The sequence below is a fragment of the Myxine glutinosa genome, chromosome 4 (assembly GCF_964187855.1).
Source record: "Myxine glutinosa chromosome 4, kmMyxGlut1.1, whole genome shotgun sequence".
NCBI classification, from domain to species: domain Eukaryota; kingdom Metazoa; phylum Chordata; class Myxini; order Myxiniformes; family Myxinidae; genus Myxine; species Myxine glutinosa.
In genome coordinates this window covers 31,708,742-32,285,457 of record NC_136264.1, presented here as the reverse complement: position 1 = coordinate 32,285,457, position 576,716 = coordinate 31,708,742, and the positions used below count along the sequence as shown (strand labels likewise).

At 45.6% G+C, this 576,716-nt stretch overlaps 9 protein-coding genes and 1 non-coding gene across 13 annotated transcripts; 3 read left to right on the top strand and 7 right to left on the bottom strand.

Moving 5' to 3' along the window:
- Positions 1-8,537: 8,537 nt before the first annotated feature.
- On the bottom strand, positions 8,538-41,748 carry PHB2 (prohibitin 2). The gene is made up of 10 exons (XM_078775605.1): positions 41,619-41,748; positions 39,919-40,059; positions 17,925-18,009; positions 17,709-17,788; positions 17,419-17,603; positions 16,934-17,063; positions 14,826-14,929; positions 14,172-14,249; positions 12,984-13,060; positions 8,538-9,586 (listed from the first exon to the last, which is right to left on the bottom strand). The coding sequence occupies exons 2-10, from the start codon at positions 40,043-40,045 to the stop codon at positions 9,550-9,552; spliced, it is 903 nt and encodes a 300-aa protein (XP_078631731.1). The 5' UTR covers positions 40,046-40,059; positions 41,619-41,748; the 3' UTR covers positions 8,538-9,549.
- LOC137426344 (small nucleolar RNA U85) lies at positions 14,434-14,717 on the bottom strand. The gene has a single exon (XR_010984300.1). It is a non-coding gene; the product is annotated as a small nucleolar RNA U85 (small nucleolar RNA).
- A 132-nt stretch (positions 41,749-41,880) lies between the features above and the next one.
- Positions 41,881-77,899, top strand: PEX5L (peroxisomal biogenesis factor 5 like). Its single transcript, XM_068112162.2, has 16 exons — positions 41,881-42,192; positions 42,343-42,536; positions 45,835-45,870; positions 46,024-46,150; positions 52,574-52,708; positions 53,173-53,287; positions 54,419-54,518; positions 58,930-59,055; positions 61,039-61,143; positions 61,270-61,389; positions 63,786-63,929; positions 64,028-64,098; positions 64,195-64,383; positions 72,661-72,826; positions 73,736-73,893; positions 74,183-77,899. Exons 2-16 carry the CDS (start codon positions 42,399-42,401, stop codon positions 74,397-74,399), a joined length of 1,947 nt encoding a protein of 648 aa, XP_067968263.2. The 5' UTR covers positions 41,881-42,192; positions 42,343-42,398; the 3' UTR covers positions 74,400-77,899.
- Positions 77,900-78,718: 819 nt separating this feature from the next.
- On the bottom strand, positions 78,719-202,892 carry LOC137424572 (ubiquitin carboxyl-terminal hydrolase 13). Its single transcript, XM_068112160.2, has 20 exons — positions 202,677-202,892; positions 143,660-143,785; positions 127,081-127,135; positions 119,459-119,595; positions 118,699-118,841; positions 118,368-118,552; positions 113,539-113,636; positions 112,888-113,087; positions 107,871-107,942; positions 107,483-107,576; positions 105,419-105,541; positions 103,876-104,029; positions 100,396-100,594; positions 100,173-100,261; positions 97,320-97,505; positions 93,933-94,076; positions 92,469-92,656; positions 90,581-90,794; positions 83,732-83,816; positions 78,719-81,199 (listed from the first exon to the last, which is right to left on the bottom strand). Exons 1-20 carry the CDS (start codon positions 202,782-202,784, stop codon positions 81,106-81,108), a joined length of 2,694 nt encoding a protein of 897 aa, XP_067968261.2. The 5' UTR covers positions 202,785-202,892; the 3' UTR covers positions 78,719-81,105.
- Positions 202,893-215,826: 12,934 nt separating this feature from the next.
- NDUFB5 (NADH:ubiquinone oxidoreductase subunit B5) lies at positions 215,827-237,078 on the bottom strand. Its single transcript, XM_078775603.1, has 6 exons — positions 236,897-237,078; positions 231,281-231,366; positions 228,987-229,053; positions 221,742-221,803; positions 221,455-221,561; positions 215,827-216,160 (listed from the first exon to the last, which is right to left on the bottom strand). Exons 1-6 carry the CDS (start codon positions 237,003-237,005, stop codon positions 216,019-216,021), a joined length of 573 nt encoding a protein of 190 aa, XP_078631729.1. The 5' UTR covers positions 237,006-237,078; the 3' UTR covers positions 215,827-216,018.
- A 140-nt stretch (positions 237,079-237,218) lies between these two features.
- MRPL47 (mitochondrial ribosomal protein L47) lies at positions 237,219-254,959 on the top strand. Its single transcript, XM_068112151.2, has 7 exons — positions 237,219-237,880; positions 237,984-238,093; positions 241,440-241,500; positions 242,293-242,389; positions 243,229-243,359; positions 251,355-251,450; positions 253,833-254,959. The coding sequence occupies exons 1-7, from the start codon at positions 237,747-237,749 to the stop codon at positions 253,945-253,947; spliced, it is 744 nt and encodes a 247-aa protein (XP_067968252.2). The 5' UTR covers positions 237,219-237,746; the 3' UTR covers positions 253,948-254,959.
- A 2,471-nt stretch (positions 254,960-257,430) lies between these two features.
- On the bottom strand, positions 257,431-311,255 carry LOC137424564 (actin-like protein 6B). The gene is made up of 14 exons (XM_068112150.2): positions 310,753-311,255; positions 306,911-306,987; positions 298,235-298,415; positions 291,211-291,311; positions 276,630-276,727; positions 276,353-276,447; positions 276,150-276,256; positions 274,595-274,684; positions 266,551-266,612; positions 266,131-266,245; positions 264,236-264,316; positions 261,488-261,583; positions 258,346-258,432; positions 257,431-258,147 (listed from the first exon to the last, which is right to left on the bottom strand). The coding sequence occupies exons 1-14, from the start codon at positions 310,775-310,777 to the stop codon at positions 258,067-258,069; spliced, it is 1,296 nt and encodes a 431-aa protein (XP_067968251.1). The 5' UTR covers positions 310,778-311,255; the 3' UTR covers positions 257,431-258,066.
- A 16,699-nt stretch (positions 311,256-327,954) lies between these two features.
- Positions 327,955-421,159, top strand: LOC137424575 (guanine nucleotide-binding protein G(I)/G(S)/G(T) subunit beta-1). 2 transcript variants are annotated; one of them, XM_068112163.2, is made up of 10 exons: positions 327,955-328,175; positions 378,030-378,127; positions 383,137-383,175; positions 392,380-392,486; positions 394,680-394,743; positions 396,944-397,106; positions 407,855-407,921; positions 408,096-408,297; positions 416,467-416,683; positions 419,420-421,159. In XM_068112163.2, exons 2-10 carry the CDS (start codon positions 378,071-378,073, stop codon positions 419,524-419,526), a joined length of 1,023 nt encoding a protein of 340 aa, XP_067968264.1. In that variant the 5' UTR covers positions 327,955-328,175; positions 378,030-378,070; the 3' UTR covers positions 419,527-421,159. The 2 variants fall into 2 exon arrangements, with proteins under 2 accessions (XP_067968264.1, XP_067968265.1); XM_068112164.2 differs by having other exon boundaries at positions 328,002-328,137.
- A 154-nt stretch (positions 421,160-421,313) lies between these two features.
- On the bottom strand, positions 421,314-489,475 carry LOC137425830 (procollagen-lysine,2-oxoglutarate 5-dioxygenase 2). Of its 3 annotated transcripts, XM_078775600.1 has the most exons (20): positions 489,128-489,336; positions 473,140-473,223; positions 470,104-470,195; positions 469,829-469,965; positions 462,534-462,697; positions 458,912-459,024; positions 454,350-454,413; positions 453,329-453,426; positions 453,139-453,240; positions 450,775-450,906; positions 449,904-450,025; positions 449,627-449,731; positions 445,782-445,907; positions 445,444-445,585; positions 427,182-427,295; positions 426,960-427,028; positions 425,877-425,981; positions 424,822-424,968; positions 424,608-424,733; positions 421,314-422,119 (listed from the first exon to the last, which is right to left on the bottom strand). In XM_078775600.1, the coding sequence occupies exons 1-20, from the start codon at positions 489,288-489,290 to the stop codon at positions 421,964-421,966; spliced, it is 2,361 nt and encodes a 786-aa protein (XP_078631726.1). In that variant the 5' UTR covers positions 489,291-489,336; the 3' UTR covers positions 421,314-421,963. The 3 variants fall into 3 exon arrangements, with proteins under 3 accessions (XP_078631726.1, XP_078631728.1, XP_078631727.1); XM_078775602.1 differs by lacking the exon at positions 473,140-473,223 and having other exon boundaries at positions 489,128-489,475; XM_078775601.1 differs by lacking the exon at positions 473,140-473,223 and having other exon boundaries at positions 489,119-489,310.
- A 13,589-nt stretch (positions 489,476-503,064) lies between these two features.
- Positions 503,065-576,310, bottom strand: MYNN (myoneurin). The gene is made up of 11 exons (XM_068112149.2): positions 576,288-576,310; positions 566,775-566,877; positions 560,366-560,646; positions 559,305-560,249; positions 559,066-559,201; positions 556,627-556,855; positions 550,180-550,339; positions 529,757-529,935; positions 528,977-529,060; positions 519,449-519,535; positions 503,065-504,301 (listed from the first exon to the last, which is right to left on the bottom strand). Exons 2-11 carry the CDS (start codon positions 566,820-566,822, stop codon positions 503,808-503,810), a joined length of 2,643 nt encoding a protein of 880 aa, XP_067968250.2. The 5' UTR covers positions 566,823-566,877; positions 576,288-576,310; the 3' UTR covers positions 503,065-503,807.
- Between the last annotated feature and the right edge of the window lie 406 nt (positions 576,311-576,716).

The window sequence follows — 576,716 nt, the reverse complement described above, 5'->3', positions numbered from 1 at the left end:
CGAAAAATTTTCAAGTATATTGGTTCGTCTTGTGCGTTATTCTGTCTGTCTTGTCAATCGCCGACAGCTCACAATTTTATACAGATCTTCAGAAAACTTCATCAAATGGTGGAGTTGGTCATAAGGTAGAAACCTATTGATTTTTAGGTCAAAGGTCATTTTGAGGTCAACTCCTAAAAGTCATTTTTCATCCAATTGACTTGAAAGTTGAACAGCATTTGCATATTGAGTCACTGAATTGGGAAACCTTTTTTGATGTAAAAAGGTCAAAGGTCAACTCAAGCTCAAACTTATAAAATCATCAATTTTCATCTGAAAAATAATTAATTCCCATCCAATTGAACCGAGCTTTAATTAAGATTGCCAATTTAAATCTTAATGAAATGGACAGTTTGATGTATCCATGGCAACTTTTTCGGGGGGGGGAGGGGCATTTGATCCATGTCAATTCCAATGCCCCCTGGGATTTAAAGGTAATCTATATATATATAAAACACAGTTTGTGTGTGTGTGTGTGTGTGTGTGTGTGTGTGTGTGTGTGTGTGTGTGTGTGTAATGTTACCGATAGACTCCTAAACGGAGAGGCTCACGTACTTGATATTTGGCACAGACATGGCCATTGAGCCTGGGAAGAACATGGCCGACCAAAAAATTTATTTCATAATATTTTTTTACCATATTTTTACCTCAGCACATTTCAGCGAGGAATATTATGCACGGAATCTGACCGGAGGCAGAGCAGCGTGCTGATTCGCTCAGAGCGATCACGTGATGTTCCTTGCCGCCATTAACTCAGTTACGCGTTCGCACGTATATCAGAGCGAAAAGCGATTGCGTTTTTTCACATTTCAGCGAGGAACATTGCCATTCACACCACATAGGTTTTGGTAATGTCGGAGTTTACGGGCGTAAACTGGATAGGTGGTTGTCATGTCGGAGTTTACGGGCGTAAACTATTTCTTACAGTTATATATACTAGGGCATGCCCGTACTATATATAAGCTAGGACGTGCCCGTACGTGGGTGCCCGTTCCTTGCCAAAAAAAAAAAAAAAAAAAAATTTGTGTAGGGGTGTGTGTGTGTAAACATCCTAGGGCGTGCCCGTACGTGGGTGCAAAAAAACATGCGTGCAAACAACAACAAAAAAAAACTTTGAAACCACGTGGCAGTAACGACCACAGAACCCCCCCCCCTCTATTTACATGAATGGTTTGGTCCATTCGCAACGACCACAGAACCCCCCCCCCCTCTATTTACATGCAATGGTTTGGTCCAAAGCGAACGGCTTGCAGTGTTTGGTAAAGAAATCGCCATAGCTCGGTAAGTACTTGTCCGATTAATATGAAACCTTGAAAAGGCACATCCTCGGGTCCCCAGCAATATACCTGGCAAGTTTAAAGTATATCGGACCCGTGGTTGTCGAGAAACAGCGGTCACAGACAAACATACACACATACACACATACACACAGAGATTAATGGAATTATAGATACTAGGGCATTGCCCGTACGTGGGTGCCCGTTCCTTGCCAAAAAAAAAAAAAAACGCTACCCGTACGCTCTACCCCGCCCGTACGCCCGTAAACAAAAAAAACAACGCTCTTCGCTTCCGCCCTTCGCTCTGACTGAATTGGGAGAAATAATGCGCATAAGAAATCGAATTACGTACCGTAATGGCGGTCAGCTCGTAACGCGCTCAGCTCCGCTCGTCTCACATCGGCCACGCCTACGCAACAAAGCGTTCTGTGATTGGCTGCCGGAAGTGAAGTCGTCACTGTCCGGAAGTTCGCAAATCGCAGTTACGATGAATCGTTTTAATTTAATCGCAGTTTGAATTCGTTTTAAAACATAGTTTAACGGCAACATAGTTTTCCAACGTGAAATAAATGAATACGCTGTCAAATGTGCCGTCCGAGGCAGAGTCTGATCGCCACGTTCGGCACACGTGATAGCTCGCTGCTCTCTGATTGGTTGAAGCGTTTTTTGGACATAGCTCGGTAAGTACTTGTCCGATTAATTTAAAACCTTGAAAAGGCACATCCTCGGGTCCCCAGCAATATACCTGGCAAGTTTAAAGTATATCGGACCCGTGGTTGTCGAGAAACAGCGGTCACAGACACACAGACACACAGAGATTGCTGGAATTATAGATAGATATATATATATATATATATATATATATATATATATATATATATATATATATATATATATATATATATATATATATATATATATATATATATATATATATACACACACACACACACATAGTCACATACCTGTTAGCAATGAGTGTCGCTGAAATAGCCAAATGGACCAAATTAGAAGGGGTGACCACATACCTTTGGTCATGTAGTGTACACATAATATGACACGACTGCAACGCCGCAATGAGCCGGCGAAGCCAAAGCCTCCATTGAACTTTTTCGCAATAATTGTTTATGCATACTTCCGCATCCGCAAGATGGCGGCCTCCATGGAGCGATTTGGTGCGTCAATGCTTCGAAATTCTCAAAGGATCCAGCAAAATCTGGCTTTTCAACATAATATGCGTTCATTCACAACACCGGCTTCGCCGGCTAATATATATATTGTTACAGACACGACTTTGATGTTAAGGTGGGCCGAGCGGAATGGCCGTCGTGTCCGCACAAATTACCCGATTGTACTCGAACGTTGACGAAGCCGCGCCACGCTGGCTCAATAAGGAAAAAGAAGACACACGGCTGAATTATAATGACAGACACCAGGGATACGGTTCTCAAGACCTCCGGAGGAGATTATATTCGTGCGGAAGGTCAGATTACAGGGACGAGAGGTACAACATAGAAAGACAAGCACTTAGACACAATCTTATATTAACCCCGGACAGACGACAGACAAACGGGACAACGGCTGACTCACACGGGGGTTGATGGCAGGAAAGCGGGTATCGATGGCTCAAGGTGCACTCTTGGCTCAAAGCAGGGTACACGGTTCGGTCCAGAGATGCGGGGAGGTCTCGTCGCAGCGCTCAGAGGTGACGTTCTTTCTCAGGCCTCTCCAAACTCAGGCGCATCTGTTTCAGCGCTCGCAGGTCCTTCTTTCTCCAGCTGGGGGCGAATCTCTCGTCACGTCCGCTACGTGGCCGCGTATATATCCGGCGGGGAGTGACACGCCCTCGGCTCGCTAGCGCCGCCCCAGATGGAATCGGTCCGCCCTTCTCATTGGGTGCATGCGGGGGGGTTACCGGCTCCGCCCTTGACGAGGAGCTGACAAGGAGCCCCTTCGTGGTAACCCCGTGGAGCGCATGGTCTGGAGCGCATCGTCTGGAGCGCATTGTCGATGGCGGCGAACCGAGCCGGTGGGAGGACGCACACTCCCCCCCCGCGCAGCGCCCCTCTGTTGTTGTAGACGGGGAAGAAGATGGGAGGAGGTACGGGAAAGGTCCTAAACTCACTACTGGTGCCATATAATCACATTCTGGTGCAACGAAGAGTCATAATTAATGGAAACGAGGCCTTAACTGACATAGACTAAGAATAACTAGGAAGATGTCCGAAAGTTGTCTACGTGTGGTGCGGTGGACCTGGGCACGACATTTAATGGGGGAATAAGGGGAAGGTCGGCTCTACTGATTGTTATTTACATGCAATGGGACTAGGGAATGGGGGATTGGGGAAAGTTGGGGAGTATTGGAGAAAATAGGGGAATATTTACAAGCGGATATGGAGGCCAAATTCCATATTCGCAACAATATATATATATATACACACACACACACATACCTGTTAGCAATGGGTGTCGCTGAAATAGCCAAATGGACCAAATTAGAAGGGGTGACCACATACCTTTGGTCATGTAGTGTACACATAATATGACACGACTGCAACGCCGCAATGAGCCGGCGAAGCCAAAGCCTCCATTGAACTTTTTCGCAATAATTGTTTATGCATACTTCCGCATCCGCAAGATGGCGGCCTCCATGGAGCGATTTGGTGCGTCAAAGCTTCGAAATTCTCAAAGGATCCAGCAAAATCTGGCTTTTCAACATAATATGCGTTCATTCACAACACCGGCTTCGCCGGCTATAAATAAATGTGCTGGGCCAAAATCAGACACCAGCAATTTTTTGGTAATCAGCCAATTGGAACCGGTCGAAGTGCCAAATACAGTACTGTACTACTGTAAAACAACCCAAAAACCTTGAGTAGATTTCAACCTTTTTTCTGGCAAATTTCAATTCACAAACTTTTAGATTATATATATAGTGTATCCCAAAAAAGGTAATCCGAATTCAAGGGGTTAATATGCAAAGGTTATTAATTTTGACAATTTACATGTGGTTTACTAATTAAGAGGAGATACTCAGCTTTCCAGATACCTTCCATGCATCATTGCTGTCACACATGACCGAGTACATGTTCATTGAAAATGACAAGTTCAAATCGCATTTTTACAAGTTTGGCTAATCGATGCAAGTCAGGATAATTGGTGCAAAACGAACGTCAGATGTGAACTTTTCTCAGGAATGATTGGCCTTTATGCATCCACACCTTCAACATGTCCACCTCCCCTTTCAACACAAAGCTCACAGCGGTGGAGCATGCCCTGAACTGCTCCTCTCACCATAGCTGGGTCATTGCGCAAAGCATCCACTTCATGACGAATAAGGCCCTGCAATTCGTCAAGATCATGGGGAGGAGTTACGAACACATTGTTCTTTAAATGTCCCCAAAGGAAACAAGCATTCTGAGTATTGCGCTGCAATACATGTCCCCTACCGGCAGTCTGTCGTCCGGGAAACTGTTGGGAAAATTACCAAGGGTTATTTACCCACAGGTTCTGAATCGTTCCCAATCGCTAGTTACCTCAGGATGGGCTCACCTGTGATTCGCTCAGGACATCGATTTATACACCTTGCAGACAGGTCAGCAGAAGCACGAGAAAAGAAGTTGTTGATAAAGAACCTTTCGAGTCGCTAAATATCAGTAATTTATTAAATTTTCCGGTTCACGATCAATGTGTATATATGTTGCTCGGCTTGGCTCCGCCCCTCCCGAAAGCACGCTCCGTCACGCTGTTGAGTTTCGCGAGACGAGGCTGAGGGCGCGTGGTGCGGCTTGAGGAGAACTCCAGAAAAAACAAGATATCCATTTTAAAAATATTTTCATTTAATTAACGATATCTGCCAAACCACGTGCCCTATCGCAAATTCCAAAATGACATTTTAGTAAATTGACATGCTGAACAGATCTGTGGTTTCCCCTCGATTGGATCAAAAATGAGGGAGCGGCTCGGTTTTAAAGGTTCATGCTTAAAAACGTCATAACTCTGAAACCATGTGACGCATGACGTCATGCTCGCTGACTTTTTTTGTTCGTCATGGGTATGCGATTCTGCCTGGAAAGTTTGGCCTCGATCTGTTCAGCCGTTGCAGAGAAAAAGGGGTTTTCGTGTTTTCACGAAACAATATGGCAGCCAAGCCACGTGACCTCATAATTACCATTAAAATATTCTACAGACCAAGTCCCCCGTATGGTGAAAATTTGATCTCAATCGGTCCAATTATATTGCAGAGAAAATGTTTTTTAAAGGAAATTAAAACTTAAAATGGGACTGAGTTAAGGATCATCAGAATTATCAGAATTCCCAAAGTTCAAAGTGCCATAACTTTGTCAAAAATGATCGAAACGTCATGAAGTTCGAACTTGACCTGTAACTTATAAGGAAACCATGTGCCAAGTTTGAAATCATTAGCATGAAACGTTTAGAAAGAAAGTCTGGAAAACTGTTCTTTGCGTGACGGACTGACAGACGGCGTGCAAACCTATAGTCCCCTCCGGTGTACACCGGCAGGGGACTAATAATCACATGGTGTGAGGTCAAGTGATCTTGGTGGCCATTCCACTGCATGGTTGAGGCCGATGACTCGGTCTCCAAAGAGTTCCCTCAATCGATCTCGGACAGCGATAAGACGATGTGCTGGGGCACCATCTTGGGCCCACTAGAGATATCTGAAGACACCACGAACATGTCTCTCAAAGTTCTCCTCCAGTTGCAGTAAAACTTCATCATTGATCATCTGCAGATACCTGTTACCATTGACATTTCTTTGAAAGAAAAATGGTCCGATCACCTGACCACTTCCACAAAGTCCTAACCAAACAGTCCACTTTTGTCGATTCATGTTGGTGTCAAAATTAAATTCCGGGGGTTGTCCTGTCAGTGCATATTCAAGAACATTAGGGGTATTGGCCTTGCCGTCCATGGCGAAAGCAGCTTCATCACCGATAATGAGATACCGCAGCAAATTGACATCTGCTTTGCAACGTGCTATCAACCATCCGGCAAGCACCAGCCTCCTGGCAAAATCCCTTGGCAGAAGTTGATGCCGGATGTGAATCCGATATGGATGTTGGTGGAGGTCCAGTCTTGTGATTCGGTTGAATGTTGCCTAAGGCAATCCCATCCCATTTCGTCTTGCGCTGGTATCCCGAGGATGCTCCAAAACTTGCTGCCTTACTGCTGCAATGTTCATTTCCGATCGCCCAGTGCACCTCCTACCAGAATTCCCCTTGTTGCGGTTGAGGCTAGTGCCATGCTCTTGGTATTTTCTAACATTCACCCAGATGGTTTTGGCTGCTGGAGGCTCCCGTACTGGGAAACGTTCCCTGAACGCATCACAAGTTCGCTGCAAACCTCCAGTTTGGTGAAAGGTTGTAACCACGAAGGTCCACTGTTCAGTCGTAAGTTGAACCATTTTTTTTTTTTTTTTTTTTGTATACTGAATCGAGGCTCGTGAAAGAGCTAACATTTACTTCACAAACAAATCAACCAGACAAACAAAATACCCAAAAAGAGGGAGCGGAAGACAAGATGGGGAGAGAAGGGGAAGCACACAAACACAACATCCGAGAGCAGGGAGATGTGTGGAAGGGAGAGGGCCCAGGGGGAGGAGGCATGGGAAGGGGGGAGGGGGGGGGGGGGGAGGAAGAAGTCCATGACTCAGACTCTCTAAACCCATACAGTGTAGGCCCATCTTAAAGGATGACGCAACCAACGATTACCAGACCAGCTTAACAATTTTACATAATCAACTTGGCAGTCTACAAGTAATGCGTCCATTTCAAACTGTCTTGCACCGATTAGCCAAACTTGTAAAAATGCGATTTGAACTTGTCATTTTCAATGAACATGTACTCGGTCATATGTGACAACAATGATGCATGAAAGGCATCAATGGAAAGCTGAGGATCTCCTCATAATTGGTATACCACATGTAAATTGTCAAACTAAATAACCTTTGCATATTAACCCCTTGAATTCGGATTACCTTTTTTTTGATACGCACTGTATATATATACATTTTGAAATTGGATTATAGACATTTCAAGATGTGCATAAACATTCTTCATAAATAGCTGGCAATCATCGTGATGGGTCGAGAAAATTTTGGCTTGGCAATTTGGAAAATATGTTAACACGGCAAACGGCTCGCACATCAGGCGATATCGAATCAATTTTGCTTTGAAGCTCAAAGACAAACATAACCTTTCTAAAGCACACCCAATTCAAATTAACCAATTGCTTTAGAAACAGCCGCGAGTGCAAAGTAAAACGCGATCACTCATACTGTACCCTACTTCCTGGTAAAGTACATCTTGACCCGTTTGAGGCGTGTCAAAGCATCAGTTGCATTTTTTTTCTCTCCCACAATTCAAAGGTGGGCCGACAGTATTCTGGGCCCTCGAGCAAAAGCAGCACATTTCACATGCAGTCTTTACCAGCCCCATTATATGACACATTAACTTGTAGGTACCTTACAAGTGCATTTCTGGTTCCTGGGTGTGCTGGCTTGAACGTTTCTTCTTTGTTCCTTCCTTCTGTGCAAGTGCTGCTTCTTCAGGATGAAGATTAACATTTTTCTGCATGATGCCGAAGTCCAGCGTTATTTGAAATTATTTTCCGATTAACCCTCGCGATCAAACTTTGGCCGTTCAATTTGAACGATTATTCGGAATGGAATCACTTTGTAAACCTGGGACTCCCTGAACCGTTTTTGTATAAAACTTGCTTTTCCCACGACCAGACAAGTATGAAACGCTTCATTTGATATCCGACAACAGCTTATCGAATGAACACATGGTAGCTCATCATTTGTTTAAATCGATTTCTACACCTTATTGACCAATCGATTAGAGACGGGATTTAAAATGTAGATTCACAGCCACTCAATATAAATCCGTCAATCACGGGAAGGCCCTGATCTGGCGCAGTATCCACTTGTGTGCACAATGACATTATTTACCACCGATTATATATATATATATACACACATATTTTTCTTACATTGGTTAGTCATGCATGTACGTACGTACGTACGCGCACACGCACACACACAATTTAGCCACTTTGCATTTGATAAAGTAGGTTCTAGCAGACGAAGGTGACGTGAGACAATTGAGGTTTGAGTTTCAAACATGATTGAGAAGGCAGCGACAAGACCAAGTTGCAAACAAGACCTGCAGTGACAGCGTCCGTTCAATAAAGGTGTTTACAATCAGCGTAAAGACATTTATTTCTACTCAATTTTAATGCTTCAAATATAAAGATGAAATCAAGATAACAGTTATAGACGGTTTAACACAATCGGTTAATGTATGCCCTGGAAATTATTCTCCCATACAAGTTTCCAGGATGGGAAAAAACATTTCCAGTAATTTGATTTTAAGTGGAACAATGGTACAAGTAATAAATACTGTTTGGAAGCTCCATGTTGTAAAACGGAAACTGCCCCACCTGTCCAATTTTTTTTTTTTATGGAACACTCATTTTTGTGAGTTCATTTTAAAGAGCGCTCAGGTAGGGCTCTGACAAAAAAAAAAAAAAAAAAGAACTACAGACAAGTCTCACTTGCTCCGATTGGACGGGGCTGGTGTATTTATACAACTTCAAATTAAACTTCTCTCAAGGAAATGGAAACTACTTTTCATTCCATAAATCAAACACTTCGCACCACCTTCCCCCACCACAAACAGACTGGTGATGTTTGCTTTGCCACAAAATTTATACATAAAAAAAATCATTTCCAGCAGAATCAAACACCATATGTTTCATGTACCCATTTATTAATTTGGTAGTTGCCGAGAAGGAGACATGTTGAAACTTAAAAATTCCATGAAAGCAAGTGGATTTTGGGAGGGAAAGACATCGGAACAATCCAATGGCTGTCCTAATCAGTTTCACCTGGGGGGGAAGGATGGGGTTTGCATTTCTTATACCAAATTATTTGGTTCAGTTATACAATCGGAGGCAAAAAAACTCCATTTCTGTTCGACATGATAGAGAAGAGTACTGTGATTGCAAGAGTACTGTGATTGCAAACTCGTACAATGATGCAAAATTTGAATTGCACAATCACGTCATTGCCAACAACCTGTGCAATGTGTCTGAGCAGCGCACCTCACGTGCCGTAGTTTGGATATCTTCAAAACCATGTGGAGATGAGAGGCACAAGGCCTGAATATGTTGGCGAGGATTTCTACGATAAACAATTTACTCAACTCTACTTCTTCTTCTTCAGGTTGCTGACCAAGGACGCACTACAGGTTGAGGAAGGAAGGGTAGGGAAGGGTGTGAGGATTACGTAACAACACAACAGCAAATAATCAAGTGGAAAACAAAGTGGGAGGGAAGAGCTGCAGAAACATCCGCTAACAATTTACAACTGAACAAAAATGATTAAATAATACCATTTCCAGAAAAAAACATCAGGTATCGGTAACAAATCAGATTGCAATTGACAAAAGGTGTAGAAAACCATCCACAACAAGCATGCACAAACAAGACATTTTGGAAGCAAACTATGACTTAAGTTCAGCAGAAACAACATATAATGACTGCAACAGTAGTGTGACCTTACCTGGCTCTGTAATCGATGCAAAGAAGGGCACGAGAAGCGATATGAAGGGGAGGGATGGGGAAACAAACTTCATTAAGTCTCTCAGAAGAATTAACTTCTTCAATCAGCTGTTTAACAATGAAACGTTAAAGTTTCTCAATGGGAATGGAACACGGAGGTATATAATAAACCTGGAGAGCCAATGACGGCTGTCGGCTGAAGCTAGCGGAAGTTGCTTGGCGGCCATATTGGGAAGCCGATTGTGTCTGCGTCCGTGTTTGATCTCACAATCAGCTGATCTCACAATTTCTGATTCATTTTGGATGCTTACCGACTGTAAGGAGTCTTATTTGTGAACGCGCTGTTTCAAAATGCCACAGTGTGTTGCATTTGACTGCACAAATACCTCAGGGAAGGCCTCCACATGCACATTTCACAAGTAAGTGACAAACCGCGATCGCGGGTGTTCTGCTTTTTCAGTTTTTGGCGTGGTCACGGTGGTGGGGCTAGGTAATTAAGTTTCAATGAAGTTTCAATGAAGTTTGAACACTGTGTTTGAATTTGATGATGTTAGACCATGCGCAGGGTGTGCAATACAACACAAATCTCAAATATAACTGTATTGTGTATTCACTAGGGCTATGTGAGTATGTCAGACTGATGTCTGATTGACTCATTCATTGATTCAGATTGAAGTATCGAGATTGACTCGTCAGCTCGTGATCATTGTCAAGTGATTTAATTTGTGATGAGCTTAACTTAATTGTCCAGTCTACTACTGTCAGGGTTTCCATGCCCTCCTGTGTCACTCGTGAGCAGAAAGAGCAAATGGGGGTTACTTGTGGAAGGTACGAAAGTCTGACACATGGCAAACATTAGCAGATGAAGTTGTATTTAACTATACATATGAAACTCAAAATATTATTTTGATATGGAGTCGTTTTGACTCGGATGTTTTGACTGCCCTCTGAGGTTTTGACCCGCAACCACATTTTGTGACCACAATGTATTTTGTTTCAAGGTTTCCAAAGGATAAGGACTTGTGCTCTCGATGGACATCTGCCCTGAGAAGGGAGTCCTTCTACCCCACCCCAGGCACCACAGTTCTGTGCAGTGATCACTTCAATGAGAGTGACTTCGACAGGGCTGGTCAAACCGTCCGACTGAAGCCGAAGTACTCGAAGTACTCGATGCATGTCACATGCTTAAACTTGCAAGAAACTGTCTTGGATCCATGAAAATGATGGAGGATGGCAACAAAAAAGTCATCGCGTGGAAATACATCCAGGCACTCTTTGATCTGCAGAAGAGGGAAGGCTTGCGTCTGGGAAATAAGCTCTCCCGGAAACACATTGAGTGGAAGAGCAATGTCATGAAGGTGGACACAGCCGCTCAGACATTGAGCACTAGTGTGGCAGATGCAATTCGGTTTTGCAGGGACACTTTGCAACTATCAGAATTTCAGGGCAGTGAGGCTACCTGCCAATACATTGAAACATTGGACAAACTGTTTGACATTCTAAATTCTCGCAATCCATTGGCACGAAACTACAAGGCACCACTCATGACATCACGAGAAGGACTTTTCCTGCCATTCCTGGATACTGCCTACAGTTACTTGTCCAACATCAAAAACATGAATGGTCAAGTTATGACCAATACGCGTTTGAAAACCCCCTTCATTGGTTTCATGATCTGCATAGAGAGTGTCACAATTTTGTATTTCACATATGTCAAACCTGCCTCATCTCCCCTGCGATACCTGCTCACGTACAAAATGAGCCAAGACCACATTGAACTTTTCTTTGGAGCGGTCCGCATTGCATGTGGAAGTGGGAATAACCCAACGGCCCGGCAGTTTGTTGCCGCATATAAGCGCCTCTTGATGCGACATGACATCAAGTCTGCAAGTGGGTTGCCCTTTGTCTGATATGGCGAGTTCACCAACACTTCATGTAAATATTTAAACTGTAAAAGATGTGTTGCATGAGATGTCTATATCTCCGCTCCATTATTCATGTAACAATTACCATGTCCTGCTGAACGTTCCATTGCAACATGTAAGTCTTGTATGTTATGAATAGCAAAAACTTCCGAAACCCAAGAATTGTGTGGGTTAACTACATGACAGCGTTTCATGTCATTTATGTGACTGGTTTCTAACATCTCGGTAATAGAAACATACACATCTTAGTTACAATATAATGACTGAATTAAGTAACATCATATAACATGACAACAAATCAGATCTTTATATTGAGGAATATTATAGAACAAGCCAAAGAATGGCAAACGACGACGATGTACCTCAATTTTATAGATTTCTAGAAAGCTTTCGACTCCTTGCCCAGAGAAAGTCTGGGTCATAATGAAGAAATACAGCATACCTGGAAAATTAGTGAACCTTGTAAAAGCCCTTTACCAAGACTTTCAATGTGCGGTCATCGACCAAGGTGAAACAACAGAATGGTTCAAGGTGAAGACAGGAGTTAAACAGGGGTGTAACATGTCAGGATTCTTATTCCTACTAGTGGGTGATTGGGTCATGAGAAGGACGATAAAGAACACCGAGCGGTAATTTTGGGCACTTTTTTTTCAAACAAGCTCTAAACCATTGGATTCCCCAGGAAAAATGCGTCTAGAATCAACTTCAAACTTAATGAACACCATTTCCTTAAAGAACGGGATTCTGAGCCCGAATATCAGTTCAAATATTAGTATTCTATATTAATTAAATAGTCGGCGGTCCTAAAATTCGCTCCAGCTGCATCATCAGTGCGCCACGCCTTTGCTTTGACAGGCTTTGTTTACAAAACAATCGGCTTCCCAATATGGCCGCCAGACTATTTCCGGTGGCTTCACGGCGGCTAATGCTGCGAGGTGGCCAATTGGCTCTCCATATTATATACCTCCGTGGAATGGAAGAGGACCTTTCTTAACCAATTCTCCATCATGGCTTATCACTCGCGTTTGAAATCACTTTCAGTTTTAACACGAAAGTCAGCCCAACAAGAAATCATGTTTCACTTATCAAAGTCGGTACACCTGTGAGTATGAAACCATCAAACGTTCCCAATACTTTACTGCAATCAACTCACTGGTCAAACTTTTCATCATGCAGGTTCAGCACCAGGTTTTCAGTGTTCAAGTACACACGGTTTTGAGCATTAGAAATCTGGAGGAGAAAATACAAAAGTAAGAGTTGGTGAAACGAAAGAATAGGCAAATACAAAAGTTCAGCCAACTGTTCATGCTTACTTTCCACCATATGGGTGGTACAGCATTATTATTAATATTACCAGCAACGGTACCCGCCCTATGGGCGAGGCTTCAATTGGGAAGCCCAAATGAAAAGGAAAAATATCAGAAATTGAAGGCTTTTTATTTTTATTTTAAACGATTCATTTAAACATCCGTTAAATCATATCACACGCAAATCATCAAAATCTAAACAGTACATGGCGCCCATTTTGAAAAAAGATTGAATTCTGCAAAAAGGAAGCGGCCGCTACACGTCTTTCTCAGTCGCACGTTTATGTGTGAAGAGTGCGCGCCGAATCTGTAACACGGAAGCGGCCGCTACACCTGTTTCTCAGTCGCTTTGCACACGCTGCCGTGTTACTTCGGAGCCGCACGTTTATATAGGAAGAGTTCGTCAGGAGTCGATCTACTCTCTCCTGGTACGTAGAATAAACAGTATTTGTAAAATTTCAACAAAAGCCACATCACTGTTCATAATCGGTAAATATTATTCCATCGTGTTTGGAAAAACAATAGAGCCTATTTTATTCCAGGGGCTCCCAGAATACCCACCCAAAATATCGTTGCGATCGGTTCAGCAGTTTTTGCGGTACCTGGGAACGGACGGACGTTTATATAGGTGGGTAATTCTTTGGTATTTCAGGTATTTGGTGAATTATAGTAAGAATATTCTTAACGGCCACAACTATTCCCACGTTCTTGTGGGGTTGGCCGAGCTATCGCCATGGTGCCAATGATAGCTCGCGTACTCTTCGCGAAGAACACAGTGAAATCTTTACTGTCCACCAACTAATGCTAGCAGACAGGAGTCGCCAGTTTAACGTCCACCGGCACACATTCATGAATCATCCTACCTGTGAAACACCGGGGTGGCAGTTTATAGTTGGGCCGAGATTCAAATCCAGGCAAGGCAGCATGGAGTGTGCATATATATTTAAAAATTTTAAACCTTGCCTACAATAAGAATTTTGATACCAACGTTTTCACTACACGCTCAACATCAGAGTTGAAGAATGACACCTTACCGTCCGCGCAACGCTCTGTGCTGCCCGGATCCTGCGCAGCTTCAGGTATCCAGGGTTCTCTCGTAGTGCTGCACCCAAGTAACTAGTTAAGCCAACAGGTTTGAGTACTGACAAAAGCGTACGTCATAAATCAAGGTTGGTGATTATACCAGCAAAGCTAGAAAACTATTATTTGAGCCCATGTGACTATATTTTCACACTACATGAATGAAAGAATGAAATGACCAGTGAACAACTACAACAAGTTACACATAAACAGCGTTGCCATCAGATTACCAAATATTTGATCATGTCCACTGCATTACAATGGGCCCCAGCCGGGATTACCAGTTGACCCTCAACTACTGTACGCCACTGCCAAACCGACCACCCATTATCTTTGTGGAGTGGTCGAGAAACCGGCAAACGGCAACACACTTTAGGTTGAGCCTTACAGCCATCAGATCACTCTGTGTTTCGATGGCCAAGATTCCCAACCACACCGGACTGGTCCCGTCAAGCAAGGCAGCAAGTGGACTCATTTTCGCCTTTGCATCATCATTTGGCAAAATGCGACAAAAGAAAACTAAACACAACACCTCTACCCCCCCCCCCCCCCCCCCCCACAAAAAACAACATGGTCAGGCTTTAGAAGTGTGCGCAAGTCAAGGATATCATTTGCGCAGCCTCAGCTTCTCCCTCCGCCTGAACGATCTTCTGCCGTTGCTCCTGCTTGGCACGTTCCACATAGAACTGTGCACGCTGGGCCTCCTGATGAGCTGCACAGACAAAAGGATTGTGATGGAAGAGTGTGTAATACTCGGTTAACCAGCCTGATGACCCACAAGATCAGGAAAGAAACAAACATGATTTGGATTAACTCAAATGTATGAACGATTAGCTAACCCCCTCTCTACTAGGGAAAATGGCCTTAAAATGCACGTTGTTGTTGTTGTTATGAACGATTAGCATGAAAAAGGTGATGCTGTCGGCCGAGTAATCAAGAGATCTTAGCCCACATCTTACCTTTCCAAACATGTAAAGGTAGGATGCATGAAAAGGGTGGCAGTAGGAATGAGAACAGCACTCTGACATCGTGCCGTCGACCGATATGCCTCCACCCACATTATTACATCATTATACATACTTGTACCAAGTTTGATTGCTCCCCCAGCTCTCTCTGGGCTCTGTCCCCCAAATATTCCTACAGGTCGCACAAGATCTGCCTGCAACCCTCTTATGGTTAAACTGCCAAAATAAAGACTCTCTGCCCACCTTCACTCTTTCATTCCTCTTTTCTCCTACCTCTGGAACAAACTCCATCACTCTCTTCAATCCCAAACCTCCCTCCAGGTCTTTAAAACAGCTGTTCATGACCATCTCTTATCTTCCCCCATCCAAAACCTTGATCTTTTCTACCCCCGCTAATTTCACCCCAAATCCACTTTTTTGAAATAGCAATTTCTTTCCTGGAAGTCCTTGGTGTCCTATACTTCTCCCACCCCCCCCCCCCCTTCCCACGCCTCCTCCCCCCCAAGCCCTCTCCCTCCCACACATCTCCCTATTCTCAAATGTTGTGTTTGAGTGCTTCCCCTTCTCTCCCCATCTTGTCTACGGCTCCCCTTTTTATAGACTTTGTTTGTCTGTTTGATAAATGTTAGCTCTTTCACGAGCCTCGATTCTGTATACAAAAAAAAACAAACAAAACAAAAAAAAAACCTTTCAGCTGTTCCCAAGTATCTCCTTTTTACCCGGCATGACCTCTGACCTTTGCCACTGAAATCGAAGCAGTTCATCTTTGCATTACAATATATACTTATACCAAGTTTGGTCAAAATCCCATCACTGGTTCACAAGTTAGCGCTGTAACAGACTTTTTACCGAACGGGCCATCTGACCTTTGACCTCTTGACCCCATTAAAAAAAAAACCACCTTTAGAGGCCATTTTTCCCCGCAAAGCGGGGGTTGGCCTTTTTCGGGCACCGTTGTTGTTTTTGTTGGTCCCCTTTTTGAAGCAAAGTTTTACGACCTCTTGACCCCATAATCGAATCCATTTATCTATACATCATTATACATACTTCTACCAAGTTTGATTTAGTTCCCTTAAACCGTTCTTAAGTTATCGCAGTTTTAATGAAGTAGGTTGCAGACAGCAACCGCCCAGGGTGGTGGACTACCGTTCGGACTACCGTTCGGACTTAGGAGCGTTAAAGTGGTGCCCGGAACCATCTTACACTCTCCGTGTCAGTATTGCTGAGCTTACTCAAACTATATCTCCTGGCCTAGCTTCAATCTCTTTCTTGCAAACAAACATCCACTTTTACTCATTTTCATTCCTCACCTTTACATTCTCCTTTATTTCTGTTTCCTCCCCATTTCCTCAAAAACCTCCAATTAAATATGATAAAGTCCAAAAAGTTAATGGCCCCTACTTCCCAGTATTATGGGGTGCGAAGAATCTCCAGTGACCTGCATGTTTCTGCTGCCAATGAGGGGACGGGGTGATGTGGGGGGCCCAGGTAGTAGTAGTATCAGTCCCTCCCAAGACCCTTGCCTTTTGAATAAATGTGACTTTTTCAATTAATTTCACCACCATTTGTGGTCTTTCTTCAAATCTCTCCTTTGTTGAACATCTTGCAAGTACCTATTATCTTGCTTCTCTCAGAGACCACATTGTTAATTCCTTGAACATTATGAACTACAACCTTCACTCACAATTCCGCTAACACGCTGATTGTTGTGTCTGAAAGGTACAGAGTAGCACATTCTTGGAATATCTTACCGACTTGCTTCGACTCTACGGCTGCAGTATACTCCTTGCTGAAAGAGAGTTCTGTGATCGAAACGTCATCCAAGATGATGTTGAAGTCCTTCGCTCGTTCTGTTAGATTCCGTCGAATCAAGAGAGACACCTGTGAGGAGATAACATTTACAGCATCAAAATGCTCCAAAACCCCATTACTCCACTTTTCCAACACTGGAAGAATGACAGGCTGACAGAAGAGTTCAAGAAAAAAAAAAAGTCTGTTTGAACATCATATAATCACCTGGATGTGATCCTAAATGGATATTTAGTAAAAAAAAAAAAAAAAAAAAAAGTTCAGAGGCCCAATCTTAATGTGGCCTTCTTAAACCAACCAATTTTAACCTCCAAATTTTCCCAATTCCTCACGATCATCCAGAAAAAAGATATCCACAGCACTATCCACAAAGCATGCCATTGTCATACTTTAGATTTGAAATTCACTATGGCCGAACGTATTGTACCTGTGCTCGCTGTGTGATGAGCTGAGACGCGTTGAACTTTGCCACAACACTTTTGAGCACTTCGTTAACGACCGACGGCAGAACGCGATCATCATAGTCGAGGCCCAGGTGTTGAAACATGTGTGGCAGGTTGGCAGCATTTGGCCTTGACAAGACACGCAGAGTGATGTTCACCATTTGAAGGTCTGCAAGCAGACAAAATCTCAAAGTTATTCGCACTGTCTAACAATGGTGCGTACCAAGAATTATAACACTTCCCGACTCTCCCCGAGAAGACAGCAAATGATTACCTTTACTGCCTGTGGGTGAAGAAATCTTTCGAGGCCTTGCCCTAATATCATAGATGATCGGGTATTGAAACCACGGCACCCTACAAGACAAAAGCCTTTTGGATGACAATAGTGTAAAAAGTATAACCCAACACTCAGAGCAACAAATAAAATAGCACAAATAATCAAAACAATTCATATAACAAGATTTGGAACCCATGAGGCAGAAAAACTCACCGAAAATGCAGACCCTCAGCCAAAATAGTATCGGGCTGTACACCACCAATCCTGCTGAATATGATTGCCCGATGGCCACCATCAACTGCAATGAATGGTTAACCCAGTGTCAATAATAAAATAAATAAAATAATAAAATACCAGTGTCAATAATAAAATAAAAATACCGACATCAATAATTAGGTGTTATGCCATAGCCTTGATTTTGGCTCAATTATACACCTACTAACAGAAGTCCATGGTAAGAATACCACAACAGAAAAATGTAGGCTTATGAACAAAGTACAGAAAGTCAGAAACCATGTCCCAGTTAAAAAAAAAAAAAAAAAATTTAAACAAAATCAAGAGATACAATAATGTAGTGTTTTTGCATTTTGTCACGTGATTCATAAAGTTTATTGCTTTTAAGTACGCCTCAACATGCACAGAAAAAAAAACCCCCAAAAAAAAAACAGGAGGATCGAGGCAAACTAGCCTTGCGGCACCAACCCTGTGGCCAACACACTGCCCAGGTTCAATTTTTTTAATGATTCTCCCATAGGTTTGGATTATTTTGAACCAACTTTTACTGAATATTTTTCCTCTCTGAGGAGCATTTGCGTGTTTCAGGATGAGACAAAGACAGCATTAGTCCAATATATATAACTAGTGGACGTGTGTGACATTTGGACATCTTGAGTTAGATACTGGGCATTCAGTTTTACAAAATGGTTACTGGCAATTCATGAGATCCACAAATGATGTAATCTACACAATATATTTACTTCTGATAACATGTGAATGCACGTGCATGCACATGCGTAATAGTTTGAAACGTGTAATTACACCTAATGTAAAATGTGACTTCAATAGCTCAAATACTCAACCTCCCCACCCACATTCCTCCCACATCACACACACACTGCACAACACACAGGAGAGGAAGTGTGGGGGTCACACACAGGAGAGGGAGTGTGGAGGTCACACACAGGAGAGGGAGTGTGGAGGTCACACACAGGAGAGGGAGTGTGGAGGTCACACACAGGAGGGAGTGTGGAGGTCACACACAGCAGAGGGAGTGTGGTCACCACACACAGCAGAGGGAGTGTGGAGGTCACACACAGCAGAGGGAGTGTGGAGGTCACACACAGGAGAGGGAGTGAGGGGGTCACACACAGGAGAGGGCATGAGGGGTCACACACAGGAGAGGAAGTGAGGAGTCACACACAGGAGAGGGAGTGAGGGGTCACACACAGGAGAGGAAGTGGGGAGTCACACACAGGAGAGGAAGTGAGGAGTCACACACAGGAGAGAGAGTGAGGGGTCACACACAGGAGAGGGAGTGAGGGGTCGGGTCACACACAGGAGAGGGAGTGAGGGGTCACACACAGGAGAGGGAGTGAGGGGTCACACACAGGCGGAGTGAAACACACAGGCGGAGAAATATCTCGGCAATTTCCCCGTCGGTGTTATTTGGGCAGTGTATGATATACCGTGCTGTGAAGTTTTAATACATCTCGGCAATTTCCCGTCTGTGGCGATACGTGAACAAAGCTCCGCCCCTCTCCCCACGTGCAGAGCAATCAATGTTTACTTTTTATTGTGACTTCGTCGAAATGAAACATTTCATGGTGACTGTCATCATATGGAAAAGTCCTTGGAGGGGAAAAAAGTCTCATGGGCGGTGTATATGGGCATTACATTACATCCTTATTTGGGCGGTGTATGATATACCGTGCCGCAAATTTATCTCGACAATTTCCCGTCATATATTTATTTCACATTTGTGAATTACATGTCGATGCATACGTGAAATGGTTTGTTTATTAATCCTGGACGTAAACACGATTCATCCTTGAAAAATCGTGCGGAAACAAAAAAGTTTTATAAACTAAAGATTTCACGATTATATTACCAATAGCCAAACCATACACGATGAGAAAACATCTTCTTTGGGTGGTGTATAATCGATCCGAACGAAATAGCCATTACTTGGTCTCCTTTGCATGAGTTGTAATCAAAATGTACCTTTGTTTCTTCAAAAGGTAATTTATGATCGAAGACTTGTTGAATAAGTCTTAAAATGGGCATCAGAGGCCTATCGAGCCTCGACTTCATTTTTAAACTTTAAAGGATCGAAAACTTTTTTCTTAATAAACAATAAGAAAAAATAAATATGGATTAATAGTAAAAATAGATAGATTAAACCAAACGTAAATATATTTTAGTAAAAATAGATTAAAACCAAACGTTATAAATAAATATTGTTTTCCATTGTTAGTTTACATATATGTACATTTTTGAAGTACTGTATTGTTTAATTCCATGGTTGGAAAAGAGTAGACTCGCTTTAAACAAACTCTGTATACACACCCTGGGAATATGGAAAAATATAATTAGACTACGGTTCGATCCCGAACTTTTGTATCGAGTCGCTGTACTTTTACAAAGTAATAATATAAATAACTAAGTCGTGAGAATGTCCTCTCCTCTCCTTCCCCGTGCCACACATCGTCCTACATTTCGCCGATTTTCTCAACTTTCGCTGAAATTGAGAGTTAAACCATCCCAGCGACTGTGATGGTGAATTCGAGTCGAGATAAAGCCAAGAGGGAGTCTCAATGAATGGCCTTTATGCCACAGGACTTCTCATTTAAAATGCATTTTGTTCTATAAGCAGTAACTTTCATCGGATTTTCTTCCCGTTTTTTGCAACAGAGTCTAAAACCATGTTAGCGACTGTGAAAAATGAAATGAGATATCGAATTAGAGTTGAAATCAAACTGAGAGAGAAAAGGAAACCACGAGCCTCACAAAAGAGCCCTCAAAGCTTTGCGAAGAAATGGGAGATTTGTTTTTGAAGCCCCTTCCAGAATGGGTGGAGCTACTCCCTCAACAGGGAAGGCCACACCCACGGACAGACAGAATAATCTGCGAAGAATATTATATAGATTATTACACCTGGAACATTTTGGCACAATGCAAAAAGACAAATGGAAATACCAAAAGCAACGTGGGCAGTTCCATACAAAACCGCAGTGGCCAAAGGGGTCTGGTGCTATTCCCATGTGAATTAATAAGACTAGTGAGGTAGCCGTGCTACTCAAGGGTGGGAAGCCAGAAGCAAACAGACAATGCAGAAACGGCGAATGCTAAAGCACAAAACCAATAAATTCCACATTCCTGTAGCACCTTAAGTCGCACGCCAGACATGGACAGCAAGTTCGTGAAGGACTTCATGAAAAACGGACCCGTTGGCAAACAAACGGGTACGTTTGTTCCATACCCAGTCAATGGTGAATCTGCATATGGCGATCCTCGAATTCACATTTAGAAAGTAGAAACCGTCACGGCATTTGCGGAAGGTTCATAATTGTCATCAAAATCTGAACAGTATTTGTAGAATTTCAATAAAAGCCACATCACTGTTCATATCGGTAAATATTATTCCATCGTGTTTGGAAAAATTGGAAAAACAATATAGTGTAGGAGCTATGCTCCAACGTAAATCGGAAGAATGGGCGCGACAAAAAGCTGGAATTCGTCCGAGTTTCTTTATTAACTCAAATCAACTCGGGTACTCTGAAAAGCCCGTTTATCGGGCAGCAATATATATACACATTATCCCGGAGCGTTTGCCCGGGAAAGGCGAGAGGGGGCGTGCCCGGGCGCCCTGGACGAGGCATGGCAAGTCGAGAGCGGGCATGCCCGGGCGTCCTGGACGAGCCCGGCATGGTGATCGCTCCGCGTCCTCGGTAGGTGCAAGGCGATTGTGTATACCCAGCGGTAGCCGCTACAATAGCCTATTTTACTCCCAGGGGTCCCAGGAATACCCACCCAAAATATCGTTGCGATCGGTTGAGCCGTTCTTGCGGTACCTTCGAACGGATGGACGGACGGACATTTGGTGAATTATAGTAAGATTAGATAGAGCCGTGCCTGTCCTGTGTTCCCATGTGAATGAACAAGATGAGAGAGACTTTTGATCAAGATTAATTTTGATTCCGAACAGGCGATTTATTTTACATTACCTCAGTTGTGTGGTGTGTGCGTGTGCGTGTGTCTTCCACCCTCCTGCTGTGGCAATACACCTTTTGTTCATAAAATCCTGTATGCAGTCAATCGAGGTGCCATTAAGCGAGAACCAATTGGCTTTAAAAATCCGGTAATGGGCCAATTGGAAAATGTGCAATTAACACGCATATGGGGCCGTTCAAAAATTCCATAACAATATTTATTTAGGGAGGAGCGTTATGGGCTCGATAAAATCTTACTAATAAATTAATACGTGACCCAATCAAAGCCAATGGAAATCTGAAACAACAAAGCCAGACAGTGTATAATCAGAGGCCTACATGCCTCTGTTCAGCCCACCAGGAACCAAGATGGCGGCCATATCATTTTGTCTCGTTACTATGGTGGGTGGAGTCAAGCGGTAGATGTGGGTGTGGTGCAGCAGCTGTCCGACCAATAGGTGCACATTTGAAAAATCAATCCACATCTACAGCAATGCAAAGTTCTTGTAAACCTGCAATATGTCCCAGGTACCAATGGAATTTCCAACAATATTACAACTACAGAGAATAATCACAAGCAAAGATGATGATTCAATGTGGGATGTGCACTGCATAGCGAACCTGTAACCCATGGAATTGGTTTTACAGGGTGTCTGCGCAGGAAGCAATTAATGTAGCACATGAATAAGCAAATGCCGGCACCACACTGCCAGCAAATAATCAGCTTACTGTGCAATACACAAAATGTGTGGCTTTTATATGCAATGTATATATTTGTAATGTATATATTTTAAAGAAATATCTAGTCATGGCCAAAAATATTGGCACCCTTGCACTTTTTTCAAATAACTCACAATTTTCTCAAAAAACAAGTTGAAATTGACAAACTTATTTGGTCTCCACAATTTTACTGTTATTTATTTTATTATTGATATCAAATTTTAAAAATAATATTACCATTACTTTTATTTTACTATTTAAAAAATATATATATTACTGTAAATTAATTTATTTTACTGTTAATATTACAGAACCTATGTTTTTGATTCAGAACTTAATTCATCATCATACTAAATATACACCATTTGGTGTCTGTCAACCAATCAACAGGATGACGAAGGGTTGTACAATGAAGGTTGTAGTGCATTAACGCACCCCCCCCCCCCCTCCCAAAGGGGATTTTCTCCCCCGAACGGATTTTCCCCACCAATTCCCGTCAATGGGGTTGCATGTTGAGGTATATATCCATGTTAAATTAGCTTTTTCGTGGCGTTTTTGCAAGGCCGCTTTGAATAACAAAACGAATGATAATAGCATAATATTAATGATATTACAAAACAATATCAATACCATTAATATCCCACCTCCCCAAGGTGTTTTTCCTCCTCGAACAAACATCAAGTCAACGCTTATAAATAGCTTATGGCATTTCCGTGGGAGCAACGGCTTCCACCAGCGGTAAAAATATAAACTACATTGAGAAATTTGGCTCCGCTTCTGCTGGTGAGGCTGTTTTTCCAAGCTCTCCCCGCTATCAAAGTAAAGTATTTTTCCCGTTTGTATTTTTGTCAAAACTTTTAATTTTACTGCGTTTCTGTCCACTGTGCGTTTCCAGTAAGATCTCGGTGTAAATCGTGCATACCTGTGTGTAATAGTCGGTTGTTCCTGCCGCGTTTTTCGGCCTTCCTGTCTCCTCGGCGGCCGTTTGTTGTCCATTTACTTTCATTCTCTCACTGTATTGCTTTTTCCTTTGTCTGTCCTTTCAGACATATTTCCATAAAAATAAAAATTATTTCCTTTTCTCCCAATGGCTTCCTCTCCACCGATCTTGACCACGCGTTTCGCTCCACCTGTTTTTTTTCTCTCCTTCCTTCTCAACTCTATCCGATCCAGCCGACACCTTTCCAATTCTAGTTTTCACCATTCTCCTTCAACTTTCTCCTCCCTCCTCTGATCCACTTTCACCTAACCTTCAAAAAATATATATACACAAAGAATTAAGTTAAGCACCCCTACACAAAGAATTAAGTTAAGCACCCCGCCACAAAAACACCGCGTATGCACCTAAAAACATTCAACCAACGGTACCCTTTGGTGGTGGCTCGATTATGGTCTGAGGATGCTTCTCCCATGACTGTAAATTGGACCTGATAACTGTGCGAGGTAACCTCAACGGAGAGCGATATGCCGAGGAAATCCTGAATACCACCGTCATCCCGCACTTCGATGACCACACCCTCGCCAGCAGACCCATCTTCATGGATGACAACGCCAGGCCTCACCGTGCGAGACGTGTCCGAGCCTTGTTGGAGCAAGGTGCTGTGACAACCATCCCCTGGCCTGCGTACAGTCCTGACCTGAACCCCCTCGAGCACGTTTGGGACATGTTGGGACGACAAATTGCGAAGATGGTCCCTCCAATAGCCAATCTGGATGAATTGGAACGTGCATTACATCGGGAATGGAACAACCTGCCACAGCAACGCATACGACGGCTTACGCCTTACAGGGTCTATGAGACGTAGGGTTGAGTCAGTGATCCGATCACGTGGGTCCTACACACGTTATTGACGCAAAGATCGCTAGAGGTCTTCTCAGAACAATGACTGTACGTTAGAAAACATAAACGTCATCCACACTGTCCGTGATGGACCTATAGCTCCATACTTAAATTGAGGTGAAAATATGCCTAAAATTCCCAAAAAATTTCACCTTAAATTATTCAGAATAAAATATTGAAAACGGCATGATTGTTATGTTTTTATGTGACCATAATATCACTTCTCCAGAAAATATAGCAATATCATGGGTATATTACACTGTTTTGACGACAACAAACTTGTAATGTGCGAGGTTGTAAAAAAACGGGGGGGTGCTTAACTTAATTCTTTGTGTATATATATATTGTTGCGGATTTGAGAATCCTGTGTAATTGTTGTAAATATCACCCTCTGTAAAATGTAGATTCCTTGTAAATACCTCTGTAGTGTAAAGGTCAAAGGTCGTCCTCTTAGTCCATATACATGCACGTAGGCCACCATATACCCTTCTAAATAGTTAGTTCCTTATTATGTGTATTAGTTTAAGGCTGTGTTTCCCATTAGTTGACTCTGCATTGCATCGAATTGAAATAAGGTAGAATCCCCTTTCAATTGCATTGCCTGCATTACCAACTGCATTCGCCGCCATTGCCATGTGGTCAAGCCTCGGAGAAGAAAGGCGTGTCTCCACCTCGTCATAGGAAGGAGGAGTGAGCCAGCCCCGATAAACCAACCAATCACGAGGGGTTTGGCTTGAGAGGGCGGAGAGAGAACGATCGGGCAGTTTCGCGAACGTTCCAGGGTGTGGCGCTATAAAACCCGTCACGCGGCGCCCCCCACCAGCAGAGTTGAGTTCAGTGGAGGAGGAGCAGCAGAGTTCAGTTCAGTGGAGGAGTGAGCACTGAGAGAGTTGAATGCACAAACCGCAGCTTCGAGTCCACCGCAGCTGAACCAACCGCAGTCCGCCCCCCCCCCCCCCCCTGTGACACGCAGCTTCGACCCGCTGCTACGCGGGAACCAGATTGCTGTGGGATCGGTGGCCGTCGAGGTCGAGCCCGACGTCCCGGGCGGGAGCAAAACTCCAGCTGAACCTTCCTCCCCTTCCAGCCATTCGTTCCTGTCATTCCTATCATCATTCCCCGTGTAAGTCTGACTGTCGTCCGTCTTTTATGTTGTCCTGGGGTTTAAGTTAAACCTGTATAGATAAGTTAATATTTGCACTGTGTCTTACTCCTTCTGTCTTTATTTTCGTATCTTTCCATCTTCCTTGGTTCCTTTGATTGTGTAAATATTAGTAATAAATTATATTTGTTCTTCCTACCTTGCCTTCTTTCCTTTACATCCGTTCGTCCTTGTCTTTTCCCAATTGAATACCTGTGGCACGATTTGGCCAATGACTACGAATCGTGTCTAGTTTCTGCTAATGGTTCGTGCCGCGACTGCTAATCCGCTCAGTAATTAACATATTGTGCGCGGTCGCGAACGGGGTTGCTCACCTGCCTCTCCGGAGGGAGCTGGGCAACTTCAGGACTCACGTCGGTCAGTCGCGCACAAGGGGACTAATCCCCCCTTGGTAAGGGGAAAGAGGGCCGACGTTGAGATCCGCAACAATTGGTGTCAGGAGCGAGATTCGGACCTGAAGTGCGCTTAGCGCACTCGAAATTACGAGTGGCCCAAAATTTTATTTTAAACACATCCAAATTTTAAAAATCGTACCATGGATAGTCAAGGCGTGTGGTGTGGAGTTAGAAGTGGTGGAAGAATGGTGTGGAGTTAGAAGAGGGGTTAGAGTCGACCCAGGGCCCCAGGGAAGTGTATATGGGGGAGAGAGAGGAAGAGAGCAATGGTGATGTGGTTGCAGAGGTCTCAGGCACACAAGATGGCGCCCTCGCGCACGAGGTTTCAGGCGCACAAAGGGCGGCGCCGCGGAAGCCGAGCCCACGGCGCCGACAGACATGAACCTCTTTCCGATTCAACTCGCGGCAAGCCTGGAGAAGCTAAATGATAAGATGGATGCTCAGGGTGAGCGATTGGGAGGCCAAATGGGAGCAATGAGGGATGAAGCAAGGGGTACTAGTGCCCAAATTGGGGAATTGAGGAATGACGTGGGAAACCAAATTGTAGGATTGGAAAACAGAATGGGGGAGCGATTAGAAAATCAAATCAGGGGGCTAGAAGCCAAATTTGAAGGGTTAGACAACAGGTTGGAAGGGCCAGAAGGTAAATTAGTGGGACAACTGGAGGACATGGGTAATCAAATGGGGGAAATGAAGGAGGAGTTAACGGGGTTGGAAAATAGAATGGCTGCCCAGGAGAACCAGATGGAAGGGCTGAAGAATGGGTTAGGGGGGTTCATTTGTGTGTGCCAAAGTGTATTCGGAAGATAGAAAACACTATGGAAGGCAAATTGATGGAAATAGGGGAGCAATCCGCCCGGGAAATTAAACAGATGGGAGATCAGATAGAGCAGGTGAAAATCGGGTTAGAAACCAAATTGGACGCCCAGAGGAATGATTTGGAACAGATGAGGGCAGCATCTACCAAAGAGATGGGAGAAATGGGGGAGGAGATCAGACGAGGTGTGGGCGAGGAGGTCGCGGGGGTACGCGAGGAGGTAAAGCGAGGTGAGGAGCGTATGGAGAAAGAGGTGAGAAATAGTACGGTTCGGTTACAGGGGGGCATAGAGGATCTGACGAGGGGAGTAGAGCAGCTGACGGTGGGACAAAAGGAATTAGTGGAGCAAGTGGAGAATAACACTGCGGTAATTGTGGGGTTAAAGGCGACTCAGGAGGAGATAAAAAAAGAACTCGTAGCGACGAAGAGGGAATGTCAGATGGTACATGAGGGGTTGACAAAGAGGTTGGACGAGGTAACAGAGGCAATGGAGACGAAAGAACGGGGGGTGAGGACGCACATAGAAACGATCAAGGTGGCCTTAGAGGAAGAAATTGAGGGGGCGCACCGGGAAATGAAAGAGGTGAAGCAAAAATTAGAGGATGTGGAAGAGGGGGTGAGTGAAATTAAGAAGAGACTGAGGGAAACTAAGAGAGAGATAAAGGAGGAGGTGATGGAATATGTACAAGGTCTGTGCTCAAATCGTGATGATGTGCTTACTGACCAAATAAAGAGTTTGCAGGTGGCGGAGGAGGAGCGAAGACGAGGTGCCGAGGTGAGTGGCGATATACTCGGAAATGTATATGGTGTGAGGGGAGATTCAGTCGGCTTGGGTGTTGGTTTAGACCCGGGTGTTCGTGAGAGGCCGCTGGTGAAGTGTGTGACAGGTACAGAGTGTGAAGGAGGAGGTGTGCGAGGATGTCCGACTATGGGGTGTGTGAGGAAAATGTGTGCGCCGAGGAGTGAGTGTGCTGTCGAGAGTGAGTTGGTCGTGGCGCAGGTGCGAGAGGGCACATGGAGGCGCGTGATGGGGAGTGTTACAGGGGATGTAACGAAAGAGTGCACACCTGTGGTGAGTGTTACGGAGGGCGTAACGGGAGAGTGTGCGCAAGAGAATGCGCGAGAAAGGTGTGTAACAGAGGAGTGCATGATTACAGAGTGCGCTGTCGAGTAGCGAGAGTGACACGGAGCACGAGTTGGTTGTAGCAGGCGAGAGAGAATGTACACCTGGAATGAAAGGATGCACACCTGGAATGGTCGAGCGCGTGTGGGAATGCACACTTGAATTGGTAGTGAAGCATGTGATTGGGTGTGCAGATGAGTGCACACCCGTGGTTGTCACAGAGGATGTGACCGAGTGGGCGCGAAGGGGTGTGTTGATGAGGTGTGCGAGCGACGTGTGTGCCAAGGTGCGCGGTGGTCAGGTGTGCGACGAAGTCTGTGAGCGTAACGAGTGTACCTGGGGGGGTGTGTAAAAGAGGGTGCAATGACGGAGTGTATGGAGACACCTGGATGTGTGAATAAGGGACGGAACGCGTGGTGTGAGCATGCAAGTGAAGCATCGACGTTAAACGGAGCAGCGGTTAGGTCGACTTTTAGCCGAAACGAGCCCTCGCTCGGTTCGTGCCGGGCTTTCGGTGCCGCGGGAACCAGCGGGGAACGTAACCACGGCGGTTACGAAAGAACCGCCGTGCGGGATCCACGCCGGGCCTCGCTCTAAACGGTCGCGTCGGTGCTCCGCTAAGCGGAGCGGGTGGCCCGGTAGGAAGGGTCGGCACGGCGACCCCTTGTGGTTGAGGCGTTCCGGCAGGGCGAGATTGGACCATCGGACAGCTCCGTGCCGAGATGGTGCGTGGAATCTCGGCCCGAGTAAGCCCCCTTCCCTGCACCGAATGCCGGACGAATCCAACCGCCGGCAACAAACCACCCGCATTCATTGGTCAGCTTTGCGAAGCCGAGCTTTGGAAATGTAAAGACGCACCGAGGCTCAAGTTAAAGGACATTTGCTAGGGATAGGGAATTTGTGATTGGCAAAATTTGATTGGCAGATTGGTAGAATGATTGGCAGTGATTAGCAAATTTTGATTGGTTGGAATTTGAGCGCAAAATTGGTAGTGAGATATGTCCGATGTGGAGGGATGGCAAATCCACCATCCCTCACCAATAGGGGGCACATGAGCGCTAGCTATGGGGTTATGGCAGTGAAAACTAGCCCGGGAGGGTTAGGATAAGATGATAGGGATCTAGAGAAGATGACCATAGGTAACGTTAAGTTTAGTTAGTGACTGATACCTGTAGTGGGGACGCAGATAGTTTAGTGTGGATGATAATGACGTGGGAGCGCAATAGTTTAAAGGGACGACTGGGAAGCGCAGTTTCAGAGGGGAGTAGTTAGATCAGATGATGCCGTGTGTTTGAGAATTGAAAGTGTATTCGGAAGTGTATTGTGAAAAGTGTGAGGCGATTGTGAGTTGTATTGAGCGTGGAAGTGTATGGAGCAGTGCCATGAGGAACAATTGTGGTTGTGCATTGTATGGAATGATTGAAGAAGCCTGGGAGGAAGGAGGGTGCAGGAGGCACCAGGTGTGATTGCACAGGTGCGCAAGTTAACAGGTGTATGCAGCAGTGTATGACTAAGTAATGGTGATTGTGTGTTGTGTTGAACAAATGGTCCTGGAGGAAGGAGGGTGCAGGAAGCACCAGGTGTGATTGCACAGGGGTGCAAATGAACAAGTTGTATGGAATAAATGGTATGGAATATATGGAGTATGGAATGGATGGTGTGGAGTGAGTATGGTAGAAACTAGAGTGGAGTGGATGGTGCGAAGGTGTGCATGGGAAGGATGGACCCCATCACGAATACCCGGGGAGGGTAGTTTAAGAGTTAGGTAGAGGGAGTAGGTAAATTGTGGTTGGATATTGGCATCTGTGGTGCGTGGTGGAAGAATGGTGTTTGGATGGGTGCATTAGTGTCGTGGAAATGGCTGGGCGTGTGGCCTGTTAGTGTGTGTAGTTAAATGGGCACTCCGCCACTGTTAGGATGTCGGCCAGGTGAGGCCACAGATGGGCGCTGGGAGCCGTTAGAGTTGTGGATGGGGCCCGAGGATCCTGAGGACGGACCCGGGTAGCCCAGTGCCAGAGAGGGCACTGAGTGGGGAGAGCGCCAGAGGGCCTTCCCCAGGTAGATAGGTTAGGGTAAGGAGCAGGTAAGCTCTGAGGCAACTGCAGTGGTGGTGTGCAGGTGGGTAGACCTGCTGGGAGAGCCACACGACCCAGTCCTGAAATTGTGCAAAGGCACAGGGAGTTGAATCGGGGGAGTGAGACCCCAAATTGATGAAGCACCACAGTTTGGTCAATGGGAATTTGGTTCTTAAAACCACATAGAGTAAGATTGCCAATGGATTGGCAGGGAAAGACCCCGGGTAGTGCAAAGTGTGTTAATGTCATTTAGAAGGTAGATAGGATGGAAATCTCCTTGCACCATCTACATCCACTCACCTGAGGTAACGACGGTGCTCCACACCGTGCCATGGTTTGTTGGTTTTATTTTTCTGTGCAAATGTTTGGATTGTGAGACGCATCATGACGTGGGTGTGACATTGTGTTATTGTTCCATCTCTCCCTCCTTATGAGGATTGATGATGAATTGGTGATGGCAAATTTTGGATTAGAGGGATTGTGGTGATGAATTTGGTATTAGGGGAAATATGGGGAAGACAAGACAGTAGTGACGAATTGGTAAGGGTGTAGATTTTTGTACATACGGGGGTAAGGGGCAAGGGTAGAACAGGTAACAGGGGGGGGTGATGTACGGTAGGGACGAGCTTTTCTCTGCTCAGTCTCCAGACGCACCTCACCTTGCATTGCCTTTATTGATGTGTACCCTTGTGACCTTACCCCTCGCTAACCTGCCCTCTCCGTCTTCCTTTCCCGACCCATGGATCGTGCTCTCTGGGCACCGAGGGGAGCCTGCGTGAGTCCGCCATTGTGTGCCCGAACCCCCGCAACCAGCTGTCTGCATCGATGCACCACTTATGGACCACATGTCTGTGGCTGAGCACCACTCATGGACCCCACGGGTTGGGGCATGGCCCCTCTGCTGGAACCGGCCACGATGGCCCAGGATCTTGCTTGCGGCCCTCGGTGACGTGGCACCTATGCCACACAGGTGAACCACCCCTAGTCGGCCCGTGGGCCATAAATAAAAAGTTGACACGTTTTGTGCATTTTTTATTATGCCCAAATAGGCCGCCAGCAAAAAGACGAAGAAAGCCAACATCTGGAAGAACATTGGCCAGCAGAGGGAGCCAAAGAACAAGACACCAACAGGGGTTTGTTATTACCTTCGCAAAAGCGGAAGGTTATGTTTTGATCGCTGTGTATTTATTTGTATGTCTGTGTGTGTGTGTGTGTGTGTGTGTATGTTATTCGCATAACTCAAAAAGTATTCAACCGATTCGCATGAAATTTGGTGGGATGATAGGTTATTATCCGGGAACCATTTGATTAGATTTTGGAATCGATCGGGTCAAAGGTCAAGGTCAAGGTCATGAAAAGGTCAAAATCGTCTTTTTACCATAGCGCGGTCAATTTGTGTCCAATTTGTATGAAACTAATGCCAAAATGTTCAGAATTCAATGCCCAATCTTGTGATATGCGACATGATTTAATTTTATTATTTGTCTTGGATTTCAAGATGGCCGCCAACCTTAGTGAGACTTGGCATTGCTATCATCTCTTTTGTGAATGTGTGTTGGTACTTCTATGGTTGTGTCTTGGACATATGTTTTCTTCTTCTTCTTTTCCTCTTTTTATTTTATTACCCCTGCCACCAAAGGTGGCGGGGGGTTATGTTTTAATCCCTGTCTGTCTGTTTGTCTGTGAACAGGATATCTCAAAGTTGTGGATGAGTTAGTTAGGTGACAACAAGCCAATTCAATTTGGTTCATGTCCGGATCCAGATCTGGTCTATCAGTGGAATACAAAACGTAAACTATTCAGTCTGGCGGAGGTATATGCTCTCTACCGAGTGCCATTCTAGTTTTATTATGAACTGTGGTGACTGTGCACTTAGTTAGGTCCAAAACTTCAATTCCGTGACCATTTTTTGGCTAGTAAGGTTTGACGATTGATTTGACTTCTATTGACATTTTATAACAAAAATAGCCTCTATGTCCCTCCCAAAAATCCCGGCATTTTTCGCCAGAGGCCCGAATCCAAGATGACCGCCGGCACTATCTTGAAAAATTAAGTTTTGAACCAGAACACCTAGAATCACGTACAAAGACACTTTTTTGGGTAATTTGACCACGAGGATTCCGAATCTGATATTAGTTTGACGTTATGACATTATTTTGACCCAGAAATCCAAGATGGCCACCATCCAGTAGAGCGAAAATGCATCTTTTGTACTTAAACATGTTAAAGAAACTACCTCCATAAGGATATCTTGCAGTAAAGTAATTGATGATTGCATGACAAGTAAACTCATTACACTTCAAAATAAGCTATTTTTAATAGCTGTGACTTGAACAGTTTTCAAATGAAGTAATTAATCAATATGACCTTTAATTATATGATTAGTCCGAATCGGAGCATTCTGCTTCACTAGAATCTGAATCATCAGATTCTGATGAATCTCCCCGCCTTTGTACATCATCATCTCGCTCCTCATTTTCCTCCTGGCTCTCATCTTCCTCTCTCTCTTCAGCTGGCCCTGGTGCAGGTAGATGTGTCGGGAGAGCAGGTTGCTTGTGGCGGACAGGGCGACAGTGACCACCCACGACAGCGGTCATCAGGTGAGAGAGAGTGTGCTGGGAGACAGATCTACCTCCTTCCCCTGCAAAGTAGATAGCAGCTGCACCATGAGAGGCGAGAGCTCTTCCTCCTCTTCTAGATCCTCGACTCTTGGCGGCCATGGGATGGGTTTGATTGAGGATGGTTGAGAAAGTAGTTGGGAGGGTTTTCCAGTCGGTCTTTTCGGAGAGACATAGTAAGAGTGTGAGATTTGTCAGGATTGAAAGACATGTTCCACTTGTTTCACCAGTCTGATTTTGTCTTTGCTATTTGGGCTGCTATCTTTATCAAAAAAACTCTGCCTCACTCTCCCTGCACTGCCCTCTCTCCGCCTCACTCTCCCTGCACTGCCTTCTCTCCGCCTCACTCTCCCTGCACTGCCCTCTCTCCGCCTCACTCTCCCTGCACTGCCCTCTCTCCACCTCACCCCCAGGAGTACCTCTGGCTATGGCTTCCCCTTCGCTCCCACCTTTTGTTCATGTGTGTTGTAACCTCCACCAAACAGTGATGACTCCATCTACGTCTCGCTGTCTGATAACATGGACCAACTTCTATCTACTCATCCCAACTCCCTCTTCCTCATATGTGGTGATCTCAACTGTCGTCATGCCAGCTGGCTGGGTGTGGGTTCCTCTCACACCAGCCATGGCACCTCAGCAAAGGAACAACTGGGACTGACACAATCTGTCAATTTCCCAACCCAGATCTCAGTCAAAGGAGCAACTTCTCTTCTCAACTTGGTTATGACAAACTTCCCTGCAAATGTCTGCTGCTCTTCTTCTGCTCCAATTGGCTCATCTGACCATATGCTTGTTGAAGTGGACATCTCTCTGACGATTCTCAGAGAGACTCCTCAGCATCAACGATTCTGGCATTTCACTCAGGCCAACTGGCATTGTCTTCAAGCAGCCATCAATCATCTGGACTGGTCTCCCATCTCAACTGCCTCTGACAAACTCATCCTGGGAATTCTTCCAAAGTAAATTGCTCTCTCATATGAACAGATTTATCCCATCTCGTCTTCAGTTGTCATACCCTTCCTCCCGTACATGGTACACGGAATCTTGGGGCGAGGCAGTTGTCCTGAAACAAATTGCCTTCCCCTCCTAGAAGGCAAATCCAACGGAAGGCAATCTCATTTCCTTTCACAAAGCCCTGACGAAGTGTGTGTCTACCCTCAGGAGAGCCAGGAAACACCATCTCTCTTCTTTCAAGAGTGAACACTCAAACCTGTCTCCCTCTTCAAATCCTGGTGACACCTTGTCAAATCTGTTTCTGGTGTTTGTTCCACCTCCATTACCTCAAATGGCTACACAGCTGACTGCGCACGTGAAAAAGCTGAATGCCTCAATGCTGTGTTTGCCTCAAAATCTTGTGTCCCAAACCCATCTCTCTCTGTACCCACCGTACCCAGCTGCTCCTGAACTCTGTGTCCTTCTCTCCTGACAAGGTCGAGAAGTTTCTGTCAAATCTCGACTCTGATTCTGCAACTGGAACCGACGGCATCAGCCCACAGGTCCTAAAAACCTTCTCTGCCGATCTTTCATACCCTCTCTGTTCCCTTCACCCTCTCTTTTGCTCAAGGTCATCTACCATCAGCTTGGAAATCAACAAACATTACCGCTTTACACAAAAAAGGTACAACAACAGATCCTTGCAACTACAGACCAATCAGCCTGCTCCCAACTATCAGCAAAGTCATGGAATCAATCATTGCTTCGGATATCAAATCCTTCCTCTTCTCCAAAGGCTTGATCCCTGATCATTGGTTTCATACCAGGTCACTCTACTCTGGACATGCTGCTTCTGCTGTCTCAACAATGGATGGAGGTCCTCAATGCCAAACAGAAAATCAGAGCCGTCTCCCTTGGCATATCACGTGCCTTCGATACGGTCTGGCACCCAGCTCTGCTCACCAAACTCTCCTCCTATGGTATCCATGGAAATCTCCACGCATGGCTTGCGGACTTCCTTTCTGGTCATAGTCAACATGGGGCCCTGAATGGATTTCTCTCATCTCCCCTTCATGTTCAGGCTGAAGTTCCCCAAGGCAGTGTTCTGTGCCCTGTGCATTTTCTGGTCTTCCTCAATGATCTCTCCAACTCTGGAAAATCCTCTCTAGCTCTTTTCTGATGACACAACTCTCTGTCACTCCATACCTCATCCCTCAGATCGGCAGTCTGCAGCCTCCTCACTCTCTGCAGACCTGGACAAAATCACAGACTGGTCAAACAAGTGGAACATGTCTTTCAATACTGACAAATCTCACACTCTATGTCTCTCCGAAAAGACCGACTGGACAACCCGCCCATCTACTTTCAGAATAATCCTCTTGAAGAAGTTCTGTCACTCAAACATTTGGGTCTCACCATCTGCCATGATATTTCCTGGGGAAACCACATTTCCAAGCTGGCCTCCAAAGCCAGTCGCCAACTGGGCATCCTCCATCGTGCGAAGTCCTTCCTTGGCACACCTGAGCTCCTCACCACATACAAGGCTTTCATCCGCAGCTCAATGGAATACTGCTCTTCCCTCTGGGCTGGTGCTCCTGCCTCACACCTAGCTCGGCTTCACACTGTTGAAACCAAAGCTTTCAGAATCATTGGAATCTCCCGCGATGAAGCTAACTCTGAGGGCCTTTCACTTACTCACCGCAGGCAGGTTGGTGGACTTCCACCGACTGCTCTCTGGCTTTGCTCTCTGGCCTAGCTCCCCCAAATATTCCTACAGGTCGCACAAGTTCCACCAGCAACCCTCTTCTGGTGAAACTGCCAAAATCAAGACTCACTGCTCACCTTCACTCTTTCATTCCTTCTTTCTCCCACCTCTGGAAGAAACTCCCTCACTCTCTTCAATCCCACTCCTCCCTCCAAATCTTTAAAACAGCTGTTCACCATCATCTCTTATCTTCCCCCATCCAAAACCTTGATCTTTGTTACCCCTGTAAATTTCACCCCAGATCCACATTTTCTGAAATACTGACTTCTTTCCTTCCAAGTCCTAGCAGTGTCCATGTGTTATATACCTCTCCTACCCCCAACCCCCCTTCCCATGCCTCCTCCCCCCCCCCCCCCCAAATCCCTATCCCTGCTCTCCATCTTGTCTCCCACTCCCTTTACCATATGTTTTATGTGTAGGTTTGTCTTTTTGTGATCAATGTTAGCTCTTACACGAGCCTCGATCTTGTATACAAAAACTTCTAAAAGGTGCCAATAATATTGTCCGGGCCATTTTAGGATTTGTGTGCGGAATAAGCTAAGATGTAGTAATGTTTTCAGATTTTTTTGTTTTGTTCGACTGCAAACCAAAGGAATGCATATGTGGATACCTAAATATGTTTTAATTTCAACAATTTTCTGGAAGAAATGGTGCATTATTTGAAAAAAGTGCAAGGGTGCCAATATTTTTGGCCACGACTGTATATACAGACTTGGCATTTAATATGGAATATTTTTTTTGTGGGGGTGAACTTACTTTTCAAGATGACTTAGAGCCAAAAGTTCATTGGAATTATGTTGAAATTATTCTAGATTTTGTTAATGTGACCTTTAAAAGAAACAAAAACCACATTTGACATTTCGAAGCAAATAAATTGATCCTTGAAAGTGATGTAAACCGATATCGAACTCAATTCACGGACAGTACTGTGTTAAACTTCTGTGCGTTTTCCAGAAGTATCTCTATTTTGCACATTAGGCAAAAAGATTTTTTAACAACAAAAGTTAAATTACGACTGGGATTACGGACAGTTAAATTACAGTTCAGTACTTCGTGTAACCCCCACGAGCATTCAGGAGAGCACGTACACGTTGAGGCATGCTGTTCACGAGATTTGCCACAGGTCTGGACAGGAATCGCTTGCCATGCAGTTACAATAGCCTGCTGCAATTCACGCACAGAGGCAAGCTGCTGGTCCAAGTTGTCGATTTGACGCGTTAATTCTGCCCACAAGTTCTCTATCGGATTCATATCCGGGGACATGGCAGGCCACTCCATATGCTCTACACCACGGTCAGCAAGAAAGTGTTGGATCATGCGAGCACGATGAGGCCGTGTCACGAGCACCATTGTCATCTTGGAAGACAAAGTTTCCTCGAAAGGCTGCACGAACAAATGGAAGCAATGTTTCTTCCAGAATAATGGCCCTGTGCTTGAACTGGTTCAGGTTTCCATTCAGAACAACCAGGTCAGTTTTGCCCCCTTCATGAAAAACAGCCCAAACGGTCACCCCACCACCTCCAGCTTGGACTCTTGGCACTATACAATCTTCGTTGTAGGCTTCATGCACTTGTCTGCGCACTCGGACGTGGCCATATTGACGATAGACCAGAAATCTAGACTTGTCACTGAAGATCACGTGATTCCAGTGTCCTGGCTGCCATTGACGGTGCTCTCTGGCCCACTGCAATCGGCGCTGGCGGTGTTGTTTGGTCAGACGTGGCTTTCTCAGGGGACGCCTGGCATGATAGCCTGCTTGAACCAGTCGTTGGTTGACTGGCCTTCTGGATACAGGCACATTTGTCAGTTGTTGCCACTCAGCCCTAAGCCGATTAGCTGACTTGGTACGGCCATTGCGGACTAACCGGTGCAGCTGGCGATTATCCCTCCTTGTGGTTCTGCGGGGACGTTCTGACCTCGGTATTGGAGAACGGACACCCCTCTGAGCATTTCGTTTCAGGATCTTTGACACCTGACCTTTAGTGATGCCATACTGCCGAGCAATAGCACGCTGTTTCATGCCGGAATTTCGTAAAGCCACCACTAAATGACAAACAGCATTGTCGAGTTGATGGACCATCTCCAGGGGAAGCGGCAATAACTTTTGTAGACGTGCAGCAGTTGTTTTCCACTAATACAGAACGCAACAACCCTTATATACCCGATTGTGAAGCCAATCGTCAAATGTACCTGTCCGTACATTTTGTCACGCCACCTGTGATATAATCCTGTTATTGACTTCTTGCTGCGACAGACAATCAGTGACATGGTTCTTTCAACAAAGACATCACCGAAGGGTAAAAGAAACTCACCAGATTGATATACCGAGTTCAGAAAGTAAACCCAAGTCAAGGAAAAAAAAAAATTCCATATTAAATGCCAAGTCTGTAGTTAATGATCCCTTTTGTATGACACGTCAAATGACAAAATTACAAAACGTTACGGGACAAAAGGCCCTGAAGATATAATTGATGGAGCATCAAGATGTGCCAAGGTGGGTTATAATTTTAGAACTATATATTAAATTAGCCTCTGTTATTGTAACTCAAGAAACATTCCGAAGGGAATTTCCACACAAAAATGTCCCGTATCGTAACACCATTCTGTCGTTTTAGGAAAAGATGAAGTTGAATGGAAAATTTATAATGAAATAATACAATTCATGAATGGAATTTTCCAACTACCAAATTTTCCAAACAATCACAACTACCTCCTTCGATGTATAATTTATTCCCTTACGAATACAACTGAAAACACCTTGAGCTTTACCTACAACTGCCTGGTACTGACCTGTCTGCTTATCCCATCCCCCCCACCCACCCACCTCCACACCTATCAATTAGCAACCCCATATCCCTCTCCTATGCGACACTCTCCAATATTCTCCATTGCTCCACCATATCGGTTTCTGTACATTTGTTCTGTAATCTCGTTCTTTCGAGCAAACCGAAGAATGTGTTTTACCTGGTGTCTTGAGTTTTCTTATGAAGTCGGCTAATGTAGATTCAGTTGTTCCATAATCAGTTGTTCACTTTTGTCTCGAACCATCAATTTATTTCATTGTGAAAATTTCCCTTACGCCTTCAAAATAAAATAAAATACAACAACAACACAACATGCATTTTAAAGGCCATTTTCCCTACCAGAGCGGGGGTTAGCCTTGCGGTCCCCATGACAATCTTCTCCATTTTGCCCTATTTTCTGCATCTCTCCTTGTTAACCCCCTTGTCCGCATTTCATCTTCCACCATCTTTAGCCAAGTCTTTCTCGGTCTTCCCCGTCCTCTACTTCCTGCTACATTCATTTCCATCACTCTTCTCAACCAGTCACTTTCATCCTTCCTCAACACATGACCAAACCATCTCAACCTGTTCCTCTTCACAGCATCAATCACAGGCTCTATTCCCATCATCTTTCACAATTCATCATTTGTCTTCCCCTCTCTCAACGATACTCCGCACATCCGTCGAACCATTTGCATTTCCACCCTTTCCAGCCTTCCAGTCTTTGTTGCTGCTCGACGTTCATTACCCATGTCTCGCTCCCATAAATCATAACACTTCTCACACATGCAGCATACACCTTTCCCTTCAGCTTCAACGACACTCCCCTCATCAGCACGCCACTCAAAAAAAATAAAATAATGGTAAAAAATAAAAATAATAATAAAAAATAAACAGAAAAAGAATCAGATCCCCAAGTCTCGTTTTATTACAGAAATAGATGTCAGATATTAGTGCTACTCCCTGTATCTATCTATAATTCCAGTAATCTCTGTGTGTGTGTGTGTGTGTGTCTGTGTGTGTGTGTGTTTGTCTGTGACCGCTGTTTCTCGACAACCACGGGTCCGATATACTTGAAACTTGCCAGGTATATTGCTGGGGACCCGAGGATGTGCCTTTTCAAGGTTTTAAATTAATCGCAGAAGTAGTTACCGAGCTATGTCCAAAAAACGATTCAACCAATCAGAGAGCAGCGAGCTATCACGTGTGCCGAACGTGGCGAACAGACTCTGCCTCGGATGGCACATTTGAGAGCGTATTCATTTATTTCCCGTCGGCAAACTATGTTGGCGCTATGTTGGCGTTAAACTATGTTTTAAAACTAATTAAAACTAATTTGCGATTCTTTCGCTTTGCGATGCGATTTGCGATTGCGTTAAACTCGCTCGGGCGTTAAACTATGTTTTAAAACTAATTAAAACTAATTTGCGATTCTTTCGCTTTCCTGCGCCTTTGTGCACGCGATGGCGATTTCTTTACCAAACTCCGCAAGCAGTTCGCTTTGGACCAAACCATTTCATGTAAATAGAGGGGGGGGGGGGGGGGTTGTCACCGCACTCGCAAGCCGTTCGCTTTGGACCAAACCATTTCATGTAAATAGAGGGGGGGGGGGGGGGGGGATTGTCACCGTACTCGCAAGCCGTTCGCTTTGGACCAAACCATTTCATGTAAATAGAGGGGGGGGATATAATTTTAGATATAGATATAGTACGGGCATGCCCTAGTACAATATAATGAAATACAACTTGAACAAACATTGTATACTCGCCTGTATACATCGCTTCCTTGGCTCCATAAGCAAGTGCTCCAGCACCAAGCAGCAGCTTCAAGCCCGTACCCAGTCCCTTGGGTCCCGAACCAAGCCTTCCTGCCATGTCTTTTAACTGCTGAGCCATTGCAGATCTCCCGTCTATCAATGGAAACAAAACAGGAAGTTTAAATGCACATGAAACGGTCCTGAAAATGACATTGCGAGCTGCAGTCTCAGCATGGTTCCAGAGGCCCAAAAGACTTCCCTCAAAGGAGCGATGGGCCAAAGCCCAGAATGACAAAAAAGGCCTTGCTGCGATCTGAACGCAAGTATAGCCCTTGCAAACGTAACCATAAATTCACTTTCTGCAAGTTCAACCATGCACACTGTCGACCAGCAACCCCCCACTTAGTGAAACTGCTTAAATCCCAGCTTTATCTACCCCAACCCACCACCTACCAATTTTAGCTGCTTCCTACCTCTCCCCCCCCTCCCCCCCACCCCATCCCAGCTTCATCTACCCCAACCCACCCCTCCCAATCCCAGCTGCTTCCCACTTTCCCCCCATCCCCATCCCAGATTCATCTACCCAAACCCTCTGCTTCCCACCTTGCCCCAATCCCAGATTTATCTATCCCCACCCACCCCCCCCCCCCTCACCCCTCACTTTCCCAGCTGCTTCCCACCTTCATCTACCCCAACCCACCCCCTCCCAATCCCAGCTGCTTCCCACTTTCCCCCCATCCCAGCTTCATCTACCCCAACCCACCCCCTCCCAATCCCAGCTGCTTCCCACCTTCCCCCCATCCCAGCTTCATCTACCCCAACCCACCCCCTCCCAATCCCAGCTGCTTCCCACTTTCCCCCCATCCCAGCTTCATCTACCCCAACACACCCCCTCCCAATCCCAGCTGCTTCCCACCTTCCCCCCATCCCAGCTTCATCTACCCCAACCCACCACTTCCCAATCCCAGCTTCCCCCCTCCCCCATCTCTTTGTACTATTACTATTAGTATTCATTTTGTCCTGTGACGTCCTGATCCATTTTACGTTCTAGTTTCTACACGAACCTTGACTTTGTATTAAAACTTATAAATACAAATAAATATCCAAGAAACAGCCAGAAACCATCCCCCACATCTTATATTTATAAACTCTCATTTTAGTTTCCGCAAAGTAATAATATGCATGGGGGAAAAAAAAAACAACCAAAAAAAAAATCCAAGTTTTCAACAATCTCAGAGCAAGGACGTAAAAACAATTATACAAAGCAAAATCGAATCCCTATAATCCAATAATCTACATAAATACGTACAAAACTGGTTCCTCCAACACCAAGGGCGAATACAGATTTCAAATAAACCTCAATATGTATCGTATGGTCGGTCGGTGCAATCCACGAGGGCCACAATATACCATTTAGTATTTGTACTCATTTTCCGGAGTTTAGCCACACGGTATGTTCAGCGAAGTACCAGAGCGCGGGACTCACGACCTACAAGCACATGGTGAAGGCAAAGGCCTACTTACTAGCCGAGAACAGAAGAGAGAATAGGCCTATCCAATTGATTAGAAATACTACTGATAGTAATAGACATATTACTATCAGTATCCATTCGCGCCAATAATATATTACATGTATAAATTTTCCACACCACGACCAACGTATAAAGTCGTGAAATACTTGATTAAATTATTACATTCCCTTTTCTCCTCACCTGTGGCCTCTATTCCAGCCAACCCCTTTCAGAAGTGCGCATGCGCATCGCGCAACGATTAGGGAAATTTATTGTTTAAGGCGACTTCATAAGCTATCGAAATAATTTTAACTATTTATTTTTGTAATCGTCACGGTTTACTAAAAATAATTCCTCTAAAAGCTCTCTGAATTATAAGGAACTAATTTTGAGGGAATCGTCAAATCTCGCGATATTTCTCGTCATTTAGATTCGTCAACTCTCGCGATATTTCTCGTCATTTAGATTCGTCAACTCTCGCGATATTTCCCATCACTCGTCTGGTTCCACAATCTTTGGAATAATTTTCCTCATCTCACCTCATCATATTATCGTTGGGAGTTAATTTTTTTTTCTTCTACAACACATCGTTAATTTAATCATTAATTGTCGTACGACTCACTTAAATTTTTTCTATCCAAATTGTTCATTCGGTTGACCCTACTCTCTACCATCCAGTCCACAGAAAAATTAACAATTGGTAGTTTTAATTTATATGTAAACCTGGTGGATAAGATTTACCACAGCTACTGATCAGAATCATCCTCAAGGTGTGGTAAGTGTATGAGAGAGAAAAAAAAGAAGAAGAGATAACCCGATTGGAATGATAAATTAATGATCGTTTTGTAATTGTTCAGTGTACATTTTATATTTGGGAAAGATCACAAAAAGAAGAGGTTGTTCAGTCTGAGGTTCTTATTTCCAGATCGGTGATCATCTCTGCTGGTGGTTTTTGCCTCGCTCGTGTCAGCGGCTGCAGCCATGGCAATGCGAGACCTTGTGGAGGCGGAATGTGGAGGGCAGAACCCCCTCATGAAGCTGACATCTCATTTTACTCAGGACAAGGCTTTGCAGCAGGAGGGACTGCAACCTGTGTGGGACAGTCCCAGAGAATCACTGGTAAGGAGATGTGGTGGTGGGAATTGTTTACATAGGATCCTTTGCACGATGTTATTTGTGTGGTGGAGAGCATACACGTCCATCTGCAAGCTATGTGCCCACTTGCAGTACACCTGTAAGTTATATGTACACCTGTAAATAATGTTTATAGTGTCTTGTTACCATCTGAGAGCAAAAGTGCATCCTTGAACTTCATCTTGCTGAGGTCATCATATACAATAATGACACAGTATCATCTGGTTTGCTTCAAGTACCTTCTTATACATATGTACGTACAGTTACGTCCACGAGCCTGGTGTTGGCTTAGCGGTTAGGGTGCTGGCTTGGGATCCGAGGATCCTGAGTTTGAATCCCGGTCGATCGCTGAATTAACACCAGGGGGGTTGACTCAGCCTGTCATCCTTCCGAGGTCGGCAAATTGAGTACCAGTTCACTGGTAGTTCCCTGTGTGTCACAAGAGGCGACTAACAGGATTGGCGGAAGGAAGGGCATCCGGCCATAAAACATTGCTTCAAAAAGGGACCATGGTGCCCAAAAAAGGCCAACCCCAGCTCTGCGGGGAAAAATGGCCTCTAAAGGCGGGTCAGACAATCACAAACAAAACACCAAAAAGAAACCAGAGCGACAAAGAACAAAGTTACTTTGTCAGATTTGCCCAAACAGCTCTATCAGCTGTGGCGGATTTCAGTTTTTCGTTTTTTTTTTGTTTTTTTTTTGTATACAGAGTCGAGGCTCGTGAAAGAGCTAAAATCGTATACATGATCGAGGCTCATGTAAGAGCTAACATCAATCACAAAAAAAAAACTGACACACAAAGCATACAATAAAGGGAGCAGGAGACAATATGGGGAGAGAGAGGGAAGCACACAAGTACAACAGCAGAGAACAGGGACATCGAAGATCTGTGGGAGGGAGAGGGCTTGGGGGAAGTAGGCGTGGGAGGGGGGTTGGTTGGGGGAAGAGGTATAACCGTATAAAACACATGGACACTGCTAGGACTTCCAGGAAAAAAGTTGGTATTTCAAAAAAGTGGATCTGGGGGTGAATCAACGGGGGTAGAAGAGATCAAGGTTTTGGATGGGGGAAGATAAGAGATGGTGGTGAACAGCTGTTTTAAAGACATGGAGGGAGGAGTGAGATTGAAGAGGGTGAGGGAGTTTGTTCCAGAGGTGAGAGAAAAGAGGAATGAAGAAGTGGAGGTGAGCAGAGAGTCTTGATTTTGGCAATTTCACCAGAAGAGGGTTGCTGGCAGATCTTGTGTGACCTGTAGGAATATTTTGGGGACAGAGCACAGATAGAGCAGGGGGAGCAAAGCCGGAGAGGAGTCTGTAGAAGACAGAAAGACCACCAACCTGCCCTTGGTGAGTGAATGAAAGGCCCTCGGATTTAGCTTCATCGTGGGAGAAACGATTCTGAAAGCTTTGGTTTCAACAGCGTGAAGCCAAGCTCGGTGTGAGGCAGGAGCACCCACCCAGAGGGGAGAGCAGTATTCCATTGAGTTGAGAAATGAAAGCCTTGTATGTGTTGAGGAGCTCAGGTGTGCCAAGGAAAGACCGCACGACAGAGGATGCCCAGTCGGCGACTGGCTTTGGAGGCCAGCTTGGAAATGTGGTTTTCCCAGGAAAGATCATGGCAGATAGTAAGACCCAAAAGCTTGAGTGACAGAACTTCTTCAAGAGGATTGTTCCTCGTCCGTATGCCATATGCAGCATATGCAGTTCGTCCGTATGCAGCCCAATGTTGCTGCAGACAATATTAATCAACGTCAGGTTCGGCCGACCAACTCTCCTTTCTGATGGCTTCCAAATTAGGACGCTATTTGCTGCTTCTTCTTCATGCCGGAGGACATGACCCACCAATCTCAAATGCCTCTTCCTCAGAACATCAGAAATTTTTGGCAAATTGCCATATAGTTCAATGTTTGTGACCTGGTCTTGCCAACGGATGTTGAGCGTTTTCATTTATATGTAAAGGCCATCAAGTGCGGATAACTCCACGATCTGACAGGTTGCTAATTAACGGATGCGAACTGAAACGTATGGACAATACTCGACCAATGAAGGAAATTGCATGCACAGACAAATTGAAAGAACAAGTATACGGTGTTTATTTACAAGAGCGGGGTGGTGAGGATACGCATGTGTACATTTAAAGCCATTGTTTATTTGATGTCCAGCAGACAGGAACATAAGACATGCGATGGGGAGTACTCGTGTGGGTGTGGAAATGTACAGGAGACCCGTGTAGTTATCCAATTTAATACAATCTTACTAACATAACATTGGCACCAAATCAAAATCACATCTGGTGACATCTCAGTCATCGTGATGCACAGTAACGCACCACTTCTGATCTACATCTCATTATACCACTGCAACTTTAACTGCTGTAGATATCGCTGGTTTTCTCCCATCTCGCCTTAACTCGCCGATGGAAAACGAGGACAGATGCACTGGCATCATAATTCATAGCTTTACTATTTTTAATCAACATGGTAATTACCCTGCGCTCGCGAAGCGAAAAGCAGGGTTATGCATTCAGTTGTGTACGGGTGGCGTGCGTGTCTGCATTTCAATAATTCATTTTCTCAGCAACGGTTGGTCCGATTGACACAACATTTTACCATAGGAGCACATCCGCCTGTATAATTTTTTATTCATAATTATGGCGACATGTCATGTGGTACGGACGCCATCTTGGAAAAACGTTACACCACTATATCTCCTAAACCGTTCAATGGAGAAAATTGAAACGAGGCTCATTGTCAAGTACTCCCCATGGAGAATAAGAAATGTTAATGCTGATGTCATCGGTGCCTTCATTATGATGTCATAATTCAACAGGGACAAAGCTTAGTCTGACCAGTTTGAAATTTCTTGAGCGTGATCTATGCAACAATTATATTAGATAATATAAATTTATGATGTCGTTGCTCACGTGGTCTGGCAGCCATATTGGATCAAAGAAAAAAAAAACATTCAAAAGCAGAAGAGTTGGCTCGTACCAAGTTGACTGCACAGGCTAAGTATTCTATGAATAACATCTTGCCAGATAGGCATTTATCAATAATATTTGCCCTTTTGCAAAGAATAAGCAATTGCTATTTTTGCTTTTGGCTTGTAATGTCGAAAGCAAACGTCGTGTAGAGATAAACAATGATCATTGTTCAAGTTATTCTATAAATATAATTGTACCACTTGTGGTGATTGTTATTGCTGAAGAATGCTTGGGTTTTGTCTAATGTGTTTCTCTGCTATTTAACCAAATCGCCCTACCTTTACCTGCTCCCCACGACCAGGTTTCCAAGCCGTTGGATCAGAGTAGCGAAGTGGAGGTAAAGATGGGAAACTGTGTTTTTATTTATAGTTCAGATTATAATCATCAATTTGGTAATTGGATAAAATATTTGTTTCGATTGAACTGTCCATGTCCTTTCTATTTTGTTTTTTTCCAATTTATTTCCCCCCTTTCTATGTCATCCCACAAGCTGGTGAATGAGTTTCTGCAGCGCCATAATGGTCTGCAAACGGCTCCACCTCACTCCTTCCGAATGGATGCCCTTCTTGCTGAGATGCAGGAAATTGATGGAGCTGGGCCGTTGCATGGATCACAAGGCAAGTTTTAGTACGTGCATGTCCCCTCCCCTCCCCCCCAGGAATGATCGTTTGACCAGACTCGGACAGTTACAGGAGAATTTATTATTAATGAGAGGACCTTTACATGTACATGGAAGGAAAGCTGCAAGGGGTCTAGGCCAGTAACCCTCCGTTCAACACAGCTCTTCCTTAATTTCCAGACGACCGGCCATGGTTTATATAGTATGCTCAAGGATTATTTCAACGGAGCCAGATAAGGCACCTGCCTTTCAGCTCAGAAGAAAACTATGTCTCACCCACACATTTTCAGACAGGGTAAGCCGTAAGGTGAGAATGAAATAACAAGATAAGAAACAAGGGGAAATGAAATTACAGGAGATGTTTGCCACGGTCAGGCAAACAACAATTATAACAGGTGCTTTTTGTTTTCTCACTCTCCCTGGAAGGGCCAACAGTTTCCATAGTAATGGATCAATGCTGCCCGGTTTCATAACTTTTCTCAGGATATATGAAATCCTCGACAGGCCCAGGGCCTTGTGCTGGGCAGAGCCACATGGCTGGCTGCAGTCAATAAGGCCCAACAGCAATGGTGATTGGAGCATGCTCCGCTGAACTCGGATTCTAAAAAGAGAAGTGAATGGACGCACACCCATCCTCATAAACTTAGGACTAAGCCAGTGTGGACACCAAGTAGCTGGAATGTGCCAAAAATGAAAATAGACTTGAACAGCAACACAGGAGTTTGAAAGCAAAACCTCATCTATCTATAATTCCAGTAATCTCTGTACGTTTGTACGTTTGTCTGTGACCGCTGTTTCTCGACAACCACGGGTCCGATATACTTTTAACTTGCCAGGTATATTGCTGGGGACCCGAGGATGTGCCTTTTCAAGGTTTGAAATTAATCGGACAAGTACTTACCGAGCTATGTCCAAAAAACGCTTCAACCAATCAGAGAGCAGCGAGCTATCACGTGTGCCGAACGTGGCGATCAGACTCTACCTCGGACGGCACATTTGACAGCGTATTCATTTATTTCACGTTGGAAAACTATGTTGCCGTTAAACTATGTTTTAAAACGAATTCAAACTGCGATTAAATTTAAACGATTCATCGTAACTGCGACGATTTGCGAACTTCCGGCAGCCAATCACAGAACGCTTTGTTGCGTAGGCGTGGCCGATGTGAGACGAGCGGAGCTGAGCGCGTTACGAGCTGACCGCCATTACGGTACGTAATTCGATTTCTTATGCGCATTATTTCTCCCAATTCAGTCAGAGCGAAGGGCGGAAGCGAAGAGCGTTGTTTTTTTTGTTTACGGGCGTACGGGCGGGGTAGAGCGTACGGGTAGCGTTTTTTTTTTTTTTGGCAAGGAACGGGCACCCACGTACGGGCAATGCCCTAGTACATTACAAATACAACAGTACAGGTAGGAAAGGGCCAGGAAATCTGCCAAAAAGAACACACAGGGCGAATTGATAAGCCATATCTGTAAAACACTGCTAATCCTAAAGGCGCAACTCTTAGTGGGGTAGCAGCATATATTCGTTTTAAAAAGTCCCTTCGCCATTTAATGATTAAAGCAAACCACCTCATCTAATCATCTTTATTAGTCCGCAAACAACTAAAAAATACTTGATGGACATCTCAAAAACGTGTAGAACACCATTTTATGACGTCATCAAAATGGCCACCACAGACGGGATGCTTTAAATCAGATTTCCTGTCATAATTTTGAAACTACTTGTCCAAATTTAATGAAGTTGGCACCAAAATGTTCAGGATGATGCTACAGAACTGCTGATACTATTTGCAGACAATATTCTACCAAAAAAATTATAAAATACACAAAACAAATGTGGAAAAATGTTTCTATACATATTTTAATTTGTGGGGCGTTTTTTTCTTTACAGGTTTTTTTTACAGGTTTTACAGGTTTTTACAACCTTTACAGGTTGACCATCTTCCTGTACCTGGCAAAAAGTGGCAAGATATGAAACAAATTATAAACTCTGCATAACATGTCAAATGCATACAGCAGGAGAAAACCTGGTTGAAAGACCAAGTGCATATGAAACAATTCTAGAGAGTATAAAAGATCGTGCATCATGCTTCAGGCCATTTTGGTCCATGTCAAAAAAAACCAAAAACAAGTAAAGATACATTCAAAGTACACCGCCCCGATGCCAAATAATTAAATATCCTACAGCGCGGCATTGCCGGGGCGCCTCTGGCGCCCGGCAATACCGCAATGCAGCTCATAGAGAGTGCATTGGGAGGGATAGGTGTCCAATAATTGATTGATTAATTGCATAATTAAAATCAATAAAAGATTATCATAAAATATTTTCTTAATCAATTGGCTAATAGCATAACTAAACCACTAGTGCTTCATCCGAAGATGTATCTTTTAGAAATTTAATTAAATAAGTCATTAATAAAAAATTAAATAATTAATCGATTAATCAATAAATAATTAATCGATTAAATGATTAATCAATAAATCAAAAATATCCTTGATAGCCACATCACTTGGTCACTGTCATGTCCAATTATTAGCTTCCCAGCTCAAAAGGTGCCTGAGATATTGGCCAAATGAGAAAGAAAGTAAATAAATGATTAATAATGAAAATAAATAAATAATAATCATAAAAAAATGAAATAATTAATCAATTCGCTAATATAACACATAAACCACCACCATTTCATCAGAATCTGTAACTAAAAAAAAAACTATTTTTAGTCATTAATCGAATAATTAAATAATTAATCGATTAATTGATTAATTAATAAATCAAAAATAGACTTTGCAGCCAAATCACCTGGTCATTGTGGTACGTGCTCCTCCCCAACCCCCGGTCACGGTGTACCTCCGAGCCCCGAGAGGAGTCACGGCAGAAAAATGTGTTATTCTGTATGTCAAAGATCAATGGTGAAGCCACACCAATTGTTACCAACAAACAAATATTGTATTAAGATCACACAAGAATAACAGTACAACAACAATAGTAATCAATTGTACAACCAATATATATTTCCTATGATGGTACCATCAAGTCCGTACAATATAACTCACTGTGCTCCAAGTGAGCGAAAAGAAGAACATTCCCCAATGTCTCTATTCCAGCATCAAGCCCAAGTCGATCCGCTCCAGCGATCGTCAGAACGATGTCCAATCGACACCAGAATCCCGTTCGGATGACAGTCACAGTCACGCGGCCCAAAGCTGCGCAAAGGTGCCCTCAAGGCGAAGGGGAACTCCATAGGCGCCCTCCAGGCGATTGGGAAATCACACCCTCGGGTATGGACGTTTCATGGCTCCAAACCGGCGAACCGCAGATTTTCCTTCAAAATCCACGTTACACACACACACACACACACACCAGATAAACGTCTGCATGCGGTGAAAATGGTTGAAGCAAAGCGAAAAACCTTGCGCGATCCGCAAAGTGCGCGAGTCAAAATGGCCGACGGCCCGTTCTCGAGGCGTAACGGCACGACGATGATTCTCCTCGGAATCAACCGCCAAAACCTGACACGCAGGTTGATAGGTCACAGCGATAACAACTCTGTCGCAAGAATCCCTTTCCCGGGAAACCCGAAGTTCGCTAGTGACCTCCGTTCGTCAACGTTTGCTCCAGACCTCGAAGCAGCTAGGCTTCTTCCCCGACTCACTCGCTCCGCCTTCTTCTCCTCTTCTCCCTCTTCGTCGTCGTCCGATTCCGGTTTCATTTAAAACATTGACTTTTTTACCTTTTGAAAATAGTAACCTCTATCTCCCTTAAACGACAACAATAATAGTACATGGAATCAAAAATGTTTACAGTGGATGAAAACCACAACAACGGAAGTGACGAATCTGTAACAATTGGCATGTCCAAAAATCAGCTTCCTGACTCAAAAAAATAAAAAAGTTCACTGGTAATTTGAGTTTGAGTACCAGTTCACTGGTAATTCCCTGTTTGTCGTAAAAGGCGACAAAAAGGGTTGGTGGCAGGAAGGGCATCTGGCCGTAAAACATTGCTTCAAAAAGGGGACCGAAAAACAACAACAACCACGGTCCCCGAAAAAGGCCAACCCCCGCTTTGCGGGGAAAAATGGCCTCTAAAGGTGTTTTTGTTTTTGTTTTTTTACTCAAAAGGTGCCTGAGATAATGGCCAGAAGAGAAAGTAAATTTAATTAATTAAACAAGTACTTAATTAATCGCTAATAATTAAATAACTCATCAATTAATTGATTAATCAAAAAACAAAAAATACTGTTTTTGACAAAGTACTTGCTCACTATTGTTAGTACAGCGGATAACAACAACAATTGTGCATTTTATGAGAAAAGCATGAAATTTCTAACATAGTGCATACCACAAGGTTTATTTTCAGATGTGGAGGGAAGTCAGATTTGACCTCTGAGGACCGTGAGAGGTCAAATCCAAAATGGCCGCAAGTCCACCGAGTCTAATGTTCAAACGCGCTGAATTCTGGAACCAAATAGTGTAGAAAAACATTATAGGTGTCATTTCCAACTAAATTGGGGATGCTCCTGAGGAGCTGTGGGTTGCCCTTGGTGTCGGGTCAAACTTTCGGTACATAGCTGTTCACGAAATGGTTGCCACATTGAATCCAACACAGTGTCTGACTCTCCCAATCTTTCACGCTTTCACCGGGTGTGATACTGTATCTGCATTCGCTGGCAGAGGAAAGAAGACTGCCTGGGAAACTTGGAAGTCTTTCCCAGAGGTGAATGATGCTTTCAATGAACTCCTAGGCATGCCATGTGAGGTCAGTGAAGGCTCAATGTTACTGCTGGAGCGATTTGTGGTGCTGATGTACGACCGAACCAGTGAGAGCACGGAAGTGAATGATGCCAGGAAACAGCTCTTCACACAGAAGTGTAGAACTCTAGAGAACATTCCTCCAACCTAGGCAGCACTCAAGCAGCACATCAAGCACACTTGCTACCAGGCCAACTGTTGGAACCAGGCATTGGTCATGGATCCAGAGATGCCAGACCCATCTGACTGGGGCTGGACAAAGGAGACAACTGGGTGGCAGCCTCTTTGGAGCACTCTCCCTGAAGCATCAAAATCGTGCCAAAATCTATCCACTGTGGCTGCAAGAAAGGGTGCACTGGACGCTGCAAGTGCCAAAGCTGCACTCAAGTGCACTGCACTGTGCTTCTGTTCTGGAGACTGTTAGATTTTGATCATTACCAATTTTCATCATTGCACTTGATTTAATGTAAGCTTTTGTGGACATACTTGGTTAACTACAGTTATTTTTTCAGAGGTTATTGCATCATTCCTTGCAGTGTAAACACTTTTTTTCATCATTTCTGGTCTTTGGGTGTTCTGTACCTCCCTGTACCTGAAAAAAATGAAGTTTTAAAAGTTCAAATGAACTTTTTCCAATAGCAGTTCCAACTGCAGTATCATAAAAATAGATATTTAACGTAATTTGACCTTGACCTAAATGCATTTCCTTCAATTCTGGCGATCTCGAAAGTATCACCAAATGAATGGCCATCCCCACTTTGGTTGGAAATGATACCTTAAATGTTTTTCTACGCTTTGTTTCCAAAATTAAGCGCGTTTGAACATTACCCCTGGGGAACTGGTGGCCATCTTGTATTTGACCTCTCACGGTCCTCATAGGTCAAATCTGACTTCCCTCCACATCTGAAAATAAACCTTATGGTATATACTAACTATGCTAGAAATTTCATGCTTTTGTCAAAAAATGCACAATTTGTTAAAATATGAGAGCTTATCCGCTGTACTATGTGCCGAAATTTCAGCTTCCTATCTCAAAGGATGGCTGAGATATCGCCCGGACAACCAAGAAAACAAACAAACAAGAAAGCAAGAAAGCAAGAAAGCAACCAGAGTGAAAACTGAGTACTCCCTTTCAGCATGCGTCACTGCCGAGCCCCCTCCGGTGCCCGGCAATGACGTTTTGCAATGCCTGGAGATGGCATAGGAAAGGAGCGGTGTACAACAAGGGAAGCGAGCAAGCAAGTTTAAAACAGAATGGGACACACTGGAAATGAGCAAGAAAGGATCACAAGAGGGTAGCTGAATTGGAATTGAAATCGAGCAACAGTACATGTCTTAAGATCGAAGACCCCAAATGAATGGCTTTACGTAAATGTCCGGACTGAGTCAAACAGACACGTGCCAATTCTGAAAAGTCAAACAAAAAAAAAGCACCGGCCACCCTTAAAGGTTAATTATCCAGGTCCCTGGAAGTCTTGGAGGCTTGGAGGTATGTATACAAAGAAAAACAAACAAAAAAACTGTTCAGCCTGGCCAAGTGCTGTTCTAGTTTGTAAAGGGATTCTTAAACATCATTGAATGAATCAAAATGCCCGCATTTAGTATTTAACAAATCATTCCATCTCTCACGAATGGGCCTAATCTTGTGTTGCTTGGTCTGTCTCTTCCAGCCCCTGACACGTCTGACATGCTGTTGTCACAGACGTGGGCACAAGAATTCATCAATGATGAGCCGGGAGTTGAGGTCACCACGAGTAGTCAACAGAGCGATCTGTGGACCCAAGAAATGCTTCAAAACCCGACAGGTATCCTGCTGAACAAGCAGTAACTTTTTTTTTAAACAGGATCTAAAGCTCGTAGTGGAGCTGCCTCACACACATCTCACACATGAACATACAGACAAATATGCGAGACACAATATAGGACTGTTCGATGAGGCAAATACAGCCACTGAGCTTGGGGAAAGTACTGGGTACTTCAAGGGTGAGGGAAATACAGGTACTGGGTTCCAGCGACGTCACAATAATGGCGCCGCCTTTCTCACCGGAATGTCCTAGTGATAACATGGGCATGATCGGCCATTTTGCCCATCAAGCCCAAGGTTGCTTTCTGCGTCCAAGGTTGCGCTATGCTCACATTGTCTACCTTGCATTTTGAAAATATATTTTTCCTTATTTGTTATTGGAAATAAAGCCAGCAGTAGATGTTGAAGTATGATGTATAAAAGTTTGCCCAAGATGACAGCATGCTGTGCTATATTTCCTTTTAGCTCTTGAAGAGCGAGAGCTGGTATTGGCCAATCCGGTCAAGTGGGCCGAGGAATATTTGGAACAAGCAGAATGTAAATCATGGCCAACTGAGCTTGAGAATGCTGAATACAAATGGTGAGTGCATCTATTTTTTATTTTATTTTTTTTCTGTCTGAACTGTTCTTGTCCTTTACTTGGCAGTAGTGGTAAAGGAAATGGTAATTATCATTATCTTTGCCCAATAGCTAATTCAAGTTCACTATTGATATCTGCATATTTTGTCTCATAAATATCTGAATTTAAATTTGCTAATCCCTTGAAGTGTGACCATCAAAGGGCAGTAGGTTACTGTTTTAGTAATTTAATTGGCTGGTAATGACTCGCTGCTCAGAGCTGTGACTTTGAAAGGTTTTCTAGCAGAATTTTTTTTTTTTTTTTTTACTTTACTCCAAGAGTCCAAGTAGTACTGCTGGGCTGGCTGGATAGCTTCGAGTTGTACGCACTCACCTCTGAGCTGTGCAGTCTGGGGCTCGAAACTTGACTCAGCTATAAACAGTCATCCTGGTATTTCTTGGACAGGACGAGGCATCATCTCCACCCTGGACAAATTACAAATTCCTACTTTGACGGGGAAAGCAAAGACAAATCACCGAGGATAACCCTTGCCAAAGGACTGCTCCAGCAGTACTGATGCCCTATAACCAGTATGGTATATTGATGATGAGTTGTTTCATATGCCTGTGGCTGATGGTGGCATCATTTTTCTGGAAGCACGTGCCCCTGTTACCAGTAAGCTGGTGCTCATTTTGCCGACCTCGGAAGGCTGAGTCAACCCACCTGATTTATTTCAACGGCATGACGGGAGCTCAAACTCGAGACCCTAAAATCTTAAGCCAGGCACCTTAACTGTGAAGTTCCTTTTCTGGAACCACCAGGCACAGACATCAAACAAAATGAAACATGAAAGTCATTTCAAAATTCCAGCACTGTTTATTTGAGTCTTGGAGTCGCCTTTCCCCTTCTATCTGAAGACCCTTTAAGCCCACAGCAGAAGCCATTCAACATAATCTCTTTTATCTGTACACATATTTCTGAGCGGTTGGCTACACTCACCACAACAAGCGACTTTAAATTATGATGGAAGATGAAATGTGCAGCTGCTAATGGCAAAATTGTATTCAGCAATAAGCAAAGACGACTTCCCCCGACAGATACGCGGGAGCTTTGAACCTAACGTTTTGGCTTGTTGTGGCTTCACCATCGCAGGGCCGAGGAATACAGGCCGGAGGTTGGAGGTGATGAGCTCATGAGAACGGCTAAGGAGTTTGTTGGAACATTTGATGATCCGAAGTTCAATAACTCAGAGGTAGGGTATTCTTTGCTTCATGGGATTATGTTGAAGCTATTTTTTGGTACCTATACAACATGCATTTTAAGGCCATTTTCCCTGCAAAAGCGGGGGTTAGCCTTGCGGTCCCCATGACAATCTTCTCCATTTTGCCCTATTTTCTGCATCTCCCCTTGTTTAACCCTCTTGCCCGCATTTCTTCTTCCACCATCTTTAGCCAAGTCTTTCTCGGTCTTCCCCGTCCTCTACTTCCTTCTACATTCATTTCCATCACTCTTCTCAACCAGTCACTTTCATCCTTCCTCAATACATGACCAAACCATCTCAAACTGTTTCTCTTCACAGCATCCATCACAGGCTCTATTCCCATCATCTTTCGCAATTCATCATTTGTCTTCCTCTCTCTCAACGATACTCCGCACATCCACCGAACCATTCGCATTTCCACCCTTTCCAGCCTAAGTTGCTGCTCGACTTTCATTACACATGTCTCGCTCCCATAAATCATAACACTTCTCACACATGCAGCATACACCTTTCCCTTCAGCTTCAACGACACTCCCCTCCTCGTCAGCACACCACTCAGTTCCCGAAACTTCTTCCATGCACATCTCACTCTAGCAACCGTTGCTGAGTCTGATCCACCTTCTCCATTCAGCATGTCTCCTAGGTAACAAAATGTTTTCACACCTTCCAGCTTCACGCTGTCTCCAAGATCCAACTCAACATTTCCTCCATTTGTGGCTCCCTCTGTGCACACCTTACACTTGAATGTAGCTGCCACACTGGTTTTTTGGTACCTATGCCTGATTGCCTGTGTAATACCAAGTCTAGGCTCATGGACGAGTGAGAAAAGGTAGAAGGTAATGTACTGACAGTGGGTTTAGTGGGATAGCACGAGGATGTAACAAAGGGGACAAAGATATTAGGGAGAAAGTAAACAATAACCTGAAAATGTACAGTTTTATTTACTTTGTCAAGGTCGTTAATCTATACAGTCAACCCCACATTTGCGGGGGATAGGTTCCCGGAATATTCCGTGAATGTCGAATCCGTGAATATAGGGGCACCTGCTGCCAGACCACGTGATTGATGACATCATAAATTTATATTTTCTCTTGTTATTGTTGCATAGATCATGCTCAATTAATTGCAAACTGATCAAATTAAGCGTTTTCCCTGTCGCATTATGACATCATAATTAAGGCACCAACGACGTCATCGTTAACATTTATTCACCATGCAGGCATTCTTTACAATGAGCCATGTTTGAATTTTTCCCATTGAGCGGTTTTGGAGATATTGATCTCGAAATCAATATTTGGATTGGCTGAAATCTTGATTGGCTGAAAAATCAATATTTGGATTGGAGATATTTTTAAAAGGCTGAAATCCATATTGGATCAAAGAAATAAACCCTTCAAAAACAGAAGAGTTGGCTCGCACCAAGTTGACTGCACAGGGTAAGTATTCTATAAATACCATCTCGTCTTTTTAGTCATCTCATCTGTGAGGATGCATGGAACGAACTTTGCACTGACGCGTCTCGTGTTCAAATAATATGTCAATATGGCCTGAACGGAACAAAATGAAAGACTGGTCTCTTCAGCGATTTCTCAAATGGTTAGAAACCTCTGAAACCACTTGAAAACAGTCTTTCTTGTCACAGCCTCATCTGCGTAGACTGCTACAAGCATGTGTTTCTGTAGCCGTCTTGCCAAGTTTAAAACAAAATTTCCAGATGCCACAAACACATGCTCACACAAAGCAATGTCATGGCGCATTGGCGTGTAATACTAATGGTGTTTATTGCATGCTGTCAAATGAGAGGGTTAACAAAATACGCTCTGCCCACTGACCTCAACACAACAACAAACAACAGGCATTTTAAGGCCATTTTCCCTGCTAGAGCGGGGGTTAGCCTTGCGGGCCCCATGACGATCTTCTCCATTTTGCGCTATTTTCTGCATCTCCCCTTGTCAACCCCCTTGCCCGCGTTTCTTCTTCCACCACCTTTAGCCAATTCTTTCTTGATCTTCCCCATCCTCTAATTCCTTCTACATTCATTTCCATCACTCTTCTCAACCAGTCACTTTCATTCTTCCTCAACACATGACCAAACCATCTCAACCAGTTTCTCTTTACAGCATCAATCACAGGCTCTATTCCCATCATCTTTCACAATTCATCATTTGTCTTCCTCTCTCTCAACGATACTCCGCACATCCACCGAACCATTCGCACTTCCACCCTTTCCAGCCTTCGTTGCTGCTCTACATTCATGACCCATGTCTCGCTCCCATAAATCATAACACTTCTCACACATGCAGCATACACCTTTCCCTTCAGCTTCAACGACACTCCCCTCCTCTTCAGCACGCTACTCAGTTCCCGAAACTTCTTCCATGCACATCTCACTCGAGCAACCGTTGCCGAGTCTGATCCACCTTCTCCATTCAGCATGTCTCCTAGGTAGCAAAATGTTTTCACACCTTCCAGCTTCACGCCATCTCCAAGATCCAACTCAACATTTCCTCCATCTGCAGCTCCCTCTGTGCACACCTTACACTTGAATGTAGCTGCCACACTGGTTAATGACCCTCTCAGACCACTACATTTTTTATGAACCCACTCAGCGCACATTGTACATTGAATGGAGTTCACTCCAACACCCTTCCTGCACACAGCACATGGCCACTTCCCAGTTCTTTCCACCTCACCACATGCTTTACCACTTTACAATACTTACAATACAATACTTTACCACTTTACTTTACTTTACATTTGCATACCCCCATTGTTCCCTTTGTGTGCTCCTCCCCCTCCCACCTTGAACATTATAGCCCTTGAGCCCCCTCCCCCTCCCCTTCCCCCCCTCCTACCCACACCAATCTGTCTGTGACCGTTTTTTCCTTCATTGATCCAGCGCTATTCACACTTAGTTTAGCTAGGAAGATTATCATTCCCTGAGTAATTGGCTCATTCAGCCCGGCTTGCATCAGCAGTAAAGCTCGGCCGTCCTCATTAAATATCTAATTAAGATAAGATTGGTGCATAGACGAGGGCACGTGTCCTCACCAGAAGGTCACATGGTATTAGACGGCAGACACTGAAGCACGTGGTTAAATGATTGGCTCTCGCGGTTTATTAGCAACTTGCTGCGGCATGAAGTTATTCGTGCGCGGTAGCCTCAGGCCCGGAAGATTTGAGGGAACCAAGGCTACACCCCCTCTTAGCAGACCCGAAACCTGCAGCTGCAACAATATTTACAAAGAAAGGCGCTTCCAACCAGAAAGAAAAATGAGATCTACTCTGCAAATTTTAGCAAATAAGCAAGAGTGGACCCGGTCTCACGCAACGTTTCACCCGCTTCACAGCAGGCTTCCTCAGGCCAATAAACCCAGAGCCTCTGCATGTACCTGGTTTTTACCACCCTCTCGACTCTTCACATGCATGCTTCCGGTATCGATCTGTGCCGTTTGTTGGATGTCGTGTCTAGGATACGGGTCCCATCAAAGTCGGGGGAGAGAGAGTGGTGGGGGAGGTGAGGGGGGGGGGGGACCCATCCCCCTCTACTGTTCCTTTTGTCCTGCTATGTCCTCATCCGTTCAGTGTTCTAACTCTTCTATGAGCCTTGACTCTGTATATTAAAAAAAAAGTCAAATTTGTGGCCAGATTGCAGGCTTCCTTCATTGTTGTGTCCTTCAGTTCTGAAATGACATTGTGGATGGTATGTAGAGGCCTGTAGGCTACACCAATCCGTGCGCTGCCTACTATCTTGCTATCCTTTTGGAAAAGCCAGGGTAGTACGCCTGTACACAGTGCCCAAGCAAGTCTAGCCCCTTCCGTTCTGTCTGTTTTGGTTCTTTCAGGGTAGGGAGTATCTCTTTACTGTACCCATTTTTGAGCAGGACTCCTCTAACTAATATGATTAATTGCATCGGACGGGGAAGATGACACAGTCCATGCCCGACCTGCCAAGGTCCATGCTGCACTGTGTTTGGGGGAGATTGGGTTGCAGGAATTAAAATCCAGTAATCTGTTGGTGTGGATTGGTTTCCTGTAAACCGACGTCTTTAGGTAGCCATCAGGGTTACGGTGGACCTCCATATCCAAAAAGGCCAAATTGCTTTATTTTTCCATTGCAACACACACACACACACACACACACACACACACACACACACACACACACACACACACACACACACACACACACACACACACACACTTGACGTTGTTCAACTACCATCAGCGAAGTGACAGATTCAATGCTAGTGAATATAAAACGAAGAGTAGTTTTTGTTTTTCCCCCCATTCGTTCATTATGAAGTTTAATTTTGACCTCGCTTTGACTCATTCAGTTTAGAATGAGCGATCATCCGTGGGCCTTACCAAATAATTACCCTTCCATTTACGTTTCTGACAGTTCATGAAGTTCATCAAGCGGCTTGGTGATGGATCCCTCGCCATGGAGGGAAACCAGATAGTGGACAACGCTGCAAACATCGCAACCGACAGGGAGGCACAGAAATGGGCACAGGAGTTTACACAGGTGCTTGTACCAACACTTCCTCGTCTGTTTCTCCTCACTAGTTCGTGTTACCCTCAATTTCTTCCCTCTGAGCTTTCCTTTTATTTTGTGATCTGAGCAGTGCCGAGCTGTGCTCATAATGTGAAAGGCGAGATAAAAGTTCTTCATTGTGAAGGTAAACAAATAGCACAGACATGCTATATATGTGTGTGTGTGTGTGTGTGTGTGTGTGTGTGTGTGTGTGTGTGTGTGTGTGTGTGTGTGTGTGTGTGTGTGTGTGTGTGTGTGTGTGTGTGTGTGTGTGTGTGTGTGTGTGCGCGGGGACTCTCGTTCACCAGGATCAAGCATATGGGGCTTGGGCACCGGATAACCGAGCGGTGATTGGCTTAATTCAAAGCCACATATGGGAAATATCAACCCATGCTTTTTTCTGCAAAGGACCACAGAACAAAGATGAACTGATTAGATTGTGGGGTCAAAGGTCATGTGTAATTTAATTGAAAATCATTTTGAAGACCACAACTCTAGTTTGAAGTATCTGATGTCTCTTCTGTACTTTTCTCTCTCATGTAACCTTAATTTTTCTTGTGACACTAAATTGACATCATACATAATGGTGGATCCACATCTCGTGTGGACTGATGCACAGGCCTATCCATCAAAACATTTGTACGAAAGCCAGTCAATAAGTAACCTTAAATGGCGATATAAATTCGAGAATGTAATGTGTGTAGTTGTAGACGACATATGTTATATCTATGAGTAAGAGTCATGTTTTGCCTGTTTTAGATCTGGCAACATTGAGCATATGACGTCAGTAGAGCAGTTCCAAGATGGCGGCTCCCTTAGAAACATGCACCAGGGAGGAGTAACGTTCTGTCATACGTTTCTTGGGAAGTGAGGGTGTGAATCCCAGTGGAATCCATCGCAGAATAAAGATGCAATATGGTGACGTATGTTTATTGCTGCAGCAGGTGTTCCTACCTGGACCGGAAGTTTAAAAGTGGAGTGTCCAGTGTGGCAGACGCTGCTCGCTCGGGCCGGCCTCACAAAGCCGACAAACCAGAAATGGTTGCACGGGTTGAGCGCGTGCTAAAGAAACACCATCACATTACGCTGAATGAAGTGGTCTCCAAATGGAACAGTAGCCATGGGTTCAGCACACCATATCATTCACAATGTGCTCGGGTTCCGTAAGTGTCTGCAAGGTGGGTGCCCAGACAACTTACACCAGAACTGAAAGAACGGCGAGTGGACGCATGTGAAGAACTTCTGCGACGTTATTAAACAGAAGGCGACGCTTTGTTACAGCGCGTAGTGACGGGATGAAAGCTGGTTCCACTACTTTCAGCCAGAAACGAAGAGGGCAAGCAAAGAGTGGCGCCATTCAACTTCACCAATGCCCAAAAAGTTCCGCACACAGCCGTCTGCTGGAAAAGTGATGCTGACGCTCTTATAGGATAGCCGAGGCCCACTTGTAAAGCAGTACATGCCCAGAGGGACCACAGTCACCAGTGCATCATACTGCGACCTCCTTAAAAATCATCTAAAACCAGCAATCAGATCAAAACGTCGTGGACTACTCACTACCGCTGTTTTGCTGCAGCATGACAATGCTCGGCCCCATACTGCCTGCACTACAGCTGCATCAATCGAGGACCTGCATTTTGAGTGTCTTCCTCATCCACCCTACTCACCAGACCTCGCCCCCTTCGGATTAGCACATCCTTGGGCCACTAAAAGAGGGGCTTGGTGGAACCACTTTCCGATCCGACGAAGAGGTCCAAGAGGTGGTGCACGAATGGCTACACAAGCATCCAAAAGATTTTTTTTTCTAGCGGAATCCAGGCCTTAGTAAAGCGCTGGAAAAAATGCATTGAAAGCAATGGAGATTATGTTGAAAAATAACAGTTGTTACACACATACATGCAATAAACAAGTTGTGAAAAATATTTTAAGGTTACTTATTGACTGCCCCTCGTATTATTTTCTATTTTTTGCCAGGAGTCAAAAGGAGCAAACAAAGCAGATCTCTGGGCAGATGACTACGCCAAAAGCCAGAACCTTTCCGTAGGCAAGGAATTTGAGAGGGCGAAGGCAGTGGTCGAGGTGCGTGAACCATAGTGGAGTTGTTGATGTGGTTCGTCGCCTGGCCTCTCATACCCCATGATTATCATCGTTCATGTGCAAGTGCTGTTGTGTGATTGTTGACTGTTCGGTTTTGCATCCCTGCAGTCGGACACCGACTTTTGGGACAAGCTGCAGGCGGAATGGGAGGAATTGGCAGAATCCGATCCCAATGCTCATCCCTGGCTATCGGAGTTTGACGAACTCGCCAGCTCATCCTATGACAAGGTTTGTATGGATGCGATTATGTGGTGCGCTGTTGGTTTCTGGAGGGCTAATTGTCTTTCTTTTGAGTGAAGCCGTTAACCCGGAGAATTTTTCTGGAATGGGTTTATATTTGACTTGACCTATACATTCATTCCTTCATATGCAGCTGCTTGTTGTCTCGTTCCTGGGTGTGCTGCTGTGCCTGCTGTAGATTGGGACACAAATTTGTAATTTATTCAGTATGCTGCCTTTTTCCGAACCTTACAAAACATCATGGGATCTTTAACGTCTACCAGCTAGCAGACAAGATACCCAGCTTAACATTCCATTCAACAGACTGCATACTCAATGATGCACCGATTTGCCTGCGAAGCACTAGGGTGACGCTTTATAATAAGGTTAGGAGGCTGTTGTTTTTAAGCAAGGGAACTTAAACACGAGGCGATTTAGTCTATCATGTCCATTGTATACATGTCCCATTAATAACTTGACGTCTCAGTTTACTTATTGTTTACTTGAATCAAAATTTACACACACACACTAATAGCTTAATATAACTTGACCTCCACACCTTCCTCTAATCGATCTATGCAACAAATCTTTATGTATACAGTGTCTTCAGAATGTATTCACAACCCTTGACTTTTTTCACTTTTTTGTTACAGCCTGAATTTAAAATGGATTAAATTGAGATTTTTTTGTCACCGATCTACACATAATAATAGCCCATAATGTCAAAGTGGAATATTTATTTTCGATTTTTTCACAAATATGAATTAAAAATGAAAAGCTGAAATGTCTTGACTCAAGAAGTATTCAACCCCTTTGCTATGACACTCCAAATTGAGCCCAGGTGCATCCAATTTCCTTTGATCATCCTTGAGATGTCTCTACAACTTGATTGGAGTCCACCTATGGCAATTCAATTGGTTGAACATTATTTAGAAATAAAAACACCTTTCTATATAAGGTCCCACAGTTCACAGTGCATGTCAGAGCAGAAACTCTACCATGAAGTCCAAGGAACTGTCCGTAAAACTCTGAGCTAAAATTGTGAGGAGGCAAAGATCTGGGGAAGGGTATAAAACAATTTCTAGTGGTGTGAGCTCCATCATTAGGAAATGGAAAAAATATGGAACTACCCAGGCTCTGCCTAGAGCTGGCCGTCTGACCAAACAGAGCAACTGGGCAAGAAGGACCTTGGTCAGAGAGGTGACCACTCTGACAGAAATACAGACTTCCTTGGCTGAGATGGGAGAACCTGCCAGAAGTACAACAGTCTCTGCAGCACTTCACAAATCTAGGCTTTATGTGAGAGTGGCCAGATGGAAGCCACTCCTGAGCAAAAGGCACATGACAGCACGCCTGGAGTTTGCAAAAAGGCACGAGAAATACTCAGAACATGCAGGAAAAAATTATGTGGTCTAATGAGACCAAAATCGAAGTCTTTGGCCTGAATGCAAAGCGCTACGTCTGGTGGAAACCGAGCACAGCTCATCGCCCATCTAACACCATCTCTACCATGGTGGTGGCAGCATCATGCTATGGGGATGCTTTTCAGCGGCAGGGACTGAGACTGGTATGGATAGAGGGATTAATGAATGCAGCCAAATACAGGCAAATTCTTGAGGTGAACCTGCTTCAGAGTGCAAAAGACCTTTGACTGTGGTGAAGATTTACATTCCAACAGGAAATGACCCCAAGCATACAGCCAAAGCAACACTGGAATGGCTTCAGAACAAGAACGTGAAAGTCCTTGAGTGACCCAGTCAATGCCCATACTTGAATCTCATTGAGAGTCTGTGGAAAGACTTGAAGATTGCTGTTCACCGGCTCTCTCTATCCAACTTGGCAGAGCTTGAGCAAATCTGTAAGGAAGAATGGGAGAAACTCCCCAAATCCAGATGTGCAAAGCTGATACAGACATATCCAAGAAGACTCGAAGCTGTAATCGCTGCCAAAGGCGCTTCTATGAAGTATTGACTCAGGGTTAAATACTCATGTAAATTAGATATTTCTGTTTTACATTTTTAATTATTTTGTAAAATTTTCTAAAAATAAAAATAATAAATATTAAATTCCACTTTCACATTGTGGGGTATTATGTGTCGATCAGTGACAAAAAATCTCATTTTAATCCATTTTTTATTGAAGCTGTAACAAAACAAAATGTGAAAAATTCAAGGGGTGTGAAACTTTCTGAAGGCACTGTAGGTGGGGAAAGGATATCCTGTGCTTTTTAACATGCACAAGTAAGTGTTACTGATTTATTGGCAGGCTTTACATCCCCAACAAATGGCGTGCTTCAAGATGCAGCACCTACATGGCATACTAGCACTTGGATCCCATGGCAGAATAGGATTGAGTGCAAATGCCAAACTGTACACTATAATCATTCTCCCTTGCTTTGACCTTAGGGTTACCAGTTCGATGAGGATAATCCTCTGCGGGAACATCCACAGCCCTTTGAGGAGGGCCTGAGGAGGCTGAAAAAGGGGGACCTTCCGAGTGCCACCTTGCTCTTCGAGGCAGCAGTTCAAAATGATCCAGGACACATGGAGGTGTGTCATTGAGAGCCATCTACCTACATTCAAACGGCTGAACTGTATAATCATCAGCAATCGGATGTTTTCAAGCTTGATGTTGTGACCTTTGGCAGGCATGGCAGTACCTGGGCACAACCCATGCAGAGAACGAGCAAGAACATGCCGCCATCACTGCTTTGCGCAGGTTCCATTCTCAACACTCGGTGACTCGGATCATTTGCCAAAACAAACAAATGTATCCGTTTGGTGCAAATGAGTCATTATTGTTGCACTCTGCCAGGTGTTTGGAGCTACAACCTGAAAACCTGACGGCACTTATGGCCCTTGCGGCGAGCTTCACCAACGAGTCCCTGCCCCTGCAGGCCTGCCGTGCATTGTCCGACTGGTTGGCTGCCCATCCCCGCTACCGGCACCTTGCTCGGACGCCGAGTTCCTCCACCCACAAACGGCTTGCTTCCATAGCATCTAGGTGATGCCAGTTTCTTTCATTCTTGTTCCGAGTTGTGGGTTTCATTTTCTGCATACAAGGTTATCAAGCAGAGCACAATACTTTAAGGGACTATCTATTTACGTTTGCAAAAGAGGTGGAATTGTCATAATTCTATAATGCAATCAAATAACTGCTTGCTAAACTTTAACCGAGGGCTTGCAAAACCCAGGAAATGGCAGAGTATCAAATGAAACTTGCTTCCCAGTTCTCTGCATTAGTTTGAATGAAGCAAATTTAGGGACAGGTTAATGAATGTAGGGTGGTGTAGACTGTAGAATATACATCAGAAGCAGGTAGGTTCATGTAAGGTATTAGGGCAGAGGTTGGGAGGGGGGGGAGTAATATATATTAGTGACATGCCAATGTAAGGTGGGGGTAGTATTTATTTGGCACACGATAATTTATGGTACATTACATGGATACTCCTTCTGCACTTGTAAACTGTCAAATGAAAGGAAAGCTCTGGTCAAAACACTGAGGGAAAAGGTATTATCTTAATTATTTAAGTCAAAGTGTATTAAACCGTTGTACAGTCGTGGCCAAAAATATTGGCACCCTTGCACTTTTTTCAAATAATGCACCATTTCTTCCAGAAAATTGTTGATATTAAAATATATTTTGGTATCCACATATGTATTTCTTTAGTTTGCAGTGGAACAAAACAAAATGAAGCCTTGAAAGAAAAGGTCACCTTCCATACAGTCAAACATGGAGGAGGTTCAGTGATGTTTTGGGGTTAATGTGCTGCTTCTGGCACTGGGTTCCTTGAATGTGTGCAAGGCAAAGGCCATGCTACCAAATATTGAGTCTAGGGTGTCAATAATTTTGTCAATGCCATTTCTTTTTATTTTCTGATTTAAGAGGATATTTAAGTCCTGAATCAAAAACAAAGGTTCTGTAATATTAACAGTGACATAAAGAATTGTGGAGACCAAATACTTTTGTCAATTTCAACTTATTTTTAGAGAAAATTGGGAGTTATTTGAAAAAGTGCAAGGGTGCCAATATTTTTGGCCACGACTGTATAATGTATATAGGTCAATGGGAACATTATGGTACAATCGTGTATGGAAAGGGTGTGCAGGAATCCATGTATTCATTTTCGAAGGTTCGGGGCTATGTACGAGTGTGTTGAAAAGTAATGCCTCCTATTAATTTTCTCCAAATTTAAAGACGGGTACTAACATCAATATTTATTCTACCATGGTGCATATTTATTTCTTAACAATATCACCACTGTTGGCCATCCACTTCTGCCAACGTTCAAGTAGTTTTGTGATATCAATACAACTGTGTGTCCTGCTGACTTAACCAGTGCTTCACAGCGGTCTTGACAGCATTGTCGGAAGAAAAATGTTGTCCATGAAGCTGTTCTTTAAGTTTGGGGAAGAGATGAAAATCTGACAGAAACCAAGTCGGGGCTGTATGGCAGGTGTTGCAACGCAGTGAAACCAGGACCGGCACTCCGTGTCCGCAGGCCCAGAACAGTGCTCCACGTCTGCAGGCCCGGAATGATTATCCGTGTCCACAGGCCCAGATGGGCACTCCACATCCGCAGGCCTCGATTGGCACTCCATGTCCGCAGGCCCGGATCGGCACTCCGTGTCCGCAGGCCCGGATCGGCACTCCATATCCACAGGCCGGATTGGCGTTCTATGTCCGCAGGCCCGGATTGGCGCTCTGTGTCTGCAGGCCTGGAATGACCCTCCACATCCGCAGGCCCAGACCGGTGTTCCATGTCTGCAGGCCCAGAACGGCTGCCCGCGTCCGCAGGCCCGGATCAGCGCTCAGTGTCCGCAAGTCCGGATCAGCGTCCCCTGTCCATCCACCGTTGGCATCGATCCAGGGCTGAAGCTCGTTCTCCAGGTAGTCGACCATGCACGAAGCGAGCAATCCACGTGTGCAGGTGCGGCCTTCTCGGTGCTGTCTGCGCACAGCTACGGCAAACACGAAGAAGGCGACCACACAGCCCCAGTTGACGCCTTCGGCGAACATCTCGGTAAGCATGTGGACCAGACGGCCCCGAAGCGCTGCTGGGCTCGCTGGCCCCAACTGCAGCGGCAGCACAGAGAAGGCCCTACATCAAACTTTCATCTGCAGTCACTATTGAGCAACAACAGCTCTCCACACACTTGCATACACTTTCCCTTCCATTGCATCAGTCAGCACTTGGGGAACCCTTCCTCGGGGTACAAAGAACTGTCCACCTACAAGGTTTCATTCACAGCTTGACTGCTCTACTTCTCTCCCCTTTGGTATGGCTCCCCTACCTCACATCTTGCTCAGCAGCTTGTCACTGTGGAAACCAAGGCCTTCAAGATTGTTGTAATCTCCCATGATGAAGCCGAGTATAGGGGACTATCATCACCATCTCAGACAGGTCGGTGATCTCTGTCTTCTACCACCTCCTTTCTGGTCTTGTATGCTCTTAAAGCGCGGCGTTACGCGCGCTGCTTGTGAGCAAGGAGGAAGCGGACAAGCGGTAACATATAAACGTCTTTATTGTAAGACTACACTGTAACACTAAACTCCTCCGGGCTGGTCGCCCGGGGTATATCATGAGGCCACGCCTACCCCTCGGGCGTGGCCACCGCCCACTCGGTGCGTGGAATGATGTCACCACGCCAGTGGGCTTTTGTGTCCGCCACACGCGCCCCCCCAGAATTCCCGCGCACCTGGAGGGCCAGTTTGCGGGGCAGACGAATGACCCGGCCGAAGCGCCCCCTGGCGATCGGCGGCGTCCGGGGTGCAGGGATACCAGGTGGGATGCCCCTGGCTGCCCCTGGGATGGGTGCAGGACCGGGGGGCGCCGTGGCGGCGGGGCTGGGCGGTGCCGGGGGTCCGCCCGCAGGAGGGCGGCCCCGACGTGGGGGTCGGGCCACTGGCGGTGGATGGTCCACATCGAGGTGGGCCGGCTTGAGGCGGTCTACCGAAACGCGGTCAGGAGTACCGCCGATGTCCAGGGTGAAGTGCTTCGCCCCGGTCTCCAGCACGCGGAAAGGCCCGTCGTACGGGGGCCGCAGTGGTGTCCGATGGGCATCGTGGCGGACGAAGACGTACTCCGCCGTGCGAAGCTCCGGGGCGACGTGCGTCGGTGCGTGCCCGTGGCATGCCGTTGGCACCGGGGCGAACCTCTGGGCGGTCTCTTGCAGAGCGGAGCGCTGCTGTGCCGCGGACCATGGTGCCGTGGAGTCGGGGAGGAACTCGCCCGGCACCCGCAGCGGTTGCCCGAAGACCAACTCCGCCGCGGATGCGCGCAGGTCCTCCTTGGGCGCCGTCCGGAGGCCCAGCAGGACCCAGGGGAGCCTGTCGACCCAGCCGCCGTCGCGGAGGGTGGCCCGGAGCGCGGCCTTCAATGAGCGGTGAAATCGCTCACACAGGCCGTTAGCCTGGGGGTGGTAGGCCGTGGTTCGGTGCAGCCGGACCCCGAGCCCCTGCGCAACCGCCCCCCAGAGCTCCGAGGTGAACTGGGGGCCGCGGTCGGATGAGATGTCTGAGGGGGCGCCGAACCGGGCGACCCAGGTGGCGATGAAAGCCTGCGCGACATCGGCCGCCGTTGTCGACGCCAAGGGCACGGCCTCCGGCCACCGGGTGGTGCGGTCCACCATGGTGAGGACGTAGGTGAAACCCCGCGAGGGGGGCAGAGGTCCCACCAGGTCCACGTGGACGTGGTCAAACCGGCGTTCCGGCACCGTGAACGGGGCCAACGGGGCCTGGGTGTGCCGGTGCACCTTGGCGCGCTGGCACGCGAGGCACGTCCTGGCCCAGCCGCGGACGGCCTTCCGGAGGCCATGCCAGACGAACTTGTCGGCGATCAGCCTTTGGGAGGCCCTCGCGCCCGGGTGGGACAGGCCGTGGATGGCGTCAAACACCTGGTGCTGCCAGCCTGCGGGCACAATGGGGCGAGGACGCCCGAGGGAGACGTCGCACAAGAGAGCCGCGCCCGCGCCGTCGAACGGCACCTCAGTGACGCGGAGGCCCGTGACGGCGGTCCGCAAGGCCTGGACGTCGGGGTCAGCGGCCTGGTCCGCTGCCATCCGGGCATAGTCGATGCCGAGGTGGACTGCGTGGGCGACGGCCCGGGAAAGGCAATCCGCCACCGGGTTGTCCTTCCCCGCGACGTGCTGGATGTCCGTCGTGTACTCGGACACGGCCGAGAGGTGACGCTGCTGCCGGGCCGACCACGGCTCGGTGACCTTGCCCATCGCGAAGATCAGCGGCTTGTGGTCGACGAAGGCAGTGAACGCCCGGCCCTCGAGCAGATGGCGGAAGTGCCTGACCGCCAAGTGAAGTCCGAGCAACTCGCGGTCGAAGGTACTGTAACGGCGTTCGGGCGGGCGAAGCTGCCGGCTAAAGAACGCCAGCGGTTGCCAAGCTCCACGCACCCATTGCTCGTGCACCGCGCCCACCGCGTAGTCCGAGGCATCGGTGGTGAGGACGATCGGTGCATCGGGCGCCGGGTGCGCGAGCATGGTGGCGTTAGCCAAGGCGAGCTTCGCGCCCGTGAACGCCGTGTCCATCTGCTCGGTCCAGGTAACGTCGCCTTTGCCCGGCTTACCTCGGAGAGCTTCGTGCAGGGGGCGCAGGAGCTGGGCGATACGGGGCAGGAACCGATGGTAAAAGTTCACCATGCCCAGGAACTCCTGCAGCCCTCTGATCGTGCGGGGGCGCGGAAACCCCTTCACCGCCTCCACCTTGGCCGGCAGGGGGACGGCGCCGTGCCTGGTGACACGGTGCCCCAGAAAATCGATTGTGGCGGCGCCGAACCGGCACTTTGCGGGGTTCACAATCAGGCCATGCTGGCCCAGGCGTTCGAAGAGCGTGCGGAGGTGGCGTAGGTGCTCTTCGCGGGACGCGCTGGCGACGAGGATATCGTCCAGGTAGACGTAGACAAAATCCAAGTCGCGCAGGACGCTGTCCATCAGTCGCTGGAACGCCTGAGCCGCATTCTTCAGACCGAAGGGCATGCGCAGGAACTCGAAGAGTCCGAATGGCGTGATGACCGCCGTCTTCGGGACGTCCTCCGGCCTGACGGGGACCTGATGGTAGCCGCGTATGAGGTCCACCTTCGAGAAGAAGGACCTGCCCGCCAAACGGGCGGAAAAGTCCTGAATGTGGGGGACGGGGTAGCGGTCGGGAGTCGTGGCGTCATTGAGACGGCGATAGTCCCCGCACGGTCGCCATCCCCCGCCGGGCTTCGGCACGATGTGCAGCGGCGACGCCCAAGCGCTCTCTGAGCGCCGAACGATGCCGAGTCGCTCCAGGGTAGCGAACTCCGCTTTTGCCACCGCCAGCTTCGTCGGCTCGAGGCGGCATGCCCGGGCGTAGACCGGTGGCCCGACGGTGGGGATGTGATGGGCCACCCCGTGCTTGACGGCCCCCGCCGAGAAGGTGGGCCGCGTGAGGGCCGGGAAGCCGGCGAGGAGGCGGGTGAATGCGTCCGCTGCCGGAAGCGTACAGACCAACGTGGCCGGAACCGAATCGTTCGGCAAGCCGCTTGGCAAGCCGCTCGTTGAGCTGGGCAACGCACATGCGAGCGAGCTGAACGTCTCGGCCTGGACAAGCCGTCTGCGCTTGACGTCGACCAGGAGCCCATTAGCGCACAGGAAGTCCGCGCCAAGCAGTGCCATGGGCACGTCGGCGGTGACGAACGTCCATCGGAAAACCTGCCCTCCAAACCGCAGAGAGAGGCAGCGTTTTCCGTACGTACGGATGGGCGTCCCGTTCGCGGCAAGCAGCGCGGGGCCCCCACCCGCGGCGTGCTTGTCTGACGTGCCGGCGGGAATGACACTCACCTGTGCTCCCGTGTCGCACAGGTAACGGCGCCTGGAGAAGGTGTCCGTTATGAACAGCAGGCTGCTCGAACGGCCGGCGCTCATCGCCACAATTGAGCGCCGGCCCGGGCGTTTCCCGACCCGTTGAAGGAGCACGGCGGATGACACCGCCGAGCTTCGTGGCCGAACTTGGCGTGGAACCAGCACCAGGTGGTGGAGCTGGAGGAGTGCGGCTGGCTCCGCCAGGCCGGTGGAGTCGACGGGTTTCCCCGCGGTGGCGGTTTTCGCCGCGGCGGTGGGCGGGGCGTGGCGGCGTTCACGAGGTGCGTATCAGCATGCTGCTGAACCACAGCGTGCTGTAGAAGATGATGCTGTGGAACATCAGCGTGCTGTAGAAGATGATGCTGTGGAACATCAGCGTGCTGTAGAAGATGATGCTGTGGAACATCAGCGTGCTGTAGAAGATGATGCTGTGGAACATCAGCGTCGAAGGCCGTGACGGCCACGCCAACGCTCGCCCGCGTGTCCGAAGCGGCGAAGTACTTGTCCGCCTCGGCCGCCAATGCTCGGGGTTCCGTTAGCCCGGTCCCGGCCAACGCGAGGCGAACCTGCGCTGGAAGTTGGCGACGGAAAAGCGCCCGGAATAGCGAACCGGGGGCTTCGTCGCCCAACAGTGACAGCATATGGTCCATTCGGACCGACGGGCGCGTCTCACCGAGCTCGGGGAGATCCAGGAGGCGGTCGGCCTGTGCGTCGTCCGTGAGGCTGAACGTGGCTAGGAGTAGCCGCTTGAGTGCCTCGTACTTGTGGCCGTCCGGTGGGTGGCGAAGGACGGACACAACTCGAGCGGCCGTGCCGGGCCCGAGGGAGGCGACGACGTGGCAGTAGCGCGTGTCATCGCCGGTGAGGTGCCGAAGCTGAAATTGGGCTTCGGCCTGGACGAACCAGACTTCGGCCTGAGCCTCCCAAAATTCCGGAAGTTTGACGAAGGCGGCCATGGCGATGGCGTCGCGTGTGGAAGGATCGCTCCGGCAGATCCAACGTCGAGGGTCACCAGTAAAGCGCGGCGTTACGCGCGCTGCTTGTGAGCAAGGAGGAAGCGGACAAGCGGTAACATATAAACGTCTTTATTGTAAGACTACACTGTAACACTAAACTCCTCCGGGCTGGTCGCCCGGGGTATATCATGAGGCCACGCCTACCCCTCGGGCGTGGCCACCGCCCACTCGGTGCGTGGAATGATGTCACCACGCCAGTGGGCTTTTGTGTCCGCCACACTCTGCTCCTTCTGTGCCGTTCCACCTCACCCCCCCCCCCCCCCCCAATCAGGTTTCTGCAGGACACACACAGTCCACCATCTCGCTCACTTCTGGGGAAACTACCTAAATCCAGGATGACTGTGCACATCCACTCACCCATTCCTCTCTTTTCCCACCTTTGGAACCAATTTCCACATCCTCTTCAATCTCATTCTTCCCTTCAGGTCTCCAAGACAGCTCGCTGTTCACCAGTATCTCAGATCGTCCCCAATCTAAAACCATGATTTTTTTTATACCCTCGTTAACCCACCCTTAGCCCACTCAACCCCCATCCCTCCTTCTTCCAAACTTCCAGTTTTCCGTCCTGTGAGTTTCCTTCTGTATCCATCTTGTCCACCCCATGCATCCTCTGCACCTGTCTTGTTTGTCCAGCTCCACGGTTGGTGCCCTCCCCCTCGCTCTACTGTTCTTTTTGGATCCTGTTGCGTCTTGATCCATTAACTGCACCGACTCTTTCACGAGCCTCAACTATAGGGAACCCCCCCCCCCCCCCCCAAGCCCACAGACAACGTCCTGCTGCCCTCTTCAATCTTGACGAACGTAGCACTGAGACATCTAAAGTAAGAATCACGAAACTTCGCATCCAGTGGGGGGAAGAGCTATTGTGTTGACTGCACTTTTTCATTTGAATATTTATACTTGTTTTGGATAAGAAGAATAGGAGGCCTTACTTTTCAACACACCCTCGTATTTATTCCCCATGTAAAAATGCAGAACTTGATAGCATTGCACTTTCGGCCAAGGCCGAGCGAAGCGCTGTCGCGTCCATTTATTCCTCATACGCGAAACACCCTGCAACCCGTGCTTACAGAAAACAGGCTTTTTGGAATGCCAGCCGTATTTTCCATCCAATCATCATGTGATGTTAAAGAAAAAATATCCATGAGAAGGTGCTCCTACTATGTTGAAACCTGTGTCAATCACTCAAGCGGTTGCGGAGAAAATGAATTTAAAAGTGAATAAAGGTGATAAAATGAGGGCCTCGGCCGTTGTTTCACAACACGGTCGATATTTGTGGACGCCTATTACTAGTTTGTAAAGTACAACAACGCCAAATATTACACGTAAATGGATGCCGTAAACGAATGCTTGCAAGACAAAGTTGGAATTAAGTTGTACAAGTGATTCGAAAGTGACCGCTTTTTGCCCCACTGCGTCCTCAGGCCTGTACTGTCAGACGTTCGAGAGATGTTCCTGGATGCGGCGCGGATGGACATGGATGCTGTCGATGCGGATGTGCAGTGTGGCCTCGGTGTGCTTTTCAACCTGAGTTCTGAATACGACAAAGCTGTGGACTGCTTTACTGCTGCCCTCGCCGCACGGCCACAGGTGTGTCTGCATTGAACCTTTTGAGCAAGAGATGCTCTTCCTCCAACAAAGGCCTGACAAAAATATTGGCGTTTCTTTGCTTTCCACTCAAGTTAGCTTTTCAACCTTTAGTTGCTAAATTACCTATTGTGGAACCGCCTTTAGAGGCCATTTCTCCCCGCAGAGCGGGGGTTGTCCTTTTTCGGGCACTGTGGTCCCCTTTTTGAAGCAATGTTTTACGGCCGGATGCCCTTCCTTCCGCCAACCCTGTTAGTCACCTCCTGCGACGCACAGGGAATTACCAGTTAGCTGGTACTCAATTTGCCGACCTCGGAAGGATGACAGGCCGAGTCAACCCCCCTGATGTTAATTCAGTGATCGACCGGGATTCGAACCCAAGATCCTAGGATCCCAAGCCGGCACCCTAACCGCTAAGCCAACACCAGGCTAAATTGCCTATTGTACGAATTATAATTATCCATTGACCCCCATCTTGACAGTGTAGCATTCCTGTGCTTCATGCATTCACTCTCGTCCATTTTGGGATGTTCTTCACTGACGTAATACAGAACACCATCTATGAGAAAATCATGGATACATCATGATTGTGTGTCTGTGAGAGGGTCTCGTGAAAAAGTGAAAGCGAAATCTCATCAAAATGTGTTTATTCATTCCTCACATACAAACCCCATCCCTAAAAATAAACGAACAAAAACCACCCTGGTAATATTCCTGTACCTGGCCCCACTGTCCCCCTTCACCACCCAACCCTTCCCCAATGAAATTGGATAAACGGTAAAGATCGGCTTGGTACCATCGACAATGAATATGCCACATTGAATTGAGTGGGTGTGGATGATGCAAACGCATAACAGACTTGTATCGAAGTTCTTTGTTACCAAAAGGTGTGCCTTTTTGTCACCTGGGCAGGATTATTTGTTGTGGAACAAATTGGGAGCGACGCTGGCAAATGGGAGTCGTAGTGAGGAAGCGGTGGAAGCTTATCGCCAAGCCCTCCAGCTGCAGCCTGGCTTCACTCGGTCACGCTACAACCTGGGAATCAGTTGCGTTAACCTGGGTGCGCACAGGTGAGACCCTCCGAGGAATGCCGTTCATGCAATGTTCTGGGTCAGGGAGAGGACTTCTGAGAAAAATCTTGTCTGTTCCGAGTTTGGAGAGGAGACTCGTGGAGACGTTTCACGTCATCACCTATACAAGTGACATTGTGTCGCTGAATCATTTTTGTGTCTCGTCTTATGGGCGGTTTAAAAAAAATTTTTGTTACAGGATCTAAGGCTCATAATGGAGCTGACACACACACACACACACACACACACATGAAACAACACAACATCTTAACACCCTTTCTCATTCCAGAGAAGCTGTGGAGCACTTCTTGGAAGCCCTGAGGCTTCAGCGAGACTCTCCGGGTCCTGGAGCCACGGCCGGTAGAGATCGAAGCAGTCCCACATCCGACAGCATCTGGGCAACGCTTCGCATGGCGATATCGGTGCTTGGTCGTGGAGACTTTCACAGGGCCGCAGTGGAGCGTGACCTCACCACACTGCTCAACGCTTTCAACATGCAGCAATGACAAAGTATGGGAAGGCCAGGGAGGGCCAAACGGAGAGGTAGCATGCAATGGAATATGGGTACCTGGTGGCAAGAAGTTGCTAGGTATGACATTACCACCAGCAGAGGGGAAAACTATGAAGGGAGGTTTGTTGTGAATAAAGATGGGATGCGTTTCTCATCCCACTGCAGACCAAATGAGGCCATGTTCAAAGCCCATGGTGCTGGATGACAGTAACATGGCACAGAGATATCAGCAGGAAGATGAGATGCAATCATGGGGGCAACCAACTCGGACATACAAAACTCCTTTGGCGCCAGAGGAGATCAGAACTGGAGAAGATAAACGAAAAGCCGAGATTATTTTGAAAGAGGAACGACGTCTAGGCCTTGGGCAAGAGAGTTTGGCAGCACTAGAGATAGACCGTCATGACGGCAGGCTTACAGATAGGCCTGACGGTGTAGCAGTGATGAGGAGGGAGATCATGTGTGAGTGTGTGGGTAAGGCCAAAGCATTGTGCAGCACTTTTGATTATAATTCACTCAATATGGAGTAAAATTGTGCAGCAAATTACGTAATCTCGAAGTTAAGAAAATGATGTGCATGGAATTTGTTCAAGGAGCCTGAGATAACTCGCTCGCCTCGCGTCAAAAGAGACCGTGGGATCTTTCCTGTCCACCAGCAATCGATACCAGCAGACAGGTCCCAAGATTAACATCCCATCTCACACTTGGCAGACTTACCTGATGCAACAAACGGCCTGAAAAACACCGGTTCAACCATTTGTCGTCAGATTGAGAATCAAAACCGGATTATAGACAGGTGAAAGAGCAAGTGCTTTCACCTCTGTTATGTCGTCAGACTAACTTTCATAACAACAGTTGTTTAAACTTTTGCTCATTCTCGAGCACCAGTTACTACAGCTTCCTGATTACTGGGTAGATTTTTCCTTCCATGTACAATATATCGATTATTCAAATAGGACATGTCCTCAGCTGCTCCCATATATCTTTAGTGTTTACCAGTTTTGTCATATGAAGATTAAATTCAAATAGTATTCAAACATCCTCATCAGAACTTTCATTATGTTCCATTTGGTTGCCATATTTTAAAGTGGCATATATACAGTTGTGGCCAAAAATATTGGCACTCTTGCACTTTTTTCAAATAACACAATTTTCTCTAAAAATAAGTTGAAATGGACAAAAGTATTTGGTCTCCACAATTCTTTATTTCACCGTTAATATTACAGAACCTTTGTTTTTGATTCAGAACTTAATATATCCTTTGAAATCAGAAACTAAAAAGAAATGGCATTGACAAAATTATTGACACCCTAGACTTTATATTTGGTAGCAGTCTTTGGACAAAATAACTGTAGTGAAGGGCTTGCTTTAGCCATGAATGAGCTTCGTTCACCTCTCTACTGGCAGTCTGACCCACTCTTCTTGTGCAAACTGCTCCAGTTCTCCCAGATTTGAAGGGTGCCTTCTCCCAACTGCTGTTTTCAGATCTCCCCACAGGTGTTCAATGGGATTTAGATATGGACTCATTCCTGGCCACTTCAGAATAGTCCAGCGTTTTGTCTTGAACCATTCCCGGGAGTTTTTTGAAGTGTGTTTGTGGTCATTGTGCTGCTGCAAGACCCATGACCTCCGACGGAGACCCAGCTTTCTGACACTGGGTTGAACATTGCGCTCCAAAATGCCTTGGTATTCTCCTGATTTCATGATGCCACACACACATTCAAGGTACCCAGTGCCAGAGGCAGCAAAGCAACCCCAAAACATCACTGAACCTCCTCCATGTTTGACTGGAGGGAAGGTGTTCTTTTCTTTGAAGGCTTCATTTTGTTTTCTGTAAACATAGTGTTGGCTTAGCGGTTAGGATGCCAGCTTGGGATCCTAGGATCCTGAGTTCGAATCCCGGTTGATCGCTGAATTAACACCAGGGGGGTTGACTCAGCCTGTCATCCTTCCGAGGTCGGCAAATTGAGTACCAGCTTGCTGGGATGAATGATCCCGGTGTGTACCCTGGTTTAAAATAGGTACACCGTATCCCTGCTCATCGTAAGAGGTGACTAAGGGTTGGCGTCAGGAAGGGCATCCGGCCACAAAAACTGCCTCAAAAAGGGAACCATGAGGTCATGGGGCCCGCAAGGCTAACCCCCGCCTCAAAGCGGGGAAAAATGGCCTCAAAACGATCATTCATTCATTCAAACATAGAGATGATGTGCTTTATGAAAAAGCTCTACTTTGGTCTCACCTGTCCACAGGACATTCTCCCAGAAGGATTTTTGCTTGTTCAGGTGTGTTTTGGAAAACTCCAGTTGGGCTTTCTTATGTCTCTCTCTCAGCAGTGGGGTCCTCCTGGGTCTCCTACCATAGAACCCCCTTTCATTGACTTGGCGACAGATGGTGTGAGTTGAATCTGTCGTACCTTGTGTCTGAAGGTCAGCTTGAGTCTGTTTGGCAGTTGATCGAGGTGATTTCTCCACCATTCGGACAATCCTTCACTGCAATCTTCGATCAAGTTTTCTCTTGCGGCCATGTCCATGGAGGTTGGCTACAGTGCCATGGGTCTTAAACTTCCTGATAACATTACGTATGGTGGACACAGGAACATCAAGGTCTCTGGAGATGGACTTGGAGCCTTTAGATTGTCCATGCTTGGCTACAATCTTGTGTCTGACCTTCTCAGACAATTCGCTGGTTTTCTTTCTTTTCTCCATGCTCATTGCGGTACATAGTGATAAAAAACAGCACAATGACTCCTTTGCTCTGTTCAAACTGGATGAATGAGTGATTTTTATATTGCAGGCACCTGCAACTCACCATAGGGGAGTTCAATTCCAAAGTAAAGGAGAATCACCTGCTTGCAATCTAATTATTTCTAACAACTTCTAAAAGGTGCCAATAATATTGTCCGGGCCATTTTTGGATTTCTGTGTGGAATAAGCGAAGGTTTAGTAATTCTTTGTTCCTTTGCAAACCAAAGAAATACAAATGTGGATACCAAAAGATTTTTTCATTTCAACAATTTTCTGGAAGAAATGATGTATTATTTGAAAAAAGTGCAAGGGTGCCAATATTTTTAGCCACGACTGTAATAGTCTTATCTAGGAAATGTCTGTAATTTCAGTTTTAAAGAATTATATGAATATTATTTGACCTCAATTACCTCTTCTCGTATTTTGGCCTCACGTGGTAGGACCTCCCTCTAGCCAAGTGGCCGTACTCCTACATGCTCTTCCAATTGGTACGGGCTCATGTAAATCATTTCTATTATAGTGAGTGATGGGATACAACTGTCTTGGCTTTGGATTCTCAGCTGACCCAATAGACACAGCTCGATGGAAATGACCCATGACTGGAGAGATTGTGGCTGCTGTTCATATGTACTTTTTAATGTGGTAACGTTAAGGCTGTATCGTGATCGTGGCTGTTTGTACATTGTGATTATGGCTGTAGATCATTTATAATTAGTCATAGGAAGATTGCATAAAGTGATTCGTTCATTTACTGCAGTCTTTCTTTTCATATATTGTGTGGGGAGTGTCGTTGAAGCTGAAGGGAAAGGTGTATGCTGCATGTGTGAGAAGTGCTATGATTTATGGGAGCGAGACGTGGGTAATGAACGTAGAGCAGCAACGAAGGCTGGAAAGGGTGGAAATGCGAATGGTTCGGTGGATGTACGGAGTATCGTTGAGAGAGAGGAAGACAAATGAATTGCGAAAGATGATGGGAATAGAGCCTGTGATTGATGCTGTGAAGAGGAACAGGTTGAGATGGTTTGGTCATATGTTGAGGAAGGATGAAAGTGACTGGTTGAGAAGAGTGATGGAAATGAATGTAGAAGGAAGTGGAGGATGGGGAAGACCGAGAAAGACTTGGCTAAAGGTGGTGGAAGAAGAAATGCGGGCAAGGGGGTTAACAAGGAGAGATGCAGAAAATAGGGCAAAATGGAGAAGATTGTCATGGGGCCCACAAGGCTAACCCCCGCTCTTGCAGGGAAAATGGCCTTTAAAATGCATGTTGTTGTTGTATATAATTTGGGGGAAGGAGCTCATGGCACAATTTTGTTGCCCAATCTTAATAATAGCCTTAAGTCAGATTTGAACCAGAAACCTCAGATTCCAGTCCAACAAAATCACCCACAATGCCTGCAGTTTCTCAGTTGATGATAAAAGTAAAGGTAGGAAGGTTGTGATTCTATCTTCAATTGACAGATGGTCCTGATGAATGAACGCAAAGCCCAGGAAGGATTCTTCATGAAGTGATGCTGTCATTGAGGAAACTCCACAATAAATTCGATTCGTGAATAATAGTCACAAAAACAGGTTCAACTTCTTTAAAAATCCGTATATTTTATAGTGCCATTTCAAAAGAAAAACGGACATCACCAAGACTACATAGCGGTGAATAAGCAGTGTATAACTTGTAGCCTCGTGGTCTGCATACATTCCATGAACTGGCACAGTTGTCAAAAGGATTTAAAAATAAAAATTAATAACCTCGTTGCATATTAATAATAAGCAGTGAAGGAGGTATTGTGGATAAAGGGGAGCAGGGAATGAAAAGTGAAAATAATGTGGAGACAATCGTGATGGAGGAGAGAGAGAGGAAAATAAGTGCTGTGTGATTCTTGAGTGAGAGCAGGAGTTTGAGATTGGTTGAGAAGCAACAACGACAGTTTACAATGGAAGAGGAAGAAACCTAAAACCGAAAGTTTCATTTAGTGGTAGAAGAAACTCTTCTGTCTCATTACCTCCGCCACTGAAAATGGATGCAGATTATGTTTTCACCACAGTCTGTTTTTGTTGCTTTGTGAACAAGATATCTCAAAAGGTTGCGGACGGATTCGGACGAAATTTGGCGGAGAGGTAGCGTATGTGACAAGGACGAAATGATTAGATTTTAGAGAAGATTCGGATCCGGCTACTAGAATGTTTTAAGTGATTCTTCACCATTGGGAGATAGGGCCAAAAACTATAGCAGGATATCTCAAAAAATTGTCGACAGATTTGGACGAAACTTGGTGGATAGGTTCGGTGTCTGACAAGGAAGAATTGATTCGATTTTGGTGAAGATCTGAATATGGATTCGGCTACAATAATTATTTAATTTTTAAGTGCTTCTTCACCATTGAGAGATCGGGCGAAAAGCGATATATAACATATTTCAAAAAGTTGTGGACGAGTTATGACTAAACTTGGGGGATGAGTTGGTTATGTGACAAAATAAGCTGATTAGATTTTGGTGAAGATTCGGATCCGGCTAGTAGAATTTAAATGATTCTTCACCATTGAGAGATAGGGCCAAAAACTATATATAGCAGGATATCTCAAAAAGTTATGGACAGATTTGGACGAAACTTGGTGGACAGGTTGGGTGTCTGACAAGGACTAATCGATTCGATTTTGGTGAAGATCTGAATATGGATTCAGATACGAATATTATTTAATTTCTTAAGTGATTCTTCACCATTGGGAGATAGGGCCAAAAACGATACATAGCAGGATATCTCAAAAGGTTATGGACAGATTTTGGCGAAACTTGGTGGACAGGTTGGGTGTGTGACAAGAACGAATCGATTAGATTTTGGTGAAGATCTGAATATGGATTCAGATACGAATATTACTTAATTTCTTAAGTGGTTCTTCACCATTGGGAGATAGGGCCAAAAACGATACATAGCAGGATATCTCAAAAAGTTATGGACAGATTTGGACGAAACTTGGTGGACAGGTTGTGTGTGTGACAAGGACGAATCGATTCGATTTTGGTGAAGATCTGAATACGGATTCAGATACGAATATTATTTAATTTTTTAGTGATTCTTCACATCGAGAGTATGGGTGAAAAGAGATACATAACATGATATTAAAAAAAGTTGCAGACTAGTTATGACGAAACTTGGTGGACGAGTTGGTTAGGTGACAAGAAAGAGCTGATTAGATCTTGGTTCAGGTCCGAATCCAGATCCGGCCTATCAGTGGGATACAAAACAAACTGTTCAGCCTGGCGGAGGTTTGCGCTCGACCGAGTTCCGTTCTAATTTATCTTGATCTGATCCTCCACACTTTTCTTGACACCAAACATTTCTAAACATTTCTCGACACAACCATGCTTATCGAGAAATGATCAGCGATGATGCGTTCATGATAAAATAGCTTGAGTCAATTTAAATAAAGAACGAATAAAGCAGTTGGGGGTCAGCACAAAATAGTGAAGAATGTGTGGATGGAGGAAAAACAATAAGATGGCAGGAGGTGCGAGGAAGGATGAATGAAAGAAACAACAGTGAGGTGTCAACATATGGGACGGGCTGTGAATCGTCAGTATAAGATGAAGAATATTGACTAATGATGGCAAGGACGTCGGTTGATGAGGAGTGGTGAGGGAAGGCAAGCCGTGCAGAATAGCTCGTGGGTGAGGCTGCAAGCCAGCAAAATGTGACGTCATTATGTGCGAGTTGAAAGATGGGGCTAAAAGAAGATGAAAAAAGGGTTTTACAATAATACACCAAGCTTATCCCCTTCTGCAGACGGTTCCGACAATCGATAACTGGAGCAAATGGGGAAAAGCCAGATTGCGTATGCCAGGCCCAGCCCGAGCCGGACGGGCAACCACTCTCCGTCACAGGGCCCGGGGATTATAAAAACAAAGCGCGGATGTTTTCATGAGATGACTCCACTGTCTGCTGGAAAACAGAAAGCAGTTCTTGTTCAGCTGCAGGTGCGTTTGTAAAAATATATGTATCCCAGGTCCTTGGGTGGCTTTTCGGATATGGAAACCTTTTCATCGTTGTAAATGACCCAGCTGTAGGAAAGACAGGGAAGCAGGAGCGTCAGCACAACTTTTGTGAATTTGGTGTGTATTTATCATGGAGCATCGTGTGTATTTTACCAGTGGAATGATTGTCAACCTGAGGTTTCCAGAAGTATTGCTGTACTGCAACTCATTTGGCTGCTCGTATGAAGTTAAAGCAAGATTATGGTGAAGCAACATGCTGGCACTCCGACGTAAGTTATGTAGTCAACTTTTCCACGATAAAGTACTGTTTTCCCAAATGACATGTGATTCATGTGAACTGCATGTGGTCATGTTGTCATAAGGAATGGCAGTTATGGCAATAACTGATTTAAAAGGTGAGATCGGTCGCTCCATTTTCACGAGATTCTAGAAACAAAATGTAAAGTAACTAGAAAGTACAATTTGACGTGAATGTGTCGATGGATATTCCTCCACCCACGTTAAAAGTTAAACCACTGTTTGGGCGGAGGAGGGACAAGGAGTAGGGTGGGAGGAGGGTAACGAGAGTAGAAAAGATCATGGTTTTGGATTGGGGACTTTTTGTGAACAGCTGTCCTGAAGACCTGGAGGGAAGAAGGAAGAACGAGGTTGAAGAGAATGTGGAAGTTGGCTCTGCAGGCAGGAGAAAAGAGGAACAAATGAGTGGAGGTGAGCAGTGATCTGAGATGTAGGTAGTTTAACCAGAAGAGGTTGATATTGGACCACGTGAGCCTAGTAGAAACCTGAGGGGGGAGACAAAGCACAGAAGGAGCAGATGGTGCAAGGCCAGAAAGGAGGCGGAAGAGGAAGGAGAGACCTCCGAGCTGTCTGCGATGGCGTAGTGATAGTCCCATAGACTCAGCGTCATCACGGGAGATTCCAATAATCTTAAATGCCTTGGTTTCCACAGCGTCAAGCTGAACAAAGTGTGAGGCATGGGAGCCAGCCCAAAATGGAGGTTAGTGCTCCATCAAGCTGCAGAATACGCCCTTGTAGATGGATAGAAGTTCAGGTGTGCCCATTCGGTGGCTAGCTTTGAAATGTGGTTTGCCCAAGAAATATATCAGCTGATCATGTGGCTGAGTGAGGAGTTTGAATGACTGAACTTCCTCAAGAGGATTGATAAGAAAGTATATAAATAGGGGTGTTAGATGGTCCTTTCGGAAAGAGACATTGAGTGTGAGATTTGTCAGGATTGAAAGACAGACATATTCCAAGTGTTTGGCCAGGTTGTGATTTTTTTCAAGTTTTGAAGAGAGGGAAGAGGATGCGGCCTGCCTGTCTGAAAGATGAAGGATGTCACGGCAGAGGGTGGAGTCATCAGCAAATCGAGAAAGAGGATTTTTCAGAGATCATTTATGAAGATCTCGAATAGGACTGGGCCCAGCATATTGGCCTGGGACGTGGAAATGAAATGATTCCGTTGAGTGCCACATGTTGGCTACGAGAGTAGAGGAAGTCAGTAAGCCATGTGTGGAGGTGGCCTTGGATGCCATAGGCAAGAGTTTGGTGAGTATGGCAGGAAAGCAGACGGACTGTATCAAAAGCACAAGATATGTCCAGAGAGACGGCCCTGATCTCATGTCTGATACTGAGGGCCTTCGTCCATTGCTGGGAGAGTAGAAGCAGCATGTCCAAGGTGAAGTGACCTCATCTGTAACGAAATTGATGATCTGAGATGACGCTGTTGGAGCAAAGAAAGGATTTCATATCAACTACGATGATGGATTCCATGACTTTGGTGATAATTAGAATCAAGCTGATAGGATTGTACTTAAGGGGATCAGTTTTTGCACCTTTGCACGTAATGCAGTGATGTTGGTGGATTTCCAAGCAGATGGAAGATGCCTGAGCGCAAATGACAGGGTGGAAAGGGCAGAGAGGATGGGAAAGAGCAGCAGAGCAGGATTTTGGGACACTTGAGCTGATGCCGGCCTGTCCAGTTGCAGAGTCAGAGTCGAGAGTGGCCAGAAACGTTTCCACCTTCTCGGGTGCAAAAGACAGGGTCCAGGAGCAGTTGGGTACGACAGAGATGGATGGGTATCGAGAGTGAGACATTGGGGACACAAGATTTGGAAACAAACATAGAATTGAGCTATTCGGCCTTCTCACGAGCGGAGTCTGCGGTGGTGCCATTTGAAGGGATGGAAGGGTTCACGTGATTGCGGTAACAACGATTTTCAATTCAAGGTCGCATGGCCTTAGGTCTTCTGAATGCCAAATCAAACAAACACACATCTGCATCCACTCGTCATGATATGTTTGTTCCTCTGCCCGTACGGCATATTGGCAGATTGGGGGCACTTGCAGAAAGTTTTGATGGGTTCTTGGCCTTGTATGAATGGCAGAACAGTAGTTTCATGAGTCGTATTCAAATACACAACCGACATGTCATTCGTGCGCAGAATACTGGCCAGGTTATAACGTGTGATGAGCAGAAAACAACCCATGGTGGTGTATTGGTAGTGTGCAATGGACACGTGATTTAAAGGGATGTTTGGGGTGAGCTGATGGTGTGCGAGACTTGTCAAGTGCTTTGCTGTGGCAGTGTGAGCTCACCGTCCTTCTTTGCGGATATGGCACACGTAATGACCACATTTGGCAGAAGGCCCCATATGGCTGATGAAGGCGAAGAGTCTGTATCCTGCTCGGCACAAAAAGACAAAGGAAAGGTCAGGTGGCTTACTTTTCAGTGTGCCCTGCAAGGGATGAGCCCAATTTGTGTGACAAGTTACATGTTCATATTCATAAAGTTTCAACGATTAGTAACTTGCCCCTCGCCACACTCTTTTCTGCAAATGTATTTTAGGCTTCTCAGGACTTCTATTAAACGAGTGATAAAATAAAACATTTTCAGAAAGAACAACAAAGCGATTAAATCATAAAATATTTCAGTCAAATAACACAAGGCAAACGGAGTTTTGTGAGTGTGTTCGTGCATGCGCGTCTGCCAGACTTCATTATCGTTCCCAAAGGGAGGCAGTGTTTAGTCCATGGTATCCTGATTTTTGAAGAACAAATTTTCCAATATTTAATTTTTTCATTAAGATTTAATTTTTCAATTCTCAATTATTTATTTTTTCAAATTTTCTGATCGTTATTTATTAATTATTTATTTTAAAAAAAATCAAAAATAATTCCGATTATTTAATTATTTGTTTTTTCAGAAAAAATTCTTCCATTTTCTATTTCCCTTTTTAATTTTCAATTTATTTTTCATATTTCTTGATTTTCACTTTTTTTTCTTCAAATATTCAATCATTTCATTTTTCCATTATTAGTCTAGGTTTCCCTGGTGTCTTGCTTTTTGGAAAAAAAAAAGAAGAAGTTTTTCATTATGAGGAACATTTAAGTGTTACCAATTGGCTAATATTATAAGTTAGCTATACCAGGAATCGTTAACAATCTTCGATCGCAGCCCTGTAGTTCTAAAAGTTTCTGCTGTTGTAGAATAATAAAAATGATACCGTTAGAAAGCTAATAATTTACTCGGAACAAAGATTTGTCTGTTTAATCTGTGTTTAAAACCCTCCTTTCCATGAGGGAAGAGGAAGAAGCAGGACCAGGAGATTTAACAAAGCGATTCAAATGGTACAACAGCAGGAACCCTTTAGAATAAAAAAGCATGATGGACACTGAAGGAGGACATAAAATGATACATAGCAACACTTCTCAAAGCAAGATAAAATATATATGAAGACCATTCCTTTTTGCATCTTCCAATGTATAGGGCTGCCAAAGCAGTTTCCTCGGCTATTGGGCACAATCCTGGACAGGTCTCCACTCCTCAGGATACTCGAATGTCTCATTCATCCCAGTGAGCTGGTACTCATTTTGCCCACCTCGGAAGGATGACAGACTGAGTCAACCCACTCACCTGGTGTTAATTTAACGGAATGCATTTTAAGGCAATTTTCCCTGCAAGAGCGGGGGTTAGCCTTGCGGTCCCCATGACAATCTTCTCCATTTTGCCCTATTTTCTGCATCTCTCCTTGTTATAACCCCCTTGCCCGCATTTCTTCTTCGACCATCTTTAGCCAAGTCTTTCTCGGTCTTCCCGTCCTCTACTTCCTTCCACATTCATTTCCATCACTCTTCTCAACCAGTCACTTTCATCCTTCCTCAACATATGACCAAACCATCTCAACCTGTTCCTCTTCACAGCATCAATCACAGGCTCTATTCCCATCATCTTTCGCAATTCATCATTTGTCTTCCTCTCTCTCAACGATACTCCGCACATCCACCGAATTATATTATATATATATATTTTATTTTGTGTATATATCTATATATATCTACATATATATATATATATATATATATATATATATATATATATATATATATATATATATATATATATATTATAAACAACGACAACAACTACGTGTTATAAAATATCTTTTTTGTATGAATGAATGAATTGAATGATCGTTTTAAGGCCATTTTCCCCACTAGAGCAGGGGTTAGCCTTGCAGCCTTGCGGGCCCCATGACAATCATGGTTCCCTGTTTGAGGCAATGTTTTTATGGCCGGATGCCCTTCCTGGCGCCAGCCCTTAGTCGCCTCTTACGATGCACAGGGATACGGTGTACCTATTCTAAACCGGGGTACACACCGGGATCATTCATCCCAGCAAGCAGGTACTCAATTTGCCGACCTCGGAAGGATGACAGGCTGAGTCAACCCCCCTGGTGTTAATTCAGCGATCGACCGGGATTCGAACCCAGGATCCTCGGATCCCAAGCCGGCACGCTAACCACTAAGCCAACACCAGGTTTTGTATGTTTCACTTGATTTTCATCCTCATTGAGACTCACAGATAGACATGCAATATGTTTGTGAGGTGCAACATTCTCTCTTTTGCTTAAACCTGTCAACGATGTGACAGGTAGCCACTGCTAATAATGTTGAAAGCTTTAGATTCCACAGAATCCAGGAGATGCTGATGTGATGCTGTGGTACCAGCCCAGAGCAGAAGCAGTCCTCCATTGAGCTAAGACTTTGTCAGAGCTCTGATTGTTGAAGGAATGACTACGGTGGAGGATGCCAACTTTACGATATCATCAGTTCATGAGGTCATGGCTGATGGTGAGGCCAAGAAGTTCGAGTGTGAACCTCTTCTCATGGCTGACCTTGGAATTAGCCGAGTTAGTGTGACAATCCTTCATCCACTCTTGAGTCTGGGAGGTCAGTGTTTAGATTCCATCCGTTTGATTTGAGTCGTATGAAAGACTTTAGAAATTGCACCATGCTGCTTCCTTGCTCGATGCTTAGCATTTGCAAGATGGACCACGAACAAACCCCATAGGTTGCCATCCATGGGACGGAATAAATCTGTAGTTATTTTCCTCACTAAGTGAGGAGAGAAAAGTAACAAAGATGGCGTTGCCAGTACCCAGAGTGTCCCAGAAAATCACGTCACTTCCCAGAAGCTCAGGCTATGTTGGTCTGAAGTAAAGCCCAGTGTTGCTGTATGCATGTTTAAGTTTTGGCAGTTCTGTTTCAAGTTTATTCGAATCCATATTTAAATGTAGCAAACGAGGAAGTTCCAATGCTTCAAAATGGATCCATAATGACTGTCCAAGCCCCCTGAGCTGCCTGTATCGTGCGGTTCGGTGCTCAAGTTGTGCCTCTGAGGTTCTGCAGTGACGGATATGTGTTATAAAAGATCTCCACTGTTGGGGGGACAGAGAGGGTGGGGTAGGGACAGACTAGACCCTCAGTCTCGGTGCCGGCGAGGTGCACCCTCTCCCCTGTCAGCATGAACTGCGTACCCCTGTTCGTGAATGTGGCATTTAGTGATGTCCGGGTTCGTGACCTCTCAGGCCGTCCCTGCTGTGGCCAGGAGGCTTCTGGCGGTGGGTTTGATCAGCAGGGTTTTGAGCAAGGATTGTGATGGAAGAATGCCTGAAGCCTTGGGAGTTGTGAGTGGTGCCACATTCTTGGCTCTGCATTTTTTCCTCGTGCCCGTGCCCTCTTTGGGCTGCTGGCTAGGCAGGAACTGTCCTGGATTTCCATGTATTCGGCTCCTGGCAACACTCTTGGCTCTGTGTTGCATGCTTCTCCTCGGGTTTGCTGGCGATGTTTTGGGCCTGCCTTGGCATCGCCGACTGGCACTCCCTTCCTGCCACAGCTGCCCTCCCTCTGCTCATGACTTGTCTGCTCGCCGTCGGGCCCACCACCGTGCATGTCCCTGTGTCCCTACGCCCGCTGCTTGGTCTGTGCATGGACCTTGGTGTTCTCTGCTGCATGTGCATGGGACTTCTCTGTGTTTTTCTGCAAAAACGCCATGGACATCCTCGCCGGAGGTCAGGGAAACGGTCAATGTCGCAGCTTCCATGGCCATCTTTGGTTTGGTTGAACTTCATAGAGACTTGGTACAGCTATTTATTTATTTTTCCTCACTACACATCATGGTGCCTTTGCTGTGCACCAATCTGAGTCTTTGTTCTAATAACCACAATTGATTGCTTTGTTCTAATTACTATGATCTACTTTATTATTTTTTATTGCAATATTTTATGTTGCCTTTCATATTTTTCTTTAGGCTTTTTTGTGTTGACATACCTTTATATTGGTTTATGCATTTTATATAACTTGCATCTTATTACATGTTGATTTATCATTATTATTATTATTGTAACCTCATATTATTGTATCGATCCTTATTTTTCATGTTATACATGCCTGCATATGTACTTGTCATTTAAAAAAAAAAAAAGTAGTACTTTTTAATTCGTTTCATTTATTACCTTCGCAAAAGCGGAAGGTTATGTTTTGATCGCTGTGTATTTATTTGTATGTCTGTGTGTGTGTGTGTATGTTATTCGCATAACTCAAAAAGTATTCAACCGAATTGCATGAAATTTGGTGGGATGATTGGTTATTATACGGGACACATTTGATTAGATTTTGGGAGCAATCGGGTCAAAGGTCAAGGTCACGAAAAGGTCAAAATCGTATTTTAGTACAGTACAGAACAGTAGCTGCGGCGAAGGTATGCGCTCTACCGAGTGCCCGTTCTAGTTTATAGATGTTATTAGTCATTGTCATTTATTTTTTCATTTTATATTGTAAATCATTCACAATTCAGCTTCTGGCTGCGATGATTTGCTAATAAAAGCATGAATTGAATTTTATGTATATTTCTGCATGTGTGTGCGATTTGTTTCACAGCTCCTCCATGATACTTAGACCCTGTAGAAACTAGAGGGCTGCATTCGGAGATCGCTGATGGTTCGGAGAACGGGCTGCAATCGGAGATAGCCAACTCGTAATATGAATCAATTTTTGGCAATTGAAATTCTACCTCAATGAAAACAAACGTATTTTCTCACCAAAAAGCTGGACACAACGGACACCAAGACTAACAAGGAGAATTACTTTGCAATGCATCTCTACTGGTCCCAATGAATGTTATTGTACCAAGCACTCAGCAATTGTGAGCCATATACAGTAGAACAAATTGTTTTTGGTATGCAAAGCGACCGAATAAGTTGCAGTTTCTGTAACTCATCATAATGAAGCCATGTACCAAGTTTAAGTTCAATATGTTAGAGGGCATGAGGGAAAAAGTCTGGAAAACTAACCCATGTATAATATGTGATATTTTCTAAACCACTTGAAACTCTCTTGAAACTCTCCTAAACTCTCTTGAAAATCCTCTCCATCTCTTTGCTGATGACTCCACTCTCTGCCGCTCCATTCTTCATCCCTCAGATCGGCAGTCTGCAGCCTCCTCACTCTCTGCAGACCTGGACAAAATCACAGACTGGGCAAACAAGTGGAACATGTCTTTCAATCCTGACAAATCTCACACTCTTACTATCTCTCTCCGAAAAGACCGACTGGACAACCCTCCCATCCACTTTCTGAATAATCCTCTCCAAGAAGTTCTGTCACTCAAGCTTTTGGGTCTTACTATCTGCCATGATCTTTCCTGGGAAAACCACATTTCCAAGCTGGCCTCCAAAGCCAGTCGCCGACTGGGCATCCTCCGTCGTGCGAAGTCCTTCCTTGGCACACCTGAGCTCCTCACCACATACAAGGCTTTCATCCGCAGCTCAATGGAATACTGCTCTCCCCTCTGGGCTGGTGCTCCTGCCTCACACCGAGCTCGTCTTCACGCTGTTGAAACCAAAGCGTTCAGAATCATTGGAATCTCCCGCGATGACGCTATCTCCGAGGGCCTTTCACTTTCTCACCGCAGGCAGGTTGGTGGTCTTTCCGTCTTCTACAGACTCCTCTCCGGCCTTGCTCCCCCAGCTCTCTCTGGGCTCTGTCCCCCAAATATTCCTACAGGTCGCAGAAGATCTGCCTGCAACCCTCTTATGATTAAACTGCCAAAATCAAGACTCTCTGCTCACCTTCACTCTTTCATTCCTCTTTTCTCCCACCTCTGGAACAAACTCCCTCACTCTCTTCAATCCCACTCCTCCCTCCAGGTCTTTAAAACGGCTGTTCACCACCATCTCTTATCTTCCCAAATCCAAAACCTTGATCTTTTCTACCCCCGCTAATTTCACCCCAAATCCACTTTTTTGAGGTGACTTTTGACTTCTTTCCTGGAAGTCCTTGGTGTCCTTGCGTTTTATACCTACCCTGCCTCCACCCAGGCCCTCTCCCTCCCACACATCTCCCGATGTCCCTGCTCTCAAATGTTGTGTTTGTGTGCTTCCTCCCCTTCTCTCCCCATCTTGTCGACCGCTCCCCTTTTTATATACTTTGTTTGCTTGTTTGTTTGATTTGTTTGTTTGATAAATGTTAGCTCTTTCACGAGCCTCGACTCTGTATACAAAAAAAAGAAAAAAAAAAGCATGACTCCCTGAAAAATTGGTGAAGCGCCCCAAAACTCAAACTTGTTTTGTATCTCATCATAACAAATCCATGTACCAAGTTTCAGTTGAATATGTTGAAGGGCATGGGAAAAAAGCCTGGAAAACCATAGTTGGGATGGACAGACAGACTAACAGAGAGCAAACCTATAGTACCCTTCAGTGAAAAAAATTGGGGACATATAAAACTTATTGCTTCCCTCTGGGAACCACAATAAAAAAAATTAAAAAAATTTAAAATCGGAAAAAATCTAATTGAAAAAAGAACTTTAAAATTGACAAAATATGTAATTAAATATGGCAATTGAAAAGTAAATAATTGAAAATTGAAGAAATTGGGAAAAAAATATAAAAAAATTGGGGGGGGGGGGGGGGGGGGGGGAATCAAATAACTGAAAATTGAAAATTTTAATAACTATAAAATTAAATAATGGAAAAATAATTCTTCAAAAAGCAGGACACCACCGACACAAAGACGAAACACTTAATGCCTCCCTCCAGGAACCATAACCAATCTCCTCCATGTGCATTTCATCACTGTTAAAAAAAAAAAAAAAAAAATATTTACTTCCAGGCCCATCTGATATTTGAAGTGCATTCTGATTGGCCGAGTTGTCAGGTGACATCTGCGAGACCCGATTGGCCGATTTAGGCCGCAATGGCCCATTCTGATGCGGCTCAGCTTTCTTCGATCTTGAATCAGCATCAATGTCCTCGTCATCATCAGCGCCATCACTTGGGAATGCTAGCAACCAATTGGTCGCTCGTTCCAAATTGTTATTCTGCCGAGCGGAAGGTGTTGGGAAGGTCAAACATAGCATGACTTGCCCATAGGTGATTATAAAACAATGGTTAGCATTATACTAATGTGCAGCAAAAATTCTCTACCTGCATTTACAAGCACTAATCAAAAACCTATTTTTCAAAAAAGAATGAAACCGTTTCCATTCCTGCATGCTGGATTCTTCTGCCTTCAACCCTCTGAATTCCAGCAATGGAATCATTGGTCAATAAGTTTCAACATGGCAATGAATACAAACCAATTTTACATCGTTAAAAATTCTTATTAAAAAAAATAAAAACTTTAAATATAAGTTCAAAAGTCTTATATTTTGATAGAACGAGTCCTTTATAACAAATTTGTATAAACTAAGTTATATGCTATAGATGAATGAAGCCAAATGTAACCGCGTTAGGAGTGGCATGGAAAGGGTTAAAAAGGAGGGAAGTGCAAGTGCAGCAGAGGTGTGTCTACAATAGCTCTCTATATTTTGTACTAGCAAAGGTACAAAGGTACAGCATTGCCGGGTAACATTGAGTTGCTTCCTGACGGGAATATGAAGAGGGGAGAGAGACAAAGAGGGGAGAGAGACAAAGAGGGGTGAGAGACAGAGGTGGGGGAAAACAGAGGCCAGGGTAGGGAGAGAGAGAGAAACGGGAGAGAGAGAGACACAGAGAGGGGACAGATAGAGGGGAGGGGGTGACAGAGGGTGGGGGAAAGAGAGTGGTGGGGTTGAGACAGAGAGGAGTGGGGGAGGGACTGAAAGGATTGGGGGAGGGACAGAGAGGGTTGGGGGAGGAACAGAGAGAGTTGTGGGAGGGACTGAGGGTTGTGGGAGGGACAGAGGGTTGTGGGAGGGACAGAGGGTTGGGGGAGGGACAGAGGGTTGGGGGAGGGACAGAGGGTTGGGGGAGGGACAGAGGGTTGGGGGAGAAACAGAGGGTTGGGGGAGAAACAGAGAGGGTTAGGGGAGGGACAGAGAGGATTAAGTTTAATGACTAAGCACACACACATGTGCACACACATCGGAGGTGGATACTTTAAGAACCTGGTAGGTCTCCGTTCCATCTCCTGAAACCCACCCATGTGTGGTGATAGCAGGCAACAACTTACACACACGCACACACACACACACACACACACACACACACACACACACACACACACACACACACACACACACACACACACACCCTTTTATTATAAATAGTGATGATAATTTGAATTATTTCCAAGAAAATGCAGTGCAAGTGATCTTCCAATATTTGTAACATCAAATCACATTTCATTACCTATTCTTACAAAGAGTCGTTTACATGTTTACAAAACCTAAAATGACAGATATTACAGCAATCCACTTCCCCATCCGATTATTCCTTCCACGATCTCCCACACCCCCACCCTATACTCCTTCAACACTATCTTCTCCCTTACATTATCGTTCTCATTCTATCCACCTAACCCTCTCCTCACCCCATACAAGTGCATGTTATGTACAGGTCACCTTGCAAATGCCCTTAATCTGATAGATTATCAATTTGCAAATAGCATATGGTAGGCCCCAAATGATAGATACTTCTTCCATGTTTAAAAAAAAAAAAGGAAATTAAAACTAATGATTAAAAAAAGCACGTTCCAGCCCAGCAGGCCTCTTCCCTTCTGCCCACCAACACACGTTTGCTTGAAGAGCCTTGAACGCCCGCTGGCGTGTGAACCCCATGGAGACGATAAGCGCCACGCTTTCCTCTGGGGGAGGAGCTTGGCTGGAAAGTTTTGGACCACAGGCACCTCCAAGAATAGCTTCATCCTCTTCTTCCTCCTTGTCCTCCGCTTTATCATCTAGCACGAGTGGTTCTGTAAAGTCTGCCCAAAATAACGAATGTCGGTGATGAAGAATGAAATGCTATTCAGGTGTACAGGTCATTAAGCATCGTTAGGCATGATATAAACATCACAGTTTATTATTGTAACTAAACACTGACACACGTTGTGACGTACAAATGCGACTGAAATTTGTAAGTTGGAACAGCTTGGGCCTCAACTCGACACAAAGTATAACAGTAGGACATATCTATTTGGTTAGTGCAACTTTGGGCCTAGAAACCTTCATCAAAGGCATTCTTATTTTGTGAAATGGAATATTGCTCTACACTCCGAGCCAGGTCCTTGTACTCCTAGATGCAGTGACCGTTAAATACAGAATTTACTGACCATTATTAGTGCAGCAAAGTGAAATTATTATTACTAGGGAGGTACCCGTGCTACGTGCTACGCACGGGTGGGAGGCCAGAAGCAAACAGACAATGCAGAAACGGCAAATGCTAAAGCATGAAACCAATAAATTCCACATTCCTGTAGCACCTTCAGTGGCACGTCAGACATGGACAGCAAGTTCGTGAAGGACTTCCATGAAAAACGTACCCGTTCGCAAACAAACAGGTACATGTATTCCATTCCCAGTCAATAGCGAATCTGCATATGGCGATCCGCGAATATCACGCTTAGAACGTAAAACCGTGACGGCATTCCGTCATTCACTTGAACTCGATATCTCTTTTTTCATTCCAAACAGCATAACTCCAATCACAAATTAAATAGCATTAACATAAAAAAATAAAGTTTTAAAAACATTCGTGACATAAACAAATATTTAAATCCTGATGTGAAGTTCCGTACGGTTGGGTGAACACAATTACGAATTCAAAATCGTAATTGTATTCACTCAATTCCAATCATCAATTGATACTTTAACAAAACGATTAACATGTTTAACGATTAAACATTACGATTGAATGACGGTTGTATTGGGATATTATCAAACCCGCGCATTGCCGTCATCTGTCCACTTCCGCATTCGCGGCAGGTTCATAATTCTCATCAAAATCTAAACAGTATTTGTAGAATTTCAATAAAAGCCACATCACTGTTCATATCGGTAAATATTATTCCATCGTGTTTGGAAAAACTGGAAAATTGGAAAAACAATATAGCCTATTTTACTCAAGGAAGTCCCAGGATTACCCACCCAAAATATCGTTGCGATCGGTTCAGCCGTTTTTGCAGTACCAGGGAACGGACAGACAGACAGACAGACAGACAGACGGACATTTGGTGAATTATAGTAAGATTTAATTTTTACCTGGCTCATCCATGTGAGAAAATATCCAATCCAGAGCATGATCAATACCCAAGCCTCCAGAGTAGTATAGGGCTTTCCTGCAGGCCTCTTTTGGAAAACCCATTTCCAGCAGTTGTTCAAAGATGGATTCCTCCACAAATGAAGCTGGAAGTCAAGGTGAGAGTGAGTGGTATTTCCAACATGAGGAACACTTGTATGCAAAATTCTGATCACTTGTTGAGTGATAATCAAATCCTTTAAAATTATATCTCCAATCTCCAACTACTTCAAGAGGAGTTACAATTGTGTGAGCATTACTTTGGAAAAATAAGGTTTAATTTATTTTCATGTGCGAAGCATTCCATTAAAATGTGATTACCACACCATGAAGAGCTGGAACAATGTCACTGCATGTGCATTGGGCAAACTTTGTCTTTTTCCCTAAAAAGGACCATAATGCAATCATATATTACTAGGGCATGCCCGTACTATATCTATATCTAAAATTATATCCCCCCCCCCTCTATTTACATGAAATGGTTTGGTCCAAAGCGAACGGCTTGCGAGTGGTGACAATCCCCCCCCTCTATTTACATGCAATGGTTTGGTCCAAAGCGAACGGCTTCCGGAGTTTGGTAAAGAAATCGCCATCGCGTGCACAAACGCGCAGGAAAGCGAATGAATCGCAAATTCGTTTTTATTAGTTGTAAAACATAGTTTAACGCCAACATAGTTTGCAAACGTGAAATAAATGAATACGCTCTCAAATGTGCCATCCGAGGCAGAGTGTGCCCGCCACGTTCGGCACACGCGATCGTTCGCTGCTCTCTGATTGGTTGAATCGTTTTTTGGACATAGCTCGGTAAGTAATTGTCCGATTAATATGAAACCTTGAAAAGGCACATCCTCGGGTCCCCAGCAATATACCTGGCAAGTTAAAAGTATATCGGACCCGTGGTTGTCGAGAAACAGCGGTCACAGACAAACGTACAGACAGACAGAGATTACTGGAATTATAGATAGATGACATCATCAACCCCACCTCCTAACCTACCCAAGAAAAAAAAGTACAAATTTACAGACTCAGCTTCATCGTGGGAGATTCCAATAATTTTAATGGCCATGACATCAAGCTCAGAAAGATGTGAGGCAGGGGAACCAGCCTGGAGGGGAGAGCAGTACTCCATCAAACTGTGAATGAAGGCCTTGTAGATGGATATGCGTTCAGGTGTGCCAAGGAAGGACTTTGTATGATTGAGGATTCCCAGTCGGCAGCTGGCTTTGGAGGCCGACTTTGAAAGGTGGTTTGCCAAAGAAAAATCATGGCTGACAATGAGACCCAGGAGTTTGAATGACTGAACTTCCTCGAGGAGGGTTGTTAAGAAAGTAGATGTAGGGGGTTTGCCAGATGGTCGTTTCGGGCAGAGACAGTGAGAGTGACATTTGTAAGGATTGAAAGACATATTCCAAATGTTTGACCATCTTGTGATTTTATAATGGTCTGAAGAGATGGAACCCACCTGTCTGAAGAATGAGGGATGTCACGGCAGAGGATGGAGTCATCAGCAAATACATGGAGTGGATTTTCCAGGGAGTCAGAGAAATCATTGATGAAAATCTAGAATAGGACTGAGCCCAGAACACTGCTTTGCAGCATTCCTTCCTTGACAGGGAGAGGAGATGAAAGGATTCCATTGTGTGCCACACGTTGGCTATGAAAGTAGAAAGATGTCAGTAAGACACGTGTCGAGTTGGCTTTGGATGCCATAGGGAGAGTTTAGTGAGTATGGCAGGAAAGGAGACTGTATCAAAAGCACGAGATGTGTCCAGAGAGACGGCCCTGATCTCATGTCTGACATTGGTGCACACAAAGCAAAATAAGTTTTGCAAAAGTTCAATTTCTAATCTCATGGAGTAAGATGCCCCTCCAATATTTGATGTTGCTTGATCACATCTCACACCACATGGAGGTGATGAGCACAAGGCCCTTAGAGTCATCAATATCTTTCAGCAAATGGAGGTGGCACGAGGTATTATCCTTCACCCAGCAAACCAGTTGGTGAATTCACAACCCTCTGCCTCCTTTATTGTTGTCTTGCTTCTCCAGAAATGTTTACACCCTGTGCCACTCCCCCACCCCTTCAGGTTGCTTTTGTTCAAAGTCTTCTCAAGTCAATCTTTACACTCATCTCCACTCCTTTGTCTGTTCCTCCCCTCCCCCACCCTCCCCAACTTCTCTTCTCTTCATTGTAATAATTCATTTATTTTGTATAGCGCTTTTCCAGAAGCCCAAAGGCGCTTTAAGTCAATTGTACCTTCACTCCTCTTGTCCCCCTTGTATATAATATGTGAATTGCTTCCATAAGAGTGTTCTTGTACTCCATTCTCAAGTTCTTAAAGATGGCAGCCAATTTCTATCTCGGGTTTAATGTTGTTGTCCTCCATGTCTATCCATAAGCCTTCCAACTGAGCATTATATTTTGTCTACCTACAGCTTTCTCCAACTAGTACGCCAATTCCCTACGGGAGCGGTAGGAAGGGTCATTCCTCTCTGGGGTATATAGATTACAGTAGCTCTACGCTCGGACCTCAACAACATTGGGGTTGTTTTCAGTTACCAAGTTTCTTGGGGAGCGCTCACCAAGTGGCTTAAGCATTCAAGCAAGCACTCCATTCGAAACCGTTGATAAGGAATGTATGGCTTGGCAAGCGTGAGCTAGCTGGTTGGTAAATGACATACCCTGTGTTTCCTCGCTTTCAGTTTAGTGTTAAACAGCAGTAGTGACTGTTTCAAAAGGTAATCATACATGTTTGTGATTTATATTCCGGGAAGGGTTTACTACGACACGGCAAGATAAGCTATTTTTACACATTAACATGGCGTTTGGCCAAGGAAACCCCTTCAGAAGAGGTGATACTATTAGTGTTAACATTGTTTTGTAATAACAATAATGTTATGCTATTATCTTTGGTGTTATTACATTTGTTATTAGAAGCGGCCTTGGGAAAACGCCACGATAAGCTATCTTAATGCGGATATACACCTCAACACGGAGTTTGTCCAAGGTGCAAATCCCCCTTGAGGGGGGGTTGGGGAGGGTGGGGAGGAAGTTAAATCGCTACAACCTCCATCATGTAACCGTTAGTCCTCCTGATAAGTTTGGTTGCGATTGGATAAGTAACGACTGAATGTATTGCCATGGTCAGACAGACAGACAGACACTAAATTGTGTATTTTAGTATGATTATGGCGATGTCTGTCTGATTGTTTCCCTCCACCTCGCCAGTCTGTCGACCTTCCACTCTCTGTTGTCTAGCTCTTTCACAAACCTTGAAATCAGTAAAAAAAAAACCTTCAAGAGTTTATTACAGTACAAAATCAGTATACATCAAGAGCGTTGCACTAACCTCCAGGTGGTAAAAGGGCCATGTCATTTTCTTGGCCTGGGGGACAACCGAGTGTCGGCCGACCAAGTGATCCCATAGGTCGAAGAGTGGGTGGTGCAATGTCAGGCAGCTCCTTTTCACCTGGCCGCAGTCCAACACCTTTTAACTTTATGATGTCCAACTCATCAGGCATATCCACAGACACGTCTGAAATAGAACAAATTAACACCTCAAAGGGGAACCCAAACGCAAATTTATTTTTCTTAAGCAATTGAAAATCATCAACCAGTCTAATTTGAAGGGAAAATGTTTTGAATATATATTTTTTTAACCAATCACAAAGTGCTTCAAAAAGCCCTAAATTGTCGATTTTCCATTTCGCCAGTGACGTCACACTCAGAACCCACTTTGAACCTAATGGCGGCATACATAGAGAAACAGTGCATGTCGAGCTTGAATTCCAATACTGATTCCACCATCATTAGCAGCTCTGGAGGTTCTGAGTTTGTTGAAACTGATCGGCGTTAATCATTGATGAGGGAATTGCATCGTCAAATGAAGAGTCGAACGTCAGAGGGAGTCGAGTTATTAAAAAATGGATAAACACGAGAAACTTGTTGTACAGAAAAAAGAAAGAAAAAGCAGTTGGCTATGAAGAACAAAAATAATAATAATATTAAAAAGCAGCTAAAATTCGACAAAAAAAATTGGTGGGGGTAGGACGAGGGATAACAAAAAGGTAAAGAGTGAATATAGAAGATATTGTAACAGTCGCTGGATTCGGACCAGTGTCTTGATCACAATCCTGACAAACTACTGTAAGGGTGGACCGACCATGGGGTGGACATGTGGTCAAATCTTCTCCCGAACGATCACCAATTTAGCGACGGAATGTCCTCAGAGACCGTCTGGCATCTGCCGGGAAAGCCGGACAGATCTTTTCTTCGGTTATTGATGTACAGAACCTCGACCGAGACCTGTTGCTTATGGCAATTTCCCTGCTTAGAAAGGGATCAAGAGCCGAGCGAAATGTACCCCGGGGAAACATACGGCAAATTTAACCCTCCTCTTGAATTCGTCGTCTTATGTTCATCGTTGTCTCAAATTACTGGAGGCTCCAAGTCGACCATCACCAATTTAAATAAAGTCAAGCAAGTAGCTGAAGTGAAAGGGCGTGCGCTTGAATGGCCGTATGCCTTTAGAGGCCTTTTTTTTTTTCCCCGCAAGCAGGGGTTGGCCTTTTTCGGGGACCGTGGTTGTTGTTGTTTTTCGGTCCCCTTTTTGAAACAATGTTTTACGGCCGGATGCCCTTCCTGCCGCCAACCCTTTTTGTCGCCTTTTACGACAAGCAGGGAATTACCAGTGAACTGGTACTCAATTTGCCGACCTCGGAAGGATGACAGGCTGAGTCAACCCCACTGGTGTTAATTCAGCGATCGACCGGGATTCGAACCCAGGATCCTAAGCTGGCACCCTAGCCGCTAGCCCAACACCAGGGTACAAACCTTTGAGCCCAGATACACTAAAATAAATAACTCAAACTCAAAAACTCAAATAACAACTCAAACTCAAAAAAATGGAAAATTAAGAGAATATAAAATAACAAGACGTCATGCAGGGCACGATACTTGCAAAATCCACTCTCCTCCAAAAAAAGGTTGCCATGGATACATCAAATTGTCCATTTCATTAACATTAAAATTGACAATCTTAATCAAAGCTCGGTTCAATCAGATTAAAATTGATGATTTTTGAGATGAAAATTGATATTAGAAGTTTGTGCTTGAGTTGACCTTTGACCTTTTAACCCCAGAAATCGTTGGTTTTCCAATTCTGTGACGTGCAATGCAATTACTCTTTAATTATGAGGTTAATTGGATGAAAACTGATGATTGTTCAGATGAAAATTGACGATTTTAGAAGTTGGACCTTGAGTTGACCTTTGACATTTTGACCTTAAAAATAGTTGGTTTCCTAATTCAGCGCGGCACTCTGCAATTGCTGTTTAATTTTCAAATCAATCGGATGAAAATTTAGGATTTTTCAGATGAAAATTGAGGATTTTGGAAGTTTGACTTTGAGTTGACCTTTGACCTTTCGACTTCAAAAATAGTTGGTTTCCCAATTATATGAGGCACTATGCAAATGCTGTTCAATTTTCAAGTCAATCGGATGACCAACTCTGAAGCCTGGTTTTGGCTTAGCGGTTAGGGTGCCAGCTTGGGATCCTAGGATCCTGGGTTAGAATTCCGGTTGATCGCTGAATTAACGCCAGGGGGATTGACTCAGCCTGTCATCCTTCCGAGGTCGGCTAATTGAGTACCAGTTCACTGGTAATTCCCTGTGTGTCACAAAAGGCGACTAACAGGGTTGGCGGCAGGAAGGACATCTGGCTGTAAAACGTTGCTTCAAAAAGGGGACCACGGTGCCTGAAAAAGGCCTATCCCTGCTCTGCGGGGGAAAAATGGCCCCTAAAGGCGGTTCCTTATGACCAACTCTACCATCTGGTGAAGTTTTGTGAAGATCGGTTTAAAATTGTGACCTGTAGGTGATTGCCAAACATACAGATAGAATAACACACAGGACCAACCAATATACTTGAAAAATCTTCGATTTTGCAAATAAAAATATAAAACAAATAAATTAATCTCTCGAACTCAAAATGTTGCAAATTCGAATACTATCCAGAATGTATCTATTCAAATTCTAGAATCCACTGTATAAATTTTCGCTTGCCAAAACCAATAAATATAACATTGCACATTGCACAACCATATCGATTAAGGTGTTTGAGCCCAGATGTTCTGTGCAACTAGATATCTGTTTGTCTGTTCTTTTCACAGAGAGGTAGAGGTATCAAGTTGTACCACGTACCGATTTTCTGTGGGATCCAGTCCTGTCCATATGTGAATTTCTTCAGATGGATGATCAGGTAGTCGGGAAACGTGGCAAAACGTGCTGATCTGAGAAGCAGATGTCAACAGATTTCAAATATTGTGGGTCAGTTGGAATGCTCATAATTTTGGCAATTCCACACAACCACTGGAATATCATGACCACAACAAAAGGGTATGCACATGTAATGACAGCTACGTACTTGACAGCCATGGCTCTTGCCTGTAGCTCACTGCTCCAAAAGTCGTCCACATTCTCTGGCTCGGCAAAGGCTTGAAGGCAGGAACCGAACGGGACGCGAGCACGTGGACGCCCTACCACCTGGCTACCTGGACCGCCAGGTCCTCCAGGCCGACCTCTTTCACTTGCTCGCCATCGCCGATCCCACTCCAACAGCTGGTCTGCATTTCACCAATCCATTGTGCATGCATTAGTGTGTTACTAGACCATGAGGAAGAGATGATATGGCTAGAAGGATTGGAAGAGAGACTTGAGGATTGCTCATAATCTGATGACTCCTGAAACTTTGTGACGCAGTCAATATACTAATGAAGCCCCCCCCCCCCCCCTTCCCATGCCTCCTTCTCCCAAGCCCTCTCCCTCCCACACATCTCCCAATGTCCCTGCTCTCAAAAGTTGTGTTTGTGTGCTTCCCCTTCTCTCCCCATGTTGTCTACCGCTCCCCTTTTTATATACTTTGTTTGTCTGTTTGATTTGCTTGTGTGATAAATGTTAGCTCTTTCACGAGCCTTGATTCTGTATACAAAAAAAAAAAAAAAAAGACAAGCATATCTGAAATTGTGCATGCATCATGTACAACGGTAGTTCAAGCCTTTTATTGTAGAAAACCAAAAAACCTAGTCGATGGCACACCATCGGAAATCCCCACACTTCCCACCTAAAGCAAAGTTGAAAATGGCAAAACATTTCACCAGGTGTGACCCAATATCAAATTATGAGTTTTTTTTTAAATCTTATGTTTTGACCCCTGTGACCCAAAGTTCCCACCCTCTGGGGCATGAAGCAGGGGTCAAATCCCAAAAAATCGTTACATATTTCATGCGACCCCCAATGTTGATTGGATATACAAATTTCGGTTAAAAAATGTTTTTAAATGTTCCCGGAATTCCATTTTTTGATATTTGACCATTTAACCCCACCCCAAGCGTCCAGGGGAAGGGGAAAGGTAAAACTGCTCTCGCACCTTCTTGCCACGTGGTGATCATAATGACTAAGTTTGGCGAGTTCTGCACAACCATTTAGGATGAGATAGCGTGACGGAGGGACAAACTAACACGATTACAATATACCCTGGTTTGCTTTTTTAAACTCAACTGGACTATGTCCAGCTGAGTTTTTGTTGACACCCAGTGTCCGTCGTCCGTCTGTCTGTCTGTCTGTAAACAATTCGACGTCTACGCTCTAAAAGTCTCAAATATTGATGAAATTTGATGAAACTTGTTATGCAGCATCTTTAAGACATAAACTAGTTTGGGATTGCATTTGGGCGTTGCACGCCCAAAAATGGGCGCGGCAGGGCGGCCATATTGAAAATCAATTTTTGTCATATTTTTAGCACATATAAACTATATAGTTTGTGGTTCTATTATGCATATTCTAACCATATTGATATAGACCAGTTGAGTTCAGGTTCCCTGGAACCTCTAGTTTAAAGTGTGGAGACAAAAAGTAAAGGAAGGTTATCATGAAAATCTGGCAATACTTGTAGATTTCCATCTTTCACGGGAGGTTTGGTCGCAGATCTGCACCGTTGAAACGACCATTTCCATTACAAGCAGTCACCAAGTTTACTGAAGTTGACGGTCTCTAAAGAGCTGAATTCCGTGACGCTGTCGTCGTCGGTCACTTCCGCAAAACATCACCGACTCGTGTCATGAATGGATCCATACAGAATAACGGGCAGGGTAGCCAGCTCAGAGGGGATAGCAGTACTCCCTCAACTTGCGAATGAAGGCCTTGTAGGTGGATAAGAGTTCAGGCGGGCCAAGGAAGGACTGTAGGACGGAGCATGCCCAGTTGGCGACTGGCTTTTGAAGCCACCTTTGAAATGTGGTTTGCCCAAGAAAGATCATGGCTGATAGTGAGGCACAGAAGTTTGAATGACTGAACCTCCTCAAGAGGGTTGTTAAGAAAGTATATAGGAGGGTTTTTGCTAGATGTTCCTTTAGGAGAGAGATAGTAAGAGTGTGAGATTTGTCAGAATTGAAAGACATATTCCAAGTGTTTGAATGGTTGTGATTTTGTGAAGGTCCGAAGAGAGGGAAGAGGCTGCAGCCCACCTGTCTGAAGGATGAGGGATGTCATGGCAGAGGATGGGGTCATCAGAAAATAGATAAAGAGAATTCTCCAGAGAGTCAGAGAGATCGTTGAAGTCACTTCCTGTATAACTAGCTCACGACTACTTATACCAAGTGAATAAAAAAATTTATGCTAAATTAAAAAGGCAATGTAGGGATGACAAACTACAGTCTAAAAAAGGTGCTGACCAAGTTCGGGATGATGTTGGTTTAGAGAGTAGCTAACAGTATTGCCATCACATAACAATCCCGACATCACTGCCTCCAGACTATTGCTAGGGTTAGGCCGAGCTGAAAGTATTAGAAGCTCCTATATTTCATTTCTGCATAAGTATAAGAAGCTCCTACTTAATTTCAGGGTCTTCTTGCAGCTTCAGTTGTCTTTCCTACTTTTCTTTTTTATCAACTTAGAGTAACCAATCACAAATGGAGATAATTATAGAATGCTGTTATGAGAGATGTTCATGCAGTTTGTAAGAAGTTGATGATCATGTTCTGAAATTATAACATTGTACTCGGGCTGCTAATTTGTACAGTCTCAGTATGTGGCTGCACTACAAGAGCAATCAAGTACTAGTGTAACCAGTGGAGTGTTTGGAGAAGCTTGAAGCAATAAATGATGAAGTGTAAATGACTTCTACTAACTAGCTCACTAACTTGGAGCTTAGCTTAGACTAACTAACTTAATTACTTAGCTTACTACTGAATACTTACCAATTAATAATAATAATAATTAATTAATAATAATAATAAATTACTTAATTAATTAAGACTTAATTAGCTTAGAGTGTAACTATCTCACTACTACTTATACGAATCTGCATGCCCAGCGAAGAGGCATAGTGACCTCCTTGGAGGACCAAGTGTGAAAACACCAGGAATGTTCTGATTAGCAGGAAAACACCAGGAATCACTCTGCCTGTGAAACACCAGGAATGTTCTGATTAGCAGGAAAACACCAGGAATCACTCTGCCTGTGAAACACCAGGAATGAAAGTTTATAGCTGGGCGGATATTCAAACCCAGGCGAGACAGCTTCGAGGCGAGTGTGCGTACATCTAGGCCCTCCTGCCGGCCCACATAACCGGCTCAAGTTATACAATATCATAACACAAACTTCAGCCATCAAACTATTCTTTTTACATGTTCTTTTATAAAATATCGACATTGACGTAGAACCATCCATGTACAAGGTAAGGTTTTGGTTTACCTCCAGCTTATATCATGTAGGTTTACGTGGTAGAGAAACCATTACAAAAAAAATAAAAAATTTGTGTGTTCGCTTCTTGAATACAGGGTTTGCAACATTATAGATCTTTCTCATGCAATTTGAAAATCAAGCATACCGACGATCTTGTCCTTACCTTTATTTACTGCGGCCTCGAGTGGGACAGGGAGGTGTATCATGTGGTCGATGCGATGACGGTACTTCACCTTGCGTGACTGGCAGCACTGAATACGCTCCTCGACCCGAAAGCAAAACACCTGAGATGTTACATCAAGGCCCCAGTTGCTCGCCTGTGAGGAAAGTGGGTAACCACCGAGTTTCTGATAAAGTATGTTTGTCGTACACCTAAGATCTAATAAATAAATAAATAAATGCCCCTTTGGGGGGTGCTCCCCACAACTAGATCGTGCACATTTCTATACATCGTTCATCTACCATGCTCATCTATACATAGTTCATCTATACATAGTTCATCTATACATAGTTCATCTATACATAGTTCATCTATACATAGTTCATCTATACATAGTTCATCTATACATAATTCATCTATACATAGTTCATCTATACATAATTCATCTATACATAGTTCATCTATACATAGTTCATCTACCATGCTCATCTATACATAGTTCGTCTACCATGCTCAATACAGGCATTAGTTCTGCCAAAGCAGTTTCGATGGCTCGGGTTACAATCTTGGACAGGTCGCCACTCCGACACAGGAAGTCAGGGCAGGAAGTTAGATTTGTACAGGGCGCCGGCAATAGCTCGCCTCCTCTTCGCGGACACTGTGGGATCGTTAACTTCCACCCACTTATGCTGGCAATGGGAACGCCAAGTTTAAAGTCGACAAGTTTAAAGATGACACACACAAATTGATGAAGCACCCTGCCTGTGAAGCTCCAGGACGACAGTTTATAGCTGGGTCGGGATTCAAACCCAAGCTAGACATCTCACAGGTGAATGTGCACACCTCTGGCCATCGTGCCAGGCCAAAATAATAACATAACATAAAATAAGTGATTATTCATTCAGACAGTTCTGATTAGCAGAAAAGCCATGCATAAAGTTTAACAGAAATTGTAGTGGGAAGGAGGTCTGGCATGATAGCTTCAAGGTACGCGCACACACCTCTGAGATGTCTCGCCCACATTCAAATCTTGGCCCAGCTATAAACTGCCATCCCGGTGTTTCGCAGGCAGGGCGATTCATCAATGTGTGTAACACCGTCCCTCGGATGAACGTTAAACTGGGCGGTCTGTCTGCTGGCATAAGTTGGCGGACGTTAAGGATCACACAGTATCCTTCGCAAAGAGTAGGCGAACTATTGCCGGCTACCTGTCCAAAATTCCAAATTCCTGCCCTGACTTCCTGTGTCGGAGTGGCAACCCATCCAGGATTGTAACCCCAGCCAAGAAACTTCTTCAGCAGAAACAACACTCCATATAGATCATGGGACATGATGCTGTAGTGGAAAAACAAGTTTGTTACCCGATCTTATGTCCTGCTATGAACAAACTCGTCACCCCTCGCAAGGTCGTGTGTGGAAAAGGTGATGAAAACCCCAATCAATTTCAGGATTGCAGCGTATAGGAATTAGAGGACATAAAACATGCATGATGGGCCAAACGGCCATTTTTCCCTTTACCATTTCTTTGCATTTCCATCCGTCTAACCTCAATGAGAACGATGATGTGCTTGAGAAACTCGGTGGCATCTTGTTGCCGCCCAGACAAGAACTCGGGATGGCCACGGCTCATGACCTCTTTGAACATGCGTGGGCACACGCCACGACGTGGCTGCATGACGGCATGGGATGCGTTGGAATTTGTGAACGATGGAAAGGAAGTTTGGGAGAGAGACATAAAGAAGGCTTATGCATACAAATGCAGCATAATCATCAGTGAGAGAGATACAATCAGATGGATGAATAATGGGTGTGACATGTAAAGAATATTGGTTAATATATTGGTGAGCAACCTGTGTCCAAAACAAAATTATCTCAACAAGACAGCTGAGCCACCACAAGCACGCAATGCACACAACAGCATGCAGTTACCACAAACACCTCTCCGGAAAGGTCTTCAACTTTTTTTGTGTTATATCAAACAGGAACCAAACTTGCTCCACACAAGCACAGCCGCGTGGAAAGTAAATGTAAACAAGCGTTACGCCTAGGTCCCCCGTCGGGGAAGTGATGTGAGTTGACAAAGTGGAACACGCAGAAAACATGCTATGATATGACATTTCGCTTACAAGGGTCAGACAAACATGGAGGCGGCCATCTTGGATTTTGACGTGGCGACCCAATTTTCAATAGCGTTCTTCCTTATGCCTAGATACACCCACACACCAGAAGGTACTTCGCTTATTTTTCAAGATATTTTGCTCACAAGGTTCAGACATATATATGGTGGCGGCCGTCCTGGATTTTGACATGGCGACCCACTTTACAATAGCGGTCTTCCTTATGCCTAGATACACCCACACACCAAATTAGAAGTTGGTACTTCGCTTATCTTTCAAGATATTCTTCTCACAAGATTCAGACATACATGGCGGCGGCCATCTTGGATTTTGACGTGGCGACCCAATTTTAAACAGCGTTCTTCCGTGTGCCGAGATACACCCACACACCAAATTAGAAGTTGGAACTTCGCTTATTTGTCGAGATATTTCGCTCACAAGGTTCAGACATATATATGGTGGCGGCCATCTTGGATTTTGACGTGGCGACCCAATTTTCAATAGCGTTCTTCCTTATGCCGAGATACACCCAAACACCAGATTAGAAGTTGGTACTTCGCTTATTTTTCAAGATATTCATCTCACAAGGTTCGGACATACATGGCGGCGGCCATCTTGGATTTTGACATGGCGACCCAATTTTCAATAGCGTTCTTCCTTATGCCGACATACACCCAAACACCAGATTAGAAGTTGGTACTTCGCTTATTTTTCAAGATATTCATCTCACAAGGTTCGGACATACATGGCGGCGGCCATCTTGGATTTTGACATGGCGACCCAATTTTCAATAGCGTTCTTCCTTATGCCGACATACACCCAAACACCAGATTAGAAGTTGGTACTTCGCTTATTTTTCAAGATATTCATTTCACAAGGTTCGGACATACATGGCGGCGGCCATCTTGGATTTTGACATGGTGACCCAATTTTCAATAGCGTTCGTCCTTATGCAGAGATACAACCACACACCAGATTAGAAGTTGGTACTTCGCTTATTTTTCAAGATATGCAGGTTACAAGGTTCAGACATACATGGCATCAGACATACATGGCGGCGGCCATCTTGGATTTTGACGTGGGTTGCACCCACACAATCGAATGCGGTCCTTCGCTTACGCACGCACGCACGCACGCCCACACGCCCGCCGCACGCACGCACGCACGCACGCACGGACGGACGGACGGACGGACACACGGACGGAGGGGAAAGCCATAGTCCCCCTTTCGCTCCGCGGTGCGACGGGGGACAAAAAGATGGAGGCATGAGAATTATCGCAATGAAGCTTTAGTCGTTTTAAAACACCGGCCTCTGAAAGAAAAGTTTTTCCTCAAACCATGGATGGGAATCGTGTTCCATCATAAACTCCAGAAGAAGAATCGTTATTTTGGAAAGGTGCAGGTAAGAAGTCAGTGAAATAATTCAAAAGGACAAGCCATACATGGCCACACAAAGGGCCCAACTGAAATGACACAAAAACCATGCCAGGTACCTGCTGCTCCTCCCTCGAGACCTGCTCGATGAGCTCGGCCTTGTAGGGGGGTTTTGAGTATTGACCCGAGAGCAAACCCTGACCGAGTTTTGCCCTAGCGTGGCAGGAGCCAATGAAGAGGGAACAATAAGCCGCCCCAAAATATGATGGCTAGCACATGGAAAACGATAAATAAAAACACTGGGCAGCATAAGAGGGACGAGGACACGCAGAAACGAAGAATGGGGGCAAAACATAAATAATAAAAAGATAACAAAAAAATACAAGACAGTGTGGAAACAGGCTGTTTATGGCAGAAAAACAACTTAAACCAACTTTACGAGGCCCAAGGTGGTGGTTAAGGAACATACGAGATGTAACAAGATGAAAGCATGGGAATTTTACTCACATTTGCGTGTTGAAATCACGAGTTGGATCCAATGGAGATTCATCAAATATCTTGTTCAAACCACCAACGTATCTTTAATGGCGACAAGGAGGTATGGAAGGGCAGAGTGGAGGAGGAAAAATAAGAAATGGGATTGGTCAGGCCGTGATTACTGGCAACGACTTTAGGCATTCTCACAACTAACGACAGTGAAAGAGCTTGGCAAAGATGGAAGCAATCCTAGATGATAAAAGTGAATAAGACAAGTTTGCAATCCCAAGACAAGAAAAACAAATTAGAAAGCTATAAAGGCACTCGGTAGAGCGCCTACCAGCCTGAACACTTTACTCGGTAGAACGCCTACCTGCGCCTACCAGCCTGAACACTTTACTCGGTAGAACGCCTACCTTCGCCTACCAGCCTGAACACTTTACTCGGTAGAGCGCCTACCTGCGCCTACCAGCCTGAACACTTTACTGGGTAGAACGCCTACCTTCGCCTACCAGCCTGAACACTTTACTCGGTAGAACGCCTACCTTCGCCTACCAGCCTGAACACTTTACTGGGTAGAGCGCCTACCTTCGCCTACCAGCCTGAACACTTTACTCGGTAGAACGCCTACCTTCGCCTACCAGCCTGAACACTTTACTGGGTAGAGCGCCTACCTGCGCCTACCAGCCTGAACACTTTACTGGGTAGAGCGCCTACCTGCGCCTACCAGCCTGAACACTTTACTCGGTAGAACGCCTACCTTCGCCTACCAGCCTGAACACTTTACTCGGTAGAGCGCCTACCAGGCTGAACAGTTTACTGGGTAGAGCGCCTACCTGCGCCTACCAGCCTGAACACTTTACTGGGTAGAGCGCCTACCTGCGCCTACCAGCCTGAACACTTTACTGGGTAGAGCGCCTACCTGCGCCTACCAGCCTGAACACTTTACTGGGTAGAGCGCCTACCTGCGCCTACCAGGCTGAACAGTTTACCCGGTAGAACGCGCTACCTTCGCCTACCAGGCTGAACAGTTTACTCGGTAGAGCGCCTACCAGGCTGAACAGTTTACCCGGTAGAACGCCTACCAGGCTGAACAGTTTACCCGGTAGAACGCCTACCAGGCTGAACGGTTTACATTTTGTATCCTACAAATACGCTGGATCTAAATCTAGACCTCCAAAATCCAATCGGCTTGTTATTGTCACCTAACCAACTCATCCACCAACTTTTTCCATAGCTCGTCCACAACGTTTGGAAATATGCTACGAGCGAGGTACCCGCGCTACGCATGGCTAGGATGCCAGGAGCAAACAGACAATGCGGAAATTATGGATGCCAAACCATGAACCAATAAGCTCCACATTCTTGTGCCACATTCAATTGAACGTCAGGCATGGACAGACGGTTCGTGAATGACGAGCAATTTTTTTTTTTTTTTTTTTTTTTTTTACTGCAGATGGCAGGGAATTTTCTATACGCGGTCAATGGCGAAACTGCAAACTGCATCCACGAATATGAGCGAAAAATTGCAGCATCTCATTCGAGGAAAGGGAGAATCTCAATTGCATTAATTGCCGGAGGCACGAATGTGTTTGTTGAAACTGCTGGTGCTTAGAGGAAGTCACGTGCTTCATGACTACGGCCTGCAAAATTGTGTACAGGTTGTTTGTTGGAGGTTGTATTAAAATATCTCTCACCCCCTCACATATACTGGTGACAAGGAACCAACAATGTATTTTAACTACGTCAACTCAGTCGTAATGTTTCAGGTATCGAATTACGCTTCGACTTGTGTAAACCACAGCTGTGCATCATTATGCCAGAATTGCGGCAGCTTTATCGCAACTGCTGCCACGGATGAAGCTATTTGAGCGACCGAGAAGCGCACAGCTGGTTGGTCATTTCCAGCGAATGGTTGCATGCTTGAAACTCCTTGTCTGTCCATTTGGATCACATTGGGGTCACGAAATTGTATTGAGATATTACCAAACCAGCGAATGCTTCCACATGCAGTAAATGGCTAAACTGCTAATGCTGAACCCATGAAAGGTTTTTATATGTGGAGAGAAAGAGAGAGAGCAGCTTTGTACAGGTGGAAACTCAAAATAACAAGCGTTACGCCTAGGTCCCCCGTCGGTGAAGTGACGCGAGTTGACAAAGTGGAAGACGCAAGGCGGCCATCTTGGATTTTGACGTGGCGACCCAATTTTCAATAGGGTTCTTCCTTATGCCTAGATACACCCACACACCAGATTAGAAGTTGGTACTTCGCTTCTTCATTTCGCTCACAAGGTTCAGACATATATATGGTGGCGGCCATCTTGGATTTTGACGTAGCGACCCAATTTTCAATAGCGTTCTTCCTTATGCTGAGATACACCCACACACCAGATTAGAAGTTGGTACTTCGCTTATTTTTCAAGATATTCATCTCACAAGGTTCAGACATACATGGCATCAGACATACATGGCGGCGGCCATCTTGGATTTTGACGTGGGTTGCACCCGCACACCAAATTCGAATGCGGACCTTCGCTTACGCATGCACGCACGGACGAACGGACGGACGGACGGACGGATGGATGGGAAAACCATAGTCCCCCTTTCGCTCCGTGGTGCGACGGGGGACAATAATTGTAATGAGAAATTTATGAAACCTCCCCCCACATTAGGATACCCGCTGGGACTCCAAAAGGTTCCAGAGAAAGTTTGGCGGGGCTAACCCCAAAACAAAGGAGTAGTTCAGGGACAGACAGACAGTCTTGCTTTATTTCATGGATCCCAGTAAAATGCCCTTTGACGGGTTGGAACAGTTTATTCAACGGTGCAGCCGCGTGAGCGTGCCAAAGTCTGAAGCCTCGGCCTAGTGTCAGGTGTGCTTATATCTTCTTCATTTATTAGATATTCTACGAACGTAATTGAACACTCATTTTACTCTGCGCATGTTGCACATCACGTGCAGTGAATTTCATCTCCTGCAGCTTGTATTTATTGTTTTTGTTTTTTTAAACGCTTCTGTACACCGCCCTTTAGGCTTGGTTTGCAAGCCACCGTCTACAGTTCCAATAGAAGAGACATAATTATTCTCTTATGGAAAACGTTTTTCGAGTTTTTTTATCCTCAAAAAATAGATCGTAGTGAACTCACATTCCTGTTAAAAGATTGGCCGTTAAAAGCCACCCTGAGGAAGGGGGGCGGACATCTGTACAAACACACAAACTGACATTGTGTTTCATATGGTAGATAGTATATCGTTTTTGGCCCCATCTCTCAATGGTGAAGAAGAATCACTTGAAAAATTAAAAATTTCTCGTAACCAGATCCGGATTCGGATCTTAGCCAAAATCAAATCAATTCATCCTCCTCACAAACCCAACCTGATCACCACGTTTCGTCCGAATATATCAATAACTTTTTGAGATATTGTGTTACAATATAGTTTTTGACCCAATCTCTCAATGGTGAAGAATCACTGAAAGGTTTTCTTGTATCCGGATCTTCACCAAAATCTAATCAATTGGTCCTCGTCACACACCCAATCCAGCCAACAAGTTTCGTCTGAATCCGATATCGTGAATAACATTTATTGTGACATCGTGCAACGAACTTGTGTTTCACACAGGAGAGACTTCTGTATATGAACCCAAAATTGAAGCTGATTGATTTGCGCAGGTGTTATGATACACAAAGATATAAATTATGAAAGCAATCTATCTATAATTCCAGTAATCTCTGTGTGTGTGTGTGTCTGTGTGTATGCGACCGCTGTTTCTCGACAACTACCGGTCCGATATACTTGAAACTTGCCAGGTATATTGCTGGGGACCCGAGGATGTGCCTTTTCAAGGTTTCATATTAATCGGAGAAGTAGTTACCGAGCTATGGCGATTTCTTTACCAAACTCCGCAAGCCGTTCGCTTTGGACCAAACCATTTCATGTAAATAGAGGGGGGGGATTGTCACCGTACTCGCAAGCCGTTCGCTTTGGACCAAACCATTTCATGTAAATAGAGGGGGGGGGATTGTCACCGTACTCGCAAGCCGTTCGCTTTGGACCAAACCATTTCATGTAAATAGAGGGGGGGGATTGTCACCGTACTCGCAAGCCGTTCGCTTTGGCTTTGCGAATGGACCAAACCATTTCATGTAAATAGAGGGGGGGGATATAATTTTAGATATATATATAGTACAGGCATGCCCTAGTTCTCTTAAATACAACAAATGCAGGATACTACTACTACTACTACCACTGATACTACCTTAACCCCCCAAATTATTTCCACCATATTGGGTCATTTCAAGAAAGTTCTTGGCCTAAGACTAAATATTTCAGGCTGGACAGATCTGATATTCGACTGAAGGTGACAGGAATTTCAACTTTATTCAGGGTGCCAGCGAGAACTTGCCTACTATTCGTGGAAAGACACCTTGGGATGTTTACCATCTGATAACTAGAGAGCTTATAGAACACGTTACCCCGTTATGAATTTAAATAAGTTGAGTATATGGAGTCTTGCGATGAAATCTATGGGCCTATCACTCGCTGGTCTCTCTGTCTTCTTCCTCATCATTTCTGGTCTTACACCTTCTGCCCTCAACAACAACAACCCCCTTCTGGTGAAACTACCTAAATCCAGAACCACTGTTCACCTCCACCCATTTGTTACTCTTTTTCCACGCCTGTGGAATCAACGTCCACATCTTCTGCAATCTCATTCTTCCCTCCAGGTCTACATGACAGCTGTTCACCACCATCTCAGATCGTCCCCAATCCTAAACCATGATTTTTTCTACCCTCGTTAACCGAGCCCAAATCCCTTCTCCTTCCAATTTTCCAGGTTTCCCCTCCTTGGATTTTCCTTCTCTATCCATCTTGTCCACCCCATGCATCCTCTGTGTCCATCTTATCCACCCCATACATGCGCATTTTGCGTCCTGTTTATGTCTGTTATGTCCTGATCTGTTCACTGAACGCGCTCTTCCATGAGCCTCGACTTTGTATACAAAAAAAAGTTTTCCAAGCGATTAGGACAATCCAACTGCTCACCTGCGCTGGAATTCTGTTATACTGAAGAGCACTTGCATGACAGTACTTAGGTAGGCCGAATGGCCGAGGTTTCGTAGGCCTGTATAGCCTGGCCCATACACAGGCTTGAGTTTGAGGCCAGATTCTTGCAGTGCATCCCACTCGGATGCCCGTGGCTCCATAGTCGGCCGCCGGCCTGGGCCCAGCCCCCACTCGGCTTCCTGTGTCACAACAAATGCATACTCTTAGCATCACCTCTTAATCCAACAATGCCCGAATCTGATTTGAGGGTATGAGGAGAGAGCTGGGTGATGTAGCTTGCGAGAAGCTAACAAGAGGACAATCCGCATCAGAGAAATGGGAAACCTTCAAGGAGCAAATGTGTGGAGTGCTGAGTAAGTACATTCCAATGAGGTGTAAAACTAAAGGTAAAAAGAGGCCAAGGTGGTTGAGTGTGAGGAATGTAGCCACATAAATCCTAACAGTAAGTTAACACAGAGGTGAAATTCAGTTAATGAATGAAGGTAAATAGACATAGCAGTATAAAATACCTGAGCCATACCTAGAGTTATTCACCTTTTCATTAGTGAAATACCTGTTATCTATGTACTTAATGCCCTTTTTACCTTTGTACTCTCCCCTATGTCCCCGTGACCTCTTAATTCTCCGTACCTGCGTCTTTTGACACATAATGTTGATTCCAAAATGCTCCAAGTGTTCAGACAGCTTGGGGTCGACGACAATCTCATCTTTCTCAAATGAATACACATCTGCAGAAGATTGATGCAGGTAAACGTGTGACCAGTTAGAAGAAGACGGATAGAAGCAAAACAGAAGCTTGCGAATGCAAGGGGTGAATAAAGGACCGATGGACGAAGCTGAACGTCGGCGTGGAATTCGTTGAGCAAATAGGAAATTAAAGCATCAAAAGACAAAGATGACAAGGTTATGCAGTAAAACAAGGAAGGTGCCAATTGGCCCATCATGCCTGTGGTACATCCATGTCCTATTTAGTTAATCTATTTACTCTTCTTCTTTGTATTCTTGCCATCAAAACATAATAATCACATTCCCTTACAATTAACTTGCATATAAGGGGTGTTGCAAAATAAATGATACTTTTTCCCCCAAGATTGTATTGGCCACATGTTGCAAAATAAATGATACTTTTTTTCCCCAAAGATGAAATGAAGTTTCAATCGGATGAAAATCCAACCAAAGGCATTATTTCATTCAAAAAGTAAAAACTCACGTTGAATACGCGTCAATATGTCCACCATTAGCTTCAGAAACCATTTGAAGTCAACTTTTAAAAGATTTCAGCAAAAACACGAACATTAGTCGCAAATATGACGGAGACAACACGCAGGCACCGTGCGCGACATGTCATGATGACGCACGTGAAATTGGAATTCAAAAATCGCGGACATGTGGTCAATACAATCTGGGGGGGAAAAGTATCATTTATTTTGCAACATGTGGCCAATACAATCTGGGGGGAAAAAGTATCATTTATTTTGCAACATGTGGTCAACACAATGTGGGGGGGGGGGGGGGGGGGAAGTATCATTTATTTTGCAACATGTGGCCAATACAATCTGGGGGGAAAAAGTATCATTTATTTTGCAACATGTGGTCAATACAATCTGGGGGGGAAAAAGTATCATTTATTTTGCAACATGTGGTCAATACAATCTGGAGGGAAAATATCATTTATTTTGCAACATGTGGCCAATACAATCTGGGGGGAAAAAGTATCATTTATTTTGCAACATGTGGCCAATACAATCTGGGGGGAAAAAGTATCATTTATTTTGCAACATGTGGTCAATACAATCTGGAGGGAAAATATCATTTATTTTGCAACATGTGGTCAATACAATCTGGAGGGAAAATATCATTTATTTTGCAACATGTGGTCAATACAATCTGGAGGGGAAAAAGTATCATTTATTTTGCAACATGTGGTCAATACAATCTGGGGGGAAAAAGTATCATTTATTTTGCAACATGTGGTCTATACAATCTGGGGGGAAAAAGTATCATTTATTTTGCAACATGTGGTCTATACAATCTGGGGGGAAAAAGTATCATTTATTTTGCAACATGTGGTCTATACAATCTGGGGGGAAAAAGTATCATTTATTTTGCAACATGTGGTCTATACAATCTGGGGGGAAAAAGTATCATTTATTTTGCAACATGTGGTCTATACAATCTCGGGGGAAAAAGTATCATTTATTTTGCAACATGTGGTCTATACAATCTCGGGGGAAAAAGTATCATTTATTTTGCAACATGTGGTCAATACAATCTGGGGGGAAAAAGTATCATTTATTTTGCAACATGTGGTCAATACAATCTGGGGGGGGAAAGTATAATTTATTTTGCAACATGTGGTCAATACAATCTGGAGGGAAAAAGTATCATTTATTTTGCAACATGTGGTCTATACAATCTGGGGGGAAAAAGTATCATTTATTTTGCAACATGTGGTCTATACAATCTGGGGGGAAAAAGTATCATTTATTTTGCAACATGTGGTCAATACAATCTGGGGGGAAAAAGTATCATTTATTTTGCAACATGTGGTCAATACATTCTGGAGGGAAAAAGTATCATTTATTTTGCAACATTTGGTCAATACAATCTGGGGGGAAAAAGTATCATTTATTTTGCAACATTTGGTCAATACAATCTGGGGGGAAAAAGTATCATTTATTTTGCAACATGTGGTCAATACAATCTGGGGGGAAAAAGTATCATTTATTTTGCAACATGTGGTCAATACAATCTGGAGGGAAAAAGTATCATTTATTTTGCAACATTTGGTCAATACAATCTGGGGGGAAAAAGTATCATTTATTTTGCAACATGTGGTCAATACAATCTGGGGGAAAAAGTATCATTTATTTTGCAACATGTGGTCAATACAATCTCGGGGGAAAAGTATCATTTATTTTGCAACATGTGGTCTATACAATCTGGGGGGAAAAGTATCATTTATTTTGCAACATGTGGTCAATACAATCTGGGGGGAAAAAGTATCATTTATTTTGCAACATATGGTCAATACAATCTTGGGGGGAAAAGTATCATTTATTTTGCAACATGTGGTCAATACAATCTGGGGGGAAAAAGTATCATTTATTTTGCAACATGTGGCCAAAACAATCTGGGGGGGGAAAGTATAATTTATTTTGCAACATGTGGTCAATACAATCTGGGGGGGAAAAGTATCATTTATTTTGCAACATGTGGTCTATACAATCTGGGGGGAAAAAGTATCATTTATTTTGCAACATGTGGTCTATACAATCTCGGGGGAAAAAGTATCATTTATTTTGCAACATGTGGTCTATACAATCTCGGGGGAAAAAGTATCATTTATTTTGCAACATGTGGTCAATACAATCTGGGGGGAAAAAGTATCATTTATTTTGCAACATGTGGTCAATACAATCTGGGGGGGAAAAGTATAATTTATTTTGCAACATGTGGTCAATACAATCTGGAGGGAAAAAGTATCATTTATTTTGCAACATGTGGTCTATACAATCTGGGGGGAAAAAGTATCATTTATTTTGCAACATGTGGTCTATACAATCTGGGGGGAAAAAGTATCATTTATTTTGCAACATGTGGTCAATACAATCTGGGGGGAAAAAGTATCATTTATTTTGCAACATGTGGTCAATACATTCTGGAGGGAAAAAGTATCATTTATTTTGCAACATTTGGTCAATACAATCTGGGGGGAAAAAGTATCATTTATTTTGCAACATGTGGTCAATACAATCTGGAGGGAAAAAGTATCATTTATTTTGCAACATTTGGTCAATACAATCTGGGGGGAAAAAGTATCATTTATTTTGCAACATGTGGTCAATACAATCTGGGGGAAAAAGTATCATTTATTTTGCAACATGTGGTCAATACAATCTCGGGGGAAAAGTATCATTTATTTTGCAACATGTGGTCTATACAATCTGGGGGGAAAAGTATCATTTATTTTGCAACATGTGGTCAATACAATCTGGGGGGAAAAAGTATCATTTATTTTGCAACATATGGTCAATACAATCTTGGGGGGAAAAGTATCATTTATTTTGCAACATGTGGTCAATACAATCTGGGGGGAAAAAGTATCATTTATTTTGCAACATGTGGTCAATACATTCTGGGGGGAAAAAGTATCATTTATTTTGCAACATGTGGTCAATACAATCTGGGGGGGAAAAGTATCATTTATTTTGCAACATGTGGCCAATACAATCTCGGGGGAAAAGTATCATTTATTTTGCAACATGTGGTCAATACAATCTGGGGGGAAAAGTATAATTTATTTTGCAACATTTGGTCTATACAATCTGGGGGGGAAAAGTATCATTTATTTTGCAACATGTGGCCAATACAATCTGGGGGGGAAAAGTATCATTTATTTTGCAACATTTGGTCTATACAATCTGGGGGGGAAAAGTATCATTTATTTTGCAACATGTGGCCAATACAATCTGGGGGGGAAAAGTATCATTTATTTTGCAACATGTGGCCAATACAATCTGGGGGGAAAAGTATCATTTATTTTGCAACATGTGGCCAATACAATCTGGGGGGAAAAGTATAATTTATTTTGCAACATGTGGCCAAAACAATCTGGGGGGGGAAAGTATAATTTATTTTGCAACATGTGGCCAAAACAATCTGGGGGGGAAAAGTATAATTTATTTTGCAACATTTGGTCAATACAATCTGGGGGGGAAAAGTATCATTTATTTTGCAACATGTGGTCAATACATTCTGGGGGGAAAAAGTATCATTTATTTTGCAACATGTGGTGAATACATTCTGGGGGGAAAAAGTATCATTTATTTTGCAACATCCTATATCTCATTTTAATCTTGACACAGGAAATTTCGGCAATATACTAGCACATAATGGCCTGGCGCTTCCGAGTGATGACGTATCATTTTTAATGACCACAGAATAAATGCCGACATACAGGTTACAGCTGAATTAACGGCAGGGGAGTTAACTCAGCCTGTCATCCTTCCGAGGTCGGCAAATTGAGTACCAGTTCACTGGTAATTCCCTGTGTGTCACAATAGGGGACCAACAGGGTTGGTGGCAGGAAGGGCATTCGGCCGTAAAACATTGCTTCAAAAAGGGGACCACGGTGCCCAAAAAAGGCCAACCCCTGCACTGCAGGGAAAAATGGCCTCTAAAGGTGGTTCTATACAGGTTACAGCCAGCCAGCTCCTTTGAAAGATGGCATACTCTACGACGCAGGACCACACAAGGATGGTACTTTTAGTTTGATTCAAATCCAAAGAAGGACAAATCTATGACCACAGATTACAGGATAGCATACTACCAATATAGTTATGGCTACAACACCCAGTCTACCTTAGAAGTGTTCCATCCAAATATAAAATAAAAAAGTTTAAAAGTAAAGGACGGATAATGAAGGAAAAAAAAAACTGTCAGGGAGGGACACATACCAGCTCCGTCAGGGCTTATGGATGCTATGCGGACAGCAAGTGAATGCCCAGTTTCAACATAGTGCAGCAGCGCATGTCCATTCCCCTCCGTACCATCCACATACTTCCGGCCACAAAGGATCTCTCCATCAGAGAGATTCAACCACAGGTTCTTCTTCACATCACAGCACGCACAGTGCCATCCACTGTGTCCAGTACATACTGTAATTAGTAAGACTGTACGTAGAATCAGTTTGTGATGCAAGGAAAATTAAAACACAAATTGCAAATTGTACATTGCTCAAGCTAATTTCACAAGGAACTTCAGAAATAAAATAAAAACTTGACAGACCTGGGTGGAATATAAACGCCATTGTCCAGTTGCTGCAGATTTTCAGCTTGGTGCGAGATTTGTCTGAACTCGCTGTCCCAGGGTTCAGCTCCATGGGAAGGGTAGGGATCGGCACGCAGCACGGCATCACATGCAATCGAGACCTGCACCCAAGGCCTCCTTCAGTTATACAACGGCCCAGATCAGACTCACATTTTATAATTCTCGTGTACTCATGTTTACAATTCTGAATCCACTCCTTTCTGCACCACCACAGAACAGAGGTGAAAATGAAATACCAGTACCAGAACAAAAATATGGGCATTGCCCCTGGGCTCACCTGGTAGAACCAGGTAACCACTAGTAGGAAATAAAACATGTAACGGAGAAGAAAGTAATTACCCATTTTGGGGGGCAACCCCCCAATTTGTTTTTAATGCCATGAACAAACTTTAGTCCATCACTGGTGATGAAGGTTGTAGTCGTCTCATTAAAATTGTGTGTGTAGTTTGGGAGAAGAGAGCAAATACCTATTTTGCCCTCCACTTCCGGAGACCCCAATAATGAGCACAGATCTTGATGCGGTCAATACACCTTTTGTGAGGCATCAGATGTGAAGCTTGTGACCAAGTTTCATCAAAATTGTGTTTTTGTGTTTGGTTTAAGCGATAATTGAAGCCTATCAAGCAAAATCAATTTGACCGTGTATGCCGATATGCACATGCTTATATATGTATGCACCATACATACTGCATAAACCCTGCACATCCATCATTCATACCATGGCCGGCAACTCCTCAATGTTGGGCAAACGTATTTCAATCTGTTCTGGAAAGACCACCAGCCAAGCTTCACGCACCCACTCCATCCCTTTCTCTTTGAAATCCTCATCTTCATTTTCCTCGTCCACTTCTTCAGCTATGATGGGAAAGTAGTCACACGTTCATAACAAAAGTCTTCCCCACGCCAGTTCAATTATATTTGATAGCTGGGATTGCACTACATTTTACTTTCAGATATCAACTTTAAAATGATCATTGAAAGGGGTACTTTAGAAAAATGTAATGCAATACACTGACTGAGCAAGCAAGTTATAACTTCTGATATATCTATATCTACAATGGAGCAGATATGTATATTGCTAAATATATACATATGTAGTGTACGCTATATATATACACAAGTAAAAGCTCAGTTTAACTGACTAATAGGGGGGAAGGGGTGTCCGTTAATCACAAAAGTCCATGAAATCACATGGTTATTTTAGAATGGCATTAAACGCCCTACCGTCATGCATAACGGGCATTATTAAACAGTTAGAAAGTGCATGTATACAATAAAAACACTCATATAAGAAATAAACAGAATAAAACAAACGTTTTTCTGTAGGACACACAAGATCTGCCAGCAACCCTTTTTCTGGTAAAACTGCCAAAATCAAGACTCTCTGCTCACCTTCACTCCTTCATTCCTCTCTTCTCCCGCCTCTGGAACAAACTCCCTCACTCTCTTCAATCCCACTCCTCCCTCCAGGTCTTTAAAACAGCTGTTCACCACCATCTCTTATCTGCCCCCATCCAAAACCTTGATCTTTTCTACCCCCGTTAATCCACCCCAAACAAATTCTCTGTTTTCTTTCCTGAAAGTCCTTGTCGTGTCCATCTTGTTTATCCCATGTACCCCACCTCAGCCCTCTCCCTTCCACAGATCTCCCGATGTCCCTGTTATCCACTGTTGCTGTGCTTCCCTCTCTCTCCCCCTCTTGTCTCCCGCTCCCTTTATTACATGTTTATACATATTAGCTCATATACCAGCCTTGACTTAGTATACAAACAAAAAAAACCTCTAAGATATTGATAATCTTCACCAATTGTGCATATGTATATAAAAAGCACCCTGGCAATTTTACGTTCGGTGGCAATAGTTCTGTTTCCACCACGTTGAACATCGAATCATCGAATCGGTGTATTTTCTTCCCGTCTATTTGACATACAATAACCTTAATAGTCAAGATACCTTCAGTAACCAGTTTTCTTTCACAAACTTAAACTAGAAAGCATCTGAAAATGCAAAGCCCGTCCGCGTCTGTTTGTATTCAGATGTCTTCTTCCGTATGCTGAAAATAGTGAAAACAGTTTAAAAAAAAAATACAAACTGAAAATTGAGGATTTTATGTGGCCTTGACCTATGAGATTTAGATCTAAAAAATAATCATCTTCTAGCTTTTGATTAGTGAACCAATTCTGTGACCTAATATGCAAATTCTTCAAATTTCAGGTCAATTGGATGAAAATTGACGATTTTATGCTGACCTTTGACTTTTTGACCAAATTATTAATTTGCCTTCTTCATATTCTCATAATAAACCTTTGTTGAACATTTCATGACAAAACTCAAATGGTAAATTTAAATGTAAGATAAACTGGATGAAAATTGATGCTTTTAGGTGACACTCACCTTTAACCTTTTGACCTTTTGACCAAATTATTCATTTGTCTCCTCCATATTATCATAATAAAGCTTTGTTAAAAATTTGATGACAAAACTCAAATGATGACACACACACACACACACACACACACACACACACACACACACACACACACACACACACACACACACACACACACACACACGCACACACGCACACACACACACACACACGATTGCAAAACCCCATCTCCTGCTGTTCAGGGTACAGGCTAATTACAAAAGACATCACAACTTTGGGACTTTTGTTCAAACAGTCCCTTATAAAGTACTTTTCGCTAGCACCGAAAACTGTGTGGCTTTTGTAAATATTTTTCAGTGCATTGTATGAACCTTGTCAACCAATTATTTATTCTATGGTGAATTCTTTGGAAAAATGTAAAAGGAGAACGTTTGATTAGATGAGTTGCTACAACTCCTGAGAACAAAGCTTTAATTATTATTTATTTATTTATAAGTTATTTAAAGCAACAAGTTGAGTAAACCACTTACAACATAAAGTGCCGTCACCCATACACTGAAAACTGAATATGACAAAGAAAGACGAGGCTCATAAAATGTCTTTTTCAATGCCAATGGAATACATTTATGAAAATTAATTCACATCATTTGTATAAAGACATAAACCATCACTTTATGTATAAAAATACATATACATTTGTATAAAGACATCACGTACAGTATATAAACAACCCATCACTACATGAATTGCACTCAAGACCATTTACGTATTGATACTTTTTCCCTTTCATTACATTATTTTTTAACAAGAATGGCACTGGGTAGAGCGCATACCTCTGTCAGGCTGAACAGTTTATGTTTTGTATCGCACTGATAGGCCAGATCTGGATCCGGACCTGAACCAAAATCGAATCGGCCTGTTCTTGTCACCTACCCAACACATCCACCAAGTTTTGCCATAATCCGTCCACAACCTTTTGAAATATGATGTTATATGTCGTTTTGGCCCTATCTATCAATTGTGAAGAATCAATTATTTTAAACTACAAAATTCTCGTCTCCAGTTATGCAATCGGATCTTCACCAAAATCAAGTCAATTCCTCCGTGCCACACACCCAACCTGTCCACCAAGTTTCATCCAAATCCGTCCATAACATTTTGAGATATCTGGCTCACAGACAAACAGACAGACAGACAAACAGGTGTGAAAACATAATCTCCGTCCACCTTCGTTGGCGGAGGTAATTACAAAAAAGGAGAGGCGCAATGCAAAGGCCAAAGTTCTCATAAACCATTAAATGAATGACGGTGACCGTATCGCCATCATTATAACTGTCACAAGTAGCAAGCTGAAAATACAGCTATCATGACAAACATCATGAGACGCATGCTGAATTTAAAACTGGTATATGATGTATGTTGATTGCATATTTTAAAAACAGAAGAGGAGTCTACTGCTGGATAATCACCATGGACATTAGAATCAGAGAAGTCAACTTCATGACTGTCGCTGCAGGTGTTATAAAGAGGAAAGACAAACCTTAAAGCTATCATATAGATTATAGAGCATGCTGACTGTACCACTGTCATAATTATTCACACCAATTATAAAGATCTGTTAAATATGGTACAGCACTTTGCAGATCAGATGTATATGTGTGTGTGTGTGTGTTTGTTTATAAAATGATTGTTTTTTTGGAGGGTGGGGGTGAACAGAGTTGTAGGGTGAAGGATGAATGAGAAAACACAGACAGCACATTCACCTCGATGAGACACTCTCACGACACAGGTATCCAATCAACCGTCCATACCTAAGCTACCTACTATTCCTGCCATCTATCTCCAATGCTTCTGGGTACCTATCCAACTCAAATTTAAGCCTTTCTACTGTTTCTGCTACCACTACCTTTGAGGGAGACCATTCCATGCATTAACTACTGAAACAAAGACCCCTTGCCTTACTACCATGGCAACTCTTCTTTACTCTAAAGCTGTGGACCCTGGTACTTTCATGGTCAATTCTGCTGAAAACCACTTCTGCATTTATTTCGTTTCGACCCTTCATTATCTTAAACATCTCTTCGAACATCTATCTGAACCTTCTTGAGATTACTCTTGCTCCTCCAGGTCATGACTGAGGTCCTATGTCCTCTGCATGTGATCGTTCTTATGACCACCTGTCCTCCACCACACCAAAAGTTTTTCACACTGCCATTGTGTTTTCCATAACTTATCTTCCTTTACCAAATGAAAATGTCTCTACTGGAATATAAAAGGATTAGCACTCTCATCTATGTATCCTATTGTATGTGTTAATAACCTATCAAGTAACATCAAAGGGAGGCGCGAAGCACCCTCCCCCCCCCCCCCCCCTTTCATGTAAGGGATCGTTTCTCTGAATGTAGCTTTAACATGGGGACTGAAAATACGTTTCTCCGCTTCTACTGTACGCAATCGGCTGCAAATTTCAGAAGTAAATGCTTTGTACGTCGAGGTAATATGTTCCAAATTTCAGAAACGTCCGTTCCTGCATTCTTGTTTTTTGTTCGAAAACCCTCAAATTCACGTTGGTGTCTGCCCGTCCGCGCAAAATGTGTTACTCATATCTCAAGGACTATACATTGAAACTAGCTGAAAATTGGAATATACATCGGCCAATAGGTCTAGTTAATGGCTTTCAAAAAAAAATTCCACCTTAGTGCCATCGTTTTTGCTTTAAAATTAAATATATAAAAATATACATAGTCGTGGCCAAAAATATTGGCACCCTTGCACTTTTTACAAATAATGCACCATTTCTTCCAGGAAATTGTTGAAATTAAAAAACATTTTCGTATTTTTAAAGGGGTGCCAATTTGATTCATACAGCTGCATGGAGAAGTAAATGTATTGTATTTGCCAGATGTAGGGCGCCCCTTTATATGAACTTTTCTAGAGCATTCCTTGGTTCCTCCTCAGACCACTAGGGTAGTCCAGCATGCTCACAAGATATTTTTGAATGTCCCATATTTTGTATTGTTTGGAATTTTCTACAAGGTATTAGTCCATGGGCCAGGCCAGATATCGGTACCACCTGGGGTGACCAAACCTAAGTGGTACTAAAATGTTTATTGGGTCAATATAAGTACATTAAGATGTGATAGCCTTTCCACACTGGCAGCTTTGTCAGTTTTTTGTAAAAACTTCAAATTCACCCAATAGCGGCATTGCGTAATTCATTTAAATCTTGCGGTATGCAAAGATCACATCTAATTTCAGTCAATACAGAACTAAAACCATGTGAGAAATGCTACTATATTGTAATTATTAAACATCAGAGCAAAATAAATGCATTTCCTATTTGTCTGTACTTTCTTATTGGATAATTGTGCACTCACGTTCAGCTTTTTTTCTAGGAAGAGTTAATTGCGGATAGATGTAAGCTTTTTTTTCAGCTCCTTTGATGGAACTGGTGAGATATCTGGCTATGTAAGTTATCTTTTGCAGTTCTAATTAAGGTTAATTAAGTTTGATTAGTTAAGATCAGTTAACTATGGTAATATCCTTTCCTTTTCTAGGATTAACTTACCAGTGAGGTCAAGATGTGGGAGATCTTAGATAAGATTTTGTTTTGCTTTCAATGGTACTGTCAGAACAAAGAATGCATTGGATTGCTGGAACACGGATTGCTGCTTGTACATTGCAGGTGTCTACTGTAGTGTGCTGACGTCCTGAGGTGTACATGATGGATCCACCAAGTAGAGATGATGGTGCCACCCTGCCAAGGAAGCGAGCACGCACTGACTGTATCATTCATTGCTCTAATGAAGACTCCGACTCCCTGGTGTCACCACAAGATCTGGACTCATGGAACACTTTGCTCAGGGCTGCAGAGATCAGACAGCATGCTCCACTTCTGGATATAGCCAAAGGCATTGAAGGAGGACAAATACCACAATTGCAGTATCATCGCAAATGCCGTAGCATTTTCACCATGAAGAAGTCTCTTGACTCTCTCCTTTCCAAAGACCCCAAAGATGAACCTGGAGAGGTCAGTTAAAGAAGATCAGCTAGGGATGCGCCAGGTACATCAAGAGTGTATGATAAAATCTGCATTTTCTGCAACAAGTCGAGCAGATACCTAAAAGGACACAATACAAGGGAACCCCTCATCCAGTGTGTTGAGTTATGTGCAGATGCCAGGGTTCGCAACGCAGCAACCAAAAACCTGGATCCAAGAATCCTTGCCTTACTGAGCAGAGACCTTGTTGCTGCAGAGGGACATTACCACAACTCATGCTACAAACTGTACAAAAAAGACGAGTCTTCTGCCAGCTCTGGTGCAGGTGAGGAGAATGAACAAAGAGAGGATGCAGAGTATGAGGAAGCAGTGAGACAAGCCTACGAGGAACTCTTCTTGTATATCAGGAATGAATTCTTTCCCAATCCTGAAATACTGCCTATGACAGACCTCACAGGTAGGCTAGAGAGATCCATGAACGCACATGGCATCACCCAAATGAAACCCTCAACGAAGAAACATGTTCGTCATAAGCTGGAAAGTGAGCTGGGAGGATCACTCCACTTTGTCTCTGATGAGAAAGGAAAGATTCTCCTCTATCCAGACAGCCTTTCCATGGATGATCTTGCCAAACAAGCCCACAACATGAAGAAGGATCTGCAAGAAGCAAGGACTGCCAGCTCTGGAGATGTCTTAACCAAAGCAGCAATGCAGCTGAGGAACCAGATCAAGAAGCAAGACGTCAGTCAAGCATGGCCACCCAATACAGAGCAGAGTGTCATTCCTGAATTGGTCAAGGAATTCCTGTATACCCTGCTGACTGGAGAGTGTGACTGTGCAAATCTCTCCAAGAGAGTCCAACGTCTTGCCACTTCTTTTGGCAGTGATTTGGTCTTTGCTGTCACCCATGGCAAGACAAAGCCACCCAAGCACATACTTCTATGCAAACTACCAGCATGTAACTGCCTCAGCAATGGCCTGAAGTGCACAGACATGTGCAAACTACAAACATGCAGCAACCATGCCAGTGAAGAAGAGCCAGAGGTGGATTTAACTGACTCTGATATGGATGACGGTGATGATGAATAACTTGGTGGCATAATTATGCACAAACAGAAACGTGAAACTGTACTTCATTTAATAATGGTAAGAGCAAAATAAAAAGTGTCACGGATGCATGTTGATTCTACTGAATCAAAGACCTTGCTTAAAACAGGAAACCTAGAGTCTGATTTGTCACAGGGTGTGACTTGACAAAAACATAAATATTTTGTTCAACTTGCATAAATATTTTGTTAAGTTAAGTTCGAATGTTTTTGAAAACAACCCACTTCATCGACAAAATCTGCCTTTATGTACGAGAATGACTGCCTACATTCGCGATACTGGTAAGAAAGGATCCCTATGTGGTATTTTATGCTTGTCTGTGACTGAACTGATTCTTAACAGAAAGATTGTGGTGTGAGAATAAAGGATAGTGGTAGAGTGTGTGTTCGCGCCTTTCATCCATGGGGCATGTCCATTACAAGAAGTGATAAACTCTAAAAGCTGTGAGTCTGCAAGGGCTATCATATCAAAATGCAAACTAGAGACATATAGCAAGTTAAAAACACCAAAGAGAATTAGTCACCCCGGGTGGTACCGATACTGGAAATTTGGGATCCTGGCCCATGGACTATATGGAATATGTCCCTTCTTTTCTATACTTTGCCACATGGCACATACCATATATAAAGGGGCCTTTTCTATGCCTCTGGCATTTTTCCAAAGATATTACATGAAAGATAACCATCGTCTGTGAACCAACAGACAGGATGGTGTGTGGCAGACATCTTGTTGGTTAGGATACGTGTGGAGATAAGGTGGTGTGGCACATGGTTCCTGGTACCCAAAAAGTGAAGGGGATGAGGTAGTTGTTGTATTTTAAGTACCGCATGCATGTTATTCTTACCCGGGTCTTCATCTGCAATTTCTTCATTACCTCCACCACAAGCACCCTGAGGTTTCTAACAGCATAGTGACAAGAATAACATTGTGAGTTCCAGTTTGTAAAGAGCATTGGAAGAAGCATGCATGACTATAGTGGCAAGCCGAAAGCAAAAGTTGTCACACATTCTATAATAGCGTACAACATCGTGGTGATAAAACCAGCCCCAAATTATTAGCCACCAGCTGCACGAGAATAAGTTATCAAAAAGCTGATATCCAGGTATTGGACTACTTGGAACCAATGTGGTTCATAATAATATGAACTTAAACACGTTAAAAAAGAAGAATCACAGGAAATTATCTGAGCATCCTCCAACTCCCTTTTAAGTTTCTCCAAAGTAAAACTCGCCCCAAATGCCTGTGATCAAACCCCAAGTTTATTCCTGTCTGAGTTAAGAGCTATATCTGAGCAGTGAGTAATTCTGAATGTCAGGCACACTTAGCTTAGGACGTCATGGCACAATGAAGGGGCAGGATTGTTGGATCATGGAATGTGCATTGTTGCCTAATGCACAAGTGCTCAATAACACTTAATATGTTAAACTTGCTCAATAACCCTGCAATTCCCAAATTGTCATTCAAAAATCCCTCATTCTACATTCCCCAATTGTCATTCACAAATCCCTCATTCTACATTCCCTAATTGTCATTCACAAATCCCTCATTCTACATTCCCTAATTGTCATTCACAAATCCCTCATTCTACATTCCCTAATTGTCATTCACAAATCCCTCATTCCACATTCCCTAATTGTCATTCACAAATCCCTCATTCCACATTCCCTAATTGTCATTCACAAATCCCTCATTCCACATTCCCTAATTGTCATTCACAAATGCATAATTCCACATTCCCTAATTGTCATTCACAAATCCCTCATGCCACAATGTGTTCATGCATTTTGAAAATAATAATGATATGGTGGGGCTAACAGAATGGCCTAGTCCTAGAGCCTAGACCCTAGACGTATGCATACTCGTTTATGCGTCTAGCCTGTGTTTGAATCCCAACGTAGTTATAAACCGTCATCCCGGTGTTTCCGGTGTGTACCCTGGATACACGGTGTGTACCCTGGATAAGAATAGGTACACCGTATCCCTGCGTGTCGTAATAGACGACTAAGAGGGTTGGCATCAGGAAGGGCATCCGGCCATAAAAACATTGCCTCAAAAAGGGAACCATGACAATTACAACTACATATGGGCAGGGTACAGCCTGAAGTGGAGATCGGTTTCTGAGGTTTGGGACATGGAATGTATGGACAATGACAGGGAGATCAGGAGAAGTGGTGGAAGTATTGGTCAGAAGAAGAGTGGACATATGTTGTGTGCAAGAGACGAGATGGAAGGGAAGTGGTGTGAGAATGGTGAAGGGTAGGCAGGGACAGAAATACAAGTTTGTGTGGCAAGGGTGCCTGGAGGGCGTGAATGGTGTTGGTGTCCTGTTTTCTGAGGAATTTGTAGACAGTGTGGTGAGTGTGATGAGAGTGAGTGATAGGTTGATGATGGTGAAAATGATGATTGGAAAGCTCTTGGTGAACGTCATCTCGGGATATGCTCCGCAGGTTGGTCGAAGCGATGAAGAAAAGGACAAGTTCTGGTGTGCGATAGAGAAGCTGATGGAAAACGTGAAAGATGAGGAAGTTGTTGTGGTAGGAGGAGACCTAAATGGACATGTGGGAAGGAGTATGGATGGTTTTGACGGAGGTCATGGGGGTTACGGATATGGTGTGAGAAATGGAGAAGGTGAAAGGATTTTGGAGTTTGCTGATGGAGCTGATTTGTTGATTTGTAATACTCAGTTCCAGAAAGAGGATAATAAGCTTGTTACATACACGTCAGGTGGGTCGACGACAACCGTTGACTACCTGATGGTGCGTAGGCGAGATAGGGGGCACCTCCGGGACACAAAGGTGATCCCGGGGGAGGAGGGTGTTTCACAGCACCACTTGGTTGTCTGCGACGTAAGGTTGAAAGGTGCAAGGAGAGCTCGGCGGGTGAAGTACCAACCGAGAATGAAGGTGTGGAGGTTGAAAGAGGTGACAGTAAGGGAGGCATTAAAAGAGAGGCTGAGTAGGGTCGAGGATGATGTGGTTGAGCTTGAAAGTGGTTGGATGTCAATGAAAGCTAGTCTGTTGGGAGCCGTTGGTGAGGTATGTGGATGGACAAAAGGACCACCGAGGCACTCGGAAACACGGTGGTGGGATGATGAAGTTGGAAAGAGGATTGACGAGAAGAGGAAGAAGTTCAAGGAGTGGCAGAAGGCGAAGGGTACGGGAGCAGAAACAGCAGAGCATGAAAGTTATAAGGCAGCCAGGAAGGCTGCAAAGAAAGAGGTAGCAAAGGCGCAGGAGGCATGTAGGAAAATGTTCGGAGAACGCTTGGATTCAGAAGAGGGTCAGAAAAAGCAGGATTCAGGATTGCAAAGCAGATAGTGAAAGAGAGGTGTGATGTGATGGGGGTGAGTTGCTTGAAAGATGAAGTGGGACAAATCGTTGTCGACCCAGATGGAATTAAAGGAAGATGGAAAAGATATATGGAAATGCTGTTGAATACAGAGAATGAATGGGATGGCAACATAGAGAGTAACCCTGTTTTAGGACCGGCAGAGAAGATAACTGAGAAGGAAGTTGAGGAAGCGATAAAAGCAATGAAGGGTAGAAAAGCGGGAGGGCCGACGGGAGTTGTGGGAGATATGTTGAAGGCAGCAGGAAGTTGGGGTGTGAAGAGAATGACAGAGATCTGTAATCTGGTGGTGAAAGAAGGCCGCATTCCAGTGGATTGGGAACTGAGTACCCTCATCCCTCTATACAAGGGGAAAGGTGACCCTCTGGAGTGTGGCTCGTACCGAGCGATAAAGTTATTGGAGCATGGAATGAAGGTATTGGAAAGGGTGTTTTGGAGAGGAGGATAAGGAAGAAAGTGAAGATCGACGAAATGCAGTTTGGATTCATGCCAGGAAGAGGAACGACAGACGCGCTTTTCATTGTGAGGCAGTTGCAGGAGAAGTACATGGAGAAGAGGAAGAAGTTGTTTCTTGGGTTTGTTGATCTGGAGAAAGCATTCGATAGGGTACCACGCAAAGTATTGACATGGGCATTGAGGAAGTTAGGAGTGGAGGAATGGTTGATCAGAGTAGTGATGGCAATGTACAAAAGAGCGCGCACAGCTGTAAGGACGAAGGACGGGAACAGTGGTGAGTTTGAGGTGAAGGTGGGAATGCATCAGGGGTCGGTACTAAGTCCACTACTATTTGTAGCTGTGATGGAGGTGTTGGCTCAGAACGTAAAGGAGGGTTTACCGTGGGAGTTGTTGTATGCAGATGATCTGGTGTTGATTGCGGAAAGTATGGATGGACTGAAGGAAAAGATGAACACGTGGAAGGAATGTATGGAGACAAAAGGTCTGAAGGTGAATATCGGAAAGACGAAGGTGATGGCAAGTGGTAAAGCATGTGGTGAGGTGGAAAGAACTGGGAAGTGGCCCTGTGCTGTGTGTAGGAAGGGTGTCGGAGTGAACTCCATTCAATGTACAATGTGCGCTGAGTGGGTTCATCAAAAATGTAGTGGTCTGAGAGGGTCATTAACCAGTGTGGCAGCTACATTCAAATGTAAGGTGTGCACAGAGGGAGCTGCAGATGGAGGAAATGTTGAGTTGGATCTTGGAGACGGCGTGAAGCTGGAAGGTGTGAAAACATTTTGCTACCTCGGAGACATGCTGAATGGAGAAGGTGGATCAGACTCGGCAACGGTTGCTCGAGTGAGATGTGCATGGAAGAAGTTTCGGGAACTGAGTGGCGTGCTGATGATGAGGGGAGTGTCATTGAAGCTGAAGGGAAAGGTGTATGCTGCATGTGTGAGAAGTGTTATGATTTATGGGAGCGAGACATGGGTAATGAACGTAGAGCAGCAACGAAGGTTGGAAAGGGTGGAAATGTGAATGGTTCGGTGGATGTGTGGAGTATCGCTGAGAGAGAGGAAGACAAATGATGAATTGCGAAAGATGATGGGAATAGAGCCTGTGATTGATGCTGTGAAGAGGAACAGGTTGAGATGGTTTGGTCATATGTTGAGGAAGGATGAAAGTGAGAAGAGTGGTTGAGAAGAGTGATGGAAATGAATGTAGAAGGAAGCAGAGGACGGGGAAGACCGAGAAAGACTTGGCTAAAGATGGTGGAAGAAGAAATGCGGGCAAGGGGGTTAACAAGGAGAGATGCAGAAAATAGGGCAAAATGGAGAAGATTGTCATGGGAACCGCAAGGCTAACCCCTGCTCTAGCAGGGAAAATGGCCTTTAAAATGCATGTTGTTTTGTTGTATCCCGGTGTTTCACAGACAAGGTGATTTATCGATGTGTGTGCTGTCCTTCGGATGGACGTTAAATTGAGCATCCTACTGCTGTCATTAGTTGGTGGACGTTAAAGATCCCACTGTGTCCTTTGTGGAGTAGGCAAGCTATTTCCGAAACCCAAAACAAAATTTACAAATTCCTGCTCTAACCTACAGGGGGCACTGCACATCATTGGCAGAACCATGCTAATGGTGTCCTTGGCAAGCTATCACCAGCACCATTAATAAATTCCAAATTCTTGCCCTGACTACTGCTGGGAAGGCAATGGCAAACCATGTAGTGTAACCCTTGCTAAGAACCTGCTTCGGCAGTACTGGGCCTGACTTCAGGCACATCACCAGAATACGAATACTGCGGTGACATATGATAGGCCTGGTTTTGAATAGAATAATACTGTGGTGGCATACGAGGCCTATTATATATAACCACCTTTAGAGGCCATTTTTTCCCCGCAAAGCGGGGGTTGGCCTTTTTCGGGAACCGTGGTTGTTGTTGTTTTTCGGTCCCCTTTTTGAAGCAATGTTTTACGGCCGGATGCCCTTCCTGACGCCAACCCTTTTTGCCGCCTTTAACGACAAACAGGGAATTACCAGTGAACTGGTACTCAATTAGCCGACCTCGGAAGGATGACAGGCTGAGTCAACCCCCCTGGCGTTAATTCAGCGATCGACCGGGATTCGAACCCAGGATCCCAGGATCCTAAGCCGGCACCCTAGCCGCTAGCCCAACACCAGGGAAAAGCATAATAGTGTTCTGAAACTTTTATGATTAACTTTTAAAAGCAATACACATTTTCCGTATGTGACAATGGCAGAATTTGACCCCACAGCCATAAACACCCCATTTAAACCAGTCTAAATAATCCCCTCATTCCCCCGTCATGTAACTTGTTCACTTTGGGACTACAATTTGGCCGACGATCTGTTCAACTTGCTGCTAGCAGAATGAAAATGGCTTTTTGATGTGTTCATTTCAGCTTTCAATCCCATCTTTCTGCAGAATTATGATTGTTTGTGACTATAAGTGTTTTTATACACCTCATTAATCATTTAGTGCCAGATACATATGTCGTACGTACATATGTGTCTGCATTTTTAAAATTCATTTTCTCGCAACCGTTTGTCCGATTGGCACAGAATTTTAACCATAGGAGCGCCTCCTCTTGTATAATTATTAGTGATAATTATGACGTGATAGGTCACGTGCTAAGGGTGCCATCTTGTTAAAACGTTGCACCTCTATATCTCCGAAACCACTTCATGGAAAAAAATTGAAACATGGCTCATTGTCAAACGTACTCCCCATAGGGAATAAGATATGTTAATGATGTCATTGTTGCCTTTGGTATGACGTCAAAATTCAACAAGTACAATGCTTCATCCGTACATTATGAAAATGTTTTATGGTCATCTAGGGGGTGTTGGGCTAGCGGCTAGGGTGCCAGCTTAGGATACCTAGGATCCTGGGTTCGAATCCCGGTCGGTCGCTGAATTAACGCCAGCGGGGTTGACTCAACCTGTCATCCTTCCGAGGTCGGCAAATTGAGTACCAGTTCACTGGTAATTCCCTGTTTGTCGTAAAAAGGCGACAAAAAGGGTTGGCGGCAGGAAGGGCATCCGGCCGTAAAACATTGCTTCAAAAAGGGGACCAAAAAACAACAACAACCACAGTCTCGGTGACATATGATAGCCAAAAAAAGGCCAACCCCGCTTGCGGGGAAAAATGGCCTCTAAAGGTGGGTTTATTTTTATTTTATTTTTTTTGGGGGATAATTTGGTGAACAGAATTAAATTTATGACATCATAGGTCACGTGGTTTGGCAGCCATGTTGGACTGAACAATTTTTTAAACTTTTAAAACCTTCTCCAGAATGGCTGACCAGTTCGATGCAAAACTTCATGCACATGATCTGCAAGCCTTGGGGAATGTAGGGTGTCCATGAAGAAATCACAGGTCACATGGTCCCAACGTGGTCTAGAAGCCATATTAGATTCAACCTAAAACCTTTAAAAATCCTCTCCGGAATGGCTGGACAGATTGAGGGAACTTTCACACACGTTCCCCAAGCCTTGGAGATACCACGGTGTTCACGAATAAATCATACGTCACATGATCTGGAAGCCATGTTGGATCAAAGGCAAAAAGAAATAATTACTTCTCTGAAACAGCTGAACCTATTCAAGTGAAACTTTCCAAATATCATCAAATACCATTGCTGCATAAACTATAGTGTATTGTCGTATATGTATTGTCGTCTATATATGTATTGTTATGTCGGTGGGGTAGTGATATGTAGAGTCAGGTAGATTTGTGTAGGTAACATGCTCCAACTGTCGTGAAGAAGAAGAACCACCACCATGTAATAAGTAGAGCACCTGTTTAGCCCGGATGTCTGATTAAGGTGTATCTTCATCCCTGTCACGAGGGGGTGGGGCATGTTATTTAGCTCAGGGATTAGGTTTAGTACTTCCCTGTTCGTCGTTCCCTATGTGATCTATCCTTTGTCCTTTATGGCACCGCACCATAGACACTAGTTAGAATTACCATTAAACTACACTAAATAACAATAAAAACCAACCGGAAGCCAAGCATCAAGCACTAGGGCTAACAACCCTGACTTGGCAGGCACACATAGCTCAGGCAGGCCGAGAGCCACGCCCAGAAGGACCGTGATTGGGCGGGAGTTGACCAACGGGAAGGCCGGGGTAGGAAGGGACTCGCCGATTGGTGAAGGAAGGACGAGGAGGAAGCAGTGCGCTGATTGGCAAGGTTCGACTGATGACGTCAGAAGCGGACTGAGTGTGGATTGGTGGAGAGCTGAGCATGCATGGTGGCCTGCGGGAAATGGTGGAGAGGCACAGATGACGTCACGAGACGGTCAATAAAAGAACCATCGGACCGACATTCTCTCTCTCTTGCCTTCTTCTTGCCTTCCATCTCTCTTGCCCTCTCTCTCGCTTGCCCCTCACGCCTTCCTCTGCCATTGACTCTCTCTCTCTTGGTTCCGGACTCTGGGGGAAGACGGTTGTGTGTGGACGAAGGGCTCCAGGAAGCGATCGGACCGACCAAAATTCGGAGACGCCACCGGGAACTGCGGTTCTCCGTGCAGAGGACGGGTGGACAAAGCCAGGCACGGCAGGAGGAGCGCCCTGCACATGGCCCATTCACCTCGTGCGGGAGGCCTATATCGAGGCCTAGTGAGGCCTGTTTCGCGCTAACGCGCATGCTTCGCGCGCAACGTCGCCAGCGCGCCGGACGATTTTGACGACCCTGACGAGACCTCACCAGTGATCGGAGCTAAGTTACACACCACACAATTCTTTTCAGTTATGCTTTCCCTTCGTCTGTGTTCCTCATCTGGTGTGGGGGACGTCCCATTTAGGAACATTATTTATTATCACGTGTTTTATTTTGTATTACCAGCATTCCGTTTAATAAACCCTTTCGTTATTTTCTGTACATTTTAAACCGTGTTCCCGTTTGAGTTATTTATTTGCAGGCTTTGGGACTGCTGGCGATCGCGACAGGTAAGCTTCATCTTCCCCTCCCCTTTCTTCCCCCGCACATATAAAATCCGCATTTGGGCATCGCCTCGGAGTTAAAGCTCGCCATTGGCTATTCGTGATCTTTGTGGTGTTCACCTAGGGAATCACATGACTATATATATATATATATATATATATATATATATATATATATATATATATATATATATATATATATATATATATATATATATATATATACACAGTCACGTGAAAAAGTAAGTACACCCAATGTAAAGTTTTGACTTTTTCAACATATAGTGCAGCAGATAAACACAAAAATTGTGCATTTTATGAGAAAAGCATGAAATTTTTAACATAGTTCGTGCATACCAGAAGGTTTATATTCAGATGTGGAGGGAAGTCAGATTTGACCTCTGAGGACCGTGAGAGGTCAAATCCAATATGGCCGCCAGTCCACCGGGTCTAATGTTCAAACGCGCTTAATTTTGGAACCATACAGTGTAGAAAAACATTTTAGGTGTCATTTCCAACGAAATTGGGGATGCCCATTCATTTGGTGATACTTTTGAGATCGCCAGAACTCAAGGACATGCATTTAGGTCAAGGTCAAAGTCAAATTATGTTAAATATCTATTTTTATGATACTGCAGTTGGAACTGCTATTGGAAAAAGTTCATTTGAACTTTTAAAACTTTATTTTTTTCAGGTACAGGGATAGGTACAGAACACCCAAAGACCAGAAATAATGAAAAAAAGTGTTTACACTGCAAGGAATGATGCAATAACCTCTGAAAAAATATGTCCACAAAAGCTTACATTAAATCAAGTGCAATGATGAAAATTGGTAATGATCAAAATCTAAGTCTCTAGAACAGAAGCACAGTGCAGTGCACTTGAATGCAGCTTTGGCACACTTGCAGCATCCAGTGCACCCTTTCTTGCAGCCACAGTGGATCAATTCATGGCACGATTTTGATGCTTCAGGGAGAGTGGTCCAAAGAGGCTGCCACCCAATTGTCTCCTTTGTCCAGCCCCAGTCAGATGGGTCTGGCATCTCTGGATCCATGACCAATGCCTGGTTCCAACAGTTGGCCTGGTAGCAAGTGCGCTTGATGTGCTGCTTGAGTGCTGCCTAGGTTGGAGGAATGTTCTCTACAGTTCTACACTTCTATGTGAAGAGCTGTTTCCTGGCATCATTCACTTCCGTGCTCTCACTTGTTCAGTCGTACATCAGCACCACAAATCGCTCCAGCAGTAACATTGAGCCTTCACTGACCTCACTTGGCATGCCTAGGAGTTCATTGAAAGCATCATTGCTTGGAAATGACATCAAAATGACCCAAGGGATGCTTCAGAACCTCTCACATGTCAAGCTGTCTTGTCTGTGCCATCAATAGCTCTTAGGAGGGAATTCCAGGATTCCAGATCCCTTGGTGAAGTGAGACCAGTATGTGGATCCTCAGCATTCGTGTTGATTGCTTGGAATTAGTTGGAAATGACACCTATAATGTTTTTCTACACTATTTGGTTCCAAAATTAAGCGCGTTTGAACATTAGACCCGGTGGAATGACGGCCATTTTGGATTTGACATCTCACGGTCCTCGGAGGTAAAATCCGACTTCCCTCTACATCTGAAAATAAACCTTATGGTATGCACTAACTACGTTAGAAATTTCATGCTTTTCTCAAAAAATGCACAATTTAATTTGTTAAAATATGAGAGCTTATCCGCTGTACTAATATTTCAATATACATCTATTTGATCTTCATTTCAACAATACTGATAGATAAAGGTGATATAATATAACAAATATCATGAAACATTGACATTTTGTAGTCCATTGTATAATTTAAATAAACATAAATGCAAATTTTGCATGTGGAAAAAGTAAGTGCACCCCTACATTTATCACTACTTCAAATACCTAAAATTAGAATCAGGTGCACCAGCTCAATGGCAAATGATTAGAACATCGTTAGAGAGGATCTTGGAGGAACCTGTCTTATTTAAACCTGACATTTAGTTTGGTTTGCTCTTTGTTGTTGAAGTGTGCGGCGTCACCATGCTGAGATCAAAATAGCTCTCTGAGGCCTTCAGAAAGAAGGTTATAGATGCCTACGAGTCGAGGAAGGGATTTAAAAAGATCTCCAAACAATTTAAAATCAATCATTTGACTGTCCGGAAGATCATCTACAAGTGGAGAAGATTCCAAACAACTGCCAACTTGTTCAGGCCAGGCCTCCCCAGCAAATTCAGCCCGAGAGCAGACCGCAAGATGCTGAAAGAAGTCTCTAAGAACCCAGAACGTCATCACGGGACCTACAGGTAGCTCTTGCCACTGTTGATGTCAAAGTGCATGAGTCTACCATTAGAAAGAGGGTGCACAAATTTGATCTACATGGGAGGTATGCCAGGAGGAAACCTTTGCTGTCCAGAAAGAACATCAGGGCAAGACTAAAGTTTGCCAATGAACACCTAGGCAAAGACCAGCACTTCTGGAACAATGTGCTCTGGACAGATGAGTCAAAGGTAGAGCTATTTGGCCTCAGTACCAGAAGACATGTTTGGTGAAAACCAAAGACAGCATTTGACCACAAGAACCTGATACCAACTGTAAAGCATGGTGGTGGAAATATTATGGTTTGGGGCAGCTTTGCTGCATCAGGGCCTGGGCAGCTCACCATCATAGAATCCACTATGAATTCTTCATTGTACCAGAGGGTGCTTGAGGATAATGTGAGGCCATCTGTCGGAAAGTTGAAGCTCAACCGAAGGTGGACCTTGCAACAAGACAATGACCCTAAACATACCAGTAAATCCACCAAGGAATGGCTGAAAAGAAAGAAATGGAGGGTTCTGGAATGGCTAAGTCAAAGCCCGGATCTAAATCCCATCGAGATGTTGTGGGGGGATTTGTAACGAGCTGTGCATGCAAGAAACCCCTCAAACATCGCACAGCTGAAAGAATTCTGCATGGAGGAGTGGGCAAAAATTTCTCCCAGTCGATGTCAGAGACTGGTAGACAGTTATAAGAAACACCTACTTGAGGTTGTTTCTGCCAAAGGGGGCAATACCACCTATTAAAGCCAAGGGTGTACTTACTTTTTCCAGATGCGAAATTTGCATTTATGTTTATTTCAATTATACAATGGCCTACAAAATGTAAATGTTTTATGATATTTGTTATATTATATCACCTTTATCTATCAATATTGTCGAAATGAAGATCAAATATCTGTATGTTGAAATATTTTGAAAAAGTCAAAACTTTACATGGGGTGTACTTACTTTTTCACGTGACTGTATATATATACACAAAGAATTAAGTTAAGCACCCCCCCCCCGTTTTTTTACAACCTCGCACATTACAAGTTTGTTGTCGTCCAAACAGTGTAATATACCCATGATATTGCTATATTTTCTGGAGAAGTGATATTATGGTCACATAAAAACATAACAATCATGCCGTTTTCAATATTTTATTCTGAATAATTTAAGGTGAAATTTTTTGGGAATTTTAGGCATATTTGCACCTCAATTTAAGTATGGAGCTATAGGTCCATCACGGACAGTGTGGATGACGTTTATGTTTTCTAACGTACAGTCATTGTTCTGAGAAGACCTCTAGCGATCTTTGCGTCAATAACGTGTGTAGGACCCACGTGATCGGAGCACTGACTCAACCCTACGTCTCATAGACCCTGTAAGCCGTCGTATGCGTTGCTGTGGCAGGTTGTTCCATTCCCGATGTAATGCACGTTCCAATTCATCCAGATTGGCTATTGGAGGGACCATCTTCGCAATTTGTCGTCCCAACATGTCCCAAACGTGCTCGAGGGGGTTCAGGTCAGGACTGTACGCAGGCCAGGGGATGGTTGTCACAGCACCTTGCTCCAGCAAGGCTCGGACGCGTCTCGCACGGTGAGGCCTGGCGTTGTCATCCATGAAGATGGGTCTGCTGGCGAGGGTGTGGTCATCGAAGTGCGGGATTACGGTGGTATTCAGGATTTCCTCGGCATATCGCTCTCCGTTGAGGTTACCTCGCACAGTTATCAGGTCCAACTTACAGTCATGGGAGAAGCATCCCCAGACCATAATCGAGCCACCACCAAAGGGTACCGTTGGTTGAATGTTTTTAGGTGCATACGCGGTGTTTTTGTGGCGCCACACCTGAACACGCCCATCTGTCACGTACAGCAAGAACCGGCTTTCATCCGACCAATGAACTCGCCTCCAAGACCGGATGTTCCATCCACGTCGCGCTAGGCACCATGCCAAACGCTCCCTCTGATGTCGTTCGAGTAGCCTTGGACGCTTGATCACTCGTCTTGACCTTAAACCGGCCGATTTCAGGCGGTTCCTCACGGTACGGTGACATAGCCTTCTGTTGGGCAGCCAGTTGTCCTTCAGGAAATGGCTCGAGGCGAAGGGATATCGTCGCACCAGTCTCAAAAGCGCTCTATCTTGGCGGACTGTTGTCACGCGAGGTCTTCCAGACCTTGGGCGGTCCTTCACCGCATCCGTTTCCTGGTGTTTCTGCACCAACCGACTGATCACCGAATGGTGGTAACCAAACGTTCGAGCTACAGCTTTTCTGGACATTCCGGACTCGATCATGCCTATTATCCGCCATCGTTCTCCGTCCGACAACCGTCTACGAGCCACCATTACGAGAAAATGACCATGTAACCCCCACACGAGCTCAGGCGCGACTTGCAATAACCCGTGATGATAGTGCATTTACAGAAAATCACGACCACGTGGATGATAACACGTGCTGCACGAGCGATGGGCGTCACAGATGAGTGCACTCATCTGCATTTCATCAATGGATAATTGCTAATGTCATACCAATCATTATTTGATCTCACATACCTTAGAATATATGCCAATGTATACATATACACAAAGAATATATATTAGGGGGTGCTTACCTTAATTCGTTGTGTAGGGGTGCTTAACTTAATTCTGGGCGCTGGTGCGAGCGGGGTAGCGGACGCCGAACCTCGGGTGGTACGAGACGATACGATGGCGCCGTGGTGACACCGTCACAATTTCGGTCTTTGAGGCCGGCCGATAGGCACGAGGTTCTCCTGACCACGTGGCCCTTGACTTGGTTTGTCCGCACAATGTGGGCGCTTTCAGGATGAACTTTAGCCGGGGAGCGTTTGGGTGCGTGGCGCCTTTGGGCGCCCCGGTCTGATACTGCCGCCCACGCGCAGAACACCATGTGAGTGCACGTGGGTCCCGGCGGTCCCACTGGCCTAGCGCTACCATGTTTAGACAGCGAGATCCGTCCCCGGGCACCGGCAAGCCAGGCACGGCAGGACACCCGCGGAGCCCCGGCGGACCAGGGGCGCGCGAGCCTACGCGTTAGCGTGCTACGGCGGAATCAACGGCTTCGGCCACGGCCGGGCCGATATTCGGCCCGGTCGCACCGGAAATGAACTGGTTCGACGCCCGCGCTAGAGAGGTCGCGGGCGACTGAGATGTTTTAACAAATAATTAATTAATTTGAGACGTCCGATTTCTAGTGTTTGGAAATTTGGAAGAGCTTGACCCTAGCCTTTCCCTTGCGAGGGCAAGGAGGAACTTAACACTTGACACTTAAGCTTAGTTTGAAGTACACCCTGCCAGCGCTCCCGGTGGGACGGCAGGGCAACCAGAAGGGGCGAGGTTCTCCTGACCACGTGGCCCTCGATCTGGGAAGCGAGAGGCGTTCCATTAGTGGACGCGCCCCTCACGCCCGACTTTTGGGCGGCCCCGGCAGGCCGTTTGTTTTGACGTTCCGTGACAGGCCCCGCACCCCCACCTCAGGGCCGACCGGGCGACCGGAATGAATCCCGGTGTCCCGATCCGAACCTTCAGAGCGGGCCGGCTGCACTTTCCGTCCCTGCGGTCCCAAATACCGGAACCACCCGCATACCACTTTATTCGACAAAATGAGGTGCGGCCTACAGCCTTAGAGAACCAACCCTATATAAGTCAATACCTCCAACGAGAGGGTGGTGGGAGTGGGTGATGGCAGAGGGTGATGGGGGAGGGTGATGGCAGGGTGATGGCAGGGTGATGGGAGGGTGATGGGGGAGGGTGATACCTCCCAAATACCGGAACCACCCGAATACCACTTTATTTGACAAAATGAGGTGCGGCCTACAGCCTTGGAGAACCAACCCTATATAAGTCAATACCTCCAACGAGAGGGTGGTGGGAGTGGGTGATGGCAGAGGGTGATGGGGGAGGGTGATGGCAGGGTGATGGCAGGGTGATGGGAGGGTGATGGCAGGGTGATGGGGGAGGGTGATACCTCCCAAATACCGGAACCACCCGAATACCACTTTATTTGACAAAATGAGGTGCGGCCTACAGCCTTAGAAAACCAACCCTAAATAAGTCAATACCTCCAACGAGAGGGTGGTGGGAGGGTGATGGCAGGGTGATGGGAGGGTGATGGCAGGGTGATGGGAGGGAGATGGGGGAGGGTGATGGGGGAGGGTGATGGGGCAGGGTGATGGGAGGGTGATGGCAGGGTGATGGGAGGGTGATGGCAGGGTGATGGCAGAGGGTGATGGCAGAGGGTGATGGGGGAGGGTGATGGGAGGGTGATGGCAGGGTGATGGGAGGGTGATGGGAGGGTGGTGGGAGGGTGATGGCAGGGTGGTGGGAGGGTGATGGCAGGGTGATGGGAGGGTGATGGCAGGGTGATGGGAGGGTGATGGCAGGGTGATGGGAGGGTGATGGCAAGGTGATGGGAGGGTGATGGCAGGGTGATGGGAGGGTGATGGCAGGGTGATGGGAGGGTGATGGCAGGGTGATGGCAGGGTGATGGGAGGGTGATGGCAGGGTGATGGGGGAGGGTGATGGGAGGGTGATGGGAGGGTGATGGGGGAGGGTGATGGGGCAGGGTGATGGGGCAGGGTGATGGGAGGGTGATGGGAGGGTGATGGGATGGGAGGGAGGAGTTTGTTTTGACGTTCCGTGACAGGCCCCGCACCCCCACCTCCGGGCCGACCGGGCGACCGGAATGAATCCCGGTGTCCCGATCCGAACCTTCAGAGCGGGCCGGCTGGGGAGTGCCAAGCACCCCGTACCTGCACTTTCCGTCCCTGCGGTCCCAAATACCGGAACCACCCGAATACCACTTTATTTGACAAAATGAGGTGCGGCCTACAGCCTTAGAAAACCAACCCTAAATAAGTCAATACCTCCAACGAGAGGGTGGTGGGAGGGTGATGGCAGGGTGATGGCAGGGTGATGGGAGGGTGATGGCAGGGTGATGGGAGGGAGATGGGAGGGTGATGGGGGAGAGTGATGGGGCAGGGTGATGGGGCAGGGTGATGGCAGGGTGATGGGAGGGTGATGGGATGGGAGGGAGGAGTTTGTTTTGACGTTCCGTGACAGGCCCCGCACCCCCACCTCCGGGCCGACCGGGCGACCGGAATGAATCCCGGTGTCCCGATCCGAACCTTCAGAGCGGGCCGGCTGGGGAGTGCCAAGCACCCCGTACCTGCACTTTCCGTCCCTGTGGTCCCAAATACCGGAACCACCCGAATACCACTTTATTTGACAACATGAGGTGCGGCCTACAGCCTTAGAAAACCAACCCTAAATAAGTCAATACCTCCAACGAGAGGGTGGTGGGAGGGTGATGGGAGGGTGATGGCAGGGTGATGGCAGGGTGATGGGAGCGAGATGGGAGGGTGATGGGGCAGGGTGATGGGGCAGGGTGATGGGAGGGTGATGGCAGGGTGATGGGGGAGGGTGATGGGGGAGGGTGATGGGGCAGGGTGATGGGGCAGGGTGATGGGAGGGTGATGGGAGGGTGATGGGAGGGTGATGGGAGGGTGATGGGATGGGAGGGAGGAGTTTGTTTTGACGTTCTGTGACAGGCCCCGCACCCCCACCTCCGGGCCGACCGGGCGACCGGAATGAATCCCGGTGTCCCGATCCGAACCTTCAGAGCGGGCCGGCTGGGGAGTGCCAAGCACCCCGTACCTGCACTTTCCGTCCCTGCGGTCCCAAATACCGGAACCACCCGAATACCACTTTATTTGACAAAATGAGGTGCGGCCTACAGCCTTAGAAAACCAACCCTAAATAAGTCAATACCTCCAACGAGAGGGTGGTAGGAGGGTGATGGCAGGGTGATGGGAGGGAGATGGGGGAGGGTGATGGGGGAGGGTGACGTATATATATATGCAAGTTGACGTATTTACACCATTTATTCTGGCTTAAGCAATGACATACCCTTCAACGTTGGTATGTACACCATAGGTAATGCTGTAATGGAGGTTTCCTACCTGTTAAATAAAATTATATGCCTTTTCAGCTGACTGTCGGTTTATAATAAAACAATGTTTATCTTTATTGTAGTGTGAAAGCTGTGAAAACACAAGAGCTAGGCATACAAAATAGCAACTTTCCAAATTATTAAACTAGAATCAGCAATGAATAGACGTCGATGATTGCGATTTGTGCACATGCCTCCCCCCACCAGCAGGCAACAACTCTGTGCAAGTACTAAGCACCATTCCAAACTTTGCACACTTTCCATGTGTATGCAACATCCTAAATCATGAATAGGTACATTCCAAGGGGTTTTTTTTAGTTATGATGACGAGAGAGCAATGGATGTTATGTCATTTGGATTTTGAGATGTAACGGAATGAGCTTGTACACACCTCACGAAGCGTTCGCTGCACGTGCAGATAGACGCTCTGTCCTGTCTTGCGGTAGTGCTTCTCTACATACTCTGGGCCAAAACCCAGGAAAGTGTTCATGCAGACGTAGACACCACCTTTTGACTCCTGCTCACCACAACAGACCACACAACATTGGCGAATGGGATATATACAATCAGCATTCTTAATTCCTCAAAGGTGACGTCCGACACAATATTTTTTATGCACAGTAAAAGTACAAACTCGTGCATTTTACTCTTTGGAATTTACAAGTTCATATAATCAAAGCTACGCTTGTTTGGTATTCTCGTCTGAGTACAGGTTCAAAGGGCACATTCCTATACTTTGTTGATGCATCCATTGTCCAATAATGTCCTCGCAATTCAATGAAAAGTACCCGATATCTCATAACATAATACACTGGTCCCACATATTGATACGGGCGGGCGCAGGCTTTGGGGTTTACCACGAGGAGTACTTCTCCTCTTCCCAAACTCCAGCCCTGCAGGCTGCCGCACCACAGATAAGTCCGTAGCCCGTCGGGTTGGCAAGCAACTATGGACGTCAAATGATACCGCCAAACGTGGCAGGGTCCTCACTCTTTAACAAATGCGTTACCTTTCCGGTGGGTTGGCGATGCCAATTGGGGCACGTACCCTCAGTGCTTGCCCGTTCATTTATTAAGTATGGCCAAGCGGAACCGTCAAGTACGCACTGGCTAAATTATGGAACTGTGGCGGACACAAAAGCCCACTGGCGTGGTGACATCATTCCACGCACCAAGTGGGCGGTGGCCACGCCCGAGGGGTAGGCGTGGCCTCATGATATACACCGGGCGACCAGCCCGGAACATTTCAGTGTTACAGCGTAGTCTTACAATAAAGACGTTTATATGTTACCGCTTGTCCGCTTCCTCCTTGCTCACAAGCAGCGCGCGTAACGCCGCGCTTTACTGGTGACCCTCGACGTTGGATCTGCCGGAGCGATCCTTCCACACGCGACGCCATCGCCATGGCCGACTTCGTCAAACTTCCGGAATTTTGGGAGGCTCAGGCCGAAGTCTGGTTCGTCCAGGCCGAAGCCCAATTTCAGCTTCGGCACCTCACCGGCGATGACACGCGCTATTGCCACGTCGTCGCCTCCCTCGGGCCCGGCACGGCCGCTCGAGTTGTGTCCGTCCTTCGCCACCCACCGAAAGGCCACAAGTACGAGGCACTCAAGCGGCTACTCCTAGCCACGTTCAGCCTCACGGACGACGCACGGGCCGACCGCCTCCTGGATCTCCCCGAGCTCGGTGAGACGCGCCCGTCGGTCCGAATGGACCATATGCTGTCACTGTTGGGCGACGAAGCCCCCGGTTCGCTATTCCGGGCGCTTTTCCGTCGCCAACTTCCAGCGCAGGTTCGCCTCGCGTTGGCCGGGACCGGGCTAACGGAACCCCGAGCATTGGCGGCCGAGGCGGACAAGTACTTCGCCGTTTCGGACACGCGGGCGAGCGTCGGCGTGGCCGTCACGGCATTCGACGCTGATGTTCAGCAGCGCGCTGATGTTCAGCAGCGCGCTGATGTTCAGCAGCACGCTGATGTTCAGCAGCATGCTGATACGCACCTCGTGAATGCCGCCACGCCCCGCCCACCGCCGCGGCGAAAACCGCCACCGCGGGGAAACCCGTCGACTCCACCGGCCTGGCGGAGCCAGCCGCGCTCCTCCAGCTCCACCACCTGGTGCTGGTTCCACGCCAAGTTCGGCCACGAAGCTCGGCGGTGTCATCCGCCGTGCTCCTTCAACGGGTCGGGAAACGCCCGGGCCGGCGCTCAATTGTGGCGATGAGCGCCGGCCGTTCGAGCAGCCTGCTGTTCATAACGGACACCTTCTCCGGGCGCCGTTACCTGTGCGACACGGGAGCACAGGTGAGTGTCATTCCCGCCGGCACGTCAGACAAGCACGCCGCGGGTGGGGGCCCCGCGCTGCTTGCCGCGAACGGGACGCCCATCCGTACGTACGGAAAACGCTGCCTCTCTCTGCGGTTTGGAGGGCAGGTTTTCCGATGGACGTTCGTCACCGCCGACGTGCCCATGGCACTGCTTGGCGCGGACTTCCTGTGCGCTAATGGGCTCCTGGTCGACGTCAAGCGCAGACGGCTTGTCCAGGCCGAGACGTTCAGCTCGCTCGCATGTGCGTTGCCCAGCTCAACGAGCGGCTTGCCAAGCGGCTTGCCGAACGATTCGGTTCCGGCCACGTTGGTCTGTACGCTTCCGGCAGCGGACGCATTCACCCGCCTCCTCGCCGGCTTCCCGGCCCTAACGCGGCCCACCTTCTCGGCGGGGGCCGTCAAGCACGGGGTGGCCCATCACATCCCCACCGTCGGGCCACCGGTCTACGCCCGGGCACGCCGCCTCGAGCCGACGAAGCTGGCGGTGGCAAAAGCGGAGTTCGCTACCCTGGAGCGACTCGGCATCGTTCGGCGCTCAGAGAGCGCTTGGGCGTCGCCGCTGCACATCGTGCCGAAGCCCGGCGGGGGATGGCGACCGTGCGGGGACTATCGCCGTCTCAATGACGCCACGACTCCCGACCGCTACCCCGTCCCCCACATTCAGGACTTTTCCGCCCGTTTGGCGGGCAGGTCCTTCTTCTCGAAGGTGGACCTCATACGCGGCTACCATCAGGTCCCCGTCAGGCCGGAGGACGTCCCGAAGACGGCGGTCATCACGCCATTCGGACTCTTCGAGTTCCTGCGCATGCCCTTCGGTCTGAAGAATGCGGCTCAGGCGTTCCAGCGACTGATGGACAGCGTCCTGCGCGACTTGGATTTTATCTACGTCTACCTGGACGATATCCTCGTCGCCAGCGCGTCCCGCGAAGAGCACCTACGCCACCTCCGCACGCTCTTCGAACGCCTGGGCCAGCATGGCCTGATTGTGAACCCCGCAAAGTGCCGGTTCGGCGCCGCCACAATCGATTTTCTGGGGCACCGTGTCACCAGGCACGGAGCCGTCCCCCTGCCGGCCAAGGTGGAGGCGGTGAAGGGGTTTCCGCGCCCCCGCACGATCAGAGGGCTGCAGGAGTTCCTGGGCATGGTGAACTTTTACCATCGGTTCCTGCCCCGTATCGCCCAGCTCCTGCGCCCCCTGCACGAAGCTCTCCGAGGTAAGCCGGGCAAAGGCGACGTTACCTGGACCGAGCAGATGCACACGGCGTTCACGGGCGCGAAGCTCGCCTTGGCTAACGCCACCATGCTCGCGCACCCGGCGCCCGATGCACCGATCGCCCTCACCACCGATGCCTCGGACTACGCGGTGGGCGCGGTGCACGAGCAATGGGTGCGTGGAGCTTGGCAACCGCTGGCGTTCTTTAGCCGGCAGCTTCGCCCGCCCGAACGCCGTTACAGTACCTTCGACCGCGAGTTGCTCGGACTTCACTTGGCGGTCAGGCACTTCCGCCATCTGCTCGAGGGCCGGGCGTTCACTGCCTTCGTCGACCACAAGCCGCTGATCTTCGCGATGGGCAAGGTCACCGAGCCGTGGTCGGCCCGGCAGCAGCGTCACCTCTCGGCCGTGTCCGAGTACACGACGGACATCCAGCACGTCGCGGGGAAGGACAACCCGGTGGCGGATTGCCTTTCCCGGGCTGTCGCCCACGCAGTCCACCTCGGCATCGACTATGCCCGGATGGCAGCGGACCAGGCCGCTGACCCCGACGTCCAGGCCTTGCGGACCGCCGTCACGGGCCTACGCGTCACCGAGGTGCCGTTCGACGGCGCGGGCACGGCCCTCTTGTGCGACGTCTCCCTCGGGCGTCCTCGCCCCATTGTGCCCGCGGGCTGGCAGCGCCAGGTGTTTGACGCCATCCACGGCCTGTCCCACCCGGGCGCGAGGGCCTCCCAAAGGCTGATCGCCGACAAGTTCGTCTGGCATGGCCTCCGGAAGGCCGTCCGCGGCTGGGCCAGGACGTGCCTCGCGTGCCAGCGCGCCAAGGTGCACCGGCACACCCAGGCCCCGTTGGCCCCGTTCACGGTGCCGGAACGCCGGTTTGACCACGTCCACGTGGACCTGGTGGGACCTCTGCCCCCCTCGCGGGGTTTCACCTATGTCCTCACCATGGTGGACCGCACCACCCGGTGGCCGGAGGCCGTGCCCTTGGCGTCGACAACGGCGGCCGATGTCGCGCAGGCTTTCATCGCCACCTGGGTCGCCCGGTTCGGCGCCCCCTCAGACATCTCATCCGACCGCGGCCCCCAGTTCACCTCAGAGCTCTGGGGGGCGGTTGCGCAGGGGCTCGGGGTCCGGCTGCACCGAACCACGGCCTACCACCCCCAGGCTAACGGCCTGTGTGAGCGATTTCACCGCTCATTGAAGGCCGCGCTCCGGGCCACCCTCCGCGACGGCGGCTGGGTCGACAGGCTCCCCTGGGTCCTGCTGGGCCTCCGGACGGCGCCCAAGGAGGACCTGCGCGCATCCGCGGCGGAGTTGGTCTTCGGGCAACCGCTGCGGGTGCCGGGCGAGTTCCTCCCCGACTCCACGGCACCATGGTCCGCGGCACAGCAGCGCTCCGCTCTGCAAGAGACCGCCCGGAGGTTCGCCCCGGTGCCAACGGCATGCCACGGGCACCCACCGACGCACGTCGCCCCGGAGCTTCGCACGGCGGAGTACGTCTTCGTCCGCCACGATGCCCATCGGACACCACTGCGGCCCCCGTACGACGGGCCTTTCCGCGTGCTGGAGACCGGGGCGAAGCACTTCACCCTGGACATCGGCGGTACTCCTGACCGTGTTTCGGTAGACCGCCTCAAGCCGGCCCACCTCGATGTGGACCATCCACCGCCAGTGGCCCGACCCCCACGTCGGGGCCGCCCTCCTGCGGGCGGACCCCCGGCACCGCCCAGCCCCGCCGCCACGCCGCCCCCCGGTCCTGCACCCATCCCAGGGGCAGCCAGGGGCATCCCACCTGGCATCCCTGCACCCCGGACGCCGCCGATCGCCAGGGGGCGCTTCGGCCGGGTCATTCGTCTGCCCCGCAAACTGGCCCTCCAGGTGCGCGGGAATTCTGGGGGGGCGCGTGTGGCGGACACAAAAGCCCACTGGCGTGGTGACATCATTCCACGCACCAAGTGGGCGGTGGCCACGCCCGAGGGGTAGGCGTGGCCTCATGATATACACCGGGCGACCAGCCCGGAACATTTCAGTGTTACAGTGTAGTCTTACAATAAAGACGTTTATATGTTACCGCTTGTCCGCTTCCTCCTTGCTCACAAGCAGCGCGCGTAACGCCGCGCTTTAGAACCAACCATTCAGAACTTCCCATCTGTCTAAACTTACACACCAAATCGAGCCAATAGAGAATGAGACAAAACAGGCAGGACGGAAACAAACCGTTTACCAAATAAGGCACAATATTTACAAGCACGATGATCAATGATGGAAAGCACGTAAATATATCGGCACAGCAATTTAGAAAACCGCACACAAGATCAGATTCTAACCGTTACCTCTTATTCCCCTTCCACAATCTTACCTTAAATAGCTACACACAGGTCATGGAGCCAGCAGAATCATACCAAAGAAACGTAGATAGGAGGAGAAGATAAAGAGGCAGAGCAAGGTGTTAACTCGGCCTTTGGCTTACCCTGGTAAATGTCGACGGGCATGTACCAATCCCAAAACAAGAAACAAATGAGGAATAAGGAGGGGTAAGGGAAGCAGAAAGGTGTAAATATAAGTGTGCCTTTGTGGGCTTTTTTTTTGTGTACAAGATCGAGGTTCGTGTAAGAGCTAACATTAATCACATAAAACAAACTGACACAAAAATATTTGATCAAAGGAGCCGGAGAAAGAGAGGGAAGCACACAAGTACAACAGTAGAGAACAGTGGCATCAGGAGATCTGTGGGAGGGAGAGGGTTTGGGGGGGAGGAGGCTTGGGAAGAGGGCGGAAGTGTGGGAGAGGTATAAAACACATGGACACTGCTATAATTTCCAGGAAAGAAGTCGGGATTTCAAAAAAGTGGATCTAGGGTGAATTAACGGGGGTAGAAAAGATCAAGGTTTTGGATGGGGGAAGATAAGAGATGGTGGTGAACAGCTGTTTTAAAGACCTGGAGGGAGGAGTGGGATTGAAGAGAGTGAGGGAGTTTGTTCCAGAGGCTGGAGAAAAGAGGAATGAAGGAGTGAAGGTGAGCAGAGAGTCTTGATTTTGGCATTTCACCAGAAGAGGGCTGCTGGCAGGCTTACGTATGCGTAGAGGAAAAAGTGAGGCGCATATGTAATCCTCGTCTGAAAGGGTCAAGAGGTGAGTCACCGTCAGCTCTTTATAAATTGTGATGCTCTTCTTGAGTCAAAGGAGAAGAATTAGAATTTATTAATAGTAGGGATAGCAAGAGAAAGAAGTGTAAGTCAGTCTAGAGCTGTCTCCTCATGCTAGGGACGTCCTGGCTCATTCACACTTGTGCCTCTGCCTCGTATTCGAACACTCGATCCGCCATTCTCTCAGCGCCATCCGACACCCAATATATATGTGAATAATGTTAAAATTGTGAGTTTAAAGAGGGAAAGAACCGAATTGGTACTGTGTGGTACACGGAATGGCAACCACCATACATGGGGCATAGATATGGGATTTAAAGGAGTAATAAAAGAACAGGAGGAGTATAGAGAAGGAGGATGAAGAAGATTTATTAGAGCCCTTAACAGATATCCCATATTTCCCATAGACAGGGGGCCTATCTGAGCACATTTACTAACAATATAACTGACTAGGGAACTCCTACGTGTCATGGATGTGCGTTCACCTAGTGGCCGGTTCCGTCTAATAGATCAGATGTACAGGCTCCTCCATTTACCTTTCAGAAGAGAGGTCAAAAGGAAATTAGATGCTATGCTCAATAATCTGAGCAGATCCTCTTGATACCACAAAATCATATTGTGATTCACGAGGTTGTTGTTGTTGTTGTTTCGTATGCAGCCTGTGGTTGCTGGTTGCATCATTTCTCTGGAAGCACGTTTGTGCTACTGATGCAGTGCCCCAATTACCAGTGAACTGGTCCTCAATTTGCCGACCTCGGAAGGCTGAGGCTGAGTCAACCCCCATGGTGTTAATTCAACGATCGACATGGATTCAAACCCAGGATCCTAGGATGCCAAGCATTCATGAGGTTAAACACCATTATTGTTTTGATACAGAAATATTATAACTTGCCAGCACGTATAGAGAACACATCGATAAAACACTATTAGAGTTATTTTTTATGGCTATAAACTCCTAATAGGGGTCCACAACCATCCTTGTGGAACCTCAGCCGAGGCCCTCACTTCTTTTTTCTTCCGTCCTCACTTTTAAATTAATTTTCTCCACAACCGCTTCAGCGATTCACACAAAACACTAAACATAGGAGGGCACAGAAGCGACTACCCATGGAGAATTTTTTTTAAACAAAGTTACATGATGATCGGATGGAAAATGCGGCCGGCGTTCCAAAAAGCCTGTTTCATGTAGGCATGAGGGTTGTCAGAAATAAAGGGCCTCAACTTCGCTTCACTCAGAAAATAACTTCAAAATGTTTTCTCGTTGCTATAAAAAAATATAAAATAAACCTTTTGGATGTTCAAAATCCTTTAAAATCCAGGTATAATACTGCAATTGTGAAAGTACCAAGTGAGTGAAATTTACTGAACCAGGTGCGAACGCATCTCGCATTTCATCGTGATTGATGGCAATGAAAAGTAGAAGCGGAGATTATGAGTAAATCGCATGGACAAGTTGTCTCACGCACTGTGTATATGTTTACTCCATCCACCTGTTACAGGGTGGAATAAACCACCTGCTTGTCGACGTGGCAAAAAGATCCCTGGTAAACAGCATAATGTTTTTGTAAACGCCATCGTTGCCGTCGAGACGTCCTGGCCATTCGTTCCACCCAAATAAACATCCGGGTAATATTTCCTTTTGAAGCTTGAATTCGTTTGGTTGGGTTATGAGGGTACCAGCAAACAATGAACATACAGTACGGTATAGTTAAATATATCATTACGGGATTGCAAATAGCATTCGGAAAAGGCTAACCCCCGCTCTAGCGGGGAAAATGGCCTTAAAACGATCATTCATTCATTCATTCATTCGGACAATGTGTGCCACTATTTGTAGATCTACTTGTTCCATCTTACATTTCATAACCATGCGTACATTATCTACAGGAAGAGTTTGTAGGCTGTGTGTTCTGAAATTAGAATCTTGCAAAATCCCTGGATTTATTTATTTATTTCACAAGTCAATGTGAAATCATGACAGCTAGATTTATCCCTGCGCAAGGAGCACAAGGACGACACCTAAACCTAAATGGCAGATTTTAGTTAAGTCTGACCTGTCAAGGTCGTGAAGGTCATTTGTGACCTTGGAGTTACTGTTTTAGATCTTATACCTTAAGATGAACTTTTCGGAACAACATTCACGATTGGAAGAAACCCAAAAGCCGCAGGTTAGTCGGCAATTTTTCATCGACATTCCTATTTCCTACACATATATCTTCCTCGTCAACCTATTATTCCATCTCCACATATAAATTCTTAAACCACCCCTTCACTACGTCAGACAAGCAGAGCCACATCTCTGTGAACTCAACACAACACCCGATTTAACCCGTTAAAAATAACCCACGGTCTCCAGGCCCTAGACGTCCCATCCTACCCCTCGCCCGATCTCTCTCCCAAGTGGGGGGGATTTCTCATCCAAGTCGATTTCACAAACAGTAAACCATGGCAGTTCCGCAGTTAGTCTATGTAGATCTCTAATGATTAACATACATCAACGGTAGACCCGCTTTTAGAGGCCATTTTTCCCCGCAGAGCAGAGGTTTGCCTTTTTCTGGGCACCTTGGTCCCCTTTTTTGAAGCAATGTTTTACAGCCAGATGCCCTTCCTGCCACCAACCCTGTTAGTCGCTTCTTGCGACACGCAGGGAATTACCAGTCAACTGGTACTCAATTTGCCCACCTCGGAAGGATGACAGGATGAGTCCATCCCCTTGGTGTTAATTCAGCGATCAAACGGGATTCAAACCCAGGATCCTAGGATCCCAAGCCGGCACCCTAACCGCTAAGCCATCACCAAGCTACTATACATCAACGGTAGCAAGTTCCGAAACCAAATCTATTGTTCAAAGTTGTAAGACAGCCTGAATGAGGCATTCATTGGGCAAATAGCTATATAAAGTCCAGAAAAAGCTTAAAAACACATTCTGAGTTCATCTTTGGGTTTGTAATACCTGGATCGATAAAAAAAAAACACAAGACAAAAAGTATCAGCGGCGTAGCCGGGCTTGTAATATATTATAAACCACAAACACACATGATTAGCTTTTTAAACAGTCGCTAATGCTGTTCATAATATTAAACAAAGAAATTTGGAGGAATCTCGACATCCGTGAGGTAAGTTTTACTTACAGAACTGAGGGAAGATCTACTGTAATCTATATACCTCACAAGGGTTGGGTTAATAACATGCTATCAACAAACCGAGGCGAATTCCTTACTTCCGCGGTTGTTAGTACCATACACCACTTATTGATTCATGAACCATACACCGCTTCAATCCATTAACTTTGTATTCACGACATTGGGATTAAAGTGTTATGGTCATATTTACTATATTATTATTATTACTATTAGGAAAATGATACTACCGAAACGATACACTACTGTATTCAGAAACCTGGGCCTAATTTGTCTGAAGCGGCCCGAAGGTGAGGCATAAAGCTGAAGGCCTATACGTACCGTTTTGTTGGAAGAGGCTTAATGCCGACGCTTTCGATATTTGATGGTCATTTTAACAATCGGTTTGTTTGTCTTTCACACTGAATGAAAAACGTCAAGGTAGAGCATGGCAATTGTGATATATGACAGGTTTGACGATATGTTCGACATGAACAAAATTGGAATCAAAATGGCGGTGTGTGGAGAGTCAGCCAGCCTTACGCCGTAATGACATCAGACGTAATCACATCACCCTGTCATGTGACCAGATCTTCAGCACTGATTGGTATACGTTTGAGGAGACATATATAAATACATACGGACTGACAAACACTGTTCTAGACGGCTTTGCCCTATGGGCTACGCCGTAAAAATAACCCTTATTGGAAAAAGTACGAGCAAACTACAAGAAAATACGTTATGTGGAAAGGAAGTGTAGGTTTCTGGTTACGAACAATCAAGTACAGGTATTTAAATAAAAGGTAATCTTGATTACAAAAAAGGAGACACTAACTCTTTCATTAATAACACCAATCACACTGTACTCTCCATAGATGTAATGACTTGTTTATAAAACGGTTGCTCCTTTACCATATCGTTAATTGAAAGGTTTTTGCTCGTGCCATATAAATAAAAGTATTGGGGCAGTTAGGGAATATGTGGGTTTATTCAATCACAACCATTTATTTCACTTTTGATGTTGTCACTGTCTCCAAAAATGTCACTGCCAAATAGTTGTCACTGTCACCAACACTATGTACCAATCGCTGGTACATATCAGGCATATATAAATAACCCACCATTCCTTCTTCTTGGCCAGGCGCCCACTGGGAGAAAAGTGGCAAGAAAATGAGTTTCATCCCAAAACTCTGAGCACTACCTTTTCTTTATATCATTCGAAATGTCTAACCATACCACATCTTATGTTAGAGGTTCTCGTCGTGAAACGCACCAGTTTTCTTGCGAGAGGCGAAACAATAAAAAGAAACAATCAATAAATTAATAAATATTTGTAAGAGTTCAATTGGGCCCAAAAGTGTTTTGGACAATTATCATTGTGTTGGCTTAGCGGTTAGGGTGCTGGCTTGGGATCCTAGGATCCTGGGTTCGAATCCCGGTCGATCGCTGAATTAACGCCAAGGGGGGTTGACTCAGCCTGTCATCCTTCCGAGGTCGGCAAATTGAGTACCAGCTTGCTGGGATGAATGATCACGGTGTGTACCCCGATTTAGAATAGGTACACCGTATCCCTGCGCCCTGCGCATCGTAAGAGAGTGACCAAGGGTTAGCGTCAGGAAGGGCATCTGGCCATAAAAACATTGCCTCAAACAGGGAACCATGATTGTCATGGGGCCCGCAAGGCTACCCCCCGCTCTAGCGGGGAAAATGGCCTTAAAACGATCATTCATCATTGACCCTTGGGAATATTTCGTGGTACAGACCATTTGTCGTTTGCTTTGGGATCCTGTAACTAAACCTCGTCATGATTGAATTTTTCACCTCGCATTATTTTTAGAACAATGCTACATTAAGCTACAGTGATTTTTTTCTGTAATTTCAAGGAAGGCAGCACAACTAAGTGCGAAAAAAACAATTGAGAAAAACTCATACGATATCACTGGCCAATCACAGACAATACAACGAATGCTTCCACAGAAATTATTGTTACAATTCATTGACGTTGCATTTGCTGTTTCATCGTGTGTTCGTTTTTCGCATATTATGGCTCCACCTATCTATTACCATGGTCAAGCACTGGAAGGGTTTCAGTATTTTGAACTTCTGGGCCTTACCATCAGCCATGACATTTCCTGACCTGACCATATTGTTAGGGTCGCCAATATTATAATGACAAACGCGCCAGAGGCGCGAGGGGTGCAACGTCTGCCCTGTATTTGCGTATGCGCAGGAGACTAAATAATTGCACAGACATGGCCAATCTGCCGACAGGAATAGCCGAGTGAAGATTTGTTGGCGAATCGCTTTTAGTGATTACAAACTTAATGACAAACGATTACAAACGACAAACTTAATTAATCAGGCCGTATTTCACTCACATGGGTTACAAGATGGATAGAGAGAGAACATGGGACAGCAGAACATGGCATATAAGTGGCTTACTCATGCCCGGCTTGTTCTAGGCACCAACTGCCCATATCACGCTCGATGCTGGCAGGTTGTAGCAGCGGCTCCATCCCCCTCCCCCCCCCCGACAGAATCGCCCTGCCACCATACAAGGCATCCAGGAGCAACAAGGGTGGGGCCCAGAGTGTGAAAGAGGTCCAGGGAGAGAGATCCAGAGAAAAAGAAGAAGAGCCCAGGTTGCCGCTTGTCCAGGCCTTTTATAACTCCCACTCTGGGAGAGGAGTCTCAACCAGCCTGTCGTGCCATTGCCGGATTAACCATTAGGCAGACAAGGCATGTGCCTTAGGGCCAGCCAAAAATTCGGGCCACAAAAATGGACAAGCAGTTTTCGTCAATCTATATATATAAAACACTGTGTGTGTGTGTGTGTGTGTGTGTGTGTGTGTGTGTGTGTGTGTGTGTGTGTGTGTGTGTGTGTAATGTTACCGATAGACTCCTAAACGGAGAGGCTCACGTGCTTGATATTTGGCATAGACATGGCCATTGAGCTTGGGAAGAACATGGCCTACCTAAAAAGATTTGACGAGATCCATATTTTTTATTCATATTTACCTCAGCGCATTTCAGCGAGGAGCATTATACATGGAATCTCAGCCGGTGGCAGAGCAGTGCGCTGATTCGCTCAGAATGATCACGTGATGTTCCAACCTTGCCGTCATAATCTCACAGTTATGCGTTCGCACGTAATTCAGTTTTTTCACATTTCAGCAAGGAACATTGCCATTCACACCACATAGGTTTTTTTTTCTTTCATCTTTAGATCCATATTTTTAGCCATAATGTAGTGAACGTAGCGTAACGTAGCGTAGCTAACGTAGCGTTAGCATAACGTAGCGTAGCGTAGCGATCCTCGCTCAGGATCTTCGTCAGGTTCGTGAGCGAGTTAGCCAAAACGTAAGAGTGAAAATATATCGAATTTTTTATTCATATTTACCTCAGCGCATTTCAGCGAGGAACATTATACACGGAATCTCAGCCGGTGGCAGAGCAGCGCGCTGATTCACTCAGAGCGATCACGTGATGTTCCAACCTTGCCGCCATAATCTCACAGTTATGCGTTCGCACGTAATTCAGTTTTTTCACATTTCAGCGAGGAACATTGCCATTCACACCACATAGGTTTTTTTTCTTTCATCTTTAGATCCATATTTTTTGCCATAACGTAGCGCATTATGGCTCGCTCGAGCTCGAGTTAGCCAATCACCTGGGAGCATGAGGCCACGTTGGCCACGCCCACGACATGACGCAGAGTTGCAATCTTGCATTTGCGTCGTTTGTTTGATTGCAGAAGTTGCAATCTTCATTACCACGTGTAAACGTTAAAGTGAAAAAAATTGAATTTGTCTACGAGTGAGTGACTAGAAGACTGACTGTGATAAAGGCAATGGCACCGGAGAAAAGAAATTTGTCGCGTTCAACCTCCCGAGCAAGGAAAATCGCTGATCGGAGACTCCATGAAACCGATGAAGGTACTTTTCACCATCGACAAGCCAATCAAGAACGTGTCTCTAGATTCAGACAGCGAGAGACAGAAGATGAGACAGAGGCACGTCTAAACGAAAATCAACAACATCTGGCGAGGGACAGACAGCGAGAGACAGTAGATGAGACAGAGGCACGTCTAAACGCCAATCAACAACGTCTGGCGAGGGCCAGACAGCGAGAGACAGATGAGACAGAGGTGTTGTGAAAATCAACCAGATCCACAACTTCGTCCCATAGGTAGGTTTAATCTCAATTAGATCTTTGGCATCATCCTGTAAAATACAATCATGCAATAGATATCAGGATCTTGGTATCATACTGAGCGGACCTATTAATAATAGACAAAGCAAGCTAGTCTAGCATATATGTGCGAGTCTAGCATATACGTACCATTCAAGACTACATGTAAAGTAAATGTCACAGGAGTGGCTCCGCGTCGCGGACGTCCCAGGTTTTATAGACGCCCTTCAGTGGCTGAAGCGAGTAACTCCCCTGGGTTCAACTTTGGTATAATTTCACTACATTCTCCCCGCCGTTAGAACTATACTGCCGCTAGGCAGATCGCAAGCGTGCGTCAGCATTAATTGATTAGGGTACGTCATTCCATGTCAGGCGGTCCACCCGTAGCGGTCGGGGTGGCGAACTACCCTGCCAGCCTGCGTCCGGAAACTACCGGGTGCGGCGTCCCCAAGCCCGGAGTCCCCGTCGGAGTAGCCGCTGGAGGCAGGTGTCGGAGGGGGGGACCTCAGAGCCTTCAGGCAGGGGTATAGGTGATGACAGAGGTGACGGCAAAGGTTCCATAGAGGAAGCTTCGGTAGAGTCCATAGACTCGTAGATCGGTTCGTCGATATCCCTATAAGGGTCGATGACCCCACAAGGGGCGAGATGGCGTACGGAGACAGTGGACTCGCGTCCATCTGCCGTCAGCACACGAGCATGCTCGGGATTAGCCTGGAGTACCTGCACCTTATCCACAAAGGGGTCGTACTTGCTCGTGCGCACCGCTCGTTTGAGATAAGCCGGCCCCGGCTCAGCGAGCCAGCTGGGTAAAGATCGGATACTACCCGAGCTTCTAGGGTGGTGGAACAGTCGTTCGTGAGGAGTCTGGTTGGTGGCCGTACATAGGAGAGCCCGGATCGAGTTCAGAGCCGCAGGTAGCGACCAAGCCCATTTATCGAGACCCCGGCCGAGGGTCCGGAGGCTTAGCGTGACGGCCCTCCATATAATCCCATTGAAGCGTTCGATCTGCCCATTCGCCTGGGGTCTGTACGGTGTGGTGTAACTCGAAGCAACATTATTCTGGAGCAAATAACCTCTCACCTCCTGCGACAGGAACACCGCACCGCGATCGGTATGCACGTAGGCCGGATACCCAAACATAGAAAACAAATTCTGCAGGCACCGTATGACCGTGGCAGCCGTTATATCCCCGCACGTGTAAGCAAAGGGGAATCGCGAGTACTCATCAACGATAGTGAGCAGCTAACGAGAGTTGCTTGACACCGGCAGCGGTCCTTTGAAATCCATTGCCAATCTCTCCCATGGTCTAGTAGCCCTAACCAGCGACCCCATGGGAGGGTTGTAAAAACGCGGTTTGAGTTCCGCACATATAGCGCAGTCACGGCAGATCCGGCGGATGTCCTCAATCGAGTACGGCAGATTACCACTTCGCACAAAATGAGCGAAACGCGTCACCCCTGGATGACACATAGTGTCGTGCAGAGTGCGCAGCCCCTCCAAAGGTACGATCCCCGCGCACGTAGCCAGCCTCGATAAGGCGTCGGCGACCAGGTTATCCTTCCCCGGGCGGTATTTGATGGTGTAGCAGAAGTCGGCGAGTTCGATACGCCAGCGAGTGATTTTCTCATTCTTAATACGTTGAGCATGTAAGGTGTCGTACATGAACGCAACGCTTTGTTGGTCCGTGATGATTTGGAAGCATCGACCGAGTAAGTACGGTCGCCATCGCCGAATCGACTCGACAATCGCGTACGCTTCCTTTTCGACAGACGAATGCCTCCGCTCAGCGGAGGTGAGAGTCCGCGAAAAGAAAGCCACAGGGCGCCCCCCTTGGGAGAGAGTCGCCGCTATCGCATGATCCGAGGCATCACTTTCTACGACGAAAGATTCGCTCTCGTCGATTGTCGCCACAGCGGCGCCAGCGATGTCGGCCTTAAGGCCCCCGAAGGCCGCCAAGGCGGCCGGGCTCATGGGGAACGTGTCGCAGGCCACGAGGGGGCGGAGCTTCACGGAGAAATTTTTCACCCACTTCGAATAGTGGGCGAACAGCCCGAGAGCACGCTTCAGCGAAGCACGATCGCCGGGCGGGGCCATATCGAGCAAAGGTCGCAGACGCTCCTTACCCGGAGAGACAGAGCCCTGGGTCACGGTGTACCCCAGAAGATCTATCGTGCGTTGAGAGCAACGACACTTAGCCTCATTCATGGTTAGGCGTTACCTATGCGTGACCTTGAGGAAGCGCTTCAGATTAGCATCGTGATGCTCCTGGTCATACCCACAAACCGTAAGATTGTCCAGATAGACAAAGACATCTGTCAAGTTCTCCTTACTAACGAGGTCGTCCATAGCCCTCTGAAAACAGGTGACCCCGTTCGTTACCCCAAAAGGTAATCGGGTGAACTGGTATAACTTTTGACCCGATTCAAAGGCGGTGTAGATGCGATCAGCCCTAGAGATGGGGATCTGATGATACGCATTACGCAGATCGAGAGTGCTGTAGACGGAGTACTGGGCCACCAGTCGTACTAGCGCGTCCATCCCCGGTAAGGGGTAGGCATCCAGCTGTGTAAAGTGATTAACCGTCTGTGAGTAGTCGATTACCATGCGCCGGCGATGGGCCTCACTTCACACCACTAAGACCTGGGCCCGCCACGGTGACCGGCTAGGTTCGATAACACCGTCCTTTAAGAGTTGGGCCGTTTCTTCCGCAATGAATTGCGCGTCCGCTCGTGAGTAGCGCCGCGATTTTACTGCTACAGGAGCGCAGTCAGTGGTCAGGTTGGGGAACAGCGAAAGAGGCTCAATTTCCATTTTCGCGAGTGCACACACAGCAAGCGTGTCCGTCCCACCGAATTCAATTTCCAAACGTCCATGTCGCTTAAGGAAATCGTGTCCTAACAGGATATCAGCACATAAGGCAGGCAAGACCATGAGATGTACATCGGAAATCATGCGTCCCTTTATCACAAGTTTTAATCGACATTCCCCCTTCGTGCTGAGCCGAAGTCCCTGGGAGGCCATGAAGATCCGTCGTGTAGTCCCGATGACCGGCCAACCATGTTGACGCACCAGCCGCTGATCGATGAAACTATCCGTAGATCCTGTGTCAACTAGGGCCCATGCAAAAATGCCTTCGACCAAGAGCGGGATAATGGCCTGATCAAGGCCAGAAGATCCGGCAGGTATTGCGCCGTCCGAGCGAGAAGATCGCACCTCTCGCGTGGATCCCACACCGGCTACAGTTTTCCGGTCGTTGGAGGAGCCTCTGGAGGGCCCCCGTGCCAAACGCATAGTTGGTCGTGCCGATCCAAGAGCGTGTAGTTCGTACGAGCCGCCGTCAGATGGCGCTCGTGTCACGTGCGAAAGATCACAGTCAATTGTACTTTCACTGCCGTCAGATGGCGCATGTGCATGCACAATAGGAGGAGCTTTCAAAGCCGGAACTTTTTGTTTGTTTGAGGAAGGCGTTTGAACGCCAGTCAAGGTCGATCGCTCCGCGGCCGGTCGCGTTCGTGACATTTGTTGTGGCGGCCCGATGTATTTCACCAAGGACATGCGTGCAGCCAGGGGCCCGGGAGGAGGAGGACGGCTCATCAAGGCCGGGTGAGGCACCCCGCTCCGTGCTCGGTCCGCTGGCTCGGCGATAAGCCCATTCAAGGTCGCGCGTGCTCGTGTTCCCCGCGCGGCCTTCTTGCAGACTTTAGCAAAGTGTCCTTTCGTAGAACACAAATGGCATATGGCTTCCCGAGCCGGACATGCTGACCTGGGATGCTGTCAGTTGCCACAGAAGTAACACGTCGCGTTCCGGTCAGGCCTGGGCCTGGCTGCTGTAGCTGCTGCTAGGCCGGAATCCGAGTCCACCTCGGGAGCGGCCAGGGGCTCGGCCGAGGTCGAGTCCGCACCCGCATCCTCGGCGGTAGCCCGCTCCAGTCGCGCGAGTTGAGTAGTCCCCGCAACGATCCGAGAGTGGTCATAAGCGGTGGATTGTTTCCGGGCCTCAGTGTAAACGTTGGCCACCCGTAGGGCCTCCACGAACGTCAGGTCAGCTGTCTCCAAGAGCCTGAGTCGCAGATCTGTAGAGCTGATTCCAGAGACGAAAGCGTCTCGGACAAGATCGTCTTGGACTTGCTCGTGTGTCCGTACCTCTTGAGTACTGTCCGCGAGGAGGTGCCGCAGCTCCTGAGCGAAGCGGTCGATCGACTCGGTTGGCTGTTGACGTCGCGTGGCGAGTAGATGCCTGTTGTACACCACGCTCCGTTTCTTAATGTAAAGGCGCTTTAGTTCTGCCACGGCGGTATCGTACGTCGTACATCGAACGATGCTCCTGTAAACGTTGTGGTCGACTTTGGTCTGTAGCACAGACAGCTTCGTTTCAGCGGTGGGTACGGCATCCTGGGCGCCGAACTGGTTCTCCAGCGTTTTGAGCCAGTGAGCGAACACCGAGCCCGACTCCTCAGCTTGTGGGTCGGAGCCGAGTATCGGTACATTGATCATCTTGTGTCCCGCCATTTCCGTAGATCTAATTGAGATTAAGTGTTGTGAAAATCAACCAGATCCACAACTTCGTCCCATAGGTAGGTTTAATCTCAATTAGATCTTTGGCATCATCCTGTAAAATACAATCATGCAATAGATATCAGGATCTTGGTATCATACTGAGCGGACCGATAATAATAGACAAAGCAAGCTAGTCTCGCATATATGTGCGAGTCTAGCATATATGTACCATTCAAGACTACATGTAAAGTAAATGTCACAGGAGTGGCTCCGCGTCGCGGACGTCCCAGGTTTTATAGACGCCCTTCAGTGGCTGAAGTGAGTAACTCCCCTGGGTTCAACTTTGGTATAATTTCACTACAAGAGGCATGTCTAAACGCCAATCAACAACGTCTGGCGAGGGCCAGACAGCGAGAGACAGAATATGAGACAGAGGCACGTCTCAATGCCAATCAACAAAGTGTAGCGAGGGCCAGACAGCAGGAGACAGAAGAACAGCGCCAAAAACGACTCAACAACTGGCAACCATCAGGCAGACGGCAGCCGGCCATTGCATGGGAGAAGGCTGCATTCAGTTACAATCAGAACACTGACTACTCCTCAAGCGTTGATATTGGCTCCATGTCGTTCACCTGTCAGTTTTGCCATGCCTTGAAATGGAAGGGAGAAACACCAGGAATGTGTTGCAGGGGAGGCAATGTCCTTTTGCCTTCTGTCCAATCTCCACCGGAACCTTTGAAAGAACTACTTCAATCAACTACCCCTTCCTTTCCCCCGTACCCCTTCCCCCTCCCCCTCCCCCTCCCCCCCCCCTCCCCGTATACACAGACTTGGCATTTAATATGGAATATTTTTTTGTGGGGGTGAACTTACTTTTCAAGATGTCTTAGAACCAAAAGTTCATTGGAATTATGTTGAAATTATTCCAGATTTTGTTAATGTAACCTTTCAAAGAAACAAAAACCACATTTGACATTTCGAAACAAATAAATTGATCCTTGAAAGTGATGTAAACTGATATCGAACTCAATTCATGGACAGTACTGCGTTAAACTTCTGTACGTTTTCCAGAAGTATCTCTTTATTTTGCACATTAGCCAAATTTTTTTTTAACAAAAACAAAAGTTACATTACGACTGTGATTACGGACAGTAAAATTACAGTTCAGTACTTCGTGTAACCCCCACGAGCATTCAGGAGAGCACGTACACGTTGAGGCATGCTGTTCACGAGATTTGCCAAAGTTTGGACAGGAATCGCTTGCCATGCAGTGACAATAGCCTGCTGCAATTCACGCACAGAGGTCGGCTGCTGGTCCAAGTGGTCGATTTGACACGTTAATTCTGCCCACAAGTTCTCTATCGGATTCATATCCGGGGACATCGCAGGCCACTCCATTTGCTCTACACCACGGACAGCAAGAAAGTGTTGGATCATGCGAGCACGATGAGGCCGTGCATTGTCATCTTGGAAGACAAAGTTTCCTCGAAAGGCTGCACGAGCAAATGGAAGCAATGTTTCTTCCAGAATGGCCCTGTACTTGAACTGGTGCAAGTTTCCATTCAGAACAGCCAGGTCAGTTTTGCCCCCTGCATGAAAAGCAGCCCAAACGGTCACCCCACCACCTCCAGCTTGGACTCTTGGCACTATACAATCTTTGTTGTGGGCTTCATGCACTTGTCTGCGCACTCGGACGCGGCCATCTTGACAATAGACCAGAAATCTAGACTCGTCACTGAAGATCACGTGATTCCAGTGTCCTGGCTGCCATTGACGGTGCTCTCTGGCCCACTGCAATCGGCGCTGGCGGTGTTGTCTGGTCTGGCGTGGCTTTCTCAGGGGACGCCTGGCACGATAGCCTGCTTGAACCAGTCGTTGGTTGACTAGCCTTCTGGATACAGGCACATTTGTCAGTTGCTGCCACTCAGCCCTAAGCCGATTAGCTGACTTGGTACGGCCATTGCGGACTAACCGGTGCAGCTGGCGATCATCCCTCCTTGTGGTTCTGCGGGGACGAGTAGGGACACCCCTCTGAACATTTCGTTTCAGGATCTTTGACACCTGACCTTGAGTGATGCTACACTGCTGAGCAATAGCACGCTCTTTCATGCCGTAATTTCGTAAAGCCACCACTCCATGACAAACAGCATTGTCGAGTTGACGGACCATCTCCAGAGGAAGCGGCAATAACTTTTGGAGACGTGCAGCAGTTGTTTTCCACTAATACAGAACGCAACAACTCTTGTATACCCGATTGTGAAGCCTATCGTCAAATGCACCTGTCCGTACATTTTGCCACGCCACCTGTGATATAATCCTGTTGTTGACTTCTTGCTGCGACAGACAATCAGTGACATGGTTCTTTCAACAAATAAACCACCAAAGTGTAAAAGAAACTCACCAGATTGATATACTGAGTTCAGAAAGTAAACACAAGTCAAGAAAAAATATATATTCCATATTAAATGCCAAGTCTGTATATATATATATATAGATAGATAGATAGATAGATAGATAGATAGATAGATAGATAGATAGATATATATATATATATATATATATATATATATATATATATATATATATATATACATATACAGTGAAACCTTGACTTACGAGTGCACCAACTTACGAGTTTTCTGAGATACGAGCCGTCGCTCGGGCGGTTTATTGCTTTGAGATGCGAGCCGAGATCTGAGTTACGAGCTTACGCCACCCGCCACCAAGTGGGTTCCGGTCACGTGGTTATCTTGCCGTGCAAGCATCTCTGCCGTATATCGCTGCTGCTTTGTTTTCGCATTTTGGTTATTTTGGAGCTTACGCCACCCGCCACCAGGTGGGTTCCGGTCACGTGGTTATCTTGCCGTGCAAGCATCTCTGCCGTATATCGCTGCTGCTTTGTTTTCGCATTTTGGTTATTTTGGAGCTTACGCCACCCGCCACCAGGTGGGTTCAGGTCACGTGGTTATCTTGCCGTGCAAGCATCTCTGCCGTATATAGCTGCTGCTTTGTTTTCGCATTTTGGTTATTTTGGAAAATTTCTTAGTTTTAACCATGGGTCCTAAGAAATTGAGTGCCAAGGGCAGTACTGAGAAGAAGAAGAGGATGATGTGCTTGGATATAAAACACGCAATCGTCGAAAAACATGAGCGAGGTGTGCGTGTTGTCGACTTGGTGAGGCGGATGTGAAGGCAGCTGAAGATTTTATTATAACTTTTGCCGAACTGATAGAAGCCGAACGATACATCCCCCAGCAAATCTTCAACTGTGCCGAGACAGGGCTCTTCTGGAAAAAGATGCTGAGGAGGACGTATATAACGGCAGAGGAGAAGAGCATGCCAGGCCACAACTTGTTCAGAGTGCCGGCGATAGCTCGCCTTCTCTTTGTGGAAAACACGGTGAGATCCTTAACATCCAACAACTAATGGGACGCAAACGGGGCGCCCAGTTTAGCGGTACACACATTGATGAATCACCCTGCCTGTGATTCACCCATGACAGGTTATAGCTGGGTCGGGATTCAAACCCAGGCTGGACAGTTTAGAGTCAAGTGTGCGTACCTCCAGTCCAGGCCATCCTGCCAACTTGTATGCTGCATACAGGTGAAATATAAAGCACGAGATATTTATATATATATATATTTCAAAAAAAATTGGTGTGGTTTTTGGGGGCTGGAACGGATTAATAGCATTTCAATTCATTTTAATGGGGAAATTTAATTTGAGAAACGAGCAAATTGAGTTACGAGCTCGGTCACAGAACGAATTAAACTCGTAAGTCAAGGTTTCACTGTATATATATATATATATATCTTTCACTGTATATATATATATGTACCGCATCTCACGTAGACAACTATAGGACATCTTGCTAGTTATTCTTAGTCTATGTCAGTTAAGGACTCGTTTCCATTAATTCTGACTCTTCGTTGCACCAGAATGTGATTGTATGGCACTGTTAGGAAGTTTAGGACGTCCCAATACCTCCCCGCAGCTCTTCCTCATGGTACAACAACAACAACAGCGGCGGCGGCGCGGGGAGTGTGCGTCCTCACTCCGGCTTGGTTGGTAGGGGGTGTTGAAAGGGCACCAAGCCTTTCCAACAAGCCGCCATCGAGTGCTTGACGGGGTTACCACGTAGGGGCTCGCTGTCAGCTCCTCGTCAAGGGCGGAGCCCGGTAACCCCCCGCACCCAATAGAAGCGGCGGACCGATCCCATCTGGGGCGGAGCCAACGAGCCGAGGGCGTGTCACTCCCCGCTGAGCATGCGCAGGAAGAGGGAGGTGACGTGAGATGCGCCCTCAGCTTGGAAAGAGAAGGACGCCACCTCCGAGCGCTGCAATACCTCCCCGCATCTCTGGACTGGACCGTGCTTGATTCTGCCCCTGAGCCAAGGTGCACCTTGTGCTATCGACTGCCTGTCCTTCCCTGCCATCAATCCCTGTGTAAGTCAGTCTTGTTCCGTTTGTCTGTGGTCTGTCTGGGCGAGATAAGATTGTGTCTAAGTGCCTATCTCTTCTGTGCTTTACCTCATACCTTGTAATCTACCCCTTTTCTCCACCACCAATTATATCCTCCTCCGGAGGTCTTGAGAACTGTACCCCTTGTGTCGTTTCATTTATCCCAGTCGTTGTGTCCTTTCCTTCATTGATTTAGCATAGCGCGACTTGGTCAACGTTGGGGGTAATCGGGTAAACTGTGCGAACACGGCGGCCATTCCGCTCGGCCCATCATAACATCTTAAGCCGTGTCCGTAACAATATATATATATATATATATATATATATATATATATATATATATATACATATATATATATATATATATATATACATATATATATACATATATATATATATACATATATACATATATATATATATATATATACAGTGGTACCTCGGCTTACGAGTGCCCCAACGTACGAGTTTTTCGGGATACGAGCCGTCGCTCGGGCGGTTTGTTGCTTTGGGATACGAGCCGAGATCCGATGTACGAGCTCAAAAAATTTATTTTTTTGAATTTTCCGGTTGTGGCTTCCGGTTCCGGTCACGCGGTTATCTTGCCGTGAAAGCATCTCTGCTTGGATATAAAACACGCAATCGTCGAAATACATGAGCGAGGAATCTCCTTGCTCCAGCCGGTGACGTCACCAGCGGGGATCCCCGCCTCCAGAGTGGCTGGTCACGTGACCGCCAAAGCGCGTCGCGCGTGCGGGTATAATGAGCTACACCTGTGGATCACGTGACCACGGAAGCACGCCTCGCTTGAGAGGCATGGCTTTCGGTTTGCGTTTTGCTTTATAAGGCGCGATAAATGGGCTTTTGAGTGTTAGCGGTTCATGGCGTTGACGGTTCATGGCGGTTCATGGCGGTTCATGGCGGTTGACGGTTCATGACGGTTCATGGCGTTGACGGTCAAAAACCCATTACATCAATTTTACCAGGCACTGTACAGTAAGTACAGTGGACACCAAATGCACGGTGGAAGGCTAGAAGTAGAAGATCGTCCAAGACAAGTGAGAATAAGCCATACTTTGGAGGAGATGACGTCATTCGCTGGTCCGATAACCAAAGATGTGGTATAAAAAAACCAGGTGAGCTAACAATGCAGCAATGAAGGAATTCGGCCAAGGCACCGGCACACAACGACCTACCTACATCGAAAGACTCAATGCCAATGGTGACAGAAGCCAAGACGGCCGGCTTAAACACCGCCGAAAGACCACGGTGTACCAACTTACGATGCAGAACATCTTGCACTTAATATGATGACAACAGGTGCCATCCTCTGACGTACCATTACAGGTACAGGTACAGTACACGTGAGCACAGAGCAAAAGTTCACTGAAACCGAGATTAAGAAAAAAGAAAAAACACCTCGTGGTCCGTGCTCGATATCCGAGTTTCAATCTTTTCAAACACATGATGCTCTCGGTCACGGTATCTCCTGCGAGCTGCTTCTCCTTCAACCACACAAACAACAACTTCTCCATATCTTCATGGATAGAGGTCCGGAGCTTTGAAATAATCGTAACGCCCTTGGCTGGCGTTATAGCCTTTATGGACTCCTTCTGCTTCAAAATCGTACATATCGTAGAAGGAGTACGATCGTACTGCCTCGCCAAGTCGACAACACGCACACCTCACCTGGCATGCTCTTCTCCTCTGCTTAATAAAACCAGTTTATTTCTTTACATTCTCTTGTATTATGTACAGTATATACGAGGTCGTGCTTGTTTATACATTATTTGTTATTTATAAAGTACATTTTTGTTATTTAAAAGCACCTAACAAAAAAAATTGGTGTTTTTTTTTTGAGGCTGGAACGGATTAATAGCATTTCAATGCATTTGAATGGGAAAATTTGCTTTGACTTACGAGCGATTTGGCTTACGAGCTCCGTCACGGAACGGATTAAACTCGTAAGCCGAGGTACCACTGTATATATATATATATATATATATATATATATATATATATATATATATATACACACACACACACACACACACACACACACACACACACACACACACACACACACACACACACACACACACACACACACACACACACACACACACACACACACACACACACACACACACAACACAACAAACAACATGCATTTTAAGGCCATTTTACCTGCTAGAGCGGGGGTTAGCCTTGCGGTCCCCATGACAATCTTCTCCATTTTGCCCGATTTTCTGCATCTCTCCTTGTTAACCCCCTTGCCCGCATTGCTTCTTCCACCATCTTTAGCCAAGTCTTTCTCGGTCTTCCCCGTCCTCTACTTCCTTCCACATTCATTTCCATCACTCTTCTCAACCAGTCACTTTCATCCTTCCTCAACACATGACCAAACCATCGCAACCTGTTCCTCTTCACAGCATCAATCACAGGCGCTATTCCCATCATTTTTGGCAATTCATCATTTGTCTTCCTCTCACTCAACGAAACTCCGCACATCCACCGAACCATTCGCATTTCCACCCTTTCCAGCCTTCGTTGCTGCTCTACATTCATTACCCATCTCTCGCTCCTATAAATCATAACAGTTCTCACACATGCAGCATACACCTTCTTTCCCTTCAGCTTCAACGACACTCCCCTCCTCATCAGCACGCCACTCAGTTCCCGAAACTTCTTCCATGCACATCTCACTCCAGCAACCGTTGCCGAGTCTGATCCGCCTTCTCCATTCAGCATATCTCCGAGGTAGCAAAATGTTTTCACACCTTCCAGCTTCACGCCATCTCCAAGATCCAACTCAACATTTCCTCCATCTACAGCTCCCTCTGTGCACACCTTACATTTGAATGTAGCTGCCACACTGGTTAATGACCCTCTCAGACCACTGTATTTTTGATGAACCCACTCGGCGCACATTGTACATTGAATGGAGTTCACTCCGACACCCTTCCTGCACACAGCACATGGCCACTTCCCAGTTCTTTCCACCTCACCACATGCTTTACCACTTCCCATCACCTTCGTCTTTCCGATATTCACCTTCAGACCTTTTGTCTCCATACATTCCTTCCACTTGTTCATCTTTTCCTTCAGTCCATCCATACTTTCCGCAATCAACACCAGATCATCTGCATACAACAACTCCCACGGTAAACCCTCCTTTACATTCCGAGCCAGCACCTCCATCACAGCTACAAATAGTAATGGACTTAGTACCGACCCCTGATGCACTCCCACCTTCACCTCAAACTCACCACTGTTCCCGTCCTTCGTCCTTACAGCTGTGCGCGCTCTTTTGTACATTGCCATCACTACTCTGATCAACCATTCCTCCACTCCCAACTTCCTCAATGCCCATGTCAATACTACGCGTGGAACCCTATCGAATGCTTTCTCCAGATCAACAAATCCAAGAAACAACTTCTTCCTCTTCTCCATGTACTTCTCCTGCAACTGCCTCACAATAAAGAGCGCGTCTGTCGTTCCTCTTCCTGGCATAAATCCAAACTGCATTTCGTCGATCTTCACCTTCTTCCTTATCCTCCTCTCCAACACCCTTTCCAATACCTTCATTCCATGCTCCAATAACTTTATCGCTCGTTACGAGCCACACTTCAGAGGGTCACCTTTCCTCTTGTATAGAGGGATGAGGGTACTCAGTTCCAAACCCACTGGAATGCGGCCTTCTTTCACCACCAGATTGCAGCTCTCTGTCATTCTCTTCACACCCCAATTTCCCACTGCCTTCAACACATCTCCCAGAACTCCCGTCGGCCCTCCCGCTTTTCTACTCTTCATTACTTTTATCGCTTCCTCAACTTCCTTCTCAGTTATCTTCTCTGCCGGTCCTAAAACTGGGACTCTGCCGGTCCTAAAGTGTGGCTCTCTATGTTGCCATCCCATTCATTCTCTGTATTCAACAGCATTTCCATAAATCTTTTCCATCTTCCTTTAATTCCATCTGGGTCCATAACGATTTGTCCCACTTCATCCTTCAAGCAACTCACCCCCATCACTTCACACCTCTCTTTCGCTATCTGCTTTGCAATCCTTAATACCACTCTCTGACCATCTTCCGAATCCAAGCGTTCTCCGAACATTTTCCTACATGCCTCCTGCGCCTTTGCTACCTCTTTCTTTGCAGCCTTCTTGGCTGCCTTATAACTTTCATGCTCTGCTTTTTCTGCTCCCGTACCCTTCGCCTTCTGCCACTCCTTGAACTTCTTCCTCTTCTCGTCAATCCTCTTTCCAACTTCATCATCCCACCACCATGTTTCCCAGTGCCTACCGTACTTTTGTCCATCCACATACCTCACCAACGGCTCCCAACAGACTATCTTTCATTGACATCCAACCACTTTCAAGCTCAACCACATCATCCTCTACCCTACTCAGCCTCTCTTTCAATGCCTCCCTTACTGTCACCTCTTTCAACCTCCACACCTTCATTCTCGGTTGGTACTTCACCCGCCGAGCTCTCCTCGCACCTTTCACCCTTATGTCGCAAACAACCAATTGGTGCTGTGAAACAGCCTCCTCCCCCGGGATCACCTTTGTGTCTCGGAGGTGCCACCTATCTCGCCTATGCACCATCAGGTAGTCAACGGTTGTCGTCGACCCACCTGATGTGTATGTAACAAGCTTATTATCCTCTTTCTGGAACTGAGTATTACAAATCAACAAATCAGCTCCATCAGCAAACTCCAAAATCCTTTCACCTTCTCCATTTCTCACACCATATCCGTAACCCCCATGAACTCCCTCAAAACCGTCCATACTCCTTCCCACATGTCCATTTAGGTCTCCTCCTACCACAACAACTTCCTCATCTTTCACGTTTTCCAACAGCTTCTCTATCGCACACCAGAACTTGTCCTCTTCATCGCTCCGACCAACCTGCAGAGCATATCCCGAGATGACGTTCACCAAGAGCTTTCCAATCATCATTTTCACGATCATCAACCTATCACTCACTCTATTCACACTCACCACATTGTCTACAAACTCCTCAGAAGACAGGACACCAACACCATTCACACCCTCAAGGGCACCCTTGCCACACAAACTTGTATTTCTGTCCCTGCCTACCCTTCACCATTCTCACACCACTTCCCTTCCATCTTGTCTCTTGCACACAACATATGTCCACTCTTCTTCTGACTAATACTTCCACCACTTCTCCTGATCTCCCTGTCATTGTCCCTACATTCCATGTCCCAAACCTCCGAAACCGATCTCCACTTCGGGCTGTACCCTGCCCATATGTAGTTGTAATTGTCATGGTTCCCTTTTTGAGGTTCCCTTTGAGGTTTTTATGGCCGGATGCCCTTCCTGACGCCAACCCTCTTCGTCGCCTCCTACGACACGCAGGGATACGGTGTACCTATTTTAAACCAGGGTACACACCGGGATATATATTGTTACGGTTTTGCGCGACCCCCGTTCCCTTACCAAGGGGAGATTAAGACCCTTGTTCTCCTTGGGTCTTCGCAACCGCGAGACTGAGTCGCCACTTCCGGTCAGACGCAGGACAGGGTTTCGGGACAATTTTTGCACGTACCTAAGTACCCACGCCGCCGCGGAAGCGGGGATCAAGTCTCGCACGAACCACGCGTAATTTGAGTACACCCAAGCGGATTGCGTACCACGTGGTCCGTGATGTTACCTTGCTATTGAAACCCGGTCAGAGCGATATAATTCGTACCATGCTAAGTCAATGATGGAAAACACGAGACGGTCGAATCAAAGGAATAACAGGTTTAATTATTACTTACAATGAGTGGTAGAAGCAGCAGAGAGACAGGGCAGTCTTATACAGTTTTAACTTATGTCCCAGACAATGGGCCCACGCACACTCACAGGGGGGATGAAGGAAGAATTGTTCATGCGCTGAACGCGCCGGCTTTGGTCGTCCAGGAACAGCTCACCCGGCGTGGCCCTCTGGCGGTAACAGCACGTACCCCGGCGAAGGCAGGCAGGCAGGCGGGCGGGAGAATCCTCGCGGAACGTATCTCGGCAAAGCAGGCAGGAGGAAATATACACGTGTCTCTGTGGCCCGGCACGGCTGTCTCTTCCAGCGCGATTAATACAACTGTGCGCTTTCACTCTCGTAACTGAACTCAGCGCAACTTGCCCTCCAACTCCTCGGGGATCTGACTCCAGCTCAACTGAGAACTCAACTTGTAACTCATGCGCGTCTCACCCGAGCTCATAACTTGCAACTCGTCTGCCTCCCTTCTCATAACTTGGTGCTCCAAACCGACTCTCATAACTGAGGTGGGGGCTCCGAGCACAGGGTTATATTGGCCCCGCCCGAGCCCACATCGAATGTTCCAAACCACGCCTTTTGCCGCAGTGGTAAGCCACTCCCCTCGAGCCCTGATTGGCGGCTCGTGCTTACCGGTCACTCCCACTCCACCTGTCCCGCCTTCCTTCGGCCTTGATCGACTTGTTCAAGCCAGCCTCGTGGTATTTCGCGGCAATCCCAAAAGCATCGAGGCAGCATAAGCATCGTAAAGGACCTAACTCTCATTATTCTACTCAACGCAAACTAAACACAGGAAAGGTCTACGCTTACATTTACTAAGAAATAACTGATCTTTAAATGAGGCTACATGTTGTAGTGCAACTAAACTAGGAGGGGAAATTAACCTTTATTACAAAAACACAAAACCGCAACACTACACCCCTCCCTCGTCACACTCGTCCCCGAGTCGGAACCAACAAATGAAACGACTGGTTAGAGAATGACATGCAAAATTAACTTTTACTTTTACATGTGACATATAGGTGTGGTTCCCCCCTACTCAGACCCGTGTATGCGACAGTTTTAAAACACTAGACATGTCCCTCCTATTGCGTTGAGTAGCTACATATCAGATTCGCACCCACAACTAACCGAATATCCGGAATTCGTCAAACTAAACACATAGCCGGTGGGCAGCATTTTTATATTTACAAGCACAGAAACTTAACCTTATTTACAATTCTATGACCCAGGACCTGTCCTTTTTGGAAGAGAAGATTGGAAGGGAGAGAAAGCACAGCAAAAACACAAAACACACTCAAAAATCATGACACTTGCTGCTTGCTTCTTGCATCTTCTGTGTGCATATATCAAACCGGCTAGCCCCCGGACCGGCATACAGGCCATTTTTAATCTTCAGGGCTACCTAAACTTACACATCTTCTCATCCCTAGCACACCATAATAAAAATGCACAAAAAAATGCTTTTATTTCATTTCATTCCTTTTTCTTTGCCAGGTAGGGCCACTCCCATGTGGTCCGACTGCTTGGCATTAATGGCACTCAACAAGTGGTCCGAAGTGCAAGATGACGTTGCAGGAAAATGCTAAACAGCAGAGGTGCAAGGCCACAAGACTTGTGGTCCATAGTGTGTAAGGTGCAGCAAAGGGTTTGGCAGCAAAGTGATGCACAGATGTAACAAATGTGCAGCAAAATTACAGCAAAAGGATATGGCAGCAAATGCTGCACTGTTCGGCTGCACATATGTAGCAATGTGCAGCAGGGATGCTGCACAGGTCGATGATGCTGCACAGTTCCACCTCCAAAATGGTCCTGGGGTGGGGGGAGAGACAAGGCACAACAAGCAAAGCGGAAAGGACGCAATGGCACACAAAAACACAAGGTAATGCGATGCAAGGGGCGCAGATGAGCGAGCAGAGCAGGCTCGTCCCTAAACTGTCCGTACCTCCCACCGTCGGCTTACACTACCCTAGCCCGCTTTGTATTTACAATCCGTCTCTACGTCTTGTCTCCCATATCCCCCTCTAATCCAAATTCATCTCCCAATCCCTCCCAGGAAGGAAAGAATGGAACAAACACAATGTCACACCACATCGTGATGCGTCTCACCACTCAAACGGTTCACAGAGTCTTGGTGTGGAGCTTTGTCCTCCTCGGTGACTGGTTGTGGATGGTGCGAAGGGATTTCTCATATCTTAACTACTCTACTGACATTTACTTTTAAACTACCCGGGGTCGTACCCTGCCAATCGGCCTCTTTAAACTATGTGGTTCTAAGAACCCGAATTCCCATTGCCCACTCTGTGGTGCTCTTCGAAATTTGGGTCTCACTCCCACCAATTTTCTCTCTGTGCCCTTGCACAATTTTGGGGCTGGGTCGTGTGGCTCTACCAGTAGGTCTACCTACCTGCGCACCTCCGCCACTGAAGTCGCCACCCGAGCTTACCTGCTCCTGCGACTACCTAAACTGGGGGAAGGCCCCTCCTGGCACTTTACCCCCTGATGCCCACCTTGGCATTGGGCAACCCGGGTCCTTCCCTGGGATCCTCGGGCCCCACTCAACAACTCCCAACTACCCTAACTGGGGAAGGCCCCTCCTGGCACTTTACCCCCTGATGCCCACCTTGGCATTGGGCAACTCAGGTCCTCTCCTGGGATCCTCGGGCCCCACTCACAACTAACCTAACTGGCTCCCAGAGCCTACCTGCGGCCTCACCTGGCCGACAAACTACCAGTGGCAGAGTGCCCCAATAACCACACGCACCAATTAAGCCACACGCCCAGCCATTCACCGACTCATGCACACAACAAAACACTTCGTTCCCACTACCCGCACCACAGGTGTCAATATCCATACAAATTTTGCCTATACCCTCTACCTGGCTTTACACTACCCCCCCCCCCCCCCCGGGCTTTCGCGAATGGGTTCCACCTCCCCCCATTCACTCCTTCGCACCATGCATTCCACACCTTCTATTCTACACCAAGCATTCTCACACACCATTTATTTCGCACACCACTTACGTCACACACCTTTTGTCTCGCACACCTTTGGTGCTCACACACCTCTTTCCTCACACACCTCTTTCCTCACACACCTCAAACACAATTCCATTTGTCTCAACAACATAATTCCTCACACACAAACAGCATCATCTATCTACCTGGTTTTCCCCTAAAACTCGTGCTTCCCTGTCGTCCCTTTAAACTATGCACTCCCTTGTCATTATCATCCACCTAACCTCTCTACCTCCCCTCTACAGTACAGGTGTCACTACTTAAATCTTGTCTCTACAGTCTTCTAGTTCCCTATCATTATCCTAGCCCTCCCTCGGCTAGCTTCGGTGCCCCATGGAGGTAACCATTGCTGGCACCCCCATGTGCCTATAACTGCCATCCCCCTAAACTAATGCTCATGGGCCCTGGCCGTGTGAGGAATGGTTAAACTACCATTCCCCCACGTAGGGTACACTACTCTCATCAGTCCACTACACTCGAGCCTCACCAAGTGGATGGACATTATCGTCACAGCACGACCTCGGAGGGCCGAGCGATCCATGCGGGTGGTTGGTCTCCTGTATGGGATGTCCGTCCGGCATTTTCGATCCAGGGGGAGGTATTGATGGGCCGAGGTGCCGGGCCCCATCCCGGCGCGGGGCCTCGCGGTCCCGCGCACGATGACCCAACCGGTCACGGTCGGAGCGCCGCACCCGCCAAGATGCGCACTCCGAAATCTCCTACCTCCCCTTGAACCTTGCCGATTGCCTTTCCCGCCACGGCACGGCACCAACCATAGTGCGGGGGCCGGCACGAATCGTGCACACCGGTCCTTGTGAGACCGCCGCGGCACCGATCCCCGCCGGTCCCTGCTGCACACAACTCACCGGGGGCTCGCGTCTGCTACCCGTCCCGCTCGGCGCTACCCCCCCCAGTCCATGTCGATGCTTGAGCCGCGTTCTCACCCCTCGCGACCCACTCCGCACCTGCACACCCAGGCATCCCCGCGCCTCCCATACACTCCGTTACCGCACACTCTCTTTCCACATTCCCTGGTGTGCATTCTCCCTCACACTCCGTACTCGTACCCGCACACCTAGGCACACTCACGCCTTTCACACACTTCAGTACGCACTCTTCTTCTACGCACTCTTCTACGACACACTCTTTCATTACACACTCCGTAACACCCCCGGGTGTGCACTCCTGCACACACTCTGCAACACGCTCCGGTGTGCACTCCTGCACACACACTGAAACACACTCTCCCGTTACACACTCCGTAACACCCTCGGGTGTGCATTCCTGCACACACTCTGCAACATGCTCTGGTGTGCACTCCTGCACACACTCTGTAACACACTCTCCCGTTACACACCCAATCATCGCACACCCTGGCGCACACTTTTCTTGCTCACGCTTCGGCGCACACTCTCTCTCGTACTTCGTACCAGTCGCCCTCGTACACCGCACAATGGACCTTCCGCGACCGCCCGGGTCTCGCCTCTGCCCCAAGCGCGCCAAAAACCCGTTCGCGCCAAACACATTCACGCCATTTTTTCCACTCACCTCGGGGTCCTCCTTCCCCGGCTGCACCTGCAAACTTTCAATTTCGTTAGTAAGCACGGCATCACGGTGCAAATGCAGACTTTGTGCCGATTCCATTTCTTTCTCCCGCAATTTGCTCACTTTCTCTCCCGTTTCTACCGTCTCTTTGGCCCCAATTATTTCTTTTTCTTCGACGACCGCCGGTGCCGATAAAATTTATTTGTCCAATCGGCGATCATCGGCTCTTCTACACCCCGCGTCGCGATTTTCATAGCCCCAGTCAACTTAGTTGTGCTCCGCTTTACTTCGCTCTCCACGCGTTCCCCGTTGCGAACCAATGCGACCTCTTCGCTCAACCGCGCCTAATGTCCTCCCCCATTTCTTTTATTTCTTTCTTCGACGCCGCCCCCATTTTTTCCAATTCCCGGGTGGTTTTGTCCCCCATGTCCTTCAATTGACCACCCATTCACTCACTGTTCTTTTCCATCATTTGTTCCATTTTCCTGGTGGATTTCTCAGTCATCTTTTCCATATACCCCATCATTTGCGCCATAATAAGGCCCACATCTATTGGCGCTGCGGGCTCGGCTTCCGCCGCCACGTGCGAGGCGCCGCCATTTTCTTCGCCAGCTACCGCCCCCTTTTCTGTTTCCTCCACTACCAACTGTCTCTCTTGGCCCTGAGTCATCAATTTTTCCTTATCATCTACCCCCACCGGCATTCGACGCCTTGGCCAGCCATGGTGGTACGAATATAAATTTGGCTTTTAAAAACTAAATTTTGTTCGCTCGTAATTTCCAGGTCCAATCCCACTCCCTGACACCAAATGTTACGGTTTTGCGCGACCCCCGTTCCCTTACCAAGGGGAGATTAAGCCCCTTGTTCTTCTTGGGTCGTCGCAACCGCGAGACTCGAGTCGCCACTTCCGGTCGGACGCGGGACAGGGTTTCGGGACGATGTTCGCACGTACCTAAGTACCCATGCCGCCGCGGAAGCGGGGATCAAGTCTCGCACGAACCACACGTAATTTGAGTGCACCCAAGCGGATGGCGCTCCACGTGGTCCGTGCTATTACCTTGGTATTGGAACCCGATTAGAGCGATATTATTCGTACCACGCTCAGTCAATGAGGGAGAGACAAAAGCGATCGAATCAAAGAAATAACACGATTTATTATATTATTTACAATGATCGGTAGAAGAACAGAGACACAGGGCAGATCTTAGTCAGTCTTAACATTTTACCCAGACAATGGGCCCATTCACACTCACAGGGGGATGAAGGAAGGAATGTTCATGCGCTGAACGTGCCGGCTTGATCGTTCAGGAACAGCTCACCCGGCGTGGCCCTCTGCCGGTCACAGCACGTCCCTCGACGAAGGCAGGCAGGCAGGCGGGAGGGATCCTCGCGGCGCGTATCTCGAACAAAGGCAGGCAGGAAGATATGCGCGTCTCTCGCCCGGCACGGCGGTCCTTCACAGCGCGATTAATACAACTCCGCGCTTTCACTCTCGTAACTCAACGGAGGATCTGACTCAGCTCAACCGTGAACCCAACTTGTAACTCAATTCAACACCGCGCACTCTCAGAACTCTTAACTCAACCCTGCGCATCCCTTCTCAAAACTGAGGTGGGGGCTTCGGGCACAGGGTTATATGGTTCCGCCCTGGCCCGCATCGAATGTTCCAAACCACGCCTTTTGCCGCAGTGCTAAGCCACTCCCCTCGAGCCCTGATTGGCGGCTCGTGCTTACCGGTCACTCCCACTTTTCCTGTCCCGCCTTACTTTGGCCTTGATCGACTTATCAGGCCGGCCTCGTGGTGATTTGCGCCAAAACTCAAAGTATCGAGGCAGCATAAAGCATTGGAAGGAAACCTAACTTTCATTACTCAACGCAAAACTAACACAGGAAAAGGACTACGCTTACACTTACTATGATATAACTGAACTATCGCGAGGCGACGTGTTGTAGTGTGACTAAACTATATAGAGCGGAAATGGGAAATTAACCTTTATTTGTAAAAACACAAAACCGCAACAATATATATATATATACACACACACACACACACACACACACACACACACACACACACACACACACACACACACACACACCCCTGCTATTCGCGCTTCCGCTATTCTCAGGATCCGCATATTAGCGGTTGATAAAATGCGACCTGTTTCTCTATTCACGAAAAAGTGTCCCGCGAATTCGCGTTTTTTCTTGGGTGCAAAAAAAACAAAACCTATTTTTTCATGAGCCGCCAGCTTGACACATTTATAAAACCCATCTTTCATCAGCCATGCACAAAGCAGCTGGACATACGCAAAAAACATCTTATACGAGCCACGAACATGACCTGCTTCTACATTCACTGCTGTGTGCTTTACGTTTTCATGGCTTTCGCGGGATGTCACGTCATTCACACTGTGAACAGCTTCACGTGATATCCTGCCGCAGTTCACAGACGTAAACAATGTTTCATGACATGCTTCACGGGATATCCCACCATTCACACTGTGAATAGCTTTGTGGGATATTCCACCAGCTGCACAACAAGCCATCCCCGCAAGTTACTGTATAGAATGAAAACACTCCACAGTATATATTAGTGTAATTAGCGGTCTTATTCAATTATTGAAACAATGGCACGGCATGCTTTCGCGAATTTTAATCGACATTCGCGGGTTTTGCCTCGCCATTCGTGGTGTGTTCCTCGATATCGAAGGATTTTTGCGATTCAGGAACCAATCCCTCCTTTTTCCATTGAAACAATGCCCCCCCCATTCACGGTTTCGCAATTCGTGGAATTTTCCAGGAACGTATACCCCAAGAATAGCGGGGTCAAACTGTGTGTGTGTGTGTGTGTGTGTGTGTGTATGTATATATATATATATATATATATATATATATATATATATATATATATATATATATATATATTGTTATAGATCACGGTTAGATGTTATAGACCGAGCGGTGGTGTAAGACCGCGACCTAACAAAACTCACCCGATTCACCCAGAACTTTGGCCGTATCGCACCGTAGCTGCTCAATGAGGGAAAAGACAAAAACGACGCAATGCAAGAGGAAAAGGAATTAAAACGAGAAGACGTACAGACGAGTAATGGGGTTTATTATTTACACACACAAGCAAAAAGGAGCAATCAAGTTTATTTACAACACATAAGACGCAGGTGACACAGTGCAAATACTAGCTTATCTACAGGCTTAACTTATCCCATGACAGAACAAACAAAAGACACTGACTCACGCGGGGAATTGCAGGAATCGCAGGATGTGGATGGCTGGAGGGAGAGGGAAGTCCAAGGGGGGTCATGCAGCACGATCGGCGCGTTTAGCAGCCGCCGTTCCTTTTCGGCCCTGCTCCAAACCGCCGCCCAGGCCCCAAGCGGCTGCCGGGTGTCGCTGCTGCTCCCGCCTCCACTTGCCTTGCCAGGCCTTGTCCCACTCGTCTGGTCCAAACCCTCCACTCTTTCTTGGTCCCTCACTCTGACCACCGACTCCTCACCGCAACCAACTCTGTGCAACCAACTCTGACCAACGGTGCAACCAACCCTGACCAACGGTGCAACCAACTCTGTGCAACCAACCAACTGTCCAACCACCTCTCCTTTTACTTCCGTGCGCGCCTTTTTATAGCGCCTCCGGCGTTCAGGACACGCCCATCGGGGTGCTCACCTCGGCCCTGGTTGGTCGCGCGACCCTCGGGCTCCGCCCTGGATGACGACGGGCGGGCACGCCCCTCCTCCCCTCTGACGAGGTGGAGACACGCCTTTCTTCCCTGACTCGAGCCTCGTGGTCAATGGCGGTTATTGGAGGGGAGGTAATATTGGCAATCGAGGCTCGGCAATGACGAGAGGGGATGTAATATGGGATGGAGATTTTGGGGATGGGAAGGAAAGGGGATCTATTCTCTTTCACTGGTGCAATGGAGTATTTCAATTAATGGAAGACACAGCCTTACGCTAATACACATAATAAGGATATAACTGTCAAAAGAAAGGATATATCGTGTCCTGCATGTATGTTTTTCTATGGACTAACTACGGGAACGCCCTTTGACCTTTATACAACCACAACGGAGGGAGGAGGGGTGATATTTTACAACAACCTTTTACAACAACATTTTACCACAACAACAAAATAAAAAAACATTCTCATATCCACAACACTGCACCCTCCTCCCCTTAGGCACGTCCCGGGCCTATTACTTTTACCTTAGTGTGGCACGTAGGTGTAGTTCCCTCTACTTTTAACCTGACCCTGAGTGCGACAGTTTTAAAACATAAATAAATGTGTCCCGCTGCTCCATTGCACCCTGCCTAACAGACTTACGCCCACAGTTAACCGAATTGCGGAATGGTCTTCAAACTACACACTGACGGTGGGAAGCATTATTTACAATTGACGCTATTTTTATTTACAAAACTAACCCAGGACCTGTAATTGTTCTTTCTGGGGGGAGGACAGTCTGCTCTGCATCAATGCACCATTAAAGCACCCAAAAACGCACCAATACACACCCAAGCACCAATCGGTGCAGTCACCATAGTTCATCAGTGTTCCATAAAAATAAACCAACAACCCCTAACCCTGCAGGTGATCTCTTGCTCTTCGGCTCCCTCTGCTGGTTATTATTATTTCTTCCAGTTGTTGTCATTTTCATTTGCTTTGCTTACTGGCGGCCTATTTGCAATAAAGCTTGCCCAAACGTGTCCATTTTATTTATCTTTATTTATGGCCCACAGGGCCGACTACGTGTGGTTCACCTGTGGGGCATCGGTGCCCTGTGGCCAAGGTCCGCCAGCAAGATTTCGGGCCCTCATGGCCGGTTCCAGCAGAGGGGCCATGCCCCAACCCATGGGGTCCATAAGTGGTGCTCGGCCACTGACATGTGGTCCATAATGTGGTGCATCGATGCAGACAGCTGGTTCTGGGAATTTCGGGCGCACAATGGCCGACCCACGCACGCTCCCCTCGGCGCCCAACGGCGCTCAGGTCCTCATGTGGGAGACAAAAGAAAGACAATTGAGCGAGGGGTAAGGTCACAAGGGTACACGTCAAAAAGGCAATGCAAGGCGAAATGCGTACGGAGGGCGAAGTGAGAAAGCTCGTCCCTACCGTACGTCACCCCCCTGTTACCTAGCCCACCCTTGCCCTTACCCCATATGTACAAAACCTACACATTACCAATTCGTCACTACTGTCACGTCTTCCCCATATTTCCCCTATACCAAATTCGTCTCCACAATCCCTCTACTTCAAAATTTGCCATCACCAATTCATCATCAATCCTCATAAGGAGGGAGAGATGGAATTACGCACAATGTCACACCCACGTCATGATGCGTCTCACAATCCAAACATTTGCATCATAAAAATAATTAAACCATGGCATGGTGTGGAGTACCTGTCACCTCAGGTGAGTGGATGCAGATGGTGCGAGGAGACTTCATCCTAACTACTTTCTAAATGACATTAACACACTTTACACTACCCGGGGTCTTTCTCCGGCCAAACCATTGGCCCTCTTACACTATGGGTTCTAAAAACCAATTCCCATTGGCCAAACTGTGGTGCTTTTCAATTTGGGGTCTCACTCCCCCGATTCATCTCCCGGTGCCCTCGCACAATTTCTGGGCTGTGGCGTGTACCTCTCCCAGTGGGTCTACCCACCTGCACACCTCCACCACTGCAGTTGCCACCCGAGCTTACCTAGCTCCTCACCCTAACCTATCTAACTGGGGCAGGCCCCTCCTGGCTCTGTCACCCCACTCGGTGCCCTCTGGCACTGGGCTACCCGGGTCCGTCCTCCGGATCCTCGGGCCCCATCCACAACAACTACTACCGGCTCCCAGAGCCCACCTGCGGCCTCACCTGGCCGACATCCTCACAGTGGTGGAGCGCCCAACCAACTACACACACTAACAGGCTACACGCCCAGCCATTTCCACAACACTAATGCACCCATCCACAGACCATTCTTTCACCCGCACCACAGATGCCAATATCCAACCACAATTTACCTGTACCCTCTACCTAACACTTACACTACCCGCCCCGGGTATCCGTGATGGGGGTCCACTCTTCCCCCATTCACACCTTCGCACCATCCACTCCACTCCACAATTTCCACCATTCTCACTCCACGACCATCCATTCCAATACTCCAGATATTCCACACTACCATTTATTCCACACAGCCACATACACCTGTTGTTGCACACCTGTGCCCTCACACCTGGTGCCACCTGCACCCTCCTTTCTTCCTGGACCATTTGGTCAACACCACACGCAATCACCACTACTCCCTCATACACTGCTCCACACACCTGTTCAGTTGCACACCTGTGCAATCACACCTGTTCCATTCTCACCTGTTCAATCACACCTGTTCAATCCTCACACACACGGCATCATCTCAGCTAACTACTCCCCTCTGAAACTTGCGCTTCCCAGTCGTCCCTTTAAACTATTGCGCTCCCACGTCATTATAATCCACACTAATCTACCTGCGTCCCCACTACAGGTATCAGTCACTACTAAACTTAACGTTACCTAATGTCAATCTTCGCTAGATCCCTACACACCATATCCTAACCCACCCGGGCTAGTTTTCACTGCCATACACCCCATAAGCTATTGCTCCTTTGCCCCACTGTGAGGGATGGTGGATTTGCCATCCCACCACATCGGGGGTCTCTCTATCAATTTGGCACACCAAATTCCAACCAATTCAAAAATTTTCCATTTACTGCCAATTCTACCCACTATTATTAATTTCGTATCAAATCACTACCATCATCATCCGTCTACTTATTACATCCTCTCGGTGCGCCATGACATCATTAAACTCGGCTTCGCAAAGCCGAGCAATGAATTCGGGTGGTTTGGTTGCCTGCAGGTTGAATCCGTCCGGCTTTCGGTTCAAGGGAGGTGGTTTGGTTGGACCGAGATTCCACGCACCATCTCGGCGCGGCACCTTGCGGTCCCGGGCCCGATGGCTCCATCTCCCCCGGTCGGAACCCCGTCCCCACGAGGGGGCACCGTTCCGCTTCCTCCCACTCGCCCTCGAACCGGACCGGTCGCCTCGCCCGACAAAGCCCGGACTCGACCGTGCGGGGCGGGGCCAAGCCCGAATCGGCAACGACGCTTCGAAGAGAAACGACGCAGCTTCGATCGACGCCGGGCCTCGCACCCAACCAAGCACCCCTCGCACCGAGTGCTCGCATCGGCTATCCGTCGCTCTAACCACTAAACCGGTTACCATCGACGCTTCACTTGCATGCTTACAAGCATACGCTACCCCTTTCACCCTCACAAAACCTGGCGTTCCAACGCCGTCCGTACATTCCACCAACGCTCTCTCTGTTACACACCACACCTCTTGCGCACACTTCGGTCCACACCTCTCCTCCGTTACGTCCTCCGTAACACTCACCATGGGCGTGCACTTCGTATTGCTCTCACTCCCTGTGTCACACCCCGTACACACCGACGTGCATTCTCGCTCGCACTCGGTTTCACTCCCACACTTTATAACACACCCACTCGCCGACGCACACTTTTTCCTCCCACGCGTGCCATTTCCACTCACTCGGGACCCTTCACCAACGCCCGGGTGCTTCCTCGATCCCAAGCGCGCGAAAATTCTTTTGTCGCTAAACATCCTCTTACAAAATCTACCCGCACAATATACAGCACGACTCACCTGGGGGATCCTTTTCTCCATGCGAACCTGCAAACTTCCATTCGGGTTAAGCACAGCATCGTGATGTGAGCAGGGACTTTGTACATAATCCATTTCTCCCTGCAATTCCCGGGTTACCTCCGTCATCTCTTCAATTTTAATTCCCGCTACTGCTTTTTCTTTATTCACCTCGGCGACCGTTGGCTTTAATAAAACACCCTCCTCTACCTCAGCGGTCGCCGGCTTTTCCCAACACCGTGTCGCGATTTCTACCCCCGTCATTGTACCCGTGCTTTTCTCCGCTTCGCTCAACCAGCGCTTTTCGACTCGCGTTACCTCGTCGTGCACCCCTGGGACCCTTTCGCCCAACTTGCGGTCTCTGTCCCTCTGCTCCCTTTCCTCCCTATCGGCCCTCATTCCGTTTATTGTTGCTTCAATTTTATTACTCAATCTCTCCCCCTCTATTCTCAGCATCTCGGTGAATTGCGCCATGAAGTCCCCCACATCAAAGCCCGCTGGTAGTGGTACGGTCACGGGCGCGGCAAAATTTGGTGCCGCTACACCCACATGCGTGAGGACGCCATTTTGTGCACCTGATACACCCTCAACCACACCTTCTTTACTCTCCTCCACCATTTTTTTTCCTAAGTCCTGGGTCGATTCTACCCCGTCTATCTCTCCCACCGGCATCCCGTCGCCTTGAACAGCCATGGCGCGATTTCCACAAAATTCAGGTTTTGTAAAACAAAACAAATTTCGGCCGCTCCAAATTTTAACCAAATTTTTTTTTTTCCTCTATTCGTTTTTTTTAAAAATTTGGTCGGGCCTCGAATCCCACTCCCAGACACCAATTGTTATAGTACTAACACAATTGGTGTCCAAAATTTGGGCTAAATAAATTTAGTCCCAGGTTCGAATCCCATCTCCTGACTACCAATTGTTATAGATCGCGGTTAGATGTTATAGACCGAGCGGTGGTGTAAGACCGCGACCTAACAAAACTCACCCGATTCACCCAGAACTTTGGCCGTATCGCACCGTAGCTGCTCAATGAGGGAAAAGACAAAAACGACGCAATGCAAGAGGAAAAGGAATTAAAACGAGAAGACGTACAGACGAGTAATGGGGTTTATTATTTACACACACAAGCAAAAAGGAGCAATCAAGTTTATTTACAACACATAAGACGCAGGTGACACAGTGCAAATACTAGCTTATCTACAGGCTTAACTTATCCCATGACAGAACAAACAAAAGACACTGACTCACGCGGGGAATTGCAGGAATCGCAGGATGTGGATGGCTGGAGGGAGAGGGAAGTCCAAGGGGGGTCATGCAGCACGATCGGCGCGTTTAGCAGCCGCCGTTCCTTTTCGGCCCTGCTCCAAACCGCCGCCCAGGCCCCAAGCGGCTGCCGGGTGTCGCTGCTGCTCCCGCCTCCACTTGCCTTGCCAGGCCTTGTCCCACTCGTCTGGTCCAAACCCTCCACTCTTTCTTGGTCCCTCACTCTGACCACCGACTCCTCACCGCAACCAACTCTGTGCAACCAACTCTGACCAACGGTGCAACCAACCCTGACCAACGGTGCAACCAACTCTGTGCAACCAACCAACTGTCCAACCACCTCTCCTTTTACTTCCGTGCGCGCCTTTTTATAGCGCCTCCGGCGGTTAAGCCGCCGGCGTTCAGGACACGCCCATCGGGGTGCTCACCTCGGCCCTGGTTGGTCGCGCGACCCTCGGGCTCCGCCCTGGATGACGACGGGCGGGCACGCCCCTCCTCCCCTCTGACGAGGTGGAGACACGCCTTTCTTCCCTGACTCGAGCCTCGTGGTCAATGGCGGTTATTGGAGGGGAGGTAATATTGGCAATCGAGGCTCGGCAATGACGAGAGGGGATGTAATATGGGATGGAGATTTTGGGGATGGGAAGGAAAGGGGATCTATTCTCTTTCACTGGTGCAATGGAGTATTTCAATTAATGGAAGACACAGCCTTACGCTAATACACATAATAAGGATATAACTGTCAAAAGAAAGGATATATCGTGTCCTGCATGTATGTTTTTCTATGGACTAACTACGGGAACGCCCTTTGACCTTTATACAACCACAACGGAGGGAGGAGGGGTGATATTTTACAACAACCTTTTACAACAACATTTTACCACAACAACAAAATAAAAAAACATTCTCATATCCACAACAATATATATATATATATATATATAAATATATATATATATATATTGTCACGCAACCGCGATTAACACCACAGTTGCGGATGGCCAATTGCGAGGCTTTAACTCCCGAGGCGAAAACAATGCGGATGCGGATTCCAAATCAAACACTTAAAGTTAAACGCGCGGAATGGCAGACACAGCAAACCTCCGCCACCTTATCTATTAAAATCAAACACCCAGGAAACTGCGTTCAGATATATACAGAAAATAATACAAGGATTTATTAATGAAAAGTAAAGACAGTGAAAAAGCCCGCGCCGGTAATAACTCTAATCAGAAGCCTAAATTGGGATCCCACACACAACAGATACCAAACACGATACGAGGGAGATTATGAATTACAAAAGAAACACGTCACGTCGTGTACAGTGCACGCGGAGCCCGGGCTTATCTGTCTCTGTCGTCTTCTTGTAATACGGCCGCGCTCAGCCGCCACCAGGCCTTCTCCAAGCTCCGAGCCTCTCGCCGCCCACGAGGTCGGTGCACCAATCTCCAAGGCACCCAACGCAGGCCAGCGGCTCCACCCAAGATCGATCCCCACACGAAGCACGAAAAGACAGGAACGGGGAGAACGCAGGTGTGACTGCACGTCTCGTCCTTCCAACTCGCTCCGGGACTGGTCTCAACTGAAGTGAACTCTCTGCGGGAGTGCTGGCAGCCAACTCTTCTGCAGAGCTCTTCTCAACTGCTGCGCAACTCAGAGCATCAACCACAAGAGACCAAAAGCTGCACTGCCAGACGCCAGAGAGGCAAGAGAACCAGAGCGAAGAGAGCGTTCGGCGTCCTCGCTGGTGATGTCACGTCCCTTGGTGCGCAACCCAATCAGTGCCCTCCACCGAATCACAGGCCTGTAGTGTTGTGATAGCGCGTGGCACTCGAGGCCCAGCGGAGGTGTAGCTGGCTGCGGCCATCATCGGCAGTGTCCTGGCCTGGTTTCCTGTCCGTTTGTTCCGAAGTCATTGTCAGGGAAAGGAATTATTTAATGTTGCGCTAGTGACCTATCTAATGTTTATGTGGTCTGCAGTGCCATAATGGACAAAGGTTTGACTACTAGGTGAGACTCACAGGGGCGTTACCTTTAATCCCTCACTACTTAACACTCGAATCTCCAGGTAGATCCACAATCATACATCTTACCCCGACAAACGCCTCAACATCAAGAACTTATTACATGTAGAGTCCCTGTCACGACAGTCGAATACCTACCTATACAGATCTACCTAGCTCTAGATGTTGCTCTACCAAATTCACAACACAGCCTCCCCCCTGGAACCGTGGCTCCTGCAAGGTTCACCGCAGGCGCTACCATTCCAGCCTTAACACTTACTGTCACACACTTAATTAACCTATGAAATAAATCAGGAAGGGCTGTGGGAAGTGAGTCGGACTACCTACCTACACTTCCGTAACATGCTAAACCCCTTAACCATCATGCAAGTATGTACATTTTCTTCATTGTTCCTGCGGAGGGAGGAACAAACAACACACCAAAACTCCTACCTTATCCACAAACTTAACCATCTTACAAAAACTCAAAACTCTAACCCTTGTAGATACCCTGGTCTACAGACCGTGTCCCCCGGTGGATGCCACAAGACACAACCTTACCTGCGGGGCCATTCCAATGCACCCCCTCAATTTCCACGGGCCCTGTCCAGATGTTGCAGGTGAGTGACATGGCTCGGTGGATTTCGCCCACATTCATGCAACACAGACCCCTTAACCGCTCATCCTCATTCCAAAAATCATCAAGGCATTTCAAAAGTCAACAAAGCACTTATTTCAATACACCCCCCTGCAGGACCATGGCATTGATGTCATTCGCGTGTGTGTGCATTCCTCAACTAGGCAGCGGGGAGGTACCGCACAAAAAGATGGTGGGGGCGCATCAGGCTGTGGTGCCCGCAGTCCCAAAGCAAGTCAACCGACTTACAAGTTCATTGCCCCCCCCCCCCCCCTTTACCTCTTGGCCCCGTGACAGCCCAACAGCCCCTTTCCGCCGTTACCTCGCCGGTGAGGGTCTCCACACACACCAGGCTCCTTGCTTCCGCGCAGCAACACGGGTCACCGGGGGACTTCCTCACCCCGCGGCGCCCAACCAGACCCTCCACCAACGAGCTCCAATTTCCAGTTACCACCGGCTGCCAGGGGTAATTGCCGCAGAGGGGGGCCCGCAGGCATCGCTCCTCAGAGCTTGCTCTGTACCTGCGGACACACACACCTTCCCCACCCACAAGACCCCAAAACACACTTCCTCCCCCGCTGCCATTCAATTCTCCACACAACTCAGCACAATTCATAGATGATGGTAGTACAAAAGGTGTTTCAAAGTTTGCCATGGCCTGCTACATGTGAAATCCCATTCACAGTTCAAATCATTGAATCATTACACATTTCCATTTTCAAAACGCATTTCAAAACTCAATAATCACCACTCGCTCATATTTTTCCAACCTCACGACCACATCAAAACACATAACCACAACACAAAAACATACGCCACCCAAAAGACACTGTGTGGCCCCCATTCCATCCCCTCACCGGCCATGTCATCACTCTCACCCGCCTCCCAACTCCAAATTACATGTCCCCAATCTCCAAAGCAAGTCCTGAAGCCTGGGACAGTACTCCTTAAAACACTCACCTCAAGTGCAGGTAGTTACAGGTTGGTCAGGTCCAAAGTGCAATCCACCCATACAATTCCCAAAATTTCACATTGGGCCTACCAAATACTTCCAAATTTCTCTTTTGTCCCCACTACACTGGCAGGTATGTGGATCCACATCCAATGGTGATCATCGCTACACAACTACCTGTGGCCACGACAGCTCTGCACCTCTACCGTGCAAGGGTCACCGGGACAAGGTGAGCAGTCAAAATGCCAACATGGCCCACGAGTGTCCATAAGGGTGCAACCCACATTCCATCCTTCGGCCCCCTTGCGAGGAACACAGCTGCACCAGCCCCAGCTGGCCAATGTGGTGAGCACTTGCTGCCACAACACACACTACCGCACACACAACCTCGGTCCTGGGGGGCACGGTCACAGTGCGTGGCATCCCTACAGCCATGTCCCCTGCACCTCCCCATCATCCCCCAGTCCGACTACAGAACTGCAGCCCCCCAGTGCTCACCCACACTTGACCACACCAAGGTCCAGTCAACAGCCATGCTCCACCAGGAGACCCACCCAGAAGACATGGTCCACACACCTCCGACACGCACAGCACCACGTTGACCCTCAGGCTACACAACTACATCCCCATAACCCCGCGTCCCAAATATCAGCACAGTTGCCCCCGCAACCAGTTGAAGCTGTGTCCTGCGACCTTATTAATTTTATCACAGCCTCCAACACTTTGGTCTACACACCTGGATCAATAATGGCGTCACTGTACAGTGTCCACCATGACATTTCAAAATCCACCCTTAAATTTCCATCTAACCCACAGATTACCCATGCCAAACATTTTTCACATTTCACTAACCTCTCCAAAGAAAGATGCTTTGCCATACACATGCCAGCCGAGCATGGCCCATATGCTCGGCTCGTTACACATCTCCCGATTCACATCCCCATGGCTCTCTTCCCAACCCGAGAGTCCATAAATCATAACGGAGCATCTGTGGAAGGTCACTCACACCATCACGTTCCACAGATGCCCCAATGGTTGTCCGGCAGGCTGTCTCATTCCCTGTCCATTCGGTTTGACCCGCGTCCATCGACCAACACGGCATGGCAGGTCATCACATGCCGGTTGTCCCAAAGTCTCAGGGAGAGGGTGTCAGGTCGCATGCCCGGGTGGTCACTACATCAGGCCCAAGTTGGCCGTCCGCAGTGCCACCACCAGAGCACGACCCACAACACCTCCCCCTAGTGGTCCTCAATATTTGCCATCCCAGGCTTGAGAAACCACCTCGGACCCCCCTGGAGGTCTTAACCCCCACCAGGGTCCGGTGACCCTGCCGGCCCGAGCCACCGGCTCGGACGGCGCCCCGACGGACAAGGGACGCCACAATCCACCAGACCCCTCGTGGGACCCAGGTCGTACCTCGACACCCAAGGCTGGACCCCACGTCCAAATCTCACCATCACAGCCCCCTAGCTGGCTGGCATACCCAAATTTTGAAGGGGGCAACTTTTGCCCGGGGCCATCACCCATGACCTCTCCATGTCCAAATCCCGCAGCCCGGGGACCAATCCCCACCATGGCTGCTCCAAATCAATTTCCCATTGTAATTTTATTTTAAATTTTATTTTACAAATTTTCATTCCCACTGCCAAACCGCAGCTGCAGGGAACAACCTCTGCCCCCGGTTGTTCTGCCCCTCCCTGCAGTGATCCAAATTCCCTACAGGGACCAAATCTCCAGAAGCTCTATCTCCCGATCCTCCAAGATCCAAATCCAGCCCGGAGCCAACACACTCCCCCAACTGGTTGTCCAATTTTGGAGCCTCTGTTTCCAAATAGCAGTGTACGGTGAGCGTCCCCTCGGTCATTCCAACCACCTCCTTGGACCAACTCACCTCATCACCCAGGCTCCTTTGGGCCTGAACAAGCTCTACCTCCATGGGACTGTCACAGGTCTCCAACCGCTGGATCAAATCATCCTCATCCTCATCCTCATTATTTCCACAAATCATTCCTGGCCCCACCAGGCTTTGATCAATATCCCCAATAAATACCCGGTCCGGCTCCATTGCACGGACCCCCAAAAACTCTACCCCCTCTTGCTCCGCACCACCGCCCTGGTGCTGCACAATTCCAAATTCATCCCCCGGTTGGGGTGTTGTGACATCCACACGGTCCCGATAAACAACCAGGCCAGAATGTGGGAAACATTCCCCATTACAATTTTGGCACTCCACGCTCGCCTGTTGGCATTCCCCATCTACCTGTTCACATGCCACAATCAGGTCTTCCCCATTTACATGTGGGCACTCCACGCTCACCTGTGCACATTCCCCGTTTACCTGTGGACACTCCACATTTACCTGCAGGCATTCCCCATCTACCTGTACACATTCCCCATCAACCTGTGCACCTGCGGTCTCCCCATTTACTTCAATTGCCATCCCCTGTGCAATTCCAAATTTTGCCATTCCCGGGGCAATTCCCTGCTCGTGAGCAACATGCACATCTGCATGGGCCGTACTCTCTCCTGTTCCCAATTTAGCTTCCCCCTCTTCAGATTCAATTTTTGCCACCTTTGGCTTCTCCTGTGCCCCGACAGCACCATTCGTTCGTCCTTCCTTCAATTTACTCGTTTGTTCCTTCATTTTGTTAATCATTCGGTCCATCTGCTCAATCTGAGCATCCCTTTCCTCATTCAGTCGTTCATAGTGGGCCTTCAATAGATTGAATATGGTCTAGTAAGTTATAGGAGCCGTCTCTCCGGCGGGGGAAGTTCCAACGCTATCCTCCATTTCCCTTATTTCCGTCTCACTCCCTACGCTGACGGAAACTTCGCTATGCATCTCCATTCCGTCGACCTCCGACATCCGCTTTTTGGAAGGTCGTTCCCCGCGCGCGTATTTATTCTAATTCCAGAAAAACACAATTTAAATTTGTCGAAGACGCGATATAGCGCTCCGTATGCCCAATTGATTATTAAATTTCTCCGCCTCGCCTATAAAAATTTTGCGTTCGAACGTCGGGCGCAATGTACGCCCGACCGTGTCGATGTCTCGCCGCGGACAAAAAAATTTGTCCGACGGGTTCGAATCCGACACTCCTGACACCACTTGTCACGCAACCGCGATTAACACCACAGTTGCGGATGGCCAATTGCGAGGCTTTAACTCCCGAGGCGAAAACAATGCGGATGCGGATTCCAAATCAAACACTTAAAGTTAAACGCACGGAATGGCGGACACAGCAAAGCTCCGCCGCCTTATCTATTAAAATCAAACACCCAGGAAACTGCGTTCAGATATATACAGAAAATAATACAAGGATTTATTAATGAAAAGTAAAGACAGTGAAAAAGCCCACGCCGGTAATAACTCTAATCAGAAGCCTAAATTGGGATCCCACACACAACAGATACCAAACACGATACGAGGGAGATTATGAATTACAAAAGAAACACGTCACGTCATGTACAGTGCACGCGGTGCCCGGGCTTATCTGTCTCTGTCGTCTTCTTGTAATACGGCCGCACTCAGCCGCCACCAGGCCTTCTCCAAGCTCCGAGCCTCTCGCCGCCCACGAGGTCGGTGCACCAATCTCCAAGGCACCCAACGCAGGCCAGCGGCTCCACCCAAGATCGATCCCCACACGAAGCACGAAAAGACAGGAACGGGGAGAACGCAGGTGTGACTGCACGTCTCGTCCTTCCAACTCGCTCCAGGACTGGTCTCAACTCAACTCCTCCGGCTCAACTGAAGTGAACTCTCTGCGGGAGTGCTGGCAGCCAACTCTTCTGCAGAGCTCTTCTCAACTGCTGCGCAGCTAAGAGCATCAACCACAAGAGACCAAAAGCTGCACTGCCAGACGCCAGAGAGGCAAGAGAACCAGAGCGAAGAGAGCGTTCGGCATCCTCGCTGGTGACGTCACGTCCCTTGGTGCGCCACCCAATCAGTGCCCTCCACCGAATCACAGGCCTGTAGTGTTGTGATAGCGCGTGGCACTCGAGGCCCAGCGGAGGTGTAGCTGGCTGCGGCCATCATCGGCAGTGTCCTGGCCTGGTTTCCTGTCCGTTTGTTCCGAAGTCATTGTCAGGGAAAGGAATTATTTAATGTTGCGCTAGTGACCTATCTAATGTTTATGTGGTCTGCAGTGCCATAATGGACAAAGGTTTGACTACTAGGTGAGACTCACAGGGGCGTTACCTTTAATCCCTCACTACTTAACACTCGAATCTCCAGGTAGATCCACAATCATACATCTTACCCCGACAAACGCCTCAACATCAAGAACTTATTACATGTAGAGTCCCTGTCACGACAGTCGAATACCTACCTATACAGATTTACCTAGCTCTAGATGTTGCTCTACCAAATTCATAACAATATATATATATATATATATATATATATATATATTGTTACGGACGCGGTTTAGATGTTATTTACCGAGCGGTGGTATTGCCGCGACCTAACAGTTCCCCCGATTCTTCCCCAACTCACCCGATTCACCCAGACATTGGCCAAATCGCGCTATGCCAAATCAATGATAGAAAGGACACGACGACTGGGAAAGAGGAAACGACGCAAGGGGTACAGTTCTCAAGACCTCCGGAGGAGGGTATAATTACAGTGGTGGAGAAAAGGGGGTAGATTACACGGCAGAGTGAGGTAAAAGACACAGAAGAGATGGCCACTTAAATACAATCTTATCTATTCCCGGACAGACCACAGACAAACGGAACAAGGCTGACTTACACAGGGATTGATGGCAGGGAGGGACAGGTAGTTCGATGGCACAAGGTGCACCTTGGCTCGGGGACAGGATAAAGCACGGTCCAGTCCAGAAGATGCGGGGAGGCCTCACAGCGCTCGGAGGGTACGTCTTGCTTGCTCCAAGCTCAGCGCGCATCTGACGTCACCTCCCTCTCCCTGCGCATGCTCAGCGGGGAGTGACACGCCCTCGGCTGGTTGGCTCCGCCCCACTGGGGCCGGTCCGCCGCTTCCATTGGGTGCGGGGGTTACCGGGCTCCGCCCTTGACGAGGAGCTGACAGGGAGCCCCTATTTGGTAACCCCGTCGAGCACATGTTCGATGGCGGCTCGTTGGGGAGGCCTGGTGCCCTCCCAACACCCCCTACCAACGAAGCCGGAGTGAGGACGCGCACTCCCCGCGCCCGCCGCTACCGTTGCTGTTGTTGTTGTTGTTGTTGTTGTTGCTGAACCGTGAGGAAGAGCTGCGGGGAGGTATTGGGAGGTCCTAAACTTCCTAACGGTGCCATACAATCACATTCTGGTGCAACGAAGGGTCAGAATTAATGGAAACGAGTCCTTAACTGACATAGACTAAGAATAACTAGCAAGATGTCCTATAGTTGTCTTACATGAGATGCGGTGAACCTGGGCACGACATTTAATGGGGGAAATAGGGGGAGGTCGGGTCTACAGAGTGTTGTTTACAGAAAATGGGACAAGGGAATGGGGGATTGGGGATAGTTGGGAAGTATTGAGGAAATAGGGGAATATTTACAAGCGGATATGGATGGATGCAAATCCCATATCCGCAACAATATATATATATATATATATATATATATATATATATATATATATATATATATGCCATTCATTCATGTTGGCTTAGCCTGGTGTTGGCTTAGACCCCCTTTACACAGGGCTGCGACCTTTGTGCCACCTTTGAACGACCAAAAAATGGCCAGGACGCTCAATGGTCACCTAAACCCAGAAAATCCTGTATTTATGTAACTGCTCCAGCGATCCTTGTGCCTCCCTTGAACCGCCAAAAATGCAATTTTCGGGCATTTTCATGGCGATCTACGAGCGACCTGTGCGTCCACTGCACCACCTGCCTGCTTCCCCTGTGCAACCTACGGCAACCAACGCGATTAGAAGCTACATAGGCGACCCCCGAGCAATGTTTGGGCAACCATTGAGCCTCCTCTGTGCCATCATCGGCGACCAACGGCAACTAACGGCAACTAACGGCGACCACTGGGCGACCATTCAGCCATGCTTCGGCCTCCTAGGCGACCCTTGAGCATTGTTTGGGCGATCCCTGGCGACTGCTGGGCAACCTGGAGTGCCTGGGTATATATATATGCCCTGATTCTGGCGCTTTTCCATCAGTTTCATCCTAGCTGCCAAAGTGAGAACATCTCCAGAAGATAAAGATTTTGGGATGAACAACCAACTCCTCTTGCATACTGCCATCTTACAAGGTCACCAAGCACTGCTGGTGAACCAGATGGCCATTGCTGTCCTAAGAAGAAGGATGAACAGGCACAGAAGAAGGAGACCACAAACCTGGTGGGTCCACCTCTGGCTGACACAAGAGAGAAGGTTACAATTTGGGGACTACAGCCAACTAATGGAAGAACTGTGGCGAGAAGATGAAGGGTCCTTCTACAATTACTTTCGAATGGAGCCAGCGATGTTCGATGAACTCCTCCAACGGGTTGGCCCAAGAATTACGAAACAAAATACCAATTGGAGAGCAAGTTTGGAACCTGGTCTGAAGCTAGCTGCGACCCTCTATTTATAGGCAGGCTGAGGAGGCACTAGGCCCTACAGGTGGCTCAAAGGAGGCAGAAGGGAGGCAAAAGCATCGCCCAGATTGACAGGAAAATTTGCAGCAGAACGCATCTATTACCTGGCGACCATTGGGCGACCACTGTGCCTCCATTCTACAACCACGGCAATGCTTGTGCCTCCCTTCTGCCTCCTTTGAGCCACCTTTGAGCAACCAACCTCCTCGGCGACCTTTGTGCGACTGTTTTGAACATGTTCAAAAATTTACGGCGACCATGGCGTCCATGGCGATGTCTGACCCTCCTGTGTACCACCTTTGAACGACCTAGGCAACCATTCTGCCTCCTTTGAGCCTCCAACGGCGACCTGGCAAATCTTATGGTCGCACAAGGGAGGCACAAAGGTCGCCATCCTGTGTAAAGGCCCCATTAGCGGCTAGGGTGCCAGCTTAGGATCCTAGGATCCTGGGTTCGAATCCCGGTCGATCGCTGAATTAACGCCAGGGGGGTTGACTCAGCCTGGCATCCTTCCGAGGTCGGCAAATTGAGTACCAGTTCACTGGTAATTCCCTGTTTGTCGTTAAAGGCGGCAAAAAGGGTTGGCGGCAGGAAGGGCATCCAGCCGTAAAACATTGCTTCAAAAAGGGGACCCAAAAAAACAACAACAACCACGGTCCCCGAAAAAGGCCAACCCCCGCTTGCGGGGAAAAATGGCCTCTAAAGGTGGTTTTTTTAATTATTATTCATGTCAGAGTGAGTTGAGAATGGGTAAAAGTCAACATATTGACAGTGGGATAGCAGTTGAACAAAACAAGCAAGGAGATGAACAAGCAAGAAAAAAGGTGTGACAGTGGAGGAGATGAAACACAGGATCCTACAAGTAAGAGGGTTAAGTCCTGGTGTTAATAGTGTGATTGAACCATCTCTGGAATGCAGTTCAACAAACAAGAGCAAGGATGAACCAAAGAGTGGAGATTATGCAATTATCCTGAATTTTAGGAGCTTTACCAGGTGGGGCTTTTAAAATTAAATAACTCGTTCGTCCTGAGGGAGTGGGGAAGGATTGGAGAGCTGAGAGAGCAAGCAGACGAAGCTAGACTGGAGAAGGGTGGTTTAAAAAAAAAAAAAATTAAAGCAGAGGCCACTAACCTGTGTGACATGAGAAAAAGCAGACCACATGCTTTGGTTTCATTACAGATGTCGATAACAGTTTTACATTCCACAGGTTGGTGGCATCTATTTTTTAACCACCCATCGTCCTCTGATTGAAATCCTCCAACTCATCGTAGTCCTTCCAGGATGCAGGTGTTCCAGAAATCTTTTGTAAAATTTCCAAAATCCTGCCGTACTGCTCACTTCCGCTCCTTTAATCCACCCCGTCTGCTTTTCTCTCTCGGAGTCTAGGACTTCAAGTTGGCAGGGCACGTACGTACCGATTAATTATAAAGTCTTTGGTGTGACTCAGCTGAGGTTTGAACAACCGACCTCCCAGACCCGGAGCAGACGATCAAACCATTACACCACCAAGTTTGGTCACAATCTTCTCACCCCATTCACCGTCTCCCAATCCACCTCTCCTATGAGCAGGTCACTCTTTGCTTTGCTCAGCATCCCTGTTCCTGTTCGTTCATTCCCTTCCATATTTGTTGTGTCAGCCTGTCACAATACCCAACTCTAACTATGTCTTCCCTACAATAATCATTACCTCGCTCTTTCTAGATTATGTGCCTAAAATAATTAATACTCAGAAGTTTCATTTTCAGTGTGACTAAAATTTAAAACTTCGACAGTTTCAATGCTCCGTAACATATGGTACATCAGATCGGATCGGAAAATGAAACAAATATGACCCATCGATAATTGCAGCAGACCTCAAGACTCGTGTTTTCTCCGACTCTCTGATCTCTCACCATTCATTCGTCCGGCTTCGGCCCAGGTCATTCCATCTTGAACATGATTGCCTCTTATCCTGGGCAGCAATGGATGGATGTCCTCAATTTCTTCTCCCACCCTATTTCACCCTCCCACACCAATGCACTTGATTCTACCTGATGCCCCACTTTGATGTTCCAAACTATTCGTTAATGGCATCCAGGGATTCACTCCAAGACTGGAGGTCAGATTTTCTGTCCACTCACAAGTAGTGGGTTTCTTTGGACAGAATTATGTTGCCTGCTCCACCCCGAGAGACCTGTGACTTGTGCCCTTATCCTGCTCTTGTTATACATCAATGACAGGCCTTCATGAATGGAATTTCCATTGTCCTATTTATTGCAGGTGACTGTGTGCAGGATAGTTCCTTCACCTGCGTTAAGCAGGCTGTGGAATAGCATCCCTCTCTGCCAATCTGGAAAAAATAAGTAACTGGTCATGTGCTTGGAGCATGTCTTTCAGTGCAAGACACATTCCCAACCTTCTCCCTCCAAAGCAATCCGCCAACATATTTGGTCAGCCAACTTGTCACGGTCTGTGACCTCTTCTGCTTCTCTTATCCCACCCTCTTACTCCACCTCCCACCCGAGTTTGACTTATGCGGTTTGACCTAAGATTTGAGAGCCTGTGATTGGCTGTGGGGGGCGGAAGAGAAACAGGATGGTGATGTGGGGGATGAGGTCGTTGCCGTCTTGAGGAGTGCTTTGGGCTTTTGACTTAGAAAGTTGCAACGAAGGGATTTCCCAATCAAGAGCTTGAATTCCTGACTGAGAAGTGAAAGATATTCGCATCACCTCGGATGGTGGGGGAAGTTGGGGACGGATTGACTGCTCCAGAAAATGAGGTAGCAACTGACAGGCTATGTTATAATTGTGTTATAAAGGAAATGTTGCGTTATAAGTGAAGAAATTTTGACTGGCATGAGACAAGGATGCATCCTGTACCCTACTTTGTTTAACATCTATCCTGAATACATCACGAGACTAGAACGGCACTCAGGAGAGTGCGTACCTCTGCCAGGCAGAACAGTTTACTTTTCTATCACATTGATAGACCGCATATGGATTTGGACCTGAACCAAAGTCTAATCAGTTTGTTCTTGTCACCTTGTCAACTCGTCCATCTAGTTTGTCATAACTCGTCCATAACTTTTTGAGATATCGTGCTCACAGATAGACAACCCGGCAGATGTGAAAACATAATCTTAGTCCACCTTCGGTGGCGGAGATAATGAGCCCTCAAGAACACGACTGGCGGCATTGTAGTCGATGGTAGAAAGATTAATAACATCAGATATGTGGACGACACAACTCTGCTCACAGTCTGATTAACCTTCTGTCGGAGCAAAAGAGCGTTAACGTCTTAAACGTCAGCTTCTTCTTGTTTCATACAGTGGTTATCACACCTCAATCAAAGTCCTGTTGATTCGATACACTCTACTACCTGACCGCCGATGCAGATCAACACTAGTCTTCACCAGCAAGACTAGTTCTTCGTTCTACATTATGCCACCGAGTCAGGTGACTATCATTCACCATCCCTACTCACAATTTTTACTCTCTTACTTGAAGGTTATCGTGTTTCTCCCCCTCCTACCTCTCCTCGTTCCCCTGCTCGATCTCCAATCACGTGTGTGTGTGTGTGTGTGTGTGTGTGTGTGTGTGTGTGTGTGTGTGTGTGTGTGTGTGTGTGTGTGTGTGTGTGTGTGTCCTTGCCGTAACTTTTAATATCATTTCAGCGATTGGCATCAAAATTTAAACAAAGCTTTATTATTACAATATGGAGAAGGCAAATGAACAAGCATTCTGAGTATTGCGCTGCAATACATGTCCCCTACCGGCAGTCTTGTGTATTGCACTGTGTGAATTATATAATTACCAACTCGCGGTCTGAAGTAACTCAGCTAAAAAATATCCGATTTGCACCAAATAAAGTTCATGAATGGTTGCACAGACCCCTACTTCTCACTAAAAGTGGAAACAGAATGTAAATTGGAGTTAAAACAAGGAATATTAACAGCTTTGACTTACCGCACTCCAAATTATAGTCCGGAAAACTGTTGGGGAAATTACCAAAGTTCAAAGTGCCATAACTTTGTCAAAAATGATCGAAACGTCGTGAAGTTCGAACTTGATCTGTAACTTATCATGAGGATTATGAAATCATTAGCATTAAGAGTTTAGAAAAAAAGTCTGGAAAACTGTTCTTTGCGTGACGGACTGACAGACGGAGGGACGGAGTACAAACCTATAGTCCCCTCCAGTGTACACCGGTAGGGGACTAATAATTTGGTCAAAAGGTCAGCATCACATAAAATCGTCAATTTTCATCCAATTGACCTGAAATTTCAATTTACAATTTGTATTTTGTCATCAAATTTTCAACAAAGCTTTATTATGATTATACGGAGAAGGTAATTTAATAATTGTCAAAAAGTCAAACGTCAGCATCACATAAAATCGTCAATTTTCCATCCGATTGAATTGAATTAAGAATTTGCATATTAGGCCACTGAATTGGTTAACCAATCAAAAGCTAGAAGCAGATTGGTTTTTTTTCGATCAAAAGGTCAAAGGTCAAGGTTGCGTAAAATAGCCAATTTTCACCCGATTGACCTGAAATTTAAAGAATTTGAATATTGTGACATTGAATTGGTTCACTAATAAAAAGATAGGAATCGATTGTTTTTTTTTTAGATCAAAAGGTCAAAGGTCAAGGATGCATAAAATCGTCAATTTTCACCCGATTGACCTGAAATTTTAAGAATTTACATATTGGGTCACTGAATTTGTTCAATGAAAAGCGAAAAGCTGATCATGTTATTTTTTTTAGATCTAAAGCTTAAAGGTCAATCTGCATAAATCATCAATTTTCATTTTGTATTTTTACCCTCGCCAGAGGAGAGGGTATTGCATTTGAGTCCCTTTGTTTGTTACTATTTGCAAGTATGCTGATTACTCCGGTTTGTGTGTGTGTGTGTGTGTGTGTTTGTTTGCATGTTTGTGTGTGTGTGTGTGTGTGTGTTTGCATGTTTGTGTGTGTGTGTGTGTGTGTGTGTGTGTGTGTGTGTGTGTGTGTGTGTGTGTGTGTGTGTGTGTGTGTGTGTGTGTGTGTGTGTGTGTGTGTGTTTGCATGTTTGTGTGTGTTCGTTTGTCTGTGCACTCACTTATACTTGCCTACAGGTCACAATTTGAAACCGATCTTCACGAAACTTCACCAAATGGTAGAGTTCATGGTCCGATATTTGAGGTCAAAAGGTCAACATAGGCCAAAGGTCAACCGCTTTTTTCAAATTTCTAAAATCCTCAATTTTAATCTGATTGACTTGTAATTTGAATGGGATTTACATATAAGCTAACTCAATTCAACCACCAACTATTTTTGAGATCAACTTAGGCCAAAAAGTCAACATAGGCCAAAGGTCAACCACTTTTTTGGAATTTCTAAAATCCTCAATTTTCATCCAAGTGACTTGAAATTTGAAAAGGATTTACATATAAGCTTAATGAAACCAACCAACTATTTTTGATATAAACTTGTCATAAGGTCAACTGCTTTTTTGAAACTTCTAAAATCCTCAATTTTCATCCGATTGACTTGTAATCTGTATCTGATTTGCATATCAGCTTACTGAAACCAACCACCAACTATTTTTGAGGTCAACATAGGCCAAATTTCTAAAATTGTCAATTTTCATCAGATCAACTTAAACTGTGAAGACGATTTGCATATCAGGTCACTGAATTCAACCACTAATTATTTTTGAGGTCAAAAGGATGCTCTACGAGTGCCATTCTACTTTGTTCTCTTTTGCCAAGTGTCGCTCTATGAGTGATTTTTTCCATTTGTTTGTTTGTCTGTTTGTTTGTTTGTCCGCACAGAATAAATATGATTTTCTCTGCAACCGTTGGCCCAATTGACAGGAAATTTTCACCATAGGTGCACCTCCACCTGTATAATTTTTTATGATAATTGTGATGTCATAGGTCACGTGGTATGTGCGCCATCTTGGAAAAACCGAAAAACCTTGCACCTCTATATCTCTGAAAGCGCTGCTTAGAAAATATTGGGATTCATCTCAATGTAAAGAACTCGCGGAATAACATATATTCATGATGATGTCATAGGTGCCTGCATTATGACGTCATAATTCGACAAGTACAAAACTTCATCCGATCAAGATGAAATTTCTTGAGCGTCACCTCGGGATAAATTGGTGGAGAAAAAAAAAATGATGACGTCATTGGTCATGTGGTTCAGCCGCCATATTTGTTTTAACACACAAGCCTTTAAAACCACCAAAAACAAGTCCCGATGAGGATCTGCAATCTCTGATTGCTCTTTCTTGTTTAAAACTGTTTTCGTTATTTTGAGCATACGGAAGAAGACGACGTACGAACACAAATGGATGCGGAAGGGCTTTGCATTTTCAGATGCTTTCTAGATCCCTAGTTTCTTGTGTCCAACTGTTTCCCCAATGTCACGTTGTCAGTTCATCGCCTCTTTTCCCCTCCATCACCTCGCTCTTCCATGAACCAGTGACGTCATCACATACAATGTATTATAATAGTAACACAATGGCAATTTTCATTCAATTTAGCATGAAGACGGTGAAAGGTACAAGTACCTTAACTATCGATTCAGAGGATACATTGCACAATCGGTGGGAAAATAAATATATAAATAAAACTTCGTACCTTCACAAAGTACAAAACAGTGCACACGTCACTCAGGTAATAATACCGACAAGAATACATAAACCGGTGGTTGTGGACTTGTGACGTTGTCTCGGTCTCTGTTCGGGCCGGTTTCATCGTCAGGATCCTATAAATACACTCCTCGCTCGAAGTGCGTTTATCAGTGAAATAGGAGGAAAGAACAACTTTTTACCTCACACGGGGACATTGCTGAACGTGGAGGTTGGGGGAGGAGAGGCGGGAAACGCGAAGAAGTAACCACAAAGATTCAGTACCTGTAACATGTGCAGGTAATGTAGCGCGCGTTTTAGCGTTGCGAAATAATGTACAAGTACCTCAGGTACAGGTATAAAAAGGTACACGTACCGGCGTGGCGAACGAGAACGCGCATTCGTCCCTGTGAACACGCTCTCCGGATGGTGGGACGCGGATGGTGGGCATGTACGGCACCAAGAGCTCCCAGATGTCGGCCATGGCGGTGTTCGCACGTCAGTCCTGCCCGCCGGCTCCGGGATGCCCAAAGCGACGGAGCGAGACTCGCGCACAAACACCACAACAACCGAGCCCCTCCTCCCCTCCACTACTCGTTCCCTCCTCCAACCACAAACTCCTTGCCCTTATACAGCTAGGGCAGTGAGATCCACACCTGTAAGGCGTCAGTCAAATATTACAAACATTCGCGCTGTCGTTTTTTCAAATGATAATTAATTAAAGGACGACAACAACACGTAAAAGTTATATATACAGCACAGTACATGAAGTACATGTTGCTGATGCTTATTACACCGCCTACAAGGACGATGGACAGCGGGTGCGAGATGCATCCGAAGCATTTTAGGTTTTTTGGTGGAGCAGGGAGATGCTGAAATACGAATTAATATTATTTATTTATTTTGTTTTACTAATTGATTAATTTATTACTAAAATACCGTGCAGCCAAATAATTTAATTAAAATACCAAAATTTACTAATTAATAATATTAATTAATTAAATGATCAATTTATTGCTAAAACTAAAATTAAAAAGTCCTAAAAACCCCCCTCCCCAATCATCCCACAAAGTCTCAACCACCTTCACCCCAACTCTTTCCTCTTCCCCTTTTTTACCTTCTTCAAATCAAGAAGGGCATCGATGACGTTAAGAGGTTAAAATGTAATCAAGAGGTTAAATTAATATTAAGATTAAATAATGATGAAACAACGTTAAATTCACAATCTCGTGAGACAAACATCCATAAACTTTTTTTTTCCTTTTTTGCGTCACAAACCTTCCTGGGAGTTCCCGAGCCTGAATCCACCTTCGTTGGTTTCATTGAAATCCATTAATCTGTTCTTAAGTTATAGCATGACAGACAGACACACGGCTCCTTTTATAATATAGACCAGCAAAATTTTTCTGGGCAACGCCAGGTCCCTCCTCCCACACAACCCCCGTCCCCCATCCCTCCGGACTCCCACCCTACTCCTTCCCCTCCCTCCTCTACCCTTTCCCTCACTCCTCCTTCCCTCCAGAGTCCCAGCCCACCTCCTCCATCCTCGACCTACCCTCCCTGCAGACCCCCACACCACCCTTACCCTCCCCCTTCCCGACTCCCACCCTCCCTTCGGACTCCCACTCCACCCCTCCTCTCCCTCCAGACTCCCACCCTACCCAACTCCCACCCCACCCTCCCGACTCCCACCCACCCTTCCACTTCCTCTGGACACATGCCCCACCCTTTCCCTCAATCCTCCTTCCCTCCAGAGTCCCAGCCCACCTCCTCCATCATTCCCACCCACCCCCTACCCTCCCTGCAAACCCCCACTCCACCTTCCTCTCCCCCTTCCCGACTCCCACTCCACCCTCCCTCTGGACTCCCATTCCACCCCTTCTTCCCTCCAGACCCCCACTCTACCCTTCCCCTCCCTCTTCCCACCGTTTCCCCTGCCTCCTCCAACACAGCCACCCACCTCGCCCCCTCCCCCCTCCCTCCGCATCCCCACCATTTCGCTCCCCCCTCCCACAAAGGTACCCAGCGTTCCCGGGATCTAACGTACATCTATTGGACAACCACAATGAAGCACATATTTGGAGACAAACATTTTATTTATCAAGCTGCAAAATATTTAACAGAAACATCAACAAAATGAATACAGTATATTATTGTAATGGTTTTGGGGAGACAATATGGAATGTTTTTCCATCAAGGGCCAGAACATACAGATCAAAATTGTTGTACTATTTTTGTTTTTTGAATAATTATCAACGACTCACTCGTGCATTTGAGAGGTCACTCTCCTCCTTCACCGATCTCACTTATCTTTGTAACGTCCTAATTAAGTTATTTTTCACATTTGATACCATATTTGATGATTGGAGCTCATCATATCACCAATTTGAGGAATCCACCATCCGGGTTGAAATCCGAAAATATTTGGCCTTTTTAAGAAGGAACGAGCGTCGCCACAGAGGCACAGGGCTTGTTTTAACTGAGGATAATAACCTGCCTCAACTTGAGTTGTTGCATTGTCGTGATTTACACCAGTCATAATACAAACATTTATTTTGTATAAATGTATTTGTAATATTGGTGAAATTATTAATTTGTAATGTAAAAAGTCCAAGTGGTCTAAAGCTCTAAATGATCAAGGGTCCAAGCTGGTCTAAATGTCTAAATGTATATTACAGGTCTTAGGGGTCTCAAGGGTCTTTAGATATTTGGGGTATTTTGGGTCTTCAGTGTCTTTTGGTTTTTTTTTAGGGTCTTTTTGATATTTTGGGTCCTCTGGGTCTTTAAGTATCTTTGGGGACTTCGGGGTATCTTGGGTCTTCGGGGTATCTTGGGTCTTCGGGGTATCTTGGGTCTTCTGGGCCTTTTGGGTCTTCAAGGTATTTTGTGTCTTTTAGATCTTTAGGTCATTTTGTGGCTTTGTGGTCTTTTGGGTTGTCGGGTTGTTTTGGGTCTTCAGGATCTTTTTCAACTTCAGGGTTTTTAAGGGTCTTTTGGTTCCTCTGGGTCTTTAAGGCTATTTTGGATCCTCTGGGTCTTTTGGATATTTTGGGTCTTCAGGGTCGTGGTGGTCTTAAGGGTCTTCAAAGGTTTAAGGGGTCTTGGCAGTCTAAAGGGTCTAAATGCATATTACAACAGTACGTAATTCATAGACAGGATGCAACTGACTTTCAAAGAGTACATAATTAATAGACATAATGACGCGGCTTCACAGAAGACAACAGACGGACAGCGTTTTTCGGTTTTGCATACGTTTCTCCTTTAAGGAATATAGTGTCTGTTGGTATCTCAGAAATCGATTTGGTGCCAATGACGTCACGGCATGACATAATCGATACTTCCATTTTTATTCAGGATTACCAAACGTGTATTTTCGCTTCGATGCTTTCCAGCTACTCAAATTAACTTACTTACCAAGTCTCTTTAACCAAGTGGAATTGTGATGGTCCGATTGAGTTACAGTTGCCTTCTATTTCGGGTCTTGGGCACAGCTGACGTCACCCACTGCAAACGAAATCTTTTCATGGATTTTTTTTTTTTAACCAGGGAGTCCAATTTCAAAAACTAGTTCCCAAAACCATTTTATTCCTATCGAAGGAAATGAAATCGTTGACCAAGTCAGGGTTATATACACTGTACACGTCTCACACATCGTGTTGCTCCTGTCCCACTCGAAGAGCCATGCACACCTTTACCGGTGCCATTCATATCCTCGACCAATCAGTTGTCAGAACATGTAAGGCTTGTCAAGAGAACCAACCTGAACAAAGGTGCGAGACTATGATAGCTCATGAGATACCAGCGGTACCATGGACAAAGGTGGCAAGTGATGTGTGTGAGCTACACGGGCAGACCTACCTCAAAACAATACAACACGCCAGGCATTTTAGGGCCATTTTCCCTGCTAGAGCGGGGGTTAGCCTTGCGGTCCCCATGACAATCTTCTCCATTTTGCCCTATTTTCTGCATCTCTCCTTGTTATAACCCCCTTGCCCGCATTTCTTCTTCTACCATCCTTAGCCAAGTCTTTCTCGGTCTTCCCCATCCTCTACTTCCTTCCACATTCATTTCCATCACTCTTCTCAACCAGTCACTTTCATCCTTCCTCAACACATGACCAAACCATCTCAACCTGTTCCTCTTCACAGCATCAATCACAGGCAATATTCCCATCATCTTTCGCAATTCATCATTTGTCTTCCTCTCTCTCTCAACGATACTCCGCACATCCACCGAACCATTCGCATTTCCACCCTTTGTTGCTGCTCTACGTTCATTACCCATGTCTCGCTCCCATAAATAATAATAATAATAATAATTCATTTATTTTGTATAGCGCTTTTCCAGAAGCCCAAAGGCGCTTTGACAGAGTGGAAAACATAATGCATAACAATACATGAAAACAACAATTGCAAAAAGACAAGAATCAAGAAAACAAACAGCAGCGATATACGGCATATATATAAGACAAGAATCAAAAAGACAAGACAAGAATCAATAGGGAAATATTTAAAGCAAAAGGAGGGAGAAGGAGAAGAGATAGTCAGGGGTTAAATGCTGTGGGTTGAATGTTGAATGCAGCGTTGAACAGGTGGGTCTTTAGTGATGTTTTGAATGTGGTGAGTGAGGAGGAGTCTCTGATGGTGTGAGGTAGTGAGTTCCAGAGGGTGGGAGCAGCGATGGAGAAGGCCCTGTCCCCCCAGGATCTGAATTTGGTCCGGATGGAGGGGGTCAGGAGGTTGGTACCAGCAGAGCGGAGGTTGCGGGTGGGAGTGTGTCTGGAGAGGAGGTCAGCCAGGTAGGATGGGGCCAGGTTATGAAGGGCTTTGTATGTCAAGAGGAGGATTTTGTACTGGATTCTCTGGGGGATGGGGAGCCAGTGAAGCTTGTAAAGGACGGGGGTGATGTGGTCACGGGTCCGGGAATGAGTGAGTAGACGGGCAGCGGAGTTCTGAATGTATTGGAGTTTATTGGTGATTTTTGAGGGTGAACCATAGAGGAGGCTATTGCAGTAGTCCAGACGGGAGGTGATGAAGGCGTGGATGAGGGTTTCTGCAGCCGTGGAGGAGAGGGATGAGCGGAGACGGGCAATGTTTTTCAGGTGAAAGAAGGCTGACTTTGTGATCTGTTTAGTGTATTTGTCGAAGGAAAGGGTTTGGTCAAAGATGACGCCAAGATTCCGGATGTGAGGGGAGGTGGATACTGGGATACCGTCGATGTTGAGGGCAAAGTTATGGGTGGATTTTGTGAGCGTTTTTGGGCCAATGATGATTATTTCAGATTTATCACAGTTAAGCTTGAGGAAGTTGATTTGAAGCCAGGATTTTATTTCAGTGATGCAGTTTGTCAGGATAGAGTGGGTGTCGGTGGAGACGGACTTGGTGGAGATGAAAAGCTGGATGTCATCGGCGAAGCAGTGGAATTGGAGACCATGACGGCGGATTAAGTGACCGAGCGGGGACAGGTAAAGGATGAAGAGGAGGGGGCCAAGAACTGAACCTTGGGGGACACCTTGGGGGAGGGGAGCAGTGGGGGATTTGCAGTTATTGATGGAGATGAACTGGCATCTGTCAGAGAGGTATGATTTAATCCAAGAGAGGGCAGTGCCGGTGACGTTAAAGGTGGATTCAAGTCGGGTGAGGAGGATAGTGTGATCGATGGTGTCAAAGGCAGCGCTGAGGTCGAGGAGGACGAGAATGTTGAGGTTGCCAGCGTCAGAGGAGAGGAGAAGGTCGTTGGTGATTTTGAGGAGAGCAGTTTCAGTACTGTGGTTGGAGCGGAATCCGGATTGGAATGTTTCATACAAGTTATTGGCAGAGAGATGATGTTTGAGTTGAGTGGCTACAGCGCGTTCCAAAACTTTTGACAGAAAGGGTAGGTTGGAGATGGGTCTGAAGTTGTTTAGGGTGTCAGGGTTTAGACCAGGTTTTTTTAGAATGGGGGTAACAGCAGCAATTTTGAGGGAAGGTGGGACGATGCCTGTAGACAGGGAGGAGTTTATTGTTGCAATGATAAGTGGAGAGAGAGCAGGGAGGGAGGCTTTGACAAAGCTGGAGGGGATGGGGTCAAGAGTGCAGGTGGCAGTTTTCATTCCTATGAGGAGTTCAGAGAGGTCAGTAGGAGAGATTGGGGAGAACCGAGACAGGGGATGGCAGGACAAGGGGGGGCAGGTGGTTGGAGGGGGAGCGGGTGCGGCGGTGGTCAAGCTGTTGTAGATGTTGTCAATTTTGCGTTGGAAGAAAGAGAGGAAGGAGATGCAGTTGTCTACTGTGAATGACTGGGTGGTGGTGTTCAGGGGGCGGAGGAGTTTGTTTATTGTCGAGAAGAGTGCTTTTGGGTTTCCGGAGCCAGAGTGGATAATTTGAGAGTAGTAGGCAGAGCGGGCGCGGGAGAGGGCATCTTTGTAGTGTTGTATGTGGTCCTTGTAGGCTTGGGAGTGAACTGTGAGACCCGTTTTATTGCGGAGTCTTTCAAGTTGGCGAGCACGAGTTTTCATCAGGTGGAGTTCAGGGGTAAACCAGGGAGCAGAATGGGTGAAAGAAACTGTTTTGGTTTTTACAGGCGCAAGCTGGTCAAGGCAGGAGGAGAGAGTGTGGTTGTAGTAGTCAGTGAGGTCGGAAGGGGTGTGGAGGTCAATGAAGGGAGAAGTGGACATTTTTTCAGAGAGGGTGGATGAGAATGAGGTAGGTGAAAGAGCGTTTAGCTTACGGAAGTTGATTGTGCGATAATGCCTTGGTGTTGGGGCGGGGATGTTGATGGTCAGAGTGATGGCTAAGTGGTCAGAGAGGGTGAGGTCGGAGCCATAGAGATGGTGCAAATTTAATCCAGTGGAGCAGACAAGGTCCAAAATGTGACCACGGATATGGGTAGGAAAGTCGACATGTTGAGTGAGGTTAAAGCAGGTGAGTAAATCAGTGAAGTCAGTGGTTATTGTGGAGTCAGTGGAGTCCATGTGGATATTGAAATCACCAAGGAGGAGGATTGAGGGGGAGAGGGAACATAGCTGGGTCAGAAAGTAGGAGAAGTCAGACAGGAATGATGGGTGTGGTTTGGGAGGGCGGTAGACGACAGCCATGACTGACTGCGTGTGACCAGAGAGTTTTAAAGCCAGGTGTTCAAATGATGGAGCAGATGAGATGGAGATGAGGTTGGTCTTGATGTCTTGACGGTGGATAACGGCAATTCCACCACCTCGGCCCTCCGAGCGTGGTTTATTGACGTAGGAATATCCATTGGGTGTGGTGAGGTTGAGTGTGTAGTAGTCCAGAGGTTGTTGCCAGGTTTCGGTGAGACAGAGAAAGTCCAGTTTGTTATCCAGGATGTATTCGTTCAGGATGAGGCATTTATTGTTGAGGGACCGGGTGTTGAACAGGGTGAGCTTGATGTTGTTTTGAACAGCAGGGATGAATTCAGGTGATTTAGCCAGGGTTCGTAGGCAAGAGGTGCGATCGTGTGGGTTGCTGTGACCAGGTGCGCTGGGACGAAGAGTGAGAGTGCGCTGAGCCGACCAGAGGACGGGGATGGAGTGACCTGATTGCAAATAAACAAACTTGCGACCGGAGCCACGGTGAATGTACCTGGGTCGTCGGAGGAGTCCATTTGATTTGATGGCAGAGATGCATGATGGGGTGGAGCGGGTATTGAGCAGAAGAAGCCTTGCGGCGGAGTACTTCAGAGCCATGCCAGGCAGGAGCGAAGGGACGAGTACGAGGCCAAGGTCGAGGAGGCAAAGCGGCAAACGCAGCGGCAAACGCAGCGGCAAACGCAGCGGCAAACGACTGCAGCCGCTAATCAAGACCACAGCGGCAAACAAGGCCACAAGGCCACCAAGACCACAAGGCCACCGGCAAACAAGGCCACGGCCACAAACAACGGGAGCGGGCCTTTCGATTCCGTATTCCGTACCATCAAAAGCAGATTCCGTTATCCAGCCGGAGAACACGCGGCACGTGCGGGTGTGAAAAGGCAGGACAGGTGTGAGATGTCAGGTCAGAAAAGTAGAAGCAGACCCTGTACATCCATCCAGTCGGAGAAGCGGCGAATATGCAACGCCAGCGTCCTCTCGCAACCCTTTATTTGGGCGGTGTATGCAGCATCATAACACTTCACACATGCAGCATACACCTTTCCCTTAGGCTTCAACAACACTCCCCTCATCAGCACGCCATTCAGTTCCCGAAACTTCTTCCATGCACAACTCACTCTAGCAACCGTTGCCGAGTCTGATCCACCTTCTCCATTCAGCATGTCTCCGAGGTAGCAAAATGTTTTCACACCTTCCAGCTTCACGCCGTCTCCAAGATCCAACTCAACATTTCCTCCATCTGCAGCTCCCTCTGTGCACACCTTACATTTGAATGTAGCTGCCACACTGGTTAATGACCCTCTCAAACCACTACATTTTTGATGAACCCACTCAGCGCACATTGTACATTTAATGGAGTTCACTCCGACACCCTTCCTGCACATAGCACATGGCCACTTCCCAGTTCTTTCCACCTCACCACATGCTTTACCACTTGCCATCACCTTTGTTTTTCCGATATTCACCTTCAGACCTTTCGTCTCCATACATTCCTTCCACTTGTTCATCTTTTCCTGCAGTCCATCCATACTTTCTGCAATCAACACCAGATCATCTGCATACAACTCCCACGGTAAACCCTCCTTTACGTTCCGAGCCAGTACCTCCATCACAGCTACAAATAGTAGTGGACTTAGTACCGACCCCTGATGCACTCCCACCTTCACCTCAAACTCACCACTGTTCCCGTCCTTCGTCCTTACAGCTGTGCGCACTCTTTTGTACATTGCCATCACTACTCTGATCAACCAATCCTCCACTCCTAACTTCCTCAATGCCCATGTCACTACTTCACGTGGAACCCTATCGAATGCTTTCTCCAGATCAACAAACCCAAGAAACAACTTATACCAGCGGTACCATGGACAAAGGTGGCCAGTGATGTGTGCGAGCTACACGGGCAGACCTACCTCAAAGTGAAGGAATATTACACCTAGTATCCAGTTGTGAAGAGAGTGGAATACATGACGAGCAGTGAAGGAGCTAAGGTAACCTCTGAGTGAACGGTCCACCTCTGGAGATCATATCGGACAATGGACCTCATTTGTAGGTAAACCGTACCCGATGTGTGTCCCAAATGGAATGAAAAACACAGACAACATCACAGATGTATCCACGCAGTAATGGATTGATTGAGACAACTTCAGACTGAGGAACATGGTAAACTAGAACAGCACTCAGTAGAGAGCATACCTCCGCCAAGTGAACAGTTTACATTTTGTATCCAGAGTAGACCAGAAAATCACAATACACAATCACATTTAATCAAAATCATCCGTCCACAACTTTTTGAGATATCCTGCAATGTATCGATTTTGGCCCTATCTCCCAATGGTGAAGAATCACAAAAAAAAATTAAATAATTCCCATATTCTAATCCGGATCTTCACCAAAATCGAATCATTTCGTACTTGTCACATACGCTACATCTCTACCAAATTTCGTCCGAATCCATCCACAACTTTGAGATATTTTGTTCACAAACAGACAAACAGACAGAAGGGTGAAAACATAACCTCCATCCACCTCTGGTGGTGGAGGTAAAAAGTGTATTAGATCGGGGAATGATGATGTGGATATTGCACTGCATCACCTGAGGTGCACACGTTTTTGTAGATTCCCATCTCCCAAGTCAAAGTAAAATGCTGTTCATCCAAACTAAACACACCAATCTACCAAATCTTTTGATATTCTAGATATTCAGGTATTCTAGATATGAATCTAGATATTCAGGAACGATTTTTATTGTTTTATTTTGTATACTTAATCTAGCTCATATGAAAACCAACACACAGACATATAACAAAGGGAGTAGGAGAGAGAGAGAGAGGAGAGAGAGAGAGAGAGAGAGAGAGAGAGAGAGAGAGAGAGAGAGAGAGGACAGGCAGACAGACAGAGAGAACGAGAGAGAGAGAGAGAGAGAGAGACGAGAACGAGAGAGAGAGAGAGAGAGAGAGAGAACGAGAGAGAGAGAACGAGAGAGAGAGAGAGAAAACGAGAGAGAACGAGAACGAGAGAGAGAGAGAACGAGAGAGAGAGAACGAGAGAGAGAGAACGAGAGAGAGAGAGACGAGAGAGAGAGAGAGAGAGAGAGAGAGAGAACGAGAGAGAGAGAGAACGAGAGAGAGAGAGAGAGAGAGAGAGAGAGAGAGAGAGAGAGAGAGAGAACGAGAGAGAGAGAGAACGAGAGAGAGAGAGAGAACGAGAGAGAGAGAGAACGAGAGAGAGAGAACGAGAGAGAACGAGAGAGAGAGAGAACGAGAGAGAGAGAGAACGAGAGACAGAGAGACAGAGAGAACGAGAGACAGAGAGAACGAGAGACAGAGAGAACGAGAGACAGAGAGAACGAGAGAGAGAGAAGGAGAGAGAGAGAGAAGGAGAGAGAGAACGAGAGAGAGAGAACGAGAGAGAGAGAACCAGAGAGAGAGAGAACGAGAGAGAGAGAGAACGAGAGAGAGAGAGAACGAGAGAGAGAGAGAACGAGAGAGAGAGAGAGAGAGAACGAGAGAGAGAGAGAACGAGAGAGAGATGAGAACGAGAGAGAGAGAGAACGAGAGAGAGAGAGAACGAGAGAGAGAGAGAGAACGAGAGAGAGAGAGAACGAGAGAGAGAGAGCGAGAGAGAGAGAGAGCGAGAGAGAGCGAGAGAGAGAGAGAGAGCGAGAGAGAGAACGAGAGAGAGAGAGAACGAGAGAGAGAGAGAACGAGAGAGAGAGAGAGAACGAGAGAGAGAGAGAGAACGAGAGAGAGAGAGAGAGAGAGAGAGAACGAGAGAACGAGAGAGAGAGAGAGAGAGAGAACGAGAGAGAGAGAGAACGAGAGAGAGAGAGAACGAGAGAGAGAACGAGGGAGAGAGAACGAGAGACAGAGAGAACGAGTGAGAGAAGAGGAGAGAGAGAAGGAGAGAGAGAACGAGAGAGAGAACGAGAGAGAGAGAACGAGAGAGAGAGAACGAGGGAGAGAGAACGAGAGAGAGAAAACGAGAGAGAGAACGAGAGAGAGAACGAGAGAGAGAACGAGAGAGAGGGGGAGAGAAGTACAATGACAGTCGGGAACAGGGACATCCGTGGAAGAGAGAGGGGTGTGGCGGGGGTATACACGATAAACAAGATGGACACCACAGGGGTGTTCAGGGAAGAAAACAGGGAACTTGAAGGGGGTAGGTTTGGGGTGATTAATTGAGATAGAAAATATCAAAATTTGAATGGGGGAAGATAAGAGATGGTGGTGAACAGCTGTTTTAAAGACCTGGAGGCAGGAGTAGGATTGAAGAGGGAGTTTGTTCCAGAGGCAGAAAAATGAAAGAGTGAAGGTGAGCAGAGAGTCTTGACTTTGGCAGTTTCATCAGAAGAGGGTTGCAGGCAGATCTTGTGCAAACTGAAGGAATATTTGGGGGACCAGAGCACAGACAGCTGGGGGAACTAGGCGAAGAGGAGTCGGTCGAAGACAAAGTGGTGAAGCGAGTGATAGATCCTCAGAATCAGCTTCATCGCAGGAAATTCCAATTATTCTGAAAGCTTCAGATTAAACAGCGTGAAGCCGAGGTGTGAGGCAGTTGCACCAGCCCAGAGGGGAGAGCAGTACTCCATCAAGCTACGGATGAAAGCTTTGTATGTGGTGAGGAGCTCAGTAGTGCCAAGGAAAGACTTCGCATGACGGAGGATGCCCAGTCGGTGACGGGCTTTGGAGGCCAGCTTGGAATGTGGTTTTCCCAGGAAAGATCATGGCAGTTAGTGAGACCCAAAAGCTTGAGTGACAGAACTTCTTCGAGAGGATAGTTGAGAAAGAAAGAGGGTTGTCCAGTCAGTCTATTCAGAGAGACATAGTGAGAGTGAGGGATTTGTCAGGATTGAATGATATGTTCCACTTGTTTGACCAGTTTGTGATGTTATCCAGGTCTGCAAGATAGTGGAGAGGCTGCTGCCTGCCGATCTGAGGGTTGAGATAGATCTGAGGGTTGAGATATGGAGCGGCAGAGAGTGGAGTCATCAGCAAAAATGTAGAGAGGATTTTCCAGAGAGTCAGAGAGATCATTGATGAAGGCCAGAAAAAGCACGGGCCCAGAACACTGCCTTGAGGAACTCCAGCATGAACAGAAAGAGAGATGAGAGCATTCCATTTAGAGCCACATGTTGGCTATGACAGGAGAGGAGTCTGAGCCATGAGTGGAGGTTTCCATGGATACCATAGGAGGAGAGTTTGGCGAGTAGGGTGGGGTTCCAGACCATATCGAAGGCACGAGATATATCGAGGGAGACGGCTGATTTGATGTTTGACATGGAGGACCTATATCCATTGTTGAGACAGCAGAAGCAGCATGTCCAGAGCAGAATGACCTGGTCTGAACCCAAATTGATGATCAGAGATCAAGCCATTGGAGAAGAGGAAGGATTTAATATCAGAAGCAATGATGGATTCCATGACCTTGCTGATTATTGGGACCAAGCTAATTGGTCTGTAGTTGCAAGGATCTGTTTTTGAACCTTTTTGTGTAAAGCGGTAATGTTTGCTGATTTCCAAGCAGATGGCAGATGACCTTGAGCAAAGAGAGAGGTGTGATAGAGCAGCACAGCAGGATTTTAGGATCAATGGGCTGATGCCATCTGGTTCAGTTGCAGAATCGGAGTCGAGGTTTGACCGAAACTTCTCCACCTTGTCAGGAGAGAAGGACACAATCCAGGAGCAGCTGGGTATAACTCGGTAAGGTGGGTACAGATCGAGATGGGTTTGTGACAAGATTTTGAAGCAAACACAGAGTTGAGGCATTCGGCTTTTTAATGGGCAGTGTCAGCGGTGTAGCTGTTTGAGCTAAGGGAGGGGATGGAGGGGATGGAGGGGGAACAAACACCAGAAACAGATTTGACCAGACACCCGCAGGATTTGGAGGAGGGAGATAGGTTTGAGAGTTCAGTCTTGAGAGTAGAGAGACATTGTTTCCTGGCTCTCCTGAGGGTAGACACACACTTGTTCCGAGCTTTGTGGAAGGAACTGAGATTACCTTGAGTTGGATTTGCCTTCCATGAGGCGAAGGCAAGTTTTTTCATGGCAACTGCCTCACCACAAGATTCAGTGTACCATGGATGGGAGGAAGGGTATGACAACTGGAGGGAAAGGGTATGACTATGACATGGATGGGAGGAAAGGGTATGCCTATTGACAACTTTAGGTAGTAGGTTGTAGACAGCAACCACCCACGGGTAGTACTACCATTCTGATGGTTTGACGTTGTGATTTTTGCCTGTGCACGTGGCACATTGCAAGTGGTTTACTGACCAGTACTGCAGACGGGGGATTATTATCCACAACACAAAATATATTTTCTCAACCCCACCCTGCTCCCACCCTAGGCTACTCCCAAAGGGAACGGTCAATCCTAGTTCTTCAAATATGCTCGATCAACACAGAACCACCAACAAAGTTTGAGTCAGACTGCTGCAAAACCATGACATTTGGGATAATTTATTATTGTACAAATCCAATATTTTCTACTGAATGGCAGAAAAAGTCACAATAAAGCAGTTAAGAGGGAAGTAATGAGAACAAAACGAAAGTTTCAGCAAAAATAAGAACTCCGATGAAGGAAGGGGATTGGGGAGGGGTACAGTTTAATGTGAAAATAGCATTGAAAGGTGTGATCAGCAATGACATTGGGCAATCTCAACTGTCAGGTGTAGACTTTTGTCCAGTATCAACAAGGCTCTTGTCTGCCGTGGGCATAGAAAACCAGGGACCATCGCACGAGTACGCATCAGTGTCTGAACCTGAAGATTCTGCTCCCTACTGCTCCCTAATGAAAAGCAGTTTATTTTGAGTGGGAAAGAAGGGCGAGTGAAGAAACAAACAAGAAGACGTCATGCAGAGCACGATACTTGCAAAATACACCCTCCCCAAAATTAAAATTGACGATCTTAATCAAATCTCAGGTCAATAGGATTTAAATTGATGATTTTTCAGATGAAAATTGATATTATAAGTCTGACCACGAGTTGGCCTTTGACCTTATGACCTCAAAAATAGTTGGTTTCCCAATTCAGTGAGCACTATGAAATTGCTGTTTAATTTAAAGGTTAATGGGATGAAAATGGACAATTTTTCAGACTAAAATTGATGGGTTTTTTTTAAAGTTTGACCTTCAGTTGACCTTGTGACTTGTATGTGATTGACAAACAGACAGACAGAACATCGCACATGGACCAATCAATACACTTGAAAAATCTTCAATTTTGCAAGTAATAAAGTAAAACATTATCGGTTGTGACAACAAAAATAATGATTATATTAAAACTAGCCCAAACTAGAATATCACTCAGGAGAAAGTAGAATGGCAGGTCCAAACTAGAATGGCAAGGCCTCCGCCAGGTGAACAGTTTACGTTTTGTATATAGGAAGGGGTAGGGCAGAAAGGAAGGGGTAGGGCAGAAAGGAAGGGGTAGGGCAGAAAGGAAGGGGTAGGGGGGAAAGGGAGGAGCATGGGGGAAAGGGAGGGGGAGGGGAGGGGGAGGGGGAGGGGGTGGGGAAGGGTAGGGCAGAAAGGAAGGGTAGGGGAGAAGGGAGGAGCATGGGGGAAAGGGAGGGGGGAGGGGTGGGGGAGGGGGAGGGGGTGGGGAAGGGGTAGGGCAGAAAGGAAGGGGTAGGGCAGAAAGGAAGGGGTAGGGCAGAAAGGAAGGGGTAGGGCAGAAAGGAAGGGGTAGGGGGAAAGGGAGGAGCATGGGGGAAAGGGAGGGGGAGGGGAGGGGAGAGGGGGAGGGGGATGGGGAAGGGGTAGGCAGAAAGGAAGGGGTAGGGGGGAAAGGGAGGGGCATGGGGGAAAGGGAGGGGGAGGGGAAGGGAGGGGAGGGGAGGGGGAGGGGAAAGGGGAGGGGGGAAGGGGAGAGGGTAGGGTGGAGGGGGAAGGGAGGGGGAAGGGTAGGGGGAGGGGAGGGGGAAAGGGAGGGGAGCAGGAGGGAGGGGGAGGAGGGAAGGGGAGGGGAGGGATATAGATGATTACTGGCAATTGATCACATCCACAAATGATGTAATCCACACAATTTATGTACTTTACATAACGTTAATAGGAATACATGGCCGTGTAGATGGAAATACAGTTTGTTTGAAATAAATCACAAATATCAGATGAAAGTGAAAAAAAACCTATGTGTGTGAATGGCAATGTTCCTCGCTGAAATGTGAAAAAAACTGAATTACGTGCGAATGCATAACTGTGAGATTATGGCGCAAAGTTGGAACATCACGTGATCGCTCTGAGCGAATCAGCGCGCTGCTCTGCGACCAGCTGAGATTCGTTCCTCGCTGAAATGCGTTGAGGTAAATATGAATAAAAAATTCGATATATTTTCACTTTTACGTTTTGGCTAACTCGCTCGCGAACCTGACGAAGATCCTGAGCAAGGATCGCTACGTTATGCTAACGCTACGTTAGCTACGCTACGTTACGCTATGTTTGCTACATTATGGCTAAAAATATGGATCTAAAGATGAAAGAAAGAAAAAAACCTATGTGGTGTGAAATGGCAATGTTCCTCGCTGAAATGTGAAAAAACTGAATTACGTGCGAACGCATAACTAAGATTATGGCGGCAAAGTTGGAACATCACGTGATCGCTCTGAGCGAATCAGTGCGCTGCTCTGCCATTCCGGTCATAATATTCCTCGCTGAAATGCGCTGAGGTAAAAATATGGTTAAAAAAATATTATGAAATAAATTTTTAGGTCGACCATGTTCGTACCAGGCTCAATGGCCATGTTTGTGCCAAATATCAAGTTCGTGAGCCTCTCCGTTTAGGAGTCTATCGGTAACATCACACACACACACACACACACACACACACACACACACACCACACACACACACACACACACACACACACACACACACACACACACACACACACACACACACACACACACCACACACAAGTTTTATATATATAGATTATACTAGTTGGATCCGGAAGCCGGATCTTTACCAAAATTGAATCGATTCTTCCTTGTCCACACACAACCTGTCCAACAAGTTTCGTCCAAATCCATCCACAACTTTGAGATATCCTGCTACGTATCGTTTGTGTCCGCATCTCCCAATGGTGAAGAATCACTTTAAAATTATACTATCCGGATCTGGATCTTCACCAAAATTGAATCGATTCTTCCTGGTCACACACACAACCTGTCCACCAAGTTTCATCCAAATCCGTCCATAACTTTTTGGGATATCCTGCTCTTTGTTGGTTTTTGCCCTATCACTCATGGTGAAGAATCACTTAAAAATTTAATAATTCTCATATCCGAATCCATATTCAGATCTTCACCAAATCGAATCGAATAGTCTTTGTCACACACCCAACCGGTCCACCAAGTTTTGTCCAAATCCATTCACAACTTTTTGAGATACGGTATCCTGTTATGTATCGTTTTTGTCCCTTTCTCCCAATGGTGAAGAATCGCTTTAAAATCCTAGTAGCAGGATCCGCATCCGGATCTTCACCAAAATCTAATCATTTCGTCCTTGTCACATACACTACCTCTCTGCCAAATTTTGTCCAACTCCGTCCCCAACTTTTTGAGATATCTTGTTCACAATCAGACAGACAGCCAGGCAGATGTGAAAACATAACCTCCATCCACCTTTGGTGGTGGAGGGAATTAGGAAAAAAGGGCGTTCCAGTTAGAATTTTGGTGCAAATTCTGAACAGACTGACCATCAATGCAGAGGGCTCCATGAGGTAAATACAGGTGATCCACAATTAAGTCCCTATTTTAAATAAAGAAATACCATACTATGTTGTTTTAGGTAGAGCATCAAAAATTGTCTGAAAGCTTGTTCATTGCCATCAATACAATTATTTTGCTTTCAGATTGATCCATTATGGCTGAGAGATTGACCGTTCCTCAAAGAGCGCAAATTGCTGTACGATACAAGATTTTGCGGTCTGTAATTGCCGTGGCAGCAAGAAATGTGAAGACATGCCACGTTTCATCCACAAATGATTAAAAACTGCCATCAAAGGCAAAAATAAGCTGGTTCAGTCAAGGACCTAAGAAGATTAGGAACACATACCACAGCAAGATCACCAGAAAACATTGACCAATTATAAGACATGTTCACAAGGAGCCCAAATAAGTCGACCAGAGAAGAGGAGCGGAAGGGAAGAATAAGTTATGGTGCAATTCAGGCAATTTTCATTCAGACTTCATTTGGAAAATTCAGACTCATGGGAGGGACCTTCCATCCTCCACAAAACAATGAATGGACAGAGAAAATTGGAAATGCTTCAAAACTTTCTTCCAAAAATCCAGCAATGGCACAACACAGATGAAACTAGAACGGCACCCAGTAGAGCGCGTACCTCCGCCAGGCTGAACAGTTTACGTTTTGTATCCCACTGATAGGCCGGATCTGCATCTCGACCTAAACCAAAATCTAATCGGCTTGTTCTTGTAACCTACCCAACTCATCCACCAAGTTTCGTCATAACTCGTCCATAACTTTTTGAAATATCATTCCATACTGTATATTTTGAAATATTGACAAAAATCACAAACTGGTCAAACACCTGGAACAAGTCTTTCAATCCTAATAAATCCCACACACTCTGTGTGTGTCTCTGTCTCTCCACCGTTCTGCAAACCCTCCCATATGCTTTCTCAACAACCATCACGAAGAGGATCAGTCGCTCAAACTCAGGTCTCAGTCTCAGCCATTATCTATCTTCGGAAAGACACATTTCAAAGTTGGCCTACAAAGCCAAATGGCGACTGGGTAATCCTCTGTCATGCAAGATCCTTCCTTGGCACACCTGAGCTCATATCCACCTACAAGGCTTTAAACCGCAGCTTGATGGAGTACTGCTATCCACTTTGGGCCGTCTCCCCAACCTCACATCTTACTCAGCTTGACGCAGCGGAAACCAAGGCCTTCAAAAGATAATTGGAATCTCTCGTGATGAAGCCGAGTCTATGGGCCTATCACTTTGCCATCACCGACAGGTAGCTGGTCTCAGTCTTCTTCTGTCTCATTTCTGGTCTTGCACCCTGTGCCATCTCTGCTCCATGTATTGTCCCCCCCCCCCCCCCCCAAGTATCTGCTTGACTCATGCGGTCCACCGGTAACCCCATCCAAAGGAAACTGCCCAAATCCAGAAACACTGCTCACCTCCACTCATTTATTCCTTTCTCTTCCCACCTGTGGAACTGCCTTCCATACTCTTCAATCCAATCTTTCCCTCTGGGTCTTCAAGACAGCTGTTCACCACCATCTCAGGTCATCCCCCATCCAAAGCCAGGACATTTTCTACATCTATTAAATCGCCCCCACCTCTCCCAAACAGACTTGCTTATGTATCAACCTTGTCTACCCCTTGCGTTCTCCCCTACCCCTCATCATTACCTGCATCCCTTGTTTGTCCGTATCTGTTATGTTGTGTTCCGTGTCCTAGCTCTTCCACGAGCCTCCTTGTATTGTTAAAAAAATAGTTTTTGGCACATCTCTCAATGTTGAAGAATTACTTAGAAATTATCGTATCTGGATACACATCTGGATCTCCACCAAAATCAAATCCATTGATCCTTGTCATACATTCAACCTGTCCAGCAAAATTCGTCCAAATTCATCAATAACCGTTTGAGATATCGTACTATATATCGCGCTGGCCCCATTTCTCAATGGTGAATAATCATCCAAAAAAATATAAAGTATCTGGCTTCGAATCTGGATCTTCACCAAAATCTAACCAATTCGTCCTTGGCGCACACACACAACGTCTTCACCAAATTTCATCCAAATCCATACACAACTTTTTGAGATATCCTGTTCACAAACAGGCAAACAAACAGCTAAACAGACAGACAGAAAGACAGGGGTGAAAACATAACCACCATCCACCTTCAGTTGCGGAGGTAATGACAAGCATACAAGATAAAATAATTCCCGAAATAAATTACTACCCTCCACCCGGCTCTCTCCCAAAACAAGTATTCATTACAACAACAAACAGACAATGCCTTTAATGCCCTTATAATGAAATTCAAAGTGTGCAAACCACCATCGCAAGACTTGGGGTGGAGGAACAAACCTAAACTTCATTCTGTCCATCTCCTCGGAGAGCAGGTGCAAGGCCTTCTCGTGATGTTTCTCTTCAGAATCGACTATGTGCTTCACGATCCACCGTGTGATGGGGTGCTGCCATGGCGAGGTAAACAATCACAGGAATGGAGATGATGAGCTAAACACATGTGCACTGTGAAAAAAGTGGATACGAAGATGCAAAATGACACTACTTGGTAACAAACTTGTACAAGATAAAGGCAGTGAAGGGAGGGGAGGGGGGGGGGGGGGGGGAAAGAGATAACATAAACAAACCTTAAAATACTCCCAACCATAGGGCTCATAGTCCTCAGAAATTTCTGTCAGCTCTGCTTCTCCTGCAACGCACATACATGCACAGTCATTCCCTCCCAGTAGTACAAGCAAAATTTAATTTGCATCTCAGATCAAACCTGGACTTCTAGTTCACCTGAGTAGCATATAGATCAAGTCTCAAGTTTTATCCTAAAAATCTGCATCTCGGTTCCTCCAATCGTGAAAATATCCCCAAAAAGATAACTCTCCAAAATAAAGAAATATAAAATTGAAAATATGAAGTGATGGCTTTCACACAACAGTCGTCAAGTATTTTTCAGGCCACATCTGAAAGTTGAAGTTAAATGATGCTTTGCAAGTTATTAAATCAATGAAGATAGAATGTTCCCCCCACCCCCCTTATCTGCTCTTTTCAGTCTGTCCCCTTCTCCTTTGGCCACCTCCCCTCTGCATGGAAGTCAATAAACATCACTCCAGTTCACAAGAATGGTGCAAAAAGCAGACCCCAACAATTATAGGCCAGCGAGCTAACTTCCAATTGGAAGCAAAACAACAAAGTGTTTGTGTGGTATATTTTGTGTGGTGTTTATTAGCTGCTGTGTTTGTGTGGTTTATTGATGATGTACATTTATGTTCAATCCAACATGGCTGCCAAAACACGTGACCAATGACGTCATAAATTTAATCCTCCCATATCATTTTTGTGTAGATCACGCTCAAGAAATGTCAAACTGATCGGACGAAGCGTTCTACTTGTCTAATTATGACGTCATAATGAAGGCACAGATGACACCATCAACATATTGTTACAGATCGCGGTTTAGGATGTTAGTTACCGAGCGGTTTGGTATTTAACCGCGACCTAACAGGATCCCCGACTCACCCGATTCCACCCAAACGTTGGCCGGGTCGCACCACAGCTAGTCAATAGGGAAAAGACAAAGGCGACGAATGCAAAGAGGAAAAAAGGAATAAAACGAGAAGACGTACAGACGAGTAATGGGATTTATTATTTACACAAGCAAAACGGAGCAATCAAGGTTTATTTACAACACATAAGACGCAGGTGACACAGTGCAAATACTAGCTTATAGTTATACAGACTTAACTTATTCCCAGGACAGAACAAACAAAGACACTGACTCACGCGGGGAATTGCAGAGTGGATTGCTGGAAGGAGGTGTGTGGCTGGAGGGGGGGGGACGGCACGGAGCTGGCTGGAGCTTGATCCCGCACGGGACGTCGGGCTGGACCTCGACGGCCGCTGATGCCCCCGGGCCTGTCATGTGCGCGGGATCACGGGTCGGAGCTGCTTGGTGGAGCCAATGCGCTGGTGGGGGGGTCTGGCGTGACGGGTTCTCTCCTCCTCACGCGCTCTTGCTCTGATGACCCAGCTCTGTTTCGTCCCTCCTTGTCTCAACTCAAAGTGCATCTCCCTTGGGAACGCCGCCGCCGTGGGTTATATAGGCCCCGCCCCTCAACCTTTGCGAACCTCCCCCAAACGTTCTCTCCCTGCCCTCTCAAGCCAAACCCCTTGTTCAGGGTTGGTCGAGTGGGGCTGGATCACTCCTCCCCTCTCTGACGAGGTGGGGACCCGCCTTCCTTCCCCCAACCCTGCCTCGTGGTCAATGGCGGATGAAGGGAAAACCGCCCAACATGCAGTTGGCAATTCGAATTGCAATTGACGGAAAGGGGGGAATGGAAGTGTTGGGAGTGGGAATGAAGGGAATCTATCTCTTTCACTGGTGCAATGGAGTATTTCAATTAATGGAAGACACAGCCTTACACTAATACACATAATAAGGATATAACTGTCAAAAAAGATATATCGTGTCCTGCATGTATGTTTTATGGACTAACTACGGGAACGCCCTTTTGACCTTTATACAACCACAAACGGAGGGAGGAGGGGTGATATTTTACAACAACCTTTTACAACAACATTTTACCACAACAATAAAATAAAAAAACATTCTCATATCCACAACAATATGTTGTTAGGACAATGACACGTTTAATTTTTTTTATTCCATGGAGCGGTTTCGGAAATTTAGAGGTGCAAAGTTTTTCGGTTGTTAGCTCACCTGGAACGGAGTTCAGGGGAGCTTATGCGATGGCACGTCGTCAGTCCATCAGTCTGTCCGTAAACCACCATCTGTTCACCACCATCTCTTATCTTTCCCCATCCAAAACCTTGATCTTTTCTACCCCCACTAACTCACCCCAGATCCACCTAGTTTGAAATTCCAACTTCTTTCCTGGAAGTCCCGGCAGTGTCCATATGTTTTATACCTCTCCCACCCCCCTTCCCATGCCTCCCCCCCCCCAAAGCCCTCTCCCTCCCACAGATCTCTCGATGTCCCTGCTCTCAGATGTTGTGTTTGTGTTCCTCCCCCTCTCGCCCCATCTTGTCTACCACTCCCCATGTTATATGTTTTATGTGTCGGTTTGTCTTTCTGTGCGATTAATGTTAGCTCTTTCACGAGCCTCGATCTTGTATACAAAAAAAACCAAAAAAAAACACTTGAAACTTCTTCTCTGAAACCGCTGAAGGGTTTGTGACCATATTTGGCACAAATGATATTTGTTATGTTGTGACTAAAGTTTGTTCACTGCATTAAAAAACAAGAGTCATAATGGAGTTCAGGGGAGCTCCTCCTCATATGTGGTGATTTCAATTGTCACCATGCCAGTTGGCTGGGTGTGGGTACCTCTCTCACCAGCCAGGGCTCTTCAGCAAAGGACTTCTGTGACTCACTGGCACTGACACAATCTGTCAATTTCCCGACACGGATCTCAGTCAACGAAGCATCTTCTCTTCTGGACTTGGTTATGACTAACTTCACTGAAAATGTCTGCTGCTCTTCTTCTGCGCCAATCGGCTCATCTGATCATGTGCTTGTTAAAGTGGACATCTTTCTGACCATTCTCAGAGAGCCTGCTCAGCGTCGATGAGTCTGGCATTTCACTCAGGCCAACTGGCACGGTCTTCAAGCAGCCATCAATCATCTGGACTGGTCTCCCATCTCTACTGCCTCTGACATCAACTCATCCTGGGAATTCTTCCAAAGTAAATTGCTCTCTCTCATGCACAGATTTATCCCATCTCGTCTTCAGTTGTCATACCCTTCCTCCCGTCCATGGTACACAGAATCTTGTGGTGAGGCTATTGCCCAGAAACAACTTGCTTTCGTCTCCTGGAAAGTAAATCCAACGGAAGGAAATCTCATTTCCTTTCACAAAGCCCGAAACAAGTGTGTGTCCACCCTCAGGAGCCAGGAAACAATATCTCTCCGTTCTCAGGACTGAACTCTCTTATCTGTCTCCCTCTTCCAAATCCTGGTGGCATCTGGTCAAATCTGTTTCTGGTGTTTGTTCCCCCTCCATCCCCTCCCTCACCTCAAACAGCCACACGGCTGACTCCGCACGTGAAAAAGCTGAATGCCTCAACTCTGTGTTTGTCTCTAAATCTTGTGTCCCAAACCCATCCCTCTCTGCACCCACCATACCCAGTCATACCCAGCTGCTCCTGGACTCTGTGTCCTTTCCTCCTGACAAGGTGGAAAAGTTTCTGTTATCCCTCGACTCTGATTCTGCAACTGGACCTGACGGCATCAGCCCACGGGTCCTGAAATCCTGTTCTTCCGCTCTTTCACTCCCTCTCTCTGTTCTCTTCACCCTCTTTTGCTCAAGGTCATCTGCCATCTGCTTGGAAATCTGCCTACATCACCGCTTTGCACAAAAAGGTGCAAAAACAGATCCCACCAACTACAGACCAATCAGCCTTCTCCCAATTATCAGCAAAGTCATGGAATCCATCATTGCTTCAGATATGAAATCTTTCCTCTGCTCCAATGGCTTGATCTCTGATCATCAATTTGGTTTCAGACCTGGTCACTCTACTCTGGACATGCTGCTTCTGCTTTCTCAACAATGGATGGAGGTCCTCAATGCCAAACAGGAAATTAGAGCCGTCTCCCTTGACATATCACGGTCTGGCACCCCGCTCTGCTCACCAAACTCTCCTCTTTTGGTATCCATGGAAATCTCCACGCATGGCTGGCGGACTTCCTCTCTAGTCGTAGTCAACGTGTGGCCCTGAATGGGTTTCTCTCATCTCCTCTTCCTGTTCAGGCTGGAGTTCCCCAAGGCAGTGTTCTGGGCCCTGTGCTTTTTCTGGTCTTCATCAATGATCTCTCTGACTCTCTTGAAAATCCTCTCTATCTCTTTGCTGATGACTCTACTCTCTGTCGCTCCATTCTTCGTCCCTCAGATGGGCAGTCTACAGCCTCCTCACTCTCTGCAGACCTGGACAAAATCACAGACTGGGCAAACAAGTGGAACATGTCTTTCAATCCTGACAAATCTCACACTCTTACGATGTCTGTCCGAAAAGACCGACTGGACAACCCTCCCATCCACTTTCTGAATAATCCTCTCCAAGAAGTTCTGTCACTCAAGCTTTTGGGTCTCACTATCTGTCATGACCTTTGCTGGGAAAACCACATTTCAAATCTGGCCTCCAAAGCCAGTCGCCGACTGGGCATCCTCCATCGTGCGAAGTCCTTCCTTGGCACACCTGAGCTCCTCACCACATACAAGGCTTTCATCCGCAGCTCAATGGAATACTGCTCTCCTCTCTGGGCTGGTGCTCCTGCCTCACACCTAGCTCGTCTTCACGCTGTTGAAACCAAAGCATTCAGAATCGTTGGAAACTCCCGCGATGAAGCTAACTCCAAGGGCCTCTCACTCACTCACCGCAGGCAGGTTGGTGGTCTTTCCGTCTTCTACTGACTCCTCTCTGGCCTTGCCCCCCCAGCTCTCTCTGGGTTCTGTCCCGCAAATATTCCTACAGGTCGCACAAGATCTGCCTGCAACCCTCTTATGATTAAACCGCCAAAATCAAGACTCTCTGCTCACCTTCACTCCTTCATTCCTCTTTTCTCCCACCTCTGGAACAAACTCCCTCACTCTCTTCAATCCCACTCCACCCTCCAGGTCTTTAAAACAGCTGTTCACCACCATCTCTTGTCTTCCCCCATCCAAAACCTTGATCTTTTCTACCGCCGCTAATTTCACCCCAATTCCACTTTTTTGAAATACCAACTTCTGTCCTGGAAGTCCTTGGTGTCCTTGTGTTTTATACTTCTCCCACCCCATCCCCCCCTCCCTTCCCATGCCTCCTCCCCCCAAGCCCTCTCCCTCCCACACATCTCCCTGCTCTCAAATGTTGTGTTTGTGTGCTTACCCTTCTCTCCCCATCTTGTCTTCCGCTCCCTCTTTTTATATATTTTGTTTGTCTGGTTGATTTGTTTGTGAAGTAAATGTTAGCTCTTTCACGAGCCTCGATTCAGTATACAAAAAAAAAAAAAAAAAAAAAAAAGGAGAAAAATGCCCACAGTATGGTCACCAGCTGCGACGTGTAGAATCATGAGGATATCCGTTGCAATATGCGCTACCAAATTCGACCAGTCATTAAATTATACGCATGCACTAGCGTCTTTTTGTCTTTCAGTTCTGGTCTTGTCCTTTGTTTTGCGACGCAACATGCTTCATCAACTGATTACATATAATGTATGGACGTGAATGTTATTTCTGTTAATGTTAATGTTGATTCATTAATGTTATTTATTAATGTTAATTCTGGGTGGCAGAGGGATAATTTGAAACGGGCTTGGTCGGTAGGGGAAGTCAGAGTGTATGCACATGCGCTATTCAATAATTACACCTAATTTGTGTCAAGTTCTGTGAAATGAGATTGATATGAAAACATTCATGTTGTCTTTGTTGCTAAATTTATTCTGATTTCTTCAAACAAATCGCGATTTTAGTCCGCGATGTTCTTACCTCATACCAACGCACGTCCGAGTGTATGCGCACGCGCTATTCAAAAAGGCACCCAACAACAAGAACAACAATGCGGTCCTCTCATAGAGCTGCTCGTTGCTAAAAAAATAGGGGACTAAGGGGGTTTAAAATAGGTATTTGCTTTTTGTCTCAGAAACTACACAGGCAAGTCTGATGAAACAACCACAACCTTCATCATCCATGATGTACCAAAGTATTTTCACGGCAATAAAGAATTCGGGCCCTGAATGGGGGGATTGGCCCCCAAAATAGGTAGTTGCTTTCTTCTCAGAAACTACACATACAATTCCGATGAAACTTCACAATGTTACGTTCATCACTCATGACGTATCAACGTCGGTTCCCGGCATTTAATTTTTTTTTTCTTTTAAATCGGGGTCGAAGGCGGTCTATGGGGAGGAGGGGGGTTGCCCCCCAAAGCCCAAAGTACATTTTTGCATTTTTCTTAGAAACTATACACACAATTTCGATGAAACTTGACCACAACCTTCATCACCGTGACGTACCAAAGTTTGTTCACGGCATTAAAAAAAAAAATCGAGTCTGTTTGTTTAAAGTGTTATGATTATGTTAGTATGATTCCACATGCTGCCCTGTCTTCGAGAAATCAATCAAATTGGTTTAAAATACCTTTAGTCAGTGCATTATACTGTTTATTCTACCAGATGAGTGCCAGGGGTATTGCCCCTATGTTTCCAAGAGGGCACCTGTACCACGTGACATATGACGCCATAATTATTAACAAGATTCTACAGGATGAGTCGCTCCTAAGGTGAAAATGTATTGGCAATCGGACTAATGGTTGCAGAGAAAAGCATACTCATTCTGTGCGGGCAAACAAACAGACAGACAAACAAACAAACAAATGGACCAAAAGGCAATACCCTCTCCTGTGGCAAGGGTAACTAGAGCAAAATCGATGGTGTGCGATCGCAAATCGCCATGCGTCCCACCAAAAGCAAAGTTGAAAGATCGCAAAAAGTTCCACCAGGAATAATCAATGTTTTAAAAAAAAATTCCCCGTTTTGACCCCAATGACTGCAAGTCCCCTCCCCTGGAGTATGAACCAGGGGTCAAATCCCAAAAAAGTTACATATTTCATGCATCCCCAAAGTTGATTGCATATACAAAGTTTCATTTTTAAAAACGTTTAAAAATGCACCTGCAATTCAAGAATACACCCCAGTATTTGCAAACATGCCCCACCAATAATATAAATATATATTTTATATAAATAAATAAAAACCAAAAAAAAAAAAAAACCAACCCTTCCAGACAAATAAAGCAATCATGACAAGCTAAACAAGGTAAGGGCTTACCTTGTGTAACATTGATGAACATAATAAGGTTTGTCAAACCAACCATTACAACACCCACCTATAAATACATTGATATACGTGATGATGGCCAAAGCTGGAAGTCCTGTAAGCAGAGCGTAATTCCGCTGTACAAAAACGGGAAAATGGGGGGCCTCATGTCAGTATAATAAAGGAGAACACATGCATATTTTTCTCTTTCTATTATATACCTGCATAATATTAAAATTCATATAAATGGATTGATGAGCATACTCTTACGTTCGTGGGGGTAGGCATGAAATACCTTAGGAGAGTTAGGAATGTGAAGATTAGCATGAACATAATAAGTGGTAATAAGTAACATAATAAATGACACGAAGACGAAGCCCCCTCAATGTAACTAAGTAGGGAATCTGTATAGAATAAGATCGTATATGTGTCTCCATATGAGTGGTGGAGCTTGTGTTATCTAGATAGGGCTCAAGGATAACCCCCAGTGTGTAATTGCCCCTGTGATTTTCCCTTCATTTTATTTCATCAAAAAGGGCCGCCATTACAACAACCATAATCGCCGACCGTATAACCGAACATTACGATCGGCAAAGGAACCACACCCCGCCGAACATTCCCGAAGGACGGCTAGGCTCCGCCTCGGAGGATTGGAATTGACAGGCCACGCCCCGAGCTTCGTCATTGGGCGTCAAGAATGGCTATGAGGCCACGCCCGGAAGAACGATTGGTTGGGACGATTCGACGGCGCTGGGCGATTGGTCAAAAGGATGACGTCATCGGGACGCTCCGAGAAAAAGCAAAAGTAGACATTTTCTCTTCTGGGAAACTGAACAGCTTACGTTTTGCTGCACTGAACAGCTTACGTTTTGTATCGCACAGATAGGCCGGATCTGCATCCTGACCTTAACCAAAATCGAAATAGCCTTGTTCTTGTCACTGAACCAACTCACCCACCAAGTTTTTTTTGTTTTGTTTTTTGTATACAGGATCGAGGCTCGTGAAAGAGCTAACATTAATCACACAGAAAGACAAACTGACACATAAAATATATAACATGGGGAGCGGTAGACAAGATGGGGCGAGAGGGGGAGGAACACAAACACAACATCTGAGAGCAGAGACATCGAGAGATCTGTGGGAGGGAGAGGGCTTTGGGGGGGGGGGAGGCATTGGAAGGGGGGGGGGGCAGGAGAGGTATAAAACATATGGACACTGCCAGGACTTCCAGGAAAGAAGTTGGAATTTCAAACAAGGTGGATCTGGGGTGAATTAGTGGGGGTAGTAAAGAGTTTTGACCACAACAAAGTTTTGTCATAATTCTTCCACAACCTTTTGAGTCATTGTGCTACATATCACTAAAGATTCAAGTATCCAGATCCGTATTCGGATCTTCACCAAAATCCAAAAACATTCTGTCCTTATCACACACCCAACCCGTTCATCAAGTTTCATCAGAAACTGTCCATAACTTTCAGATATCCTGCTCACAGACACGACAAACAACCAAACAAGGGTGAATACATAACCTCTGTCCACTTTTGGTGGCGGAGATAATCAAGAAGTTGCAGAAGCTAAAATATTGGTCTGTAGAAAGTCAGTGCTTTGCAAGACCTACCTCAGATGACACAGCTGAATGCCAATGACCAATAGACATTACAGCTGTTTTGGTAGTGGTAATGATGAAAGGAATGCATGTTATTAAAGGTTGCTGCAGATTTATATGCCTTTACACCTTCATAAATTATTATTTCGATTGAATTATATACTTGAACACTGTAGAACACAAATCGCCTTCTTGATCCTTCAAAGAACCAGGTTATATATCGATAAATAGCATGAGAGGGCGTAGCATGAGAGGGCGTAGCATGAGAGGGCGTAGCATGAGAGGGCGTGGCATGTGAGAGTATCAATAATGCCTCAATCTCCTAAACTGCGACTCAACATCATCTTATTACAGTGTTTTTACAAGACTGCTTTAGTAGCACTAAACTTCCAGATTTTATTAAATGATCATTAAAATTGAAGTATTATATATATGGAACACTGCGTGGTGGTATCATGTTCTATGAATTCTCTAGTTTTTAGAGGTTTTTGTTACGACTCAGCCGAGGTCAAAATCCAATCCTCTACCGCCCAGACCCAGAGCAGATGCTAAAAACACAATTGCACAGAGCCGAACTATCATCCATAAGCTATTCTTCAGTCATCTCTACTCTCTGATCCATCGCTGTATCAACATTGTTCTTGTCATTCAGCTCTTCCATGTGCCTCCATGTATTAACTTTGCATATTTTTCTTTTGTTTTTGTTTTTTTTAAGTTAATGCACTTTAAGTTAATGTAACTTCAGCTTGTGTACTCACAATGAGGCGCAGGAAGCGAGAGTCATGAAAGCGTGTAGAACGAATAAAGAACAATCTCTTTCCATCGCTGGAGTAACGCACAAGTGCTAAGGAAAGAAACAAACAAAAACAAGTTATAAATCATTACAAATTATATTTATGTAATCAAGATATGTACATAATGGAACCCACAGTATAAAGAGCAAATCTTTGGAACACAAAACATTCATTCAAACGATTTTTAAAAAAATACACCAATCAACTTTACAATGATTTCCAAGGAAGTTTAACCTAGGTATGCTCAAGTAAATACTTCAATTATTTACTTGAGCTGCACTACATCAAAAACCAACATACCCACTGAAGGAGGAGTCGGGGGTCTTCGATATGCGAACCTAGGAAGGTTCAACGACTTGCCTATTCCCTGACCACGACAGACCAGCTTCAACCCACTGTGCATTGTTCTGTGGTGATTCAGCCTCGCTTCATATATCATACCGTGAGGTATTCTTCCTTGTGGAACCTATCTGACAGACAATTCACTGCTGCTGTCTCGGTGACAATTTCAAAGCTGCTCTAGATTTCAAAGCTGATTTACGTGCCATTTTTTAGATTATTCGTCCCTCCAACCTCTCCTCTTCTTCAAGTAACACATTGTTCTTTACAGCTTGCAGTTCCCATCTTCATCGTTTGTGATACACCTTTACCTGTGGACTCGGGTTCTTCCCCTGCTTCAATGATCGGAGGATTTCACATTCTGAGGACTTGTAAGACTTTTAAGACTTGCGCAAGACTTGTAAGACCGTCCAATCCTGTGATGCAGACCTGGACAAAACCACAGACTGGTCAAACAAGTGGAACTTGTCTTTCAATCCTGACAAATCTCACACTCTTACCATCTCTCCGAAAAGACTGACTGGAAAACCCTCCCATCCACTTTCTCAACAATCTTCTCCAAGAAGGTCTGTCGCTCAAGCTTTTGGGTCTCACTATCTGCCATGATCTTTCTTGGGAAAACCACATTTCCAAGCTGGCCTCCAAAGCCAGTCGCTGTCTGGGCATCCTCCGTCGTACGAAGTCCTTCCTTGGCGCACCTGAGCTCCTCACCACATACAAGGCTTTCATCCGCAGCTCAATGGAATGCTGTTCCCCCCTCTGGGCCGATGCTCCTACCTCACACCTAGCTCGGCTTCACGCTGTTGAAACCAAAGCTTTCAGAATCATTGGAATCTCCTGCGATGAAGTTAACTCCGAGGGCCTTTCACTCACTCATCGCAGGCAGGTTGGTGGTTTTTCTGTCTTCTACCGACTCCTCTCCAGCCTTGCTCCCCTAGCTCTCTCTGTGCTCTGTCCCCCAAATATTCCTACAGGTCGCACAAGATCTGCCAGCAACCCTCTTATGGTTAAACTGCCAAAATCAAGGCTCTCTGCTCACCTTCAATCTTTCATTCCCCTTTTCTCCCGCCTCTGGAACAAACTCCCCCACTCCCTTCAATCCCACTCCTCCCTCCAGGTCCTTAAAACAGCTGTTCACCACCATCTCTTATCTTCCCCCATCCAAAACCTTGATCTTTTCTACCCCCGCTAATTTTCACCCCAGATACACTTTTTTGAAATTCCAACTTCTTTCCTGGAAGTTCTTGCAGTGTCCATATGTTTTATACCTCTCCCACCTCCCCCCAAGCCCTCTCCCTCCCACAGTTCTCTCGATGTCCTTGCTCTCAAATGTTGTGTTTGTGTCCATCCTTCCCCCTCTATCCCCATCTTGTCTACCGCGCCCCTTATTTTGTATTTTGTGTGTCGGTTTGACTTTTTGTGTGATTAATGTTAGCTCTTTCACGAGCCTCGATCTTGTATACAAAAATAAAATAAAATAAAATAAAATATCGGATTCATCCTGTGGGCACCCTCTCGACTAGATCCTTTCAACCGTGCTCACCGCCAACATTTCACTCATTTATAACCCACTGGGTTTATTGTACGAACTGCTTACTTGAGCTAAGTTGCCACATCGTGTTGTGAGTTAACTTGTAGCTGCATTGCTGGTCGTGACATTTGTACTTGTTTAATTTGGGGGCTCTTGGAAAAGTCATCAAGTGTTACATTTAATTAGTATTATTGTGTTAAAGGTAGACAGTAGCCAGTGGGGATTAATAAATATTCTTTAGTCACCCTTCCGTCTCCTGTCATAAGTTGAAACGTCCCCTTCCGTCTCCTGTTTTAAAACAACACCAAGGGCACACCAGTATGTATTTGTTTTCTGTCGTGACATGCTTTGGGTTACCAGTGCACTCGCTGCGGTGTCTTGAGGTCGACACATAACACAATTTAACTCAACTTTAAAGCTTATCTAATGTTTCTGCTGCCACTACCCTCCATGCATCAACTACTCCCTGAGTAAAAGACCCTTGCTTACTTAAATCTGCTTTTCTTACCTCTCGGGCTGTGGACCCCTGACCCACCCGAGGGACGATTCATTACTTCCGCCAGTTTGTGCACAGATGTTATGTTTTCACCCTGTGTTTGTCTGTCTGTTTGTTTGTCTGTCTGTCTGTCCGTCCATCCATCCATCCGTGAGCAGGAAATCTAAAAAAGTTATGGACGGGTTTTGCCAAAACGAGGTGGATGAGTTGGGTAAGTGACAAGAACAAGCTGATTAGATTTTGGTTCAGGTCCGAATCCAGATCCGGTCTATCAGTGGATACAAAACGTAAATTGTTCAGCCTGGTGAAGGTATGATATCTTAATTTTTTTGAGTAATCATGCTATATATCGTTTTTGGCCTCATCTCTCAATGGTGAAGAATTATGAAAATTAAACGAGAGCAATGCGACTGTCGCCAATGTGCCTCCGCATAGTCCCACAATGGATAGATGCCCTCGTTCACTGTCCTAAAAATAAACAAGTTTGATTAAAATCCCTTCAGTTGTTTTAAAGTATCACATTTTCACCAGCCAATGACAGGTTTCACATTGATCGGCAAAACAATTTCAGATAAGGGATTTTTTTAAATTATCGGCTTTCAAGCTAATATGGCTGCCACACCATATGACCTTTAAAATATACACTCTGCATATGCATGGGCAGGGGATCACGTTTGTGAAGTTTCATGTTGATTGGATAAAGTTCGTTTTTCTATCCAAGATGGCTGCCAAACCATGTGACCTAAAACATCTATTTTCAAGCTATATGCAACAATGGGGAACAAAACAAAACAAAAAAAAACACCTTTAGAGGCCATTTTTCCCCGCAAAGCGGGGGTTGGCCTTTTTCAGGCACCGTGGTTGTTGTTGTTTTTGTTGGTCCCCTTTTTGAAGCAATGTTTTACGGCCGGATGCCCTTCCTGCCGCCAACCCTTTTTGTCGCCTTTTACGACAAGCAGGGAATTACCAGTGAACTGGTACTCAATTAGCCGACCTCGGAAGGATGACAGGCTGAGTCAACCCCCCTGGCGTTAATTCAGCGATCGACTGGGATTCAAACCCAGGATCCTAGGATCCTAAGCTGGCACCCTAGCCGCTAAGCCAACACCAGGCTATGCAACAATGGAGTTAGATATTTGTAAAATTTCGCATCGATAGGGTAAGCGGTTTTAGAGATATAATTATATAATATTTTCCTTCAATCCAATATGGCTGCCACACCATGTGACCAATGATGTTTTCATGATCATATTTTAACCGCCATGCCTAGTCAATGACACACGTAAAGTTTTGAGTCAATCAATTTGGTGGTTTGGGAGAAGATTTTTTTTTTAAAGGTTTTAAGTTAAATTCAATATGACTGCCAAACCATGTGATCTATGAAGTCATAACATTAATATTTCAATACAAATGTGTCATAGATCATGTGAATGCAATTTCAGATTTTTAGGATAAGGAATTCGATTAAAACATTTTTGGCTGGTATACCACTTCACCTATGATGTCATCATTATCATGCTTTTGTTCCCCATTGGGAGTACTTGACAATGTGCCAAGTTTCAAATTTTTCCATTCAGCTGTTTCCGATAAATATATATTTTAATTATTTGCGTTTAATCCAAGATGGCTGCCATACCACGTGACCCATGACGTCACAATTAACATAAAAACATGCTGCCTGGGGGTCACTCCTACCCTGAAAGTTTCGTTTCAATCGGACATGTGGTTGCTGAGAAAAACGAGGCTTAGCGGGCTGTACGTCCCGTATGGACGGATGGACAACCCAAAAACATAATGCCTCCGGCCACCTTCGGGGGCGGAGGCATAAAAACCCTCATATCCGGATCTTCACCAAAATCTAATCATTTTTTCCTTGTCACACACACAACCTGTCCACCAAATTTTGTCCGAATCTGTCTTTAACTTTTTGAGACATCTTGTTCACGAACAGACAAATGCAGACAGACAGGGGTGAAAACATTGCCTCCATCCACCTTTGGTGGCGGAGGTAACAAGCACGATAATTGCTTTGTAATACATGTCCCATATCGATGTGATTTTTTTTCTAAGTCCAAAAAGGGCATAACTGTGAAAGATTGACAAAACTCCCTGAAACTCGAACTCGTTCTGTAACTTATCATAATAAAGTCATGTACCAAGTTTCAGTTGAACAGGTTAAAGACTATGGGAAACAAGTCTGAAAAACCACAGGTGAGACGGGCGGACGGACTGGCCGAGACGGGTGGACTGACTGACGGGTGGACTGCCTGTTAGGCAGGCTGACTGACTGACAGGCGGACAGGAGGATGGGTGGAGGACGGGTGGACTGACAGGCAGGCTGACTGACTGACTGACGGGTAGACAGGAGGATGGGTGGACCGACAGGCAGGCTGACTGACGGGTGGACTGACTGAAGGGTGGACTGACTGAAGGGTGGACTGACTGAAGGGTGGACTGACTGAAGGGTGGACTGACTGAAGGGTGGACTGACTGAAGGGTGGACTGACTGAAGGGTGGACTGACTGAAGGGTGGACTGAATGTTAGGTGGACAGGAGGATGGGTGGAGGATGGGTGGACTGACTGACAGGCAGGCTGACTGACTGACTGGCGGGTAGACAGGAGGATGGGTGGACCGACAGGCAGGCTGACTGACGGGTGGACAGACTGACGGTTTGACAGGAGGATGGGTGGACTGACTGATAGGCAGGCTGACTGACAGGCGGACGGGTGGACTGACTGATGGGCAGGCTAACTGACTGACGGGCAGACAGAAGGACGGGTGGACTGACTGATAGGCAGGCTGACTGACTGACGGGCGGACAGGAGGCCGGGTGGACTGACTGATAGGCAGGTTGACGGGAGGACGGGAGGACGGACTGACGGGAGGTCCGACGGGAGGGCGGACAGAAGACAACCGATCTATAGAGTCCCTTCCGGTGATACTGGTAGAGGATTAATTAATAATTATTAATAACATTCTGATTCAATCGACCCCTCACGTAACACCTGCTAATTTATATAAGTAACACTATCAAAAGTGTAATGAATCAAAACGCGCTGCGCTACTACATAATAATAATCATAATATTATTAATAATAATAATAATAATAATAATAATAATAACGTATAACGTGCTCTGTGACTAAAACAATACCAGCAAGCAAGTGTCGAAGGTCGAAGCATGTCGCTCGTTACCCACAACCGAGAGTTACCTTTGCAACCCAAGTTGCTTGGAATGAGACCACAAGTCCAGCCCAACGCGGCTGCGAAGGGACGCCAGGCGGTCGCACAATGCAAGGCGCCGCGATGCAGCATCGCCATGCTGCTCGTGTGGCCAAGGTGAGTACAGTATTATTTGACCAAATAAACTGGTGCTTATTCTTCTTCTTTAAAATATAAAAATAGTAATGGCGTCTTCAAATCAGTGAGGCTCTATATACGCCACCCTACAAAAAATATACAGTATTTCAGACTTTAAAAAGCAGTCTAGCTAGACATGGAATCAATCTAGCAACTCTATGCTGAACCCTCTCCATGGCAGACGTCACCTTCCGCTTCCTCAGATGTGGTAACCAAAACTGTCCAAGATATTCTAAATAGAGCCTCATTAAATTCCTAAATACTTTCTCCTTTTATTTATAATTTATCACAAGATAAACCCCTTTAAAGTATTTAGACGATTAAAGTATTTAGAGCTTGACATTTTATTTTGAAATTTTGAAAGTGATGTTCGGGGACATTTAATTGAAAGTATTTTGGCTTTCCCAAATGCCATCATCATTCTGCCCCTATCCTCCCTCTCCGTTCTCTATGCTATTACTTTACTTCCAAGCTTTATGTCATCTGCAAATTTATAGAAATGCGGCATTTTCATTTTATAATAATATTACAATATTCTGCTAATATTTGGTTGGAAATATTATTTTCTTCCTTATTCTCAGATCTCGCGTTATTTTGAGATCTCGCGTTGCCCTGAGATCTCGCGTTGCCCTGAGATCTCGCGTTACCCTAAGATCTCGCGTTACCTTACGACGAGCTTTCCGGACCTCCGGTAATCCAAACATGGCTGCTCCCATAGCAGGTGATGTTGTGCGATTGACGCGGATGGTTGCTTCGCTTTCTGTCAGCCATTTGCCTTCTGCGTTAGCGGTGCAACGCGGACTCACAAGAGTCTGGTTACAGGCCTCGCGAAAACGGTAAGACATTTTGTTTTCTCCGAGATTATTCTTTCTCGAACCGTTTCACGTCTTGCTGCAAGGTCGTTCATCTAGGCACTGATGTGTGATTTCCTCTCACCAGGTCTCCATGGGACTCTCAACGGTTCCCTCTGCACACGTCGGTTTCACGTCTCGGGCTTGAAGAGTTTTTCGATGATCCACAAAACGTTGGCAAAGACACCGTTAAGTCAGGTACAGTACGACCAATGATTGCGTCATTCTTTCACGACCTCGTAGTTTTCATCAATTTCCCTATCGGCATATGTGTTACTATTAGTACTAGTACCCGACTGCAAAGCCGCAATGAGCCGACGAAGCCAAAGCCTCTTGCCACTATTTTACCCATCACGATGGCATCAATAGGTTTGGTAGTAGGTAGGTGTAGTAGGTACCGTACCTGGTAAGACTTGGTAAAAGAGAAGAGCAGACAGTCCTCCCCAATACCTGCATACAATAAATGTCGCAAGAAGCTTAAGGAAGTAACTATACGATGTGCTAGCTTAAGGCCTATTTTAAGAAATTTTAACTGGGCTTAACATACGTTTTCACAGTATGTGTGTAGTCTTCTAACTTCAGTCGCTGTCAGGGCTGGTTCTCTCCGGGCACTGCGGCTTCCTCCACCAGAAGAAGTTAGCTTGCAGTAAGATCAGTGCCGACAGATCAGACGATAGCGCCGTTTCAACGGCAATGTGTGACTGTCGTTAATCAAACCGAGCTTTCTTTCTTTATGTAAACCGCTTATACCGTATTTCTGGCCGTGAAAAACTATCCCATACGGCCGCGAGATTTCTAAAAAATAATTCCGTCAATTTTAGAATATTTGACGCCGTTTTCACCCTCCGAAACGCGTAATAAGCTTTAAAAATATATTTTTCAAATGCTCGAATCTCATTGGTTCCGGTGTTTGGTGACGATTTTCGTTGAAGATAACGACGTTGGTCTTAACGTATTTTAATTACAAATTGGAGGTGCATTAGATTGTGAATCAAAGAAAGACGGGTGAAACAAACTCATATTTAACTTTTTCGCAATTGTTTTATGCAAACTTCCGCATCCAGAAGATGGCGGCCTCCATTGCGTGATTTGGTTTTAGAAATATTTTTTCAAATGCTCGAATCTCATTGGTTCCGGTGTTTGGTGACGCTTTTCGTTGAAGATAACCAGGCCTGTGCGGGCCGAGGTTGGTCTTAAAGTATTTTAATAATAAATTAGAGGTGCATAAGATTGTGAATCAAACAAAGACAGGTGAAAGAAACTCCTAGTGAACGTTTTTCAATTTGTTATGCATACTTCCGCATCCGCAAGATGGCGGCCTCCATTCAGCTTCAGAATTCTCAAGCCAAGGCATAATCTGGTTTTCGACATAATACGTACGCGTTTATTGACAACACCGGCTTCGCCGGCTACTAGTACCCGACTGCAAAGCCGCAATGAGCCGGCGAAGCCAAAGCCTCTTGCCACTATTTTACCCATCACTATGGCATCAGTAGGTTAGGTAGTTTGTAGTAGGTAGGTGTAGTAGGTACCGTCGTCGGTGTAGTTCTAGTAGGTGTAGTAGGTACCATTTGCATTCTGGATGAGATTAAAATTGATAAAATTTACTTCTTGATTAATTCGGTGAATTCCGTCTCAACTTCGGATATTTCCGGCCGTGAAAAACTATGCCCTACGGCCGTGAGATTTCTAAAAAATAATTCTTCGTCAATTTTAGAATATTTGACGCCGTTTTCAGCGTCCGAAACGCGTAATAAGCTTTTTAGAAATATTTTTTAAATGCTCGAATCTCATTGGTTCCGGTGTTTGGTGACGATTTTCGTTGAAGATAACGAGGTTGGTCTTAACGTATTTTAATTACAAATTAGAGGTGCATTAGATTGTGAATCAAACAAAGACGGGTGAAACAAACTCCGATTGAACTTTTTCGCAATTGTTTTATGCAAACTTCCGCATCCGGTCGATGGCGGCCTCCATTGCGTGATTTGGTTTTAGAAATATTTTTTCAAATGCTCGAATCTCATTGGTTCCGGTGTTTGGTGACGCTTTTCGTTGAAGATAACCAGGCCCGTGCGGGCCGAGGTTGGTCTTAAAGTATTTTAATTATAAATTGGAGGTGCATAAGATTGTGAATCAAACAAAGACGGGTGAAAGAAACTCCTATTGAACGTTTTTCAATTTGTTATGCATACTTCCGCATCCGCAAGATGGCGGCCTCCATTGCGCTTCGGAATTCTCAAGCCAAGGGATACAGCATAATCTGGTTTTCGACATAATACGTACGCGTTTATTGACAACACCGGCTTCGCCGGCTCTTAGTTATGGGTACAAATTGGGTGAGTGTAGGTTTGAATAAGTTGTGGGTAGGAGGGATGTTCGGGGGCAAAAATGAGTGACTTTGGCCACAGAATATTTTGGGAATATTCCCAGAATCTTTTTGGGAATACTGTATTCCCAGAATCTCTTTGGGAATACTGTATTCCCAGAATCTCTTTGGGAATACTGTATTCCCAGAATCTTTTTGGGAATACTGTATTCCCAGAATCTTTTTGGGAATACTGTATTCCCAGAATCTTTTTGGGAATACTGTATTCCCAGAATCTTTTTGGGAATACTGTATTCCCAGAATCTTTTTGGGAATACTGTATTCCCAGAATCTTTTGGTGAATACTGTATTCCCAGAATCTTTTTGGGAATACTGTATTCCCAGAATCTTTTTTGGAATATTCCCAGAATCTTTTTTGGAATATTCCCAGAATCTTTTTGGGAATATTCCCAGAATCTTTTTGGGAATACTGTATTCCCAGAATCTTTTTGGGAATACTGTATTCCCAGAATCTTTTTGGGAATACTGTATTCCCAGAATCCTTTTGGGAATATTCCCAGAATCTTTTTGGGAATATTCCCAGAATCGTTTTGGGAATATTCCCAGAATATTTTGGGAATATTTTATTGGGGGAAATTGGATCCGGTGGACTCGGGGTGTTTGAAAAGTTTAGCTTCTGGACACCATCGAAAGACGACTCTATGTAAGGCAGAGGCTCGTGGAGACGAGGTGACGGGAACAAAACAAGACGAGGGACCCACATTTTGAGACAAGCAAGGGAATTAATGAATGAATGAATGAACAGGAAAATAGAGGAAGCACGGTGAGCTGCAAGTAATATGGTTGAGTTGGGAGATGAGGTGGTTGTTGGTTGTTGTATATACCCAGACAGTTCTCTTGAACAAGCCCTCAGCACGGAGATGGCCGATCGATCTCGCAGGCGCAACCCAGAATTCCCCCACATCCAGGATGGCGTACCCCCATCTTCACGAAGTCGGGGCCAAGACAGGGTTAGAAAGAGAGAGAAGAGACAAGAGGGAAAGGGCCGGCCCATGCGGATGCAAAAGCTCGTCTGAGATCTATTCGGGCTCTTTTAAGGCCATACAAGGTCAACGGGCCATGCAAATTATGCTCGTTTGAGTTAAATTTATGGATAACTGGATTTAACTAAGCTATCTTTCTTGATCATTACTTTTGCTGTCTCGTCGATTCATCAAGGAGACTCGTGGTCCGTGGAACTGCTTCGTCAGAAAAGCAGCGAGGATCTTCACAAGCTCTGGTGAGTGTTTGAAGGTTTCCTATCCCACTCAAGGACCTTTCACACGAAACACCTTAGCACGAGAGTCCCTTGGAATGGTCTATTCAATAGACCATGACCATTAACACTGGAATTCCTGAATAATATATTGCTTCTGTTGCACATCGATCTTCTTCTTCTTCCTTGAAGGCACAGCACGCCATACGTTTCCTGGTCATATGTATTATCTCAGCACATACTTGATGATGCTGCAGCTCTGTTTCATAACCCCATATACGGTATCAAATTGTCTGTTGCTTGTAACTGTCCCTGAAATCTACATATAAATTAGTTGGTATCTCCTATCATAGTCCTGGTGTTGGCTTAGCGGTTAGGGTGCCGGCTTGGGATCCTAGAATCCTGGGTTCGAATCCCGGTCGATTGCTGAATTCACGCCAGGGGGGTTGACTCAGCCTGTCATCCTTCCGAGGTCGGCAAATTGAGTACCAGCTTGCTGGGATGAATGATCCCGGTGTGTACCCCAGTTTAGAATAGGTACACTGTATCCCTGCGCATCGTAAGAGGCGACCAAGGGTTGGCGTCAGGAAGGGCATCCGGCCATAAAAACATTGCCTCAAACAGGGAACCATGATTGTCATGGGGCCCGCAAGGCTAACCCCCGCTCTAGCGGGGAAAATGGCCTCAAAACGATCATTCATTCATTCATTTCTCCTATCATTGCCCGAGCATTGTACACAAAAACCTGCTCGGTTGGCTTTTTTCAATATTTTGACCAATGACTCTGTTAGCTGACTGTTATCCGTGCCCACGCAGGTACATCTTGCTGAAGGAACGGAATATGCTTCTGACGTTGCAACAAGAGGCGAAGCGGCAAAAACTTCCGATGACTAGTTCAGAGCGACTTGAGAAGGTGCGACTTTAACTGGTCTGACTTTAACTGGTCTTTTTAAAGGCTTGGTATAAATACTCGATTTTTAGCTCGACTGGACTTTAGTCTGGAGAGCTTATGCGATCAAGCAGCGTCCGTAGGCAAGTCAGTGAGAGTGTGTGAGTGAGTCAGTGAGGGAGTCAGTGAGTCTGTAAACACTTCAGTCATCATCAATTGAACTAAACACACGATTTTGATGAAACCTGGCCACAAGCTGCATATCTGATGTGTAATGAAGGTGTATTGACCGCGTCTAAATCTGCGCTTATTGACGGGGTTTACGGGGTGGGGAGAAGGAGGGAGGTTTACCCCCACCCACCCCCCCCCCCCCCCCCCAAAAAAAAATAGGTATTTGGTCTCTTCTAAACTACACACATGATTTTGATTAAACTTGGCCACAAGCTGCATATCCGATACCTAATGATGGGTATTGACTGCATCAAAATCTGTACTCATTAAGGGGGTCCATGGCGGGAGGAGGGGGGGGGGGGAGGAGATTTGACCACCCCCAAAATAGGTATTTGCTCTCTTCTCTATTTCTCTATTTGCCACACAATTTCAATGCAACTTGATCACAACCTTCGTCGCCCATGATGTACCAAAGCTTGTTCACGGCATTAAAATATCAGGGTCTGAGGGGATTTGTGGGGGGTTTGAGTGACTGTTGCTCTTGATCCAGGTGAGTTTCAGGACCCCGGTGCTATTTATTTTTTTAATGCTCAGATATTGCATCAGTAGCATTTGTCTGTCACATTGCACCACACAATGGATTTTTAAAAATTGACTTGTTCATTAATTTAAAATGAATGCCACGGGAACAGGTGAAGACGTCCATGGATGGAATAGACCAGGTCGTGGAGGAGCGAACTAAAGCACTGCGATTGTTACAAACTGGCCGAGAATACGGCCGCCCTGCGGAACTTCGGGTCAACGTCTTCGGCATATCCCACTGGTGAGCCCAGAGCGTTTGGCAGAGGGTGGTCGTTTTACTTAAAACTTCACAAATATAGCCCTCGCTTGCACGGCCTACACTTGAAAACAGTAATTTGTGCACTTTGTGACAGGTGGCGAAACTTTGGCTGCCGCAGAATGAGAGATTGTGAAGAATCAATAAAAGCAAATCGTCAATTATATAATCAGTGCTGAGTGCATGGAGAAAGAACATTCTGGAAGGTCAAAGAGAAGAAGGTCTGCGGTAGCAAAATCCAGGGGGTAGTCGTAGAGGACGTTTTTATGCCGATCCAGTCATCGGCGTCGGAGGCATTATGTTTTTGTGTCGTTTGTCTGTCGTGATTTTGTTACCGCCATGACTTGTGAATCGCTGAAGGGACTTTGACCAAACTTTGTAGAAGTATTTATTTTGGTACAAAGATGAAGTGATTCAATTTTGCACTCAACAGGTCAACAAGAAAGTAGCCCTTGTAGCCTGTGGGTTACAAGAGAGTAGCAATCGCTATGGTTTCGATTTTACGATATTGAATCATGGGGGCTCCCACGTCAGGTTACCCCCCCCCCCGAGCTTCAGGTCCCTACTCGTCCATTATTTACCAACTAATTGCTCTCAAATCCGATACAGCTTTTCTACTCCATGGTCTGCAGGGCTTTTCTACTCCATGGTCTGCAGGATCGCTCCAGTCGGAGGCTCCCTGGGGGAGGGTGGGGGGGGGGGGGGAGTGAGAGGGGCAGGGTAAGGAGGTTCCATCCCCCAAAGTCGGCAGAGGTCTGATTTGGCTACTTTTGCTTTTGGCGGAAGGAAGAGTATGTGGTTCACCGGATTTAAACGCGTGTATAAGCTGAGCTGTTTGAGAACTGCATGCGCATCAATAACAAGACGGATCATTCCACATTGAACAGCCTTGCTAAAGTTTCTAGATTGCAGTAGATCTGAGAACCGGTGGCCACCCACTCACTCACCGACACACGCAATGCTTTGGGAACGGCTGTGGCCCCTGGGGAATTAATGGAATATCCCTGAGGGCAGTGGTTATTTCTTTCTTTTTTTGTCGCAGAGGCTTCTTTAGACATTCCTAATGTTAAATTCCAATGTTGCATAAAGTGGCGTGTTTGACGTAATTTAAAAAAAATCAACTTGTGGTAAAATTAGACAAATGTGTTGTGGTTAAGAACCATGCCTAAGGCAAATAGGACGACTTGGTTAAACCCCATACCCGTGACCTGGTAGCGTACTTCATACGACGGATGGTGCGGGTTAACACACTTTGTAAAGGGCGTCATCATTCATCCTGCCGTGTTCCTCCTGTGGCTGCTGGTTTGCATCATTGCTGGGAGCGCGGATGTGCCACCGATGCAGTGCCCCATGCTGGTTGAGGAAGGAATTTGTAATTTTGGCCAGGGTGCCGGTGATAGCTCACCTACTCTTCGTGAAAGACACTGTGGGATTTTTAACGTCCACCAACTCACGCTGGCAGACAGGAGCAGTGCAACGTCCACGGAAGGGACGGTACACAGTGATGAATCGCCCTGCCTGTGAAACACCAGTTTATAGCTCGGTCGGGATTCAAACCTAGGCTAGACAGCTTAGAGGAGATTGTGCATACCTCTAGGCCAGCCCACAGGGCACGGACAACTTTGACATGATAGTAAGGGCATTTTATGAGATATTTCACAAATCTGTTAACTAAATTGTTACCAAAAAATTTCTTCACCAATATGTTTGTAAAGGTGTGTAATAACATGTGTTAAAATGTTGAAGTTCAACTCCCGTGGGAAACCCAGAAAAAAAGCTGTTGAATTCGGGTACCGAAAAATTGTTTTCGAGAATTTTTATTTTTTTAATCGGCCCTTAAGTAACTTATGAGGGGTCAAATAAGGGTTTTTCATGATTCTGAGTTGATTGTTAACATTTATATTTTCACTTTTACATTTACACACAAAGTAGCTTTTATTTCACATACATATATAATACTCAAGAGTTATTTCTCATTCACAATGTCAGAAGTTTCAACAGTCATTGTCTATGTCTTCTTCAGACTCAACAACATCATGACTACAGTTTCTGCATGTAATGCCATTACAGACTCCACAGGCCGAGATGCACGTGACCCCATTCTTCTTGCAGCTGCATCGCCGGTTGCTGCAATCTCCATGACAATTACAGCTCGTGAACTGCAATAGCTCCTCAGGAGCCGTGGGGTCCAGTGTTGGAACTGGCTCATACCCATGCACACCTATTGTCCATCCATAGTCACTGGGGTTCAGAGACATGCTCTGTAGAAGGATCCAGTCCCGGGTCTGCAGGTAGGACAGAAGTTTGGCTGTCGTACTTCCAGGATAGATCAACTGGATCACATCTAGTAGTCCAGAATCTTCCATGATGTTACCCATTGATCCAAGATAAGACTTCAGCAGGTGAAAACCACCCAACCTTGGAATGACGGGTAGATTTGCCTGCTTTATTATATTCACAGCCTTCAGCCAAATCGGAAGATCAAAGGTCACTATAGCGACCCCAGCGCGCCGTATGCACTCTTTCAGAGTGGTGAAGATGGTGTTGAGGTCATTAGGGTCTCCTTCAATAACTGGGAGGAACTCGATCTGTGTGCTCTGCTTTGCATCATTAGCATGGATTCTCTTCATCCAGCCATTCCAGTTTGAGTGTGGGAACTCAGGATCGTTGGCTTTGATCACCCACCCCGCTGCCCAGAGTGTGTCACCTGGAGTGAGGAGTGGCTGATCATGAGCCAGGGAGGAGGAAAGCTCAGCGAGGGGGAGAAACATGATCGCGTTCGTTCCTATCTGTTTCCTGTTCGTAAATGGAATAATCTTTACTTCAGTTCCTCTCAGGATCTTAGCTTTGTCGAGTGCCTTCAACTTCACCCGGGGGAAAGCTGCTGTTGTCTGTGGATCTGCCAAAGGTGGTGCCGGAGAGGTGACTTCGATCCAACCCATTGAGTGAAAGGGAGTGTTTCCGTGAATAGAGACAATGTTTAAATCTTAACTTAAATCTTAAGATTTAAATCTTAAGAGACAAATTTAACAATGGATGGAGGTCCTCAACGCCAAACAGGAAATTAGAGCTGTCTCCCTTGACATTTCACGTGCCTTCGATACGGTCTGGCACCCTGCTCTGCTCACCAAACTCTCCTCCTTTGGTATCCATGGAAATCTCCACGCATGGCTGGCGGACTTCCTCTCTGGTCATAGTCAACGTGTGGCCCTGAATGGGTTTCTCTCATCTCCTCTTCCTGTTCAGGCTGGAGTTCCCCAAGGTAGTGTTCTGGGCCCTGTGCTTTTTCTGGTCTTCATCAATGATCTCTCTGACTCTCTTGAAAATCCTCTCTATCTCTTTGCTGACGACTCTACTCTCTGTCGCTCCATTCCTCATCCCTCAGATCGGCAGTCTGCATGCAGCCTCCTCACTCTCTGCAGACCTGGACAAAATCACAGACTGGTCAAACAAGTGGAACATGTCTTTCAATCCTGACAAATCTCACACTCTTACAATGTCTCTCCGAAAGGACCGACTGGACAACCCTCCCATCTACTTTCTCAACAATCCTCTCCAAGAAGTTCTGTCGCTCAAGCTTTTGGGTCTCACTATCTGCCATGATCTTTCTTGGGAAAACCACATTTCCAAGCTGGCCTCCAAAGCCAGTCGCCGACTGGGCATCCTCCGTCGTGCGAAGTCCTTCCTTGGCACACCTGAGCTCCTCACCACATACAAGGCTTTCATCCGCAGCTCAATGGAATACTGTTCCCCCCTCTGGGCTGGTGTTCCTGCCTCACACCTTGCTCGGCTTCACGCTGTTGAGGCCAAAGCTTTCAGAATCATTGGAATCTCCTGCGATGTAGTCACCACCGAGGGCCTTTCACTCACTCACCGCAGGCAGGTTGGTGGTCTTTCTGTCTTCTACCGACTCCTCTCCGGCCTTGCTCCCCCAGCTCTCTGTGCTCTGTCCCCCCCAATATTCCTTCAGGTCGCACAAGATCTGCCTGCAACCCTCTTATGGTTAAACTGCCAAAGTCTAGGCTCTCTGCTCACCTTCACTCTTTCATTCCCCTTTTCTCCCGCCTCTGGAACAAACTCCCCCACTCCCTTCAATCCCACTCCTCCCTCCAGGTCTTTAAAACAGCTGTTCACCACCATCTCTTATCTTCCCCCATCGAAAACCTTGATCTTTTCTACCCCCGGTAATTCACCCCAGAGTCCTTGCAGTGTTCATATGTTTTAATCCTCTCCCACCTCCCCCCAAGTCCTCCCGATGTCCCTGCTCTCAAATGTTGTGTTTGTGTCCTTCCCCCTCTTCCCCCTCTCTTTTGTGTCCTTCCCCCCCTCTCCCCATCTTGTCTGCCGCTCCCCTTGTTTTTTGTGTTTTGTGTGTCGGTTTGTCTTTTTGTGTGATTAATGTTAGCTCTTTCACGAGCCTCGATCTTGTATACAAAAATAAATAAATAAAAAAAATCTATATTGTCTCCAACAAACTGAGTGACTGCATTGTTTGTTTCCCCAACCTCCATAAAGACCACCTGATCATTACTTGACAATTCACTTTCACTGGCTGGCACTTTGGCTGTCATCACTGATTGATCCTCAAGCGCAGCATCAACCGCAACCTCATCATTGATCTGTTCATCGGTTTCCTCCACAATGGTGTCAAGAGTGCCAGAAGTATCTGGAACATCATCTCCACTCCTACTATTAAGGAAGCAGTATTTGTAGTTTTGTGTCTCCGTGTAAGACTCAGTGTATCCCAGCCGGTGGAACTTGTTGAGCATCCATTTTGACCCAAATCTATGATCAAGTTGTATGGCAAGCCCCATTTGGTGTGGCAATACTCCAGACCGAGGTCGACAGGCCTTAATAAAATTCTGCCCCCAAACGGCAAGTCTTTCGTCTGTCTTGACAATCGGTCTCAAGAACATCTGAAGGCTTGCAGGAACAAGTGTCAGCTGACTATCGATGTCAGTCATACTGTGTGTGGTGGGGTATGACTTTGGACCTAAATCAATCAAGGCAATATCATTGGATATGAACTTGAGTGCCGTCTTTATGATCTGAGTCTTCTCATCTCCATGGTCAAGATTAGCATGATGCTCTCGCAGAATATTGTCGGTGCCATCTTTGAGACAGAGTACATCTGCCCTTCTTTCGTGTGTTGTGAAATACAAGGTGTCTTCGTATTTCTCTAGAAGTTTTATCTTTAGCCAATGCTTTGAATAAGAAAGGCTCTTCTCTGGTGACTGATCAAACTCCTGCAGCTTTTCATGGACTTGGTCCATGTTCATTACCCCATGCTCTAATTCTGAGTCTAACCATTCGCAGAATTCAATAAAAACTGCCTCTCGCTCCTCATCAATACTCCTCTGTCCTCTCTTCCTTTTTCCTTCCTCATCAGTCTTGGACAAACTGTCACCTCTCGCAAACATAAGTTTGCATCGCAAATGGTACAGTGTTTCTTCTGCTACCAAGTCGTTGATCCCTTCCAGGCGTCCAGTGACTTCAGTGCCCCAGTCATCCCCGCGACTCCGTGCTGTCTTCAGCAAGCTTGCCTTCAGTGTATCTGCAGTCAAATTATCTGGCACTCTGTATTTCTTTCTAGCTTGTGCTGGATTATTTTTGTAGAGCTGGGCTGGTTGGTTGCAAAGAATGCATACATCCTTATACAGGAGGTCAACTGACTGTGATCTTCGAGAACTGCAGCCAGTTGATGAACTGAACTCACAAGTAGTGCGTCTTCTCTTCAACTTTGATGACTCTTTCTCTGCCTTTGATGCTTGAGCTGACTTCTTGGTGGTTGCAACAAAGTTGTTGTACAGATCATTTTTACACTTCTGGTGGTACCTCAGTTTTCCTTCCTTTTGAGCCTCCTTCATATGTTCCACAACAGTAACATTTTCGACAGTTTCTGCTTGTTTCAATAAAGTTGAGTATCCCTTTGGAGTTGCCTGTATGAGCCTTTCAGCTGGTGTATCCGAGCGTGCACAGATGAAGCAATTGAGCACAGGTGGAGTAACGTCTTCATCCATATTGCTAGACTCCATGTCCTGCAAAGTAGAAAATGAGATATATTTAGAAATTATTTTTCCACAAAGGAGTGTCTGTGGTGAAATATAAATGTTAACAATCAACTCAGAATCATGAAAAACCCTTATTTGACCCCTCATAAGTTACTTAAGGGCCGATTAAAAAAAATAAAAATTCTCGAAAATAATTTTTCGGTACCCGAATTCAACAGCTTTTTTTCTGGGTTTCCCACGGGAGTTGACCTTCAACATTTTAACACATGTTATTACACACCTTTACAAACATATTGGTGAAGAAATTTTTTGGTAACAATTTAGTTAACAGATTTTCATATGTTTCCCTTACTATGAACTATATATTGAAGGTACAAAGTAAAGTCGAGGTTAAACCGGATGTAAAAAAAAAAAAATGTTACGGTGACAGGCAATTTTGTTTAACTGTGGAGGCCAGTTGGTGTGTAATATTGTAAAAGGTCTCCTGACTCACTTTTAAAATGCGGACTCACTGAAACTAAACGGACACACACCAAATGTTGCCTTTAAAACCAACATGGTTACACAGTGATTGCTTGACATTTCTGCTCGAGTACAAACTCTGCTTGAAATGCCAGGATAAGCACTCACAAGGCTCCACGTTGGTCTTTCACAAATAATATACCTCATGGCGCAAGGTACAGCGTGGTCAACTACATCAACCCATATCCTCGCAAGTTTATGCCTCCGCTGACGAAGTTGCCGGGGATATGTTTTTGGGTCGTCGGTCCGGCTGTCCGTCTGTCCATGATAGGTTTTTGTTACCACGATTAACATGAACGCCTGAAGGGATCCAAGTCAAACTTGGTACAAGTATGTATAACGATGCAAAGATTAACTCATTAGATTTTGGCATCGGAGGTCAGAGGTCATGTCAGGTAAAAATGTGATAACTTGAGGACAGCTGAAGGGATTTAAATCAAATTTGGTACAAATATGTATAGTGATGTAAACATGAACTGATTACATTTTTGCATTAAGAGGTCAAAGTTCATGTTTGGTAAAAAAAATTCTGTTACTGCGCGAACTTGTAAACCAGTGAAGGGATTTTGACCAAACTTGGTATAAATATATATAATGATGCAAAGATGAACCGATTGGATTATGGCATCAATAGGTCAGAGGTTATGTCAGGTAAAAATGTGATACTCGGGAACAGCTGAATGGATTCCGATCAAATGGTAGAAGTATGTATAATGATGTAAAAAAGTGGGTGGAGGCATATCAGTCGACGTCAAAGAGTGACCTTGTTTTTTATTACTTGCAAAATCGAAGATTTTTCAAGTATATTAGTCGGTTTGTTATTCTGTCTGTTTGTTTATTTGTCACCGGCATACAGGTCACAATGCTAAACCGATCGTCATGAAACTTCACCAAGTTGTAGAGGTCATCACAAATGAGAAGCCTATTGATTTAGAAGACAAAGGTCACCTGGAGGTCAAATTTCTAAAATCGCCATTTTCAATCCGATTGCCTTGAAAATTGAACAGCATTTGTATATTGAGTCACTAAATTGGAAAACCCACTATTTGAGGTCAAAAGGTCAAAGGTCAACTCAAGGTCAAACTTCCAAAATCATAAATTTTCATCTGAAAATCGTCACTTTTCATCCTATTGACCCGATGTTTGATCAAGATCGTCAATTTTGATCTTGATGAAATGGACAATTTGCTGGATTAATGGCAACCTTTTTTCGGGGTGGGGTGGGGGGTGGATTTTGCAGGTATCATGCTCTGCATGATGACGTCTTGTTTTCTTGTTTGTTTTTATCTTCACTTGTGGGATGTGAGAATCTACAGGGTCCATGAATCATGAGAGAATACATGAATGACTATATGGGAAATTTGTGTTGTATGAACTCTTTGATTGGTTCATTTTCAAAATCGCTATTATGTTTTGGAGATTATCAACCTTTCTCTCCTCCTCCTAGGTATAAATATCGTGAATATCCCATTCCATGGTACCTTAACAAAAGGTACAGAAAGAAGCGCTTCTTTATTCCACAGTTTGTCCAACCCTTTATCAGGTATGAAAATCCTTTTATACCGCCATTCTCTTTTCATTGTCTTGGTCTGCCGACCTCCAGATGTACTTGGTGATTTTAGTGAAATTAGTAACTGCTGAATCAAATGTTTATTTGATCAATGGTGTGTGTAATTTGATTTTTACATATTCACGGGGTCCCCGCTATAAGTCTTTCCGTCGTTTCACATATAAATCCATAAGTTACTTAGGAACATTTTCATAATGCATCCAACAATTCCCCGCACTAGACGGAAGACCAGTTACCAGGCATCCCACCCCACAATGCTTTGCAGGCCAGCTTCTCAGCGTTCCATCCGAAATTGCATGGCGTCCTCTCCCTCTCAGACTCTATCTCACGCTGTGCATTGTTGGACATAACACCGCCGCGTACTTTACAGTGATATATGTTTATCTTTGCGCATGTTACCGCAGTAATCATTGAACAAGTGGTAACAAAAAGGGTGAACCTGCACATCTGCAGCAACATAGTAGTTTAACTCTGGATGTCACATTAGACATGGTGAAATGAAATAAGAATGGTGAACGGCCAACCATGAACGACTGTTCAAACTATTTTAAAGAACGCTGACGAGGGCTGTGCAGACGGCACGGTGTGACTACGCACGGGTGGGAGGCCAGAAGCAAACAGGTAATGCAGATACGGCGAATGCTAAAGCATGAAACCAATAAATTCCACATTCCTGTAGCACCTTCAGTTGCACATCAGACATGGACAGAAAGTTTGTGAAGGACTTCCATGAAAAACTTACCTGTTCGCAAACAAACGGGTACGTTCACGTATAGAAACATCGATCGTGTGTCCGTGGCGAATCTGCATATGGCGATCCACGAAGTTCACGTTTAGAAAGTAGAAACCATCACGGCATGTCGTCATTCACTTGAACTCGATATCTCTTTTTTTCATTCCAAACAACATAGCTCCAATCATAAACTAATCACAAAATCAACTTTTAACAACATTGTTAATGTTTCCTTCATTTAATTGTAAATACTACCAAGTCAACAGTTAAAAGGATTTTGAGCCGATAGGTGTTACGGCCTTGGCAAGATCGATGGAGACAGCGATCTGTTAGCTTATACACCACCCAAATAGCTATGTGGAATTCTCTCATGTGGAGATTAAACCCATGTCGTTTGAACTTTGGCCGAGGTCATTATTTACTTTTAATGATCTTTATATACGAATCAAAAAGAAGATAATTGGTTTTGGGTCGTCCTTTCCGCATATCTCATGGGATTGTGAGTTGGAGAGACGACCGTGATGGCGTGAGGGGGTTGGCATTCTCTCAAGCAAGGATTCAACCAATGTCCTTATAAAAGGTCTTTGTCCGAGGTCACCGAGTCCGATCGGTGCAGCCGTTTGTGCGGCACCCGGGAAAATATCATTATGCGGGAGGCCAAAGCTGAAATTGGAAAATCAATATAGCCTATTTTACTCCAGGAGATCCCAGGATTACCCACCCAAAATATCGTTGCGATCGGTTCAGCCGTTTTTGCGGTACCTTCGAATGGATGGACAGATGGACGGACATTTGGTGAATTATAGTAAGATAAAATAGTTAAAAGATATGGCAAGTCGATAAAAATGTGTGTGGGCTTTTTCACGGACAAAGGTTAATTTATTGTATTTTTTCCTCGTTTTGTCTTTGATAAGTATTTTTTGATTGCTGGGCTTGAATTACGTGCTGGAACACAATCCTCTTTAATTACACTAATTATTATGGGGGAAATTTCCCCACTATCGGTCTTTTCATTATGTCCAACTTTTTTGGAACGCATTTTGGACGTACAAGTGAGGAGCCCCTGTGTTCGATTATTTGTTGAAATTGGTGCACCAGCAATTTTCTTTTTTTATATATAATTTGATTAGAGAAAAGGTCTCTATTCGGCTCTTGATTTAAAACCAGCGGATAAACCCGTCGAGGAAAGTCCTGGATTTGATAGGAAAGCGTAGGGGTGTGGGGGAGGGTCAGAAAAACAAGAACAATCCCGTGAAGGAATGGCGCCAGAATGGGAAGCACTGCTCACCGGTATGGAATACCGTGACGTAATCCGGCATGATGAACAGTTTGAGAAAAGTCTACTTTTGATTCGACCAAATAGAATAAACGTAGTTGTCGTAAGTAGAACTGTAAGACTTGCTTATGCCTATGAAGTTGAGTGACGATGAACGAAGTGGTGAGAGAGAGGAGACATCGGAAATGGAAAGAGAGGCAGACAGACAGACAGACAGACACCACCTTTTTGTATAGATAAAGCAAACTGATTTGCTTTAAGACATGATCGCTTGTACATGGTAGTATTGATTGCATATCTTCCCGCTATCTGCACAATCCTCCACCACCCTTTTCTTGCACTGCAGATTGAGGATCGAAAAGTCTCTTCGGAAAAAGGCTCAACGGCTTCGATTGGAGAAACAGAAAGCAAATTTGCTTGCTGAGAAATTTCCACCCAGAGAGGGAGAAGCAACCAGTTAGCAAAGGTAAAGCAAGCTAAGCTTCCACCTTTTCCTCTGTTGGCAAAGCTAACACAGGAAGCATTCCTGATTGATCGGTACTGTGATGACATCACTGCCATATGCATTGTGGGAAATATTGGACCTGCGTCGAATTGTGTACATCCTCACAAATGAGGTTTTCAACGCCTTATTACGGATTGCTTTGGTGTTAACGAAGATGTATGGAAGCCATCGTCACAACTACTGTACAAATTGATGCTCGTAGAAGAGCGGAACATCAGATCGGAGGTTAGCGTTCGGGCATTGGGACAGTAGATAGCGCGTGAATGTGGGATGTACGCATTTTAATATAGTAGCCTACTAAAACAAAAAGAAAAAAGGATCTGTGGAGAATTTATCATTTGGTCGATGCATCTGCATTTATATACTTTGCAATTGGCGTTTACCAAGGAAGTGGCCATTTTTCACATCTGAGACGTTAGCCCACCCATCTTGGTTTCATTTCGCTGTAATGTCCAGACATGCCGGTGGGGAAGAAATATGAATATTAGTTCAACAAAAAAAAACTTTGAAACTGCTCCAGTCCGGCTCACTGAGGAACCTCCTGTTGCACGTGCACAACTTCATTGACAGTGCAGAGGTGTCGGCCCATGTGCATCAGGCCTACAAGTACCTGTCCTGTCTAATTGAGCCATCATGATTTGTGCTTCAATTTGCTCTTCATTTGAACTGAAAACAAGCTTTGTATGGTTTTGAACCCCCCCACTCCAAAAGCCCCAATTTCCTTCCCAACCAAGTATGTGGAAGAAACAGAAGTTTTGTATAACTTATTTTGATACTTTTGAATGTATGATCATGATTTGCATGAACCGTTGCATTGCGGTTGATCCCAACTTGTTTCCTGTGGTTGGTATTGACCATAATCCAACGAGGTAACCAATTGATCTATGTTCTAAAAATGAAGGCTCGGGCCCACCATATGTTTAACAGAGTTGCGTTCATCAGGATAATAAAAATTATATTGAGATGCATCCCCACGGTGTTTTGGTCTTGTACTTGAGTTTTATAGCTTATGACAAAGTACATAATAGTTGCAACATGGTAAAATATTTTGTGAAGCCAAAATAAACATGCAAACATCATGTCATCCGCCAAACCCTATTTGGGGAAGAGAGCAGGTGGAGAGCTTTGTTGATGATGAAACAAGAAATCTGAAACATTATCGATCACAAGTTACTCTGGGGGCAGCAAGGGTCAACCACTGCGTGTACTGGTCTCGTACGATATCACACCAGGCAGGACACCCAGATTACCCCTTTCAGCCATGCAGGTTAGTAATGAGCGAGCTGGGGGTTTTATTTTTTTGGTATACATAGTTGAGGCTCCTGTAGAGCTAGTACACTGAAAGGATCAGGACGTAACGGACAAAAATAGGGGCAATACCCCTGGGCGCTCACCTGGTAGAATAAAGCAGTATACCACACCGACTAAAGGTATTCTAAACAGTATCATGGTATTTTAAACATATTTCAATGGTTGCTAGAAGACAGGGCAGCATGTACAATCGTACTAACGTGATCATAAGATTTTAAACAAACAAACAGAAAAATACCTATTTTGAGGGGGGTAGGGGCGGGGAGGCAACCCCACCAACACACCAGATCCCGATGCAACACCCCACACCCTCAGCCCTCCCCCGCCGTAGACGCCCTCAGATCCCGATTTTTCTAATGCCGTGAACAAACTTCGGTATATCACGGGTGATGAAGGTTGTGGTCAAGTTTCATCGAATTAGTGGGTGTAGTTTCAGAGGAAAAAGCAAATTCCTATTTTAGGGGGTCAAACCTGGATCCACTTTCACCCCAGTAAACCCCCTTAAGCCCCGATTTATTTATTTATTTATTTTTGTTAATGCCGTGAACAAACTTTCGTCATAACACAATAAATATAATTTGTTCCAAGTTTGGTCACACTCCCATCAGCAGTTTCAGAGAAGAAGTTGCAAGTGTTTACGGACGGACGACGCACCATCGCATAAGCTCCAGGGAACTATGTTCCAGGTGAGCTAAAAACAGGATAGGGGAAAATACCAATTAGTTGAAGGCCAAGATAGAGGGAGACTTGGACAAACAATGTGTGTGGAGAGGAATGGGGGGCAAGAAAGGACGAGGTGGAGACAGAAATAAACTTGCACATGAGGGAAAACTGGAAATTTGGGAGAGTGAGAGGGTTAACGAGGGTAGAAAAGGACATGGATTTGGATTAGGGACGACCTGAGATGGTGGTGAACAGTCTTGAAGACATGGAGGGAAGAATAGGATTGAAATGGATGTGGAAGTTGGTGCCACAGTTGGGAAAACCAACAATCTGGTAAAATGGTGATTTTTGAGACCAACTTCCTGATTAAAGTAGAATCCAAATTCTCAATATTGCTACATTCGACCAGCTTAGAACCCGCAGTCTCTGGAAGTACTGCCAGTCTAATTCTCACCTGAGGCCACCACCCTATCGCAAACACCACATTCTACCATTGAAAAAATACTTTAAAAAAAAAAAAATTAATAATAAAATTTTGCCATTAAAAAAATACTTTTTCATTAAATAATTTCAACGGGAGACTTTCCTTTGTTGAAAAGGTGTGACCCATCTCAATATGATGGTTTCCATGTATGGGGGCACAAGTCCAGTGAGATATTTGGGTCATAGCCAAGAAGCCCGTTCAAAAAGCCTTGATTGCATAGAGTATAAACTGTTCTCGTTTTGCAGGGAAATTACTTTGCGGCACTTGCTAGAGTCATTGTGAAAGTAAACCATGTTCTGAAAATGCCCCATTGCATGCTTTAATGGGTTAGGTTTGTTTAAATATTTTATACCTCTGCCGACGAAGTCGCTGAAGGAATTGTGTTTTCGAATTGTACTTCCGTCCGTGATAGCTTTTTTTGTTACCGCGATAACTTAAACAGCTGAAGGAGTCTTCGTGAGACTTGGTGCAAGAATGTATAATGATGGAAAGATGAACTGATTAGATTATGGGGTCAAGAGGTCAAAGGTCAGAGGTCTCATTGGTTACAAATTGTGACTGAACTAACTTGTGAACCAGTGATGGGATTTTGACCAAACTTGGTATCAATATATATTTTGATGCAAATATGAACTGATTAGATGTCGGTGGCAAAGGTCAGAGGTCATATCAGGTAAAAATGTAATACTTGAGAATAGCTGAAGGGATTTAAATCAGACTTGGTACATGTACATATAATGATGTAGTAATATGGGCGGAGGCATATTGGATGACCACGACATTGAATAGTGCTGTTGTATTTTCCAATTGAAATCGCAAAACAAATTTCGGAGTTTCAGACTGTGCGTCACTCCCACGCAAATCCAACATAAGATGCTGTTCATGGTAATTCTCCGGGCAGCTCTCAGAGATTGTGATTTCAGTTGAATGCTCCAAGTCTAAGGTATGTATCTAAGTCAGGAAAGACAGGTAATGCTTCTTAAAGAACGTTTAATTCAACATTTAATTGGTGCTTGCAGTATGCACTACAGTACAGTACAGATAGCACTTTGTGGCACCATTCTTAAAACCACAGTAAGCCCGTCAAACATTTGGGGATACTGTATTCCTGATACCGTTTGGCACCATATTTTTTGTTTTACCTTTCGACGGTTCTCAACCTCCAACATTTAAGGGCCATTTTCCATCTATTCTTTTTATTATTAAAGCTATCTATCTATCTATCTACAAAGTCTCTTCCGCTATTCTAAAATGCCATACGGTGGTTGTTGATGAGGATAGTTGCCCAGTGCGTGGCTTTGCATGAGATGTCATGATCAGTACAACGATTGTCTCCATTTGCATGGTATACTGAAGCACCCGAGAGCAAAAGCATCCCATCCGACAGTTTATGCGTCACATTTTGTGCAAACGCCACGTTCATTGGAACCATTGCAAAGAGGCGGAGCTGCAACATTCGCCGGGGTTTGTACGGGAAGCGTCTGCGCCAAGAACCATGCACGTTCGAGCATGGCCGATCACCTGCTGGCCATTCGGTGGAATGCCGTGGCGATAAAAGGATTTTTACTTCCCCCCAACCCAGCCTTTGGCCCTCCTATGGCATGTGTCTGCCAAATTCTATGGACACTTCCTCTCAACACACTGCTTCCCACTTTCCTCGTACTCCTGCTTGGAGATCCACATCTGCTGGAATGTTCCCTGAAATAAAGCGAGGCGAGTGTTAACAAAACAAAGCATTCTCTGGAATTAACAGATGCAGTTAACTTAACTTAGCTTAACTTAACTGTTAAGCCAACACCAGGCTTGTGACAATGTGAAGGCAGCATTAAAGAAAGCAAAAACCAAATTTGGTTTCTGGAGTTCAAACCAACTCATAATACAAGCTCTTGAACTCACCAGTGATGCAAGGATGGAGCCGCCGATCCAGGAGCTGAATCTGCGTTCCACCGTGCTGGGGCTTGCGATCAGTTTCAGGCGCATGCTCTGTGAACACGGCAAAATGTTTTCGACACTTTGTCATGACCGCAATGTCTATAACTTCATGTTATATGTTTAAAAGATAAAGGAGATCAAACTTATCCCATGTTTGTGGTGTATCCATGTTACATTTACATACTTTAAATGTGACGAACACCACCTTGGTTGCTATTTGATTACGATAGCTCCGTTAGCACAAGTGTGGAGATATTTTAAAACTTTTCCATTGTCGATGGATTTTGATTTCTGTTGAGCCATGTGTACCCAGCAGGTCTTCTTCTTCTTATTCTTCCGTATGCAGCACAAGGCTGCGACATAGAATCATTGGCTGAGGGCATGGCTGTGCTGCTGATGCAATTCCCTCTGTAGGTTCGGGCAGGAATTTGGGATTTGGCCGGGGTGCCGGTCATAGCTCGCCGACTCTTCATTAAGGACACCGTGGGATCTGGATCTTTAATGCCCACGGATGGGACGCCCGTTTAACGTCCATCCGAGGGACGGCTCACACATTGATGAATCACCCCGGCTGTGAAACACCAGGATGACAATTTATAGCTGGGTCGGAATTCGAACCCAGGCTAGACGGCTCAAAGGTGAGTGTGCGTACTTCTAGCTAGGCCATCCTGGCAGCCCACATCCCGGCAGGTAGGTGAGACAAGGTAAGAATTTCATTTCACCATCTGAGCATGTTCCATTACAATCCTGATTTTTGAATGAATCAATCAATGAAATGAATCATTACCTGACGAGGAGGGGAGTGTCGTTGAAGCTGAAGGGAAAGGTGTATGCTGCATGTGTGAGAAGTGTTATGATTTATGGGAGCGAGACATGGGTAATGAACGTGGAGCAGCAACGAAGGCTGGAAAGGGTGGAAATCCGAATGGTTCGGTGGATGTGCGGAGTATCGTTGAGAGAGAGGAAGACAAATGATGAATTGCGAAAGATGATGGGAATAGAGCCTGTGATTGATGCTGTGAAGAGAAACAGGTTGAGATGGTTTGGTCATGTGTTGAGGAAGGATGAAAGTGACTTGTTGAGAAGAGTGATGGAAATGAATGTAGAAGGAAGTAGAGGATGGGGAAGACTTGGCTAAAGATGGTCGAAGAAGACATGCGAGCAAGGGGGTTAACAAGGGGAGATGCAGAAAATAGGGCAAAATGGGGAAGATCGTCATGGGGACCGCAAGGCTAACCCCCGCTCTAGCAGGGAAAATGGCCTTATTGTTGTATATACTGTTGTTGTTGTATATATGTTGTGTTGTTGTTGTATGTTGTATGTATGTATGTATGTACTGTATATACAGTGCATTCAGAAAGTATTCTTCAGACCCCTTCACTTTTTTCACATTTTGTTATGTTGCAGCCTTATGCTGAAATCGTTTAAATACATTTTTTCCCTCATCAATCGACACTCAATACCAAATAATGACAAAGAGAAAACAGGATTTTAGAAAGTTTTGTAAATTTATTAAAAAGAAAAAACTGAAATATCACATTTGCATAAGTATTCAGACCCCTTGCTATGACACTTGAAATTTAGCTCAGGTGCCTCCCATTTCTCTTGATCATCTTTGAGATGTTTCTACACCTTGATTGGAGTCCACCTGTGGTAAATTCAATTGATTGGACATGATTTGGAAAGGCACACACCAGTCTATATAAGGTCTCACAGATGTAAATGCATATCAGAGCAAAAACCAAGCCATGAGGTCGAAGGAACTCCCTGCAGAGCTCAGACAGGATTGTGTCGAGGCACAGATCTGGGGAAGCCTACAAAAAAATATCTGCTGCATTGAAGGTTCCCAAGAGCACAGTGGCCTCCATAATTTTTAAATGGAAGAAGTTTGGAACAACCAGGTCTCGTCCTAGAGCTGGCCGCCCGGCCAAACTGAGCAATCGCGGAGATGGGAGAATCCTGTGTGGAGATGGGAGAAACTTCCAGAAGGACAACCATGATCTGGGCTTTACGGCAGAGTGGCCAGACGGAAGCCTCTCCTCAGTGAAAGACACATGAAAGCCCGCTTGGAGTTTGCAAAAAAGCACCTAAAGGACTCTCAGACTGTGAGAAACAAGATCCTGCACTGGCATTCTGTATTGCTGGCATTTTCCAAAACCATAGAGCAAAGCTGGCCTTCAAAGCCAGTCGCAGACTGGATATCCTCCATCGTACAAACGGTCTCGTCCTCTAATTCCTTCAAAGCCTTTGTCTTTAGCTCAGTGGAGTACTTCTCTCCCCTACCGGATGGTGCCACAACATCACATATGTCTCTTCTGAATTATTTGGTCTTGAAAGCTCAGTGGCATTGGCATCTCCCATTAATTATTGCCGAACTATAAAGGCTGTTGCTGCCACATTGGAGACACCTTGTGGCCTTGCTTTTCTTTTCAATTGTCCCTCCTCTGGTCTCGCTCCCTCTGCTCTTTCAGCCCTCAGACTTCCCCCAGCTCTTGCAAGACCCAGATGTTCTTCCATTACCCACTCATGGTTAAACTCCCAAAATCGAAGCTTTCTGCTCACTTCCACTCTTTTGTTCCTCTTTTCCCCCATATGTGGAACTGCCTTCCAGGAACTATTCAATCACACTTTTCCTCATAGGACTTAAAGGAAGTCGGGAAATATCATCTCGTGTCGTTCCCCATCCCTTCCGACAATCCTTATACCCACCTTAACCGCACCTAACCCAACGCTCTTTCTTGCAGGTTATGATGTTTCCGACCCTCCCCACCTGTCTCTCTCCCCTCTTTTCCTATTTGTTCTTTACTTTGCTCGTGTTCAAATTCTGGCCCCACTGTCGGTACATTGCCATTTTACTCTGTCTCCTCACTCATCCACTTGCCGATATATCTTATTCCAAAAAAAGTAATTCAAATTTGCCTGAAATACATGATTCACACCAGATGCGCTCGTATTGCTGGCGAATATCATGTCAATGCGTTATTGTTCTGGAATTGGTGAAGGTTTCACACGGATGAATTGATCTATGAGTGTGTGGCCAGATCAGATAAGCATATTCCCCTTTCAGCAACTTCACACTTAAACCAAAGTGAGCTCTTTGCCTCACCGGGGGAGTTTTCTGTGATAGGTCGCGATTCAGACGGTCTGTGAAGCCCTGAAGCAAAGTGTTGCCTCCTGTCGCAATAACACTTCCATACAGACCCTAATGTAGGAAATACAGGCAAAAAAGGCACAAAAAGTAAACATTCAGGAAGCACAATACAATCTTTTAAACATCTCCTTAGATTGGGAAAACCTCTGACTTGTTCATGATGTATTTCACATTGTTACAGCGATTGCAATTCTCATAAAAATGGCTAAATGAGGAAGTAGCTCTCCATAAAGAGCTCTGCATAAAAGTATTTGACCTCTGCATAAAAGGATTTAAGTGGCCCTTTAGAGTCATTGCTGCAAATCTTTAAGCATTTTCTCAGCATCATTCAGATTTAACCACTCAGCATCATTCAGATTTAACCACTCAGCATCATTCGGTCACAGTCTGATGAAAAACGAAAGAGTAAAGCACAGGAGAATGGCAAAATAAAGTGGATAAGATACAAAGTGGTACACGACCTTCAAATTTTCCACTATGTGCAGTACTACATTATCCTCCATAATGTCCTGTTAGTCTCGTCCTGTAGGGGTTGGGTTGCCAGACGATTGATGATAATTATTTATTTTGTTTTCTTACATCTCCTTTGATTTTTGGGGGTTGTTAGGAAAAGGGAGTAGGCGTTTGTTTTCGTGTGTGTGTGTGTGTGTGTGTGTGTGTGTGTGTGTGTGTGTGTGTGTGGGTGTGTGTGTGTGTGTGTGTGTGTGTGTGTGTGTGTGTGCACGCGCGCGCAACTGTGCATGCATCCACATCTATATATTTTCGTTTTAAATTTATTTTTTCTCTACAACCACTTATCCGATCGATGCAAAACTTTAAACGTAGGAGGGACTCCCCATGGAAAATATTATATTGGTAACTGACATAATAGGTCACATGGTATAGCAGCCATATTGAAATAAGGGAAAGTATTAGACATCCTCTCCAAAACCATTCAACCAAAAAAATAGGGTATATCAGATGATATGAAAATAAAAGGTCATAAATTAAACTCCTCATGGCAGTGCTCTGTAGTTAGAATTGAATTCCTCAGCACCATTTGTGTCCATGCAATTTATAGGACTTTGTTAATGTATTAAGGACACATGCTAGGGACAACTGTCTGGCATATGACCATGCGAGAGACGGGTCTTATCCATTTTGGACTAGAGGTTAAGAATGTTCTGTCACGTGTCTATCGTGTTGAACTGGCTGGGAAAAGGGAGATGCTCCAGGCACCCCTCAAATTAACGCCATGAGCCTCCCCCCCCCCCCCCACCCCCTCCTTGCACACCCTGGAGGAAGCGCCGGCCCATCTCACCTGTGAGGGGTGAGCCCATGCCCCTGATTGGGAGCCAGCAAGGTGGCTTGTGATTAGTTGTGATGCTTGATGGTATTGATGCCATTGATTGGTTTTAGGGGGTGGTGGGTCAATAAAAGTGGGGGCTCGGCATTTGCTAACACCCTGTCTGACCTTTCTCCTCCAGTCCCTGAGTATCTGGCCTCTCTCGCCTCTGGCCCTCTTTTGCCTAGCCCTATCCCCTTTACCCTAGTCAGCGAACGTATGCGACTTTCCAAGCCACAGACATAAATTTTGCCACCTCCAGCCCGTACTAGACATTTCCTTTAAAAAAAAAAAAAAAAGAAGATATTACCACCTCATTTTAGGATAAACTCCGAGTGCTAATCACTCGCCTGGTTCTGTGTGTATGGTTGTTGTGTGTGTGGACACATCGGGGTGTTACTTTCTTTGCTTGTTTTAGTATCATGATTATTATTTGTGTCAATCTTCATCCAGGATTCTGTCTGTGCCTGTCCAATGTTTATTAAATTATTATATTTACTAAAAGGGACTACTCAGCGCTGCCCAGGAGGATGGTGCGGAGGAGGGAAGTGGACACCCGGCGCTGCCCGGCTGGGTGGGCTTTCCCATCGTCGGTTTCAGGACGTGTTGGACATTGAAAAGCTATGGAGTTATTGGCTTAATTGTGGTTACCTTTTGCCTGTGGAGTGGCAGCACTGCCTGGCCCCACATCCCAATAAGAACTGTACAGTGGCCTCAAAATGGAATAAAGGCCAAGGTGTGGTTGTTTAAAACCTTGCCCAGATTCTGAAGTACCCACACCCAAAATTTGGGGCCTCTAGGTGCTACAGTTCGGCCGTGAAAGAATAACCTGCAAATGCACAAGCAAACACACAAACACTTAAATATTTACAAGATTAGGACTGTGTGAGTTAAGTTCCTGCCATCTTTCCCGCATTGACCAATTTGGTTTATTGAGAACCTCTGGAAGGAAATAGATTAATTAAGGCAGTCCCTTGTTTTAATAAGTACATGTGTTTAGACACACACAAGGTAAAAAGGGCACGTTACCAAATCGCTCGGGGGTACATGACGTCTAAATTCAGCCTTTTAGTTTGGCTGTTCACCGGATTAATTCCCGATTATGTACAGTTCCCTTCTTTCATCGCTTGCGGTTTAAAATTACTTTCTCAACAGTTTTCAAGCCTTACATTTCATGAAGAAAACTAATAAACATAAGAAGATAAAAGGTGCAAAGAATTTGGACAGGGTGCCAGCACGGAGGAATACTCCCTTATGAAAGACATCAATGGATCATTTAAATCCTGAAGATTTTATTTAAAATCCATATCCTGCTCTTCCATCTCCCTTTGTTTCTGCTTCGTCGTCCTCCATCCAAACTGCACACGTTCATGGCATACCGGTCGTATGTCGATATCGCACATTCCCACGCTGGTGCTGACAATGTGACTAACGCCAAGCATGGTGTTGCCAGTCAGACCCTGCATGCTCAGGCAGAAATGAACAAAGGATTAGATCTGAGAAGGAGGTCGGATGTGATTAATCAAAAAGCAAATGGGGTTGTATAAAAGGTCCAAGGTGATAATTTTGCAGTGTATGTTTACAGACATATCTTATGCTCACATAACCAAACAAAGAAAATCACACGGACTCATACTATGAACAATATAGTGGTGCCATATTATGAAGGTTTACGAGATTATTTTTTTTTCAATAACGATCTGATAGCCGAAAATGCCATTTTTTTGGTACACAAAGTCGAGGCTCGTGGAAGAGCGAGAACAATGACAGGATCAGGACAAAACAGAACAAAAGGAGCACACACAGTATAGTGTAGCAGCATAGCAAACCTGTTGTGCATTTTGTGATACAAGCACCAAATTTGGCACAAATGTACATTAATATGTTGCGAACATTTTCAGATATTGGGCCACTTGAAATTCCGTAATTTTTTTTTTCAAATTTTTTCAAATTTCGTAATTTCAAATTTTTCGGGTGACACCGTCACAATTTCGGTCTTCGAGGCCGGCCGATATAGTGGGGCGGCTTAGCCCAAATATTCAAAAGAATTGTGCATTTTGTGATACAAGCACCAAATTTGGCACAAATGTACATTAATATGTTGCGAACATTGTGTGGTCAGCAATGAAGACGAGAGTCTGAATTACATGTATGCAAAAGACCTTGTGAACCAGTGAAGCAAATACACGGGTAAGCATGAATTAAATCTAGGGCATGATATAATTTCCATGATGTTTACCTCTACACTCAATGGTGGAAGGAGGTAATGTTTTGATCCCAGCTTGTCTGTATGTCTGTTTGTCTGTTAGTCCACAAAATTCCAGACAAAGCTTGTAGTAGTGGTAGTTGTAGTGGTAGTGGTGATAACAGAAATTGTTATATAGAACTGAACTTATATTATTATTATATGCAGAAAATAACTTCATTTCTATATGCCCTGCAGTGGACAGGTTAATTGGTTTATGCACTGAAGGGGTCACCCTGGTGTGCACTGCTGTGTTCTGCCTCACTGAGTTGTTCAGGTATGATGTACTCAGCACAAGCTTCCGGTCGGCCCGGAGGTGGGGGTGCGGGGCCTGTCACGGAACGTCTAAACAAACGGCCTGCCGGGGCCGCCCAAAAGTCGGGCGTGAGGGGCGCGTCCACTAATGGAACGCCTCTCGCTTCCCAGATCGAGGGCCACGTGGTCAGGAGAACCTCGTCCCTTCCGGTCACACTTTGCCTATCGGCCGGCCTCGAAGACCGAAATTGTGACGGTGTCACCCGAAAAATTTGAAATTACGAAATTTGAAAAAATTTGAAAAAAAAAATTACGGAATTTAAAGTGGCCCAATATCTGAAAATGTTCGCAACATATTAATGTACATTTGTGCCAAATTTGGTGCTTGTATCACAAAATGCACAATTCTTTTGAATATTTGGGCTAAGCCGCCCCACTAGTATGCTTCCTCGGTGTCCCCGATTATGACTTTGTTGCTGACACAATCGGCCTCAACCTTTGTCCTCCTTACAAATTCCAGATCATGCTCTTTAATGACAAATTTTTCAGCCATTTTAGTCATTATTACTCCAGGTAGCAATGAACGTACATGCAAGTGACATTACAATATCTGAATCAAGATAACCTATCACAAACCACAGAGACTAAAAAAAACACCATGACAGCTGATGTTAGTTGTGATATTGAAACTTTTTGTCGGTGTGTGATTAAAAATCGTAACAAAAAAAAACAACGATATATTGTGTGAAAATGTGGCAAATAATAATTTTCTACCTTTACATTAGATGGGTCAAACAGGCCTTCTGGAATTTTCAATCTCTCAGCACCAAAGTCACAGTTATACCCGTTGGTGAACTCAAAATGCATGGTGGGCATTTGGGCAGCAGCTCTGGACAGGTTATGAATGAAGTAACAAAAATGCATCACATAATGTGTCTTGACTCAAGACCATAATCTTTGGAATCCAGAGTAAAATGATTTCACCAGCGCTATCAAGTGTATGAAATTGTTTCCATCAGACAAATACTGAAGAGATAAGGGGTGAGGAGGAGGAGGAGGAGGGAGTGGGAAATACGTCGTTCAAGTAATAATCCAAGTGCACATTTGCAGAATTTTTTTTATACACCATTGTATTTTTTTTAAATAAATAAATAGCATAAAATTTTTTTTATCGCTCTCTTCTTCTGAACTTACTGCTCATCGTAGGGAGAGTCTGCCACTTGCAATACAGTTGCCTGGAAGTCCTGGATCACTTCCTACAAAATGGAGACAAAGTTGCACTTATATCTAATATTCACATTCATTACGTCATATTCCATGCAGATTGGCTGTTAAGCATGGGACTGCTTAATGATGTTGTACATACAGAGACAATCTACTACTTGTTCCAAGAGCTTATGCTCATTAATGTGCACTAGGGCATGCCCGTACGTGGGTGCAATGCCCGTACGTGGGTACGTGGGTACGTGGGTGCGAGTACGGTGACAATCCCCCCCCCCTCTATTTACATGAAATGGTTTGGTTCATGAAATGGTTTGGTCCATTCGCAAAGCCAAAGCGAACGGCTTGCGAGTACGGTGACAATCCCCCCCCTCTATTTACATGAAATGGTTTGGTCCAAAGCGAACGGCTTGCGAGTACGGTGACAACCCCCCCCCCCCCCCCCCCCCTCTATTTACATGAAATGGTTTGGTCCAAAGCGAACGGCTTGCGGAGTTTGGTAAAGAAATCGCCATAGCTCGGTAACTACTTGTCCGATTAATATGAAACCTTGAAAAGGCACATCCTCGGGTCCCAGCAATATACCTGGCAAGTTTAAAGTATATCGGACCCGTGGTTGTCGAGAAACAGCGGTCACAGACAAACACACAAACACACAAACACACAGACACACAGACACACAGAGATTACTGGAATTATAGATAGATGTAATGTCTAAAACTAACCACAATGCATAGAATGGTTTCTTAGTTGATAAATAAACCATTGTATGACACTTTACATGCACCAATTAGAAAACCATGTAGTATATAGGAGAATATAATTATGAGAATATTTACACTACATGGCTAAAAGTTTTGATTACTCTGGTTTAGAATAGGTACACCGTATCCCTGCGTATCCCAGACGGAAGCCAAACAGTTCAATCTTGGTTTCATCAGACCACAGAATCTTGTTTCTCACAGTCTGAGAGTCCTTCAGGTGCTTTTTTGCAAACTCCAAGCGGGGTTTCATGTGTCTTTCACTGAGGAGAGGCTTCCGTCTGGCCACTCTGCCATAAAGCCCAGATCGGTGGAGTGTTGCAGTGATGGTTGTCCTTCTGGAAGTTTCTCCCATCTCCACACAGGATCCCTGGAGCTCAGCCAGAGTGACCATCGGGTTCCTGGTCACCTCTCTTACCGAGGCCCTTCTCCCCTGATTGCTCAGTTTTCCTGGGCGGCCAGCTCTAGGAAGAGTCCTGGTTGTTCCAAACTTCTTCCATTTAATAATTATGGAGGCCACTGTGCTCTAGGGAACCTTCAATGCAGCAGAAAATTTTTTGTAGGCTTCCCAGATCTGTGCCTCGACACAATCCTGTCTCTGAGCTCTGCAGGCAGTTCCTTCGACCTCATAGCTTGTTTTTGCTCTGATATGCATTGTCAGCTGTGAGACCTTATATAGACAGGTGTGTGCCTTTCCAAATAATGTCCAATCAATTCAATTTACCACAGGTGGACTCCAATCAAGGTGTAGAAACATCTCAAAGATGATCAAGAGAAATGGGAGGCACCTGAGCTAAATTTCAAGTGTCATAGCAAAGGGTCTGAATACTTATGAAAATGTGATATTTCAGTTGTTTTTTAAATAAATTAGCAAAACTTTCTAAAATCCTGTTTTCTCTTCATCATTATGGGGTATTGAGTGTCGATTGATGAGGAAAAAATGAATTTAAACGATTTCAGCATAAGGCTGCAACATAACAAAATGTGAAAAAAGTGAAGGGGTCTGAAGAATACTTTCTGAATGCACTGTATATACAGTACACACACACACACACACACACACACACACACACACACACACACACCACACACACACACACACACACACACACACACACAACACACACACACACACACACACACACACATACACACACACACACACACACACACGTTGAACCCCCTAACCTGACTGGGAAGCAAGGCACAGGACTGTGGTTGAGGATGTGGTTGAGCTTGAAAGTGGTTGGATGTCAATGAAAGATAGTCTATTGGGAGCCGTTGGTGAGGTATGTGGATGGACTAAAGGACCTCGGAAACATGGTGGTGGGATGATGAAGTTGGAAAGAGGATTGACAAGAAGAGGAAGAAGTTCAAGGAGTGGCAGAAGGCGAAGGGTACGGGAGCAGAAACAGCAGAGCATGAAAGTTATAAGGCAGCCAGGAAGGCTGCAAAGAAAGAGGTAGCAAAGGCGGAGGCATGCAGGAAAATGTTCAGAGAACGCTTGGATTCGGAAGAGGGTCAGAGAGCGGTATTCAGGATTGCAAAGCACATAGCGAAAGAGATGTGTGATGGGGGTGAGTTGCTTGAAGGATGAAGTGGGACAAATCGTTGTGGACCCAGATGGAATTAAAGGAAGATGGAAGAGACATATGGAAATGCTGTTGAATACAGAGAATGAATGGGATGGCAACATAGAGAGTAACCCAGTTTTCGGACCGGCAGAGAAGATAACTGAGAAGGAAGTTGAGGAAGCGATAAAAGCAATTAAGAGTAGAAAAGCAGGAGGGCCGACGGGAGTTGTGGGAGATTTATTGAAGGCAGCGGGAAGTTAGGGTGTGAAGACAATGACAGAGAGCTGCAATCTGGTGGTGAAAGAAGGCCGCATTCCAGTGGATTGGGAACTGAGTACCCTCGTCCCTCTATACAAGGGGAAAGGTGACTCTCTGGACTGTGGCTCCTACCGAGCAATAAAGTTATTTGAGCATGGAATGAAGGTATTGGAAGGGGTGTTGGAGAGGAGGATAAGGAACAAAGTGAAGATCGACGAAATGCAGTTGTTAAGTGGTAAAGCATGTGGTGAGGTGGAAAGAACTGGGAAGTGGCCGTGTGCAGTGTACAGGAGGGGTGTTGGAGTGATCTCCATTCAATGTACAATGTGCGCAGAGTGGGTTCATCAAAAATGTAGTGGTCAGAGGGCCATCAACCAGTGTGGCAGCTACATTCAAATGTATTAAAAAAAAAAAAAAAAAAAAAAAAAAAAAAAAACATTTTCCTTCTCTGTTCTCATTCGTTTATTCATTCTTATTCGTTCGTTCGTTCTTCGACCACGTGTTTCTCCCCCATTTCCCCAGATAGTTTTCACTCATTAACCTTCAATGTTTACACTTTCCCCTCAAGTTATGTATTCCGTCATATTTTATAACACCTTTTTCTTCTTCTTCTTTAAAAGGCTGCTTTCGACCTGCTCACCAAATCAATTCATCCCAAAAAAAATATCCATCTCCTATAGTGCCTTTTTTCTACATTCCCTAAACTCTCCTGCACTCCATCCTCCATCCAGCGTCCTTAAACGTATTTTTAACTCGAAGGTCACAAGAAACTCATTTTGCAATAAATGTTCGTTTCCCATAAATCGTACACTTTCAAAAATCCAATCTCACCCCTCCCCTCCAAATCTTCCCCATAACCCCTCCCCTCCAAATCTTCCCCATCACCCCTCCCCTCCAAATCTTCCCCATCACCCATCCCTTTCAAATCTCCCCCCTTGCCCCCTCCCTCCTAAACTACCCCCTCACCCCTCCCCGCCAAGACGCCCCCTCGCCCCTCCCCTCCTAGACTCCTGCCTCACCCCTCCCCTCCAAATCTCCCCCATATCCCATCCCTTTCAAATCCCTCCCCTTGCCCCTTCCCTCCCAAACTCCCCCCTCACCCCTCCCCTTCAAATCTCCCCACCCTCATTGCTTCTCAATTTCCCCCCTCTCACTCCCCCTCCTCAAAGCGTCCTCCCTGCTTCTTCCCCCTTCAAACTCTCACCTCCATCTCCCCCAACCTTCTGCCTCGCTCTTCCCCCTCCTCAAATAACACCTCATTGTGGCTCACCCAATCACCATCAAACCTTTTGTCCGCCCCATCCTTCCCTTTCTCCGAGCTATTCTGAAATCTCTGACACACCTTCAACAGCTCTCCCTACCTCTTCCACCTCTTCCACATCTTACCCTACCCCTCCTCCCCCCTGTTCTGTATCTGATGCTCCCCCTTCCTCTTCATTAACGGTATGGACCTCAAACATCCGGGGCCTTCGTTCAAACTTAACTGATCTCTCCATACAGGTTGCTTCTGTCAAACCAGACGTGATCTGCTTAACAGAAACTTTCCTCCTTTATGATGTCTCTGATTCCATAGTATCTCTCCCGGGCTACTCCCTCCTCCGGTATGATAGACCTGAGCCTCGTCCTGGAGGCGGGGTTGCTATCTTTATCAAAAACTCTCTTCCTCACTCGCCCTGCACTGCACTCTCTCCACCTCACCCCCAGGAATACCTCTGGCTACGGCTTCCCCTTCGCTCCCACCTCTTGTTCATATGTGTGTTGTACCGTCCACCAAACAGTGATGACTCAATCTACATCTCGCTGTCTGATGATATGGACCAACTTCTATCTACTCATCCCAACTCTCTCTTCCTCATATGTGGTGATTTCAACTGTCATCATGCCAGTTGGCTGGGTGTGGGTACCTCTCTCACCAGCCATGGCTCCTCAGCAAAGGACTTCTGCGACTCACTGGGACTGACACAATCTGTCAATTTCCCGACCCGGATCTCAGTCAACGGAACATCTTCTCTTCTGGACTTGGTTATGACTAACTTCCCTGAAAATGTCTGCTGCTCTTCTTCTGCTCCGATCGGATCATCTGATCATGTCCTTGTTAAAGTGGACATCTCTCTGACCATCCTCAGGGAGCCTGCTCAGCGTCGACGAGTCTGGCATTTCACTCAGGCCAACTGGCACGGTCTTCAAGCAGCCATCAATCATCTGGACTGGTCTCCCATCTCTACCACCTCTGACATCAACTCATCCTGGGAATTCTTCCAAAGTAAATTGCTCTCTCTCATGCACAGATTTATCCCATCTCGTCTTCAGTTGTCATACCCTTCCTCCCGTCCATGGTACACGGAATCTTGTGGTGAGGCTGTTGCCCAGAAACAACTTGCCTTCGTCTCCTGGAAAGCAAATCCAACGGAAGGAAATCTCATTTCCTTTCACAAAGCCCGAAACAAGTGTGTGTCCACCCTCAGGAGAGCCAGGAAACAATATCTCTCCGTTCTCAAGACCGAACTCTCTTATCTGTCTCCCTCTTCCAAATCCTGGTGGCGTCTGGTCAAATCCGTTTCTGGTGTTTGTTCCCCCTCCATCCCCTCCCTTACCTCAAACGGCTACACAGCTGACTCCGCACGTGAAAAAGCTGAATGCCTCAACTCTGTGTTTGCCTCTAAATCTTGTGTCCCAAACCCATCCCTCTCTGTACCCACCATACCCAGTCGTACCCTGCTGCTCCTGGACTCCGTGTCCTTTCCTCCTGACAAGGTGGAAAAGTTTCTGTCAACCCTCGACTCTGATTCTGCAACTGGACCCGACGGCATCAGCCCACGGGTCCTAAAATCCTGCTCTGCTGCTCTATCTCACCCTCTCTCTGTTCTCTTCACCCTCTCTTTTGCTCAAGGTCAACTGCCATCTGCTTGGAAATCAGCCAACATCACCGCTTTGCACAAAAAAGGTGCAAAAACAGATCCTAGCAACTACAGACCAATCAGCCTTCTCCCAATTATCAGCAAAGTCATGGAATCCATCATTGCTTCGGATATGAAATCTTTCCTCTTCTCCAATGGCTTGATCTCTGATCATCAATTTGGTTTCAGACCAGGTCACTCTACTCTGGACATGCTGCTTCTGCTGTCTCAACAATGGATGGAGGTCCTCAATGCCAAACAGGAAATTAGAGCTGTCTCCCTCGACATATCACGTGCCTTCGACACGGTCTGGCACCCCGCTCTGCTCACCAAACTCTCCTCCTTTGGTATCCATGGAAATCTCCACGCATGGCTGGCGGACTTCCTCTCTAGTCGTCGTCAACGTGTGGCCCTGAATGGGTTTCTCTCATCTCCTCTTCCTGTTCAGGCTGGAGTTCCCCAAGGCAGTGTTCTGGGCCCCGTGCTTTTTCTGGTCTTCATCAATGATCTCTCTGACTCTCTCGAAAATCCTCTCTATCTCTTTGCTGATGACTCCACTCTCTGCCGCTCCATTCCTCTTCCCTCAGATCGGCAGTCTGCTGCCTCCTCACTCTCTGAAGACCTGGACAAAATCACAGACTGGTCAAACAAGTGGAACATGTCTTTCAATCCTGACAAATCTCACACTCTTACTATGTCTCTCCGAAAAGATCGACTGGACAACCCTCCCATCTACTTTCTCAACAATCCTCTCCAAGAAGTTCTGTCGCTCAAGATTTTGGGTCTCACTATCTGCCATGATCTTTCTTGGGAAAACCACATTTCCAAGCTGGCCTCCAAAGCCAGTCGCCGACTGGGCATCCTCCGTCGTGCGAAGTCCTTCCTCGGCACACCTGAGCTCCTCACCACATACAAGGCTTTCATCCGCAGCTCAATGGAATACTGTTCTCCCCTATGGCCCGGTGCTCCTGCCTCACACCTAGCTCGGCTTCACGCTGTTGAAACCAAAGCTTTCAGAATTATTGGAATCTCCCGCGATGAAGCTATCTCTGAGGGCCTTTCACTCACTCACCGCAGGCAGGTAGGTGGTCTTTCTGTCTTCTACCGACTCCTCTCCGGCCTTGCACCCCCAGCTCTCTCTGTGCTCTGTCCCCCAAATATTCCTACAGGTCGCACAAGATCTGCCAGCAACCCTCTGATGGTTAAACTGCCGAAATCTCGGCTCTCTGCTCACCTTCACTCTTTCATTCCTCTTTTCTCCCGCCTCTGGAACAAACTCCCTCACTCCCTTCAATCCCACTCCTCCCTCCAGGTCTTTAAAACAGCTGTTCACCACCATCTCTTATCTTCCCCCATCCAAAACCTTGATCTTTTCTACCCCCGCTAATTCACCCCAGATCCACCTTGTTTGAAATTCCAACTTCTTTCCTGGAAGTCCTGGCAGTGTCCATATGTTTTATACCTCTCCCACCGCCCCCTTCCCACGCCCCCCCCCCCCCCCCCAAGCCCTCGCCCTCTCTCAGATCTCTCGATGTCTCCATGTCTCTCGGTCCCTGCTCTCAAATGTTGTGTTTGTGTCCTTCCCCCTCTCTCCCCATCTTGTCTACCGCTCCCTATGTTATATGTTTTATGTGTCGGTTTGTCTTTCTGTGTGATTAATGTTCGCTCTTTCACGAGCCTCGACCTTGTATACAAAAAAAAAAAAAAAAAAAAAAAGGTGTGCACAGAGGGAGCTGCAGATGGAGGAAATGTTGAGTTGGATCTTGGAGACGGCGTGAAGCTGGAAGGTGTGAAAACATTTTTCTACCTACGAGACATGCTGAATGGAGAAGGTGGATCAGACTCGACAACGGTTGCTGGAGTGAGATGTGCATGGAAGAAGTTTCGGGAACTGAGTGGCATGCTAACGAGGAGGGGAGTGTCGTTGAAGCTGAAGAGAAGGTGTATGCTGCATGTGTGAGAAGTGTTATGATTTATGGGAGCGAGACATGGGTAATGAACGTGGAGCAGCAACGAAGGCTGGAAAGGGTGGAAATGCGAATGGTTCGGTGGATGTGCGGTGTATCATTGAGAGAGAGGAAGACAAATGATGAATTGCGAAAGACGATGGGAATAGAGCCTGTGAAGAGAAACAGGTTGAGATGGTTTGGTCATGTGTTGAGGAAGGATGAAAGTGACTGGTTGAGAATAGTGATGGAAATGAATGTAGAAGGAAGTAGAGGACAGGGAAGACCAAGAAAGACTTGGCTAAAGGTGGTGGAAGAAGAAATGCAGGCAAGGGGGTTAACAAGGAGAGATGCAGAAAATAGGGCAAAATGGAGAAGATTGTCATGGGGGCCGCAAGGCTAACCCCCGCTCTTGTGGGGAAAATGGCCTTACAATGCCTGTTGTTTGTTGTACACTCAGAAAGCACAAATTAAAGCTTGGTTGATGAGTAAGACCAAAGGAAAATGACTACCAGCAGTACAGATGGTTAAAAGGTTCAATGCTCAAAGTTGCTGGGTGTAAGTGAGCATCCCAGACTCACATTGCACATGTATGTATGCCACGACTTAGTGATCGCTGGCAGTCTGTCTTTTTTTCTCCACACAGCCGGCGCTCCTTCCCTCACGGGCTCCTAAGGGAAGCACAAGTGCAGATGAAATTCAATGTGCAATGAAGACTTTATAACAATACTGCATCAATGAATGCTTTAAAAATACAAAAACTCTTCTTGTGCTGCACAGAGTGAAGTAAATCACCATTTGTTGGGATACGCAGTTTCGACATTATCCAAGATCATCTCATATTATCCCACATTCCTGGGTCATCCTGTCAGCCCATAAAGGAGATACTGTAAAGCAATTAAAGAGGAGATGGATAGGCCATAAATTAAGAAAAGGAGAATAATTCTTTTTGGACAACAGGAAAGATAAAGGTTGGTTGGCCAAAAATTACTTTGACAAGGACGGTGGAGCAAGAGCTAAAATAATTGAATGGCAAGAACTTCAAAGAACAGAGATCGCTCGAGAGATTTGGAATATGCCATATGCTTTTTTGGATGCTAATTGGATGAATGGATAATGATTATGTACTGTATCTGTGAGCTAGTTTGTGGCTCACTAATGTGTTATGCCTCAGCCCCGAATGTAATGATAATTTTTCATAAGGTCATAAGAAGGTCCATGGTTCTGCACTGTGTTCAGTTCGCTGGATCAGTACATCGCTGCATCCTTGGACGACTCCTCGGCAACATCCCGATACACCACTGTGTGTCCTACAGAATGAGGTGTTTTTACAGCAGCCGGAGTGCAGATCCTGCCACCAACCTCCTTGAGGGAGGACCCAGTACCCTGGTACTCATTTTGCCGACCTCGGAAGGATGCCAGGCTGAATCAACCCCACCTGGTATTAATTCAACAGCTGAACGGGATTCAAACGCAGGACCTTAGGATCCCAAGCCCACCGCCCTAACCGCCAGGCCAACACCAGGTATACTTATGGTTACCATTCCCCAAGGATCATTCAATAAAAACGGAACCAGGCAGCGGTACACGCACATGGTGCTTCTTCTCCCAGCTTCCCACCAGTACCAGCTGGTCCTCTGGCCTGCCCTCAGCACTCTCGGACCACCTTAGTTTCCTGCCGTGAGCCCCGTCATTGGTTTTGCGGTCATTGTGGGCGGTTCCAGCCTCCGGACCGTCCCACCCACGGAGCAACCCCAATAAAAATAAATGGACTTTCCGCTCTTCCAGGATTCCACAACACACTATGCTGTCATGGCTGGCATACACCAACCAGACAGATCGTGACAGTCCTTTTAAAGCACCTGGCGCTTTTCAGTGTCACTTTTTGTGGCCAGAAGTCCCTGCCTGCAAATAAAAGGTGTTTATGCATACAATATTACCCTGACTATACTGTCTTTAAATTACATATGCTGCCTCCTCGGCATCATGTGCAACAAGACGACTTACTCTGACATGTCCCTGATACATGGCAATCTAACCTACTCGATGCACATGGACCATGTTAACCACAATCTACTGATGGATCCCCCCCCCATCCCCCCCCCCCAGCATAACAGTATGTTGTCGCTTACCCACCTTGGATGCAATTTGATAAGGCGGTACAATTTTAATCCCCGTTTCTTGGAAAAGTTCACGGCACTGCATAGTAATGAAATCTCCTGCCAGAGGTGACTTTACGATACCTGTAATGTCACAGCAGTGATGGTGCATCATGTTATTGACAGCTGGTACTGAATATCGATGACGATGTAACAATTTTATATTGCTCAAACACTCACCCTGCTGTAAAATGTACCCATCATGCACGGGAATGGCCGTTGTGTGTGTGGCACCGCTGTCCAACACAAGCCCTGATGATCTACCATTTGCAAAACTTCAGGGCCAGAGGGATTTGAGCATCGTTGCAGGGTCAAGGCATAGACACAATGCGTTTTATTAGACTCGAGCATGTAACCTTGTATTTTGCCTAATATGCTCCGACAATAATGGTGAATATGACATTATAGTGGCAAAAGGCATACTGTGGCCTAGTGTGCTGCACAATCAGAAGGATACGCAGTGAGCACTGCTGTTTTGCACAGGAAGAAGGCTGGGATGCCATAATGTTCAAACATTATCTCGGTCAGCTTTTCTCTCTTGCCTCGTGTGTTCCACTGCCTCGGAAAAAAACAGCATTCAAAACAGAATCCTGATTAAAATAATAATGGGCATAATGAGAATAATAACAATTATCACAGCATAAGCATCAAGTATTATGTATTTTAAAGTTCTATCACTCTAAATCATAGGTCGGCAACAGGCGGCCCGCGGGCCAGAACTGGCCCGCCAGCAATAATATCTGGCCCAACAGATTATTTTGATAATCTGAAAATAATTTTTTTTTTTTTTTTTTTTTTTTACAATATTGGACAGTCCCACATATAGTCAATATATGTCCAAATAGAGATTCTACCCCCACCTGAAAAATGCTTATTATACAAATGACAGGCACAGACAATCACGAAACAGGCAGCGGGCTACACTGACGCTGAACCCCTCATAGTGGAGTCATTAAGTAGGATGTGGGCAGCGCCTGGTGCTGAAATAGCCGACATGCGGTGTGTGGTATGAAAAAAATAACACCAGTTCAGTTAATCATTCAAACTTTATTTTTAGGATACGAATTTTATACGAAAATTTTTAGGATATAAAATTCAAACATTAGGGATACGAATTAGAATGAGCCATTCATTAACTAAATTCAAAATACAACTTGCCTATTAAATACACAACCCAACGACAACTCACTTAATGTGAAAACTGGCATCTTCCATCGGTCACGATTTTTTGGATGTCTGGTGATATGGACGTCACTTTGATCCGCAGGCAGTTCTCCAGGTTTTTATTCGTCAATTGATTCCTCTCGTGCATCTTTATCGCATTCATTGAAAAGGACGACTCGCATGTATAGGTGGAAGGGAACATTGTGAGCACCCAAAATGCGAGTCTCTTGATCATGTTGTACTCCTCTGAGCATGCCACCCAAAAGGCACTCACTGACTCTGCACTTCTGAGCGCATCGCTGACCAGGGAGGTTGTTTGGAAATCAATTAACTCCATTTGTAATGTAGCCTCATCCAAAGAGGGTATAATTTTTTTCGCCATGGAGGAGAAGTCTCCACTTGGTCGGACTGTGAGAGCGTCACGTACAAAGGCAATGATGTCCTTTGGGATAGAGTAGTCCTCAAACCTCGAAGTGAAGTTGACCTGAAGCTACTTGATGAAGTCCACCATCAACTCTGCCACTTGTCCCGGTGCCTGTGTTTTTAGTGTACTGAAATGTAGGAGCCTGCCAGTTGATATGTCTGACTCTAACAACTCCAGCTTCTTCGTGAATGATTCGAGCTTTTCAACCATGTCGACTATGGTTTTGCCTCTCCCCTGTAGCTGTAGGTTAAGCTTGTTTAGGTGGCCAAATATATCTGCTAAAAAGGCAACATTGGACATGAACTTTTCGGCTCCCAAAAGGGCAAGGTGGTCAGCTGCTGCCCTAATCTTGCTCAATCTAAGGAACGCCTTGACCTCATCCAGTAGCGCACAGAAGCGGTCCAACGCTTTACCTTCGCTCAACCAGCGCACGTAATTATGTAGCAGCAGGTCATCATGGGTGGCCTCTTCTGACTCAGCCACAAGTTGTCGGAAAAGGCGATGCTGGGTGCTTGATGTACCCCTGACAAAATTAATGACACGCATCACTTTATCCATAACTTCCTTTAGCTCACCACTGAGTCTGGCGCAAAGGACACTGGTGGATGAGGCAATGCAGCCCATGCATTTGGGGGGCGAGCTCCTTCAACCTGCTCACCAGACCTCTGCGCTTTCCCACCATAGCAGGAGCCCCATCTGTCACGATTAGGTTAATCTTCTCAAATGACAATGAATGAAGCCTAAACAACTCTTCCAGTTTAGTAAATATAATGTCCTCAGTGGTGTGCCCTTCTAATGGGATAAGAGACAGCAGCTCTTCCCTGAACACTTTTCCATCAAAATATCTAACATAGACGCACAACTGGGCTACATCTGTGTTGTCAGTGCTCTCGTCAATGGCTCGGGAAAAGTAATTGGCCTGACTGAGACCCTCGATAATAACTCCCTGCACAGCATCCGGCAGTGCCTCTATGCAGCGGGTAGCGGACCTCGCAGTGAGGAGCACCTGTTTCGCTGAGGCAATGATACCATCCATCGACTTGTCGGTTGTCAGTTCCTCCAAAACTGTCACCATAACCTCCTTGAAAACCTCTGCATCAGTGAACGGCCTGTTGTGCCGTGTGAGCACCCAATATGCCTTGAGGGACGCACTTGTCACTTTCTGTTGGGATGTGAGGCCTCGCTCTAGTATCCTGCTGCTGTGCGCATAGCTTGCTGTCAGTGCATCAATTTTGCGCTTTCGTGCCTCTGACTGGAGCGGAAAAGCCACTTTGAAGGTGCCATGCTTAGTCTCGTGGTGCCGTTTAATGTTATATTCCTTGCAAGCAGCGACAACGTCGTTGCAGATAAGACAACGGCTTAGCGTTGACGAAACTAGGTAGGATGAACGCATAGCTCTCTTTCCATTCTTCTTTGAATGTCCTGTTTTCACTGTCAACTTTCCTCTTTAGACTTTTGGATAATGACATTTTGTCAGGAAAAATTCAAGGAAGTCAATAAATCAATAAACAAACAGAAAAGCACAGCAGTAAATGTAAATCCGTAATCCAAAACTCAGAGCCGGGGCACAGCCAAAGTTCTATTGCCAGCAAACGGGGTCCAAATCAGTAGGCAATAGAATAATCCAGACAGGCAGAGTTCGGAAATACAGGCGGCAAGCAAACGCAATCCAGGGACAAACAGGGTCAAACACGGGCACAGGTAATGTAGCAGAGCAAGCAGAAACGTAGTCAGAAAAGAGGTACGGGTTATCAACAGGAGAATCTACACGGGGAAAAACGCTGGAACGGCTCGGTAGAAACACAGGCACGATCTGGCAAGGAATGGACAGAATGAGGGCGCATAAATAGCCGAGACCAAACAATTAACAAATGAGAGACAGACGTGTGATTGGACATGGAATGCACGGGGAAGATTGAAAGGAATTGCACGGGGGAGATTGAAAGGAATGTGGGAGTAGCCAACCTGCAATGACAGGAGAAACAGAGTTAGGCGGAGCCAAGACGCACAGAAACATAAACAAACACATGTGGTCACAGCACACACACACACACACACACACACACACACACACACACACACACACACACACACACACACACACACACACACACACACACACACACACACACACACACACACACACACACACACACACACACACACACACACACACACCAGACAGAACAACGAACACGTATAAAAGCGATCAGACAGAAGTCGTGACACATTTTTCTTTTGCTAGCTACCACATTAAATGTTTAGCTAACTTCACACTCAAGTAGGCTGCAGACAACGTAATAGCGTACCCTCAGCCCGCAAACAATCAAAACAATAATAATGCTACGTTGTACATGTGGGAGGAGCGGGGTCACTGAGGCCAATAACCACCTTTAAAGGCCATTTTTCCCCGCAAGCGGGGGTTGGCCTTTTTCGGGAACCATGGTTGTTGTTGTTTTTCGGTTTCCCTTTTTGAAGCAATGTTTTACGGCCGGATGCCCTTCCTGACGCCAACCCTTTTTGCCGCCTTTAACGACAAACAGGGAATTACCAGTGAACTGGTCCTCAATTAGCCGACCTCGGAAGGATGACAGGCTGAGTCAACCCCCCTGGCGTTAATTCAGCGATCGACCGGGATTCGAACCCAGGATCCTAGGATCCTAAGCTGACACCCTAGCCGCTAGCCCAACACCAGGGTTAAAACACCTTTAGAGGCCATTTTTCCCCGCAAAGCGGGGGTTGGCCTTTTTCGGGAACCGTGGTTGTTGTTGTTTTTCGGTTCCCTTTCTCGCCTGCCACTGAGGCCAATGAACACAGTAAAATCCGAGTGTTAATTTAACTCTCAGAATTAAATTAACACTCACATTTTACAGTGAATAATACTGAGGGTAAAAGTATGCCAAACAATATTATTAGAATAAGCTGGCTCCGCTAAATGGTCAGTCCAGGTGATGATGTGTCGTGCGTAACGAAGAAGCAGGCAGTCCTCAAAATTAAAATGATACACATTTATTATTTACAATATGGAAATCCAATCTTTGCATCTCCCACACATGCGTGTCTTATAAGGCGGTCTGTAACTGCAAGTTCCAGTTAAATTATTTTATCAATCAATTTCTTAAATTAGCCATTAATTATGTTCTGGCCCACCACCTAGTGGCTTAGAAAAAAATTGGCCAAAGGCCAAACTTACTTGCCGACCCCTGCTCTAAATTATGCAGACATCTTAGTTCAAACTATTCTGTGACCAGGCCTGCTTAATAAGAAAATATGATGCCAGATAGAATTAGACCGTCATCTAACATCTAATGCTTCTCCTTCCATCTCAAAAACGCAAACTTTGCCAATCTCGCTTCGACACTAGCTGACGTCACCGTCTAGTTCATCGATCATGGAGCCTCTCAAGGAGGAGGCGTAAGTGAAACGCGTTCACCGGGAAGTCAACACCGAGACGTATCGAAGATTCTCCAAGCTGGTTTGCCATGAAAAGGAGGTGACTATCGGTGATTTATCAGAATGTTCTGGAAATGTAAATTTGTTCTTCCGTATTTGAGAAAAGCTTGATTTATAGCCGTAAGCTTAGGCTACCAGTGTTCACAAATACACCATTCACAATCTGATTTTGAAGTTTATTCTCGTTTGCTTCATGCTATCTTTTGATATGGACTGTTAAGGTCGTTAGGTTACTACATGCTGTTTATTGTTATTTATTACCTCCGACACCAAAGGTGGATGGAGGTTATGTTTTCACCCCTGTCTGTCTGTTTGTCTGTCCGTTTGTCCGTTTGTGAACAAAATATCTCAAAAAGTCGTGGACGGATTCGGACGAAATTTGGTAGCGTTATAGTGGATGTGACAAGGACGAATTTTTTAGATTTTGGTGAAGATCCGGATTCGGATCCGGCTACTAAATATTTTAGTGATTCTTCACCATTGGGAGATCGGGCCAAAAACGATACATAACAGGATATCTCAAAGTTGTGGACGGATTTGGACGAAACATGGTGGACCGGTTGGGTGTGTGACAAGGACGATTCGATTAGATTTTGGTGAAGATCTGAATATGGATTCGGATGTGAGAAAATTTTTTTTTTTTTTTTTAAAGTGATGCTTCACTATTGGGAGATGGGGCCAAAAACGATACATAGCAGGATATCTCAAAAAGTTATGGATGGATTTGGACGAAACCTATTGGACAGGTTGTGTGTGTGACGAGGAAGAATCGATTTAATTTTGGTGAAGATCCGGATCAGGATCCAGCTAGTAGAATTTTTAAAGTGATTCTACACCATTGAGTGATATGGCCAACCAGGTGGAGGTATACTGAATGCCGTTCTAGTTTATATTGTGTTTACATTAATGTCTCAGGTATTCAGTCAGTAATCTTAGTATAATGAGTGATTTAGAATCGAACCATGGCCATGAAATTTTACATAAGGCTGAAGGAGCTGCGCTCCAACGCGAGTCGAAAGAATTGACGCGACCAAAGACGGAATTCGTCCGAGTTGCTTTATTGAAACAAAACAGCTCAGGTATTCTGACAAGCCCGTTTATCGGGCAGCAATATATATACACATTTATGTCGGGAAGTTTGCCCGGCAAAAGCTATACCGGGCATGCCCGGGTGTCAAGGGCGAGCCTTGGAAAGGCGAGTCTGGACCTGCCCGGGCGTGTTTGGCTGCGGCCTGGCAAGTCGAGGCTGGGCGTGCCCGGGCGCTCTGGGCGAGCACTGGAAAGGCGAGAGCGGGCATGCCCGGACGCTCTGGGCGAGCCCTGGAAAGGCGATAGCGGGCATGCCCGGACGCTCTGGGCGAGCCCTGGAAAGGCGAGAGCGGGCATGCCCGGGAAAGACGAAACCGGGCGTGCCCGGGAGGTTCGGGCGTGCCCAGGAACAGTGAGTCCGGGCATGCCCGGGAGAGGCGCGTCTGGCCGTGTTCTGGCCGGTGCAAGGCGATTGTGTGCATCCAGCGGTAACCACTACAAGGCCATCGATAATGGTGAAACTCAAAGTACAGAGGACTTTGGGGAGGTAGGTGGTCCTCGTGATCCAAAACCTACAGAGTCGCTCCTTGAATGGCAAGTTCAGCAACGTAGGCACAACCTCGGAAGCTCAGTCTCAACATGGCAAAAATGTGCCAACTGTCTGCGGAAACTCATGTGTGACACAAGGGATGTATCTGTTCTATGGTATGAGCATAATGAACTCTGAGATGTCATGGAGCGTGTTACTAATGATTTATCAATGGTTAAATGAATACTGTCGCGTGACCGTCTTTGATTAATATCAGGCGGTCACGGATGCCGATTGCGAAGGCCTTAACCCCTGAGGCGAAAACTCAATGGTGGATTCCAGAACCAAAAGCTACACCAAGCGCGCAGGATGGAGGGGAGCGGCGAGAGCCCTGCAGCCTTACCTATCAAATCAATCACCCGGAAACTGCGTTCAAGTATGTATAGCAAAATAATATAAGGGTTTATTGTAATACTAGCAGAAGTACCCGGCATTGCCGGGCGGGGGAGGAGGAGGGGAGGGGGAAGAGGAGCGGAGGGGAACGGGGGGGAGGGGGGAGGGGGAAGGGGGGAGGGGGGAGGAGAGGGTGCCCGGGGGAAGAAGGGCCCCTCCCCCCTCCCCCTTGCCCTCCCCCTTCACCTCCTCCTCCCCCCCTTCCCCCTCCACCCCCAAAACCCCCTCCCCGCTCCCCCCTCCCCCTTCCCTACTCTTCCCCCTCCCCTCCTCCTCCCCCTTCCCCTCCTTCTCCCCCTTAACACCAGGGGGGTTGACTCAGCCTGTCATCCTACCGAGGTCGGCAAATTGAGTACCAGTTCACTGGTAATTCCCTGTGTGCCGCAAGAGGCGCCTAACAGGGTTGGCGGCACGAACCCGGAAGTCGGAACTCATTGTCGTCAAATAAATGTAGCATGTATGTTTCACTCTGTCACATGCCGTTGGTCCCATGTCAATCGGATGAAGTTGAAAAATTAACATTACGAAGTTTCTCTGGGACGTACTGATTCCGAATAATGAAGTTGAAAAATTAAAGTTCCGAAATACGCTAATTACACTAACAGAAGCGCTGGCGCTGCGAAGCGCTAGAGGGAGCGCTGCGCTCCCTCCCTTCGATTCCCTCCCTCTTCTGCTAGCGTTTCTGCGCTAATACGCTAATTTAAAAACCCGAAGTTTTTTAAAATTTAAGGTGTGCTCTAGTTGCTCTGAGACGTACTGATTCCGAATATGCCTTTGGTTTTTCTCTGCGATGAGTAGTTCTCGAGTTATAAGAGGACAAACAAACAAACATACTTTACTGCTTTATATATATAGAAGAACCGGGACAGGGAAACGCAACGATAAACCTAAGTCCTAATTTGGGATCCCACATACACAGATATCAAATACAGACGAGGGATGGAATACGAAAGAAACACATTCGTTTCTTTCGTATTTCATCCCTCGTCTGATCCGGATCTTCACCAAAATTAAATCGATTTTTCCTCGTCACACAAATAACCTGTCCAATAGGTTTCATCCAAATCCATCCATAACTTTTTGAGATATCCTGCTATGTATCGTTTTTGGCCCCATCTTCCAATAGTGAAGAATCACTTTAAAAAAAAAAAAATTCTCACATCCGAATCCATATTCAGATCTTCACCAAAATCTAATCGAATCGTCCTTGTCAGACACCCAACCGGTCCACCAAGTGTAACCACGGAGCTCTGGCTTATCTGGTCTTTGTCGTCTTGTCTTTGGCTGCCATCCAACACGGCTCCGTTCGGCCCCGATGTACACACAAGGCCTCGCTCCAAACTCCAAAGCACCGAGCACCGCTCCCAGCACCACGAAAAAGCACCGCACGTCCAACGCAGGCCGGCGACCCCATACGAGGTCCAAAGCAAGCGAACTCCACTCGGGCTACGACCCAACTCGGGTTGCGCCAGACGAAGAAAACCGAGCGCCACTAGAGACTGCCAGAGCACGAGCGTAGATGTCCAAACACCAAGAGAGCAACTCAACTACTCGTCAACTCAGGCTGTGAACTGTGATCCAACGCAACCAGGGACAGGACTCTCCCCACTCGAGATCGCACCGGGACTGCCAGGGCCAGGAAATCTGCGCGCAGAGTTCCGTGCGCTCCTTTTATAACCTCGGCCGGTGACGTCAGCCAAAGCGCGGCACCCAACCAGAGCCTCGTAACTTCCCGCCCTTTGTCGACCCGCTTCGCGCCTTCTGCGTCCATTCGCGCCAACAGATCACAGCCCTCCTGGGCGTGGTACTCAAGGTGGATAGGCCTGTCGGAGGTGTACATGGCGGCAGCCATGCGGCGGTGTCCTGGCCTGGTTTCTTCCCATGTCATGTCAGGGAAGGGCGTTATTTAGTGTTGCGCAAAGGATCCATCGGAATGTCTATGTTGGTCTGCAGTGCCAAAAGGGACAAAGGTTTGGCTAACCAGGTGAGGACACACAGGGGCGCTACTCTTTAATCCCTACACTACTTAACACACGAACCTCCTGGTGGGTTCACAAGTATACTCCTTACCCGACAAAACGCCTACACATGAACTTATTACAGGTAGTTTTCCTTACCACGACACCTTGAAGCATGTTACCTACTCAGATCTATCTGCTCTACATATCACTACCCGCCAGACATAACAATACGTAACCCCTCTTGGTGAAAAGGAGCAGCAGGGAAAGTAGGAGAAGTACATTTCCACACATTACCATTACCTCAAGTCAAAAATGGTTAATGGGATGTCATCATGAAGGCAAAACATATGTAAAGAGAGTATTAAAGCCAAGAAGACCATGTTTGATTCCCCACACAGCTTTCTTACTTTTGTCGTGTCACCACAAATCACCTTAATGATTGAAGATACAAAACCTTTAATCTTTTGTGCCATCAGGCCTATATGGCTGCTTAGGCAGTTTCAGTGACTGGGAGCACAATCCTGGACAGGTTGCCAATCTGGCACCGGATACTCGAATGGCTCACTCAAATTTCTCAGAACTGGTACTTATTTTTCCAACCTCAGAAGGATGACAGGCTGAGTCGACCCACGTGGTGTTATGTATGGCACGTCAGGGGCGTCGCGTCAACTCAGAACCTAGAGATCTTAAGCCGATCACCTTAACCGTTAATTCCAGGTTTAATTAAAGATACACACAAGGATTTTTCTGCATCAACCTGTCAAACAGCGGCCATTTCATTTCCCTTTCTCCGTAACCGCACCATCAATGACTCTTCTGTTTGCACCATATGTGGTGTAAAGTTATCGGTCTTAAACGGTCTCTTCAACCTTGCAGTGAAATTAATTAATCAAGCGCTTACCAACCTTCCTTTTATACCTACGGCCTAGCCACACTTGCCAACTCCTGACAGCTGGACACACTGTATCCTGTACCTGGGTTTGCCTGAAGGGGCGTTGGTGTGAGATCTAAATTTACTTATTTACCACTTATTAAAATCAATACTGAAACCTTCAACTCGAAGCATCTTGCATCTTGCTAAGTATCTTGTTCATAATCATCAAATATTGTGTATTTAGCATGTACACAGCAAACAACACATATTATCAAGGAAACCTTATTTGTCTTGTTTTCTTAATAGAAGCGTTTTTGACACAAAAGTTTGTCGTTTGTGCACGTTTTTTGTTGCATCAAAACGCAAGCATCTTGCTCATCTCTGGGAGTGGAGGGATGTATGGATTGTCCCAGCACGACATATTTCTCTTCAGTCAAATTTGGCCTGCAGTGTAGTTCCCCTTTGTGAAAGCCTCTTTACTAAAGTACGTACTTCATATCAGACGGATTGACGTTGCTGGAAATGTTTTTTAAGTGATTCTTCACCATTGAGAGATATAGCCAAAAAAATGTATATCGCACAACATCTCAAAGAATTATTCATGAATGTGGACGAAATGTGGTGGACAAGTTAGATATGTGACAAGGACGAATCAATTACATTTTGGTGAAGATCCAGATCTGGATAAGAGAATTTTCAGTTATTTTTCACCATCGAAACAAAGGGCTAAAAATGATACATGGCACGATATCTCAAAATGTTAGAGACGGATTTGGACAAAACTTGGTGGACCGGTTGGGTGTATGACAAGAACGAATCGATTTTATTTTGGTGAATATCCGAATCCGGATACAAGAATGTTTGAATTTTTAAGTGATTCTTCATCATTGAGAGAAAGGACAAAAAGCGATATACAGTCACGTGAAAAAGTAAGTACACCCCATGTAAAGTTTTGACTTTTTCAACATATTTCAGCATACAGCTATTTGATCTTCATTTCAACAATGTTGATAGATAAAGGTGATATAATATAACAAATATCATGAAACATTTACATTTTGTAGTCCATTGTATAATTTAAATAAACATAAATGCAAATTTCGCATGTGGAAAAAGTAAGTACACCCCATGAAATATGTTTTTTTTAATCTTTTTTACATATGTGGACATATCAATATTTCATCTTCATTTAAACAGTATCTATAGATAAAGGTGATCTAATTGAAAAAAAAACAATGAAAAATTGACTTTGCAATAATTTATTCAACAAAAAATTGTTGCACAGCATGCACAATTGCATGCACAGCTCGTTTCAAATCCCCCCTCAACATCTCGATGGGATTTAGATCCGGGCTTTGACTTGGCCATTCCAGAACCCTCCATTTCTTTCTTTTCAGCCATTCCTTGGTGAATTTACTGGTATGTTTAGGGTCATTGTCATGTTGCAAGGTCCAGCTTCGATTGAGCTTCAACTTTCCAACAGATGGCCTCACATTATCCTCAAGCACCCTCTGGTACAATGAAGAATCCACAGTGGCTTCTATGATGGTGAGCTGCCCAGGCCCTGATGCAGCAAAGCTGCCCCAAACCATAATATTTCCACCACCATGCTTTACAGTTGGTATCAGGTTCTTGTGGTCAAATGCTGTCTTTGGTTTTCGCCAAACATGGCTTCTGGTACTGTGGCCAAATAGCTCTACCTTTGACTCATCTGTCCAGAACACATTGTTCCAGAAGTGCTGGTCTTTGCCTAGGTGTTCATTGGCAAACTTTAGTCTTGCCCTGATGTTCTTTCTGGACAGCAAAGGTTTCCTCCTGGCACACCTCCCATGTAGATCAAATTTGTGCAGCCTCTTTCTAATAGTAGACTCGTGCACTTTGACATCAACAGTGGCAGGCGCTACCTGTAGGTCCCGTGATGACATTCTGGGGTTCCTGGAGACTTTTCAGCATCATGCGGTCTGCTCTCGGGCTGAACTTGCTGGGGCGGCCTGGCCTGAACAAGTTGGCAGTTGTTTGGAATCTTCTCCACTTGTAGATGATCTTCCGGACAGTCGAATGATTGATTTCAAATTGTTTGGAGATCTTTTTAAATCCCTTCCCAGACTCGTAGGCATCTATAACCTTCTTTCTGAAGGCCTCAGAGAGCTCTTTTGATCTAGGCATGGTGACGCCACACACTTCAACAACAAAGAGCAAACGAAACTAAATGTCTCAGGTTTAAATAAGACAGGTTCCTCCAAGATCCTCTCTAACAATGTTCTAATCATTTGCACTTCAGCTGGTGCACCTGATTCTAATTTTAGGTATTTGAAGTTGTGATAAATGTCAGGGTGTACTTACTTTTTCCACATGCGAAATTTGCATTTATGTTTATTTAAATTATACAATGGACTACAAAATGTAAATGTTTCATGATATTTGTTATATTATATCACCTTTATCTATCAATATTGTTGAAATAAAGATCAAATAGCTGTATGTTGAAATATGTTGAGAAAGTCAAAACTTTACATGGGGTGTACTACTGTACTTACTTTTTCACGTGACTGTATAGCAAGATGTTTTAAAAAGTTATGGACGAGTTATGACTAAACTTGGTGGACGAGTTGGTTCGGCCACAAGAACAAGCCGATTAGATTTTGGTTCAGGTCCAAATCCAGATCCGGCCTATCAGTGGAATACAAAACGTAAACTGTTCAGCCTGGTGGAGGTATGTGCTCTACCGAGTCTCATTCTAGTTACCTACGACACCGAAGGTGGGCAGATGTTATGTTTTCACCCCTGTCTGTCTGGTTGTCTGTCTGTAAATAGGATATCTCAAAAGTGGTGGATGGATTCGGATGAAATTTGATGGAGAGGTTGGGTGTGTGACAAAGATGGAATGATTCGATTTTGGTGAAGAAACGGATCCGTATCTGGGTAACAGAATTTTAAAGTGATTCTTCTTCATTGAGTGATTGGGCTAAAAACAATATATAGCACAATATCTCAAAAAAGTTGTGGATGGATTCAGCCAGAACTTGCAGACAGGTTGGGTGTGTGACAAGGACGAATCGATTTGATTTTGGTGAAGATGCCAATCCGGATCTGAATACGATATTTTCATCCCTCCGCCGACGAAGTCGCCAGAGGCTTTATGTTTTCAGGTTGTCCGTCCGGCTGTCCATCCGTCTGTGATAGGTTTTCGTTACCGCGATAACTTGAGAACGGCTAAACAGATCTTAGTCAAACTTGGCACAGGTATGTATAATGAGGTAAAGATGAACTGATTAGATGTTGGGGTCACGTGGTCAAAGGGCAAAGGTCAGAGGTCATGTTAGTTAACAATACTGTTACCGCGATAACTTGTGAACCAGTGATGGGACTCTGACCAAATTAGGTAAACTTATATAGAACTAGCAGGAGTACCCGGCATTGCCGAGGGAGGGGGGGGGGGGTGCTTTACCTGTGCAAAGAGTGCTTTAACCTCAGTGTTACCCAGGTAAAAAAGGAAATTGCAATACCCTCTGCCACCATTACCAGTTGGCGCTACACGGTACACATTTACATAGAGAATCTAAGCCCCTCGCCCGGTCCCCCACACCGCCTCATGAGGCCGAGGCCACATAGCCTATGTTACCCCCCAGACAAAGTTGTATTTGTATTTGTACCCGAAGTAAAGTATAAAAGCATTTATAGCTGGAGTACCCGGCGTTGCTCAAGTGAAAAAGAAACTAACATATTTGAAATGAGGGCAACTATATTGGAAAATAAATTACATCCAAAGAAAAATCCATCACAAATGTAAAATCAACGGCTAAAGTGATCTAATTCAAATTTGGTACGGGTATGTATATTGGTGTAAAGATTAAATTATTAGAATTTGGGTTCAAGAGGTCAAAGGTTAAAGGTCAAAGTCTGTAATAGGTCTATAACTTGCGAATGGCTAAAGGGATCTTACTCAAACTTGGTACAGATATGTATAATAATGTAAGGATTAACCGATTAGATTTTGGGGGTTCTGAGGTCAAAGGTCAGAGGTCATGTCAGGTTAAAATGTGAGAACTTCTGAACAGCTGAAGGAATTTAAATTAAAACTTGGTGCAGGTATGTGTAATTATGTAAACATGAACTGATTAAATTGTGGGGTCAAATGGTCAGAGGTCATGTCAGGTAAAAATGTGCTAACTAGGGCACAGCTAAATGGATTTAAATCAAACTTGATACAAGTATTATAATGATGTAATAATGTGGGTGGAGGCATAACAGTCGATGTCGTGACGTCAAAGAGTGCCGTCTAGTTTTAATTGTTTAATTGATTCTTCACCATTGAGAGATGGGGCAAAAACCGATATATAACATGATATTTCAAAAAGTTGCGGACGAGTTATGACAAAACGAGGTGGACTAGATGGTTGGGTGACAGGAACAAGCGATTAGATTTTGGTTCGGGTCCGGATCCAGATCTGGCCTATCAGTGGGACAGAAAACGTAAACGGTTCAGCCTGGTGTTCAGGTATGTGCGACTGATCAGGTATGCACTTTACCAAGTGCCGTTCTAGATTATCTCATGTTTTCATGTCCCCATTTCTCTTTATTTTGAATCAAGTGTATATTTGGCTGAAGTGTTGTGGTTTGCCTTGCCATGTTATGATTCATTTTACATTTTTGGGATGGCAACATTACAGGAAGCTATTGTGCATACTCCGTTTTCCACTTGTATCATGTATCACCTTAAATGATCTTTACTTATTTTTGCTGTGAATGCAAGCTGTGAAATAAACTAATATAAAAAACATAGAGACAAGTGAGGCTAAAATACATGTTTTACTCTCTCTCATTTAATATCGACTTTACAAAAATGCAATAAAATGGTTATGAAGTCCCTGTATGAGAAATTATGATTGCACTCAAGTTGAATCGACTGAACAACAACAAAAAAGAAATGCATTGTGGGAGAGGGTTACATGAATAGAATAGTGAATTAGAGTAATTAATTAATTATATATAAAGGTAAAGTCCTGGCTGGCAATATGTGTGAGTAGACAGACAGTTCGAAGAGTGGGAGGAGGCAGGAAGGCCATACAAGAAGAAAGTCATGCCCCCCATGCATTGAGGACCAGGTTGTAAAAAGTACAAAGTCAAAGTTTTATGACCAATTAAACTCACCGGTGCCTCTGACATGAGTACAGGGTGGAGGTGAGCATCTGACTTGATATGCTTGCGGTATGTGTGATCCAGAATGTTTTGGAAACAGTCCCAGTCTTCAACTACAACAGAATGAGGCAGAGCAATCGTAAAATTATACTATCACAAGTTGCAGTATCTAATATAATTTCACTTACTTGTACACCTGCTTCCTTAGGGAATGGCAGGAAGGGTCATGTTATTATCATCTCTGGGGTATATAGATTACAGTACATCTAGGCTCATCCAACCCTGGTGTTGGCTTAGCGGTTAGGGTGCCGGCTTGGGATCCTAGGATCCTGGGTTCGAATCCCGGTCGATCGCTGAATTAACGCCAGGGGGGTTGACTCAGCCTGTCATCCTTCCGAGGTCGGCAAATTGAGTACCAGCTTGCCGGGATGAATGATCCCGGTGTGTACCCCGGCTTAGAATAGGTACACCGTATCCCTGCGCATCGGAAGAGCGTGACCAAGGGTTGGCGTCAGGAAGGGCATCCGGCCATAAAAACATTGCCTCAAACAGGGAACCATGATTGTCATGGGGCCCGCAAGGCTAACCCCCGCTCTGGTGGGGAAAATGGTCCTAAAACGATCATTCATTCATTCATTCATTCATAGGCTCATATGCGGTAAGCATGTAATGCCTCAAGAGCGTCGAGTTTTCTCTTCCAGTTTCGTGTTAAATAGCAGTAACGACTGTTTCAAAAGGTAACCATACATGTTTGCAGTTTTTGTTTTACTTCCGGTAGGATGCACCACAAAATGCCACAATAAGCTATTTATATTTTTTGCCACATACTGTATATCACTTTAATTATTTATATTCCTGTTCATTAATGTAATTGTTTCACTACGCCCCCAATGGTGTTTATAATAGCGGACATGGATTTGTCCCCCCGCGTTGGAGGAAGACCCTCTCGTGATCAGGCCGTTGGTGCTCCGATGGTTGGCAGTGAGTGCCCCGGAAGCAGTGACGGAAAGAGAGAGGCAATTCTATGTGTGGGAAAATTGCTCGGTCAGGGTCGCCCAGATGGCAGAGCACTGGTACGGTTCCACCAGAGGCCCTGGGTTTGATTCCTGGTTTGGGCGTGTAATTTTCTCACATATTTCAATTTAATTATTTATATATGTTAACAAAGCGTTTGTTCAAGGCAGTAAAACCCCTTGGCAAGCTACAGAGGATATTATTAGTATAAATATTGTTTTATAATAACATTCAATATGCCTCCGTTGACGAAGTCACTGAGGCATTATGTCTTCAGGTTGTCCGTCCGGCTGTCCGTCCGTGATAGGTTTTTGTTACCACGATAACTTGAGAACAGCTGAAGGGATCTTAGTCAAACTTGGTGCAGGTATGTATAATGAAGTAAAGATGAATTGATTACATGTTGGGGTCACGAGGTAAAATGGCAAAGGTCAGAGGTCATGTTAAGTAAAAAATATTTTACCACGATAACTTGTGAACCAGTGATGGGATTATGACCAAATTTGGTACACTTATGTAGAATGATGTAAAGATGAACTGATTCGATTTTGGGGTCAAGAGGTCAAAGTCTGTAATAGGTCTACAACTTGAGAACAGCTGAAGTTATCTTATTCAAACTTGGTACAGGTATGTATAATGATGTAAAGGTTAACCGATTCGAATTTGGGATGAAGAGGTGAAATGTCAAAGTCTGTAATAGGTCTACAACTTGAGAACAGCTGAAGTTATCTAATTCAAACTTGGTACAGGTATGTATAATGATGTAAAGGTTAACTCATTAGAATTTGGGGACAAAGTCAAAGTCTGTAATAGGTCTATAACTTGAGAACGGCTGAAGTGATCTTATTCAAACTTGGTACAGGTATGTATAATGATGTAAAGGTTAACCGATTCGAATTTGGGATGAAGAGGTGAAATGTCAAAGTCTGTAATAGGTCTATAACTTGAGAATGGCTAAAGCGATCTAATTCAAACTTGGTACAAGTATGTATAATGATGTAAAGATTAACTGATTAGATTTTGGGGTTCCGAGGTCAAAGGCCAAAGGTCATTTCAGGTAAAAATGTGATAACTTGTGAACAGTTAAAGGAATTTAAATTAAAACTTGGTACAAGTATGTATAATGATGTAAATATGAACTGATTAAATTTTGGGGTCAAGAGGTCAAAGGTCAGATGTCATGTCAGCTAAAATGTGATCACTTGAGAAGAGCAGATTAAAATCAAACTTGGTACAAGTATTATAATGATGTAATACTGTGGGTGGAGGCATATTGGTCGATGGGTGGAGGCATATTGGTCAACATCGTGACGTCGAAGAGTGTCGTTCTAGTTATCAGAGTGTTGTTATTACTTTTGTTATTAGATGTGGCCTTGGAAAAATGCCATGATTATCTATCTCAACACAGATATACACCTTAACACGGATTTTGTCCATGGTGGAAAACCCCGTTGGGGTCGTGGGGGGTTGAGGGAGGGGGGGGGGGGAGAAATGAAGTCACTACAACTTATATCATGTAACTCTCAGTCTTCCTGCCAAGTCGGGTTGAGATTTGATAAGTAACGACTGAATGTATCACGGTCAATCAAAAAGACAGACACCAAATTGTGTATTTTAGTACGACGATTTAACAAAAGAGCTGCAAAAAGTCTCGAGACAATCCAAACCACCCACGCTGCAGTTGAAAAGGAAACTTGAAAAGAATAAGAGGTCATTTGGCTCCTTATGCATTGTATTCACATCTCATTCAATTATTTGTTTTTCTTTCATCTGACTGTCCTGTCCGCAATCATGTAGATATTAAATGATGACATGGTATCTTACAAACAGGAGTAAATTATGAAGCTTGTCGAATGGCTATTGAGAGACCAGTCATTATATAAATATTTTCAAAATTGATATTCATTTGGTGTAATTTGGGTGAATAAATAAAGTAAATGGAACATGAATACAATGCATAAAGAGTCCAATAGCCTCATATTATATATACTGGAATATAAGACCCGTCGCTTCGCTGACGGAGATACCAATCTTTCCTGCGATGGCTAATCTATGGGGGAAGAAAAAAAAATGATTCCTGGGAGATCCTGCTCTCCGTGCAGGGATAACCAACGTCACGTGTTGGCATTTGCAGTTTTGACACGCTTGTCCATGTACCCATAAAATAAAATAAAATTGGATCACAAAAACTCCCGGGAGTTGCATGAATCCACCGTATTTGGATTTATTGAAATACGTTAATCCGTTCTCAAGTTATGACATGACAGACAAACAGACAGACACGGTTCCTTTTATAATATAGATGTACAATGTAGTACGAGGGCCAGTCAATAAGTAACCTTAAATGGCGATATAAATTCGAGAATGTATTGTGTGTAGTTGGAGACGACATATGTTATATCAATGGGTAAGAGTCATATTTTTGCCTGTTTTAGATCTGGCAACATTGAGCGTATGACATCAGTAGAGCAGTTCCAAGATGGCGGTTCCTTTAGAAGCATGCACCAGGGAGAAGTAACGTTCTGTCATCTGTTTCTTTGGAAGAGAGGGTGTGAATCCCAGTGAAATCCATCACAGAATGAAGATGCAATATGGTGACGCATGTTTATCGCTGCAGCAGGTGTACAACTGGGACAGGAAGTTTAAAAGTGGAGTGTCCAGTGTGGCAGACGCTGCTCGCTCGCCGGCCTCACACAGCCGACACACCAGAAATGGTTGCAGGAGTTAAGCGCATGCCAAGGGAAAACCGTCGCATTATGCTGGATGAAGTGGTCTCCTCATTGAACATTACCCATGGTTCAGCACACCATATCATTCACAACGTGCTGGGGTTCTGCAAAGTGTCTAAGGTGGGTGCCTAGATAACTCGCACCCGAACTGAACAAACGGCGAGCGGACGCATGTGAAGAACTTCTGCTACATTACAAAACAGAAGGCGATGCTTTCTTACAGCGTGTAGTGACTGGGGATGAAAGCTGGGTCCACCACTTTCAGCCAGAAACGAAGAGGGCAAGCAAAGAGTGGCGCCATTCAACTTCACCAATGCCCAAAAAGTTCCGCACACAGCCGTCTGCTGGAAAAGTGATGCTGACGCTCTTATAGGATAGCCGAGGCCCACTTGTAAAGCAGTACATGCCCAGAGGGACCACAGTCACCAGTGCATCATACTGCGACCTCCTTAAAAATCATCTAAAACCAGCAATCAGATCAAAACGTCGTGGACTACTCACTACCGCTGTTTTGCTGCAGCATGACAATGCTCGGCCCCATACTGCCTGCACTACAGCTGCATCAATCGAGGACCTGCATTTTGAGTGTCTTCCTCATCCACCCTACTCACCAGACCTCGCCCCCTTCGGATTAGCACATCCTTGGGCCACTAAAAGAGGGGCTTGGTGGAACCACTTTCCGATCCGACGAAGAGATCCAAGAGGTGGTGCACGAATGGCTACACAAGCATCCAAAATATTTTTTTTCCTAGCGGAATCCAGGCCTTAGTAAAGCGCTGGAAAAAATGCATTGAAAGCAATGGAGATTATGTTGAAAAATAACAGTTGTTACACACGTACATGCAATAAACAAGTTGTGAAAAATATTTTAAGGTCACTTATTGACTGCCCCTCATATATACATATACACACCATTCTCTCTCCCTCTCTCTGGCTTTGTTCCACATATTTTAAGTTACAAACTCCAAACTTCGGGTACAAATACAACGTTGTGTGGGGGGGTTAACATAGGCCATGTGACCGAATTTGAGAATTATGGTTGGTTGTGTGTACATGTCACCCTCCGTAATGTAAAGAAAGGTCGAAGGTCGTCCTCTTAGTTAATTCCATAAACATACACGCAGGGCACCATATATCCTTTTAAATAGTTATTCCCTTATTCTATGTAGTTTAAGGCTGTGTTTCCCAATAGTCAACTCTACATTGCACCGAATTAAATAAGATTAGGTCCCATCTTCAAAGTGTCAGGTTTGGATGGTTTTCGCCGCAAATGGACTCCATTGAGCACGCGGTCGGTTTGGAGAAGAAAGGCGTGTCTCCGCACCTCGTCATAGGAAGGAGGAGTGAGTCGGCCCTGCTCAACCAATCCAGCATGAAGGGGTTTGGCTTGAGAGGGTGGAGAGAGAACGATCTGGGAGGTTCGCGAAGGTTCAAGGGTGGGGCTTATATAACCCGCGGGAGACGCCCCCACCTCAGATGAGATACGGCAGATGAGTCCTGGGAAAGCATGCAACGTCCCCACGGCGGCCGAGAGAGAGAAGACCGAGGCAACTCGAGGAGCACGCGACGCAGCGGTGCGCAAAAGGAACTTCGCCCGCGCAGTTTGAAACCGCGGGAGTTCGCACGACCGCAGCTCGGCTTTTTGACGGCGGTGCCTTCCGGCCCGACTGTGCCCAGTCCCCGCCGGACCTTCCTTTCCTCTCCAAGCCACCCACCTCCAGCCATTCATTCCTGCCTGCATTCCCCGTGTAAGTGTGATCGTTCGTCTGTCTTTCACGTTGTCCTGGGGTATTAATTAAGAGTGTAATAGGTAAGCTAGTGTTGCGCTGTGTCTTCTTCTCCTGTAAATTACTTTCGTTATTCTTCCTTCTCCTTGGTTTCTTTCGTTGTGTAAATAGTAATTAATAGTAATAAATCCTGTTCTTCCTACTTTGTCCTCTTTCCTTCGCATTCGGTCGCTTTAGAGGTTTCCCCATTGAGGGCCCGTGGCGCGATTCGGCCGACGAAGATCAATCGGGTCAGTCTTGGTAACCGGCTCACGGTGCAGTTCACTTCGCTCGGCGCAACTAGTCCATTACGCTGCGACCGTGGGCGGGGGAGTATTTCCTTGCGTACCGGTAGGTGCTGGTATTTAGGTCATAGGACGGTTGGGCCTAATACCCTACCCAGCGCCGACCGGGCGTGATGTCATACCCCCGGGACCACGTCGGTCAGTCATAAACGAGGGGACTAATCCCCCCTCGATAACGGGAACCGAGGCCGACGTTGGGTTCCGTAACAATACATATACACACCATTCTCTCTCCCTCTCTCTGGCTTTGTTCCACATATTTTAAGTTACAAACTCCCTACTTCGGGTACAAATACAACGTTGTGTGGGGGGGTTAACATCGGCTATGTGACCGCAACCTCACACGGGGGTGCACTGGAAAACAAAGATGGCGGCCATATTATTTTGTCTCGGTGCTATGGTGGGTGGACTTAAGTGACAGATGTGGGTGTGGTCCAGCAGTTGTCCGACCAGTGGGTGCACATTTCAAAAATGGACCCCCATCAAGAACCCCAACAACAACTACAACAACAGCAACAACAACATGAAGCTCTTTGTTGCAGGTAAAAACAAATGCATTGCAATAACCTTTAAATTTAAATGTTCAACTGTGACAATTCATCCTTTAAATTATTCAAAAGCTTTCGTTATAAAGACCTAAACAGTCAGGATTTTAAATTAAAAAAGTTACTTTATTCCACATTGTATAGTAATAGTATATGTGGTTGCACAGAATGCATACTCACCAGTGCATGCTATCTTTGTTGTGCGTAGCATATAAAATAATTTGTGATCTCATCGATAAGGCCACCCATTATTTTTTGGGGAAAGGCTGCTTTATGTAAAAAAGGGGTTTCCGTTTCAAAATCATAGATCATGAGAAACTGTATCAAGGTGCCATAATCACCAGACCCAGTGACGTAATGTTTGGTGAGTCAACTCTGAGTCTGGGAGGTCAGCAGTTCGAATCCTGGCTGAGTCATAGCACTAAACATTGAAAATGGAACGTTTTGCATCCTTGTTTGAGGATAGAGCATGGATAAATGTATTTTAGCATACCATGACATTATAACCATACCATGGCAATACTAACAGGCATTGATGGGCCTAATAGCCTCCCCCTTCATCAAAGTTCTTTGCAAGAAAAATTCATATAAAGGTTCACTCACTTTGAATATGTAGCAGATCTTGGATAAACACAAATGTGAGTAAGAATTTGATTCTGAAAATAGATATGACTCACTTGTGCCATTCTTGAGTGGTGAGCAGACTTCCACTGCCTCTCGTGGTACATGCAAGGCATTTGTGTCGATAAAGTATGTTTTTCCAGGCTTATCCTTCCGATCTCCATTGCCACTTTCCGTCTCCATGGCCTCACTGTCACGTTCTCCGGCAAGAGCCCCCACTGCTGTTGGGAAGTCTGCCTGTTGCCAACAAGCTTATGTTACTCAAACACCACTCAAGAAAGTAAATTTTCAACACTAGTACACCGGCTCACTATGGGAGCGGCAGGGGGAGTCATGTTATTATCCTTATTATTATTGTCAATTATTATTATTACTTCTTATGTTACATTAAGTAATTGAAAAGATCAGCACACGCATGACATTATAACATTTCAGATAATTCACATTGAAAGGATCAGAATGTGCATATCCTATATTAGATCAGGTCATTAAAAGGAGCAGAACATGCATGATATTTATTATATGTTAGATCAGGTCATTGAAAGGATCAGAATGTGCATGATATTATATGTTAGATCAGGTCATTGAAAGGATCAGACCGTGCATGACATAACATGGTAGATCACGTCATTGAAAGGATCAGACCATGCATGACATTATAACATGTTATTGTTAGATCAGGTAATTGTAAAGATCAGACCATATGCGACAGTTTTTAGGTAGTAGGTTGTAGACAGCAACTGCCCAGGGCAGTCCTACTGTTCTGACTTAGGAGTGTTAAAGTGGTGCCCGGAACCATCTTACTTTCTGTCTCACACAAACTATATCTACCGGCCTAGCTTCAATCTCACTTTCTCGCAAACAAACAAACACTTTTCATCGTACACTTTTCTTCTCTTTTATTTAAGGCCCTGGCCTCGATGAGGGCTATATAGTCCATGCCTGGAGCCTTCAACATAAAAAAAATTATGACATTGAAGGAGCTGCGCTCCAACGCGAGTCGAAAGAAGTGACGCGACCAAAGACGGAATTCGTCCGAGTTGCTTTATTGAAACAAAACAGCTCAGGTATTCTGACAAAAGTCCGTTTATCGGGCAGCAATATATATACACATTTATGTCGGGAAGTTTGCCCGGCAAAAGCTATACCGGGCATGCCCGGGTGTCAAGGGCAAGCCTTGGAAAGGCGAGTCTGGACCTGCCCGGGCGTGTTTGGCTGCGGCCTGGCAAGTCGAGGCTGGGCGTGCCCGGGCGCTCTGGACGAGCACTGGAAAGGCGAGAGCGGGCATGCCCGGACGCTCTGGGCGAGCCCTGGAAAGGCGATAGCGGGCATGCCCGGACGCTCTGGGCGAGCCCTGGAAAGGCGAGAGCGGGCATGCCCGGGAGAGGCGCGTCTGGCCGTGTTCTGGCCGGTGCAAGGCGATTGTGTGCATCCAGCGGTAACCGCTACAACATGTTATTTATTGTTCGATCAGGTCATTGAAAGGATCAGACCTTTGCCTCACCATTCTAAATTCCCGAAAGTAAAATTTACTGGTGTCGGGGTGTCAGGTGGAGAGTCGGTGGGCAATATCGCAAAACTTCTTGGAGGAACTCCACTAAAGCGGCAGGACGGGGTCATTCCTCTTTGGTGTATATAGACTACAGACGATCTATAGTGGGGTCTCAAGAACATTGGGTGTGTGTTCATTTACCAAGGTTTTTGTGGAGAGATCACCAAGTGGTTTAAGCATTCGAACAAGCACTCCATTAAAAACCATTAAGGAACGGCTGGCTTGGCAAGCGCTAGCTAGCTGCTTGATAAATGAACACACCTAGGACTTCCTCCCTTTCAGTTTCGTGTTAAACAGCAGGAGCGAGTTTCAAAAGTTCGCCACAAAAAACGCCATGTTTGCGGCAGGAAGAGCCATGTTATTAACCCAACCCTTGTGGGGTATATAGAGCACCGTAGATCTTTGCTCAGTTCTGTAAGTAAAACTTACCTCACGGATGTCAGGATTGCTCCAAATTTCTTCATTTAGTGTTATAAACAGCATTGGGGACTGTTTAAAAAGCTAATCATACGTGTTTGTGTTTTATAATAGTTTTACTTCCAGTAGCGGCCGTTGCTCCCATGAAAAGCCATGATAAGCTATTTATAAACGTTGCCTCGACGTTTGTTCAAGGAGGAAAAACTCTTTGGGGAGGTGGGATATTATTGGTATTAATATTGTTTTGTAATAACATTATTATGCTTATATCGTTAGTTTTGTTATTATAAGCGGCCTTGGAAAAACGCCATGATAAAGCTAACTTAACATTGATATACACCTCAACACGCAATACCATTGACGCCAATGGCGGGGAAAACCCGCTCGGGGGAGAAAACCCCCTTGGGGAGGGGGACAAATGAAAGCACTACAGCCTTCATTATGTAACCCTGAGTCATCCTGTCAAGTTTGGTTGAGAACCAACCATAAGTTGAGAACCATAAGTAACGACAGAATGTATCGCGGTCAAAAAATCATCAGACAGACAGACACCAAATTGCATATTTTAGTATGATTAAATACCTCATTCAGAGGATATGCTCTGCAATGCCAACTGGGGCCATGTAGCAGTTTTTTCAGCTTTTGGCCAATCAGCTGTCTTTGCAGATACAATTTATCACAATTTTTAGCCACGTCGCAGACGCTGCTCATAGAGTGCCCTCTGCTGTTGTTGTTGTTGTTCTTCTTCTTCTTGTTGTTCTTGTTCTTGCAGAGAAGACAAAACCTCAAAGCTCCACCCATTCTGGGAACCATAGCTCCACCCATTCTGGGAGAGCCTTCGTATAAACAAATATCCACCATTTTATTAACTCGCATAGCTTTGAGGCCTGTTTTGTAGGCTCGTGGTGTCTTCCTCTCTCACACAGTTTTATTTCAAATCAAATTCGATATATCATTTCATTTTTCACAGTCGCTAACATAGTTTTAGACTCGGTTGAAAAAAAAACGGGAAGAAAATCCGATGAAAGTTGCCCTTTATAGAACGAAATGAATTCTCAAAGGCCTGTAACTTCAAGTCCATTGAGATTTTTTTTTTTTTATCACGGCATGGTCAGTCATACACCGCCCGAAATAACAGACGGGAAAATGCCGAGATATATATATTTTGTTTAAATCGCGGCATGCTCAGTCATACACCGCCCGAAATAACAGATGGGAAAATGCCGAGATATATTAAAAATTCGTCCATTTGATGACAATCGTCATGATGAAATATTTAATTTATACGTCGTCACAATAATGTGGAGAGAGGAGCATAGCTTCGTTCACGTGTCGCCACACACGGGAAATTGCCGAGATTTTTTTTTTTTAAATCGTGGCATGGTCAGTCATACACCGCCTGAAATAACAGACGGGAAAATGCCGAGATATATAAAAAATTCGTCGCCACACATGGGAAATTGCCGAGATATATTTTCACTTTGCACAAAAATAACATCAAGTAATCGAATCAATAGGAATGTCCTGTGCCTATAACATCGACGTTATAGGCACAGCTGCATCTAGGCATTGTGTAACATCGACGTGGCTTTTGTTTTCATTAAAACTTTTTGTACTTGTTTATTTCATTACATGCGCCACCGAAGGTGGACTGAGGTTATGTTTTCACCTCTATCTGTCTGCCGGTTTGTGAACAGGATATTTTACAAAGTTGTGGACAGATTCAATTGGAATTTGGTGGGAGGTTGGGAGTGTGACAAGGACGAAAAGATTCAATTTTGGTGAAGATCGGGATCCGGATCTGGATCTGAGAACTTTTCAAGTGATTCTTCACCACTGAGTGATAGAGCTAAAACCGATATATAACACGATATCTCAAAAAGTTACGGACGGATTCGGATGAAACTTGGTGGATGAGTTGGGCATTTGACAAGGACGAATCGTTTCGATTTTGATCCAGCTGCTCATGGACTCTGTGTCCTTCTCTCCCGACAAGGTGGAGAAGTTTCTGTCAAACCTCGACTGATTCTGCAACTGGACCAAACGGCATCAGCCCACGGGTCCTAATATCCTGCTCTGACGCTCTTTCACTCCCTCTCTCTGTTCTCTTCACCCTCTCTTTTGCTCAAGGTCATCTGCCATGAGTTTGGAAATCAGCCAACATCACCGCTTAACACAAAAAAGGTGCAAAAACAGATCCTTGCAACTACAGACCAATCAGCCTGCTCCCAATTAGCAGCAAAGTCATGGAATCCATCATTGCTTCGGATATCAAATCCTTCCACTTCTCCAATAGCTTGATCTCTGATCATCAATTTGATTTCAGACCAGGTCACGCTACTTTGGACATGCTGCTTCTGCTGTCTTAATGGATGAGGCCTTCAATGCCAAACAGGAAATCAGAGCTGTCTCCCTTGACATATCACTTGCCTTCGATACGGTCAGGCACCCCGCTCTGCTCACCAAAATCTCCTCTTATGGTATCCATGGAAATCTCCACGCATGGCTTGCAGACTTCCTCTCTGGTCGTAGTCAACGTGTGGCCCTGAATGGATTTCTCTCATCTCCCCTTCCTGTTCAGGCTGGAGTTCCTCAAGGCAGTGTTCTGGACCCTGTGCTTTTTCTGGTCTTCATCAATGATCTCTCCGACTCTCTGGAAAATCCTCTCTATCTCTTTGCTGATAACCCCACTCTCTGCCGCTCCATCCCTCATCCCTCAGATCGGCAGTCTGCAGCCTCCTCACTCTATGCAGACCTGGACAAAATCACAAAGTGGTCAAATAAGGGGAACATGTCTTTCACTCCTGACAAGTCTCACACTCTTACTATGTCTCTCCGAAAAGACTGACTGGACAACCCTCCCATCTACTTTCTCAACAATCCTCTCCAAGAAGTTCTGTCACTCAAGCTTTTGGGTCTCACTTTCTGCCATGATCTTTCCTGGGAAAACCACATTTCCAAGCTGGCCTCCAAAGCCAGTCGCCGACTAGCCATCCTCCGTCGTGCAAAGTCCTTCCTTGGCACACCTGAGCTCCTCACCACATGCAAGGCTTTCATCTGCAACTCAATGGAATACTGTTCTCCCCTCTGGGCTGGTGCTCCTACCTCACTGTTGAAACCAAAGCTTTGAGAATCATTGGAATCTCCCACGATGAAGCTGATTGTGAGGGCCTTTCACGCACTCACCGCAAGTAGGTAGGTGGTCTTTCTGTCTTCTACCGAATCCTATCCAGCCTAGCTCCCCCAGCTCTATCTGTGCTCTGTCCCCCAAATATTCCTACAGGTCGCACAAGATCTGCCAGCAACCCTCTACTGGTGAAATTTCCAAAATCAAGACTCTCTGCTCACCTTCACTTTTCCAAACCTCTTTACTCCTGCCTCTGGAACAAACTCCCTCACTCTCTTCAATCCCACTCCTCCCTCCACGTCTTTTAAACAGCTGTTCATCACCATCTCTTATCTTCCCCCATCCAAAACCTTGATCTTTTCTACCCCCGTTAATTCACCCCAGATCCACTTTTCTGAAATACCGACTTCTTTCCTGGAAGTCCTAGCAGTGTCCATGTGTTTTTTTTTACCTCTCCCACCCCCACCCCCCTTCCCCCTTCCCACGCCTCCTCCCCCCAAGCCCGCTCCCTCCCACAGATCTCCCGATGTCCCTGCTCTCAAATGTTGTACTTGTGCATTTCCCCCTCTCTCCCCATCTTGTCTCCCGGTCCCTTTATTATTTGTCTCATGTGTCCGTTTGTTTTTTTGTCATTAATGTTGGCTCTTACACGAGCCTCGATCTTGTGTACAAAAAAAAAAAAAAAAAAAGGTCTGAATCCAGACCCAGCCTATCAGTGGGATACAAAACGTAAACTGTTCATCCTGGTGGACATATGCATTCTCATCTTGTTATGACATTCTTGACTATTTTCAGTCGTATCTCAGGTTGCACATACAGCTTTACATTTCTCATGAGATTCTCATCAAATCTAATCCGATCTCATGAAAAGTATGTCGGGTTTTTAAAGTGCAGAAAAAATGCTGGTCATCCTCTCAAATAATATATGTGGTACAGCTCCATCTCTCTTCCTCAAAGCTCTATCCTGAGACAAATAATCCTTTTGTCACTTGATCGCCATCCTCCTGAAAATAGTCTAAAGTATATTCTTCTTCTTGTCCTCCACTTCTTCTTCTTCCCCTTTCAAGATTTATTCTTCTTCTCCTCCTCTCTTCTCTTTACAAGATGGTGGGTTTGGAGCCACAATTATAAATCCAGTTTGAGGTTATTTAGCCAGTATAATGCTCTTGAGGAGAGGAAGTTTATCTCAGCAATGTCACCCTCAACTTTGTATAGAGTGTTGTTATGTGGTCCATAGTTTAATCAGGACTGCTGCAGTCACATCCTGGGGAACTCTTAATATGCCACTTGCGCTTTAAGTAGCCGTAGCAACCACGTCCCGTTCGGATCTGATTAAGGGCCTTCCATGTTTTCTGAAGCAGGTGAAAACCAGGTGGCTTCACTGTTGGGTCATTAATTAGATGTTTGTTGACCGAACGCCCAATGTCCTCCCGGTTGACAAAGCAACAACCGAATTGAAGACTGAAAGAGCAATTTAAACTGCTTATTGGGTCTCCTTTAGGTCTACAAAAACTTTAACCTGTCGTCATGAACCAAGATGCTCCCAATCTCAACTTTACATCACAAGTTTGTAATTTTTGTATATAGTACTTCATTGCTTTTCTATCTACTAATTTTTTTTTAAAAATAAATTCAATTAACCAATTGCCCATATAACTAGTGCCCTTTGTACGTATACGGGTAGTGAGCTGCCTTTTCAGAGGTTGTGTGTTCCAATCTGATTTAAAACAGCAGTGTCAAGGGATTTGGATTTGAAACTTTGGAATCCAAGTTGGTCCAGAAAATTAACATGCTGGTGTCAGATTATCACTAAAAACACCAGTTTCATTATTCCACACATTGTGCTTAACTCTCAATGCTCGGCCAACTCAGCATGTGCATTACAATAAGGCATTAGATTGTGTTAATCGAATGAAAATCCACCACACAAAACTCACCCAACAAAAATGTAATTTTTAAATGTCATATTGTGTCAGATGTACAGTCACGTGAAAAAGTAAGTACACCCCATGTAAAGTTTTGTCTTTTTCAACATATTTCAACATACAGCTATTTGATCTTCATTTCAAAAATGTTGACAGATAAAGGTGATATAATATAACAAATATCATGAAACATTTACATTTTGTAGTCCATTGCATAATTTAAATAAACATAAATGCAAATTTTGCATGTGGAAAAAGTAAGTACACCCCTACATTTATCACTACTTCAAATACCTCAAATGAGAATCAGGTGCACCAGCTCAGGTGCAAATGATTAGAACATCGTTAGAGAGGATCTTGGAGGAACCTGTCTTATTTAAACTTCAGACATTTAGTTTGGTTTGCTCGTTGTTGTTGAAGTGTGTGGCGTCACCATGCCGAGATCAAAAGAGCTCTCTGAGGCCTTCAGAAAGAAGGTTGTAGATGCCTACGAGTCTGGGAAGGGATTTAAAAATCTCCAAACAATTTGAAATCGATCATTCGACTGTTCGGAAGATCATCTACAAGTGCAGAAGATTCCAAACAACTGCCAACTTGTTCAGGCCAGGCCACCCCAGCAGGTTCAGCCCGAGAGCAGACCGCAGGATGCTGAAAGAAGTCTCTAAGAACCCCAGAATGTCATCACGGGACCTACAGGTAGCTCTTGCCACTGTTGATGACAAAGTGCATGAGTCTACCGTTAGAAAGAGGCTGCACAAATTTGATCTACATGGGAGGTGTGCCAGGAGGAAACCTTTGCTGTCCAGAAAGAACATCAGGGCAAGACTAAAGTTTGCCAATGAACCCCTTGGCAAAGATCAGCACTTCTGGAACAATGTGCTCTGGACAGATGAGTCAAAGGTAGAGCTATTTGGCCACAGTACCAGAAGACATGTTTGGCGAAAACCAAAGACAGAATTTGACCACAAGAACCTGATACCAACTGTAAAGCATGGTGGTGGAAATATTATGGTTTGGGGCAGCTTTGCTGCATCAGGGCCTGGGCAGCTCACCATCATAGAATCCACTATGAATTCTTCATTGTACCAGAGGGTGCTTGAGGATAATGTGAGGCCATCTGTCGGATAGTTGAAGCTCAACCGAAGGTGGACCTTGCAACATGACAATGACCCTAAACATACCAGTAAATCCACCAAGGAATGGATGAAAAGAAAGAAATGGAGGGTTCTGGAATGACCAAGTCAAAGCCCAGATCTAAATCCCATCGAGAGGTTGTGGGGGGATTTGAAACGAGCTGTGCATGCAAGAAACCCCTCAAACATCGCACAGCTGAAATAATTCTGCATGGAGGAGTGGGCAAAAAATTCTCCCAGTCGATGTCAGAGACTGGTAGACAGTTATAAGAAACGCCTACTTGAGGTTGTTTCTGCCAAAGGGGGCAATACCACCTATTTGAGCCAAGGGTGTACTTACTTTTTCCACATGCGAAATTTGCATTTATGTTTATTTAAATTATGCAATGGACTACAAAATGTAAATGTTTCATGATATTTGTTATATTATATCACCTTTATCTATCAATATTGTTGAAATGAAGATCAAATAGCTGTATGTTGAAATATGTTGAAAAAGTCAAAACTTTACATGGGGTGTACTTACTTTTTCACGTGACTGTACATAGACAGAAAGAGACAAAGACACTCATTCGGACCTTTGGACAATCTTCTCCTGCATATCCTGCCCGCACTGTGTAGGAACCAATGTCAAAGACCAAAGCTCCAACCTCATCTGTGGGGTGGGGGGGGGGGGGGGGGTATGTGGAAAGAGACAATTAATTATTAGGGATGGATGCAAATGATAGATCAGCAGTATATCTCACTCTTGATCTTGCTGAGGATGGTATTCCCAGAACTTTACTCAAGGTAGGATTATGTTTTCCTCGGTTCCAGTGACAGTTTTCTTTTTCCACCTTATTTTTCTAGATCTGGAAGATCATTGCTGGAAGATTATATTATCTATATAAATACTTTCAAGTGTTTGTGCGTTTTCACGTTATTATTTTACAGCTGAAATGTAGCACCTAGAGGCCCCACATTTTGAGTGTAGGTACTTCAGAATCGGGGCAAGGTTTTAAGCAACATGTTGGCCCTTGACATCCACTTTGAGGCCAACAAAGGCCGCTATGAAGTGTACATTGAAATGTGGGATCAGGGAGTGCTGCTGATGGTCTGCTGGGAGAAGGTAACCTCCATGAGGCCAATAACTCCATAACTTTTCAATGTGCAACATGTCACAAAGCCACCGCCAGGAAAAGCATATCTCTCAGAAACTCACGCCCTACCTAGCCCCATACCTAGCCCCCCCAACCCCCCCCCGCCTACCCCACAGTGCAATGCCTATAAACCTCTTTAAACCTTTATTAGTCCCCTACTGGTATCACCGGAAAGGATTATAGGATTGATCTCTGTCTGTCTGTCTGTCCATCCGTCCCACTTGTGGTTTTTCAGAATTTTATGTCATACCCTTCAACATATTGAACTGAAAATTGGCACGTGGCTTAATTATGATAAGTTACAGAAGAAGTTCGAGTTTGAGGGCGTTTCGTCAATTTTTCACAGAGTTATGCCCTTTTTGGACTTAGAAAAAACACATCGGTAGGGGACATGTATTGCAAAACAATTATTGCTTTTTTTGAAATTGAATTATGTTGTTGAGCACTGTAGAACACAAATCACATTCATAACACTTCCAAGAACCATGCTATAAATCTATATATAGCACGAGCGGGTGTGGCATGTGAGAGGGTGTAGTTTTGGGGTGAAGAAGAGGCCGCTGATATGGCTACGTACTACACTCATTGACGCTGCGTTCTATGGTGATCAATAAAGTCTCTATCTCCTAAACTGCGACTCTACATAGTCTTATTAAAATGCATAAGGGTGATGTATAAGATTGCTTCAGTAGCTCTAAACTTCCGGATTAAAAAACAACAACAATCTTTAAATCATTATTTTATTCAAATTGAAGTACAGTTTATACTTACCTGAACACTGTGCAGGGTTAGGGTTGCAAGCGTCGAGCAAGACTAAATCATGCATATTCCCATATCTGAGATTTATACTGAAATGATTCCCGGTGTGCGTAGCACAAAGTGGGGTCAAGCGATTGGGTCATTCTGTCTGTCTGACAGACATCAGTCTGTGATCGAGGAACTGCTAAATTTCAATTTTATTTTATTTTTTAAACACTGAATGAATCAGAACATAAATCGAAACACTAACCGTTTTTTGTTTTTTTTCTTTTTTTTTGTATACAAGATCGAGGCTCGTGTAAGAGCTAACATTAATTACAAAAAGACAAACTGACACATAAAACATAAGATAAAGGGAGCGGGAGACAAGATGGGGAGAGAGGGGGAAGCACACAAGTACAACATTTGAGAGCAGGGACATCGGGAGATCTGTGGCAGGGAGAGGGCTTGGGGGGAGGAGGCATGGGAAGGGGTTATGGGGGTGGGAAAGGTATAAAACAAATGGACACTGCTCGGACTTCCAGGAAAGAAGTCGGAATTTCAAAAAAGTGTATCTGGGGTGAATTAGCGGGGGTAGAGAAGATCAAGGTTTTGGATGGGGGAAGATAAGAGATGGTGGTGAACAGCTGTTTTAAAGACCTGGAGGGAGGAGTGGGATTGAAGAGAGTGAGGGAGTTTGTTCCAGAGGCGGGAGAAAAGAGGAATGAAAGAGTGAAGGTGAGCAGAGAGTCTTGATTTTGGCAGTTTAACCATAAGAGGGTTGACTGAAGTTTAGCAGGGCTTTGGATCTGAATTTGGCAAATTGTCCAGAATCGAGTCCTGAGTGCGCAAGCACACTCACGATGAAGCAATTATTGCTTCAGTCTGCCTGGCTGTCAACCAAAAATTAAAAATCATTCCAAACAGGAAACTTGCTATTTTTAGGGATGTCATAAAGGACACAAACAGCCACGAATGAATAATTTAACGTGTCCGATAAGGTGGTGTAAAAGAGGGTGCATCATCGGCAGTAAACTTCCGAATAAATGTTTCTTTTCCTCCAGCTTCAACTTTATTTATTTATTTTTCAACTGAATTATACATATGAACACTAGAGACCACAAATCGCATTGTTTGCGCTTCCAAAGCCCCTCAGCTTAGCAGTACTTGGGCAAAATTATACACCGTCTGAGCAATCAAATTTGCCGTGCGCTCTGAGGGCGGAGCAACAGCGAGATTCAGATTAAAATGGCGGTGCCGAGCGATGCAACCGCAGAGCTAACTTTGTCCAAAATGTCTTTTTCTCAAAGATCGTTCCAAACCCGTCAGTGTCTCCGAGAAAACTTGGCAGAAGTTTCCGCTCTGGACTGTTCCGTTTGACCCAACCACTTCGTACGGTTGCCACCGCGCCTGTTATTAGAGGTTCAAAAACAAAGCAAATATCGCTCGTGCTCGGAAACGCAAAGGAAGAATTTAAAGATCCTTCACATGTCCTTTTTCTCAAGACTGCACGGGGTAAGGTGTTCTATGAACTCTCTAATTACCCTCGCCAGAGAGAGTATTGCATTTGAGTCCGTTTGTCTGTCTGTCTGTTTGTCCGCACAGAATAAATATGATTTTCTCTGAAACCATTGGTCCAATTGGCAGGAAATTTTCACCATAGGTGCAACTCCACCTGTATATATTTTTTTTAATTATGACGTCGTAGGTCACGTGGTACGGGCGCAATTTTGAAAAACCGAAAAACTTTGCACCTCTATATCTCCAAAAGCGCTGCATAGAAAAAAATTGTGCCATTGCTCATTGTAAATAACTCTCTATGGGGAATAACATGTTAATGATGATGTCATAAGTGCCTCCATTATGACGTCATAATTCGTACAAAAACTTCATCCGATGAAGATGAAATTTCTTCAGCATCGAGGGATAAATTGGCGGATAAAAAAAATGATGACGTATTCGGTCACGTGGTTCGGCCGCCATATTTGTTTTAACACAAAAGCCTTAAAAACCACTAAAAACACGTCCTGGCGAGGGTCTGCAATCTCCGATTGCTCTTTCTTGTTGGATTAGTGCGTTTGGGTTTGTTTTTTTCCTTTGGTCAGATCAGCATAAAAGGTAACATGTGTAACAGGACAAATAGAATATTGTAAAGAAACCAAATTATTGATCAGCAATTCCTGCTTACCCCCAAACCCCACCTCTGCCGCTCCTCTAATTCACTCATCCTATTTCAGCACACACATGATTTTGATACCCCCTCCCCCCCCTGGTTCATTCACTCACACACGTATGACATATTAACCGTTACATCCCAACACCTACAATGGCCATCAGTTATTCAGCAGATTATCTTCGTCATGAACGGCCTTACGCAATAATTACTCTGACCAGGCCATCCGACCACCGCTCTTAATAAAATCTCATATTCTGGTGTGCCACTTCACCAAAAACGTCACACCAGCGCTCCGCAGCACGTGTCCATGGTGACAATGACCGGCATATGTTGTGTGTGCGGAAGGCGAAAAAGAAGGAAGACTCACCACCGCCGTACACTCCTCCGCTCATAGCGCCGACGTGTGCGTGTATATAACGACGTGGAGATGAAGAATGATGGCGATCCCGATTCACAAACTGTGATGGCGACGCTGCCGGTGGAGCTGGCTCCTTTGTCTGCAGACGGGAGTCCGAACGCGCGTCGAGGAGCCGAAGGGGAGGGGGCGTCTCGCCTGACTGGAATATAACATAACGATCGCACCAAAAACGCCCGGCCCAGTGACGTCTTTTAAATTAGATGTTAATTGTCAATCGAATCAGTGATGAACGCTGGACCAATGAGCACTCGTACGAATCATTAGAAGGCAAAGCGATGTGTGCGTGCCTCTAGGTCGACGTTAAAGACGGTAGGCGAGCTATCGCCGGTACCATGGCCCAATTCCTAATTACTGCTGCCAAGGCAATGGCAAACCACCTATACATGTACTGTACCCATGTGCTGTATATCAAAGGGCTAAGTTCATGCACGCATGCTGTCCGCCGCTTGTCTGATCACGCATTGCTTTCCTTGAAGCGTGTCCGCCGACGAATTCGAGGAACGTGTCCTGGTTACCAAATGGAAACGGCATGCATCCCGTGCTGCCGGGGAAGGGTGACGTGGTCTAAACACGATGACGAATGATCCAGGCCGCGATTTGCTTACTGTGCGACCCTCCCAGGGAATTGGGGTCACATCGATCCTATATAAGCTCTGGAGGGTGGATGTCATTGAATAAAAATTTCACTTGTAACATTTTTCCCTGATTTTCTTTTTCTGCTTCTAATAAATATAAAATATAATATAAAATATAATAATAAAATATATAATAAAAAAAAAATAAATAATATAATAATATAATAATAATAAATTAATAATAATAATAAATTAATAATATTTAAATTTAATAATAATTAATAATAATAATATTAATATTTAATAATTTAATAATAATATTTAATAATAATGAAATTAATAATAATATAATATAAATTATAATATAAAAATAAAATATAATAAAATATAATATAAAAGGTAAAGGTGATGCTTAGAATTGAATCAACCACCACCCCCCCCCCCCCCCCCCCCTTCCAACCCCAAATACTCAGCTCAGTTCCGACCCCCAAGTATCAATGCCCGAAGCCAAAGATCCCTCAACCCCCCCCCCCCCCCCCCCCACACACACACACACACGTAAACCTAAGTCCTCAACCTCCACCACACACACTTACAGTTGTGGCCAAAAATATTGGCACCTTTGCACTTTTTTCAGATAACACAATTTTCTCTACAAATAAGTTTAAATTGACAAAAGTATTTGGTCTCCACAATTCTTCATTTCACTGTTAATATTACAGAACCTTTGTTTTTGATTCAGAACTTAATATATCCTTTTAGATCAGAAAATAAAAAGAAATGGCATTGACAAAATTATTGACACCCTAGACTTAATATTTGGTAGCAGTCTTTGGACAAAATAACTGCCGTCTGCAGAAAAGAAATAACTGCAGAAATAACTTCCAATAGCCATGAATGAGCCTCCTACACCTCTCTACTGGTAGTGTGGCCCACTCTTCTTGTGCAAACTGCTCCAATTCTCCCAGATTTGAAGGGTGCTTCCCTCAACTTCTGTTTTCAGATTTCCCCACAGGTGTTCAATGGGATTTAGATCTGGACTCATTCCTGGCCACTTCAGAACAGTCCAGCGTTTTGTCTTGAACCATTCTTTGGTGCTTTTTGAAGTGTGTTTGGGGTCATTGTCCTGCTGCAAGACCCATGACCTCCGACGGAGACCCAGCTTCCTGACACTGGGTTGAAATTGTGCCCCAGAATGCCTTGGTAACCTCCTGATTTCATGATGCCATGCACACATTCAAGGCACCCAGTAAAAGAGGCAGCAAAGCAACCCCAAAACATCACTGAACCTCCTCCATGTTTGACTGCAGGGAAGACGTTCTTTTCTTTGAAGGCTTCATTTTGTTTTGTGTAAACATAGAGCTGATTTGATAGATTTGGGCCCTGTGCTTTTTCTGGTCTACATCAATGATCTCCATGACTTTCTGGAAAATCCTATCTCTTTGCTGAAGACTCCACTCTCTGCCGCTCCATTCCTCATCCCTCAGATCTGCAGTCTGCAGCCTCCTCACTCTCTGCAGGCCTGGACAAAATCACAGACTGGTCAAACAAGTGGAACATGTCTTTCAATCCTGACAAATATCTCTTACTATGTCTCTTACTATGTCTCTCCGAAAAGACCGACTGGACAACCCTCACATCTACTTTCTCAACAATCCTCTCCAAGAAGTTGTGTCACTCAAGCTTTTGGGTCTCACTATCTGCCATGATCTTTCCTGGGAAAACTACATTTCCAAGCTGGCCTCCAAAGCCAGTCGCCGACTGGGCATCCTCCGTCGTGCGAAGTCCTTCCTTGGCACACCTGAGCTCCTCACCACATACAAGGCTTTCATCCGCAGCTCAATGGAATACTGCTCTCCCCTCTGGGCTGGTGCTCCTGCCTCACACCTACCTCGGCTTCACGCTGTTGAAACCAAAGCGTTCAAAATCATTGGAATCTCCCGCGATGAAGCTAACTCCAAGGGCCTTTCACTTACTCACTGCAGGCAGGTTGGTGGTCTTTTTGTCTTCTACCGACTCCTATCCGGCCTTGCTCCCCCAGCTCTCTCTGTGCTCTGTCCCCCAAATATTCCCACAGGTCGCACAAGATCTTCCAGCAACCCTCTCCTGGTGAAATTGTTAAAATCAAGACTCTCTGCTCACCTTCACTCTTTCATTCCTCTTTACTCCTTCCTCTGGAACACACTCCCTCACTCTCTTCAATCCCACTCCTCCCTCCAGGTCCTTAAAACAGCTGTTCACCACCATCTCTTATCTTCCCCCATCCAAAACCTTGATCTTCTCTACCCCCACTAATTCACCTCAGATCCACTTTTTAAAATACCAACTTATTTCCTGGAAGTCCGAGCAGTGTCCATGTGTTTTATACTTTTCCCAACCCCCCCCCCCCCCCCCCCGCTTTCCCATGCCTCCTACCCCCAAGCCCTCTCCCTCCCACATATCTCCCGATGTCCCTGTTCCCTGTTCTCTGCTGCTGCACTGGTGTGCTTACCTCTCTCTCCCCATCTTGTCTCCCGCTCACTTTATTGTATGTTTTGTGTGTCCTTTTTTTGTGATTAATGTTAGCTCTTACACGAGCCTCGAACTTGTATACAAAAAAAAAGAAAAAAGGTGATGTGCTTTTCCAACAAGCTCTAGTTTGTTCTCATCTGTCCACAGGACATTCTCCCAGAAGGATTTTGACTTGCTCAGGTGTGTTTTGGCCAACTCTAGTCAGGCTTTCTTTTGTCTCTCTCTCAGCAGTGGGGTCCTCCTGGGTCTCCTACCATAGAATCCCCTCTTTTTCCCCTTTTTTGTATACAGAATCGAGGCTCGTGAAAGAGCAAACATTTATCACACAAACAAATCAAACAGACAAACAAACAAAGTATATAAAAAGGGGAGCGGTAGACAAGATGGGGAGAGACGGGGAAGCACACAAACCAACATTTGAGAGCAGGGACATCGGGAGATGTGTGGGAGGGAGAGGGCTTTGGGGGAGGAGGCGTGGGAAGGGGGGGGGGATGGGAGAAGTATAAAACACAAGGACACCAAGGACTTCCAGGAGAGAAGTTGGTATTTAAAAAAAGTGGATTTGGGGTGAAATTAGCGGGGGTAGAAAAGATCAAGATTTTGGATGGGGGAAGATAAGAGATGGTGGTGAACAGCTGTTTTAAAGACCTGGAGGGAGGAGTGGGATTGAAGAGAGTGAGGGAGTTTGTTCCAGAGGCAGGAGAAAAGAGGAATGAAGGCATGAAGGTGAGCAGAGAGTCTTGATTTTGGCAGTTTAACCATAAGAGGGTTGCAGGCAGATCTTGTGTGACCTGTAGAAATATTTGGGGGACAGAGCACAGAGAGAGCTGAGGGAGCAAGGCCGGAGAGGAGTCGGTAGAAGACAGAAAGACCACCAACCTGCCTGCGGTGAGCGAGTGAAAGGCCCTCGGAGTTAGCTCATCGCGGAAGATTCCAATGATTCTGAACGCTTTGGTTTCAACAGCGTGAAGATGAGCTCGGTGTGAGGCAGGAGCGACAGCCCAGAGGGGAGAGCAGTATTCCATTGAGCTGCGGATGAAAGCCTTGTATGTGGTGAGGAGCTCAGGTGTGCCAAGGAAGGACTTCGCACGATGGAGGATGCCCAGTCGGTGACTGGCTTTGGAGGCCAGATTTGAAATGTGGTTTTCCCAGGAAAGATCATGGCAGATAGTGAGACCCAAAAGCTTGAGTTGACGAAGGATGGTGCGAGTTGAAACTGTCGTACTTGAAGGTCAGCTTGAATCTGTTTGTAAAGTTGATCGAGGTGCTTTCTTCACCATTCGAACAATCCTTCGCTGCAATCTTCGATGAAGTTTTCTCTTGCAGCCACATTCAGGGAGGTTGGCTACAGTGCCATGGGTCTTAAACTTCCTGATAACATTGCGTATGGTGGACACAGGAACATCAAGGTCTCTGGAGATGGACTTGCAGCCTTGAGATTTTCCATGCTTGGCTACAACCTTGTGTCTGACCTCCTCAGACAATTCTCTGGTTTTCTTTCTTTTCTCCATCTTCATTGTGGTACACACCGTGACACAAAACAGCAAAATGACTCCTTTTCTCTTTTCACACTGATTGAACGAGTGATTTTGATATTGCAGGCACCTGCAACTCACCATAGGTGAGTTCAATTCCAAAGTAATGGAGAATCACCTGCTTGAAATCTAATTATTTCTAACAACTTCTTAAAGGTGCCATTAATATTGTCCATGCCATTTTAGGATTTTTGTGTGGAATAAGCTAAGATTTAGTAATTTTTTTGTTTTGCTCCACTGCAAACCAAAGAAATACATTTGTGGATACCAAAAGATTTTTTAATTTCAACAATTTTCTGGAAGAAATGGTGCATTATTTGAAAAAAGTGCAAGGGTGCGAATATTTTTGGCCACGACTGTATGTCCTCTCCTCAAACCTATACCCCCCCCCTCCCCCCACCCAAACCGAAGTCCTCAACCCCATCCACCCAAACCGAAGCCCTCAACCCCCTCCACCCAAACCCATCTCCTGTCCTCAACCCTCCCTCCGACCCCTCAACCCAAACCTGAGTCCTCAACCCCCCCCCCCCAACCCTCCTTGAGTGGCCCAGTCAGAGCCACAACCTAAATCCAATTGAAAATCTGTGGCATGACTTGAAGATTGCTGTCCATCAACACTCCCCATGCAACATGACTGAGCTTGGACAGTTTTGTGCAGAAAAATGGGCAAATATTTCCCAATCAAGGTGTGCAAGGTTGGTAGAGACCTATCCCAACAGACTCACAGCTGTAATTGTGTCAAAGGTGCTTCCACCAAGTATTAACTCAGAGGGGTGGACACTTATCCAACCAAGATATTGTAGTTTTGTATTTTTCATTAATTTTCTGAAATTGGTAGAATTTGTTTTTCACTTGGAAGTTGTGGGTTATGATGTGTAAATAAAGGTGGAAAAAATCTGATTTAAAGCAATTTAATTCCAGGCTATAAGGAAACAAAAGGTGAAAATTTTGAAAGGGGGTGTAGACCTTCTATAGGCACTGTATGTACCATTTGTCTTGCTGTAACTACGAACCCATAACATTTGAAGTTACAGCTTATCAGATTTTGTATTCTGGTGATATAAGGCCATTCAGAAAGGCATTTGCATAATAGTCCGAGCAAAGGATAATGGGAAATTCCAACTTGCAGTCATATAGTGTCCTCAGAAATGTTGTGTTTGATGTGTTATTTGCCACATTCTAATGTTTGACCTATTCCTAATAATTGGTCATCCTAAGATCCTTGAGGTCACTCTTTTGGTCATAAATGTCATTTATGGGTAATCACGTTGATTAAATATGGATGACTGCTTTTTATACAAAATGCAATCAAAAGTTTGTTTGCATGCCCTGTACAATTTCAGTCAATCCAAGGAAAACGTTCACCAAGTTATTATTTTCTTGTCTCATTTGAACAGGTGATGTGAACTCAGTCACATATGCAGTATAGTGTCCTGAAGGATTTTTTTTTTGGATCCTTAGTCTCGGCTCATATGAGAGCTAACACATATAACATGTAATAAAGGGAGCGTGAGACGAGAGGGGAGTGAGAGGGAAGTACAACAACAGTAGGGAACACAGTATCTGTGGAACTGTGTGCATGTGATATTGTGATAACCACCTTCTTTTCCTGGGGTTTCTCTGCATGAATGAGAACCTTTGGGGATAAGAACATTTTGGTCACTACTTCATGTCAGGGCAGACTCTTGACTGCCACTGGTAACATGTAACCCAGTGCTACGTGCCGCATGGTCGGGTAGTCAGTGACTAAACTGACTACCCTCAATGGCTTGCCGGTGGTGAGGGTGACTGTGACACCCTGCAGGACTAAAACCAATACGTGTGAAAGGGCGGATGAGCTCCCTTCAAGAACCAATGGCCACCCAGGAAGGAGATGGTGTCTCATAAAAAAACACCCATTCGGTGGGACCGGTTTTTTAGGTAGTAGGTTGTAGACAGCAACCGCCCAGGGTAGTACTACCGTTCTGACTTAGGAGTGTTAAAGTGGTGCCGGAATCATCTTAGAGACTTACACTCTCCGTGTCAGGATTACTGGTCTTACTTTCTGTTTCACTCAAACTATATCTACCGGCCTAGCTTCAATCTCTCTTTCTTGCAAAGAAACATCATACACTTTTCTCCTCTTTTATTTAAGGCCTGACCTCGATGAGGACTATATAATCCGTGACTAGAGCCTTCAACATAACAACAAAATGCATTCTTGTCATTTTGAAAGTCGCATATTGCAATTCAGTCTGCTATTCATGTTTGTTTGTCAAAGAAAATTGAAAATAATTTCAAACAAGAAACTCACTGGTTTTTAGCGACATCATAAACAGCACAAACAACAGACATGAATAGCTAATTGAACATGTTGAATAAGGCGGTGTCAAAGATGGTGCATCATTGGCGGTAAACTTCCGATTCAATGTTTTTTTGGTTTTTTTAATCTATAGCCTTTAAAACTTATATTTTATTTCAATTGAACTATATATTTGAACACGGTGGAACACATCACCTTGCTTGCACTTCCAAAAACCTCCAGTTTAACAGGACTTGAACAAAATGTTATGCCGTCTCAAACAATCAAATTTACCGCTCGCTCTGAGGGTGATGTAATAGCATCATACTTGGGAAAAATGCCAGGGGCATAGAAAAGGCCCCTTTATATATGGTATGTGCCATGTGGCAAAGTATAGAAAACAAGGGACATTCAAAAAAATATCTCGTGTGCATGCTGGACTACCCTTGTGTTCTTAGGAGGAACCAAGTAATGGTCTAGAAAAGTTCATATAAAGGGGCGCCAATTTGATTCATATAGATACAGTGCATTCAGAAAGTATTCAGACCCCTTCACTTTTTTCACATTTTGTTATGTTGCAGCCTTATGCTGAAATCGTTTAAATTCATTTTTCCCTCATCAATCTACACTCAATACCCCATAATGACAAAGAGAAAACAGGAGTTTAGAAAGTTTTGCAAATTTATTTAAAATAAAAAACTGAAATATCACATTTACATAAGTATTCAGACCCTTTGCTATGGCACTTGAAATTTAGCTCAGGTGCCTCCCATTTCTCTTGATCATCTTTGAGATGTTTCTACACCTTGATTGGAGTCCACCGGTGGTAAATTCAATTGATTGGACATGATTTGGAAAGGCACACACCTGTCTATATAAGGTCTCACAGCTGACGATGCATATCAGAGCAAAAACCAAGCCATGAGGTCGAAGGAACTGCCTGCAGAGCTCAGAGACAGGATTGCGTCGAGGCACAGATTTGGGGAAGCCTACAAAAAATTTTCTGCTGCATTGAAGGTTCCCAAGAGCACAGTGGCCTCCATAATTCTTAAATGGAAGACGTTTTTTACAACCAGGACTCTTCCTAGAGCTGGCCGCCCGGCCAAACTGAGCAATTGGGGGAGAAGGGCCTTGGTAAGAGAGGTGACCAAGAACCCGATGGTCACTCTGGCAGAACTCCAGAGATCATGTGTGGAGATGGGAGAAACTTCCAGAAGGACAACCATCTCTGCAACACTCCACCGATCTGGGCTTCATGGCAGAGTGGCCAGACGGAAGCCTCTCCTCAGTGAAAGACACATGAAAGCCCGCTTGGAGTTTGCAAAAAAGCACCTAAAGGACTCTCAGACTGTGAGAAACAAGATTATGTGGGTAATGAACATGGGTAATGTTCATTTTGATTTGAGCAATTATGAAATCATAATTTATCTTCCATTCTGGAGCTATTTCAAAAATTAGATAAATCATCATTATGTGACCCTTGTGACCTTTAATGACCTAAAATGGCCTTTAAGGTTAAAAGTTAGAATGTCATCCGGTCGCATGTTAATCGCCACCCGATGTACAGTTGATTAAACATGGGTGACTGCTTTTAACACTAAATGCCATGAAAGGTTTTTTTGCATCACATGGCTGGCCTACAATTGCAAGGAACTCCAAACACAGGAGAAGGCCATTTAAAACTACCTCTTTTGATTTATAATGGATCCCGCTACATCGAGGACCGATAAAAGGGGGGTCACTGCCCCGAAGCTCTGGGTCCGTTGAGAGGCCCTGGCCCGAGCTCCTCCTTTTTTCAAATCCCACAAAATCCTATTTTTAACAGTAAAGGGAAAACCCTCGTCCTCACTTCCTCATTGTTACATGATATGCTCACTCAAGATTCAAGATTCAAGATTCAAGAGTCTTTATTATTACATGTCCCATACAAATATAAGGCAGTAAAATTCTTAAGTATTGGCTTAAGTAACAATAAATAAATAACAATATAAAATACGAAATAGCAACAATAATAACAATATATAAGAAGAATAAAAACTAAGTAGCAGCTCTAATAATAATAAGTAGCAGTTTTTCAATAATAAAGTGATAGCGACAATAACATAAGAATAATAATAGTAAGTAGAGAATAATAATGGTAAATAGCAGCAATAATAATAATAAGTAGCAGCAATAATAAAGTGATGAACAGTGATAATAAAGTGATAACAGCGGCAGTAATAGAAATATAAGTAGTGTGTAGTAAATATAATATAATATAATATATATAATATAAATATAATATAAGTAAATAATATATAATATAATATAAGTAAATAATAATAATATAAGTAAATATAATATAAGTAAATATAATATAAATATAAATATAAGCGGGGGTGAGTTGCTTGAAGGATGAAGTGGGACAAATCGTTGTCGACCCAGATGGAATTAAAGGAAGATGGAAAAGATATATGGAAATGCTGTTGAATACAGAGAATGAATGGGATGGCAACATAGAGAGTAACCCAGTTTTAGGACCGGCAGAGAAGATAACTGAGAAGGAAGTTGAGGAAGCGATAAAAGCAATGAAGAGTGGAAAAGCGGGAGGGCCGACGGGAGTTGTGGGAGATATGTTGAAGGCAGCAGGAAGTTGGGGTGTGAAGAGAATGACAGAGATCTGTAATCTGGTGGTGAAAGAAGGCCGCATTCCAGTGGATTGGGAACTGAGTACCCTCGTCCCTCTATACAAGGGGAAAGGTGACCCTCTGGAGTGTGGCTCGTACCGAGCGATAAAGTTATTGGAGCATGGAATGAAGGTATTGGAAAGGGTGTTGGAAAGGAGGATAAGGAAGAAAGTGAAGATCGACGAAATGCAGTTTGGATTTATGCCAGGAAGAGGAACGACAGATGCGCTTTTCATTGTGAGGCAGTTGCAGGAGAAGTACATGGAGAAGAGGAAGAAGTTGTTTTTTGGGTTTGTTGATCTGGAGAAAGCATTCGATAGGGTTCCACGCAAAGTATTGACATTGGCATTGAGGAAGTTAGGAGTGGAGGAATGGTTGATCAGAGTAGTGATGGCAATGTACAAAAGAGCACGCACAGCTGTAAGGACGAAGGACGGGAACAGTGGTGAGTTTGAGGTGAAGGTGGGAGTGCATCAGGGGTCAGTACTAAGTCCACTACTATTTGTAGCTGTGATGGAGGTGCTGGCTCAGAACATAAAGGAGGGTTTACCGTGGGAGTTGTTGTATGCAGATGATCTGGTGTTGATTGCGGAAAGTATGGATGGACTGAAGGAAAAGATGAACAAGTGGAAGGAATGTATGGAGACAAAAGGTCTGAAGGTGAATATCGGAAAGACAAAGGTGATGGCAAGTGGTAAAGCATGTGGTGAGGTGGAAAGAACTGGGAAGTGGCCGTGTGCTGTGTGCAGGAAGGGTGTCGGAGTGAACTCCATTCAATGTACAATGTGTGCTGAGTGGGTTCATCAAAAATGTAGTGGTCTGAGAGGGTCATTTACCAGTGTGGCAGCTACATTCAAATGTAAGGTGTGCGCAGAGGGAGCTGCAGATGGAGGAAATGTTGAGTTGGATCTTGGAGATGGCGTGAAGCTGGAAGGTGTGAAAACATTTTGCTGCCTCGGAGACATGCTGAATGGAGAAGGTGGATCAGACTCGGCAACGGTTGCTCGAGTGAGATGTGCATGGAAGAAGTTTCGGGAACTGAGTGGCGTGCTGATGAGGAGGAGAGTGTCGCTGAAGCTGAAGGGAAAGGTGTATGCTGCATGTGTGAGAAGTGTTATGATTTATGGGAGCGAGACATGGGTAATGAACGTAGAGCAGCAACGAAGGCTGGAAAGGGTGGAAATGCGAATGGTTCGATGGATGTGCGGAGTATCGTTGAGAGAGAGGAAGACAAATGATGAATTGCGAAAGATGATGGGAATATTGCCTGTGATTGATGCTGTGAAGAGGAACAGGTTGAGATGGTTTGGTCATGTATTGAGGAAGGATGAAAGTGACTGGTTGAGAAGAGTGATGGAAGTTAATGTAGAAGGAAGTAGAGGACGGGGAAGACCGAGAAAGACTTGGCTAAAGATGGTGGAAGAAGAAATGCGGGCAAGGGGGTTAACAAGGAGAGATGCAGAAAATAGGGCAAAATGGAGAAGATTGTCATGGGGACCGCAAGGCTAACCCCCGCTCTAGCAGGGAAAATGGCCTTAAAATGCATGTTGTAGTAGTCAAACAGGCAATGGGTCACCGGCAATCAGTGTTCATTGTTCATGAGCCTGGTTGCCTGATGAAAAAAACTGTCGCTTCGCCTGCTAGTTCGGGCCTTGAGGCTGCGATACCGCTTGCCAGACGGTAGCAGCTGAAACAGTCCGTGGTTGGGGTGCGGGTGGTTGGGGTCTTTAATAATCCTACGGACTTTTCTGACACACTGTCCATTGTACATATCCTGGATGGAGGGAAGCTCACATCCACTGATGCGCTGGACTGACCGTACGACGCTCCTCAGCGCTTTGCGGTTGAGGGCAGTGCAGTACCCATACCAGGCAGTGTTGCACCCAGTCAGGATGCTTTCTATTGTCCCTCTGTAGAAGGCCCGTAGGATATTCGGCCCCATGCCAAACTTATTCAGCCGTCTGAGGTGGAAGAGGCGTTGCTGAGCCTTTTTCACCACTTGGCTGGTGTGCTCGTTCCAAGTGAGGTCCTCGGTGATGTGGACGCCGAGGAACTTGAAGCTCCTGACTCTCTCAACAGCAGACCCGTTGATGGCGATGGGGTCCAGCCTCTCTCCTCTCCTCTCCTCCTGAAGTCCATGATCAGCTCTTTTGTTTTCTCGACGTTGAGAGAGAGGTTGTTTTCCTGGCACCACTGTGTCAGGTTGTTGACCTCTCTCCTGTAGGTCGTCTCGTCCCTGTCGGTGATCAGGCCTATGACTGTTGTGTCGTCGGCGAACTTAATCACTGAGTTGGAGCTGTGCGTGGCCACGCAGTCGTGGGTATACAGGGAGTAGAGGAGGGGGCTCAGTACACAACCCTGCGGGGCTCCTGTGTTGAGGGTCAGAGGGGCAGAGGTGTTGGAGCCCACCCTCACCACCTGGCATCGACCCGACAGAAAGTTCAGGATCCAGCTGCACAGGCTGGGGTTAAGTCTTCAGCCCCTTAGCTTGGAGTCTGGAGCTTAGACCTTAGCTTGTAGTCTGGAGGGAACTATTGTATTGAATGCTGAACGGTAATCTACAAACAGCATCCTCACATAGGAGTTCCTTTTCTCCAGGTGGGTGAGGGCGGTGTGGAGTGTTGTGGCTTTGGCGTCGTCCGTGGATCTGTTTTGCCGGTACGCAAATTGGTGGGGGTCTAGGGTGGGTGGTAACATGCTACAGATAAGATCCTTAACCAGCTTCTCAAAGCATTTGCTCACTATGGGAGTGAGGGCAACAGAACGCCAGTCATTTAAGCACGTTACCTTGCTTTTCTTCGGCACTGGAACAATGATGGATGACTTAAAGCAGGAGGGGACGGTACACGTAGAATGGGAGAGGTTGAATATGTCCATAAACACACCAGCCAGCTGCGCAGTGCACTCTCTAAACATTCGGCCTGGGATGCCGTCTGGTCTGGCCGCCTTGCGGATGTTGATGTGCCTGAATGCCTTGCGCACATCGGCCTCGGTGACGGTTGGTGTTATGAACCTCAAAACGGGCGTAAAAACCATTTAGCTCATCTGGGAGGGAGGCTGCAATGTTAGCTACACAGCTGGGTCTCCCTTTAAAGTCCGATATTATGTGTAGTCCCTGCCACATACTACGTGAGTCATTACCACTTAGCTGTGTCTCAATCTGTTCTCTGTATTTTCGCTTTGCTGCCTTGATCGCTCTGCGAAGGTCGTAGCAGGTTTTCTTTACTCCGCTTCGTCTCCCGAGGTGAAGGCGGTGTTTCTTGCTTTGAGGGCAGCTCGCACAGAACTGTTGATCCATGGCTTTTGGTTTGGATACACCTGGACTATTTTTGTGAGGACAACGTCCTCTGTACACTTCCGAATGAATCCAATGACTGTTTCTGCGTACTCGTCACTGTTGTTTTCTGACGCATCACGAAACATCTTCGGGTCCGCGTGATCAAAACAGTCCTGTAATACGGTGAGCGTTTGGTCAGGCCAGCGGTGGATCGTCCTCACGGAGGGCGCTGCTTGCTTCAGCTTCTGCCTATAGGCGGGCAGGAGCAGGATGGTGGAGTGATCCGATTTGCCGAACGGTGGGCGGAGAAGGGGTTTGAAGGCATTGCGGGAGGGAGAGTAGCAATGGTCGAGTACGCTGTTTCCCCGTGTGTTTACATCGATGTGTTGAAAGTATTTAGGTAATACCTTCCTCAGAGACGCTTGGTTGAAGTCCCCAACCACGATAAAAGCGGCCTCTGGGTGCTTGTCTTCCAGGTTACTAATTGACCCATACAGTTCCTTGAGTGCCAGGTCCGTGTCGGCTTGGGCCGGGATGTACACAGCTATCACAACAATAGCTGTGAACTCCCTGGGCAGCCAGAATGGCTGACACAGGAGCACAAGATATTCCAGGCCTGGGGAGCAAAAAGACTTGAGGGAATGAACGTTCTTAGGATCACACCAAGCGTTGTTAACCATGAAACATACACTCCCTCCCTTGCGCTTACCAAAGAGTTATTTTGACATGTCCACGCAGAACACTGAGAGCCCCGAGGGTATGATGACTTGGTCCGGAATATCTTGCGACAACCACGTTTCTGTAAGGCAGATGATGTTACAATCCCTTGTTTCCCGCTGGAAGGAGATCCTTGCTCTCAACTCGCACAGCTTGTTGTCCAGGGATTGTACATTGGCTAGCAGAATGCTGGGAAGCGGAGGGCGGTTGGCACGCCGCCTCAGCCTCACCAGCACCCCGGCTCTTGTTCCTCTCCTTCGGCAACGCTTCCGACACCTCCTCCACTCCATGCATTACATGATACAAAATGGCCTGAGATCAACTACATCAGTACATGTCTAGAGCGACTGAGGTGTTTGGGAACACTGGCAGTGGAGGTGCTTCTAACAAGGAAATTTGATTTTGATGCCATGGGTGTTGTATTAATTAATACATTTTTGTTACTTTATAGATTGAATAGATATTTGTTGATAGTTTATTTACTTTTTAGCTCACCTGGAACTAAGTTTAGGTGAGCTTATGCGATGGCACGTAGCCAGGTTTGGCCCCCCAAAATAGGAATTTGCTATTGCCGCTGAAACTACACACATGATTTCGATTAAACTTCACCAAAACCTTCACCACTTGTGATGTACCAAAGTTTGTTCACGGCATTAAAAAAAATCTGCCCCTTTGGGGATCTATGGGGGTGTTGCCCCCCAAAATAGGTATTTGCTTTCTTCTCAGAAACTACACATGCAATTCTGATGAAACTTGACCACAACCGTAATCACTCGTGATGTACCAAATTTTGTTCCTGGCATTTAAAAAATCGGGGTCGAAGGTGGTCTATGGGGGTGGTGGAGCTTGCCCCCCCCAAAATAGGTATTTTCTTTTTTCTCAGAACCTACACACACAATTTTGTTAAAACTTCACCACAACCTTCATCATCCGTGATGTACCAATGCTTGTTCAAGGCATTTGAAAAATTGCGGTCTCAGGAGGTACATGGGGGGGGGGGGGGGGGGGGAGGGGGGTGGGAGGGGAGTTTCCCCCCCAAATAGGTATTTTTTTGTTTGTTTGTTTGAAGTCTTATGATTTTGTTAGTATGGTTGTACATTCTGCCCTGTCTTCTAGCGTGCATTGAAATTGGTTTAAAATACTGTTATGTTTGTGGGGGTAGTGATATGTCAGGTAGATTTGTATAGGTATCATACTCCGGATGTCGGGTAAGAACCATCACCATGTAATAAGTTCTGTTTAGCTGAATGTCGGAGTAAGGTGTATCTTCGTCCCCGTCACGGGGTCACGGGTGGGGTGGGGGGGCATGTTAACTAGCTTAGGGCTAAGGATAAATTATCCCTTCTAAATCTTACCCTATGTGATTTATCCTTTGTTTCTTTTGGCACCGCATCATAGACACTAGTAGGGAAATGCCCCTTTAATTGCACTATATAATAACCATAAACCCAACCGGAAGCCAGTTCTGAGCACAGCCAGTTGGGAAACACCAGCTGCACTTCCACGGAAGACAGGCAGGCCGAAGACACACCCCGAGGAGCCGTGATTGGCCAGGGCGGAGCAAGAAGCGACTCGCTATTGGGCGGGAGTTGACCAACGGGAAGGCCGGGTTAAGAAGGGACTCGTGATTGGCCAGGGCGGAGCAAGAAGCTACCCATTGATTGGTGGAAGGAAGGCAGAGGAGGAAGCAGAGCACCGATTGGTGAGGACCACCAAGGACGACAGAGGCGAGCAAGAAGCAGCGCGCTGATTGGTGGAGAAACGCTGATGACGTCACCATCCGACGTTAAAATAACTCGAGGACTGACATTTTCTTTCTTGCTCTTGCCTTCGCTTGCCCTCTTGCTTTCTTACCCTCTCTGACCCTCCGATCTTGCCCTGTTATTGCTCTCCTCTGGTTCCCTTGTGCTTCTCCTTCACGCGTTCGTGCTTGGACGACGGGCTCCAGGAAGCAATCGGAGACGCCATCGGGAGACGTGCAGGGTTTTGCCAGGCAGAAACGACGCGTGGGCCACCACCCCCCCTCCCCCCCAAGCTGATCAGAGCTAAGTGCACGATAAACCCACACATTTTTATTTTCTAGTTTATTCCCCATTTGTCCGTGTTATAAGTCTGGTGTGAAGGATCCTATAGGAATTTAGTTTTACCGTTGTGTTTCTTGTTATCGGCATTTCTCTTAATAAACCCTTTCATTATTTTTTTGTACATTTCTAAACTGGGTTTTCATGCGAGTTTATTTTCCGCAGGTTGAAGACTGCCCGGCGGGATCGCTCAGGTAAGCGCTTCAGCTTCCTTGCTTAGAATAAATAAATTTCATCTTGATCGGATGAAGTTTTGTACTTGGGTGTGGTGCTGTTGTACTTGATCGGATGGGGAATAAAATATGTCAATGATGAAGTCATAGGTGCCTCCATTATGACGTCATAATTCGACATGTACAATACTTAATCTGATTAAGATGAAATTTCTTGAGCATCAAGGGATAAATTGGTGGGGGGAAAAAACAAAACGATGACGTCATCGGTCACGTGGTTCGGCCGCCATATTTGTTTTAACACAAAGCCTTAAAAGCCACCGAAAACACGTCCTGGCGATGGTCTGCACTCTCTGATTGCTCTTTCTAGTTTTGTCTTGTTTATGAGGTCGTTACTGTCCGAATTTGAGATCATCTTTTTCCGTAGGTTTTTAAAAAGTTTAAAAATAGAGAGAAAGAATAGGGGTGGCTTGCTGGAACTAGACGTCCTCCCACGTGACCGATGACGTCATAATTATCATTTAAAAAATTCTACAGGAGGAGGTGCTCCTATGGTGAAATTTTCGTGTCCATCTGACCAACAGTTTCAGAGAAAAGAAATTCATACTGATTGGATGAGGCATTATACTTGTCGAATTATGACGTCATAATGAACGTACTGCTAACATCATCATAAAGATATCTTATTCCCCATGGGGAGTACTTGACAACGCACCATGTTTCAATTTATTCCATGGAGCAGTTTTGGAGATACAGAGGTGCAACTTTTTTCCAAGATGGCGAACGTAATATGTAACATATGACGTGATACTTATGAATTTAAAAAAAAACTGTACAGGTGGAGGCGCTCCTATAGTGAAAATTTAGTGTCAATCTGACCCACGGTTGCCGATAAAATGAATAAAAAAAAGAAATGCACATACGTCACATGTACACACGCAACCGATCGCTTAACCTTATTTTCGCTTCGCGAGCGTAGGGCAATAATTGATGTAAATTATGAATAATAACGGTCTATTGTGGTAGTGATTGATTGATGAGGGTACGCATTCCACTGCAGTACTTACAACCTCCCAGCACGACACGCTGTCGTTCTGCTTTGCATCACTAAGCCAGTTTCCAATTCAGTTCGCTACTCTTCCAGCAGTTCCAGGCCCTCAATTCAAGATTACCTCACGGCAGTTCACCCAACTTGACGGCTTTGCAGCCGATGCATGCGTACTCAATAAACGGAGCCGACTAAGAATAATAGTGCGCACACAGTCGGCGTACTCGCAGAGGCGCCTCACGTTTCCGCGCATGCGCATCCATCAAGTCATAATTCTCCCGCTATTCGAATTGCGCATGCGCGTTAAACCGAGTCCGCCTTGTCTCTCGCTCGTCGGACGCGCATGCGCATTCAGCGCAAAGGCGCAGCGGAAAAGCGGGGTCGAGGTTCGGCGTTGGGCAGCCCTGATTCCCTCTGGCCTTTTCTTCACGGCGGGGAGCAGCGCGGCCACAGATTTTTCTTCAGTGCCGGTGCGCCTGTCGTCTGCGAGGCGGACAGGATACCTCGGGTGCAGTTTTTGTAATTCTATTTTTGTGAAAGGAATATCCTGTTCGGACGAGCGGCATCCATTTGTAATTATAGCGTTTCCTTCGATTTGGGTTTATTATCGACGCTATTGTCACCGATCTGAATGTGTTGGTTAATTTCGTCAGTGCTTTCCCCACAAGACGAGGTTCTTCGCCTCGGGCCTGCCGCTTGAGGCCTCACCCCATTATCGGTGGTAGAATGGAATGGAGTGAATATGTAGATAGATGTGTATATATATTTATATATAGGTATATATAAATTTTAATGCGCGTAAATGAGCGCCGGTGGAACATCTCTCATTGTGGTTTTGTTATAACGTCTTGGGCGGGAGGTAGCGATTGTGGACGGAAAATGGGAGGGTGGTGGGGGCCGAAAGGGCCGCGCCCCGCCCCGGCCGGCTGTGTGCGGCCTGTGCTATGGCGGCTGCAGATTTCCTCGTCTCCACTTGTGCTTCATTCCTCGTCAAATCGACCATTTTCTCAGCTTTAATCCTCTTTTGTACGACGCTTCTTCATAATGACAGCGCAGCATTTCTGAATGTAAAAAAAGAAATAAATAATTGCAGCAAAGGCGAACGTTATTTCCACACTATCATTCAGTCAAGGGGGCGATGGATTGAGGCAGAGACATTATTGGGAGCGTTTCCCTGGGTTTCACAAAACGATCCAAATGGCCACTCTAAGTTCGTTCGTGTAGACTCTAGAGGATTGCCGACATATTTTGTATCTGTAATAGGTCGGATATTGAAAATGTAATTGAGGATGATGGGGCACATGGACTTTGGCATTACTTGTAGATATATAGTTTAGGTATGGATGGGTGATTATATACCTGTGTAATGATTGTGATGTGTGAGAAGGGCCAGCTGTTGGTGTTTGATCATGATTCACCCCTTCAAATAAAAATAATAAAAACATGGACACGGTCACGCACACGGTCACGCACACGCACACGCACACGCACACGGACACGGACACGCACACGGACACGCACACGGACACGCACACGGACACGGTCACGGACACGCACACGGTCACGCACACGGTCACGCACACGCACAGACAGACAGACACACACACGCAGACAGACAGACAGACAGACGCACGCAGACAGACAGACGCACGCAGACAGACAGACGCACGCAGACAGACAGACGCACGCAGACAGACAGACGCACGCAGACAGACAGACCCATGCACGCAGACAGACAGACGCACGCAGACAGACAGACGCACGCAGACAGACAGACGCACGCAGACAGACAGACGCACGCAGACAGACAGACGCACGCAGACAGACAGACAGACGCACGCAGACAGACAGACAGACGCACGCAGACAGACAGACAGACAGACGCAGACAGACAGACGCACGCAGACAGACAGACGCACGCAGACAGACAGACGCACGCAGACAGACAGACGCACGCAGACAGACAGACGCACGCAGACAGACAGACGCACGCAGACAGACAGACGCCGCACGCAAACAGGCAGACAGATGCACGCACGCACGCACGCACACAGACAGACAGACGCACGCACGCAGACGCACGCATGCACGCACGCACGCACGCAGACAGACAGACAGACAGACAGACGCACGCATGCACGCACGCAGACGCACGCACGCACGCAGGCAGTCATACGCACTCACGCAGACAGGCACACGCACGCACGCAGACAGGCGCACGCACACACGCAGACAGGCGCACGCACGCACGCAGACACGCACACGGTCACGCACACGGTCACGCACACGCACAGACAGACAGACACACACACGCAGACAGACAGACAGACGCACGCAGACAGACAGACAGACGCACGCAGACAGACAGACAGACGCACGCAGACAGACAGACAGACAGACGCACGCAGACAGACAGACGCACGCAGACAGACAGACGCACGCAGACAGACAGACAGACAGACAGACAGACAGACAGACAGACAGACGCACGCAGACAGACAGACAGACAGACGCACGTAGACAGACAGACGCACGCAGACAGACAGACGCCGCACGCAGACAGGCAGACAGATGCACGCATGCACACAGACAGACAGACAGACGCACGCACGCAGACGCACGCATGCACGCACGCAGACAGACGCACGCATGCACGCACGCAGACGCACGCACGCACGCAGGCAGGCGCACGCACGCACGCAGGCAGGCGCACGCACGCACACAGACAGGCGCACGCACGCACGCAGACAGGCGCACGCACGCACGCAGACAGGCGCACGCACGCACGCAGACAGGCGCACGCACGCACGCAGACAGGCGCACGCACGCACGCAGACAGGCGCACGCACGCACGCAGACAGGCGCACGCACGCACGCAGACAGGCGCACGCACGCACGCAGACAGGCGCACGCACGCACGCAGACAGGCGCACGCACGCAGACAGGCGCACGCACGCACGCACGCAGGCAGGCGCACGCAGGCAGGCGCGGCGCACAGCACGCACACACGCACGCACGCACACACGCACACACAGAGACACACGCGCACACAGAGACACGCGCACACAGAGACACACGCGCACACAGAGACACACGCGCACACAGAGACACACGCGCACACAGAGACACACGCGCACACAGAGACACACGCGCACACAGAGACACACGCGCACACAGAGACACACGCGCACACAGAGACACACGCGCACACAGAGACACACGCGCACACAGAGACACACGCGCACACAGAGACACACGCGCACACAGAGACACACGCGCACACAGAGACACACGCGCACACAGAGACACACGCGCACACAGAGACACACGCGCACACAGAGACACACGCGCACACAGAGACACACGCGCACACAGAGACACACGCGCACACAGAGACACACGCGCACACAGAGACACACGCGCACACAGAGACACACAACGCGCACACAGAGACACACGCGCACACAGAGACACACGCGCACACAGAGACACACGCGCACACAGAGACACACGCGCACACAGAGACACACGCGCACACAGAGACACACGCGCACCACAGAGACACACGCGCACACAGAGACACACGCGCACACAGAGACACACGCGCACACAGACACACACGCGCACACAGAGACACACGCGCACACAGAGACACACGCACACACAGAGACACACGCACACACAGAGACACACGCACACACAGAGACACACGCACACACAGAGACACACGCACACACAGAGACACACGCACACACAGAGACACACGCACACACAGAGACACACGCACACACAGAGACACACGCACACACAGAGACCACACGCACACACAGAGACACACGCACACACAGAGACACACGCACACACAGAGACACACGCACACACAGAGACACACGCACACACAGAGACACACGCACACACAGAGACACACGCACACACAGAGACACACGCACACACAGAGACACACGCACACACAGAGACACACGCACACACAGAGACACACGCACACACAGAGACACACGCACACACAGAGACACACGCACACACAGAGACACACGCACACACAGAGACACACGCACACACAGAGACACACGCACACACAGAGACACACGCACACACAGAGACACACGCACACACAGGACACCCACACAGAGACACACGCACACACAGAGACACACGCACACACAGAGACACACGCACACACAGAGACACACGCACACACAGAGACACACGCACACACAGAGACACACGCACACACAGAGACACACGCACACACAGAGACACACGCACACACAGAGACACACGCACACACAGAGACACACGCACACACAGAGACACACGCACACACAGAGACACACGCACACACAGAGACACACGCACACACAGAGACACACGCACACACAGAGACACACGCACACACAGACACACGCACACACAGACACACACGCACACACAGAGACACACGCACACACAGACACACACGCACACACAGAGACACACGCACACACAGACACACACGCACACACAGAGACACACGCACACACAGAGACACACGCACACACAGACACACGCACACACAGAGACACACGCACACACAGACACACGCACACACAGAGACACACGCACACACAGAGACACACGCACACACAGAGACACACGCACACACAGAGACACACGCACACACAGAGACACACGCACACACAGAGACACACGCACACACACGCACACACAGAGACACACGCACACACACGCACACACAGACACACGCACTCCCTGGTAATGTATGTGCTTACCGCAATCTCCCATCCCCTAAATCAATTAAAGCTACAAATGGATGGATTTAATTAATTTGGTGTTGCTGTAGCACAGGCATGATGAGTGAAATGGCATCCTGTGTTGGAGTTCCTTGTAGCCTCATAAATCGTGCTGTAAGCAATAAAATGTAACCTTGAAAAAGGGTGCTTGGTGATTTGGTACAATAAAAAAGTTGCTTTATTATGTTTACCAAAGTTGTTTTGAGCTTAATCAATTTGTCATTTATTTATTCATTGGCCAGTTGTGTGCATTTATTACTCGGGGTGCTAGGGGTCTCAGTTACTTAAAATTTTGCTTTCAAATCTGTACAAAAATGTATGCTCTTCTAGTTTTCACAAAATTGTTTGATTTGCTACAATATTGTCACACCGAACCAAATATTTGGTGATGTGCTTTGAAAGCAGCTTTAAATATTCTTTGCACTAATGTAGCTCCTTGATGTTTACACAGACCGAGTGTATCTGATCGAGATGTTTTAAGATAACGAAGGGTGGAATTGGATACTTGTAAGCATTAGGATAGAGAGGTACATGGATATTGATAGGACTGGTGGAATATCTTGGGTATGAATGGGTGATTGTGTATGTGTCGTGATTGTGATGTCTGTGAGCGAGTCTTGTTCAAAATGCATGTACTTTCTGTGTTTGTTTTTTCCTAACCCAACAAACCATAACGTTCATCCCTTTAAAATATAAAATAGACAAAACACCTTGCCAATGTTCCACTTCCTACCTGACCATCCTTCTGCCACACCCTCTTTCCCTGCTCTTCCTCCTCATCCTCATCCTGCTCCTCTTCTGTTGAATGAAGCAAATTGTTAAGGTTTGGTTAGCTGGTGTCATAGATGATGAATACAGTAGTTGGATTTGATTGAGGGGTAGATGACAAACAAGGAAACTACGCAGGAGGCCGCCATTTGGCCCATAATGCCTGCGCCACACCAGAACAAATGTATTAATCAGAACGACATTTCGTTGAGGGGAGGAGTGTAGATGACCACAATGTGATGTGCTCAGGCATATTCATGGGGTACTAAAATAAAAATGGGGAAATATATTTATTTTAATTATAAAATTGTTTCCCCTTTTCCATGGGTGTGCAAATGTAGTTTTTGGGTGAGAAAGATACAACACTAATCATACACCACCCCTTGATGAAACCCCCACAGATATTACGTTCTGCACAGAATTTTTTGTTTTTGTATAATTAGTCGAGGCTCGTATGAGAGCTAACACACAGAACATATAATAGAGTGGGAGGCGGATGGAGAGGAGGAAGCACAACAACAGTAGGGAACAGGAACATTAGGAGATCTGTGGAAGAGAAAGGGCTGGGGCAAGGTACACAGGATAAACAAGATGGACACTACAGGGGCTTTCAGGAAAGAAAACGGGGAATTTGAAGGAGCTGGGTTTAGGTTAGATTAACGGAGCTAGAAAAGATCATTGTTTTGGATGGGGGAAGATACGAGATGGTGGTGAACAGCTGTTCTAAAGACCTGGAGGGACGAGTGGGATTGAAGAGAGTGTGGGAGTTTGTTCCAGAGGTGGGAAGAAAGGGTGAAGGTGAGCAGAGAGTCTTGATTTTGGCAGTTTTCACCACAAGAGGGTTGCTGGCAGACCTTGTGTGTCCTGCAGGAATATTTAGGGAAAATAGCACAGACAGAGAAGGGGGTGCAAGGTCGCAGAAGAGTTCGTAGAACACAAAGACAACCAACCTGCCTGTGGTGAGAGAGTGAAAGTCCCTCAGATTCAGGGTCAGCTACATCGCGGGAGATTCCAATGATTCTAAAAGCGTTTATTTCTACAGCGTGAAGCCGAGATAGGTGTGAGGCAGGTGCACCAACCCATAGGGGAGAGCAGAATTCCATCAAGCTGCGGATGAAAGCTTTGTAAGTGGCGAGGAGCTCAGTCGTGCCAAGAAAGGACTTCGCACAACCGAGGATGCCCAGATGGCGTCTGGTTTTGGGGGCCAGCTTGGAAATGTGGTTTTCCCAGGAAAGGTCATGACAGATAATGAGACCCAAAAGCTTGAGTGACGGAACTTCTTTGACAGGATTGTTGAGAAAGTAGAAGGGAGAGGTTTTCCAGACAGTCTTTTCGGAGAGACAGTGAGGGTGTGAGATCTGTCAGGAATGAAAGACATGTTCCAAGTATTTGAACAGTTTGTGATTTTTGTCCAGGTCTGCAGAGAGTGAAGAGGCTGCTGCCTGCTGATCTGAGGGTTTTTTGTTTTTTTTGTATACAAGATTGAGGCTCGGTGAAAGAGCTAACATGAATCACATAAAAAGTCAACCGACACATAAAACACAAAATAAGGGGAGCGGAACACAAGATGGGGAGAGAGGGGGAAGGACACAAACACAACATTTGAGAGCAAGATACCGAGAGAAATGTGGGAGGGGGAGGGCTTGGGGGGAGGTGGAAGAGTTTTCAAACATATCAACACTGCAAGGACTTCCAGGAAAGAAGTTGGAATTTCAAAAAAAGGTGTATCTGGGGTGAAAATTAGCGGGGGTAGAAAAGATAAAGGTTTTGGATGGGGGAAGATAAGAGATGGTGGTGAACAGCTGTTTTAAAGACCTGGAGGGAGGAGTGGGATTGAAGGGAGTGGGGGAGTTTGTTCCAGAGGAGGGAGAAAAGGGGAATGAAAGAGTGAAGGTGAGCAGAGAGCCTAGATTTTGGCAGTTTAACCATAAGAGGGTTGCTGGCAGATCTTGTGCGACCTGTAGGAATATTTGGGGGATAGAGCACAGAGCGAGCTGGGGGAGCAAGGCCGGAGAGGAGTCAGTAGAAGACAGAAAGACCACCAACCTGTCTGCGGTGAGTGAGTGAAAGGCCCTCGGATTTAGCTTCATCGCAGGAGATTCCAATGATTCTGAACACTTTGGTTTCAACAGCATGAAGCCGAGCTCGGTGTGAGGCAGGAGCACCAGCCCAGAGGGGGGAACAGCATTCCATTGAGCTGCGGATGAAAGCCTTGTATGTGGTGAGGAGCTCAGGTGCGCCAAGGAAGGACTTCGCACGACGGAGGATGCCCAGACGGTGACTGGCTTTGGAGGCCAGCTGGGAAATGTGGTTTGCTGAAGAAAGATCATGGCAGATAGTGAGACCCAAAAGCTTAAGCGACAGAACTTCTTGGAGAGGATTGTTGAGAAAGTAGATGAGAGGGTTTTCCAGTCGGTCTTTTCGGAGAGACATAGTAAGAGTGTGGGATTTTTCAGGATTGAAAGACATGTTCCACTTGCTTGACCAGTCTGATTTTGTCCAGGTCTGCAGAGAGTGAGGAGGCTGCAGACTGCCGATCTGAGGGATGAGGAACGGAGCGGCAGATAGTGGAGTCATCAGCAAAGAGATAGAGAGGATTTTCCAGAGAGTCGGAGAGATCATTGATGAAGTCCAGAAATAGCACAGGGCCCAGAACACTACCTTGGGGAACTCCAGCCAGAACAGGAAGGGGAGATGAGAGAAATCCATTCAGGGCCATACGTTGCCTACGACCAGAGAGGAAGTCCGCAAGCCATGAGTGGAGATTTCCATAGATACCATAGGCGGAGAGTTTGGTGAGCAGAGCTGGGTGCCAGACCGTATCGATGGCACGTGATGTGTCAAAGGGGACAGCTCTGATTTCATGTTTGGCATTGAGGACCTCCATCCATTGTTGAGACAGCAGAAGCAACATGTCCAGAGTAGAATGACCTGGTCTGAATCCAAATTGATGATCAGAGATCAAGCCATTGGAGAAGAGGAAGGATTTGATATCCGAAGCAATGATGGATTCCATGACTTTGCTGATAATTGGGAGCAGGCTGATTGGTCTGTAGTTGCATGGATCTGTTTTTGCACATTTTTTGTGTAAAGCGGTAATGTTTGCTGATTTCCAAGATGCTGGCAGATGACCTTGAGCAAAAGAGGGTGAAAAGAACAGAGAGAGGGTGAGATAGAGCGGCAGAGCAGGATTTTAGGACCCGTGGGCTGATGCCGTCTGGTCCAGTTGCAGAATCAGAGTCGAGGTTTGACAAAAACTTATCCACCTTGTCAGGAGAGAAGGACACAGAGTCCAGGAGCAGTTGGGTTCCACTGGGATGGTGGGAACAGAGAGATGGGTTTGGGACACAAGATTTTGAGGCAAACACAGAGTTGAGGCATTCGGCTTTGTCACGTGCGGTGTCAACTGTGTATCCATTTGAGGTAAGGGAGGGGGTGGAGGGGGAACAAACACTAGAAACGGATTTGATCAGACTCCACCAGGATTTTGAGGAAGGAGACAGGTTTGAGAGTTCAATCTTGAGTGTGGAGAGATAGTGCATCCTGGCACTCCTGAGGGTGGACACACACTTGTTCTGAGCTTGGTGGAAGGAACTGAGATTGCCTTCAGTTGGATTTGCCTTCCAAGAGGCAAAGGCAAGTTGTTTCAAGGCAACTGCCTCACCACAAGATTCCGTGTACCATGGACGGGAGGAAGGGTACGACAACTGAAGACGAGGTGGGATAAATATGTGCATGAGAGAGAGCAGTTTGTTTTGGAAGAATTCCCAGGAAGAATTGATGTCAGAGGCAGTAGAGATGGGAGACCAGTCCAGATGATTGATGGCTGCTTGCAGACCGTGCCAGTCAGCCCGAGTGAAATGCCAGACTCGTCGGCGCTGAGGAGGCTCTCTGAGAATGGCCAGAGAGATGTCCACTTTAACAAGCACATGATCAGAAGAACCGATTGGAGCAGAAGAAGAGCAGCATCCATTTGCAGGGAAGTTTGAGGGTTGAGATATGGATCTGCAGAGACTGGAGTCATCAGCAAAGAGATGGAGAGGATTTTCCAGAGAGTCAGATATAATTGATGAAGAGCAGAAAAAGTACAGGGCCCAGAACACTGCCTTGGGGAACTCCAGCCTGAACAGGAAGGGGAGATGAGAGAAATCCATTCAGGGCCACACGTTGACTTCGACTAGAGAGGAAGTCCGCCAGCCATGTGTGGAGATTTCCATGAATAGCATAGGAGGATAGTTTGGTGAGTAGGGTGGGGTGCCACACCGTATCGAAGGCACAAGATATGTTGAGGGAGACTGTTCTGATTTCCTGTTTGGCATTGAGGACCTCCATCCATTAAGACAGCAGAAGCAGCATGTCCAGAATGAAACGTCCTGGTCTGAATCCAAATTGATGATCAGAGATCAAGCCATTGGAGAAGAGGAAGGGTTTGATATCGGAAGCGATGATGGATTCCATGACCTTGCTGATGATTGGGAGTAGGCCGATTTGTCCTTGGTTGCAACAATCTGTTTTTGCACCTTTTTTGTGTAAAGCGGTAATGTTTGCTGATTTCCAAGCGAATGGCAGATTACCTTGAGCAAAAGAGGGTGAAAAGAAGAGAGAGAGGGTGTGATGAAGCGTCGGAGCAGGATTTTAGGGCCTGTGGGCTGATGACATCTGGTCCAGTTGCAGAATCAGAATCTGAGTCGAGGTTTGACACAAACTTCTACACCTTTTTGGGAGAGAAGGACACCGATTCCAGAAGCAGCTGGGTATGACGGGGTAAGGTGGGTACAGAGCGATTGGTTTGGGCACAAGATTTTGAAGCAAACACAAAGTTGAGGCATTCAGCTTTTTCACATGCAGAGTCCGCTGTGTAGCCGTTTGAGGTAAGGGATGGGATGGAGGGGGAACAAACACCAAAAACAGATTTGACCAGATGCCACCAGGATTTAGAGGAGGGAGACAGGTTTGAGAGTTCAGTCTTGAGAGTAGAGAGATATTGTTTCCTGGCTCTCCTGAGGGTAGACATACACTTGTTCTGAGCTTTGTGAAAGGAATGGAGATTGCCTTTCGTTGGATTTGTCTTCCAGGAGGCGAAAGCAAGTTGTTTCAGGGCAACTGCCTCACCACAAGATTCTGTGTACCATAGATGGGAGGAAAGGTATGATAACTGAAGACGTGATGGGATGAATTTGTGCATGAGAGAGAGCAATTTACTTTGGAAGAATTCCCAGGATGAGTTGATGTCAGGCGGTAGAAATGGGAGACCAGTCCAGATGATTGATGTCTGCTTGAAGACCGTGCCAGTCGGCCTGAGTGAAATGCCAGACTCGTTGACACTGAGGAGGCTCTCTGAGAATGGTCAGAGAGATGTCCACTTTAACAAGCATTTGGTCAGATGAACCGATTGGAGCAGAAGAAGAGCAGCATACATTTGCAGGGAAGTTAGTCATAACCAAGTCTAGAAGAGATGATGTACCGTTTACTGAGATCCAGGTTGGGAAGTTGACAGATTGTTTCAGTCCCAATGCGTCCAAGAAGTCCTTTGCTGAGGTGCCGTGGCTGGTGAGAGAGGTACCCACACCCAGCCAGCTGGCATGGTGACAATTTAAATCGCCACATCTGAGGAAGAGAGAGTTGGGATGAGTGGATCGGAGTTGGTCCATGTTGTTGGACAGGGATATGTAAATGGAGTTATCATTGTTTAGTGGATGGTACAACACATATAAAAAAAAGGTGGGAGCGGAGGGGAAGCTATTGCCAGAGGTACTCATGGGGTATGCGAGGTGTAAGAGCAGTACACGGAGAGTGAGAAATTGTGTTTTATGTTCAATGAAACTCCGCCACCAGGATGAGGCTCAGGTCTATCATACCGATAGAGGGAGTAACCAGGGAGAGATACTTGGGAGTCAGGGATGTATTGAAGGAGATCTGAAGGGTCTCTACACTAGCAACGGCAGGTAAAAAGTGCCTGGTGAGTCAGAGTCAATGAAAACACACACACATGCACACACACATGCACACACACCACAAAATGCCTCATTAACATTCATATCTTATTTAGAAAGTCCCGTTAAGTTTGAAGCTCTGAAGATTAAATATAAAAAAGCTATATTGATTTCCACAGTGACGCACCTTTTCATTAAATGCATTCTTGACTATTCCAGGCAAATTGTTCTGAAAAAACCAATTGCGTGGGTGAGAAGCAGAACCAAATGACATTTGAACAGGAATTTGGGCAAAACACAAACGTCTGCATGGAATTTTTTTCCCCCATTTGCTTCCTAAAAAAATAGAAATGCTATGACACAATGTGACAAAATTCTTCGAATGGCTGAAATTGTTTTTTTTGTGGTTATTGTTTCTTTGTTAATGTAATTATCTTGGAGCAACTTGGCACACAAGTTCCTTTTTTAAAATTGTATTTTGCTTTCTTCTACGCTGTTGCAGTTCCAGCTGTAAAGTGGTCAGATCCACATATTTTGTTGTTTGCATTAGATTATAGACTAAATTATAAACTAATTTGGTTGGGTAGAAAAGATGGATATTAAAGATTGCAGGTATGAATGGGGAATGAACTTGGATGCTGCACTACCTATTTGAGATCCAAGAATGAGGAATGCGATTCAACTGTCTCAGAAGACAAATGGGCGCAAAGAGGAAAAGGGTCCAAGGAGGGCCGCAAGCCTGGATGTTGGGAGTTTTACCGTGGGTATTACTGGAAAAATGCATGCATTTGGAGGGCTGTTGGAAATAGGCATTTGAAGGAGAGGATTTTTAAAAAAAGAAAAAAAAAAGTATTTATATCTTTTAAAAATAATCATTATGTTCATTATAATAATAAAAATCAACGGAGGTGCAAAGTGCCCCTCCCTTTATATGGAACGGTTTATCTGCATGCAACTTTAACATAGGGACCGAATATTAGTTTTCGGCTTCGACTGGACGAAATTGGCTGCAAATTTCAGAAGTAAATGGTTTGTAATATTTTCCCGATTTCAGAAAAGGCCGTTTCCGCATTCGTAAGTTTTATTAAGAAAACCCTCGAATCCACGTTGGTGTCTGTCAGTCTGTCCATCCATCCACCCAAAATGTGTTGGCGCTCATATCTCAAAGGCTATAAATTGAAACTAGCTGAAACTTGGAATAAACATCGGCCAATACGTCTAATTAATGTCTGTCAAACCAAATTCCACATGAGTGCCAGAGTTTTTGCTTTATTTTTTTCTATACACATAGTCACGTGAAAAAGTAAGTACACCCCATGTAAAGTTTTGACTTTTTCAACATATTTCAACATACAGCTATTTCATCTTCATTTCAACAATATTGATAGATAAAGGTGATATAATACAACAAATATCATGAAACATTTACATTTTGTAGTCCATGTAAACATTTACATCCCTGGTGTTGGCTTAGCGGTTAGGGTGCCGGCTTGGGATCCTAGGATCCTGGGTTCGAATCCCAGTCGATTGCTGAATTAACGCCAGGGGGATTGATTCAGCCTGTCATCCTTCCGAGGTCGGCAAATTGAGTACCAGCTTGCTGGGATGAATGATCACGGTGTGTACCCCGATTTAGAATAAGTACACCGTATCCCTGCGCATCGTAAGAGCGTGACCAAGGGTTGGCGTCAGGAAGGGTATCCGGCCATAAAAACATTGCCTCAAACAGGGAACCACGATTGTCATGGGGCCCGCAAGGCTAACCCCCGCTCTAGCGGGGAAAATGGCCTTAAAACGATCATTCATATATTATATATTTACATTTTGTAGTCCATTGTACAATTTAAATAAACATAAATGTAAATTTCACATGTGGAAAAAGTAAGTACACCCCCCTACATTTATCACGACTTCAAATACCTAAAATTAGAATCAGGTGCACCTGCTCAGGTGCAAATGATTAGAACATCGTTAGAGAGGATCTTGGAGGAACCTGTCTTATTTAAACCTCAGACATTGTTTGGTTTGCTCTTTGTTGTTGAAATGTGCTGCGTCACAATGCCTAGATCAAAAGAGCTCTCTGAGGCCTTCAGAAAGAAGGTTATAGATGCCTACGAGTCTGGGAAGGGATTTAAAAAGATCTCCAAACATTTTGAAATCAATCATTTGACTGTCCGGAAGATAATCTACAAGTGGAGAAGATTCCAAACAACTGCCAACTTGTTCAGGCCAGGCCGCCCCAGCAAGTTCAGCCCGAGAGCAGACTGCAAGATGCTGAAAGAACTCTCTAAGAACCCCAGAATGTCATCACGGGACCTACAGGTAGGTCTTGCCACTGTTGATGTCAAAGTGCACGAGTTTTCCATTAGAAAGAGGCTGCACAAATTTGATCTACAAGGGAGGTGTGCCAGGAGGAAACCTTTGCTGTCCAGAAAGAACATCAGGGCAAGAATAAAGTTTGCCAATGAACACCTCGGCAAAGACAAGCGCTTCTGGAACAATGTGCTCTGGACAGATTAGTCAAAGGTAGAGCTATTTGGCCACAGTACCAGAAGACATGTTTGGCGAAAACCAGGCAGCATTTGACCACAAGAACCTGATACCAACTGTAAAGCATGGTGGTGGAAATATTATGGTTTGGGGCAGCTTTGCTGCACCAGGGCCTGGGCAGCTCACCATCATATAATCCACGATGAATTCTTAATTGTACCAGAGGGTGCTTGAGGAGAATGTGAGGCCATCTGTCGGAAAGTTGAAGCTCAACCGAAGGTGGACCTTGCAACATGACAATGACCCTAAACATACCAGTAAATTCACCAAGGAATGGCTGAAAAGAAAGAAATGGAGGGTTCTGGAATGGCCAAGTCAAAGCTTGGATCTAAATCCCATCGAGATGTTGTGGGGGGATTTAAAACGAGCTGTGCATGCAAGAAACCCCTCAAACATCGCACAGCTGAAATAATTCTGCATGGAGGAGTGGGCAAAAATTTCTCCCAGTCTATGTCAGAGACTGGTAGACAGTTATAAGAAACGCCTACTTGTTGTTTCTGCCAAAGGGGGGCAATACCACCTATTAGAGCCAATGGTGTACTTACTTTTTCCACATGCGAAATTTGCATTTATGTTTATTTAAATTACTAGGGCATTGCCCGTACTATATCTATATCTAAAATTATATCCCCCCCCTCTATTTACATGAAATGGTTTGGTCCAAAGCGAACGGCTTGCGAGTACGGTGACAATCCCCCCCCTCTATTTACATGCAATGGTTTGGTCCAAAGCGAACGGCTTCCGGAGTTTGGTAAAGAAATCGCCATCGCGTGCACAAACGCGCAGGAAAGCGAATGAATCGCAAATTCGGTTTTATTAGTTTTAAAACATAGTTTAACGCCAACATAGTTTGCAAACGTGAAATAAATGAATACGCTCTCAAATGTGCCATCCGAGGCAGAGTGTGTCCTCCACGTTCGGCACACGCGATCGTTCGCTGCTCTCTGATTGGTTGAATCGTTTTTTGGACATAGCTCGGTAAGTAATTGTCCGATTAATATGAAACCTTGAAAAGGCACATCCTCGGGTCCCCAGCAATATACCTGGCAAGTTTCAAGTATATCGGACCGGTAGTTGTCGAGAAACAGCGGTCACAGACAAACAAACGTACAGACGTACAGAGATTACTGGAATTATCGATAGATTCAATGGACTACAAAATGTAAATGTTTCATGATATTTGTTATATTATATCACCTTTATCTTTCAATATTGTTGAAATGAAGATCAAATAGCTGTATGTTGAAAAAGTCAACTTTGCATGGGGTGTACTTACTTTTTTCACGTGACTATACATACACACTAGCAGGAGTATCCGGTGTTGCGGGAGGGGGGGGTGGGGTGGGGAGCAGGAGACGGGGGGGGGGGGGGGGGTTCAGGAAGGGAGCAAAGGGAGGGGAAAGATTTAGTTTATATACATCTTTTGGGGGGTGGGGTAGCTTTGACAGGCCCCTCCGTTTTGGGGGAGGGGGGCGGTGGGGGAAGGGAAGGAGGAAAATTTGTCCCGTGCGAAGAGTGCTTCACAACCTCAGTGGTGCACAGGTTAAAAAGGAAATTGTAATACCCTCTGCTACAATCACCAGGTGGCGCTACGCGGTACACATTTACATAGAGAATTTACGCCCCTCTCCCGGTCCCCCACCGCCACATAGCCTATGTTACCCCCCAGACAAAGTTGTATTTGTATTTGTATCGCGAGTAAAGTATAAAAGCGTTTATAGCTGGAGTACCCGGCATTGCTCAAGTGAAAAAGAAACATTAACATATTTGAAATGAGGGCAAATATAATGGAAAAGCAATTTCATCCAAATCAAAATCCATCACAAATGTCAAATCATCATTTTACATTTTCGTTAAATATATGCTGCTGAATGTGCCGTTCATCACGTTTCTGAGTTAAGTATGATGACTTTCAGGAAGAAGAAGAAGCCTTACCCCCAACTTCCACCGCTCCCAGTTGTTTTATTATTTGTGTTCAAATGCCTGGTAATTATTTGGTATTTATCTATGCGAATGTGTACATGTATATAACTGTCATTAATCAAAAAGGCTTCGGCACTACAGAACGATTAACCCCCCCCTCCCCCCCAAAACGAACTTTAAAAAAAAAGAAAAAAAAAGTATATATTGTTACGGACACGGCTTAGATGTTATGATGGGCCGAGCGGAATGGCCGCCGTGTTCGCACAGTTTACCCGATTCCACCCGACGTTGACCAAATCGCGCTATGCTAAATCAATGAAGGAAAGGACACAACGGCTGGGATAAATGAAACGACACAAGGGGTACAGTTCTCAAGACCTCCGGAGGAGGATATAATTAGTGGGGGAGAAAAGGAGTAGATTACAAGGTAAGAGGTAAAGCACAGAAGAGATAGGCACTTAGACACAATCTTATCTATCCCAGACAGACCACAGACAAATGGAACAAGACTGACTTACACAGGGATTGATGGCAGGGAAGGACAGGCAGTCGATAGCACAAGGTGCACCTTGGCTCAGGGGCAGAATCAAGCATGGTCCGGTCCAGAGATGCGGGGAGGTATTGCAGCGCTCGGAGGTGGCGTCCTTCTCTTTCCAAGCTGAGGGCGCATCTGACGTCACCTCCCTCTTCCTGCGCATGCTCAGCGGGGAGTGACACGCCCTCGGCTCGTTGGCTCCGCCCCAGATGGGATCGGTCCGCCGCTTCTATTGGGTGCGGGGGTTACCGGGCTCCGCCCCTGACGAGGAGCTGACAGCGAGCCCCTACCTGTAACCCCGTCGAGCACATGCTCGATGGCGGCTCGTTGGAAACGCATGGTGCACTCCCAACACCCCCCACCAACCAAGCCGGAGTGAGGACGCGCACTCCCCGCGCCGCCGCCGTTGTTGTTGCTGTTGTTGTTGTTGTTGCTGAACCGTGAGGAAGAGCTGCAGGGAGGTATTGGGAGGTCCTAAACTTCCTAACGGTGCCATACAATCACATTCTGGTGCAACGAAGAGTCAGAATTAATGGAAACGAGTCCTTAACTGACATAGACTAAGAATAACTCGCAAGATGTCCTATAGTTGTCTACGTGAGATGCGGTGGACCTGGATGCGACATTTAATGGGGGAAATAGGGGAAGGTCGGGTCTACAGAGTGTTGTTTACAGAAAATGGGACTAGGGAATGGGGGATTGGGGATAGTTGGGAAGTATGGAGGAAATAGGGGAATATTTACAAGCGGATATGGATGGAGGCCAATCTCATATCCGCAACATTGCACCCTTCTCTACCTCGGGGCGGCCCGACCCGATAAATTTTTACTTACTTTAGTGTGGCACTCAGATGTAGTTCCCTCTACTATTAACTCAACCCTGAGTGCGACAGTTTTACAGATGTTCACAAATGAGTAAATATGTCCCCCTGCGACGTTGCACCCTTCTCCTCACAGAAACACACCCACAGGATAACCGAATCGCGGAAAGCATTCTCAAGCTAAACATACAGCCGGTAGGGAGCATTATTTATACAACACTGATATTTACACTACGATCCAGGACCTGTTCTTTGAGGTACACATGCAGATGTTATGCATAGAGAGAGCACGCATGCCAGCATTGATACACCAACCCACGAGTGCCCTGTGGCCCTACGGCCTTTAATACTGTGCAGAGCACCCCATCCAAGCACCAAAAGCACCACCCCATACACACAGTCAGCACCATCCGGTGCACCAATAAAGTGTTCAGTAATAAATGCACAATCAAGTGTCCATGGTCACCGGTGGTGTCGCAGCCGGCCGATGTTCTGCCGCTGGTCTTGCCTTCTTGAAGTGCACTTGGCCTTCTGGCTTCTTTAAAAATAAAGAAAGGCGCCAACCGCGTCCATTTCTAAATTGTGGCCGTCAGGGGGGCCAACTAAAAGTGGTTCACCTGTATGGCATAGGTGCCACGTTGACCCAGAGGTCCATCCACGGGTGGTGCTTGCCCGCAAAAGAACTGCGGTCCATGGTGGGCGGCCACAAAAATTGCGGTCCATATGGTGTATCGATCCAGGCAGCAAGCAGCGAAAGTACAGGCCCACAACTACAGAGCCAGCACCTCTCTCTCTCTCCTCTCTCTCTCTCTGCCCCAAAGCCAGATCCTCGGAGGTGGGAGACAAAATAAGACAAGTGAGCAAGGTGGTAAGGGCGCAAAAGTGCACGCAATACAAGGTAGTGCACACTGGGGGCACATGGGAACCAGGTGAGACAGGTACGTTCCTACCGTACGCCCCCCCCCCCCCCCCCACCAGGTAACCTACATTGCCCCTCCCTTACCCCTTACTGTATCCACAAAACACAACACTACCCATAAACATCTACTTTACACATCAACAAACGTCCCTACTGTCTTCCCCGTTCCTCCCATAAACCAAATTCGTCTTCTCTCCCTCCTAACCAATCAAATTTGCCATTTCCAACTCTCATCAAAATTTGCCATCACCAATTCATCATCAGTCCCTCCTAAGGAGGGAGAGATGGAATCACCCCAACGTCTCATCCACGTCGTGATGCGTCTCACAAATCCACACAGCAATTCTCATTTCCTGCAACACAGAACAAAGGAACACAGGTGTGGAGTCATCATCATCACCTCAGGTAAGTGGCTGCGTATGGTGCGACAGGTTCATCAATCCTAACTATTTCCTAAATGACTTTAACAACTTTACATTACCCGGGGTCTTTCCCTGCCAATCCATTGGCCAACTTACACTATGGGTTCTAAAAACCAATTCCCATTGACCAAACTGTGGTGCTTCTCAATTTGGGGTCTCACTCCCCCGATTCATCTCCCGGTGCCCTCGCACAATTTCTGGGCTGTGACGTGTAGCTCTCCCAGCAGGTCTACCCACCTGCACACCTCCACCACTGTTGTTGCCTACCGAGCTCACCTGCTCCTCACCCTAACCTAACTAACTGGGGAAGGCCCTCTCGCACTCTCACCCCCTCAGTTACCTCTCTGGCACGGGCTGCCCGATCCACACCCGGGATCCTCAGGCACCCACTGACACTAACGGCTCCCAGAGCCCACCTGCGGCCTCACCTGGCCGACATCCTCACAGTGGTGGAGTGCCCAAACCAACTACACACACTAACAGGCTCCACGCCCAGCCATTTCCACAACACTAATGCACCCATCCACAATACCATTCTGCAACCGCACCACAAATGCCAATATCCAACCACAATTTACCTATACCCTCTACCTAACACTTACACTACCCGCCCGGGTACTCGTGAAAGGGGTCCACTCTTCCCCCATCCACACCTTCGCACCATGCACACCACTCCGTACCACTTACTCCAACTCTCTCCACACCACTCATTCTCTGCTCCATATATTCCACACACCTGTACTTGCACACAACCGTTTTCCATACACCTGTTGTTGCACACCTGTGCAATCATACCTGGTGCCGCCTGCACCCTTCTCTCCCCCAAGCGCATTCGCGCTGATCCACAACACTCACTACTCATACACTGCTCCACACACCTGTCCAGTTCTCACACAGCATCATCTCATCTAACTACTCCCCTCTGAAACTTGCGCTTCCCAGTCGTCCCTTTAAACTATTGCGCTCCCTCGTCATTATCATCCACTCTAATCTACCTGCGTCCCCTCTACAGGTATCCTTGTCACTAACTAACCTTAACGTTACCTAATGTCATCTTCGCTAGATCCCTACACACAATATCCTAACCCACCCGGGCTAGTTTTCACTGCCATACACCCCATAACTAGTGCTTTTGCCCCCCCGTTTGTGAGGGATGACAGAGTTGCCATCCCACCACATCGGGCATCTCCCACTACCAATTTTGCACATCAAATTTCAACAAATCAAAAATTTGCCAATCACTACCCATCATCTGCCAATCATTACTGCCAATCCTTTGCCAATCATCAAATTTTGTTTTTCTCTAATTTTGGGTCCAAAATACTAACCTCATCACCCGTCTACTTGTTAGATCCTCTCGGTGCGCCAATTCACGTCTACAGCCCGGCTTCGTACAGCCGAGCAATGAATGCGGGTTGTTTTGTGCCAGCGGCTGGATACGTCCGACATTCGGTGCAGGGAAGGAGGTTTACCCGGGCCGAGGTCCCACGCACCACCTCGGCGTGGAGCCATCCAATGTCCCGATCTCGACCTGCCGGCACGTCTCAACAGAAAGTGGTCGCCATGACGACCCTTCCTATCGGGCTGCCCGCTCCGCCTAGTGGAGCCCGGACGCGGCCGTTCCAAGCGAGGCCCAGCGTGGATCGCGTACGGCGGTCCTTTCGAACCCGCCGTGGCTCGGATCCCCGCTGGTTCTCGCGGCACGCGAAGCCCGGCACGCACCGAGGGCCCGATTCGGCTATAAGTCGCTCTAACCGCTAACCCGGTTACCGTCGATGCCTCACCTGGATGCTTGCACGCATACGCTACCCCTTTCTTGCTCATGCCTCCAGCTGTTCCCATGCTCCTCGTACCTTTCCTTACACACCTCGGTACACTCATTCCACTCACAGCCTTGGTCACACACCTGACCACCGAACACTTTGGCACACATTCGTTGGTCGCACACCTCACCAACACACCTCTTCGCGCCCCTTCCTCGGTCACCTCCTCTGTGACAATCACAGGTGTGCTTTCACTCGCACACCCAACCACGTGCCTCACGACCAACTCAAGTGTGCATTCCCACACACGCTCTACCATTCCAGGTGTGCATCCTTTCTCACCTGTCACAACCAACTCACGCTCCGTGTCACTCTTACTACTCTCACCTCCACTCTTGACAGCGCACTCACCCTTACTCTCGACAGCGCACTCTTTCCCCATGCACCTGTCCGTTACACACCTTTCTCGCGCACACTCTCCCGTTACACCCTCTGTAACACTCCTCACTACGCGCTTCCATGTGCTCCCTCGCACACGCGCTACGACCGACTCACTCTCGACAGCACCCTCACTCCTTGGCACGCACTTTTTCCTCACACACCCCAGAGTCGGACTTTCTCGCACACCTCCTTTTTCGCACACCAGACCTGTCGCACACTTCACCAACGGCCTCTCACGAACACCCGGGTCCATCTCGACCCCCAAGCTTCTTAAATCACCTGGCGCATCATACGCACGACCATATTGGTCACTACTTACACCGGGTCCTCTTTCTCTTCGCTTCTCCTCCATCACCTGCGAATCCCTCATCCGGTTAATGAGCACATCATCACGATCCGAACACAGACTTTGGACCAATTCTTTTACTTCCTCCTTTATCTCTTTCTTATCCTCTCTCCGTCGCTTCTTAATTTCGCTCACCCCTTCCTCCACTTCTTCTAATTTCTGCTTCACCTCTTTTATTTCCCGGTGCGTCTCCTCAAGCTCGTCCTCTAAGGCCACCTTGACCGTTTCTATGTGCGTCCTCACCTGCCGGTCCTTCGTCTCCATTACCTCTACCACCTTGTTCATTTTCCTCGTCAGGTCCTCATGTACCGTCTGACACTCTTTTTTAATTACCCCTACGTCCTTTTTCATCTCCTTCTGTGTCAATTTTAATCCCTCTATTACCGCTGTGTTCTTCTTTACCTGGTCCCCAAACTCCTTTTGTCCCACTGTCAGTTGTTCTACTCCCAGCGTCAACTCCTCTATACCACCTTGCAATTTTACAGTCCCCTTTCTCACCTCCTTCTCCATGCGCTCCTTACAGTGCCTCACCTCCTCGCGCACTCCTCCGACCTCCTCACTCACACCTCTTCTGATCTCTTCTCCCATCACCTGCATCTCCTGCCCAGATGCCACCCTCATCTGCTCCATTTCCTCCCTGTGAGCATCCAATTTAGTTTCTACCCCCATTCTGACCCCCTCTATCTGCTGCCCCATTTTTTAAACTTCCCTTTCCGCTTGGTCCCTCATGTCCCTCAATTTGCCTTCCATACTGTTTTCTAACCCCTCTAACCCATTTTTCACTCCCTCTATCTGATTCTCCTGGGCAGCCATTCTATTTTCTACCCCCATTAACCCATTCTTTACCTCTTTTATCCCATTGTCTAACCCCTCACCGGTACCCCTCGCTTCGTCCCTCATTACCCCCATTTGGCCCTCCAATCGCTCACCCTGAGCATCCATCCGGTTCCCCATCACCCCCAATTGCTCACTTTGCAGTTTGAGGGACGCCTGCATTTGCGCCATAAATTGCTCCATGAGGGCCTGCATTTGGGCCATCCCTCCCACTTGTGCATCGGGTGCGGCCGCCGTAGCCATGTGCGAGGCGCCATTTTGCGCGCCCGTAACCTCGTGCGCGAGGACGCCATTTTGCGAACCTGCCGCCCTCACTGCTTCGCTCTCCTCATGTCCCTCAATTTGGTCCTGGATCGACCCTGCCTCACTCTCCTCTACCGGAACCCAGCCGTCTTGATCTGCCATAGCGCGACTTTCAAAATTCGGGTTTTTATTTTACAACAAAACAAATTTCGGTTACTTGTAATTTTGAGCGCGTTAAGCGCGCTTCGGGTCCGATCTCACTCCTCGACACCAATTGTTACGGACACGGCTTAGATGTTATGATGGGCCGAGCGGAATGGCCGCCGTGTTCGCACAGTTTACCCGATTCCACCCAACGTTGACCAAATCGCGCTATGCTAAATCAATGAAGGAAAGGACACAACGGCTGGGATAAATGAAACGACACAAGGGGTACAGTTCTCAAGACCTCCGGAGGAGGATATAATTAGTGGGGGAGAAAAGGAGTAGATTACAAGGTAAGAGGTAAAGCACAGAAGAGATAGGCACTTAGACACAATCTTATCTATCCCAGACAGACCACAGACAAACGGAACAAGACTGACTTACACAGGGATTGATGGCAGGGAAGGACAGGCAGTCGATAGCACAAGGTGCACCTTGGCTCAGGGGCAGAATCAAGCACGGTCCGGTCCAGAGATGCGGGGAGGTATTGCAGCGCTCGGAGGTGGGGTCCTTCTCTTTCCAAGCTGAGGGCGCATCTGACGTCACCTCCCTCTTCCTGCGCATGCTCAGCGGGGAGTGACGCCCTCGGCTCGTTGGCTCCGCCCCAGATGGGATCGGTCCGCCGCTTCTATTGGGTGCGGGGGTTACCGGGCTCCGCCCCTGACGAGGAGCTGACAGCGAGCCCCTACCTGGTAACCCCGTCGAGCACATGCTCGATGGCGGCTCGTTGGAAACGCATGGTGCACTCCCAACACCCCCCACCAACCAAGCCGGAGTGAGGACGCGCACTCCCCGCGCCGCCGCCATTGTTGTTGCTGCTGTTGTTGTTGTTGCTGCTGAACCGTGAGGAAGAGCTGCGGGGAGGTATTGGGAGGTCCTAAACTTCCTAACGGTGCCATACAATCACATTCTGGTGCAACGAAGAGTCAGAATTAATGGAAACGAGTCCTTAACTGACATAGACTAAGAATAACTAGCAAGATGTCCTATAGTTGTCTACGTGAGATGCGGTGGACCTGGATGCGACATTTAATGGGGGAAATAGGGGAAGGTCGGGTCTACAGAGTGTTGTTTACAGAAAATGGGACTAGGGAATGGGGGATTGGGGATAGTTGGGAAGTATGGAGGAAATAGGGGAATATTTACAAGCGGATATGGATGGAGGCCAATCTCATATCCGCAACAATATTGTTGCGGTTTTGGAATAAAGGTTAATTCCCCATCTTCGTTGGTTGCACCATAACATGTAGCCTCGCGATAGTTCAGTTATTTCTTAGTAAATGTAAGCGTAGTCCTTTCCTGTGTTTAGTTTTGCGTTGAGTAGGCCAGTGAGCTTAGGTGTTCTTTTGGCACTTTGCTTTGGTTTGGTTTTGGCGCTGAAATGCCACGCGGCAGGCCTGAACAAGTCTATCGAGGCCGAAGGGACGAGCTGCAGGGGGATTGACCGGTAAGCAATGAGCCGCCAATCAGGGCTCGAGGGGAGTAGCTTACCACTGCGGCAGGAGGCGGGCCTTGGAACATTCGGGTAAGATAGGGGAGGTGCCATATAAGGCCCTGCCCCGAGCCCATTAACCAGAACGCAGAACAGCAGCAGAACGCGCGTGAGTCAGAACGCAGAAGGCAGACGAGAACGCGAGTGGAGCTGCAGAATGAGGAATTGAATTGCCTATTGTACACGAACTTTCCCCCGTTCCCCGTGCTCTGCGCTGTATTAATCGCGCTAGAAAGGACGACCCGTGCCGGGCCACAGACACGCGATTTCCTCCTGCCTGCCTTTGCCTGCATATGTGCCGCGAGGATTTCCTCCTGCCTGCCTTCGCCTGGATACGTGCCGTGAACATTGGAGAGCCACGCCGGGCGAGCTGCCCCGGGGCGACTGACGGCAAGGCGCGCTTGGCGTGCGAACTTCTCTTCCTCCATCTCCCCGTGTGTGTGAGTGGGCCCATTTGTCTGGGGATAAGTTAAACTGGTTAAGCTTCTGCTCGGTGTCCCCTTGCCTTCATCCTGATTCTTTGTACATAATAGTGTAAATAAATCGTGTTCTTCCTCTGATTTGACCGTGCTGTCCCTTCCATCCATTGGCTTTGCATGGTACGAATAAAACCGCTCGAATCGGGTTCCAATAAAAGTAACAGCACGAGTCACGTGATACGCATACCGCTCAGGCGTACTCGATTAAGCGTGGCTTGTGTGAGGCTTGATCCCCGCTTTCGTGGCAGCGTGGGTACCAAAAGTACGTGCAAATTTGTCCCGATACCCTTTTTCACATTTGCCCAGAAGTGGCGATTCGGTCTCGTGGACCCGACAACCCAGGGGGAAAAAGGGGTTTAATCCCCCCTTTGGAACGGGCTTCGGGAGATCCGCAACAATATATGTTTTACTTAAAACACTCCCGGGGCATTTACTGGTCAAAGTTTGACGAAGATCCGTTCAGCCATCTCTGAGAAAAATGGCAACACAGACCAACAGCTCTCTTGTATAGTAGATATACTAGGTGCTTCAAAAAATTGTTACCTCTTCTTTTATGTCTGGGCACATGGCGTATATGGAGCCTCACGGCTCTGAAAACGCCATAAAACTGAAAGAGATGAAGAAGATCCTGGAGATTAAGAAGAAGGAGATTAAGATTTTGACACTGTCAAATGTACCGTTCCATATTAAATTAAATATGGCCGTTCCATATTAAATTATATTCCGTATTAAATGCCAAGTATATACAGACATGGCATTTAATATGGAATATATATTTTTTCTTGACGGGTTTACTTTCTTAACTCAGTATATCAATCTGGTGAGTTTCTTTTACACTTTGGTGATTTATTTGTTAAAAGAACCATGTCACTGATTGTCTGTCGCAGCAAGAAGTCAACAACAGAATTATATCACAGGTGGCGTGGCAAAATGTACGAACAGGTGCATTTGATGATTGGCTTCACAGTTGGGTATACAAGGGTTGTTGCGTTCTGTATTCGTGGAAAACTACTGCTGCACGTCTCCAAAAGTTATTGCCGCTTCCTCTGCAGATGGTCCGTCAACTCGACAATGCTGTTTGTCATGGAGTGGTGGCTTTACGAAATTACGGCATGAAACAGCGTGCTATTGCTCGGCAATATGGCATCACTCAAGGTCAGGTGTCAAAGATCCTGAAACGAAATGCTCAGAGGGGTGTCCCTACTCCAATACCGAGGCCAGGACGTCCCTGCAGAACCACAAGGAGGGATGATCGCCAGCTGCACCGGTTAGTCCGCAATGGCCGTACCAAGTCAGCTAATCGGCTTCGGGCTGAGTGGCAGCAACTGACAAATGTGCCTGTATCCAGAAGGCTAGTCAACCAACGACTGGTTCAAGCAGGCTATCGTGCCAGGCATCCCCTGAGAAAGCCACGCCTGACCAGACAACACCGCCAGCGCCGATTGCAGTGGGCCAGAGAGCACCGTCAATGGCAGCCAGGACACTGGAATCATGTGATCTTCAGTGACGAGTCTAGATTTCTGGTCTATCGTCAAGATGGCCGCGTCCGAGTGCGCAGCAAGTGCATGAAGCCTACAACAAAGATTGTATACTGCCAATAGTCCAAGCTGGAGGTGGTGGGGTGACCGTTTGGGCTGCTTTTCATGCAGGGGGCAAAACTGACCTGGTTGTTCTGAATGGAAACCTGAACCAGTTCAAGTACAGGGCCATTCTGGAAGAAACATTGCTTCCATTTGCTCGTGCAGCCTTTCGAGGAAACTTTGTCTTCCAAGATGACAATGCACGGCCTCATCGTGCTCGCATGATCCAACACTTTCTTGCTGACCATGGTGTAGTGCATATGGAGTGGCCTGCCATGTCCCCGGATATGAATTCGATAGAGAACTTGTGGGCAGAATTAACGCGTCAAATCGACCACTTGGACCAGCAGCCGACCTCTATGCGTGAATTGCAGCAGGCTATTGTCACTGCATGGCAAGCGATTCCTGTCCAAACCTTGGCAAATCTCGTGAACAGCATGCCTCAACGTGTACGTGCTCTCCTGAATGCTCGTGGGGGTTACACGAAGTGCTGAACTGTAATTTTACTGTCCGTAATCCCAGTCGTAATTTAACTTTTGTTTTTGTTTAAAAAACTTTGGCTAATGTGCAAAATAAAGAGATACTTCTGGAAAACGTACAGAAGTTTAACACAGTACTGTCCATGAATTGAGTTCGATATCAGTTTACATCACTTTCAAGGATCAATTTATTTGTTTCGAAATGTCAAATGTGGTTTTTGTTTCTTTTAAAGGTCACAGTAACAAAATCTAGAATAATTTCAACATAATTCCAATGAACTTTTGGTTCCAAGACATCTTGAAAAGTAAGTTCACCCCCACAAAAAAAAAATTTCATATTAAATGCCGTGTGTGTGTGTGTGTGTGTGTTTGTGTGTGTGTGTGCGTGCGTGCGTGCGTGCGTGCGTGCGTGCGTGTGTGTGTGTGTGTGTGTGTGTGTGTGTGTGTGTGTGTGTGTGTGTGTGTGTGTGTGTGTGTGTGTGTGTGTGTGTGTGTGTGTGTGTTGTTACGGTTCTTCGCCGTCCTACTTCCCCGTACAAGGGGGGGATTAATCCCCTTGTTCTTTCTGGGCCTGGCGGAACCGAGGCTTACAACGTCCCTTCCGGACAAACGTGGAGTAGGGTCTCGGGACCACTTCTCGCTCGTACCTAAATCCCCGCGCTGCCGAGGAAGCAAGCCTCGCACGAGCCACGTGTGATTTGAGTACGCCGAGCGGATTGAGTACCACGTGGTCCGTGCAGTCTTAATTAGTGGAACCCGATTTGAGCAGTCCTATTCGTACCACGCTTGGCCAATGAAGAAACCACAGAAGCGATCGAATGGAAGAAAGGAAGAACACAGGTTTAATTATTCCCACACGTATGTACAATGATCAGGGACGCAGAGACACAGAGCAGCCTTAGACAATCTTATCTTGTTTGCCCAGACAACGGGCCTGTCTCACACTCACACAGGGAATTGCAGATGGGTAGATGTTCCCCAACGTGTCGACGTGGTCGTCCAGAGACGGTCCCCGTCCGGGTCTCCACGGCCCCAACACGTCGCGCGAAGATGGTAGCAGGCGATGGCAGGAACTCGTAGCGTGTCTCCCGAACAAGGCAAATGATGAGGTGGAACGGTAAAGGGCGGGACTCTCAGCGCGACTGGCGATGACTCAGCCATTCTCACTCGCGCGACTTAATGCGCTGTATATCGGTTCATGCGCGTCTGGCTGCGCCCGTGTGTCTTTCGCAGTTCTCTGACGCTGCCAACTCCTCTTCCTCGATCCTCTGAGCTGGTTAGTGCACGTGAGTTCTTTGACGCTCTCCACTTGCGAGTCCTATCGAGTGCAAGTCCTTTTGCCAATCCTTTTCGCGCAAGTCTTCTCGAGGGCTTTTCGTTCATCTGCGAGTCCTATCGAGTGCAAGTCCTTCTGCCAATCCTTTTCACGCGAGTCCGATCGAGTGCAAGTCCATTTGCGAGAGTCTTTTTGTTCATCAACTGCCGCGAGTCCTATCGAGTGCAAGTCCATCTGCGAGAGTCCTGTTCAACGCGAGTCCTTTCAAGGTCTTTGCGCAGCGGGTTTTATAGCTACGCCCCCCGAACCTTCTGGATCCCTCTCGAACCCTCTCACCACGCCCTGAGACGCCACGCCGCCGCCACCACCTCTGAGCTCTGATTGGCGGCTCGTGCTTACCGTCAGCGCTTCTCCCGCTCCGCCCTCGACTCTGCCCCGGTCCTCCTCGCCTGCCTCATGTTAACTCGCCCAAAATGAACTAACGTTGGCGCAAAAGGGCATGAGGCTACAGACGCTGGATTGTCGGTGACAGTAGGGCCTATTCTCTTGGCTCTACTCAACGCAGAACTAACAATGGAAAAGGACTAAGCTTACAAATACTAAGACATAACTATACTATCGCGAGGCTACATACTGCTTGTGTGACTATACTGCTTGTGTGACTAACTATGAGGGGCAAATTTTAACATTTATTAGACTCGCTGTACAAACTCAAAACCGCAACACTGCCCCCTTCCCTCGTCAGACTCGTCCCCGAGTCAAACCTACAAAAACTGGAACGACCGGTTTTGAGAAAGATCTGGGACTAACTTTTAATTACGTGTGACATACAGATGTGGTTCCCCCTAACATTTACTCTAACCCGTGTGTGCGACAGTTTTACAACACTAAATATGTCCCACCTACTGCGTTGAGTAGCTAACTAACAGGCTCACACCCACAATTGTTTTTTTTTTTTTTTTTTGTATACAAGATCGAGGCTCGTGAAAGAGCTAACATTAATCACACAAAAAGACAAACCGACACACAAAACACAAAAAACAAGGGGAGCGGTAGACAAGATGGGGAGAGAGGGGGAAGGACACAAAAGAGAGGGGGAAGGACACAAACACAACATTTGAGAGCAGGGACATCGGGAGGACTTGGGGGGAGGTGGGAGAGGATTAAAACATATGAACACTGCAAGGACTCTGGGGTGAATTACCGGGGGTAGAAAAGATCAAGGTTTTCGATGGGGGAAGATAAGAGATGGTGGTGAACAGCTGTTTTAAAGACCTGGAGGGAGGAGTGGGATTGAAGGGAGTGGGGGAGTTTGTTCCAGAGGCGGGAGAAAAGGGGAATGAAAGAGTGAAGGTGAGCAGAGAGCCTAGACTTTGGCAGTTTAACCAGAAGAGGGTTGCAGGCAGATCTTGTGCGACCTGAAGGAATATTGGGGGGACAGAGCACAGAGAGAGCTGGGGGAGCAAGGCCGGAGAGGAGTCGGTAGAAGACAGAAAGACCACCAACCTGCCTGCGGTGAGTGAGTGAAAGGCCCTCGGCGTTGACTACATCGCAGGAGATTCCAATGATTCTGAAAGCTTTGGCCTCAACAGCGTGAAGCCGAGCAAGGTGTGAGGCAGGAGCACCAGCCCAGAGGGGGGAACAGTATTCCATTGAGCTGCGGATGAAAGCCTTGTATGTGGTGAGGAGCTCAGGTGTGCCAAGGAAGGACCGCACGACGGAGGATGCCCAGTCGGCGACTGGCTTTGGAGGCCAGCTTGGAAATGTGGTTTTCCCAAGAAAGATCATGGCAGATAGTGAGACCCAAAAGCTTGAGCGACAGAACTTCTTGGAGAGGATTGTTGAGAAAGTAGATGGGAGGGTTGTCCAGTCGGTCCTTTCGGAGAGACATTGTAAGAGTGTGAGATTTGTCAGGATTGAAAGACATGTTCCACTTGTTTGACCAGTCTGTGATTTTGTCCAGGTCTGCAGAGAGTGAGGAGGCTGCAGACTGCCGATCTGAGGGATGAGGAATGGAGCGACAGAGAGTAGAGTCGTCAGCAAAGAGATAGAGAGGATTTTCAAGAGAGTCAGAGAGATCATTGATGAAGACCAGAAAAAGCACAGGGCCCAGAACACTACCTTGGGGAACTCCAGCCTGAACAGGAAGAGGAGATGAGAGAAACCCATTCAGGGCCACACGTTGACTACGACCAGAGAGGAAGTCCGCCAGCCATGCGTGGAGATTTCCATGGATACCAAAGGAGGAGAGTTTGGAGAGCAGAGCAGGGTGCCAGACAGTATCGAAGGCACGTGAAATGTCAAGGGAGACAGCTCTAATTTCCTGTTTGGCGTTGAGGACCTCCATCCATTGTTGAGAAAGCAGAAGCAGCATGTCCAGAGTAGAGTGACCAGGTCTGAAACCAAATTGATGATCAGAGATCAAGCCATTGGAGAAGAGGAAAGATTTAATATCTGAAGCAATGATGGATTCCATGACTTTGCTGATAATTGGGAGAAGGCTGATTGGTCTGTAGTTGCTGGGATCTGTTTTTGCACCTTTTTTGTGCAAAGCGGTGATGTTGGCTGATTTCCAAGCAGATGGCAGATGACCTTGAGCAAAAGAGAGGGTGAAGAGAACAGAAAGAGGGAGTGAAAGTGCAGAAGAACATGATTTTAGGACCCGTGGGCTGATGCCGTCAGGACCAGTTGCAGAATCAGAGTCGAGGGTTGCCAGAAACTTTTCCACCTTGTCAGGAGGAAAGGACACAGAGTCCAGGAGCAGCTGGGTACGACTGGGTACGGTGGGTACAGAGAGGGATGGGTTTGGGACACAAGATTTAGAGGCAAACACAGAGTTGAGGCATTCAGCTTTTTCACGTGCGGAGTCAGCCGTTAAGCCGTTTGAGGTGAGGGAGGGGATGGAGGGGGAACAAACACCAGAAACAGATTTGACCAGACGCCACCAGGATTTGGAAGAGGGAGACAGATAAGAGAGTTCGGTGTTGAGAATGGTGAGATATTGTTTCCTGGCTCTCCTGAGGGTGGACACACACTTGTTTCGGGCTTTGTGAAAGGAAATGAGATTTCCTTCCGTTGGATTTGCTTTCCAGGAGACGAAAGCAAGTTGTTTCAGGGCAACAGCCTCACCACAAGATTCCGTGTACCATGGACGGGAGGAAGGGTATGACAACTGAAGACGAGATGGTATAAATCTGTGCATGAGAGAGAGCAATTTACTTTGAAAGAATTCCCAGGATGAGTTGATGTCAGAGGCGGTAGAGATGGGAGACCAGTCCAGATGATTGATGGCTGCTTGAAGACCGTGCCAGTTGGCCTGAGTGAAATGCCAGACTCGTCGACGCTGAGGAGGCTCTCTGAGAATGGTCAGAGAGATGTCCACTTTGACAAGCACATGATCAGATGAGCCGATTGGAGCAGAAGAAGAGCAGCAGACATTTTCAGGGAAGTTTGTCATAACCAAATCCAGAAGAGAAGATGCTCCGTTGACTGAGATCCGGGTCGGGAAATTGACAGATTGTGTCAGTCCCAGTGAGTCGCAGAAGTCCTTTGCTGAAGAGCCATGGCTGGTGAGAGAGGTACCCACACCCAGCCAACTGGCATGGTGACAATTGAAATCACCACATATGAGGAAGAGAGAGTTGGGATGGGTAGATAGAAGTTGGTCCATATTATCAGACAGTGAGATGTAGATGGAGTCATCGCTGATTGGTGGACGGTACAACACACATATGAACAAAAGGTGGGAGCGAAGGGGAAGCCGTAGCCAAAGGTATTCCTGGGGGTGAGGTGGAGAGAGGGCAGTGGAGGGCGAGTGAGGAAGAGTTTTTTATAAAGATAGCAACCCCACCTCCAGGACGAGGCTCAGGTCTATCATACCGGAGGAGGGAGTAACCTGGGAGAGATACCAAGGCATCAGAGACATCATGAAGGAGGAAAGTTTCTGTTAAGCAGATCACATCTGGTTTGTCAGAAGCAACCTGTATGGAGAGGTCAGTCAAGTTTGAGCGAAGGCCCCGGATGTTTGAGGTCCATACCGTTAATGAAGAGGAAGGGGGAGCATCGGTTCCAGAACAGGGGGGGGAGGGTAGGGTAAGATGTGGAAGAGGAGGAAGAGGTAGGGAGAGCTGTTGAAGGTGTGTCAGAGATTTCAGAATAGCTTGGAGAAAGGGAAGAATGGGGCGGACAAAAGGTTTGATGGAGATTGGGTGAGGCACAGTGAGGTGTTATTTGAGGAGGGGGAAGAGCAAGGCAGAAGGTTTGGGGAGATGAAGGTGAAAGTTGGAAGGAGGAAGAAGCAGGGAGGATGCTTTGAGGAGGAGGGGTGAGAGGGGAGTCTAGGAGGGGAGGAGCGAGGGAGAGTCTCGGAGGGGAGGGGTGTGGGGGGAGTTTAGGAGGGAGGGGAGGGAAGGGGCAAGGGGGGAGATTTGAAAGGGATGGGTGATGGGGAGGATTTGGAGGGGAGGGGTGAGATTGGATTTTGAAAAGTGTACGATTCATGGGAAACGAACATTTTTTGCAAAATGAGTTTGAGACCTTCGAGTCAAAAATACGTTTGAGGACACTGGAGGAGGGATGGAGTTCTGGATAGTTTAGGGAATGTAGAAAGGAGGAACTGTAAAAGATGGTATTATATATATTTTTTGGAATGAATAGATTTGGTGAGCAAGACGAAAGCATCCTTTTGTAGGAAAAGAAGAAAAGGGTGTTATAATATATGAGAGAAAATAGTTGTTCAGGGGAGAGATTATACATTTCTAACCGCGTGATCGCGAACGAAGAATGAACGAACAAAAAGAACAAATAAACGAATAAGACCTGGGATGGAAATAGTTTTTTTTGGGTTTTTTTTTTTTTTCCTTTTTTTGTGAGTACAGATATTAAACAAGGAGGTACGGGGTGAACGACTGGGATGAAACAGTGAACGAACATAATTTCAGCGCATTCGACGAATCGCTGAGAGAAAAACAAACCACAAGGTCGGAGACGGTACGGTAGTCCAAGCCTACGAGTGCTAGGCCGCAGAATACTCGATACCATTAACCGACGATTGTGTATACATGTACGAAAAATTAGCACCGAAAATTTTCCAAAAGGTACGCTATAGGTACATACACCGAAAGATAGATACAGTCTCGACAAAAACACGATTGAGAAATATCACTTGGCTTCGAAAGCGTGAGCGCATGGAGCAGCTTCGAAAAGACGTGACCTCGCCGTGATCTCGCGAGACTTCCGCCAATTAACCGAATTGCGGAATTGTTTTCAAACTAAACATAAAGCCGGTGGGCAGCATTTTTATATACAAGCACAAAACCAACCTTATTTACAATTCTATGACCCAGGACCTGTCCTTTTTGGAAAGAAGATTGGAGGGGAGAGAAAGCACAGCAATGCACAAAAACACATTCAAAAGTCACATTTCATTTGCTGTTGGTGTCTGGCATCTTCTATCTTCGGTGTGCACATATCGAACCGGCAAGCCCCCGGACCGGCATACAGGCCATTCTTTCTCTTCGGGGCTTAATAAGCTCACAATCTTCTCGGCCCTAGCACACAAAAATGAAGAAAATGCACAACAAGTGTGTTCGTTTATTTGCCACCAGGGCCAACCCTATGTGGTCCGACTGCGTGACATTGATGCCACGCAAAACAAGTGGTCCGAAGATGCAAGGTGGGTTTGCAGCAAAGTGCTTCACAGCAGAAGTGTAAGGCCACAAAACTTGTGGTCCATAAGTGCAATGTGATAATGTGCAGCAAAGTGTGTAGCAGCAAGGTTCTGCACAGGTGTAGCAATGTGCAGCTGCACAGTTCCACATCCAAAATGGTCCTGGGGTGGGGGGGAGACACAAAGCACCACCAGCAAAGCGGAAAGGGCACAGAGGTACACAGCAATACAAGGTAATGCAGCATGAGGGGCGCGGAAGAGCGAGCAGAGCAAGCTCGTCCCTAACCGTCCGTGCCCCCCCAACGTCAGCTTACACTACCCTTGCCCTTCCCTGTATTTACAAATTCAAATTCGTCTCTACGTCCTGTCTCCCATATCCCCCTCTATTCCAAATTCGTCTCCCAATCCCTCCCTGGAAGGAAGGAATGGAACAAACACATTGTCTCATCACGTCATGATGCGTCTTACTCACTCAACAGTTTACAAAGCCTTGGTGCTGGTGTGGAGCTTCGTCCTCGTCGGTGCATGGATGTGGATGGCGTGAAGGGATTTCTCTTCCTAACTACTCCAATGACATTAACTTTTAAATTAACCCGGGGTCATACACTGCCAATCCGCCATCTTTAAACTATGTGGTTCTAAAAACCGAATTCCCCATTGACCACTCTGCGGTGCCCTACGAATTTGGGTCTCACTCCACAATTTTTCACTCTGTGCCCTTGCACAATTTCGGGGCTGGGTCGTGTGGCTCTACTAGCAGGTCCAACTACCTGCGCACCTCTACTGAAGTCGCCACCCGAGCTTACCTGCTCCTGCGACTACCTAAACTGGGGAAGGCCCTTCCTGGCTCTTTACCCCCTGATGCCCTCCTTCGCATTGGGCTACCCGGGTCCTTCCCTTGGATCCTCGGGCCCCACTGAACAACTCACGACTACCCTAACTGGCTCCCGGAGCCTACCTGCGGCCTCACCTGGCCGACAAAGTACCAGTGGCGGAGTGCCCCTATAACCATACGCACCAATTAAGCCACACGCCCAGACATTTCACTGACTCATGCACCCTCCAAAGCACTACCTTGCCACTACCTGCACCACAGGTGTCAATGTCCAAACAATTTACCTGAGCCCTCTACCTAACTTTACACTACCCCCCCCCCGGGCATTCATGAATGGGTCCATCTCCCCCCATTCACTCCTTCGCACCATGCATTCCACACCTTTTATTCCACACCAAATTTGCACACCTTTTGTTTCGCACCCCAAATTTGCACACCTTTCATCTTGCACACCATGCAAGTGAATTCACACTACTACTTCCTATTCACCTCAACACAACTCCATTTGTCTCAATACACAAATCCTCATACATACAGCATCATCTAGCTAGCTAACTGCTTTTCCCCTAAAACTCGTGCTTCCCCGTCATCCCATTAAACTAAGCACTCCCTTCGTCATTATCAACCATCTAATATCTCTACGTCCCCTCTACAGTACAAATGTCTCTACTTAAATCTTGTACCTACTGTCCTCTAAATTCCCTAACGATTATCCTTGCCCGCCCTCGGCTAGCTTCGGTGCCCCATGGAGGTAACCATCGCTGGCACCTCCATGTGCCTATCACTGCCATCCCCCTAATCTAATGCTCATGAGCCCGGATGAGGAGTTGTAAAACTACCATTCCTTCATGCAGGGTACCATTCCCCAACACTATTGCTATTCGTCCACTCCACTCGAGCCTCTCCGGGTGGAAATACATCGCCATTACGGCTCGACCTCGAGAGGCCGAGCGATCCGTGCGGGTGGTTGGTCTACTGTAGGTTGGGTCTGTCCGGCATTTTTGATCCTGGGGAGGAGGCATGGAAGGGCCGAGGTTCAGAGCGCCATCCCGACGTGGGGCCTCGCGGTCCCACACACGATGGCCCCAACCGCCCACGGTCGGAGCACCGCACCCGCCAGGGGGCACGGCTCCGTACTCTCCTACCTCCCCTTGAACCTTGCCGATCGCCTTTCCCGCCTAGGCGCGGCACCAACCATACAGGGCGGGGCCGGCACGAATCGTGCACGGCGGTCCTTGTGACACGGCCGTGGCATCGATCCCCGCCGGTCCCTGCCGCACACAAAGCGCACAACTCACCGAGGGCTCACGTCGGCTATACGTCGCGCTAAACGCTACCCCTGTCTGCGTCGATGCTTGAGCCGCGCTCTCACCACACGCGACCCCCTCCACACTCGCACACCGCGGCGCTCCAGCGCCTCGCATACACTCCCTACATTCTGTTACAGCACACTCTGATGCACACCACCCAGGTGCACTCACGCCGTTCGCACACTCCATTACACACTTTTCCTCCACACACTTCTTTACCGCACACTTTTCTGTTACACACTCCGTAACACAATCGGCCATCACACCCTCCCGCATACCCTGGCGCACACTCTTCCGTTACGTACTCCGTAACGTCCATGGGTGTGCACTCATGGTACACACCCAATAACACGCTCTGGTGTGCACTCCTTCGCACACTCTCCAACACGCTCTGGTGTGCATTCTCTCTCACTCTCCTCGGCCATCGCACACTCTTTTTCCATACACCCTTCTCCTGCACATTCCGTCATACACTCGCGCTCCGGTGCACACTCTTCTCTCACACACTCACGCTCCGGTGCACACTTTTCTCTCACACGCGCGCCATTTGCTCTCGTACACCGTACCATGGACCTTCCACGACTGCCCGGGTTTCGTCTCGATCCCAAGCGCGCCAAAACCCTTTTCCCGCCAAACACATTCCCGCTCACCTTAGGGACCTTCTTCTCCGGCAGCAGCACCTGCAAACTTTTATTGGGGTTCTCAAGCACGTCAGCACGATGCAAACACGAACTTTGTGTGCAATCCATTTCCTTCTCCCGTGATTTCTTTCCTGATTCTGCCGTCTCTTCGGCCCCAATTTCAACTATAATCATTTATTCGACGACAGCCGGCGCGCATGAAATTTTCTTGTCCAATTCGGTGGCCGTCGGCTTCTCTCCACCCCGTGTCGCGATCTCTATTCCCTCGGTCAACTTAGCAGCACTCTACTCTAGCTCGCTCCCTACGCACACCGCATATGTGATATATATATCACACATACACACATACACACATACTGTACCATGATTGGAAGTGAACTGGTCGGTCTCTCTTCTTCTCTTCTTCTCTTCTTCTCTCCAACGCCAGGTACCTTTGCTAATAGAAGCTAAAACGATCACCAGTGAATCATTTCGTGCTGCATGGTATTGTCTCGTAGCCTCCATGTCAATTGCTCATCCACAACTGCAGGTGACATGGAGTTTGAAACCGTGGAGAGCCTTCTGCAGATGGCTTAAATTTAATGGAGATTTCACCCGAGCGATATTTGGTATCTTCCCCTATTCTGAACATGCTCTGAAGTCGAAACTATGTTTATCAGTTTGGAAATCATCACCAATTTGACCCTCAGACCCTAGAGTCGAGACTTACTCTCGAGGCTCAATAATCCAAAAGTGTCGGCACACGGGAAAGATGGCAGCAAACGATGTACGTCGGCTTAAAAAATCTAAATAATTCCTCGTCCACCAAGTTTTGTCACAACTCATCCACAACCTTTTGCAATATCGTGCTGTACATCGTTTTTATCTCAATGGTGAAGAATCACTTAGAAAAAGTAAATTATTGTATCCTGATTTGGATCTTCACCAAAATCGAATTGACTCCTCCTCCTCACATACCCAACCTGCCACCAAATTTAGTCCTAATCCGTCCACAACTTTGAGATATCCTGTTCACAGACAAGAGCAGACAAACAAACAAACAAGCAGACAGACACAGACGCATAACCTCCACCACCAAATGAAGACTGAATCCTGGACAAAGACAGATGATTAACAAGCCCAATGCTTAAACATTAAACAAGTAAACAGGATTCGTACCTTAACAAATAAACTTCAAACATTAAACTAGTGTGAACATCTTCCTTTATCACCCTTTATCTTAACCCTGATATATGGATGTATTGTTGATATTTGCATATTGCAAGACTGAGAAGTCACACTTGTACCAAGTTGTACAAGGGAACTCTGGCAAGCTTGTGATGATAACTTAAGGTATTATGGATTGCAGACGTGCTTGATTAGAGGATGTGACACGTGTTAACGTCCTGTGGGAGGAATTGAATTGACGATCTGAAGGAGCGCATTTTGGCGAAAGTGGTTGGCACTCATTGGACCTGGGAAGAGAAAACCAGTAATGTAGAGAGAGAGAGAGAGAGAGAAGAAAAAAAGAAGAAAAGAGAAGTTCAGCCATGAAGAAGAAGAAGAATCAGCTTCTAAAGAAGAAGAAGAAAAAAAAAAGAAGAGTATCCATGGAAATCTCCATGCATGGCTTGCGGACTTCCTCTCTGGTCGTAGTCAACGTGTGGCCCTGAATGGATTTCTCTCATCTCCCCTTCCCGTTCAGGCTGGAGTTCCCCAAGGCAGTGTGCTGGGCCCTGTGCTTTTTCTGGTCTTTATCAATGATCTCTCTGACTCTCTGGAAAATCCTCTGTATCTCTTTGCTGATGACTCCACTCTCTGCCGCTCCATTCCTCTTCCCTCAGATCGGCAGTCTGCAGCCTCCTCACTCTCTGAAGACCTGGACAAAATCACAGACTGGTCAAACATGTGGAACATGTCTTGCAATCCTGACAAATCTCACACTCTTACGATGTCTCTCCGAAAAGACCGACTGGACAACCCTCCCATCCACTTTCTGAATAATCCTCTCCAAGAAGAAAAAAAGAAAAGAAAAAAAGAAAGAAGGTGCACGGTGAAGGTGCGCCTCTGGAGGGCGCCGTTATACAGTTTGGCGGGAAGAGCACCCTTGCCCACTGTACACGCTTCTGATATCAACTGGAGAGCGAGATTCGGGCTTCGACCGGATTTCGTTCCATCGACCGCTGGAGCGAATCCCATTCGCCTTGGGAAAAGTCATAGAGACATTGAGGAGTGTCAGTTCATTTGCTGGCAGAGCAGTGAGTCACTTGACTTTATATAAGATATATATAGAGTGCACTCTTAATGGCCATTTGCTGTACCGTATTACCTGTGTGTGATTTATAATACAAGTTTGTTCATTTATAATCATTGGTGTGGTTTCACTATTGATTTTCAACACAGGGTAATATATTTTTCTGCCGGGGTTCCTCTCGGGGTTCGGAGGTTACCGAGACCAGGAGATTATAGAGGACCCTGTAACATTTGCAAACAGTTCATGAACAATAAACCTTTTGAAGACAATAATAGTACATAGAATCAGAAATATTTGAAGTGGAGGAAAACCACAACAACGGAAGTGACGAATCCGTAACAGAACCCACACTTGTAAATATAACATCATTAAAGGTTAAAGGTAGCACCCCATAGGTAGGCCACAAGCAACAAGTAGGTCACCTTAGGACATCAGTTATTTCTTAGTATGTGTTTAGATAAGGCCATTCCCAATAGTTGCATCTGCGTTGCATTAAACAAATAAGAGTTGGCCCCTTTCATTCATTTTGGCAGCCTCCCTCCAAGCGATGCCATTAAGCGATCTCCAGTCTGTGCCCCATCGGCCCTCCCAATTTTTACGCTCCTTTGCCAGCAGCCTTCGCTGCCCTTGGGCTCGCTCAACCCAGCCAAAAGCCACGAGGTGAAGCCCGGAAAAAGGGGGCGGAGCGCTAGGATGGAGGTGCGGCCACGTCACCCAGCCATCAAGGCGGGGCCGGTAAGCCATAACCAGCCAACCAGGGCTGGAGTGAGATCGCCTGACAGGCGTGGTTTGGGCTTCGAGAGCGTTCGCTGGCTTGGTTTATAAAATCGCGCACGCAAAGCCCTTAAAGAGGACTGATGCGCTTTATCGGAGGACTCGAGAGTAGATGCGCTTTACCAAGAGAAGGACTGTGCAGAGAGGACTGCCTGAGCTCGCTCGCATTAAAGAGGACTTGGAAGGTTGGCTTATTGAGGACTTATGAGAAGGACTCGCTGGGGGAAAGTTGACATTCATAAAGGACTCGTTGGAGAGCACGCTAAAGAACCCGCGTTATGAGCTTTGATTGAGGTGGCTGCTTTGGGAGGACGTGTGCGAAAAGCGCTACGTATAACTGCCAGTATACCAACCTTCCCCCGTCACGATAATTGTCCGCTACGCGCTTATGCTACGCGGAGAGCTGTCTGCCGCCCACCTTCATCGCCTGGTACGGGTTGAGGACCGGAGCCGGACCGTAGCCTGAACACCATCGCCGGACCTTCCACCCTCCCATCTGCATCCCCGCGTGAATCTGAAGTCTGAGACCGAATCTGAGAGCGATCGGGCCCGAGTCCAAGGGAATAAGTTAAGACTGTCTAAGGCTGCCCTGTGTACTTTTCCTTCCTCTTTCTTTCTTGTACATTCTTTCGTTTTCCTCTTCTTGTACAAATTGTGAATAAATCACCGTGTTCTTCCTGGTTTCTCCTTAATCCGATCGCCCTAGTCTTTTCTCCATTGGGTGAACGTGGCACGATCCCAACCGCTATAATCGGGTTAGCCATTGTTAGCTCGGATCGCGGATTGCTATCCGCTCGGCAATATTCCATCAATATCCGTGATTCGGGCGGGAGTTATTCCCTTGCTTCACGGTCGGTGGTAGTACTTAGGTAATAGGACTAAAACTCGACCAACAACCCGATTTACCACCGACCGGAAGGAACGTGATAACTTCGGATCGCGTCGGGCAGATAAAAGGACAAGGGGATTAACCCCCCTCTTGATAAGGGGAGAGCCGACGTCGGAGATCCGCAACAATATATATAACAAAATATATATATTGTTGCGTGTTACCTCCCCAAACTCCGGTTACGGTGCCCCTCAGAGTCTCGAGAGAGAACGTGGCAGAAAGATTTGTTATTTTGAGTGTTCTAATAAACCATGGTAAAACAACACCAATGTAATTGCAGAACAAAACAAGGAATTGTATTAAGAACTCTCACATACACAATAATAACACTCTTTAAAAAAAGTACAACGAAAATCTCACTTTCATCAAATGAACAATACATATGATGGTTCCATCATTTCCCAATGCTCTCAAGGCAATAAACCCACGATACGCCAAACGTGAGTGGAAGGTAACATTGCCCAAAGTCCGTGCACAAATCCCAACGCTGGTTGAAGGTTGAAGTCGTGCAGAACGACGAGAACAGGCAGGTATCGGCACTGCGGCGGACAAGGAGTTACGAGGTGAGAGGTCGATATGGGAATTGAGCCGATATGGGAACCAACGGCAATAAACAGGATGATGTTGATATGGGAATCCCAACGACCAAACACGATGCACCAAGCGGATGGCCTCTTCGAGGGCAAAATGGCAAATCGGCCTGTAATTGAGGCTCTTGCTTTCCCTCCAACAATAGCTCATGCTTGGTAATAAAACCTGAGACGCAGGTAATAAAACCAATTGCGATTGCAATATAGGACGATGTCGCAGGCAAACCCTTTTGCAGGACGCCTCAACTCATTCGCGACTAATATCAAAAAAGTCCGCTCGCAGTCTTGATGTGACTTACGGCTGTATCTCTCTCGTAGCAGTCTCCTCTTCCAGCCCATCTCTCCTCTCTCTCCTCTTCTGGTTTCTTGGCCGCGTCTTCCTTTTTCCTTCACAAACATTTATTTTTACCTTTTACTAAATTCATCTCCATTTCACACTAAAATCTTAACAACAATATTACCTGAAACTAAAAATCCTACAAGTATATAATAACAAAGGCGGAAGTTACGAATCCGTAACAATATATGTATATATATATTGTTGGGGATATGGGAATCGTGTGTGTAATTTGGTGTAAATTTTCCCCTTTTGAATGCTGTAACTCTAGTATAAAGATCAGAGGTCACCCTTAGTTAATTCATCGCATACACGGAGCAAATCTTAAGTTCCCCTCGTAGTTATGTCCTTAATACATGTTAGTATAAGGCTCTGTGGTCCACTAGTTCATTGCGTTGCGTCAATTAAATAAGATAGATCCCCTTTCATATCCCAAAGCTGCCATTGCCAACTGAATTTGGCGGTTTGTCTGCAATTGCCGCCATTACGGCGAGGTAATCTTGGAGGAGAAAGGCGTGTCTCCACCTCGTCATCGGGGGGGGGGGGGGGGAGGGGGGGAAGGAGTCAGCCAAGCGCGAGGAACAAGGCGTGGCTTTGCCAACGCCTCATCAAGAGGGGCGGGATCGGTGAGCCCTCACACCAATCAAGGCCGAGGCGAGCTCACCGAGGGGCAGATCCAACGCACGCGGGTTGATCCCAAAAGCACGTCATAAAAGGGCAAGCACGGGGTTTTTTATAGGACAGAAGCGGACACGAATGGTTACGTGCGCGGACTGCCTCAACGTGCTGCCCCCTTGCGCTGGAACTTGCGCCGCCTCGTGTCGTCTTGGGCCCTGCTGACTGCGGAATCGACGCGAGAAAAACCAGCATCACGCCACCGGCCCTGACACATTCTCGAAGCGGTCTCCCTGGACCATGCCCCGTCCTGCTGGCATTCAATCCAATCGGCCATTTCCCCCGTGTAAGTGTGCCCGTTTGTCCGTCTTTCATGTTGTCTTGGGGTTATAAGTAAGACTTCATAGATAAGCTAATAATATTGCACTGTGTCTCCTTGCTCCTTTCTGTTCAGTTATTTTCTTATCCTTCCCATTCTCCTTGGTTATTTTTGGTCTTGTTAATAGTTCGCAATAAATCATATTTGTTCTTCCTACTTCTTCTTCTTCTCTTCTTCACATTCGGTCGCTTTAGTGATTTCCTTCATTGAATACCTGTGGCACGATTTGGCCAACGTTTAGGATCGGATTTAGTACTGTTAATGGCTCGAATTTCGGGTTGCTAAAACCGCTCTGCAACTAGTCCATCTAAAACCGGGGTTCGAGCGGTACTTGTCTCCCTGGTCTGCGGAGGGACGGATAAAGGTATTCGGGATAAACCCTGGACCCATAACCCTGATCCGTTCCATCCCGCGGGAGAGCGTTACAAGTACCAGGACCGGGGAGACGGCCAGCTTAACAGGACAAGGGGCTAATCACCCCTTGCTAACGGGAGAGCCGTCCCCCCGAATCCGTAACAATATATATATATATATATATATATATATATATATATATATATATATATATATATATATATATATATATATATATATATATATATATATATATATATATATATATATATATATATATATATATATATATATATATATATATATATATATACATATATATATATACACACACACACATACAGTGATCCCTCATTTATCGCGGGGGTTACGTTCCAGAACCCCCCGCGATAGACGAAAATCCACGAAGTAGCGACCATATTTTAATTTTATTATTTATATATATTTTAAAGCTTTATGACCCTCCCCACACTCTTATTAACCTTTCCCATACTCTTATAAACACTCCCTATACTCTCAAACACTTTTTACACTCTTAAACATACGTAATTTTAACAACATATAAAATTCTAATGGGTACTCACCATTGAAGATACTGTAGCGACCCATGGGTTCCCCAAGCAAGACCAGCATTAGAATCTCCTTGCTCCAGCCGGTGACGTCACCGGCGGGGATCCCCAGCGCCAGAGTGGCTGGTCACGTGACCGCCAAAGCGTGCCGCGCGTGCGGGTATAATCAGCTACACCTGTTGATCACGTGACCACCAAGCACGCCACGCTTGAGAGGCGTGGCTTTCGGTTTCTGGTTGTGCTTTATAATTCAGCCCGATAAACGGGCTTTTCAGTGTTCCCGAGTTGGTTTTGAGAATAAATATCTTCTCGGACGAGTTTGTGTCTTGCCCGTCATTTCGTCCGTATCAAGCAAGAGCCCCGGCTCTTCAATACTACAACTTGCGTGATGAGGATGATGATGAATTAGCTGTGCAGTACTGATGATGAATTAGCTGTGCAGTACTGATGACGATGATGGTGATGACGATGATGGTGATGATGATGATGGTGATGATGATGATGAATGTACTGCACAGCCAGAAAGAGCATTACAGTTACCCATTACGTGGGTAACTAGCGCAAGTGGAAGCTGCCGCATCTGCGTTTTCCATACGCACGACTCTTTGTCTCTGTCTACTCTTCTACTGTACACTATGTACAGTATTTTATTTCTTGTAATATGTTTTAAATACTGTATTTTTCTTATTTTTTTACGTTTTTTAATTTTTTAGGCTAGAAAATGCTTATTTTACCACAAAAATATTTAAAATAATAGTATATAAAAATACATTTATACCGCAAAATCCCGCGATATAGCGAAAAATCCGCGATATAATTTTACATATACTAGTGAGAAAAACCCGCGATGTACCGAAGCCGCGAAAAGTGAACCGCGATATAGCGAGGGATGACTGTATATATATATATTGTTGTGGATATGAGGATTGTGTTTTTTATTGTGTTTTTTATTGCTGTATTCTGGACTCTCCTGCCTCCAGTCTGTGTATAAAGGTCAAAGGGCGTTCCCGTAGTTCATTCCATAAAGCATACACGGACACCATATATCCCTGTTCAATAGTTATATCCTTATTATGTGTATTAGTGTAAGGCTGTGTCTTCCATTAATTGAAATACTCCATTGCACCAAGTGAAATAAGAGTAGATCCCCTTTCATTCACATTCCCCTTCCAACAATTGCCAACTGTTCCCTCCGCGACTCCATTCGCCACGAGGTCGGCTTGGAGAAGAAAGAGAGAGGAGCTGCCGACTCCTGGGCGTGCCCGCCCATCGTCAAGGGCGGAGCCAGAGGGCCATGCCGACCAATCAGGGCCAAGGCGAGCTGACCGATGGGCGTGTCCTGGACACCAGCGGCTTGATCGCCTGAGGCGCTATATAGAGCGCGCGCGAAAGCAAGAGAGGAAGTTGTTGGACTGGGTTGGACTAAGAAAGAGAGAGGAGAGAAGGGGCGAAGCGAAGCAAAGAGAGAAAGAGTCCTGGAGTTTGTGAGAGAGGGAGAGAGAACCCGTCATGCCAGACCCCCCACCAGCGGCGTTGGCTCCACCAAGCAGCTCCGACCCGTTACCCCGCGCACACGACAGGATCGGTGGCATCGGCGGCCGTCGAGGTCCAGCCCGACGTCCCAGGCGGGATCAAGCTCCAGCCAGCTCCGTGCCTTCCTCCCCCTCCAGCCACCCACCTCCTGTCATTCCTGCCTGCAATTTCCCCATTCGTGTACGTGAGTTTGTTCTGTGTGTCTTGTCCCTGGGTTAATTAAGCTTGTTTCGATAAGCTAGCGATTTTCACTGTCTCTGATTTCTTCTGTATTTTATTTTCTTATCCTTCCTTCTTCCTTGGTTTCTTTCGATTGTGTAAATAGTAGGAATAAATTTAGTAGCATTTCCAACCTTTTTGCTTTGGTCTTCTTCTTCTTCACATCCTTTGCTTTAGTCTTTTCCCCATTGAATATCTGTGGCGCGATTCGGCCAACGTTCAGGAATCGGGTTAGTCGGGGTAACTGTTCGGGGGCAGTGGTCACTTTCGCTCGGCAAACAACATCCTAGCCGTGTCAGACTCAAGCTCACCTATATATATATATATGTATATATATATATATATATATATATATGATTATATATATGATTATATATATATATATATATATATATATATGATTATATATATGATTATATATATATATATATATATATATATATATATATATGATTATATATATATATATGATTATATATATATATATATATATATATATATATATATATATATATATATATATATATATATATATATATGATTATATATATATGATTATATATATATATGATTATATATATATATATATATATATATATATATATATATATATATGATTATATATATATATATATATATATATATATATATATATATACAGTGGAACCTTGACTTACGAGTGCCCCAACTTACGAGTTTTTCGAGATACGAGCCGTCGCTCGGGCGGTTTATTGCTTTGAGATGCGAGCCGAGATCCGAGTTACGAGCTTTCGCCACCCGGTCACGTGGTTATCTTGCCGTGCACGTACAGTACGTATCTCTGTCGTATAGCGCTGCATTTTTTTTTTTCGCATTTTGGTTATTTCGAGTTCACGCCGCCAGGTGGGTTCTGGTCACGTGGTTATCTTGCCGTGCACGTACAGTACGTATCTCTGTCGTATAGCGCTGCATTTTTTTTTTCGCATTTTGGTTATTTCGAGTTCACGCCGCCAGGTGGGTTCTGGTCACGTGGTTATCTTGCCGTGCACGTACAGTACGTATCTCTGTCGTATTGCGCTGCATTTTTTTTTTCGCATTTTGGTTATTTCGAGTTCACGCCGCCAGGTGGGTTCTGGTCACGTGGTTATCTTGCCGTGCACGTACAGTACGTATCTCTGTCGTATAGCGCTGCATTTTTTTTTTCGCATTTTGGTTATTTCGAGTTCACGCCGCCAGGTGGGTTCTGGTCACGTGGTTATCTTGCCGTGCACGTACAGTACGTATCTCTGTCGTATAGCGCTGCATTTTTTTTTTCGCATTTTGGTTATTTCGAGTTCACGCCGCCAGGTGGGTTCTGGTCACGTGGTTATCTTGCCGTGCACGTACAGTACGTATCTCTGTCGTATAGCGCTGCATTTTTTTTTTCGCATTTTGGTTATTTCGGAAAATTTCTTAGTTTTAACCATGGGGCCTAAGAAAGTGAGTGGCAAGTGCAGTGCTGAGAAGAAGAAGAGGATGATGTGCTTCGATATAAAACACGCAATCGTCGAAAAACATGAGCGAGGTGTCGAGGAGGACGTATATAACGGCAGAGGAGAAGAGCATGCCAGGCCACAACTTGTTCAGAATGCCGGCGATAGCTCGCCTTCTCTTTGTGGAAAACACGGTGAGATCCTTAACATCCAACAACTAATGGGACGCAAACGGGGCGCCCAGTTTAGCGGTACACACATTGATGAATCACCCTGCCTGTGATTCACCCATGACAGGTTATAGCTGGGTCGGGATTCAAACCCAGGCTGGACAGTTTAGACTTTAGAGTCAAGTGTGCGTACCTCCAGTCCAGGCCATCCTGCCAACTTGTATGCTGCATACAGGTGAAATATAAAGCGCGAGATATTTTTATATATACTGTATATTTTAAAAAAAATTGGTGTGGTTTTTGGCGGGCTGGAACGGATTAATAGCATTTCAATGCATTTCAATGGGGAAATTTGATTTGAGATACGAGCAATTTGAGTTACGAGCTCGGTCACGGAACGAATTAAACTCGTAAGTCAAGGTTCCACTGTATATATATATATCTAGCAGAAGTACCTGGCATTGCCGGGCGGGGGGGGGGAGGGGAGGGGGGGGGAGGGGAGGGAGGGGAGAAGAGGGTGAGGGATGGGAGGAGGGGGGGAGAGGGGGAGGGGTGGGGGGGGGGAGAGGAGAGGGGGGAGGGTATGGGGAGGGTGAAGGATGCCCTCCAGTACCGGCGTTGCCGGGCGGGGGAAGGGAGACCCGTACATTCCCAACCCGTACATTCGCCCTCTCGACTCAAGCTCACTCGGACAAAAGCCTCGCACAAATTACACCGTGAAGGCCCAATGGCCATGTCTATGCCACAAATCAAGTACGTGAGCGAGTCGGGCGCACTGAATTGAAAATATATAGAACGCTCATACTCCGTGAAAAGTGAAGCTACAATATTTTTGAAAAATTTCATTGGTTGCTAGGAGACGGCAGCATGTAAAAACCGTTTGAATATTTGCAATACAGTTTGATCCAGAGGTAAGTGGTATGGTCTTGCTGGTTGGTGGACACGATATGTGTAAGGGAAATTATTTTGGTGTCCTGTATCTGGTCGTGCTAGTTGGTGAACACGGTACATTTAAGGGAAATGATTTTCTGTCATTCTTCTGAGTGGTTGCTTCTCCTTCCCCGTATTTTTGTTCATTTTATTGTTTTTTTCCACTCTCTTGAGTTGTGGGCCTTCCTTGGGTGGTATTACATTTATCATCATCATCATTGGAATGTCTGTTGTAAAGATACGGACATCAAGTCCGTATCTTGACACAGAGAGCATCAAGCACCATCTTTTTATACCAGGCAACGACAACGGCAACGCACTAATGCAGACCTCGCTCGGCCCCGCCCACAGCAACCGCTCTCGACCCCGCCCATAGCTGCCTCGCTCGGCCCCGCCCACAGCGATCTCGCCCGGGCCCGCCCACAGCGACCTCGCTCGGTCCCGCCCACAGCGGCATCACTCCGCCCTACACGGCACTATTGATATATTATCTATCTATAATTCCAGTAATCTCTGTGTGTGTGTGTGTATGTGTGTGTGTATGTGTGTGTGTCGTTTGTCTGTGACCGCTGTTTCTCGACAACCACGGGTCCGATATACTTGAAACTTGCCAGGTATATTGCTGGGGACCCGAGGATGTGCCTTTTCAAGGTTTCATATTAATCGGAGAAGTAGTTACCGAGCTATGGCGATTTATTTACCAAACTCCGCAAGCCGTTCGCTTTGGACCAAACCATTTCATGTAAATAGAGGGGGGGGGATTGTCACCGTACTCGCAAGCCGTTCGCTTTGGCTTTGCGAATGGACCAAACCATTTCATGTAAATAGAGGGGGGGGATATAATTTTAGATATATATATATAGTACGGGCATGCCCTAGTTCGTACAATGCCGGGTACTTCTGCTCGCTGAAAACAAATCTATGTGAAACATGCTAAATCATGCTAAATGCTAATCATGCAGAAGTACCCGGCAAAAACGCAATCGCTCTGAAATACGTGCGAACGAAGTGAATGAGTTAATGGCGGCAACGAACATCACGTGATCGCTCTGAGCGAATCAGCGCGCTGCTCTGCTTCCGGTCAGATTCCGGTCATAATATTTCGCGCTGAGATAAAAATATGGTAAAAACATATTATGAAATAAATTTTTAGTTCAGCCATGTTCGTCCCAGGCTCAATGGCCATGTCTGTGCCAAATATCAAGTACGTGAGCCTCTCCGTTTAGGAGTCTATCGGTAACATTACACACACACACACACACGCGCACACACACACGCACACACAAACTGTGTTTTATATATATATATATATATATATATATATATATATATATATATATATATATATATATATATATATATATATATATATATATGTATGTATATATATATATATATATATATATGTATGTATATATATGTATATATATATATATATATGTATGTATATATATATATATATATGTATATATATATGTATGTATATATATATGTATGTATATATATATGTATATATATATGTATGTATATATATATATGTATGTATATATATATGTATATATATATGTATATATATATATATATATATATGTATGTATATATATATGTATGTATATATGTATGTATATATGTATGTATATATATATGTATATATATATGTATATATATATATATATATATATATATATATATATATATATGTATATATATATATATATATATATATATATGTATATATATATATATATATATATATATATATATATATAAAAATAAATTATATTGGAATTTTCCCTTGTTATGCTCATTTATTTTAATTTGCCTTTGGTCTTCAGCCACTGTTAAGATTAGTTTGTAAATATCTCTTCCTTCTAAAGGCTGATCAGAAACATGGTGCTTGATTTTGTGGGATTGGTTCTTTCCAGGTCATGGCAGAAAAATGTCCAATGCTTTAGATGAAGCACAATTATGTTATCTTTTGTTTGCTATGTGGCTTTATTGCCATTAACAGGGTAATTGATGTGTTTTGGACATTATCTCCATGGACACCTGACATTCTGCATCTGAGGTATATCATTTCTCGGCCAAAAAAAAAACGACAAATTCCTTCAATTTTTCCAACGTCCTTCAACTGCTTCATAAATACACATAAAAAGACTATTCTACTGAACATGGGATGGTTTGTCTCCCCTCCACCCACCCCTTCCTAGTTTTAAAAATAGCTCTCGCAATCTATCTGTGCATATCATCAACAGGTACAAAAAAGGTCAGAGAGCAATGTCACTGCTGTGCATTGTTTCCCATTGGAGGTTGGTTGTTCAGCAACGTCTCCAATTTGAAGGAGTTCCATCATTGAATCAAAGTTGGTTGATAGAGGGAGAGAGAACCTCAATTAGGGATGTTTTACCTGTGTGGAATGTTGTAAATGCACCAGGGAATACCAATCCTGACCATCAAAAATGTCCAAAAGTAAGAGGACTGCCAACCCTTTTGTGGATTGACTAAAATGATGCAAAAAAGCTGTACACAATCTTTTCTGCAATTGTCCGTGCATGTCATGCCATGAACTAACTGGCTTCCGAAGTGTTGAAATGTGGAAATGAGCTTTGTGAAGTGGCAGGTCCAGGTCAAGCCTACAATGTGTACAACAGTCCCTTCTGGGGGAGTTAGTGGGGTGTGTATGGTGCACAGGAAATGGTGTATTTCTCCCACTATCGGAATAAAAACTGTTTGCAGATGTTTTGATAAGGGTCTAGGAGTGCTAGGAGTGTACAGGAAGTACCCACGTTATATCTGGCTGTATGCCAAGGCTTGTTTATGTTCATTGAAATTGTCCCACAACGTGTGGAATTGTTTTATCTCGAATGAACACAAGTGCAGCATGGTGGACCCAATAAAGTCTCTAAAGACTGGTCCTAAAAAGGATATTAACTTTATTTTAACTGAACCAGCATGTTTCACCTGGAGTTTTCTTGCATGTGGTGGTGGGGAGTGATTTTTGTTTTGACAACAACCTACCACTTCCCCTTGTGTTTGCACTAATGCAGGTGTGAGGGAGGCTGAGCAGGGTGTGGCTTGAGGAAGCAGCATGAGTGAGTTGGAGCAGCTCCGACAGGAGGCAGAGCTGCTGAAAAGCCAAATTCGGGTAAGACATTGCATTAAAAGGGTTGCGGCAGTGATGCAAAGGCAGAGATTCTATGGAATCTCTCTACTTACTCTACATATTGTCACCGCACGCACGCGCGAATGTGTGCACTTAACAATCACACCGTACCATACACACTCGCCCTTCTTTGCCTTTGGCTTTGTTTCTAATACAGTAATACCCCGGTTTACAACAAAACGACAACAACAGCCATTTTAAGGCCATTTTCCCTGCTGGAGCGGGGATTAGCCTTGTGGGCCCCATGACGATATTCTCCATTTTGCCCTATTTTCTACATCTCCCCTTGTTAACCCCCTTTTACCCTGGTTTACCTATTCCTTTTTTACGTCGTTTTGCAAATACTACCGCTACCGATTTGCGTTGCCTCAAACCACACTTGCGCTGTTGACGGAATCAGTCCTTTCTCATATCCGTCGCATCGGCCTTCGCCTTCGCCTCCACCTCCACCTCCACCTCCACCTGCACCTCCACCTACCCTGTACACAAACTACAAACTACGTTGTGTCATGAATAAATATATGTGCGATAGAGTACAATATAATATCTATAGTATGTTGGTGTTTCTTTTGTAGTGTACATTACTTGCTGTCTGTTATTTTACCCTGTATAATTTGTGTTAGTTTACTGCGGTACACGAGTGTTTAGTGCAGTATTTTTAGCAATTGAATGTAATGTTGTGGGTATGTCTGATGAAGATGTGAGCATTAACGCAACTTCCCCATACACTCTACACCGTCCGTTGTCTGAGTTTGGCTCTTCTAGGCGTGCAAACTATGTTTCCTGATATCGTGGTGTTTTGTGAAGTTCATCCTGAAATATCTTTGTGATCCTGAAGCATCATGCCTCCTAAGTGTATTTTAAGTGACAAGGATGTATCTGTGGCCAAGAGGCAGCATAAAAGTGTTACCATAGATGTTTTTCGTCAAATGGATGCTCGTGAACATACGGTTCATATTGCCGGGTTATTACGTTTGCCTCCGACTGTGGTGCGTGACGAGATAATACCATTAACAAAAATGAATGGTAGTATCGTAGGTAAAAAGCAAAATGCCGTATAATTGGCAAAGTGATGACGTTTGGAAACGCACCTCCCTCCTCCACTTCCTCCCTCACCCCCCCCCCCCCTCCCCATTCTATTAATTATTATGAGAACTTGCTTTGATTTCTGTCGTTTCTATATTTGTTGCATCTTTCAGGAACGCATCGCTTGCGTAAACCTGGGTATTATGGTACCAAGTATTTCTGCAGTGGAGATGGAAGAATATTTAATAAAAGGGAAGATTATAACCGACCATGAATAATTAATTATTTATTTGTGTATTTATTTTATTACACTCGCTGGAGGAGAGGCTGTTGCATTTTTGTCTGTTTGTCCACACAGATCCCGGTCCCGGTGTTTGTCCGCACAGATCCCGGTGTGTACCCTGGATAAGAATAGGTACGCCGTATCCCTGCGTGTCGTAAGAGGCGACTAAGAGGGTTGGCGTCAGGAAGGGCATCCGGCCATGAAAACATTGCCTCAAAAAGAGAACCATGACAATTACAACTGCATGTGGGCAGGGTACAGCCCGAAGTGGAGATCGGTTTCTGAGGTTTGGGACATGGAATGTAGGGACAATGACAGGGAGATCAGGAGAAGTGGTGGAAGTATTGATCAGAAGAAGAGTGGACATATGTTGTGTGCAAGAGACGAGATGGAAGGGAAGTGGTGTGAGAATGGTGAAGGGTCGGCAGGGACAGAAATACAAGTTTGTGTGGCAAGGGTGCCTGGAGGGCGTGAATGGTGTTGGTGTCATGTTTTCTGAGGAGTTTGTAGACAGTGTGGTGAGTGTGACTAGAGTGAGTGATAGGTTGATGATGGTGAAAATGATGATTGGAAAGCTCTTGGTGAACGTCATCTCGGGATATGCTCCGCAGGTTTGTCGAAGCGATGAAGAGAAGGACAAGTTCTGGTGTGCGATAGAGAAGCTGATGGAAAACGTGAAAGATGAGGAAGTTGTTGTGGTAGGAGGAGACCTAAATGGACATGTGGGAAGGAGTATGGATGGTTTTGACGGAGTTCATGGGGGTTACGGATATGGTGTGAGAAATGGAGAAGGTGAAAGGATTTTGGAGTTTGCTGATGGAGCTGATTTGTTGATTTGTAATACTCAGTTCCAGAAAGAGGATAATAAGCTTGTTACATACACGTCAGGTGGGTCGACGACAACTGTTGACTACCTGATGGTGCATAGGCGAGATAGGGTGCACCTCCGGGACACAAAGGTGATCCCGGGGGAGGAGGCTGTTTCACAGCACCACTTGGTTGTCTGCGACGTAAGGGTGAAAGGTGCGATGAGAGCTCGGCGGGTGAAGTACCAACCGAGAATGAAGGTGTGGAGGTTGAAAGAGGTGACAGTAAGGGAGGCATTAAAAGAGAGGCTGAGTAGGGTCGAGGATGATGTGGCTGAGCTTGAAAGTGGTTGGATGTCAATGAAAGCTAGTCTGTTGGGAGCCGTTGGTGAGGTATGTGGATGGACAAAAGGACCACCGAGGCACTCGGAAACATGGTGGTGGGATGATGAAGTTGGAAAGAGGATTGACGAGAAGAGGAAGAAGTTCAAGGAGTGGCAGAAGGCGAAGGGTACGGGAGCAGAAACAGCAGAGCATGAAAGTTATAAGGCAGCCAGGAAGGCTGCAAAGAAAGAGGTAGCAAAGGCGCAGGAGGCATGTAGGAAAATGTTCGGAGAACGCTTGGATTCGGAAGAGGGTCAGAAAGCAGTATTCAGGATTGCAAAGCAGATTGCGAAAGAGAGGTGTGATGTGATGGGGGTGAGTTGCTTGAAGGATGAAGTGGGACAAATCATTGTCGACCCAGATGGAATTAAAGGAAGATGGAAAAGATATATGGAATGCTGTTGAATACAGAGAATGAATGGGATGGCAACATAGAGAGTAACCCAGTTTTAGGACCGGCAGAGAAGATAACTGAGAAGGAAGTTGAGGAAGCGATAAAAGCAATGAAGGGTAGAAAAGCGGTAGGGCCGACGGGAGTTGTGGGAGATATGTTGAAGGCAGCAGGAAGTTGGGGTGTGAAGAGAATGACAGAGATCTGTAATCTGGTGGTGAAAGAAGGCCGCATTCCAGTGGATTGGGAACTGAGTACCCTCGTCCCTCTATACAAGGGGAAAGGTGACCCTCTGGAGTGTGGCTCGTACCGAGCGATAAAGTTATTGGAGCATGGAATGAAGGTATTGGAAAGGGTGTTGGAGAGGAGGATAAGGAAGAAAGTGAAGATCGACGAAATGCAGTTTGGCTTCATGCCAGGAAGAGGAACGACAGACGTGCTTTTCATTGTGAGGCAGTTGCAGGAGAAGTACATGGAGAAGAGGAAGAAGTTGTTTCTTGGGTTTGTTGATCTGGAGAAAGCATTCGATCGGGTTCCACGCAGAGTATTGACATGGGCATTGAGGAAGTTAGGAGTGGAGGAATGGTTGATCAGAGTAGTGATGGCAATGTACAAAAGAGTGCGCATAGCTGTAAGGACGAAGGACGGGAACATTGGTGAGTTTGAGGTGAAGGTGGGAGTGCATCAGGGGTCGGTACTAAGTCCACTACTATTTGTAGCTGTGATGGAGGTGCTGGCTCAGAACGTAAAGGAGGGTTTACCATGGGAGTTGTTGTATGCAGATGATCTGGTGTTGATTGCAAAAGTATGGATGGACTGAAGGAAAAGATGAACACGCGGAAGGAATGTATGGAGACAAAAGGTCTGAAGGTGAATATCGGAAAGACGAAGGTGATGGCAAGTGGTAAAGCATGTGGTGAGGTGGAAAGAACTGGGAAGTGGCCCTGTGCTGTGTGTAGGAAGGGTGTCGGAGTGAACTCCATTCAGTGTACAATGTGCGCTGAGTGGGTTCATCAAAAATGTAGTGGTCTGAGAGGGTCATTAACCAGTGTGGCAGCTACATTCAAATGTAAGGTGTGCACAGAGGGAGCTGCAGATGGATGAAATGTTGAGTTGGATCTTGGAGACGGCGTGAAGCTGGAAGGTGTGAAAACATTTTGCTACCTCGGAGACATGCTGAATGGAGAAGGTGGATCAGACTCGGCAACGGTTGCTCGAGTGAGATGTGCATGGAAGAAGTTTCGGGAATTGAGTGGCGTGCTGATGATGAGGGGAGTGTCGTTGAAGCTGAAGGGAAAGGTGTATGCTGCATGTGTGAGAAGTGTTATGATTTATGGGAGCGAGACATGGGTAATGAACGTAGAGCAGCAACAAAGGTTGGAAAGGGTGGAAATGCGAATGGTTCGACGGATGTGCGGAGTATCGTTGAGAGAGAGGAAGACAAATGATGAATTGCGAAAGATGATGGGAATAGAGCCTGTGATTGATGCTGTGAAGAGGAACAGGTTGAGATGGTTTGGCCATGTGTTGAGGAAGGATGAAAGTGACTGGTTGAGAAGAGTGGTGGAAATGAATGTAGAAGGAAGTCGAAGACGGGGAAGACCGAGAAAGACTTGGCTAAAGATGGTGGAAGAAGAAATGCGGGCAAGGGGGTTAACAAGGAGAGATGCAGAAAATAGGGCAAAATGGAGAAGATTGTCATGGGGACCGCAAGGCTAACCCCCGCTCTAGCAGGGAAAATGGCCTTTAAAATGCATGTTGTGTTGTTGTTGTTGTTGTTGTTGTTGTCCGCACAGAATGTGCTAACATCGTCTACAAATGTCACTTGGTGGTAGCCTGTAGTACACAACTACCTACATGTTTTTGGGGTTTTTTTCAAAATAAAGTATGTACCTCTATAAAGTATGTACAATTATAATGTGTATGTCTATAAAGTTTGTACAATACAATTGGAATGCGAGCATGTCTATAAAATACGTATAGTACTATAAAACCACACAAAAGTTCAGGTGTATCTGCAATTTTTGATTGCTCATTCTAGTTATTATTATTTTACTTGGTGGTGTCTGCATGTTACTATTTTAAATATATCTTTTTACAGGATGCTCGGAAAGCCTGCAAAGATGCCACCTTACTGCAGGTAAGTGCTGTTAAATGAATGTGTACACAGTGGAATTGTGATCTAGACTCCAGAGAAGCCGGATGCACATCCGTTTTGGTTAACCGAGTGCTGACGCGTAACTGGCGGTGTTCTTGGTTGCATTAATCTTTGTGCAGGTTTCAGCCATTTGGCACAGCAGCTTTATGATTTTATTTAATGAGGTGTTTAGTCGTGGAAAAATAGTTTTTGGTTTTCCCACTATTAAACTTCACTTCTCATTTCCCTTAAGTTGCACTTATTTTCTCCCTTCTTCCAACCCTCCGACCCTTATTTTCACTTTTTCTGAATTTTTTGAAACCGTCTTTCAAAATACCAGCTCCGAAGAAGGGTTAATGCCCGAAATGTCAGCTGTACTGGGCATTATAACCTATGGGGCAAGCACTTGCGTGCTGATGTACTATCCAGGTTAATCTCTACCATTCGTATTTACTTTTCACTTTCTTTTCAGACAGGCATACATTTGTCCACAATATTTTTTTATTTTTTTCGCTGAATACAACTTTTAATTCTGTATCAGGGTCACTTCCATTGTGGAAGGAGTTTTGCTTGCTTCCTCCTGTGCAACCTGTTAATTGGCCATCTTCATCACTTTGCCGTCCACGTCACGTAGCTGGTCCCATGATCGGAGTTGTCGTTTCTGCCTTGCAGTGTGGTTTTGTTATGCTTTTCCTCAGTGTTAACAATGAATAACAAGGAAATTAGACAGGATATTAGGAAAATATTGGAAGAAAATTTGGGCAAAGGTGGTTTTGCTGCTGAAAAGCCTAATTCGCATTTCAAGGCACACATTTACATAGATCATTTACGGTCGCCCACATTCCCCGTGTGAGGCCGCGGCCACATAGGTTACCTACCACGCAAAGTTGTATTTTTACCCCAAGTTTGGAGTTTGTAACTTAAAAGATGCGCCCGTGCTAAAAATATATAACCGACCACACACTATCCCTTGACGAGACTCTCACACACATCACACTCGGCACAGATATACACATTCACCCACCCATACTCAGGTTACTGCAACTACCTTTTCAATTGAGACTTTTTCTTGCATTAACTACTCTGACTGAAAGTCCCCCATATTACTACTCCCCTAACTCACCTCTTCTTTACACTTGATCTATGGCCCTTGGTCTGATCACTGTCAATTTTGCTGAATAATTATTCCACACTTATTTTGTCTTTACCTTCATTATCTTAGACATCTCTATCGTATCCCCTCGTAACCCCCTCCTTTCTAATGTATAAAGCTCTGTCTCCTTCAGCCGCTCCTCATTGTTGAGTCTACTTAGGCCAGGAATCAATCTAGTAGCCCTACACTGAACCCTATATGTCCTGGCAGCTATGTCCTTCCTGAGATGTGGTGACCAAAACTGCACACACTATTCTAGATTAGGCCTCACTAAATTCCTATGCAGTGTTAACATAACCTCCTTTGATTTATAATTTATCCTACTTTCCTCTGTCTGGTTTTACCCTGGTGTTGGGCTAGCGGCTAGGGTGCCGGCTTAGGATCCTAGGATCCTGGGTTCGAATCCCGGTCTAATCGCTGAATTAACACCAGGGGGGTTGACTCAGCCTGTCATCCTTCCGAGGTCGGCTAATTGAGTACCAGTTCACTGGTAATTCCCTGTTTGTCGTTAAAGGCGGCAAAAAGGGTTGGCGTCAGGAAGGGCATCCGGCCGTAAAACATTGCTTCAAAAAGGGGACCGAAAAACAACAACAACCACGGTTCCCGAAAAAGGCCAACCCCCGCTTTGCGGGGAAAAATGGCCTCTAAAGGTGGTTTTTTAATTTTTTTCTACTTTCCTCTGTCTGCTTATTCCGAATATCTATAACCTCATATATTATTCTCCAATGTGACATTCTCCAAGATAGCCCGTTGTTTGTTTTCTCTGTTTTTTGATGCAAGATGCAATCTCTGTTTTCATTATTCTTACCCTTCCCCATCAGCTTTCATTTGTTTCGGTTAAACTGCATCTGCCAATCTGTTAAAGTATCAATATTTTCCTGAATCTGATCCTGATTTCCTGAATCTTTCCTGAATATTTTCCTGACACTTCTCTACTTGCTACCTTACCACCAAGCGTTCTGTTATCTGCAAATTTGGAAAGCCTACTCTTAACCCCACTTTCTAAATTGTCGATGTAAATTATAAATAATAATGGTCCTTGTAATGATCCCTGAGTGGTACCTCACCACTTGCATCCTCCCAGCTCGACTTACATCTTACATCCTCCCACTCAGCCACTTTAATTACTTCCTACCACTAAGGCAGTCTCCGATCCAGTTGGCTACCTGACCAACCACTCCACAAGCCCTCATCTTGGCTAACGTCAACCTATATAGGCTATGAGCCAGACCCCCCAAATTGACCGGTCGGTACCATACAGATGGAGTAAGGCTCATTATGATTTTTAGCAAGATATATGTCCCTAGATATGAAAAAAAATTGTGATAGCAGTGTATAACTCTCGGCCATCTCTGTGTTATCACCCGAAATATTATTATACGCCCGCTTCGCTTTGCCAAAAAATGTGATATTTGCTAAAATTGGAATAAATATGTTTTTAAGGACCACAGAGTGCCAATAATTTGCATACTGGATGCCAACTAATATAGTAATAGAAATATAGAACATTTGTGGGGGTTATTTATCAAATTTTTGATATAATGACAAAAAAATCAATTGTGCTAAAAATTGATTGGTAATAATACTGTATAATAACAAGGCGTATTTGTTCGAGAGATCATGATAAACCTAGAGTGTGGAGCAAGTTTGCATGCATTGTGAAATATAATGTAGCTGATGTTACAAACCTACTTTAGGATACTAGCTAATACCAAAAATTACACTGAGATACCAAAAGTAGTAGACGAATAAACCTAAAATGTTCAAAAGCTATGTTTCGTTCCAAAATATCAAAATTAGGGGGTATGGTTGAACATATTTTGAACTTTGCCAAAATATGTGCCCCAAACAACCACCATATTACAAAGTAATGATATATTCCAATGCAGTGGTTCTTTGCGAAGATTTTGAGGGGTCAAATGTTACTCTGGGAGTTTTCATTTTTGAAATATTGACAAAAATGTACAATGTGAATTCTGAACTCGAAGCGATTTCGACCACTTTTTCACTAAATTTAACATTTTTTGTCATTATATCAATATTTTGATAAATAACCCCCATAAATGTTCTATTTTCTATTACTATATTAGTTGGCATCCAGTATGCAAATTATTGGCACTCTGTGGTCCTTAAAAACATATATTTATTCCAATTTTAGCAAATATCACATTTTTTGGCGAAGCGGAGCAGGCGTATAATAATATTTCGGGTGATAACACAGAGATGGCCGAGAGTGATACACTGCTATCACTTTTTTTTCATATCTAGGGACATATATCTTGCTAAAAATCACAATGAGCCTTACTCCATCTGTATGGTACCGACCAACCCCCTTGGCTCATAGCCTAATATGGTACCGTAACAAATGCCGTCTGGAAGTCGAGCTATATACTCACCCAAAAAAGAAACTGCAAGGATATAAATTATTTAATGCTGGACTAGCTGAAGTACCTGGCATTGCCCAGGCAGGTGGGAGTGGTGTGTGTGGAGGCAGATGGACACACGGACACACGCAGACAGGCAGACAGACACACGCAGACAGGCAGACAGACACACACAGACAGGCAGACACACACGCACAGTGGCAGACAGACACACAGACAGACACACGCACACAGAGGCAGACAGGCAGACAGACACACGCACGCAGAGGCAGACAGACACGCGCACGCAGAGGCAGACAGACACGCGCACACAGAGGCAGACACACGCGCGCACGCAGAGGCAGACAGACACGCGCACGCAGAGGCAGACAGACACGCGCACGCAGAGGCAGACAGACACGCGCACGCAGAGGCAGACAGACACGCGCACGCAGAGGCAGACAGACACGCGCACGCAGAGGCAGACAGACACGCGCACGCAGAGGCAGACAGACACGCGCACGCAGAGGCAGACAGACACGCGCACGCAGAGGCAGACAGACACGCGCCCGCAGAGGCAGACAGACACGCGCACGCAGAGGCAGACAGGCACGCGCACGCAGAGGCAGACAGGCACGCGCACGCAGAGGCAGACAGGCACGCGCACGCAGAGGCAGACAGGCACGCGCACGCAGAGGCAGACAGGCACGCGCACGCAGAGGCAGACAGGCACGCGCACGCAGAGGCAGACAGGCACGCGCACGCAGAGGCAGACAGGCACGCGCACGCAGAGGCAGACAGGCACGCGCACGCAGAGGCAGACAGGCACGCGCACGCAGAGGCAGACAGGCACGCGCACGCAGAGGCAGACAGGCACGCGCACGCAGAGGCAGACAGGCACGCGCACGCAGAGGCAGACAGGCACGCGCACGCAGAGGCAGACAGGCACGCGCACGCAGAGGCAGACAGGCACGCGCACGCAGAGGCAGACAGGCACGCGCACGCAGAGGCAGACAGGCACGCGCACGCAGAGGCAGACAGCCACGCGCACGCAGAGGCAGACAGGCACGCGCACGCAGAGGCAGACAGGCACGCGCACGCAGAGGCAGACAGGCACGCGCACGCAGAGGCAGACAGACACGCGCACGCAGAGGCAGGCAGACACGCGCACGCAGAGGCAGGCAGACACGCGCACGCAGAGGCAGGCAGACACGCGCACGCAGAGGCAGGCAGACACGCGCACGCAGAGGCAGGCAGACACGCGCACGCAGAGGCAGGCAGACACGCGCACGCAGAGGCAGGCAGACACGCGCACGCAGAGGCAGGCAGACACGCGCACGCAGAGGCAGGCAGACACGCGCGCGCAGAGGCAGGCAGACACGCGCGCGCAGAGGCAGGCAGACACGCGCGCGCAGAGGCAGGCAGACACGCGCGCACATGCAGAGGCAGGCAGACACGCGCGCACATGCAGAGGCAGGCAGACACGCGCGCACATGCAGAGGCAGGCAGACACGCGCGCACATGCAGAGGCAGGCAGACACGCGCGCACATGCAGAGGCAGGCAGACACGCGCGCACATGCAGAGGCAGGCAGACACGCGCGCACATGCAGAGGCAGGCAGACACGCGCGCACATGCAGAGGCAGGCAGACACGCGCGCACATGCAGAGGCAGGCAGACACGCGCGCACATGCAGAGGCAGGCAGACACGCGCGCACATGCAGAGGCAGGCAGACACGCGCGCACATGCAGAGGCAGGCAGACACGCGCGCACATGCAGAGGCAGGCAGACACGCGCGCACATGCAGAGGCAGGCAGACACGCGCGCACATGCAGAGGCAGGCAGACACGCGCGCACATGCAGAGGCAGGCAGACACGCGCGCACATGCAGAGGCAGGCAGACACGCGCGCACATGCAGAGGCAGGCAGACACGCGCGCACATGCAGAGGCAGGCAGACGCGCGCGCACATGCAGAGGCAGGCAGACGCGCGCGCACATGCAGAGGCAGGCAGACGCGCGCGCACATGCAGAGGCAGGCAGACGCGCGCGCACATGCAGAGGCAGGCAGACGCGCGCGCACATGCAGAGGCAGGCAGACGCGCGCGCACATGCAGAGGCAGGCAGACGCGCGCGCACATGCAGAGGCAGGCAGACGCGCGCGCACATGCAGAGGCAGGCAGACGCGCGCGCACATGCAGAGGCAGGCAGACGCGCGCGCACATGCAGAGGCAGGCAGACGCGCGCGCACATGCAGAGGCAGGCAGACACGCGCGCACATGCAGAGGCAGGCAGACACGCGCGCACATGCAGAGGCAGGCAGACACGCGCGCACATGCAGAGGCAGGCAGACACGCGCGCACATGCAGAGGCAGGCAGACACGCGCGCACATGCAGAGGCAGGCAGACACGCGCGCACATGCAGAGGCAGGCAGACACGCGCGCACATGCAGAGGCAGGCAGACACGCGCGCACATGCAGAGGCAGGCAGACACGCGCGCACATGCAGAGGCAGGCAGACACGCGCGCACATGCAGAGGCAGGCAGACACGCGCGCACATGCAGAGGCAGGCAGACACGCGCGCACATGCAGAGGCAGGCAGACACGCGCGCACATGCAGAGGCAGGCAGACACGCGCGCACATGCAGAGGCAGGCAGACACGCGCGCACATGCAGAGGCAGGCAGACACGCGCGCACATGCAGAGGCAGGCAGACACGCGCGCACATGCAGAGGCAGGCAGACACGCGCGCACATGCAGAGGCAGGCAGACACGCGCGCACATGCAGAGGCAGGCAGACACGCGCGCACATGCAGAGGCAGGCAGACACGCGCGCACATGCAGAGGCAGGCAGACACGCGCGCACATGCAGAGGCAGGCAGACACGCGCGCACATGCAGAGGCAGGCAGACACGCGCGCACATGCAGAGGCAGGCAGACACGCGCGCACATGCAGAGGCAGGCAGACACGCGCGCACATGCAGAGGCAGGCAGACACGCGCGCACATGCAGAGGCAGGCAGACACGCGCGCACATGCAGAGGCAGGCAGACACGCGCGCACATGCAGAGGCAGGCAGACACGCGCGCACATGCAGAGGCAGGCAGACACGCGCGCACATGCAGAGGCAGGCAGACACGCGCGCACATGCAGAGGCAGGCAGACACGCGCGCACATGCAGAGGCAGGCAGACACGCGCGCACATGCAGAGGCAGGCAGACACGCGCGCACATGCAGAGGCAGGCAGACACGCGCGCACATGCAGAGGCAGGCAGACACGCGCGCACATGCAGAGGCAGGCAGACACGCGCGCACATGCAGAGGCAGGCAGACACGCGCGCACATGCAGAGGCAGGCAGACACGCGCGCACATGCAGAGGCAGGCAGACACGCGCGCACATGCAGAGGCAGGCAGACACGCGCGCACATGCAGAGGCAGGCAGACACGCGCGCACATGCAGAGGCAGGCAGACACGCGCGCACATGCAGAGGCAGGCAGACACGCGCGCACATGCAGAGGCAGGCAGACACGCGCGCACATGCAGAGGCAGGCAGACACGCGCGCACATGCAGAGGCAGGCAGACACGCGCGCACATGCAGAGGCAGGCAGACACGCGCGCACATGCAGAGGCAGGCAGACACGCGCGCACATGCAGAGGCAGGCAGACACGCGCGCACATGCAGAGGCAGGCAGACACGCGCGCACATGCAGAGGCAGGCAGACACGCGCGCACATGCAGAGGCAGGCAGACACGCGCGCACATGCAGAGGCAGGCAGACACGCGCGCACATGCAGAGGCAGGCAGACACGCGCGCACATGCAGAGGCAGGCAGACACGCGCGCACATGCAGAGGCAGGCAGACACGCGCGCACATGCAGAGGCAGGCAGACACGCGCGCACATGCAGAGGCAGGCAGACACGCGCGCACATGCAGAGGCAGGCAGACACGCGCGCACATGCAGAGGCAGGCAGACACGCGCGCACATGCAGAGGCAGGCAGACACGCGCGCACATGCAGAGGCAGGCAGACACGCGCGCACATGCAGAGGCAGGCAGACACGCGCGCACATGCAGAGGCAGGCAGACACGCGCGCACATGCAGAGGCAGGCAGACACGCGCGCACATGCAGAGGCAGGCAGACACGCGCGCACATGCAGAGGCAGGCAGACACGCGCGCACATGCAGAGGCAGGCAGACACGCGCGCACATGCAGAGGCAGGCAGACACGCGCGCACATGCAGAGGCAGGCAGACACGCGCGCACATGCAGAGGCAGGCAGACACGCGCGCACATGCAGAGGCAGGCAGACACGCGCGCACATGCAGAGGCAGGCAGACACGCGCGCACATGCAGAGGCAGGCAGACACGCGCGCACATGCAGAGGCAGGCAGACACGCGCGCACATGCAGAGGCAGGCAGACACGCGCGCACATGCAGAGGCAGGCAGACACGCGCGCACATGCAGAGGCAGGCAGACACGCGCGCACATGCAGAGGCAGGCAGACACGCGCGCACATGCAGAGGCAGGCAGACAGACAGACACGCAGACAGACAGACACGCAGACAGACAGACACGCAGACAGACAGACACGCAGACAGACAGACACGCAGACAGACAGACACGCAGACAGACAGACACGCAGACAGACAGACACGCAGACAGACAGACACGCAGACAGACAGACACGCAGACAGACAGACACGCAGACAGACAGACACGCAGACAGACAGACACGCAGACAGACAGACACGCAGACAGACAGACACGCAGACAGACAGACACGCAGACAGACAGACACGCAGACAGACAGACACGCAGACAGACAGACACGCAGACAGACAGACACGCAGACAGACAGACACGCAGACAGACAGACACGCAGACAGACAGACACGCAGACAGACAGACACGCAGACAGACAGACACGCAGACAGACAGACACGCAGACAGACAGACACGCAGACAGACAGACACGCAGACAGACAGACACGCAGACAGACAGACACGCAGACAGACAGACACGCAGACAGACAGACACGCAGACAGACAGACACGCAGGGGCGGACAGGCACGCGCGCACACCCTTTTTTGTATTACAAGATTACCTCGCTTCCTGTTGTCCCTTTTCCTACCCATATCTCCAACTGACCTAACTGCATGACCAAGAGCGACAAACAAGTATGCCTTATTCGGCCGCTTCCAAAATAAAAACTAATGCAATTACCCGCTAATCTGTTAAAAATACAACTGCAACCTTAAGTGATACCCAATGCACATCACATGACAAAAAATCACAATAACAAGTATTAAAAACAACTGAAAGAATATTGAACCTTCTTAGCTTCCTGTGGGAAATCGCAACACCTGGTCCCGTGACTAAAAATTTTGACTCATAGCTTTGCTCTTCTATTTGTACTCCTCTTTTTTTGTGACTGTGGTTTGTCAAAGGCAGTTTGTGTCGGTATAACTTTTCTCAAATGACAAAAAAAATTATTGCAACATGTTAATTTTGGAAAGAAGGAATGTTATAAGTTAGTCTTTTGATGCCTGATTATTTAATTTTATTTCTTCCCCAACATGGTAATTTCTTAACTTGTGGGTGGTTAAATCATTATTGCAGAAGTGACTTTTGCAGGTCTTGGGGAAGTGACATGGAACATCTGTCCCGCCACCCCCTTTTTGTAACAGGTCACCTCTAACCTTGACTCTGTGGGCCGGATACAAATGCGGACCCGACGTACTTTGAGAGGACACTTGGCCAAGATATACGCCATGCATTGGGGAACGGACTCGAGGTTAGACCTGAAATCTTGCACTGCATTTTTGTGGTCCTCGATTGAAGTCTAAAAAATTGTTGATTGGTCAATGGTGTCGATGGGAAGGGAACGGCATTTCACTGTGAGAATTTTAGAGCAGCTAGGTTTCAATGCTGTTGCTCATCTGTAGTGGTATATCTTTGTCCCATTTTATGCCTCTGCCCCCGAAAGTGGCCGAAGGCATTTTGTTTTCAATGTTGAAGGTATTTCAATGCTGTTGCTCATCTGTAGCGGTATATCTTTGTCCCATTTTATGCCTCTGCCCCCGAAAGTGGCCGAAGGCATTTTGTTTTCAATGTTGAAGGTATTTCAATGCTGTTGCTCATCTGTAGCGGTATATCTTTGTCCCATTTTATGCCTCCGCCCCCGAAAGTGGCCAAAAGGAATGTTTTCGGGTTGTCTTTACGGGCTAAACCTTGTTTTTCTCAGCAACCACATGTCCGATTGAGACGAAACTTTCAGGGTAGGAGTGACACCCATGCAGAATGTTTTTAATGATAATTGTGATGTCATCGGTCATGTGCTATGGCAGCCATCTTGGATTAAACGCAAGTAATTAAACAAATTATTTCTCGGAAAACGCTGAATGGAAAAGTTTGAAACATGGCACATTGTCAAGTACTCCCAATGGGGAACAAAAGCATGATGATGATGAATGAATGAATGATCGTTTTAAGGCCATTTTCCCCGCTAGAGCGGGGGTTAGCCTTGCGGGCCCCATGACAATCATGGTTCCCTGTTTGAGGCAATGTTTTTATGGCCGGATGCCCTTCCTGACGCCAACCCTTGGTCGCCTCTTACAATGCGCAGGGATACGGTGTACCTATTCTAAATCGGGGTACACACCGGGATCATTCATCCCAGCAAGCTGGTACTCAATTTGCCGACCTCGGAAGGATGACAGGCTGAGTCAACCCCCCTGGCGTTAATTCAGGGCTCGATCGGGATTCGAACCCAGGATCCTAGGATCCCAAGCTGGCACCCTAACCACTAAGCCATCACCAGGGTTTAACATAAGCATGATGATGATGACATAGGTGAAGTGGTATACCAGCCAAAAATGTTTTAATCGAATTCCCTATCCTAAAAATCTGAAATTGCATACACATGATCTATGATACATTTGTTCTGAAATATCAAATTTATGACATCATAGGTCAGTCACATGGTTTGGCAGCCAGATTGGATTTAACCTAAAACCCTAAAAAAGTATCTTCTCCCAAACCACCAAATCAATTGACTCGAAACTTTACGTGTGTCATTGACGAGGCATGGTGATTAAAAGATTATCACGAAAACGTCATTGGTCACGTGGAGTGGCAGCCATGTTTGATTGAATGAAAATATTAAATAATTATATCTGAAACTGCTTACCCTATCGATGCGAAATTTTACAAATATCATCCAACACCACTGTTGCATATAGTTTGAAAATGATGATGTCGTAGGTCACGTGGTTTGGCAGCCATCTTGGATAGAAAAATGACCTGATCCTATCAACATGAAACTTCACAAACGTGATCCCCTACCCATACATATGCAGTGTGTACATTTGTAAAGGTCATATGTCACGTGGTGTGGCAGTCATATTAGCTTGAATGCTGATAATTTAAAAATCCCTTCTCTGAAACCACTTCACCGATCGATGTGAAACCTGTCATGGCTGGTGAAAATGTGATACTTGAAAACAGCTGGTGGTTTAAATCAAACTTTTATATTTTTAGGACAGGACAGTAAACGAGAGGGCATCTACCCATTGTGGAGCTATGCGGAGGCATATTTGCGACATTTTTTTTTTTTTAATAAAAAAAATCAAATCAAGGTTTTTAAAATTTATTTTATTTTATTTTTTATAATTATTAGTATTATTATTATTCTATTGATTGTAATTCCCAGTTTGGCTTTTAAAACCAAATGCTTTTAACTTTTTATCCCCTTGTATTTTCAGTGGAATTACTACTAGGAAACACAACTTAGCTTGATGGTTTCGAGGATGTAACTTACTGTATGGTTTCTGCTGTTTTAAGGGTGAGCATTGGTAATTGGGTATTAAACTTTATCTTGCTGTAGGCAGCTTGTGTACATGACGTTTATTGGTATTTTTTGTAACTTTGTTTTTGCAAGGACTAGACCATTTAAGTATTTGATGAAAACTTAACTTTCACATTACAGGCTGCTGGTGAGTGCATCTCAAGATGGAAAGCTCATAATCTGGGACAGTTACACCACCAACAAGGTATAGATACCTGCTTTAAATTATTTCATTCACTTATTGTTGGAAATAGACTTTTGCTTGTGCAAGAGTTTTGGTGACAGAAGGGAGGACGTTTACTTGCATTCTGACGATGGTAGATGGAAACGGGCAGGCAATTGAGAGCCATGCAGTATTTAAAAGGAAGTAGAGGGAGGAAATATGGGGAAGGAGATAGCTCAAGGTAGAAGAACTTGGGAATGCAAGTATGAGCTGGCATTAAATGGTAATTTTTAGCTCATGTGGAACAAACATTGTTCAGGAGAGGTATTGGCATCGTGCGTTGCCCGTCAGTCAGGCTACATGTAAACACTCTGAAACTACACAAAATATTTCGATGAAACTTTACCACAACCTTCATCACCTGTGATGGACGCAAGTTTGTTCATGGCATTAAAAAGTCAGGGTCTAAATTGGTCTACAAGGGGTGGGGTTAGGGGATTCACACCTTCACCCCCAAATGGGTATTTGCTCTCTTCTCTGAAATTACACGCACAACTTTGATGAAACATGATCACCCATAATGTACTAAAGTTTGTTCACTGCATTAAAAATTTAATCAGGGTTTGCCCTAACCCTCCCCCTCCCCGCCCCCCCCCCTCCAAAAAATAGGTATCTGCTTTCTTTTCCGTTACACATTTTGTGGGTCATCTACACGGTAAGCCTGGGGGCATTGCCCCTATTTTTCTTTTAAATGGAAGGAAGAATGTGAGAAAGTTGAAATAAATTCAATTCCACAGACAAGATAAACTGGATGAGGTGAGCGTAAAGCTTGGATTGTAGGGTGGTAAAGAGGTGTGGACATGGATTTCTGGAAGAACATGTATAGTCCTCATCGAGGCCAGGCCTAAAATAAAAGAGCTGTATTGATAGAAAAGTGAAGAATCAGAATAATCTGAATTTTTGAGGAAGTAAAAAAAATTTGCTTTTTGAAAAGGGGGGGGGGGGGGGGAGATCATCAGTGTTTGGAAATGCATGGGAAGGTAAAGAGTTCCAGAGTTTGTCAGTGGAAGGGGAAAAACAAACATAACGGCCCACCCTTGAGTTGCCAACAATAATCATGTGATGTTGTGGCTTGTTGAGTATTCTGTGGTCTCGCGAATGGTGGAGGTACACAAGCAGCAAGTTCTCATGAGCAGAAACCGAAGTAATTTCTGTGAGAAAGAGAACCAACTTTGCAGCGCAATTTGAGCGGGTCAACTTTTGAGGTCAGATCAGGGGAGTTCATGAGTCTGATTACTTTGGATTAAATTCTGTCCAGAAAGTATGTTGAGCTGGAACCTCCCCAGATGTGAGAGGAGTACTGTATACAAGGATGAATCAATCCTTTATATAGTTGAAGCAACTGTGAGAGTAGAAGAATCTTCGACATCTGAACGGACCAAGTTTCTTCGAGGCAGACTTAGCTTATTGTGTAATGTGTGGATTCCAGAATAAATTTGATGTTAGGGTAATGCCGAGTAGGTTTATTGAATCACATGGTGTAATTGTACAGCTTTCAAAGGGGATTGGAGAGTTGAAAGGAGTTTTAGAAAGAGAAAACCACCTTTAGAGGCCATTTTTTCCCGCAGAGCAGGGGTTTGCCTTTTTCGGGCACCGTGTTCCCCTTTTTGAAGCAATGTTTTTTTTAATGGCTGGATGCCCTTCCTGCCACCAACCCTGTTGGTCGCCTCTTGCGACACACAGGGAATTAACAATGAACTGGTACTCAATTTGCCGACCTCGGAAGGATGACAGGCTGGGTCAACCCCCCTGGCGTTAATTCAGCAAACCGGAATTTGAACCCAGGATCATAGGACCCCAAGCCAGCACCCTAACCGCTAAGCCAACACCAGGCTTGAGTTTTAGAGAGAGAGATCTGATCAAGTGACTGACCTGAGCTGACCTAAAGTGTGTGCGTGTGCACATGCTTGTTTGTTTTTTGTTGTTAATAGAAATGATTGTTTCCATGTTTTGCTGCCTGATACTGGTTTAAACCCTCACAGAGGACTTGGTTTTTATAGAATCCAGCACACAAGCTGGATGCTCTGCAGCATTCAGTAACTGCTCTGCAGCATTTTCATTCAAGGATGAAATATGAATGAAAGAAATTGCATATCTTGTTGTCATTTCGGAAGAAGACCATGGCTTTGTGTGTCCCAGGGTTGCATTGCTTCTCACATCGGTTTTTTTTTCTCCCTGACAGGTCCATGCAATCCCTTTGAGGTCATCTTGGGTGATGACCTGCGCGTATGCACCTTCGGGTAGCTATGTGGCTTGTGGTGGCTTGGACAATATCTGCTCCATCTACAGCCTGAAGACACGTGAAGGAAACGTCCGTGTTAGTCGGGAACTTCCGGGTCACACAGGTGTGTTCCTGACGTGGATTAAATGTTCAGGCAAAATCATTATTGGTAATTGTCAAATGCAAGTTACTCACCTTTTTAGCATATTGACCATTGTACTCGTAGTATCGTGAGATTATCCTGTTTTCATGAAGTTTGAGCGAGTCCAATATTTTAAATTCAACAAGATGACTTTGTATTATTTTTTTTCCCATGGACATCATCGACACATTTGAAGGCAAGACAAAGGCACTTTTGCTATTGTACTACCTTGTCCCTCAGCAAAATGTAAATAAAATTGGGAAAGTGATGGCGACATTTATTTTTGCGACTCCACACTTGGGCTGTGTGGAAAGCTTCAATATCCAGTTTGGTAAAGCCTGGATTTATTTGGCCGCTAATGTGTCGTATATATAAGCCTGTTGATGCTTGGGTCGATTGGTGCTTTCGTCCTGGAGTATAGGACAGGCATCAGGAAGGGCATCCGGCCATAAAAACATTGCCTCAAAAAGAGAACCATGACAATTACAACTACATATGGGCTGGGTACAGCCCGAAGTGGAGATCGGTTTCTGAGGTTTGGGACATGGAATGTAGGGACAATGACAGGGGAGATCAGGAGAAGTGGTGGAAGTATTGGTCAGAAGAAGAGTGGACACATGTTGTGTGCAAGAGACGAGATGGAAGGGAAGTGGTGTGAGAATGGTGATGGGTAGGCAGGGACAGAAATACAAGTTTGTGTGGCAAGGGTGCCTGGAGGGCGTGAATGGTGTTGGTGTCCTGTTTTCTGAGGAGTTTGTAGACAGTGTGGTGAGTGTGACGAGAGTGAGTGATAGGTTGATGATGGTGAAAATGATGATTGGAAAGCTCTTGGTGAACGTCATCTCGGGACATGCTCCGCAGGTTGGTCGGAGCGATGAAGAGAAGGACAGGTTCTGGTGTGCGATAGAGAAGCTGATGGAAAACGTGAAAGATGAGGAAGTTGTTGTGGTAGGAGGAGACCTAAATGGACATGTGTGAAGGAGTATGGATGGTTTTGAGGGAGTTCACGGGGGTTACGGATATGGTGTGAGAAATGGAGAAGGTGAAAGGATTTTGGAGTTTGCTGATGGAGCTGATTTGTTGATTTGTAATACTCAGTTCCAGAAAGAGGATAATAAGCTTGTTACATACACGTCGGGTGGGTCGACGACAACCGTTGACTACCTGATGGTGCGTAGGCGAGATAGGGGGCACCTCCGGGACACAAAGGTGATCCCGGGGGAGGAGGCTGTTTCACAGCACCACTTGGTTGTCTGCGACATAAGGGTGAAAGGTGCGAGGAGAGCTCGGCGGGTGAAGTACCAACCGAGAATGAAGGTGTGGAGGCTGAAAGAGGTGACAGTAAGGGAGGAATTAAAAGAGAGGCTGAGTAGGGTAGAGGATGATGTGGTTGAGTTTGAAAGTGGTTGGATGTCAATGAAAGCTAGTCTGTTGGGAGCCGTTGGTGAGGTATGTGGATGGACAAAAGGACCACCGAGGCACTCGGAAACATGGTGGTGGGATGATGAAGTTGGAAAGAGGATTGATGAGAAGAGGAAGAAGTTCAAGGTGTGGCAGAAGGCGAAGGGTACGGGAGCAGAAACAGCAGAACATGAAAGTTAGAAGGCTGCAAAGAAAGAGGTAGCAAAGGCGCAGGAGGCATGTAGGAAAATGTTCGGAGAACGCTTGGATTCGGAAGAGGGTCAGAGAGCAGTATTCAGGATTGCAAAGCAGATAGCGAAAGAGAGGTGTGATGTGATGGGGGTGAGTTGCTTGAAGGATGAAGTGGGACAAATCGTTGTGGACCCAGATGGAATTAAAGGAAGATGGAAAAGATATATGGAAATGCTGTTGAATACATAGAATGAATGGGATGGCAACATAGAGAGTAACCCAGTTTTAGGACCGGCAGAGAAGATAACTGAGAAGGAAGTTGAGGAAGCGATAAAAGCACTGAAGAGTAGAAAAGCGGGAGGGCCGACGGGAGTTGTGGGAGATATGTTGAAGGCAGCAGGAAGTTGGGGTGTGAAGAGAATGACAGAGATCTGTAATCTGGCGGTGAAAGAAGGCCGCATTCCAGTGGATTGGGAACTGAGTACCCTCGTCCCTCTATACAAGGGGAAAGGTGACCCTGTAGAGTGTGGCTCGTACCGAGCGATAAAGTTATTGGAGCATGGAATGAAGGTATTGGAAAGGGTGTTGGAGAGGAGGATAAGGAAGAAAGTGAAGATCGACGAAATGCAGTTTGGATTTATGCCAGGAAGAGGAACGACAGACGTGCTTTTTATTGTGAGGCAGTTGCAGGAGAAGTACATGGAGAAGAGGAAGAAGTTGTTTCTTGATCTGGAGAAAGCATTCGTTAGGGTTCCACGCAAAGTATTGACATGGGCAATGAGGAAGTTAGGAGTGGAGGAATGGTTGATCAGAGTAGTGATGGCAATGTACAAAAGAGCGCGCACAGCTGTAAGGACGAAGGACGGGAACAGTGGTGAGTTTGAGGTGAAGGTGGGAGTGCATCAGGGGGTCGGTACTAAGTCCACTACTATTTGTAGCTGTGATGGAGGTGCTGGCTCAGAACGTAAAGGAGGGTTTACCATGGGAGTTGTATGCAGATGATCTGGTGTTTATTGCGGAAAGTATGGATGGACTGAAGGAAAAGATGAACAAGTGGAAGGAATATATGGAGACAAAAGGTCTGAAGGTGAATATCGGAAAGACGAAGGTGATGGCAAGTGGTAAAGCATGTGGTGAGGTGGAAAGAACTGGGAAGTGGCCCTGTGCTGTGTGCAGGAAGGGTGTCGGAGTGAACTCCATTCAATGTACAATGTGCGCTGAGTGGGTTCATCAAAAATGTAGTGGTCTGAGAGGGTCATTAACCAGTGTGGCAGCTGCATTCAAATGTAAGGTGTGCACAGGGGGAGATGCAGATTGAGGAAATGTTGAGTTGGATCTTGGAGACGGCGTGAAGCTGGAAGGTGTGAAAACATTTTGCTACCTCGGAGACATGCTGAATGGAGAAGGTGGATCAGACTCGGCAACGGTTGCTGGGGTGAGATGTGCATGGAAGAAGTTTCGGGAACTGAGTGGCGTGCTGATGAGGGGAGTGTCGTTGAAGCTGAAGAGAAAGGTGTATGCTGCATGTGTGAGAAGGGTTATGATTTATGGGAGCGAGACATGGGTAATGAACGTAGAGCAGCAACGAAGGTTGGAAAGGGTGGAAATGGGAATGGTTCGATGGATGTGCGGAGTATCGTTGAGAGAGGGGAAGACAAATGATGAATTGCGAAAAATGATGGGAATAGAGCCTGTGATTGATGTTGTGAAGAGGAACAGGATTCAGAGATCTGAATATCGAACAGGAGGATTCAGAGATCTCGCGAGATCACGGTGAGGTGACGTCTTTTCGAAGCTGCTCCATGCGCTCATGCTTTCGAAGCTAAGTGATATTTCTCAATTGTGTTTTTGTCGAGACTGTATCTATCTTTCGGTGTATGTACCTACAGCGTATCTTTTGGAAAATTTTCGGTGCTAATTTTTCGTTCATGTATACACAATCGTCGGTTAATGGTATCGAGTATTCTGCGGCCTAGTACTCGTAGGCTTAGACTACCGTACCGTCTCAGACCTTGTGGTTTGTTTTTCTCTCAGCGATTCGTCGAATGCGCTGAAATTATTTTCGTTCTCTGTTTCGTACCAGTCGTTCACCCCGTACCTCCTTGTTTAATATCTGTACTCACAAAAAAAAAAAAAAAACCCAAAAAAATATTTCCTTCCCAGGTCTTATTCGTTTATTTGTTGTTCTTTTTGTTCGTTCGTTCTTCGTTCGCGATCACGCGGTTAGAAATGTATAATCTCCCCTGAACAACTATTTTCTCTCATATATTATAACACCCTTTTCTTCTTTTCCTACAAAAGGATGCTTTCGTCTTGCTCACCAAATCTATTCATTCCAAAAAATATATATAATACCATCTCTTACAGTTCCTCCTTTCTACATTCCATAAACTATCCAGAACTCCATCCCTCCTCCAGTGTCCTCAAACGTATTTTTGACTCGAAGGTCTCAAACTCATTTTGCAAAAAATGTTCGTTTCCCATGAATCGTACACTTTTCAAAATCCAATCTCACCCCTCCCCTCCAAATCCTCCCCATCACCCATCCCTTTCAAATCTCCCCCCTTGCCCCTTCCCTTCCCTCCCTCCTAAACTCCCCCCACACCCCTCCCCTCCGAGACTCTCCCTCGCTCCTCCCCTCCTAGACTCCCCTCTCACCCCTCCTCCTCAAAGCATCCTCCCTGCTTCTTCCTCCTTCCAACTTTCACCTTCATCTCCCCAAACCTCCTGCCTTGCTCTTCCCCCTCCTCAAATAACACCTCACTGTGCCTCCCCCAATCTCCATCAAACCTTTTGTCTGCCCCATTCTTCCCTTTCTCCAAGCTATTCTGAAATCTCTGACACACCTTCAACAGCTCTCCCTACCTCTTCCTCCTCTTCCACATCTTACCCTACCCTCCCCCCCCCTGTTCTGGACCCGATGCTCCCCCTTCCTCTTCATTAACGGTATGGACCTCAAACATCCGGGGCCTTCGCTCAAACTTGACTGACCTCTCCATACAGGTTGCTTCTGACAAACCAGATGTGATCTGCTTAACAGAAACTTTCCTCCTTCATGATGTCTCTGATGCCTTGGTATCTCTCCCAGGTTACTCCCTCCTCCGGTATGATAGACCTGAGCCTCGTCCTGGAGGTGGGGTTGCTATCTTTATAAAAAACTCTCTTCCTCACTCGCCCTCCACTGCCCTCTCCACCTCACCCCCAGGAATACCTTTGGCTACGGCTTCCCCTTCGCTCCCACCTTTTGTTCATATGTGTGTTGTACCGTCCACCAATCAGCGATGACTCCATCTACATCTCACTGTCTGATAATATGGACCAACTTCTATCTACCCATCCCAACTCTCTCTTCCTCATATGTGGTGATTTCAATTGTCACCATGCCAGTTGGCTGGGTGTGGGTACCTCTCTCACCAGCCATGGCTCTTCAGCAAAGGACTTCTGCGACTCACTGGGACTGACACAATCTGTCAATTTCCCGACCCGGATCTCAGTCAACGGAGCATCTTCTCTTCTGGATTTGGTTATGACAAACTTCCCTGAAAATGTCTGCTGCTCTTCTTCTGCTCCAATCGGCTCATCTGATCATGTGCTTGTCAAAGTGGACATCTCTCTGACCATTCTCAGAGAGCCTCCTCAGCGTCGACGAGTCTGGCATTTCACTCAGGCCAACTGGCACGGTCTTCAAGCAGCCATCAATCATCTGGACTGGTCTCCCATCTCTACCGCCTCTGACATCAACTCATCCTGGGAATTCTTTCAAAGTAAATTGCTCTCTCTCATGCACAGATTTATACCATCTCGTCTTCAGTTGTCATACCCTTCCTCCCGTCCATGGTACACGGAATCTTGTGGTGAGGCTGTTGCCCTGAAACAACTTGCTTTCGTCTCCTGGAAAGCAAATCCAACGGAAGGAAATCTCATTTCCTTTCACAAAGCCCGAAACAAGTGTGTGTCCACCCTCAGGAGAGCCAGGAAACAATATCTCACCATTCTCAACACCGAACTCTCTTATCTGTCTCCCTCTTCCAAATCCTGGTGGCGTCTGGTCAAATCTGTTTCTGGTGTTTGTTCCCCCTCCATCCCCTCCCTCACCTCAAACGGCTTAACGGCTGACTCCGCACGTGAAAAAGCTGAATGCCTCAACTCTGTGTTTGCCTCTAAATCTTGTGTCCCAAACCCATCCCTCTCTGTACCCACCGTACCCAGTCGTACCCAGCTGCTCCTGGACTCTGTGTCCTTTCCTCCTGACAAGGTGGAAAAGTTTCTGTCAACCCTCGACTCTGATTCTGCAACTGGTCCTGACGGCATCAGCCCACGGGTCCTAAAATCATGTTCTTCTGCTCTTTCACTCCCTCTTTCTGTTCTCTTCACCCTCTCTTTTGCTCAAGGTCATCTGCCATCTGCTTGGAAATCAGCCAACATCACCGCTTTGCACAAAAAAGGTGCAAAAACAGATCCCAGCAACTACAGACCAATCAGCCTTCTCCCAATTATCAGCGAAGTCATGGAATCCATCATTGCTTCAGATATTAAATCTTTCCTCTTCTCCAATGGCTTGATCTCTGATCATCAATTTGGTTTCAGACCTGGTCACTCTACTCTGGACATGCTGCTTCTGCTTTCTCAACAATGGATGGAGGTCCTCAACGCCAAACAGGAAATTAGAGCTGTCTCCCTTGACATTTCACGTGCCTTCGATACGGTCTGGCACCCTGCTCTGCTCTCCAAACTCTCCTCCTTTGGTATCCATGGAAATCTCCACGCATGGCTGGCGGACTTCCTCTCTGGTTGTAGTCAACGTGTGGCCCTGAATGGGTTTCTCTCATCTCCTCTTCCTGTTCAGGCTGGAGTTCCCCAAGGTAGTGTTCTGGGCCCTGTGCTTTTTCTGGTCTTCATCAATGATCTCTCTGACTCTCTTGAAAATCCTCTCTTTCTCTTTGCTGGGGTCGGAATGGGTGATCCTCTGTCGGTGTCGGTGTCGGTGATCCTCAATCCTCTGTCGCTCCATTCCTCATCCCTCAGATCGGCAGTCTGCAGCCTCCTCACTCTCTGCAGACCTGGACAAAATCACAGACTGGTCAAACAAGTGGAACATGTCTTTCAATCCTGACAAATCTCACACTCTTACAATGTCTCTCCGAAAGGACCGACTGGACAACCCTCCCATCTACTTTCTCAACAATCCTCTCCAAGAAGTTCTGTCGCTCAAGCTTTTGGGTCTCACTATCTGCCATGATCTTTCTTGGGAAAACCACATTTCCAAGCTGGCCTCCAAAGCCAGTCGCCGACTGGGCATCCTCCGTCGTGCGAAGTCCTTCCTTGGCACACCTGAGCTCCTCTCCACATACAAGGCTTTCATCCGCAGCTCAATGGAATACTGTTCCCCCCTCTGGGCTGGTGCTCCTGCCTCACACCTTGCTCGGCTTCACGCTGTTGAGGCCAAAGCTTTCAGAATCATTGGAATCTCCTGCGATGTAGTCAACGCCGAGGGCCTTTCACTCACTCACCGCAGGCAGGTTGGTGGTCTTTCTGTCTTCTACCGACTCCTCTCCGTCCTTGCTCCCCCAGCTCTCTCTGTGCTCTGTCCCCCCAATATTCCTTCAGGTCGCACAAGATCTGCCTGCAACCCTCTTATGGTTAAACTACCAAAGTCTAGGCTCTCTGCTCACCTTCACTCTTTCATTCCCCTTTTCTCCCGCCTCTGGAACAAACTCCCCCACTCCCTTCAATCCCACTCCTCCCTCCAGGTCTTTAAAACAGCTGTTCACCACCATCTCTTATCTTCCCCCATCGAAAACCTTGATCTTTTCTACCCCCGGTAATTCACCCCAGAGTCCTTGCAGTGTTCATATGTTTTAATCCTCTCCCACCTCCCCCCAAGTCCTCCCGATGTCCCTGCTCTCAAATGTTGTGTTTGTGTCCTTCCCCTTCTTCCCCCTCTCTTTTGTGTCCTCCCCCCTCTCTCCCCATCTTGTCTGCCGCTCCCCTTGTTTTTTGTGTTTTGTGTGTCGGTTTGTGTTTTTGTGTGATTAATGTTTGCTCTTTCACGAGTCTCGATCTTGTATACAAAAAAAAAAAAAAAAAAAAACAGGTTGAGATGGTTTGGTCATGTGTTGAGGAAGGATAAAAGTGACTGGTTGAGAAGAGTGATGGAAATGAATGTAGAAGGAAGTAGAGGACGGGGAAGACCGAGAAAGACTTGGCCAAAGATGGTGGAAGAAGAAATGCGGGCAAGGGGGTTAACAAGGAGAGATGCAGAAAATAGGGTAAGATGGAGAAGATTGTCATTGGGACCGCAAGGCTAACCCCCGCTCTAGCAGGGAAAATGGCCTCAAAATGCATGTTGTTGTTGTTGTTGTTGTCCTGGAGTACAGTGCTATCTCCAAGACTTGGGGAAGCTGCCAGTAAATTTGTCCATTTATCCAATAACGGCCATAAATCTGAGTGGCACTTAAGTTACTGTAATGTTTTGGATGACCAATGGGGTACAGATATACCCCAAATCGCGTTAAACTTAAAAGTATTTGTTCTCTGCTATCGTCCGAAGGTTGATGTACGATGCTGAGGGATTTGGTAGGGAATTTGAAATGATTTTGGAAACCAGGGTGTTCTAAAAGAGCGATGAATCTTGTAATGTTGCTGTCAAATCGCCATAAATCCGTTTTCTGGGTACTATTGTGGCATCTGGAGTGAGCATTGTCTTGTAAAAGTGATGATCCGAAATTGCTTAAGTTCATTTATTACTTGCAAAATCGAAGATTTTTCAAGTATATTGGTCGGTTGCGTTTGTTATTCTGTCTTTCTTTGTTTGTCACTGGCCTACAGGTCACAATTCTAAACCGATCGTCATGAAACTTCACCAAGTTGTAGGGGTCGTCACAAATGAGAAGCCTATTGATTTTGAGGTCAAAGGTCAACTCGAGGTCATACTTCCGAAATCGTCAATTTTCATCCGATTGACTTGAAAATTTAACAGCATTTGCATAGTGCCTCACTGAATTGGGAAACAAACTATTTTTGAGGTCAAAGGTCAACTCGAGGTCAAACTTCTAAGATCATCACTTTTCAACTGAAAAATCATCACTTTTCATCCTATTGACCCGAGCTTTGATCAAGATAGTCAATTTTAATATTGATGAAGTGGACAATTTGCTGGATTAATGGCAACCATTTTTGGGGGAAGGGGTTGGATTTTGCAAGTATCGTGCTCTGCATGACGTCTTCTTGTTTATTTATTTATTTTTTCCTCAATATTGCAGCATTTGACGTGAAATGGTTTTAAGTCAGGTATACCGAGTACAAACAAGTTACAGTGCATTCAGGAAGTATTCAGACCCCTTTACTTTTTTCACATTTTGTTATGTTGCAGCCTTATGCTGAAATCGTTTAAATTCATTTTTTCCCTCATCAATCTACACTCAATACCCCATAATGATGAAGAGAAAACAGGATTTTAGAAAGTTTTGCAAATTTATTAAAAAGAAAAAACTGAAATATCACATTGACATAAGTATTCATACCCTTTGCTATGACACTTGAAATTTAGCTCAGGTGCCTCCCATTTCTCTTGATCATCTTTGAGATGTTTCTACACCTTGATTGGAGTCCACCTGTGGTAAATTGAATTGATTGGACATGATTTGGAAAGGCACACACCTGTCTATATAAGGTCTCACAGCTGACAATGCATATCAGAGCAAAAACCAAGCTATGAGGTCGACGGAACTGCCTGCAGAGCTCAGAGACAGGATTGTGTCGAGGCACAGATTTTGGGAAGCCGACAAAAAAAATTCTGCTGCATTGAAGGTTCCCAAGAGCACAGTGGCCTCCATAATTCTTAAATGGAAGAAGTTTGGAACAACCAGGACTCTCCCTAGAGCTGGCCGCCCGGCCAAACTGAGCAATCGGGGGAGAAGGGCCTTGGTAAGAGAGGTGACCAAGAACCCGATGGTCACTCTGGCTGAGCTCCAGAGATCCTGTGTGGAGATGGGAGAAACTTCCAGAAGGACAACAACCATCACTGCAACACTCCACCGATCTGGGCTTTATGGCAGAATGGCCAGACGGAAGCCTCTCCTCAGTGAAAGACACATGAAAGCCCGCTTGGAGCTTGCAAAAAAGCACCTAAAGGACTCAGACTGTGAGAAACAAGATTCTGTGGTCTGATGAAACCAAGATTGAACTGTTTGGCTTCCGTCTGGCCACTCTGCCATAAAGCCCAGATCGGTGGAGTGTTGCAGTGATGGTTGTCCTTCTGGAAGTTTCTCCCATCTCCACACAGGATCTCTGGAGCTCAACCAGAGTGACCATCGGGTTCCTGGTCACCTCTTACCAAGGCCCTTCTCCCCTGATTGCTCAGTTTGGCTGGGCGGCCAGCTCTAGGAAGAGTCCTGGTTGTTCCAAACTTCTTCCATTTAAGAATTATGGAGGCCACTGTGCTCTAGGGAACCTTCAATGCAGCAGAATTTTTTTTGTCGGCTTCCCCAAATCTGTGCCTCGACGCAATCCTGTCTCTGAGCTCTGCAGGCAGTTCCTTCGACCTCATGGCTTGGTTTTTGCTCTGATATGCATTGTCAGCTGTGAGACCTTATATAGACAGGTGTGTGCCTTTCCAAATCATGTCCAATCAATTCAATTTACCACAGGTGGACTCCAATCAAGGTGTAGAAACATCTCAAAGATCAAGAGAAATGGGAGGCACGTGAGCTAAATTTCAAGTGTCATCGCAAAGGGTCTGAATACTTATGTCAATGTGATATTTCAGTTTTTCTTTTTAATAAATTTGCAAAACTTTCTAAACTCCTGTTTTCTCTTTGTCATTATGGGGTATTGAGTGTAGATTGATGAGGGAAAAAATGAATTTAAACGATTTCAGCATAAGCCTGCAACATAACAAAATGTGAAAAAAGTGAAGGGGTCTGAATACTTTCTGAATGCACTGTACGTACGTGTTAACTTGGTCATATTTTCTTACTGTGACTCTTTCTGTTTGAGTTGCCTTGACTTGCAATGATGTGTACTAATTTGCTTCGCCATTCTTGGGGAAAATGCTCTTGTCGAGGAAATAGCGGAGATCCCAAATTGGTGCTGTGTTTGTAATCGACATCGGCGCTGTCTCCCATGTCCACCGTTAGGCTACCTCTCGTGCTGTCGCTTTCTCGACGATAACCAGATCATCACTAGCTCCGGGGACACCACATGGTAAGAAATCTTGCACCTAGTTGTCATCGAGTCTTGCTTTGTTTCTTGCTACGTATCTACTCTGAGCTCTATAATATGCCATTCTGTTGTCAGGTGTTTTGACACCACCTGTGCACGCATTCTTTCTGCTTGTCTCCTTCGTTATTATTTCTCCTTTTGCCTCGATGTCGGCAGCGCCCTGTGGGACATCGAGACCGGACAGCAGACGACGACATTCACGGGCCACACTGGCGACGTAATGGCGCTCTCTTTGGCCCCTGACATGAAGACGTTCGTTTCCGGAGCATGCGATGCTTCGGCCAAGCTGTGGGATATACGCGATGGGATGTGTCGGCAAACTTTCTCTGGACATGAGGCCGACATAAACGCCGTCTGTGTAAGTATTTGGTGTGCGCAGGCGCAGCAGTTTTTTTTTCTTTCTTTTTTTTGCATACTGAACCGAGGCTCGTGAAAGAGCTAACATTTATTTCACAAACAAATCAACCAGACAAACAAAATATATAAAAAGAGGGAGTGGAAGACAAGATGGGGAGAGAAGGGGAAGCACACAAACATAACATTTGAGAGCAGGGAGAAGTGTGGGAGGGAGAGGGCTTGGGGGGAGGAGGCGTGGGAAGGGAAGGGAAGGGGGGGGGGGGGGGGGGAGAGGTATAAAACATGAGACCAAGGACTTCCAGGACAGAAGTTGGTATTTCAAAAAAGAAGTGTAGGATTTTGGCTGATTTGCTGATTGAAAAAGCAGTTTGCTGATTGAATATCCCAAAATGATAGTTTGTTTGTTTACTACGAGAAAGTAAATATTTATCCGCACCTGTTTGTTCTTCTCCCATTGTTTATTTTGACAGCAGAGCATCAAACTCTATGCGACGGTACAAAATTGAGATATTCAAACGGTGACGTTAAACTCTCCAACTCATTCGGCCAGCTTTTGAAATTGGAATTTCTAACATCCTCAGACAAGTAGTTACAAATCCATTTTTTGAAAGTCTTTGGCGTCATAATGCAAGAGGCCCTGTCTGATGTTGCTCCATTTTCGAGGGATGCTGGTGATGCTGCTGCCTGAGATAAGCTATGGTTCGGTCAATGTTGACCTGCAAATTTTATTATTCATTGTAAAGGTATTTCTGCCAACTACCTGCACACGTTAACATCCTCTTGAAATCCATTTGACTACCTGCACATGTTGGCATCGATTTAGATTGATTGTTTTTGTCAGATGTTGATTGATGTTGGCAGATGTTGTCACTGCCACTTCGAGAAACTTTAAGTTACCCATCGTCCATTTAATGAATATATATAACAAAAAAAAAAACGAAAGGCCAGGCAAACCTTGATCGACTCTTGTTTTTAATTGTGCTGCCCCGTTATTGCAATCACATGATACTACTTTGATTGGTATCAGCAGGCTTTTTCCTCCAGCGCATGGACCTGAAATTTTTGGCTTTGGCTTTGTCAATTTATTTGAGCATGGTGGTCGATTACTCGATTATGAACCTGACTGGTGCTTTCATTGCTGGGAATTATTTGCACGTCATTTGCTTTCTTCACCATTTGCATCCCTGTTCTCGGTCACTAACAATTCCAATTCCAGTTAATTCGTGCTGTGACCAAGTGAAAATAAAAATCAGTTTGCCAAGGCCACTGCCACAGGGTAGCAGCTGCACAGACTGATGGTGTATCAAAGGGGAACAGGGAGACTGACTTTGCACATGAGTTGTTGTTTTGTATGCATCCTGTGGCTGCTGGTTGCATCATTTTTCTCGGAGCACGTTTGTCTCGTTGACGCAGTGCCCCAATTACCAGTGAGCTGGTACTCAATTTGTCGACCTCGGAAGGATGACAGGCTGAGTCAACTCCCCTGGTGTTAATTCAACGATCGACCGGGATTCAAACCCAGGATCCTCGGATCCCGAGGCAGCAACCTAACCGTTAAGCCAACACCAGGGTTATTAGGGGAAGTTGTGGGGTCCTTGAGAATCCGAGTGTGTGGAGTGGGTATGGGAGAGGGAATATGGTTAGTCAGCACTCTTGAAAGGCTGTGGGCTTAATGTGATCGACATGGGAATGGGAATGGGAATGGAGGAGGGGCGAGAGGGAGGAGAGTCTTCCATAGATGAGGGTTGGAGGTGAGGGTTCTGCTGACTATTGGGAACGGTGTAACCATTAAACAAGGAATTTCCATCAATACATCAGTCAAGAGCAGGCTTCTCTTTGTGTGGTGTTCCATATCCTTTTTGCAGAGTTTGGGAGACCTACCCTATCAGGAGACACTCATATCTTTCACATTGACAGGCAGGTTCGAGCAGATGACGTGGTAGGCTTGGCTTAACGTTCCTTCCAGAATTGGCGGCGTCCTGTTTGATGCAACGCCCTCCTTCCAAAACACCAGTATATCCATATTTACATTATTCCTCGTCCGGGTAAGACCCATATGACATTGTTGCGACGCAGCTAAACTGTCAGTTGTCTGTGCAGAGTAAGGAATAGTAAAATGCTACATTTGTAAAGTCAGTCTGAGCCCATCTCTCACCCATGATGGCAGTCGTAGCCATTATTTCTCACATCGACCACTGCTGTTTAAAAAAAGAAAAGAATAACAAGGATGTTTTCTGGCCAGTCTAGAGCAGGCATCTGAGGCCTAGCGTTTTGGATGGCAGAGCATTGCATATATTTGAACGTGTTAAAAATGCAGCGATTCAAGCATAATTTCCCTTTAACAAGGTACGTTGGACAAAGTTTCCCTTTCACAAAGTGCTCTTCCATTGAACACGCTTGAACAGTCGATACACAAAAAGCACTTTGTTCTAAAAGGATGGTGAGTAAGGTCTTCAAATGGGAATGAATTTATATATCTAATTTGTTGTTTACACCGATCAAGACTCTTTTAGCATTTAGGACAGACATTGGTAGAACATGTAGACCAGCATTTCCCAACCTGGGGGAAATTTTAGGATTCCAGGGGGGAAACTTATTCCAAGGGAAATACAATATTAGCATTCGTGTAATATTGTGCTTTCGTGAATAAACCTCAAATATTTAATTCTTTTGTTCTTCGACTTTTTACTTAAACATAAACATTTATAACATCGTCGGGAAATAAAAATTTATATACAAGAATTTTTTTAAATAAAATTTGTGTGTGTGTGTGCGTGCGTGCATGTGTGTGTGTGTGTTGCTTTATTTTTATGTTATTTATTATGTTATTTATGTTAAGTGAATAAATTTTGTGTTTTGGCTACTTTTTCCCTTCATATATATATATATATATATAGGGGGGGAGGGGTGGGGGGAAACCTGGACGGTTGAATTGGTTGAAGGGGGAAACGACAGAAAATTAGGTTTGGAACCACTGATGTAGACCCAGTGATTTTCCATTTCCAACAAACCTAAATTTCGTTTCATGTTATCAATGAAAAGAAGCATTTATTTGTGCACTTGCATTGACTTTAAAAAAAAAAATTTTTTTAGTCAAGACCGAACTCTTACAAGTAATTGAAATTACTATATTCTAAAATCCCCCTTGCTTTGCTGGGGCTTGCTATGGTAGGCAGCCACCTGTTATTCCTGTACATGGCTTTGTAGTTGGACCAAAAAAACCACAAGCTTATCATTCAGGGAGGAACTATTTATGAATGAAATTGCTGCTCAATGTCACAATTGAAGTACATCATGGCCATCATTTTCGTGATTGGTGGAGCCAAGCTCTCCCTCCTGTCATTGAGTGGATGCTTGTACTGTGAGAAGATCCGCTTCATGTCATTTCTCACCATTGGCGTCCAATTGGCATCTCTGGCGATGGCTGCCAGATGTGGTTATCGGCATTCCATGGTCAAAGGCTTCCAGAAAGTATCGATGCTTATTCATTATTGGCATGGGGATTTCCTCGGTATTTACCTTGTTGCCGATGAGCCGCCACTCCAGGATCTCAGGGGTAGGTTCTCAGGATTCAAGCCAGGGATTTGTTGATAGTCTTCGATATTATGGGACAAAGAGCTAAGCTACCGGGGGTCAAATATTCTGACTGCTTTGCAACCGGAAGAGGCAGCATACTGCTCGATGTGGTCGGCATTTTTGATTCCTGTTTGAAGCGTTGTATTTCATTTATTTATTTGTTTATCCCATTTTTAGCTCACCAGGACTTTATTCCGGTGAGCTTATGCGACCGAGCAGTGTAGGTAGGTAAGTCAGTCAGTCAGTGAGTGAGTGAGTGAGTGAATGACTCTGTAAACGCTGCAGTTATTATCGCTTCAACCAAACACACGATGTTGCTGAAACTTGGCCACAAGCTTCATAACCGACGCCTTATGAAGGTGTATTGACCACATCAAAATCTCCCTTCATTGGCGGGGGTCTACGAGGGAGGGGTTGGGGGAATGGGTGTTTTTGACCCCCAAAAAAGATATTTGCTCTTTTCTCCGAAACTACACACACAATTTCAATGACAACTTCATCACAACCTTCATTGCCCATGATGTACCAAAGTTTGTTCATGGCATTAAAAATATCATTGATTGGTGTGTCCCGTTAGCAAGCAGCTTGCTTGGTGTGTCCCGTTAGCGAGCAGCTTGCTTGGTGTGTCCCGTTAGCGAGCAGCTTGCTTGGTGTGTCCCGTTAGCGAGCAGCTTGCTTGGTGTGTCCCGTTAGCGAGCAGCTTGCTTGGTGTGTCCCGTTCGCCAGCAGCTTGCTTGGTGTGTCCCGTTAGCCAGCAGCTTGCTTGGTGTGTCCCGTTAGCGAGCAGCTTGCTTGGTGTGTCCCGTTAGCGAGCAGCTTGCTTGGTGTGTCCCGTTAGCGAGCAGCTTGCTTGGTGTGTCCCGTTAGCCAGCAGCTTGCTTGGTGTGTCCCGTTAGCCAGCAGCTTGCTTGGTGTGTCCCGTTAGCAAGCAGCTTGCTATCGCTTGCCAAGCCAGAGTTTCCGTATCAACCGCTTTGCAAACTGCTCGTCTAGTCACTCGGCAAACGGAGCAACGCGATTTTGTCCAGGTAAAATGAGGTTTGACTTTAAACAAATTGCAACAGAATTATGAAATAAAGAGTACGACTGAACAGTGAACACACAACTTTATGGCTATTCAGTTTGTTTCTATGTGGATTGTTATTGTATGCTACATGACTCTCAAGGTGCTAATTACATTATTTATATTATCGCCATAATCATGATAATGAGGGTCCCTATCGGGTTTTCCATTATTGCCCGGGCCTAATACCAACACTCAATGATAATTGCACAATATCCGCACTCCCCAAGGGGTTTTGTGAATTTCCACCCCCATTATGTTGGAATAGGGTCAAGTGAGCTTCTAGATCGAGAAGAGCTGACATCGGTAACTTGCTCTTTTCGTGATGGTCGCACAGCATCGCCTCCCTGTGGCGTGGCACTGGCAGCGGAGAGCTTGGCAGATTTATCTATTTTTCACGCTTCTTGCAAGACAATGTTTAACTGTGTCAAGTCCTTTGTAGTCAACACTGGTAACATAACTTGCAGAACAGAATATTTCACAAGTGCACTTTAACGCTTAGCTCTTTCAGAAGCACATGCAAACCTCAATGGTGTCTGCTTTATTTTTACCTTCGCCACCGAAGGTGGATGGAGGTTTTGTCTAACCCCTGTCTGTTTGTTTGTTTGTGAACAAGATATCTGAAAAAGTTGTGGACAGATCTGAATATGGATTCGGATACAATAATTATTTAATTTTTAAGTGATTCTTCACCATTGAGAGATTGGGCGAAAAGCGATAAATAACATATGTTAAAAAAGTTGTGGACGGCTTATGACTAAACTTGGTAAATGAGTTGGTTCGGTGACGAGAACAAGCCGATTAGATTTTGGTTCAGGTCCGAATCCAGATCCGGCCTATCGGTGGGATACAAAACGTAAACTGTTGAGACTGGCAGAGGTATGCGCTCTACCGAGTGCCCTTCTAGTTTCCTTTGGGTTTAGAGATGTCATTCTATCAAATCCAATTCATCATCCCACGGTCTTTCTGGGAGCCTCTTCCCCACAGTGTTTAACTGTGATGTGAGTGCAAGCACAAGTCATCCAGCTTTCTTTTTCCTAAAATCCGTCAGTGCCAGTGGGTGGTGTATTTCGTCATCTGGATGATGCAAAAATACAAGGAAGAGTAAAATTTTAAATGGCAGGTGGGGAAAATATGTGGAAAATGATGGGATTTAGCACAAAATGTAATTATTTTGATTGCTACGAGTACGTGCATGCATGCTCACCTACAAAGGAAGTACTTTGACGCGGCACTTTGTACATCAACATAAACATTAAACACACCAGGTTTTTTTTTCTTTCTTTCTTGTATTTTAATAACTCTTGGCAGCTCATTTGTATTTCAACGAATTTGAACCAAAGTTTCGCATGCACGCACATGTGACGATCAGTATTTTGTTTTCACCGCCAATTATATTTTCAGGGAAAATTGACAATTTTTAACAACATGGGGCGAGTTTAAAATGAAATTTCACTTTGAGCCCTCTAAAGATTGTCCGACGCAACTTTTATTGAGTAGTTGGTTCCGGCAATCGAGATCGAGATTGACAGCGAGTCTGAAGCTGCTGCGTTTGACGTGGGGTGGAGCATTGCCCGTGCGACTGAGTACAGGAGAGTGGAATTGGGAGACTAGGTCATTCAGTTAATACACATTGAATATCGAGATAGTTTTTTAAATCGATGCGATGGGACTTTATGGAAACCAATGTATCTGGGATATGCTTGAGCAACTAATATTTAGCGGCTGTTTGTAACAGTCGGTGGAAAAAGTCTGTCGGATGCCATCGAGCAAGATTAGAGTTGCAATAATAGATTGGTGATGCTCACGTTGTATGAATTGGAACGTCTCTTGTTTTGGTGATCCGTTGTGACGTCGTGAAGCCGGTAAGCAAACAGAGCGACGACGTGCCCGAGCTGCATATCAAAGGAACGCTTCCGAGATTTTATTTGTTTCGAAAATAAGTTTTTTTTTATGCCTCCGCCTTTGTAGTCGCCACACACATTATGTTTTTGGGTTGTCCGTCCGTACGGACTACACCTTGTTTTTCTCAGCAACCACATATCCCATTGAGACAACTTTCAGGGTCGGAGCTACACCCATGCAGAATGTTTTTATGATAAATGTGATGCCATCGGTCACATGCAGCCATCTTGGATTAAATGCAAATAATAATAAAAATATTTCTCGGAAACCGTGGAATGGAAAAAATTGAAACTTGGCACATTGTCAAGTACTCTCAATAGGGAACAAAAGCATGATGGCATCATCGGTGAAATGGTATACCAGCCATTAATGTTTTAATCGAATGCCCGCCCTATCCTAAAAATCTGAAATTGCATGCACTTAATCTGACCCATTTGGATAGAAATATGAAATTTATGACATGATAGGTCACTTGGTTTGGCAGCCGTATTGGATTTAACATAAAACCTTCTCCCAAACCACCGAAGCGATTGATTCAAAACTTTACATGTGACATCGACTAGGCATGGCGATTAAAAGTTGATCACGAAAACGTCATCAGTCACATGGTGTGGCAGCCATATTGGAATGAAGGAAAATATGAAATAATTATATCTCAGAAACCACCCTATCGATGCGAAACTTTACAAATGTCATCGAACACCATTGCTGCATGTAGTCTGAAAATGATGATGTCGTAGGTTTGGCAGCCATCTTGGGTAGAAAAATGAACCATATCCGATCAACGCAAACGTCACAAACATGATCCTCTACCCATACATGTGCAGAATGTACATTTTTGATGTTATGTCACGTGGTTTGGCAGCCATATTAGCTTGGAAGGCTTTTTTTTTTTCATATATATATTATTATTAAACCCTTCTCCGTAACAGCTTCACCGATAGATGTGAAACCTGTCCTGTGTTGAAAATGTGATACTTGACAACAGCTGAAGGGATTTAAATCAAACTTTATTTTTAGGACAGTGAACGAGGGCATCTACCCGTTGTCACGGGCAGGGACTATGCGGAGACATATTGGCGACGCGGTCGCATTGCTTGGGTTAATGCTTGGTGCTCATGCAGGAGTTGAAATCCAGTTGGCGGAGATGACAGCGAAACAATTTTGAGTGAAGATATTAACATCTGGGTAACTTTGGACAAAAGCTAACGATATGATTTTTGAGGGGTAGAAGCAGAGGGGGGATTATACCTTGAGGCACACTAACGGATATGGTGCACAGGCTTGGACAGAGCTACAGCAAGTGGCTGAACAGGAAGTTACAAGAAGGAATGTCAACTCTAAGAAATGGAAAGTTCAAGCTGACCGCAGGCGATTGACAATTTTACTGTACATGCAGTAAAATTGTCAATCGCCTGCGGTCAGCTTTAACTTTCCATTTCTTAGAGTTGACATTCCTTCTTGTAACTTCCTGTTCAGCCACTTGCTGTAGCTCCCCCCGATTTACTCCAACTGTAATTGGCACCCAGCCGTACTGTGATGTCCATACTTGGCTTTTTCAGCATCATTGAACACAAACATTTTTAGATGCTTTTGCTTTTCATTCTTTCCACTTCCACAACGCAGTTCTTCCCGAATGGCCGGGCCTTCGCGACAGGATCTGACGATGCCACCTGTCGCCTCTTTGACCTGCGTGCTGATCAAGAGCTGATGCTTTACTTCCACGACAACATAATCTGCGGAATCACCTCCGTTGCCTTTTCCAAGTCGGGGCGTCTGCTGCTTGCTGGATATGACGATTTCAACTGCAACGTCTGGGACACTTTGAAAGCCGAACGCGCAGGTATTTGGGAGAATGGTGGTATTTGTTGTGAAACTTTTCTCCACGTACTTGAGCACATTTTTAACTTGCTTGCTTTGCCTTTAATTACCTCCGCCACCAAAGGTGGATGGAGGTTATGTTTTCACCCCTGTCTGTCCGTTTGTGAACAAGATATCTCAAAAAGTTGTGCACGGATTCGGACGAAATTTGGCAGAGATGTAGCGTATGTGACAAGGACTAAATGATTAGATTTTGGTGAAGATCCGGATCCAGCTCGTATATATTTTTAAGTGATTCTTCACCATTGAGTGATATGGCCAACCAGGTGGAGGTTTGCTCTCTAATGAGTGCCATTCTAGTTGCATTTGAATTGATCGTGTTCAAGTCGGAATTCCGTTGCAGAATGTCATCCATTATCTTGCGTTGAATAAGTAAATACCAAATTTGCTTATTTGGCCGTTTGTCTGTATCCGAGTGTGGAACTTTGTCTCCAGCGCTTGGTTTAACAGAAGCCCCACTCCACAACGAAATATGAATCCCTTTATAAAATGCCAAATAACTTTCACTACAGGTTGTTAATTCGTCATAATTAGCTGCGCTATCTTCCACACTCACCTTAGTTGGGCAGCTTGCAAAGAGATTTTGGAAATATGGGACATGTCAGCCAAAAGCCTCATGCTTTCAGAATTCGTTCCAGCCCGGGTTTGAATCCCAACCCGGCTATAAACTGTCATTCTGGTGTTTCACAGGTCGGGTGATTCATCAATGTGTGTGCCGTCCCTCCAATGGACGTTAAACTGAAAGTCCCAACTGCCGGCATTAGTTGTTGGATGTTAATGATCCCCACTGTCCTTTGCGAAGAGTAGGTGAGCTATCGCTGGTACAAAGAAGAAATCAAATTTCTGCCATAACTACTGCTGGGTTGGCAATAGCAAATCACTTGGTATCACCGAAGCTCTGCGAGAGTATTTTGTATAAGAATGAGAAATTTTTATTTTTGAGCGGCCCCAACAAAAATCGATAATAGATGTCACCTAAAAATCGCCGATTTATAAAACTTCAAAAACATGCCTTGCTACACAGTCTTTTTTTTCTTCTGAAGATGACGAATATGATTATAAAAGGTTGTTTGGTTATCTAATTGATGACGTCACTTGGAAATCAATGTCGAAACGCCTTGTTATTCAAATTAATTTCTGAAGATTACTTGGGTTTTAAGATTGTCTGGTTAAAAATATGCGAAGAACTGGAACGGCACTCGGTAGAGCGCATACCTCTGCCAGGCTGAACAGTTTGTTTTATATCCCACTGATGGGCCGGATCTGGATCTGGACCTGAAGCAAAATCAAATCGGCTTGTTCTTGACACCTTCCCAACTCATCCACCAAGTTTTGCCAAAAGTCGTCCACAACTTTTTGAAATATCATGCTTTATATCGATTTTGTCCCCTGGTGTTGTCCCCATGCGAATCCCTGGTGTTGGGCTAGCGGCTAGGGTGCCGGCTTTAGGATCCTAGGATCCTGGGTTCGAATCTCGGTCGATCGCCGAATTAATGCCAGGGGGGTTGACTCAGCCTGTCATCCTTCCGAGGTCGGCTAATTGAGTACCAGTTCACTGGTAATTCCCTGTTTGTCGTTGAAGGCGGCAAAAAGGGTTGGCGGCAGGAAGGGCATCCGGCCGTAAAACATTGCTTCAGAAAGGGGACCAAAAAACAACAACTACCACGGTCCCCGAAAAGGCCAACCCCCGCTTTGCGGGGAAAAATGGCCTCTAAACGGTGGTTTTTTATATCGATTTTGTCCCCTGGTGTTGCCCCTGGTCCCTGGTCCCCTGGTCCCCTGGTCCCCTGGTCCCCTGGTCCCCTGGTGTTGGGCTAGCGGCTAGGGTGCCGGCTTAGGATCCTAGGATCCTGGGTTCGAATCCCGGTCGATCGCTGAATTAACGCCAGGGGGGTTGACTCAGCCTGTCATCCTTCCGAGGTCGGCAAATTGAGTACCAGTTCACTGGTAATTCCCTGCTTGTCGTTAAAGGCGGCAAAAAGGGTTGGCGTCAGGAAGGGCATCCGGCCGTAAAACATTGCTTCAAAAAGGGGACGGAAAAACAACAACAACCACAGTTCCCGAAAAAGGCCAACCCCCGCTTGCGGGGAAAAATGGCCTCTAAAGGTGGTTTTATATCGATTTTGTCCCCTTCGCTAAATGGTGAAGAATAAATTTAAAAATACTCGTATCCGGATTCGGATCTTCACCAAAATTGAATCAATTCTTCCTTGTCACACACCCAACCTGTCCACCGAGTTTCATCTGAATTCGTCCACAACTATTTTGAGATATCCTGTTCGCAGACAGACAAGGGTGAAAACTTAACCTCTGCCCACCTTCAGTGGCGGAGTAATTATTGGCATGTCTCTCCCTGCAATCTGAACTCAAACCATCCTGGTTGCCTCCAAGTCCGATCCGGTCTTCCTGCCATGGTGACTTGTGAGCTTTTGTGTCCCAACCAACCCCCTGCCCCTTAACCTCCACGTGTACATTATCTGTACGTCCCACACATGGTAGTATGTTGCTTTTTCACCTGTCTTGCTTTTCCATGAATATCAATTTTGTTGGTCTTGCCTTTAAATTTCAAGCACAGGTAGTGCACTTTATTTCAATTTTTGTTGTTTATGTATGTATTCATTGAAATGCAACGCTTGTAAGTAAAATTCAGTAGTTGTTGATCTGTGGCTCACCTCCAAGTGTGCGTACATTGCCACAGGTGTACTTGCCGGACACGATAACCGTGTCAGCTGCTTGGGAGTGACGGATGATGGCATGGCTGTGGCCACGGGTTCATGGGACAGCTTTCTCAAGATCTGGAACTAGAGCGACCCATGCGTTCCCCTCGCAGTGCTGTGCCATTCACGGGTGCGGTCACACACCGCCGTTGGCTGCTGTGTATCGTCGGATCTCGGTGAACAAACGTTGTGTAGCACAGCTTACAAGGGGAGGTCTGGCGAGGTTTGGGAGGAGGCAGTTTGACGACAGGGTGCTCACGAGTGGCGTGTTTCGGTCAATTTGGGGAACGTATGCCACCACCTGAGCATTTGGAGGATTGGGAGAGGATGGGGTCGGGTCACTACATTGTCAAATGACATTCTCATGATGGTGGTTTTATGTATTAACAATTATTAACCAAATTTTCGCTTGCCAATCTTGGTCTATTCCACACGGGAGAAATGGAAACGGTCATTTCCAGTTTGTTTTCGTGTCTGTGCACGAAATGACGTTAAGTGGAGAAAAAAAAAATCTGATTTTCGTCATAAACCAGATTGATTGATCCAGTTTAGGAACTGCACAGATTTAGGATCTCCTTTTGAGTAGCGTTGTCCAAATTAGTGGGTAGAACCATACTGGGGACGGGAATGCGGAAGCTTGTCCTTGCACCGGAGCGGGGGCGTTGCCCCCCTGCACGTGCTGAGAGTGTCGAAGCCGTGGCTGCAGGCTGCAGTCTGCGGTATCGAGCCCAGCTTGCATTGATCGTTGTAGATATGAAATAATCATGGTGTATCTATAAAGTGATATCTAACTTTTGGTGTTCCGCATTTTCCTTTTTTCTAAACCTCGCAAGACCTGAATTGTGGAACGTATAATCTAATCGTGGTATTTTGCCTTTACCGCGGGTACCCATTTGCCAAAAACGTGTTTGAGCAGCAGTGAGGTTTGTTCCAAGTGTAGCATGCTGTCCCCACCCCGTCCCCCATACCTCGCCCCATTCCAAACAATTTCTTGCTTCCGGTGCATGGCATACTACGGCATCACCGAAATAACTGTGTTGATGTTTTGAAGTCGGACTCTTTTACTCTCTCCCCCTCTCTCTCTCCCCGGTCCCATCTCCCCTGCACGCCGTGTGCTTTTTGCAGTATTTGCCAAGATCTGGATTTTTTGTGATACTTTATTCTGCCAAAACCCCTGTGCCATGGAAAACTAAAAATGCCAATATTGGCCAAAAGGCCGAACAGCTGACTGAGTTTGCCACTGTATATATATATATCTGGTTTGTTGTGCTGATTTCAGGTTTGGCTTCCTTCCGTATCCCCGAACCTCCTCGACTCTCGGCTTTCATATAAATTAAACAAGACTCGTTTTCTTGTTTTGGCTCGCCCTCGCACCCGTTCCCTTTGAGCCGGCCCGTGCGGGTAAGCTCAAGCTCTCTCGTCAGCACAGCCATGGTAAGGTATCTCCATTTGTACACATGCCATAGTTAACATGTTGCTTCCGCTTACTGTGACTGAAAGGTAACCCCATGTAATTTTGTACTTTTCTCTACCCCTCCCGCTCCCCCTCCCTACCTGCTTCCCTTTGGTCAATGGTCATTTGCCATTGTTTTCCACTTGCCTTTACTATATATTTGTTTTGGCTTCTAGGTCCCATAATACATTTGTATAGTGCATGGTCATCCTTCCCCTGCTGACCCTACACATTTTAATATGACAATAAAATTGCATTCTTGGCCAAATGGTGTCTCGGAATGACGTCGTGCTGGAAAGTGCTGTGAAATTTGAAATGGGTTGGGTGTACCGGCTACCTTGAGGTTGGGAAGCCACTTTCAATCCACCAGTCACGTGATTGGCTCCTTGTAAGAGGGTCAGCAGAGTTGACAGTTCAGGTGACACTTTTTCGATATTTTTATTACTCAAACTCAGATTCCACATGAGGCAGCTTTGATTTTTTTTTTGCCTTGGGCTAAATGATCTTGATTTTGCATTTGCACAGGTCAGGTCACATTTTATACGTTTTATACACTTTCACCAACTACAATGGCCTCGTGAAACCACAGATGCTTGTCGTGGGAAAGTTTAACATGATTATCGGTACTGGTAACAATATGGCACATTTACAAATTTTCCGTTGCTTGCTCTTCATGTAAAACACTGCCCACACAGGAAGCAACTCCAAGGTTGGGGGGGGGGGGGGGGGGTTTTCCTGCATTTTTTTTTTTTTTTTTTTTTTTACTTTTCCTGAGAAACATTTGCTCTTGAATCCACAAAATCGCAACCGTTTTACGTGCTTTATGAAGGGTTGGTGAAGTCGAGGTACCTTTGCCGCACTGGTTCCAAGTTGCCGAACTGCAATCTGATCATCACCCACTAAAAGCATGAACAAAGTAACCAAAGGACAAGCTCTTGTCTGGAAATGAAAAGGTCTACAAACCAAAAAAAATTGGTTTCAAAAGGGAGAAGAGCAAAAATCAGCCTCATTCAAAAAGTCCAAAGAAGTAGGTTTTCATCATGGATAATATGAGCGACAGGTTGAAGCAATTCTAGGGATCTATGAAAGACACGGCGATGTAGCGGGTCCCTGAGGTTGTACGCAGGCCCTCATGGAAGTGTGTGAGCCGTCCGGGGTGCAGTAAGGTCCAGCCCTTCTTACTGTCTGTGACTGAACAATTGTAGCGTATGAAATTGCTGCCACCACCCTGTGGGATGGACAGGGACAAAAGGTAGAAATAAAAATTCTGCAAAAAGGAACAACCTACTTGATATCCAAATATACCAAGGAGCATAATGTTTTTTTGGGAAAAGCAGTTTGTAAAGGAAACAGAGCCCTTCCGAAGTTCCTGTCCTTCCAAATGTTGAGGACAATTTACAATGGAGAATTTCTGATGTCAAATTTTGCAAAATGTCATCGGCGGACACATCTCGAGCATTCTCATCGATTGATTTTAAAGCATCGTTTACCCATATCGCATCGATGAGCAATGATCCATCCTTTTGTGCAGCTCATGGTTTGCATCATTAAGGATTGCTGCAGTGCCCCATGTAGGTTAGAGCAGCAATTTCATTTGATCAGGGGGCTAGTGATAACTCGCTTGCTCTTGAAGTACACCGTGGGATCTTTAAGGTGCACTAACGGTTGCAGATGCGATAGAGATTAACGTCCATCTGTGGGATGGTGCACTCTGCACGGCCCTGATTGAACACCAGGGTGGCAATTTGGAGCTGGTCTGAGATTTGAACACTTGTTCGGAAATTGTCAACCTTGCCTATGCGTATGTCATAATGTGCTACTTTTGAAATGACGAATGCTAATGAGGCTTTTTGCACATGTGCTGAGTGTTTTTACACTGACTCGGTTCTGCTCGTCGGGCACTTTTAAGCTGCCGTTGCCAGCACGAAACATGTAATGTTATAGTTTTTAACCATAATTTTCAGTACTGTATTTAAAAGTGGCAATTTCAAAATAATAATATGGCCTAAATATCATTTTTAACTCGCCCTGCACTTTCACAGGCCCCAGATATTTCCTTCCCACAGGTGATCAGAAGCACCTTATCCAGATACAGTAAATTCACCGGTAGCGATCCGTCAGGGGTTTGTAAAGCAAACGTCAATTCCTTTGGGCTTTGCACTTATCTGGACACTTATTTTTCATCGAACATGGCAGTTTCTTGGGGTTTATGTGCGCTGAGCATTCTGGGGTGGATTAAGCCATTTTGAAACCAAAGTGAAAACTCCAGGACATGTGGGAAAATGAGTCATTTTGAGCATGAAATTGGTAGCAAATATTAAAGTTCCAGGCTGCAATTAGGCAAAGGGAGGTCCTCCAACATACTAAATCGCCATGGACCAAGATCACTTCTTAAAGGTCTCATGATTTGGGGTCAGATACACTACATGGCCAAAATTATGCGGACACCTTCTAATTAGTGGATTCGGCCATTTCATCCACACCCATTGCTAACAGGTATATATAATCAAGCACACAGCCATGCAATCTCCATAGACAAACATTGGCAGTAGAATGGGAAGTATTAAAGAGCTCTGACTTTCAACATGGCACCGTCATAGGATGCCACCTTTCCAACAAGTCAGTTCGTCAAATTTCTGCCCTGCTAGAGCTGCCCCGGTCAACTATAAGTGCTGTTATTGTGAAGTGGAAACATCTAGGAGCAACAACAGCTCAGCCGTGACAAGGTAGGCCACAAGGTCACATAACGGGACCGCCGACTGCTGAAGCACGTAAAAATCGTCTGTCCTCGGTTGCAACACTCACTACAGAGTTCCAAACTGCCTCTGGAAGCAACTTCAGCACAACTGTTCGTCGCCGGCTTCATGAAATGGGTTTCCATGGCTGAGCAGCAGCACACAAGCTTAAAATCACCATTGCGCAATACCAAGCGTCGGCTGGAGTGGTGTAAAGCTCGCCACCATTGGGCAATGGAGCTGTGGAAACCCGTTCTCTGGAGTGATGGATCACGCTTCACCATCTGGCAGTCCGACGGATGAATCTGGGTTTGGCGGATGCCAGGAGATGAATGCATAGTGCCAACTGTAAAGTTTGGTGGAGGAGGAATAATGGTCTGAGGCTGTTTTTCATGGTTCGGGCTAGGCCTCTTAGTTCCAGTGAAGGGAAATCTTAACGCAGCAGTATACAATGACATTCTAGACGATTGTGTGCTTCCAACTTTGTGGCAACAGTTTGGGGAAGGCCCTTTCCTGTTTCAGCATGACGATGCCCCCGTGCACAAAGCGAAGTCCATACAGAAATGGTTTGTCGAGATCGGTGTGGAAGAACTTGACTGGCCTGCACATAGCCCTGACCTCAACCCCATCGAACACCTTTGAAATGAGTTGGAATGCCGACTGCAAGTCAGGCCTAATCGTCCAACATCAGTGCCCGACCTCACCAAAGCTCTTGCGGCGGAATGGAAGCAAATTCCCGCAGCAATCTTCCAACATCTAGTGGAAAGCCTTCCCAGAAGAGTGGAGGCTGTTATAGCAGCAAAGGAGGGACCCCCTTTGATTTTGGAATGAGATGTTCGACGAGCACATTCAGATGTGATGTTCGTGTGTCACATACTTTTGGCCATGTAGTGTAGTTCATTTCAGTGATCCATCAATCACTTACTAAAATGTCACTATGCAGCTGTAATGGCCTGATACGAGCAAAGCAAACTTGTTTACCTGATAATCCTCTCCAACCTGGTTGAGGGCCACATTAATGGTAAATGTGGATGAATCGTGGTGTGGCCGCAAGAGGGGTTGCTCATCCGGTTTGTATCGTACCACAAAATTCATAACCGCGTACACCTGGAAAATGAATGGAGGACACTCTCTAAAAGGTAAAACATAACTGTGGATGTAAACGTGTGTCGTGTGAGGCGAGCTGTGCCCGTACCTTGGGGGAGTATCCCGTGTACACTTGTGCTGTGACGGGAGCAATGTAGTCTCGGAGGAACTTGAGCCACTCCTGCTCAAAGCCAAGCTGGCGCATGTGGATGTCAATGGTTGGGACATTTTCATATCCACCTGAGATTCGGTCATCCTGCACACCAAGGTTAAAAGACTCCTGATGTGACTTTTTAAACAAGGTTAATTAAATACGACCTCGTGATTTAAAAATGCACCTTTACAAGACATCTCTCAATCTTTCACAGCAGTAGTGTCATTTTGTGCTATAAGTAAATAAAAAAATTACTTATTGAAGTTAATTTGGCTGCGATGTTGAAGGACAGCAAACCTGCTATCGAGACACCAGCTCAATATGATTACAGTTTATGTGCGAAGATTGAGCCCTTAAGTTGTGTCGAAAGGACTCGACCTCTTTCTGCTACAACTTCTCTTTGGCCTACTCAGACCACTAGTTTATGTGTATTTGTGTTAAACGAAAACACTCGTTACGATAGACTTAAAAAGCCAATGGCATTGGAACCCATTGCATAAAAAATAAACACCTTTCGAGGCCATTTTTCTCCGCAGGGTGGGGGTTGGCCTTTTTCGGGCACCGTGGTCCCCTTTTTGAAACAATGTTTTATGGCTGGATGCCCTTCGTGCCGCCAACCCTGTTAGTCGTCCCTTGCGTCACACACAGGGAATTACCAGTTTTACCAATTTGCCGACCTCAGAAGGACGACAGGCTGAGTCAACCCCCCCCCCCCCCCAGCGTTAATTCAGTGATCGACCTGGATTCAAACCCAGGATCCTCGGATCCCAAGCCGGCACCCTAACCACAAAGCCAACACCAGGCCTTTGCATACATAACTGATTTAAAATCACACCGCGTTTGAGAGTGCACCCTTCGAAGGAAGGACAACAGTGCTGCAAAACAGGTGGAACTAGCAGATGGTGGGATCAAACCACAGAAAGGTGCTGTTATTGCGCATTGTATGGCCTTTGCTGCCACCCATCGCCCGACGACATGTAGTATTGCAGTAACACTGCCGGTTGACTAACCTTGTTATTCCCTTTCGACCATTGTCCATTGCTCTCCATCTCCTCAATGAGAGTCTTGCACATGGTGCTGCTGAAAACTGGGAACCAGTAGACATCAGGGCAGGGCTGCAGGAGGAAGAGGAGGATACAAGACCTTGAGAACATTGCAATGGCCAAGGAGAGCGACAGATAATATAATCGATCCGAAAACATTCAATTATTTACAGCCTGGACACCTGTCAAGGTTCAGCATGGAGCTGAAACTCATCCACGATTGGGAATATAAAAATGCCAATGCTTTAAGCTGCTTCAATTTCTATGGCAGATAAGTGACCAGCCGGTTCGTTATTTATTTATTGCTTGCATATTGACAGGCCGACAGGATGGCCAAGAGGTACGCACATTCTCCTCAGCTGTCTAGCCTAGGTTTGATTCCTGACCCAGCTATAAAATGTCAGTCTGGTGTTTCACAGGCAGGGTGACTCGTCAATGGGTGTGCCTCCCCTCGAACGGATGTTAAACTCGGCGTCCCGTCTGCCGGAATTATTTGGTAGGCGTCAAAGATCCCTTTAAAAAAAAAATACAACATTGAGGCTCGTGTAAGAGCCAACATCAATCACAAAAAACAACAAACGGACACAAAACATACAGAAAGGGAGCGGGAGACAAGATGGGGAGAGAGAGAGGGATGCACACAAGTACAACAGCAGAGAACAGGGACAACGGAAGATCTGTGGGAGGGGAAAGCGGGGGGGAGGGGGGGTATAAAACACATGGACACGATGTCCTTCTCAAATGGTGTCCCATGGTGTCCTTCACAAAGAGTATGCGAGCTATTGCCAGCACCATTGACAAATTCCTGCCCGAAATAGTCGAATGTCAGGCCTGCACAGCCGGTAGCGAAGACTCAGGCCAATCTTACCCCGGCCAATCCACAATAAAAGGTGGGTTAGTAATAGCCGTTAATTTCTTCTTCTTGTGAGGCCAACGTGACCAATATAGCAATTTTGGCAAACAAAACACATTATCAACACAATAACCAAGCGACGATCATGATGATGCTTCATTCTGCGTCGTGTACACAAGAGCTGAAGGGGTTCAAACCTGCAACAGCTTGTCCGCATTTGTAAAGATTTGTTTGTAGCTGGGATGTATGTATTTCTCTTCCCAATCCTGCAAGTGAAAGAGCAGACAAAACACGAGATAAGACGTTTGAGCAAATAATGGGAGAGCTGCGGGTTAGAAACGATCCTCCTTCCATCTTTCCACACTGAACTGGCACAAATAATCCTCCGCATAAACAAGTGTGACGTGCAAAACGTTTACCAGTTGATTTTCGAAGATCTGCCACAAGTCATTGTGCAAGTGAGATGTGTTGTACTTGTCTGTTGAGAGAAGGTGGCCAAAATAATGGCGGTTCGTCACGTACAGAAACAGACCCTGTGGGTAAAGTGGAGGGGAAAAACAGGCATTTGAGAGAATGGGGGGAGGGAGGGGTTGGGGAAAGAGATGAAGAGGTTTAAAATGGAAAGGAAGGAAATTATTATTGGGAAAGGATGAGGTTCCTCAAATTAGTAAACAGTGCTGGGTGAGCTTTTACTAAAAGTTTTAGTGAGACGGTTCTCCCAGCCATCAAAAGGAAACGCGGACGACATTAAATTTCATCTTTTGTACAATTTTAATCCAAATGCTTATTCATCCCGCAATACCACATAATATTTTACCCACATGATTGCAGTTTATATATAATATCGTAACATTTATATATATTATATTATATTATATTAATTATATTATATTATATTATATTATATTATATTATATAATATTAATTATATTATATAACATTAATTATTATTATTATTATTATTATTATTATTATTTTTTTTTTTTTGTATACAAGGTCGAGGCTCGTGAAAGAGCGAACATTAATCACACAGAAAGACAAACCGACACATAAAACATATAACATAGGGAGCGGTAGACAAGATGGGGAGAGAGGGGGAAGGACACAAACACAACATTTGAGAGCAGGGACCGAGAGACATCGAGAGATCTGAGAGAGGGCGAGGGCTTTGGGGGGGGGGGGCGTGGGAAGGGGGCGGTGGGAGAGGTATAAAACATATGGACACTGCCAGGACTTCCAGGAAAGAAGTTGGAATTTCAAACAAGGTGGATCTGGGGTGAATTAGCGGGGGTAGAAAAGATCAAGGTTTTGGATGGGGGAAGATAAGAGATGGTGGTGAACAGCTGTTTTAAAGACCTGGAGGGAGGAGTGGGATTGAAGGGAGTGAGGGAGTTTGTTCCAGAGGCGGGAGAAAAGAGGAATGAAAGAGTGAAGGTGAGCAGAGAGCCGAGATTTCGGCAGTTTAACCATCAGAGGGTTGCTGGCAGATCTTGTGCGACCTGTAGGAATATTTGGGGGACAGAGCACAGAGAGAGCTGGGGGTGCAAGGCCGGAGAGGAGTCGGTAGAAGACAGAAAGACCACCTACCTGCCTGCGGTGAGTGAGTGAAAGGCCCTCAGAGATAGCTTCATCGCGGGAGATTCCAATAATTCTGATAGCTTTGGTTTCAACAGCGTGAAGCCGAGCTAGGTGTGAGGCAGGAGCACCGGCCCATAGGGGAGAACAGTATTCCATTGAGCTGCGGATGAAAGCCTTGTATGTGGTGAGGAGCTCAGGTGTGCCGAGGAAGGACTTCGCACGACGGAGGATGCCCAGTCGGCGACTGGCTTTGGAGGCCAGCTTGGAAATGTGGTTTTCCCAAGAAAGATCATGGCAGATAGTGAGACCCAAAATCTTGAGCGACAGAACTTCTTGGAGAGGATTGTTGAGAAAGTAGATGGGAGGGTTGTCCAGTCGATCTTTTCGGAGAGACATAGTAAGAGTGTGAGATTTGTCAGGATTGAAAGACATGTTCCACTTGTTTGACCAGTCTGTGATTTTGTCCAGGTCTTCAGAGAGTGAGGAGGCAGCAGACTGCCGATCTGAGGGAAGAGGAATGGAGCGGCAGAGAGTGGAGTCATCAGCAAAGAGATAGAGAGGATTTTCGAGAGAGTCAGAGAGATCATTGATGAAGACCAGAAAAAGCACGGGGCCCAGAACACTGCCTTGGGGAACTCCAGCCTGAACAGGAAGAGGAGATGAGAGAAACCCATTCAGGGCCACACGTTGACGACGACTAGAGAGGAAGTCCGCCAGCCATGCGTGGAGATTTCCATGGATACCAAAGGAGGAGAGTTTGGTGAGCAGAGCGGGGTGCCAGACCGTGTCGAAGGCACGTGATATGTCGAGGGAGACAGCTCTAATTTCCTGTTTGGCATTGAGGACCTCCATCCATTGTTGAGACAGCAGAAGCAGCATGTCCAGAGTAGAGTGACCTGGTCTGAAACCAAATTGATGATCAGAGATCAAGCCATTGGAGAAGAGGAAAGATTTCATATCCGAAGCAATGATGGATTCCATGACTTTGCTGATAATTGGGAGAAGGCTGATTGGTCTGTAGTTGCTAGGATCTGTTTTTGCACCTTTTTTGTGCAAAGCAGTGATGTTGGCTGATTTCCAAGCAGATGGCAGTTGACCTTGAGCAAAAGAGAGGGTGAAGAGAACAGAGAGAGGGTGAGATAGAGCAGCAGAGCAGGATTTTAGGACCCGTGGGCTGATGCCGTCGGGTCCAGTTGCAGAATCAGAGTCGAGGGTTGACAGAAACTTTTCCACCTTGTCAGGAGGAAAGGACACGGAGTCCAGGAGCAGCAGGGTACGACTGGGTATGGTGGGTACAGAGAGGGATGGGTTTGGGACACAAGATTTAGAGGCAAACACAGAGTTGAGGCATTCAGCTTTTTCACGTGCGGAGTCAGCTGTGTAGCCGTTTGAGGTAAGGGAGGGGATGGAGGGGGAACAAACACCAGAAACGGATTTGACCAGACGCCACCAGGATTTGGAAGAGGGAGACAGATAAGAGAGTTCGGCCTTGAGAACGGAGAGATATTGTTTCCTGGCTCTCCTGAGGGTGGACACACACTTGTTTTGGGCTTTGTGAAAGGAAATGAGATTTCCTTCCGTTGGATTTGCTTTCCAGGAGACGAAGGCAAGTTGTTTCTGGGCAACAGCCTCACCAATTATATTATATTATAATATTATATTATAATATAATATAACATAATATATTATATTATATTATATTATATTATATATGTATATATATATATATATATATATATATATATATATATATATATATGTATATATATATATATATATATATATATATATATATAAATTGTTACGGATCTCAACGTCGGCCCTTCTTCCCCTTATCAAGGGGGGATTAATCCCCTTGTCTGTGACTGACCGACGTGGTCCTCGAAGTTACAACGTCCTTACCGGACCGACGGTAGGTAGGGTCCGTAGGCCTAGGGGTTCGCTACTTACCTAATTACTGCCGCCAGCCGGGAACGAGGGAATAACTTCTGCCCGAGCCACAGCGTTAATGGATTACGCCGAGCGAAGCGGACTGCGGCGCGAGCCGTTTATCAAGGGACTAGACCCGATTCATATGCGGTTGGCCAAATCGTGCCACAGGTGTTCAATGATGGAAAAGACAAAGACGATCGGACGAGGAAGAAGAAGGAGGCAAAGGTAGGAAATAACAGGATTTATTATTATTTACACAAGACTAAAGGAAGAAAAGAAATCAAAGTAATATACAGAAAATGGAAGGAGCAGAAGGACACAGAGCAATTTCTACTTATACAAACTTACTTAAGACAAACAAAACAAACACGTACACAAAAGGATGGAATGGCAGGGATGATATGGAACGGCAGAGGAGGGTCCCGGCAGACGGTAGGCGTCGAGGTCCGGCTCCAAGCTCGCGCTTCGGTCCACGCTTTTGGGGTTGAGGCGAAACCCGGCACACAGCTCCGTTCCGGGCTGGCAGCGAGGAGCCGGCAGCTCCACGTATTCGGTTTCACACCGGCAGCTTTCTCACTCGTCCTCCGCCTCCTGCGTCTCCGACGCTCCCTTAATACTCCACACAATCTGCCTCTGGTCCAGCGCACCTCCCTCAAAAACCTCTCTCAGCTTCTCCTCAACTGGACTCTTACGCATTTCTACTAGTCGGGGCTGATGCAATGGGTTTTATAACCCTGCCCTCTTGAGCCATACCCACTCATCCTTGGTTGGTCGGCAAGGGCTTTCCTGGCTCCACCTTCTGATGACGATGGGCCGGCAACGCCCTTGTTCGTTGGCTTGACCGCGTGCGTAATGGAGGTTTTGGGGCGATTCGAGCGAGCCCCAGCCAAAGGGCAGCGAACGCTGCCGGCAATTGCGTTTTGGTGGCAATTGAAAGGGGATTCTACCTTATTTCATTTGGTGCAATGCAGAGTCAACTAATGGGAAACAGAGCCTTATACTGACATGGAATAAAGAGATAACTATAGAGAAGGGCCTATGATTTTCTACATGTATGCGATGGACTAGCTAAAGGGACGACCTTTGATTTTTACATGAAATGGAGGTATTTACAAGATTCATTACATTTACAGAGGGTGGTATTTACAATAATTACACCAAGTGCAGGGTTTCCCAAATCCGTTACAATATATATATATATATATATATATATATATATATATGTATATATATATATATATATATATATATATATATATATATATATATATATATATATATATATATATATTAGGGTGGTCCTCAAACGTAAACATTAACTTTTCTAAAGTGCTTTTCCATTTTTTTATTACACCTGTAGAGAGAACAAATTGGGTAAAATTTCATTTCATTTTGAAAACTTTTACCACTGTCACATGGCCCCTGCTAATCTGCTAATCAGCACTATACAGAAATTATTTCGGTTTGTTTCAGTTATGATGGCGAGTGCAAGTACTTCAAGAAGAGCAACCAGAAAAAAGAACCATGTGTGGCTGATAGGCTGCCATCTTGAAAAACTACCAGAAACTCGGCTCCCATCTTGGCAAGAGATTCTGCAGCGATACTTTAAGCTACATCATGCTGAGAAATTGGACATAAGCAGTGCTGCAACAACTGTTGTTTGTGAGACATTATGCATCTGGGAGAAAGCACGGATCCCCACTGCAGATGAGCGGAATATCATTGCAAAACTAGAGAGAAAAGTAGAACAATACAGATCCATCCTGAAAGGAAAGAGCCGGCGATCTGTCCCTCAGATAAAGAAAGAAGAGCAGTTTCAAACCGGTCGACATGACTTATTTGACATTGCTCATGTTGATGTCCTTGATCTGATCAAAATACCAGAGGACCATGAATTCCTTAAGGCACAACGGGAGCCAGGTCGACGGGGCTTTATGGTTGGTGTTGACAAGGTGCTAGCAGGAAAAGAGGAGCGGACACATCAACACGACAAGGTGTTGACTGAAAGAGAGCAGCATGAAAAAGAGAAGCAAGCAGCCCGAGAGGAGACTCTTGAGCTAGCATCATCAACAGACAGCAGTGCTGAAGCCAGTGATCATGACGACTCTGCTGTTCTATCTGCTTCAAAGAGGCAGAGCCGAAAGCGTGCAAGTAGCATTGTTACACCGGACCTAACAGCAGCTCTCGACCGCACCAAGGTTAGCGATCGATCAGCTGTTCACATCTTGTCAGCAGCAGCCTCTGCTCTGGGACACGACCCTTCAGAGTTGGCCATCAACCGCACATCGATCAGGAAATCCAGGCGGATCCAATGGAAGACAATTGCAGGTGACATCCAGGCATCCAATGCTCCAAACACAAGTCTGGTGGTTCATTGGGATGGCAAGCTCCTTCCAGACGATGGGACTAAAAAAGTTGATCGCCTTCCTGTCATTGTCAGTGACCCACAAGGAACTGGAAAGCTTCTGGGTGTGCCAAAGCTGCCAGCAGGAACTGGACTAGCAACAGCTGCTGCTATTATGCAATGCCTCGAAGAATGGCATTTGCAAGACATGGTGGCAGGTATGAGCTTTGACACGACAGCCAGCAACACTGGTTCAGCACTTGGTGCATGCACTATTTTGCAGCAAAAGCTTGGACGACCACTATTACATTTTGCATGCCGGCATCACATTCTGGAATTAGTGGTAGAGGCAGCAATGGCAGCATTCAAACCATTTCTTGGTCCATCAAAAGGACCTGAGATAGCAGTCTTCAAGCGTTTCCAGTCAAACTGGAATTCCATTGACCAAAGCAAGTTTAAGCCAATGATGCCTGATGACCTGGACTCTGTAGTTTCAGGTGTATTTTTAAGTTGCAAAGAAGATGTCGTTTCATTCTGCATCCAGAAACTGGAATCGGGCCAACTACGAGATGACTACCGTGAACTTCTTGAGTTGACTATTATTCTGTTTGGTGAGCGTCCTCCGAGAGGATTCAGGTTCATGCAGCCAGGAGCCATGCATCGGGCAAGATGGATGGCCCGTGTGATTTATGGAATCAAGATCTACTTGTTCCGTGATCAGTTTTAACTGACCCCAAAGGAACTCACTGGCATAAAGCGTTTTACAGCATTTGTTGGAGCAGTGTATACCAAAGCCTGGTTCAGCGCTCCATCTGCCAATGGTGCTCCCGCTGGAGACCTAGCTCTCTTAAAAGCACTCATTTTCTATCCTGATTCAGTGATTGCCGAAGCCACCAGCAAAAAGCTTTCCAATCACTTGTGGTCCCTCAGCGAAGAACTGGCAGGACTTGCTCTGTTTGACGATAGTGTTGAGCTTGATGTCAAGCGAATGATAGTAGCTGCTCTTAAAGAAGAATGCCAAGAGAATCCTCAACCACGGGTACATGTGGATCTTACAGCAAAAGAAGCCATCGCTGCCAAGACTGTTGCAGATTTTGTTACTTCTGCCTCACTGCGAATTTTTACTGCATTCAAAGTCAATACTGACTTCCTAGAAAAGGACCCTGGTGAGTGGGCCGATGACCCATCATTTCAGTCATCACAGCAAGTCTTGCGCGGTATTGCCACTGTCAACGACTTTGCAGAACGTGGTGTAGCATTAATACAGGACTACAATCAAGTCTTGACAAAGGATGAACAGCAGCACCAGTACCTGTTGCAAGTTGTTGAGTGGCATCACCATCAGTTCCCCGACGCAAAGAAGATAAGGAGGAAATAATTTACGACAGAACTTATTAATGAGGAATCAATGGTCTGGAGGACTCTTACTCTGTGTGTTTATGATGATTGTCATACATTCTTACTGATTTGGGATTACATCTGAGTGTTAGTTTATTAAAAACAATTTTGTGTGTCGATAATGAAACATTGTAATTTTCAACCCATGTGTGACAGTAGCAAATAAAGTCGTATAGAAACCAACTTTGGCACATTTCATATTTTCACAATAAGGAACAATTTTAGCAACAAGCACCTGAAAAAAGTCCAATTTAATTTTTTGGTGTACATTTGAGGACCACCCTAATATATATATATATATATATATATATATATATATATATATATATTGTTGCGGATATGGGATTTGCATCCATCCATATCCGCTTGTAAATATTCCCCTATTTCCTCAATACTTCCCAACTCTCCCCAATCCCCCATTCCCTAGTCCCATTTTCTGTAAACAACACTCTGTAGACCCGACCTCCCCCTATTTCCCCCATTAAATGTCGCATCCAGGTCCACCGCATCTCATGTCGACAACGATAGGACATCTTGCTAGTTATTCTTAGTCTATGTCAGTTAAGGATTCGTTTCCATTAATTCTGACCCTTCGTTGCACCAGAATGTGATTGTATGGCACCGTTAGGAAGTTTAGGACCTCCCAATACCTCCCCGCAGCTCTTCCTCACAGTTCTCTTCAACAACAACAACAACAACAACAACAACAACAACAACGAGCGCAGGGAGTGCGCGTCCTCACTCCGGCTTGGTAGGAGTGGTGGGAGGACACCAGGCCTTCCCAACGAGCCGCCATCGGACATGTGCTCGACGGGGTTACCAAACAGGGGCTCCCTGTCGGCTCCTCGTCAAGGGCGGAGCCCGGTAACCCCCGCACCCAATGGAAGCGGCGGACCGGCCCCAGTTGGGGTGGAACCAACCAGCCGAGGGCGTGTCACTCCCCGCTGAGCATGCGCAGTGAGAGAGAGGGGACGTCAGAGATGCGCGCCGAGCTTGGAGCAAGCAAGACCACCTCCGAGCGCTGTGAGACCTCCCTGCATCTTGGAACCGTGCTTTATCCTGTCCCCGAGCCAAGGTGCACCTTGTGCCATCGACCTACCTGTCCATCCCTGCCATCAATCCCTGTGTAAGTCTACCTTGTCCGTTTGTCCGTGGTCTGTCAGGGAATAGATAAGACTGTATTTAAGTGCCCATCTCTTCTGTGTCTTTACCTCACTCTGCCTTGTAATCTACCCCCTTTTCTCCACCACTGTAATTATACCCTCCTCCGGAGGTCTTGAGAACTGTACCCCCCTTGCGTCGTTTCCTCTTTCCCAGTCGTCGTGTCCTTTCTATCCTTGATTTGGCATAGCGCGATTTGGCCAACGTCTGGGTGAATCAGGTGAGTCGGGAAGAAACGGGGAACAACTGTTCGGCCGCGGTTACCTCCGCTCGGTAAATAACATCCAATCCGCGGTCCGTAACAATATATATATATATATATATATATATATATATATATACACATATACACATATATATATCCTAATATTTAACACAATAATATCCCGATACTCTGGTCGGTTTCATGGCCCAATTTAAAGGATGGCGTATCCTTTGCTAGATCTTTTCCAGAACATAAGTTTTAGTCGGAAGTGATCGAAGTTGATGACCCACACACAAATACAGTACTGCCGAGACATTGTGCTTGTATCTGCCCTGTATAGAGATGGGTTTGATCCACAGCCAAGTATCCCAGCTACCCCATTTGCATTAATGTGAAATATATATGTTTAGTACTGTTGGACCCCACTATTCGCGGGGCATATGTTCCTGGAAAATCCGGCGAATTGTGAAACTGTGAATAGCGGGGCATTTTTTCAATGGAAAAGGAAGGATAGGTTTCCGAGTCGCGAAAATCCGCGAATAGAGAGGAGCGAACCACAAATGGCGAGACAAAACCCGCGAATGTCGACAAAAATCCGCGAAGGTCAATGAAAATCCCGTGAATGTATGCCGTGGTATTGTTTCAATGGGTTGAAACGGGGGATACGTTATAGGTTCCCGGCGGTTCCTGATTCAAAGAAGAAATTTTTTAAAGTTTAAAATGTTTTCAACCGTAAATGCACATGATTACAGTTCACAAAAAATGCTTACAAAAAAAAAAAAACGACAACACCAGGTACCATTTCCAATTTATTGAAGGAATGCGCTTATAATTTATTAAAAGTGCTCAAGCATTCCGTACCGTGAAAGAAAGAAAAAAAACACCATGTACCATTAAAATAATTTACTTTACAAACACACGCAACTTTCAAATGATGAAGATGATGATGACGGTAATGAATTAAAATCCCATGAATTCCTCGAACTTTGAGGGCGACCCAAATTATGGTGCTGGTGAGGATGCTGAGGGTGCTGGTGATCTTGAGGTGGATGGAGCAGGGCTGAGGAAATGGGTGATGGGGAGCTGCCTGACACATTGCCCAACATTTCGATGCAGCTCTTTGTACGGGAGCAGCGCATCATCCAAGCCCTCTTGAACTTGAGGTACCTCTCCACGACTGGGTCAGCGTCTTGCACCCTGTCGACAATTGCCTGCATGTCCTGCAGCACCTCACCCAGGAAATGGACTGTGAGGTTGGACTTCGGCACCTCTTCCTCATCAATGCCCGCTTCCTCCTCTTCGGAAACCTTTGGAATGGCCTCCAACTCGTCCTCAGTGAGCGCATTTAGGGAATGGTTCGGCATCAAAGTTTTCTGCGTGTTGTCCTCTCCTCGATCCATATTTTGAGAGTCTTCTCCATCCTTTTCATGTGGACATTTCGGACATGGATGACCACCTTCGTATTCGATACAGTGCTCGCTGAATGTTTCTCACGAATGGCCTTCTCCTTCTTCCATATGTAGTGAACATGTTTATTTTAATTTTTAATTTTCATTAAACCTATTATTTGTTACATTTTCAATTTCTTGTCTTGTATGTTCATTTGTTTGAGGATCGGATAACCCCCGTCGCGTCCGTTCATGCAGGAAAGGACCTCGCTACCATCCACCCCCCCCCCCCCCCCCCCCCCCCCCACCACTGCGCGTGCAAAATGTACTGCCATCAAATGGGTATATAATATGCTTTGGAGTTAAAGCTCGGTTGGCCATCTGTCGCCCAGGGGTCTTAACCCTGGGGACAAGACAATGTATGTATATATATATATATATATATATATATATATATATATATATATATATATATATATATATATATATATATATATATATACATACTAGCAGAAGTACCCGGCATTGCCGGGCGGGGGAGGGGGAAGGAAGGGGAGGGGAGGGGAGGAAGGGGGGGAGGGGAGGAGGGGGAGAAGAGGGGGGGGAGGGGAGAAGAGGGGGGGGAGGGGAGAAGAGGGGGGGAGGGGAGAAGAGGGGGGAGGGGGGAGGGGGGGAGGGGAGAAGAGGGGGGCGAGGGGGAGAAGAGGGGGGAGGGGAGAAGAGGGGGGGGAGGGGAGAAGAGGGGGGGGAGGGGAGAAGAGGGGGGGAAGGGAGAAGAGGGGGGAGGGGAGGGGAGGGGGGGAGGGGAGAAGAGGGGGGGAGGGGAGGGGGGGAGGGGAGAAGAGGGGGGGAGGGGGGAGGGGAGGGGAGGGGAGGGGAGGGGAGGGGAGGGGAGGGGAGGGGAGGGGAGGGGAGGGGGGAGGGGAGGGGAGGGGAGGGGGAGGGGAGGGGGGAGGGGGGAGGGGAGGGGAGGGGGAGGAGAGGGGGAGGGAAAAGGAGGGAGGGGGAGGGGGGAAAGGAGGGAGGGGAGGGGGAGGGGGGAGGGGGAGGGGGAAAGGAGGGAGGGGGAGGGGGAGGGGGAGGGGGAGGGGGAGGGGGAGGGGGGAGGGGGAGGGGGAGGGGGAGGGGGAGGGGAGGGGAAGGGGGAGGGGAGGGAGGGGGAGGGGGAGGGGGAGGAAGGGGGAGTGGGAGGGGAGGGGAGGGGGAGAGGGGAGTGGGAGAGGGGGAGGGGAGGGGGAGAGGGAGTGGGAGAGGGGGGAGGGGGAGTGGGAGGGGAGGTGGGGAGTGGGAGGGGAGGGGGGGAGTGGGAGGGGATGGGGGGAGTGGGAGGGGATGGGGGGAGTGGGAGGGGAGGGGGGAGGGGGGATTGGGAGGGAGGGGGGAGGGGGGATTGGAGGGGAGGGGGGAGGGGGGATTGGGAGGGGAGGGGGGAGGGGGGATGGGGAGGGGGGAGGGGGGAGTGGAGGGGGAGGGGGAGGGGGAGGGGGGAGTGGGAGGGGGGAGGGGGGAGTGGGAGGGGGGAGTGGGAGGGGGGAGGGGGGAGGGGAGTGGGAGGGGGGAGGGGGGAGTGGGAGGGGGGAGGGGGAGGGGGTAGGGGGGAGGGGGAGGGGGAGGGGGTGGGGAGGAGGGGGTGGGGGTGGGGAGGAGGGGGAGGGGTGGGGATGAGGTGGAGGGGGGTGGGGAGGAGGGGAGGGGGTGGGGAGGAGGGGGTGGGGAGGAGGGGGAGGGGGTGGGGAGGAGGGGGAGGGGGGGATGGGGAGGAGGGGGAGGGGGGTTGGGGAGGGGGGGGAGGGGGGGTCGGGCAGCTTCTTCTCGGTGGTCACCCATAAAATAGATTTGTAAAAATTTCGGTTGCTCACCTGGTTGAGGGTGGATAGAGCCAATGAGGTGGTATACCTGGCCTTGCACCTTGAATGTAGGCATGAATCCTTGCTCAGTGACGACGCGATCTGCTCCAAACGAAGTCATTTGGAATGAAGAGTTGTAATTACGGATTTCCTTCAGGAAGTGTCTGGATTGAGTCGTAGTTGATTGAAGTAGTTCTTTCAAAGGTTTCGGTGGAGATTGGAGAGAAGGCAAAAGGAGATTGCCTCCCTGCAACACATTCCTGGTGTTCTCGCTTCCATTTCAAGGCATGGCAAAACTGACAGGTGAACGACATGGAGCCAATATCAACGTTTGAGGAGTAGTCAGTGTTCGGATTGTAACTGAATGCAGCCTTCTCCCATGCAATGGCCGCTGCCGTCTGCCTGATGGTTGCCAGTTGTTGAGTCGTTTTTGGCGCTGTTCTTCTGTCTCCTGCTGTCTGGCCCTCGCGTTGATTGGCGTTTAGACATGCCTCTGTCTCATCTTCTGTCTCTCGCTGTCTGGCCCTCGCCACACGTTGTTGATTAGCGTTCAGACGTGCCTCTGTCTCATCTTCTGTCTCTCGCTGTCTGGCCCTCGCCAGACGTTGTTGATTGGCGTTTAGACGTGCCTCTGTCTCATCTTCTGTCTCTCGCTGTCTGGCCCTCGCCAGACATTGTTGATTGGTGTTTAGACGTGCCTCTGTCTCATCTTCTGTCTCTCGCTGTCTGGCCCTCGCCAGACGTTGTTCATTGGCGTTTGGACATGCCTCTGTCTCATCTTCTGTCTCTCGCTGTCTGGCCCTCGCCAGACGTTGTTGATTGGCGTTTAGACGTGCCTCTGTCTCATCTTCTGTCTCTCGCTGTCTGGCCCTCGCCAGACATTGTTGATTGGCGTTTAGACGTGCCTCTGTCTCACGCTGTCTGGCCCTCGCCAGACATTGTTGATTGGCGTTTAGACGTGCCTCTGTCTCATCTTCTGTCTCTCGCTGTCTGAATCTAGAGACACGTTCTTGATTGGCTTGTCGATGGTGAAAAGTATCTTCATCGGCTTCATGGAGTCTCCGATCAGCGATTTTCCTTGCTCGGGAGGTTGAACTTGACAAATTTCTTTTCTTCGTGCCGTTGCCTTTATCACAGTCAGTCTTCCAGTCACTCACTCGTAGACAAATTCAAAATACCAAATTCAAAATACTCGTAGACAAAATACCACGTTTACACGTGGTAAGAAACGACGCAAACGCACGATTGCAACTCTGCATCGTGTCGTGGGCGTGGCCAACGTGGCCTCATGCTCCAGGTGATTGGCTAACTCGAGCTCGAGAGAGCCATAATGCGCTACGTTGTGGCAAAAAATATGGATCTAAAGATGAAAGAAAAAAAAACCTATGTGGTGTGAATGGCAATGTTCCTCGCTCAAATGTGAAAAAACGCAATCGCTTTTCGCTCTGAAATACGTGCGAATGCGTAACTGAGTTAATGGTGGCAAGGAACATCACGTGATCGCTCTGAGCGAATCAGCGCGCTGCTCTGCCACCGGTCAGATATTATTCCTCGCTGAAATGCGCTGAGGTAAAAATATAAAATATTATGAAATAAATTTTTAGGTCGGCCATGTTCTTCCCAGGCTCAATGGCTATGTCTGTGCCAAATAATAAGTATGTGAGCCTCTCCGTTTAGGAGTCTATCGGTAACATTACACACACACACACACACACACACACACACACACACACACACACACACACACACAAACTGTGTTTTATATATATATATATATATATATATATATATATATATATATATATATATATATATATATATATATATATATATATATACTCAAAGGCAAAAGTTATTGTGACACACAAACAACAAACAGAATCAGTGTTAAACTTTTACTGCCGCGAATGAAATGTTATTACATGGAAAGACAAATGTTTCAAGGTATGGTAACGATCAACAGTCCATAAGAACAGCGCACCTGGCATATGCAAATGAGCCACAACACAAGAGGGGGTTCACAAGCAAGTTCACACGGTCAGTAGCGAGTGTGTCCAACTTGTGCATTGATGCAGGCCTGGCACCTTCGCCTCATTGAGGCCACTAAACGTCGATGAAAGTCCCGGGGAAGATCATTCCATATCCGAGGAAGGATTTGGCAGAGTTCCTGCAGCGTTGTTGGAGGATTCGGATGACGTCATAAACGTCGCTCCATTTCATCCCAGACGTGTTCAATGGGTGACAAATCAGGGGATATTGCGGGCCAGGGTAACACATTAACATTGTTCTGATTAAGATACTGCTGTACAACTCGAGCAACGTGTGGTCTGGCGTTATCGTGTTGAAACGTCACTCCAGGGCCGTTCTGTTGCAAAAACGGTAAAGCGGCCATTTGCAAAATCTCGTCTCGGTACCTCACAGCATTCAAGTTCCCCTCAATCACAATCATTGGCGTTCTTGCTGCAGCTGTTATCCCACCCCAGATCATAACGCCCCCACCTCCAAAACGATCCCCTTCCAGAACACATGGCCTGATGTAACGTTCACCTGTGCACCTGTAGACACGTGTCCTACCGTCGGCTCGGTGAAGCTGTGCCAAATGGTGTTTCTATGGACGTTGAATCGACGAGCAACATCACGCTGCGAGGTACCAGACTGAAGCATACCTATAGCTCTCCATCTGTTATTTTCCCCGAGGCATGGCATGTCGAACTTGTTCCAGAACGATGAATAGAGGTGTTTTGCTGACTTCTGCACTTCTTAAGACTGCATTGAGTGGAAATGATAAGCGTCTGGTTGTCTGGCCTTTTAAAGTGAACATTGCTGGCCATTTTTCTCGAATATGTCATGCTTCTTGCAAATTTCGTGCAATTCGAACAACAACTGCTTGGTTGCGTTTCTTCGACCATTTTAACACACTCTTTCTCTGGTTCAAATCTAACAATTCATTCACAAGATTACCAATGAAAAAATTCCATGTCACAATAACTTTTGCCTCTGAGTATATATATATATATATATATATATATATATATATATATACTGTATATATATATATATATATATATATATATATATATATATATATATATATATATATATATATATATATATATATATATATATATATATATATATATATATATACATATATATATATATATATATATGTTGTTGCGGATTTGTAATTGTTGTAAATATCACCCTCTAAGTGTAATGAGAATTGTTGTAAATATCTCCGTTTGGTGTGTAAAGGTCAAAGGTCGTCCTCCTTAGTTACTCCATATACATACACGTAGCAAATCATATACCCTTCGTAAATAGTTATCTCCTTATTCTATGTAGTTGAAGGCTCTGTTCCCACTAGTTCACACTGCATTACACCGAATTCAAATAAGGTACAATCCCCTGAAATATCCCCATGGCCTCCGAAAACCTGCCAGCAAGGCAGCGTTCGCCACTGCTGCTTTGGGGTTGTGTTCTTCGCCGCAAGACTCCATTAGCCACGAGGTAATCTCGGAGAAGAAAGGCGTGTCTCCGCCCCTCGTCATCGGAAGGAGGAGTGAGCCAGCCCTTGCCGACCAACCAAGGATGAGTGGGTATGGCTCAAGAGGGTGGGGTTATAAAACCCTTTGCATCAGCCCCCACCGGGAGAGATGCGTAAGGGGCCGGACGAGAGAGAGAGAGAGTTCTGAGGGAGGTGCGCTGGGCGAGAGGCAGATTCTGTGGAGTGCAAAGAGAACTTCGGAGACGCAGGAGGCGGAGGACGAATAAAGCAAGCTGCCGGTGTGAAGCCGAATACGTGGAGCTGCCGGCTCCTCGTTGCCAGCCCGGAGCGGAGCTGTTTCCCGGGATTTTCGCCTCGACCCCAAAAGCGTGGACCGGAGCGCACGCTGGGAGCCGGACCTCGACGCCTACCATCTGCCTGGCCCTTTCTCTGCCTTCCCAACCATCGATCCCTGGCATCCATCTACCCCTATTCGTGTGAGTCTGATTGTCATTTGTTTTGTGTGTCTTGTCCTGGGTTAAGTAAGACTGTTTATAGGTAAGCTAATATTTGCACTGTGTCTCCTTACTCCTTTCTGTCTTTATTTTCGTATTCTTCCTCCTTCCTTGGTTTCTTTTTGGCTTGTAAATAATAGTAATAAATCATATTTGTTCTTCTTACTTTTGTCCTACGTTCTTCTTCTTCACATTCGGTCGCTTTAGTGATTTCCCTCATTGAATACCTGTGGCACGATTTGGCCAACGTTAAGGATCGGGTCAGTCCTTGTTAATAGTTCGTGCCGCGGATGCTAAACCGCTCGGCAATTACCATCTGTCCGCGGTCGCGAACGGGGTTGCGCTCCTGCCTCTCCGGAGGGAGCTGTGCAGCGTCAGGACTCACGTCGGTCAGTCACGGACAAGGGGACTAATCCCCCCTTCTTAAGGGGAAGAAGGCCGACGTAGAGATCCGTAACAATATATATATATATATATATATATATATATATATATATATATATATATATATATATATATATATATAGTCGTGTGATTCCCTAGGTGAACACCACAGAGATCACGAATAGCCAATAGCGAGCTTTAACTCTGAGGCGATGCCCAAATGCGGATTTTATATATGCGGAGGAAGAAAGGGGAGGGGAAGATGAAGCTTACCTGTCACGATCGCCGGGAGTCCCAAAGCCTGCAAATAAATAACTGAAACGGGAACACGGTTTAAAATGTACAGAAAATAACGAAGGGGTTTATTAAACGGAATGCCGGGAAAAACGTGACGATAACCAAGTCCTAAATGGAGCGCTTCCTCACCAGACTTAGAAACACAGACGAAGGGAAGGATAACCTTGAAAATAAAAACGTGTGGTTATTTGCACTTCGCTCAATCGGCTTGAACCTCGTCAGGGTCTGCGAACGGGTCCGGGGCGCTGGTAGTGTTGCGTGCAAAGTGCGCACATTGGTGAGAACTAGGCCTCGTTGCGCCCTTTTGCGCTGCAGCGCTCGTACACTCGTCCACGCACGGAGAACCGCAGTTCTCGGGCCGTGGCTGTTCCTGCTGCCTCCGCAGGTCTCCCGATGGCACCTCTGAACACGGTCGGACCAATCACTTCTTGGAGCCCATCGTCCATGCACAACCGTCTTCCCCCAGAGTCCGGAACCAAGAGGAAAGAGTTGATGGCAGAGGAAGGCGTGAGGGGAAATAGAGAGAAGGCAAGAGAGGCAAGAGGGAGACCAGGTAGATTTGTGTAGGTAACATGCTCCGACTGTCGTGAAGAAGAAGAACCACCACCATGAAATAAGTAGAGGGCCTGTTTAGCCCGGGTGTCAGATTAAGGTGTATCTTCGTCCCCATTACAAGGAATGGGGCATGTTAACTAGTTATAGGGATTATGTTAACTACTACCTTGTTAGTCAAACCTCTGATCTATCCTTTGTCCTTTATGGCACCGCACCATAGATACTGGTTAGAATTGGCATTAAACTACATGAAATAACAATAAAAACCAACCGGAAGTCAGGCATCAAGCACTAGAGCTGACAACCCCGACTTGGCAGGCACTCATAGCTCAGGCAGGCCGAGAGCCACGCCAAGAAGGACAGTGATTGGGCGGGAGTTGACCAACGGGAAGGCCGGGTTAGGAAGGGATTTGCTGATTGGTGAGGGAAGGACAAGGAGGAAGCAGCTCGCTGATTGGCAAGGTTCGACTGATGACGTCAGAAGCGGACTGCATGTGTTGGTGGAGAGGCACAGATGACGTCACGAGACGGCCGATAAAAGAACCGACATCTTACCCCTCCCCCTCCCCCCTTGGTATCGGACTTTGATCAAAGACGGTTGAGGGCTGACGATTCCCTCGATCTTGACCTCGGTTCTGGTGAAAGCGGTTGTGGGCCGGCATCGTATCCTCGTTCCCCTGTTCGTCTGACGTGAGGAGGAAGAGCCGCAGACGGAGAGCTGCAGTTTTGGCAGGCAGAAAAAACGACGTGTGGACGAACACTTGGGCCTGCACGCTTGAGGCCAGGTTCCGCGCACGGACTTCATGCCAAGGCGTGTTCGCGGGCACGGCCCTCCGGGGCCGTGCGGAGACTGACGAGATCCCACCAGTGATCGGAGCTAAGTTACACACCACACAATTATTTACAGTTATTTTTCCCTTTCGTCTGCTTCCAAGTCTGTTTGTGGGGGACGTCCCATTTAGGAACATTATTTATTATCACGCGTTTTATTTTGTATTACCGGCATTCCGTTTAATAAACCCCTTCGTTGTTTTCTGTACATTTTAAACCGTGTTCCCGTTTGAGTTATTTCTTTGCAGGCTTTGGGACTGCTGGCGATCGCGACAGGTAAGCTTCATCTTCCCCTCCCCTTTCTTCCCCCGCAAATATAAGATCCGCATTTCGGCATCGCCTCGGAGTTAAAGCTCGCCATTGGCTATTCGTGATCTTTGTGGTGTTCACCTAGGGAATCACATGACAATATAAATATATACATATACATATGTACACATATATACATACACATATACCTGGTCTCAGGTGGATTTGCATCATCGTGAACCCATTGGTAATTAGGAAAGCCTGTTGAGGATTAATTATCTATTGCTGCTAGAGCCATATATCGAGACCAACAGTTTACCTTGTTATTTTATACGGTTCACCTATTTCTAAGAGGTGCTTTGAATTAATAACAAAATTGATAACCAGCAGAGTGTCTAAACTGAGCAGAATACTTCATTTAATAGGAAGAAACAGCTCTTTTTAATTAATTTAATCTGTATTCAAATGCAAGTTAACACTGGAAATCGACGTCTACCGTGCACCGCGTACCATGTCTCGAGCTTTCTTGCACAGCACCATGTCGGGGTCCATGCGTTCATCAGAGAACACGTCAGCATTCTGCAGCTCGTCGTGCAAGAGTCCCACCTTGATTAGGTAGATGTTTGACAGGAACGGCACATTCCAGATGCCACTGTCGCACACACGCATTTAAGAGTCGGATCATTCAAAGGTGTGGCGAACCTTCATTTTGAGGTTTCTTTAAAATTCATGCCATGTTACACGCCAGGTGAGAAAGAGCTGGAGAGAGGTAATTGAGTTGGGCTGTGTTCAAATCTTGGGAGGCTTGAGATATGCGATAAAATAAACATACGCAGACTTGTACTCACACTCGCTTGCCCTCTACAATGTCTACGTAGTCCTCCGAGCGGGCATAGTAGTCATCTGGACTGAGTGCACCCCAGAAATTGGACCAAAGTTTGCCATGTCGAACCACCAATGGTGCAATTATTCTCCTGCCACGGGTCATCAAAATAAGTTACAGCAGTGAATATGATAATGGCATTGTTAAAAAAAACCCAGTTGGTTGGTACATACTGAAGTTGCAAAATAAATAAAGTACTTTCGAAACATAAATAAATAGGATTTCTCAATTGACATTTGCAAAGCAACTTAACATCATTATATTATTCTGAGAAAGGCAAACAGGTTTAAAGATGTATGTGTTGATAGAAAGAATTTTATTTGCTTATGATTTGGGTGTTGGGCTAGTGTATTAGGTGTATTAGTGTATTAGTGTATTAGGTGTAAGTGCTAGTGTATTAGGTGTAAGTATTAGCTAGCATTCTGAGTATTGCGCTGCAATACATGTCCCCTACCGGCAGTCTGTCGTCCGGAAAACTGTTGGGGAAATTACCAAAGTTCAAAGTGCCATAACTTTGTCAAGAATGATCAAAACGTCGTGAAGTTCGAACTTGATCTGTAACTTATCATGAGGAAACCATGTACCAAGCTTGACATCATTAGCATTGAGAGTTTAGAAAAAAAGTCCGGAAAACTGTTCTTTGCATGACGGACGGGCAGACTGACAGACTGACAAACGAAGGGACGGAGTGCAAACCTATAGTCCCCTCCGGTGTACACCGGTAGGGGACTAATAAGCCTGCAAGGTCGCTCCGTGGAGCAGCCTGCACGTATTGCACTATGTGTGAATTATATAATTACTAACTCACGGTCTGAGGTAACTCGGCTAAAAATTATCCAATTTGCACCAAATTAAGTTTATGAATGGTTGCACAGACCCCTACGTCTCACTAAAAGTGGAAACAGAATGTAAATTGGAGTCAAAACAAGGAATGTTAACAGCTTTGACTTACTGCAGTCCAGGAGCAGCTGGGTTCGACTGGGTAAGGTTGGAACAGAGAGAGATGGGTTTGGGACAAAATATTTTGAGGCAAACACAGAGTTGAGGCATTTGGCTTTTTCACGTGTGGTGTCAGCTGTGTAGCCGTTTGAGGTAAGGGAGGGGATGGAGGGGGAACAAACCCCAGAAACAGATTTGACCAGACACCACCAGGATTTGGAGGAGGGAGACAGGTTTGAGAGTTCAGTCTTGAGATTAGAGAGATCGTGCTTCCTGGGTCTCCTGAGGGTAGACACACACTTGTTCCGAGCTTTGTGAAAGGAATGGAGATTGCTTTCAGTTGGATTAGCCTTCCATGAGGTGAAGGCAAGTTGTTTCAGGGCAACTGCCTCACCACAAGATTCCGTGTACCATGGACGGGAGTAAGGGTAAGACAACTGAAGACGAGATGGGATAAATCTGTGCATGAGAGAGAGCAGTTTACTTTGGAAGAATTCCCAGGAAGAGTTGATGTCAGAGGCAGTAGAGATGGGAGACCAGTCCAGCTGATTGATGGCTGCTTGAAGACCATGCCAGTCGGCCTGAGTGAAATGCCAGACTCGTCAGCGCTGAGGAGGCTCTCTGAGAATGGCCAGAGAGATGTCCACTTTAACAAGCACATGATCAGAAGAACTGATTGGAGCAGAAGAAGAGCAGCAGACATTTGCAGGGAAGTTTGTCATAACCACGTCTAGAAGAGAAGATACAAATCCTGACAATCAAATACAAATTTCAATCCTGACAAATCTCACACTCTTACGATGTCTCTCCGAAAAGACCGACTGGACAACCCTCCCATCTACTTTCTGAATAATCCTCTCCAAGAAGTTCTGTCACTCAAGCTTTTGGGTCTCACTATCTGCCATGATCTTTCCTGGGAAAACCACATTTCCAAGCTGGCCTCCAAAACCAGTCGCCGACTGGGCATCCTCCGTCGTGCGAGGTCCTTCCTTCGCACACCTGAGCTCCTCACCACATACAAGGCTTTCATCCGCAGCTCAATGGCATACTGCTACCGGCCTCTGGGCCGGTGCTCCTGCCTCACACCTAGCTCGTCTTCACGCTGTTGAAACCAAAGCGTTCAGAATCATTGGAATCTCCCGCGATGACGCTATCTCCGAGGGCCTTTCACTTACTCACCGCAGGCAGGTTGGTGGTCTTTCCATCTTCTACCGACTCCTCTCCGGCCTTGCTCCCCCAGCTCTCTCTGGGCGCTGTCCCCCAAATATTCCTGCAGGTCGCACAAGATCTGCCTGCAACCCTCTTATGGTTAAACTACCAAAATCAAGACTCTCTGCTCACCTTCACTCCTTCATTCCTCTTTTCTCCCGCCTCTGGAACAAACTCCCTCACTCTCTTCAATCCCACTCCTCCCTCCAGGTCTTTAAAACGGCTGTTCACCACCATCTCTTATCTTCCCCAATCCAAAACCTTGATCTTTTCTACCCCCGCTAATTTCACCCCAAATCCACTTTTTTGAGGTGACTTTTGTCTTCTTTCCTGGAAGTCCTTGGTCTCCTTGTGTTTTATACCTATCCTGCCTCCCCCCAGGCCCTCTGCCTCCCACACATCTCCCGATGTCCCTGCCCTCAAATGTTGTGTTTGTGTGCTTCCTCCCCTTCTCTCCCCATCTTGTCGACCGCTCCCCTTTTTATATACTTTGTTTGCTTGTTTGTTTGATTTGTTTGTTGGATAAATGTTAGCTCTTTCACGAGCCTCGACTCTGTATACAAAAAAAAATAAAAATAAAAATACTCCATTGACTGAGATCTGGGTCAGGAAATTGACAGATTGTGTCAGTCCCAGTTGGTCACAGAAGTCCTTTGCTGAGGAGCCATGGCTGGTGTGAGAGGCACCCACACCCAGCCAGCTGGCATGATGACAGTTGAAGTCGCCACATATGAGGAAGAGAGAGTTGGGATGAGTTAATGGAAGTTGGTCCATGTTGTCATACAGGGAGATGTAAATGGAGTCATCACTGTTTGGAGGACGGTACAGAACACATGTGAACAAAAGGTGGGAGCGGAGAGGAAGCCGTAGCCAGAGGTACTCCTGGGGGTGAGGTGGAGAGAGGGCAGTGCAAGGAGAGTGAGGAAGAGAGTTTTTGATAAAGATGGCAACCCCACCACCAGGACGAGGCTCAAGTCTATCATACTGGAGGAGGGAGTAACCAGGAAGAGATATTAAGGAATCAGAGACATCATGAAGGAGGAAAGTTTCTGTTAAGCATATTACGTCTGGCTTGTCAGAAGCAACCTGTATGGAGAGATAAATCAGGTTTGGCGAAGGCCCCGGATGTTTGAGGTCCATACCGTTAAGGAAGAGGTAGGGGGAGCATCGGGTACAGGGCAGGGGAGGAAGAGGTAAGGTAAGATGAGGGTTGAGAGGGGGAGGTAGGGAGAGCTGTTGATAGTGTGTCAGAGATTGCAGAAGAGTTTGGAGATAGGGAAGGATGAGGAGGACAAAAGGTTTGATGGTGATGGGATGAGGCACAGTGAGGGGTTGCTTGAGGGGGTCAGAGCAAAGTAGAAGGTTGGAGGAGGTGGAGGTATGCCTCCTTCCCACTAATCTTAAGTGAAGAAGAAAAAATCGTGATCAAATCTTTTGACCTTCCGCCCTCCCATGATGGTGCAATATATTCAGATATAAAGAGGTGATGGTTTGAGGTGTAAATACAACTTTGTACGAGCAAAAATTTGTTTCACGTTTTCAGAAATGGACTTTCGTTCACACGATACAATGACAAAGTCCCATAGACCATGCTAAAAGTAACACCTGCAAGCCAGGCAAATAAGAAAGTGCGCACAACATGTGGCAACTGAAAACTCTCACCTGTTTTGCTCGATGAGCAGTTTCAACGTATTAGGATTGGTCAGAGCAATGTCGGAATCAAGGTTGAAATAGTACTCGCATGTGGGATCTTCCCGGCAAACAGACCTAGCACAGAAAGCACAACAAAATAATGCAGACCTTTCCATCACAACTTAGGATCTGAGAAAAGGGCAGACTGTGTGTGCTTGAGTATCTTTTTTTTTTAAATTCCCAATTCTTATATGTTCTCCAACTCAAACAGCCAAACCGAGCCAGTTCCCAGTCGGCCATGACTCACATGCCCATGTTGCGTGCTGCAGCGACTGTCAGTTCCTCCTCAGGACCTACGATCTTGAGGCGCCTGTACAGCAGTGCGTGCTGCTCCCAGAAGGGCTGGAGGTGCTGTTCATGATACACCTCCTGATGGTACCAAGGAACTACATTAGCCCAGCAACTGCAAAACCAGCTGTTAAGTTATAAAGAAAAAAGTTATGTCCACAAGAGTTGTTAACAATGTCTGGAGATAGAAACACATGTCCAAGACCTATGCTTAATATGCTGAGCCTGCAAACTTTTCTAGTCGTCTTTGGATAAATAGCACCACATTACAAAAATATCCTCGAGTATCTCCGTGTGGGCAGGCTGACAGGATGGCCTAAAGGTATTCCCACTTGCCTCTGAGCATTCCCGACCCAGCCATAAACTGTCATCCCGCTGTTCTGCAGGCAGGATTATTGATCAAGGTGTGTGCTGTCCCTCGGACATACGTTAAACTTGACGTCCTGTCTGCCAGCATTAGCTGGTGGATGATAAAAGATCCCGCAGTGTCCTTCTCAAAGAATAGGTGAGTTATTGCCGGCCATGCACAAATTCCAAATTCCCACCATGGCCTATAGGAGGCGCTGCATCAGCAGCACAGCTGTGCTCCCAGCAATGATGCAATCAGCAGTCACAGGCTGCAAACTAAATGTATGAATGAATCCATGTGGACTCCGCTTTGTTCCACCATCAATCCAGATGCCATTGTCCATTCCGCTGCTGTTCAAACTAATGTCCCAGAAAACGATGGTTTGCCATTACTTTAACGCATTATGTACATCGCCACGTCAGGTCGACTGACAGGTACTCAATAAGCATTCCGATGAGGTGCCAAAGTGTTCCATACGCACATGGTTGTGGATGAACAGGGTGATCTTGCTCTTGGGGTAAGTCAGCGCAGCGAGACGCTCCAGGAATTCTGGCAGGAAAGGCGTCGCCTGCTCGATGAACACTCCGACAGTCACATAAGGGTAGCTTTGTTCCTACGAACAGTCAAAGGAGAGTGGGAAAGGGATACGCCGACGAAGGTCAGCAGTCACTTTGGCCCAAAGGAGGGCCGAGGAAGAAACAGTGCGTCCTGGAGCTCAAAGCAAATTAACACCGGGACTCAAATTGTGAAGTCATTTAGTATACAATGCAGGAACAATTCAATCACAGATTCGCATAAATATTCCAACATGTGGCGTCATTCTGTCCCATATGGCAGAAAGCTTAGCCCAAGGAGCTGTGCTATTTTCACCATGATTGAGAGTGGGTACAGTCTGCCAGAAGCCTTTTCTGCTTCACATTAACTCGTGCCATAAACACACTTGTACACGCACCACTGATTCACGTTTGCTACGACTGTACATTTGCCAGCCACATGCTGTCGGGCCGGTGCTAAACAGGGCAAAAAATCTTTAAATGCTTAATTTTATTTGGATTGTCGTAACTTCATATGATGGGTTATGTTTTATGAACTTTTACAAGTCCATTGCGTGTATTGTGACGTCATATTTATCTCTGCCACTGAAGGTGGACGGAGGTTTGTTTTCACCTCTGTCTGTTTGTTTGTCTGTGTGTGAGCCGGATATTTAAAAAATTTATGGACGGATTTGGACGACATTTGATGGACAGGTTGGGTGTGTAACAAAGACGAAGTGGTTAGATTTTGGTGAAGATCCGGATCCGGATACGAGAATTTTAAAACTGATTCTTCACCATTTAGAGATAGGGCCAAAACCGATATATCGCATGAAATATCAAAAAGTTATGCACGGATTCAGACGAAACTTGGTGGATAGGTTGGTGTGTGACAAGGAAGAATTGATTCGATTTTTGGTGAAGATCCCGATACGAGAGTTTTTTAATTACCCTGCGCTCATGAAGCGGAAAGCAGGGTTAGGCATTCGGTTGCGTACGTGTGGCACACGTGCATGTCTGCGTTTTTAAAATTCACTTTCTCGGCCACCGTTGGTCCAATTGACACAAATTTTTCCATAGGATCACATCCACCTGTATATATTTTTTATTCATAATTATGACGTCATAGGTCACGTGTCACGGACGCCATCTTGGAAAAACGTTGCACCTCCATATCTCTGAAACTGCTCAATGGGAAAAAATTGAAACATGGCTAATTGTCAAGTACTCCCCATAGAGAATAAATGATGTTAATGATGTCATTGGTGTTGTTGGTGCCCTGGTGTTGGGCTAGCGGCTAGGGTGCCGGCTTAGGATCCTAGGATCCTGGGTTCGAATCCCGGTCGATCGCTGAATTAACGCCAGGGGGGTTGACTCAGCCTGTTCATCCTTCCGAGGTCGGCTAATTGAGTACCAGTTCACTGGTAATTCCCTGCTTGTCGTTAAAGGCGGCAAAAAGGGTTGGCGTCAGGAAGGGCATCCGGCCGTAAAACATTGCTTCAAAAAGGGGACCAAAAAAAAAACAACAACAACCACGGTTCCCGAAAAAGGCCAACCCCCGCTTTGCGGGGAAAAATGGCCTCTAAATGTGGTTTTTTTTTTTTTTAATGATGTCATTGGTGCCTTTGTCTTGACGTCATAATTCGACAAGTATAATGCTTCATCCGATCAGTATGAATTTTTTTCACTCTGTAACTGTTGGTCTGTTGGACACGAAATTTTCACCAACGGAGCACCTCCTCCTGTGGAATATTTTAATAATTATGACGTCATAGGTCACGTGGTACAGGCACCACCTTGGAAAAACCGAAAAACGTTGCACCTCTATATCTCTAAAACCATGCCATGGAAAATATTGAAACGTTGCTCATTGTAAAGAACTCCATATGGGGAATCGGTGTTAATGATGAAGTCATTGGTGCTTTAATTATGACGTCATAATTTTACAGGGACAATGCTTTGTCTGATCAGTTTGAAATTTCTTGAGCATGATCTACGCGACAATTATATTAGAGAATATAAATTTATGAGGTCATCGCTCACGTGGTCTGGCAGCCATATTGGATCAAATTTTAAAAAACCTTCCAAAACAGAAGTGTTGGCCAAGTTGACTGCGCAGGGTAAGTATTCTATGAATACCGACTACTTTTTCTATCGATTCTTTATCATTGAGAGATAGGGACAAAATGAAAACGAGAGACTCCCCACCCCCTTTCCCATCTCACTTCCACCCCTGTCCATAGATCTTTGCACAGAGACAAGTACAGTATATCAACAGAGTGATGCTGTTTCCTTGTAGATAAGCCACTTACTGGGACAGATGAAAGGTCCAAGGTATCGTTATCACAGATGGCGCAGCCTCCTTCAAATGTCCACACATTGGGGATGTAGTTTCCGAGGTAGTTAAGCTGGATCTAGAGATAAATGCCAACTCTTAAGTAGAATCCAATCAAAACCTTTCAGCTCATGAAAAACAATGGCTTACAGTGACCACTCGTTCACCTTCGTTGGTCCATTGCCGTGAATCACCACTGGAAGCGTATCGTAAACGGTGTTTCGAGCTCGCACCTGCCCGGTCTCGAACTTGAGCACAACTTCATCTGCTCACATCACATCATGCCAAATGTTGTCATGTCACATAAGAACTTGGAAACCGAATAAGATCGATTTAAAAAAGAAAAAAATAATAAATAAAGAAATCCAGTAATAGTTTCAAGCTGCTGGAGCGATAACATAAATTTCACAGAGTGGTCAAAAGAGATACCAGGAAATATTGCAACATTTTTGTAAGCTGTCTTGGGGTAAGTGGCAATCCCTAAGAGTCCTTGGAATAAATATGCTATGAGAAGGAACACCGAAGCTTGAAAGCATCGCAACCTGACCCTCAAAACATAAACCTAAAAAATAATGACTTTGGGGCCTTCAGTGGTGTCGCTTGACCTTCTAACACCAACCTAAGGAGATTACAACTAATGTGACAGAGAATGGCATTGGCACGAATTTGGAATTTGTTCGGCCTTAACTCGCCTATTCTTCAAGAAAGACACAGTGCAGTGGAATCTTTAACCTCCACCAATACTAATGCTAGCAGATGGGACACCCAGCTTACATCCATCCAAGAAACGGTGCACTTTATGATGCAACTCCACTCCCTGCCCACGAAGCACCACATCCACACTACACAGCTCAAAGGTAAGTATGCTACCTCTGCACCATCTTGGGCAGACTCATGCACAGCAAATCCCTTACAATACAACCTTAAGCCTGCTATCCTATCTGCTCATCGTCAGTAGTTTATGTCAAGGATCGTACCTCATACTTGGTGAAAAAGCCAATGGCATGGGACATTTTATTGATTTCCTGAGATCGTTTCAACTTGCCATCATGGTAAGATGTTACTGTCACCAACAAAACCATGTAAAAAAAACCCCCAAATACAAAAGAAAAGCATCTGCTGTTGATCAAATATACAGAGATAACCGAAACAAATTGCTCATCTAATTGCTCAAAAGCATCAACATACCAATGGCACCGTTTAGGTTTTGAAAAATGCGGTTTCTGTGGTCCAGGGTCATGTTAAACGCCGTCTTGAAGATAAAGAAAGGATGGAGGGGGCAAAAACAGAAAATAAGTGGCATCTTAAACAATTATAACAACACGCCTGGAATTGAGTCTCAAGAGTCCAATTCCATAACAAAGACGAGATAATTCTGTGAAGTTAATTCAAACATTTCATTATTTGAATGGACTGTGGAACAAATCTGTTCATTTCATTTGTTGCATATCTACAACACATATTAATTAGGATTCATTTTAGGGGAAGGTGGCAAGAGAACATGATCTGTTGCTCCGTTGGTGGCAAGGAACGCCCACGTAGGAGGGGTGGGGGAGGGGGAGAGGGGGAAATTGGCAGCGGGTGGGGAGGGATGGGTCGACTCTATATTTTTTTCCAATAGATTTTTAATAGAGATTTTTCAATAGGGACTTTTCAATGGAGATTTTCAAAAGATTTTTCAAGAGATTTTTCATATATTTTTCAATAGAGATTTTTTCATATATTTTTCAATAGAGATTTTTCAATAGAGATTTTTCATATATTTTTCAATAGAGATTTTTTCATATATTTTTCAATAGAGATTTTTCAATAGAGATTTTTCATATATTTTTCAATAGAGATTTTTTCATATATTTTTCAAGAGATTTTTCATATATTTTTCAATAGAGATTTTTCATATATTTTTCAATAGAGATTTTTCATATATTTTTCAATAGAAATTTTTCAAGAGATTTTTCAATATAAAATTTTCAATGGAGATTTTTCAATAGATTTTTCAATGGAGATTTTTCAATAGAAATTTTTCAATAGAGATTTTTCAATGGAGATTTTTCAATAGAAATTTTTCAATAGAGATTTTTCATATATTTTTCAATAGATTTTTCATATATTTTTCAATAGAGATTTTTCATATATTTTTCAATAGAGATTTTTCAATAGAGATTTTTCAATGGAGATTTTTCAAGAGATTTTTCAATAGATATTTTTCAAAAGCAATTTTTAGGAGAGATTTTCAATAGAGATTTTTCAATAGAGATTTTTCAATCGAGATTTTTCAATAGATATTTTTCAATAGCAATTTGTAGTCGAGATTTTTCAATAGAGATTTTTCAATCGAGCTTTTTCAAGAGATTTTTCAAGAGATTTTTCAATGGAGATTTTTCAATATAAATTTTTCAATGGAGACTTTTCAATAGAGATTTTTCAATAAATATTTTTCAATAGCAATTTTTAGTAGATTTTCAAGAGATTTTTCAATAGAGATTTTTCAATAGATATTTTTCAATAGCAATTTTTAGTAGAGATTTTTCAATAGATATTTTTCAATAGCAATTTTTAGTAGAGATTTTTCAATAGATTTTTCAATATATATTTTTCAATAGCAATTTTTAGTAGAGATTTTCAATAGAGATTTTAGAGATTTTCAATAGAGATTTTCAATAGAGATTTTTCAATAGATATTTTTCAATAGCAATTTTTAGTAGAGATTTTCAATAGAAATTTTTCAATAGAGATTTTTCAATATAAAATTTTCAATGGAGATTTTTCAATAGATTTTTCAATGGAGATTTTTCAATAGAAATTTTTCAATAGAGATTTATCAATGGAGATTTTTCAATGGAGATTTTTCAATAGAAATTTTTCAATAGAGATTTTTCATATATTTTTCAATAGAGATTTTTCATATATTTTTCAATAGATTTTTCATATATTTTTCAATAGAGATTTTTCATATATTTTTCAATAGAAATTTTTCAATGGAGATTTTTCAATAGAGATTTTTCAATGGAGATTTTTCAATAGAAATTTTTCAATGGAGATTTTTCAATAGGAATTTTTCAATAGAGATTTTTCAATGGAGATTTTTCAATGGAGATTTTTCAATAGAAATTTTTCAATAGAGATTTTTCAATAGAAATTTTTCAATGGAGATTTTTCAATAGAAATTTTTCAATGGAGATTTTTCAATAGAGATTTTCCATATAAATTTTTCAATAGACATTTTTCAAGAGATTTTCCATATAAAATTTTCAATAGAGATTTTTCAATATAAAATTTTCAATGGAGATTTTTCAATAGATTTTTCAATGGAGATTTTTCAATAGAAATTTTTCAATAGAGATTTATCAATGGAGATTTTTCAATGGAGATTTTTCAATAGAAATTTTTCAATAGAGATTTTTCATATATTTTTCAATAGAGATTTTTCATATATTTTTCAATAGATTTTTCATATATTTTTCAATAGAGATTTTTCATATATTTTTCAATAGAAATTTTTCAATGGAGATTTTTCAATAGAGATTTTTCAATGGAGATTTTTCAATAGAAATTTTTCAATGGAGATTTTTCAATAGGAATTTTTCAATAGAGATTTTTCAATGGAGATTTTTCAATGGAGATTTTTCAATAGAAATTTTTCAATAGAGATTTTTCAATAGAAATTTTTCAATGGAGATTTTTCAATAGAAATTTTTCAATGGAGATTTTTCAATAGAGATTTTCCATATAAATTTTTCAATAGACATTTTTCAAGAGATTTTCCATATAAAATTTTCAATAGAGATTTTTCAATAGAAATTTTTCAATGGAGATTTTTCAATAGAAATTTTTTCAACAGAGATTTTAAAGAGATTTTTCAAAATAAATTTTTCAACAGATTTTTCAATGGAGACTTTTCAATAGAGATTTTTCAATAGATATTTTTCAATAGCAATTTTTAGTAGAGATTTTCAATAGAGATTTTTCAATTGAGCTTTTGAATAGAGATTTTTCAAGAGATTTTTCAATAGAGATTTTCAATAGAGATTTTCCACATAAATTTTTCAAGAGATTTTTCAAGAGATTTTTCAATGGAGATTTTTCAATAGAGATTTTTCAATAAATATTTTTCAAAAGCAATTTTTAGTCGAGATTTTCAATAGAGATTTTTCAAAAGAGATTTTTCAAGAGATATTTTTCAATAGAAATTTTTAGTAGAGATTTTCAATAGAGATTTTTCAATAGAGATTTTTCAAGAGATTTTTCAATAGAGATTTTCAATAGAGATTTTCCACATACATTTTTCAATAGAGATTTTTCAATGGAGATTTTTCAAGAGATTTTTCAATAGATATTTTTCAAAAGCAATTTTTAGGAGAGATTTTCAATAGAGATTTTTCAAGAGATTTTTCAATCGAGATTTTTCAATAGATATTTTTCAATAGCAATTTGTAGTCGAGATTTTTCAATAGAGATTTTTCAATCGAGCTTTTTCAAGAGATTTTTCAATAGAGATTTTTCAATGGAGATTTTTCAATATAAATTTTTCAATGGAGACTTTTCAATAGAGATTTTTCAATAGATATTTTTCAATAGCAATTTTTAGTAGAGATTTTCAAGAGATTTTTCAATAAATATTTTTCAATAGCAATTTTTAGTAGAGATTTTCAAGAGATTTTTCAATAGAGATTTTTCAATAGATATTTTTCAATAGCAATTTTTAGTAGAGATTTTTCAATAGATTTTTCAATATATATTTTTCAATAGCAATTTTTAGTAGAGATTTTCAATAGAGATTTTTCAATAGCAATTTTTAGTAGAGATTTTCAATAGAGATTTTTCAATAGAGATTTTCAATAGAGATTTTCCACATAAATTTTTCAAGAGATTTTTCAAGAGATTTTTCAATGGAGATTTTTCAATAGAGATTTTTCAATAAATATTTTTCAAAAGCAATTTTTAGTCGAGATTTTCAATAGAGATTTTTCAAAAGAGATTTTTCAAGAGATATTTTTCAATAGAAATTTTTAGTAGAGATTTTCAATAGAGATTTTTCAATAGAGATTTTTCAAGAGATTTTTCAATAGAGATTTTCAATAGAGATTTTCCACATACATTTTTCAATAGAGATTTTTCAATGGAGATTTTTCAAGAGATTTTTCAATAGATATTTTTCAAAAGCAATTTTTAGGAGAGATTTTCAATAGAGATTTTTCAAGAGATTTTTCAATCGAGATTTTTCAATAGATATTTTTCAATAGCAATTTGTAGTCGAGATTTTTCAATAGAGATTTTTCAATCGAGCTTTTTCAAGAGATTTTTCAATAGAGATTTTTCAATGGAGATTTTTCAATATAAATTTTTCAATGGAGACTTTTCAATAGAGATTTTTCAATAGATATTTTTCAATAGCAATTTTTAGTAGAGATTTTCAAGAGATTTTTCAATAAATATTTTTCAATAGCAATTTTTAGTAGAGATTTTCAAGAGATTTTTCAATAGAGATTTTTCAATAGATATTTTTCAATAGCAATTTTTAGTAGAGATTTTTCAATAGATTTTTCAATATATATTTTTCAATAGCAATTTTTAGTAGAGATTTTCAATAGAGATTTTTCAATAGCAATTTTTAGTAGAGATTTTCAATAGAGATTTTTCAATAGAGATTTTCAATCGAGCTTTTTCAAGAGATTTTCAATTTTCAATAGAGATTTTCAATAGAGATTGTCAATAGAGATAATGAGCTGTACTTGAAATCTAGCACATACCCGAGTCTTTGGATCAATGTACAACTTTGTATAAAATAACTGGTCGTCATCTTCATCTTGCAAGTTCCACTTCTGTAGAAGGAGGTGCAAATCAAATGCATCTCCGATAAAACCTTCAGGCATGGTGGAGAATAGAGGCCAGGGACAAGGTAATCAGCCTGAGCTCATACAATGAAACAATAGCTCCAATCAAGGAGGTAAAGTATCAAATTAAATTTTCAATTTGATCACTGTGATGAGAAGGCAAACATGGAGGCAGGAAATGGAAGATAGTGGGGGAGGGCTGGGAGTAGAAAAAGATGTGGGGAGTGGAGGCCTAATGGTGGATAATGGGCGACTATTTGGACAAAGGTCTTTGATCGTTCAATACACAGAACCATAACAGTGACGGATAAGTTAAACATAATTTAGGTTGACTGTTTATGAGGAATACCCTTCTGGTGGACAAAGTGAACTGGAAAAAGGATGAAGGGAAATAGAACGTAATTTATAAGAGAATAATGAATAATGAACAATCATACCCTTGAACAGAAGGATATGTGTAATATCGTTTCCATAGGTGGTGTTCTGTGTTTGGGCAAGGTGGTGAAATGACTGAATCTTATATATTGTGATGGTTATGAGACTGGCCCCAAGGAATTTAAACATCCTCGACATGTAGAGCTCCCTCGAGTCAGTTATACAATGGGTATGTGTGCACAGGTAGGCCCCAACCTGTTGTCTCGAGGGAAACGGGGCATATGCGTTTTGTGGGTTGTGGGTTGTAGATAGGTCTTCTTCCTTCTTTTCAAGTCTCCTCCTTTTCTTACTTTAAACTCCTTTCAATCCATTATATTGATAACAATGGCTCATTTACGGTGGTTGCCATTCCACTCGTAACAGTCCAATATGGTTCCTTCTCTTCACCAGATTACCATCTAATCATTCATCGAGTCCATATCGGTTACAAACCCGTTATTCTTTGCAAATCCCTTTTCTTTCTTTAATTTAATACTTTTCTTATATAGCACCACATACAACCATGTTACAAGTGATGCCAACCTCCTTACTTTTCAAAAGCGCTGGAAGGATCACCGAGGGGGAAAATCCGTTGGAGAAAGGAAGAGTCAGACTCTGTCTGATGTGATTGACAGAAAAGCGACGTTGGCTGCAGCTGGTGAGCGACGACAAAAAAAGTTGGCTGATGAAAAGTCAGACTTCAGACATAGGACATGGGGCAAGTCCAACTAGACTCAAGAGCACCAATGAAGATGTGCTGAGTGGCGAGTCAAAACGTATGCTATGACCTCTACTTCCAGAAATTCCACCTCCTACAAATTTTGCTCTCAAGTCTCGCACCAAAGAAGATGTGCTGAGTGGCGAGTCAAAAGGTATGCTATGACCTCTACTTCCAGAAATTCCACCTCCTACGAATTTTGCTCTCAAGTCTCGCACCAATGAAGATGTGCTGAGTGGCGAGTCAAAAGGTATGCTATGACCTCTACTTTCAGAAATTCCACCTCATATGAATTTTGCTCTCACAAGTCTCTGCCCCGTTTAAGTGGCTTAAAAGAGGGAACATCAGACCATTTGTTGCTAATGAAACAAGCTGCGGACCTGAAGACAATCTGCCTGCCTGGTCATGCCATCAAGGAGTGACCACCATTGCCAATTACGCTGGAGCCAGTATGAGCTGCGTTGGAGTCAGGACGAGCTGCACCAGACAGCGTTGGGTGAACGACTCGGCGACGGGTCGAGCACGAGGCAGAGGGACAAGAGCAAAGGAGCCACGAGGTCCCTAGCGCGGGGAGATACCTCAACCACTGCCGTTCACTTCAGTCTCCGGATTTCCCTTAAATAATCTCTAATTCATCTAACTAGACTCAAGAGCATCACTGGTGAAAAGAGCAGTTGATGATTTGCCTCTGGATCTTTCCGGTAGAGGTTTGACATTTGTACCTCATGTTTCCTCTTAAAACTTACATCACACATGCTGTTCTCCCATGCACTCACACCATTCTGCTTTAATTACCCCCTCCTTCTTCCTCATTTTCTTTTCATTTCGGGATTGGCACGCATCTTGTCTCCCGCTCCCATTATTGTATGATTTGTGTGTCCGTTTTTGTTTTTTTGTGATTAATGTTAGCTCTTACACGAGCCTCGATCTTGTATACCAAAAAAAAATAATCTCAACGTGTGGCGGGGTGAGTCGAAGGCTGACCAAACGCCTTGCTCTGTCTCTTTGTCTTCTTCCCTTCCTATCTACGTTTTCTCGGAATGCTTCTGCTTGCCCCAAGTCCTATGTTTAGTTAAATCAGTAAGACTGTAGAAGGGAAAATAAGTGCTAAGTGTTGGAATCTGCTCTTCTGTGGCTTTCTTGATTGTTTAATGTGCCCATACATACGTACTTCATGATTGTTTAATATGCTTTGTAAAATACGTGCCTTTCTTGATTTAGTAAATAGTTTTCCATCCTGCCCATTTCATATCATTCCATCTATTGGCTCGGCTTAGAGTGTGCAAATAGATAGATGGGATGTTTTTCTCCACAGATTGCTCATACCATTAGCTAGTGCATATCCACAATTCCGCTCAGTCGTACATAATAAATAGATGGGTACGCACTGAGGGTACGTACTTCAAATGGCATCACCAACCCACTGGAAAGGTAACGCATTTGTAAAAGAGTTGAGACCCTGCCAGGTTTGGTGGTATCAATCGGTGTCCGTAGTTGCTTGACAACCCGACGGGTCGCGAACTTATCCGCGGCACAGCGGCCTGCAGGGCTGGAGGTCGGGGAGAGTCCGAAAAATCCCCCTCGTGGTGAACCCCAAACCTTGGTACAGTTACGATATACAGTATTACAAACCGTGGTGTCCGTCTGTAGTTTTGTCTATCTCCCGTTCACGGCAGCCGCTTCACACGCTGCATTTGGAAAGCTGCTGATTGGTTATTTTGCATTTTCATTTCACTTTTTTTGATGCAATATAGTCCTCTCCAAAAATCATTAAAATCAATATAGCTATACATATAGCTATATATTAAAATCAATATATCTGGATGAAAGTAGATTTCATGCAGATCTTCATGGAGTAACACACAATTTAAAATAGCTATATTTTGCCCTCTTTTTAGACAAATTGAACTTCCGCCACCAGATGTTGCACCATCATTTTGATGTGGGCGGTATAAGTACCTCAGAGCTTTGGCTTTGAGTGAAACCAAGTGTGCAACACAATTAACCTTTTTAAGTCCACAAAATGTTGGAGTGCTATTTTAGCAATTTTGAGAAAAATATGCAAGCACTATTGCCTTGGTTTGACCATAATGGTCGATTCCTTGCCTGGTAAGGAGTAAAGACCAATGGAAATAAATCTGATAATTCTTCTCAATAAACAGCTACTGATTAAATATGCAAATACGCTGGGAATTTTGACCCCCCCCCCCCCCATTTCCTTATGGGTGCCTTGCATTTAAAATTGTGTCACCACATATTTTGTTAGTTATTATCAATGGTAAGGATCAAGCTCTGCATGCTTACATCCCCTTAAGTGTGACATTATGATGTCCAGTCATAAATGTACCATAAGGTAGATAAATTACTGTTGTATCCACTGTGAAGCATGCCATGCCAGTTACACACCTCCTGAGTTGAGAAAGCGCTTTCCCATGCGTACAAGTGGGTACTTGTCGGCAAGCCGGCGATCAGGCCATATAAGGCCTTCGGCTGCAAACACTATACGGTGACCGGTTTGACGGAACTTGGTGAGCAGCTCCTCAGGTCCACTTGCAAATATCACGTCATAGCTGTGAGGTGAGGGAGAAACATTTGAAGAAGGGTTACATCAAGAATGAACAGTGGGAAAGGATGTGGGAGGAAGAAAATGCACAATTTACCAATAATATTTGCCGTGAAGGGCGTGCTTTGAGCAAAATACCCATGCATGGCCAAAACTATGCCTTAGAATAACCATAGCACCTTCTCCCAGCATGAAAACAAACTTGTGACAATATGAGGTCATTTTACCCATCGTACCTCTGCCACACCCCACATATCCCTCCTATTGCATTGAGGAATTTGGCCAGGATACTAGCTCATGATTCTCCAATCTTTTCAAACGACACAGATACAGTCCATGAGCCAGATGATATTTGACGACAAAATGGAGGTGCAAAATGCCACGGTTTACTCATTTATTCGTATGCAGCCTGCGGCCGCTTGGCTACATCATTTTCTGTGTGCGCGGCTGTGCTGCTAATGCAATGCCTCCTTACCAGCTAGCTGGTACTCATTTTGCCAATCTCAGAAGGATGACAGGCTGTGTTGACTCGCCTGGTGTTAATTCAATGGCACAGCAGGGGGCTTGAACTCAAAATCCTAGGATCTTAAACCAGCCACCTTAACTGCTAAGCCAACACCCAGCTATAAATGGCACTATGATTTTCAGTTAGCTTGATGTCTAAATTGTATTTAATCTCCAAATATTTATATTTTGTTTTCACATTAAAATATACAATATCTGTATTGGACAAAATATTTGTTGTATGGACTCGAATGTGAAGGACATTACACATTCCCAGCCAAATACCATTTTGGTGGCCATCATACTAAAATACTCAATTTGATGTCTCTCTGTCTATCTGTCTATCTGTCTATCTGTCTGATTATTTTTTGACCGCGATACATTCCGTCGTTACTTATCCAATCTTAACAAAACTTGACAGGATGACTAAAGGTTACATAATGAAGGTGGTAGCGCATTCATTTGCCCCCCTCCCCAAGGGAGTTTTCTCCCCCGAGCGGGTTTTACCCGCCATTTCTGTCAATGGAGTTGCATGTTGAGGTGTATATCAATTTTAAGTTAGCTTTTTCGTGGCATTTTTCCAAGGCCGCTTCTAATAACAAAACTAATGATAATAGCATAATATTAATGTTATTACAAAACATAATTAATTCCAATAATATCCCACCTCCACAAGGGGGTTTTTCCTCCTTGAACAAACGCCGAGTCAACATTTATAAATAGCTTATCATGGCGTTTTCATAGGAGAAACGGCATCTACCGGAAGTAAAATTATTATAAACCACAAGCACGTATGATTAGCTTTTTAAACAGTCACTAATGCTGTTTATAACACTAAGTGAAGAAATTTGGAGGAATCCCTACATCCGTGAGGTAAGTTTTACTTACAGAAATGAGAGAAGATCTACGGTACTCTATATACCCCACAAGGGTTGGGTTAATAACATGACCCTTCCTGCCGCTACTGTGGCGTTTTTCGTAGCGAACTTTTGAAACTCGCTCCTGCTGTTTAACACAAAATTGAAAGGGAGGAAGATCGAGGTGTGCTCATTTACCAAGCAGCTAGCTTGCGCTTGCCAAGCCAGCTGTTCCTTAACGGTTTTGAATGGAGTGCTTGCTCGAATGCTTCAACCACTTGGCGATCTCTCCACAAAAAACTTGGTAAATGAACACACACCCAATGTTCTTGAGACCCCACCATAGATCGTCTGTAATCTATATACGCCAAAGAGGAATGACCCTTCTTGCCGCTCCTGTAGTGAGCGGGTGCAATAGTCCTTTAAAATGGCCAACATTTTTACCCAACTTGATACATCTCAGAAGCTGGGTTCTACCCCAGAATTGGTTAGCTCTAGGCATATGTAGTTTCATAAATGTTGTTCAGCATAAAATTTTGCAAAGGGAAATTTTTTTTGTCAGATTTGGTGCCATTGGTTTTTGAGATATTTCAGAATATAGGACAAAAAAAAGTCTTCTTTTTTTTTTTTTTCAAAATTTCCCAAGATCTTTCCATTATGGTTCACAATAAGTTTATGATGAGGCATTTTCTTGCTTTATTTTGGGTTTCATGTATTTCTTTGTGTCAATAATTATCGGGACTCGAAGAAACCGCTACCCACGGGAGAGGGCAGGGTGGTCATCGATCATGTTGTTATCTTTATGATTCATGATTATTCATACCACAGCAGAGTGCACGCCCTACCGACGATCTTATTTCAAGCAAGCAACGTTCTTCTAAGTTCTGACACATCCCTTTATTTAGGCGGCGTATAGGCAACAGACCGCTGCCTCAATTGCTCCAGAAAATTTTTTTTTACCCGGATTACGTATATGAGGTAAAAGCATGCGTACTGCTTATGTGCATATATAATACATTGTGGTTATACAGCTCGGATAATTCCAATAGTACCTACCCTCCCCTCAAAGGAAGAAGATGCTAATGCTGTGATGATTTATTAGTTTTCAAACATTGATGGCAAATAAAACTTGTACATGCACAACTTCAAGATGCTCCCATTAACCCCTGAAAGTTTCAGCTTCCTATGTCAAATTCTCTCAGATAAGTAGATGTAACATACAACATACTTTCCCTCCATTCTATATTGACGTCTTGCCCCGCTTCAATTGGTCCACTGATGTGGGGAGTGGCGGCCACAGTCTCATCACTGAGTGGAAGCCGCAGTCTTATCACTGAATGATTTGATGTGTCCAATGCACACAAACAATTAGACAATCAAATATGATTTTTAGATAGCTGTTTATTTGAGTGCAACCTCAGAGAAAAATAATTATTTTATTTTATTTATTATATTTTTTATTTTATTAAAAATATATATAATTATAATTATACATATACTTGGATGTTGTGAGGCTAACCCCCGCTCTAGCAGGGAAAATGGCCTTAAAATGCCTGTTGTGTGTTGTGTATACTTGGATGTTGTGGTTATTGGTCAACTCCTTTCTTTTTAGCCGCGTCGCAGACGCTGGTCATAGAGTGCCCTCTGCTGTTGTTGTTGTTCTTCTTGTTCTTCTTGTTCTTGTTCTTGCAGAGAAGACAAAACCTCAAAGCTCCACCCATTCTGGGAACCATAGCTCCACCCATTCTGGGAGAGGCTTCATATAAACAAATATCCACCATTTTATTAACTCGCATAGCTTTGAGGCCTGTTTTGTAGGCCCGTGGTGTCTTCCTCTCTCACACAGTTTTATTTCAAATCAAATTCGATATAATATTTCATTTTTCACAGTCGCTAACATAGTTTTAGACTCGGTTGAAAAAAAACGGGAAGAAAATCCGATGAAAGTTGCCCTTTATAGAACGAAATGAATTCTCAAAGGCCTGTAACTTCAAGTCCATTGAGATATATTTTTTTTAAATCGCGGCATGGTCAGTCATACACCGCCCTAAATAACAGACGGGAAAATGCCGAGATATATATATTTTGTTTAAATCGCGGCATGCTCAGTTCGCGGAGCGAACCCTGGTGTTGGGCTAGTGGCTAGGGTGCCGGCTTAGGATCCTAGGATCCTGGGTTCGAATCCCGGTCAATCGCTGAATTAACGCCAGGGGGGTTGACTCAGCCTGTCATCCTTCCAAGGTCGGCTAATTGAGTACCAGTTCACTGGTAATTCCCTGTTTGTCGTTAAAGGCGGCAAAAAGGGTTGGCGTCAGGAAGGGCATCCGGCCGTAAAACATTGCTTCAAAAAGTGGACCAAAAAAACAACAACAACCACGGTGCCCGAAAAAGGCCAACCCCCGCAAAGCGGGGAAAAATGGCCTCTAAAGGTGGTTTTTTTTTTTTATGCTCAGTCATACACTGCCCGAAATAACAGACGGGAAAATGCCGAGATATATATATTTTGTTTAAATCGCAGCATGCTCAGTCATACACCGCCCGAAATAACAGACGGGAAAATGCCGAGATATATATATTTTTTTTAAATCGCGGCATGGTCAGTCATACACCGCCTGAAATAACAGACGGGAAAATGCCGAGATATATTAAAAATTCGTCCATTTGATGACAATCGTCACGATGAAATATTTAATTTATACGTCGTCACAATAATGTGGAGAGAGGAGCATAGCTTCGTTCATGTGTCGCCACACACGGGAAATTGCCGAGATATATTTTTTTTAAATCGCGGCATGGTCAGTCATACACCGCCTGAAATAACAGACGGGAAAATGCCGAGATATATTAAAAATTCGTCGCCACACACGGGAAATTGCCGAGATATATTTTCACTTTGCACAAAAATAACATCAAGTAATCGAATCAATAGGAATGTCCTGTGCCTATAACATCGATGTTATAGGCACAGCTGCATCTAGGCATTGTGTAACATCGACGCGGCTTTTGTTTTAATTAAAACTTTTTGTACTTGTTTTTTCCATATTGTTCATATCCTGAATTCCAAATTCACAGTTTATCGTCCAAATTCACAGTTTTAACCATTATTTATTTGTTCCTGAAAAAGGAAAACCCTTTTGTAGTCAATGTTCCTGAAAATTCTGGTCAGATTATTTCCCTTGTATCGTGATGTCAAGAGATCAACAGAAACCCCAGATGATACTGCTGCCCCAATTGATATCCACACGAGATCTGAAGGATCTTGAAACGGATTTGTCCGATTGTTCTCGAGCAGATAAATCAGAGGCAACATCAGTTTCGACTTTCTGAATGTGGGGCTGCTCAAGATCTTCACGAGTGAGATCAGGAAAATGGACAGACATTTGATCGTGCAGTCGTCTCGATTCTGCTGCTCAATGCTCAGCTGTGAGATAATAGTGCGATTTTGTTTCCTGGTTTGAGGCTCAAGTCACATGTCCCTCCAACATTTTGAGTACCTTTGGTCACAGTTTCTTCAGTGGTTTGACTCACAGCAATTCCACCAAAAGGATTTGCTTGCATGAATCCCTTGTTTTGAAAATGATTCCTCCCCTACCAACAAAGAATCTCTCCTTTTGAAAATGATCATACAAAGTCTGAACAGGTCTCTTTTAGTTGTGTCATCTGGGAATAATATACAGGAAGACACCGACCCAGCATAGTTGGATTTGTCCATCGCAAAGCACCTATGGCCCATGTCTCAAATGCAGGATAGATGAAAGTGCTAGTTAGTCATCCTATCTGTCATGGAGTAGTCCAATCAGGATTTCAACCATTTCAGCATCACCAAACATCTTTCCGATTGTTGACCTTAAGTTGCAAATCGTTTGAAAGTTGCATAATGCTTTCAAACATGCCTGAGTTTTTTTTTCCATGCTATTTCTGGTCCCTTTGCAAACAGAGCTTGATCCAAGACAACTGTCGTGTGTGTCTATATAGTGTAGAAGCAGTCCAAATGAAGCCAGAGACAACACAGAGATGAATGCGTTGATGCAAAGTTTCACATGGAATTCGACATTACGCAAGAAACAGACTCGTAAAATTAAGGCAAATAATAATGGAAATATCTTGGGAGAATGGTGATTAAAAAAAGACTTTTCTGGTCTATTTCCTGAAATTCTCAAAACCAATGGCACAAAACCCGACAAAATACAGGTGCCATATACAGTATGCAGAATTTTACAGTGAATAACATTTATTCAGCTGCATATGAATAGGGCCAACCAATTCTGAGATAGAGCCCAGTTTCTGTGTAATAAATCAAATTGCTGGAAAATGGTGGCCATTTTAAAAGATGGCCGCCAGAATTGCGATTTAGCTAAGAATATGGAATGCGCATCGCATGATTACATGCAGGCTCCAAAAACTCTGCCTCATGGATTAATATATTTACTAACGTCCTGCGTCCACAACCGATCATACAAAGATCTTCAGATCCATATCCGAGATATGGGGGGCACCAAGATGTGGCGCTCCCTACTGATAATGCTTTGATTTGAGTTTGACTCAATCAGAGACCAAAACACAGGTGAGATAACCCAATGGTATGCATACAATCAAGTGATCTAAAATGCTGTGAAAATGAACCAAAGCCAAATAAAGACTGAAAAGAAGATTGTGCAAATTCCCAGACGACTTTGAAGTTCCACCTTCACTTCTTGGGCAAAGCAAGTCAAAATGTGGAGCACACTTGAAAAATACACACCAAGTCAACCTGCGAGTTCTCTCCACGACAATGATGGTAGGAGTAAACGTCAAAATATTAACAAGTCAGAATTCTAAACAGACAAATGGTAACTGTAATAGTACCGTACTGAGAACCGTTAAAAGAATAAAATCAAACCCGCAGCTACCATATTAATACCCCCTCGTCTCTCGCCATTGTACATTGAATTATTATCCGAGCTTCTGGACAGCAGGACGGAGTCCTATTATTAAAAGACTTCATGCCAAAGGAACCACACCCCTTAGCACAAATTACAGCAGAAGTAAACCTGTGTGGAATTTACTCATTTTTGACAAGAACCACGACACTGTTTAACTTCATTCCACATCCTTATACATACTTGCCATTTTGTCAGGTTCACAAGTTTGAAGCAAAACACCATCCAACCTCATGACAGTGTAAAGGTCTGTCTGTCTGTCTGTCTGTCTGTCGGTCTGCCTGTCTGTGTCTGTCTGTCTGTCTGTCTGCCTGTTGGTCCACCTGCCGGTCTGTCTGCATGTCTGTCTGTCTGTCGGTCTGTCCGTCTGCCAGTCTGCCTGTTGGTCCACCTGCCGGTCTGTCTGTCTGTCTGCCGGTCTGCCTGTCTGTGTCTGTCTGTCTGCCAGTCTGTCTATCTGCCTCTGCTTGTCAGTCTGTCTGCCTGTATGTCTCTCTGCCTGTATGTCTTTCTGCCTGTATGTCTCTCTGCTGGTCTGTCTGCCAGTCTGTCTCTCTGCCTATCTGTCTGTCTCTCTGCCTGTCTGTCTCTCTGCTGTCTGTCTGCTGGTTTGTCTGTCTGCCTGCCTGCCTGCCTGTCTGTCCAAAAAAACATTTGTTTTACCACTGGGATTTGCCAAGTCTTTAATACATCTGCGTCTTTCACATATCAAAACTATAAAAAGGTGCTTCTCATGTACGTATTTGAATATTTTAGAGCTATTCTTTTATTCCTAAAAACAATGGTTGGATTTCCACGAGTGGTGTGATGGCATCAATGACGCCCAGAAAACATTCTTATTTTGTGTCCTTTGCATACCTGTCGACAAACATCACGACGAGATCCTTCCGAGGCCCGATCCTCGCCAATTCTTCTTTCAGCAGTCGCACTTTATGACCCCCACCGATGGACCACCGTACATTTCCACCTCGCCACTTTTCACCCATCCCAAGTACCTGGGATGTAGAGATAGCAAAATATGCCCATCACAACTATGTCAAAGAGCTAAAAGGTCCATAAGGGATTATAAACGCCTTTATCAGCCAGTCTTGAGAAAAAAGAGGAAATTAATTTCTTTCTCTTTCAGGCCTTGCCTTCACAGTATAGTTGAAGTGATTTGCCGAATTCCTGAATCTCTTGAAGCCATCCGTTTCGTTTGTGGCCACCGTAATAACCAGCAGCTCATCTGGGGAATACGTGGAAGAGTTTCTGTTAGCTCGAGAAAAACCTGGGTGATGTAGTGTTAGAGTTCAGGTCAAAAGAGATGGATGCGATTGGGGATTTCAGTTTGAAAGGTTCACAGCACCACAAAATACTACAACACATATATCATGAATAATGCCACATTACACTATATTACGCAAGAGTGTTCGCCATTTCAAACACACTAAATCCACAATATCGTATTAAGATACTGTAAAACGAAAAGGAACCCTTTCCTGCTTATTGCTTCCTTGCTCAGATTTGTGCATTGCCAGCAAACACAGCCGTTCCCCAACTCGCGAGTTTAGGCTGCTGCCAGAAAAACGCCAGACGCAACATGTGGAAGTCGTTAGGAATTGTGGCGAGGGTGTTGCCAGTTGAGTCGTGTATCCATAACCACAAGCCAAGCAGACATCACTTTTGTGTTCGTTCATCGCCCTGCTGGCTATGGTCATTACAATTTGCCACCGGTTGCCAGAGAGGTATTAAATGGTGGCATTTCCTTCTCCAGTGCAAAAGGAAAGGAAGCTGCACCAAGTATGGATCCAGCTGCACTGCTCAGCATTGGCTGTGCCCTTCCACAAGACAGAAGAATTCTTAACACAAACTTTAAGCAGAACGAATGACTGTATATTCCATGTTGACTTGATACATAAACGCTGCAGCTTCCGGACTTCTCTGCCAACCCGCACTGGTTTGTATCGTATGTATACACACACACACACACACACACACACACACACACACACACACACACACACACACACACACACACACACACACACACACACACACACACACACACACATATAATTAATGAGTGTTCTGTATAATGCTTTTAATGGTTGTGACGGTGTCTTGGACAAAAGGAAGGGCAATGAGGTGGAAATGGAATTCCAATCTGATCAGGTTGACAAAGCCCACGGTGACAAGACTGGAGGTGTATGTGATGTACTATACAGTTACAACAAATCTCAAAAGTCACCATCAGACAGACGATCCTGTTGATAGATGAATTGTCAGCATAATTACATCATCTTGTCCGACAATCTCCATACTGAAAGCAGAGGCACCTCCTTGCCAGTACGTCCAACAGATGTAGAGGCAATGACATGTGTGAGAGACCAATTGCAACCAAAGACAGTTAGCTTTGTGATTTCAGCCTCGCACTAGATGCAATGTCATATTGACGTTCCAGACGTAACACCATCTTACTACATCGCCATCTTGCCTCATCCAGACGCCGAGCTTCTGGTATTCAGCCCGTTACCTGCGGACGTCAGACAGTCAGATGTATGGTTTATGATGTTCAACTGCCGTCGGGGATGGGTTGAGTACTGGACGGCAGGATGACGTCCACGTCCCCATAGGCCTAGCCTAGCGCTAGACACAATGCTGTAATGACGTCCCAGACGGAATGATGTCCCAGTGAAAAGGAACCTGTCACACAGAGGGACAGATGGACTGAGAAATCGCCTTCATTAATATATAGATTTATTATATTTCTGATTTGTCATACCTTTTTGGTTATTTTTCTCTCATTCTCTGCCTGCTCACGGAGAAAGGAATCATTACCCACACCACCGGAGGTGGACGGAGGTTGTGTTTTTACCCCGGTCTGTTTGTCTCTCTGTCTGTGAGCAGGATAGATCAAAATGTTATGGATGGATTCAGACGAAACTTTGGCGACAGGTTGGGTGCGTGACACGGATGAAATTATTAGATTTTGGTGAATATCCGGATCCGGACAGGAGAAGTGATTCTTCACCATTGAGAGATGGTGCCAAAAACTATATACAGTACATATAGCACGATATCTCAAAAAGTTGTGGACGGATTATGACAAAACTTGGTGGATGAGTTGGGTAGGTGACAAGCATAAGCCAATCAGATGTTGGCTCAGGTCAGGATGCAGATCCGGCCTATCGGTGCGATACAAAACGTCAACTGTTCGGCCTGATGGAAGTGTGCGCTCCACTGCGTGCTGTTCTAGTTTTCCCTTTGTTTCCATAAATTAGATAAATAATACTCTTCTTTATCCACACTAACTCACACATCCAAAAAGCACCATGGGTGCAGCCATCTTGCCATCACATGAGCATGGGAACAGGCACATCCCAAAACTGTGGATCTTCATTGTCGGAGTGCTCATCGCATCACTAAGCAAATGCTTTGTGATCAAGAAAGAGTTTGAGACTCAAACTTGGTTTTCCAAACATTGTAAGATTTTGAATGTGGAAATTCTTAAATTAGGGTTGACAACTTGAAAACAGACAATGGTAGTCCCTTACAAAAATCTCGGCTGATTTCTCACAACTGATGAGTAGGACAAATCTTTGTAAGATGTGTTTTATACACAAACTTCAGGAACTTCTTGGTTTTTTGGGGTTTTTTTTTTTTACAGCCATTGCACAATGTATTTATTTGCTTTTTAAAGAAATTGTGATCTTAACTACACTTGATTCTGGCCGGTAAATTAAATCTGTTTGTTCTTTGCAGTTACTTCTCTCTCTCTACATCAAATTGAGAAGAGATAAATCACCTCATCCAAAACAAACATTTCCTGCAAACGACCTCATTGCACCAACTTTTTTGAAGCAAACACTCACTAGAGGTTGTTTTGAACATCAAGAATAGAGAATGATTGGACTAGAGGATGAAAACGTTTTGAATGTACTGTATGCATCTTACTGTAATTCACCAAATGTCCGTCTGTCCGTTCGAAGGTACCGCAAAAACGGCTGAACCGATCGCAACGATATTTTGGGTGGGTAATCCTGGGACCCCTGGGAGTAAAATAGGCTATATTGTTTTTCCAATTTTTCCAAGTTTTCCAATTTTTCCAAACACGATGGAATAATATTTACCGATATGAACAGTGATGTGGCTTTTGTTGAAATTATACAAATACTGTTTATTCTACGTACCAGGAGAGAGTAGATCGACTCCTGACGAACTCTTCCTATATAAGCGTGCGGCTCCGAAGTAACACGGCATCGTGTGCAAAGCGACTGAAAAACAGGTGTAGCGGCCGCTTCCGTGTTACAGAATTCAATCTTTTTTCAAAATGGGTGCCATGTACTGTTTAGATTTTGATGATTTGCATGTGATACGATTCAACGGATATTTATATGAATCGTTTAAAATAAAAAAAAGCCTTCAATTTCTGATATATTTCCTTTTCATTTGGGCCTCCTGAGTACCGTTGCTAGTAAGTGGAATGGAAATAAATGACCAGGATATATCACGCATCATACAAAGTTGTCCAAAACCGCCTTGGAAATAGATCTACGAAGGGTTAACACACATATACCATACAACAGTTGAGCTATTGGTTGACATAAGTTGAATAAAACAACCAGATCTTGCATTTATCATTTCGTTTGCGTTTTTTCGATTGCGTTCAGGGAAACAGTTAACAGCAAGTGGATAGCTTGCTATAGACAACGAGAAACAAAGTTCTGGGTCAAAAGCAAGAAAAAAATAAAAATCGGAAAATAAAATAATAAAACAGAAAAATATTTAATTTTTGAGCCGATTTATTTAGTTTTTCTGGAGGAATGAGAAACTAAGAAAGTGGGATACATTACTGCCCTTTCCTATCCCTGAACATGTTCCCAAGAATCCAGTCGAGCCAGCTGGCCTGGGAGCAAACAGTCGACTACAATTTCCCCCATCCATATCCTTCTCTATTTCTGGAATTTAAATCCAAATTATCCCCGTTTCATTCATTTTCCTCTTGCACAGCACCTTATTTCACCAAAAAGTATTTTTTCTAAAAATGAAAAAAACATTGCAACTCTAAGAGTCCTTTTTTCTTATTTCTTCTTATTTCACATTTCTAGGGCTTGCAGGATAGCTTACAGGTAGCCTCCGTGAACTAGCCTTTGAACTGTCTAACCTGGGTTAATACCGGCCCCACTACAAATAATTATTCGTCAATGTGTGCGTTCGTCCTGTCTGGGCGAACTGCCTGGGCGTCCTGTCTGGGAGCGTTCGTTGGTGGACGTTAATGATCCCAACGCATCCTTAGTGAAAATTACATGAGATATTGCCGGTATCCAGAAAAAAAATTACAAATTCCTGCCTGGACTGTGGATAGCAGGTGGTCTAGTCTTCCTAGAGGTTGCTCAACACTAGGTTACATCACTGTCACCTTAGAAAGTGGCTGCTGTCTAAGTAGCAGCTTCTGCACTATAAACACATTGCCCAAGTATAAATATCTCCCATGTTTCAAGTGAATTAACTTCTTTGGATATGAAGGGCAACCAATTATTCTACATTTCTCCTTTTCCCCCAACAATACCGTTACAGTTTCCTTATATTTTTGCCTTCTTCCTTGAACCAAATTGTGCATATCTCACACCAACCCTCCATTACGCAATGCATATTGTAAGCAAATGCCAAAACCAGGTTGAAGGCTTAAATAACGAAATGCACCTGAGTAATTCAAAAGATTCGCATTTGTTTTGTTTTTACTGATACACAAAAAACCACCTGTTTGGTTTGGGAAGGCAATAGCATTACAAACAAAATTCCACATTTTTCAATTTGCCATTGTGCATTTATTTGTCCATTTTACAAAGTTGAACTTTTTTTCAGTTGGATTTTACAAAGCAAGACGTGGGGCAGAGTGAACAAAAATGAAATGAAACTAGAACTGCGAGCAGTGATGATCTGTTTCCAGCAAGGTCAGGGCTTTCGGTGTTGTTGATACAGCTTAAGTTGTATTTAGACTTCAATTCTGTATGTTTTATTTCCATGGCTACTCAACCATATGTTTAAAGTTTCGTATGCATCGGTTAAGCGATTTTGAAGAAGCAGATTTTTGAAGTTTTCCTTTTAATCCAATATGGCGACTAAACTGTTTCACCAATCAGAACCATTTTGCAATATGCATTATATCATGACCTTTCTAACAAGTCTATGAAGTTTGAGCATCATCGGTATGAAAGTTACCGAGAACGGGCTTACGAAAAACCGAGGGAATAATACAATATTAATAATCCTAACAATAACCCTCTTCTTGTGAAACTGCCAAAATCAAGGCTCTCTGCTCACCTTCACTCTTTCATTCCTCTTTTCTCCCACCTCTGGAACACACTCCCACACTCTCTTCAATCCCTCTCCTCCCTCCAGGTCTTTAAAACAGCTGTTCACCACAATCTCTTATCTTCCCCCATCCATAACCATGACCTTTTCTACCCCCGTTAAAACGCCCCAAATCCGCCTCTTTGAATCCCCAGCTTCTTTCCTGGGGTTCCTAGAAGTGTTCATTTGCTTTGTACTGTGTACCCCTCCCTCCTCCTCCAGCCCTCCCCTTCCATAGATCTACCGGCATCCCTGTTCTCTTCTGTTGTTGTGCTTGTGTGTTTCCCTCTCTCTCCCTCTTGTGTCCCGCTCCCTTCATTGCATGTTTTGTGTGTCTGTGCATGTTTTCATGTTCAATGTGTTCGCTCTTACACGAGCCTCAATTCTGTATACAAAAAAAGAAAAAAAAAAAAAAAAAAATGTCTTTAAAGTCAACTGGGAAGCTTTAAAAAAAAGAGAGAACATGGGAAGAAACAGTAACCTGCAAATAAGAGGGTTGGGCTAGGCAGGGTCAATGGGGGCAAGGATGGAGGATGGCATAAGCTGGTAGAGCACCGCCTACTCGAAGCTCTGGGGAGATGGATGGGATTGAACAGTCTCAGGAAGGTGGTTCCACATACCAGAGAAGCGATGAACAAGAATTTAGGTTTACAGTCATCCTGGATTTTTGGAGTTTAACCAGGAGGGAGTTACTGGAAGATCACACATGTTCCGCAGTTGCTGGGAAAGGTTGAAAAGCTGTTTCTGAATTGCTGTCACCAGATTTTGAATCAAAACAGGCATCATGCCAATGCATTGCTTTGACTTACCAAATATATTGGAAATAGTTACTACGGAAAGACGTGACATTAAGGCAACTTCCAATTGTCAAAATGGAGAAAAGAAGAGCATAATTTTGCCTGAATTTTTTTCTAGAATTGAAGAAGTTCACTCCACAATTATCTTTGAAGCATGCAAAAGACGTGCTTTTCCTAGCTTGCCTTTTTCCACATTCATATTCCATAATCCGTGCTTTGCCATGCAACCCCCTTCCTGCGAAGCACCAATTTGACTTTATAGTGGAGTCGCAAATCAAACCCAAACTAGACAGCTCAAAGGTAAGTGTGTCACCTTGGCACCATCCTGTCGGATCTTGGAATCCATATTTACTTCATTGCTATTCCATACGGAACTTCATTCTGCGTACTTCCGAGCCACCGGTTCCTTCAATGTGTATTGATCTCCACCTTCATGAGCCAAACCAATAGGTACAACAAATCACAGTTGCTTTTAAATCTCAAAGACCCAACCGCACAAAACCAGGCAGTGTTATCTTTACATTTGCAACACCAAGATTCAAAGGCATTCCGATTTCTGATGGATTGTTAACGCGGCGTCGGTTCCCCTTCCTCCCTCCCCACGGTAATGCAACAAACCCCTCTCCTGGAAACATCAAAATTGAAATTTAGCCTTTGAAGTTGTAAAAACGCAATGTGCACTTTGAAAAAGTTCAACTGCTTTTCAATTTCAACCGATTTAAAAGCAAAATGGAGAAAACACTTCGTTTCTCATTCTTTTTTTATCCTCTATTCCAGTACTTCTCAAACTTTTTATTTCTAGATTTTGAGTTTGCGCACTGAGGCCGAGTCCATTACACTCCACAACATTTTCGAGTTTGCTCCATCCTCAGGCCAGACCAAACCAATTTTTACCGCGTCAATGTGCATTATATTTTCATCACTAACTAGTCATTAGAAACAACTGTAGAAATCATATTTTCCCACCTAGATGAGCAAATTATCACTAACATAGCACATTTAAAATCATTTTAATAATTCAAGTGCTTTATGAAATATTTGACACAAGGATATAAATTAATTTCAAGTTTTATTATGAAAGAAAATCCTAGAGATTTATCATTCAACCTATAAAAGAGATTATAAACTTCATTGTTTTCTAAACTTTAATCTTCATAAACTTTAATCGTTTTTTCCAAAACGTTATCAACTTTATATGAAAAAAAACTAGAGCAATGCAACTGTATAGCCAATATGCCTCTGATGTGACAACGGGTGGATGCACTCGTTCACCGTCCTAAAAATAAACCATTTCGGTTTAAATCCCTTCAGCTGTTTTGAAGTATCACATTTTTACCAGCCATGACAGGTTTCACATCGATCGGTGAAGTGGTTTCAGAGAAGGGATTTTTTAATTATCGCCTTTCAAGCTAATATGGCTGCCAAACCACGTGACATATGACATCAAAAATGTAGACTCTGCATGTGTATGGGGAGGGGATCACGTTTGTAAAGTTTTGTGTTGATCGGCTGAGGTTCGTTTTTCTATCCAAGATGGCTGCCAAACCACGTGACGTACGATGTCATCATTTTAAAACTATATGCAACAATGGTGTTAGATGATATTTGTAAAATTTCACATCGAGAGGGTAAGCGGTTTCAGATATAATTATTTAATATTTTCCTTCAATCCAATATGGCTGCCAAACCACGTGACCTATAATGTCATAAATTTAATATTTCAATACAAATGGGTCAGAGATCATGTGCATGCAATTTCAGATTTTTAGGATAAGGCATTAAATTAAAACATTTATGGCTGGTATACCACTTCACCGATGATGTCATAAGTATCATGGTTTTGTTCCCCATTGGGAGTACTTGACAATGTGCCAAGTTTCAAATTTTTCCATTCAACGGTTTCCGAGAAATATATTTTTAATTACTTGCGTTTAATCCAAGATGGCTGCCATACCACGTGACCTATGACATCACAATTAACAAAAAAACATTCTGAATGGGTGTCGCTCCCACCCTGAAAGTTTCGTCTTAATCGGACATGTGGTTGCTGAGAAAAACGAGGTTTAGCCCGTACGGATGGATAGACAGACGGACAACCCAAAAACATAATGCCTCCGGCCACCTTCGGGGGCGGAGGCATAAAAATATATCAACATAAATCTTTTTCAAAACACTTTCCCCACATATATCATTGAAGATCACAAGGCAGTTAAATGATTGATTCAAAAGCAAGGAAATGAGAAATTGAAGGCCCAATCTTTCATTTGGCAGTGAGAAACTTGCGCCCGTCTTGAGGAAGAGAGGCGCTTAATGTTCGGCTCTATGCTGGAAAAAGAGACACAAAGCTCCTGATTCAGGCTCTTTAGACATGTCCTCATGTTGTTCTTGATAAATGAGAATGTTGAGAAGCTCACTTCAAAGTTATGTTGTTGGAAATGGTAGCAATATATCAATCAGAGATGGATGGAAGCGAAAAATTTTCACATTCCTAGGGCTGGCAGGATAGCTTATAGGTACACACACTCACCTCTGAACTGCCGAGCCTGGGTTGAAATCTCGGCCCAAATATAAACTTATCATGTTGTTTCACAGGCAGGGTAATTCATCAATGTGTGTACCGTCCCTCGGATGGACGTTAAACTTGCTGCTGAGGTACACCGGTTAAGAAGCACTGCTCCAGACATGTTAGTTAATTTTACCAAAAAAAAAAGAAGATATACAATGAAAGATCTAAAAGAGTATTTTCGTGAAAAAACATCACCACAACACTTACATTTGGAAAACACCTTACATTGAACTGTCTGTAGAAATTCTGAGATAGAATTGTGAGGAGTCAAAGATCTAGGTAAGGATATAAAACAATTTCTAGAGTTTTCAAAGTTCCCAAGAGCACAGTGAGCTCCACCATCAGGAAATGGAAACAATATGGAACTCCCAAGACTCTTCCTAGAGCTAGCCGTCCGACCAAACCGAGCAACCGGGCAAGAAGGATCTTGGTCAGGGAGGTGATCAAGAACCAAATCACCACACTGACAGAATTACATAATTCCTTGGCTGAGATGGGAGAATCTGCCAGAAGGACAACAGTCTCTGCAGCCCTTCACAAATCTAGGCTTTATGGCAGAGTGGCCAGAAGGAAGCCACTCCTGAGAAAAAGGCACATTTGACAGCACACCTGGAGTTTGCAAAAAGGCATGTCAAAGACTCTGAGCATGAGCAAAATATTCTGTAGTCTGGTGAGATGGAGATTGAACTCTTTGGCCTGAATACAAAGCGATACTTCTGGTGGAAACTGAGCACAACTCATCACCCAAAAACATCATCCCTACTCTGAAGCATGGTGGTCGCAGCATCATGCTACGGGGATGGTTTTCAGCAGCAGATACTGGGAGACTTGTAAGGAAAGAGGGAACAATGAATCGAGCCAGATACAGGCAAATCCTTGAGGATAACCTGCTTGAGAGTGCAAAAGACCTTAGACTGGGGCGAAGATCTATGTTCCAACAGGAAATGACCCCAAGGATACAGCCAAAGCAACACTGGAATGGCTTCAGAAGAAGAACGTGATAGTTATTGAGTGGCCCAGCCAAAGGCCAGACTTTAATCCCATTGAGAATCTGTGCCAAGACTTGAAGATTGCTGTTCAGTGATGCTCCCCATCCAACTTGACAGAGCTTGAGCAAATCTGCAAGGAAGAATGGGAGAAACTCCCCAAATCCCAATCCAGATGTGCAAAGCTGATACAGACATACCTAAGAAGACTCAAAGCCGTAATCACCGCTAAAGGCGCTTTTACGAAGTATTGACTCATTGGGTTGAATACTTATGTAAATTGGATATTTCTGTTTTTGATTTGTAATTGTTTTGTGAAAAATTCTTTTTTAAAAATTCCACTTTGACATTATGGGTTATTATGTGTAGATCAGTGAGAAAAAGTCTGCATTTAATCCATTTTTAATTCAGACTGTGACAACACAACAAACAAAACACAACACAACACACAAACAAACAAACACAACAAAATGTGAAAAGGTCAAGGGGTGTGAATACTTTCTGAAGGTACTGTAGATCCTTTCAGCCGTTCTTAAGTTATTGCGGTAACGAAAACTTATAATGGACGGACAGCTGGACGGACTCACGGTCACAGATGCATACATAATGCTTCTGGCAACTTCGTTGACAGTGCCTTAAAAAAAGGAAGAACAGTTAACGAATGTCTGAACATACATGGAAACTCGAGTAAAGGACGTCATTTGGCTCATCATGCCTGTGCCAATAGCAACACCCAACCCTTCTGCCTGCTTTAGGTAGTACGAATTGGATAGCTAATTCCAAGTCGAAAATTTGACATGGGTCACTGCCTACATTTTTGTTAAGGAATCTCGGTGTTTTTAATGATCCACGATCTAAATGTGCACAGGAAAACTGAGCCCTCATATGAAGGATAGCGTGCTCCGAGATGACGTGCCCATGCTACAACTCCATTGTTACAGCAGTTTTCATTCAGATTTGACTTCAATGGGAATAAATCCCAGACTGGGCAACTCAGTGGCAGCCAACCTACAAATGAATTACTGTGCTGCCAATAACCACCTATGTACCACCTTTGTGGATTTCCTCGGTCATTTGAGTGCGAGAAAAGGAAAGTGAGAGCGTGTGTGTGTTTGTGCAGTGAGAGTGAGAGTGAGAGTGATAGGTCAGTACCTGCCTTAAGAACCCTAAGTACTGGCATGCTTGGGTTGTGTGAGTAAAGTGACAGGACCACAGTAGCACGGTGTGTACATTCTGTGCCAAGCGGCCTGATGAGGATACAAAATCTAGGCAAGGCGACACCGAGGGAAGGGTTGGCGGTTTACGCACAGACAAGGCCTTGTTTGAAGCATGCCAAGCTGTAGTGTTGGCACACCACTGTTAGAATTCCCTTCACAGCGTCACCGCTTAAAACCAGCCACTGGGAAGTTGAAACCATGACTGGGCCAAGGCTGAATCCGTTAGGCTTACCTGCTCCTCATCAACTCTCTTCTTTTCTCGTGATGTGTCTGCCTTCATCTGGATGGAGAAACCACAATCGTATCTTGACAACTCAAGCTTACAAGTACGCAGACAAGGTCGAGTGGAGCAGCACCCAAATGTGATGGTTGCCCCACCCCTCCCACCCTTACATTAAATAAGTCTCAGCGTCTCTCCTGAATGAACAGGTCCCTCAAGTGATTTCGGTTTCAGTTACAATTACAGCGATCCAAGGCCATTGGAAGATCTTGCACGTGTATGACTTCATTGTATGTACCTTCCCATGTGTTACAATGACGAGAACTTTAGAAAACAACGGACACACATTGGGAAGTGGGATTCGAACTGCGTATGCTCCATGAAGCTCATGATGCTGGGATCCCAGAATCAAATCCCTTGTGCTCTCCCTCGCCATATTATGGTGGTATGATGATATTAGTGGGTCTGAGAGGGTCATTAACCAATGTGGTAGCTACATTCAAGTGTAAGGTGTGCACAGAGGGAGCTGCAGATGGAGGAAATGTTGAGTTGGATCTTGGAGACGGCGTGAAGCTGGAAGGTGTGAAAACATTTTGCTACCTCGGAGACATGGTGAATGGAGCAGGTGGATCAGACTCAGCAACGGTTGCTAGAGTGAGAAGTGCATGGAAGAAGTTTCGGGAACTGAGTGGCGTGCTGATGAGGAGGGGAGTGTCGTTGAAGCTGAAGGGAAAGGTGTATGCTGCATGTGTGAGAAGTGTTATGATTTATGGGAGTGATACATGGGTAATGACTGTCGAGCAACAACGAAGGCTGGGAAGGGTGGAAATGCGAATGGTTCGGCGGATGTGCGGAGTATCGTTGAGAGAGAGGAAGACAAATGATGAATTGCGAAAGATGATGGGAATAGAGCCTGTGATTGATGTTGTGAAGAGGAACAGGTTGAGATGGTTTGGTCATGTGTTGAGGAAGGATGAAAGTGACTGGTTGAGAAGAGTGATGGAAATGAATGTAGAAGGAAGTAGAGGACGGGGAAGACCGAGAAAGACTTGGCTAAAGATGGTGGAAGAAGAAATGCGGGCAAGGGGGTTAACAATGAGAGATGCAGAAAATAGGGCAAAATGGAGAAGATTGTCATGGGGACCGCAAGGTTAACCCCCGCTCTAGCAGGGAAAATGACCTTAAAATGCATGTTGTTGTTGTTGTTTGATGACCCTGACAAACAAGGCCGTATGATGTCTCACCATGGAAACCGAGGTACCGACAGAAAATGCGTTTTTGCTTGAAAGAAAGCAAGTGCAAGCAGAGGAGACAAGCAGCTCAATGCTCCCTCTGAAAGACAGTGTATCCGGACGCGATGCTGCGCAGCTTCAACACAAGCTTCTAATGCGGATCAAATTCCTTCGCAGAATCAAACCCAGAATAAACAGCTCAGCAGGGGGAACGCAACTGGAGAGGGATACTCTACCAAATCCAGATTGAACAAGCCTTGTAACAGGCCAACCAGGAAACAAAAGTGAATAAAAACCTACATTTTCTTCGGACACCACTTCCAATGCAGCATTCAAATGAAAACGGGATGATAAAATTGCTGTTTGGTTTAATTGTTCGGGGTGGATTGTGAAGACGGCAAAAAATTAATGCCAAAGTGCTTCGAGATCCAAAAACAGTTTTAAATCACAGAAAATTACATATGTAATTGTAAACAGACCGAGTCAGAACTCAGAATCGAGGTTCCCCACAGTGGTCTATGAATCAAACCCACAATGGTCTATGAAGTTATAACCGTCACTTTTACAAGATTATGACAACACAAGACTCCTTGAACCTTCCTTACACAGTGATTTGTTCTTTCCGGCCCATCTTGTATGTGTTAGGATAAGCTAATATTAGCCATTCCTCCGCACCGAAAGTCAGATTTTTGGCAAAACCAATGATAGCTGGAGTATGGCACGTACTTACGTACACATCTTATTGCATTATTTAAGGAGCAAATATATATCTGCTAAAGGTAACATTCCTTGAAAGTCATTTTTTATGCCACATAAATAAGAGATATCTCCAGTGGTAGTGTGCAACCTGCTGAATGCAAAGCATCCACCTGTAGGTCCCCAATGCGTCCTCCTGCAGGCCCATAATGCATCCTCCTGCAGGCCCATAATGCGTCCCCCTGCAGGCCCATAATGCATCCTCCTGCAGGCCCCCCACACATCGCCTGAAGTCCCGCAACATATCCACCTGCCACCCACAACTCATCCAACTGCAGGCCCAAAACGCATCCTCCTGCAGGCCCACAACGCATCCTCCTGCAGGCCCACAACGCATCCTCCTGCAGGCCCACAACGCATCCTCCTGCAGGCCTGCAACTCATCCTCCTGCAGGCCCAAAACGCATCCTCCTGCAGGCCCACAACGCATCCTCCTGCAGGCCTGCAACTCATCCAACCGCAGGCCCAAAACGCATCCTCCTGCAGGCCCACAACGCATCCTCCTGCAGGCCTGCAACTTATCCAACTGCAGGCCCACAATACATCCACCTGCAGGCCTGCAACACATCCACCTGAAGTCCCGCAACGCATCCACCTGCAAGCCCACAACGCATCCTCCTGCAGGCCCACAACGCATCCTCCTGCAGGCCCACAATGCATCCTCCTGCATGCCTGCAACGCATCCTCCTGCAGGCCCACAACGCATCCTCCTGCAGGCCCGCAATGCATCCTCCTGCATGCCTGCAACGCATCCTCCTGCAGGCCCACAACGCATCCTCCTGCAGGCCCACAACGCATCCTCCTGCAGGCCCACAACACATCCTCCTGCAGGCCCACAACGCATCCTCCTGCAGGCCCACAACGCATCCTCCTGCAGGCCCACAACGCATATACCTGCAGGCCCACAACGCATCCTCCTGCAGGCCCACAACGCATATACCTGCAGGCCCACAACGCATCCTCCTGCAGGCCCACAACGCATCCACCTGCAAGCTCACAACGCATCCACCTGCAAGCTCACAACGCATCCACCTGCAGGCCCACAACGCATCCACCTGCAAGCTCACAACGCATCCACCTGCAGGCCCACAACGCATCCACGTGCAGGCCCACAACACATCCACCTGCATGCTCACAACGCATCCTCCTGCAAGCTCACAACGCATCCACCTGCAGGCCCACAACGCATCCACCTGCAAGCTCACAACGCATCCACCTGCAGGCCCACAACGCATCCACCTGCAGGCCCACAACGCATCCACCTGCAAGCTCACAACGCATCCACCTGCAAGCTCACAACGCATCCACCTGCAGGCCCACAACGCATCCACCTGCAGGCCCACAACGCATCCACCTGCAAGCTCACAACGCATCCACCTGCAGGCCCACAACGCATCCACCTGCAGGCCCACAACGCATCCACCTGCAAGCTCACAACGCATCCACCTGCAAGCTCACAACGCATCCACCTGCAGGCCCACAACGCATCCACCTGCAAGCCCACAACGCATCCACCTGCAAGCTCACAACGCATCCACCTGCAGGCCCACAACGCATCCACCTGCAAGCTCACAACGCATCCACCTGCAGGCCCACAACGCATCTGCTGCAGGCCCACAACGCATCCACCTGCAAGCTCACAACGCATCCACCTGCAAGCTCACAACGCATCCACCTGCAGGCCCACAACGCATCCACCTGCAGGCCCACAACGCATCCACCTGCAAGCTCACAACGCATCCACCTGCAAGCTCACAACGCATCCACCTGCAAGCTCACACGCATCCACCTGCAAGCTCACAACGCATCCACCTGCAGGCCCAAAACACATCCCCCCTGCAAGCCCAAAACGCATTGTATCTGTATTGCTGAAGTAGTCTCATGGCAAAGAATACACTAGGTGACTTGGCATTGCCTTCCCAGCGGGAGTATACAAGGATATATTCATAACTGCATGACTTACTCTTTGTGAAAGATACTGTGGGGTCTTTAACGTCTACCGGCAACAAATGCTGAAAGGTTGGACTCAAGCCTTGCCAGTTAAAAATCAGGGTAACCGGTTAATAGTCGGGTTGGAAATCAAACCCAGATGAGAGAGCGCACTCATCTTCGAGAGAGCACACTCATCTTCGAGAGAGCACACTCATCTTCGAGAGAGCACACTCATCTTCGAGAGAACGCACTCATCTTCGAGAACGCACACTCATCTTCGAGAGAGCACACTCATCTTCGAGAGAGCACACTCATCTTCGAGAGAGCACACTCATCTTTGAGAGAGCACACTCATCTTCGAGAGAGCACACTCATCGAGAGAGCGCGCACTCATCGAGAGAACGCACTCATCTTCGAGAGAGCACACTCATCTTCGAGAGAGTGCACACTCATCTTCGAGAGAGCGCACTCATCTTCGAGAGAGCACACTCATCTTCGAGAGAACGCACTCATCTTCGAGAGCGCACACTCGTCTTCGAGAGAGCGCACTCGTCTTCGAGAGAGCGCACTCGTCTTCGAGAGCGCACACTCATCTTCGAGAGAACGCACTCATCTTCGAGAGCGCGCACTCATCTTCGAGAGAGCGCACTCATCTTCGAGAGAGCGCACTCATCTTCGAGAGAGCGCACTCATCTTCGAGAGAGCGCACTCATCTTCGAGAGCGCACACTCATCTTCGAGAGCGCACACTCATCTTCGAGAGAGCGCACTCATCTTCGAGAGAACGCACTCATCTTCGAGAGAGCGCACTCATCTTCGAGAGCGCACACTCATCTTCGAGAGAGCGCACACTCATCTTCGAGAGAGCGCACTCATCTTCGAGAGAACGCACTCATCTTCGAGAGAGCGCACTCATCTTCGAGAGAACGCACTCATCTTCGAGAGAACGCACTCATCTTCGAGAGAACGCACTCATCTTCGAGAGAGCACACTCATCTTCGAGAGAGCGCACTCATCTTCGAGAGAGCGCACTCATCTTCGAGAGAGCGCACTCATCTTCGAGAGCGCACACATCTTCGAGAGAGCGCACTCATCTTCGAGAGCGCACACTCTCGAGAGCGCACACTCATCATCTTCGAGACAGCGCACTCATCTTCGAGAGCGCGCACTCATCTTCGAGAGAGCGAACTCATCTTCGAGAGAGCACACTCATCTTCGAGAGAGAGCACACTCATCTTCGAGAGAGCACACTCATCTTCGAGAGAGCGCACTCATCTTCGAGAGAGAGCGCACTCATCTTCGAGAGAGCGCACTCATCTTCGAGAGAGCACACTCATTTTCGAGAGCGCACACTCATCTTCGAGAGCGCACACTCATTTTCGAGAGCGCACACTCATCTTCGAGAGCGCACACTCATTTTCGAGAGCGCACACTCATCTTCGAGAGAGCGCACTCATCTTCGAGAGAGAGCGCACTCATCTTCGAGAGAGCACACTCATCTTCGAGAGAGCACACTCATCTTCGAGAGAGCGCACTCATCTTCGAGAGAGAGCGCACTCATCTTCGAGAGAGAGCGCACTCATCTTCGAGAGAGCACACTCATTTTCGAGAGCGCACACTCATCTTCGAGAGAGCACACTCATTTTCGAGAGCGCACACTCATCTTCGAGAGAGCGCACTCATCTTCGACCTATCGGCGAGTAATTTTGAATTTGGCCAGTGTGCTGGAAAACTCGCCTCCTCTTCATCAAAAAACACCTTTGGATACTTCATGCAGACCCTGCTCGATATCCCAAATGACAGAGTAACACTCATTAAACACAACACCTGCCTGGGAAGCACCACGTTCACAATGTATAGTCGGGCCTGGAATCGAACCCAAAGTAGACAGCTCTGTACAACCGTGTTCCAAATTTCAAAGGAAGTGTGCACAAGTACATCTGAATATGGAACAAAATCAATACATTTACTATTTAGTATTTTTGCTGCAGTCTCAAAGGCTCACGGAGGAACTAACGTACATAATTTAAATTAAAATAACCATTTGTGGAAATTGATACAGGATGTGCGATTCGACCAATAGCTGCACAATCACTGTTCAAGTCCTTCATCCACATCAATATTTTCAAGTGTTTGTTTGTGAGTTTGTAGGTTATTCTTTCACAGCTGAACCGGAGCACCGAGAGGCCCAAAATTTTGGGTGTAGGTACTTAAAACTCCGAGTAAGTTTTTAAGCTACCACATGTTGGCCTTAACGTCCGTTTTGAGGCCCTCGGGCAGCACCACGTAGCCCCCTGGGCAGCCCCGTGTAGCCCCCCAGGCAGATCCATACAGCCCCCCAGGCAGATCCACACAGCCCCCCAGGCAGATCCACACAGCCCCCCAGGCAGATCCACACAGCCCCCCAGGCAGATCCACACAGCCCCCCAGGCAGATCCACACAGCCCCCCCAGGGAGCTTCAATATTTTCCAGAACAGGATTCTCATTCAGTTCAAACTCAGAAGTTTTGCGAAAACTGTCTGTAGGTTCAAAGGATGATGGATGCACCATGGGTAAAGCACAACTGCAAGACGTGTGGTAGAGCATGGCGAATCAGTGTTATGTATCTATCTACAGATGAATTCAATTTGTACACAGTATCATGCATTAACCCCTTAACTAAAACTAAAAAATTCTTTTTTTTTTCTCCGTGTGTGTAAAATGCTTTTAAATCTTTTTTAAAATAAAACTAAAAAAGTTAACATTAACTTTAAAAAAATGCAGGTAAAATTACACCTGAGCAAGAAAACTATCACTGTAATGGAAATGTCTGACAATGAGGTGAGAATGGAAGCAACTAAGCTGTGATTGACACAAACATGTATACACACATACACACATACACACACACAGAGTACACACACAGAGTACACACACAGAGTACACACACAGAGTACACACACAGAGTACACACACAGAGTACACACACAGAGTACACACACAATGTACACACACAGAGTACACACACAGAGTACACACACAATGTACACACACAATGTACACACACAGAGTACACACACAATGTACACACACAATGTACACACACACAGAGTACACACACATGTACACATACATATACACACACACTCACACATTCACACATAGTACACACACACACTCACACATAGTACACACACATACTCACACATAGTACACACACACACACACACACACACACACACACATAGTACACACACACACATAGTACACACACACACACATAGTACACACACATAGTACACACACACACATAGTACACACACACACATAGTACACACACACACACAGTACACACACACACACAGTACACACACACACATAGTACACACACACACATAGTACACACACACACATAGTACACACACACACACATAGTAAACACACACACATAGTAAACACACACACATAGTACACACACACATAGTACACACACACATAGTACACACACACACATAGTACGCACACACACATAGTACACACACACATAGTACAAACACATAGTACACACATAGTATTCTCTTTTTCGCTCTTTCACGAGCCTCGATCTTGTATACAAAAATAAATAAATAAATAAATAGCACACACACACACACACACACACACACACACACACACACACACACACACACACACACACACACACACACACTAAGGAGGACACACACAGTACACACACACACACACACACACACATACATATATAGTACACACACAGTACACACACACATACATATATAGTACACACACAGTACACACACACATACATATATAGTACACACACAGTACACACACACATACATATATAGTACACACACACACACATACATATATAGTACACACACACACACTTTAATTCGCCCCATTGATGAAACCACGATTAAGTGAGTTCGGGGCACAGGTGGCCGTTGTTCTTTCATTCTTTGCTGTTAGTGTTACAGTGTTAGTGTTACAGTGTTAGTGTTACACCGAGTACAGTTAGTACTGTATTCTCGTACTGTGGTTGTTATGTCCATGCATCCCGCAGGTCGTTAACATAATACATGGTACTCAGTAGTATTCCGTGAGACGTACCGTACGTACCTTGTTGTTTCGAGGCTGGTGCACCAGGTACATCTGCAGCAAAGGTGAGCGCCACAAACAGCAGGACAGCCACAGCCACGCAGCCCCCCATTTCGCTTCCCGCCAAGGCCGAGTCTTCGCGGGGGGAACCTTTTAACAAGGCACAGCACAAGTCGGGGCTCATTCCCCCCCATCCCACCGGCCAGGCCCTCACGCGTGACACCGCCCCCAGAATCCCGCCTTGCGTGCACCACGTGACCACCTCCCCACGCCGCGTCTCCCTCACAGGAATCCGCGGCCGAAGGTCAACACGCTCCCACCTGGGATCCCTGCTCTACCTGTCACCGATTTCCTCGTGGCGTTTCGGGTTACCTTTAGCGTTCGAGGAATCGTCACTGCATGAACGTACAGGTATCTCCAGCCAACAAAGGACAAGGTACATCAATCGTTTAAAGTCATTATTCGATACAACACGATCGTTATCTTTGGTATAACAATATAATGATCATTAAACATAATAATTTTAAAAAGACGAAGCGGCGAAAAAAATTATTGCGTTGTTCAAGTTAAATATATGAACGCTCGTGTTGATGCACGAAATGGGGACGTCAGGTGTTTCGACAGCAGGTACATTGACTGAAGACAGCCAGATCGAGATATTCAAAGCAATCCTTCGCAAAATGCACATCCACGTGTCTCGGTAAACGGTAAATTCGTGGATAGGGGGCGTGCCCAATGCAACGGAGATAGGGGGCGTGGCGAATGCAACAGAGATAGGGGGCGTGGCGAATGTAACGGAGATAGGGAGCGTGGCGAATGCAACGGAGATAGGGGCGTGGCGAATGCAACGGAGATAGGGGCGTGGCGAATGTAACGGAGATAGGGGCGTGGCGAATGCAACGGAGATAGGGGCGTGGCGAATGCAACGGAGATCGGGGTCGTGGCGAATGCAACGGAGATAGGGGCGTGGCCAATGCAACGGGGATCGGGGTCGTGGCGAATGCAACGGAGATAGGGGCGTGGCCAATGCAACGGGGATCGGGGTCGTGGCGAATGCAACGGAGATAGGGGCGTGGCCAATGCAACGGGGATCGGGGTCGTGGCGAATGCAAATAAAATGTCGACTCTTGCACGTGCTGCGATGCACGTTCGAGGGTTCTCAATGCGCATGCGCAGCTGTTAGATTGACAACAGCCACTCGACAAGCCCTCACCTGGCTTAGCGAGCACGAATCCTTCCATGTGGCACCTTTATCAATAGCTTTCTGAAAGATTATAGTTATACCATTTCACATGATCTACTGCGCCAAACACTTCCCTGTCTTTTTCTTTAACGGCCACAATTACTCCCACGTTCCTGTTGGTTTGGCCGTGGGAAGCTTCGTCGAAGTCTTTCACGATCCTGTTGGCTAGGCCTGACGTTCAACTCAGGTTGTGGCAGAATTTGACCGTGGTGCCGGCGATAGCTCGCCTACTTTTCGCAAATGGTTCCCTATCTGATCTATGATTTATCTACTCCAACATATTCCCCACAAATTAATTGTTAAACCAAATGGTGTACAGTTGTCCAATTCCTCTGTGATCCAATGTGAATGTGGATTCTGTCCAATGGATCCCTTCACTAATAACGACACACACAGGGAACTTTGGTGCAGGAGGAGGCCATCTGGCCCATCATGCCTGCGCTGCACCAACCCCAGAAACCATGGCCCACCCATACACAAGCTATACATTCCTACAAGACCTACCAATATCCCCATAAACCTGCATCTGCAATGTATCTAGGGACCTACCTAATTCCCATTCAAACGTATCCACCCCTTACACTGCCACTACCTTTCCAAGCAAACCGTTCCATGTATGGACCTCTCTCCGACCGAACGACCGCGTTGGACTTACTCCAAAACAGGGGCTTATGGATTGGGTCTCGTCCATCTGTCCGCAACCTTATCTCGGAGATGTATGGACTAATTTCGTTCATACTTGGCACAAAGACAATACATGATGGTAAACGTATGCACATCATTTTGCTTCGTGATGTGATCAAAGATGGCCGACTGGCAGCCATTTTAGTTGTAAAAAAACAACAACAACCCGATGTTGAACATGTCCTCAACCATTTCTTTCTTAGACATGCATTTACTAATGTTGTTCAAACTTGGCACAAAGACAATACATGAGAGTATACATTTGCAGAAGATTTTGTTTTATAATCCGACCAAAGATGGCCGACTGATGGCCTGTAACTCTGAACAGCAAAATTACTAAAACCACAGGGGCTGACATTTTATGTCTTTTTAGCCACGTCGCAGACGCTGCTCATAGAGTGCCCTCTGCTGTTGTTGTTGTTGTTCTTCTTGTTCTTGTTCTTGCAGAGAAGACAAAACCTCAAAGCTCCACCCATTCTGGGAACCATAGCTCCACCCATTCTGGGAGAGCCTTCATATAAACAAATATCCACCATTTTATTAACTCGCATAGCTTTGAGGCCTGTTTTGTAGGCCCGTGGTGTCTTCCTCTCTCACACAGTTTTATTTCAAATCAAATTCGATATATCATTTCATTTTTCACAGTCGCTAACAGTTTTAGACTCGGTTGAAAAAAAACGGGAAGAAAATCGGATGAAAGTTGCCCTTTATAGAACGAAATGAATTCTCAAAGGCCTGTAACTTCAAGTCCATTGAGTTTTTTTTTTTAAATCGCGGCATGCTCAGTCATACACCGCTCGAAATAAGAGACGGGAAAATGCCGAGATATATATATTTTGTTTAAATCGCGGCATGCTCAGTCATACACAGCCCGAAATAACAGACGGGAAAATGCCGAGATATATTAAAAATTCGTCCATTTGATGACAATCGTCACGATGAAATATTTAATTTATATGTCGTCACAATAATGTGGAGAGAGGAGCATAGCTTCGTTCACGTGTCGCCACACACGGGAAATTGCCGAGATATATTTTTTTTAAATCGCGGCATGGTCAGTCATACACCGCCTGAAATAACAGACGGGAAAATGCCGAGATATATTAAAAATTCGTCCATTTGATGACAATCGTCACGATGAAATATTTAATTTATATGTCGTCACAATAATGTGGAGAGAGGAGCATAGCTTCGTTCACGTGTCGCCACACATGGGAAATTGCCGAGATATATTTATTTTAAATCGCGGCATGGTCAGTCATACACCGCCTGAAATAACAGACGGGAAAATGCCGAGATATATTAAAAATTCGTCGCCACACACGGGAAATTGCCGAGATATATTTTCACTTTGCACAAAAATAACATCAAGTCATCGAATCAATAGGAATGTCCTGTGCCTATAACATCGACGTTATAGGCACAGCTGCATCTAGGCATTGTGTAACATCGACGCGGCTTTTGTTTTAATTAAAACTTTTTGTACTTGTTTTTCTAGCTGATTGATGCACTGCTCTAGAAATGAAATATTCTTCATACTTACTTGTTTCTCTTCTGCAGTTTCAAAATTCCATGCAGTCCAGAAAGGCACAAGGGCTGAGACCGGAAAGACGTTGCTTAATATTGACACAAGGGCTGGCACGAAAACCGAGAGCTCCAGACCCCAGAGGTACGCACACTCATCTCCAAGCTGTCTAGCCTTGTTTCACAGGCAGGGTGATTCATCAATGTATGTGCCGTCCCTCGGATGTACGTCGAATTGGGCGTCCTGACTTATGGGATTCATCGGTGAACGTTAAAGACCCCACGGTGTCTGCCCTTCATGAAGAGTAGGTGAGTATTCTCTGGCACCATTAACAAATTCCTACCCTAAGCAGCAGGGGGAACTGCATCAGTGGCACAGCCATGTTACCAGAAATGTTGCAAACCAGCAGCCATGGGCTGCACACGAAATTAATTATTACGAGTGGGGGCACCCGTGGGAATCCCACGGGCATGGAGGTGTATCGTTGCGATCGGTGCAGCCGTTTTTGCGGTACCCGGGACAATAACGTTAGGCGGGAGTCCAAACCTGAAAATGCTGAAGACCAAAGCTGAAATTGGAAAAACAATATAGCCTACTTTTCTCCAGGGGGTCCCAGGATTACCCACCCAAAATATCGTTGTGATCGGTCCAGCCGTTTTTGCGGTACCTGGGAACAGACGGACAGACGGACGGACATTTGGTGAATTATAGTAAGATTGACTCAACAATACACATTGAAGGAAACAGAGGAAGTCGGAGCAGGCCATTCACCCCATCATGTTTGTGCCATATCAGCACACCTGAAACTCCATATAAACACGGTTACACCATGCTGGAGGGGAAAATGGGAATAAAGAGGGAGGTGGGAAGCTCTTGGGAAGAGTGGGTAGAAATGGGAAGGTGAAAGAGGAAGGGAAAGGGAAATGCAATGCCCAGTAAGTTGGGCTTCAACTAATGTGGATTTTAAACCAGGACTTTCAGGGCATTTAGCAAGTCTTAGGTTGCGCTTTGTGTGCAAAAGCCAAGACCAGATTTGGTTCACGTCCAACAGAAGGCACAAGCCAGCATAATACTATCACTTCCTTGACTCTTTGGATTAGAGTTTGGAAGCTTTGGCCAGAAGTGTAGATTTTGTAAGGATTTGCAGAGGCTCCAATGCAAAGTTCTTTTCAATCCAATATTTGACTAGGTTTTTCCAAACTGTATTGCGAGAGTGAAGGAGAAAAAGAGAGTCCGACAGCTGTAGCTATGGATCCGTTACAAGTTCAAGGACAAATGTGAAAGTGATGCCAGATGTTTGAAGGAATAGATTTTTAGAAGCAAACCTTGATCTGCTTTTGCATACCCACAAACTTTTGTATGCGCGGATCGATATTCGGACCTGACCCAAAATCGAATCGGCTTGTTCTCGTCACCTAACCAACTCATCCACCAAGTTTCTTCGCGTAAATGCGGCCGAAGCTATCTAGTGCCGAGGCAATCTAGTGAAGGCAATTTAGTTCTGATCGGTCTAAGGTTTTCCAAGAAATTCGGAAGGACGATTAAAAACTGGGGGTACTAATTGGTGAAACAAGCGCATACCTTCCCCTATCCTATAGGATGTGTTATGTACCAAAACATCATGTGTTATGGTGCCAAAATACCGTGTGTCATGCACCAAAACATCATGTGTTATGGTGCCAAAATACCGTGTGTTATGTACCAAAACATCATGTGTTATGTGCCAAAATACCATGTGTTATGTACCGAAACCATGTGTTAATGTGCCAAAAACCGTGTTATGGTGCTAAAATACCGTGTGTTATGGTGCCAAATTCTTCCTGAATGCATTGCTTCAGTTCATCAACAGATGGCATGCGATGTTCTGCACCCTTTGCTTTGATGTACCACCACAGAGCAGTCACAAGTGGTCAGGTCAGGATGCGCGGTGGCCACAGTCACAAGTTGACAACCTGTTTTCATGATGTGCATCTGACAATTCACAAATGACAGTTGGTTTATATGGTTTCATGTGAAGAAAAGGAGAAAGCAAGGAGGAGTACATGAAGAATGCAAAATGGCATGCAGTAAGGGAAAAGTATTGATTATGGGGGATTTTAAATTGCCAAGGATAGATTGGGTCCAGAAACAGGGAAAGGGCAGAGCAGATGAGGATTTCCTAAATCTAGTCCAGGATTGCTTTTTCACCCAGTTTGCAGATAATAAACCATGCTGGAAGAATGGCCAAGGATTACGCACACTCGCCTCTAAACTGTCTAGCCTGTGGTTGAATCCCGACCCTTCTCCAAACATTCATCCCGGTGTTTCACAGGCAGGACGATTCATCAATGTATGTACCATCCCTCGGATAGACATTAAACTGGGTGTCCCATCTCCCGGCATTAGTTGGTGGGCAATGGTCACTAAAGATCCCATGGTATCCTTCGCGAAGAGTAGGCAAACTATCGTCATAACCATGGCCAAATTCCATATTCCTGCCCTAACCGTCGTCAAATGTCAGGCCTGGCTGAATGGTTTTGGCAAAGGCTTGGGCCAAGTCAAAGGCGTTGTCCAAAAAGGAGGCTAATGGATTGGCTCTTGTCCGTCCGTCTGTGCGTGTGTGCGTCCGCAACCATATCTCGGAGATGTATGGACTTATTTTGTTCATACTTGGCATAAAGACAACACAGGATGGTATACATATGTGCATTATTTTGTTTTGTGATGCGATCAAAGATGGCCGACTGACGGCCATTTTAGTTGTAAAAAACTGAATGTTGAACACGTCCTCAACCATTTCTTGGAGATGCATTTACCCGATGTTGTTCAAACTTGGCACAAGCGCAGTCCATGACGGCATATATGTGCACGCCATTTTATTTTGCGATCGGATCAAAGCTGGCCGACTGGTAGACTGGCGGCCATTTTAGTTGTAAAAAACCCAATATTGACCACGTCCTGAAGCATTTCTTGGACATGCATTTACCGATCTTGTTCAAACTTGGCACACAGAAAATGAATGATGGGTTACATATGCACGCCATTTTTTTCGAGATCAGATCCAAGATGGCCGACTGCGAACCACCCCATTCCACTCCAGAACGGTTCCCGAGTTCAGTTATCTCATTCGTATTTGTATTCAGATAGCCCTCCCTTTTGTGTAGTGGGAATGGGAGATATGTGTATGCGAGGGCTACAGAGAAAGGTCTTCACTCCAGATTTTACTACTTATTTAGTCCACGAGATACGATTCTCCAATCTGAAATCATATTTTGATTATATTATTCTGCAAGTGTAGATCATGTTTCCAATGCAAGGCTTTTTGAGTATGCTGAATCAAAAGACCCCTGTGAGGTGAACTTGGACTGACCAAGGATAACCCTTTAATTAAGGTAATCTGTTAATTATCTTCAAAAGGGGTGTTTAAATTTACCCAAATACAATTTTCATTCATGCACTCCCTCAGTTCCCTTAGTATGCGTGCAAAGTTTCAGGCTGCTAGGTTTCATGGTTTTGGAGTTATCGAGGAGAGACACACTGACATTTATGATATTGTTGCGGTTCTAGGAAACGGCACTGAAGGCAATGGCACCCAACATACAGGTCCTCAGGTAGTTATTTTTATAATGTAAGATTAGAGTAGTTCCTTCCTTTTGTGTAGTGGGTTAATACATGATATAATGCATTGGTGAAGGTTAGAAAGGTTTTTCCCTTTTCTCCCCATTTCCTAGGGGTTAGTTTTAGATTCTTTACAAGCTTCATGGCGCAAGCGAATTTACATATCACGCCAAAAGCTGGTTCAAATCGCACACCAGAACCCAACAGCCACTTTCCTTTATCTCCCCATAATTTTATTTTACACTACCCCATAAGTCCCCAACATTTACCAATAATTAATACACGTTTTTATTTACACTTGGGTTTTATTCACACGTTAATTTCCATTGCATTAAGACATTGTATATGCCATTCATTGCCACCCGACCTGAAAACCTCAACACCACTCGCCACAACCTTCTCTTCAACACACAGTTCTGCTCACCTACCTCATCATAGTCACCTCATCTACCAGACCATGGTTGCGTGCCACAGCTTGAAGGCATGGCAAGGGTAGTGCAGCAGCGGAAAAACACCTCAGAACAGACAGGCGCGAATTGGCAATTCGCATTCTGTGGACATTTAATCTCAGGTTTGGCAAAGGCGGAGCTAAGCAGCGGCGATGCACCAATCGGCATCCCGGATTCTTCCAAGAGACTTATTGAACCACTTTCAGGCCCCGCCCTCACTAAGGGATTATAAAAGCACGGCGGGTGAAAGATCGCTCTCTGGGCATTGGTTCTTAGCTTTGGTCCTGCATTTACTCGTGGTCGGTGCTCGTCCTGTGGTGCTTTGCAAGCGGCGATTGAGACTCGAGTGGTGACATTGGCGTTGGCAGGGTTGAGCTGGGAGTATAAGCATTGGGACGGACAGAGAGTGCATTGTCAGGCACATGTTAGGGCTGAAGCCAAGCCACACAACACATCTTTTAGGCTCTTACACGGCAGGCTATCATCTCACACTTTCTTTTCTCAGCTATTTTTATTTTATCGTTCTCCCTTGAACACAGACTCACCATCAATAAAAAGGCATCAACAATTGGCTGCATTGTCGCGGCCCGACTCCTCTGAAGTGACCACCACTGATACCGACAACGCATCTTTTCAGATTCTCTCGCACCACACGCATGACACCCTGCAAATCTACAACTCAACACACCCTAGACACAACAGTATTTCTTTCCTTTGACCCCCCCCCCCCTCCTTTAGTGCTTGGTTTGCTGAAGCATGTCTGCTTTCGCCCGGTAAGCCAGAGGCCGTTGGCCCTCATACTTTCTCTATCTTCTGTTCTTTTCTCCCCCCGCGGATGGTCTGATGGGTACCCTGTATTGTGTATAGCAGATAAGTAAGGCATAGGATTAAGTCTGCATCTTATCCATTTCCTTTGTAAATATCGCTGCACTCTCCATTGTTGCGATTGCTTGTACATTTTGAATCTGCATTCCCCATTGTTCTCTTTACATGCACCGCTCCCCCCCTCCCCCCTCCAACCCCCTGAACATTAAAGTCCTTGAATTCCCACCCCCTTCATTTTTCATAATTATCCCTGTTTTTATAAAAAAATTAATCCCTTGTTGACATTCCTTTCCATTCTATCAGTGTGAGTGGTGGCCGGGAAGCGATGAAGGACAGCGAGGCCAGACTGCCGGGAAAGATGGGGATTGTGAGAAAGTAGGTAGAAGGACTCGGGCAGGCTAGATGGACTGACAATAGGGCAGAATGAATTGAAATAACAAATGGAGAAGAACAACTGAGGCGATCAAATAATTAAGGGCAGCCCAGGAGGCAAAAAGAGAGATGACAACGATTAAGAAAGTGTAACACGGTACACGAGGAACGGAGGTAGCACAAACGATAAGGATGAAGGATCGGGAAAGGAAAACACAACTATTAACTGTTAAGGTGACGTTAAAGGGAGAAATAGAAGGAGCGCACTGGGGAATAACAAGGGTGAAAGAGGGTGTGGAAGAGGATAAAAACGAAGTGATCAAAATTAAGGAGGAACAAGTAGGGACAGGAGAAACAGTAAAGGGGGAAATGGTGGAATGTATGCAAACGTTATGTTCACAGTGTGACGTCACCATGCTCAAAGATCAAGCTCAAAGAGGATCCAGGCCCTCGAGAGGAACTGGGAGGAGGTAAGTCCAGTGAAGGTGAGTTACGGTGAGCCCAGGTGTGTGTATGGTACAAACAGGTGTGTGATGAGCTTGGGGGGGAATAAGGAACTCAGGGTTTCTTGGAGTGCTCATTGTGCAGAGTGTGAGTGTAACGGAGTGTGTGCCAGGGGCCAGTGCACTGGAGTGTGTGGAAACAGTGCATCAAAACTAAAATGGTTAATTTTGGTTTGTTCAGAAACATCGAAGAGTATGAAAGATAATCTAATCTTTAAGAATTTACTTCCAAGAACAATATATTCTTGCATTCAAGGATAAGGAATTTATTGTTATTCAAATAAACCCATGAACCTTGTACAAGAGGACAAATAAAACAATAAATACCAGATATGAACGACATTTTCCATCCAATATGGTAAACAGATCTTATTTGGTTCAATAATGTTGAATGCACATTTGATATCAACTATAAATGGACGAGTTGTGTGTGGTGTGTGTGTGTGTGTGTGTGTGTGTGTGTGTGTGTGTGTTCGTGTGTGGCATACATTTTGTTTATTAATTACATACGAATATTAATTAAATACGTATTACGTACTATTGAAGTGTACCTTTTAACTCTTTAGACTGTTGAGACCCCTTCGACTTTTGAAGACCCTTTAAGGCCCCTAATATCCTTAAGACCCCATAGACCCCTAAAGACCCAAACGTCCCCGAGGAATCAAAAGACCCCAAAGATCCAAAAGTCCCCAATGACCCAAAAGACCCCGGGTATGGCAGGCAGGTATGCTTCAAGGCGGTGAAGACCAATGAAAATTTTGTCCAATGGACCAACGGGCCCACTCGTTTGTTTTTTTTTTAATGATTTTTTTAACGGTGAAAGAAGCATCTAACTCAGGGGCGGGCAACCTTTTCAGAGTGAGGGCCAGATGAGACTTTTGGAAGGAGATCGTGGGCCGGAGTGAAAAACGAAATCTCAGAATTACTATATTTTGTTTACATGAATAGATTGTACAAAAATTGCATTGAACACTCTACAAATCAATGAGACTGCTGGTGCTGTTTGCCATGAAGAAGTATTTCCATGTCTGGCTCGATGGTTGAGGTAGACAACAGAAGAATGTCATTGAGGTGGCGGTCCGAGAGTTGGGAGCGAAGGTGAGACTTCGTGTACTTCATTTTCGAGAAGAGCTGTTCACAGCAGTAGGTGCTGCCGAACATGGCCACAATGCGTTGGACATGGGCAATGTATTTTTGAAAATTGTTAGAAGGGAGAACGGTGTCGCGGAAGAAGGACAATGGAGAAGAGGTGCGGAACTTCGCCTTCATTTCATCGTTGCACTGCAGCTCCACCAACTCCATCTGTAAGGAGGCAGGGGCGTCTTCCACGGGGAAGTCAAAGGGAGCAGTGAAAAGCTTGAAGTCCGCAGCCAGCACCCTGACTCCTGCAAAACGGGAAGCAAATTCCTCACGTAGAGAGTTGACGACACTAACGCAAGTGCCCAGGTCCACATCGTCAGGGGCACATGCAGCAAGGCGAGGAAAATGCACAAACTGACCAGAAGCCAATTGAGCCTCCCACAAGCGCAGTTTAACCTCGAAGGCAGTGATGTGCGCGTACATGTCTGTCACGAGAATGTCTTTGCCTTGCAGCTTTATGTTGAGGGTGTTCAGGTGCGCCGTGATGTCCGTGAGCAGGGCCAGGCGAGCTAGCCACCGCGGATCAGAGAATTGATCAGCGTGGGGAAGGTTCTTCTGACGTAGAAAGGTGGCAATCTCCTGCTGTAGGTCGCACACCCGAGACAGCATGGCCCCACGACTCAGCCAGCGTACCTCACAGAAGTAGAGCAGGTCGTTGTAGTGCACGTTCACCTCGTCCATCAGTGCCTGGAACTGACGATGGTTAAGGCTGCGGGAGAGGATGGAGTTGACGACCTTCACCACGACAGACATGACACCAACGAGGTTGGCAGACTTAGCGCACAGGGACTCTTGGTGGATGATGCAGTGCATCTTGTTAATGGGCTGAGTGTATCCGGCGGCTGCACAGTGACGCACTAGCAGCGAAGCGGCGCCCTTCTTCTCACCAACCATCGCCGGGGCACCGTCGGTCGTCACACACACAAGACGGGAGAGGTCCAGGGAGTGCTGATCAACACACAGAAGCACGGCGTCGCAGATGTCTTTCCCAGTGGTGGTGTCGCGCAGCGGGACAAGCTGGAGGAATTCCTCACACACTTGAAAGTCAGCGGTGACGCCACGGATGAAAACGGACAGCTGGGCCGTGTCCTTTGTGTCGGTGCTCTCATCCAGAGCGAGGGAAAAGGCGACGAAATTTGAGCTGCGTGTTTTGAGTGAGTCGTGCACGTTTTCCGACATATCCTCGATGCGGCGACGAACGGTGCGGGACGAAAGGCTCACGTTCTCAAAGGCGGAACGCTGCTCTGGACAGACGGAGTCCACTACAGCGAGGAGGCATTCGTTGATGAAGTCCCCATCCGCGAATGGCTTCATTCGGCGAGCAAGGATGCGGGAGACTTCATAACTGGCGCGCGTCACCTTTTCGGCCTCAGTATTCTGCTTGCGGAAGAGTGAAGTTTGTTTCTCCAAGTTGCCTGATAGTCTAACCATGGCGTCCTTCCTTTCGGTGGCAGACACCGACGCGAAGTTTGACGAGCGGTGCTCTGTCTCCCAGTGGCGGCGCACGTTGTACTCTTTTAGGACAGCCAAAGTCTTCAAGCATATGAGGCACTGGGCCTGTCCAAAGCGCTCGATGAAGAAGTACTTCTCCCACTCAGGGTTGAAGATCCGACGCTCGAGGTCCACTTTCCTCTTCTTAACACGCTGGGTCGCAGACATGATGAGCTGAAAAGGAAGAAAATTAGGTATATCAGCAATGAATAAATGATGTAACAGCAAGCAATCTGGGGCACAAAAAATCTCGGAAGACGAATTGTACAGATGAATGTATTTATTTTGCGCGCACGTGGCCAACGCTGAATATGACACAGTTTCACCGTAAAACTGAAATACAGGAAATGAATCAGTCTGCATACTTTGTTTTTTAAAGAGTTCGTTTTCCTTTTAAACAAAAGTTCGTCAATTTCGTTTTCCTTTTAAACAAAAGTTCGTCAATTTCTTTTTTCTTTTACAAACAGAAAGTTCGTTATATATTTTTTTTCTTTACAAATAGAAAGTTCGTTATATTTTTATTTTTACAAATAAAAAGGGAGAATAAAATTATTTAAACGCAGCAAATGAAAGATAATAACATGTTCTAACAAACAAAACAAAGCAAATTGAAAGAAAGTGAAAATTGAAATAGGTTTAGAGAACTCTGCGTCGCTTACCTCTTTGTTGCAAGTTATTTGTCCCAGACACCAACGTTTGTCGCAAGCTGACTGAATCGGAAGGACGTCCGTATCACATGCCGGCTGATTTGAAAAGACCGCCTATCAGCAAGCAGGCGGTGTCTAGGCAAGACAGTTCCCCGTGCGCATGTCTTCCGGAAGAGGACGGTGCTGAAGACAAAATGTCCCTTTCTTGAATTCAGACCGGCTAAATATAAACTCTTACATTTACAAATGATATGAGTTTTACTGGGAGGTCCGCGGGCCGGATTGCAATAATAAAGCCTAGCAGGGTGGCGGGCCGGACGCTAAGCCTTCGCGAGCCGGATGTGGCCCGCGGGCCGGGGGTTGCCCGCCCCTGATATAACTGAAGCTCATGATTTGTATGAAAAATTACAAATGCTAAAGTCATATTTATAGTTTGAATAATTTCACTGTGAGTTAAGGCCTGCATATACAATGCAAATTGTTGTAGCACTACGAAAAGTTGCAAATGTACAGATTGATGCAATGCAACAACTGTATAAACACAAGGAAATACAAGGAAGTTCAACGCAGAAGGAGGCCATCAGACCCATCATGCACGTGCATAAACTGCCAACATCCATGTCTCCTATCACCAATGCTTCAAGGTACCTGTATACCTGTAATTCCAGTTTAAACTTGTCTACCGTTTCTGCTGCCACTACCTTTCCAGCGAGAGCATTCCATGGATCGACGACTCTCTGAGTGAAACTCTTCTTCATTCTGAAGCCAGACCCCAGGTCGTACTTATTCTGTCTCCACCCTTCATTATCAAAAACATCTCTATCAGATCCCCTCATAATACTATGTGGTTCCATTACAAGGAGCTTTGATGCAGGAGGCAATCAGGCCATGACCTTGGAGCCCTATTATTACCAAGAAGAGTAGCAGAGTAGCTGTTTTTCAGCTACATCGGGGAGTGACGTCCCTGCCCTATGCGAGTCACGGGCTCAGCTGGCTCCGGCTGACAGTATCTGGAATGGGCCCCTTGTCCAGGGTAACGGATTCCCCACTGCCTTGTGGGGGAAGCCTCTTTAGGCCAAGGCTATGAGAAGGACACTCAGGTATCAAACCGCACCTGTAAGTCAGCCTGCGCAGCGCTACATCGTGGATAAATGTGCCCATGAAAGTGAGTGGTGGCACAAATTTAGGCATCACTGCACAGTATCTGCAGACAGCTGTGTGCACTTTGGACATCGAGGGCGGCCGTCATCATACCAACGACCTGGCCAGTTTGTACACTGCATTAATAATGGTTCACTTTTAAATATCTCAGAGCAACATGGGATAAGCCTATAAATAAGACTGCACTAACTATAGTCTCATAAAAACCAAAAAATAAAAAACTATTCTTCTCTTGAACTCTTCCATTATAATTACTAGCAATGGTACCCGCCCTACGGGCGGGGCTTCAGTTGGGAGACTCAAATGACAAGGCAAAATATCAGAAATTGAAGGTTTTTTTTATTTTAAACGATTTATATAAACATCCGTTAAATCATATCACACGCAAATCATCAAAATCTAAACATTATTTGTAGAATTTCACTAAAAGCCACCTCACTGTTCATATCGGTAAATATTATTCCATCGTGTTTGGAAAAACTTGGAAAAATATTCCTAATTGGAAAAACAATATACCCTATTTTACTTGAGGCTTGGGGGTCCCAGGATTACCCACCTAAAATTTCGTTGTGATCGGTTCAGCCGTTTTTGCGGTACCTGAGAACAGACGGACAGACAGATGGACATTTGGTGAATTATAGTAAGATTTACAATTCGACTTAGAAGGCAGAAAGACATTTGACTAAATTACAGCAGGACATGTTATCCTTGAATGAATGATTGTTGTAAGGCCATTTTTCCCTGCTCGAGCAGGGGTTAGCCTGGCAGGCCCCATGACAATCATGGTTCCCTTTTTGAGGCAATGTTTTTATGGCCGGATGCCCTTCCTGACGCCAAACCTTAGTCGCCTCTTACGATGTGCAGGGATACGGTGTACCTATTCTAATCCGGGGTACACACCGGGATCATTCATCCCAGCAAGCTGGTACTCAATTTGCCGACCTCGGAAGGATGGCAGGCTGAGTCAACCCCCCTGGCATTAATTCAGCGATCGACTGGGATTGGACATGTTATCCTTATTACCCTTCATTCTTCCACAACATCACTTCATGCCTACCAGCCAATCAGGTTTGGTCACAGAAAAGCTGTGATTGTAGAAACATGAGTTGCTGCTCTGATGTGGAAGGAAGTTCTTGATTTGATGACGTCTCTGTTGTGCCAGTTGACCTGCCATCTTGCATGTCTCCATAAGTAGGGTTCATCTCAGCAGGTACCAAAACAATGGGAATTTGCCCTGTTCCTGTAGAGACTGGAATTACAACGGATGGGGTTATATAAATGGGTTGTTGCTGTTGTCGTGTGGTAACTGGGGTTATTGAGGAGAGTGACACATTGCTAGGTGATGGTGCCGGTTCCACAGTAGCTGGTAGCTGTGTGGTTGCTATTGTGATTAACTGTGGCACCGCTGCCATGGCTATGTGGTGAAGTGAAGTAGAATCCAGTGATAAAACATGGAGCTGGGATTTGGGTGATAAAGTGGATGGAGTTGGACTTCCAAGGGACAACGTGGCCTTCTGCTCCGCATTTGCTTTGCCTTTCCGAACACGCTGCACTTTTTCTGCATGGGATGTGTTGAGGGGTAGGACAAGAAAGATACAATGCATCAGTAAGGTTTGATCGATATATACACAAAGAATTAAGTTAAGCACCCCTACACAAAGAATTAAGTTAAGCACCCCCTAATCCTGTCCTGAACCTGAACCCCCTCGAGCACGTTTGGGACATGTTGGGATGACAAATTGCGAAGATGGTCCCTCCAATAGCCAATCTGGATGAATTGGAACGTGCATTACATCGGGAATGGAACAACCTGCCACAGCAACGCATACGACGGCTTACAGGGTCTATGAGACATAGGGTTGAGTCAGTGATCCGATCACGTGGGTCCTACACACGTTATTGACGCAAAGATCGCTAGAGGTCTTCTCAGAACAATGACTGTACGTTAGAAAACATAAACGTCATCCACACTGTCCGTGATGGACCTATAGCTCCATACTTAAATTGAGGTGAAAATATGCCTAAAATTCCCAAAAAATTTCACCTTAAATTATTCAGAATAAAATATTGAAAACGGCATGATTGTTATGTTTTTATGTGACCATAATATCACTTCTCCAGAAAATATAGCAATATCATGGGTATATTACACTGTTTTGACGACAACAAACTTGTAATGTGCGAGGTTGTAAAAAAACGGGGGGGGGTGCTTAACTTAATTCTTTGTGTATATATTGTTGCGGTTTTGAGAACCCACACTTGTAAATAATAACATCATTAAAGGTTAAAGGTAGCACCCCATAGATAGGCCACAAATAGGTCACCATAGGACGTCAGTTATTTCTTAGTATGTGTTAGATAAGGCCATTTTCCAATAGTTGCATCTGCGTTGCGTCAATCAGAGTAGGCCCTTCCGTTCATTTTGGCAGCCTCCCTTCCAAGCGACGCCATTAAGCGCGCTCCAGTCTGTGCCCCATGGCCCCTCCCAATTTGTTACGCGCCTTTGTCAGCAGCGTTCGCAACCTCGCTGGGCTTCCGCTCAAATCAGCCCAGAAACCCATGAGGTAAGGCCCAAAAAGGGGGCGGAGCGACAGGATGGAGGTGCGGCCACGTCAACCAGCCATCAGGGCGGGGCCGGTAAGCCATAACCAGCCAACCAGGTCTGGAGTGACATCGCCTGACAGGCGTGGCTTTTGGGCTTCGAGAGCGTTCGCTGGCTTGATTATAAAAGCCGCACGCAAAGCCCTTTGAGAGGACTCTCGTAGGAAGCTTGTGCTAAGAGGACTGTGCACAGAAGACTTATCGTGGTTGAAAGGACTTGTCGGAAGGTTGGCTTATGAAGAGGACTTATCGTGATTACAGAGGACCTATGCAGCGGCGCTCGTTGAACAGGACTCTGCGGGGAGGACTTGGACAATTCACGCTTTGGCAAGAGGACTTTTACGGCGAGTGCATTGAGAGCCCTCGATTGTATTGGCGTTTCGAGGCTTGGAACGGTATTCGTTTATTACGTACGCGGCTACAGCCAAGCCAGCCGATAGCGAATATTCCAGCGACGTGGATAAAACGCGGTGATAGCCTGCGAGTGATTAACCGCCAGAGCCCTCCCCTACCGTTCGCCCCGCAAGTAGCCCCGTGCGTCCCAACGGCACCATACGAACTCCTCTCTGCTATTGGAATCCATCTTCACGGTAGGAGCTGGGGACCGGAGAGAGAGAGCTGCACGGAGGCCATCCCTGGACGCGCTGGTGACCATCAACCTGTTCATCTGCAATCCCCGTGTGAGTGTGTGTGTGAGACGGGCCCGTTTGTCTGGGGAATAGAATAAGACTGTCTAAGGCTGCCCTGTGTACTTTTCCTTCCTCTTTCTTTCTTGTACATTCCTTTCTTTTCCTCTTCTCCTTTGTACATTTGTAATAAATTGCCCTGTTCCTTCTGGTTTCTTCTCAATCCGATCGTCCTAGTCTTTTCTCCATTGGGTACGGCACGATTCGGATCGCGGCACGATTCGGATCGAATCGCGGCACGATTCGGAACCGCTATAATCGGGTTAGCCATTGTTAACAGCTCGGATCGCGGATCGCTATCTGCTCGGCGTTTCCACCTGATATCCGTGATTCGAGCGGGAGTTATTCCCTTGCTTCACGGTTGGTGGTAGTACTTAGGTAATAGGACTAAAACTCGACCAACAACCCTATTTACCACCGACTGGAAGGAACGTTATAACCCCCAGGGTCGCGTCGGCCAGATAAAAGACAAGGGGATTAACCCCCTCTTGATAAGGGGAGAGCCGACGTCGGAGATCCGCAACAATTGTTGTCAGGAGTGGAATTTGGGACCCGAACCAAATTTTCTTATCTGTTGACAAAATTTGGTCAAAATTACGAGCGGCTAAAATTTTTATTAACACCTAAATTTTAAATCGTGCCATGGATAGCCAAGGCGGTCGGATGCTGGTGGGAGTAATAAATGAAGAATTAATAACCCAGGACCCCCGGGAAGAATTGGGAAAAGAGGGGAACACTGATAAGGGTGCGGCAGCTGGCGAACAAAATGGCGGCGCCTCGCACATGGTGATGAGGGCCACGCCCGCTGCGCAAATGGGGGTGGTCGACATGCAAGCCTTCATGGCGCAAGTCATGGCAGAAATGAAACGAGAGAATGACAGTCTTGAAAAACTGGGAAAGCAAATTGGGGGATTGCGAAATGAGATGGGATACCAAATTGGGGAATTGAGAAATGATATGAGAAATCGAATAAAAGAGGTGGGGAAAGACATTGATCGCATGTTGAGCAAGGAGGTCGCATTTGTACACGACGGGGTAGCGCGACTTGAGAAGCGCGGGGAAAGCGAGGCTGAGCAAGGCATAGTTACGTGGACCGGGGTAGAAATCGCGACACGGGGGATAGTAAAGCCGACGGCGCTGAATTGGAAAATTTTATTTTATGTGCACCAGCGGTCGTCGAGCTTAATGAAGAAAAGAACATAATCATAATGGAAATTGGGGTTGAAGAGACGGCGGACTTAGAAGAGCAATCGCGGGAGGAAAAGATGGAATATGTGCAAAGTCTGTATTCACATCATGCCGTACTTGTTAACCCCAATGAAAGTTTGCAGCTGTGTGTGGAGAAAAGGTTCCCGAAGGTAAGCCGGGCTGTATATGGCACGAAAAGGTTTGGCGCGAAAGGATTTTTCACGCACTTGGGATCCCGGCGTCACCCGGGCGCTTGTGGAAGGTCCGTGGTGCGCTGTATGAAAGGAAATGGCACACGAGTGGAAAAAAAGTGTGCACCGGAGCGTGAGTATGAAACCGAGAGCGAGGGAGAATGCACAATGGAGTGTATGTGTGGCACGATATACGATGCGATGCACGATATACGATATACGATGTGTCTGAATTAAAAATGGATTAAATGCAGACCTTTTTCTCACTGATCTACACATAATAACCCATAATGTCAAAGTGGAATTTTTTTTTTAGAATTTTTCACAAAACAATTAAAAATCAAAAACAGAAATATCCAATTTATATAAGTATTCAACCCACCGAGTCAATACTTCGTAAAAGCGCCTTTGGCAGTAAAGGTTAAAGGTAGCACCCTTAGTTGGTCCACAAGCAACACGTAGGCCACCATAGGAACTCAGTTATTTCCTTATTATGTGTTTTAGATAAGGCCGTGTTTCCAATAGTTGAATCTGCGTTGCATCAATCAAATAAGGAGTAGGCCATTTTGTTCATTTTGCGACCTCTCTCCAAATTCTGTTCTGCGCCTTGGTTAGCGTTCGCACAGGCGCCGCCATTGACCATGCGGTCGGCTCAAGGAAGAAGGGGGCGGAGCGCCAGGAACAAGGTGTGGCCACGTCAACTAGTCATCAAAGGCGTGGCCGGTAAGCCCCCACCAGCCAACCAGGGCTGATGAAATATCACTGGCGGGCGTGGCTTGATGAAGCGCGTAGTGATCTGGGAGTGCGTAATATAAGCGCGAGCGTCCGATGAGAGAGACGAAACTGCGCAGAGCCCCTTTTACGGACTTTGAGGAGAGACGGCTTGTGGTACTGCTTCGGACTGCACAGAGAACCTGTTCAGCGGCGCTCTTGCATACGAACATTGAGCGAGAGAGAGTGTTTGGCATGATATACGTATTACGTACGGAGCATCCCAGTCGCCCCCCACTATATGTAAGGTCCGCCCGCGGTCGACGACACGTGGAGCGCTGCTGGCCTGCTGTCTTTTCCACCACCACCATGGTACGAGTCTGGACCGGACGAGTGACCTGGACCATCTGCCTGGACCTTCCACCCTACCAGTTGCAATCCTGTGTGAGTAGCGCGGGGAAAGCGATTCATTGGAATCTCCCGCGATGAAGCTATCTCTGAGGGCCTTTCACTCACTCACCGCAGGCAGGTAGGTGGTCTTTCTGTCTTCTACCGACTCCTCTCCGGCCTTGCTCCCCCAGCTCTCGCTGTGCTCTGTCCCCCAAATATTCCTACAGGTCGCACAAGATCTGCCAGCCACCCTCTGATGGTTAAACTGCCGAAATCTCGGCTCTCTGCTCACCTTCACTCTTTCATTCCTCTTTTCTCCCGCCTCTGGAACAAACTCCCACACTCACTTCAATCACACTCCTCCCTCCAGGTCTTCAAAACAGCTGTTCACCACCATCTCTTATCTTCCCCCATCCAAAACCTTGATCTTTTCTACCCCCACTAATTCACCCCAGATCCACCTTGTTTGAAATTCCAACTTCTTTCCTGGAAGTCTTGGCAGTGTCCATATGTTTTATACCTCTCCCACCCCCCCCCCTTCCCTTGCCCCCCCCCCCCAAAGCCCTCTCCCTCCCACAGTTCTCTCGATGTCTCCATGTCTCTCGGTCCCTGCTCTCAAATGTTGTGTTTGTGTCCTTCCCCCTCTCTCCCCATCTTGTCTACCGCTCCCGATGTTATTTGTTTTGTGTGTCTGTTTGTCTTTCTGTGTGATTAATGATCGCTCTTTCACGAGCCTCGATCTTGTATACAAAACAAAACAAAAAAAAAAAAAAAAAAAAAAAAAAAAAAAAAAAAAAAAAAAAAAAAAAAAAAAAAAAAAAAAAAAAAAAAAAAAAAAAAAAAAAAAAAAAAGTGTGTGTGTATGTTTGTCTGGGATTGTAAGTTAAGACTGTGTAGTTAAGCCTGCCCTGTGTCTTCTCCTTCTTCTTCTACATTCTTTCCTTTCCTCTTCTTTTTGGTTGTTAATAAATTTACCTTGTTCTTTCTTGGTTTTTCCCTAATCCGATCGCCGCCGTCCTTTCTTTCAATCGAGTACCTGTGGCACGATTTCGGAACCGCTCAGAATCGGGTTAGTCATTGTTAACGGCCTGAGTCACGGCTTGCTTTGCTCGGCGTGTCCACTAACGCCGCGGCTCAGGTGGGGCTCATTTCCTCGCTTCCCAGAAGGCGCTGGTAATTAGGTAATAGGAACAATTTGGCCTACCACCCTATTCAGCGCCGACCGGAAGTGACATCATAGCTCCAGGACTCGGGACGGCCAGCTTAAAGGACAAGGGGATTAATACCCCCTTGAGAAGGGGAGAGCCGACCCCCGAATTCGTAACAATATATATATATATACATATACACACACACACACACACACACACACACACACACACACACACACACACACACACACACACACACACACACTTTAAATAAAATTGTCATTTCATTTTTACTTTCCAGCACATGAAAAACAAAAAGCAACAGCATGCTGTGTAGTCCTCCATCTATTCAACGTGACCAAATTTCTTTTAGGATCATTCCTCGTCAATAACTGCTCCAATGAGCTTGCATGGTCAGCTCCCAATGTGACATCAGATCAAAATTGAGTACCACCACAAAGAATATGTGTGAAAATATGACAAAGAGAATTGGGAATTAAAATTTTTAAAGTGGATTTCCTTCAAACTTTGCGAATCTCTGGTTATATCCATCACATGTGTGTGTAAAAACTTACACTGAAAAAGTAACAACAGAAAAACAGTGCCGAAGAGTTACATTTTCAAATTAGTGTTCCTACAACGCTGAAATCCCTCCCTTTGGTTGGATTACAAAAATGGATGAACTTTCTCGGTTATATTTGGATGACAAGGTAACGATGGAGCATAAAGTTCAACTTCAGCCTAAAGTTTTGATTTCAATTTAACTATTTTTCAAAACCTTTCTTAATGTTGAATCAGCATGTAAACAAGTTCTCATGTTGATAAACCAAGTGGGGCTTGATGCTTGTCCAGACGCACACGTTCTAACGGAGAAAATAACATTGTTGTTGTTACACATCAATATTGGGTTTTGGGTAGAGTTAGGTTGGTTGTTGATTGAGGTCATGAAGCTCACGTGAACATTCATGACCAAAGGTCTCTGCAACCTTATAATGTATTTATTGCCAAGGCTGAGAATAAATCTATGGGTTGTTAATATTATTGTGTATTTTTACATCCAATATCATGTGAAATAAATTTATATGATGGTGTCTGGCCTTAGCTTTGCTCGGTGAAAATTCGAAAGGTTTAGTTTACTTGGCGCTACCGTCTGTGGTTATTGCTCATGATGCCAAGTGCATGGAAGAAGTTTCGGGAACTGAGTGGCGTGCTGATGAGGAGGGGAGTGTCATTGAAGCTGAAGGGAAAGGTGTATGCTGCATGTGTGAGAAGTGTTATGATTTATGGGAGCGAGACATGGGTAATGAACGTAGAGCAGCAACGAAGGCTGGAAAGGGTGGAAATGCGAATGGTTCGGTGGATGTGCGGAGTATCGTTGAGAGAGAGGAAGACAAATGATGAATTGCGAAAGATGATGGGAATGGAGCCTGTGATTGATGCTGTGAAGAGGAACAGGTTGAGATGGTTTGGTCATGTGTTGAGGAAGGATGAAAGTGACTGGTTGAGAAGAGTGATGGAAATGAATGTAGAAGGAAGTAGAGGACGGGGAAGACCGAGAAAGACTTGGCTAAAGATGGTGGAGGAAGAAATGCGGGCAAGGGGGTTAACAAGGAGAGATGCAGAAAATAGGGCAAAATGGGGAAGATTGTCAAGGGGCCCGCAATGCTAACCCCCGCTCTAGCCGGGAAAATGACCTTAAAATGCATGTTGTTGTATGCCAGGATCCAACGTTCAAATCCCATACAGTGGTGGTTGTGTGTGTGTGTGTGTGTGTGTGTGTGTATATGTGTATATGTGTGTATGTGTGTATGTGTGTGTGTGTGTGTGTGTGTGTGTGTGTGTGTGTGTGTGTGTGTGTGTGTGTGTGTGTGTGTGTGTGTGTGTGCTCACGTTCTCGTAACTCACAAAAAGTACATCGACATTCATAAATGAAAGGGCCAACAACTAGTAGAGCTGCTCTTAAGGCAAGGTTCAGGCCCGACATCTCTACCAAATGGTTTTCATCTGAGACCATTCCTGTATGTCGTCCCGGATGAATGTCACAAAGTGGAGTTTTCAACTGCAACCATTTTTATTTTGAATGAACTTCAATACAGTGGTGGAAATGTCCTCCCCCTGCATGGAACGTATAAAATATTGTTGCGGATGTGGCGTAAAGTCATTAAATGTTCTGATAAATATGCGTCACTAATTTTTATTGCAAGAAACGTGAAACCCAGGCCGGTGTGTCTAAAATTATATTACATCCCGTTTGAGCTTTATTTCATGTCCTTGCGTTTGTTTTCGTTGTTAAATGTGCTTTATAGGTGTTTATTAGGCCCTTAGACCAAACGTTGAGACGGGAAGGCCAGGCCCAACCTATCCGGGTCTCTGATGCGTTAGTGCTCTTCCCTCTATGTCTTCAAGACGACGATCTATCACCACTTTTTTTTCTTTTTTTTTCGGATACAAGATCGAGGCTCGTGTAAGAGCTAACATTAATGACAAAAAAATACAAACGGACACATAAGACAAAATAAAGGGAGCGGGAGAAGATGGGGAGAGAGGGGGAAGCACACAAGCACAACATTTGAGAGCAGGGACATCGGGAGATCTGTGGGAGGGAGAGGGCTTGGGGGGAGGAGGCATGGGAAGGGGGAAGGGGGGGTGGGAGAGGTGTAAAACACATGGACACTGCTCGGACTTCCAGGAAAGAGGTCGGTATTTCAAAAAAGTGGATCTGGGGTGAATTAATGGGGGTAGAAAAGATCAAGGTTTTGGATGGGGGAAGATAAGAGATGGTGGTGAACAGCTGTTTTAAAGACCTGGAGGGAGGAGTGGAATTGAAGAGAGTGAGGGAGTTTGTTCCAAAGGCGCAAAAAAAGAGGAATGAAAGAGTGAAGGTGAGCAGAGAGTCTGATTTTGGCAGTTTCACCAGAAGAGGGTTGCTGGCAGATCTTGTGCAACCTGTAGGAATATTTGGGGGACAGAGCACAGACAGGGCTGGGGGAGCTAGGCCGGAGAGGAGTCGGCAGAAGAAAGAAAGACCACCAACCTGCCTGCGGTGAGTGACTGAAAGGCCCCCATACCATTTTGTCCCCCATACCCACCTCATAGTCTTTTGTATATCCACACGAACCGTCTCATATTGGTCGGCCTACAGGTCAGCTCTCAGAGAACCTCGAATTAAAGCTCAAATGCAACTTTGCTCAACATTGCCTGGTCACAATACCCGTGGCAGTTAATCAGTACGAAATTGATATTAAAACAACAAAATTCCATCTGTCGAGCCAAAAACGCATTTAATATAATCAGCATTCCAAAACACATTTAGTGTTCTAAAACTTTTTTTTCCTTTTTATTATCTTATCTTTTTGCTGTTCCTGCAAATGGAATGGCCTTGCAGCCTTCAAAATGTTATGCCGAAAAACACATGATAAGTTTGGGATTAAGTTGGTGATATAAATACAAATGCAAAGTATGTGGATGAAAGATTACCGGGTGTAGTGCTTTGCTTTCAAGAGCAGCAGTAAGGTAAGAATGATGTCAAAACAAACATTAACACGTGAACATTTCTCCTTTCAAATTGATTCACTTTGGTTGAGGCATCTCCCATTCAAAGTTCAATGGGTAAAGGGTAAGTCCATCACTCACAGCTTATAACATGCAAGACAGGCCTCGTTTATTTATGTATTTTTGCTTCCTGTATATTATACACGTGTTTTTCCTCCATCTCTTGTTTCCCCAACACTGATGGAAGAGCAAGAGAGTAGATTTAGATCCTGTTTCTCTCCTTCTCCTCCTCTCTTCCCTTCTCGACACCCATCTAAATTTCAATTTTGTAACTCCCATAATCCATTATTGCTGCTCACCCAGCATGGTGTTGGCTTAGCGGTTAGGGTGCCGGCTTGGGATCCTCGGATCCTGAGTTTGAATCCCGGTCGATCGTTGAATTAACGCCAGCGGGTTTGACTCAGCCCGTCATCCTTCCGAGGTCGGCAAATTGAGGACCAGCTCACTGGTAATTGGGGCATTACACATCAGCGGCACAGACGTACTTCCAGAAAAATTATGCAACCACCAGCCATAGGCTACATACAAAAACAACAACAACAACAGCCTCCACACATTTGTTCCTGTTTTCTCTTGCCTGTGGAATCAACTTGCCCAATCTGTTCAGGCCCATACTTTCCTCCAGGGGTTTAAGCTCTTAACTACTAACCCAGGTCCATTCACTTTTGTTGAGGCTTTTCTACGTTTCTGTAAGGTGGTAGTCACCTGCTTATGAATGGTCTTCATAGGGTCAAGGAGCTTATTCCATATTGGACAACATTATTGGACTTCATCGTTCATAATGGTCTGAAGACACTACCTTGAGGGACACCAGCATGCTGGCAGTTTGAAAATCAGGCCCATTGAACCATTACTATAATCATTATCTATCAGTTTGAAAATCAAGGTGAGGCACCAGACAGAATCAAATGTATGGTCCATTGGGTAGCTCTGACCTCTTGATCGAGACATCTTCCATTACTCGGACATAGTAGAAGCACCATGTCCATGATGGAATGAAATTGATGATATGTTTGGCAGGATTTGAAGAGGCATGAAGGTATGAACTGATGGAGAAGAGCATCTTTTGGTGGGAAAAGAGTCCCAGGCACTGTCTATGACCATAAATGGAGATAGTGGACCAGTCTGTGGAGGAAGTTATGGTGGACTCCAGGCCAGAACAATCTGCCTGATTTAACTGCCCTCTGGGGCGCCCCAGAGCGCAGCCACAATATACATGGCAGTATATTGGTGGATCCCTGAAGATATAATGTATCTCTTGAAGGTGCCTGGCTCCCACCAGCCAAAGGGAGCAGAGGAAGAGCAAGAAAGGTTTGAGGGAAAGTTGGATTTGATCAAGCATGTCGATAGTGCGCGCCAGTCGGGAGGGAGGAGTGGTGTTGGCTTAGCGGTTAGGGTGCCGGCTTGGGATCCTAGGATCCTGGGTTCGAATCCCGGTCGATCGCTGAATTAACGCCAGGGGGGTTGACTCAGCCTGTCATCCTTCCGAGGTCGGCAAATTGAGTACCAGCATGCTGGGATGAATGATCACGGTGTGTACCCCAATTTAGAATAGGTACACCATATCCCTGCGCATCGTAAGAGGCAACTAAAGGTTGGCGTCAGGAAGGGCATCCGGTCATAAAAACATTGCCTCAAACAGGGAACCATGATTGCCATGGGGCCCGCAAGGCCAACCCCCGCTCTAGTGGGGAGAATGGCCTTGAAACGATCATTCATATATATTCAGTCGGGAAATACGAGTTGGGAATCCAACAGCAAAAGCGTCACAAAAGGTATTGGCTGCAATAAGCTTTGACAGAAATGGTGCCAGTTGAAATCACCGCAGATTAGGAAGAGAAAGTTGGGATTGGAGGACATAAGGAAGTCAATGTTGGCTGAGAGGAGTCATCACAGTTGGGAGGGAAGTAGATCACACAAAGAAACACCGTTACTATGGAGGGGAACATGGATCCAGAAATATTTCATAGGGATTGGAGTTACAGAGCAGGGCAAGGACTGTGTGAAAGGAATATTTTGATGTCGACTGCAATGCTGTCACCAGCACGAGCAGTGGGTCTGTCAAAATGGCAGAAAATTATCCAGGGAGGGAGATTAGCAAGTCTGAGACATGCTGTTAAATAAAAGTTTCTGGTAGACAGAGACCATCTGGAGAAAGATATGAACCTGCAGGGAGAGATCTACAAGATTTGAATGTAAGCCTCTGATGTTAGTGGGCCAGAGAGAACAAATTGGGTGGTGAATGGCTGCGTGTGCCACAGGAGCGAAGGAGGATGGTGAAAGAATGGGTAGTTGAATGAGGGAGAGGGGGAGGATGCAAGCGATGAGTGTTGCAGTGCGGGACATCGTGGTGGAGGCAAAGGCAGGGGCGGTGGGGGGCAAGAGTAGAAGAGGCAGGAGGGGTGGACGGATGTTGATAGAGATGTATGGACCCATGAGTTTGCATTTATGGCAAGACGTTTTCCGTCTCAGGATATCTAATTCTACTATGCAGCCACACACTGTTGGTGGCGAAAAGTAGGATTATTGGATACAAACAGGAAGGCTGCACTTTAACTGTGTGATAGATAGTTGTGAACGGACCTATTTACGACACAGGAAGGCAGGAGGAAAAATGGGAACGAGCATGGTGGGAGGCTGAAAAAGGGTCAGAGGAGTAGAGGAGGTTGGTGATGAGAGGATGAATCAATGGCAAAGCATTCACCACAGCTCAAGTGAGAAGATGGAATGACCACAGTCATACAGGTGAGAATGGAATCGGAAAGAATGGTGATGAAAAGAAAGGTGGGGGAGGGAGGAAGGGAAGGATCAGGAGAGAGGAGGAAGAACAAAAGACAAAGACGGGAGAGACAAAGATTGCAAGAGAAGTTATTTTTGACATGAAATTTTTATGTGTGTTTTAAAAATAGATTATTTAGTCAAGGTAAGAGAAGAAATAAAGACCAGAAGGGAAGCAGAAAACAAACAGAGGTGGGGGCAGAATTGGAGGGGCAAGGATTGTGGAATGTAAACGATTTAAGATGAATAAACCACCGTTTAGAGGCCATTTTTCCCCGCAAAGCAGGGGTTGGCCTTTTTCGGGGACCGTGGTTGTTGTTTTTTTTTGGTCCCCTTTTTGAAGCAATGTTTTACGGCCGGATGCCCTTCCTGCCGCCAACCCTGTTTGTCACCTTTTACCACAAGCAGGGAATTACCAGTGAACTGGTACTCAATTTGCCGACCTCGGAAGGATGACAGGCTGAGTCAACCCCCCTGGCGTTAATTCAGCGATCGACCGGGATTCGAACCCAGGATCCTAGGATCCTAAGCTGGCACCCTAGCCGCTAGCCCAACACCAGGGTCTAATTTTTTTTAATTTAAGATAAATGATGAATAATAATAAAATTAAACAAGATGTACTTTTAAAATTGAATGAAATAAAATACAAATTAAATTAAACAACAGCCACAACAGCTGTTCACCACCATCTCTTATCTTCCCCCATCCAAAACCTTGATCTTTTCTACCCCCTCTAATTTCACCCCAAATCCACTTTTTTGAAATACCAACTTCTGTCCTGGAAGTCCTTGGTGTCCTTGTGTTTTATACTTCTCCCACCTCCCCCCCCCCCTTCCCACGCCTCCTCCCCCCAAGCCCTCTCCCTCCCACACATCTCCCTGCTCTCAAATGTTGTGTTTGTGTGCTTCCCCTTCTCTCCCCATCTTGTCTTCCGCTCCCTCTTTTTATATATTTTGTTTGTCTGTTTGATTTGTTTGTGAAATAAATGTTAGCTCTTTCACGAGCCTCGATTCTGTATTTAAAAAAAAATATATATATATATATATATATATAAGTTTGCGATGTTTAAATGACCGGTTTTTGGGTGAAGAAGGGCAGAGAGCCGGGATGGAGAAGGAAAAGCCAGAGAAGGAACAAATCAAATAGATAACTAGATAATATATAACGAGTAGAACAGTGCTCTTCTATGTCACAATGTCGACCGATATGCCTCCACCCACATTATTACATCATTATGCATACCTGTACCAAGTTTGACTGAGTTCCCTTCAGCCGTTCTTAAGTTATCGCGGTAATGAAAACCTATTACATACTATGATATTTGACCTCTTGATACCAACATCAAATCAGTTCATTTTTGCATCATAATACATACTTGTTCCAACTTTGGTCAAAATCACATCACTGGTTCACAAGTTATCGTGGGAACAGGATTTTTACCTAACATGACCACTGAGTATTGACCTCGTGACCCCAAAATCTAATCAGTTCATCTTTATATCATTATACTGTTATGAATTTGGGTAGAGGAATATAGTCAGATAGATCTGTATAGGTAGGTATTCGACTGTCGCGATAGGGAATCTACCTGTAATAAGTTCTATGGTTAGCCCGGATATCGGTATAAGCTGTACTGGTGTCCCCGCCACGAGGGAGTGGGGCGTGCTAAGTAGTACAGGGATTATGGATAAGATTCCTTTGTTCGTCGTCGCCTCTGTCGCCAAACCTGTGTCCCGTATGGCAACGCACTCATTTAAACACTTAGATGGGTCCTTAGTGCACTCATTAAATAATTCCCCTCCCTTACAATAAGACTGTGGAAGACAAGCAGGCAGCAGCTGCGCAGTACGCTACCATGGGCGACCAAGCATCAAGCAAGGCTGGGAGCCACGCCCAGGACTGTTGATTGGCCAGGGGGAGGGGCAAGCAACACCACAGGGCGGGAAGCACTTGGCCAATGGGAGGACACCAGCGGAGTCAGAACATTCGAGAGGTCGAGAGACGAGACTCTGGTTGGGGAAGAGAAGGGATTGACGTCACACGCAAGGTGACAAAAGAGCTGGCACGACATTTTCTCTTCGCTTTGCGCTGGACCCCTTCATGTTAGAGATCCCCCTCGTGCTTGAAGCTAGCTCTCTGCTCTGGACTATTGCCTGGGTTGATTCGCGCTCTTCCCTGCATTCCTGACTGGTGGTCGTTGGTTTCGTCATCTTCGTGGTGCTTGGAGTGGTGCTCGGCCCTTCACGGTGCTTTTGGTGCTGGGAGCGAGGCTCGGTGCTGTGAGCGGGCGGGACCTCGTGTGCGGTCGACGAGGAGATTGGAGTGGGGCGGGTCGCTCGGGGCCTGGCGGAGCGCGTGAGCGAGGTGGACTGAGGGAGCCGCGTTGGACGACGGACACCCTACAGACAGATAAGGTTGCACCACATTACACATATCCACGACGAGCATGTTCTTTTATTAATTCATTCCTTTGTCTCGTATTTGGACGTCGGTGTGCGGGATCCCGATTTAGGACATTGTATTAACGGCGCGTATTTTCCTGTCCCGCTATTTCTTGTAAAATAAACCCTTGTATTATTTTCTTTGCCATTCCAAAATCCTGTGTCCGTTTTGAGTTAATCCCCCTGCAGGATCGGAGCTGTCGTAGGTTCGCTGTAGGTAAGCGCTTCCGCTTTTCTTCATTCTGCCTCCCGTGCTTTTATAGCCAAATCCGTATTTGATCGTCGCCTCCATTGAAGCCGTTTGAGCCATCCGCGAGCCCTGGTATTAACCGAAGGGATCATGTGACAATACATACCTGTTTAAAGTTTGACTTTGATCCCTTCAGTCATTCTCAAGTTATAAACCTATTACAAACTCTGACCTTTGACTTCTTGACCCCAAAATCAAATCAGTTCATATTTACATCATTCTACATAAGTGCACCAACTTTGGTCAAAATCCCATCACTGGTTCACAAGTTATCGTGGGAACAGGATTTTTACCTAACATGACCGCAGACATCTGACCTTTAACCACATGGCACCAAAATCTAATCTGTTCATCTTTACCTCATTATGCCTACCTGCACCAAGTTTGACTTTGATCCCTTCAGCCGTTCTCAAGTTATCATGGTTCCAAAAACCCATCACAAATGCACGGACAGAGGAGCGGACAGCCGGATGTGCGATCCAAAAACCTAATGCCTCGGCGACTTCGTCGGTGGAGGCATAAAAACATGCTGGCAGCAGCAGTGACCCTTCAGGAACTTAGTAAGCACAACAACGTTTAGCAATTGTGAATTAATGATAGTTATAATAGCTGGACACAAAATAATCTGAATGATAAAAATTTTCAGGGGTGAAGCAAATCCACGTCTGAAGACAATATAACCAGAAACAGCAAGTATCTTTAGTCAAACTCAAGTGTCATCAGTTTATGCATTTAATTTTTTTAATGTAGCGATTGAAAAACTCACCAGAATGCATGTGCAAAAGGTGCTTTCGAAGGTACTTTCCATGGGAGTAGCAGATACCGCATAAGTCGCAAACAAAAGGACGATGACCTGAAAACCATTGTCCAAAAGGGGGAAAAATATTACAAATACATTATAAGACTATAACGGCACTCAGTAGAGAACAAACCCCCGCCAGGTGAACAGTTTACATTTTGTATCCCAGAGTAGACCAGAACATAACAATACAGAATCACATTTAATCAAAATCATCCGTCCACAACTTTTTGAGATATCCTGCTACATATCATTTTTGGTCCCATCTCCCAATGGTGAAGAATCACAAAAAAAATTCCACTAGATGGATCAGGATCCGGATCTTCACCAAAATTGAATAGATTCTTCCTTGTCACACACCCAACCTGTCCACCAAGTTTCCTTTTTGAGATATCCTGCTACATGTTTGTTTTTTGCCCTATCTCCAATTGGTGAAGAATCACTTAAAAATTAAATAATTCCCATATCCTAATCCGGATCTTCACCAAAATCTAATCATTTCGTCCTTGACACATACGCGACCTCTCTGACAAATTTCGTCCGAATCCATCCATAACGTGTTGAGATATCTTGTTCACAAACAAACTACCAGACAGACAGAGACAGACAGGAGAGAAAACATAACCTCCATCCACCTTTGGTGGCGGAGGTAACTGGATGTGAATTCAGATCTTTACCAGAATCTAATCAATTCGTCCTTAAACATACACCTAACCTGTCCACAAAGTTTCGTCTGACATGCATAATAAATGTGCATACATAATAAATAGATAGCCACTAAAACATCAATCATGATAAATGTTTCAATAACCATCATCGATCACTTCAATTCACATTACCTAGAGTGGCATACATGTAGCAACCATAGCTCGGATACAGAGATTGTGCTCATTCACAGATTGGTCTTTTCCATGATCAATGGTTGGAGGGATGGATGGATGAGTGTATGAGGGGATGGATGAGTGGATGGATGAGTGGAAGGAGGGATGGATGAGTGGAAGGAGGGATGGATGAGTGGAAGGAGGGATGGATGAGTGGAAGGAGGGATGGATGAGTGGAAGGAGGGATGGATGAGTGGAAGGAGGGATGGATGAGTGGAAGGAGGGATGGATGAGTGGAAGGAGGGATGGATGAGTGGAAGGAGGGATGGATGAGTGGAAGGAGGGATGGATGAGTGGAAGGAGGGATGGATGAGTGGAAGGAGGGATGGATGAGTGGAAGGAGGGATGGATGAGTGGAGGAGGGATGGATGAGTGGAGGAGGGGTGGATGAGTGGAAGGAGGGGTGGATGAGTGGAAGGAGGGGTGGATGAGTGAAAGGAGGGGTGGATGAGTGGAAGGAGGGGTGGATGAATGGAAGGAGGGGTGGATGAGTGGAAGGAGGGGTGGATGAGTGGAAGGAGGAGTGGATGAGTGGAAGGAGGGGTGGATGAGTGGAAGGAGGGGTGGATGAGTGGAAGGAGTGGTGGATGAGTGGAAGGAGGGGTGGATGAGTGGAAGGAGGGGTGGATGAGTGGAAGGAAGGGTGGATGAGTGGAAGGAAGGGTGGATGAGTGGAAGGAGGCGTGGATGAGTGGAAGGAGGGATGGATGAGTGGAAGGAGGGATGGATGAGTGGAAGGAGGGATGGATGAGTGGAAGGAGGGATGGATGAGTGGAAGGAGGGATGGATGAGTGGAGGGAGGGATTGATGAGTGGAGGGAGGGATTGATGAGTGGAGGGAGGAATGGATGAGTGGAGGGAGGAATGGATGAGTGGAGGGAGGGATGTACGAGTGGAAGGAGGGATGTACGAGTGGAAGGAGGGATGTATGAGTGGAAGGAGGGATGGTTTTTTTTTTTTTTTTTTTTGTATGCAGAATCGAGGGTCGTGAAAGAGCTAACATTTATCACAAAAAAAAAAATCAAACAGACAAACAAAACACAAAAAGAGGGAGCGGTAGACAAGATGGGGAGAGAAGGGGAAGCACACAAACACAACATTTGAGAGCAGGGACATCAGGAGATGTGTGGGAGGGAGAGGGCTTGGGGGGAGGAGGCGTGGGAACGGGGGAGGGGAGTGGGAGAAGTATAAAACATAAGGACACCAAGGACTTCCAGGAAAGAAGTTGGTATTTCAAAAAAGTGGATTTGGGCTGAAATTAGTGGGGGTAGAAAAGATCAAGGTTTTGGATGGAAGAAGATAAGAGATGGTGGTGAACAGCTGTTTTAAAGACCTGGAGGGAGGAGTGGGATTGAAGAGAGTGAGGGAGTTTGTTCCAGAGGCGGGAGAAAAGAGGAATGAAGGCGTGAAGGTGAGTAGAGAGTCTTGATTTTGGCAGTTTAACCATAAGAGGGTTGCAGGCAGATTTTGTGCGACCTGCAGGAATATTTGGGGGACAGAGCCCAGAGAGAGCTGGGGGAGCAAGGCCGGAGAGGAGTCGGTAGAAGACGGAAAGACCACCAACCTGCCTGCGGTGAGTAAGTGAAAGGCCCTCGGAGATAGCGTCATCGCGGGAGATTCCAATGATTCTGAACGCTTTGGTTTCAACAGCGTGAAGACAAGCTAGGTGTGAGGCAGGAGCACCAGCCCAGAGGGGAGAGCAGTACTCCATTGAGCTGCGGATGAAAGCCTTGTATATGGCGAGGAGCTCAGGTGTGCCAAGGAAGGACTTCGCACGATGGAGGATGCCCAGTCGGTGACTGGCTTTGGAGGCCAGCTTGGAAATGTGGTTTTCCCAGGAAAGATCATGGCAGATAGTGAGACCCAAAAGATTGAGTGACAGAACTTCTTGGAGAGGATTTTTCAGAAAGTGGATGGGAGGGTTGTCCAGTCAGTCTTTTCGGAGAGACATCGTAAGAGTGTGAGATTTGTCAGGATTGAAAGACATGTTCCACTTGTTTGCCCAGTCTGTGATTTTGTCCAGGTCTGCAGAGAGTGAGGAGGCTGCAGGCTGCCGATCTGAGGGATGAGGAATGGAGCGGCATAGAGTGGAGTCATCAGCAAAGAGATAGAGAGGATTTTCAAGAGAGTCAGAGAGATCATTGATGAAGACCAGAAAAAGCACAGGGCCCAGAACACTGCCTTGGGGAACTCCAGCCTGAACAGGAAGAGATGAGAGAAACCCATTCAGGGCCACACGTTGACTGTGACTAGAGAGGACGTCCGCCAGCCATGCGTGGAGATTTCCATGGATACCAAAGGAGGAGAGTTTGGTGAGCAGAGCGGGGTGCCAGATCGTATCGAAGGCACGTGATATGTCAAGGGAGACAGCTCTAATTTCTTGTTTGGTATTGAGGACCTCCATCCATTGTTGAGACAGCAGAAGCAGCATGTCCAGAGTAGAGTGACCTGGTCTGAAACCAAATTGATGATCAGAGATCAAGCCATTGGAGAAGAGGAAAGATTTCATATCCGAAGCAATGATGGATTCCATGACTTTGCTGATAATTGGGAGAAGGCTGATTGGTCTTTAGTTGCAAGGATCTGTTTTTGCACCTTTTTGTGTAAAGCGGTGATGTTGGCTGATTTCCAAGAAGATGGCAGATGACCTTGAGCAAAAGAGAGGGTGAAGAGAACAGAGAGAGGGAGTGAAAGAGCGGAAGAACAGGATTTTAGGACCCGTGGGTTGATGCCGTCAGGTCCAGTTGCAGAATCAGAGTCGAGGGTTGACAAACTTTTCCACCTTGTCAGGAGGAAAGGACACGGAGTCCAGGAGCAGCTGGGTACGACTGGGTACGGTGTGTTCAGAGAGGGATGGGTTTGAGACACAAGATTTAGAGGCAAACACAGAGTTGAGGCATTCAGCTTTTTCACGTGCGGAGTCAGCTATGTAGCCGTTTGAGGTAAGGGAGGGGATGGAGGGGGAACAAGTGGATGAGTGGAAGGAGGAATGGATGAGTGGAAGGAGGGATGGATGAGGGGAAGGAGGGATGGATGAGGGGAAGGAGGGATGGATGAGTGGAGGGAAGGATGGATGAGGGGAAGGAGGGATGGATGAGTGGAGGGAGGGATGGATGAGGGTAAGGAAGGATGTAAGAGTGGAAGGAGGGATGGATGAGTGGAGGGAGGGAGGGATGGATGAGTCAAAGGAAGGATGTATGAGTGGAAGGAGGGATGGATGAGTCAAAGGAAGGATGTATGAGTGGAAGGAGGGATGGATGAGTCAAAGGAAGGACGTATGAGTGGAAGGAGAGATGGATCTCTCAAAAGAGTAATTTTGTTAGCTGTTGAATCCACATTCCACATTCCCCCGTCGAAGTTTGTTCCTTCCTTCGCTGTTTTTGCTTGGTTCTTAGATTTTTCCCTTCTCCCCCAAACTTCCCCGAACATCAACTCTTTGTCTAACGTTTTAAACCTCCCCCCCCCCCCCAAAAAAAACCAAAAAACCAACTACATTTATTTCCCTTTCTCCACGTGTGCTGTTGTCCCATCGTGTGCTTCTGTCCACGTGCGCTGTCTCGCCCCACCCCCATTATCTCCTTGCCTTCCACCTTTTCCCCTGTTCACGTGACTCGTGGTTGTCCCTCTCGGCTCCCTCTCCCCGTTGGTATTTTTGTGAATATAAGACTGTTCTTCACAGTTCTGTTGAAATATGTTTAAACTTTCCCCTGCAGTGTTTTAATCAGTGGTACATTACAACATGCTGTTTTTCTTCCTATTTAAAAGGCTTTTTTCAATTCCCTCTTCAACTGATTCCACTTCAAAAAAAATATTCAATGTCACAATTTTTCCTCACTACATGCTCTAAATTCACATTCATTCCACCCCTCCTCTATCGTTCTTAAACGGATCACGAACTTGAAAATCACAATAAACCTAATTTGTTATAAATGTTCGTCTTTCATTAATCATCCACTTTCTGAACTCCCCCCTTGCACCTCCCCTCCAAATCTCCCCCCTTGCCCCTCCCATTCAAATCTTCCCCCCTACCATCCCTCTCCAATTCTCCCCCCTCCCCCTCCTCCTCATCCTCAAAGCTGCCTCCTCCCCACTTCGTCTCCCTTCTATCCCATACCTCCACCTCCCCCAACCTTCGACTTTCCTCTGCCTCCCCTCAAACAACTCCTCACTGTGCCTCATCCCATCACCATCAAACCTTTCATCCTCCTCATCCTTCCCTTTCTTGTAACTCTTCTGTCATCTCTGACACACTATCAACTGCTCTCACTACCTCCCCATCTCATCCTTCATCTGACCCTACCCCTCCCCTCGCCTGTCCTGCACCCGATGCTCCTCCTCCTCTCCTCATTAACGGTATGGACCTCAAACATCCGGGGCCTTCACTCAAACCTGATTGATCTCTCCATTCAGGTTGCTTCTGACAATCCAGACTTGATCTGCTTAACAGAAACTTTCCTCCTTCATGATGTCTCTGATTCCTTAATATCTCTTCCTGGTTACTCCCTCCTCCGGTATGATAGACCTGAGCCTTGTCCTGGTGGTGGGGTGGCTATCTTTATCAAAAACTCTCTTCCTCACTCTCCTTGCACTGCCCTCTCTCCACCCCACCCCCAGGAGCACCTCTGGCTACGGCTTCCTCTCCGCTCCCACCTTTTGTTCATATGTGTTCTGCACCGTCCTCCAAACAGCGATGACTCCATCTACATCTCGCTGTCGGACAATATGGACCAACTTCTATCAACTCATCCAAACTTTCTCTTCCTCATATGTGGCAAAATATTTCTTTTCCTTATATTCCTTATATTTCCATATATTTCTCTTCCTCATAACTGTCATCATGCCAGCTGGCTGGGTGTGGGTTCCTCTCTCACCAGCCATGGCACCTCAGCAAAGGCCTTCTGCGACTCATTGGGACTGACACAATCTGTCAATTTCCCGATCCGGATCACAGTCAATGGAGTATCTTCTCTTCTAGACTTGATTATGACAAACTTCCCTGCAAATGTCTGCTGCTCTTCTTCTGCTCCAATCGGTTCTTCTGATCATGTGCTTGTTAAAGTGGACATCTCTCTGGCCATTCTCAGAGAGCCTCCTCAGCGCCGACAAGTCTGGCATTTCACTCAGGCTGACTGGCACGGTCTGCAAGCAGCCATCAATCATCTGGACTGGTCTCCCATCTCCACTGCCTCCGACATCAATTCTTCCTGGGAATTCTTCCAAAGCAAACTACTCTCTCTCTCATGCACAGATTTATCCCATCTCGTCTTCAGTTGTCTTACCCTTCATCCCGTCCATAGTACACTGAATCTTGTGGTGTGACAGTTGCCCTGAAACAACTTGCCCTTGCCTTTGCCTCTTGGAAGGCAAATCAAACTGAAGGCAATCTCAGTTCCTTCCACCAAGCTCGGAACAAGTGTGTGTCTACCCTCAGGAGTGCCAGGAAGCACTATCTCTCCACACTCAAGATTGAACTCCCAAACCTGTCTCCTTCCTCCAAATCCTGGTGGCGTCTGGTCAAATCTGTTTCTGGTGTTTGTTCCCCCTCCATCCCCTCCCTTTCCTCAAATGGCTACACAGTTGACACCGCACGTGACAAAGCCGAATGCCTCAACTCTGTAATTGCCTCAAAATCTTGTGTCCCAAACCCATCTCTCTCTGTTCCCACCTCACCCAGTCGAACCCAACTGCTCCTGGACTCTGTGTCCTTCTCTCCTGACAAGGTGGAGAAGTTTTTGCCAAACCTCGACTCTGATTCTGCAACTGGACCAGATGGCATCAGCCCACGGGTCCTAAAATCCTGTTCTTCCGCTCTTTCACTCCCTCTCTCTGTTCTTTTCACCCTCTTTTGCTCAAGGTCATCTGCCAGCATCTTGGAAATCAGCAAACATTACCGCTTTACACAAAAAGGTGCAAAAACAGATCCCAGCAACTACAGACCAATCAGCCTTCTCCCAATTATCAGCAAAGTCATAGAATCCATCATTGCTTCGGATATCAAATCCTTCCTCTTCTCCAATGGCTTGATCTCTGATCATCAATTTGGTTTCAGACCTGGTCACTCTACTCTGGACATGCTGCTTCTGCTTTCTCAACAATGGATGGAGGTCCTCAATGCCAAACAGGAAATTAGAGCTGTCTCCCTTGACATATCACGTGCCTTCGATACGGTCTGGCACCCCGCTCTGCTCACCAAACTCTCTTCTTTTGGTATCCATGGAAATCTCCACGCATGGCTGGCGGACTTCCTCTCTAGTCGTAGTCAACGTGTGGCCCTGAATTGGTTTCTCTCATCTCCTCTTCCTGTTCAGGTTGGAGTTCCCCAAGGCAGTGTTCTGGGCCCTGTGCTTTTTCTGGTCTTCATCAATGATCTCTGACTCTCTTGAAAATCCTCTCTATCTCTTTGCTGATGACTCTACTCTCTGTCGCTCCATTCTTCATCCCTCAGATCGGCAGTCTGCAGCCTCCCCACTCTCTGCAGACCTGGACAAAATCACAGACTGGGCAAACAAGTGGAACATGTCTTTCAATCCTGACAAATCTCACACTTACGATGTCTCTCCGAAAAGACCGACTGGACAACCCTCCCATCCACTTTCTGAATAATCCTCTCCAAGAAGTTCTGTCACTCAAGCTTTTGGGTCTCACTATCTGCCATGATCTTTCCTGGGAAAACCACATTTCAAATCTGGCCTCCAAAGCCAGTCGCCGACTGGGCATCCTCCGTCGTGCGAAGTCCTTCCTTGGCACACCTGAGCTCCTTACCACATACAAGGCTTTCATCCGCAGCTCAATGGAATACTGCTCTCCCCTCTGGGCTGGTGCTCCTGCCTCACACCTAGCTCGTCTTCACGCTGTTGAAACCAAAGCATTCAGAATCATTAGAATCTCCCGCGATGAAGCTAACTCCAAGGGCCTCTCACTCACTCACTGCAGGCAGGTTGGTGGTCTTTCCGTCTTCTACCGACTCCTCTCTGGCCTTGCCCCCCCAGCGCTCTCTGGGCTCTGTCCCGCAAATATTCCTATAGGTCGCACAAGATCTGCCTGCAACCCTCTTATGGTTAAACTGCCAAAATCAAGACTCTCTGCTCACCTTCACTCCTCTTTTCTCCCGCCTCTGGAACAAACTCCCTCACTCTCTTCAATCCCACTCCACCCTCCAGGTCTTTAAAACAGCTGTTCACCACCATCTCTTCTCTTCCCCCATCCAAAACCTTGATCTTTTCTACCCCCGTGAATTTCACCCCAATTCCACTTTTTTGAAATACCAACTTCTGTCCTAAAAGTCCTTGGTGTCCTTGTGTTTTATACTTCTCCCACCCCCCCCCCCCCCCTTCACACGCCTCCTCCCCCCAAGCCCTCTCCCTCCCACACATCTCCCTGCTCTCAAATGTTGTGTGCTCTCAAGTGTTTGTGTGCTTCCCCTTCTCTCCCCATCTTGTCTTCCGCTCCCTCTTTTTATATATTTTGTTTGTCTGGTTGATTTGTTTGTGAAGTAAATCTCAGCTCTTTCACGAGCCTCGATTCAGTATACAAAAAAAACCAAAAAAAAAAACCACGAAGAGGAGCAATGCCCTGAATCCCCTCCAACAATTGTCCGTTGGGCTGCGATTCTGTGCAAGTGCATCATTTTGATTGGATGTTGGAGATATGGGCGGGATTTCACAGACTAATCGGCTGTTTCTGCACGTACAACTATTATCGATAATAATCTCCCACCATTCGTAAATTGCTATTTAAACGGTTAAATAGCTGTGCGTGCGTACAAACGTTTTTTGTCAGCATTTAAATGTTAGGTGTGTGTTAGTAAGACACTCGCTAAACATCTTTCATAAATTTGGCCCTTATTGTTATTCTAATGTTACCTTAAACTGCCAGGAAGTATATGAGAGTACAACTGCAGTTCTAACGACACCATTTTTGCCTAATGCTTGCTTCAAGGCCTAAAACGCCCTCTTAAACATGCCCTCGCCGACGTGTCAAAGTTTATTTGGTGTTTAAACGCTTGTGATTGGGTTTTGAGCCGCATTAGAGAAACACTCTTCGGCGATAGGCGCTTAACTTTGAGCAGGGGATCATCGCACGATTAGCGATTCTACATGTGTCTGAAATGCCTTTCGTAAGTTCAACCCGTAGTGATCACAAATTTGCAAGTATGCAAGTAAACTCTCATTATTTACTGAAACATTTAGTAAATATCAAGGTTCTCACGTTATTAGCCCCCGTTGGACTTAGTCCGTTGGGTCTCATCTGTCCGCCCGTCTGTCCGTCCATCCATCCATCCATCCATCCATCCATCCATCCAGGGATGCGTGCATTGCATGCGTCTGCAACCAGATCTCCGAGATGTGTGGACTTTTACACGTTGTGTCGCAGGATGAACAGCAACAGAAAGTATCAATATCTAGACTAGCAGGGAAACCTTTCCTGACCCTAAACAGAATTTTAAAAAGTCTAACCCCGAAAAAAAAAAAGTCCATTGTCTCCCCCCTGGTGGTTAAAGTACTCTTTGCGGTTCTGAAAGAGGAGACGAACAAGAGAGATGCTGGCATACGCTTTCACCAATAACGAACAATGTGTTAGGCCAACATAAACTGATAACCCGCAGTGTGCTTTACCTCCGTGACTTTGTGAATGCTTGTCCAGCTCTCCGGAGGAGACAAAATGGCGACCACATTGTGAGCAGCTGTAAGGTTTCTCTCCTGCAACGCCACACCATAAAATACGGTGCATACAGGATGACATTAAGCCGCCGAAGAACAGTTGCTGAAGATAACGCAAAAAGCAAGTGACGGTATGAGAATAATGCAAAAAACTCCACTCTACAATCACCTTATCTATCTTATATAAATATTTTCAAGTGTTTGTGTGCGTGTGCGTTATCCATTCACAGCCTAACTGTAGCACCTAAAGGCCCCAAAATTTATGGAGGAACTTCGGAGTCTGGGAACGGTTTTCAGCTGCTTCCACCCCCCATATCCACCCCCCTATCCTCACCCCTCCTCCCCCCTCTCCCCTCCCCGCTCACATTTTGCACAAGTGCTGAGGATACCCAGGCTTAATTCAAAGGCACCAAAAGAATCCCCTCCTTCCCCCCAAATAAATTACCTCACTTGTATGTATTGTGTGTACATCTGAAAATCATCGAAAAAGAATGGCTGGGCCAATCTCCACCAAATTTTACCACTGCCGGGAAAAGCTCACCCAACCAGGCAGCGCCGGGAACCTACCGGTTATTTCAAGGATCATCATTGATCCTCAGACAGCTTCCATCTGCAGCATGTTTGTTGTGATATTTCCCGGTATCTCTTTCAAATACATGTATCCCGCAAGGTTGTACTTTATACTCCAGGCACTCCGAATATTACTGGTATGAAGCAGATTTTCTTCCAACACACCTGTGTGTGTGCGTGCATGGATGATGAGGGAGCTGGACACAGTAAACGTTTTTCCACAGGCCTCGCACACATACGGCCTCTCACCGGTGTGCCGTCGCACATGGTATTTTAGTGTGCTGGCTTGTGAGAAACGCAGCCCGCACGTTTCACACACGTATGGCCGTTCTCCACTGTGTTTTCTGGTTCACGGCAAGGAAAATAAGGATTGTTAGGACACTCTTGAGAAGGTCGTGGCAAAGAAGTGACATCAGGAAATGCTGCAAGATGGTGAGGTTCAACATTAGAAAGGTGAGACTGAGATAATGAAAACAGTAATATGGATTGGGCAAAATAAGATTATCAGGACATCGAGATGGCTTTTTCTGATAAGGTATTTAAGGTGTTGTTGCTTTTCATAGGTAGTAGGGAGCTAGGGTGCAATAGCAAATCATAACTAAGGATATTAGTGCATATCTCAAGTTGTCTTTGAAACATCACACAATTTCGATGAAACTTGGCCACAAGCTTCAAATCTGATGCCAAACGTAAGGTGTATTCACCGCATCAACATCTGAGCACATTAAAGGGCTTTACGGGGAAGGGGAGTTTGTCCCCCATGATAATCATGGGTCCCTGTTTGAGGCAATGTTTTTAGGGCCGGATGCCCTTCCTGACGCCAAACCCTTGGTCGCCTCTTACGATGCGCAGGGATACGGTGTACCTATTCTAAACGGGGGTACACACCGGGATCATTCATCCCAGCAAGCTGGTACTCAATTTGCCGACCTCGGAAGGATGACAGGCTGAGTCAACCCCCCTGGCGTTAATTCAGCGATCGACCGGGATTCGAACCCAGGATCCGAGGATCCCAAGCCAGCACCCTAACCGCTAAGTCAACACCAGGTTCTCTGAAACTACACACACAATTTTGATGAAACTTGGCCACAACCTTTGTCTGATGCCTAACGAGGGTGTATTGACCACATCGAAATCTGAGCACATTAAAGGGGTCTCCAGGGAGCAGGGCCGCCGATGACCAGAATGGGTCCCGGGGTAATACCAAGTGTCGGATACCCTTCATCCGAGCCTCCTTCAAAAAAAAAAAAAAAAAAATCAACCTAAAGCTCAGGAGGTTTCTGTATTTTCATCAGACCAAACACGCCATGGTTCAGGGAAATCAATTTGTTTGTTTTTTTCTTCCGTTTTGTATGTGCCGAAAACACTCCTCCACTAACACCCAAAAAGGGAAATTTATATTGAATATAATACCTTCCGAGGTCGGCAAATTGAGTACCAGCTTGCTGGGATGAATGATCCCGGTGTGTACCCCGGTTTAGAATAGGTACACCGTATCCCTGCGCATCGTAAGAGGCGACCAAGGGTTGGCGTCAGGAAGGGCATCCGGCCATAAAAACATTGCCTCAAACAGGGAACCATGATTGCCATGGGGCCCGCAAGGCTAACCCCCGCGAAAATGGCCTTAAAAACGATCATTCACACACACACACACACACACACACACACACACACACACACACACACACACACACACCTCTCTTATGGTATAGATGAACGGATGCGTTTATTACCTCCGCCATCAAAGGTGCATAGAGGTTATGTTTTCACCCCTGTCTGTCTGTTTGTTTATAAACATGATATCTCAAAAACTTGTGGACGGATTCGGACGAAATTGAGCAGAGACGTAGCGTATGTGACAAGGACGAAATGATTCGATTTTGGTGAAGATCCGGATTCGGATCCGGCTACTAGAAAATTTTAAAGTGAGTCTTCGCCATTGAGAGATAGGGTCAAAAACGATGGGTAGATCAGGGTATGAAAGACTGGACCTTTGGTGATTCCTGTGGTTGATTTTGATTAAATGTGATTCTGTATTGTGATTTTCTGGTCCACTGTACAAAAACTTTTATACAAAACGTAAACTGTTCACCAGGTGGAGGTATGCTCTCCACCGAGTGCTGTTCTAATTAACTCATTTCATCCAGATGGGGTTTGGCCAATGTTCCTGTGTGCAGTTACGTCATCAAGTCATCACCGCAATTACCATAATGCAAGTTGTTCCGACAGTAGGTTATCACGAGAGAGAGTGTTCCTGCCCATGACAAAAGTATGCCACGGAATTGCCCTGAGTGACTTGGAGGGAGACACAAAATAAAACTGAACACAGTGTTTCATCGTCTATACATCTATACAAGGGGAAAGGTGACCCTCTGGACTGTGGCTCGTATCGAGCGATAAAGTTATTGGAGCATGGAATGAAGGTATTGGAAAGGGTGTTGGAGAGGAGGATAAGGAAGAAAGTGAAGATTGACGAAATGCACTTTGGATTTATGCCAGGAAGAGGAACGACAGACGTGCTTTTTATTGTGAGGCAGTTGCAGGAGAAGTATATGGAGAAGAGGAAGAAGTTGTTTCTTGGGTTTGTTGATCTGGAGAAAGCATTCGATAGGGTTCCACGTGAAGTAGTGACATGGGCATTGAGGAAGTTAGGAGTGGAGGAATGGTTGATCAGAGTAATGATGGCAATGTACAAAAGAGCGCGCACACCGCACAGCTGTAAGGACGAAGGACGGGAACAGTGGTGAGTTTGAGGTGAAGGTGGGAGTGCATCAGGGGTCGGTACTAAGTCCACTACTATTTGTAGCTGTGATGGAGGTGCTGGCTCAGAACATAAAGGAGGGTTTACCATGGGAGTTGTTGTATGCAGATGATCTGGTGTTGATTGCGGAAAGTATGGATGGACTGAAGGAAAAGATGAACAAGTGGAAGGAATGTATGGAGACAAAAGGTCTGAAGGTGAATATCGGAAAAACGAAGGTGATGGCAAGTGGTAAAGCATGTGGTGAGGTAGAAAGAACTGGGAAGTGGCCGGGCGCTGTGTGCAGGAAGGGTGTCGGAGTGAATTCCATTCAATGTACAATGTGCGCTGAGTGGGTTCATCAAAAATGTAGTGGTTTGAGAGGGTCATTAACCAGTGTGGCAGCTACATTCAAGTGTAAGGTGTGCACAGAGGGAGCTGCAGATGGAGGAAATGTTGAGTTGGATCTTGGAGATGGCGTGAAGCTGGAAGGTGTGAAAACATTTTGTTACCTTGGAGACATGCTGAATGGAGAAGGTGGATCAGACTCGGCAACGGTTGCTCGAGTGAGATGTGCATGGAAGAAGTTTCGGGAACTGAGTGGCGTGCTGACGAGGAGGGGAGTGTCATTGAAGCTGAAGGGAAAGGTGTATGCTGCATGTGTGAGAAGTGTTGTGATTTATGGGAGTGATACATGGGTAATGAACGTAGAGCAGCAACGAAGGCTGGAAAGGGTGGAAATGCGAATGGTTCGGTGGATGTGTGGAGTCTCGTTGAGAGAGAGGAAGACAAATGATGAATTGCGAAAGATGATGGGAATAGAGCCTGTGATGGATGCTGTGAAGAGAAACAGGTTGAGATGGTTTGGTCATGTGTTGAGGAAGGATGAAAGTGACTGGTTGAGAAGAGTGATGGAAATGAATGTAGAAGGAAGTAGAGGACGGGGAAGACCGAGAAAGACTTGGCTAATAATGGTCGAAGAAGAAATGCGGGCAAGGGGGTTAACAAGGGGAGATGCAGAAAATAGGGCAAAATGGAGAATATTGTCATGGGGACCGCAAGGCTAACCTCCGCTCTTGCAGGGAAAATGGCCTTAAAATGCCTGTTGTTGTTGTTTGTTACAGTGTTTCATCGTCACAAACAATCATTGTAACTGCCTTTAGAGGCCATGTTTCCCCGCAGAGCGGGGGTTGGCCTTTCCCCCCTTTTTTGGGCACCTTGGTCCCCTTTTTGAAGCAATGTTTTATGGCTTAGCAGGGGCGGATCCAGGGGGGGGGGGGTGCAGGGGGTGCGCACCACCACAAACCACTGCAACGCAACGGCATGGATGTGCTGGAGGCATACTCTATGATTGACGACAAGGACGCGCTCACTCAACTCCGGTCAAATGCAGAAACTGAATTCTGTCTTTGGTTCAATCACGCTGAGGCCATGATAGTCAGGTGTCTTAGCAACAATTTTTAGGCGTAATGTTACCAAGCCGGACAAAAGTCCCAAATTTGGTATGGAGCTTCGTTTGGACCTATCAATTGATTTTAGCCTAGGAGCCATCCTGACCGTTTCAGATTTTCCAAGATGGCGGCCAAAATTCAAAATGCTGCCAGCAAAACTGAAATATCATATGTCTCTGGCTGTAGAAGTCACAGATAGACAAATGAGGTATCAAATCAGGGGTTTTTGAGGTCAGTGAAACTGATTCAGGGAAAGGTACATATTCATATGTCACTTATTTTCAAGATGGCGTCCAAAATCCAATATGGCCGCCAAGGAAAATCATACTATAATGCAAGGACTTCAAAAGTTTGTTCGCCTAAGGCTCAGGCATCGAAGGATGGATTAACTTGACACTTTGCACACCTATAGATATCGTTTTTGACCGTGTCAATGTGGGCCGTTTTTTTCGATTTCTATCCTAATTCAGGGGGTACAGGGAAAGTAACGTTACTTTGCGGGGGTTCGGTGACCCGGATACGCGTCACACCCTCAGGTCATATGGTTTATTTACAAACACCATGCTTTGATGACGCATGATGGGTACTATCCGTCGTAGACGGGTACTATTGCTAGTTAAAATGATATGAGAGTATTAACAGAAATTATCTATTTGTGTCTTTTCAGATAAATCAACATGGAGCTACCTGTAGACTTTAGTCGCTGCATTATCTGCCAACAAGAAGCAGATGAACAGTTAAAATGTCCACTTCTCAGTCCAGGACCAAACGCTGATAATAAGACATCTGCCTACCAGTCATTCTTGAGTAATGTCGAACATTTCCGCGAGATTGATCAGCTCCCAACTGAACTGAAGTTTGGGAGTGATCAAAGTGTTGACGAACTTGTGAACAATTCTGCATTGTGGCATAAATCGTGTCATTTAAAATTCAACAATGAGAAACTGGCAAGAGCAAGAAAGCGAAAGAAATCCAATCCCGATGGTAGACAACAAATTAAGCGCCGGACAATAACCATGATTAGGCAATGTTTGTTTTGCGAGAAAGGCGCAGATGAAGGTGACCTCCATCTGGTTTCAACATATGATATGGATGCCAGTCTAAGAGCTATGATCAACGAACTGCAAGATACCCAACTACTTGCGAGGATTGTTGGTGGAGATCTCATAGCTATGGATGCAAAGTATCATCTAAAATGTTTGACTAACCGTAGAAATCGGTATCGCAGTCACATGAGACAGTTACACCATGCAACAGTAAACATTGATGACGTAATGAATGAGTCTAGAGCATTTGTTGAACTCACCAGTTACATTGAAATGTCTGTTAATGCCGGGACTTTCATCTTCAAATTATCCGAGTTACACTCACTGTACGTGAATCGGCTTGAGGCGTTGGGCATCAAAAAGACTATCAACAAACCAGATTGAAGGAACAGTTACTTGAACGATTTTCTGATGCACAAGTGCAACATGATGGGTGGGGCATCGTTCTAATATTCAAAGAGGGAATGAAAGACATGATAAAAGATGCTATGAAAAAGCGTGACTTTTCAGAAGCTGCCCTGATTCTGGCACGTGCGGCAAACATCGTTAGAAAAGATATCTTCCATCATGAAGGATTCAAATTCACTGGCCAGTTTCCACCAGGTTGTCAGGAGAACTCATTACCCTCTAGTCTGAAATTTCTCGTCTCCATGATTCTCAATGGTCCTAATCTGAAAGACCAAGAGAGTAATGAGTCACAAGTGTGCCTAACTATTGGGCAAAACATCATCTACAACGTCAAGAAAAGGAAACTTAATTCGCCTGTGAAAGTCCGGCACACTCTTGACCGAGAACCTTCGCTAATAATTTATATTGGCCTCAATATACATGCGCTGACTAGGAGCAAGAAAATCATCCAACAGTTACATACAATGGGTATCAGCGTTTCCTACGACAGGGTGATGCAGCTTGAAGACTGGCTCGCCACAGCTGTATGCGAGAGGTTTGAAGATGATGGTGCAGTAGTTCCGACTATTCTTCGGAAAGGTCTCTTCACCGTAGGAGCTCTTGACAATCTCGACCATAATCCGAGCTAAACCACGTCAAAGACATCTTTCCACGGCACGGGAATAAGTCTTTTCCAATTCCCAAGTGAGAGGGAAGAGCCTGTTGCTATACCACCATCTGGGTCACAGACTCATTCACTTCCAGACAGTTATGCCTCTGTTCCTGCTGTTTCGCTGAAGACCACCGATGTTGCTGTTCCACAGAATAATGTTCAACCCATCAAATCTGTTTTACCAGATGCAAGACGTGACGAATATGGCTGGATAGAACATGGTCTTCAACTTGTCAATGATACGGAACTAACCACCTTTAGAGGCCATTTTTCCCCGCAAAGCGGGGGTTGGCCTTTTTCGGGAGCCGTGGTTGTTGTTGTTTTTCGGTCCCCTTTTTGAAGCAATGTTTTACGGCCGGATGCCCTTCCTGACGCCAACCCTTTGTCGCCTTTAACGACAAACAGGGAATTACCAGTGAGCTGGTACTCAATTAGCCGACCTCGGAAGGATGACAGGCTGAGTCAACCCCCCTGGCGTTAATTCAGCGATCGACCGGGATTCGAACCCAGGATCCTAGGATCCTAAGCCGGCACCCTAGCCGCTAGCCCAACACCAGGGTCAATGATACGGAACTGAGCAAGGATAATTCGCTTACATGGTCTGCCTATCATGCCTCTAAGCAAGAGGTGACAGTAGAGCCGTCAGCTGTATGTGCACTACTTCCTCTGTTTTATGAAAAGTCAGCCACACCTGCAATGATTAAACATGGCATGGATGTCCAAAGGCAAGCAACAGAGTACCTTAACCCAGGACAAATCCCAGTCACAACATTTGATCAGCCGTTGTTTACGCTCGCCAAGTACGTACAATGGAAATGGCCAGATACGTATGGAGAGAAAGTGCATGTGGTTATGATGGGAGGATTGCACATTGAGATGGCTTTAAGGAACACTGTTGGAGATTTGTTACAGGGCTCTGGGTGGACAGCAGCCCTTACTGAAGCTGAGGTAGCCTCATCTGGAATTGCTGATTCATTCCTGAAAGCAGCTCACCTGACCAGAACTAGATACGCTCACCAAGTTACACTTTTGACCCTTAAGAAGCTTATCATCAAGGCATTCAACCAGGATCCCAGCGGTGCGAATGATAACGACAGTTTTAATAACTGGCATGAGAGAATGTGTAAAAACTGTCCCACGTTCAAGTTCTGGGATTTGATTACGCAATATGAGATCCTCATTCTCATATTTGTAAGAGCCCACCAGGAGAGGAACTTCACACTGTACATTAGCGTTCTGGAGGAGCTCGTACCTTTGTTTTTCGCATTAGATCATGTGAACTATGCTAGGTGGCTGTCCGTCCATATCAGAGACATGAAATCTCTGCCGAAACCAATCAGAGATGAATTTGAGACTCGCCATCACTGGGTAATCTCGAAGTCAACCCACAGATATTCTGCTATACCCGTTGATCAAGCGCACGAGCAGGAAAACAAAGTTGTGAAGGGTTCCGGTGGTGCAGTAGGACTAACTGAAAATCCAGTCGCCTTCAAACGTTGGATGACCTCTGGACCAGAACTCGCCAGACTCATGAAGCAGTTCGAGAATGAATATATTCTTGATGACCCGGAAAACCCTACGAATTTCGAGCACCATGAACAGGGACTCGCCGCACAGAAAGCGTTCCAGCAACAGGTTGATAGCCTATCTAAAGTCATACAAAAGATGGGCAATCCTTTCCTGGATGATTTTCCCGAGTTAGTAACTCTTGACAGTCGTAACTGCACTAGTGAGACCGTAGTGAATACAATCCGTACACTGGAAGACATTGGTACGAAAAAGTATCAGGACTATGTGACAACAGTCCTTGTGGATCGCACTCGCTCCATACACAATCCGATGTCAAAGAATTCGCTACCCTTATTCTCGACAAAAGTCAAAGCTAAATCCAAGGACGGCAAGAAAGTAAAAGTGCTTGAGAACAATATGGCACTCTTCGGACAGTTATACATCTCCTTGCAAAATAGGGATGGTGATATCAATGACTTCTTCGCACATGAGGTTCAGTCATATCCTCCTTCCCTGTCTGACTTTGGCAAGCTGAACCTGCCAGGTACAAAATCTCAATTGTTGCAATGCATCGAGGAGCCGAACCAGACAGAGCCACCTGCATCATTTGACTGCAAAGTCCTGGACGGTGCTGTGATTGTGCACTGCTTGCCTGTAACACATGTCAGAACATTCCACTAATATGCAGACAATGTGTTCATTCCCTACCTGGAACGACAGCTAAAGACCACCAAACGACTGGACCTTGTGTGGGATACATACATACCGAACAGTTTGAAGGAGTCAACCAGGGAAAAACGAGGGAAAGGAACGCGCAGAAAGGTATCTGGTGACACCAAGCTGCCAACAAACTGGAATGACTTCCTCCGTGATCCTATCAACAAGAAAGAACTGTTTGAATTTCTTTCCTCAAAGGTGGCAGAGTTCAACTGTCCCGCAGGCAGTTCGGTATACATCACAGCTGGAGAGAATGTTATATGCATTGGAACTGAGATCGAAATGTCCATGTGCAATCAGGAGGAGGCCGACACGAGGATCGTGGTTCACGTGAAGCATGCATTGGAGAATGGTTCAAAAATTGTCCAAGTGCGCACCGTGGACACAGACATTGTTGTTGTTCTTACTGGCATGTTTCATGATCTTTCACATATTAACTCAGATGTAGACCTATGGGTAGCCTACGGTGTGGGAAAGAACTACACACATTACAGTATCAATGCCATCTGTGCACGCCTCGGTGAACCTAAATCAAGGTCCCTACCCATGTTCCACGCCTTCTCAGGATGTGATACCACGTCAGCATTTCGAGGGAAGGGAAAGAAATCATTCTGGCAAGCATGGCATGTATATGATGCAATCACAAATGTTTTCGTACACCTGGCCACACATCCATTTGAGCATGTTGATTTGGAATCTGAAACATTTAAGAAGATCGAGCGACTAGTTATCATAGTGTATGACAAAACAAGCAATTTGACCAATGTAAACAGTGCACGTATGGAGCTCTTCTCCCAGAAGAGTCAAGCTGTAGACAAAATTCCACCTACTCAGAATGCACTTCTGCAGCACACAAAGAGGGCAGTGTACCAGGCTGGCATCTGGGTTACCAGCATGTTAGCACAACAAAAACTTCCAAGTCCAGCTGGATATGCTTGGAAAGAAGTCGCCGAATCTTGGGAACCTGTCTGGACAACAATTCCCGAAGCTTCTCGTGCTTGCAGAGAATTTATCAAATGCGGCTGCAAAAGAGATTGTACAGTGTGCAAATGTAGCAAGGCTAATCTCCCTTGTACATCTTTGCCGGTGTAAATGTTCTACCAGATCATAAGGTCAGTCACAGCAAAAATACTGGTCTGATGCCACATTTGAACGAATATCATATCATTATTTAAATTTTTTTTGGCGGCCATGTTGGATTTTGGACGCCATCTTGAAAATAAGTGACATATGCAATGTACCTTTCCCTGAAACAGTTTCACTGACCTCAAAAACCCCTGATTTGATACCTCATTTGTCTATCTGTGACTTCTACAGCCAGAGATATATGATATTTCAGTTTTGCTGGCGGCATTTTGAATTTTGGCCGCCATCTTGGAAAATCTGAAACGGTCAGGATGGCTCCTAGGCTAAAATCAATTGATAGGTCCAAACGAAGCTCCATACCAAATTTGGGACTTTTGTCCGGCTTGGTAACATTAAAGTTGCTAAGCCACCGCACTATGATAGAATCTGTAGGAGGCGACGTCACAATGTTGAGTTGTAAAACCACAAATCCATCGTCCAAACACTGCCGCCAATACTCCCTTGGCTCTTCTACCTCAAAAACATGTGCATTCCATTTCTGGACCCCCTCAGCCAGGAAATGGACACCTGATTCTGTGCTGAAAATCGGGAAGGTGGTGATCTGTTTCTGCTGATGCCATCTGCGATAATCGCCGATACCTGCAACATTCCAGCCCTACATCAGAAGCTGGAATGTTGGCATTGGAAATATGGCGTTGGAAAATCCAATATGGCATTGGAAAAACGACATGGAACATCCCGCAGGACTGATAAATGAGCTTCGAGACTCGCAGATGTTTTGGAGAAGGAAGCCCAACAACACGCTTCCAAGCACATTCATGGATTGTTTCTGCGCAGTAGATGGAGACGAATTTCCATCCATCAAAGTCCTACTCCATATTGGATGCACCCTCCCTGTGGGGTCCTGTGAGGCCGAACGCTCATTTTCTTGCCTGCGTCGTCTGAAGACCGACCTCAGATATTCCATGGGAGAAAGTCGGGTGGCATCTCTGGCCCTCATGAACATACACCATGACTTCACCATATCCCCACATGATGTGTGTGACATTTTCATTCGGAAACACAACCGCCGTCTATTCCAAAATAGCATAATTTACGATTAATAAAATATTCACATTCCGCTGTCCTGTCTGATCTCTTTTGTGGGGAGAACCCCCTGCCTTGAGCTTCACAACCTTGGCGCATGGCGGTGCCAGGCTTTGACCAGCACCTATTAAACTGTTCTATACACTTCAACATGGCGTGCGTTTAGAAACATGGGAATTCTTCTGCATTCTTTGTAGTTAATTAGCCGAATTAACTCAGGAGATCATCATTATCATTTCACGAGAACGACACAAATCAGAAATTCCATATGAGAAAGCTCCAGTAGAACGACACAAATCAGAAATTCCATATCAGAAAGCTCCAGTAGAACGACACAAATCAGAAATACCATATCAGAAAGCTCCAGTAGAACTACACAAATCAGAAATTCCATATCAGGAAGCTCCAGTAGAACGACACAAATCAGAAATTCCATATCAGGAAGCTCCAGTAGAACGACACAAATCAGAAAATCCATATGAGAAAGCTCCAGTAGAACTACACAAATCAGAAATTCCATATCATAAAGCTCCAGTAGAATGACACAAATCAGAAATTCCATATCAGAAAGCTCCAGTAGAACGACAAATCAGAAATTCCATATGAGAAAGCTCCAGGAGAACGACACAAATCAGAAATTCCATATCAGAAAGCTCCAGCAGAACGACACAAATCAGAAATTCCATATCAGAAAGCTCCAGTAGAACGACACAAATCAGAAATTCCATATCAGGAAGCTCCAGTAGAACGACACAAATCAGAAATTCCATATCAGAAAGCTCCAGTAGAACAACACAAATCAGAAAATCCATATGAGAAAGCTCCAGCAGAAATTCCATATCATAAAGCTCCAGTAGAACGACACAAATCAGAAATTCCATATCAGAAAGCTCCAGTAGAACGACAAATCAGAAATTCCATATGAGAAAGCTCCAGGAGAACGACACAAATCAGAAATTCCATATCAGAAAGCTCCAGCAGAACGACACAAATCAGAAATTCCATATCAGAAAGCTCCAGTAGAACGACACAAATCAGAAATTCCATATCAGAAAGCTCCAGTAGAACGACACAAATCAGAAATTCCATATCAGAAAGCTCCAGCAGAACGACACAAATCAGAAATTCCATATCAGAAAGCTCCAGTAGAACGACACAAATCAGAAATTCCATATCAGAAAGCTCCAGTAGAACGACACAAATCAGAAATTCCAGATCAGAAAGCTCCAGTAGAACGACAAATCCGAAATTCCATATCAGAAAGCTCCAGTAGAACGACACAAATCAGAAATTCCATATCAGAAAGCTCCAGTAGAACGACAAATCCGAAATTCCATATCAGAAAGCTCCAGGAGAACGACACAAATCAGAAATTCCATATCAGAAAGCTCCAGTAGAACGACACAAATCAGAAATTCCATATCAGAAAGTTCCAGTAGAACGACACAAATCAGAAATTCCACATCAGAAAGCTCCGGTAGAACGACACAAATCAGAAATTCCATATCAGAAAGCTCCAGTAGAACTACACAAGTCAGAAATTCCATATCAGAAAGCTCCAGTAGAATGACACAAATCAGAAATTCCATATCAGAAAGCTCCAGTAGAACACCACAAATCAGAAATTCCATGTCAAAAAGCTCCAGAAGAACGACACAAATCAGAAATTCCATATCAGAAAGCTCCAGTAGAACGACACAAATCAGAAATTCCATATCAGAAAGCTCCAGTAGAACAACACAAATCAGAAATTCCATGTCAGAAAGCTCCAGAAGAACGACACAAATCAGAAATTCCCTATCAGAAAGCTCCAGTAGAACGACACAAATCAGAAATTCCATATCAGAAAGCTCCAGTAGAACGACACAAATAAGAAATTCCATATCAGAAAGCTCCAGTAGAATGACACAAATCAGAAATTCCATATCAGAAAGCTCCAGTAGAACAACACAAATCAGAAATTCCATGTCAGAAAGCTCCAGAAGAACGACACAAATCAGAAATTCCATTTCAGAAAGCTCCAGTAGAACGACAAATCAGAAATTCCATATGAGAAAGCTCCAGGACAATGACAAATCAGAAATTCCATATGAGAAAGCTCCAGGAGAACGACACAAATCAGAAATTCCATATCAGAAAGCTCCAGTAGAACGACACAAATCAGAAATTCCATATCAGAAAGTTCCAGTAGAACGACACAAATCAGAAATTCCACATCAGAAAGCTCCAGTAGAACGACACAAATCAGAAATTCCATATCAGAAAGCTCCAGTAGAACTACACAAGTCAGAAATTCCATATCAGAAAGCTCCAGTAGAATGACACAAATCAGAAATTCCATATCAGAAAGCTCCAGTAGAACAACACAAATCAGAAATTCCATATCAGAAAGCTCCAGTGGAACGACACAAATCAGAAAGTCCATGTCAGAAAGCTCCAGTAGAACTACACAAATCAGAAATTCCATGTCAAAAAGCTCCAGAAGAACGACACAAATCAGAAATTCCATATCAGAAAGCTCCAATAGAACAACACAAATCAGAAATTCCATATCAGAAAGCTCCAGTAGAACAACACAAATCAGAAATTCCATGTCAGAAAGCTCCAGAAGAATGACACAAATCAGAAATTCCATATCAGAAAGCTCCAGTAGAACGACACAAATCAGAAATTCCATATCAGAAAGCTCCAGTAGAACGACACAAATAAGAAATTCCATATCAGAAAGCTCCAGTAGAATGACACAAATCAGAAATTCCATATCAGAAAGCTCCAGTAGAACAACACAAATCAGAAATTCCATGTCAGAAAGCTCCAGAAGAACGACACAAATCAGAAATTCCATATCAGAAAGCTCCAGTAGAACGACACAAATCAGAAATTCCATCTCATAAAGCTCCAGTAGAACGACACAAATCAGAAATTCCATATCAGAAAGCTCCAGTAGAACGACAAATCAGAAATTCCATATGAGAAAGCTCCAGGAGAACGACACAAATCAGAAATTCCATATCAGAAAGCTCCAGTAGAACGACACAAATCAGAAATTCCATATCAGAAAGTTCCAGTAGAACGACAAATCAGAAATTCCACATCAGAAAGCTCCAGTAGAACGACACAAATCAGAAATACCATATCAGAAAGCTCCAGTAGAACGACACAAATCAGAAATTCCATATCAGGAAGCTCCAGTAGAACGACACAAATCAGAAATTCCATATCAGAAAGCTCCAGTAGAACTCAAATCAGAAAATCCATATGAGAAAGCTCCAGTAGAACGACACAAATCAGAAATTCCATATCAGAAAGCTCCAGTAGAACGACACAAATCAGAAATTCCATATCAGAAAGCTCCAATAGAACGACACAAATCAGAAATTCCATATCAGAAAGCTCCAGTAGAACGACACAAATCAGAAATTCCATATCAGAAAGCTCCAGTAGAACAACACAAATCAGAAATTCCATATGAGAAAGCTCCAGTAGAACTACACAAATCAGAAATTCCATATCATAAAGCTCCAGTAGAACGACACAAATCAGAAATTCCATATCAGAAAGCTCCAGTAGAACGACAAATCAGAAATTCCATATGAGAAAGCTCCAGGAGAACGACATAAATCAGAAATTCCACATCAGAAAGTTCCAGTAGAACGACACAAATCAGAAATTCCACATCAGAAAGCTCCAGTAGAACGACACAAATCAGAAATTCCACATCAGAAAGCTCCAGTAGAATGACACAAATCAGAAATTCCATATCAGAAAGCTCCAGTAGAACGACACAAATCAGAAATTCCATATCAGAAAGCTCCAGTAGAACTACACAAATCAGAAAGTCCATGTCAGAAAGCTCCAGTAGAACTACACAAATCAGAAATTCCATGTCAGAAAGCTCCAGAAGAACGATACAAATCAGAAATTCCATATCAGAAAGCTCCAGTAGAACGACACAAATCAGAAATTCCATATCAGAAAGCTCCAGTAGAACAACACAAATCAGAAATTCCATGTCAGAAAGCTCCAGAAGAACGACACAAATCAGAAATTCCATATCAGAAAGCTCCAGTAGAACGACACAAATCAGAAATTCCATATCAGAAAGCTCCAGTAGAACGACACAAATAAGAAATTCCATATCAGAAAGCTCCAGTAGAATGACACAAATCAGAAATTCCATATCAGAAAGCTCCAGTAGAACAACACAAATCAGAAATTCCATGTCAGAAAGCTCCAGAAGAACGACACAAATCAGAAATTCCATATCAGAAAGCTCCAGTAGAACGACACAAATCAGAAATTCCATATCATAAAGCTCCAGTAGAACGACACAAATCAGAAATTCCACATGAGAAAGCTCCAGTAGAACGACACAAATCAGAAATTCAATATCAGAAAGCTCCAGAAGAACTACACAAGTCAGAAATTCCATATCAGAAAGCTCCAGTAGAATGACACAAATCAGAAATTCCATATCAGAAAGCTCCAGTAGAACGACACAAATCAGAAATTCCATATCAGAAAGTTCCAGTAGAACGACACAAATCAGAAATTCCATATCAGAAAGTTCCAGTGGAACGACACAAATCAGAAATTCCATATCAGAAAGCTCCAGTAGAACTACACAAGTCAGAAATTCCATATCAGAAAGCTCCAGTAGAATGACACAAATCAGAAATTCCATATCAGAAAGCTCCAGTAGAACGACACAAATCAGAAATTCCATATCAGAAAGCTCCAGTGGAACGACACAAATCAGAAATTCCATATCAGAAAGCTCCAGTAGAACTACACAAATCAGAAAGTCCATGTCAGAAAGCTCCAGTAGAACTACACAAATCAGAAATTCCATGTCAGAAAGCTCCAGAAGAACGACACAAATCAGAAATTCCATATCAGAAAGCTCCAGTAGAACGACACAAATCAGAAATTCCATATCAGAAAGCTCCAGTAGAACAACACAAATCAGAAATTCCATGTCAGAAAGCTCCAGAAGAACGACACAAATCAGAAATTCCATGTCAGAAAGCTCCAGTAGAACGACACAAATCAGAAATTCCATATCAGAAAGCTCCAGTAGAACGACACAAATAAGAAATTCCATATCAGAAAGCTCCAGTAGAATGACACAAATCAGAAATTCGATATCAGAAAGCTCCAGTAGAACTACACAAATCAGAAATTCGATATCAGAAAGCTCCAGTAGAACGACACAAATCAGAAATTCGATATCAGAAAGCTCCAGTAGAACTACACAAATCAGAAATTCCATATCAGAAAACTCCAGTAGAATGACACAAATCAGAAATTCCATATCAGAAAGATCCAGTAGAACGACACAAATCAGAAATTCCATATCAGAAAGCTCCAGTAGAACGACACAAATCAGAAATTCCATATCAGAAAGCTGCAGTCGAATGACACAAATCAGAAATTCCATGTCAGAAAGCTCCAGTAGAACGACCCAAATCAGAAATTCCATATCAGAAAGCTGCAGTCGAACGACACAAATCAGAAATTCCATATCAGAAAGCTCCAGTAGAACGACACAAATCAGAAATTCCATATCAGAAAGCTCCAGTAGAACGACACAAATCAGAAATTCCATATCAGAAAGCTCCAGTAGAACGACACAAATCAGAAATTCGATATCAGAAAGCTCCAGTAGAACGACACAAATCAGAAATTCCATATCAGAAAGCTCCAGTAGAACGACACAAATCAGAAATTCCATATCAGAAAGCTCCAGTAGAACGACACAAATCAGAAATTCGATATCAGAAAGCTCCAGTAGAACGACACAAATCAGAAATTCGATATCAGAAAGCTCCAGTAGAACTACACAAATCAGAAATTCCATATCAGAAAACTCCAGTAGAATGACACAAATCAGAAATTCCATATCAGAAAGATCCAGTCGAACGACACAAATCAGAAATTCCATATCAGAAAGCTCCAGTAGAACGACGCAAATCAGAAATTCCATATCAGAAAGCTGCAGTCGAACGACACAAATCAGAAATTCCATGTCAGAAAGCTCCAGTAGAACGACACAAATCAGAAATTCCATATCAGAAAGCTGCAGTCGAACGACACAAATCAGAAATTCCCCATCAGAAAGCTCCAGTAGAACGACCCAAATCAGAAATTCCATATCAGAAAGCTCCAGTAGAACGACACAAATCAGAAATTCCATATCAGAAAGCTCCAGTAGAACGACACAAATCAGAAATTCCATATCAGAAAGCTCCAGTAGAACGACACAAATCAGAAATTCCACATCAGAAAGCTCCAGTAGAACGACACAAATCAGAAATTCCATATCAGAAAGCTCCAGTAGAACGACACAAATCAGAAATTCCACATCAGAAAGCTCCAGTAGAACTACACAAATCAGAAATTCCATATCAGAAAGCTCCAGAAGAACTACACAAATCAGAAATTCCATATCAGAAAGCTCCAGTAGAACTACACAAATCAGAAATTCCATATCAGAAAGCTCCAGTAGAACGACACAAATCAGAAATTCCATATCAGAAAACTCCAGTAGAACTACACAAATCAGAAATTCCATTTCAGAAAGCTCTAGTAGAACTGCACAAATCAGAAATCCATGTCAGAAAGATCCAGTAGAACGACACAAATCAGAAATTCCATATCAGAAAGCTCCAGTAGAACGACACAAGTCAGAAATTCCATATCAGAAAGCTGCAGTCGAACGACACAAATCAGAAATTCCATGTCAGAAAGCTCCAGTAGAACGACCCAAATCAGAAATTCCATATCAGAAAGCTGCAGTCGAACGACACAAATCAGAAATTCCATATCAGAAAGCTCCAGTAGAACGACACAAATCAGAAATTCCATATCAGAAAGCTCCAGTAGAACAACACAAATCAGAAATTCCACATCAGAAAGCTCCAGTAGAACGACACAAATCAGAAATTCCATATCAGAAAACTCCAGTAGAACTACACAAATCAGAAATTCCATATCAGAAAGCTCCAGTAGAACTACACAAATCAGAAATTCCATATCAGAAAGCTCCAGTAGAACGACACAAATCAGAAATTCCATATCAGAAAGCTCCAGTAGAACTACACAAATCAGAAATTCCATATCAGAAAGCTCCAGTAGAACTACACAAATCAGAAATTCCATATCAGAAAGCTCCAGTAGAACGACACAAATCAGAAATTCCATATCAGAAACCTCCAGTAGAACGACACAAATCAGAAATTCCATATCAGAAAGCTCCAGTAGAACGACACAAATCAGAAATTCCATATCAGAAAGCTCCAGTGGAACGACACAAATCAGAAATTCCATATCAGAAAGCTCCAGTAGAACTACACAAATCAGAAATTCCATATCAGAAACCTCCAGTAGAACGACACAAATCAGAAATTCCATATCAGAAACCTCCAGTAGAACGACACAAATCAGAAATTCCATATCAGAAAGCTCCAGTATAACGACACAAATCAGAAATTCCATGTCAGAAAGCTCCAGTAGAACGACACAAATCAGAAATTCCATATCAGAAAGCTCCAGTAGAACTACACAAATCAGAAATTCCATATCAGAAACCTCCAGTAGAACGACATAAATCAGAAATTCCATATCAGAAAGCTCCAGTAGAACTACACAAATCAGAAATTCCATATCAGAAAGCTCCAGTAGAACGACACAAATCAGAAAGCTCCAGTAGAACGACACAAGTCAGAAATTCCATATCAGAAAGCTCCAGTAGAACGACACAAATCAGAAATTCCATATCAGAAAGCTCCAGTAGAACGACACAAATCAGAAAGCTCCAGTAGAACGACACAAATCAGAAATTCCATATCAGAAAGCTCCAGTAGAACGACACAAATCAGAAATTCCATGTCAGAAAGCTCCAGTAGAACTACACAAATCAGAAATTCCATATCAGAAAGCTCCAGTAGAACGACACAAATCAGAAAGCTCCAGTAGAACGACACAAATCAGAAATTCCATATCAGAAAGCTCCAGTAGAACGACACAAATCAGAAATTCCATATCAGAAAGCTCCAGTAGAACTACACAAATCAGAAATTCCATATCAGAAAGCTCCAGTAGAACGACACAAATCAGAAATTCCATATCAGAAAGCTCGAGTAGAACACAAATCAGAAATTCCATATCAGAAACCTCCAGTAGAACGACACAAATCAGAAATTCCATATCAGAAAGCTCCAGTAGAACGACACAAATCAGAAATTCCATATCAGAAAGCTCCAGTAGAACGACACAAATCAGAAATTCCATATCAGAAAGCTCCAGTAGAACGACACAAATCAGAAATTCCATATCAGAAAGCTCCAGTGGAACGACACAAATCAGAAATTCCATATCAGAAACCTCCAGGAGAACGACACAAATCAGAAATTCCATATCAGAAAGCTCCAGTGGAACGACACAAATCAGAAATTCCATATCAGAAAGCTCCAGTAGAACTACACAAATCAGAAATTCCATATCAGAAACCTCCAGGAGAACGACACAAATCAGAAATTCCATATCAGAAACCTCCAGTAGAACGACACAAATCAGAAATTCCATATCAGAAAGCTCCAGTATAACGACACAAATCAGAAATTCCATATCAGAAACCTCCAGGAGAACGACACAAATCAGAAATTCCATATCAGAAACCTCCAGTAGAACGACACAAATCAGAAATTCCATATCAGAAAGCTCCAGTATAACGACACAAATCAGAAATTCCATATCAGAAAGCTCCAGTAGAACGACACAAATCAGAAATTCCATATCAGAAAGCTCCAGTAGAACTACACGAATCAGAAATTCCATATCAGAAACCTCCAGTAGAACGACACAAATCAGAAATTCCATATCAGAAAGCTCCAGTACAACGACACAAAAAAACATGCCGCACGCATGCGCACATGCACACCTACAAAATTAACCAACTTATAGCAGAAGGAACAGCTGGGCAAGTCGTTTCCCCAGTTCCTCTATCTGACCATTAGTCATCGTGAATCTGTTGAACTGTTGGACCAGGGAAGAATGCAAGGAACTGCAGAAACTTCCAAGAACGCACGAAGTGGCGTTTCTGACAATCAATTTTTTAAAATTTCCTGGGGGAGGACCCCCAGACCCCCCTTCATCCCCCCCCCCCGCACCCCCAGCGTTTCATGCACCTCCCTGTTTTTTAATTCCTGGATCCACCCCTGGGCTGGATGCCCTTCCTGCCGCCAACCCTGTTAGTCGCCTCTTGCAACACACAGGGAATTACCAGTGAACTGGCACTCAATTTGCCGACCTCGGAAGGATGACAGGCTGGGTCAACCCCTCTGCCATTAATTCAGCGATCGACCAGGATTTGAACCCAGGATCCAAAGATCCCAAGCCGGCACCCGAACTGCAAAGCCAACACCAGGCTACACAAACAATCATTATATGAAGCAAAAATAATTGAAGGAATAATTACTGGCCTCTATTCGGTCTGGGCTCGGGTGGTCACCTCCTCTAACACCCCCTCCCCACCGCCCCTGCCTCCCCCCCCCCCCCCCCCCCCCCTCGGCGGCTCTGACAGTTTGTGGGTCTGAAGGGATTTGTGGGGAGTTTGAGTGACTTGTTCCTGATCCATTTGAACTTCAGGACCCACGGTCCTATTTTTCTTTGCTACATTTGGCCTGTGTAAAGCTTTCAGCAACATTCAATCTCATTCCTTGTTCTGACCACCAATATTAAATGGCTATTCAATGTCTCTCCTGCAGTTGATTTGTGGTGTCTGACCGGCTGTGCTGTTTACTTGTGGCCACACGCGTCAGTGCATTGTGTAGCAGATGTAAGAACTGCATTCATGTAAATAGTGCGGTGCATCTGTGGGGTGGGAGATGTACCGTGTGTGTATCTTGAGGTTGGTGGAAGTCGCAAATCGTAATCCACATGCAGTGCAGGAATATGGCTTCTCCACATCGTGATGTGTGCAGGCATGAAACACCAACTGGCACTTTTGCGCAAATGCTTTGTCACATTCATCACATTCAAATGGCTTCTCTCCTGCAATTAGGTTTGTTTTGAGAGTGAGCAAAGGGTCATGGGTAGTCCAGACAAAAAAAAATGGAAGGGAACATTCAATCCACGATAAGTTTGATCACATTTTTGTGCATTTTAAATCAGAGCCACGTTCAAAATTGGTATTTTACAGACTTCAGCCAATGCTCACATCTTCACTTTATAATGTCCTGACTAAAAAAAATGACAAAAAATAATAATATTTACAAACATATCACAAACAGAAATCTGTGCAGCAACAGGTGACGACTGGTACGATGTTTGAGGACATTTAGGGTTTGATGATTATTCAAAGCATAATGATTGGGGAATGGCTAAATGATGGAAAGAAGGAAAGTTTTTTTTGTTTTTTTTGTTTTTTTTTTCCAACATACTATTGGAAGAGCAACAAAATAAACAAGGGTGAAAGGAAGCAGGTAGTTTGACCCCTTTCTTCCTTGTATGCTCCAAGGATGCCCCTTATTTTTCTTTCCCTTCCTCATATATATTGCTGTGGTTTTGGAAAATGTACCCGTGGAAGTGCATTCATGTACAATTTAGGAATCCCCATATAGTTATTTATTAGTCTGTGTAAGGTAGACCTTTGTTGTCGCTTGTCTAACGGTTCGGGAATGGGGACATGTGTTGTCGTTAAAATAGTCCAAGCATCCCTGGTGTGATGTCTCCCCATTTCCAACTATATCTTTATTGATAACTTTCTTTCAATCCACAATCGGTTCGTTCCAACCATCTTTCTCTCAATCCAACCTCGGTCTGCTTCACCAACCCTCAATTCATCAAACCTCAATTCAAACAACCTCATTTCATCAACCGCTCCTTCACTTTACATTCATTTCGTTCAACCACGTGATCGGTTAATTCTCACATTCAATCCATCTACTCATCTGACTCTTAAGTCTTTCATTATTGATAATTAACCTTCTTCCAAACTTGTATCAGCGAATGAATCCCATAATAGCAATAATTAATCATATTAATAAAAATCCTCCAGATAGGCCGTCTTACCTCCCTGCACCTCTGCATTTGTCACCCGGGACAACACCTTTCAAACACACGATGTGCTGTCCAGGCAGCTGAACGCCAAGTTGTTCGGATATACGTACTGTACAAAGGAACATTGGCACTCAAGGGGAAGGGAGAGGGCCTTCCCTTGCTGTTGTGTGCGCGAGGGCGAGGGGTGGGGCTACGTTGAAACCCTCTTCAGTGACACTGGGACTTTCCACAAGCTGCATCGTGGGAACAACCCATTGTTGGATGCGCACTGATGGGAAAAGGCTGCACGAGTTTTATGTGAAAAGGCTGTATGTTTGTTACTTGCGAAAATCGAAGATTTTTCAAGTATATTGGTCGGTTGCGTTTGTTATTCTGTCTGTTTGTTACTTGGCCAAAAATATTTTTTTCACAAGTATGTTGAACACTCCGGTTTGTGTGTGTTTGTCTGTCCACTCACTTATACTTGCCTCCAGGTCACAATTTTAAACCGATGTTCACGAAACTTTACCAAATGTTAGTTCGTCGTCCGACAAAATCCTATATATTTTGAGGTCAAAAGGTCAACATAGGCCAAAGGTCAACCACTTTCTTCAACTTTCTAAAATCCTCAATTTTCATCCGATTGACTTGAAATTTGAATAGGATTTTCATATCAGTTAACTGAGTTCAACCCACAACTATTTTTTGAGGTCAACATAGGCCATATGGTCAACATAGGCTGGATTTCTAAAATCCTCAATTTTCATCCGATTGACTTGACATTTTAAGAGGATTTGCATATCTCGACACTAAATTCAACCACCAGGTATTTTAAAGGTCAGCCGAGGCCAAAAGGTCAACATAGGCTGCATTTCTAAAATCCTCAATTTTCATCTGATCAACTTGAAATTTGAAGAGGATTTGCATATCTGGTCACTGAATTCAACCCCCACCTATTTTTGAGGTCAACATAGGCCAAAAGGCCAACATAGACCAAGTCTCTAAAATCCTCAATTTTCATCCAATTAACTTGAAATTTGAAGAGGATTTGCATATCTGATCACTGATTCAACCCCCAACTATTTTTGAGGTCAACATAGGCCAAAAGGTCAACATAATCCAAAAGGTCAACAAATTAACCCTCTTCTGCTGAAACTGCCAAAATCAAGACACTCTGCTCACCTTCACTCTTTCATTCCTCTTTTCTCCCACCTCTGGAACAAACTCCCACTCTCTCTTAAATCCCTCTCCTCCATCCAGGTCTTTAAAACAGCTGGTCACCACCATCTCGTGTCTTCCCCCATCCAAAACCTTGATCTTTTCTACCCCCATTAAAACACCCCAAATCCACCAAATCCACCATTTTCAATCCCTAACTTCTTTCCTGAAATTCCTTGTAGTGAAATTCCTAATAGGGTTCATTTGCTTTATACCATGTACCCCTCCCTCCTCCCCAGCCCTCCCTCTTCCACAGATCTACCGACGTCCCTGTTCTTTACTGTTGTTGTGCTTGTATGCTTCCCTCTCCCTCCCCTCTTGTCTCCCGCTCTCTTCATTGTATGTTTCATGTGTCTGTGCATGTTTTCATGTTCAATGTGTTAGCTCTCACATGATCCTCGATTCTGTATACAAAAAAACAACATTGGCAAAATTTCTAAAATCCTCAATTTTCATCTGATTGACTTGAAATTTTAAGAGGATTTGCATACCAGGTCACTGAATTTAACCACCAATTATTTCTGAGGTCATCATAGGCCAACAACTTATTTTAGGGATTTCGCAAGTATCGTGCGATGCATGACATATTTATTGTTTGTATGTTTGTTTGTATGTTTGTTTGTATGTTTGTTTGTCTGTGAGCGCGATAACTCGTGAACGCTTTCAGCTATCTTCGTCAAACTTTACCAGATGGCCAAATGTGAGGCTGTCAATGTTTTTTGACTATATAGATCAAAGGTCAAGGTTTCCTTGTTTGTTTGTTCAGATGATATCTCAGCCATCCTTTGAGCTAGGAAGCTGAAATTTGAGCACAAAAGTGAACAAGTGCTTTGGCAAAAACGGTATTTTATTTTTTCATTAATCAATTACTTGATTAATTACTTAATTATTATTGATATTTAAATTGATATATGTGGGAAAATTACACGCCCGGACCAGGAATCGTACCCAGGTCCTCTGATGAACCGTACCAGTGCTCTGCCATTTGAGCTATCTCGGCAACCCTGACCAAGCATGCAATTTTCCCAAACATGGAATTGCCACTCTTTTCGTCAATGCTTCTGGGGCACTTGCTGCGAATCAAGGAGCACCAACGGCCTGATCACAAGAGGGTCTTCCTCCAATGGGGTGGGGGGGACAAATCCATGGCCGCTATTATAAACACCACTGGGGGCGTAGTGAAACAATTATATTAATGAACAGGTGCTCAATTATAAGCTTGTTAATTAATTATTAGTTAATTATTATCAATTTGTTAAGCACTTATTTATTTTCTTTCTCATCTCAGGCACCTTTTGAGCTAGGAAGCTGATATTTGGACATGACAGTGACCAAGTGATTTGACTGTAAAGGGTATTTTTGATTTATTGATTAATCAATAATTAATCGATTAATTATTTTATTATTCGATTAGTTATTTAATTTTCAAAAAGTTAGATTCGGATTACCTTCGGATTACCTCCACAGTGCTGGTTACCTCCGCCACCAAAGGTGGATGGAGGTTACGTTTTAGATATGCTATTAGCCAATTGATTAAGAACTTAATTATGTTATTTTTATTTTTTTTATTACACAATTAATCAATCAATTATTAATTACCTGACACCTTGTTTGTTTGTTTGCCTGTCTGTCTGTGAACAAGATATCTCAAAAGTTGTGGATGGATTTGGATGAAATTTGGTGAAGTTGGGTATGTGACACAGACAAAATGATTACATTTTTGGTGAAGATCCGGATCTGACAATTTTTTTCAAGTGATTCTACACCACTGAGAGATAGGAGAACAAACAATATATAGCACAATATCTCACAAAGTTATGGACGGATTCGGACGAAACTAGGTGGATAGGTTGGGTGTGTGACATGGAGGAATTGGTTCAATTTTGGTGAAGATTCAAATCCGGATCCCGATCAGAGAATTTTTAAGTGATTCTTCAACAGTGAGTGATGGGTCTAAACCGATATATAGCACGATATCTAAAAAAGTTGTGGACGGATTCGGATGAAACTTGGTGTACAGGTTGGTTGTGTGACAAGGACAAATTGATTCGATTTTGGTGACGATCCGAATACGGATTCAGATACAATATTTTAAAAAATTTCTTAAAGTGATTATTTATTCATCATTGAGCGATAGGGCCAAAAACGATATATAGCATGATATTTCAAAACGTTGTGGATGACTTATGACAAACCTTGGTGGATGAGTTGGGTAAGTGACAAGAACAAGCCGATTCGATTTTGGTTCATGTCAAATCCTTATCAGATTTTTCAGTGGGAAAGAAAACGTAAACTGCTCAGCTCCGTGGAGGTATTGTTATGAATTTGGGTCGAGGAATATCTAGAGCCAGATAGATCTGTATAGGTAGGTATTCGACTGTCGCGATAGGGAATCTACCTTGTAATACGTTCTGTGTTTTTAGGCGGTTTGTCGGGATAAGAGTATACCTGTGAACATACCAGGATGTTCAGGTGTTAAATAGTGTAGGGAATAAGATAACACCCCTTGTGCGTCAGACTTGGTAATCATTCCTTTGTCCATTATGGTAACGCATTCCTATGAACACTTAGATAGGCCCTTTAGTGCACACAGTAATTAAATCCCCTTCCCTTACAACGACTTTGGAAAACAGGCAGGAAGCCAGATCGGGGCACTGCCGGATGGCCGCCGCCAGCTACACCTCCGGCAGGCCGGGCAACATCGAGTGACACGAGCTATAACCATGCCCAGGGAACGTGTGATTGGTTGACGCGGAAGGCACGATCCTCCAGCCAATCAGCACTGAAGGCGTGAACCTGGGGTGAATCAGCGGCGGTGATGTGGAGAGATGCGAGAAGGTTCGGTGAACGGCGGGAGGCTACGAGGCACTGATTGGGTGGCGCGCCAAGGCTGACGTCACCGCCGCAGGTGATAAAAGGGCGTGCCGGACGCCATTTTCCCTCTTGCGCTGCACATCCCTCTCTGGCTCTTGTGCTGCACTTCCCTCTCTGGCTCTTGTGCTGCACATCCCTCTCTAGCGTGTGCACTGCACAACCCTCTCTGGCTCTTGCGCTGCACATCCCTCTGGCTCTTGTGCTGCACATCCCTCTCTGGCTCTTGCGCTGCACATCCATATCTGGCTCTTGCGCTGCACATCCCTCTCTGGCTCTTGCGCTGCACATCCCTCTGGCTCTTGTGCTGCACATCCCTCTGGCTCTTGCGCTGCACATCCCTCTGGCTCTTGCGCTGCACATCCATCTGGCTCTTCGCGCTGCACACCCCTCTGGCTCTTGCGCTGCACATCCCTCTGGCTCTTTTGCGCTGCACATCCCTCTGGCTCTTGCGCTGCACATCCCTCTCTGGTTCTCTTGCGCTGCACATCACTCTTTCCTCGCTGGTCTCGTCTCTGCACTTCCCTTCTTGGTCTTGGGACCTCGTGGTCGTTGGTTCGCCATCTTCGTGGTGCTCGGTGATTTTGATGCTGTGAGCAGGCGGGACCTCGTGTGCGAGCGATTTGGAGCTTGGAGCGAGGCGTGCCGCTGAACAGACGAGGCCGGGGCGAGCGGGTCGTTCGAGGCCTGGTGGCGCATGAGCGGGGCCGAGCAGAGCCGCGTTTTGACGGCGGACACGACGAGACGACGGACAGTTAAGACGTCCCACATTTCACACACGCCATAACGCTTTATTTTCCTTTCATTCATTCCTGTGTCCTGTTGTTGAGTCCGGTGTGTGGGATCCCAATATAGGATTTAGTTTATTTGATTACCGCCGCGTTTCTTCTTATCGGGTTCCGTGAATAAATCTCTATTTTTGTACATTCTAATTCGGTGTTCGAGTACGTAAATTCCCGACAGGACCGGAGCTGCAGTCGGCGCGCTCGAGGTAAGCGCTTTTCCCGCTTCTTCCTCTTCCCCTCCTCTTCCTGCAAGTCAAAGCAAAATCCATGTTTGGTCGTCGCCTCCAGTAGATCCGTTTGGTCCATCCGCGGTCCCTGGTGTTAACCGGAGGGATTCGCACGACAGTATGCTCTCTACCGAGTGTGATTGTAGTTCTTATTATTGTTATAATGCACAAAACATATGCTTGAACTATAGTACTGTACCTGTATGCACACGTAGGTGCACCTTGAGTTGGTTTCCTTGTGTGAAGGCCTTGCCACAAAGGCTGCAAGAAAAAGGCTTGAGGCCCTTGTGGATACGGGCATGACGGCGAAGACTATTTGCTTCAGCAAAAGACTTGCCACAAATGGAGCACATGGGGCGGGCCTTTTCTGGAACCTTTTCCGTGGGCATGGTAGTCCTGGAGCAGCCCTGAGCAGACTTGCTCGATGACTGCATAAAAAAAGGAAAACGTGAAGCTGTTGTAATAATTATCATCAGTAATGAGAAAGGATATTTTTGTCCCCTAACAATCACACAAGTTACTGCCAATTTCTGCACTCCAATTAACCATTCAATATCCATATTTGCAAAAACATTGTTTAACTTTAATAACTGGAATGAAGGATGAGTACAAAGTAAGCAATACTAAACCATTAACCTTATGTGTGAGCACGGATTAATCCTGCCAATATCTACAAAGACTGATTCAAATGTGGGTGAGACTTTTGTTTATAAGAGGCAGAGCCAAGTATGTAGATTAACAGGTATCAATGATAGACTCAACATTGCCATCAATAATATTAGGCTGGTAGGTAGGAAGGTCTAGAGGTATGCATACTCACCTCTGAGCTGTTCAGTCTGGGTTTGAATCCTGACTCTGCTATAAACTGTCATCCTGGTGTTTCACATGCAGGGCGATTCATCAATGAGTGTGCCGTCCTTTGAATGAATGTTAAACTGGGTGTCCTGTCCACTAGCTTTAGTTGGTGTACGTTAAAGATCCCATGGTGTCCTTCACGTCGAGAAGGTGAGCTATCAATGGCAACCTGACCAAATTAGAACTTCCTTCTCGAACCAACAGGGTGCACTGAATCAGCAGCCGTGCTGCACCATAAGTTTCATAAATGCTCTTTTTGTTCCACCCTCATTGATGTTTGATGCCTCACTTTCTGCCATCTTGATTCTCAGCATGTGTATTAAAGCCTGACATACTTTGTTTGCATATTGATTACTAATGCTCAAAACCAAACTCCCCCAAAATTTGTTGTAATTACTCGGAGTACCCCATCTATGGGCGACCTTATTTCAAGCATGCAACACGTTCTTCTGACACATCTGTGTATTTGGGTGGTGTATAGGCAACAGACCGTTGCCTTGATCACTCAAAAATAAAAAATAACCCGGGTTTATGTACATAAACCAAAAACATGCGTACTGCTTATGTGCATATAATTTATATGTGCACATATGTGCATATTTTTCTGCAGGGTGTCCACAAAGTCACGCATCATAGGCAAAACATTAATTTGTAAGGTTGGCTACATCAGTTTTTCGAAATGTGTCCCACCAATCTCAAAACATGTTAGTTTTTGAAACTACTTTAAAAACTACTTAGTTTTTGACTACGGTTCTAAAAAAAAAATACATAAAAAAATTAATACATTGGATAAATTAAATAATTTCCGATGATGCGCTACTTTGTGGATACCCTGAACATCGTGGCAAGCTCGGATAATTCCAATTGCACTGGCAAATAGGCTGACACTAGAGGCCTGAAACCCAAGTTCTGAAGCCTGAGCCCTATACGTACTGTCACCTTCACAAGGCCCATGACACCTATCGGCTCCAACCTTTTGATATGCGATGATCCTTTTAACAGTCGCTCAGGTTATTTTACACCGATTGGAAAACTTTAGGGAGGGCATGGCGATTGTGATTATGATACTTATGAAGGTGTCTTAAGCTAGTCCGGCGGACATGTGATTTTTTTTTTTCAGGTTAAAATTGTGGGTGGGGCCAGGCCAGCTGTTGAACTGGTATAGAGTCCAGCTGGTATAGAGTGAACATACATCCATACATACATATTATACATACATACAAACACTTGCTCCATTATATAAAGGTTGACAAAGGTCCAAGTGAAATTTTATCCACCCTCATATCACTCATTGATTACAAAGAAATGATCACTTCCAAAGCAAATGCATACCTGATGCACAATATTTTCCTCACCCAAAAGGTTAGATCTCAAATCTTCCAAGCCCACCTCCTTCCAAATTTACAGTTTTTCCTTCGACAGTTTGCTTCTGTATCCATTTTGTCCACCCATGCGTCCTCCCCTACCCCACATTCCTCCCAACACCCATTATTTGTCCAAATCTCCCTCTATTTTGTTCTTCAACCATGCTGTTGGTGTTTCTCCCCTCTCTCCATTGTTGCTTTTGTTCAGTTGCATCCTGACCCGTTTTGTGTACTCGCTCTTCCATAAGCTTTGACCTTGCATACAATTTTTATTTTGTACATTCTTCGATGCTCCACTATATAAATAAAATGGCCACACATCATAATCATTTTTTAAATTCCCGCCAAAGGTTCTGCAAGATCGTTATCCATTGCCATCATTGTCATTGTTAAAATGAACTGCATCGTGATACTCAAACCTCATGTGTGTCCAGGTTGTCCCGGCTTGCAGCTGGAGTGGGCAACTTGGTGGACGGCTGCATAAGCCCACAGCGGCTTCTCCTTGGGGTTCTGATGATGGGCTCCGGGATTTTATCTGCTGCCTGGTGTTTTGCACTGTTTGAAAAATGGAACGTAATAAACTTGATCGTGCAAAAACTCAAATAATACATAATTTTAGTTTGTATTTGCCATCACAGTAAATATGAATATAACTTACACTGGGAAATCAGGCTTGTGTCCCTCTTTGTCCCTCGGTATAATGATGCGCTTGCTTGCATTCCTGGATCGTCGGCCTTTTACCGCTTGATTTTTTGCATTGATGGATCTAAGTTTCTTAGCTCCCTCATCAATCTCCAAATTTTTAAAAACCTCAATCTCTTGATTTTTATTGTCAATCTGACCATTATCAAGCTCTTGTATTTGCAGGTTTATATTTCCAGCAGCTCCATCTTCTGAATTCAGCAAATCGTTCAGGTTCATCACCATTCCATTGTTGGAACACTCTTCCATCATTGTTTCTTCTTCATTTTGCAGATGCGTGATGTTCCCAGATCCTTCTTGGTTCAATGTACACTTGTGTTTGCCTCTATTTTTCATTGGCACTGCTGGCGTTCTCACTCCATTTTTCTGTGGCGTTCGCATGCCTCTGCTCCACCCCAATCTTACCCTTTTTTGTTGACCTCTCAAATTTGTCTTCTGCTCTTCACCTCTCAGCCTGGATACACATTTTTCTCTTCTCAACCCAGATGACTTTCCAAAAACTGCTTCCTTAATGTCACATTTACTTCCTTTCTCTTTTGGATGATTATTTTCCTCTTTTTCCATTACCTCCAAAACCTGTACTTGTCCTTCTGTTATTTCCTTGACACTCTCCAAATTATTTTCGCATTTCAAACAATCCTGTACACCTTCTGAAAAATTATCCAAGACTTCCATTATGTTATGAACACCATAGCTCTCTTCCTGTAACAAAGCCACGTGGGAACATGGACAGTTGTTGGACAGCAAGTCAAACTTCAACGACATTGGCTTTTGAGGACTCTTTGGGGAGCTCTCTACTGTTTTAATCTTCGGATCCTGATCCGTTGCACTGCAGGCGGCAGGAAATAGGCATTCCATTTCCAAATAGTGCACAGCCATAGCAAACTCCAATGGATCACATCTGAAAGGAAACAAAGCACAATTCGATCAACATAAAAATAAAGCACAGTACATTGTGTGGTACAAGATACAGTACTAATGGATTTGATACCTATAAATAAATAAAAAGAATCTCACCTGCCTTTCTCCACCCTTCCTGTGTACATAAAGTCCACCAGAGCTTGTAGGGCAGAAGAGCTGACCTGAGAAGAATCCAGACAAATCTCAGATGCTTGCTTTCTTCCAAGCCAACTGTGCAGAAATGGGCTGAAAGCAGCCAACACAGCACAGTGAGCACGGAGTGTCATGCCACTGGCCGAAACTGAACAATCACAGAAGAGGCCCTCAGAGCGCTGCTCTCGTAAACGGCACAACAGCAGGTCCTTATGAGTCCCTTTCCAGGCCATGAATGCAACCTCCTAGCAGGAGATACGGAAGGGACTGATGGTGGATGGAAAGGAGCAAGGTGAGATCATCCTCATCATTTTGTTGCATTGTGTTCAAGTACAAAAATAGATACCGTCACAAATAAATACAGGTAGATATCATAACTGAAGATCACCAATAAATGCAGATAGATCTGCTCAAAGGGATTGTATGCTGCATAACTGTGAACCTCATTCTCCAGGGATGCTGCACAGCATCCTGGACAATGAAGATTACAGTTATTCAGATTTGAGCTGCAGCATCCAAAGCAATTTGAGACGTAAAGTAGGCCAAAATCTCAACATGAATGAGACAGAAATCCAATATGATGCAAATGTAATTAATCACAAGAAACTTGTCGTCACAAACAACAACCACCACCACCACCGTTTTATAAGCATTTGCCCCTTTTTTCAGGGGGTTGCTCGAATCATGGCATTCCATCGTAATGATCTATCCAATGCACCAGTTTAATGCAAACCCAACCATTCCATATCTTTCTTGACATTTTCAATCCATGTCTTTTAGGACATCCCCTCGGTTTCTTCCTTAAACAAGGAGTTGTATTGCTTTCTTTACAGCTTCATATTCTGACCTTCGTTGCACATGACGATACCAACCAAGTCATATATTCCTAGGTTCTTCTTCACTGGTATTGGTTTTTAATACCTTCCTGATTTCTGATCTTTCTTTCAGAGACGATCCATTCATCCATCATGTTGTTGTAGTTATCGGCCTCACCCCAGTTGCCCGGGTCGAATCCCGACGAACCGCACCAAAGCAGTCACACTGGCCAAATGATTTTGGCACTCTGAATAGGGTCACAAGCCAGTTTGCCACGCCACCTTGCTCAAGCAGAACACCCGAGCCAGTTGGAAGATGTATTCATTGGTACCGTGTGCCCGATTAATCTAATTAGCAATCCGAGTGGAGAGAGAGCCGGATACAGGTACGGTCTCGTACTAGACGCTAATTGCCCAAACTCAGTCTGTTTCAATTGACGTTTATAGCTCATATACTCGCCATGAGGACACTCAAATCACTCAGACTCCGATTTATAATTGTGTATTCGACAGCAAAAAGGGCAGCAAAACAAAGAAGCAATACAATTATTTGCAAATCGAACCCATATGCTCCCCGAATGTGTATGTATGACAGATTCTTATCTATCTAATCACTTAAGGCCTCATGCACACGACAGAAGGAAGGATCAGCGAGCAATGACAAGACTGAAGTAATGGAGGCTGCGCCCGATGGGACGCATCCAAAACTAAGTCGAGATACTGTCAGCGGTAAGTACAGTTTATGCCATTAGCAAAGACCGATACGAGGGGGTAGCGGGCCTGGCTTGCAGTGGTATCTGGATATGAGAATTTTTAAAATACAAATGATTCTTCACCATTGTGAGATACGGCCAAAAACGATATACAGCGGGATATTTCAAAAAGTTGTGGACGAGTTATGAAAGATTAGGTGGATGAGTTGGTTAGGTGACAAGAACAAGCCGATTAGATTTTGGTTCAGGTCCGGATCCAGATCCGGCCTATCAGTGGGATATATAAACTGTTCAGTCTGGCAGAAGTATGCACTCCACCAAGTGCCGTTCTAATTCCTAACTTGACTTTTGATATTGTGTTATTTTCCCATCCAGATGAGCATTTTTGACCATCGAGTAGAAGAGCCGTGTCATTTCTCAGAGCAATCAGTTGGTAAATAAGGGACGACTGGGGATCCAAAGGTTCAGGGGATTAAACCCTCCCTAGGATCCCCCATTATCTGAAATCGAAAAATTGAAGCCCGTGCGATTGTGCGGGATACTATCTTGTATTCATGCATCAAGTTTCACAACAATCAGCGAGGTGATAAGGGAGGAGTAGCAAAAATAGCAAAAAGTTAACGGACGAACAGACATCCAGACATCACAATCGATTTCATAAGCTCATCTCTTCAAGAATCTAGATGAGATGACCCAAAAATGGTTTATTCAATTACACATAATCGCAACAACATGACAAATTTCATGTGGTGGAGGTGTAGAAATCACATTTTCCCATCTAGATGAGCAAATTATAACTAACATAGTACATTTAAAATCATCTATCTATAATTCCAGTAATCTCTGTGTGTGTGTGTGTATGTGTGTGTGAATGTGTGTGTGTCGTTTGTCTGTGACCGCTGTTTCTCGACAACCACGGGTCCGATATACTTGAAACTTGCCAGGTATATTGCTGGGGACCCGAGGATGTGCCTTTTCAAGGTTTCATATTAATCGGAGAAGTAGTTACCGAGCTATGGCGATTTATTTACCAAACTCCGCAAGCCGTTCGCTTTGGACCAAACCATTTCATGTAAATAGAGGGGGGGGGGGATTGTCACCGTACTCGCAAGCCGTTCGCTTTGGCTTTGCGAATGGACCAAACCATTTCATGTAAATAGAGGGGGGGGATATAATTTTAGATATATATATATAGTACGGGCATGCCCTAGTTTAAATAATTCAAGTGCTTTATGAAATATGTCAAACAATTATATAAATTAATTTGAAGTTTAATTAAGAGGGAAAATCCTAATTAACATTCAACCTATAGAGGATAATATAAACGTAATCGTTTTCTAAACACTTCTATCAAATATGGCATGAAAGAGCACAAAACAGTTAAATTATATTTAAGGAAAAATGTTCCCAGAAGCAAGCAAGTAAGGAACAGAGGCGCTTAATGTTCGGCTCTATGCTGGAAAGAGTGACATGAAGCTCCAGGCTTTTTAGACATGACCTCATGTTGTTTTAATGAGTGAATATACAACAGTAGCTTGGAATTAATAAAACAGTGATGTTCTTTGTTTTCCTCAAATTATGAAGGTATATTTAGGGGATTTGTCACAGCACACCAGTGTGCCGCTGCACGAACAGTGCAAAGCACTGCTCCATTGCACTTTTCCATTTTTGAAATATCTCTTTTGCTTCTCTTTCAATTTCAAATAGGGCAAGATGGAGAAGATTGTCATGGGGACCGCAAGGCTAACCCCCGCTCTAGCAGGGAAAATGGCCTTAAAATGCATGTTGTTGTTGTTGTTGTTGTTGCTTCTTTTTCAATTTCAGCATTCCATACGAAGCCATCAGCATACGTCAGCATACGTCAGCATACATCAGCATCAGCATAAACGAAAAGGGGACCGAAAAACAACAACAACCACAGTTCCCGAAAAAGGCCAACCCCCGCTTGCGGGGAAAAATGGCCTCTAAAGGTGGTTTTTATACGAAGCCATCAGCATACATTTAATCGGAATCGAATTTAATCGAAATGGGAATCACAACCTTTCAATGAGTATTACAATTTAATACAAGCATCTTACTATAATTCACCAAATGCCTTCTGTCTGTCTGTCCATCCGTCCATCTGTCCATCTGTCTGTCCGTCCGTCCGTCCCTTCCCAGGTACCGCAAAAACGGCTGAACCGATCGCAACGAAATTTTGGGTGGTAATCTTGGGACCCCCCTGGAGTAAAATAGGCTATATTGTTTTTCCAATTTCAGCTTTGGTCTCCAGCATTTTCAGGTTTGGACTCCGGCCTAACGTTGTTGTCCCGGGTACCGCAAAAACGGCTGCACCGATCGCAACGATACACCTCCATGCCCGTGGGATTCCCACGGGTGACCCCACTGGTAAATTAAATGATAGAAAACTAGAGTGTAATCGATTGGCATCGATCGCAAATCCCCATGCTTCCCACCTAAAGCAAAATTGAAAGATGGCCTAAGGTTCCACCAGGAATGACCCAATAATTGTTTTTCCTGTTTTTTTTTTTTTGTTTGTTTTTTTTGTATACAAGATCGAGGCTCGTGAAAGAGCGAACATTAATCACACAGAAAGACAAACAGACACAAAACAAATAACATCGGGAGCGGTAGACAAGATGGGGAGAGAGGGGGAAGGACACAAACACAACATTTGAGAGCAGGGACCGAGACACATGGAGACATCGAGAGAACTGTGGGAGGGAGAGAGGGCTTTGGGGGGAAGGCATGGGAACGGGGGGGGGGGGGGGAGAGGTATAAAACATATGGACACTGCCAAGACTTCCAGGAAAGAAGTTGGAATTTCAAACAAGGTGGATCTGGGGTGAATTAGTGGGGGTAGAAAAGATCAAGGTTTTGGATGGGGGAAGATAAGAGATGGTGGTGAACAGCTGTTTTGAAGACCTGGAGGGAGGAGTGTGATTGAAGTGAGTGTGGGAGTTTGTTCCAGAGGCGGGAGAAAAGAGGAATGAAAGAGTGAAGGTGAGCAGGGAGCCGAGATTTCGGCAGTTTAACCATCAGAGGGTGGCTGGCAGATCTTGTGCGACCTGTAGGAATATTTGGGGGACAGAGCACAGAGAGAGCTGGGGGAGCAAGGCCGGAGAGGAGTCGGTAGAAGACAGAAAGACCACCTACCTGCCTGCGGTGAGTGAGTGAAAGGCCCTCAGAGATAGCTTCATCGCGGGAGATTCCAATGATTCTGAAAGCTTTGGATTCAACAGCGTGAAGCCGAGCCAGGTGTGAGGCAGGAGCACCAGCCCATAGGGGAGAACAGTATTCCATTGAGCTGTGGATGAAAGCCTTGTATGTGGTGAGGAGCTCAGGTGTGCCTAGGAAGGACTTCGCACGACGGAGGATGCCCAGTCGGCGACTGGCTTTGGAGGCCAGCTTGGAAATGTGGTTTTCCCAAGAAAGATCATGGCAGATGGTGAGACCCAAAAGCTTGAGCGACAGAACTTCTTGGAGAGGATTGTTGAGAAAGTAGATGGGAGGGTTGTCCAGTCGATCTTTTCGGAGAGACATAGTAAGAGTGTGAGATTTGTCAGGATTGAAAGACATGTTCCACATGTTTGACCAGTCTGTGATTTTGTCCAGGTCTTCAGAGAGTGAGGAGGCTGCAGACTGCCGATCTGAGGGAAGAGGAATGGAGCGGCAGAGAGTGGAGTCATCAGCAAAGAGATACAGAGGATTTTCCAGAGAGTCGGAGAGATCATTGATAAAGACCAGAAAAAGCACAGGGCCCAGCACACTGCCTTGGGGAACTCCAGCCTGAACGGGAAGGGGAGATGAGAGAAATCCATTCAGGGCCACACGTTGACTACGACCAGAGAGGAAGTCCGCAAGCCATGCATGGAGATTTCCATGGATACCATAGGAGGAGAGTTTGGTGAGCAGAGCTGGGTGCCAGACCGTATCGAAGGCACGTGATATGTCAAGGGAGACAGCTCTGATTTCCTGTTTGGCATTGAGGACCTCCATCCATTGTTGAGACAGCAGAAGCAGCATGTCCAGAGTAGAGTGACCTGGTCTGAAACCAAATTGATGATCAGAGATCAAGCCATTGGAGAAGAGGAAAGATTTCATATCCGAAGCAATGATGGATTCCATGACTTTGCTGATAATTGGGAGCAGGCTGATTGGTCTGTAGTTGCAAGGATCTGTTTTTGCACCTTTTTTGTGTAAAGCGGTAATGTTTGCTGATTTCCAGGATGCTGGCAGATGACCTTGAGCAAAAGATAGGGTGAAAAGAACAGAGAGAGGGTGAGATAGAGCGGCAGAGCAGGATTTTAGGACCCGTGGGCTGATGCCATCTGGTCCAGTTGCAGAATCAGAGTCGAGGTTTGACAAAAACTCCTCCCTGTGACCCTAAGTCCCCACCCTATGGGGAATGAACCAGGGGTCAAATTCAAAAAATCGTTACATATTTTATGTGTTCTCCAATGTTGAATGCATATAGAAAGTTTAATTTTAAAATGTGCCAGTAATTGCATTTTTTGCAATTTGACCTTTTGACCACACGACAGGGGGCGGGTCCAAAACTGACACTGCTGTTGCACCTTCATGCCATATAGTGATCATAATCACCCCAAGTTTGGTGAATTTCTGCTCAACCGTTTAGGAGGAGATAGCATGATGGACAGACAGCCAGACAGACAGATAGAAAGACAGACAGACAGATGTTGCTGATTACAATATCACTGTTTATTTTCAAAAAGCAAAGGGATAATGATCAACTGGTGTCTCATAGCTGCACTTCTGTATCATCAGGTGTGAATAGAATGAAAAACACTCAGAAAGAAAAAAAAACCAAAAGAAAATACTCACTTGCTCTGTGGCTTCATCTTGCACGTCACACCTTGTATCACAATCCATTTCAAAAATAGAATGTGAATCAGTGATTGGAAGGTGCGATTTGCCTGTACACGTACTTTAAAAAGAGTGAAAGAGAAACATCAATATCCATAAGCAACAGAGAAGTGTCATAATAAGAAAGTTAAAAAAATACTCAAAACATTATTGCCACATTATCTCAGTGATACAATGCAATGCTCTGGGGAGATGGAACGGTAAAATGGCTTCTTGCATTGCTTCCGCCAAAATTCAATGCAAAACAATTATAAGGTGTAACAAAAAATTAACAGAGAAGAAAATAAGTAACAAAATAAAGGGTTATTTTAAAATGATGAGCAAAAGTGGATGGAGCACGCAACTTCTTGTCCAGTCAATCTGGTGAAAAAAAATTGTCAAACCTAGATAAAATTGCAATATCAGTAACGCCTTAAATATCGTGGTTACGTTCCTGGAAAATGCGGTGATATTCAAAACCGCAATCATTAAAGCCAATTTTCTATGGGAATAATGGGGTGAGATTCTGGAGCTTCGAGAAAATATAAAGGAAGGTGGGCAGAATATTTATTTAAGGGGTTTACTGTACTGTATATCAAAAATGTAGGCGCAGCAAAAGTGCTAATTTACAGAAATCCAAGATGGCAGCACAGTGCCACATTAATAAACATTTCATACAGGGATGAATTATTGAAATAAAGATGTAACTCCACAAAACTTCACATAAATATTCTTAACTTCACATAGATATATTCTTACTGGATGATTTTAGGAAGATGATGATCAAGCAAAAATCCAAAATGGGTGCCCTTTTCCAAGATGAAATGAATGAATGAATGAATGATCGTTTTAAGGCCGTTAGCCTTGCGGGCCCCGTGAGCTCATGGTTCCCTGTTTGAGGCAATGTTTTTATGGCCGGATGCCCTTCCTGACGCCAATACCAATTCCTGACGCCTTCCTGACGAAATAGAACAGTGAAACAGAACCAAGTTGAGACATCTCGCGAGATCACGGCGAGGTCACGTCTTTTCGAAGCTGTTCCATGCGCTCACGCTTTCGAAGCTAAGTGATCCTTCTCAATTGTGTTTTTGTCGAGACTGTATCTATCTTTCGGTGTATGTACCTATAGCGTATCTTTTGGAAATTTTTCGGTGCTAATTTTTCGTACATGTATACACAATCGTCGGTTAATGCGTATCGAGTATTCTGCGGCCTCGTACTCGTAGGCTTGGCTACCGTACCGTCTCCGACCTTGTGGTTTTGTTTTTCTCTCAGCGATTCGTCGAATGCGCTGCATTTATTTTCGTTCTCTGGTTCGTCCCAGTCGTTCACCCCATACCTCCTTGTTTAATATCTCTACTCAAAAAAAAAAAAAACCCAAAAAAATATTTCCTTCCCTGGTGTTATTCGTTTATTTGTTGTTCTTTTTTGTTCGTTCGTTCTTCGTTCGCGATCACGCGATCACGTGATTAGAAATGTATAATCTCTCCCCTGAACAACTATTTTCTCTCATATATTATAACACCCTTTTCTTCTTTTCCTACAAAAGGATGCTTTCGTCTTGCTCACCAAATCTATTCATTCCAAAAAATATATATAATACCATCTCTTACAGTTCCTCCTTTCTACATTCCCTAAACTATCCAGAACTCCACCCCTCCTTCAGTGTCCTCAAACATATTTTTGACTCGAAGGTCTCAAACTCATTTTGCAAAAAATGTTCGTTTCCCATGAATCGTACACTTTTCAAAATCCAATCTCACCCCTCCCCTCCAAATCCTCCCCATCACCCATCCCTTTCAAATCTCCCCCCTTGCCCCTTCCCTCCCCTCCCTCCTAAACTCCCCCCACACCCCTCCCCTCCGAGACTCTCCCTCACTCCTCCCCTCCTAGACTCCCCTCTCACCCCTCCTCCTCAAAGCATCCTCCCTGCTTCTTCCCCCTTCCAACTTTCACCTTCATCTCCCCCAACCTTCTGCCTCGCTCTTCCTCCTCCTCAAATAACACCTCACTGTGCCTCACCCAATCTCCATCAAACCTTTTGTCCGCCCCATTCTTCCCTTTCTCCAAGCTATTCTGAAATCTCTGACACACCTTCAACAGCTCTCCCTACCTCTTCCTCCTCTTCCACATCTTACCCTACCCCTCCCCCCCCCTGTTCTGGACCCGATGCTCCCCCTTCCTCTTCATTAACGGTATGGACCTCAAACATCCGGGGCCTTCGCTCAATCTTGACTGATCTCTCCATACAGGTTGCTTCTGACAAACCAGATGTGATCTGCTTAACAGAAACTTTCCTCCTTCATGATGTCTCTGATGCCTTGGTATCTCTCCCAGGTTACTCCCTCTTCCGGTATGATAGACCTGAGCCTCGTCCTGGAGGTGGGGTTGCTATCTTTATAAAAAACTCTTCCTCACTCGCCCTCCACTGCCCTCTCTCCACCTCACCCCCAGGAATACCTTTGGCTACGGCTTCCCCTTCGCTCCCACCTTTTGTTCATATGTGTGTTGTACCGTCCACCAAACAGCAATGACTCCATCTACATCTCGCTGTCTGATAATATGGACCAACTTCTATCTACCCATCCCAACTCTCTCTTCCTCATATGTGGTGATTTCAATTGTCACCATGCCAGTTGGCTGGGTGTGGGTACCTCTCTCACCAGCCATGGCTCTTCAGCAAAGGACTTCTGCGACTCACTGGGACTGACACAATCTGTCAATTTCCCGACCCGGATCTCAGTCAACGGAGCATCTTCTCTTCTGGATTTGGTTATGACAAACTTCCCTGAAAATGTCTGCTGCTCTTCTTCTGCTCCAATCGGCTCATCTGATCATGTGCTTGTCAAAGTGGACATCTCTCTGACCATTCTCAGAGAGCCTCCTCAGCGTCGACGAGTCTGGCATTTCACTCAGGCCAACTGGCACGGTCTTCAAGCAGCCATCAATCATCTGGACTGGTCTCCCATCTCTACCGCCTCTGACATCAACTCATCCTGGGAATTCTTTCAAAGTAAATTGCTCTCTCTCATGCACAGATTTATCCCATCTCGTCTTCAGTTGTCATACCCTTCCTCCCGTCCATGGTACACGGAATCTTGTGGTGAGGCTGTTGCCCTGAAACAACTTGCTTTCGTCTCCTGGAAAGCAAATCCAACGGAAGGAAATCTCATTTCCTTTCACAAAGCCCGAAACAAGTGTGTGTCCACCCTCAGGAGAGCCAGGAAACAATATCTCACCGTTCTCAAGACCGAACTCTCTTATCTGTCTCCCTCTTCCAAATCCTGGTGGCGTCTGGTCAAATCTGTTTCTGGTGTTTGTTCCCCCTCCATCCCCTCCCTCACCTCAAACGGCTTAACGGCTGACTCCGCACGTGAAAAAGCTGAATGCCTCAACTCTGTGTTTGCCTCTAAATCTTGTGTCCCAAACCCATCCCTCTCTGTACCCACCGTACCCAGTCGTACCCAGCTGCTCCTGGACTCTGTGTCCTTTCCTCCTGACAAGGTGGAAAAGTTTCTGTCAACCCTCGACTCTGATTCTGCAACTGGTCCTGACGGCATCAGCCCACGGGTCCTAAAATCATGTGCTTCCGCTCTTTCACTCCCTCTTTCTGTTCTCTTCACCCTCTCTTTTGCTCAAGGTCATCTGCCATCTGCTTGGAAATCAGCCAACATCACCGCTTTGCACAAAAAAGGTGCAAAAACAGATCCCAGCAACTACAGACCAATCAGCCTTCTCCCAATTATCAGCAAAGTCATGGAATCCATCATTGCTTCAGATATGAAATCTTTCCTCTTCTCCAATGGCTTGATCTCTGATCATCAATTTGGTTTCAGACCTGGTCACTCTACTCTGGACATGCTGCTTCTGCTTTCTCAAAAATGGATGGAGGTCCTCAACGCCAAACAGGAAATTAGAGCCGTCTCCCTTGACATTTCACGTGCCTTCGATACGGTCTGGCACCCTGCTCTGCTCACCAAACTCTCCTCCTTTGGTATCCATGGAAATCTCCACGCATGGCTGGCGGACTTCCTCTCTGGTCGTAGTCAACGTGTGGCCCTGAATGGGTTTCTCTCATCTCCTCTTCCTGTTCAGGCTGGAGTTCCCCAAGGTAGTGTTCTGGGCCCTGTGCTTTTTCTGGTCTTCATCAATGATCTCTCTGACTCTCTTGAAAATCCTCTCTATCTCTTTGCTGACGACTCTACTCTCTGTCGCTCCATTCCTCATCCCTCAGATCGGCAGTCTGCAGCCTCCTCACTCTCTGCAGACCTGGACAAAATCACAGACTGGGCAAACAAATGGAACATGTCTTTCAATCCTGATAAATCTCACACTCTTACGATGTCTCTCCGAAAAGACCGACTGGAAAACCGTCCCATCCACTTTCTGAATAATCCTCTCCAAGAAGTTCTGTCACTCAAGCTTTTGGGTCTCACTATTTGCCATGATCTTTCCTGGGAAAACTACATTTCAAATCTGGCCTCCAAAGCCAGTCGCCGACTGGGCATCCTCCGTCGTGCGAAGTCCTTCCTTGGCACACCTGAGCTCCTCACCACATACAAGGCTTTCATCTGCAGCTCTATGGAATACTGCTCTCCCCTCTGGTCTGGTGCTCCTGCCTCACACCTAGCCCGTCTTCACGCTGTTGAAACCAAAGCGTTCAGAATCATTGGAATCTCCCGCGATGAAGCTAACTCCAAGGGCCTTTCACTCACTCACCGCAGGCAGGTTGGTGGTCTTTCCGTCTTCTACCGACTCCTCTCTGGCCTTGCCCCCCCCCCAGCCCTCTCTGGGCTCTGTCCCCCAAATATTCCTACAGGTCGCACAAGATCTGCCTGCAACCCTCTTATGGTTAAACTGCCAAAATCAAGACTTTCTGCTCACCTTCACTCCTTCATTCCTCTTTTCTCCCGCCTCTGGAACAAACTCCCTTACTCTCTTCAATCCCACTCCACCCTCCAGGTCTTTAAAACAGCTGTTCACCACCATCTCTTATCCTCCCCCATCCAAAACCTTGATCTTTTCTACCCCCGCTAATTTCGGTCCCCTTGTGTTTTATACTTCTCCCACCCCCCCCCCCCTTCCCACGCCTCCTGCCCCCAAGCCCTCTCCCTCCCACACTTCTCCCTGCTCTCAAATGTTGTGGTTGTGTGCTTCCCCTTCTCTCCCCATCTTGTCTTCCGCTCCCTCTTTTTGTATATTTTGTTTGTCTGGTTGATTTGTTTGTGAAATAAATGTTAGCTCTTTCACGAGCCTCGATTCAGTATACAAAAAAAAAGAAAAAAGAAAAAAAAGAAAAGTGAATCGCGTGCTGATATTCCAGAGGACCTCCCGAATACAGTTCAACGGTATGGCGAGCAGTACTTTATGCAGGTATTTATGGCTGAGTGAAAGATCGTCTTGATCCACAAGCAATGAAAACCGACTGCGATACACAAAGATGCACCAGCAAGAAGCACGGTCCAGGATGCTCAGCTGCATGTGTCGAATGCAGGGGTTTCAGCAGAAGAAATCAATCCTTGATTTCTAAGGAAAACACGAGTAAGGAAATTTGAAACACAGACATAGACGTGTGATAGCACAGTCAAAACCATGTCCATATAGACATAGACAGGCTATTCAAATTGGACAGCTATATCTACTTTTATTTTCGTAAATGGATGAATTATTTGCGGGGTAATCAGTGGCCATTTTGAGAAATGGCAGCAACACTGCCTATTTAGATGTGGCTACGATCTTAATAAAACCTTCCAATATGAAAATATACGTGAAATGTTTTTCCATGTTGGTATAATTTGCACAATTCTTCCCGAAACAGCATTAAACAGCCATATTGCCATAAATATTGTACTGAGTGGCCATCTTGGATTTATGCAAATTAGCAACTTTAGCCATGCTATTAGTTGTCGACATTTTTAGGCCTGGTGTTGGCTTAGCGGTTAGGGTGCCGGCTTGGGATCCTATGGATCCTGGTGTTCGAATCCTGGTCGATCGCTGAATAAACGCCAGGAAGGTTGACTCAGCCTGTCATCCTTCCGAGGTCAGCAAATTGAGTACCAGTTCACTGGTAATTCCCTGTGTGTCGCAAGAGGCGACCAACAGGGTTGGTGGCAGGAAGGGCATCCGGCCATAAAACATTGCCTCAAAAAGGGGACCACAGTACCCGAAAAAGGGCCAACCCCTGCTCTGCAGGAAAAAATGTCCTCTAAAGGTGGTTTTATTAGTTGTCTACATTTTTAAAATGTTATTCGCCAGGTTAGAAGGGGGGGGGGGGGGATGGGAGGAGGGGTAGGTGAAGCAAATCGCAATGTGTTGAAATGATTCTATCTCTTATCATAGAGACTAGACTTTTCCAGTTAAATCTATTTGATGTTTGTTGCGAACACTAAATGCCTCAAAGGTTGATGCTTCGCAGGCAGGGCATTGCATTATGAGGTGCTCCGTCCGTCGGATGGACATTAAGCTGGGTGTCTCGTCTGCCGGTATTAGTTGGTGGATGTTAAAAATCCCACGGTGTCCTTCGCAAAGAGTAGGTAAGTTATCGCCAGCATCCTGAACAAGTTCCAAATTGCTGCCACCTTCGGTCGAACGGCAGGCATGGTAAGCCAGTTCATGAAAGGCTTGGGCCACAAACACTGCCAGGCTGACCCCACAAGTACGTGGGAATGTATAGGGCGGTTAAAGCGCAGAGGTTGTTGTTGGCCAATGCTGATCACGAGTACATCCCATCTATCTATAATTCCACTAATCTCTGTGTGTATGTTTGTTTGTATGTTTGTATGTTTGTATGTCTGTGACCGCTGTTTCTCGACAACTACCGGTCCGATATACTTTAAACTTGCCAGGTATATTGCTGGGGACCCGAGGATGTGCCTTTTCAAGGTTTGAAATTAATCGGACAAGTAGTTACCGAGCTATGTCCAAAAACGATTCAACCAATCAGAGAGCAGCGAGCTATCACGTGTGCCGAACGTGGCGAACAGACTCTGCCTCGGACGGCACATTTGAGAGCGTATTCATTTATTTCACGTTGGCAAACTATGTTGGCGTTAAACTATGTTTTAAAACTAATTAAAACTACTTTGCGATTCATCGTAACTGCGATTCGTAACTGCCGTTCGCTTTGGCTTTGCGAATGGACCAAACCATTTCATGTAAATAGAGGGGGGGGGGATTGTCACCGTACTCGCAAGCCGTTCGCTTTGGACCAAACCATTTCATGTAAATAGAGGGGGGGGATATAATTTTAGATATAGATATAGTACGGGCATGCCCTAGTTTAGTGAAATGTGACATGAAAATGGATCAACTTTCAAATCAAAGATAACTTCAAATGTAGTTTTTACTACACTATATATTGTAACTATCACATACACGCACACGCACAAGCATATACACATTATATATACACTACCGGTCAAAAGTTTTAGAACACCTCAATTTTTCCAGTTTTTATTGAAATTTACGCAGTTTAATGTCTCAATGTACTCTGAAATTAAGCATAGAACAAATAAACAATTGGAGATAAAAAAAGAAATCATAGAATCATTTTGTTTAACAAAATTTAATTTAAATTTTTGACTCAGCAAAGCAGCCACCTTTTGCAGAGATTACCGCCGAACACACTCGTGGCATTCTTTCTGCAATGGAAATCAAATATTGTTCGGGAAGTTCTTCCCCACACTGTTGCAGAAGTTCCCACAAATGTGTTGCACTTGTAGGTTGCTTTCCTTTCACCCTTCTGTCCAGTTCATCCCAAACCAGCTCGATGGGGGTTAAGTCTGGAGACTGAGCTGGCCATTCCATGATTTGAAGCCGACCGTCTTGTTCTTTTCCTCGAAGGTAGTTTTGACATAGCCTGAAGGTGTGTTTAGGGTCATTATCTTGCTGTAGGATGTACCCAATGACCAACTAGGCGTATACCAGAGGGTATTGCATGGCGCTGCAAAATGCTGTGGTAGCCCTTTTGATTCAGGGTGACAGTCACTCTGTGCAAGTCGCCGACTCCGGATCCAGCAAAAGAGCCCCAGGCCATCACGCTTCCTCCTCCATGTTTGACAGTTGGTGTCACACACTGAGGAACCATCCTTTCGCCCACTCGACGGCGTATAAAACCCCTGCGTGATGAACCAAAGATTTCAAATTTTGATTCATCGGTCCATAAGACCTTCTTCCAGTCTTCAGTAGTCCACTGGTGGTGCTTCATGGCCCAGACAAGCCTCTTTTTCTTATTTTTGCCATCTTAGCAATGACTTTCTTACTGCCACTCGACCTGTCAAACCTGCAGCTCGAAGTCTTCTCTTCACAGTTGAAACCGAGACTTGCTTACTTCGACCAGTGTTAAGCTGTTGTCCTGTGAGCCGCCTATCACGCAAGCTGTTGACTCTCAGAAACTTGTCTTCTGATTCTGTTGTGGCTTTGGGTCTGCCAGACCTCTTCCTGTCAAAGTTTCCTCCAGTTTACAAGTGCCTTTTGATGGTGTAGGAAACCGTACTCAGTCACCTTGGCTTTCTTTGCAATTTCTCTAAAGGAAAGACCTACACTTTTAAGGGTTATAATGGTCTGTCTGTCTTCCTTTTTTAATTGCCTTTTTCTCGCCATTATGATAGCAATATACTACTTCCCGCAGTGCAATATTGTCCAAATAATGCTTCAGAGGGTGTAATAACAGTCTGTTCCAATACTGCTTTTATACAGACAGGGGGTTTGTAATCAAGTAATCAGCACAGGTTGGGACACCTGTAGGAATTGTTTGCATCAACTTTCAAGGCGTAATTAACTTACATTGCTGCAGAACAGCTGTAAGTTGGTAACCCATTACTTGTTCCCTGAAGAAGGCCTTTTTTTTTTTTTTACAATATAACTGCAATTTACATTATTTTCCCATTTTTGCTGATCTAAACTTTTTTCTTTAACCTCGAGCAGTTTACTGCTTACCTTTGTACCATTTCAGGTTATTCACTGGACTTCAATTGCTTAAATTTCAATTTAAAAAAATGGAAAAATTGAGGCGTTTTAAAACTTTTGACCGGTAGTGCACACACACGCGCGCACACACACACACACACACACACACACACACACACACACACAAAGTTTTTAAAACCCGCTCCGACTGCGAAGCCTTTGCACTCCCCTAACCCAGAGGAAGACCATGTGCACAACCGTCCTGCTTGGTGGGGATTTCTCTTAATTTCGCCATAGCTGATGATATTGTGACGAAGAAGTCAAGTAAGGAGCTTCCCTTAAGCGAGCACGTACGAACGTCGCTCGGTTCGAACTCTGCGTACACCGTGCATACGTCCTCATCTATACAAATACACGGGCTTTTACGGCGACACGGTACGAGCTTCCGGTAAACGTTGTAACGGTCACGATCGCAAATCGAAGGGAATTCCCGTTCCATGGACCGAAGGGTGAATCGCAGGCAGGCTGACGAGCTGCCAAAATGTACAACACCATACATCGTGCCTCCGTTCAAATTCCACTTACGCTTTGCCGAAACGCCAGCTTCTCCGCGGCCATCTTTAAATGACGTCACCTAGCAACATCACGGCGGTCCTAGCAACGGCACGGCGGTCGTTTTAATCGTTTGCTCGAAGGTGTCGTTTCACTTGTGCACCGTCGGGACACCATCTGAACCGATGCACGTGAATGTTTAACGTCGGACATGGAAATACGGGCACGATGAGCCGTGTGGCCTGCACGATTTCGCCTCCACAACGCAAGGGAAATTATCCGTCCATGTTTACTTGATGGAGACGATTGATAACAAATGGACACTTTTGGGAAGAAGCTCGGGCCGAGTTTAAAAAACGAATTAAAAAACGTGAGAAGTTAAAAAAGTTTTTAAAAAACAATAAAAAAAACGAACGAACGTGAAAAGGAAGACGTGGATTTTGTAAACATGAAATTATTTTG

Excerpts from the sequence above, each read along its gene's own strand:
- PHB2 (XM_078775605.1), bottom strand. The coding sequence starts at position 40,045 with ATGGCTCAGCAGTTAAAAGACATGGCAGGAAGGCTTGGTTCGGGACCC. Across the intron at positions 14,250-14,825 it reads AAGCTGAGGCTGCGCAAATG|TTGGGTGCAGCACTACGAGA; the intron begins ATATCCTTGACT and ends TTAACTAGTTAC. Across the intron at positions 9,587-12,983 it reads CATGATGAAAAGTTTGACCA|TGCGTCCTTGGTCAGCAACC; the intron begins GTGAGTTGATTG and ends CTCAACCTGTAG.
- PEX5L (XM_068112162.2), top strand. The coding sequence starts at position 42,399 with ATGGCAATGCGAGACCTTGTGGAGGCGGAATGTGGAGGGCAGAACCCC. Across the intron at positions 42,537-45,834 it reads ACAGTCCCAGAGAATCACTG|GTTTCCAAGCCGTTGGATCA; the intron begins GTAAGGAGATGT and ends CCCCACGACCAG. Across the intron at positions 72,827-73,735 it reads CCCTCGCCGCACGGCCACAG|GATTATTTGTTGTGGAACAA; the intron begins GTGTGTCTGCAT and ends TCACCTGGGCAG.
- LOC137424572 (XM_068112160.2), bottom strand. The coding sequence starts at position 202,784 with ATGGCCGACATCTGGGAGCTCTTGGTGCCGTACATGCCCACCATCCGC. Across the intron at positions 143,786-202,676 it reads CGTTCTCGTTCGCCACGCCG|GAGTCAAAAGGTGGTGTCTA; the intron begins GTACGTGTACCT and ends TGTGGTGAGCAG. Across the intron at positions 107,577-107,870 it reads CGTGATTTCAACACGCAAAT|GGCAAAACTCGGTCAGGGTT; the intron begins GTGAGTAAAATT and ends CTGCCACGCTAG.
- NDUFB5 (XM_078775603.1), bottom strand. The coding sequence starts at position 237,005 with ATGGCGATGCTGCATCGCGGCGCCTTGCATTGTGCGACCGCCTGGCGT. Across the intron at positions 221,804-228,986 it reads GTATATCAATGTATTTATAG|GAGAAGCAGAGCTGACAGAA; the intron begins GTGGGTGTTGTA and ends TGTGCGTTGCAG. Across the intron at positions 221,562-221,741 it reads ATGGTTGGGAGTATTTTAAG|CACCCCATCACACGGTGGAT; the intron begins GTTTGTTTATGT and ends TCGCCATGGCAG.
- MRPL47 (XM_068112151.2), top strand. The coding sequence starts at position 237,747 with ATGGCTGCTCCCATAGCAGGTGATGTTGTGCGATTGACGCGGATGGTT. Across the intron at positions 243,360-251,354 it reads GTCTTCGGCATATCCCACTG|GTATAAATATCGTGAATATC; the intron begins GTGAGCCCAGAG and ends TCCTCCTCCTAG. Across the intron at positions 251,451-253,832 it reads TTTGTCCAACCCTTTATCAG|ATTGAGGATCGAAAAGTCTC; the intron begins GTATGAAAATCC and ends CTTGCACTGCAG.
- LOC137424564 (XM_068112150.2), bottom strand. The coding sequence starts at position 310,777 with ATGAGCGGAGGAGTGTACGGCGGTG. Across the intron at positions 306,988-310,752 it reads CGGAGGAGTGTACGGCGGTG|ATGAGGTTGGAGCTTTGGTC; the intron begins GTGAGTCTTCCT and ends CCCACCCCACAG. Across the intron at positions 264,317-266,130 it reads TTGACCCATCTAATGTAAAG|GGTCTGACTGGCAACACCAT; the intron begins GTAGAAAATTAT and ends CTGAGCATGCAG.
- LOC137424575 (XM_068112163.2), top strand. The coding sequence starts at position 378,071 with ATGAGTGAGTTGGAGCAGCTCCGACAGGAGGCAGAGCTGCTGAAAAGC. Across the intron at positions 392,487-394,679 it reads CATTGGGGAACGGACTCGAG|GCTGCTGGTGAGTGCATCTC; the intron begins GTTAGACCTGAA and ends TTCACATTACAG. Across the intron at positions 397,107-407,854 it reads GGAACTTCCGGGTCACACAG|GCTACCTCTCGTGCTGTCGC; the intron begins GTGTGTTCCTGA and ends GTCCACCGTTAG.
- LOC137425830 (XM_078775600.1), bottom strand. The coding sequence starts at position 489,290 with ATGAGCCCCGACTTGTGCTGTGCCTTGTTAAAAGGTTCCCCCCGCGAA. Across the intron at positions 459,025-462,533 it reads GCGCTTTCTCAACTCAGGAG|GTTTTATCGGAGATGCATTT; the intron begins GTGTGTAACTGG and ends CCATGCCTGAAG. Across the intron at positions 445,908-449,626 it reads CTGCTCATCGAGCAAAACAG|GAGAATAATTGCACCATTGG; the intron begins GTGAGAGTTTTC and ends GACCCGTGGCAG.
- MYNN (XM_068112149.2), bottom strand. The coding sequence starts at position 566,822 with ATGGATTGTGATACAAGGTGTGACGTGCAAGATGAAGCCACAGAGCAA. Across the intron at positions 560,250-560,365 it reads GGAAGGGTGGAGAAAGGCAG|ATGTGATCCATTGGAGTTTG; the intron begins GTGAGATTCTTT and ends GTTTCCTTTCAG. Across the intron at positions 550,340-556,626 it reads GCACCTACGTGTGCATACAG|GAGAGAAGCCATTTGAATGT; the intron begins GTACAGTACTAT and ends ACCTAATTGCAG.